A 576,716-nucleotide genomic window follows, 5' to 3' on the forward strand; every position below is an offset into this window, starting at 1 on the left:
TTGGCATTGTGCGCTGCAGAGAAGAATTTTAATTGGCGATTACGTCGTCATTTCAAATGCTAGCCCAAAAGGACTTCGCATACTTTACCTGCAAGTTTCACTCATTCAACCCTTTCAAGCTCATCAGTTTCTAAAACCTATGCAGTTGCCTTTTAAGGCCTCAAGTGCCTTAGGTTGTTGTTTAGGTACTTTTACGTTGTTTTTTTCACATGTTTGTGTGGCACCTATCAGCTTGCTATTCATGAACTGATTATGACTCTCTTCTGCATCTGTGACTGCCATGAATGCTAAGGTAATCCAACACAGGTTGTCGTTTTATAAATGTTCCACTAAGTTTTCTTTTCTAGGCAGTGCTTTTTGTGCACCGATTTGTTGCGAATTTTCCAAGTATTGTGGTTTTCCGATTGCTTTCTCAGGTTGAGACACAGTCACGGCAACTAACCATGCAGTAAAGCACATTCCCTTTTGGAATTGTCATAACCATAGTCATTCACTTGAGGGTGCTGACTTAAATGACATCTTTATTTTACATGTTTGTTTTAAATGACATAAATGGAATAAGCCGTGCCACAGACTAGTTGACAGTCTTTCTTCACTGGCCATGTTGGCGGTGAAAATTTGTGGCTGGTGAAGATATGTACACTAACTGATGGCTGTGATCACATGACTCCTCTGTCATGAAGACATCGGCTCAGCCATCAGCACCTGTAAAAGAAGACACTTTGTGTACATTTGAATTTATCATCAGATGCGGACTTTTTATATTCATATGACTGCATACCATTTCATCCCGCCGCTTAATAAAGTCTCTCAGAGGAGAAGAACTCAAGGTCTGAGCACTTGGCGCCTCCTATATATAAAAAAAAAAAAATGAGAATGGGTTCTTGGTACTTTGGAATGAATGTAGGAAAAACGTGCATGTCCACTTGCCTTTATCCAGCAATGTGCTAGAGCCTTGCTGGCAGACAAGCGCTTTTGCGTGTCTATGGCCAACAATTTTGATAAAAAATCAGAGGCTTCTTCAGAGATGGAAGCTGATGTAGGGATGGCGTACCTTGCAGCCTCAATATTGGCGCATGTTTCAAGCTCAGTGGCACCTAGGAAGGGTGAGAGGCCAACTAAAAACACGTACAGCAGGACACCTGTGCTCCTGCAAGAGAATTTAGAGTATTCATCTCATTAATATTCAGACCAAGCCCACCAAAAAAATTGTGTTGTACACTAAATGCTTTGCATGCTTCAGGCATGTGACTGTACTATTTGTTTCGGATGTCCCATAGTAAATTAGCCTAGGGACTCCAGCACTACTCATGGGCATTCAAAGTAGCCATTTAAAGTTTGGATTTCCAAGACAAATTTTAAATCGATGGAAAGGCATGAAAACAGTCACCCATGCCTTTATTCAGTGCTTTAGTCTAACAGAGAACAAAGTTGAATTTGTATGACATTATAAAATACTTTAGTGCCGAGACATACTACCCACAAAAAAAGAAGACAACACGGGCGCTTCTTTCTTGTATGCAGTACAGCTTGGCGCTAACATCCTGGCGCTAACATGTGTGACAACCACTGATCTCCACTAGGTGGCTGGATGCCGCATTCCCGCTTTCCGAGACGAGCGCGAGTGAAGCCACCGGAAGTTGGACTGCTTGTCCCGGAAGTCGGGTGTCTGCTGTGTATTTCAATGCAAAAAGTCACGTCTTTCGCCCTTTAGTTCTCAATTTTTTGCGTTGTTTTCGTGTGATGTCTGCTGTTATATGAAAGGAACAAGCAAGCTGAGCGCGAGAAATGTGAGCATTGCGTGCAGAACCCTGTAATTTCAGAGAAACCGAAGAAAACAGGCATGCAGGTCTCACCCTGCCTCGACAAAGGGGTACGTGCATTAAACACTATGTTCTTGCCTGGTTCTTCTCTTCAGATCGTGAAGGAAAGTAGTGGAATGACGATGAGGCTAGGCCATCTTAAAACCGAATTTTCGTGCAGCAAAGAAAAGGCACAGCGCGAGAGGAACGACTGACAAGAAAGACGAATGCTGCAGTTCGCGTGAGAAGCGCTGTTAGAAATCAACTGCATCAACAACCACGAATAAAAGCCCATTCAGGCTTAACTTGCTACAATATACGAAACAGTACATGACACGCTCGGTCGAAAAAGCAGTACCATACCTTTTGGAGGCGCTAATGCGAACCAACCGAACACCATCGACACCTCACCAGGTAGTAACCTGTAGCCCCCGCTCCGGTTCTATCTAAACACAATTCGGTGATATGGTCGCTGCAAGGTCAGCTGCCTGGTGAAGGTTTCCATCTATTCTTTCTTAAATGTATCCCCCACTGATGACATAACTTGGGCTTGAGCGCGGGAACGTGCATCACAGTAAAGAGCAGTGTTGGCGACGGGACGACACTGAGCCGAGTAGACGAGGCTCCATATTTGCTGCGTGTAGCGACGTCCTGTCGTCTGCTAGTGTCGTCCCATTGAGATGCAATGGGCCCTTATTTTTGAAACGCCATTCCAGAAGATTTCGCTGGCCTCCTCGCTCAGTTGACGGCGCAACAGGAAGGCATTGTCATGGAAAAAGACGAGAACGGCGAAAAGATGAAATGCTAAGTGGGAAAACAAAACTGGAACTGAAAAACCGTGCTGAGCTCCGATTTCATGCACTGCCAAAGGCTGACTTCCGGGACAAGGCCGCTTACTTCCGGTGGCTTCACTTTCGGGCGCCCGATGCGGCATCCAGCTCCCCTAGTGGAGATCAGTGGTGACAACCAACTAGCCAAGCAGATAACTCTTTTCATGAATTTGTATGAAATAAAAAGTTCATCATCTTTATTACTATTGAGTCATTAAGCATCTAGTAAATATATATTTTCTTGAGAGCATCATCAGTAAAAGGATTGGTGATAAGTTCCCATAGTAACTATTACTTCCATTGCGCTGTGTTTACTAAAAAACACAATCCACGGACACAGCAGATGGCAAGTACTGTCTGGCACAAAAGTGATGTATACGCAGCCGCCACGCCACGGCTGCACCATGTCGAAATAGCCGAAGTAGGAACTGTTCTTATTTGCATGCATGTCGATTTACTCGTTTTAACCCATCTCGTTCCTGCTTACAAAAAATGCTGTTCTCGACCGTACGCGTTTAAACTCATCACTCCATTATTCTTTCGAATCTTTGTAGCGTTCAACTGCTCCATTACCGCAGCACAACACCCTGAGCACTATACTGCCAGTCTCTCGCACTGGGTTTGGGTGTTGTAGGACAAGCAGTCGAAATTTAAATGTATGCTGCGTCGTATGCTGTGCATTTAAATTTCGACTGCTTCTCCTGTTAGCCTGATTGTGAACAAAGTACCCGTACGGGTTCCGAAACTTCAATTTTACTTTGACTTGGCCAGTCAAAGTACTTCTTATTTATACTTCTTGTCAAACGTTCTCTGTTGTTCTGTGTGGCTCGGAAACTGTCGCTTTTCCAGTTATCAAATAGCATGTCTCAAAGAAAAATGTAGCACTAAAAAATAAACTGAATTCGTTTTTTTAGCAGCCCGTGTAGCATTAAAAAGTCCATTTCTACTGAAATATCAGATGAGAGAATGATGCCCGCAGACTTAGGGAAAATACGTGACCCAATGTCGAATGGCAAAAGAGAGTGTAGCTGGCATTCTGGGTTCGCATAAAGGAGAAGCTCACCACAGGTCAGCGCGGGTGCTGAGAGGTCGACATCTGAGCACCTCTGGCGCCATGAACTCTGCTGTTCCAATCACGGACATCTTGCACTCAGCTCCAAGAACTCTACGGGCATCTCCGAAATCAATCAGCTTCAGTCTGTCACTGCATTCTTCCACAAGCAGATTCTCCGGCTATGGAAAGATTGACAAGAACAACAAGATTCGCGAGATGTAAAGACTTGTATTATTCTCTGGGGAAGCGACGGAAATTAGCCAAAAACGTTTTCTGGGGTGGGGTGCGAACCTTTATTATTTTTCTGAGTGGGAGTGGTTGTAGCGAGGGGGAATATGCTTCAAAGTTTAAAAATTACAAAAGTCTGGGTAGAGGCAGGCAGAAATTATGAGTGCTCAGCCATAAATTTGACCATAAATACTAATTATAAATTATTAGCACGCTGTTCTGTGCTCCTATGTTGACTTTTATCGGTGAATTCCTTCTATTCCACTTCCCGTGAACTGAAACGCCAGAAGAGATTCGCAAGGTCTTTTCCGTACCCGGCAAAATAAGTGGGCTGCAGGTGACATCTGGCGCGCTAACCCTCGTTCCTTCACGCCAAGTTCTAGGCTGCTAACACTTCCTCAGAACACATTTATTTTTTTCATTTGACTTTCAAAGCAGGCAGCGACTCGTCCAAGTACACAACCCGCGACTTAGCATTCTGCAGCATGTCATATACGCTGAGTCACGACGGCAAGTGCAGATATACAAACGGTTGCAACGCATATATTTAGGGACACATGAACGTAACTCGGGTCCATGCTGCTCATTTCATTGGCTCACCTTTATATCAAGGTGTGCGATACCGCAGAGGTGAAGGTAATCAAGAGCACCAAGCAGTTGGGCCAAGTAATGCGACGCTGTGTGTTCACTGTAGAAGCTCCACTGCACACAGATGTGATCGAAGAGCCGGAGTCCTTCGATGCTGCAAAAGCCAAAGAGACCATTTTCACTCCCCAGGCAAGAAAATTACGAACCAAGCAAAAGGCTGCCTGACGAACATATAACTGTGCTGCACTATAGCAGCAGTCTGCCACTAGAAGGGCGTCTAAAATTCTGTTAATGAATTCTGCTGGGTTGGTTAATTTCTCGATCCTGGACCTCCAGCGCAAGACATCGGTGCAAAAGATGGGCACGAATTCTCGGCGCTGACTTAGAGCTCCGCATATTCCGACATACTTCTCACATACGAATGGCCACTCGAAATTGTCAAGATAGATGAATATTTAAAATACCCACAATATAGGTGGCAATTAACAAGCCGTGAAGAACCTTTCTTTGTTTCAGCGAGAAGGTCTTCGAAATAGTGCTATGAGGGCTCATCCTTAAGTATAAGTCTAGTTTTGGCTTGTTGGTCACACATAGGGCCCTTCGTTTTCTGTTTCTTTTTTGTCCGAATTCGGAGTGGGGGGAGAGGGGGATAAAAATTTTGTTTACTTCAACTTCGAGTAGAAATCAGGCTACTCAACAAAAGAGTTTGCCAATTCTGGATTCTTTGGGCTATTTTTCCAGCAAAAACAATCTACTATTCGTGCCTGTTTTGGTACGGGACATCAAATGCTGTCCTTATTACCTATTATTTTTACGAACAACCTATAAATGGCAACCTGCACCAAGAAACTTCTTACAATGTCAGACATATTTCTTCATTTATTAAAATTATTTCAAGGCATACATTACCATCCCACGTGCAGCACTTCCGGACCTGCTCTAGACCTGTGTGCCTTGCTTGTATTCTGCTAAAACATTCAACATCACAGCTGTAATTTGGAATGTTTAACTGCCTTGAACCAAGAGATCATTAGAAAGGGGAGCGCCCGATATAATGATGCCAATGAAACGTACCGGCAGTATCTAGTTCTCTCCTCTCGCTTCCTAAATACACTTTTCGAGCTCACCCAAAGATTAAAGCAAACATTAAAAGATGTTCCCCAAATAAATCCTTCTTGCATCTGAAAGAAATCTGTTTGGGGGGACGAATCTCTCATTGATAACAGAGTGAGGCAGCGTGAATAGAAGAGGGCAAACTGGGAAAAGGCCCAGGATGGGTGCTGAACACCAGTTTAGCATCCGTCCTGTTGGCTTTTCTTTGTTGTCTCCTGTTCGCATTCTCTTATCCTCAAGGAACACATCCCGTTGTGGTCACTCCTATAAGTGCCAGATTGCTTCCCATGTTCATCTCGAATGGCTACCCTGCTGGGTGTTTCATTCATGACATCGGAAAGGCTTCAGACGCAGAAACTAAACTGTCAAACATGTTTAAATGTGCGCAAGAAATCCGTGATCAAACATTTCTTTTAATTAATAAAGTTTCACAGCCCACACGCCCAAAATAGTTACAGTTGAGGAAGGTAGGTGCAAAGTAAACACCTTGCAAGGCAGAAATGAAGCTCGCAATACATTGCGAATACAGAAGGCACGAAGCCTACTCACAACGGGAATACTAGGATGTGGCTGTTCGGCGTGCGGTAGCATTCCAGCAGTTCGACAATCGCTTCATAGCGGAGGCTAGCCAAGATCTGGCACTCATGTTCCACGGTGGCGCGCGACTGCTGCTGGAAGCCGATAACCTTGGCCGCCTCCTGCGAAGAAACAGGCATTACTGCCCCCCTCGTTCGAAAGGAGCGACGAGTCAACGCTATTGCTTTTTAAATGCAACGTCTTAGTCTTTTCTGACAGGCCATTTCAAACATGACCTGCCTGTGCTAAAGCGGTGGTGTACCCATTTACTCGGATATTATGATCTACTGTGGAGAAAGTGAAAGGGATTGTGGAATTTCAAACTATATGTTTCATCGGCTTCCACAGTTACTCAGAAAAAAAAGCTGGGGCAGTCTCTAGAGTAAGCTTTGTACAAAATTGTTGCCTGTTCCATCGTTAAGAGTAGGTGTAGGCATGCAGTGAACTCTAGGTAGCATTCTGGGTTTGCATAAAGGTGTAGCTCACCACACCTCTGTGTGGGGGGCTGCGGAGTCGACATCTGAGCACCATCAATGCTTGACAGCTCGAAGCCTCCCTTACAGAAGGTGGCCCCCCTGCTTGGACTCATCTGCCACTTCTGAATCAATTATACTTTGTTTATGTAACTAATGGGTACGTCATTCAAAAACATTGAGCGCAGCAGTCCATCGCTACAACCAGAACACAGGCTTCTTTAATGTGGCAGGCGCTTTTAGATGCATAGCAGCATGACAATTATGGTTTTGATTGCCGTGATTACCGTTATAAAGTTGTAGATTTTTTTTATAGCAGAGCACGATTAGTACAGTGTGATATCTGGGGTTTGAAGTGCCTAAATTTCACACGGGCTATGATGGACGCCCTAGTGGAGTGCTCCGGATTAATTTAGACCACCTGTGGTTCTCTAACGCACATTGACATCGTACAGCATGCAAGCATTTTCCATTTCGCCTCCATCGAAAATCGGTCGCCTTGGCAGGCATACACCCTGCATCCTTAATCTCAGCAGCTGGACGCCAATTAGCCACTAAGCCAACGGGCGGGCCCGATTTCAGGATATCACCACACATGTGCACAGTTGTCTACGCGCTCTGCTCCTGTGTGTGTATGGTTATATGTGTGTTTGCCTGCGTGCATGGGCATCTTCTTTTTGTTCATGAACCAAAAGAAGACGCCTTCATTTGCATCATTACTTATGGCCAATCGCCTTTCTAAGCCCCGGCAGTGGAGACAGCACAAGTGGACACGCACATGGCAGCATCCTGCAAAGACGTTTTAATATTCGCATTCCGCTGTGAACAAGCGTGACATGGCTAACATCACATTGATATCATTTTACGAAAGAAAACACTCACCCTTTCACCTGTTGCATTGTTGATGCATTTCTTTACAATGGAAAAGCGCCCCCTGGAAGAAGGTACATTTGTGATCATAATGAACAATCCGATAGAAAGGACGCAGTTTGTTACCTGTCAGCAAAATAACTCCCGAGACCCACAGTAAGTTTACTCTGTCTCAAGGCGTGGGGTGCCAAGGGCAATTAGACTTTATTTTTTGTGCTCCTCTTGAAGTTCATGGAGTCGCCAAGGTCATCAAACACTTTAACCACCTTACCCTCCGCCCACGCACAGCCTACACAGACTTACAGAGGCTTTTTTTTTTTGACGCCTACTTATTTTTAAGAGTTCACTTCCACATCCCAGTGGTCCAACTGCTCACACACAGCTTTCCAGTCCTCCGCCAATCCTTTCTTCCTATTCCCACCGTGGCCATCTTCCAACTGTTGAGTGAAAACACATGCTATATAAGCACAGAACCGAAGAGCGCAACCACCTTTGACAATTCGCACAGGTATTGATATAAGGCAGCCCATAGTAATAACATTTTTCTTTCTTTGGGCAAACAAAACACAAAAAGCAAAATCGCATCATTGCGGTGGTTTGCGCGCTTCAGTTCCATGCTTGTATAGAATGTGGTTTCACTCATCACTAAACTGTTGGAAGTCTGCGCCCATTGTGTTGTTTTTGTTTCAATGTCTCCTATCCAGTTTTGCTTCGCACATTGCTTGAACAAGATCCACCATATTTTTCTTTGACGACTGTTACAAAAACAAGCCCACACTGACGCCACATACCATCCATCTGTCATCAGTAGGCACGGCATGAAGGATTCAGCGCCACGGCGCGGTCTATTCGTGTGGTGGTGCTCATGATGGTCATACGTGGATCTCGGAGGCCATGACTCGTATATGTAGCTGTTGCCCGTCTTATGTCCTGATGGGTGGCTATAGATTATTCTCTTTCGTCATCAATAGAAAAAGGCAATTTTCCTATACGTATAACTTCATGGTCGTAGAGTTAATATTCACTTTTAGCATAGCGGAGACGTATTAGCATAGATGTATGCCGGTTTACCGGACACCTACTGCACATGTGTGGAGCCAGGTGAGGCCACTGCACGCTCCCAGCCGGCGTCTGGTAAACCTGTATACGTCTGTATGCTAGTACATCTCAGCTATACTAAAACCCTCTAACACAGTGACTTCCTGTTGTGTCCCCTTAGTGAAGGTTATTGTTGCGTCTTTTAACAGCTATAGCTTTAACTCCATAAATTATAGCACCGTACCGCAGAGCCGCTTGCTTTGTCTTCAAATATCAAGATCTAGGGAACTACGAGTATTAAGTGACAAGTAGGCTCGGCACTCAGATCTCTTTCGCAGCCACTGCAGAAGGGCTCGCCCAGCTACCGCCTCTCCAAGGTGGCCAAGTTGCATTAGTAACCTTTGTGAAGTGATAAGGCTAAGAGGTTTCGACAGTGGCTCGAACGGCATTGTTCGCTGCCGCCTGCGGAACTGCAAGGGCTCTTCGTAGGCCCTTTCAGTGCACAATTTCGAGATGGTCAAGCAGTGATACCGAGGAGGAAATTAAAGGCAGTTGGTACATTATGCGACTAATCACCAGGTCTTCATGAAGTCTGACCATTGAGGAAGGGTGGTTTCCCTATTGCTCACTTGCAATTCTACGGATCGCATTCAGACATGAAGATAGAGGCGAGACAATAAAGTACACAGCTCATCGCCACTGTAAACCACCCTGGTCATTTGCAAGCCTCGATTGTACGTTCTTTATTCCTGACATGCGCACTAATCGTAGTGCTCCTTTGGCGGCAATGCATTCGCTCATACTCGAACATTTAGAAACGGAGCTGCCGACCACCTTCAAATTTTCACTGATGGTTCTGTGGTTAAGGCCAGAGGAGCTAGCACAACATGCTTTTCCCATCCCTTCTTTGAATACTGCCTGGTCTGTACGCTTTACTGAAGTCGTGCCGTCCACAATGGACAAGAGCGTCACAATTGAGGTGGCTTTACGGAAGCTTAGGTCTTTTCTGGCTCAACCTGTTGTGATCCTGACGGATTCAAAATCTGCGCTTCAAAGGTTAGAGCGCGGGTTCTCTACTGATGCCTTGTCTTTTAGCTGTCTATGCATGGTGCATAACCTGGCCAGCAGAGGCTGCTCTATACGACTCCAGTGGACGCCCTTACATATAGGTGCCATAGGCAACGAAGTGGTGGACAGCCTCGCCCTTAAAGCACTGTCAGGTATACATCAAGAAAAGTCCCTCAAGGTGCCAAGAGACTCTTCAGAGAAACGGTGCTCAGCCATTTCAGTACCCTGCGGAGTTCACCTGATAAACCCTGTGTGTAGAAGAATCTAAAAAGAACCCAGGCCATATTACTACATCGCATTCGCATGGGCTCTGCTCGTACCCCTGGGTGGATGTATAAGACAGGTCTGGCACCGTCTCTGCTGTGTTCCACATGTGGTGTGTGCGGTGATAAAGAACATTATCTGATGTGCTGTCCAGTGTACAACGCGAAAAGGTGTGTGTGTTCGCACCTTAAGAAGGCAGGAACCCATCACAGTTACCTTCAGGATACTTTCCACCCACACGGAAAACAGTCATGTAGAAAAGAGGCTCACTCCTTCTTTTAAAGCCCCTCCAAGGCTTGGACTTGTACTCCAGATGGTGACAGCAGAAGTTTTCTATTGACAGTTATAGGTGATTATGTTTAGAGCTATGTAGATCAGTCGATCAGGAATCGTTGTAGGTGCCTGATTTGTGGACCTTATTTAGCATTTAAGTTTCGCTACGGTGGAGCAATTGCCGGCAGACTCCACAAGGCTAACCCCACCAGTAGCTTGCAACCTCAACTCAACAGCAGTTAATAAATACCATGAAAAAAAAAAAAAACAGCAGTGTTGCAATTGGCAGTTCAGTGTTTCGCACTATTGCTCGTTTTGTATGAATATTCGAAAGTAGCGAATATTGCACAAATATTCGATTTGTATTCGATTTGTTTTGGTATGAGCACTACTCGCACACCTCTGGAAAATACCAATGCGTAGTAAGATCACAAAAACACCCTTTTTAATAAAGTAACTTTTTTGCCGCATTCAAAGTTGATGTTTAATTCCTATATGCAGTTTCTTTCTTCCTTTGCTCAGAGTACACCCTAGATATCAGGAAAAAGAAGCATTCATCTTTCATTCTTTACAAGCATTAAATCTCACGAATGCAGAACAATTATTGCCAGCCATACACACAATAACAATGCCCACTTTTCAAGAGACGTATTCGTGGAAAAAATTCCAGTGCGCGTACGTGTTATCTGCAAACTCTGCGCAAGCGATTCTTCCCAGTACCTTACTACAGTGATGGCATCAGGTACTTCCGTGAGCAGTGCACTAAAACCTGCAAGCATTACTGCCAATATAACCAACCTGGTGATGTGCAGTTTTTATAAGAACTTTGCGTTGATGATACCTTGGAAAAAGAAACTAAGTTTTTAATGCTGTGAGCTTACCAACGCACAACAATATGCCTATTCAGTTTTGTGGAGCCAGACTCTGGTTATCAGAGACTGAAAATGTCGCTTTCGCGATGGTTCTGCAAAAAAATTTTTTAATTACATTTACATTTTCTTTCAGTAATTCAACATTTAAAAAAAAGTAATAACTTGCCTTCCGCACTCTGCCACCTCGACGAATCCGGAGAAATCTTTCTTCCACTCAACTACTCCCGACTGGGATTTTGCTGCGTCATCTGTGGACAAAAAAAAAAATCAAATTCCTGCAGCTTGTTGATTTCACCAATCCAATATGAGTGCAAGCCATACAGTGACCTAATCGTATTAGTTGCAGTCTGAAATACTAACCGCTTTCTGCTACATACGTTCACTTACAAATCAAGGCTGATAGGTAGTTACTTTCAGCTCCAAAGGAAATTGGCAACATTTAAATCAGAATCCTTTCCCGCAGTGTTCATGTTTCACCAGACCCCTGGTGCAGGCTTCATGGATTCACAATGGCCTGCATTCATCTTAGTTTGTTAAACAGTGTTCATATTCTCATGAGGTTTTCGTTCAAGGGCAGTTCTTTTTCTGGTCTCCTGCGTTCTCGACAGAAGCCTTGACGCGCCAGCAGCAGGCTTTCGTTGCCACAAAAAAAGCTAGCTGCACTTATGAGAGTACCCCATAAATTTTTTTTCACGTTTTTAAAGCGCGAACGAAGACATACGCACCTGCCACTGTAATTGTGTCTGAAGGCGGACCGGGATTGCTTGTTCCTACTTCCGAATGGCTGACAACGCGGAACGCGTAATTTCCAGGTTCACAGTGGATCACCTGAGTGCAGAAGGTGGTCGGAGGCCCAGCCGGCTCCCAGTAGTGTAGGCCTGAGTGTAAAGAATAGTGAGCTGCATTTCACAATAACCACCGCTTGTGTTTGAGCCCAAGGGAAAGCCCAATACCTTTGACACTTTTTTCAACCACATATCCAGTCATTGGGCAGTCATCTGTGCCTTGGGCTGGTTCCCATTTTAGTTGCAGCTTGGTCCCCTCCGCGTTCAGCAGCTGCGGTCGTCCAGGCTCGTTTGGATAACTCCCTAGATGAATAGCATAATTGGAATGAACAGCATAAACCTCACTGCAAAAGGAGTTGCTGCGGAAGACTGATAACAAGCAATTGGGCGGAATGCAGGGTGCGATAAAGCTTGCCCTGTAATATTTTTAATTCAATTATTAATGCGTTAGCAGTAGAGGGGTTTGTGCAAAGCGGAAATGGCAACCGCCGTCTGTCAGTAGCCAGTGGCAGGTGGCCCACCCGGTTATGAACAAACTTAGTATAACTACCTCGGATATAACGAACTTTCATGCATTATCTCGAATATAACGAACCATCTCAGATATGATGAACTTTCATGTTTGGGCCTTGGATGTAATGAACTTCAGTGTGTCATCTTTGGATATACAGGGTGTCCCAGCTAACTTGGACCAAGAATTAAAAAAAACCTAAGTGTTCTTCAGAACTGTAATTGCGTGGATGTTGTTACGGTTTATCTAAAGTTACAGTACCATTTTTTTGCTCGACCTACTTGAATAATTAGTCGAGATAAATTGATTAACTTTTTAAATATAGCTTGAAACTTTCAGGCGTCAATAGGAAAGTTGTGGAGCTCCACAAATATTGTCCAACCCAGGAACTTCCAACCAGACAGACTTAGCGTGGTCGTTTTTATTCGGGAAAAACGAAAGCCCGCGGAGTTTAAAAAATACCACGTGACAGCGCACTCCATGCGCCCGAATCACACCGTGGCCCGAATGCGCCGCAGTTACAGCGCCCCCATTCGTGTTTTGTGAAAAACATCGACAGAGCTTCGCGTTGCGCTTGGTTCCAAGATAAGCGCCAGTGGGTTCGGGCGGCAATTGAAAGAAAGCGCGGCTCCCGTTTCTGCGGTGATAATTGTGCTCTTCCGCGACATCGGCGAGCGGCTGGTGATGAAGCGTTTTTTCGGAGCGCCGTCGCCAGCCGCTGCCGGTAATGTCAGAGCCAAGCAAAAGTTGAAGACTATAGTTGAAGCCCTTTCTGGTAAGCGAAGAGAAGGAGCGGCGCGGGCGATATTTTTACAAAGCACGGATGAGGGCGCTGTAATTGCGGCGCATTCGGACGCACGAAGCGCGCTGTCACGTGGCATTTTTTAAACTCCGCGGGCTTTCGTTTTTCCTGAATAAAAATGACCACGATAAGTCTATCTGGTTGGAAGTGCCTGGGTTAGACAATATTTGTGGAGCTCCACAACTTTCCTATTGACGGTTGAACGTTTCAAGCTATACTTAAAAAGTTAATTTATCTCGACTAATTATTCAAGTAGGTCGAGCAAAAAATTGCTACTGTAATTTAGATAAACCCTAACAACATCCACGCAATTTAAGTTCTGAAGAGCGCTTAGGTTTGTTTTTTTTTTAAATCTTGGTCCAAGTTAGCTGGGACACCCTGTATATTGAACGTTTGGCTGCTAACGCATTCAAACGATCCACTGAGGGTCGCTTAAGAGTTTTTATTTGTGTCTGTTTGTTTATTTATTTATTTACAGATACTGCTGTCCCAGCTTTCAAGCATTCCAGGAGTGGTTACACAGAGCGAACAAAAGGAAATCATTCCACATAGCAAGGCACTTGCTTTACAAACTATGCCGGTGGTACCTGTTGCAAAGAACCATTAAGTTCATTCCACAACTCAACTGTGCGTAGGAAAAGAAAATTTATGAAAATCAAGAAATGCAAAGAATCAGTGCAGCGTGTCAAATGTGCAGGATGAACACATACCCAGAAATTCTAGTCGGGCTCATTTTTCAATGGGAAGTTGTTCCTGAATGCAAATTTTTTTAATATATCGTAAGATTCTATTATAACAATCAATACATTCACAGATCTCCTCTTGTCAGGCTTGTATTCTTCTGCTGTTAACGTTTTTGCTATTGTCAAAAACGTTCCACATTGGTTTTTTATGGCAGTCTTAACTACTTAATGCAAGTGATGGACAAATTTTAAAAGAAAGATTTTGCTACGCATCGGAAGTACGGACCATTGCCTTTACTATTTCCATAAGAATACCTTACATTCTAGTTGCCTCACAATTAAAACTGATGTCCAAGAATCCTGGACTTGAACGAATGAAATGGGTGCAGCTATTGAAATGTACTCAAGGAAAATTTTGTGTAATCATGGTTTTCACTTCACGACCGGCCTGAAGAAAAACTTGAAGCATTACTTAGGCTCTGCCTTAAAGGGAATGATGCGATAGAATTAATAGACATCTTTAACATACCGTATGCATGTATACCGTGTTACCGTTACTGGACCAGGATGCTGCCTACCGCGAGGGGCCTGTCGGAAATATGAGCTGGGCTGGGTTCCCCCGCTTGCCTGGCAAATACTGCAATATACCTGCCGATGCGAAGATTCAACTCCACGCAACCTGATTTGGGCCCCCGGTCACCAGGGGCTCCAGGGAAACGACAGGCCGATCAGGCCGCCCGCGTCTCTCCCCTCTGTCCTTGGAAGGTTACTCCCAAACAGACAATCTGGCCTTTACATTCAAAGACATCACCAATTACTACAAGGAGGAGCACCGGCGCTACCTGGCCCCTTGTAAGGGTCTGGATCACGCTGACGAGCGCCTCCTCATCAAAATTCTCACTAACAGTGTACTGTGCCCGGTGGTGCTTAAACATTTCAGTACATCCTTTGATGACGCGTGCCAGTTCTGTGGGGAGGTGGCTGACGCCTTCCACAGGGTTCGGGCGTGTCAATCAAACCCATCTATCCCCCCCCCCCCCCCAACCCCACCAGAGAGGACTGGGAGGCGGCCCTGATCCTTGGTTCAACGGGTGCAGGCAGCGTTGCTTGCCAATGGGGTTCCACCTAGTATTGTGAGGGGAAAGGGCCAATAGGGTCCTACCCCAATCACCTTTCTGTAAAAATTTAATAGACTATAAATGTTTTTCACACCACCCACCGCCGATGAGCACGCGCTGATTGATCCCGATGCTGCAGATGCGCGCACATGGATGAATGGATGGATGAAAGATGGGAGCGTCCTTTTTGAAATGGGGTGGTGGCAGTTGCCACCATGCTCGGCTTTTTTTAAATTTATTTTTGTTTAACTGTGTCGTAAATTGTTATAAAAATTCGCCATTTTCTTTAAATACGTTTTCCTACACTTCTAACCTTATGTGACCTCTGCTTTCGAGCCACCAATCTTCCAATCATTTTGCTAACTTCACCCGCAGATTTATTTACATGGCCATTGTTATCTATAAACTCTGGGCTTCTGGAAGAGCAACTGTGCGTGCATCAACATCCAGATGGATACCATCACATTTGAGTATGAGGTTTTCAATTGTTTCTACAGATTTACCACACAGCACATGTGCCATCTTTGTTAAATTTCTTTTTGTAGCTGCGCATTCTAAGGCGCTGCGGAAAGCGTTGTGCAGACGACGCGACGCCAAGGCTACGCCCAACCTCCTCCCGTCAGTCAGAACTATGCATCAGTGGAGTGCCTTTAGCGAAAGTAACCCCCATGACGTCAACGAGGTTCAGAGTAGTGGGGCGGGGACGTTTTTGTTGAAGGAAAGAACGAACGGGCTTTGATTTGAATTTTTGCAGCTTTTCGGGGCGCGCATGGCTCTAGTATTTTGCTGAGGTTATCTTCGATGCCTCATCTATGCAGTGGGCTTGTTTTTCAAAAATGCCCGGACCCTGGTCAGTGGCCCTTTAAGGGATGCGCCACTGCCCCAGCCATGGCTGTTTCAAACACAGACGCCGGTGGAGCTTGCTTGTGAGATCCAGGTTGCTCTTTCCGAGCTCCCGTAAGGCTCATGCGCAGTTCCATGGTAGGCACGAGGCAACTGCACTGAATTTATTTGCATTGATTTAATTTCCAAGTGACACAGGGTACAGGTAGTTCACAACCCGGTGGGCAGCTTGCCACCTATCACGGTGGTCAGGTTGTGATGTCGCAAGGTCACGTGACCCTCGCGACCAATCATTAATTTAACTGCCAGTTTCCGTAGTGGGCAGACTGCTCAGGATTCAACTGTAAAGACGCCACAGTGTCACGTGACCTAGGTGGCAGGTGGGCAACCTGCTTTTCTCGACACGACGATGCTGGGGTTGCCGCTGAATGGGACCCTTAAAGGGTTGCCCCGGCATTTTTTATGCCTCCACGGAGTTTACTGAAGATTACAGGGTAAGTGCCAAATTTCGCAGCCAGGTGACGTCACGTTCCATCTGCTTCAGGTTTCGGTGACAGATGCCACGGCTAGCAACATCTTTTTCTGCATTATTATTTATTAATATTTTGTTACTACTTATTTTATTAATAAACAGCCACTAACAACAACGTCTTGTTGCAGCACAAATGATATTTAAAACTTTCCATTTCATGCCTTCAGTCGGGGCACTTTCTCCGGGCACCCATGTGTGTGTGACGTCACAGATTGGCAAGCTCGTTAACATTCGCTCTGCGTTTGCTAAAGGACAAAATTTCGCACTTGTTTACTGCCACTTCCGGCAAATAATGACCCAAGCTGTCGCTTACCGTCGGCAGTTCAGCCACTCAAAGCGCATACAATAAGTTTTGGGACAGTATCATGATGCCACAGGTTTGTGTCGTGATGCCACAGTCTGGCCGAAATCCAGTTTCAGTTTTCTGGTTTCTGCTGTTTTAAAATACATCTACTCAGTATTTTGAAAAATGATATTTTGTCCCGGATACAGCGGACTCTAAAAGATTGCGATACGATTATCAACTCAAAATGCCCAAAAAACCCACAAGTCCGAAGCGTCCACGTCATGCACGCCAGATGGCTTCCACAACGTCGCTAGCGTTGCGCTATGGCGGTTATTGAGGTGACGATGCTCTGATCGCAGGTAGAGCTCACCAGAGTTGCTTCTGGGCCATGCAGGGCGGCTTGTTTTTGCATTGTCAGCATGCCAAATCTCTCATAGCTGACAGGGACTTTCGTGCTCACCATTTCCGGGCGTACGGCGTTCAGGTGTTGAGAGAGACCTTCACTGCTGAGAAGCAAACCCCTTCAGCTGAATATTTTTGAGAAAGACTGTAGTTCTGATGCATCAGAACTACAGTGGCAGTCAGAGACAACCTGTATCCTGCAACAGCGACAGTACTTGATGTTGGCCGCTATAAGTGCTTTCAGGAAGTTCATTTCTCCTCCTTCCCCTCTTCCTCTTATTTTCTTTGGGCACTCGGTTCGCATTCTATCATCGTGCCGCCATCTAGCCTGCTGCACATGCATCATAGAGGGTCCTTAGGCACTGAGGACCCCTTTCCAGACACACCGGGCGCGCGTCAGTTACGAGAGCGTTCCTCTCTCTGGAGTGCGCATTTCTCGTATTGGCTGCCCCAGCGGAGAGGTCCATACCTGTGACAAGCAGCCTCCTGGTGGCGGTCGCCTGAGTTGCGCCGTCTGCGACGTGACTGCAGACATAGAGCCCGGCGTCCTGGGGCCCGCAGTCGGCCACTTCCAGGCTGCTCGAACCGTCGGCGTGCAGCCGCGCCACGCAACGATCGGCCAGCGACCGCGGCTGCTCGTGACACGCGGGTGACTCGCCCTCCACAGAAGCCCCCATACGGAAGAGCACGGGCGCCGAGTGCACCGGCCCGGACGCCCGCACGCTGCCACCGTCCGGCAGCCGCCAAGAGACCGCTCCTTCCGCCGAGCCGGGAGGCGTCATGTGGCAGCGCAGCACGGCGCAGCTTCCTGGGGCTGCCGCTACCTCCGACGGCATCGGCTGCGGAGAGCATAGCGGCGAAAGCTCCGAGTGAAATTCAGCATATGATTCAGCATCGAACGCAATTCAGCCAATGGGCATGCGCAAATTGTCTTGACGGCGCCAGATGGCGCCATGTACCCGGCAGCTGCGCGCGCACGCCTGCAGCATCGGGACCAATCAGCGCGTGCTCACCGCCGGTGGGCGGGCCCCCGGTATACCGGTGACACGGTACACGGTATGCTAAAGGTGTCTATCTAGCGCCCACCGTACGGTAATCACGGTAACTATGGTAACTGTTACCGTACGGCAAAAGGGCAAGCCTGGCAACGGTAGCAATGTCGACGCGCGTTATCGTATTTGCTGTACGACCGTCCGGCTATGCTAAAACCACTGTCTTATTTCTACGCTCTACACTGGCCGCGCGAGTTCGGAAATTACTTCTGGCTATTCACACAGCCGCCGTCTTCGATGTGCTGTACACATGGAGGAAAAAAAAAAACTAAGGAGGGAGCGTGACGTCACGCGGCCAGCGTTCGCAAGCCGAGTGTTTATGAAACCGTTTTCTCCCTTAGTTTTTCGCTCTCCCAGTCAGTCCTTTATGTTTTGATTCTGGTATGTTTTAGTGCGCGGCGTGTGGCGCGAAGCGTCCACAGCAAGGAGGTTGATCTACAGTCAGTCTGCCGCGCTAATCCGCGCATGCGCGCGCGCAGCGGGGCTAGATTTTACCGCACGCTGTTACGTGCATGGCGTGATCACGGGGGGACAAACTTTTTTTTTACTATATCTTTACTTGTTAAGACTAGGCTTCAAAGTTGTCGCCGGACGCTCCCTCCTCAGTTTTTTTTCCTCCATGGCTGTACGAACGTAGCCCACTCGGAAACCCATGCTACATGTACAGACCCATTCCGCGGCAGGTGCCCGTGCTCACTTGATCGCACTGCCAAGTTCGGCGGGCGGAAGTGAAATCTCCGAAAGCGAGCTCTCAAGTAACTGCAGGTACAGGGGCAAGTGTGAATTAATTAATGCTCGCCTATTAATGCATTCGACGCCCTATTAAAATACTTCATAATCTTAGCCTAAATAAAGCTTTTCGTGAGATTTTTCCACTTCTGTGCATGCCACCCTCGGAAAAATTCACCTAGACCTTCACTGTACTTGCAACCGCAGTTATTCAATGAAACGACGATAATCTAAAAAAAATGTCTACGAAGTTGTCGCCTGCCTTACGCACAGTTGAACCCACAGAAGATAATTGTGCAGCGCAAGTGTGTGGTTCGGCACGTTGCACTTCCAGCGCACTGCAGTCAAGTTGTAGTACCATACTGCATATCTGTGAATGGTCAGTGAACTGATGTCAGCGTGTTCTGAAATTTCCTATTTGGCCTGTTATGCTTTCTGCTATGCCTTGAGCAGCAAACACTTCTTTTAAGAGCGAAAGCTCTACATCACGACCAAAGCCGCAATTGAAAGCCGGGCCATCACTGAAGCCTTGACCTTGAATAAATAAATACTGCCGCTACTGGGATTCGAACCCGCGGCGGCGCGAACAGATCAACTTTCGCTGGCCAGTGCACGAGAGTACTGCTATCGCCGCAGCCTACTCTCGCGCTGTGCATTGCACACCGTCGCCATCTGAGCCTGAATGAGGATAAATAAACATGACTATTTTTGGGCTCCATTTCTGTGGGTAGTAAAAATTTACTCTCGTACTCCTAAATACCTCCCTTGTATAAGAGAGTAAATAAAATACACCATTTATACGGAGTAAATAAAACCACCTTTTGGGTGTGTGTTAGAGGACAAGCCAATTACTCCCATTTGGGTGTTTTTTGTCAGCAGTGTAAGTGTAATATCTATATCACTTTTTTGGGATTTTGAAAATGTTATGCGCGACGCAAACAATCTGCTGCTTGCAAAGTGTTGATTAAAGCTATATGTGCTCACAACTGGCGGTTCAGGCGGCTCTGGCCGTGAATACATGGAGGAAGGAAAAACATGGGAGAGGCGGTTACGTCGCATTTTTTTAAGCCAGCCCCCCCCCCCCCCCCCCCCCCATTTGGCTGTCGTCTCAGCGCGCTTGCCCTTGCGCAGCAGGCATTGCAGCACACGACGCCATTGGGTCCAGCGCTACTATTGGCTGCGCCGTCGGCCAAAGACTCCCAGTAGTCCTTGGGAAAGCGCGTGACTACTGGCACACTTTTTGGCGTGCAGCTCGGATAGCGAGGGCCTCTCCTGAGTTTTCCTTCCTCCATGCTTGAATAGAATTACTTCACCATTTTAGCGAAAGTTGCATATATATCTTTTTTAAATACCAAAGTGGGACAGCAAAAGGATACTCCAATGTTTATTTGTAGCGTTTCGAAAACGCAAGAAAAAGGAGATTGAGAACAATGTAGTATTAACGTTTCACCAAAACAGAAATTAACATTGTCCTAACGTTTCGGTGCCCCCTGGGTCTGGGCAGCGCTAATTTTAAAGATGTGGACGAACATACGATAGAAGGCACCTGAAGCACCTACAACAATATATAACATCATAGACACAGTTGTGCGCGGCTATAAGGCGCCGGCAAAAAACAAAACATAACCCAAGAACAAAAAAAACCCGCTTTGTGGCAATATCGCTGTAGTATTAAGGTATTATTTACATGCGCATAACAGCATCACTTGCCTCGGTGAAGTTATTTCCTTCGACGGAGAGGGAACTGTCGTCCTGCGATTTGCGCTGCTTCTTGTCAGCCTTGTAGGTCTTCTTTAACCGCAGAGACCATGGCCTCCTGTTCAAAGTACATAGCGGCGATTTCATACTGACCAGGCAACAAAATTACCGCTCTGAAAACGTTTTCTGGCGCAGAAGCACTGATGTCCAGATTATTCTTGAAAAAAAAAATTAATCTGACCGCAGCTGACAACTTAACTTTACCTAGCATTTGGTTCATGATAGTCTCAACAGCTGCTGCACCATAAGACAACGAGATGCGACTACTACTCAATATAAGTGGTCATAAGAGGTCTTTAACTGCCGTGACCCAAGAAAACGAGCCCGAACAGAGCATGTGAACACTGATCCGCTGCTGCGACGCCAAGTAGTATTCCAGCTGAGTGCCGCAATAATAACTATATGACTACACCAAATGAGTGCCAAGAGAAAGCATCTTGCGCTTCAGACTACTCCCGGTGACGGTGTGGCAGAAATCAGGAGCAGATAGGGGTATGGAGATGAGGGCTTCGATCATAAGGATATCTATGCGAAAGAAGTCACTGAAACCTGGGAAATCATATGGAAGCGTAATTTTTTCGATACGAGAGCGTTCTTTAGCTACCTCACCAAGATTTCACGATGTATCCATCTGGCCTCGGAGCGCCGCGAGCATGCGCACATGTGGCTGGTTGGATCGCTGGCACGCCGGTGCTCGCTCGCCGAGCGGGCGGCCAGTTGGTGCGTACGACGAGATAGGGCCTCGGAGCAACCACAAAGGAACTTCTTGCAAAAAAACGTCAATCGACACAGCCGCCGATACGCAGTGAAGTAAAGCGATACGAAAGCTGCCAGACACAGTGTTTGTGCTTCGATACCATGATATGACAACTCAAACAGTCAATGATCATAACGGGGGACTTCAACATAAACATTTCAAACGCAGCAAGCCAGCCGTTTTCCACAGTACGTGAAGCAGGCCTTGAATGTAACACCAAACATGTTAACAGCCTCAGCGCCAACAACACGGCACGGCAGTGTCATCGACCAAGTCTTTACGAGGCGTTAGTCTCAGTTCCAGGAACCAACCATGAAGACAGCAACGTCGACAACACGGATTCAAAATAAACAAATTGCGAATTTGTAATCATAGTGAGTTGCGTCGTGTGTATCGTGACGAATGCTCTCGCATTTGATAGACAGCCAGAGTGGTGGTTTCTGCAACATTTTTAAAGTTGTTAATTAGGGTGGGGAATTGGGCAGATGTTTTGGCTTTTCCTCTTTTTTCTTTTTGCACGCTATCCTCCCTGCTGCAAAACGTTTCCGATTAAAATATTTACGCCATTTATCCCTATAATAAACCCCACCACTAAAAAAAAATCCCCTTTGCCTTCCTTGGTTTTAGTGACGATTGCCTTCTGCCTTATAATTAATAGGCGCTGAGTATTGTACACACCGTAAATTTCCGTCACACGGCATAGGAGCTAATCTTTTACCCACATTCTCGCACTCGCATGCATGCTGCATGCGTTGGGAGCATTGCACGGGGAACATTTCATTGAAACAAAAAAAAAATCGAAAGTTTTCATTGTACGTCTAATGCTATATGAATCTACGAAGCAGTCATGCTGAACTTGTAATCCTCATCCATTCCACTGAATTGACATTCGAACCGTCTCCTATATATTTACTCAGACAGCACCTACAAATCTTCAATCACTTAATTCTCACCCTCCCGCAACGTCACGAGCCATCGGTTCAACCAAGAACGGCGACAAGGGCGAGCTCAAGAGGGACACGCAGCCTACCAATGGCGACACACTCGTGGCTCCAGCTTTTGCTTGAGGTGTCGTTTAAGCTCTTCATTAACGTGTTGGCTCAACCCGCCGGCATTTTCGGTCCGGTTGGATGCGATGCAATTGTTTAAACGAAAGAGCTGAAACTGCCTCACGCGTTAACGCATGAGCAAGTCAGCTTCGGGCGTGACATGCATCGTTGTGCCAGCGAAAACCGCGGAGTACAGCTCACTGGACTCAGCCGAATGCCTGAAACGCGCCACATAGAGTGGTGCAGTGCCTCATATACGTATGTACAGTCTTTGTCAAAAGTAACCAGGCTGTACGGTTTGCTTCTCAGTCGTATAGTAAAGCTATTATGCCAGCCCTCAAGCATAAATCTCTGTATGGTAAGGCGAACCCCTGCCCTCACCTTCAAAGAAGTTTCTGATCTTTAGAGAAAACGTGAGGGGTCTAGCTACTAAACGAATGAGAAGCAAACCATGCAGCCTGGTTACTTTTGACAAAGACTGTACTTCCCAACCACAATTTGATGGGCGCTATATTGGACAAAAGATGCTGAGCAGGACAACGCGCGGCTGGCTTACCCGTTCCGCAGTGACGTCCCGTCCTCCGGCCGGTTGCCCGACGACGTGAAGCTGGCCACCCGCCGCCATGGGGACGGCCGCTCGTCGTGGGGGCTGTGTCCTCGCTGCTCCTGGCCAGGCGACGTCTCCTTGGCTTCCTTCACGTGCGCAAAGAGGCATCGCCGGCCGATGTGCTAACGTGCACCACTGGCTTTTGCAGTTGATTTTATTGCGAAAGCAATACTACTTGCACTTTCACGCCGTTGCGTGCCGCGGCCGGTGACCACCATCGTGCCGCGGCCGGTGGCCACCATTGACCTTCATTTGACCTTGATTGCATTACATTGGATTAGATTGGCTTAGATTGGATTATATTAGATTAGATTACATTGGATAGGAGTGGATTGGATTAGATTGGAGTGGATTGAATTGGAGATTAGATTACATTGGATTGGATATGAGTGGATTGGATTAGATTGGTGTGGATTGGAATGGATTGGATTGGAGATTAGATTACATTGGATTGGATTAGATTGGATTGCGTTGGAGTGGATTAGATTGGAGTGGATTGAATTGTATTAGATTGGATTGAATTGCATTGGAGATTACATTACATTGGATTGGATATGAGTGAATTGCATTGGAGTGGATTGGATTAGATTGGAGTGGATTGAATTGGATGAGATTGGATTGGCTTGGATTGCATTGGATTGTATAACCGATGCATCACCACAAGTCTAACCACAAGCACCACCACCAGCTACACTACCAGCTGTACTATGGCGTACGTACAGATATTGCTTTCGCAATTACCGGGCTTAACCAAGCTAAGCCACAGAATTTTTTTGTAGAAAATTAGCTGGTACGCATCCGTTATTTAGGTGACATCAGTGAAAGCACCTTTTCGAAATTCGTTGAAATACAGAACCTTGATTCACGTGAACAATATACAGGTTTTGGTTGCTGAGAATGGCTGCTGTTACGTGAACCAAATTGGAAACAACACCCGCCAATTTTCGGAGAGTAAAATGCTGGTGCTGCTTTCAATGGGGAGCTTGTGGGTCAAGACCTATGGTCCTCCGTATGACCACCTCAAGGAATTGTAAATTAAAATGTCGTTAAAGACTCACGGTTTCAAGGACTACTACCATCAAGCAACAGTTGCGCTGCGCAGCGTCGGGGTTGATTCAGCGACAGTAGTCTGCCATGCTGTCACACCGGCATTTCTGTAAACCATAGCCTTTAAAGTACCAGTAACTTTTGAGCGCGTCAATTTCCCGAGCTCGTGCCGGGTGCTTCCAGCTGCTGCAGGCGTCTCTTCTCACGGACAGTACTCATGTGTCTAACCAGTCCACCACTCTGTGTGTGTGTGTGTGAATGCTACATGCGTGCTAGATTGCGCTATATATTGGTGCATACTTACGCTGGTTTATGGTTTGGTTTATGGGGTTTAACGTCCCAAGGCGACTCAGGCTATGAGAGACGCCGTAGTGGAGGGCTCCGGAAATTTCGACCACCTGGGGTTCTTTAACGTGCACCGACATCGCACAGTACACGGGCCTCTAGAATTTCTCCTCCAAAGAAATTCAGCTGCCGCGGCCGGGATCGAACCCGCGTCTTTCGTGTCAGCAGCCGAGCACCATAACCACTGAGCCACCGCGGCGGCGCGTACTTATACATCATCAAAGAAGACACAGTCTTTGCTCCTCAACCTTGCTCCTCAAGGTGCAATGAAGAGGAATCTGAACTCGTCTTTCTGCCGCGGGAACTCAATCTACACGTTCCGAGCATTCTTAGAAACTTCGACTTTTTGCCCTGTGTGGCCGATTTCCCCAATTAAATCGGATTAACGTCCGGCTCCCGCCTTTTTTTTTAATTCTCCCCGTATGGTAGGCGCAGTTGACCAACGCGTGGAGTGCCTTTCAGTCAGCTCCTTGGAGGCTTGCCGCTCTGCCATCGCGGTGTAGTACGTAGTATGTGAAAGCAAATAGTCCGTGCGTATTTTTATTTCTACGGGCTTGTTTTGCGGCTATGTTATCTGCGAATAAAACTATTTATTCACGGAAACTTAAAAAACAAAATTAAGTGGAAGCAAAGCATCCACGGAGCTGGCTGAAAGGCACTCCACGCGTTGGTCGACTCCTCCCACCGTACGGGGAGAATTAAAAAAATAAAGGCGGGAACCGGACGTTAATCCGATTTAATTAGAGAAATCGGCCACACAGGGCAATAAGTCGAGGTTTTTAAGAATGCTCGGAACGTGCCGATTGAGTTCCCGCGGCAAAAAGACGAGTTCAGATTCCTCTTCACTGCACCTTTAACTTCTTTAGCATACCGGAGACGTATACCGGATGCCTCCTGCGCACGCGCAGTGGCGTGTGCCACCAGGCGGGACCACTGCGCGTGCGCAGGAGTCGTCCGGTAAATCGGTATATGCCTCCGCTAATACGTCTCCGGCATGCCAAAAATATCTATTAATAGACGTTAACATACCGGAAACGTATTAGCGGAGACGTATACCCGCTTGCCAAATGCCTTACTGCGCACGCGCAGTGGCCCCGCCTGGCCCCACCCATGTCAATGTGTGTGCGCAGGAGGCGTCCGCTAAACCAGTATACGTCTCCGCTAATACATCTCCGGTATGCTAAAACATGTAATGTATGCCTGCTGCGTACGCGCAGTGGCAGGTACGCGCCCCATGTTTCCACACACAGTGTAAATGCGCGTGCGCAGCAGTCATACGTTAATACAGTATACGCTATGCTAATACATCGGCACTATATGCTAAAACTTTCCAATGAGTCTGCATCCGCCACCGTCATTTTTGGAAGCACCAGGCTATCCCCTGGAAACAATGGCGGCGCATGTTCGAAAATCACTTCATGGCCTTCAGGTCTGACACCAGCTGCTCTCCTGTGCAATGCAAAGCGCTGTTCCTGCATTGTCTTGGAGTCGAATGACGTCTCTTTTTTTTGTTACGAAAGCAACACTACGCGAGTCGCCGAGCCATTTCACGGAGCTGAGGAAAGGCCATACTGCGCATGCGCGAGAAGCAGTCACGTCACACGGCGCACAGCTGGCGCGCCGCCGCTGCGGGGGCCCCGCCGCCCTCGCCAGTTGCGCATGCGCAGTAGCGGCGCACAGCTAGCGTGTGCCGGGGCCGCCGCCGCTGCCGCGCGCTCTCCATCGCCTCTCTCTCTCTCTCCTCGTTGTTTTCGCAATCCTTCAGGTTTAACCAGAGCCAAACCACTGCCAATTTTTGTATACGTTCCCAATGCAAGATTATTTGACCACCGCTTCTGGCAATTATGCTGTTCACAGAAATGAGTTCGACACGGCAATGGCGACGCTGACGCGTACTACACGACCTCTTTGAACGTCGTTATCGGAAGTCCTCGATTTGGACTAAGGAATCAATTCCCTAAGATTAAGTGGACAGCTTTGTTACGGAGCTTCTGGAATTATTAAAATTATTATTAGTGGTTTCATTAATCAAATCAAAACGGAAGGAAAAGTTGCTAGCCACGGCATCTGCCATAGAAACCTGAAGCACCTGAGCTGCGGCTAGCTGAAATAAAAGGACAGGAAGGGGGAAGAAAGAGAGCGATGAAAGGAAGGACTCAATTGTCCTCGAATTGCGTCTTCGGCACGAAGGTCGACGATTTCACCCGGGATAAGGTCGTTTCGAGAACATCCAATAGCGCCCTTCGAGAACGCCTTTTTATCGAGGGTTAGACCCTAACTCTGGAACGCGCCCTAACCATTGCCAGAAGACGAAGAGAGGCAGCCCGTCATGCTAAAGAATTACCTGCGCCTCACGTCTTGATGGCAGACGAAAGCGACTGTCCCATCGCGGCGACACGCATCTATCGGATATTCAGAACAAAACCTGCTTCTGCTGCGGCTCGGAAAAGCATATTGCCGCTTAGAACTGCGTGGCACGAAACAAGAAATGTAACTGCAACGTAGAACATTTTCAGAGCGTTTGCCGAAATGCCTCCGAACCGTCAGCCACGCGAGGGGTCCCTGCTGCCCAAGAGATCGACTGTTCCGGGGAAACAGCTGCCGGGTCAGCGCAATGCGTGTAGCCGGTCCCTAGACGACCGGTGTATGCTTTGTTAAGATTAGAGCTCAAGAGGTTTGCTTCCAAGTCGCATAGTATGACTAAGCTTCGGAGGAGCAAGGACAAGAGTTCTTTCGGAACGCTGGCGATGCGCAACGAGCCCCACAACATGACCAAATCCCCTGGGGCTTTTCACTTTTGACAAAGGGTGTGGTTGTACATATTCAAGGTGGAAGAACAGCGTCTTGGTTGATACGGGATAAGTGGTGTCCATTCTGTCAGCCGCAACTAACAGGACTTTCGACCTCACTGTACTGAGCCACTGCGGGACTTTTCTATTATTCATAGAAGATGCTCGTCTTGCAAGGATGCTTTGCGGCTCCCTTCACATTCAAGGATCACTCTGTTGAACTATTTTTCTATGTTGTCACGGAAGGCACAGACATGCTCAGATTTAAGGCTGTCATCCCAAAACGGGGATAGCCTGGAAACTGAGTTCCAATTTCAAGCAGTCAGCGCCAAACTGGAAGCCAAATTATGTCAAGCAGAGCCTGCTCACGAGCATTTCCATGCAGCTGCAAAAGATGCAGCATCTGCCCGAAATAGTCTCCCATCCAGTCTTGTGCGCGATACAATGCTCAAGCTATCGATGGACACAAGAATTCAAGCCCGGAAATGTACCATAGTGCAATGAAGAGAATACTGGAACTAAGCTCGAATTAATATCAATTAATCTGAATATCAATTTTTAGACCCACCATTCTCCTGTATGTTTAGTCACTGATAATGCTTTGCCATTCCTCTGAGTACTTAGCATCAGTGAATCGCAGATTACTAAGGTATTCTTAACTCTTATCCCCAAGATTCCACAGGGACTTCGGCACATTTTTTTGGAGTGTGTGTGTGTGAGCGGGGGGGGGGGGGGGACTTCAAGTTAGTTTGGTTGGTTTTCGTTTCATGGGGTTTAACGTCCCAAAGCGACTCAGCCTACGAGGGACGCCGCATAGTAAAGGGCTCCGGTAATTTTGACCACCTGGGACATCGCACAGCACACGAGCCTCTAGCATTTCGCCTCCATCGAAATGCAACCGCCACGGCCGGGATCGAACCTGCGTCATCCGGGCCCACAGCTGAGCGCCGCGTAACCACCGAATCACCGTGCCGGCGGTTACTTCCGAGTATTTTTTATTCAATGTATTAAATACTCATTAAATTTTGTTTGTTTATATTTTTCAGTTTGGATTGTTGAACGAAGTATTTGTTAATGCGTATAAAAGAAATTGGAAGCGTATGTACACGCGCGGGGAGTGATATCGACTCTACTACAAGTTTGCGCACACTGTTTCAGTTCAGCTAACCATGCTCATGAACGACTAGCTCAGCCCCACTGTGCTTTACATTAAAGATTGATAACTTCCTAGAACTGAAGCATTTGTCAGAAATCTGACCCGAGTGCAAGCAGTAAACGGGCAGTGAAGAGCACTGGCGAGATAATGCCTGCCTTCCCGACACCCTTCCTCATTGAAATTATTGCCGACTTTAGGACTATGGTGGCTGTGGAGCCGTTTAGATATATTCCAGTATTTTTAGATCAGGCTCATCTACACCTAGATTTCGCAATGCCTGAATGACTACTGATGTTTCGACTGAGTCAAATGCTTCCTCGTAATCTATGACGGCTATACAGGGTGTCCAGGCTAAATTTAGCCAAGGGTTAAAAAACAAGATATTTGAGGCAGGCCAGTGAAACCACTTACTTACACCTACCAAGCGGCTTTCGCACCTTAAGCAGTTTTTTGTTTTGCAATTAATTAGCAATTATGATAATTTTTCTAAATGCGCGAATATTGACTTTAGAAAGCAGATGTGAATAGCGAAGTTAGAGAGCACCTTCAGAAACCCCCATTCCATTTATTTGCGACAAAGAAAGCCTCACGTGTATCTTTTTTCCCGAGCTCCAAAGAAAGCCCGCGAAATACAAAAAAAAAATCACGTGACTAGTGCTTTTGCGCGCCACGATTGTGCTGCTTTCAACCGTGGCTGGAGTGAACGAAATCAGCTGCTGGCAAGGCGCGACGACTCCACTGCTCCGGCAGGCCGATATGTCGACAGTGGCTGAGACGCTCGAGCGAGGCAGTCTGGAAACGTGACTGATCAGTTATTTTTCAAGCTCTTGACGTCTCCATTTTTATGGGTCAAGATGATATAAGCGTTTTTCCAGGCTTCCGGTACGCTAGAGGTCATAAGGCATTGCGTATACAGAAAGGCAACATAAAGGTGCACGAAAGCGGATTCAGAGCTAGTATTTTTACCACGGGAACTCAATCTACACGCTCCGAGCATCCTTAGAAACTTCGAATTAAACGTCCCGGCTCCCGCCTTTTTTTAACTCACCTCCGAAAGTAGGAGGAGTCAACCAACGCGAGCAGTGCCTTTCACCCAGTGGCGTGGCGGCTTGCCGCTCTGCCTCGGCGAAGTGACACGTAAAGCAAAGAGTCCACGCGTATTTTTATTTCCGTGGCCCTAATTTGCGGCTATGTTGTCTGCAACTGAGACTATTTATTCACGGAAACCTAAACAAAATAAAAGCGAAAGCGAAGCCGCCACGCGACAAGCACTCCATGCATTAGTTAACAACCTACTTTCGGAGGCGAGTTCAAAATAAAGGCGGGAGCCGGGTCGTTTAATCCAATATAATAGGGAAATAGGCCGCACAGGACAATAATTCGAAGGTTCTAAGAATGCTCGGAAAGTGTAGATCGAGTTCCTGCGGTAAGAAGACGAGTTCAGATTCCTCTTCAGTGCACCTTTAATGACATTCCCCTCTTTGATTAATCTTTTTTGCCGATTTCCTTTACAGCGCTTTAAAAAAAAGGCACTGCCTCCGCACTTTAGGGCATGCTCGATTCCTTCTATCGTAAATTTCCTCATCACGATCGTTATTAAACGTCCTTATACGACCATAACCGGAGTAAAAACAAACAAACGAGGAGGAGGTAGGGATGTGCGATTAATGCGATTCGAAGCGATCGAATATTTGCAATACTTCTGGCACGCAAAAAAGGCTTAACGGCGCAATAAGAATATTCAGTCATGTATTTTTTTAAATACGCAAGGCCATTACCTCACACGCACGCACGCGCGCACAATGCATTGAAGCTGTCAACCTGGAACTGTGCCAACCTTCTGCAAAATGGCCATCGGAAATTGGGGCAGTCGACCATCATGCGGTGCGAGAGCAATTTGTGGGACTTGCTCTCAACTGCGACTGCGTAGTTGCGCAGCTGTTGCGTTTCACCGGAGACTTTATGGACGCCTGCTATAGTCGGATACAACGTAAGTCTGCAGTGAAGCTCCGCCCACATTCAGCCTCCGCGCACAGGATTCCTCCACGACGAAAAAGTAGTCCGCTGCTTAAACGTTTCTTATTAGCTAAACAAAAAGCTTATCACAAGAAAAAATTACGAGCTCTAGAATTTTGATACGCTGATTGTTTGATGTAGTCAAACATTAAAAAGCTGATTTCGTTTACTGTTCCGATTGGCCAGCGGAGTAATACAAAACGCCGCGGACCGCGGCCCAGTGTTAGCAACTGCTGTTTTTTAAAGTTGTATCCTACTATAGGCGCATGCACCCCGCACCATACTGCGCGAGGCGTTCTCCGAGCGTCTCGTGCTAGCTCCCCTTGGTGCCCGCGCTGGAGAACGGCTGCGGCAGTCAGCTCAGACTCGTCCCGTGGAAGTCAAGGGGCCGCGCGTCCTTCATTCGACATGCACGCCGCAGTGCTGGTACCGGCGCGTGCGCAGACACGTGCCTGGCAGGTGTACACGGAGGCGGGGCTCGGGCTGCACACTCGCCGCGATCCCAGCCGAGGCACGCTCAACCGAAACCACAGAGGAAGCGTTCTATAACCGTTATTCGCCGCTCGAGACGAATACTTTGGGGTGATTTCGAATACCAAACGATCGGTTTGAATCGAATACTTAACTCTTCTACTGAGCATTCGAAATCGAATATTCGCGCTATAATCGCTTGCCCTAGTTCCCACTACGAAGGTGTGGTCTAAAGCACACGATTCGAGGAAAATATGATATTCATATGAGTGCTTTCGAAAGCTAGCACCTGGCAACAAAGTTCTGCAGATACCTTGACATGCTTACTACACTATCCACTACAGCATGCTAAGCGCGGCAAGCACAGCAGCTTTGGTGATTAAGCCCCACCTCGATGGACACTTCCGAGGTGTACGGGCGGAGCGCCTACGCGCACGGGCGTACGCTGGAGCCTGTCTGCGCACGCGCGAGGCGCTACGCGCGAGCACATATCTGTGCATGTCAGATATCGGCGCCTGCGCACGGGCGCTAGCGCGCGCGTCGGAAGCGGGGTCCGGTTGACAACAATCGGAGGACCGCGGGGCTCTCGAGGACTCTTTTCTTCATAGCTTCGTGTTCCCCGAACTTTTCTTCGCGGTTTAATTCGTCCTTTCAGCGCCCTCCCAACCGTGTTTTGTTCACGGCTTGACATTCTTTCAGTCGGCTCGGGAGGGGGAGCAAGCCAGCATCAGGAGCATGGAGGTGAATGCCACTTTTCGACGCCCGTCGCGGCGCGTGTACGCCTGGGAAGTGTCCATCAAGGTGGGGTTTTACCCTTCTATGGATACAGTCACGAAAAAAAGTTTTTTGAGAAACGCCCAGCATCTATTTTGGGAGTCTTCCCTCTGGTTGCGATATCGGTCCGTCCAGGAATGAAACTCAATGGTAAGCAGGCGGCAAACTTTGTAGAGCCACATCCTGCTTGCAGACATGGTCATTATGTCAGGTGAAGGATTGTGCATGGAAGCATATCCTTCAAGTGAATAGCAAGCACTACCAGAAGCTGAATTCAAGTACGCACTTTTGATATCAACAATGGTGCATTTAGGGTATGTGAAACAATTTTCTGAATTACATGTAATGTGTGTTATGTTTCCATGAAATACTGCAGTCCTTTTTTTTTTTCATTTGTGGAATATGGAATTTTCCACCACAGAAAATTTGGATCTTAATAATGCACATGCATACTGCACAGATGAATTGTTTTTTTCTCATGTTTCTTATGTGTATAAAAATGTATATAAAACTATTGCTTTCAGTAGCAAGATTTATGCTGAAAGTTCTCTCATTAAATACCCTTTCGTCCAGTTTCTAAAATGGCAGATTTAACACAGCGCTTTTTGTACTTGTGAACAGTACATGCACTGTTAACAATAATGCCACAGCAACTTGGAAACTCTTCCATATAACTTGCCAATTCCAAGGGACACTAAATGAGCAGGGTGCCATAGCCACAGTAAAGCGTATGTTGCAGTTTTCAAATGGTACCAAGAGTACCGTCAAACACCACGTAATTTCCTTCACAATTCCAACTACACAGTCATTTCAGAGCTTGGGAGGCAATCCAAGAAGGCGTACAAACACTACGGAGCATGCATTCTACTTTTTCAGTTCAACGTAAGGTGAAAATGAAGCACCTGCAAAGTATTGGCCGTATTTCCTCAAGCCTATTTATTACCTCAACTTTTTGATCTTATGTGAGCACTTATGAAGTTGATACACTTGGCAGCAACTGTTCCAATGTGACAAAAAAAATTGTGTAATTAATGGTTACTATAAAAATTTGCTGTAATGTCCTGCTGAAATAGAATATTACCTACAAGCTGCCCCTAACAGCACTACAGTAGGAGGGAGGAAACAGAATTGCAACCAATTAGTACCAAAAACTAAGAAAAAAAAAAGCTTACATAATGTATGTAACGTTGCCAAGAGATACAGGCAAAAAGAAAAAATCTGTCGCTGTTGATATATACAGCTGCGAAGTGCATAACCATAACTAAAGAGCACAAGAAAAGCATCTATGAGAAGTGATTTCTGCTGCATAATAAAACAAACCTTGCAGAAACCATGATATAAGTGAAGTTAAATGCCAAAACAGTGACTCTTTTCATGCACAGCTAGTGCAATGGCAAACACTGCACTGCATGTGACGGTGCCAAGCCTTCTCACAGAAAGGGTTTGCACAAGGCAGTTACAATGCTGTGGACGTGAGCAAGCAGCAACACGAGGACTTGTTTTTAGGGGTCCCAGTTTCAGCATCAGTGACGTAAGGGCATGCAAGGTTTGTTCTTACCTGCTTGCACCACACACCCGTCCGCCAGACAGCATAGATGCATGGTTAGTACTGATGGGTCATCTGCTGCTCAGTGATTACAACACACAACAGACATGCAAGTGAACAAGTTTATTATAAAATCATTTAGCCATAAATACTGACTAGTACTTTATACATCCCTTGCTTCTTCCATCCTGCATGGGTCCATGAAGTAGACTCACATAATGTACAGCTCATATTTCACACTATACAAACAAACCATTCTCCTGCCGGTGTAAAATATTATGCATCTTCCTTGCTCTGCCCAGTCGCAGGAGTACTGCAGCCGAGCCACTTGCGCAAAACCACCTTCGAAAGACTGGAGAGGAAAGGATCACGGCTGGCCGGGAAACACTGGCCGCAGCGCTGCTTGTCAAGGTACTGTGTTTTCATGTAGTCTCATCTTCCACCATATCAGTTTGGCTGAATTGCTAGTTCATTCCAGCACAGGCTCTGGAGACTTGATCAGGAGAGCAAGAGAGGAAACAACTGGTGCGACAATGCAGAGCACAACAGCCAGAACGAACAAACTCCCAACTAGCATGGAGCATTTCAGGGAAGCTGAGCATTTTTCTTGTTCTTGGAGGGACCTGCAGTCGGCCAACCCAGGTGAGTGCGCCCCCATGGCAGGACACGTGGGCAGCGCTCACGTCGGACAACACCAATGTGAGTCAAACAACAGCTAGGCCTAGCTACAGCCTGCCGGACACTGACTGCCATTTACACCTATGTACAACATTCAGACTCGGGTTAGCAATGCTGTGAGTAGCCGCACACATGCAGCCGCCTGCATGGGTGCCCCTGCACAGAGCATTGGTGACACAGACAACCATGCATGGTAAGTTGGGCACACTTGGAACACAGTTATCACCTTGCCGCTCCTCTGTACATATCTACAGGCGTGGCACATCAGTCCTGAGCCGCACTAGTGGCCAGTGGGGCCTCGAGGGGAGCCCTTACCGTCTCGGACCAGCGACGGCCATCAGCCGCGGGCTCGAGCGTGGTAGCTGCCCGACTGGCCGAGTCCAAGCTGTGGCTGAAGCACAGGGCAGCCTCGGGCTTGGCAGCTGCCTTGGGCCGCAGGGTGTTGCGGAAGCCCTCGAGGAAAGTGCGCTTGCCTTTGCCCGGGCTGTGCTGCGGGGCTTTGCGGTCCTCTGCCTCGGCGGGCCGCACCAGCTTCTTGTCCCGCTGGCGCATGGATTTGGACGTGCCACTGTCTGCCACGGCCACACTGCCCCGCGCGCACTTGTGCGCTGCCGCTGGGTGCGAGAGGGTCTTGCGCAGTGACGGGTTCCACAAGGAGCTCAGCTCAGGCGCAGAGCTGCGAGAGGCACACCACAATCGCTTGCACCCTTCCAGCTGCCAGAATAGAGGAGCAATGAGACATGCCCTGTCTGACACCTGCACACATTATATTCTTCCAGAAAGAAGTCCAAAGTATGTGGCTTCGTGACCAGGCACAGCGCTACTTCAAAATAAAAACAGCAGAATCTTGATGATCTCATCAGAGTTTATCCAAACTTCTCAGCATCTTGGTCAGTCTGAGTTATTTACAGTGCACTATGTTTAACATGATGCAAACACTTTCCTGGGCACTGGATGATGCAAATGGTTGGCCATTAAGTGAACATCAGCAAGCAGTGCAGCCTGGCGGTAACTGGAATTAACTTTACTTGCTGTGCCAATGCCATGAGACTCCATAAGCCACAGAGTAATTGCACTGTTTTCAGAAGCACGAACTTTTAAGTGTTGAGTAGCAGCAATGCCACCAGTTTTCAGACCATGAGCACTGTGAACTAGGAAGCACTTGTAATTGAGGTAAACGCACATAACTTTGTCATAGGAAACAGTAAATGAGTAGTTATGACTATCACTGACTCCAGTGATAAAGTGAAAGGAACCTGAATGCACTGATCAAAACCCTAACAGTTGTGATGGCAAAATGCTGCATACTGGTTTAGGTAATCTTGCGTGCCCTCTTCATAAATTTATAAAGCTGGCCGAATGCACACGCTGTCTGAGTGTGACCGACAATCTGGTTTACTGCTTTTATATGCATTGCACTAGTTTTGGTAAAAATGATATCAATACAGACTTTTCGCAGACCTATGCTCTCCAAGACACTTAACAATCCAATATGTCAATATGTTCTTCATGAGACTACTACACTAGCACCAATTACAGAAAGACATGGGTCTCCATTAACAAAAGCCTGCAGCTACTTTAATTGCATGTTCTGAATATGCATTCAAAGTAGCCCAACCAAATGTGCACCAGTGAGTTACTTGAAAGGAATAATTTGGCCATGAAAATGATATGCAAAAAACACTGATGTGAAATTAAAAGAAAAGCTTTTGACATAAAACTTGGTTAATTTTATTTACGCACAGAAGAATGCACGGCTATGAAGAAGCAGCATAGGAAAAAAAAAAAAAAAACAACAGGCAGAACAAAATTAAATGCACAGTAGAATATAAATAGGGTAAAACTAAAGCGCCAATGCAAGGGAAAAGCATCTGGCACCAACAAGCAGGTTCAAAGCACGTGCCAAGAAAGAGCGAAGTCAAGCCTTGTTTATCAGACACACAATTAGCTGCTTATGCAGTTTCAACAGCATGCATGATCTGCACCTGAACACTTTTGTCAATTTATCTAAACCGCTAATGAATGCACTTTAGGCAATCCTGCACAGGTATAAGTCTGAACAACTGCACACTTTTCACTATGCACTCTTAAAGCTGAATATAAGAACTACATATAACAAAAATGTGAAACAAGCCACCATTCACAATAGGTGGTAGGGTGCATTTTGCTATGTAGGGAATGAGTGATCAACCACAGTTAAAGTTGGCTAATCATGACATATAGGGGTTTAACGTTCCAAAGCGACTCAGGCTATGAGGGATGCCGCAGTGAAGGGCTCCGGACATTTCAACCACCTGGGGTTCTTTAACGTGCACTGACATCGCACAGTACACGGGCCTCTAGAATTCCGCCACCATCGAAATTTGACCACAGCGGCCAGGATTTTCAAAAGGGTGAAGGCACTACACATACTATGAGCCAGTTCATGCAGGATTTAATGAAGTTCATTAACAGCCTCTTCATGTGTTCTATAAAGTGAGCAGTAATTACGGCACATAATGGGGTAAAAATGAACTACGTAGTGGACTTTTTGCAGATTATGCTTCCATACACACACCCCATGAAAAAAAGCACTGCAGCATTATTTCGATTACCTGAGGCTGTGTGCAGTAATCTAAAGAAAGCTTCGTATAATACACTATTACTTTACACAAAAGAGTTTACAAAGGATCAATGAAACGATGAACTTGGATGATCACCATGTTATTAGTTTTTTGAAGTGCTGTATGACAAAGACTCTAAAGGTGCCAGATGAACAAGGCTTTACTATGCAGCTCAGAGAAAGAATGTCGGGCAGAGACAACAACCTTACTTACAAAATAGAACCACGGGGTTGGCTATACAGGATTTTGGAAGGAGATCAAGTTTTGAATGTTTTGCTTGGGGAAAGTAGCCTGGGGGAGGGGTAAACAGAAGCCAGGGTTACTCAATACCCCAAGGAATGCCAGGGAAGCAGAGGAACCTTTAATGCAGCTGGCATGCAAGCTCCTCTCAGTACAAAGAATGCCTTATGCAAAAATCCCATGTGGGATGAAAGCCAGGCAAAATGAGGAAGGATTGCAAGGCCTTTCACTCTGAGCAACAGAATGTCAAACAAAATGCTTAAAGCAAAACTTAGGAACACTTCTCAGTTTCACAAAAATTATCAATCAGCAGATGCAAGGTGTAACTTTCCTGAGGTAAGCAGCACAATGCCCAAGCTCAAAACTGCACAAAATGTATTAAAATAAAAGCAAATCAAAGCATCAACGGAAGTATGCTAACTCAAGCTTGCACAGGCAACACCACAGCATGGCATACATCTGCAAGTGCAAGAGGGCAATACACTATACTGACTTTTACTTGTATGCTTTGTTACGCAAGAAATTTTATGTACAAAGACTTACAATTACCAGAGGAATCAAGTTCCATCAATTCAGAAGCTTGACTGGCATGGCTGTGCTATCAGTTGTACTATCAGGGACAAAAGTCTCCAGCACACGTGAGAAACAAGAGAAGTGCATAGCTTTGTTACTAGCTAGTGGTTCAAGGCCATAGATGTGGAGGTGAAAGTTGGTCTTGTCTCCTCCAATGTGTGCCAGTGAAATTAGGCGTCTGTATGCATACATAACACCTACAGGGAATATGCACTCAAACTACAGCGACCACCATTTTGGCACACATACAGCACAGCCAAAGGCAGCATGGCATATCTAAACTGGCTTACTGCCATACGCCTCAGTCTGCACAGATGAAGCTGCGCACTGTACATCGAATTGGAGGCCAGTCACGCAATTTGCATCGATTGCCAATCGTGGGTCCTAGGAACTTTTGTCTCTGGTAGTACACAGGTACTAGATGCAAAATTACTGAACGACAATTGCCAAACGGAACGGTTCAGATGTCTGATAAAAGAAACTTTACTGTAGTAAAAGGTGAAATGCTTCTCAGCAAATAATAAATTCTCCTATAACAGAAATAAAAACGGATGTAAAGTGAAAATTTACTCTTCACGAACTACAGTAAACGCTCGTTAATTCGAACTTCAAGGAAGCGGGAAAGAAAGTTCTAATTATCTGAAAGTTTAAATAATCGAACGACTTCGAAAAAACTCAAGAGCTGCTTGCATCATGGTAAATTTATCTGGTAAAAGACTGGGAAATGGGAGCCTGATATTGAGACGAGAACAGCACAGCAATGACTGTTTTTCACATTTCTATCAATGCTTTATTGCGTGCACACCATCGGGAGCTTTGAAGCAGCTTCGCAAGGCCTCCCGCATCCTTCACGGGACGACGCAGTGGAGCTCCACTACTTCACCGCACAAACAGGGAACGGTACATTACGAGTGCACAGGTTCGGCACTCTAGTGGAAGAATGGAACCATGTGGACGCAAGCAAAGGAAACGCTCAGCTGGTTTAGGTCGGCTGGCTGAAGCTGGCTGATCGAGCCATCGTTGCTGCAGGCAGGTGCAAAGTTCAGAAAAATGAAACCGAAACTAAACGGTCGGACTTTTCTCAGGGTACGGGGCTGCCAGCTCGTTGTCACGCCTGCCATCCTGTGCATATCAGAGGTGCGCGAGCAACTATGCAGCACATGAAATTCAGGTTTTGAGCAGGGCTATTTTGACGATCTCGACGTGCTAGCCATACCTGGACGCAGCCTCCCTTCGAGAGCCAGTTCAAATTGGCGGTGCGAGACCCTTAGCGTCTTGACGCCATAAAACTTACATGGGCAATGGCCGCGACAGAGCTGGCAGTTCAACTTATCCATATTTCGAAATTAACAAGGGTCAAATTAACGAGCTTTTACTGTATACGAATCAATATTTAAACTATGCCAGAGGGACTATGCCCTATACTAAACAGTACACAAGATTTTTAAAGACCCTTATGTGAATGAACAAGCACAAACTAGCCAACTCAAATGCTGAATCAAGGCGGAAAACAGCACCAAATGTCTCATCATGAAGGGACACAGCCACAAAATGCTTCTATAAGCAGAACTGTCGCTTTGTTCGCGCTCAGACTTTATATCAGAATAGCCTTGAATGGCTGTCTTGTTTAATACTATGCCTGCGAGTGACACTTTACTGCTTTCTATGAAATAAATCCAAGTACTACAGCATTCTCTACAGCAATGCTAGATCGAAAAAGCAGCAGTTCCAAGTCAATGAGTGGTGATACCACCTATTAATAAATATGCAGTACTAGTGCCAGGGAGGGTTCAGCAGTTCACTGTTCTGGTAAGAAATATGACCACTGTTTCGAACTGAAATTATCCTTATCTTCCCTGGCATCGCTCTTGATACTATACTTGGACTTATTTTCTGGAAAGAAAGCACATGGTGCTCCTAAGAATAAAAAAAATAAACAACACCAGTTTAGTGAAGTGAAACACTGATGCCCTTTGTTGTGCATGGGCGTGCAGCACGCACGCACATTAATAGTCGTCGAAACCAAGAAAACTGCACGGGGAATGTTTATTTTTTTTTTTTTAATTTTTGGTGTTGATCAATGGAAAATTAAGGGGGGATGAGGGGATTGAAGGCAACTTTTCTATTTTTCAACTTAGAGTGATGAAATTTGGCAGACTGGCTTAAAACAGCATCAAACAATCAGATATAAAGTTTCACAATGACAGCCTCAGTAGTTTCCCTTTTATCATTGTTTATATGTTGTCACCATGTTGCTTGCTTGTGGAAAGCCTAGCATGACAAAAAACAGCCTACAGGTCTGTAAATGCTTTTAATATTTACTAAGAAGTGTGGTGTAAATCAAGACTCTCTTAGTTTTCTTTTTAAGTTTCTCTGCTCTTTTTTTTAAAGGACACAATAGGCACCTTCTTTTGTGTTTAGAATGTATCATGCTCCAATTACCATGTAATAAAGACATGCGAGCCTAAATGGTAAATCTGAGACTGTCTTGACGCAGACGTCATTTCAGTGATCACAACAAAACAAACGGGGTAAAAATCCATGCACCCATTGCTGTGCTACGCTTTCCACGAACAAGGTATGAAGCTCAAAACAAACTTTCGAGAAAACAGGCCTGAAAGTTCTAAGCTAGCACACACTGTATATGTGTAGATGCCGACAAATATATTTATTTGGTGTGCTTAAAGTTTACTTTTGGGTGAAATATTTCGGTACAACATAGAAACAGTGTTGGAGATGCCAAAAAGTGTACTTTTCAAAAATCAACTTTTTTCGCGATTTTTGCGATCTGATCCCCACATCCCCCCTTAATAGTGCAATAATTTTATGGCTGAAAGGTAATTGATTAGAAAGTAGATATCGGGTGTTTCAGATAAGCCCAGCAATAATTTTCCAAAATAGGCTTTTTGACATAAAAAGATGACTTCATCTCGTCCAATCATGTATAAAATTGCCAAATTCTTCAAGTCACACAGTTAAGAAAAATGGAGCTTACGAATTTCTAGAAACTGATATAGCTATTGTACATGGCCACCTAGAAATCGCGAATTGCAACCAGGCACCTATCTGTAAGAGTTACATGTTAACTATTAGAACTTAATTAGCCAGATAACCAGATAATTCAATTTTTTTCCAATGTCTGCCAACATTGCTATTAGTACACCACAGAAGCAATTGTTTTCTTCAAAAAGTCAACTTTTAAAAATTAGTGGCGGGCTTCCATGGAACACCTGTATGTGTGTGCGTGCGTGTTCACATAACTTGAGTCAAGGATTAAAAAAGTGGGAAACCAGAACTCGAGGCAACCACAGTTGTATTGTTTACAATCATGTGGTGCTCCTGAGAACATTTTTTACATTCCACTTAATTGGTTAACTATATAGTTATGCACAATTTTTAATATTCATTTTAAGGTTAAGTTTGTTTCGTTAAATTTTAGAGGGGGTTAAAAAACGACCGATACGGCAACGTTCCTCATGTGTGGTCTTTTTATCCAGCATTTCAAGAAAGCCCATGACATATGAAAAAGAACTATGTGACTATGCTCATGCACCACCATACTGCAGCACTTCTAATCATGTTTTTAACAAACAAAACATGCGCGCTGACAGTGCCCAAGTGAGCGGCTGTCACTCAGTTCCTACAGGCTGCACAATGATACAAATAAAGAAAATGGAGGCTACGTTGAAATATCTGTGATGGCTCAATAAAAGCTCCGTCTGAGTTGGCTGTCTATGACTTCCTATCACTTATCGCAGACCACGGCATGCACTTTCCATGTTGCGGAACAATGCGCTGACGAAATTTCAAACCCATGATGACAGCTGCATCGGTCGCTCATTTAGAGAATGAGTGTGCATGCTTCTTTCATTGAAAACATGTTTGGCAACACTACAGCATAGTAGCGTAAGAGCACAATCACATGGTTTTTGCATATTTTGCAGGGTTACTTCAAATGTTAAAAAAACGACCATGTTTCTTAACCCCCTGCACAACTTAATAAAACGCACTTGACCCTAAAGCAAATATTAAAAAATGAGCCAACGATTGCGCTCCTCGGAAATGTGATTTTTGAGTGCAGCTGCTATGGTACTTGAACCGTAGGGGACCACATACGGAACACGCAGTGCCAAATGGAGGCGTCTCTGGGTTTCAACCTGGGCACTGCGCACAGCGTTCCGCCGCCGATGAGCCTTGTGTCGGGTGACGGGCCAGTGCATTTACAGCGCACTCTACTCTGGTGCCATCTCTAGTGAGAGATGCATACCTTACCAAAGACGACTTGTGTCCTTGGGTTGCAGCCGCACAACCTGCCTTCATGCTCGGCCAGTCTTGAGGGGAGCGCATGCTTGCCTCGAAACTAGCCATGCTTCACATTACCACTGTACCCATCTCCCACTTTCCTCCTCACAATCACAGTCTTCCACCCTCCGCTGCGCTTCATGCTCGGTTATGTCGACAGCGGGGCATTCCGCCGAATCCTCTAAAATTTTCCGTAACTTTTTGTAGGCAATTAAATATTTAAAAAAATACTCTCAGAAGTGCCACACGATGGGAAACAACAAGGCGATGGTTTCACCCAGCTACGGTGCACCCACTCTCCCTCTTTTTATCCTTTGCTCAAATTACTTGAAACACCTTGCATATATATATATCACATTGTTTCTGCCTTTTTTTTTTTGTCAAGCCAATAAAATGGCACCACTTCAACAGCAACACCAAGCAGTCTTGGTAATACACCCGCTCAGAAGGACACACACAAGCAACACATGCACAAGGTATTATACTCCCAAAGTTATCACTTTAAATCGTCTAAATACTCACATATCCTTTGTGAGCTCCTTTTGATACGCTATAGGAGACTGTATGGCTGGAAGAAAAAACAAAAAGGAGAAATGACAGTCAATACAGAAATCACATGGAAAGTTGAAAATTTATGTACCAGCATGGGGTATCATTCAGTGCAACCCAGCAGCAGCAGCGGCTTATAAAGCTTAGGTCACATGACTGCTACTAATAATTGTCTCAATTCTCACAGTATCTTAATGATGTAAAGCCCTCCTGAAAAACCTTGAACTGTTCCCAATATAAAATTAACACTTCTTTTTGGGCGAGTTGGTGCATACTTGATTTGAAGAAAATAGCCTTTTTCAGTGAAACTTTGCCATATAAAGGCGCTGCCTGGTTTCAATAAAATTAGTTGTGAGTTAGCGCTTTGTGTCTCGTCCTTGTCTTTTCGTGGTTTGCATGCTCTGGCGCTATTTTCTTCAAATCCCAATATAAAAGTTGGTTAAACTGGAAAGTACAACCTACTTACAGAAAACAGCACTCGAAAGCTAACCAAACCCCGAAGACAAAAACGACAGACCTAAATCCCAACTGAAAATTTCCAACTTGGAATCTGCTGGTTTCAATTGTCCCAACAGGAACCTTGCTGGTCTTTTACAGGGCAAACTTAATGGTTTTTACTTGGCCAATTGGTTCCAACAGGAACCTTACTGCACTAACTGGTTTTGTGTTTGGACCTCTTGGTTCTAACTGGCAGCTTATGGTTCTAAAATGGGATCTCTCAGTTCCAGCTGAAAACTTTTTCCTGTTTAGTTTGGGGAACATTTTCTGCCGCTTATGTGGTAATGATATTCAACTAACAGAAATTAAATCTCGTATTGTGCCTGCTTTAAATTGCATAGCGGCGAAATTTAATTACAAAGCTCAGCTTATACACCATTCCCCACAAATACCTGTGGGGCATCCTATACAAGCATGAGCCCATTGTATTAGTTTGAACGTGAGTGTATGAGTTCCACATACTATAAGTCGTGCGTGCTGTAGTGTTTTGTTGCTACTCTTGTTGCTGCTTGCAAACCGAGGTTTGAAGCTGGACATGTGCTCTTATTATATGCAGATCTGCATGGTCCTTGAGATTGACTAACTTTTTAGCATAGGTTGCCAGTGTTTTCATGCGTGCTAACCATTTATAACACTACTCACTTCAACATTTCAGAACGGCTAGAAAATGAGGGGACGTTGCACGAACAGCTTCTTCAAACAAACAAATGTTATAATGCTTCAGTGGTACCAGGGCAGCCACTGGGAAGGCTGGGACCAGCAGATTACCAGTTGAAAATTTTCCCTTGGACTCCCAATAACCAAGCCTGCATACACAGCATACAAATTTACTACATACACCGCACTGCTTCTGAGTGTGGCACTGTCACTTATGGGTGATGCTGCCACTTATGAGTGCTTTGAAATGCCTAAAACGTCTTGATTTGCTAACAGAATGACTTCACAAGACAGAAATCAGTCAAATGAAGTATAATTGACATATGAGGACCTGGCAGAACCTGCGTAATTAACGACTGAAGATTGCTAATTTTTGCTATGGACTCTTGGCATGCTCTCTAAAACAATCTGAAAATTTTGAAAATTCCTGAACAATGAATAATAACGAAAGGACTTGAAAGGAACAATATTGCTGTTTCTTATCGCATCATGACCTCAAGTCCACTTACACCTCAAATCCACCATTCGGCTGCTGAAACAAACCCAACCAACACAAGAAAAAAAAATTAAATTATTTACCTAGCACAGGCAAATTTCGTTAGCTTGCGAGCCAGAATGACAAAAAATGAACAAGCATCTATAACACTGCACTTTTTCTATGTCTCGTGTTACCCTGTAGATTTTGATGTCATAGCCACTGTTCGGCTGCTAAAACCAAAACGACATAAGAAACGAATTAGTAGCCCGCCACTAATTACAAAAAATAGGTTTTTTTCTCTAGGTGTGCGAATACTCGAATAAGGGATGTGAGAATAAAAGGGAGTAAAGGGGTGAGCAAATACTTCGACTACGAATTGGATAGCAAGCCCTCGAATTAATTGATTCACAAATTGAACACATAGTATTTGGGACTCACTAGGGACTGCGAAAATGTCCGAAAAATTGGGCGGTCTGGAAAATCAAATTTCAGCCAAAAAGATCCTCCAACATATTGGCAATAAGTTGGAGGAAGCGGTCAATAGTATCGTGCACATTCTTCAGCTCCTTGTGACTAAATCTCGCCGCGTGTCGTGTACACAGATGAGGGGCAGCGACTGCTTTCACGAGCTTGGTGCAAGATGGCTGTACCGCCGTTGGCATGTCACCGTTGAACGTATGGTTTAGGACGAAGTCTATAAATTAAAGCGAATGCACCACTGCAAGAGCTGTGTTGCACCCGCAGTACGAACAGCCCAGATCGAGAAGGTGAAAGGATAAAAGCCGGCAGACACACTTAAGACTGCTTAAGAGTGAGAAGGCATAATAAGCCTGCTCTCTCACTTTGTGAACACGGTCACAGCGCGCTGTGGCCTGATGTGACCCAATGCCACACAGCTGGCTAGAAAATACCATAAAACTAACTACAGGTGTCGGAATCACCGGCCAAATTAACAAGTAAATTGCGTGTGTCAACACTGAATTTTGTGTGTGGATCCCAGCGGCTAGGCCACATCACCATTCAATTCAAAACAATGGCAAACAGTCGTTTTCTGTAAGGACATCATGAGTTTTTATTGACTGACGGAGAGATTTTTAAACCCAATTTTCTCGGTGATAAATTCGTTTTTTGCTGCCGGATGAACGTTAACATAGCCAGAAGGAGCCAAAGAATCAATTTTTACTGAGAACAATGATCGGATGGAGTCTCCCTCAGTATCCCTTTTAATTAACAGTTGGCTTTCATGTGCCAAAGCTGCATTCAGAGCCATGATGTATGCTATAGCAAGAGCTTCAAAAAAAATTTCACCTGCCTCGGGGTTCTTTCACAGCCCCCAAAATCCGAGTACATTCTATAGAGTTTTTGCTTTCTGCCTCCATCCAAATTTCGGCCATGTTCGAAACTGCAACTTTGTGCTCAGTAGCGTACAGTAGGCACTGAGCCATTGTGGCAGGTAATGATAGAATAAGAACTGGAGGAAGCCTTACCTCGCAGAAAGTCCAACTGGGTTTCCAGTATGGCCCTAATATTTGAGACCCATTTGTTGCGAGCTTCCATGGAAGGCGTCTGAATGACGAAGGAGACGCCTTCCTGATGTGGGTCCTTGGAACACAGTGTGAACTTGAGTGGGTCACCATCTTCAGAATGCTCAATGAGTGACATCTTGTTTACCTGTGTGCCAAACAAGTTTGGTGTTTACTTTTAGAGTCTGTAGAAAGACCTGCACAACACAAGTTCCACGAAATAACCAGCAGTTCAGGTCAAACAACATATGCTGAATAAACAAGGGAAGGGAAAAGAGGGGCTCGTTATGACTAGAGGTTCGACGCTTCAGTTTTAACCGAAAAAGGTCAGTATTCTTGGCATGCATGGCATAGCTATATGGCTGTTTAATGCCAGTTACACCCAGTCAATTTGAAAATTAACCAAGTAGGAAAGCCAGAGGCATGATGCAATGGTGATATCGCTGCATAAGCAGAGCACTTATGCGATTTGAGGAACTGCTCCGCTACTTTACACGACTCTGCAGGCCAGGAAGCATCACCATCTCGCCGCCTTCTATTTAAGCACTGTTTGTTACCATCACCTGCTTAGCACAATTAGTCAGTTAAGAAGGTTAATTGACTGCAGGACATTGACACAAAACCGCGCATGGCTGTCATGAAAAAGTATGTTCTGGCTACTGCAACGATTGAGCGGCAGCTTCACTACCACCATCAACATGCAGTTCACGTGATGGCCCACACTCACGCTCAATCCCACGCGACAACCCAATGATCACACGCAACCTAGGTCTCAGAAATAAACTTCCACTTCGGTATTTGTCTACCGGTTTTAATTTGAGTTACTTTTAATGACAGTAGCAATTTCTTCTACAAGCACGGCTCCAAGTACTATAACAATTGCACGTTAATTACTGGTAAATAAATGGTGCAGGATGACAAAAACATCGACACAGACTTTAATTGACTTTTGTTCGCACAGAATTGCAGCATCAAATTACCGAAAAAAGTCAGCATTTCATTCAGGGAAAATAATATTTGCCGAAAGAAACCCTAGTTATGACACATGATCGAAGCCAACAGTCGCTGAAACCAAGGAACATAGGGAATGATTTTAAAATTTGCGGTGTTCATCAATGCGAGATTAATAGGTTAATTATTTTAAAGATAACTGATTAAAAAGCAGAAGAAAAAAACAACCACATGCTGCCGGTGGGATCCGAACCCATAACCTTAGAATTTTGCGTCCGGTATTCTACCAACTGAGCTATGGGTATTTATGTGTAGGGTTACACTACACAAATACGCCCGAAAGCAGAGATAGGACAGCTGTCACCGTAGCTCAGTTGTTTAGAACAGTTTAGGACCAACTTGCGGTACCCAACGACATTCAATGATTACAGAAGGCAAATTGCACATAACTGCTCATGGAATACATCAAACCAGTTTTCACAAAGTAGGCACTGTACTCATTGTGTTTGATAAGGTGTTATGACAATTCAAATGTTTATAGTAAATCAAAGCATGTTCGTGCTACCCTTATAACCAAACTAGCAAGCAAGTTTAACAAAACATGCGAATTCAAAAGAAACCGAGGCAGATCACTTGTGATGTTTTGAAGTCACTTCGCACATCACTAACTAATGATCCTTGACGACATTCTGGACAAGGCAATACTGACCTGCAAATGGTTCTTGTAGATGTATGCCTGATTTGAAAATGGTGTTTTTGCACCAACTGCTTCACTTAAAATGATGATCTGCTCGAAGAGGAACACCTGACGCTCCCGAAACTTGGCACCCGTCGACGGCTCACTCACTAAAAGAAGCCCCTGAAGGAGCAGCTTACCCTGGGCAGTGATCTTGCCCTGGAGGAAAAAAAAGGGTGACAATTTGAAGTAGCAACACAGCAACAGCGCCAAGCCATGACAAGGAAGACAAGGGGCACTTACGTCAAAACCTTGCAGCCTTCCCACATTCATCATGTCGTTGGCAGCCTTTGGAACCACATGCATAATATGCACAGCTTTTCGGAGATCTTCTGCCTCCTTATGTAACTGAGCCCTTTCAGTGTATTTCAGTATATCCTACAAGATTGAAACAAACAAGCAAAAAAAGAACAAGCCAAAAGTATAAGTACTTACTTCTACAATGAGATAGAATGACTTTGTTCATTCTGCAAACCTGTTGCCTTTCATATGGTTGTTTCCTTTTATGCCCCGAGGCAACACTCAGTGAAATATAAAAAAGGTTAGCAGACGGTTTAGCATGGCTAAGCATGGAATATCGTGCAGTAGCACTAGTTATGGTGGGCACTTAAGGTCCCTACATGCTAAAGGCATTTGAGCTAAAGGCCTTTACCATAAGGTTTTTGACCTAAAGACATTCACCACAAATGTCTTTATCCGAAAGGCCTTTACCCTGGAGGCCTTTACCTTCACGGCCCTCACCCAGGTGAAGGCCTGCCAGGTGTACATACCTGGCAGGTTGCCCACAGCCCGCCGGGAAGGTGGGCTGCTACATATGTACGTATGTATGTATGTATGCCCGAAATCAGAAAACGCGCCTAGCAATGCTACTGCACTAAAATTCAACCAAAAGTGGATTAGGTACAGCAGGTTCTACTTATGTACGCTTACCTTAAGCAGGAGTTGATACTTCATGATGCGCTGAACTGGCTTGATGAGCAAATCGGGCAGTTGCAACTTGTGCCCTAACTTTTGACGAATTTCCTGAAACCCAAACACAAGTAGTGAATTGTGTGAGGCTCAATTCATAAATGAGAACAATATGTGCAGCACGCATGTAGGATGTCACATGTGAGCTCATTTCCTAAACATGCCAATATGTCAGGGAGCCTAAAATTTCCACACTACTCTCCTACGTTCTGCAAATTTATCAAAGCAAATGGTCCTATCTTGGGATATTCAATCCATGACTAGAAGAGCAATCCACATTTGTGAGAAATAAAACTGTAATAGCCAGCTAAGGTTAGCCATCCAAACTTACTAATCCCTGTTCAACTACTATTTCACAGACTGAAGGCATTTAATTTGAAGGGACTGACAACTGACCAAGCATGTTACCAGATTACGGTTAAATGCACTACAGCTTTCCTTTCAAAAGAAGGTTGCTTTTATTATTTTATTAGAATTGACTCATGCAATTTGTCCTCGCACATAATTTGCACACCCCAAAACTTTTTACCTGGATTTAAAAAAAAAGAAAAAAATTTACTCGCACATTTTGCGCTCCCTACTGCGCAAGCACACCAGCATGCATGAGGCTGTGTGGAGGGCAGGCTTGGTAAGATCAGGGTGGTCGCGTAGATGCGTGTGGCTGCGAAAGGCGAGTGATTGGTGCCAAAAAAAAAAAATCTAACTCGTTTGTAAATACCCTCCTGTAAGAAAACCTCAATTGCACGCTGGTGGTTGCCTTCCTGTATGAACAGCTGCGACAGCAAACTTCCGGTAACCTCAGGAGCGTGTGTCGCGTCAGAATACGAAAACTACTGAACCATTGGCTATTCTGTTTGCTGCTACTCAGACGGGCTGCATGCAAAGGTGTTGTTTTATTGCCTTGTATCTCCATTTACCTCTATTTCCGGCTTTGCGTTTGTATTATTCTGCGTTTATTGCTTTGAGTTGTGCATGTGCCGTCATGCCATCACGCAGGGAACTACATAATGTACGTCTGGGGCGGGGGTATGTATCAACATAATTGGAGTCAACATTTCTTTTGGCCAGCTAGGGATGCAAGTTGCGGGGTCGACTCATACGCATCAATACCCCGTATACATTGTGTGTTATGACCTTCGTTGAATTTTTTAGGACGCGTTTGCAGAATATCCGTGTAATTTGCACACCCCCTTTTTTGAAACCTTTATTTAGGAAGAAAAAGGGCTCACATTATGCGAGTAAATGTGGTACATGCTAAAATGCGCTACTCCCCTTGCGCCAAGTGGCATGCTTGGTTGGTTGGTTTATGGGGTTTAACGTCCCAAAGCGACTCAGGCTATGAGAGACGCCGTAGTGGAGGGCTCCGGAAATTTCGACCAGCTGGGGTTCTTTAACGTGCACTGACATCGCACAGTACACGGGCCTCTAGAATTTCTCCTCCAAAGAAATTCAACCGCCGCGGCCGGGATCAAACCCGCGTCTTTCGGGCCAGCAGCCGAGCACCATAGCCACTGAGCCACCGCGGCGGCTGCAGTGCGGTTGTGTTTGAGTGCGGTTGAGTGCAGTGCGGTTGTGTGCATGCTTGAACAGCGGTGGCCCACATAATAGCATGGCGACATGCTCTGGTGCTTTTATGTGCATGCATCCATATATAAGTGCCCACAAGTAATCCAACAGTCCTGAAGGGATGTGCCAAGACTACAACTGCATTGCTCAATAAAAAATTCCATCAGAATATATAATGACATATGTCTCCACTCACTGAAAAATTTTTAAAAGGGCTAAACAGGTTTCCTAACGCAACCATGATAGGACCAGGTACTTTCATTACTTTCAAAACATTTCCACGAAAACATTCCCACCACAAGCATGAACAAAAAAAAAGGTACTTACTTCAAAATAAGTATCGATGTATTCAGAAACTATGTATTCAGACTTGGGTTTGTTCTGACAGTATACGACATACATGTTGAGCCTCCTTTCATAACGCCGAAACAGTAAACCGAGACGTTCTGGCTCTTCTAAGCATTTTTCTAACTCGGCTAAAAACAGGCTGCAAAGTTCAACAACAAAAAAAAGTTATGCAACAAACAGCACAATTTGGTCACAACACAATCGGCTGGCACTAGATGCTAGAAAAGATTGCTTACTCCCTGTGCCACTCGTAGATAGCTTCTATATTTCCAAATATAATTTTGTCCTTCCCATTTTTCAAGTCCTCAGGCATCGGCACTTCCCCTTTCTGCATCACAGCCATGTAACCCTGGAACATTGAACATGTGAAAGGGCGCTCTTGGTTACAGTTGCAGTTTTACTAAAGTCACAATGTAGAAAAAAGAATGGGACAAAAAAAAAATAAGTAGAAAAAAAAAAAGGAAACAGGCAGGGTGCTGTACCTCCACAATATAGCCAAGGTCTGTCACATACTGCTGCTCTGTATCAACAAGCTCCTTCAATACAAAGCTGCAATAAAACACACAACCAGTTATACCCAGTTAGCAGGCTTATTCTGACGCTAGTCATTGTGCAACAAAAACAAGAATAAACATATCAGATATCATAAGGGCCTATTGTTAGCAGCCATTTATGAGCATGCTTACTACCACCATATTTGCTTCTCGTGCACATGTAGCAAGGCAGCTAGATTTCAAGATAGTGTCCCAAGATTGCACATATGTCACTTTTACCAACAGGGCTTGGATAAGCTAGATAATTGTGTACTAAAAGCAAGAACTTGTAAAGCCATAAAGAATTCTGCTAAAAACAAGACACAAAGAAAGACACACAGATAGGATGGGTGCAAACTAACTGACTTATTCAGCGTCTGTCACCACCAAATACAGAAAAGTCCTGTTTTTGTGTCTTCCTTCGTGTCATGTCAATTTGCCTGCCATAATTTGTTGATCACTTCCACGAACAACGCAATTTTAAAGTGACGCACCGTAAAGATGGCAAAGCAGTGCAACTATGCTACTAGCTATTACTTACATGTGCTACCTAGACTCAAGAATAAAGAGTGCTGCTTGCTTCACATGCCACCCAGTCGGGTTGCATGAACCATGAACTTCAGAAGTGCCAGCCAAGCTCAAGTGCTCAGGGTTATCTACACTCTTTCCAAGGCTGCCATTAGCATGAAGGGAAATAAACTGGGCTTAATGGAGAACAGTATGGTGCCACCATCTTTTGATAAATATTGTAACAAAAGGCCATCCAACTAGTAGATGTAGTGCTTTTACTTTTGTTCATCTTAATCTCTCAAAGCGACAAGCTATGAGGGATGCCCTAGTGGAGGGCTCCGGTAATTTCGACCACTAGGGGTTCTTTAAAGTGCACCGAAATTGCACAGTACACAGGCCTCTAGCATTTCGCCTCCATAGATATGGGACTGCCGCGGCCGGGAACAAACCCACGTCTTTCAGGTCAGCAGATGAGCATCATAACCACTGAGCAGCTTGTTCGTTTTCTATGATTCAGTGATTTGCGGAGATGTAATTTGCAATTTTTCACAGCGCACACAGCACTCTGAAAACCTTAATTAAAGGGTTCTGTGGTATGTTCAATGTTGCTTCTTGTTTCAGCTGAGATATTTTTCTTTGCTACACTTTTAAAACGCAGGGACTCACACTGACACTGAAGTGAGTTATGCATGTAGCAGGAACTTACAATACACATATACTAGACGACCTTCCTTCACCACTTGTGCACATACTTTCAACACAGTGCTTAAGCATAATCCATATGCATGGTCAACTGGCATACAAAAATTGTTTCGCACACAAACTGCATCTTCAACAATGCACAAACCTGCGCTTTTGCAAGCACTTCTCCCTTTCTCTGCCATCAGGTACTGTTGTTTCAAGGCTTCCTTCATGTGGATCTTCTTGTGAAGTTGTGGTCTCAGAGTCATCATCCTGAGTGATCAGTGCCTGCAGCAAAAGTAATAGCCACTCAGTATCTGCAATACTAGGCGAGAAAGAAACAATATGAAGTTTCCTGCAGCACCTTACATCTGTTAAACTGGAGCATTCCACCAAGAATATTGTTGATTTGTCTACCGAGCAAGACTGTAGTACAGTGAATTATTGTGTGCAGCATAAAAGTAAAATTCATACCATTACTGTATTCTCACATGTGCTCAAACCCAGTGGTTGCACTTGGTTGCATTTCTGCTCCTTTGTTCTCAAATAACCACATGCTGGTTTGGTTTGGTTTAGGGGGATTTAACGTCTCAAACTGACTCAGGCTATGAATGACGCTGTAGTGAAGGGGTCCGAAAATTTCGACCACCTGGGGTTCTTTAACATGCACTGACATCGCACAGCACACGGGCCTCTAGAATTTCGCCTCCACTGAAATTCAACCGCGGCGGATAGGATCAAACCCGCGTCTTTTCGTTCAGCAGCCGAGCTCCGTGACCACTGAGCCATCGCAGTGTCTAAAACTCATGCACTAATTTAACGAATGGGGAATCACCTACTAAGCTAATAAAAGGTAACTATGTCAAGTAATGCAGGCATTCATGTTTACCCTTTAAAAACTTAACTAGAGGTTAAGCATATAGGCATCAGTAGCACCATGGGAACAATCTCCCATGTCCTTTATTCCTGAAACCTTCCCCCAAATTATGAAAAAAAAAAAAAAAACAATCACTGAATGTACACGGGCTATGATACACTCGCTGTTATAAAGCTGCGAAAATCCACCCTCCACAATGTGAGCCGCCAAGCTGGAACCACTGTGTACACTAGCTCCCCATAAAGAGCTGCTTTTCGCCAAACCTTTCTTGATCACAATGAAAACATTAATACTGCCCCAACTACATATTTCAGCAGGAAATCTAAAAGCTACTGCTTTATTCATGCTTAAAAGATTTGTAGTGGCCTTATGTCGCAGGCTAGGGTGGTATAATATAACCACTTCCAAAGCGACTCCCTACCATTTTTGAATTTCCCGCCGTTTCTCACTGGCTGAAGCGATGGCACGCCCCCCCCACGTTCGTCTTTGGTTAATGGCTGAAGCTTAGGGTGTGGTGCTGCTCCAGCCAATGGCAAAGGGTGGGAAATTCAAACATGGAATCTATTCAGGAAGGAATGGTTATATTATACTGAACCTGTTTTGCCATCAACATAGTGGCTGTGGAAAGAAAAAAAAAAAAAAGCTTACTTCAATGGATGTACTAGTTCCACAGTGAGCTGCCCAATAGTAAAACTCAACTCTATCACCCGAATTTATTGTGCAGTTAATACCTAGACACTATAAAGAGGCTACCAACGATCAGACTGCCAGCTTCTTAATGAACCTTTTCTTCAAGCCCTTTGAACCTTTTCTTCAAGCCCTCCACTCATGCAATCTCCACAAGACTAAAGTAGAAAGTGCATGCAAAGCAGTCTTGTACACATTACAGAGAATAAGTAAATGACTACAATTACAATTAGTACTTCGTCTGAACTGTACGTCTGAATGAATTCCGGGCGTCACTTACAGCTCATTAAACATAACTGAACAATTACACAGAAGAAATCGATTCCTATATCATTTTTCATCCATCTTTTATCAGCACAGCACAAATATAAACAGATGAGAGTGGGCTGGTGCAGCTTGCTTGACCTATTCTCTGCTGCAGTAGATACATTGATAATTTCACTTGCAGTTGTTTCTCTGTTTTCATCTGCATTTTTTCCTTGTTTCCTAGTGAACACTTCTGCAGCAACTCTAAACAGTACCTCTACGTATGTGCCGTCGAGAAGTGAAATGAGAAGTGAAATGTGAAATGTGAGAATGTGAAATGAGAAGTGTGGAAACATAGGGCTGGTCAAATTCAGGCTGCTTGGGCTTGCACGTGTGGACATTTTCGTGTGCGCAGCTTCTCCACAGCTTGACCATTGCTGCTCTAATGCTAGGGAATTCAGTGCTGCATCAGTGTTTGTTACAGAGTTGAGGTTCTCAAAGTTATACCACTGGTGGCAACTTGTGTTTGGAAAAAATGTAGCAGGCTAGTACTAATCAATTAAAGATTACTGAGACAGTTACACCCTACAAAAAGTAATCAATGACTTAGACAATTCAAAGAGAATTAATTTATTATAAGTAATCAACTACTTGCAATGCACTATGTACAAGTCTGATGCAAAGGAAGCAAACTGATTAGTTCTTGACTTGAAGCTTTTTGACAACCAAAAATTTCTGTGCAGAATCTATTACAGGTCTCGTGAGATTTTACTGAGGCATTGCTCGGCATAAGGAGGAGTAATCAACAGGTGCAAACAGCAGTGCCTGGTACAGACCAACTGTAAGTCATACCTGCTTTTCTTTTGACGTCTCCTCAAGTTCTCCGCCCAATGCCCTTTCTTCAGGTTCCTGAAAGCAGGTTTTGGGACAAAGTAAGGCAGTGCTCAGACACCGAGCTTAAGCTTTGTACACTTACCGCTGGGTCAATAGTGAAATCTGGAGTCTGCTGAGGCTTAAAAAGATGATCCTGAATTTCCATTGGAGGCGGTAGCTCACACACTTCTTCCTCCTCAGTTGTTCCACCAGGATCAGCATCCACAGATGAAGACTTGGTACTAACACAGCACTTCTGCTGTGCCGACTGCTGAAAAAAAAAAAGATTTCTGTGAGCATGCCACAGTTGTTTTGTCTGTCCTGCTTATTGGGCTCAACATCTATGCAAATGGATTTTGAAAGCAAAATGTATGAAAAAAATAGTCACAAATCTACGTTAAGAACTGCTAACTGGGGCCCACACAACTACTGAAACTGCATGCTGCGGCTTTTTGGTGAAGCTACCAATACTGTAATGCTGTAATTGAGACTCAGAACAACACAAGTGTTTTTTATCACTTCCTGCATTGGACAATCACTTATTGAGTGTGTCTAAGCTAAACTACAGGTATGCTCTAGCCAAGCGACACACTATTAAGCACACAGTAAACAATATTTCAAAAGCAATGAGAAGCCATCACTCAAGAAGAAAATGTTCAAAAGAGCAAACTATCATGACATTCTTGCAAAGGAATGTGTACACTATGTTAAACTGCCATAAGATGCTTGAACAACAGAATTCATAACTCACATTAGATTAATTACATCACAGCCCTTGCACACTTTCACGCTAAGTGTTGTCTCTTTGCCTTCAGTTAGTCTTTTCTCTAGTGTAGGTCACCATCTCAAAATTATTTCGAATATCTTGAGAATGAAAGCTACAATGGCCTTAATCATGTTGAACACTTAAATATCTGTCCAGCGTTCATTTTTTATGTGTGCATGTTGAAAAATGGCTTTTTTTTTTTAAAGTTCTCGCTTCACTCGGCTGCTCAATAATATATAGCAAGTTCAGTTTGTCGAGACTTGTCACCTCATCTACCTCACTATGCACTCTCAGAGCTAATGAAAACAGACACACATGGCTAAAAATAAAAAGCTTCAATGAGAATTTTTTTGAGTTTAGACCCTACAATTGCATGCAATTGAACCTTGTTACTGTATAGTTGACGACTGTACAAACTTTTTCGTTGAAACCACCTCAACCATCAAATCCTGACCTCAAATATAACATACCACAGCAACTGCAGTTAAGGGATAAACCATGGCTGACACAGTGCTGAATGCAATGCTGCAAAGCTGAATGGCTGTCATGTGGTTATATATTAATAGCCCAAGCATACATTACTTAGAAAACAAAAATGCAAGCACAGCATGAACAGGAATAAGGGAGTAATTACTCATTGCCATCCACCTGAGCGCAGCCATACGGCTACAAAAGAAAGCTATACAGCTTTCTCAGAAACTTCGTAGTTAAAGAAAAATTCGTCCTGGTCCGGGGTTCGAACCCGGCACCACCGCTTCACCGGAGCAGTCGCTCTACCAACTGAGCTAACCGGGACGGCAAGCTTATGGTAGGACGAGAGCGAATTGATCAATAACTCGAAGTGGGAACAGTGTTGGTCAAATGTTTAGGGGAATCCCCCACGGTGGAGTAGATTTGGAATAAGGGAGTAATTACTCATTACTCCCTTATTCCAAATCTACTCCACCTTGGGGGATTCCCCTAAACATTTGACCAACAGCATGAACAGATGCAAAAAATGCCAAACCAACAATGCTAACTGCATGAACACATGTATGGCCTGGCCATGCTTCGCTAGAGATGTGGGACTAGGAAGTTTGAACTCCTGCCCCAAGTAAGCCCCAAACAATAAACAATAAACAAAATGTTACTTTAACTTACTGAGAGAAAGATGTCTCACGAACTCCTTCAGTAGAGAAATTTTAATGTGTTAATAAGAGGAACTGAACATATGGTTACCTACAGGAGCTATCAAAAAGGAAGTAGAATCAATTTAAACCACCACATTTATTATTTTGCAATCTGCACAGTACAAAAGACACATAGAATATGTCAATAGGAAACAATACAAATAAATCTGCAAGTAGCAAAACCAGCTGCAAAAAACACACAAGATTGATACCACTGTGTAATATGAGTTTCAGTGACAGCTGTTCAGATATTTTTATTTCACGATAAATTGAGGTAAAGAATTTGAGAGTGATATGCATATGTCCATAGTTATACAGCGCTCTTTAGTTTTCCAGATACTTATTCTTCGATTAGCACTGCCCTCTAGTCCACTGTTCCAGGCGCACCACCTCTACTTGGGCAGTGCGCTTTTCCAGCAGCTGCCACAGACAGACCATGCTACATTTTTCCGCTTTGCCATACTCTCCCTCCTGCCGTGGCAACTGCCGTCAGCATGGTTCCCATGACAACCCACCTCCACATGTGCCTTCTTACACTCCTGACATACCTTTCTCCTTCCACGGTAACCGCCCTGCAGTTGCGTCCACTCACGCCATACTGTCAACCACCTTCCGGGCGGTTCCAGTGGTAATCCCTCCCCAGTTACACATTCCTCCGCTCTTGCCATACCCTCCTCCTCCCATGGTAACCACCCTCCCAGTGGTTTCCACACCCACCTGTTATGCATACTACTACTACTACTACTACGTCAATGTGAAACCCAGGAATGGGCGATTAACAGCTGTCGCTGTGAAATTCTAATTCTTTGTGCACAAAACTTCAATGGTTCGTGGCTTACATCTATTGAAGCACCTTTGCAACACTTCCTCAAAAGCCTTAGAGACTGTTCGGAAGTTTTGCAAGTGATGTTCCAAGAGGATTTTTCCTAAATGCATGACACGAGCGAAGAAATTAAATATGTAATGTGAGAACTTTAGCCTCTGCATTTCTTTCAATTTGATCTCTCTCCTTTACTTTCCCTCACTGTGCGCCTCAATGAGCAGCGCCGTATAACCAATGCCACATTCAGTCAGTGTTGCCTGTGGTGGCCTGGCTCTCAAGCGACACATTCTAGTGCAGGCACCGATCCCCCACCTCCTATATTTGGCTCCTCTATGATGCAATGATGGCAGCGATAGAGGAACCAGAAAGAAAGGAGGCCCCGCTTCAGTTCTCAGTTTGTGAAAACTGTGCAACTTAGGTGAGGTGTTCACACTCAATGTGTTTATCTGCCATGTTCTAAGGGGTGGTTCAGGGCAGCTTTAATGACTATAATGACTTCAAAATAAAGGCTTGAGCAGACTAAAATATTAATGCTGATGCCTTACAAAAGAAAGAAAATGAGCCCTTTAAACAGAACGCAAATGCTCACATTTAATACATTTAGTTCAAACATATGTATTGGAGTACACATCTACACATAAAATAAACATTTCTGTAATTTGAACCAAGAGCAAGAGGTAGAAACTTGTTACGTTCATGAGAAAGCAAATTAAAGATCTACTTTTGACTAATTCACAAAGATATATTCACAGGCGATCGATAAGCCAATCCGTCAGTAATGCGTAAGCATGCCTTGCTGCCGCTTCAAAGGACGAAACACATGCTTTCGGACACTGATTTCTTTACTCTTTGTTGCTACTTGCTTTTGTTAAAGTGCGTGGCCCCCGAATGACCAATAGCTGTGGCACTACTCCGCCCCCTCCACTGTTCTCCCCAGTGCCACGCGCACCCATTCCCATGGCAATAGGTGCCATCTCCACTTAAAGGCACTCCTTTCTTGAACCCAACACGTGCTATGATGGCTTCATGGGATGCATGCTCAGTTCCAAGCCCAAATGCCGCAAAGTCCCGAATTTCGTTGTCAGCATGTTTATTTCTGTCTCGCCCCTCTTTCTTTCATCGCCCCTTGGCAGCCTCATTCTAGACATGGACCCTTATTCTCGACATGGCTGCTCTAATGCTCATGCATTAAAAGCGGAAATGATGGGCAAATGAACATACACTACCTAGAGAGACCAAGAACATAGTAGGAAATAAAACGCACTGTATTCTAAGGGGGTATCCACATGCAGCACACTTGGCCCTTCAAACAGGACACCAATCACGCAATATGAAGGTGTGTGGTCAGACTGAACTTCCATTCCTGTTGAAGTGCCAAATATGCTTAGAACCTGTAAGGCAGAAACTGAAGAAAAACTACCAGTCAACTCAACTACCAGTCTGCTACACATGGTTCAATGTTATTGGGTTGAAATGCCTTTCGAGCCAATAAAGCACTACAATAAAGATGTTCAATAATTTCAGCTGCCTTTGTAACATGCATACATCTACCCTGGTGCCCAGTGTGTATTTACACCATTTGGAAAACATAGTAAACATGTGCTTTGCGTTAAATTTTAACGCATAGTACACAACTTTTTCTTTTTTTAATTACAAGGCTACACAACAAGGCAACGCCATATTCATGACATTAAATAAATACAGCTGCTCCAAATACAGCTAAATTTCGGGTGATCTATGCAGACATGTAGTGGTGAGGTTTGCTGATCACTGGGTTATATCAAAGCATATGCACTAAACGTGTCATGGCGATGGCGAATGACTGTTTGCCACTCATCATTTCGCCAAGTGTTGCTGGTACTTACACGGCATCACATAAGATCATAAACAAAAGGCAACGAAATGAAACTACATATACTTGCTTAGCGCTGACCCTTTCAACTCGCATTCGACACATATTGAAGCTCGTCCTACTTTTTATGCACTTTATCAGCTGCTGGTCGCTTCTATTCCATGAAGCCTTTTTCTTGCGCAAAAGAGTCTACCCGCTTCGGCACGGACAGCTGTGGTGCTCTCACTGGCCTTATGGCTCGTTCATACTTGGGCATTCGGTGACGACAGCGAGCGAAATCCACCGCCAAAATGCTGCCTCGTTCACATTTCCCAGCCACCGCGTCGCCGCTCGCAGTGTACACAGATATGATTAGAGGAGTAAAAATCGGCGCTGTCTGTTAAATGCAAGTAATTTGCGGAACGTTATGCAATTTCTCACATTCCCTCTTCTGGTTCAACTTGTGCAAACAAGATGCAACAATAAGCTCAGCCTTGTGGCGCCATCTGGTTGCTGGCACGGGAACTATTTTTGTCAACAAACAGATGCATCTCTTAAGCCTAGAAGCAGCTGAATCATCACTAAATAAAAATTAAAACAAATTTATCACTCATACATTTTGTTATAGGCGAAATGAGACGAAGCGAAAGACTGGTACCCCATTTATGGCCAATGAACCCACTGAAAAAGATAGTAACAACGACAAAGCCAGTCACAAGTGAGGGGTCCTGCTTAGAAGGGTGTCACCATGTTTGTTGCCGTGGGAATGCAACTGCTGCTATGCTTCAGTTCACCCCCCCATTAGTGTCTTTCTTAGTAGTTACTCCGTTGAGTTTGTGCACGGCATGCATATGTGGCAAGAGGAGTGCTGTGTGAAAACTTAGGAACTAACGGGGGACTTTGAAGAATAAAGTTGTCTTTGCTCACCCACCCTAGGCCAGTTTTCTTTTTTTTTTTGAAGAGTAGTTTATATCTAGGCCTGTCTTGTACTTATGAGTTCACAAGCTAGCTTGGAAAACTTACCTCTGCTTTATTAACCTCAGTAATTTCACTTGGTTTTGATGGAGGTCCTGGTGAAGATGACTTGTTGCCCATGTCTTCCTTGTAGCTTAACAACTGAAATTAAATTTTTATGTTTAAGTCGAGAAATGTGCAAAAATGTGCAGCTACACAAAGCTGCGAGTATAAAAAATGGTTGCAGATGAAACTTGGAACTGGCTTTCTACCAAACTGTTACTGAGTGCTGCAATGTTACGTAGATGTGCAGTGATAACTAGCCCTCAAATAGGCTCACCATGAAGAAAACTGCACAATAAAAAAGTGAAAGTGTTATTTACTTCAAAGTAGTTAGGACTAATGAAATGAACGGCGGCGCAACAAGGATGCTAACAAGAAAGGGGACACCACGTGCGTTCATTTCATCATGCACCAACTCGCCCCTCAGGCCATTCTGCTGTAGTTTGGACTAATTTTGCAGCCTTGCTGAAGTATGACAAGCATATCAAAACAAAATGCTTTACTAACCTACTTAACACTTTTGACATCTCATTATGCTCTGGAAGAACGAAGCTGAAGTTTAAGCTACAGTTATGCGAGTCAAGATGACATCAAATTGACCTTTAAACATAATGAGTTTTCGGCACCGCATGAGCTCAGACAAATGCTGCCCCAAATGCCACATGCACAAAAATGCAATTATACAGGAGCTGCATATGGACATAACAGATTTAGCTCTTGCCTTTGAAGATTGTGACACAGCAGAAGGAGGTGCCAGCTTCTTGGAAGGTGGTGTGGGATTGCCTTTTGCAGAAGCAGGATCCGCCTTATCCAGGCGCCCATGGCTCAGCTTCCGCACTGGATTGGTCAGCCACTTTCTGGCAGGGCCAAAACAAAGTGCAGAAAGCCAGTAAACAAACAGGACCAGAGGGCCAGCTGAATTGATATTAACACAACAGAGGCACAAGGCACACAGTATCTTTGCAGGAAAGCAAACCGTAACTTGCCAACTATGTTCTCAACCATTCAAGAGAATTCGTCTTTTTGTTGCTCAACAGAACAATGTCATCAACGAAATGGAGGTCACTGGAGTGTTTCCCCATTTATCGTTGCATGTAGTTCTTCCAATTGAATCTCCTAAATACTTCTTGTGCACATTCGAAGCACAAGTAAACTGGGAGCATATTCGGTGCACAAGTAAACTGGAAGCACAATGGAAAGTTTAATTTTATGATACATTTGAAGCACTGAATGACTAGCACCTGGTCTGCAGGGCTGGCATTTCAATGAGATGTCGCTACTGTTCTCAGAAGTTAAAGGGGTTTCCAGAATACGGGTACAGATTAAAAACATTGTGCAGGCATTTCTAACTGAGCATGAAACTGAACCCTGTAAACAGAAACCAGAAAAGTTCATGGGGTCCTTCTAACAAGGTCACAATCTTGCATCCACTCTGTTTGACCTTGTGCATCAAGCAACAAGTACCGATTACAGCTGCGGAACCAAGGCAGAAGAAAAATTTCTGCTACAGTGGTAACCAGGCAACGTAAGTTTTGCGCTACGAGTATATAGTACAGGGACACACTGGATGTGCTACTTTATGGAGACAGTTATAAACGCTTCTTCAGTTCACCCAAATATCACACAAAGGAGCCATTCAATGCCATGACTAGCGTCCTACAATATCTGCAGGCAATTTGCCTAGTTGACCCACAAAAAGCACGTCATCACCCACATCAAGGTCACCAAACCACATGCACAATACTGCGCCTTGCAGAATGCCGTGGAGCCAATCCTTCAGAGCATGAAATATTCATGATGTCTTGCTGCTCCTTATGAACAACTACTGTGTGTGCTACGATTATTCTGGTTTCTAACTAAGCATTCATACTGAAGCGTGGTACGATTTATGGCTGACAAATGCAAAATGTATTATCAGATACTGTATTAGAATTTCCCAGCAGTACTGCTTGAAAATGCGAAGCAAACTAGCCAGCAGAGAAGGCTACAAAGCATTTTCACCTCCACAGTGATGAAACATTCAGCACACTAAATGCAGATTACCTGAGTGGCTAACATAGCTAAATTATCCTGCACAGACGAGTCCTCCAATGCTGAGACGTTTCTTGACAACTATTACAATCTCACTATTGGTTACAGAGGTGAGATCACGTTGTACATTACAGAACAAAGTGCTTCATCTGATTCTCAGAATCTTACTTTAATGAACTACACACACAGAGGCAGATTTATGGCTCATTCTTGGAGAGGGTGGTTGGTTGGGGGGTCCCTAAGACTTTTGCACATAAAAAAAAAGGTTCAGCAAGGCTTTCCTAAGTAAAATTTCTCACTGAAAGGAGGGGAAGGAAGCCTCCCCCTAAATCTTCCCTTGTAAACAGACCCTGCTCAAAACTTCCTGCAGGAGTCAATGCTGAGGCCCGTTTTTGGAAGAATCCCTCAATAACCAGCGGCTTTAAACTTTTTTAGGCTGTTCACATACTAAAAATATGTACAGCTTGAAAAAGTTGCATTAGCACTAGGTTTATTACGAAGTCTACCTTCTAAGATAGACAACCACAGCCAGGCAAGCATGCTCACTCTGCACATTCACAGTGGCCCCATGGGCAACGCTACGTGAAAGGGCAGAACGAACAATGCACACATAACCTATGCTCCCATTTATCAACGTTTATTTTGCTTTGTGCCTGTGCTGTGGAAAGAACATGGTTTATAAAGAGCCATTTCAAAATCCTTTAAATAGGTCTTACTTGAGCCTACAGCAAGCCACAATTTCTTGGCGACTTTGTGGTATCATAGCAGTTAAAAATGCAACAGGCCTGATGGAAATTGCTGCTGAAGTTTTGTAGGCATTTTTATCACTTCAAAGAATTCCCAAGACAAGAATAATTATCGACATTGCAGCATTCGTCTAAAACTGTGAAGTTTTCATGCATCTAATACAAAGTTTCACAGTTGGAATGACCAAGCAAAGACACCTTACTTGCATCACACAGTCCCATATTCAAGGCAGAAAAGTGCAAGATTTTAACCAATATCCTATGACGTGATGTGGAGTGCCTTGGACATGAATGGCACATCACACAAACATTAATTAAACAACTGGTCCCTGCTGAGTGAATGAAAGCAGACATTTGTACAGCCTTTTCCTTGGCACAAATGGTTATGAAACATCAACATGGTGGTTTCCATTCTACCAGCAGTGGCCAGGAATCATTTTAATTTAATTTTAAGTTTCAGAGAATGAAGAAAAACAGGTGCAATTGCTGAAAGCTGTGTGGTTACAGACTGTAGCTGCTCATGCATACTGATGCCTTCTGCCTGAACGCCATTAGCAAAAAATGGCAACAGCTAATGAAGCATGTTCTAAACACACAATACTCAAATTATGTTCTCACACAGCGGGTGTACAGCTTTTGCATGTTTCGTTACCACCTGAAAGTAATTTCTACAAAATATCCTTTTTAACGAACCCACAATTCTCTAACTAAAAGGCTTCAACTCTCTCTGAAAGGTAAAAGTTCATACTTAGTTTCAGCAAGCAGAGTACTTAGGTTTTGCACGCAGATGCATTGGCTTCTGTTAACTCAAAATGAAGTTCTCTAACTTAGAGCTTGGGCTCACTTCCAAAGGGGAAAAAACTGCATACAAGCTGCACTTAAGCTTGAATAGAATTCTATAAATGCATACTTTATGCAAAATTTCAGTATGGTGCAAAACAGAAAAATTGACTCTGAAAAATATGCAGCTACAAAATGCAGCCTGCACAGAATCCAACATATGATATATTGTGCATATAGATCAATGGCATATAGAATATAGAACATCAATGGCATATAGAATGACAAGCAATGGGCTGCACTGTTTTACGATATATCAGGCTCATTCCAAATACGTCATAGGGAGCTTATCTATGCAAAATTCAAGCTGTTAAAAGAAGACAGAAACTAAAAAAAAAAACGCACGCAGAGCTCCTCCTTAACTGTTAGCGAAAGAATATTATAGCTGACAAGTCGAACGCACACACTATTAAAAAGGAAACAATAATATGCTGCGCCTTTACAATATAGACCGTCACTGCATAGACTTCAAACTGCATAAAAAAATAACATATTAAAAACATTACAAAGACTGAGAATTTGAAACTTTCATAGCCGCCAGCAACTCTGCAATCCTGAACTTGCATTCAGACCAACTGCTCATGCCGATTTATTGCATACATTCTAGAAGTAGTACAGATAGCAAATTTTGGTTGTGTGCTCTTTCTTTACAATGATGCACAACACATTAGTACATTAATACATATGAATCATTGCGTGGTATTTGGCCATTACCAGTAAATAATTTGTAACTGAATGTCTTCTCATGCCATTTCAAGGTTTCAACAGCAGAATTGTGCCTGTAATGTCAGAGTGCAGTACAGGTCAAGTGAGGCATAAAAAACAATGTCCTCTTCACTTGTCATTCCGGCTATTGAGACAGGCTGGCTGGCTTAAGTATTGTGTTGGATTAAAAGGTTATAGCAGCAGTTGTACCCCACCTTTTTATTCCTCACCTCCCTTTGTTGCCTCACAATGCCTCACAACCATCGTTTTGGTACTGAAACCAAAACAGCATGAGCAAACAAAAATAATCAATGATTATTGACTGGTTGCTAGCAGACACCACACGCTGATTGCTGCATACTAATCTCTTAAGCAACATTAAGAAGATAACCAAAAATTTAGTATCCTATACTCCTTTAGGAAGTATTTAAATAAAAGCTCTTGTTCAGGAATAGCAATCATCTCTAAAGACTCTCACAAGAGTTTCACTGCACAAACTCATTTTATCTCAAGGCTTTCGAAAGGGTACAGCAGCCCAAATCAGCATACAATAATGGCATAAACCTGACTTTTGAGGTTGACTAAAAAGGCATAACTAACAAACAATTTTTCTATGACTTAAATATAATATGGAAGAAAAAATGACATCTGTAAAGGCTAATGCTGTATGTATATTCAGAGATTTGGCTTCAAGAACCATCTGAGAGCTGATGCACACTGTGCTACATCATCTCCACATACTGTTCCATTTTTGTAAAAAAAAAAGAAGTTTTCAAGGTACCAAAAGATGAAAAAAAAAAAAGGCCCAAAGAATGCATTTTTTTCCCAGTTGCGTCACTGACTTAAGAAAGCAGCAGCTATGCCCATAGAAGATGCAATTTTTAAAAATGTAGCACTACCAGTGCCGCTGCAAGCAATGAAAAAAATGTTATGTCAAGCTAAATGTTACGCCAACAGCATCTGTTTTCAAAAAGGTAACGACGATGAGCTGGGGCTGAAGGACAGGGTTAAAAGAACCCTAGAGGAAGCTCACATAACCCCAGTAACAAAACATAGTGAAGCCAAAAATATCGCACATAGTGATTTATGCAATGCAATGTTGCATAATGCAATAGCCTAACACACGGACTGAATCCAGGTTAACATGAGGGTAAGAAATGAAATATTAAGAATACCTTGGTATCTACATGTATTTCTGTTTGGACAAATTCCTCATCCTATTTGAACACCATGAAAAGCATTCTTGTGCATGTATAAAGAGAGCTCTAGTAATATTTTAAATGTACACTGTTTTAGGTTCTAGCAGTCCATACCACTAGAATGCAATAAAATAAAGTGCACCTGATTGAGCCCAGATTTTACTGAAATACCATAGACTAATTTTATAAATACTGAAGGGACAAAGCAAAATTATACTGAGTGATTTAAAACAAACCAAAGTCAAACAACTTGATCCATCACAGCGTGCACAAACAAAAACAGGTGATGTAAGCATGTGCAACAATACAGAGCCAACTTCTTTGAAAGAGTATATGAATGTTTTGCTTAAACTTAACTCGTTTGATGACTATGCTTTAATTGCACCTACTTTCACAGGATTTGACTACCCTCAAACAGGTCACAAGTAGCCGCTAAAACAACACTGAAAGGCCGGCTATCCATTCTACCTACGTATAAGAGAACATAACTGGATTGCTATGGTTAACTGAACTAGGGGTAAAGTGTGATACTAGCAAACCAGTCCCTCTTTAACGCAAAGAGATAACAGGTGTCACCAAGCCCAAAGGCAGAATGAGTTTCGGCCTATTTTCTTTCACCAGAAAATTGCAAGGAAGCATACAACAACCACTAACGGGAAATGACGCACTCGCGCATACAGCCGAGACGCGGAATAGCAACGCTTGCCAGAAGTGACCGCACGCGAGCGAGTTCCGGCGCAAGCTCCTGGCATCTCTGTCATAACACACACAGGCACATGCACTCCTGAGAGCGAAATATGATCAATACCCGGCGCTTTCGAGGTGAGAGTTGGCTAGGCTAGGGACAATAACGGCTAGGACGGTGTCGTGCCAGCACTCTCAGAGAATCAACCTCGCGAGGCCCGGGCAGAATACACACGCCAGTTTCAGAAAGAAGCCGGTCCAGCCGACCCGCAACGGCGTGTGCTGCACACGATCGACCCGGCTAATGCCGAGCGGGCTCATCGAACGAGCGAGATTGTACCGATAATGCCGCAGCGCACACAAAGGCGTCGCGAAATGCCTGTCGAGAGCTGAGCGCACCAGACGCCCACTAGCGCGGCCCCAGGGAACGCTAGTGGACCGCAAACAACGGTCAGCGCTGAGAAAGCGGCTTGGTTGGGGCAGCCAGATCGGAGGGGGAAGCCCGTGTGGCCACTCAAACAAGCACGTGGTGGGTTGCGCCGCGGAAGAAACAAACCGCCGGCAGGCAGAGCGGCAAACAGACGCTACATACCCACTTGGGCGCACTTAAAGGCTAAAAATAGCGGGCACTCTAAAATAACCCCCGCCCCCTCTCTGCAGCGTCCAAAGGGAGAAAGCGAGGGGGTGGCGGCAAAGCAACAGGGCCCTCGGACGAAACGGGTCCGCACCGAGGAGGGACCGCTGACAAATTCAGAGAGGGGTGGCGAAGGGGGGAATCGAGCGCCAACGCCCAGCTCCGCACACGCAGCCCGGCCCCGCGCGGGCGCACGCCGGGGCCCGAGCGGCGGCGTCTCGGGGCTCGGCGGCGCCCGACAAGCGGGCTTTGCCCGCGAGCGCGGATGCACGGCCGAAAAGCCGCCGCCGCGTGCACGTGCGGATGAACAGGGGGGCACACACAGCACTCACCGGTGGGGCGGCGGCGGCGGCAGCGTCGCCGGCGAGCTTCGCTCAGCGCGAGCGTCGGCGGGCGTCTCCTGGCCGCTCGACCGCCATGACGCACCATGGGCGGCCGCGGGGCCGCGCGGGGGCTCTGGCGGCCGCGCATGCTCCGCGCGCCGCGCCGCAGTACTCCTACGCGCGCGCGCTCAATTATTTACAGCCGATGCCGCCTGCGCGGAACGCCAGTAGCCCCCCCGCAGCTATGGCCGGCTCTGCCAATCAATGCGAACACCGGTCCCACCTCTCGAAATAGCGCTTCCCACAGGGGGATCATTCCCCAGTCAGCGTGGACCCCACGAGTGCGCCTCCGCCCCACAGACCACGCACCGCAAAGGCACGCGCGCCCGCTATCTCAGAGGCCGGCTTTTGCGGCCAATACATCACGGCCGCTTGTTGTGACAAGCAGAGCAAAGGGCGCCTCTTCCGTTACCTGTTCCCTCGAGACGCGAAAGGAAGAGGTTTCCGAAAACGCCTTTTCCAGCACCTCCACACTGCGCCAAGTCGCAACAAGCAATCGAGAAAACGCGCGCTTTTGAACGCACCGCTGACATCATTAATCGCGCAGGAAGGCAAGGCCTTACAACCACGTGTCGCCGACGAAAGCAACGCACAATGCCGGACTTCCACTCACCGCGGATATTGTTACGAAAATATTCGGTGCCCCTCTACTCCTGACCACATCGTATCCGGCCGCAACCTCGCAGACCGTTTTCTCAGCCCAAAATGAGGCCCAGTCGATTAAGGACTGCACACTCATTCGGCAACAAGTGGCACTAGCAGATACCGCCAGCACGCGATCCGAACGCTTGCCTTGGAGAAGTGTGCGATAGTGCGGCTTCTGAGGAGAGAAAACGCCGGCCGGGTTGCGAGCCTCCCGGAGACCCGCGGGAATGCACTGCTTCGGGGGCAAGTGCGGCCCACTGTGCGCCTTCTTCTGCATCGAACAGCGCACAAAGGCCGACAGGCACGCGTTCTTTCCTCTCCGTTTTCCTACAGCCACTTACTACCAAAGCAATCGCATTGCCAAGTTTTTTTGCATCGGGCAAAATAGGGGCCCCGGAACGAGTATGTCGCGTAAAAGAATCAGCGAGCGACCAGTCAAGCCAAAAAGTACACCAACAAGATGCGCATAAAGCTCGTCAGAAGCAGGACGCTTTCGCACGACGCTCACGCGGGACTTCATCCAAAGCACGTTAGTGCACGGCCCGTCGGGGCGGCGTCGGAGGCTGTGTCGGATACGATTTGTGAGCGCACCCTCGAGCGCGCAAAACGTCAGCCACCAATACCGAGGCGTCAGAATGACAGCGATTTGTCCGCGCGCCAGGGAAAGGGATCAGAAGGCGACACATAGCGAATCGAGATGGGTTTCAAGGAGGTGTCACCCGCTCGCAATGGGTATCCCGAAACTAAAGACCGCGCGTTGAATAACGGGGCACCTTAGACTGACGGCTGGCACGAGCGTGGCACGAGTGCGCAGTTCCCGACGGTAGCGCACGGCGCCAACGATGCAGCGGGAATTTCGTTCAGCAATGACCAAAAACATGCTCGGACATTCACACCTGCGAGTAGCAGACGGCGTGCGACCGATTTCGGTCGATTAGTTACAGTTCCGTAACTAACCGGAACCGTAAACCAAAACCAGTCGCGCGACGTCCCCGACTCGCAGGCGTGAATGCGCCTGAGGAGCGACCCATCACACAGTTCACGCCCGCCAGATTACGGCCGCTGCAGGATGGAGGCCTCTCTGCAACTCACCTCCAATTAGCGACAGCATGCAAACACCCGCCATCTCCCCACCTGACTGTCTCCATTTTTTCCCCTCCTGACTGCGGCTCGCATAACTCTGACGAGAAAAGGTTCCTGAATTACGTCGTTTATGCCCAACTTGACACAGCGCACGGCTGAGACACTCGCGACACATACAGTTCGCGTACGCTTAAATCCACCGTACACTTTCTGGTACCGTTAGAAACCAAGGCAGTCTCGTGTCCGGGTCGGATTCACATTGAGGACCGTGAACAGGTCGTCTCGGCAGTTATGTATAGCTGATGCTCTACAATGTGCGCACAACAAATGGTTAAACTCAGCGGACAAGCCTGCACCACTAGAATCCCAGCTGGTAGCAAATAAACCACACCGTCACTTCCACGAAGATGTTCATTTAGGGCCTATCATACTACGTAAGTGATGTGACAACGGTTTATTTATTCAAAGTACCTCACAGGTTCCGAACTTGAAATATTGTGTGAGTGAGAGGGGTTACAGTAATGTGGAGACAAGAAATAGTGCAAAGTATTATACAGAGCGTTTCACCTAAGACTGCGCAATTTATAAAATTGGTTTTCTGAGTTAGATGAGCCCTTCTTTCGGCATAGCATTCTCAGCGGTGTAGTACATCAGAATACAGCTAAGACGTATTAGCTAGCAGGCTGTCTAACTAATACTGAATAGTTCACTTTTAAGTATTACAGTTAGGCTCCTTAATTATTAACAGGCGTTTTGACCGGCGTAAGTATTATCCATAACAGTTTTCAGAATTTCAAAAACGCAGTTAACCCAGGCGCCGTGCTCCAACAAATTTTGTCTATTTCGACGATTTAGCGCAGTGGAGAGGCTGTTGTGCCTGCAACCTTCTCGAAAGCGCATCTATTTTGGCGCAATGTAGCCAAAATTTGCTGGGCCACAGCGCCGAGGGTAACAGCGTTTTCGATATTCTAAAATTGACACGGATATTACTTACGGTGGGCTACACGCCTCATTAGGTTTTGTTTGGTTCATTGGGGGTTTAACGTCCAAAAGCAACTAAGGTTATGAGGGGCGCCGTAGTGAAGGCCTCCAGAAATTTCGACCACCTGTGGTTCCTTAACGCGCACTGACATCGCACAGTGCACGGGCCTCTAGAATTTCGCCTCCATCGAAATCCGACTACCGCGGCCGGGATCGAACCCGCGTCTTTCAGGTCAGCAGCCGAGCACCATAACCACTGAGCCACCGCGAGAGAAAATTTAATATTCGCAGTTTCGGAGATGGAAGATGTAGAGAAAGTGACCAGTGGCACAGAAGTTTCGATATTCGTTCACGACGAGGTGTCATCAGTAAAAACACAAGACCCGATGTTGAACACGCTGGCACCCAACGCGATAGAGCGTGTGTGGTACGATTATCACTTGCCAAATTCTCTTTACTTATTGACCAGAATCTAAACCAAATCAATACGAAGGAGGAGTGTTTAACAGTGCGCATAGTACCTCCTCCAGGAGCGCTGGCTGGGCTTCAGTTTAGCCCTTACCGGAACGAAAGCGTCATGGAACAGACCCATGCAGGACAGGACAGACAGCCCGGCGTTGATTGGCCACGTGTGTAACGTGAGACCATCAATACGCATGATTAATGAATCCCCGCTACCAACGACTAGTTTTTTAAAATGGCTACTCGCAGTAGTGAGCGTCACTCGCTGGAAATGACGCCCTCGGAGATATCGGTGGGCATCGGAGGCCACGGTTCAAAAGAGGGCGCAAAAAGCGACGACATTCTGTAAGTGCAGCACCTGTTCGTACGACACGTCGGGACGCGGAACACGGGTAGTGTTTCACATCAGTTCCTCCGTACGGACGCGGCGCGTCACAGACAAAAATACCACAACTGTGGCAACAGAACATGAACGAAAGGGAGATAATAGTTCGTGGCTTGTGAAGGTATACCACAAGCTAATAAAACATTTCGCCTTTCAGTCCTCGTAATGACTTGGTCAAATATTTTTTTTTTTTTCCCGCGTACTGTAAAACTGGAACTCCTTTCCTGGCCCCACTCGCGCTCTGAATTTGAAATAATTTTTAGATACTGCGATTCCTAGCCGATGTGCTTCAACTGCGCGTTTTCTTCAGCTTTCCTAGTGTCCGTATGCTGCTTGTTGCTACCATTTGTTTTTGCATTTTTTATCTCCTCATGCGAGGCTGCAGTATGCGAAATAAATAAAATAAAAATAAACCAACTCGACCGGGTCAAACGAGAGCAGCCGAGTGCTTCGTTCGTTGACGGTACAATTCCCCGGACATTCCAACTTCCCCTCCCTCCTCATCGCTGCTAGCGTGCTGCTGGAAGCCGCAGCGGCAGGCCCGAGGCACCACGGGCAACGCACGCAACCATCGGCCCACCACGCGTCGATGTGCCTTCGACATTTCCTGCTTGCTCGTTTTTACCTCTTCGCAGGTACGCTCACGAAGTGCCCCCCCCCCCCCCCCCCCCCCCACCTCGTCGAAGAAAACTGGCCAACGGCAGCATTTTGCCGAACGTAGGTCAGCCGACTATCATCATGAACCACGCAAAACAGAGCAACGGCTAAAGAAAAATTAAGCAGGAAGGAGCAAAAGAGACCGTTTCAAGGCCTCGTTTTGATGATGCCGCGCCTCACGCGACCCGTTGCACTGCGTGCGCTTCCACTTAGCCAGAGAAAAGCCAAATGAAAAGCAGAAAAGGCGCGACGAGACTATAAAACAAAAAATTTCAGCCTCCTCCCCTCCCCCCCCCTCCCCTCCCCACCACACACACATCATACTAGACGCACGAAAGGAGTGGCGCTTCTGACCGAACACAACACGCACCCGGCAGCGCAGAAACAAGTGAAAGGGGGAGCCGCGGAAGTTGCGCCCCGCCGCGTGCACATCTTGTCGCAGGATGAGGAAGCGCCATCCCCCTCCGCACCCGACGCCCATTCCCCGAAAAGCCGGTGCCCGAAACTCGAGAAACAAAAACAAAACGCGATAAAGTATAGCAGCTATGCACGCCCTCGGATGCGCTCGCGTTGCTTCGCCCGCAAGATGAGCACACGGCCAGAGGTACCCGCACTGCCTTCTTGCTTGACTGCCGCCTTTCGCGCAAAGATCGGGAGGGGAGACAGTTTTGCCATTGCAGCAGAGGCCGGCAGGAAAGGGAAGGAAACGGGCCTTTCTACCCCTGCCGCGGGGAGTGAGCTCCCCAGCCCTGGCGACCCCGCACCGTCTCCCAACTTCCTCCCTTTAACCCCTCCGCACCCCCAGCCCGAAACGCGAAAAACCCACTCCCCACGGCACGGGGACAAAGGCCCGTCTCTCTCCCTTTCCTCATATCCTCTGCTGCATTGCCAAAAAAAGTTGTCCTCGAGCACTGGTCACGGAGCAGATCACCGAGACGGAATTTATGAAATGCTTTCATAGGGAGGAGCGCCAACACTCCAGTCTGCAGGGCACAAAGGCGCAGCATATACGAAAACAACTGGTCCGCACGTGCACTCCTAAACGTTCAAATCAGCTGCTGTGTCAACGCCGTCACTCGCACCCGCATAAACAGCGAGCAAAGCACGGCCGATCCCGCGCACTCAACGGAGCAAGCGAAGCGCCGGGGCGAAAGTTTAAAACATCTTCCGCGCGCACACGAGTGCTCTCTTTTCCGTTGCCGCCTCCCCGGCAACGCTTGCCGAAGAATTTCCGCCGCACGCAAGGCAAAGAGCTTTGGGGAGCCGCAGAGATCAGGGTGGCTGGGTCGGTAGGAAAGGACAAAAAAAAGCCCCTGGATCGATTTTCTGCGCGCAGAGACTGCGAAACCGCGGCGGCTCCGTGACGCTGTGGTACGTGCCCGCTGCCTCCAACAGCCGCGCTCTCAAAACACGGGTGTTGGTGTTATTCTCTCCGGCCACCCGCTAAGCCCACACACGGGACACCTGCTCTTCTTGTCTTTCTGAGTGGAACGGGAAATAAATATTTCCAGTAGGAAACACACACGGGCGCGATTCTCAGATACGCCAGCGGTTATTGGGTCGTAACATTTCCCGAAGGGGGATCCAGAAGTGCAGATGGCCCACCGCTATAGGCCACCTCCAAACATAATGGGCGGGGCCATGCAAGTCCGAAAACAGCCAAATGTACGGCCCTGGACAACGGACGAATAACCGATTACATTCATTCACAGCGCGTAACACACAAGAAAAAAAAAAAACGACAAGAACCCGCTGGAAGTCCGAACCGCATCAGTAAAACTTGATGGGGCTAGCTGGTTCTTTACGATGCTTCGTCTCTGCTGAGCGAAAAGGGCGAGGATAAAATGAGGAAACACGCACGGCACGCACACGCAATGAGTATGTTCATGTCGTATGTGTTCCCCTACTTCGTCCTTTCCGCGCAGTAGGAACGAAGCATCCGCACGCACACCTCCTGCACAATGTTTGCATTCGTACACAGACCGGTCCTTCAGGCCACGGAGGTGGGTGTTCTTGCGGCGTGCGTGTTTACATTCAGGGTGTAACGTTTACTGAGGCATTGAGAATTCTTCACAACGCACCCTGGTAGGTACTGTCACCGAACGGCGTACGTCATCGGTGACGCACACGCATGCTTCTTGATGCGATTTGGCGACGCCAACTTCGCAGCGCTCACGCCCTCGTGACAAGGCTTCCGCGCCATGAAATTAAACACAAAGAACACAATGCAACGGCAGTTGATATTTCAGTGATCACCTCCTGGACACAGGGTAATTACGAAAACCACAGACGCGAAAAAATAAAAAGCTTTTCATGCTAATCACAACTGACATGCGATGCGAAGCAAAGTGAACTGTCGTGATAAATGAAATAACACACACACACACACACACACACACACACACACACACACACACACACACACACACACACACACACACACACACACACACACACACACACACACACACACTCTCTCTCTCTCTCTCTCTCTCCCATGGAGGCGAAATATCCGCACGGAGTGTTTCCAACTGGCTCCGGAATTTACCTGCGCGTTGCTGGACCTATAGCATGCATGCAGGACTCAAATCGCATGTTCGCGTTCAATAGGCCCAGCACAGCACACGACGAGGGCTGTAATGACACGCAGCTCGACACTGAAACTTGACAAGAGCCGACGCTAGCACGTGTACTCCGAGGTAGAGAGATGCCGTAGCAACACATGGTGCAACATGAGAGAAGGCACGCACTGGTGTAACTAAAGATAAAAAATGGCGTGCTTCGTTGTGCGCACAAGTTAAATACAAAGGTCGGATTTGGCCGGTTGGTCCGATCGTACGTTGGTCAGCGGTACTTCGTCCGCTCGTCCGGCGACACGTTGCCGGTTGGGGCAGCAATTCCAAACTTCTTGGGAAGCAAAAAGAACTGATTTATTGAAGATGGGACCGAATACAAGAACTTGAAAAAGGCGGGCTAAAGGAAGGCTGTCAAAAAAGGCTGTAAGGGCTGTAAAAAAGCGGCCAAGACTGGGACTCGGCGCGCTCGTCCCGCTCTTTGTTTCCAGCGGTTTTTATCCCCTCGATAATTGGGCGGAGCTTTAATAAACCGGCTCTCGCCCAGTTCCAACCAATACTGCTGCAGTGGCACTGTACATACAAGTAGGCGGAGCCCAGTGCTCGCCAGAGCCCGACTCTAGAGGCGCCAGTAACGTCCACTGCTTAGCTAGTCAGTCCGGGGTTTAAGAAGTCGCCGACCTTATTGTCCCCCACCCCCACCTAACAGCTCATCTCTCTTGAATGTTCGTCAAGGGATCCTTTCAAGGGTTCGTCGGCCCCTTGGTCCCCGTTTCCCGCAGCCTTGGACAGCGCCCGAAGCGCGCGACGCGCCGTCGCCATTCCTAACCCCTCCAGACGGACACGGTAGGGGGAAATTAGCTACTGGCGCCATAGGCGTCTAGCTTAACAGCACACGTCAAACGTTATTTTAGATTATTGCTGACAAAAATGGTTCCCGTTCTAAAATCCAGATGGTGCCACTAGGATCGCTGCGCCTCCATTAGCATATGCTCTGAAAGGCGGATGTGAAAAACGGCGTAACGCCCCGCAAAATGCTAGCGCTTAGCGTACGTAAGCTATTCTATAGAACTGCCTATTCACGCGCGAACGACGACAGGCGGCGAAACGTGCTCGCGTCCATCGCAGCGTGAAAGGGCCGCTGCCTCCTCGGAGTGGCGGCTCCCTTCTAAATGCGGCAACTCGAGCCGGACGCCGTTGGCTTCGCTTGCCGCAACGTTACGCGCACGCACGCACGCACAGCGCTCCTTCATCCCGAAGCCCAACAGGAGGGGGGGCGCGTGCGCTGCATGCACGCTCTGCTTACGCGCGCTGCTGCCCATTGTGCGGCCAACGAGAGACGATGGCCACGCCAAAATGGTACACTTTTTCCGGCCGCTTCATTCAAGATCGTGACGTCAATGCTGGAAAGGACTCCATAACGCCGGACCGGGTGGCGGCGCACACTCGGAGATCAGTGACTAGAATTGCCACGCCAGTTAGTTATCGATAACGGCATGCGGCAGCGTTACGTGTACTTCATTTCTATATCATTTGCCATTACAAATGGACAAAAACTGATACAGTCCACCTTCAATTAGTCCTAAGAGTGCCTTTAATATTGTCACCGAGAGCCGACACAACGTTGGAGGAAGGGCAGACTGTAGTCGGGTACAACTCAAGAACGAAGCGGCTTTTCCCCGTCAAAGGGGACCCCCCTCCAGCCAGTGGCGTCGGCCTCTGCTCCTTGAGCTGGCTAGCGTGGAATGGCAAGGTGTGGTAGGTGACCCACAGCGTCATCAAAATCGCCCCATGCTGAAGGGCCTCATTTCAGGGGCATCTACCGCTTCGATTATGGCTATGGCTATCCCAATTATTGTTATTCCGTGGTTTTACACTACATTTATTTAATGACGGAGGGACCCCAGAATTCAGCACAGGAGTTGTGTGAGGGGCCCTTAAATAAAACAAAGTTAGTACATCAGCGATGATCCATAAATATACAAAATTAGCGCAAAAAGAATACAAGAACAAAAAACAACAACAAAAGGAACAAAGATGGTTTGGTTTGGTTTAGTTTATTGGGGTTTAACGTCCCGAAGACACTCAGGCTATGAGGGACACCGTAGTGAAGGGCTCCGGAAATTTCGACCACCTGGGGTTCTTTAACGTGCACCGACATCGCACAGCACACGGGACTCTAGAATTCCGCCTACATCGAAATTCGACTGCAGCGGCGAGGATCAAACCCGCGTCTTTCGGGTCAGCAGCCGAGCGCCATAACCACTGAGCCACAGCGACGGCCGAAAAAGGACAAAGAATGCGTAAAATTTTGTATAGTTTTTTTTTTACCCGGTGTTGAAGTGTTCCGATTGCTTGTTCATATGAGCGAAACGACATATCTGACGCAACAATGTGTGGTAACTTATTCCACAGCTTAGTCTAAAAAAAACGAAAATGAATTTGTTCGAATGTCTGGTGAGGCCACAGTGGTGGATGAAACTGATCGAAGTACACGTGTTCCCAGGTGATATGTGAGTCACCGAGGGACTGCTTACAATGCAACGAATCAGTTTATAAGTTAAGACTAGCAGTGGATATGCAAGCGCGACCAAAGCATGTCCCCCCTCCCCCTGACAAGTTACTTACTTGACAAACTTGACAAGTTGGTTACCATCATGAATTAATTCGATAATTGAAATACAAAGAACGATCCCAGTTGCTTTACGATATCCTTTAAGTTGTGCCCTTCTGTAGTGCAGCGGTATAGGCTCATGCTATGTATACCCGCATAGGAAGCCGCGATGGAAACAGATTCAAGTTCTCTGTCCACTCATGCGTACCGAAACGATGCGACCACGCCAGTGAACTTGCTGGTGGCAAGTACGGGTACTGCGCAAGACCATGCGGATTAATGTGGAAGATAGATTTCCGACAAAACACCGACAAAGGCAGGAAGAGCTGCATTTGGCTGCATATGAAACGGCTGAAGGAGTTACAACAGAAAACCAGAGCCCAAATTCGGGGATACAGTGGAATGGGTTCCTGAAGGAAGGCCGATTTCTCCACGCAGCTGTTTTCACGCGACTTGTACACGGAAGGCCAGACAGCGGAGTATCCGAATCTTCTCAAGACAAAGCCGTTATTACAGAAGGTGCCGGAAGAGTGGCTTTAGCGCGTGTCTATAACTAATGCAGCAGGAAATACTGTCGAAATTTGTAATTATACGAATTTCGTCCAATACAGCCTAAGCACTAGAGGTCAATGAGAACTGTTCCCGTTCACACGGAATGTTCGCAGTCAATGCGAGCAAAGGTCTAAGAAATTCTGGTAGACAGCCTTCGGTGACCTCCACAAGAGGCAGCACGACAAGCGCTGAAGGGTTAAAAAAAAACAAAAAAAAACACTCCGGTCAATAGAATCATCCACGCGCTGCCCACAGGCATCATGGCGCCTTGCCGGCTTTGTCGGGAGGCGCGAAACAGGAGACCAATCGTAGCGGCAGAGTCCTTCAGAACAGTGGGCCCAAATTTTAGGGTCTCTATTCGCAGTAAGTACGCCGGCATGCACGAGTTAAGTTGGAACCGAGGTTTTCACATCTGGATCGCGTTCAAAGGAGGATTTACAGTGCGGGGGGTGGGGGGAGGTACACCAAGCATTTTCAAGCGTAAATTTTTGCGTGGGAAAACTGTATTCGCCCCAATTTCTTCGATGAAAAAAAGCTCTAGAAATGTACGACTCAACCGAGACCCCCACCCCCAAAGAATTGACGACAAAGTCCTGCCTGATTGCGTTAACCGCTCGCGGCACCACATCAACCGAAAAGTGAGAGCTTATTCACGTTTTTACACTTCATTTACAGCTGTAAAAAGAAAACAGCCCCCAAAAATAATAAAAGCGACGCAGTAGGTGAAATTCAACCGTGATTTGACTGGGCTAAAAACATTGACCTGTGCGAACATCGCGCATCCCAGACGTATCGCTACGGCGACCATACAGCGCGTACTCGTTCAGCCTACAGGCCCTACACGAACGGTAGAATCCGGACGCAACTGAAAAATACACGACGTCGGACTGCAACGCGAGACAAAGCGAAAGCCTCGTGAATCATTCATCAGTCGCGACCCTGAGAAACAAGTGCTGCGGCCGCCACTTCGACAGGCGCCGCTATTTCCCTCCCTTCACGCCACAGGCTTTGATCATAGGCGCACGCTATTTACCAAATTCAGCCTTACGGTGAAACGCTGGCTGAAAGTGGGGGCTCCGTCTTCGAGGCACGCGCACTGGCGAGCCGCTACTCCTTCGGATTCCTCGCGCGATGGGCGCCGCTCATTGTAAAACACTCCTTCCCTGTCGCCGGCCCTGGAAGTGACCTCGCATGCCTGATCAAAGGAAGCGCACAAGGCAAGCACTCCGGCACGCTGATGTCCGATGAAAAGCACTCTCGTGTCAGCGTGACGTCAGGGCGCGAAAAATCGATTCCCGCCCCCGAACTTGAGGTGCACGTTAGAAAGACGCGCCGGTCGACGGTGAGCACATTTTTTCCCGCTGGACTGCATTAAGTACAAAAAAAAAAAAAAAAGAGCGCTTTGTAGTACAGGGCTCACCTGTGCGCATTCACTCTGGCCAGAAGGCAGGCGAATTTCTTATATCTCGTTCTTCGCAGGATTCCTTTCTCTAAATACCGTCCACGAAGACGCACTCAATTAAGGGCGACAGCCGAGTCCTCCCAAACAGGCGCAAGGCGTCGAAGGGGGCATCGTATAACGAGTCTTCCCAGACTTCGGATCTCTGCTCGCGCAACTGGGAAGTCACTGCGCACGAGTCATCACCGCGAAGCATCGCAGGACATGTCGGGCTTTCTCGGCAAGAGTAGAGGCGTCACGGTGCGTCAATACTAAGAGAGAGGTCGTATATGTTGAGGCCGATACATGAGTGATCTCAACACTGACGCGTCGCGGGCGACACAAAGACACACCCAAAGGGCACCTGCGAGCGTGTGAAGAAGATATCGCGCGCTATCTAATCTATGTCCCCAAAGCAAACCAAAATGCCGCCTCGGAGAGCCGCACAAGCTTTGGATAAGGTTCTTTGCCGAACAGGGAAATCTTGGTGAAACGAGCCTTTCCCACTCGTTGCCAGCTTTGCGAGAGTTTAAAACCATTACCGAGCACATCATTGCATAATGAACAGATTCATTCGTACGCTCTGAATGTGCCTCTCTTACGCTTCAACACAAAAGCCCACACGCTTAATCATCGGCAAGGGGCAGCGATGCAAGCAATGATGAAACATGTGTACCCATCGGTTCATAGCGCACCCATCATACGCCACCCAGGTACAACAGCAAGTGCAACAAGTCGCACGCTCTTCAGCGAGTTTGTCACTCGGGAAAATGCACAGCACCGCGGTTCCCTACAAACCAGCAAGAAGAAAAAGAAAAAAATAAGGAGGAGGGGGAAGCCTAGAAAACTAATCTTCCTCCATCTCAGCGTTGACATTTTGGCTGTTCCTGGAACTTTCTAGGGGGCACAGCTGGATGATTGTCCCGCCTCCTTTTGTTGTGTCGCGTTGTGCCCTACTTGCGCTGTTGTTAAAATCATTCTGTGCGCGGGCCGTACCAGCAAAAAAAAAAAAAAAAAACGTTTTCGGAGTTAAAGTCACGCCCGCCTAGTCAGTCCCACGCAGCCTTTACCCCATTTCGATCACTCGCTCTTGCAGCTAATGCATGCTTCAAGAAAAGGGGCGCCCAGGCAGACGTCGCCTTCTACGCGTACACCCGACGTGCAGCGAGCAGCGCGCACCGACAAACAAGGGCCCAGTGGGTGACCGGGGGACCGCGGTGAGTCGGCCGCCCAGCTTCCCCGGCCGCGCTGTTTTCGAGACAGGGGCACGCGGCGCTGTTCTCGGACCATCCGTCGCCGTACCTGGGACAGGCGTCAGGGAGCTTTGCGACGCCTTCTGCTCCCGTCCTCCAGCCGTGATTAATGCGGCCTTCAATCTTGAATCCCCGGCGAAAACAGGGCCCCCGGAACGAGACACTGGCGCGCGGCGCGGCCCAACTGGGAGCAGATAATCTGTCCGCAATAACGGCGCGCTTAATGAAGTCCGCCCGTATTAATCCACGCACACGACCGGCACAGCAGTGCCGCTGCTGCTGCTTTCCACTTTCGGGGCCGGCGCTCCGATTGCCAGAGCGCAGCGCCGGAGCCAGGTGCGCGAGGGCGCCACCAATCACGGCCGGACACCGTCCTCGCGGGAAATCGCCACTGCGCGACAAACAGGGAAAGTCCCGGCGAACTGGCTCAGCGAGTGGCCGCCGCCGCCCTCGGCAGAAACCCGAGAGCACAATCTTCCTCGCGCGCGAGCCACCGCCGAAAGAAATAACGACACTCAAAACAAACGGGGGAGAAAAAAAAACTGCTCACTTCACTTCCCACCTCGGCAACAAGACGAGATATCTTAGCTCAATCATTATAAAAAAATAAAAATAAAAAAAAAAACCGGAGAACATTGCGAGCATCGCAACCCGTAACGACGCATGGCGTAAGCATAGAGGACAAGTGCGATGAGAAAGCGCGCGCATCCGTTACGCAAGTGCGGGCCCACGATGCCCCGTCTCGAAGAAAGGTCGCGCGCATGTATATACAAGGGCGTGCACACATAACACGCCGCTGCGGCTCTCTCTCGCTCTCTCGCTACACGGCGTCTCAACTGTCCGCGCACTAGGCAGCGCCCGCAGCCTTGCTTCAAACGCCGTCGGGTCGTAAACAGCGGGCGCAGATTTGATGACTCGCGCACAGGCCGACCGATGGTGATGCACGCGACTAGGCGACCGCACGGTTCAAGAGACAACGTGTACGGCGTAAAAACAAACAACGCGTGCGGCTTAATTCGTGAACGTTTACGCTGCTCCGCCTAGTGCACTAAACTTGGCGATGGCTGTTAGCCGTGTGTTGTGTATGTGCAGTGAAACGCCACATGCTAGACACACGGCTAACAGCTATTACGTTACGTGTCTAGCAAAGCATAAGCGCTATCAATTTTTCCATTCGGTCATCCGACACACACGAACACATACAGTACTGCATCACTAAGAATATGACAAAAAAAAAAAAGAACGATATGTTCTAAAGACGCACAGCTATGATCCACATAACACACGGCCACAGATATGCGCGAAAGAGAAATGCAGAGGACAGTGCGCTTCGCCCGTGTCCTGTGCTTTCTTAGCACCCCCAACGCGCAAGCGAAACAATGGCCAAGGGCAACGTAAACGCAGATGGAGTAAAATCTAACGCAGTGCCCTCGTTTTACACGCGGAGAAATTTGACTTCGCGAGTGACATCGCTCCAGAAAACAGGCCCAAGACAACGCTGTGTCCGGTTTAAAATATTCTCGCTATTTGATCTTATGTAACGGGCCTGCATTCCTTGACGACTTTATCAGCCGGTTTCCCTACCGGTTTCCGTTACAGCTTCCCTTCCGAGACCCTTCCGATGTCATTTTTCGCTGCCTGACTGATAATCCCTAGCATACAATTGATCAGACAGTACATATAGACTACCTAAGGACTGTATACGGAAATGCTTGCAAGATCCAACTTTTAACACTTCTCTCACTCACACACGCATCGCCAACGCAACCTGAAGCCTATAAGACGAATTTCCGCGGCTGGAATTTTTTCAGACGAGCAAATCTACGAGGACTACACGCTGCCTTAATGAACAGTCATCGGCGGACAATTTATTTCGTGTACTGGCGTGTAGACGAAGCAACCCGCTGGCGCAAAATGACGCTCAATGACTGCACGAGAGATGGTGCCACGTACCACCAACCTTCATCCCTGTGCTATTGCAGACTCCCGTCCAAAATGTCGCTGCTCGTCACTTCCGGCAAGGTCCTCGTACAACGGTTCGCAACATGTTCGTATACGCGCCACTTCAAGCAAACTGCGATTAGCGAACATAATAACCACATGAAAAAGACATGCACATCCATTCAGGACAGGACGAACTGAAACGGGGGAAAAAATAATTCATGGCATGCTTACCGTGAAAACGCAGCGCAAAGAATCTGCAAGCGGCTCTTCCAATAACAGAGCTGTGACCAGTTTCTTCCATGTCCCTGGAGATCATCGAATAGCACTCATTAAGTTAGGGCGCGCAGGCAAAGACACGGGGCGAGCAGGCTCGCTCGCCGGCGCGCTGCAGACGCGAACAGCCCTCGAGGCGCAGGAGGAGGCTGTCGTCGTCGAGCAGGTGAGCGCAGCACGACGGGCAGCGGACGTCACCGGCGCCGTCTTATCGAGGCTCAATTATTTTACGAGCCCGGCGGATGGCCCCCCGACCGCCATCGACGCCGATCGGCGATTAGTACAGGCGCGCCGCTCTGCCGGCCTGAGGGCGCAGAGCGGCTCGACGCCAAGACAGCCCACGCGTCCGCGCAGAGCAAGCGCGAAACACCGCTCGACGCGACGCGCGGACGCCTGGACACGCAGCGCGACTCAGTAGCGCGAAAACCTCTAGCACGCGGTGCATACCTTGTTATCAGACTGCCGGGAGCCCGACTGCGCATGAGCAGCCACGTACCGTAATGACACGCCTGAAAATACCCTAAAAATAAAGGGAGCCGTTTCCATGCAAGGTAGTGACTCTGACGCGCCATTATCCTAAGTCCCCTTTCCGCAGCCCTGTCTGAGGGGTAAACACAGGAGACCATAATTGCGGGCGAAATAAAGGAATAAATACATCAAATATATTCCGCCGAAATGAAGGCTTTGAACCCGACATTCCCGTAGGGAGCAGAACGCTCCGCCACTCGAGACTCGCGGAGACTGTTGATAGGACGGCAGGCTATATTCCATGCCATCGAGATTTCACTTCAATTCAGCCATGACGCCATTCGCAGGGAATTCCACGTAGGCTCTATACAGAACTTGATCGTATACGCATTGTTTAAAGCCCTTTCGTTCAATCACGGCTATTCGCGTTGCACAAGTCCTGTATATCGCGCTAACTCCGATTTACGGAGTGCATTTACTCGCTCCGGAATTCATACCACGAATGCCAGCGCATCGCGGCAACAAATGCAGAGGACATATACGCTACTCAGATTCCATCGAGCCAATGTGGGAATCTCCTTGGAAGTTGAAAGCTTCGAGTCAGCGTTTGATACATCGCCGTCGGCACAGGCACCTCATTCACACGACGTATATGGCATTACACGGACATGCAGCAGATTCGATCCGATGTTTGGTCACAGTTTATCGGAAACGCGAGCATTCGAAGCGCGTGACCGGGCAATAAGGGCGAATTTCCACTAGGAACGCGGCCGCCATTCCAAAGAGTATGTCGGGGTATCGTGGAAGTGCCCGGTCCGCGCATGCGCAGTCGGGTCTCTGGTGCTCCGGTAACGGTAACACGGTATATATACTAAATGTGTCGACTGAGAATGAAGAGCTAAAGCACGATGGAACGCAAGTGCGTTCCTAAACAAATGAAAGGCAAACCCCGGAGAGGAGGCGGTCATTCACTTTCGAGACAGAAATGAAATCGCGGAGATATCGCGACAAGAAGAAGGATGGATAGCTGGGCAAGCTGGTTACAGTAGTTCATTCTACTTTGTCTTTCGTCTGTTTCGCGCTGTACCACCCACAATACCGCGACAAGTCGGTCAATTAGCAGCCCGCGGCTGTCGTCGCGAGCACTGGCCGACTGCTTCTCCCTGACCAGCGATGTGGGCCAGCTCGCGGGCAGCGAATGCGCGCCAGCCACCGAGATGGACTATCGGGCAAGCCGCCGGCGCTGGCCAGTTCAACGCGCTCGCGAGACAAGGTGGCACGATTGCCAAGTCGCCGGCTTCTGCAGCAGGAAAGCAGCTCGCAGAAATGCATACAGCGAGGCAGGGACACTGTTTGCTCGCTCTCTGCGCCGCGGGACATCTATTCTGATTCTTTTGCCCCTTTAACTATGCCTCCGTAGAGCCGAGCAGCGCCCTGGAAGCCAGAAATGGCGCAAGCAAATAAGCGGTCGAATCTGGACTGCTGCACGCAAGCACTGTTCATGACCGCCTGGTGCCCTGGCCACCGCGCATTCAATTAGAACCGCTGGCCACTGCAATGGGGGGACCCGTCAATCACAAACCGTTATTACCCGCAAAAAGAGCTTGGCAAACTCGGCCCTGCCTGTCACCAGCCAGCGCTGCACGCGTATACAGAGAAGGGGCATGCCCAGACGAAACAGAACACCGGCGTGGTCGACCACAGCCGGCGACGGAAGTGACAACCGCCATGGCGGCGACGCCTTGCACCGCCGCCGAGGATCGGGGCGGAGTCCGGGGGACGCCCGTGGAGAGCCGCGTGCGCTCGTCACCCCGCGAGCGGATCCTGTTACAGCGCCCCGCCGCGCCGACGCCTGCCCCAGGAGCGCCTTACGTAAGCCGGGAACGCAACGCGGCGAAACCGGACCGAAAGCAGGAAGGCGCGCTAACAACAAGATGAGTCTTAAGCGGCGCCAAATGTTTACCAACACGTCATTAGGGACGTGCGAACAACGGTTCCCGGGTCAAACTGTTTGCAAAGGAAGACTTTACATGAACGCGAGTTTTTTTTGCCCTAAGTTTCACGAAAGAAAACACGGAGTGTTAACCTTTCTCCAGTCAATAATAATAATAATAAAAGATCACTTGCTTCAGCATCCACAATAATGCCCCTCTCTCTGTCGGTGGATGTGCAGCTCCGCAGAGCGCCTAGCCCAAACACGGCTGCCTTGTCGATCGGCAAAAGAATGCACCGTTAAACAGAGGTGCTTCACTCTGCGTTATGTTGGCAAGACCACCGAGATGGCTACCGTGGCTCAAGGTTATCATTCTCATTCAGCTCTGATAGCGTCTCCAGCATGCCCGATATAAAGTAAAGCTGGGCGCATGGACTCAGCTTCCCATGCCGGGCTTAAAGACGAATAAAATCAAAGAAATAATACACGACAGCTGCAAACGCACCTTCGCTTCAAAGGCATTCTACAACGTGACACACGTTTCAGCCGACACTGGTCGAACGAAACCGGTTCCCCGTGCGTACTATCAGCAACGAATGAAACGCGAACAAGAAAACGTAGGTAGCAACACAATAACACCAAAGTATTAGCTCCTGGATGAAAAATACTAGCGAGGTTGAATAACACTTCTAAAGGAGAGTCTTCGCGCCTTCGAAAATAAAACAGTAGAAACCAGTATTCAGCATCCCCTTGCTAAGAGCTGCGTATTTTGCTGTCCGTGGCTCAGTTGCCTTGTTCGCGTTTCATTTCTTGCTGATGGTACAAACACTGCTGTGCAACGCTTAAATTCAACCACCAGTGCATTACAACAGCGCTGGCTTGCACAATTGACATTATCTACGCCCTGCGCTACATGAATACTCTCCGTACTAATCTACGGCAGATATTTCTACATAAGCTATTTACACCAAAGACATCATGAAACTAACGGACAAATGAGACCGCAAGAACAGGCAAGTTATCGAAGAGCGGTTACCGCACGTCATAAGCGAGAACCAACCGCGCCATACCAGCACACTACCAGCGCATTAGCGACTGAGGTAAAATAAAAAGTTATGAAACGGCAATTCTGAAAGTATATAGCTAAGCAGTTGGACACAACTCTGCCTCCCTCTCTTTGCAACTCTAGATTGCAGTTATACCTTTCAATGGAGCAGTGGAGTGCATATGCCTATCTGCGAGCGCTCGTATAGAGAGAGGGAGATGCTTTCTCAGTTGAGGATGCGTGTGCAAGAAGTGCATGCAGTAAAATCCGAGACCTTTCCAAGATGACCAAGGCACACACGGGCTGAGTTGTGATGCGCTGGTTATTAAATATTCCGAATGGTTCTGACATTTTGGACGTCGCGGACCTGGCATTTGCGGGTCATCGTATTTAGCAGCAACGCGGTGGAGATGCACGTCGCTCGTTCAAAACACGGCCAGCAACAGATCGATAGGTGCTCTGCATACGACGGCGCTGTACGCTCGATAAACTTTGGGAAGCCGTGTATGGCCGACGGAAAACGCGCGGCCCGATGAATGGGCGCCTGCGGAGCTTAATACGGACTGCCGTACGCCACTGCACGGGACGGGCATTAAAAAAATACGAAACGATGCGTCACGCGAGGACTGAAATACCGCAGAGTTGTTGTGCGGTGCCGGGGCACTACTCCCGGATAATTACCTACAAGCTATTCACATCGCAGAGTACTCCATCAATTAGTAAAGACACGCATAGTAGGTTTGACCACGAAGACCTGTATGGCGCCGAATACTGCCAAGTGGTTACTGGCAACACCGTGGACAATGGACGAGCGGAGTATGGCGCAGAACTGAAACTACTGAGATCCGCCGCGGTGGCTCAGTGGTTACGGCGCTCGGCTGCTGACCCGAAAGACGCGGGTTCGATCCCGGCGGCGGCGGTTGAATTTCGATGGAGGCGAAATTCTAGAGGCCCGTGTACTGTGCGATGTCAGTGCGCGTTGAAGAATCCCAGGTGGTAGAAATTTCCGGAGCCCTTCACTACGGCGTCCCTCATAGCCCGAATCGCATTGAGACGTTAAGCCCCCATAAACCAAGTTTATTGGGCGGACTTGCGCCCACAGCATGGCGGCGGCGGTAGCAACAAGCGTGCTCGGCGGTCTTCAAACACAACGCGTGCTGCTCTCGGCCGCGATCGATTTAAAGTTGGAAAGGACATCGAGATAAGGCGCCAAAGCAACTACAACCACCTGCAACAGTGTGGAAGTAGTTGCGCGTGGCTGTGCTTATGGGTTTAGGAGGGGGAGGGGTAACGTTCCAAAGCGACTCAGGCTATGAGGGACGCCGTAGTGAATGAAGGGCTCGGATATTTCGACCATCCGGGGTTCTTTAACGTTCACTGACATCGCACAGTACACGGACCTCTAGCATTTCGCCTCCAAAGAAATTCAACCGCCGCGGCCGGGATCGAAACCGCGTCTTTCGGGTCAGTATAGTCGAGTGCCATAAGTGTCGTCGCATCTCGCATCACATGCAAAATGATAAGCCGAGTGCCAGCGGCTTTGAACGGCAACGAACAAACAGTACAACGATTCGGAGCAGACGGACAATAACTTAACACTGCAAGCCTCTTCGTACACAACTGTGGGCAGGGGCGTCCACTCTTAACGCGAACACGCCAACGCATGGCCGAGCTCTTAGGAGGGCCATTACATGCGACACGTCAGCTCATCGCAGCAAAGTGGCGCATGAGAAGAAGGACCTGGACGTGGTGATTCGCGTCATCTGCCACTTCTCTTCGATGCGCGGCCGTGTCGGACGCACTGGCCCTCCAAAGCGGCCATGCGCTGGCGTGTTCGCGTTAAGAGTGGACCACCCTGTACATAGCGAACTCGCAGCTTTTCTTCATTAAGCGCGTGCTACGACGAACACTGATTTCTTTGTTTTGGATCAAATTAACGAGCGGCGGCGCGCCTGAAGGGACTAAAGGACTGTAGACGCTAATTTTTTGCTCGCGTGTTTTCTTCTTTGTAAAGATGCGTTAGACATTATAGTACATGTGAAGCACTCCGCGGTGTTCCACTATGACCACTAAATAATTTATAATCGAATTTCCTCTCATGCTGTTTCGGTTTCAAGAACCGAGAGAAGCTGTGACTTGTAGTGTCTTTAGGTCATGTGATACACGAAAACAAAAAACTGCAATATAATCGCTGATATGCTGCTTATTTTCACTACAACTCCTGATGCAAGCTTATAGCGAATTAAAACTAGGTGCAAGCGATTATATCGCAGTTTTTTTCATGCCTTACGGGACCTAAACGAACCTTTAACGCCACAGCCATCGCTCGGCTGATGAAACCGAAACCGCCTGAGAGAGGATAATTGATTACGAATTATTTAGCTGCTGCAGGCGGATACCACATGGTGAACCATGTATTCTAATGTCTCATGCATCCTTACAAAGAAAAAGCATGCAACTATACACAGCGGCCTGACTGTACTCAAAGAAGAAGCGTTCTAAATGCTGTCAGTTAAGCACGAAAGGCTGGCTGCAAACTCGTGCAAGGCATGCGGCACCCTTGGCGACTGGTGAGAACGGTCGCCGAAACTTGGGTGCGGCCACGGCAGCGGCCCGAAACAAGCGGCCCAAAGCACGGCGACACACTGCCGAGAATTCATGCCGCAAAACGTCGGTTTTAAGAATCAATTCTGGGATGCCTCCATTCCCAACAAATCCAGGAACGTGCGCAGAGCTGTACGTACCACCCCTAGAACAATTACATGAAGCTTATCTAGCGGCTGCGACGCTCAGTGGCAATAGCAAACTGCCACAAGCAACAGGTGCTTACGCCATATATGCTCCCGCCGCTGTAGCAGAGTCGATAGCCGGGCGAGCTGGTGCTGTAATACCTTTACAAAAGAAGCACACACAGCAAGCAGGGCCAGGACAAGCACGGTCCTGCCCTTTCTTGCAATGTCTTTGTCCTTCACGCTGCCCTTTCAAGACGCTGCTTCCAAGAGCAAAGCCATCTTTACGCCGGTCACGAATAACGAGCGACTCTCACGCATCCACTCATTCGCACGACGAACGGCGATGCAAAACGTGTACGAAACGATTCTCGCTCGAATTTAGACCGCGTTGCATGAGCGATATAGCCGTCATAGTGACACCGCTTTCACCCCACTGTAACAGAAAGAATTGCGACAGCCTGGGATTGTCCATGCCCGAATATTTGTTGACTATGCTCTACCGGCCAGCGACCCCATAGTGAGGACACGACGCCGACGAACTATCTACACTCCGTTTCATACTCAGGTGCAACGCCACGGAACGTACGGACGTAGTCCGTACGAAAAAATAAAGGGGGACGCGTTACTCTGCGATTGCTTTGAGGCCGAGTGGTATAAGTCACGAGAATGCGCTAGCTCGTCGTCAGCAATAATAGGGTGTTTAATCAAGCTCATGACAAATGTATCATGTAATAAGCCTGCAGGCAAAGCATTTACTGTTCGTCGCTCACCACAAGGAACTCACTGCTATTTGTTCGCGGATGTATACGCCGCGCAAACAAGAGCGCTAGCTCTGACAGCGTCGCACCTGATGTACGGGTACGGCTGCAAGGCAGCTGCACGGTTAGGAGTGGGGGGTGGGGAGACCTTCGTGTCAAGCGATACTTGTGGCCGAAGATCGAAGGAACGATTTCTGCGCTAAACGACGGCTCAGGACGCTCAACGCCCGCGAATAGCGTTCTTTATGTTTCCTGCCGCGTTCATTGCAGTGCCACGCGCTCTTATAAGTAGGGGGTTGGACTTTTCCGGTTCTTGTTTTTCGAAAATTCGGCGCACTCTTTTCGGTTTCTATTTCCGAACGAGTTTCGTTTTTTTTTTTTTTTGCGTGAATATTATTTTAGACGAATTAAATACTAAATTGCTTCGGAGATCTAATGTTGCAATTCTGTGTGGTCAAAGTAACTTATAATCAATCCTGGTGCTTCTGTCATCCTGAACAATTTATTTACCCGTAATTAACGTGCAAATGTGTGGTTGTAAAAACGGAAGTGCGATGTCACTTTATGTTAAAGATTGCAAGGTGGTCGAAATTATTCCGGAGCCCTCCACTACGGCACCTCTTTCTCCCTTTCTTCTTTCACTCCCACCTTCCTCCTCCCATCCCTTACGGCGCGGTTCGGGCACCCACCGAGATATGTGAGACAGTTGCTGCTTCATTTCCTTTCCTCAAAACCAATTTTCAGTTTTCAAGATTACTTCTAAGAACTAGGCTGACATGCCACTGTTGGGTTGTCGCGCTGAACAGAGCGCAAGGGCGGGGCATCACGTGGTCTGCGTATTGATGACGGCAGCGATGGAACTGCCGCCCAGAACACACTTTTTCGTGACGCACATGCGCGGTTTCGTGTCAGTGTCCTAGCAGTTGATCAACCTACTTAACAGACTAATTGCCATAAGCACGTGTAAGCTGCCAGAGCAATACCTAAAATCCCACAAATGCGCCGTTAATCCAACAATACCATCGTCGCACCATGCCCCTGACATCCCTACTTAGTGTAGTGTGCCAACTGTGACAGGTTCCGCTACCGCCATGCGCCGACACTACGCTACACCTGACGACCGACGACGAAGTTATGCGCCGACACTACTGCGCCTGACGACGACGAAGTTGCCCCGCTCTCTTGGTGCTGGCTACGCCCGTTACGCTGCCAGATCCTGCACGGCGGTTCGGTCTCTTGTGGATGCCTAATAAACGCACCCCTACAATAGTTAATTTTCAACTGCGACACGGTGTAACTCGCATTCAACAGATAATTAGCTATACGCCTTGCATGCCAAGAATACCGACCTTTTTCGGTTCAAACAGAATTTTGAAAACTGAATTCTGCGTACTTTTATCGTTTTTTTCTCTGCTTAAACTGAAAAGATAAACCTTTAGTTATACGCAGCTGCTCTTTTTACCAGTTAAAAGATGATGCACGACAGAACACTCAAAGAAATCCCAAGCCCATCATTTGCTCTTAAATCCTTAGTCCATTAATGCTTGCGAAGGGATCGCAAGCCAGACATGCGCTATGCACAGGAAAGCGGAGAATTCTGCGTTTTGTCTTTCCTTCTGGAAGGAAGCCACGCATGGGCCGTCATACTGGCCTGCACCCAAGTCCAAGCTCGCTGCCGCGACTCGCTTAATAAACGACGCGGATCGTGAGGGAGGAGACGGACGACCAGAAACCGCCAACGGGAATGCCACTGCCGCGGAGAAACGAGCGAGTAGCCCGGACTGGACACGTAGCGGGCGATCATACCACGCACGAAAACGGCAGAATATACATCAGGCGCCGGAAGTTGGCTTACTGACGTGGAACGAGCTTTTCAAACAGGTAGAGCGCAGGCGGCGCTAATAGTAGTGCCTGCGTATAAAGTAATATACTAAACTCTCTCGGACGTCCCCGAGCGTGCATTATTTGCGCGCATCGCGGCCAGGAGCGAAACGCGGGGCGTGGACAGTGCCACACGGAACTTGCCTTGGTCGAGACGCGGCGCGTCGCCCGGGGCTCCATGCGGCCGCCGCGTGCCCCGCCAAAGGAGTGAGCGAGCGGGGGGACTACCTCAGCGCCCGGGGCCGCCGCTCGGCTCCCGCGAACAGGAAGGGGAGAAAAATACAAGAGAGCGGCGCAGTCATCGCGCGACGAACGCACAGCGGGAGGCCGCGAGCCCGGGAAAAAAAGGCGGCTCCGGCCGCCCGCTGCGGGCCAACCGCGCAGCTGCACGTCGGGTCGAGACACCCGGCTGCAACAGCGCCTGCACACCGCAGTGAACCGCCCACCGCGCAGCACGCCAAGGCGGCCGGCCGCAACACCGCGCAATTAGCGGCCCGCAAGAACGCGGATCGGCATCTCCCAACGACGCCTTCGCGCGGCGATGCACGCGGATGATCGCTCGCGGGGAGTAACAAGAGCGTGCACCTGCGTGCGCCTCGGCAGACGAATACGCGCGACCTTTACAAGCGACTCCGCCGCTGAGTGCATAACGGGAGGTCGCGCGCTCTTCTTAATGCCACGACGCGCAAATAGGATTTACTTTCTTTTCAACGCGGGCTGTCGAACGCCACTTGCCGCGCGGTCGGCGGCTTTATTGCTGCAGCGAGGCGGCCTTATTGCCTCAGATACGCGTTCCTTGGCTGCGCATTGCGCCAGGCAGCGCCTCGGAGATAGCAATGCGGCCGGGAAGGCGGACACAAACGAGAGCGCGCCGCACAGCGTGCCCTTAAGCGCGCTAATGCGACGTCCACGTGCTATAGCGCGACCTTCTGGCAAGCGCGACGAAATCGGAGTGAGCTGCGTTGCAGCACTTGAAATTTACAGACGCGCGGAATTGAGCACTTCGCCGAAGGACTGTGCGAGACACGAGAACAAACTATATGTCTGACGGGAACACACCAACGCGCCGTACGTCCCCTTTTCGTTTGCTTAGCCGACGTTCTTCGGGTTTCTCCTGCGAAAGTTGTTTTTGAACGACACTATCCCGGTTTGCTTTTTACAAGCTGTGAAGTGTTCGGCATAAGCGTGTGACAGCTGCATTCGATCATCTTCAACACTGAAGCGCGTCGGCACCTTCCTTCATATACTCGGTTTCTTTGCTCTCAACGACTAAAAAGCTTTCCGGATTTTTTTTCCCCTTCCGCCGACACATGACCTCGCGAATTACGGCGACAGCAACTTGCACGGAGCAGAGGTCGAGTGAGAGCCGGCGCAGGAAACAGGGCACGCAAAGACGACACCTCGGCCTTTCACCCGCAAAGAGTGAAGGAAGGAAGCCTTCGCAAAACTTTCCTTCGTCCATGCAGAACGAGCATGCGTCGCGAGTCGCGACAGCACGTCAACCACGCGGCGGGCGGCACCAATCTCCGACTGCGTACGGCGAAGAAATCTGTCCGCTTCATGAACATCCCGGCCGGCCCATTACACGAGGGGCGACCCGTTTTCGCGAGCCTCCCGCCCAGAGACGGCACCCCCGTCAGCTGCCGGCCCTTGACGTGCCCTGTCAACGGGTGAGGACGTTATCGGCGGCTCGGCGCCGGCAGCAAGCGCCGTCAAGGCAGTGAAGCGACAAGGATAAGGACTTGCCACAAAGGCGACACGGCAACGCCGCTCGCGAAGAGCAATACTCGGCGGCACACTTGACGGGAGCAAAGAACGCCAGAACATCGTTACCGTTCGCGTTCCTGCAGGACAGATGAATTGGACGTGGCAGTAGCAAAATGCCTACCCGACAACAGAGCAGAAAAAAAAAAAGGCGCCGGCTCCGCTCAACCGTGTTAACTGGCACGTACAGCCGCAAGTAAACTTGCTACATCTGCGCAGAACACTTTTTGCCCTGTCGTGCTTCGATCCCTCTTGATCCGCCGCCCACCACCGCCAACGTGGAGCGCTTGGCGTTGGTTGGATCGCCGCGAAGACCCCTGATCCACCAGGCCCTGGACATCCTCATCCGAAGAATTTACGCTGGAAATAAAGTGACCTCCACCTCTGATCTCAAAGAGTGCACGCGCCCAGAAGGTCTAAGCGACCATCCACGTTAATACTGAACGAACGCTCGAGAAAAGCAGCCCGCAACACGGATTCGGGTGTTGCTTCGTAGCCAGCGACGCACCTACCCTGTTGGTTCTGCGATGCAGGCGACAAACACGCGTACACGCGCGCTCCCTCGGTCGTCGCGAGCTAGCAGTGCCACTACTACATCGTTCGGACAACTACCGCTACCGGCCGACGAGAGCGGCGCGCTAACGAGCGAGTGCGAAATCGTTGGGCACGCTGTTAAGACAGCGGCACCGGGCCACGGGGTCGTATACAACCGCTGACCGAGGCCCTTACTGCGCGCCTGGCCCTTGTCCCGCATCAGGGAGCTGATCCCATCCGCGCAACACTCTGGCGCCCCTTTTCATTTAAGGCCCCAGCTCGGGCCTGACTTATGGGGCACGCGGGCGGCGAGGCGAAGGTGCGCTCGTCGAGAGGGAAGTCCAAAACAGGGACAGCGTTTCACCCCTGCAGACGCGGAACAGAAGCGCGCGCGCTCGTCGGCCGGGTGATTAACGAGCGGTCGCAGCCGGCCCGGCAGAAGGAGCCTCGGAAACTCGGCGCGCGCTCAGCACAACGCAAGCCGCGGGAAAGAAGCGAGAAGAGAAAGAAGCCCCCTTACCGGGAAGGCGGTGGACGGGAGCAACGTATGGCTCACTTCCGCCCAAGTGTGCCGCGCTTAACGTAACAACGCGAAACCACGCGCCAAGGCTAGCGCGAAATTCCGCATGCGCCGCGCACACCGGAGAGGATGGAAGCCACGGCTCGGGTCCCAACGTTCCGAAACAGCGGCGCTCACGACCAGCCGCACAAATGATGGTGCACAAGGGGCAGGGCAGCGCTTTTCGAGGCAGGGCCCTGAAATCGCGACATCTCCGCTGTTGTGGCTTTTTTTTTTTTTAAAGTTACTCACGCCACGCAAAAGTGGGCAAAAGGAGGATTTGGATATACGGTTACGCAACAATAGGTTCCCACGAGTCCAACGGCCGCCCATTAGAATTTCTTGCGCACCTGTATAACGGTGGTGCTGCGCTTTTGCTCGAGACGCAAAAAGAACCTCATTACTGCACTTCCTCTCACAATTTGCTGGCAAGGAAGTTGAAGCCATGACTGGCGCCAGCAAACCGCAAGGTCGACACAAGATAAAAAAAAAGGAAAAACACCAGATTTTCACGGAACCAACAACTTCTAAGGCACGGGCGAGCAGCGGTGTTTTTTTTATTAACAATATTTCCAAACGATTTTTTTTCTTTGTCCGATTCTATGCAGAAGAAAACATAAACCTGGCCAGTCGCGACCCACTCCTTGCAAGCAAGGTGCTTCGATGGCGCGGACCGCCCGCCAATTAATAACGTGACACATTTTGCATGCAGAATTTAAACGTTTCGTGGTGACACATAAGAAAGGCGACATCGCAAGTTCAGCGGTTATACACCCATTCGTACGATTTCTCTTCACTGACAATAGTTCAGTTTGGTTTGGGAAAAAAAAAAGGAAAGCCTCGTCTTGGATGACATATGAGACGAGGGCGCCTCAAGTTCGCCACTCCGAGCTAGAACATTACAAAAGATGACTCCCATCGTTGTCAACCCTCGCCCTGCACGCCCTGAAACGTCGAGACGATGCCGCACAGGCAGACGAAAAGACCCCCCCCCTTCGCTGCCAATTAAAGCAGAGAGCACACGGCAAACAAATGCGCAAAAAGAAAAAGAAAAATAGCGCACGGAAAAACCTGGTCGCGCATCTTAATATCAAAGAGCGTCGGAGCCAAAATCCAATTTGTGAAATTCGACAGATACGCGGCGTTGGCGCGCTCGAAGTCAATATTGCCGGGCGCCCCGGCAATATTGTTGCTTGCCGGGCGCCCCGGCGATTGTTGCTTCTTAATACCACCGCGAGAGAGGCCAAGGTCGGCTCACTGCAGAAACGGGGGCACAAATGCAAGGGGCACTCCGAGGGCAGGGAGGCCAATAGAGCCAGGGGACGACCCCATGCGATGTGGTGTATGCCGTTTCCAGACGGGGTCCTGCCACAGTGCACTTTGCGTTTGCGAAAGAGGTCCAAATGAGCAAGGGAGGAAAAAGAAACTCCACGCAAGAGGTGGAAACGTTGGCCACTACTGGCGTAGTTTCGCGCGGCTCCACAACTCCTTCCTAGCGGGCCGGCGCACACTCCTTTACAGTTAAGATGAGACGCGATCGCCGAGCGCCCGCTGACAACGGAGCACGCGACATTAGCCCATAGCCCCTTAGCACGTATGCATGTGCCTACCGCAGTGAACAATCTCATACTAGACACAGGGCACACAGCCAATGCGTACGTATACATAGCTCGTGCATATATTATTCGCTGCTCAAAGTGTAGCCCATACTTTCTTCCTTCTATTCTCTGTCACCACATCGTTCTCACACTCTCTACCACATCATTCCACCCATTTCCTTCCCTCCTTTTCCAACCACTACCACTGCTAAAAAAATACAGTTGACAGACCTCAGAGGAACGCAAGCACACATCCTCAGACACGGTTGGCAAGAAAAGCCAGTGGCAGCAGCTAGGTTGCGAGCCTTCTCGAGCAAACTAAAGTTTCACTTTGAGAAACTCAATAAACAGTTGGAGAAACAAGAAATATTCTAGCGGCAGTCTAGAGCAGACAGGTGCGTTTTTCACTCTAGACTAACGATGCGATTACTTACACTGTTTATACGATGCACGGAAATTGTCAATGCGAGAGATGCACGGCGTTTTTCTGTTTTTCTGACGGCAACCGGTTCACAATACTAGAACTAAAGAGTCTAGCTCCGAGCGCCATATTCCATATTCCTCCAAATTCCTGCCGCAAAGGTGCAGCTACTGCCGCGAAAGCCTTGCGCGCTCCGCACACGAACCTTTATTTGTCTGATGCGCTTCATAACAAGCAGCGAATATAAACGAACAGCGGCTGAACCTAATGAATAAATGAACGTACGGTGACGCCTCACATCTGGCACGTCTCTGGTAGCCACGCCAGAAGTGGTGGAGACAAAGAAAAAGAAACAAAATGGCTGACAATTTTGGAGTGACAACTAAATGCGCTTCACCTCATTCTCAATCTGAAGCCAATTTCTCTTACATGATTTTGACATCCCATGATAAATAGAGACAGAGAGATGCACTTCTTAGCTACTTCTCCTGCTTCATAAGTTCTTAAAAAAGGGCTATTGAGAAGAAAAGGAAAACTTTTCACAAGGAAAGTGTTAGTTACGGCGGGCGTCAGTAAGTGTGAAAGGCGTGCTAATTAGTTACCGGTTAATTAAAATTCACTAATTAATTTTTATTTAGCGCTGTTTGGCGGTTTTTGTCAATGACGAGTTTGTAGCCGCGGAGACGGCAGTGCCATTGCAGTTATTAAAGCAAAGAAAGAGTCATTCTCTAAAGCCAGGGAGCCCACAAAAGTGTGGTGTCCTTTTCCGCATGAAACCGAAACTGGGCGCAAAAGGTCCGCCGGAATCCTAGCGCAAGCGCAACGTCCGCTGATGACATGCTGCAATGACTGCGGCGCCCAATTCTAATTGCCTGTGGTGATTTCCCCCATTAGGGAGCCTCAACGCTCAGCTTAAAGCGCGGCCGGCGTTACCTTTTTCTTCATCACTGGGCGCAAGAAAGAGTCATCATCAAACAAGCGGCCGCCCATGCTGAGAGCCTTGATAGGCGCTGCCAGCCATTTTGCTTCTTTTTCGTTGTCTCCACCACTTCTGGCGTGGCTACCAGAGACGTGCCAGATGTGAGGCGTCACCGTAAGTTCATTTATTCATTAGGTTCAGCTGCTGTTCGTTTATAATCGCTGCGTGTTAGGAAGCGCATCAGACAAATAAAGGTTCGTGTGCGGAGCGTACAAGGCTTTCGCGGCAGTAGCTGCATTTTGTTAAGACGGCTGTTCCTGTGACTTCTATTGCCAATTTTACAAACGCGTTGACATTCGCCTTTGAGGTGCTTGTACGACATAGCCACTGCAACACCACAGGTGTCAGCTCGTTTATGTGCGAAGATTTCAACGTGGAAATCGCCGCGCCAGCGAAGCTCCAGTATACTCAGTTGCCGAGAAAGTGGACATTGGGCTCGCTTATGTCAGCGCGCAAATGGACGCGGAGCTGGCATCTAGACTGTATGCTGCCCAACATCCTGGTCGCCTTGTGCCAACTCGCCCCACCATTCATAAATTCAAATTCTTTATTTCTGCCTTGTAAAGATACAGACAGCGGAGGCGCAGAAAAAGCTGAGAGACAGCTTGACTAAGCCGCAGCCCCCTTTCGCTTGGCAGCAGCTTGACAGCAAGGCTTTTAATACAAAAGGCAGTTGCAAAGCGTGATAACAAGTATACAATAATGAGCAGGTACAAGAGAAAACGAAAGAACACGTTGGCCGGCCACCTTACTTGGTGCTTATGCTCACGAAGCCAGTGGGGGTTCTGGTCGCACCAATAATGTGCGTTGTGCAAATTGACGTTCGAATCTCTGCAAAATTGGGCCTCGTCCGTTAACGATATTTAATCGATTTAGGACCATAGGATCAGTTCATGCTCAGAAAAGGAAGCAATCAGCTAGTGCAACCGATGGTTTTGACATCGATGTGCTGGCATACGTCGCTGTCAAGCCGCGGACGCAAGCGCCAGGGAAACTGCAAGCGCATATGGAGCGAGCCCGGCATCAGTTTGGAGGCCACTTTCGAGACACAGCTACCACCCGTGTCATGTGTGCCCGCACCAAGAACCGAGACCACACGAATTTCAAAAACGGTTCGACTTTTGCAACTGGTGCCTCATTCAATGCGACGAAGACACTGAATTTGAAATTTCAACAAAGTGCTATGGACGGACGAGGCCCAATTTTGCAGAGATTCGAACGTCAATTTGCACAACGCACATTATTGGTGCGACCAGAACCCCTACTGGCTTCGTGAGCATAAGCACCAAGTAAGGTGGCCGGCCAACGTGTTTGGTGTGGCATTTATAACGGCCGCATTGTTGCGTCCTTCATCGATGGCAACCTCACTGGAAAGAAGTACACAGAGCGCGTTTTAAAGGGCGTCGTCTCAGAGTTTGCTTCAGAGTTGCCGCGGTCAGTGCTGAAAAAAAATGTGGTTCCAGCATGACGGAGCCCCGCCGCATTTTTCTTCACTGGTTCGGCAAATCATCGACCAGTTCTTTCCCAACCAATGATTTGGCATTGTGGAACCACAGCCTGGCCTCCTAGGTCGTTCAATTTGTCAGCCTTGAACTACTTCACTTTGGGGATATGTTAAAAATGGTGTTTTTACAAGGCGGAGCCAGCCAACCTCGAGGATATGAAGCAACGTGTAAAAATATCTCACGAAAACATTCCCAGACAGACGCTTTTATCTGCTATGAACGCCATGAAAGAGCGCCTTCGTATGTACAGTCTTTGTCAAAAGTAACCAGGCTGCACGTTTTTCTTCTAAGTCGTATATTAAAGCTATCATGACAGCCCTCAAGCTCTAAATCTCTGTATGGTAAGAAGAACCCCTGTTCTCACCTTCAAAGAACTTTTTGATCTTTAGGGAATCCGTGAGGGCTCTGTTATACGAATGAGAAGTAAACCATGGAGCCTGGTTACTTTTGACAAAGACTGTACATCGCTATATCATGTAGGCATTTTGTCTTGTCCGAAATGGTACTGCTTTCGTGGAGTGCCCGAAACGGGCTGCAACCAACTGAAACATTGAAATAAACCATTTTGTTCACTGATGTTTGTTTTGGTCAAATGTTTAGGGGAATCCCCCAAGGTGGAGTAGATTTGTAATAAGGGATAATTACTCATTGACATCCACCCGAGTGCAGCGAAACGGCTACACGTCACTACTTTAAATGCCAGCGCAAAAACACTTGGCATGCTTTACCTACAGCCTATATAGATTTGAATCCTTGAATATCGCGAAATTCTCAGAAAAGTGCTGCAGTTGCCCTTTAATCGAAGGCTACCACTTCTTACAACAAATTGGACGGCAGTTTGCACGAAGCAACGTCACGCCACAATGCCAAAAAGTTTTCAGTTACGCAGTCCTCGTTTATTTTAGCTGTCGCCAATGCCACGAAAAAAAAAAATCATGATACAGGCACCGTTACACGAAACTGTGCACTGTCACAAAGATAGAGAAAAACATCTATTTAGTCCTTTAAATTCATTCGGGTGGTTCGCCCAAATCCGAGAAATCAGCGTCGAAGACGGCTCTACAGGCTTGGCCTATCAGCTGTCGCTGACGACGAAGACCCGTGTGGGCCAATCTCTCCTCCCATTGCGCATGGCTGATTTCTACATTAGAATATTGTTCGAGGTGTTCGGCGCAGTTACAAAAGCGACAAATACACAGCGTGTGGAGAGAGGTCTTCCACCCGCTACACTGTCGGAGAAGCGAGGCTTTATTCCTTCAACGAAGCTAGCGTGATGAAAAAGGGAAAAAAATAATAAAAAGACTGCTCCTGGAGGTAACAGCGCCAGACGAAAGCCTATCAGCGTTTTTTAAAATCAACAGCCGAGTAGTTGGCGGTGGCTAGCCTCTTCCTTGCGACGAAGAAAAAGATAACGCCGGCCGCTGCCTAAGCTGAGCTTCGAAGCGTCCGAGCCAGGGAAAATAGCGCGTACATTGAGAACTGGCACCTGCCGTCACTGCAACACGTCACCAGCGGACGTTGCGTTTGCACTAGGCTTCCGGCGCTCCTCGTACAATGAGTTTCGGTTTGATGCAGGAAAAAAAGCCGTACTTTCTCCCGCTGCAAGTGTTTAAAAACTCATACGGCATCGTCGCCTCCGCGGCTACAACTTGCGATTGACAAAAACCACGAAACTTCGCGAAATAAAAAGTTAATTAGTAAATTTCGATTAACCAGTATAAAAACAAAGAAAAACTAAGTTTTTGAGGAAAGGAAATGGCACAGTAACTGTCTCACATATTTCGGTGGACACCTTAACCGCACCGTAAGGGAAGGGAGGAAGGTGGGAGTGAAAGAAGAAAGAAAGGGGTGCCATAGCGAAGGTCTCGGGAATAATTTCGACCAGGGACGGTATTACGAGTTTTTGTCTCAATTTTGAGACTCTGACGTCAAAATGACGACACCGCGAGATGCTGACCGCGGAATCAACCAATTAGCAGCGAGGTTGTGGTGGCTAATAGTAGGGTTCCACCCAGGAAGCATTTAGTTGCGCAATAAGGGACCGTATGCTAAAGTTTTGCTGTAAACACGCCGTTAATAATTTGATGAATGTTTTATTTTGCTAACAAACTATGTTTCAAACTCAACGACATGAAGCAAAAGAAGAAGCGTCCTCAAATTTGCAATTACGTTTGCTCTTCAGTCACTTCTGCTGCCGCGAGGGTGCGCTGACGCTGGAAAAGCGTCGGTAGCGTCGGCTAGGTGGCGTCAGCTGCCCCATGATTCAAAGGATTCAGCCTTATCCCTCCACTACAGTGCCTAGAATACTGGCAGTATATTCTAGGCACTATACCTCCACGCACATATTCAGCCATCGTAAACATGGCAGCAGAAAAAAAAATCAGCTGATTCGACGGCTGTCCTTTTTTTTACACACTACATAGAATCAAGGTACTGTGCGGACGTCTTAAGTGGCACTGAAGAGGAATCTGAACTTGTCTTTTTGCCGCGGGAACTCGATCTACACGTTCCTAGCGTTCTTAGAAACTGCGACTTATTTCCCTGTATGGCCGATTTCCCAAATTAAATCGAATTAACGGCCGGCTCCCGCCCTTTTTTTTTTTTTGAATTCTGCCTCGTACGGTGGGCGGTGTCGACCAACGCGTGGAGTGCCTCTCACCCAGTCCCGTGGCGGCTTGCAGCTCTGCCATCGGCGGAGTAATACGTAGTAGTCCGTAGTAGCAAATAGTCCGCGCGTATTATTATTTCTGCGGGCTTATTTTGCGGCTATATTATCTGTGAATGAAACTATTTATTCATGGAAACCTAAAAAACAAAATAAAGCGAAAGCAAAGCCTCCACGGAGCTGGCTGAAAGGAACTTCACGCGTTGGTCGACTCCGCCCATCGTACGAGGCAGAATTTAAAAAAAAAAGGGCGGGAGCCGGACGTTAATACGATTTAATTAGGGAAATCGGCCATACAGGGCAATAAGTTGCAGTTTCTAAGAATGCTAGGAACGTGTAGATCGATTTCCCGCGGCAAAAAGAAAAGTTCAGAATCCTCTTCAGTGCACCTTTAAGTGCGCGGAAAAAATCTATTTAAAGGCAGTGATTGCTACGGGTCTGCCGAGATCAATTAGCAAGGAGCGCTTGGCTAGAAAACCGGCGAAGGCAGCTTTAAGGCAAGTTCACACTGGCGAGTTGCAAACGTCGCGCTAGTATTGTAGGCGACCGATTTCGGTCAATTAGTTACGGTTTGCGAAGCACATGTAAAGCGGGGAGGGAGCGTAACAAATCGATTTAAGCCTGTCGCGCGACCTCCGCGACTCGCCAGTGTGAACTCACCTAGCCTGCTATAGATGGCAAATGTGCTCCAAGGGCGATGCGTGATTCCATTTATTTTTGTTCAGAAAATACCCGGCGACCACGAATAATCACACTGCACCAACTGCCGACATACGGAAGCAGACCGGTGCAGCTGCTGGGAGCTTGCAATCTCAATGCGGGAATTAAGAGCCGGCACGCCCGGTCACTGCGGCAACAATCACTCTTCCGCCTCGTAACCAACTCATGCAGCCCGCTTCGGGTTAAGCACTTGATATTCGTGTTGGTGCTGTTGCCGTTCCGTTCGGATGATGCTCGGATGACGCCGCCGGGGATACTGCGGTGGCGAAAGTTTATGCGAAGGAAGTCCTCCTTCGCTGCCGCCTTGTCTTGGGGGTCTCGCCGGAAAGCGCGCACCTTCTGCGACTTAACTTTGACAGTGGTCTCCGCAACTCACCGCAAACACTTGCTCACAGTCGGTTGGGCTACGCCGACGTTTACTTCATTTCCTACGGTGTCTTGAAACCCACCGGCGGCGAAGGCGCGCACAGCACTTGCCGCTCCACTGACCGCGCACTCACCCGCACACCTCCAAGTTCAACGGCGAGTTCGTCGCACAGCCATTATGCTCCTTCCTATGTCAAAACGTCGAAACAACTCGTCCGGCACGCCAAAACCGTCTTCGTGCACCCTCTTACACCGTTGCTCGCGCGGCCACCGGCGATGTAAACAACCGCCATTTTCTGTCTCAAGCGGTTTGAGACCACTCGTTCCAATCCTGAAAAATCGTCTCAATCGGCTCGCATAATTAGGTAAGTAACGTCAACACTTCTGCACGTTTATGACGTCGGCCGGTGACGCAAAAAACCAATATAGCCGCTGGTCACGGCCGACCAATAGGAACGGGGCAAATGAGACACTTTTTGAGACACTTTCCGATTGAGACGATTTTCAGCGACTCGTAATCGCACCCCAGCTGGGGATCTTTAACGTGCACTGACATCGTGCAGCACACGGGCGCCTTTTGAACCCGGGTACTCCGGCTCAGTAGCCGAGCGCCCTAAGCGCTGAGCCACCGCGGCAGGTTTAACCAGTAACTAGCAAGTACGTCTTTTACCCTTAATGACGTCCGCCACAACTGTTACCTTCTGAAGAGCTTTTCTTTTTTTCTCGAATAGCCTATTTTTAAGAATTTTTGCGAGTTTTCGCTGAAACACCCGGTATTGCAGCATTAAAAAATGGCTCTTAGAAGACTGATGGCCGCGATGGATAACACAGTAGGTTATATCTCATGAAATGCGCCTTATATTTTTGCTGATATCATTTGAAATACCTTGCACACCAAGTGTTCTCTTCGAAATACGCGCGTCTCTGGCGCGCGCAAAGTAACGTTCACCACTACACGTGACACGTACTTACACCACTGCGTGACATGTATACTGGTAAGCGTTCCTTTGCGAGCGCCAAAGACACGCGCGTTTCGAAAGGAGAGCCACATAAAAAGAAAAGTGGTAGAGCGTCAATTAAAAAAGAGACTCGAGAATATTTTTTTTTTCCTGGCACTGAATAAAACTCGCGAAAACCCAGCGGTGTCCGAGATATAGAGGACTCTGCGCACGTCCGGATGCGCCGCCTGCGGCAGCTCGATCACGGCAGTGGCTAAGGTATGCGCGACATTTTAAAAGCAGGGCGCTGGCGTCTTGATTCCTGCGCTCATTGTTGCGGGCCTCCAGTCGCGCTATACATAAATGATACCGCCGTTACAAAAATCGGGTTGCTCGGGGCATCAGGTGAAAGTGTGCATCAAATACAAACTTTTAACTGTTTGCAATGAATGGGGTTCAACTGCCTACAAGTACATATAAACAGCGCTAAACAACAGGACCTGAAAGAGGAGTAGACAAACACGGCGAGTAGACAAACAATCAGCGCCGTGTTTGTCTACTCCTCTTTCAGGTCATGTTGTTTAGCGCTGTTTATATGTACTTGTCACCATGGAGCACCAACTCGCCCAATCTGCCGTTCTGCTACAGTTCAACTGGCTACTCCCGCGTACTGTGGGATGCCAGTGCACGTTAAGAACCCCAGGTGGTCGAAATCTTTCCGGAGCCCTCCACTACGGCGTCCCTCATCGCCTGCGTCGCTTTGGGACGTTAAGCCCCCATAAACCAAACAAAACCAAATCAATTGGCTACTTCGTAGTAATTCAATATTTTAAACAACAGGGGAGCGCTAACGACACTCTCTGTCTTAATCGAGCGAAGTGCACCACTCCCTCTCAAAACTTTGGCCGAGCTACGGAAAAGACGGACATAAAATGGGGCCCTCGTCGCCCGCGAAGTCCGCTAAAGACACTCGCCCAGCCTCCACCAGCGCGTTCATCAAGAGCGGCGAAAATTAAACCCGCTCGGTTGGACACGTGCACACACACATCGGAGCCCCCGGTCCGGCAAAAAAACAGAGCCGGTTCAAGGTCACCGCGGCCCGCAGGAGCCGCTCCGATTTCCTATTACAGCGGGCAGAAAAAGAATGCCACTCAAACGCTCGGGGAAAATGAAGGTGCCCGGCAAACGCAAATGACGCATCCACTCGGCTGCGCGCGAAAGGAGCCAACGGGTGAGGGAGACAGAGAGGCACGCACACACAGAACTCCCCTTCTTCCCTCAACTGAGCGGGCAAAAAAGAAAAAAGAAAAAAGAAAAAAAGCAGCGCCGATGCACGGCAATCGGCCGACAGAAAGGCAGCGCGCTTAACCCAAGGACGGCGCGAAGAATGTGCGACACCGAAAATTAAAGGCCGCGCGCCACACAGCGCAAACTAATTACGCCCCAAAATTGGCGCTCCGCTTTCATCGTTCACGTCCTTCGAGATTTCTTTTTTTTTTTTGTCATTATCGCTTTCTCTCCAGCGGCTGACATGGTCCTCCTCGCAAGATTGGTTCGCGGGGCGGCCCGAGCGACACACGCTGTTTTACACTGTCGAAATCAATTCGTCCGCCGCTGGGATAACGACGACGAAGCTGCTGCTGCTGCTGCCGCATCGCGGGTTTTAAAGTGATACAAAATCGCTTCGCCGCGAAGGGCGGCCGTCGGGCGACGCCCACCGAGCGCGCTACTCGCCGAGTCGTCGACGAACTGCGAGCGCGCGCTGGGCTGACGGAGTCGAGAGCGATGGCGGTACGTGCTCGGGCTCCGATCGCCCGTAAAATTACTGCCGCCTTTGCTCCGAAATGACGCTCGAAAGACTCCACGTTGCTCGGCGCAGAGCAACAAAGCTCGCGCTAGAATTACGCTTCGCCCCTCTCCTCATTCTCGCAGTTTCGAAAGGCGGGGGCCAAAGTAAACAGCGAGCGGACACAGCTCTGACCTGGGGCGATTGACGGAAGTGAGAACTAGGCAGCGGTGCCGCACTTCCTGGCTTCGCGGCCGCCCCACTCAATGGGGCTGACGCGTGTACGGAGCGTCGCGAAGTGTACAAAGGATGCGGCGTAAGCTCGGTGCACGCCTTAATTACTGACGCGAAAACTTCCTCCGGGCGTTCTTTTAAAGGCGATAGTATTTCTTGCCGATGTACCGGCACTTCCGGCAATCTACTGAAGCATACTCCCGTTCAGCCAGAGTAACAGAAGCGACAATGGCTGAACAACCGGAACAACGTACGTAAGAGGCTCCGGAAGGGAGGGAGGGAGGGAGGGAGGGAGGGGGGGGGGGCATATGAAGGAGATCAATCAAAAGAGGCGGGCGTGATAGCAGTAGCGCTAGCAAAGTGACGTGATCGAAGGCTTGGTGCGCGCGTTCCATGCCCGCAGTCGAATTTAATGAAATGGGGATCCGTCGTTGAGAATCTATAAGAACCTGCAGCTGCGTTACAGTTATCACGAAACCAGCTCGCGGTCCCCCTCGATGCAGCCTCCCCCCAAAAAACCCTTTACACTTCTCTTGACGGTGCACCAGCTGTTTCAGAGAGCCCGCCACTAATTTTTAAAATATCGGATATTCCAAGATAAAAATATGGCTTTTGCGCCATAGGAATACAAGTGTTGGAGGACGACATAAAAAAGGTAAATCATGTTAACCACAAAGCGACGGAAAGACACCCGTGTGCTGTGCGATGTCAGTGCACGCTAAAGATCCCCAGGTGGTCGAAATTATTCCGGAGCCGTCCACTACGGCACCTCTTTCTCTCTTTTTTCTTTCACTCCCACCTTCCTCCCTTCCCATACGGCGCGGTTCGGGTGTCCACCGAGATACGCGAGACAGTTACTGCGCCATTTCCTTTCCTCAAAAACCAATTTTCAATTCTAACGGTTAATTTTTTTAACTATTACATAGAGACACCTGGTTGCAATTAGAGGTGTGTAGTTGACCATTAATAATAGCCATATCTGTTTTTAGAACTTCGAAAAGCCCACGACGCTGTGGCTCAACAAATTTTGGCCATATCTCGGCAATTCGACAGTTACGCGCAAAGTGACGCGCAGCAGGAAAAGTCGCTCTGAGGCTCACGTCCCGAGTGACCACCTCAACCAGCCTCGCCACGAGTAGTGAACAGTACTGGAGCTACAGTAGTGTTCCTGTAGCTCCAGTGCCATGTGCAACGCCTTTACTCTAGTGGGAGTTAGGGTGCCTCGATGCAACGGCAGGTTTTGCACATATACTCGCAATTCTGAGCACTTTTTGCTGACTGAAATAAGCGAGAAAATAACTAGCGTTTGCTTGCATGCATATCATTATGTAGCTAGGTCAGCATGTACTCTCCGGCCATCTGTATGCTCAGAGCGGTTATTTTGACTACAGGGACTGCTTTATTAAGCAATGCCTTTTGTACTGCCGGAACATGAAGTAGTTTATAAGGTGCATAACCTTATATATTTGGCTTAAAGGGGCCCAGAAACACAATCTTAGTTGACTGTTTTGCCTGTTGATCGCATACAGCGAGTTACAATGGTGCTATTAGCGTCGGTAATACCGCGTATATTCCGTTTTTTTTTTTTTAAATATTTTAACGTCCTCCCAAAAACAAATTAATGGCTCTGATGGTGTCCCCACACAGTGGCGGGTTTTAGCAGCGGATATGACATCACCTGGCGCGAGCTGATGATTGGACAAACAGTAAATATACTGCAAATTGTGTGAATAAATAGAGACACATTTTGTAACCTGTCGGTGTTTTATATTAAATCAACAAAACCAACTTGTTCGTCTTAGATAAAAGCCCTGCAAAGCAAGTGAAATAAAAATACACCACCAGGGGCTGGCATGGAAACGACGCTGCCAGTCTCAGCAAGAACGAGTTACAGACAGCAGGCAACCATGGAATGCAAACTTCCGCGACGTGCTTTGGCAGGCTGTTTTGATTAGTTGCGCCAGGTGCCGCCATAGGAAGAGCGAAATAGGAGTGGGAAGCCCCGCCAAAATCGAGTTCAGGGAAGCGTTTTGTTTGCTTGTATTTTGAACTTTCTTCATTGAATAACTCCCGTTCCTGTGCATCGATTCCTGTAATTCTTTTGAAGTCAGCATCTGTGTGACATAAAGAATCCACCTGAAGTATAGCCGGTATCCCGCCAAGCAGTGTTTCGCAGCCCATCAGACTCAGACGGGTACTTGCGCGCTTGACAGGGGTGCACTTCGCCTCGCGATGTGTTACCATACGGGGAAGAAAAAGCTGCATTCGGGATGAACTTTCGGGATGAAGCCTCGACGGTTCAGGTTCACGAATACAAATGCCAGGCTCGACTTGCTTCACGTGTTCGCACCGCGACTCAGAACACAAAAGGCGAGATCGCGAGTCGGTAAGACATCACGCGAATGATACTGAAGTCGAGTGTCACTCACCAAAAGTGAAACTTTCTCGCGTGACAGGATTACAGCAGACGCAGTGGTCCATATATTTAGCCCATAAGCCTTCATGCACCTGAGAATTCAAATGTTCCACCTCAAAAACACAGCGCGCTACTCCCGATACACACACACACGCTAAGAGACACGAACTACGAGAAAGATGACACACACACAAGCGTTTGTGTGTGTGTATCATCTTTCTCACAGTTTGTCTCCTAGCGCTAAAATTTTTTACATGATCGATATGCACCAACTCGCTCAAAAAGAAGTTTTAATGATTCATAAAAGCAGCACAGGCACTGTGGTCTTCTCATTCGCTTTCCGGTCTTCATGCTTTTACTTCCTCCTCCCATACTTTTCTCCGTCTCTCCTCTCGTGGAAGACGAAAACATCGGGCGCCTTTCTTTGCGGAGCCGGCAAGCAATGGAACACAACAGCCTGGTATGCTGATTTTCGCGACTGAACGCAGTTCGTTCGCCCAGCACCCGGCGCACAACACAGCTTCGAACATTCCACAGCGATGGCAAGAAATGACTTCCACTCAGGATGGCGCTGAAGCGCCCCGCTCTTAAAGACGAAGCTCATGCGTCCTTCAATTTTTTTTATTTCCCCTTAACTACTTAATTACCTGATATTTATTACACAACATTTTTTATTATTCATTTTACGGTCACATGCGTTTCGATAATTTGTATGGGTGGGTCACGAAACAACCGATACAGTTCTTTGCGGCAACGCAACGCAACGCAACCAACATGGTACTTTTTTCCAGCCTTTAAAGAAAGCCTGCGATATATGGAAAAAGAAAACACGTGATTGCGCTCTTGCGCTACACTATTGTATTGGCAGCGGAACCGGCATTCCCTCGAAACGAACTGAGCACAGTGTCTAGTGCCTGCTAGGCCTGTAGTCCGCGTTTGCCCCATCGCTTGAAGCAGTTTACGCAGCGAGCTGGATCTGCTCAGCGGGAACCTGTGTTACCACTGCATTGAAAGGTGAAAGAAGGGAATAAAGTTTTTTTTTGTTAATTTAAAACTGAACAGCATGCTACTGTGACCACTCTGCACATTTCTCGCAGGAGTCTCGGAGACACTTTTAAAAACGCGCTCTTGAGAAAGGCATTCCAGCGCAGCCACCGCGCTTTTGCCGACGTCGACACCAACGGGCCTATACATCTTCACTCGAATGCACCACTTTCTTACGGCGGCGCGCCTAACAGGGAAATAAGGTCGCACGCGTAGTGCGTTCCTAGGCCACACAGCCGCTGCCGCCGAACTGCACTCGCGTAAGATAAGGTAAGACACGTGGGCCTTGACGTCCCGAACGCCTGGACTGCGACAGACGCCGCGGAGGAGGACTCCATATTAAGCTCAGACCGACTGGGGCTCCTTAAAACGTGCCACGAGTTTACGGTGGAAATGAATAGAGCGTGCCTCATACTGTTTAATACCTCAGCACAACAATATCGGAGAAACGAGGACCTTTTCAAGTTGGCATAAAAAAAAAACTCATAAAACAAACTGAGGTGCCACCTTGCGGTGAAAGCATGCCATTATCGCTGTAGCACGCCACGTGACCACATCTCGGTAAAATATCACTGATTTGTTTTAAACGCCGTTTTTTCTTTTTTCCGGCAGGGCCCCTCATAACTTATTAAAGTACGCTATCTCAAGTACCCGCTTATATGAAAAGCAACGCCGATGATGAGCATTTTTCTTTTGACACAAAATAGGCCATCGTGTTTCGCATTTCTTAGATAAAGTGGCAACCACAGAGCACTAAAGCTTTCGTTGACGAGGCGTACGTCACTGTGCCTCAACCGCTTTTGGTGCAGAAAAAAAAAAAAAATGGATGGTACTCTATACTAAAAATGTCGAATTACTGTCCATAGGGGGTGCGATCTATATTAGTCTTCGGTACATCACTTCTGCCAACGTGCAATCGTCATCGCCTTCGCTGATCATGGTTTCCAGCATCGGCCTACATAAAAACGGGGGCACGCGGCGATCGAAAAACTGTAAATAGCGGACAGCGTTTCCAACAAAACCGCTGCGGCATCGAGCACCTTAGACAGCATGCTTTCCGCTGCTCCGAAAGAAACTGGGTTCCTAACATTCACTGTTCTGTCCCTTTCACGTGCACTGACATCATACAACACACGGGCGCCTCTTGCATTCCGCCTCCATAGAAATTAACGCAGCACGTTGACGCTTCCTAGCCACGTTATCGTCCAGAAGTAAAAGACGCATTTATCCCCGAGAAAATTGGATTTAAAATCTTCCCATCGGTGGATTCAAACTCGTTGACGTCCTAAACGAAAAGGACGGCTTGTCGCCGTTTTGAAGTGAATGGCGGTGTAGCGTGGCCTCTGGGACCCGTGGCTATATCGGTGTCGACGCACGCATTTTACTTGTGAAATAAATAGGCGGGTGATACGGCGGCACCTTATTTCGTTCCCTGGCCTTTTTTTTTTTTTCTAGCTCATAAAAGCTCCTTTATCGGCTAGAGTGGTCTCTTGGCGATTAGAGCGCGGTACCCTACCGATACAGACCAACTTCCTTTCTTCAGTTCCCATTTCAGGCGCCTTCACTATGAGTGGACGCGACGTCGACGATTGCAGGGCAGGTCGGCAGACCTCGCCGCTGACGCACCGGTCTGTTATACACAAGGCCGACGACAGTCCATATGTTCGCACTTCGACACTCCTAGCGGAAAACACTTGCCAGATTAAATTTTAGTCGACGCCGGCTGCTCTCCGCGGCAAGTAGCCCTTAGCGAATCCACAGAGTCTGCGCTGTCAACAAGAGCGAATTCACCAATCTGAAGCAACGGAAACAGTGAATGCAGTGCAGTTTCGGCAACACTGACCGAGCACGCACACGCTGTGAGCGGGAAGCACAGACGCAATATACATGCGGTGTCAACATGTCTCTGACGAGCGTCGCTGAAGGCGGCCGGCAGCACTCGCCACCACCGTCGCTTGTGGAGAACACAAATAAGGCCATTTTAATTAATTCAAAGTATCGCCTAACGGACGTATGGATAAAACGATATAAAACCAACTAATGACCGCTTCGGTGGGAGCAGATACTCTAGAGTCAGAAGCGCCGGTCCTACGCGGAGTCAACAACCCGCGGCTACGAAGCGTTTCCCAAGCTGATGATCGCCTGTGTGTTCTGTGTGCTTTGGTGCCTCGCGGCTATGCGCTTTGTGTGCCCGCGTGGTTTCGTTTTTGGCGCACCTCGATTTACATGGGCGGAGCAGCAGAGGAACACCAACTGCCCCGCTAAGTACTGCTCGAACGAAGTGCATGCCGCGGCACGCACCTGCGACAAGGAGAACACCTGTGGCTATAGCTAACGTTGCACGAGCCTCCACGTTAGTAAACGCACCGCTCGGCGCGTTCGCTTCATCACAGTACCAAGACGCTGGGCTGCACAACCAACGCTTCCAGGACTGTTATTACAGAATTTAAACATGTCCGTAGGTACTAGCCTCGACCCATCAGTCGTGACGACGGCTCAGCGGTTTACAGCTGCCGCATCAGTAGCTTGCCTTGCTGCCGACCTTCCCGACTCGTCGGCTATCCTGCCAGACCCTCCGCCACAGCCCTCAAAAGCATCGCACGCTGCGTGGGGTCGAAGTCTCTGAAGTGCAGGCCGTAGTTCTTCGCGGGAACTTCATTGCGGAGATCGGGAACGGATCCATCGTAACGCTGGTGCAAACGTAAACGAAGCGACGGACGACAGAAGCCTTCAATGTTCGACCGGCAGTAGTTTTCATTTCGGCGGATGGGCGGCCGCGCTGCACTCGCCGGCAGCAATCACGGAGTCCCCATTTCCGCCATCTTTACGTCACTTTTCGGCTATTTCATAATCGGAGAGTCGCGGGTTTTAATCACAGCGGTGGGAAAAATCTTTTCCAACTTGGAATCCATTTCTTTTAGCAATGAATGCATCTTGCTTTGTTGCAATGAATGCAACAAACCAACTAAAAAAAATTCAGGGGGGCGCTTTGCTGACCTAAGAGTAGAACGCGACAGCGTCTTGCAACGCTGCCAGGGAGTCCACAGAACGCCATCGCCCGTTCGGCTCTACGCCTTGCTCGTCCGTAAATTGGTTTTTGAAAAAAGGAAATGTATCTGTCTCGCATATCTCGGTGGACACCTGAACCTCGCCGTCAAGGAAGGGAGGAAGATGAGATAAGAACGAAGACACCGTATTTACTACACGCGCCTTTGTTCATTCCACACCATCCAGCTGGCATGGCGGAGTGGTAGCGTGCTCGTCTCGCACTCCGGAGGCCATGGTTCGATTCCCCAACTCGACCAATTTCCTACTCGGTTTTATTTATTTATCTGGTCTGACTAGAAAGGTTAATTAGGCTACTTGGTTAATTAAGCAATTAACTAACCTCAGTCCCACTTACTTGGAGCATCACTATACCATCCCTTTAATTGGTTGCATGGTTATTAGCCAAAGCGCAATTGGCCCCGCTTGAAATTCGCGCACTGTGACGTCACGACCATTTCGACCAATTGAAAAGCGTGACATTTCTGTCGACAACTCCTGCTTACAACGATGAGGCATTAAAGGCTTCCTCTTAAAAAATTTATAGAGTTGTCTTCAGTGTCCCTTTAACGCTGATAATTGGGCAAGTACGTGAAGGTTCATGATTAACAATTACATCAAGAAGGGCAGACTTGACACAAAAGAAAAGCAACAGGACAAACGCTGAACCTTCACCAACTTGCCCAATTATATCAGCGTTAATGCAAGTAATTTCAAGCGTATACCTATTCTACGGCGCTATGTCGCGCCTTCCCCTTGTGGGAATCTGGCTTTCCGCCGTCGCCTTTGCGCGGCTGTGCCGGCCTACCGCGTTGTTTCTCCTCTTTCCCTTGCTCCCGCCTCAGGCGGTGGAGAGGCGGCTAGGTGACTAATCACTGTCATTTGGCCACAGCTCCGCCCCGGCTCCCCAATGGCCTTTGCCATTGGCGCCTTTTGGCGGGAATTCCGGGACCCGCTTTGGTGGCCGCGCACTGCGCGACCGTCCGAGCGGGGCCCAGAGAGAGATCCCTCCGAGACAGCGTAAGGTGCGTACGTTACTGTTTGTCCGTGCCGGCCTTGCCGCTCGGACCAGTGCTTACTCGAGCTCGCCCGCACGTGTCCTCTGACCTGCAGCGGCTCGAGCCTGTCCAGCGGGGTCCAGCGACCTCTGACAGGCGTACCTTGTGTTGATTGCCCACTCTCTCTCGCAACCGGCCCAACGGTCGACACGAGAGAGAGATCACAGCACTGCCGCGGGGACATTCTCCTGCAGCGGCGTGCTAGCGGTGCGCATACTCGAGTCGCTTCGTGCGCGCAGCGGAGCCTTGCTCCTCGCGCGCCCCCGGGACGGGGTGACGTTTGAGTGTGTGTGTACTGCTGAAGGACGACGTGAATAAACGTCTCCTTTGTGAACTTGGAGGCCTATTTCTTTGCGGCGAATCACTCTCCTCCCAGCGGAGGTTGAGTGCGCCGCATCGGTGTCCCAGTGTGTGTGTGGTGACGGCTGATCGGGGCCCTTGGCTCGCGCGAAGCTCGAACCCGCGGTGGGTGGTGGCCTGTGTCCACTTAGAGACCCACAACTGGCGCCCAACGTGCTAAGTCATTGGCGCTTACGCCTTTGATGACATATTAGCCGAGCAGGTCGCCTTGCCGATCACGCTTGCGCACCATGTCTACCCCCAGCGGGGCACTCGGCAGCTACATGTCGGCTCCCTACGGAGTTGTAGCGTCGTTTGATGCGCTGGCTGCTGTTCCTTCGAATAGCTAGACACCGTGGTTGGCCGCGGCCCCCATTGGGGTTCACGGCGAGACAACCCAAAATGTCGACCACGCGGCTCCCATTGGAGCTGTATCGGAAGCACCCTGCGGTGCATCCGCTGGTCGCATGCCTCAGCTGTGCAAGCTTTCCGCCCAGTGCGAAAGCAGTTCGTGTCACGCTGCCGCAACCGGCAGTTTCGAACAGCAGCAGCCGTGCCCCGCGAGCAGTCAATTCTGCTCTGGGAACGGCGAGGCGCTGGCCCGGTTCCCTGTGGAAACCACGCCGCTCATCGAACTAGGAGCCTTGCCTCCCTCGTTCGTGTAGCCCGCCCAAGCCTCCACTGAGGCAGGGGTGCAGTGCGCTCAGTTGGCTGATGCGGTTCCGCGAGCCTGCGGGTCGGCTGGCGCGCTGGGCTCTCCTGATACAGCATTACGACTTTTCCGTGCAGTGTCGAAAGGGGAGCACAAACGTGGTAGCTGACGCGCTATCCCGTGCCCCACTCGCCAGCGGCGCCTTGACGCCTGTAGGCGGAGGGGGCGAAACACGGGACGAGCCGCCGGGCGGCAAGGAGGGGGAACCCGCAAACGGGTTTTATTTATTTTATTTATTTATTACAGTACCCACAGCGCCGTGAGGCATTACAGTGGGGGGGAAGACGACTCAAACACAGTCGAAAAAGCAGGCAATGCAGATAAAAAGAAGATAGGATAAAAGAAGATGGCGCCACACGTCCGCTCGGAACACGGCGCCATTACTGGCCTCGTAAGTCGCCGGCGTGTACGCCTCGACGCAGCAGTGGAAATTTCGCGGGTGGTTGCCGAATTTGTTCTTTCTACGATGTGAAAAGGCAGAGTAAACACATGCTCTGTTGTGGATTGCAAGAATTGCGACAGAGAGTTAAAGGTGCGGGATGCGGTCGTTTGCGAGCTTCACGAAACCGAACTGCACAAGGAGGTAATGCGAATGTTCGCGCCCGTTCGCCACGCACCCTTTTCGAACAGGCGAACGCAACAAACACGTTCGCCAGCGCTAGATAGCTAATAAAGAAAGGTTTCGATCTTGGAAAATCTGCGAGGGTAAGTGCACAACACAGCCGCATGAAGAAGCTGTTCCGCCACCGAAACTATGGCGGCGTGCTTTCAGTTGTGCATGTGCTGAGACCGCATTGATCGTAGGTTATGGTCTGTGGCCATTAGTAAAACGAGCGCCCGAGGCCGAATTAGGAACGAAAAAAAAAAGACCACTTACGCTCCTACATACTGCTGCTGCTGCTTATTATGCACTGAATAGCCGTGCGAGCCGACAACGCTTACTGTCAGTCCGTGTATTACACGCCGTCTTGGTGCTGCTGTTCAATTTCGCTCCAAGTAGCGCGGTTTTCGTGGACCGTATTCGGATTACAGCATTTGCTTTACGGCTCCTGTGCCGGGCGGTTGTCACTTGCTCGCGGTCCATGCGAAACAGTCACTTTTAGTGACTCCGCACGCTCAGAGTGAAGCTGATTAATTACAACCAACGAGACCACGAGCATTTCCATGTCCGCATATCGAGCGTCGAGCGTACCAAAATTTTTTATATGAGGCTGACGTTATTGTGAAATTCGTCTAGCATGAGCGCGTGGCCATGCGCGCGTTATAACAATTATATCGCGGAATCCTTCGAAACGATTGCACGCCAGCTTGTGAAGGCTGCTTGATGCATGGTACTGCTACCATGGTAGTCAACCTTTGTGTGTCTATTTATTTTGGTCCCTTTGATATGTTTAACCAACCAGTAGGAAATATTTCAGGTTTCCTAAGCACCGTTAACAGGTTGTAAACAAATGCATACGATGTGCATATGAGCATTTTTAGAGCAGTGTCTGCATGCAGGTACACAATAAGACAAAAACCTGTAAGGCCGCAGGAACATTAAACCTTGCCATTTTATATAATAACAATAAAAAAAACATTAAGCAGAGTCTTCAGCGCATGCAAAGACAAGCATTCAGGCGATCCGTCCGTTGGCTCGAAGAGGCGGAGAGCTCAGAGGCTCTCCGCAACATGAAGTCCGATCGCGTTTTCACGCCTGAAGTGATCAAATTAGGGTTCTCACATGTCCTTCAAAGCTTTCCCCCTCCTCTTCCCTCTTCCCCCTCCTTTACAACCGTATCAGCCGAAACACTGCCTGTCGGAACCGAACCGTCCGACGCAGCAGCCTTCGCGACGAGGCGCGTGCCGAGCGTTCAGGAGGCGAGTAATGGCGGCGTAATCACGTGATCAAAGATGGCAGCCCCCATGATACGGCCCTGTAAAGCGTCTATAGTGCAACCGCGCCCCTAGCAACTGATCCACGGTGGCGGGTCTTCGCACACGCAGCGCTGCGAACAAAAAGCGATATTAGGGGGTTTCAGAAAACGGTGATACCAACGGTTATGGGGACAGGGAAATAGCGGGGAGCCAGTGAGCATGCGCAGGGCGGTAACCAACGACCCTAAAGCCCCACGTCGATGGACACTTCCGAGGCGTACGGGCGGAGCGCCTGCGCGCCCAGCACGCGCCGCGACGGACGTCGGAAAGTGGCATGTCCCTCCATGTCCCTGGTGCTGGCTCGCTCCCCCTCGCGAGCCGACTGAAAAAATGTCAAGCCGTGAAGAAAAGGGGTTGGGGTGCGCTGAATGGAACGATTAAACCGCGAAGAAAAGTTCGGGGAACCCAAAAGAGGCTCAAGCCATGAATAAAAGAGTCACAGAGACTCCCGTGGTCCTCCCATTTTTGTAAACCGGACCCCGCTTCCGACGCGCGCGCGAGCGCCCGTGCGCAGGCGCCGATATCTGACATGCACAGATATCTGCGCGCCGCTCGCGCCTTGCGCATGCGCAGACAGGCTCCAGCGTACGCCCGTGCGCGTAGGCGCTTCGCGTGTACGCCTCGGAAATGTCCATCGAGGTGGGGCTTAAAGGGGTGGAGACACCAAATTTTGAAGCTATAAATAGCCTGCTATTGGATTCCTATGTATGCAAGGGCACTCACAGCCAGATGTTGGACGCAACAAACGTTTAAAAAATATTTTAATTCGCTTCCAAAGATTACCTAAATGCTCACTCTCACGATCTAGACCCATCGCTAGCGCCATCAACCATGACGTCACAAGGGGTAAAGAAAAATTAAAGTTTTAGTGACGTCATACCAAAATACAGTGACGTACGATGAGCGGGGCACAGCCGCGTGAGCGCAGTCGACGCACCAGCGAGCCGCGTTTGCTGCTAACCGCCACTCGCTCGGTTTGCGGCGCGCTGTTGCGAACAGCGTCGCAACGTCCGATCGCAGCTCGTCGCCTGCGTCCGGCCTGCTAGATGTCAACGGCGGGCCGCTCGCGGCGAACGCAATGACGGGAAGCGGCAGGCAATACGAGCGCGGAGAGCGGCAGCATCATGACGACATATAGGGCGCACTCCTTGGAGCCGGGCGGCCTGCGTCAGTCTTCGTGCCGACCGCCGGCATCTGAAGAACGCGATAGTATTGTTTGTTCACGTTCATAGCAAACCCTGGGATATATGAATATCAAAAATGCATCGTTTCTGACGATCTTTGGCAAATACCGTGTTCCTGGTAGAAGTGATGACTGCGATGCAAGCAAATTTCATCCCATAGCCGGTTCTGTGCTGCTGCTACCTGGTGCGGTTCGCCTGCCGTCTGCTAGCTCTGTTGCTGAAGACGTCGTGGAAATCGAGCATATATTTTATTATGGGACGAGTTCACAGTAAAGGGGTGCCGAGCGGAGCACGTTTCTGAGCGCTGGCCAGTCCCGAAGCGCCCTCAGCTGCGGAGTCAATGCGAAAGCAGCTAGGCCTAGCGACGACTAGGGCAGTCTGGGACCAGCGCGCAGGTCGTCGGCCGGCGTTGCCGCAGGCAGTGTCGCTGCCGAAAGGTCCACTTTTAGCACAGTCATGCTGTCGTATCTCGAACCTAGAAAGCATCCTTCCTAGTAGCATGGCTGTTTTGTATTTTCTTGTGCGGACGTGAAGTACGCCGAGTCTGCCGGCCGGTAGGTCAGCCTGGATACCGTCTGCCGACGTCATAAAAGCGAGCTAAAGAGTGTTCTTGACGTAAATAATAAACCATGGGACAAGAAATGTGAAAAAAGTGTCATTTTTGAGGATCGCTGACCAATACTGAGCTGCTAGTAGAGGTAACAACTGTGATATGAGCAAATTTCTCACAACCGCGCCTAGCAGCTGCCGCTGGCGCGACGTTGGGGTCCGGCTCGCCTGGCGCCCGCTCGCTCCGCTGCCGAAGGCGTAGAGGAGATTGACCATACTATTATTTTATTGTGAGATGATTCTGTTAACACTACAGCTATTTGTGAAAAGTAGGCGTTTTATTATAGCGCAGGCGACTTCCGAAGCGCCGGCCGCTTGCTAAACAGGCTATAGGCCTAGCGACGACCACGGCAGCCAGGCAGCAGCAGAGCTCGTCGCCCGGAGCGCCCGCGAGCGGTGCCGTTGCCGAAAGCTCCCAACATAAGCAGACATGCTTTTTTGTCGCTGCTCGATTATATATCTGGCAGTTCTGATAACAAGGCGATCTTGTCTTTTCTTGTGATATTTGTACACCATCCCAAGCAGCGCTCAGGTACTGCTGCACGGCAGCGAAGTGTGACACCGCGGTTGTGGGCGCAGCTTGGGTAGAGCGGCGCAGCGATGCTTACTGGCATTTTGCAAAGTGTTTCGCATCCTCACGCGAACCCGCGAAGGCGATATTAGCGCGCGAACAAAAAAAAGTCGACGTCCTCACTCATTGGAATGAGATCTGTCATAATCCGAGCTGCTGGGACTAGACATGCAGTTGTTTGCTTTCATGCGCTGGTCAGCACGTGTGTGAGAAAGCAGACGATGCAGCAGTAGGTGCCGCGTCACAACTTTTGTGGGCCCACGTGACCAAGCGAAGCAGTTGATCTTCCCCCTCTGTGACGTCACTGTACAACTCGGCGTTCCGAAACCGAAACCGAAAATCGTTCACCTAAAAATGCTATAATAAATTATTCACTGTGAATATATGAATCTGAGTGTGAATCATACTTCCTGGAGCCATAAGAAACGTTTGAAACTAAGAACGCGCGAACCACAAATTTGGTGTCTCCACCCCTTTAACGGACAGGCTCACCCTATTCTAAAACTTCCCATTTCCTCACCGTCAGCGAAACTCGTTTAGCAAGTGTCGATTGGCAATGTTTACGCTGGTTTTCAGCATGTCAGACTCTACAAGGCAATATATATAAACACTCCGTCACGGCGACGCTACTCAAGGATCCCTCCGCAACCACTGAGCCGTCAGGCAATGTACCATTTAAACCTCGGCAACTTCCGGATGCGGGGAGACTAACAGGAGCTTCAGTATGTCAGCATTAGAAAACGCGACCAGCACGCATTAGGGCAGCTTAGCATACCGCGTTCCGCTATGCGCTACCAGACACGCAAGCACCAGCGCCGCCGGCTGCGCCTGCGCCGCCGTCGCGGTGGCTGCGCAACTGGAGTCTCGCCGGGGCGGAAGCACATCGCGGAACGCTTTTACGCGAAGACGCCCGACTCGCACGCGGCGCGCCGCTAACTACGCGCGCCACTACCCGGGCCAGATTCTTTAGTGCAGGCAGCGTTACACGTTCCGAAAAGGAAAACTTCCAAAGACTTCCATTACATGCTCCCTGCGAGAACAATCAGGACGATAGAGCAAGGGGAGTCTCATGCAAACGCAGGCGGCGAGGAACCGGGCGCAGCAGTTCAACCTGTCGATGTGGCAAAGCGGCTGCTGATATAGTTTTATCACAGCCGAGACGCACTGGTGTTGCTTGCTGCGCAAGCGCAGCGGCACGTACACACACGTCTACGCTACTGCGTAAACGAAACGCGTGCTGCGACCGAACTGGACTTCCATTAGGTCAGGCGGAAGTATACAGCCACAACATCGCTCCACATTTCGCTTGCATAAGGTTTCCACTAGCGCATCTATGGTCAGGAACGATCTAACCGCAACTTCCGGTGATTACTTGAGCGCTATGGGGCGATCCAATCCAAATGCTCGCTATATTTTCGAGGGCCCGGCCTCCAACTCCGAGCGGCTTGAGGCAATTCCACTTCGGAGCAGGAGTAGCCAGAAGCGGGATCCCGAACTGCTCCGGTCACGGGGCTTGGCTAAGAGACAATAGGGACTTGGAATAGGGAGACCCTATCGATTAGGGGGATAGGGGAACAAATGGGCGCCAGTGCGCAGGCGCTGGACAATGAAGCCCCTCGGGTTATTGTTCTGCGCATGCGCACTATGGCACCCCGCTATTATCCTATCCCCTAACCGGCAGGGTCACCCTGAGTCTATGGAGGACAAAAAGCTGGGCGAGTCGGTTAGAATTCATACTGCAACAGCGAGAAGGACGGCGACAAAGACCGAGGCAAGACAAACATGGCGACGTGTTTGTCTTGCCCCGTTCTTTGTCTCCGTCCTTCGCGCTGTTGCCGTATATAAGTCTCTATTAGAGAGATTTAGAATAAGAGGACCCTATCCCCCTAACCTAACAGATCCCCCTATTCTAAATCTAGCCTTTGGCAGTAGCTTTGACAGCGGCGGTCGCACGGCTGAGACTTCTAGCATCGCGCGTACCGACGCGACAGGCATGCACACAGCTGACTACAGCTGGCCGACAACTGGAGCCATTTGGCACCCTCACGGCAATCTGGGCATGCGCAATGGCGGAACGCGGCAGTGGTACGCGCTATGCTAAAGAAACAACTGGAAGTGATCAGACCTGAAAGTTCCCGAAATTCTGACACTGCAGCAGCTAGTCGACATTCCACGGCAAAGTTAATCGGCGATGCGCAGCAGCGCTCCGAACCCGGAAGGAAGATATCAGTCATGGTCCAGTCAGAACTCTAGATCTGAAACCAATCGCTCATTCGAACACGATCTTCGGGTTTGCGGAACAAGAAAACTAGCTTGGGATCACGGACCGGATTACGCCGTAACGGACAACCTTGCGAGCACTTCGGAGCCACAGTTTTTCTTTTGGTGCGCTAGCACATAGAGCGGCAATTCCCAGCATTTAGCCGTTGTTTGTCCGTCTGTCTGTATGAAGTCTGTATTGTGGCAGGTAAGTAGCCTGCCCACCGTGTCAGGCGGTAGCTCAATTAATCGTGAGAGGCTGCCCGGGAAGAGCAACCCGGATCGCAACCCAACCCAGGCCAAGCAACCCAAGTCCCACCGAAGGCAGCACCTGCCACAGAAGGGCAGTGGTGCATCGCTTGACCGCTGCACCACAGCGCCCGGAGTGGTGGAAAGAGTCTTAAGGATCTATCAATGTGGAGAATGACCAATTCCGCATATATGGACATCATCTCATTATAGCTATCTGAACAATCGCCACCCGTGAACACTGGATCTGAACTCCGACACCGAAGCGTAAACCGAGCTGCTAGCGAACCTAATTCGCATTTGGCCTAACTACGCAAATCGATCATCATTATTTTTGTTTTGACGATCAATATTTTCAAAGCCACTTGCGCTCCCCGTAGCCGTCATTGAGATTGTTTTCGGTGCTTAAACAGCAGTACGACGATATAACTGCCCAATTTTCTGCCCCTTTTCCTGTTACTACCAAGTGCGGACAACGTAGAACGACATCTGCGCACGATGACGCGCTTACACACCATGCCAACACGAACTGCAGCCCAGCCGCAAGCAGAATCTACCGGGAAGAGGTAAACAGCGCACCGAACGCCACAGGCTACGCTGAATGCGAACAGTGTTGCTTAAACGGGACGCAGGAACACAAAGAAAACAGAGGCGCCGCACTGCCACTAAGATTGCACAGCGCATGTCGAGAAATACTGATGGACAACGCAAGAAGAAAAAGCGATAAACTCATACCGCTTGTTTTTTTTTCTCCTTTTTACAGACACAACAGCAATACCAGGTGCTCAAAGCACCGCCATTAAAAACCCTCTCACAAACGGAATATAAATAAAAAAAAATGTACTTTCTCTCTCGTGGTCGACAGCAGACGTAAGCGTGAAACTACTAGAGACTGAACCTCGTTGCAAAGTCTCGTCTCGTCCCGGCTAAACATAACCATCAGTCCGCACCGCCGCTCGTGCGGCAGAATGCAACGTCCAGGACTATACTGCCATCCACAGCAATCATTGTTTACAACGGGTTCCACGCCGCCCCGATGGGTGACGCCAAGGCTCCTGATTTAAAGGGTTCAGCCTTATCCACCTATCTACATATCCGTCCATCCATCCATCCCGACCAGTCGCCGCGCAGATTATACAACAGGCGCGGCGCTCCCGTTTCGTTCCGTTCACACGCCACGAGGAGCGCGCGTGCGGCGCTCGGACTAAAAGCTCGGGCTGCACAACAAAGCCTAGGCTTCTTCCCGCCCCACGCTGGCTTCGCCCACCACATGACTGGGAAGACGCAGTTGCTGACGCATGCGCTGTTCCGGCGGCATGCGCAGCACACAGGCACCGGGGGACCCACTCAAGGTTACGCTTAAGTTCGTTCAGGCTTGGCTCCGTATTCTTACCTTCGGGCCCCAAGGCCACCCGCGGCGGGCCGACAACAAGAGCTAAAAGCATTTCATGCTTAATACCCTAAATCGCCCTGGATAAAAGACGGCGCCGCTAACTGCGAGGCCACGCAGCCCGGCGTGGCAAAAGGTGCGCTCTCCGCGCCAATTGCCTGCCAGCTCTCTCTGGCGCGCGAAAAGAGGCGCCGAGCCCATAGCGGCCGGCTCCAAGTCTAACGGTACACACGAGGACACCTGCATCCGCGAGGACGGGCTAATCGATACAGTGCCGTGAAAACAGAAGGAAAGGGGGGGGGGGGGAGACCTCGTTCCCCGAACGCGTGCCGTCGCCTTGTCCGCACGACGACGTAAGAGCCACGCAGAGGGCCCCGGCGCACGCCCACGCGCGCGAAATGAGCCCGGGCACAACACCCGGCGGCAAACAAACCACGCCACAAGGTAGCGAAGCGGCCCCAAGGACGCCGCTCTTCCCTCTGCGGGTATCTGGGGGCGCGCGCGTCTTCCGCCGGCAGCGGGGGATAAACGGATTATCCCCGCGGAGAGGCGCGCGCCGCCGCGCATTAGGCGCCGCTCAAAAATCCCACCGCGGTGGGGCTTCTCCCACCACGCGCGCGCCACGCGGCCACTTCCCACGGTCGTCGTCTTGCATACGCCGCGGGCCGCTCTTCACCGCGACACCTGCGGCGAGCTATACTTAGCGGAGGCGCATTAAACTGCTGCACCAACTGCCCCCCCCCCCCCCCCCCCCCCCCCCCCGGCTAAGAAGAATCGATCGTAGTAGGCACGGTGGCAAACACACTGCCGTACCGCTGCGATTTTTCGACTCGCATCCGGACGAAACGTCTCACGGCGCAGTCAGCCACACACACCCTCGCCTTCGAGCTGCCTCAAAGTAACTATGCACGTCGTACCTGCTCCAATTACGTGCAACCGGAGCGCGAGTATAAATAAAACGAAATCCAATTTCTCTCTTCCACCGTCTCCCACTTCGACTTTCCCTCCGACTGTGCTTCGCTAAAGGTATTATCACGCTGCGCCGTACAGCGAATTCATTCTCGAGCCGCGTTACGTATCGCGCCGACAAGATCACCGCCTAAAAGTTCCAATAAAATATGCAAACGAAACATCCCCCCCCCCCCCCTTCCCACCCTCCTTGAGTACTTTTACCGCACAAGTTCAGTAAATGGAATTATCCTTTAAGCGAGGTTGAAACCATCACAGACGACCACGTTTTTTTTTTTTTTGAGATGAAATAAGTAACGACGCACATTTACAATTTGTGTTAGCCGTATTTGCATTCGGTTTGATCACTATTTTGTTTTATGCAACCCACTTTCTCCAATGCCGAGCGGATCAGCGAAAACAACAAAAATAAAATCGTGACTTATTGTACAAGTCCAGCATCCCATTAAAGGACAGCAAGGCAAAAAAAAAAAGTTGGTAGGGAAACGCGAGGCCACTCTCACTGAAAACGAAGGTTTTACAAGCCAGAAGAGATTAAAAAAACAACGAAATACAGAAATCACCGGCCGATTTCGGAAGTACAACGGTAAAATGCACGAGTCGACACCAATTTCTTTGATCGGATCCCAGAGGCTGCACCACACCGCCGTTCACTTCAAAGCGGTGGCAACCCGTACTTTTCAAAGCAAGGACGTGACGAGTTCGAACCGCCTGGCGGGAAGATTTTAAAATCCGATCTCTCGTCGATAAACGCGCTTTTTGCTGCCAGACAAACGTTAACATGGCCAGAAAAAGTCAGAGATTTGATTCTTACTGAGAACAATAACTGTATGGGCACATCTTGTGGGAATCCTGGCTTTCCGCCGTCGCCTTTGCGCGGCTGTGCCGGCCGCCCGCGTTGTTTCTCCTCTTTCCCTTGCTCCCGCCTCAGGCGGTGGAGAGGCGGCTGGGTGACTAATCACTGTCATTTAGCCACAGCTCCGCCCCGGCTCCCCAAGGGCCTTTGCCATTGGCGCCTTTTGGTGGGAATCCGGGACCCGTTTTGGCGGCCGCGCATCCCGCGACCGTCCGAGCGGGGCCCAGAGAGAGAGATCCCTCCGAGACAGCGTAAGGTGCGTACGTTACTGTTTGTCCGTGCCGGCCTTTGCCGTTCGGACCAGTGCTTACTCGAGCTCGCCCGCACGTGTCCTCTGACCTGCAGCGGCTCGAGCCTGTCCAGCGGGGTCCAGCGACCTCTGACAGGCGTACCTTGCGTTGATTGCCCACTCTCTCTCGCAACCGGCCCAACGGTCGACACGAGAGAGAGATCACAGCACTGCCGCGGGGACATTCTCCTGCAGCGGCGTGCTAGCGGCGCACATTGCTCGAGTCGCTTCGTGCGCGCAGCGGAGCCTTGCTCCTCGCGCGCCCCCCGGACGGGGTGACGATTGAGTGCGTGTGTACTGCTGAAGGACGACGTGAATAAACGTCTCCTTGGTGAACTTGGAGGCCTATTTCTTTGCGGCGAATCGCTCTCCTCCCAGCGGAGGTTGAGTGCACCGCATCGGTGTCCCAGTGTGTGTGTGGTGACGGCTGATCGGGGCCCTTGGCTCGCGCGAAGCTCGAACCCGCGGTGGGTGGTGGCCTGTGTCCACGTAGAAACCCACAATCTTTAGCGCCCAATTAAGAGTCAGAGATTTGATTCTTACTGAGAACAATAACTGTATGGGCACATCTTCAGCGCCCAATTAAGAGTGGCGTCCAGACAACGTATGCGGTACTTAACTGCGACTACACACCTTCTTCCAACTCGAAGCTTATAATTTCCCACAGTATATTATTTAATAAGCTATATTTTACTGTAAAGAAAAAAAAAGGTAGACAATTCCAAATAACATCATTAACATTATGGTAACCCATTTGCCATCACGAAATGGGCCTAAGCGTCCGCTTCATCCAAGCTGCGCGATTTGTGGCATCGTTCTAGTCAAAGACTGTTATAAAGATACAGTCCAACGATGCCACACTGCAGGTTGTGGTACCTGTGAGAACGGGATGTAGCAGTCACGTAAAATTAATGCGAAACAAGGCTAGCAGTACAAGCGTTCCGACGCCCAGAGCATGAGAAATCGGGAAGCACTCAAATCTGGCGCAGAAAAGTTCAGGCGCAGTACGCATCTGGAAAAAGATCGCGCGTCACTGCACTTTCCCGTCAGAACCGCGCTCCACTTACTTCAGGCGACACTTGCACTGGAAAGGTGAGCTATGATGTTGAGAATTCGCTGGCTGCCATTATTTTGTTGAGAGGCAGCAACTTGTTCCACAGGGGCTGACTTCAACGAAAGCGTCACTTCCACTGCCGCAACCTCGTTGAAAAAGGAGCAGCTTTTCGATTCACGGCCCTCTTTCCCCATACAAATGTCAAACCAGACAACAGTCGACGCCCGATGAGAGATTCAATAATACCACACCAATCACCCATGGCGCCACCATCGCCACCGACGGCTGTAGGTTCGAAAGCAATAGGATCATAAATTTAATGTTGGAAAGTATAAAATCAAAGTTTAAGAAAGCAATTTTAAAGACTTGCAAAACTGACACCGTTTATTTTCAGCAAGCTGCAAGTGCACTTCCTACACTGCTGCAAGGGGAGGTCTTGGGTTTTCCTTTCACAATGCGCTGTCCGATGTCACGACCGAGCAAAATTACCGTACACTGCCGATTATAAGTAGACCCCAAATTCGACCCCCCCCCCCCCCCCCCCCACACACACACTCCGAATATTGGTCGACACTGCCTCACTAGTTTACTCGCATATTTTGCGCTCCCTGCTGCGCCAGACCACCTGAATGCACGCGGGTGCGCGCAAGGTAGAACTGAGACTATTGGCGCAGCCGCGTAGCGGTGTACTTTCGGTAACCTCCGGCACCGGAATCCGAAACTACCGAACCATCGACTGTTTGCAGCCGTCAGCCGACCCGCACAAGACGGTGCCCCGCGCGAGGGCGAAGTTATATAGATCGTTATCTCCTTTGCCACCCACCGCAGGCTTCGCAATTTTATCGTTGCGCGTTAACTGCTCAGCTCGTAGGCATAGAGTAACATAAAAGTAAAGAGCGGACACTCGGGCCCTTTCGCGGCCGAGTTCGGCGCTTCCCCGTTTCCGCCAGATGGCACTGAACGTGCAAATATAAAAAGAAAAAGAGTATGGTCTTGGCATATCTTGGCTTGCAGTGACGTGCGCTGCGCGCCTACGGCCGCAGTTACGTCAGCAACAGCGGCGTCTTTTAAGTGCGTCAAGCCAACGGGCAAGCACGCCCAGGCGGCAGTGTGCGACGGACCGACGGTGTGAGCGGCTGTATTTTTTTGCGGCGTCTGCAAGCTTCGTGGGCACGTCCGTTTTGTGTACTGCTGTGGTGCTGCGACGGTTGTTTCTTCCACCCCGTGAACTGTCCATCAAGAAGCTGCAGCTGTCGGCCTTAAAGGCGGCGGCGGCGGCTCTTCCTAAGCACTTCCAAAGAGGCAACAAAGCTGCGTCAAGGGCAGATGCCCACCACCAGGTTTTGACAGTAGAGCCTCCAAGATTCCTGTTTATGCCTATCATCTCTGAGGCCAGTGCGTTTCCCCGGGTCCGCTAGGTGCGCTGTGCACAAAAGTCGGCCGCTGGGGCCTACGGGAGTGTCCGCTCTTTACTTCTATATTACTCTATGTCGTAGGCGCCGTCGTGCCACCTCGCGGGGAACTGCATAACGTGGGGCGCGGCGGGAGGGGGTGTGCGTCTTAAATTTGGTGTCAACATTTTTTTTTTTTGGCTAGCGAGGGATGCGAGATGGGGGGAGGTATACGTTTAGGCGGCGATATACAGCATATATTGAGCGTTATGACCTTTTTAGAGTATCTTTAGAACGTGTTCAGAAAACTTTCGCGTAATCTGCGGCCCCCTTTTTCGATGCCATAACTCAAGAAAAAGTGCGCAAACTATGCGAGTAACTACGGCATCACGTAATTAAGCGTGCACGGGGCGTGATATTATCCGCAGCTCAGTCAAAACTAATTTTCATCCCACACGTAGGTCGACTTCACCAGCCTACCCCCACCTACGGAAGGTCATTTTTCGAAAAAAAAAAAAAAAAGCGTCCGACTTATATTCGGCAATATACGGTAGGCGCCGGCGCGGCCGCGAGGCTTTTATAAACTGCGATTTTATGGTGCCTCCACCGGCAGGCAAACAAAACGGCGGAATCGAGCATGAGAATGAGGCAGCCAACACGACACTTCTAGTTGGCGCCACCTGACAGAAGTCCCTCCGCAACCTGCCACTCGTTCGTTTTTTGCTTTGGAATTAACGGGCGGCTCACTCGCGTACGTTGCTGGCCGAATGCTCACACTGGCCGAATAGCCAGTGTGAACATAACTATAGCAACGCCAAGATTCCGCATCGTGAAATGTTGTTTCGACCATGTTATCTTGTGTTTCCACAAAGCAGGCCTCCTTAACAGAACGAACAATCGGCGAGCGCACCACGTCCAAGCACATGCCAGCTCTGCTCAAAGGCCGAAATCTCGAGAGAGTTGCGCGTTGCACCGCGGACTCGGCACACATGACCCGATGGCCCTAAGAGCCCCCTGCTTATCAGCAGCACTCTGCTGACCGATGAGTCAATAGATTATCGCTTTAAAAACCTTTGATAAGGCCTGTGTTACAGGGGCATCAATATTGAAACAAGCTTGGACCGCCAGAAAGAAGAGGAACCACACTGTCGCTTATTCCAGAGAAAAATAACCTTGAAAGGACACCTTTGTGCTCTGTAAACAAATGCTGCGCCACCGTCGCATTGAGGTGAAGACAGAGCGCGAGCCCAAGCTTTAGTGCTCTGTATAGTAGTCGTTCCGTTAGATTTCATGAGGTCAGCAGTTCTCGGTGACATCATTAATTTGTGTGCAGGCATTTACGTTAACTTTGCAGCTCAGTCAGCAGTATGCAAGCAAGTTATACGAGTTTACGTCACGTTTAGGCCTACTTCCTCGCGAGTAAATACTACATGCGCCTGATTACTTCAGAATAGCGCTGCCTAAGATTTGTGCGGCCATCAAAGATACAGCTGCTCAAGGGACTAGTACGTGTGGTGTTTCCTTCCTGATGAGCGAATAATATGAAAGTACAATGAGCAGTGACCACAGGGAACGGAGCAAGCAAGAGTTATGCTCTGTTCCAAATTAATGGCCCATACGCTGTCAAAGCACAGTATATTTTTTTGTTTCTTTTATTGCTCACAGCCCCGGCAGCGCTTGATGATGGTTTCGGTTGTGCAGCGTCCGCACAATTTTGAAATACGTACTCAATTCTTAAGTGGGCGATGCTGGACAGTTGTGCTTCCTGTGCAAGTAGAAATGAAAACCAAAGTCACCAAAAGACTATAAATACCTAATTTTAGTTAAGTGTTTTCACCTTTCAAATGATGCATTAGACATTAGAATATGTGGCCCATCATGTGGTATTCGCCTACAACTGCTAAATAAATTATAACTGAATTTCTTCTCTCATGCTGTTTCGGTTTCATCAGCCGAACGATGGCTGTAATGCGTAGTTCCCACTCAGGACACATAAGGCAAGAAAAAAACCTGCAATATACCTGCTGATACGTAGTATTACGTAGTATACGTAAGATCCCTTACAAAAATGAACATTGAGATGCAATTAACTGTTTATAGAGTATTTATTGAGTCAATAAAAAGTCTATTAATACTCAAATCCTAATGACTTTGGTCTATAAAAAGTCAATATGTTCTTGACTGGTATGACCCAATATAAATTTAATTGACTACAAGTGAATTAAAACTCAAGCAACAAAAAATCAATTTACATCGATTTCTCACTATGTCATTAAAAAGTCAATAAGTTCTTGACTTATATGACCCAATATAAATTTAATTAACCACAAGTGAATTAAAACTCAAGCAACAAAAAATCAATTTACATCGATTTCTCACTATGTCATTAAAAAGTCAATAAGTTCTTGACTGATATGACCCAGTATAAATTTAATTGACTTCAAGTGAATTAAAACTCAAGCAACAAAAATTCCATTTACAGCCCATTTCTCACGACTCATTAAAAAGTCAATAAGTTCTTGACTGATATGACCCAATATAAATTTAATTGACTACAAGTGAATTAAAACTTTAGCAACAAAAATTCCATTTACAGCCCATTTCTCACGACTCATTAAAAAGTCAATATGTTATTGACTGATATGACCCAATATAAATTTAATTGACTACAAGTGAATTAAAACTTTAGCAACAAAAATTAAATTTACAACAGATTTCTCACAAATTTTAGAACCAACCGCAACAACAGCTCAAACGATTCCCATTTCAGCTGAACAGCCTTTATTCATATTATATCTGCTATGGGAGAGGTCATGATGTTGAAGTTGGTTGTAGGTTGTGACTCGGAAAAACACTGCTCATGAGGTCGCTTCGCAGTGTAAAATTTAACGTACAACTGAACACAGTATTCTTTTTTGGTACCAAGTGAGAAATGTGGTATGAAACTATCCTTAGGTTGGAATTAAATTGCACAATGTAAGGGAGAGCTCACTTGAGTTACTGATTCATAAATGTGACAGCATAATGGTGCGGAGGCAGCATTACCTGAATACCGGGCGTTTCAGCGATCACCTTCAAAAATTTTCAAAAATAGGCTTTTTGGGGTAAAAATATGGTTTGTGCTATCACCAGTGTTGGCGGACAACAGAAAGCCGGTAAATTGTCTTCAGTAAGCTGGTTTACTAATTTTTAATAAATAACTTTTTAATCAGTAGAGTTAGGCGCCTAGTTGCAATCAGAGATTTGTAGCTGGTCGTAATAGCCATATCAGATTTTAGAATTTGGAAAACGCGATTACCCTTGGGGCTGCGGCTCGACAAAATTTGGCTTTTTCGACTAGTTACATGCACTGGAGGGCTTGCTTTGCCTGCATGCTTTCGAAACCGAATGTATTTTCGCACGATGCAGCCAAATTTTGTCGAGCCACAGCAGCGAGTGTAATCGCGTTTTAGAAATTCTAAAAACTGATATGGCTACTACTAACGACCGGCTACAAATCTCTAATTGCAACGAATTGCCTATCTCTGATAGTTAAAAAGTTAGAAATTAGTTTACCAGCTTACTACCTAAGACAATTAACCGGCTTCCCGGTGTCCAGCGATACTGGTAATAATGTGCCGCAAAAGCCATATTTTTACCCCAAAAAGCCTATTTTTGAAAATTTTCGAGTCTTCCCTGAAAAACCTGATATTTATTACGATTGAAAATGTCAATCCAATCGGGGATTTTTACAGGTGTGGGTTATAAGGGCCCGTACACATTTGCTCACAAAGGGAGCATTCACACGTATGTACACGAGGGTAACTAAAGACTATTACAACAAAAAGGAGGCAAACGCATGAAATAAAATGGCATCATCTTGATTGGACCATAGAGTATAAGCATACAGGCTGTTGAAATGCCTCGTGAGACCAGTATTCAACACACCTATTGAGAAACCAATATACAGCATATGTACCTTGCGCCCGCGCCGCGCTGACTTGCTAACGCCGTTCAAATCGAGCGCGCAGGCTGGCAGGTCACGTGACAAGACGAACACATCCGGGCACCACGCGACCACGTGGGTCGTTCCGGCGTGCTGCCGTTTGTGCTCGCCGCTCGCTCGTTGGGGCATGTTTTGTGTTGTATTTATTTCAAAATCGCTGCTTCAAACTCGTGTTTGGTTTGACTTGTGATCGTAGCTTTTGGCACCGCTGGCAGTACAATTTCCAGCCCTTCGTGTGCTTCGTGAAAAAGCGACCGCGCCGGGAACCATGCTGGCTTTTCGTCATGACAGCACGTTGGACTTCACCGATGGAAGCTGCTGCGTCTTTTATCTACCGGAACCGCCTTACAAAAGAAGAAAGCGGTTACTGGAAGGCGTCGAGTCTTCGTTTTCAGGTAAGACCTGTAATAATGCGCAGGAATGCGCGCAATTTGCCACCACGCAAATTAACCACCTAGCACTAAGGCGAGAAGAAACGGAAGAGATGAGGCGCTGCCGCCATTGTGCACGGTTATTTCTGCGGTGGCAAAATGCACTCTACATTGAGTCACTATAACTAGCTGGCCTGTCTGTGTTCACAGTGTATCCGTTGCGACGCGAACGCCGTGAAAATAAGCTAAAATCATTGTTCGACGTGGTTGTGCACTGCTGCCTGCACGCATGTTTTTCGTCGCTATCCGCTCGCAGCGGTTTGACGATAGTGCACGCAACTTAACCTGTTTAGCGTTGCATTATGTGCTGCGCGTACACGCGTCGATACAATTTCTTGAAGTGGCTTCGTAAGCTTTGAACACACCTATGCGAGACGATTAAACCTGCTGTCGAGCTCTAGGGGTATGCTGTGTTCGCTCTGCATTCGACGCAGCTAACCCATAGCTGCCCGCCTCGGTGGCCCATAGTGCGCGTCATTCGGTCTCTGGCGCTGCATACTGCGCTACGCGAGTACGCGTCAGGGCTCGGCATTTGATATACTCTGCTCGATACGACATCGAGTCGTGTTCGCTGCAGCGGACTGTGCGGCACCAGACCCGCCGCGGTGGCTCAGTGGTTGCGGCGCTCGGCTGCCGGACCCGATAGACGCGGGTTCGATACCGGCCGCGGCGGCCGAATTTTGATGGAGGCGAATTCTAGAGGCCTGTGTACTGTGCGATGTCAGGGCACGTTAAAGACCCCAGGTCGTCGAAATTTCCGGAGCCCTTCACTACGGCGTCCCTTATAGACCGTTTACAGCGCGCAGTTCTTCCGTTTGAGACCAGATGGCGCCACGGGTGCGCTCGGAACACGGCGTCATTACTTGCCTCGTAAGTCGCCGGCGTGTATGCCTCGACGTAGCAGTGGAAATGCGGAAAGAGAAAATACATGCTCTGTTGTGGGTTGCTAGAAGTGCGACAAACATTTAAAGGATGCGGGATGCGATCGTTTGCGAGCTTCACACGGAACCGAACTGCACAAAGACGTACTGCCCCTGTTCGCGCCCGTTGGACATCCACCCTTTCCGAACGGGTGAACGCAACACACGCGTTCGCCAGCGCTAGACAGCGAATATAGAAGGAAAGGTCTCGATCTTGGAAAATCTGCGAGGGTAAGTGCGCAACATAGCCGCATGAACAAGCTGTCCCGCCACCGATGCGGCACAAAAAAAAAACGACTTACGCTCCATACCGCTAGTGCATATTGTGCAGTGCATAGCCGTGCGAGCGGACAACGCTTACCGTCAGTTCGCGTATTACACATCGCCTTGGTGCTACTGTTGAACTTCGCTCCAAGTAGCGCGGTTTTTGTGGACCACAATCGGAATAAAGCATTTGTGTTACGGCTTCTGTGCTCTGCGGTTGTCACTTCCTCGCGGTCCATGCGAGACGGTCACTAGAAGTGACTCCGGCTGATTACTTACAACCAACGAGACCTCGAGCATTTTCATGTCCGCATATCGAGCATGGAGCGTACCACAATTTTATACTATGTGAGGCTGACATAATTATGAACTTCGTGTAGTGAGCGCTCTGCCATGCGCGCGTTATAACAATTATATCGCGGAATTTTTTTAAACCATTGCATGCAAACTTGTGAAGGCTGCTTGATGCATGGTACTGCTTACATGATTGGGTAACATTTGTTTACTTATTTTTGTCGCCTTCCTTTGTTTAGCAAACCAACAGAAAATATTTTAGGCTTCCTAAGCACCTTTAACAGGTTATAAACAAATGCGTATACGATGCGCATGTGAGCGTTTTAGAGCAGTCTCCGCATGCATGTACACAATACGACAACGACCTGCGCAGCTGCAGGGTCATTAAACCTTGCTGTTTTAGATAATAACAATAAAAAATTATCAAGCAAAGCCTTCAGCGGCATTCAGGCGATCCACCCGTTGCCTCGAACAGGCGGAGAGCTCAGCGGCTCTTCGCGACATGAAGCCCGATCACGTTTTCACGCCTAAAATGAACAATTAGGGTTTTCACATGTCCTTCGAAGCTTCGGACCAACCACAGTGTCGTCTTGCCACTCCTTTACAACCGCATCAGCCGAAACACTGCCTGTCGGAACCGAAACATCAGACGCAGCAGCCGTCGCGACGAGGCGCGCGCCGAGCAGTCAGGAGGCGAGTAATGGCGGCGTGATCACGTGATCAAAGATGGCAGCCTCCATGATACGGCGCTGTAAAGCGTCAATAGTTCGGGACGTTAAACCCCAATAAACCAAACCAAACCAAGCGATACGCGCTACTGGCCACTGTGGCGGGCGGTTAATCGCGTTGGAGTCAAAGGCAGACTGAATACGTCGTCCTCCAAGGCTGAACTGTCGGTGCAATCGCCTTGCAGTGGTGTCTTACAAGCTCAAAAAGCCACATTCAGTAACAGGCTGTATGAACGCGTATTCGCGTAAATAGAGGAGTGATGCGGCTTCCCAAATGAGAAAACTGCCTGTTCGATCATTAGTGTAGCCGTAAAGTGCTTTTAGTGGCAGGCGACCGTGAAGAAAAATCATTGTTAGATGTTGAAGAATAACCAGTCCAAAAATAGGCTCGAGCACTTTGCAGCCTTTTCTAACAGCCCTTTCAGATTAATTATTTCTGAAGAACCCTAAACAGTGCAGAGCTTATTGTGGATTCAAGTGTGAGCAAGGTAACTTTTGTCTGTTTAAACTTTGCTTTGTGTTTGTGTGAAACTGGCAGTACGAATTCTTACCCATTAACACAGTCATTGTGGGTACGTCATCTTCCATAGATTGCACAGGTGAAATTCAAATTATGATGTTATGCAGGTGAAGTGCCTGCTGTCCAATGGTGAAGAGGTCTGAAAAGAGCTGTCACTGAAAAGGATGTCTCCGCTGTCCAACTGTGGGGCTGTCTTCCTTGTCTGTGCCCGTTCAACGTGTATTGCAGAACACATGTAAGTACTGAGTTTTCTAAAGTGCGTTTTTCTAGAACTCTGTGTTGAGATCAGTGCGTTGCACCAGTGTGCTTTGAACCAGTGTTGACGGCATATGTTGGCATTTGCCTTTGAAATAGTATATGTGTGTTTCTTCTCAATAAGGCGTCATCCAATACTGCAACTTTGATTCTGGATTTGAAGTGGCGGGCTACAGAGCAGCATTTTAAGGCGATATTACAGCAGGAGGACAGCCTTGTTATCCTTCTACTGTAATACCTGTGTCACATAGCACTCCTCCTAAACAGTTGTAGCCGTAGGATAACTTTCATTCTTCTACTGTAACGCCAATGTCACATGACACTCCTCAGAGACCCATTGTAAGAGGCTGCGCAAAAGAAACCAGGATGAAAGGGAAGACACGTATACCAAAGGACGAGCGCTGAAGTACCAACTGGTAGTTCAGCACTCGTCCAACTACCAGTTGGTAGTTCAGCGCTCGTCCTGTGGTATATGTGTCTTCCCTTTCATCCTGGTTTCTTTTGCGCTGCCTCTTACAACGATGCTTAACCGACTAGCCCACACAAAGTTATTGATCCTCAGAGACCTTTCCAGCGAAGGCATCTGATTTCACTTGAGGAGCAAAATATGAACGGCATTAATAGTAATTTAACTGTAAACCTTAAGATTTTTGCCATTTCGGTGAGTATACTTGCTCTAATTCACATATATTTGTCTAGGAGATTGTAGCGACCTGGTTGACTCAGATTTTTGGCTTGCTACCTGATGGCATGTCTAAACAACTCGAAAAGAATAAGATATAAGACATGAATGCATGCTGCACTAACAACTGTTTATATTATCAGTTTTCCACATTATATGGGTTGCACTGTATATACTCAGAAATAGAAAGGAGCCAAGTACAAAGAAAAGCAAACCAAACAACAAAGAGGTAAAATGCGAAATGTTACCCTCTTTTTCTCATGCACTTAGCAGCAATGGTCATAGTGAAAAATAGCATAGCAATAAAGAAGCACTTGGCTTGTAACATGCGCACCTTTTTGGAAATACTAGAGTGTAGTGGTGCTTTTGCCATTCTAAGAAACTGGCTTGTCTGGCATGGCTCTGCATCTTGATGTGACTAATTGCATCATGTTTTGTTATGAAGGCTAGTGCGTTTTAGTGCTGGTTATTGCATTACTATTTCTACTTCCTCTGTCTACTAGTGAGTCGTCAGTGTGTGTTACACTTCTTTCTTTATCACATTTAAATTTTTTAGGTATTGCACATTTCAGTGTTGTGTCAAGGGCATGTGGAAAAGCTGGAATTACAGAATTGCTCTTAGCAAGCCCAGCCTCTTGTGTGATATACAGGCAGTGCTCCTACTGTTGCATACTATTTTTATTTTTGAATATTTGCTATTACACACACTAATCTGTGATTTTCATCAGCATGAAATCATTTTCCTAAATGATTTGTGCAGTTAACGTTATAAAAAGACAAAGTACACAATTACCGTTTTCACTTCTTTCTTACATCGGAACCTACTACTATTGCATGACACCATCATTGTGAGGGTGTAAGTTTTGTGTTTATTTTAAACAACTACATGATTTCTGACTTGCATGCTTCAACAGGCATGAAAGCATATTACCATATGACACTATGCAATCAACAAATGCAATTCGATCTTGGCCGCGCCGGTGTAATGTCGATGGAGGCAAAATCTAGAGGCCCGTGTACTCTGCGATGTATGTGCACATTAAAGAACCCGAGGTGGCCAAAATTTCTGGAGCCCTTCACTGCGGTGTTCCTCAAAGCCTGAGTCGCTTTGATGTTAAACCCACAATTAACGCCTCATTCCTGGCTGTGACTATAGCATAGAAATTTTATTCCTGTGTTCTGTTTCCTGCAGGTGCATTCATTTATTGCTTCGAGATTGAAAAGGCTGTGTACAAACTCTGGACGGAATCCAGAAGGATGCAGTATTTCTGAAGCGGGCCACCACAACTGTGTGGTGAAGAGAAGCAGTGGTACAGCGCAGCTTCATTGGCAGCTGCTCAGGAGAAGGATATTGGAAGGCAAGGAAAAGGCTCTACAGAAGACACTCACGCAAGTGAAAATCGATGCACTCACAGGTGATTACTGGTTTTAGCTGGATTTAGCACAGAAGTATATATTCACTCCGTCAGTGTATTCGAGAATTGCAACTCAGGATTTGTTAGTGGTTTATTAGGAAGCACAAAACAAAGGGTAATAACAAATGTATGGGATGGAAGCTAGTGACCAATTCACTGTAGGTATGTCATCATGTGAAGGTTTGTGTAGAAGAGGTTAATTGATGGGCATAGTTTGTAGCTCATGTGAGGGACAGTATAAATAGCTTAAATGGGAAGGTTCTGAGACCAATGGGGCAGTGCATGAGCAGAAAAACTAGCCAGGAGTTAACAAATTTTCATGAATGCTCAGCTGTCATGCTTTAGAAATAAGGCTGTTGGTATTTGGCAGCCATGTGCTGTGAAGCTCGGTATTTTAAAAGTGTTGAGGCCTAAGAGATCTGATTCAGTGTTGGCATTCATGGGTGCTGTCACATTAGCCATCCTCCTTTAATGCAAAGAGCAGCATTTGCTAGTTGTCTTTGCAATGGGATCATTGTAGCAGTGTATATCATAATAAATATAATTTTTCTCCCTTAATCTTCAGGCACTGTCGCTACACACAAATGGATTCAAGCTGCCATCAAGGCAATGAAAGATATTCGACTTTCTCGGAAAAGATGCACGCTATGACGCGAGGGGCCTCCAGTGCGACTCATTCGCTGCTTTTGTCTACTAATAAAGCTAAGGTTGCTCTTAGGCAAATGTGAGCATTTTTTTTTTTCTTTCAATACATACTTGCTCTTCGTGCTTCTCAAGAACATGAATCATGTAATACTTATTTGCATGCTGCTACGTACATACTACCGTGCTCAAATTTGAGAGACCCCTGTGAGTTCTTGCCGAATTTTACCAAACTGCATGTGGGCGCCGCCTGACGAAGCAATCCTGTTGTCGAGACCGATGCCCATATGCAATATGGCACGTTTCAGCATGCACTTGCATTGGTTTCTTAATTTTGCTTACGATAGTATGTCCAAACATTCAGCATCACTATGAAGACATGTTAGGTAACAAATTTGTTTCTGGATGGTTCACCCTTCCTTTGACATCATCATCCCGGAATGCTACACCAACCGCACCAGGAAACAGTAAACCAAAGCACACCAGAGCTGGTATCAGCCGGCTGAGTCACACCAGATGAGAACACACTATGCCATGTCACAGAACTCATTTCTGAAAATCTGGTCTCGAAACACCAGGAAGGGTAATTCGCCAATTTTCTTTTGTGCGAGTGTATCGCAGTGTTGTGATTTTGAGATCACCACACGCACATAGCGGATGCACTATGTAGCTCGGAACACTGTGGCAAGGTAATAAACAACCAGTAAACTTTCGACTGGATGTATTTAGATCTTTTAATAAACAGTCAGTTAAATGTGAACTGCAGGTCAATTAAATAAAAATGCCAAGTAATAAACTGGCAATTAAATGTGAACTGCAGGTTTATAAACAGTCAGTTAAATATGTATTGCCAGTCAATAAAATCTCTATTTAGATCTATTGAGTTAAATTAATAAACTGCCAATTGGAATACGGTGGCCAATTTTAAATTGAAACTCAACACAAAAAAGTCTATAAACTGTCAATTAAACCACAAAAGAGTTCATAATAAACTGGCAATTAAATGTTAACTTAATATGAATTCAGTGTTAATTGACATGCAATTAAATGTGAACTGCAGGTATATAAACAGTCAGTTAAATATGTATTGCCAGTCAATAAAATCTCAATTTGGATATATCGAGTTAAGTTAATAAACAGTCAATTGGAATACGGTGGCCAATTTTAAATTGAAACTCGACAAAAAAAGTATATAAGCTCTCAATTAAACCACAATACAATTTATTGCCGAGAGTCAATAAGTATTTAATTAAAACTGGGTAGAAATTTTTGTAAGGGATCTGGAATCACAACAAACAATGTCACAGAAATTATAAATATATATATCTTTTTGCCTCACGTGACCCACAGTGTAGCACTTACAGCACAGGCACCTTCGGTTTATGAAACCGAAGTCGGAATAGCGGCACGAAAAAATTCAATCATAAATTATTCAGGTAGTCGTAGGTGAATACCACACGGTGGTCCATGTGTTTCAATGTCTAACGCATCATCTTAAAAGAGAAAACACGCAAGCAAAAATTTGGTGTCTATAATCCTATGAGGTCCTTCACTTCAACTTTGCGAACACACAGATATGAAAACTGGGCTCGCACCACGCATCCAAAAGATATCGGTACGCTTCAAGTAGTGCTAAGTTGCTAACAGTGCCCAAGACTATGACCACAGAGTCCAAGCCATCAGAGAGTTATGTAAACAAATACAGTGAGTCGACGAGAATATTTCTTCGGAATCTCACAATGTCGAAAAAAAAAAAAAACTAATCGCATCTTATGAAAACAAAAGGTTTAATGTTCCGCGGACAAATAAGAACGGCACTGCAGCGCCTGCACGCGTGCTCCCACGATATTGTCAGTGGCCAGCAGGCGGACGCCGTGGCTCGGTTATGACGTAACACGAGACCGTTCAACCGGCACAAACTTCGTCATACGGCTGTCGCTGTAAAAGAAATTTCAGCCGAAAAACGCTGGGAGGCCGCAATCAACCGAAGCTGATAAGCACAAAGGTGTGCAATAATAGTGCGGCAGCTGACGCACGCACGCGCGATAACGTCGGACGATACACCACCGCTGGCGCAAGGGTGTCACACAGGCTCACCGGAAGGTGCCGCGCCGCTTGTTGCCCGGCGAGGGTAGCGGCGGCACGGGCGGCCCGCCGCCGGGGCTCAGGTCGGCCGGCAGCAGCTCCTGGCGCCGGCCGCCGGGGCCGTCGCGGGACGCCAGAGGGACGTGCCACTCGGTGAACGCCGCCGGCTCGCCCTGGCTGCTGCTCGGGGTCTGGTCGTCCGGGTCCGTGCCGCCCTGCGCCCAGTGGGGAAGACAACGGGTCACGCTCACCGCCCAGGAACCCGCGTGTAATACCCAACCCGACACGATGAAGCCAGTTCGCCTCCCCGACAGTGTGAGCCGGCGAGAGATGCGAGACGGTGTAAACAAGCAGGCGCGGGCTCATGAAAAATGGGCAACCGGCGAACCTCCACAATGAAAAGCAAAGCCTCGAGACACCGCAACAGCGCTACGAAACGACACGCAATACAGTGTTTTTCTTCTCCTCCCGTAAAATCCGGCGATTTGGCTTCACTGTCACCGTTCGGTTCGAAAATATCAACAGCTGTCACAGTGCTTCGTAAGGGTTTCGCCACCCTTGGAGGCATTATGAGGCGATTGTCTGCGAAAAAAAACCACAGCATTACAGTGGTATCAGTGCATGCATCCCTCAAGCACACGGTGTACGCGAGGCGCCTTAGCGAATCTACGTTGTCTTCAACACTGATAGAGGATTAAATTAATTTCACAACACAACCCACTATGGACCGCAAACAACAACACAAATTAGGAGTGGTTCCCAAGGCTCGCATCACGCAGTTCCACGCTCGTTATACGACGCACCTCCACTGTGAGCCGCAAACTGCGTATGGTGAACTGCGACCACTTCTCCCGTTTCGTTCAAGCGTTTATTGTTTTTTTTCCTTCCTAAGTGGGAGCTTCACCTGTTTCAATCAAAATTCCAGCTCATGACAATCATTATAACAATGTTCCCTGATCCCATGTTTAAAGTGAACAAACGCAAGAACACAACGCGAAATGCAAAGCAAAAAAAAAAAAATACCAGGCAATATACAAGGTCAGAATTATCAGAAGCGAAGAACGCAAAAACCACGAAGCACACTATGAGTACGCTGTTAAGATCGTAGTACACGGGTCTGGGAGAAATTACTACCAGACGTGGGTCGTCGTTAAGCAAGGTACGGCGAAGGCTAAGCAGCGGTGGAAGCAGCCAGCACACATATGTCTCTCACTTCTGATCTCTTACGCTTGTAAATATGTAGAATAAACCTTCTGTACAGTTTCCTCCTTAATGGAGTTCGCCATCTTCCTTCGGAGCCTGGACCTGCGTACCTGAACTACCCTCCCAACTCCAAGGTCCCCTCAGTCCGCAACAACGCGCAACAAAAGAAGGCAGAACGCGACTAGAAAAAGAAAAAGAAAGAAAATAGCAGAATACAAAGCTAAATGGATCATGATGAAATAACAGCGCAAGGAACGGGACGAAAACACGAAGGAAGAAGACACAGACACGGGCGCTGACTAACAACTGAAATTTTATTTCGAAGCAGGACACATATATAAAGTACAAAGAGGGGGGTGTGTCCAAGGCGATCCTGCACAATCACCGAAACAGTGTAGTCACGTCCAAGGGTAAAAACGATAAAAAGGTGAAAAAGCCGAAAGAAAGACAAAAAGCGATAAAACCACGGTGTAAGAGGCCGGGACGGAAGTGGAAGCGATGAAAACGATGAAAACGGATATGCACATAGCCAAAAGGCAAAAAAAAAACAGCGTTAAACTAACGGTGAAAAACGGGACTAAAATCGCGGCACAAGGTGATTAACAAAAAAGACAGAGAGGGGCATTTAAGAACAGGATTAAACATTTACCCTGCCCCTAAGAAAGTCCAATTCTTTTTGCGACAGGCACAGGAAGGGTGCACTCACACATTGTTCTTTTGCGTTGTGGATTTCGAATGCTTCTACGATTTCCCTGGATATCCTATCCCGTCCTCTGGCAAGAATTGTGCAGCGATTGAAATCTGGGTAACAGGTTTCGTCCGGATCATTACGTTTGCACTGTTTGCAGTGCTTGGCAAGGTGCCCAGAAATTGCAATATTGTCTACATTATTCCTGTGCTCTTGAAGCCTAATGTTGAGGCACCTGCCTGTTTGGCCAATGTATCTCTTCCCACAGGATACGGGCAGAGAGTAGACGACGCCGGTTTTCCAGGGAAATCGTAGAAGCATTCGAAATCCACAACGCAAAAGAACAATGTGTGAGTGCACCCTTCCTGTGCCTGTCGCAAAAAGAATTGGACTTTCTTAGGGGCAGGGTAAATGTTTAATCCTGTTCTTAAATGCCCCTCTCTGTCTTTTTTGTTAATCACCTTGTGCCGCGATTTTAGTCCCGTTTTTCACCGTTAGTTTAACGCTGTTTTTTTTTGCCTTTTGGCTATGTGCATATCCGTTTTCATCGTTTTCATCGCTTCCACTTCCGTCCCGGCCTCTTACACCGTGGTTTTATCGCTTTTTGTCTTTCTTTCGGCTTTTTCACCTTTTTATCGTTTTTACCCTTGGACGTGACTACACTGTTTCGGTGATTGTGCAGGATCGCCTTGGACACACCCCCCTCTTTGTACTTTATATATGTGTCCTGCTTCGAAATAAAATTTCAGTTGTTAGTCAGCGCCCGTGTCTGTGTCTTCTTCCTTCGTGTTTTCGTCCCGTTCCTTGCGCTGTTATTTCATCATGGATTACCAACTAGCTCGGCATCTTGCACTTCTAAATGGATCACATATACCTGAAAACTAGAACACATACGATACAAAACGACAAAGAGAAAGGGAAGAGGGGGGGGGGGGATCGAGGTACGATGCTACTTCGAATAATGTTATGCAGCTCACCTCGGAGAGATTCGTGACCGCAAAAGGATGCGATAACGTCGGAAATACCATTCCAAAGTACGATGGTATGCGGAAATACAGCCTCAGTTCTGCCGTGGATGCGCTTGACGCTTATGTAATCGGCGTGAAAAACGTGAAGGGCCTTCGGCATGTAGCGGAGACAGACTGCGATCTTTATAAGACAGCCATAAAAGAGCGATGGAACGACGAGTTTCTAATGACTCGAGCAGCGGTATTCCGAACGGATTCGTGCACGCCGATCAACTGATACGTGGTCCATACTGATAATAAGCCAATTTCCGCGCGTTATTAGACGAGTTCTGCACGTACGGGAAAAGGCATAAACTCGAAACCTAGACGCTTCGACACACATGACGTTAATAAAATAAATAAAAAAGAGACGCCAGTGCGTTAATTAACGGGAACAAACTTATCTCGATGACACATGGGGCCTTTTGATCGAGTTCGAGACGATCGTAACTGACCTCAACACAGATCCGGCGCTGCAACACGGCCAATTCTAGGGTGCCTCACCCGATCCTGCTCGACCCCAATTCGGTTTTCAAAGGGCCATCGAAGGTTGCTACCCTCGTGCTCAGAAAACAATCAAATGCAATACAAAAATGAAATAAGCGAAAAGGTACGTTATAAAACCTGCAAAATTCTAAATTGGTTTTTAATTTATCCGGTGCGGCTTGATTTTCAGTTGTGTTCACCGCGTCAATGCTGCCTGTCTACCTGCGCGAAACAAGCATATCACCCTAGTGCATGGGCCAGTGATTTGGTGTTTGGCGCGCGTTTTTGATGGAACCTCCTGTAGCTGCGTCACAGCCACGGGATTTATGATCACAAGTGTTACTGTTAACTTGCACTTCTTACAACCGCGTTTGTTTGCAAACATTTATATAGCCATGTGGGCATGCAGCGCCACCTGTCGTTTAGCAGGCCAACTCTCCGAACGGGATCGAGAGGGGAGGGGGACCTGTAGCATGTGACGCACGCGCAGAATTTTAACCGGGATCGGGCTCGATCGGGATTGGAAATGTCCACGGTAACAGCAGTACCTGAGTTATAGGAGATCGTTACCATGTTTACGTTACCGTTCAGCGCGTTAACGCGCGCCGGACTTACCGGTTAGCGCTGTAAAACGCCAAAAACCGTTTTAGCATAGCGACTCGTTTCAATAAAGTTACCGTAAGGCGAAAATGAGTGATCGTGATGGCAGAAGCTCCAGCATTTATAACGCATTTCTGTGCAGCGAGAAGGTGACGTGTACTGTCGGGGACAAAAGTTACGTGGGAGCGGCCAGGCGGGGCCACTGCGCGTGCGCAGGATGCCTCCGTTAAACCGGTGTAAACCTTTTCACATTTGCCTTTTTGAGCGCAGCCATATTAACGATGGACTGTGACAGCAGCGTTCTGATCGGCGGATTTCAACGAGGCATCTACTACGAACCCGACCGCGGCGGCCGCGTTTCAATAAAGGCGAAACGCAAGAGGCGCCCGTGTGCTGTGCGATGTCATTGCACGTTAAAGAACCCCAGGTGGTCGAAATTATTCCGGAGACCTCCGCTACGGCACCTCTTCCTCTCTTTCTTCTTTCACTCCCACCTTCCTCCCTTTCCTTACGGCGCGGTTTGGGTGTCCGCCGATATATACGAGACAGATACTGCGCCATTTCCTTTCCTCAAAAACCAATTTACCAATTTATCTACTGTGCATGCGCAGCACAGTCCGCTAATACGTCTCCGGTATGCTAAAAACGTCCGATGTCTGCTGCGCAAGCGCAAGCGCGTTGACACGGCGGCCAACTAAGGGGGGGGGGGGGGGGGGGGGTTACTTCCGGTTCCAAGCAAAGCCTCTCCTTAATTCTTTCCTTCCTCCATGCTCGGCCGGCTAGGCAAACGCCATGTTTACGAATGGCGGCGCAACAGACAGCAGCAAGCCTCCGCAGTGCTGCATTCGTGCCGACTTAGCTCATTAGCTCTGATGTCTTTCTCTGCCCTTATTCCCTGATTGAAAGAGAGAGCTCTACCGTTCCCAGTGCTGCAAACAACTTGTGAGATGACGTATAGTTGAGCTTAAGAGCTCGAAAATCGGCAAATTATCTGAGAAATAGGGGAAAGTTAATTGCCATTTATAGCTGGACGTATGAGTGAGAATATGCGATTTTAAAGCAAATGGCGCCATTTCGAGCGAGATACCGCAGCAAAGAATGCGGCGGCGATGCTGTATTTGGTCCGAAGCGCCACCATGTCTGGCAGCTCGTCTCCCGCCAGTTTGCGACCTAACGCTGACTCTCCACAACGCTAAGAGAAATCCACTAACGTACTCGCATCCCTGTAATGACCGCGCATGCGCAGATGTTGTCAGCCTAGCACGGTAACGGTAACGTAAACACGGCAATACAGAGTATTCTAAGCGGACAAACATGGCATCCCATTTTGAGATATATATGCGCTAAAAGAGGAGTTAAGGCGTTTCTGGAAACATGCTCGTCATACACAAGCGCATCCATTATAAATGGTGGGTTTTCTTAAGTGCTTCAAATTTAAACAGCGCTAAATTTTCAGACGAATACACAGATAGACATGACAGGACGGACGCTGTCCTGTCATAATGAACTAATTAACGCACTGCAATTGGTACGGAAAACGGAAAATAGATGTTGAAATGTCGCTCATACCTAGATCCCTTAACCTCTTCTGCAACATGATAGTGACAACTTATCCAAAGCGACCCTTCTTATGCGGTGTTCGTTCAGCGAAAACCCTATTATAAAGTCGGCTTGAAAGAAAAGAAAAGTTTCGCACGGCACAAATATGCTTACCATTAAAATCCCGACTCCTTCACGTACCGAGCGGTGAACATTCAGCAGCTTGGCGAGCCAGCTTCGCCACCTGGCCACAAGCTATGGTAAACTAGCGCGCCTCTTCAAGTTAGCCAAGCGCGCGCACCCGTTTCGAAACAGGCCCATAAACGCCGACGCCGCATAGTATAAGTGATGCAGGCCCAGATAGGATCACATTCCTCTGAGATTATGCGAACCTCCCCCCTTGTCGGTCACGCAGCGCACGCTGTATGCTCTCATATCGCTCGTTGGTCCAGTATTATGTGCAGCTAAGCACAGTTTCATAAGCTGCTCTTGCAGCAAATCATACACCAGTCTCCCGTAACATATAGCGGCAGCTGCTCACATACGCATACGTGAGAAAATGCACTCATCAGGCGTTGTGCCAAAAGAACACTACTAATGCGGGAAGGGCGCACACGAAAAAAGCGGCACACCTATATCGAGGCTATACCGGACGCCGGACTTCATCCAAAAGAGCACTGAGGACTCGCCCTTTGAATACTACCTATTTAATTAACACTGTCGGATGACGAACGCTCACGCAGAACGGAATAGCAAAAGTGCGAGCAGGTTTATCGGTCAGTGAGAAACGTTATGCGTAAGCAAGACATTTCGATCGTCATTTGATAACAAACAGAGTTTGGTCTATGGGTTTATGGGGGTTTAACGTCCCAAAGCGACTCGGGCTATGAGGGACGCCGTAGTGAATGAAGGGCTCCGGGAATTTCGACCACTTGGGGTTCTTTAGCGAGCACTGACATTGCACAGTACACGGGCTTAGACAGCCTGCAAGGTGGCATGTTTCAGCTGTATTCCGATGTGCCACACCGCTGACAATGCTTTGTCGAAAAAAGCGCTCTTCTAACTCAAAAATCCTATTTTTAAAAATTGCATGCAGTCTCAGGTGAAACATCCTGTATATGTTCTGAGCGCTTTGATAGTGCAGATCACCTCGCATTGATTTAGACCTTTATGGAAACTCCAACCTGAACCGCGCGGCGACGGGGACTGTATACCTGGACAGAAGACGCACAGAGGACTCGTTCAGTCGTGGAGCTGACAAGAGTCTCACTAAATAAATGCAACGTTGACCGACTCTCCCGCACTTTCAGACAAACTCAAAAAGCTGGGCGGAAGCGATATAGTTCGCCCAAGTCAGGCAAGGCCATTGTTATTTTTTATACAGTCAACGAGCCACCGGAGGGCTATTCATGTACTTTTTTTTTTTCTTTTCGCGATGCTAAATTATGAAGGAAACCTTCGTAATTAACTTGCCTTTGCCGCTGGCCGGTAATGGAAACGGCGCTGCTAAACGCGACAAAATCGCCCACAGTGACCCAAGACCTTATTCTGGTCAGAAATTCCTGACCTCGAGCAACGTAAGCCGCGTAGACTATGACCTGGGGCAGGTCTCGCCTCGGAAAAGATGCCGCCAGCGCAACACCTTCTGTGGTACCTACAGAATCGTCCAAGGTGGGCGTCCATATTTTCTGCGCCTAAAGTCACTTTGTGCTACAAAAATGTAGGCTCTAACGCACGACAGGAGTATAGACACCTAATTTTGGTGGCATGAATTCTTCTGTATAATGATACAGAAGACATTACGATGCACGAATCACCATGTGGTATTCGTCTACAACCGCTAAACAATTTATAATCCAATTTTTCTGTCATGCTGTTTCGGTTGAAACCGAAACAGCATGACAGCGTCACAGCATCGGCTGTGACGTCAGAGAGAGGTTATAAGTCACATGAGGCATGGAAAAACTGCGTTATAATCGCTGCTCCATCGTTTTAATTCACTGCAGTGCTGAAGCCAGCCTTCCTCAAGAGCCGCAATGACAACGTACGTAGAAGCACCGAGTATGTTGCAGTTTTTCCATGCCTCACGTGACCATCACACACATCTCTTTGGCGTCACAACCATCGTTCGGCTGTTGAAACCGAAACCGAAAGAGCACGAGAAAGAAATCAGATTATAAATTATTTAGCCACCGTAGGACATTGCCACGTGGTAATCCGTGCATAATAATGCCTTACGCTTCATTACAAAGAGGAAAACACACACCTAAAAGTTGTCTATACTTGTTTAAAAGCGCTTCCCGTCTCGTCAACGCATAGATACAATCAGTAACGCTTCCGAAACCCATTACATGCGTGCGTGTTTGCGATCCCAACCCGCGTCCTTTCCCACGCAACGCAGGACACGGCGCGGTTCCGATCATACGGAGCCCCTCCTCAGTGGTTCGTGGCGCGCCTACAGGGTGGCGGCAGTGCGGCATCGGTTTCGTAAACACAGCTAATCAATGCAAGTGTTCCCTTGCACAAAACGTCCAACTTCAGCTAGACTTTCGACAGTATCCAATCGACTTTAAATTGTAAGTTGCAACGCTTCCCGCCAGAGGGAAGCCACGACGCAAAGAGATGATTTCTAAAACAAGAACCTTGTGTTGCCGCTTAAAGCGGCCGGTGAGACGTGAAAAACGTTCTCCCGAGAACCCCCTTTTACGCAGCGAACAAACTGACTACAAATGAAGGGGTGGGGGAGTAAATACAGAAGCGCATTGCACCACGACACAGAGCGATACGCGTTCTGCAATCCCTCAATATTGCGATTGCGCGCACAGGCCTCAGAAGGATTTTTATTTTTTTTTTTGCGAACAGACTAGCTGGATTCGAATTGCGCATACCGGAATGAGCAGAAATGAAAAATGAGGAGCAAACGTTTGCAATAGCTTTCATAAAATTTCTGCGTGAGACGTCACAACATTTATGTGAAATATTTCCAGGGAAACATGAAAGAAACGGTAATTCGGCAACAATAATGACGCGTTATGCAACAGCCCAGCTGCACTACGAAGAGGTGCTCTAGGAGAAGTAAGTCCTAATGCGTATTCGATGGGGGAATTCCTTTCCCTGCATCTCGCGATTTCGACCGTTATAATTTTAGACCCTAATACGTCACTGTTCCCTCTTTGTAGCACAGGCAAACGCCATATCTCCTAATACTAAACTTGCAGACGAAACAACGGTTGCGCTGTGACTGCTGAACCCACCTAGGTGTACAAACTAGTTAATTTTGCAAGTAAGTTCTTCGCTAGCGACAACGCTGATAAAATTATAGTGGCGACGTCGTCACTAGTATTTACTCAGTGAGAACTCATGGCAGTCATACGGGCTTAATAATTGTGGCGAAGAGGCCTGGTTAGGCGCTTCCGCCATAAATCAAATCGCTAACCATAGCACTGATCGATTAATGGATTTTTTTTTCGCACAGCACTGTGGGCTGCGAATCACGGCGTACACAGTCGACCCAATTCCCTTCGACCCCTTGGAGTCGAGCAAAATTTCAGCACCCGAGCGTTTTTGCAGAACTGCGGTCGTCGCAGTCAGGACAGAAACCGCCTAACTAGCGCTCAGCACTAACCGCACTCTGTCCAATCAATATCAGATTCACCTGAAAGCATGCAGTTCTCCCGCTCCCCTCTCTCCGCGCACTTCGTCTCTGACGCAGGCTGAAACTCGAACTGCAGAAGGCGCCTGAAAAGGATCGGCGGAGCACCTTCGCGCCTCGTTCGCCCGCCAGCTGCCGAGAGGTTACGATCGCGGAGATGCGCGGACCCCTCCAGCAGGGCGCGCGAGGACGCCCCAGCGAGGCTGAGGTGTCCACCGAGATAATTACTGCGCCTCATTAAAAACTTTTTTTTTCTTGTTGCGTTTGCGCAGATTGCGCTGTCGTCACAGCAAGCGTGAAACATTAACGCGTGGTTGGCCAAGTCTATAGTACGAGGACGAGGAAGGCGAACGCACTCAGCTGGGACGATGCATCGATCCCAGAGAGGCTTGATCCGCCCGAGAGCTCACGTCTGTGCACAGTCATAGCGCGACGCTAGTGCAATTTCTGCAGACCTTCTCGCGGCCTCTGAATCCATCATCTCAGGGGGGACATTGTCGGCATCCAGTGAAACGAGAACTGCTCTGGAGTTTTGTTTTTAGTCGCCATCTCTCCACCCCCTTCGTGCGTAACGCAACTCGCAGCTGCACGGTGCCTCAAGCGGCGTCAAGAATTCACAGCTGTGTGCACACAATGCCTTGCAACACGCCGCTGCTCGATCGGCCGTCAGGCAAGAAGAAAAAAAACGCAAAAACCTCTGCAAGGAAACCGAGGAACGCAGCGGGTCAAGTGAGCTATAAGCGTTTCCGGCATGGACAAAGTGAGCTAAAGGTTTAAAAAAAAAAAAAGAAACCTTCAATGAGCGGGAACACGGCGCCCCGTGTTTTCGCGCAGCGCATGCGCACAGCGCGATCGGCGAGAATACGTTCTCATTGCGGACGTACATGGCGCCCCCGACGCGCTCCCGTGTCGTATACTAAGCGTAAAATACAAGCCGTCGGTGGAAGCTGAGCGGGATGCACGAGGAACCACGCCAAAACATACGACTCGGTGAGACGCTTTGCTGCCCGCGTCCAGCCGATGTGAAGCAACTTATTTCACATATGTATACATGAATGGCGGCGAACGTTGGCCCACCCGTGTGCCCCTATGGTCAAGGACGTTTTAAACAGTTTCCATACGCCATGGCACAGGGCGCCGCCGAGAGCCGAATATTGCGCAGTTTATCTGAAGCTGGAATAAATAATACGCGCAAAAGGAGGAGTTCGTCGTTCCACCTGCGCAAGAAAGTCACCCTGCAGGCTTAGACAGCCACGCAAAACGAGAGCCGTGAACTAACAGTCGTGAAATAACAAGCCAAAAGAAGGCCACATCTATAGCGATTGCAGCAGGGATTGCCAGAAGCAAGTTGTTTTTCTTTTTTTGAGACAGATGGAACAGCGCACTCTACCGACTGTGCTTTGTTATTCCAGCTGCGAGCCGCACGCTATGTAGGCTGGTCCTCTAAAATCTAAAGTGGCACGCAAAAGAACTTTGCTCACGTCCCTGGCCTAAAAAGGGCACAGGTGTGGCGCAGAGTTGTTTTGTTCGTTGTAATGGTCACCCCCACTCAAGTATTATCTTAAAGGCAGTTATGTTTAATGCCCAGAAGCTCCACGCACGTGACGAGAGACGGCGTAGTGAAGGGATCCGGATTAATTTCGTCCGTCGCGGACGGAATTCCGACTCGCGACCTTGGGCACAATACTCACGCCGTAGCCACGGGGCGGCGCGTTCAACATTTCAATCAGTACGCAGCGACAGCACGCGAGCAGCAAATCCCTTTGCCGAATGTTTTGGGTCGCCCATCTGCTCCTATTCCGCGCACCTTCCATCGGCAGTGTTTTCACGACATCGACGACACGCTGCGGCGGCGCCGCGAACTTGACTAAGGAGGATCGGCGCGTGCGCAACGACGTCGTTTGTTGCGCTGCCTGAGTCGTTCGCTAGCACAATGCGATTTTGCACGATTTTGCCGTTAAAATATATCATATGAGCGTTGTTACAAGGACATTTGCACGCTAACGAGACAGAGCAGCCGCTAAGCGTCACTGCGTGTTTCCTGGTGCCAGCAATACAGAGATGGAATGGGAAGAAGTTTCCACGTTGTAGTGGAATGCTCGCAGGAGCGTGACAGCGCAGTTCTTATCAGGCGCACAAGCCTATAGATCAAAACCGTGTTTACGAACATAGGGGGCGTTCGCGGACGCCGGAGGCGGCCGTGGGTATATCGTATGCGCCGTCGTCCGCTACGGTGCGCGGTTCGCTTATCATGCCATTTGAGAACTGCTTTTTATGACAGAGCTGTCCGGCTGTCTAGTTTCAACGGCTGTATTATTGAGAAAATGTAGTGCACGCGAGAGCATGTCGGACTCCACGAGAAGCCCGCGGCTTCAGAGAAACACACAGCTGATACAGCGCTCGTTGGCGGTACGTCCGGCTTCACAGCAGAGATTTATAGTGGCGTTTTAAAAAGATAGCTTCGAAATGACGTGCATACTCTGTGAAACTCTTCTTCAAAGCGCTCTCCAACTACAAACGAGCGGCCGTCTCCATGACTACGCTGTGAAACGAGAAAGAATTTCGGCAAGGTCTGTTTACATGTGCTTCTATTGTTCATCTTCAAAAACTGCCCGAATAAACGACGAGGAAATGAAAGAGGACACACACACAGAGCGCATTATGTGTGTTTGTCCTCCTTGCGCGCAGTTTTTGAAGATGAATGACGCCAACTAGCCCGCCGGAAAACACTCATATTTCAACGGATAGCTCCCCCGCCCGGTACGCGCACGTATCGCGGGGTTTTAAAATACATGGCGTTTGAAATGACGTTTCGCACTTTAAAAATCTATTCTAGGACGCATTCGGCTTTTCTCCACGAAGGGACGACATCATACGTTGACTGTGAAGTCATAAAACTGCTTTTAATACTTTTGTTTACATGTATTCCTAAGGGGCGCAATCTCAGCTATTACCCTCAGCCGGCAACCGAAGCGCCACCGCATTTTGCTTACCTCACAGATCGGTGCTCGTCTACATTAAAAAAAAAAAATGATTTGCCTTTGCCTATACTCCTCCTTCGGGAACATCGCTGAGCACACGTGAATAAATTTCAAGCGCGAAGAGTTTTGTGCGTGACTATCTGTAAAGGCACGCCTCATTACGGAATGGTACTTTGGTATGCACGGAGTGGCGGGGGTGACAATAATTTCGTTCAAATTCCATTTCATTCTGATTCTTTTTGCACTTCGATTGCCCCATGCGCTCGCTGTCACTGAAATCAGAGATGGGCATGAAAAGAGCCGAATGAAATCGGAAGAACAACAACAAAAAAGAAGAAAAACAGGAAGAAGGTATGTTTAACCCTAGTCTGACATTGGTGAAAACAGCGCGAAAGAAGAAGCCCGAAGGCGAAACGAGGAAGTGACAGGAAAGAGCGCCTTCGGGCTTCTTCTTTCGCGCTGTTTTCACCAATGTCAGAATGGACCAACTAGCCCAGCAAAAAGTTCTGCTAGATTAACCCTAGTCCTTCAACGGATTAACCTACAGCGAAAGCACGGCCGGCGACATCGAACCGGAACCGGCCAGTTAGATCACATTTCGCTTGAACCGTTGGTGCAGCAGCAGGACACGTGTCTCAATTGCTTCAGGTGCCGCCAAACGGGAAACGACGCACCCACGTATCACATTTTTGCGTACGGAATACTACCCAACTATCGAACAAGCCATTCAGTGAATTTTTATACTGCGCTAATAGGCATTCATGGTGCTCTATTGTTCTACAAGCGCGGGTGTATACTGTCGAACGAGCCGCGCCTTGGCGAAGACGCGCCTTGTGCACACTCCACCCGCTGCGCACGACCAGAGACGCAAGCCTGACTCGTAGCACTGTTCTGCACCGATCATGGACTGCCCTTTTCAATCCTTCTTTCCCGGCACAGTCCATAGAAGTCGCCGTTCGTCCTTTTCCCTCACGGCGCGGTTGGGGTGTCCATGGGCAAAGTGAGCCTGCAGTTACGCGTCTTTCCTCAAATCTAGCCGAGGGCCTAGACTGCGAATAAGGCTAAACTGGGAACTAAACCGTCTAATCTTATTCGACATTTAAACAATCTCTTGGTCTGAAGGAAAGGAAAGGCGCATAAATGGCTTCTTCACTCCCAGCTCGTCGCCGCGCCAGGCTTTGCTCCTTTTCACAGTGCAACGCGAGATGCAGCAAAGAGAGCTCCACAACTTTCCTACTGACGCCTGAACGTTTCAAGCTATATTTAAAAAGTTTATTTATCTCGACTAATTATTGCAATAGGACGAGCAAAAAAATGGCACTGTAACTTTAGATAAACCCTACCAGCATCCACGCGATTTCAGCTCCGAAGAACGCTTAGGTAGAACGAGGAACGGACTTCATCCAAAAGAGCGCTGAGGACTCGCCCTCTGAATACTACCTATTTAATTAACACTGTCGGATGACGAACGCACCCGGAGAGCGGAATAGCAAAAGCGCGAGCAGGTTTATCGGTCGATGAGAAACGTTATGCGTAAGCAAGACATTTCGATCGTCATTTGATAACAAAGATAGTTTGGTTTGTGGCTTTATGGGGTTTTAACGTCTCAAAGCGACTCAGGCTATGAGGGACGCCGTAGTGGAGGGCTCCGGAAATTTCGACCACCTGCGGTGGTCGAAACGTGCACTGACATCGCACACTACGCAGGCCTCTAGAATTTCGGAGTTAAAACTCAAAAGACAGTGACTGGCAAGCTCTCCTGAATTATTTCCTACGAAGCAGCAAGCGGAATTAACAATCGCTGGGTCTTGCTTACCTGTAGTGCTAAAGCAAAAAATTTCGCCTCTAGTTCTGTCATACACCCGTGTGCACGCATGTTCCCCGTCACTGCCATTGACTTCAAACGCTCTCCAATGCCAGTCCCGACCGCCAACCGCTCCGCTTTCACGCTGGCCGTTTTCAAACGCCAGACAGCAATTCCTTCCTCATCTAACGTTTACTCCGTTCCACCCTCGATAAAACAACGACTGGCGGGCTCACAGGAGGTACCCACCATCGACACACAAGCTAGATTCTACACAGGGTGACCCCGGAAGCCATGGACAAAGGAGAGGCAGGGAGAAGCCCGCGCTGTCAGAGCTGCATGACAAAAAAAAAAAATGTGCAGGAAGTCGCGTGTTTTCGCAAGGACTACTGCAATTCTTTGGCTTATCGCGCAGCGGCGTCGTCTGCATCACCGGCACCTCTGCCAGCTGCTCGCGGCCAGGCGCCACGCGACGCGAGGTCGTCTGCTCACCCTGGTCTTCGCGGCACAAGCTGCGCATGATCAAGCCCACTGAGAAACAACCGGCAGTCAAATGGCATGGCGGAGCCCTCACTTTCGGCTTCAAAAATCTGACGTGACGGCCTCTCCCAATGGCACATTCCACTGGCCGATCTGGAGCGGGTTCGCGAGTGCCAGTGGTTGTTTCGGAGCAGCCCGCTCCGCTGCGGTGCGCTCTCTCTTGATTCGCCGAGCAGAGGCGGATTTAGCCGGAACTCCAATGGTGCGGTGCCGTCACTTCCGGAACGGCCAGACCGCGTTTGCCTATATTCAGCGCGGCTTGAGACATCGCCGGTTAACCCTTCGCATTGATTTACACAGATCGAGCAGTTGAGCTTCTCGCCACAATCATCCGGAAAGCGGCTGGCAGAGCACAGACCAGCCCCAGCAACGATGGCGATATGTATATACGTCCTTCAGAGGTGCTTACTAAAATAATGTTTCCTGATTCGCCTCGCAGAAAGTAGAAAATCATCGGCTACATAGAGGCGGCAGACCACCATTCAACAAAGCGGTATGCACACATACGCAGGGCATGCTCATTGTTTTAGCCCTGGTTGTCACTGATCATTAGGCATGGCAAAATGCGATGCACCTTACAAGCTAAGTGCAAAATACTGTGCCATCATTGCTGGTGATCGTCAAGCGAAGATGTATGGAAGGATGCCAGGCCCAACTTCCGGAACCGGTTGCAAACGAGAGCTTCCGAGAGAAATTGTACATATGAAGACTATGGTGAGCCCCCCCCCCCCCCCCCCCTTCTTTTTTTTGCGGCGAAAAATGTCCCAGAAGCATCCAGAAGCATATGGTTCAAATAGGACCCCTCCCCCAATCATTCTCTCCAGGAGAGGCTCATAAATCCGCCTCTGCCCCACGCTGCCAAGAAAAGCGCGGGAAACCCTGCGGGGACGGGGAGGAAGGAGGCCGTGACAAGTGCTGGTAGCGACTGCAGTGGCGCAAACTTGAGTGCCACATCGACGGTCAGCGCGGGAACCCCCGAAAGGTGCGGGGGTGCGTACAGCATGCCCTCCTTCTGCAGGTACTGTCAATTGAGCGCTGAAAACGTCTTCGCAACAAGAGCAATACCAATACGCGGTATATCCTGTTGATGACCCCTTTTTTCTTAGCGTAACATTCCCTGAACTCCAGTGACTGAAAAGTTCATTATTAATGCTCTTGCCGGCCATAGACCACATCTAACAATCAACACTACAGCTTAAATTTCACTCCCGCAACGTTTTTTCTTTTTTATCGTTTGGCTCGAGTAACTTGGGACCGCTTGCGTCTTTCTATGGCGAACGCGCCTCAGAGGATGCCCATGCGCTAGGCGCGTCTGCCACACAAGCGCACGCAGCGCCATGTTTCGGCAGTTGTCGCTGCAAGCTCCAGAACTCAATCCACCCCCCATTTTATCGCTCGAAGTTCGGTCAAGGTCAGCGTACTGTTCGAACTAGCGTGGCCATCTTCCCTCGCGGTAGAGTTTTATACCGCTCTAACATGGGCACTTTAGATCGGGATCGACATCAACGCGGATCCGGCCTTGCTACACGGCAAACTCTGCTCAATCTCAAGCCGGTCTCTCTTGAAGTTCGATCGACCTTTGCGATCCCTGCAGACAGCGGTGCTACCTCAGTGTTCACGCAGTAATCAAATGCAAACTAAAAGCGAAAAGTAGAGAAAGCTAATCCTTTTCCAAGGCTCTATAATTGTAAAATTTTAAACAAACTGTTTATCATAATTAGTGCGGCCTTAAATAGTGAACAAAAGCAACGCACACGGGCCAATATTATCGTGTTTCGCGTGCATTTGCGATGGAACTTACTGTGGCTGCAGGAAAGCTAAGGGGGTTTTTGATCACCACTGTTTTTGCTCACTTACACTTGACTGCAAACCTATCTGTTTGCCGTCATTTGTGCAACAATGTGCACGCAGCGCCATTTGGACCATGGCAGACCAATTCGTCGATCGGGATCGAGTAGGAACGCGTAGCAGCGTTGCTTATCCAGCGCGCTCTGCACTTCCCCCTGTGACAACAGTCGATAGATTTAGCATACCGGAGACGTACTAGCGGAGACGGTATACCTATTTTGAGTACGGGAGCTGAGCATGCTCAGTGGCAAGGGCGTGGCCGGGGAGGACCACGGCGCGTGCGCAACAGGCGTACGTAAAACCGGTATACATCTCCGCTATAGTACGTCCCCGTTACGCCAAATCTCTCTAGTATTAGCATGGCGGAGACCTACTGGCGTGGACGCATTGGCGATTTTCACGACCTAGAAGGGGCACGTCAACCGACCCAATGTGGCGGCGCCACGCAGGACTGCTCCCGTGGTCAGCCTATGAGGAATTACGCTCGCTTTAAAATTTAAAAATAAACTCGCGCTTCTTAGGAGGCGGAAATAAACTTGTGTGAGTGATGCAGTCTGTTCTCGATGGCTTAAAGGAATAAAGGCGAAACAACAAAGAAATCACGTTTTTTGTTTGTTTTTTTTTTCTGAAAAAGCCCGGTGTGAAGATGGGGCGGCAGACGATGGCGGAGCTTTTAGGAACGAATTTAAAATCAATAACAATGACGATGACGAATTTTGTGCAGCGGATTAATGACAAAACCAGAAGATCAGGTAAGCAGGACCCATCGAGTGTCAATTTGCTATGCTGCTCCCCACAAAACAAGCAGTAAAAAAATGTTTGGTAGACATTGTAGATGTGGTTTTGAGTGATAAAGTTCCACCCTTTCCCCTTTTTTCATGCTCATCAGTTTTATTAACCATGTGCTACAATAAATGAGTCTCGATTTCTAATGGTATATGCATGCAGGTGGAAAGCTAGACCAATGAGCTCGCCGGTTTCCGTGCACTGTCTTCTCGGAGAAATTAACCGCGCCTTATGCCCTCAGTATTGTTCGTATGCAGTCGACGGAAGGCATGTAATAAATGCATAGCGCCACTATGATTCAACTATTTTCGTTCAATTCTGTTCGATCTTGTCATCCGTTCGTCCATCTGATTCCAGCTATAGCGAGTGCATGGGCAACCGAAGTGCAAAACCAATCACAAAGAATGGAATATGAATGACGTCATTAAATAACCCCCACCCACCCTTAGTGGATTACAAAACACCGTGCCCCCATATACACAAGCCGTAATATCGCAGAAAACTATTCGCGCTTGAAATGTGTCCATTAGTCATCTGTGCTATACAGCGCCTCGTATTTACACAGGCCTCTCTAGTTCAGGCAAACAATATTAGGTGGGTGCCCGATAAGAACTCTGCTATCACGATCCTGCGCGCATTTCACTGCAGCGCGGAAACCTCCTGTTTGCATGCCTTCTCTGTATTGTTCGCACCAGAAAAATCACACAGTGGTACTTTGCCGTTTCTACCTTGTTCGCTTGCAGACATCCATGCAACAGCGCCCCCAATAAATATTTTTACAGCAAAACTCTGACAGCAACGTCTGAATGCGCCGGCGCACCATTCAAGGAACGGAGCGAACAATGCTATCCCGCGCCGATCCTTCTTAAACTAGTTCGCGGCGCCGCCGCAGCGTGGCGTCCATTTCGTGACAATCTAGGGTGCCTCGATGGCCAGCGGAGGCGAGCGGGCATCAAGGCACCCTACGATAATCACCGTTACTGGACTAGCCGTGCGCCGTACTAGCGGCGACGTACTAGCGGAGACGCATACCGGTTTACCGGACCCCTCTCGCGCATGCGCAGTAGCACTGCTGGGTCAGTCGGAGCCACTGCGCGTGCGCAGGAGGTGTCCGGTAAACCGGTATGAGTCTCCGCTAGTACGTCGCCGGTATGCTAAAAGCGTCTACTCTCGAGGGCGGCAAAACCTAACGCCTGCCGTATAGCACCAAGGCACTCAACGCCTGCAAACGTTGCAACGCCTGCAGCAGCGAAAGAAACCCAAAGCAAGCGCTTGTCGTGTAATGCGCGACATTTGAAGCGGCCATCAGAGGTAAGCGCCATCGCATGGGGAGGTAGGAACAGAAAAGGCACCAACGTACCAAACACACCGACCGGAACATCATTCTACAGTAGAGGGCATGCAAATACAAATCGCGAGCTCGCTCCAAACCTATCATTTTCTTGGTAGAATGCGTACGGTCCTTTCGGATAATTTAGGACAATTTACAACTCAGCTTTATTGAATTTCGGGAACGTACGGCGTACCTCAATGACCCTAGGAGAAGCAATAAACCGACACCATGCGACTGAAGCGGAGGACACTAAGGTGTACTGGAATGCGTCACTCAAGCTTCAATAAAAAAAAAAAGCAATAAGGACTCACAATTAAGGGCGCAGTGGTACTCAACATTCCAGAGAGCCCCTCGGGTAAATGACTTTGTCAGCAATAAACAACTAGCAAGGGCTAGCTGGTCGTACATTCTTGCTTACTGCGCATTCTTGCCTACACATGAAGCGCAATTTGTTTCTGTGTATTCTGAGTAGTGCGCAGTACGCAGGGAAATTAGGGGGACACTTAAGCTCCGCCTAGAAGGGTATGACGCGACAGCACTAATGGTTACTTGCTCCTTTCTCCCTTGATTAGAACCCCTTTTGATTGCATGCACTCATACACACATCAGTAGGCTTACTAGACCACGTGATACACCACAAGGCGCACAAGGTCTCTTTTTGACCACGTCGAACGAACGTGCCTCAGTGGCTTAGGGACAGCCGTAACCCACGAGTCATGAAGCTCGATTCCCAACTAATTACCCGAACTTTATTTTCAGCGTAATTAATTTGTTCGACATCCTTATATGTTCGACATCCTTATATGGTACGACCTCATAGTCACAGCTTAACTCAAGTCTAAGTCGTTCTCATTCCACAGCTGATTGTGTGACGTCACAACCACCTTGACTAATCCTGAATTAGTACGACAACGCGCGCGCAGCTTTTACCCCGAACGTCCGCTCTAACGCCGTCGCTTTAATAACAAAATAATAATAACAACAATAATAATAAAAAAACTGCACGACACGCTGTGAAAAATGCCGAGTCAGTCGCTAGGCGGCATCAGCGCCTTCGCACAGTTCTTCGTACAGAAATAGGTGTGTGCAACGCCGTCAAACCGAACAACAGTGTCAGCACAATGCGCCCTTGCCAAGCACGTTGCCCGCACCGAGGCAGCGGATCACGAAGAGCGTTATGATGTGCTCGCCCATTCAATCACTACGAATATAGGTGAAATTGTTACAGCAATTCCAACTGACGACGCTCGCGAGCCAGTTCTGCGACCATGCACACGCTTGCACACAACAGCGACACGGACGAATTCCGACCGGCAGAAATGCGCCGCCATTAAGCGAAAGCTCAGACCGACAAACGAGTTCTCATTCGCTTCCTTTACGCAGACATTAGTCCTCGAACAACTATTTCTGGATATGAAAACCCCAGCACTGCGGGAGATGATGAAAGAGTTTCCGCCCCGAGTTTTACGGGGAGAGACGGCGTGCTGTTGGGACAGAGCCAGGAGCACGCGTGCAAGTGAAATGTCGCAGGCGATGAGCCTTCGAGATTTCAAACGCACGCAAACTGCCCAGCGGGACAGACCGAAGGTACGCGTGTCACCACTGCGCCAACGGTCGGCTATCAAACACATCACGAACATGCATGCACGAGTAGGGCCAACAGTAAACGGAACATGCGGTTCTGTGACCAAAGAAACGCTCGTGTCCAACACTAGCAGACGCATCAGACCAGCGTTCGGAGCGCCGACTTGCGCGCCACCACACTACCACGGCCGTGGATTTCAAATGCGCGCCAGCGCAATTAGATTCCAGGACGGAATTAAAAGTTTACTGCAGGTATTTTGATGCGACTCGTGCGATGAAGTTCAGCCAATGTCCCCCCAAAAACACGGTCATCCAGAATTCTATGAGTAAGACGGGCACGCGATTGAGAAAGAGTCGCTCCAAGTGTCGACAACTCTCGAGAGACGTGCAGGTCGTGATCGCTCGTATCCGCAGCCGTAGGAGGAGAGGCCGGAACCCGGTGTCAAAATTAGACCCCCGTTGGCTGCGCTCGTCGCACAAGACGCGCCCTTGAAAGCCACACAAGCGGCGCACGACACGGCCGCACGCGATTCATCGCCGCGGTCGGACGGTGAAATCGACCTCGGCACCATGCGGCCGTGCCATGCGTGCTCTGCAGGGTCAGCAGCAGTAAGCAGCAGTGGTGCCACGGGAGACGTCGCACGCAGTCGGTGTCGTGACTCGGGGAAACCGGGGGGGGAAGCCGTAAGCGCGCAAAAATAGCCGCTGCCGTGCGGGGTGGTACCTTGGGGGGCGGCGCGGTGGCGGCCGGCACGACGCCGGGGCTGTACGAGAAGCTGCGGAACCAGCCGACCCTCTTCATGGCCCGCTCCCGACGGGAGGCGGCGCGACACTAGCGACATGTGTCGGTCCGAGCGTGGGACGGGGCGCTCCACCACCGCTACCTGGCGGGTCCCCGCGGGACACGTGCGAGCACGCGGCCGTCGTCCCACTTGCGCAACACGGCGCCCCGCTGGCCCCAAAGCACGGCCCGCACTGGGCAAAGGTCACGACTCGGCAATAACACCGAGGTGTGTGTGTATATATAAATGCGCGCACCGATTCAATGCCCGCGCGCGCACAAAGACTCCGGGGCACAGTGCCGCGACAGTTTCGTTTCCGACTGGAGAAATTTGCATCGAGATTGAGGCCGCACACTCGAGACGGAGGGAGCCGAAGCGGAGGACAAAGAAAGCCGAGAGCAAGAAAAAAATGTTACGCGCACCGGTTAGACTGGCGGCGGCCAATGGCGGCGCGAGAGGCAGCAGCAGCAGCCACGACGTTAGAGCAGCAGCAGCAGTCTGCCGAAGAGCGGCGCACCTGCCAGCAGACGTGGTGCCCGGCGGAGGAAGGCGTTCCGGATGAACGATCGCTGCTCCCAGCGGCAGCGAGGAAACAGCGAGCGGATATCAAGGCGGCACGAGAAAGCCCGGCAGCGCGGCCTTCCGAGAGCGCGGCCTTCAGGGACGAAACAAAAACAAGCAGTGCGGCTCCGGAAATTTGATACCATCTATAAAATGGGCCGAGCGAAAACAGAGACAAAACGAGCGCGAGAAAGGCTCGGCCGCGTTGATGCGCCCACGACGACATTCGATCGTGCGGCAGAAGGGTCGGCGGCAATATGAGCCGGCCGTCATCTTGGCCAACGAGCGGCGGGGCAACGCAATAACCCTTCTCTCCGCCGGTGCAGTCCGTCGCGGGGCCAATCGTTTACTCGAGTGCTCAACTGCGGATTAATGAGCCGGGGAACGCGGCCTGGCGTCAAATTGCATCTTCCCGCCGGACCCAAGGAAATCGACAGTGCTCGCCTCGGACGACGGGGCCCGGAAGAATGCCTGCCCTCTGCCGCGCAACTGGAAGGAACGCTGCTGCTATTCATCCTGGATGCATCACTCCGCTTGAACCGGTACTTTCCAAGGCTAACGAAGAGGGTGCTCAACGCATCGCGATGCCTTGCGCCGCCAGGCGCACGGCACTCAGTGGAACTAAGCTCCATATCATTTTCAAAACTGGCAGCTTCGACGTCTGTACCCGCACGAAAATCGACACCTTGTGACGCACCATCCGAGCTGAATGAAACAGCGCGATGTATCAGGACCGTCCGTCAGCCATCAGTGAGGCCGTATACCCTAAAGGCGGTTTGCCGACGCGTTGCGGAGGCGCGAGCAGAAAGAGCTCCTTGCGTCAGATATTTGCGAGCACACGTGATCGCCGCCTATGCAGCGGTTCGAATGTGACGTCATGCAGAAACCGCACACTGCCACTGACTGAACTAAACGTAAAAAACGGCTCGCAATTAATGAGTAACGGCGTGTTTTTGCTTTCTGAGTTAAGTGGTTATAACGCCTACAGGCATCTTTAAGGAAGAAAAAAAAAACGACACGGAAATAACGCTGAGTCTTCAACGCGCGTAAGCGCACACGCAAAACTTGCGCTAGTTAGCTCTATGTACACTCATGTAGCTCGACACATGCACAAAAATCAAGAGTGTGTCAAACATGCCGGCTACGCTCCGCATACGCATAGCAGCACAGTCAGTGAGGCCAAAGGAACCGTATGCTGGCCCAACGACAAACTATAGCAGCAAAAAATGATTGCTGAGTGCCGCTGTGAATTCCTTCCATGCGTTATGTGTTGCGGGAGATGAAAAAACTAACGTGAAAACACACTTTTTTTTTTAATGCTACTAAGGGAAATTATTAACGCATGTTTCCGGTTCAAACTCTATGAAAAATGTCTGCTTGCCGCATGCGGCATTCCACCAAACCAAGACCCTGCGGCCTCTTTTAAAAATAGAGCGCGGGTACAGAGCGCAATGTCACACAGAGCAATGTTTCCCGCCGAGGATGCCACAGTGGTGTTTCCGTTTAACGCCTATTTGCAAAAAAAGAAAAAGCATGGACTTAACAAGCAAATGAGCGTTTCCCGCGCCCCTTTAAGCTTCCCGCACCGTGGCTAATGACGCAGCAACAGCGAGCGAGAAAGACAGCTAAAGTTGGTAACAGCGATTGTAATGCAGAACACGTACTTTTCGGATGAAAGACACATTAACATTCGACACATCAGCGTGAATACGCACACTAAAATAAGCACAACAATAAGCAGAACGCACAAAATGCTGCCGCAGAAACATTACACTACACCCAACGGACTATAGCACGCGTACCATGTATAGTTTCGGTTTCGTTCGTCAATTAGGCTTTGCGCACACTCGCTCTAGTGTCATGCATCGAAACTCGAATGTGACCTCGGAAGTGGGAGTGAAAAGAATTTTCGCCACTGTTTCGAGCACCGGCACGCATCCATACACGGCAACAACAACGTCCTGCAGGCAGCGCGAGACGCACAACCGAGCGCTGTCCCAAATAAGGATACGTACATTTAAACAATCTGAGTGAGGAGTTACGAGTCTCCTTAGGCCCCGGCTATAGATGAGAGCGGGCATCGCGCAGTTTAAACTCCTACAGGAAACAGTCGCATCGAAGAGTAAAAATAAACAGTGGAACAACACACGCGCACGCATGGATCTGCGCTCAACAACCACGGCAAGCACAGAACCGCAGACCGACACGATATTCTACTATATTTTATTAATGCGTAAACACTGCCTGTTTCATGCGTGGCGTGTACAAAAGTGTCCACACTTTCCGTTCACAAAGTAACTCGGGTAAGCTCAGGTAAGTTTGGAGGAGCGCCGCGCAAGCTGCGCGAGAAGTTGCTCGGGAAGAACAACATCTGCGACAGGAACAGGTGGCTGTGACAGGAACAACCACCTGCCAGTGCAGTGGCGCATCGCTTAACCGCTGCGCCACAGCGCTGGTGGTGGTATATGAGGACTCGCCGCCATCTATGAATGTTAAGCAGAGAATGACCAATGCCGCATATATGGGCATCAACACATGGAGCTCCGAACGGTGTGCGGTTCGGTGGACAACACGAACGAAGTGACACAAACGCAGAAAATACCACAGACATAATCCACCACAAAAGCACCAACGGAAACAGCAGTAATGCACACTGCTTTCGCAGTCATAGCACGGAAGAAGAGAAGTGCACCCAGAGTTTCCTTTTTTTTTTTTTACCACAGGCTCTGGCACTGCTTGCAATGCTCGCTGTAAACGCAATATCTGCGGGCGGCGCCATTGATCTCAGATCCTGCAACGCAGAGAAGATGCCGAATTCGAATGAAGCCCACTTGTAGAACTTCCCCGCCAACGTCAGGATCGGAAATGTTGATCTCTGTCGCACCGACGTCAGTGGCACGTATGCGGTCAGCGGTAGCTGTACATCCGCACCGCGATGACCCCTTCCCTTCCACTCAAGGACAATGCTCAACGCCACGAACTCAGGCGAGTAAATGGCGAAGGGGAAACGCGACTCTAAACCGGAGGTGCTCTCAACTCTCAGCGAGACAAGGTCGCGGGAGCTCTTCGTTACGAACTGCATGCCCGGGCGCACTCAGCCTCATCAACGCGAATTCACGGCCGGTTCCACCCCAACGCGCTCCCCGAGAGAAGTTATGTCCGTCAGACATTTTAGTCTCGAGGAATTCGAATCGGCGTTGATGCAGAGATAAACATGCGTGTTTCTAACACGGAGGTAAACGAAAACCGAGGCAAGAGTTATCGCCAGGAAAGAACGCGGACGGCCCAGCGCTGCTTGCTCCGACCGCCGCTGGCCTTTCTCGCTCAACGCTTTGGTTCGCGGGGGATCTTCGCGAGCTCCCTCTATGTTCCATAAATTCGGGGCTTTAACGGCCTGAAGCAACACATCGGGCGATGAGCGGAGGGCTCTTTCAAACGATCCCCGCGTTTACCTCTCGCTCCCATTCTCGCCTTCCCGCCGCCAGCAGGGAGCCCGCGTAATCGCGCTCGGCCCGCGAATGCCTCGGCCATCTAAAGCTCTCCACTGAAAGGCCGGTCGTTGAGACCTAACGCCACTCGCCGCTCGCGCGAAGTTTCCGACGCCGTTAGTTACCCGCCATCAAAAATAAGGTTCCGATACCCGGCGGCTGCATGCAAGGCGACGAAGCGAATCCGCCCCGCTTTCGCGGGCCTGGCGACAGCAGCACGCGTCTTATGCGAACTCCGTGCGAACTACAGTGCGCTGTGTGACCACGGCAAAGTGGCTGCTTTCGAAAGCCGGTGCAGGCTGTACGCACTCGAGAAGACTGCACACGCGTAACGTGTGAAAGACGATGCCATCACCGGAATTCCTCACGCGGACATCGCGAACGTAAGCAGGCCGTTTAATAAGTCACGTGAACGTGCGAAGCGAGCAGCGCGACAAGGCGAAGTAACGAACGCACTGCCGGTAGTGAGTAGTGCGTAGATCGCTCCCGGAGACCCCCGCATACCAGCGAAATTTAATGTAACCGGTCTAATTCGATCACACCGTGCGTCAACGCATGGCGAATCGCTCGCAACGCGTGCTGGAGAAATGATAAAAAAAAAAAATCACGCGACGGTTCAGAATTTGCAACGCGCGAATGACCCAACGTTAGCTCGCCTGTGATCGCAAACAAATGGATGCTACATTAGAGCGGAGCATCCGCTTCGTATTGGGGAGGTGCTGGGCTCGCAGGAGGGAGGTGCAAAGCGACTCAGGCTACGAGGGACTCCGTAGTGAAGGGCTCCGGGAATTTCGACCACCAGAGGTTCTTCAACGTGCACTGACATCGCACAGTACACGGGCCTCGAGAATGCCGCCTCCATCGAAATTCGACCGCCGCGGCCGGGATCGAACCCGCGTCTTTCGGGTCAGCCGCCGAACGCCGTAACCACTGAGCCATCGCGGCGGCGCGCATTTTAACCGGTGCGTGCAGAACAGAGGAAAGGGCTAACGACAGTTAACGCTGTAACAAATATGAAAGCCGTCACGAGCTTTCGCCACATGGCGCGACTCATAGTGCCAGCCAGCCAGCTGCGCGCCCGGGCGTCGCACTGCCGCAGATTTCAACGTCGGTCGCAACGAGTGAAAATCTCGGAGCACAATATCAGCATGCGGCTCCCACTGTTACGTGCAACCGATTTATACACGAGGAATTTCCACTCTCGAGCACACGGCGGTCATTCGTCATGCTAAACAAAGCAATGTCACGCAAGGGTGGAATTCTCCAGGCGGTTGCATCCCATGCAGGGCGACAATAACCGAACAGCGCTCGGCTCAATGACACCTCGCGAGCACCGATTCCAGCCGCTCGAAAATATATCTTGCAGCGCGGACAGGACTCGAACGCCAAGAAGCGAAGGACACCACAATGCGCGCACTCTGGTGTCCTGTCCCGGGCCAAGGAGCAGTCCTGTGCCTACAACAGGCACCGGACAAAGGCCGCGCGGGATCCCCGTAGCGAACAAGCGCACATCGGTACTGTGCTTCTTTCCGAACAGGGCAGCCCTCGGACGCTTGTTTAGGCGAGTCTCTCGCTGCGGCAGCGTTTTAAAGAAGCGAGCGCTTCGCTCATTGAGCTGTCCACTACACTCCTCTCAGCCCCGAGCGCAAACAGTGAGCCGCGGGCGATTACCCTCTGCAGCTGTGACAGGTTGTGCGCAGCCATTAGTCAGTCAGACCGCTACCTCAGCGCATAAGAAAAAAAAAAAAAATGCGACCGCGCTCGGCCGATGAAGCCCGCGCGTGAGACTGGAAAAACAGGAGAGAGAGCGTCGAGGATGGCGGACGCTCGCAGAGCATGAGACGGGCTTATCGAAGAGACCGCCTCGCGATAAGGCCAAGAAAATAATAAACTCAGCAGACAAAGAGGAGGAAACGCCAACACACACCGGATAACGGAAGTTAATCCGGATCCGCCTTGAAGACTGCCTTTACTCAATACATGTGCTTCGCAGAAAAAAAAGACTGCCAAATGCCTGTGCTTTCGGAAGGCGTTGAGCGTGCCAATTCAATTCAGGAAAGCAGAAACCAAACAACACGCTTCCCAACAACTGCGCCGGGCACGAATAACGCCTTGGCAGCCCAAAGTGTTGCATGTATATTCTGGCCAACGCCGTACCGTCTTCACGCAGAGTATAGCTTAATCCGACCAGTTAAGAAAACCGCTACCGTAACTGCCAGCCCATTTTTGGAGGTCAGCAGATGGTGGCGCCGCCTACGAGTTGTTCAGCCAGCTGCTGCAGCCGCCCCTGCAGCATTTCTTTATTCACCACAGCCATGGAGTTTCTACATGGCTGTGGTACCCGGAGGGGAAAGATGCGCTGCGGTAGTTTATCCACAGCAGAGAGGCGCTGGAATACCGGAAAGCGGAGGTTTCGCATTTGGTTTGCCTATGGGCAGAAAACGCAAGATTCAATCGTAACAATATGACTCCTCTCGGGGCAAGCCTCCAAGAAATGCTTCGGTAGTTTCTATTCGAGACTAACACCGAGCATTCCTTAGCGTCAATCTTATTAAATAAGTGAAACTCGAACAGTTAAAAGAATTCAAACTGCGCACAGGGGTGAGCATCGCGGTGCGTTATGACGCGGCAGAATCAGTTTTTGGCTTCACACTAGCCGAGCCAAACGCGAAACCCCATTTTCCCGGCATTCCCGAGGTGGATGTCTTTGAAGGAGCACCGAGGATACCCTGTCCTAGCCACAAAGTGCCGCAAGTGGCGCGATCGACCATCCGCCACCTCCAAATTTTGGCCAGATCGGGGTGTCGGCTGATGCAATGGACGGGTACAATCGACCAGCTCTGACCTTCACGCACCGAAGCATCCCGTGGATACCGCAGGGTTCCCGGCAGCTCTCCTCGCCTTAACCGCCGCCCACCCGGGTCGCAGCCTGCAGCAAAAGAGGCGCGCCAAAGGCGCTTCGCGGCCTCTTTGTCCCGCTGCGCTGAAGGCTCGTTAGGCAGGGCGCAGACCCCAGAGGGCCCGAAACGGGCTCCTCCCCGATTAAACCCCGGCTCCCTTGCCAGCGCGTCTGTCAGCGCGTCTCAGCCGCCACTCCCCGCTTGTCACGCCTCTGGCAGCCGCAGCCGCCGACCCGCCGATGCGCGCGCAGCCTGCGGCAGCACTCTCGTTCGAGCCGATGCCGACGGTAACCAAAAAGCCGTTTTACTTCCTCTGCCGACGCGCGGCTGTGCCGAGGTAAAATGTTAACAGCAATTGCTGCTTTGCATGGAATCTACTTCACCTTGGGGGATTTCCCCCTACACACCGCCATTCAGAAACGGGAATTTTCAAACACGTCTCGACATCGGCACCAGCCCGAGCACGCCGTTCGCTTTGCTGCCGCCCGCGAGCGCTAGAGAACGAAGGGAAAAATGAGGAGGACGTTCAAGAGCTTTGCGCGGTAGCGCCTTCTCCTCCTTTTATTTTTCTCTTTCTACCCATTTCCTTTCTCATTTTCTTGAAATCACCCCATACGATGTTATACATGCACACAACATTCACACATACTGCGCCGCTACATACTCATGCACACGTTTCAAACACACGTCACCAAGTCATACACACCACAACGCGTTCTCTAGGTGCCCCTCGAACACGCTTGAACCAACGACGCTTCGTGGCCTACGCGTTGCGTGCCCGCCTAGCACGTTGGACCCCCAGTGCCGGCTAATTTCTTGGAATGAATTACTTTTATATTCTGAAATACCCCCCCCCTTCCCCCACCAGACGAACCTCCTCGCCAATTTTTGCTTCATTTGTAACTTCTGGGATTTTTTCCGACTGACGACGGATGACGCCGAGGGGATTTTTTTTTCAGCAGAACGAGCTTCTTACTGTACGCGTAAAATAAAAACACGGGGACAAAAGCTTCTCCACCGTGCGTGTGGTATAAAAACAAGCACAATAACTGAACTTCAGCGAAACAGGGAGCGCTGCGCTGTTCACATTTATTAGTTTTGGCTGTGTATATTGTCACGCAGTGGTGACTGCAGTCCGGCGAACAGGAAAAAAGCGAGAACGTCTTCGAAACGAAACTCTTTATTTGGGCTGACTTGCGCCCGCAAAGAACTGAATCACCCGGTGGCGGCGTAGCAACAAGCGTGCTCGGTGGCCGTCGAACAGAATGCCCGCCGCTCTCGGCCGTGCTCTTTTTAAAGCTGATAGCGAACTTTCGAGATAAAGCTTGGGAAGTTACTAGGACATTCTGGCCCCAGAACACTCTGGAACAACGTAGAATCGGCTCCACATGGATGCGATCAATCGAGATAAATCTAGGCGCGTCCTGCATCACAAACAAAGCGATAAAGCGAGGCGCCGGCAGCTTTGAAGAATGAACAAATAAACACTACAAACACTCGCGGCAATATTCACGCCAAGGGCTCGAAGATGACGCCCCCCGCCCCTTTTTTTTCTGCGCCATCTGTGGTTCGCGAACTTATGACCCCCGGATGAACACCGGCATCTAAGCCCGCCCACTCGCCCGTTTAGAGACACCGACGACGAAAGGCCTGGGGCGCGATTACGAGTTTTTGTCTCAATTTTGAGACTCTGACGTCAAAATGACGACACCGCAAGATGCGAACGCGGAGTCAACCAATCAGCGGTGGCCAGTGAAGTCCCTAGCTAGGGGCTTTAGCGGCTAGTAGCAGGGCTCCACCCAGGAAGCATTTAGTTGCGCAATAGGGGACCGTATGCAAACGTTTTGCTGTAAACAAGCCGTTAATAAAATGAACAATGCTTTATTTCCCCAACAAACTATGTTTCAAACCTAACAACATTAAGCAAAACAAGAAGCGTCCTCAGTTCTGCAATTAAGTTTGCTCTTCAGTCACTTTTGCTGCCGCGAGGGCGCACTGACGCTGGAAAAGCGTCGGCTAGGTGGCGTGAGCTGCCGCCTGATTCAAAGAATTCAGCTACATTCAGCCTTATCCCTCCACCCACATATTCACCCATCGTAAACATGGCAGCCACAAAAAAAAAAAAAAATCAGCTGATTCGACGGCTGTCCTCTTTTTTTACACATTACGCAGAATCAAAGTATTGCGCAGACGTCTTAAGTGCGCGGAAAAATCTGTTTAAAGGCAGTGATTGCTACGAGTCTGCCGAGATCAATTTGGAAGGAGCGCTTGGCTCGAAAACCGGCGAAGGCAGCGTCAAGGCAAGTTCACACTGGCGAGTTGCAAACGTCGCGCTAGTATTCTAGGCGACCGATTTCGGTCAATTAGTTACGGTTTGCGAAGCACATGTAAAGCGGGGAGGGAGCGAAACAAATCGATTTAAGCCTGTCGCGCGACCTCCGCGACTCGCCAGTGTGAACTCACCTAGCCTGCTATCGATGGAAAATGTGCTCCAAGGGCGATGCGTGATTCTATTTATTTTTGTTCCGAAAATACCCGGCGACCATGAATAATCACACTGCAGCAACTGCCGACACACGGGAGCAGACCGGTGCAGCTGCTGGGAGCTTGCAATCTCACTGCGGGAATTAAGGCCGGCACGCGCCCGGTCACTGCGCCAACAATCACTCACGACGCCTCGTAACCAACACATGCCGCCCGCTTCGGGTTAAGCACTTGACATTCGTGTTGGTGTTGTTGCCGTTCCGTTCGGATGATGCTCGGATGACGCCGCCGGGGATACTGCGGTGGCGAAAGTTTATGCGAAGGAAGTCCTCCTTCGCCGCCGCCTTGTCTTGGGGGTCTCGTCGGAAAGCGCGCACCTTCTGCGACTTAACTTTGACAGTGGTCTCCGCAACTCACCGCAAACACTTGCACAGTCGGTTGGGCTACGCCGACGTTTACTTCATTTCCTACGGTGTCTTGAAACCCACCGGCGGCGAAGGCGCGCACAGGCACTTGCCGCTCCACTGACCGCGCACTCACCCGCACACCTCCAAGTTCAACGGCGAGTTCGTCGCACAGCCATTATGCTTCTTCCTATGTCAAAACGTCGAAACAACTCGTCCGGCACGTCAAAACCGTCTTCATGCACCCTCTTACACCGCTGCTCGCGCGGCCACCGGCCATGTAAACAACCGCCATTTTCTGTCTCGAGCGGTTTGAGACCACTCGTTCCAGTCGCAAGAAATCGTCTCAATCGGCTCGCATAATTAGGCAAGCAACGTCAACACTTCTGGCGCACTTCTGACGTCGGCCGGTGACGCAAAAAACCAATATGGCCGCTTGTCACGACCGACCAATAGGAACGGGGCAAATGAGACACTTTTTGAGACACTTTCCGATTGAGACGATTTTGAGCAACTCGTAATCGCGCCCCTGTTTAATAAACCTAAGCGAAACTTGTACTCGTGGAAGACAATGACACTGCAGCCGCGTGAGACCCTCATGAGACCTTGGCCACGTCAAACAAAGATGTTGCACCGAGTGCTTCTGCGAACAAAATTAGACCATTGACTGACGTCTGCAAGTTGGCGCTTTCCATTTCCCCTAAGAAGTTTCCTTTCAAGTGAGGACCGATGGCGACTAAAAAAAAAAAGCAGCCAACCGCGACAGAGACAGGCCCCGGACTGCTATTATCGCTTCTCCCCCCTCCCGAAATCGCGCATGCACGTGCACACACACACAATCTTAAGTAATAACTTTTCCTAACTCAACGTGGCAACCTTTTAGTATAGATACTTTTTGCAAAGTCAGTACCGCGCCCCGCCACTGAGTACGCGCAGATATTATTGATGGCGCCACGTTCCCAACAACGCGCTCTTCTGCCGAGTTGCCCGATGCGCCCGCAGCCGGCCCGGCCGGCCCTCATCTAGCCTTTTCGATATTTCCTATCACCGCGCCGCGTACACTGTGAGATGAGAACTTGCCGTGACTGTCAGCGCCGCAAAACGCCATCTCTGCAAACTGAGCTGGTTTTTTTGAAGCCCACGCCGGTCTCATCCAAACCGTTCCAGCAGATAGGCATCGATCGATATGCTGGGGCCATTCTGTTTCAGTATCAGGTAGCAAGTGGTCTATTGTGCCCACTGATTACACCTCACCCGCTACTCCGAAACAGTCGCTCTCCCAAGTGGCACGGCCGTTGAGGTGGCACAATTTTTCATCCAACGAATCGTTCTTCGCCATGGCGCCCCTGAAGTGCATATCACAGATCGAGGGACTGCTTGTCATGCAGCAGATCTTGCATTATAGTCAAACCAATCATCGTCGCACAACAGCTCATCACCCACAGACTAGTTAGTGGGTTAACCGAGCACTTAAACAAAACGCTCGCACATATGGCATCAATGCATTCGGACGTGGAACCTAAACAGTAGGACGAAGTGCCGTTCAAGAAACAACCGGCACGACATCCTTCCGCCCTGTTTACGGCCGTGAGGCTACAACAATGCTTGATGCCACGGATGCTCCGTCACGTTGACCACGATATCTCCGACGCCACCCCGTTCCTGCAACGCGCGGAAGAGACCCGACAACTTGCTCGCGTACGCATCACTAGCAGGCAGCGTTCCAAACTTTGCCGCAGCCTGATTTCAGTTGCCGGCTTCGAGACCGGGGCCGACGTCCTCCATGGGCTTTCCCTTCAAGGTAGCCGAAGACAGCGGAGATCGCTGGATCGCTTCGCTGGTGGTGAGGAAGGCTGCGTGCGGTAACGGCGTTCAGGAGCACGTCGCCGTCCTCCAATCTCGCTCGACGGGGGTTCGACAGGCACCACGAGCGCGCGACAAGCGGTCGGTGTCCGATTGTTTGCGTCCGGACTTAGCGTCACTGAAATAACGAACTCTTGGAGTAGGAGGCTCCACCGTGCAAGGAGGGATGGACGGGTCCTTCAAGCTGGTTAACACCTTCGACGCACTGGATCAGCTGCCAGCGTTCTGCTCCTGAGAACAACATCACGGGTTCGATACCCAGCTTACGCGATTGCTTTTCGATGGGGGAAAAGTGCAGCTAGTCGAGCGAGATTTGAAAGTTGGCACGCTCGTTCCGGCTGAAAGGGACCAAAGCATTTTTTTTTCCTGGCGTGACAATCACTTGGCCCGCAACAAACATGACGGTGCAAGATAAACAAATCCTTCGGCTATCTAAGGTCATGTAGTCGTTGCCGTGTTAGAGCACATAATCCAAATAAGTTAAGCATGAAGTGATCACCTTCAAATCACGTTATACTGTACAAATGATTTTGCGCACCAAGATCAGTAGGGCGTGACGAAGATTTATGCTTATAGGGTTTAACGTCCCAGAGCAACTCAAGCTGTGAGGGACGCCGTTGTGGAGGGCTCCGGATAATTTTGACCACCTAGGCTTCTCTAACGTGCACTGCCATCGCACAGTACACGGGCCTCTAGCACTTTGCCTCCATCGAAATGCGACCGCCTCGGCCGGGATCAAACCCGCGTCTTTCGGGTCAGCAGCCGAGCACCATAACCACTGAGCCACCGCGGCGGCTCAAGATTTATGTGCACGATAAAGAACCCCAAATGGGAAATTCGCAGGTATCCGCTACGACGCCCCTCTCATACCCCCGCCGCCCTCTCAAACAGCTCCCCACAATGCAGCTTCCGGACTGTAGAGAGAGAGAGAAAAAAGAAAGGAACGGCTACACCAAGGACTCCAAGCCATCGCAAGCACCGCCCTTCGAAGGCGCCATTTTCACCGCGCCGCGAAGCTGCGCCAAAGACGTGGCAAGTCCAGATGGATTGCGGGGGGAATTAATACATAACCACTAGCGCGGATTCGACATCTCTCAGCACGGCGACCCAGCGAAAGCGCCACAACTTCTAGACCGAAATTTTCCCAAGTAACTCCAACCCGTCTCAACTACGTGAATCGCAAACGTGCAATTAGCCGCAAATAAAAGCATGAAAAAATGACGAGCGTCGCTGTCGCGAATAGGACCGCTACGTTTTTGGCCACTGGCTCATGTTAACCGAAAGGCCCTGCTTCAAACATTTTCCCTCGGAAACCCACATGGTTTCACAAAGTGCGCTTATTCGCTGCTACACTCAGCACCCGAAGACGGTGGCGGTGTAGTTCCTGCACGGGACGCCTCCTCGCTCGGTCCGAAGGCCGCCGCCGCAAGCCTGCAGCGTCAATCCGGGGCAACTCGGCTCCCGACCTCCGTCACGAATGAACACGCAAACAGCGATATGGTGGCAGCCAAACGCTCACACACGAGCGCCGGCGGCCAGCCACCACCGTCGCACGGCAGCGCCGGATGTGCTTCCGTCGACGTCGCCACGATGCGGTTCGACCGAACCTGTGGCCACGCCGGCCCTACAGAACCCTAGCCACGCGGAGAACCCCCTTTCCCAGACTTCCCCGGCACCGCAACTGGCGTCGGGAGCTCGCGCTTCCGTTGGGGTGTCTGCCGGCGAACGATGCCGGGCACTTTCGCTGGGTGAAAACCTCACACGCACAGTATCAGGGGAAGGACTATCGGTGCACCTTCGGCGTGCGTGCGCCAACTTCCGCGAAGAGCGCGCGCCAGCAGGCGGGTCAGACTGCCTGCCTTTTCGTCGACAGGACCGCCCCGCGGGCCCAACCTTTTGAGTTCTATATACATCGAGCTTTTATCCTTACTCTCTCCCCTTCTATTTCTCTTTTTTTTTAACAAGCCGCTACCATGCGTACAGGTCTGGAGGTACTCTCTGCACAGCTACCAGGAGGGCAAGATACAACGTCAAAGGGCTCCATGTACTTTCTTTCCAGGCGTCGTATGCTAGCGTAGCATTGTTCACAGCCATTACCATCCTAGGCCAGCTGCTTCATTAAGTAGGTTCCTCCACTGCACATGAGGACACTGACGTGAAGCCATGCATAAATGTCACGAAAAAGTGTCACGTTCTGGCTACCATGACTGTCAAGCAACAAGTCCATCGCTGCAATCAACATGCAGACCATGCCATGCCCCGTTGTCCGCTTGCTCAACCAATGTAACATTTCAATGCTAACATGACATTCTGTGTTTCGAAAGTCAAAATCCACTTAAAGTCTTGCCTGACCATTGACTAATTTCACTATTGTTCCTTTAGGCAATGGCGATAACCTATCCTTGAAGAAGCACAGCTTTAAACACGACCATTTAGGCATAAATTATTTCTGAATGAAATGCTCGAGCTGGTAAAAAGGCTGAGATAAGCAAGCAAAGTTTGACTGTACTGAGATACCGCATTATATCATACTTACTCGCATAATTTGCGTACTTTTTTTCTCTAAAATTATGGCTTCAAAAAGGGGATGCGCAAATTATGTGGAGATTTTGCGAACACATCCTATAAAACTCTACGCAGAATGCATGCCGCATATAAGTCGATGCATACCCCACCCCCCTCCATGCCCACACCCCAGACCCACGTTATGTGGTTCCCCGCGTGACGGCGCATGCACAGCTCGAAGCAATAAAAGTGGTACTATACAGTCGCAAAACCAGCAGTCAGATGCAAATGGAGATAAAAGGTGATGAAACGGAGCCCTCGCATTTGGCCTGGCTGAGCAAAGACAAATTGAACAGATAATGAATCGGCAGTTTAGGATTCTGGTGCGACGCAAGCTTCGGAGGTTACCGGAAGTTTGCATCTCACAGTCGTTCATACGGCAAAGCTAATGCCGACGCAAGCGAGCCGGCTAAATGGCACGCAATTGACTTTTCCTTACCGGAACAAATTTACAAACGAATTACCAACCTTTGACACCAACCACACAGCTTTCACAGCCGCACGCGGCGATATGGATGTGCCGATCTTTTAGAGCCTGCCCTATGTGTACCCAAGTACAAGTGGTGTGCTTACGTAGCAGGGGGTGTAAAATATGCGAGTAAATATGGTATCATCGAAAAAAGTCAGCAATTTACATGGAGGAAAAAACTGCCAAAAGAAAAAAAAAATGGATTACTGGGTTCTGAAATAAAAACAAAAAAAAGTCCAGTCTCTATTTATAGCGTTTTCTATTACTAGAAACGAGTTGCCGTTAAATACCAGTAGACTGTCATCTGCATACATCAAAACCTCAGAGCACTGCAATGCCTTTCGGAGATCATTGATAAAAAAAGGGAATGAAAGAGAGCCCGAAACAGAGCCTTGGGGCACACTACAAGTAATATTTGATATTTAGACTTGAGCTGCTGAGAGACCACTTGTTGTCGTGATGAAAAGTAACTTAGAAAAAATTTAAGAGCCGTGCTACGTATGCCATATCTCTAGAGTTTCATTAATGGAATAGTGCAAAACATTTGTCAAAAGCCTTTTTAATATCTCTAAATATGCCTACTGCAAAGATGTCTCCAGTTTCATTAACGGAATAGTGCAAAACACTTGTCAAAAGCCTTTTTAATATTTCTAAATATGCCTACTGCAAAGCTATGGTTATGAAGTGTGGATAAAATCAACTGCGAAAGAGCGACTACAGCTGTGGATGTGAATCTGTTCGAGATGAAGCCATGCTGCTGGAGGCATGCCATATTTACTTGGGTAATGTGCGCCCTTTTTTCCCCCCTAAACATAAGGCTTCAAAAAAAAAAAAAAAAGGCGTGCAAATTACACCGAGACCTCACGAACAAGTCCTAAAAAACCCTATAGAGATCATTACGCGCTATGTACATGGCGTATCACCGCATAAGTCGATCCCCCCAACTCACGGCCCTCCCTGGCCAAAAAAAATGTTGACTCCAAATATAAGCCGACGCATAACCTACCTGTGCACACCCCAGACCCATGTTACACAGTCCCTCGCGTAATGGAGTGACGGCGCGTGCGCAGATGAAAGCAATAAATGTGGAACGATACAATCGCCAAGCCAGAGAAAAATGCAGATACAAGGCGAAGAGCTGGTCCCTCGCATGTGGCCCGGCTGAGTAACAGCAAACAGAACAGCTAACGGTTCGGTAGTTTCAGACTCTGGCACAACGCACACTCCGGAGGTTGCTGAAAGGTTGCCGTTCGTACAGGAAAACGGCCGCCGGCATGAGCGAGCCGGGTAAACGTCGCGAAATTGATTTTTCTTTCCTGAAACCAATTTACAAATTAGCGACTTTTTTTGTAGACCACTCACTCACCTTGAACAGCCACAAGCAGTGACGCGGCCGCGCCATCTTCCCAAAGCTACCCTGCGGGCACCCACATGCATGCTGGTGTGTTTGCACAGCAGGGAGAGCAAAATATGGGAGTGAGTTTTTTTTTTATATATAAATCCAGGTAATAAAATAAGGGTGCGCAAATTACATGAGTAAATATGGTATATTATATTGTTAGCACAGAGATGTTTTTAATGGAGCAGCAATTAATTTTTCAAACAGCGTATTGAACACACACAATGGAGATGTTGGCCTGCAGCTAGCTATACTCAGTCTCACAAGCTGTTTGCAGCACTTTCAAAGGCAGAGCTCTCTCGTTCAATCAGGGCTGCAGGAGCACAGCCAGTAGTCCCTGAAATATATGAGCAGTCCAGGACTATTTTCTAACTATCAACACAGAAACTCAAAGCATAGTTTGGTCTGACATATACAGAGCGTTTCAATCAGTCGTGAAAATAATAGACAAAGCCCGCACGGACAAAGCTTTGTGGAGGCCTGTTGCGAGGTGGTGATGCGCAGTCTTTTGGTAGCATGGAGTTGCCCAAGTCGGTTGTGTTGCCTGCGTGCCGTCCATCAAATGTGCGCAGTTTCCTCAAGCTGGAGAAGCAGTTAGCTTTAAACGTTCTTGAAGCGCTTCGCGTCGAGTGTGGAGGCAGTTCAAGCTTGAACTTGCTCAATAAGAAGACTGCAAAACTCGCCCAGGTAAGTGAGAGAATACTCTGCCAGTGAACAACACAGATGGAGAAGGCGGGCACAGTGTTGCCACCGAAGAAGCATTCTTGTGGAAAAGACTGTGAGCGGACAAAGAAGCTGGACTATTTTGACCTGAGCATGTTGCGAAGGGTGGTGCACTATTTCTTGCAGAGAGGGGAAATACTGAATGCTACCGACCGTGTCCACAGCAACGATGCAAAGGATGCTTAAGAAGCTTGCCTTCCAGTACAAGGAACACTCCCAGAATGCACTGCTGATCGAAGCAACGCACACTGTGCAGTGTCGCCACTGGTACCTGCGCCAGATAGCAGAGCTGCGACGCAAGGGTAGGACCATTTTTTTCACCGATAAAACGTGAGTCAACGTGCCGGCCACGTGCATAGTCAGGTCGCTCGCTGATTGGTTCAGCGGTTTGCGACTCGCAGTCGCAATGCTGGAAAATCGAGCTGCGAGCGACTGGCCCGCGACTGTCGCGTTTCGACCAGTGTGACTGTTTGAGACTGTCACTTTTCAACCAAAACAGTAGCTCAACCTCTGCGACTCGCAAGTGTGAACGGGCCTTAACAATGGGCCCAGTCAGCATGTTAACTACCTGCATACTGATCGATCGAAGGACTCGCAGAAAAACTTTATGCTATGATGTTCCTATATTTCTGAGTTATTTCCTCATTTTTTTTACTCTGTCACTAATTTTACATGATAATAATGAGTGCATTATGCAAGCATGGATATAATGTAAAAAAAAATATCTGGACGCTAAAAATATCTGAAGAATGCCACTGCATAAGGCTTTCCTATAGGTAAAACTTGAAAAGAGTGATGGCAGGCTCCTACCACATTTTGTTCTCCCACCAGGCTTTCTGCAAGCTTGGAATAGCAATGAAGCATATAAAAATTTATATTGTAACTACATAAAGGGACCGAACACTGAATTTTAAGCACCAAATTTTTTCCGGCACAATGGAAAACTTGCTGCCTAAGCTGCTCGATTTCACAATGGTTTTGCTGGAAACGCTGAAAAAGATTTTTAGCAAGAATTTTTAAACCAGTGCATGCACCCACTTTTATGTATTCCAATGCTGGAAACATGATCGGCAAGTGTGGTGGTGATTGCAAGTCGGCCAAAGTGTTGCACCAAAACTAATATAAACCTCACTTGTCAGACAGTAATAAGACATTTTTAGTCTACAGTAGAGCCCATTTTAGTTTCCACATTCAAAGCTGTTACGGCACAAAGATGTACGCCTCATCGATGAAAGTTTCTAAGGACCGTGGTTGCCAAAAAGCTAAAAGCACATGGTCGACGATGCGAAGGAAGCTTTGCTTTTCATCGAAGCACACACTGGAGAGATTGTAAACTATAATAAAACATGAAGAATACTCCTGGAAGAAAAAAACGCTGTGCACTTAAAACAAATAAGCTATATATTTTATCGAGATATGGCCACGTGGTGGGCTACACTGATAATGACGGGTTTCAACAAAAGATGGCTTTTACGCAATTTTCAATGTCAAATTAAAATTATAAACCCTTGTTTTTTTGACATTGCAGTGCTTAGTTCTTACAATATGAGGCGCAATCATTTAATTTCTGTCGTAATCTCATGACAGGTTTCGGTCAGTGGTCTGTCCCTTTAAGATATTTCAGTAAAATTTTGTATTAGGCATTCAGTGGACTGCCCAATAAGCATGCCAAATGTCGTGGCTCAACACCAAAAAATAAGAGGATTCACCTCCGATCCCCGCGTTCCTCCTTAGGGAAACACCGACTTGTGGCGTAGGCTAGGCACAGATTACTCGCATTCTGTCATGATGCACCAGCATGCAGCAGGCTTTGCATTTTGGCGCAGTTTGGCACACCTGACGCAGCAATCACATAGCTGGTCACAGATTCAGGAAACCACACTTGCTGGGCAGTTGTCATTCAAACTTAGGCTTTCACTTCAGCCACACAAAGAGCCCTGGAAGAGCACTGACCTTTTCGCTGTCAGTAGTGTTGCTGGACCCAAAAGATGCCACTGACACACGCTCTTGCAAATCAGTCAGGCCTTCATCCTGGGAGGAGTCTTCAAAGTCCCTGCAAGTACAAGAGTGCAACTTCAGCCAAGCATAATGCACACTGTACGCCAGCAGCTTTTCAAAAATTGAAGCCATGAGAAGCACAAATTCAACTACATTTGTGTTATCTCAATACCAGTAGATGGCAGAGGTATGTGGGGTTTAGCATCCTGAAGCAACACATGGGCTATGAGGGACTCCAGATTAATTTAGAAAACCTGGGGTTCTTTAAGGAGGGTTCAGACGAGCGGACCGAATCGCGAATGGTCCGGGCGCGTCAGCACTGTCCGCATGCCACGTAACGTGAACGTCACTGCTCTGAGCGACTTTGAGCGGGCGGTGCGCACTTTTATGGGCACGGACTGCGGACCGAATGAAAAAGGCAAGCGCCTTTTTCAGTCCGAGGGCGTGGCTGTGGACCGGGATTGTTTTTGCTCTTTTTTGCTTCTAGGTGCGCTTGTCTGGCTAGCTGTCCTGAATGAAGTCGGCTTTGCTCCGTGCTGGCGCCTTTCGTTTTGGCGCGCTTTTCGCCGCATTTGCAGCTCGAGTGCGGCATTGTGTGTCCTGCTTTTAGTGTTTCGCTCACTGCATTGTTCACTCCGTGTATGCTGCACTGCGTCATACTGTGTATTTGAGTGTGTGCGTAAATGCCCGCTTTGCTTTGTTGTTTCTGCTAATTTGAGTGAATTTGGAAAGAAGGAGCTCTGTGAGCCAGTATCTGGTAAAACTGCCTTGGACTCAGCCGCAGCAAACGTTTGTACTCTCCAGGTCGCATTCAAGTAGGTCCTTGTACAGCAGATCCTGCATGCCCAAACACTTTTTTTCCAACCATGACTTTGTCCAACATAACCGTTTTTAGCCGCAAAAGCTTCCTCCTCGCCCTCAGACGCTTCAATGGCTACAGCCAGTGCGGCGAGACGACGTATTCGAAGCCACGTTAACAGCGCAAGCCCGCTGTGGGCGAGAGTATGCGCGAGTTGTCCGCACCGTTCGTGTGAATGCGCGACGTCCGGACCAACTCCCGGATGTTTGGTCACGTGGCCCGATAACCGGGCTGACGCGCGCGGACCATCTACGATCCAGTCCGCTCGTCTGAACCCACATTTACGGTACGCTGGCAATGCACAGCACATCAGTATTTTAGCCTTTCACCTCCATCAAAATGCGGCTGCCGTGGCTAGGTTCAATCCTGCGACCCTGGCACCAGCAACTTGACGCAAAAGCCACTGAGCCATTGCAGCAGGGTGTCAGTACATGAAAAAACGAAGTAAATAAACTACCGAACTTTGTCCAACTCCATTGTAAAACTCCATAAAACTGCGGCAGTAAAACGAAGGAGCTACAGTATCACTGCTTTGATGACTGATAATACTGCTTGTGGTAGCAGCTGGTGCTTCCCAAGGAGGCTTCTGAACTTGATTTCCTGCTGAGAACCAAGCAGCATTCACCCCTACATTGTTTAACACGTATCACTTTTCACGCCATCAGTGCTATCGTTATGCATGACTGGAAAGGAAATCATGTCATGAAAATGCATGCTGAGCTTTATTCCCTTCCTTCAATGCTGTTTTTGTCCAAATAGTCGAGGAAATAGTTTTTACTATAGAAATGCACCATTATGTTCGATACACAAAAACAACCTACTTTATAATGTGGTATACTCTGCATGAAACCAATAAAAAACTGACACTGGTGATAAAGCTTATTCTTATTATCAGCAGCATTACTTAAGCCAGACTTAGTTGCACTGGCGGTACTCAACAAGCAAAGGACGCCAGGAAGACAGCTGCTATTCCCCAATATTTATTTTTTTGCTCCTCATAAAAAAACAAAGCACAAATGTGGCATGCATATTAAGCATGCCATAATAATGGCGGCCTGAAATACCTTTTGTAAATACTGACATTTCTAGTTGTGGACACTCCTTTCCAGCTTGTTCCATTACGAGACATGATTTCAAAATGAAACAAGCTGCCCGAGAACGTAGTGTCCATATTATCAAAGGATTCATTTTCTTCCTCACTTTGACATTTTTTTATGTACTATAATGATTCCATGCTGTTTCTATCACAACGTTATTTCTTTTTTTCTCATCAACTGCACATGGTGATATTTGTATAACTTTTCTTTTTCAACCCCCTCACTGTAATGCCGGACAATGGCGCTGTGGGTATTAAGATAAATAAATAAATAAATAAATAAATCAATTCACATTCTTGCCGTCCTCACTACTGAGGCGAAGGGTTCAGGGATGCATGAATATTGCCTGTGCAATGCTCACAATGCTTAGCTTTTCGGTATATCATGGTGCGCCTTTTTATCTTCTTTTCTCAAGCACGTTAATGAAAGCGCTGTCACTTATGGCACAATGAAACTGGCCAAGGCAGCGACTAGACTCTCAGTGGCACTCCAAAAGCACCCCACATGAAACAGAAGCCACAAGCAACGCTAAGGATATGAAAGATACAGAAAAAAAAATGGCCGACAAAACTGTCTTTCAGTTGCTTTGAAAAATTAGGAGATGACAATGTCAAGAGCCTTCCGATTTGCTTAGGCCATACTATGTTAAAAATTTTCAACTGAAACCAGCAGAGTAAACTTATAAGTATTATAATTATGCATGCCATGCTACCAGCCGCACATTACCTGCTTGATCGGTTACTGAAGAGTTTGGAAGTCAGCTTGGTGCTCTTGTTCAGGTTCAGCGTGGACAATGTCGAGTTGAAGCATGTCTCCTGAATCACCTGCCGCAACTTCTTCACCCATGTCTGCTTTGTCTCAAGTGAAGACGCCTGGGGAGATGAAATATAGACATTGGGAGACCATGTAGCAGAGTAATAAAAAAAAAACGGAACACCATGAGTACACACTGCACAGAAACAAACATAATTAGCCAGTGACTGCCTCATGACACACAACAACAGGCATGAGGAAATAACATGATATGATAACAAGCCCAATTATGCCATGAAGTTGCACACAAAAATGAATTTGTTGTTGAACTAAATGTTTAGATGACCACTTATTTTTTCAGGAGACACAGGGTTAAGTGTTTTATTTTTTCTTTCTTCTGTTTCTTTTCTTCCAAATGAAACTGTCAGATACCGTTGCAATGAGAGAGCACTAATATGGCAGAGGCAGAAACGCACAATACTACTAACAAAGAGAACACTGGTGCCTTTAATGCCAACGAGATTCAAAGCCCCCAAGTTGCAAGTACAGTAAAGCCTCGTTGATATGTTCCCAGTGCACATGCTTAAATTCATGGACATTAAATATGTCCCACAGAGTTGCACTGACTTTCTCCCAGTTAATACGTTCACAGACAACACGAGTTCCTATCTACTACATCTAAAATTTCGCAAGGTCGCAAATGTACAGCCATAAAAGTGGCCGAAACATGATGGCACACAACATGAGGAGCTGAAATGCAGCAGCAGCCAGCTGTAACAGTGGCTTCTCTGCAGTGCCTAGGTGCAAAACGGCGACGCGCAAGAAAAAAAAAGCTGTGCATTAACCAGTATATGCCTCGCGTCCAACATGTAGGCTACCGCTTTTTTACACAGTAACTCTAAAGGATTATTGTGTAAAAGCTTGTGCCCACTAGCACAGATTCAAAAGGGTCTAAACTTTTCCTGTGCAAGGGTTGTGTTACATACGTTCAGTTTTATGCATTGTGTGCATACAGAAAGATGGGCCGGTCTTCTCTGGCCGCCATTTTTGAAATTCGACCGCCATTGACTACATTGTAATTTTAAAGACAACTGTTGTGCATTGTTATAAGGAAATCACTGCACGTGATGTGAATTGCGATTTTAAAGTCGATGCCAAATGTTTCAAGCTTTACGACCTGAAACAGGCAGCGAATTTGGCTAGTATCCTACACTGTAGGAAGGCTCAAAAGTCGGTGTTGAAAAAAATATTTCCCCCACTCTAAGGATTATTCTGATTTGTGAAGTGAAATAAGTATTTTATATAGAAAAATATCTAAAATTTTCAAATTTCTGAAGTTGCGGCATATATGGGTTAATATCTGCGGGGATGCGACGGGAATAAGAGAAACGCAACCACTTCTTCACAGTACCTAAGGGCAAGGGGGCGAGGCATCTGGGAACTACAATGAAGCGCTTACATACGAGTGGGCCGGGACTGGGGAATACAATATGAAAAGAAAGTATGCCGCGAAAGTCAGCTGCTGTGATGGCTTCCCCGCAGTGCACCAATGTAAGAGGGCGCAGCATCCAAATATGACCAGGAAGTTTGGTTACTTTTGCCATCGCCATCTACAGAACGAATGTGTTGCCAAGTTCCTTCCAGGCTTAAGACAATGCATATGCAGACTGAATTCTGGAGACACTAGAAAAGAAGCTGCTCAGACCTGGTGCTAACGAATATGCTAATTAACTTTTCCATAAAGTGAAATTGCCAAATGTCTTCGTACCTTTCAACAGTCACATTTTTCAAAATTACGCAGTTTGGATTATGTGTTTTTCCGGATAATGCGCTTCCTCCCATTTAAAAAAACACATCAGCAAGGTTTTACTGTACAGCACTACTAACACACAAACCAAAGAAATCTTGCCCACCTTCAATATTATCTTGTTCTCAGACGTAGGTCCATGCTCTGTCCAAACGGCTGTCCACACGGCAAACTTGCACTCGTCCCCCTCAATATGCTCAGTTATGCCAACTTCAGACGTCTGAAAAACGAGCAAGCGTATGCAACATTGAAGTGCTGAGAAATGCTCAGAAAGAATTTACTAAGCATGTCAGCACAGTGCTGAGAAACAAGGACTAATCACACTCACCATGAGTTTCTGTTTGTAGACATATTTTACTTTGCCATTAGAATCTTTCATTTCCTTGCTGAAGAGCAAATACAATTCAAAGAGGAAGATGTGGCGCTCCCGACCTTTACGAATCAGCGCTCTGGAGTCAAAAACTTGGAAAGAATCTTGCAACACAACTTCACCTAACTGGTCAAGAGAAACCTGTTAAAGGAAAAATGAAACCACATGAAACCACAGCACAGTATACCGTATTTACTCGCGTAATAGGCGCACTCGCATAATAGGCGCACCCCTAGTTAGGGCGCGAAAAATCAGATTTTTTTATTTCCGCGCATAATAGGCGCACCCCGAACTTGGCACTGTGATCAATACTGTATTTACACGATTGCAAGCCGACGCCTCGCCACCTCTCAAGCTTTATGCTTACCACAATTTATAATCGCATCTTCCTCACAACATGCCTATTTGCTAATCCACAACATATGAAAATAAATGTAACTTACATCACAGCCATCCAAAAGGCTCAAATGCATAGCATCATTTGCCTTCTTTGGTACATTAAGCATGACCTCGAGCCCATCCTGAAATGGTAACAAGAGGCATCAGATAAGAACTTAAACTGAACAAACAGCAAAACACAGCTGACCAATAACCACTAACCCGAATTTCACCCTGTACACCATCTTCACAGCATGCTAGCAGATCCTTTAGAAGCAGCTGATACTTTGTTATCCGTTGCACTGGTTTAATCAAATACGCCGGGATAGGGTGAGGAACACCATGCTTGTGTTGCACTTCCTGAAATTAGCATAGAAACACATTTAATATACGAATTAAAAAGTTTGCTACGAAGACATTTACTACCACAAAGGGCAGCCAACATGTCACCCTCAATCCAACACAATACTGTCAAGCTAGAACTTGCTGTCTTCACACAATAAATAAAAAAGTAACTTCTTCCATACCTGTTCCAACTGAAGTAATAGTACTTTTTGGTTACTATGCCATGTTATCAACTAATTTACACTAAAAAGTGATTTCCTTTTTTGATACCATTATTCACACCCATGTTCCATGTTGGTGCTACTGACATACTTGTTCTTCCAGTAGTCTAAGAATGCCAGTCCTACCTTGCTGGCAATCACAAAGTGAACAAGGGGGGGTAAAATCTTAGAGTGTTTGCCACCATTTCGACAAGAGGACTTGCCTTCGTCCCTCTACCATGGACTACCTTGCTGGTGTTATTTTACCAATATTGAATTATACGCTCTCGCTTATTTTCTGAAGTCACACTAGTGAAAATGCCAGGGATCTTACCTCAAAGAACGCTCCAGCATGCTGAATAAGCAAGGCATTTGACTCCGGTTTATTTTTACAATATTTCACATATATTTCGAACTTTTGTGCCTGTGAAAGAAGAAGTATGCAAGTTAAACTCAAACAGCATGCAAATACAGTAAGGCACTCAGCAGTAAAGCTTACCCATGTGACAAAGCAGTGACCAACATCTTCAGGCATTGTTTCATACTTTTCAAGTTCTTTCAAGAATATGCTGCAAAAATGAGATTAGTGACAGGTGTCAGTGGCGAGGCACACTGGCATATACTTGGCATACTATCAGCCCTGTAAACAAGCTAACGAACAAGACTGATATCAATGCAAAGAAATATCTGCGACAAAAGAAAGCCTCATCCCCTTAGGCAAGCATATTTGACATGGATGATTTAAAATGCAGCTATGGGTGACTAGTAAACAGACTGAGAACAGGGCACCAACACTGAAGAACTTGACATTTACCTGTTATGAAAGTCGTAGATTTCCTCCATGTTACCAAACAAAACATGCTCTTTGCCAACGATACCAGGAGGCCTGTTGACCTCTGGGTTCCGCAACTCCGCCATATAGGTATGAATGCAAGTCTCCAGGTCCTTCACATAGGTCCGCTCTGTTTGCAGAAGCTCGGCCATAATAAACCTATGCAGATAAAATAAACCAAATCAACCCTGAGCAAAACAAAAAAGAAAAACAGTGCAACATACTCTTTTCTTCGTGCACTCTTGCGCTTTTCTTCGTTGAGTTCTTTCACTGCTGACTCCTTGACCTTGCTCTCTAAATTTGGATCGCTGTTACGGTCCAGAGAGAGTTCCTTAGTTTCCTAAAAAAAAATAAAAATAAAGATTAAAAGTGACATCACGATAATTTCTAAGCTTTCAGCAAAAAACCAAAATCTATTCAAAGTCCTCTCGGCTACAGCAAAGACTACCGAAACGAGCATCACAAGCCCTGTTAAGAACGTAGAATGTGTTGTACAAAACGTCTTGCAAATCCTGAGACAGAAGTCCCAAAGTACACTACTGCACGAGCACTCCTTTCCTGCCAGAGTGTAGAAAGTGGACACGCACCTCCACCTGGATGCCCAACTTCTGCTCCAGCTGGCTGCGATACTGGTCCATGCGAAGGCTGAAATCCTTGTAGCCTTTGTCCACGGCAGCAACCCAGCATTTGATGGCACTGGCATGAGCATGGCCCCGTTCAACGAGGCTGTCTGCCAGCTGAAGCAGCAGGCGCACTTTCTCCCGCGTCTCCTGCATCCCAGACAGCACGTGAGCCACTACTCAAGGACTAAGCAACAATTAAAGTTTGACATTCCAGCACAGCCTAAATTTGATATCAAAATGCAGCAGCATTCTTTACATGCAGTTATAAAGAATTGCAGTAGACTACCGCTGAGACGAACTCAGTTAAGAAGAAATCTTGGATGAGACGAACAGCATGAAACCATTTGGTTGGTTTCCCATAGACTCCATGCAAAAAAAAAAAAAAAAAAAAATTGTTGATGAACTGTTTCGCATGTTCTTTGGTAAGCACAGTTTTGCAGCAACCATGACCCACGGCAACTTCGCAAAAAGGTACTGGCGGAGCATCTTCGAGGCATTCTCGAAGCAGCCTAGAGAACGTTTCCTTGCCAGAACAGCATACCCCGTAAGAGAGCTTCCCCGCATCTATCGCTCACCCTCTCAAGGTAGCTTCCCCGCGCCTTCGCGCTCAATTGTGGAGAAGCGTCCTTGCAGGTGCAGGTAAAGCCTTTGCACCAGCCCAAGCGCGGTGCAGCGACCTGGCATGGCCAGACCATGGCGTCGCGCGCCCATCACCTGCCGCACACTGCCTCCAATGAGTGAAAAGGCGAGTAAGCACAGAGTACACCTGCTAGTTGAGTTGGATGGAATGATGTGGATGGAAAGATGTGAGGTAAACCTGCTCGTATACTTGATAACAGCCGTGCTGAAGAAGGAGTGAGATATGAGAGGAAAAGGTGGTCTTATGCTTTCAGAGACTGCAATGCATGACTAGCCAGCTGAGTCACCTTCAGTGCGCTTAAAGCCGTTGGGAAAGAAAAAAAAAAAGTGGTCACTGCTAAACGGTGAGAAAAAGAGTGAAAAAATAGACCAGACCAATGCCATTTTCAAGGAGGATGACATAAGCTTTTTCACACCCTGACTCTTTGTCCCACTTCACATACAATGCTCTCTTTGCCATTACACAGATATTCTGATGCACCAAGCATGCTCATATGCCCTTTTTGGAGGCACTTCTGACAAGACCCACAAATCTCTTCAAGTTTGCCTTAAAGGGAGTCTACTGTATATGTGCTTGCTTTAATAGATATAAACAAAAACTAACAAATCTAAATGTTCTCTAAGTTACCTCTAAGAACACCATCACAGAAAAATAACCTGCATCTTTCTTTTTATGTACTAATAACAAACAGACAAACAGAAAAGCATACATGTGGCATGTTCATTGCGAATAGAAAAGGTAAGAATACTTGCCTTAGCATTTCCCTTGAATTCGTTGTGTTCCTTGAGTAACCTCTCCGTTTCTTCACGACTTTCACCAAGACTGTTGTGACTGGTAAGGTAGTGTTCTCCTGTCTCTTTTATCCATCCTAAAGCCTGACAAAAGAGACAATGCATTGATCAGGCTCAGTCCCGGCTTAATAAAATATGGCATTATTTTCTTCTGCCAAGATCCATCCTGCAGCACAACACCAACAAAGAACACTGACATTCCCGTACACAGAGATGTCAAGACAAACAAAAGCCTGCTACCTCCCATTCACACAGAATTCAAATATTAACGCACTTGAGACAAAAGCTCCTCTCCCAAAAAATGGCTGCGAACTCCCCCAACTTGGCTATAAGATGTGCCCTGGAGACTGCAGGGTACATTATAAATGATGCTGTCCCCAAAAATTTTTCCTTACCGCGCAACAAGATCAGACAAACTAAATGCACAATATTAAGCTTTTGTCACTTCTCTCTATTTTCTTCCACTTGCGCCTTCACAGCATTACACTGCTTACCAGGGCAGTGGCCACTGCGATCATTTACAGTAAGCCGGCTCCCCCCACTATCCTCAGTAGCAGCATAGGTAAGTGCGGATGTTCACCTCCGCCTAGCTTTAGCACCTTTAACACAGGGCACAAGACCAAGTTATCAATTCAGCACTAAAAAAAGGACAGGCAATTTTCAATCTGATCAACTTTTATGCATAATTTTCGAAAGCTTTACACTTTCAAAAAGTATGCTCAACGATATTATATCTCCATTCTTGTCTGTTTGGGACAACGTAAAGGTCAATGAAATGCTAACATTTCACACAAAAACAATTATGTTTTCAACATTTCGTGACTATGTGAAATGCATCACAAAACAAAAAAAGCTACGGTCACAAATCCATCCTAGTCCCAATAGTGATGGCCTATCATTTCCTATAGCAGATGGTAACGACAGCAAGTCACCATGGACAACACACCATCATAAGTTAAAAAGTCTGAGAAGCCTGAAACAGGCAGATATGAAATAATGCAAGTGAAAAGAAGAAAAAATTTAATGCTCTGGCAGAGAAGAGAATGTTCCATGAGCCTGGTTTGCATACTTATGAGCTCTGGCTGTGGTTTGACACCAGCTGCTCTCCTTGCCACAGAAATAAAAATTATTAAGGGCCCATGCCACTTGTGCTAACCCTCCAAAAAAAATCTTTTTTGAATGTAAAAGCATGCTGCTTCTAGTGGCTAATAAAACAGTGCCATCAAGGAACTGGTACCCAATTTGAAATGCCCTTGTAGAAAGTTGGCTTCACAACGCATAGACCTTAACTAAGGAGAAGCCTACAAGCTGCTCAAGGGGCAGGCACGACAACCGCAACAAATTTATTTTTCTTGTTTGCTTTGATGTTCTTTTCTGTAGTACTCCATATCTATAAAAAGAAACGTGAGAGCTCAAACTTGTGCCACGTGCTGTGGCACTAGCAAAAACTTTTTTCACAGAAAAAAGTAAAAACCACACCAATGCTCTCCCATAAGACCTTAAGTCTATTTCAGAAGCAATCTTTCACATAACACATGTAGCAGCTGCATTAGCCAGAATATTTCAGGAGAAGCTCTCAAAACAGTTCAGGAGAACCCCCCCCCCCCCCCATACTCTTCCCCCCAAGTAGTCATTTCAAAGGTGAATAGGCGGGCTTAAACAACTTATACGACAGGTATCTGCATATACAGAGTGTTTCAAGTAACTTGAACCAAGGATTAAAAAAAATTGGCGCATCGTACCTGGGTGAAACAAACAACATACTGGTTCCCGTCGTGTGGCACTCCGCAGACTATTTTTTAAATTTTGCTCAATTAATTAATTAGCAAAAATTAATTATGCTAAATTTTTATTATTCATTTTATGGCCACAAGCGTTTCATTAAGTTGTAAAGGGGGTTACAAAACAACCGGTCCAGTTCTTTGTAGCACCGTTATCTTCTATGTGGTCTTACGTGATTTTGCTTTTGCGCTACCGTACTGTAGTAACCCCCTCTACAGCTTAACGAAATGCATGTGCCCCTATAATAAATATTTGAAATTTTGCATAATTAATCTTACCTAACTAATTAATCAGAATTTAAAGAATACTAGTGCCACATGATGGGAGACAATATGTCGTTGGTTTGGTATGTCACTTTTTTTTAAATCCTTAGTTCAAGTTAGGCGATACACCCCGTATATGAGTACACAGATTGTTGATACAGCTGCTACGGACCAAACATCATGACCAAAAAAGAAATCATGCCTCATGTAAGCAGTGGGTCGCCAAGAGAGCACTCAACACCTGCTACAGCAAAGAAAATGAAAGAACTGAAACTAAGGGACGTTGAAATATCGATTTTCAACTTTTCAATGATGCCAGTTATTTTTGAAGCTGTGTACTATAAATATGACAACAACTAAAGGTGTTTCATCATTATTATCCAATGATTGTGGACGTGTAAAATTTCGCATGTTAGCTTGTTAGCACTGTTAATGTGGTGTCATCACCCAAACAAAGCAGCTGTTGTGCAAAATTTGGATTATCTGATTTGCTGACATGAATAGAATCATAATTTTTTTTAGCGTGACAGGCAATTTCAATATGGAATGCAAGGAAATTACATTTTACTGTTGCATGTTGTGTCATAAAAAATTTACACATTTAGTTTGCTTACAAAGCTCTTCCTGTGAAAAGGTGTTCCTTCTTACAACTTATGCAAAAATAGACCTCAAAGGCTGAAGCTCTGTCCAAACACATGAAAAAAAAAAATCTGCATTTACTCAGCATCGCTGCAAAATCCGCAAGCGGGCTTCTCCGCAAGGCACGACAGTCGCGTCGAGGCGTTCTGTGGGAAAGCTCGTTTTCCAATTTCGCATACACCTTATCCATGCGAAAAGATGACCCGAGCATACCGTGTACCGTGTTACCGTTACCGGAGTACCGGAAGCCCGCCCACCCCCGCTGAGCACGCGCGCACTGCCGGGTACGTGGCGCCATCTGGCGCCGTCAAGACGATTTGCGCATGCGCATTGGCTGCGCGCGGGGCTTCCGGAGGTACAGTCCTTTTCACTACTAAGGTACTACAGCGAATTTGGATCACTGTGCGCTGTTAGGGCCATGCGATCACCAACTAGCCCGCACCATCCCCCAGTGCTTTTCAGTAATGCCAATAAGGCGGATCGTATGCAACTGGAGCAGCTGCCGCGGCGCGCTGCGGAACCCCTCAGGCGCTCAAGATGCACCCTAAACGTTTCAACCCGTCTTTGTCTAAAGTCTCTAGCACGCACTCTGGGGATATCGCGATGCTCTGTATCAGTCAGGAGCCATGCGGGAACCGCGCAACTGCGGGAGTGCATGGATGTAAGACTAGGTTTCGATACAACTGATCGGAGGGGGTTGGGGAAGGAGTGCAGTGAAGCGTTTGGGGAGAAATAGGCATAGGCGGCTGCTGAACAGTTATAAAGGGAGAACATCGCGCGCGGCGCGCCAGCGAGACGCAGCCGCGGTTGGCAGCGCGCGACCATCGAAAACACGGACGGCGGCGGGCCTGGGAACCCTCGAGGAGTTTCAGGCGTAGAACCCTCGGCGCTGGCAAGAATTAAAGCGCAACAAGAAAGTAGGAGAAAAAACGACAGGACAGGCGCTAACTGAACCCTCAGCGCCGTTTCTTGGAGCGGGAAAAAGTGCCTTAACGCGGAGAAACGATGCGCCCCGCGTCCGACTTGAACGCTTGCGTACTGTTAAGCCGAATGACATCATTTTCCCGACTGCATCTAAGATGCTAACGAAAACCGCAAGGCCAGAAAACGCCTGCGCCGCACGACTTCGCTGCCGTTGAGACGCGGCTGCAGCGGGAGGGGGGAGGGGGGAGGTTGCCCTTGGCGTCGATTGAGTCCAGCCTGCGGTCGAGGACAGCCCGGAAGGCAAGGTTACACAACTGTTTGACCCAGACAAGAAACGAAACGTCAGTGCAGCAAGCCGAGGCCATCGAAGCAATATCGATGACGACGTCGTCAATTAGGACGCGACACACGCAGCATCCGACCGTAGCGACGCGGAGGAAGTGAACCGTACGAGCGCCGAGAGAGACTCTTCTTCAGCGAGTGCTCTTGGCACGCAAAACAAAGGAAGTCCGGCGATTTATATAAGGAGCCAATCGCTGGCGGCTAAGGGAGAACGGCCCTCGAACGCTTATGCGATTCCGACGGACGGCACGTCGATATCGTGCGGCTGCTGATGGCGGCACTCGTGCGCGGACCAGGCCGCTTCCGCTGCCGAGATCGAAACGCTCGGACGCAAGCAGTGAAAACAACGAGCCTACTCGGCACCACGCAAAACACCGGGACGGCTCACAATCTCGACAGATACGAACCGAATCAAATGTCATCAGCGGAAACTCCCAGCCATGAGGCTGCGCCAGAATTACCCACAAATGCGGCCACCAGCAGATCCCCCCTCCGAGTGCGCCCCATCCCCTGGAGAAGAAGCGGAGAGGCGAGATGAATTAGCGACGCACACTTTTCTCCGCTCCGAAAAACACCTTCGGCCGGCAAACGCGCGCGAAAGCCAGCTAACAGCGGCTGCCCGAAAGCGGTGGCTCAGAATATTGCGGCTGCTGAGCACGGAGACCAAGGATCAAAACTGCGGCGGCCGCGTCTCGATGTAGGCGAAATGCAAAAGACGCCGTGTGCCGCATAAGCGCTGTCTGTGCCCTCAACTACGGCGCCTCTTTTACTGCTCAAGTGTCCACAGAAAGTGAGACAGTTACCGTGCCTTTTCTTCCCTCAACACCGATTCTCTGCGTACGGCACGTGTAGTAAACATGCAAGCCCCTCAGTGCTACCGCAGAAGGTGCACACGGCGTGGTATTCGAGCGATTTCCACCAGCACAGCGTTTTCAAGAAGTGCCCAGCTAACTAAAGCGGAAATAAATGCCGCGAATGATGCGGATTACTACTGAGCCAAAGTTTAGGAGTACTGATTTGGTGCGGATTCTGATCGAAAACGAAATTTAAACCAATGAGACTAACAGAGGGAGAGAGGACGACAGTGAAGCAGCACATGGTTTAAAGGGACCTGGCATTCCATTCTTCTCCCACCAACTGTAGCCGTCGAAATTCTTTTTGCCTATGGGTATTCCGCATTTTCCCTACTGGCTACTTGTGAGACTGCTCTCTTTTGTATTTTACCCTTCATAAAATTTGCGTGTTTGGGGAAAGCTGACTGAAGGCATTCTATTCGCGTCAGGTCGCATGGCGCCAAGCGCTATCCGCCACAACGAAAGCTTTAGAGGATCGCTGCCTGGCTTCCCCCCACACTCCGTGGAGAGTAGCATCCCTCTCGTCGAACCCGCGCCTCCTAACTTTCCTCACCCTTCTGGTGCATACCTACAGTGGCCAATCTGGTGCCAGTTGACCGGCTCCTGCTCCTCCCACTTTTATTACCACATCAGGGAAGCAGCACCGACACGCAAGGCCGTGGGTCCCCTTGATGTCACCCGCGCTTGCACACACCAACTGCACCTCTCACCTCACGACGTCGCCTTCAAGTACTCGTTACCGCCCTGTAAAAATGCATGCATGCCATGCATGCCCAGACGAAGACAAGTCCTCTTGACGAAATGATGGCAAGCACGCTGAGGTTTTCCCTCCTTGTTCACTTTGTGACTATCAAGAACTGTCTGACCAACCTCTCTCTACCATGCATGCCATGCAGGCGATTAACTCTACATGCGCAAAATATTCCACTTGCTTCCCGGCGCATGTGTTTTTCTGCACGTTCCTTTTTTCTGGAACGCCCGGCAGCTGTCTTGACCTAGGAAATGAACTCCACGTCTTCACCGCGAATTCTTCCAAGCACAGCGTGCGTCATTGTCACCACCGCGAAATCGCGCGAATTACAGCCAGCGCTCGCGCCGCATTCGCGCAGGCTTGCACATTGGTTTGCGGCGACAACTGTGGGCCGCGTGAATAGCTCACTGGCTGATGCCTCCCCTTTGCTACATAAACAGACTCAACTGTGTACGGATTGTGCTTCTTGAGTGATCCAAGCAGACTCTGCAAGTGGAATGTGGGCAGCCACATTGCTTGTCTCCATTCGAAGAGGAGCTCTTCCAAAAATCACTGTCAATCGCCCTCTCTTCCATCCCCACTAGGTCACTCTGAGTGACATTTAGAGCGTTGTTTCGGCAAGAGGTCGCAAGCGGGAAATGAAAGGTGGGAACACCGCTGACCCGGTCAGCAGAAAGGTGCATAGAGTTTTCTTTCCAGTTCCCTGGCCTTTGCCAGGAGACCAAGAACCCTGTATGTTTGCTCGAGTCTAGGCCCAAACGGAGTCCTGCCGCCCGCCTGTGCAGCACTGAAGCTCCATAGTTGGGAGGGCCTGATTTGGCTGGTCTTCCACAACCGCCAGCCATTGCCAGAGGCGACGCATGATGAGCCATCTATGTGCAGTCTGTGTCGTCAAGACGTGCTCCACACATTCCCCATCCTCCTTCGCGGTGTTTTGTGCTATTTAAACTTTTGGTCGGACGTGTGCCCCACGAGCATCCTTCGCTTCACAGGACTGAATGCTCACAAGTGCCACAGCCCATCTCCACATTCTGCACAGCAGCTGTTCACCACCAAAGTCTGCAAGGGAAAATTTACATTCCAGCCACAAGTAGCCAGCCCACCTTGTGTGAAACTAATTGAGTTTTGAGATACGTGCAACATGCACAGTCACAGATGAGACAAATTTGCCTTCATGAAATCAGGTTCGGTCTCTGTAGGGCCAGTCTGGGAGAAAAGCAAATTCCGCTTTGTAAAAAATCACAGTTAATCTCTTAAGGAACCTGACAGCACACCCTTTAGCTTTCTCTTGTATTATTTTCCGACTTCACTTTTCACGCATGTATTTGTGCAATACAAATTGCGAGTTCTAACTTGCTTAAATTGCCCAGAGCACAGTAGGAACCAAGGCATCAAGGAGCACCCTCACAAACGCAGCTGGTGATTGCATGGGCTCACAAACCTCTACCACACTTGATACACACCGCCACCTTAGACAGGACAGTGCCAGCAGTTCAACGCCCAGCGTAAGTAGTTCTCATCGGAGAAGCTCACAGATAACACAATGTATTTCGAGTAAACCTTTTTTTGTCCCACTGATGTCCATTTCACAACAAGCTGCACTATTATGCAAGCTTTATGCAATGTCTTTCAAAATGACCACTATTGATACATTGTTCATGGTACTTAATGCACACAGAGAATGCAAACCACAGATATTATAAGTTTAAATATTGATATCAGTGCTGGCCAAATGTTTAGGGGAATCCCCCAAGGTGGAGTAGATTTGTAGAGCAGATATGCTAGCTGTCCCGGTTAGCTCGGTTGGTAGAGTGACTGCTCAAGTGAAGCGGTGGTCAAGTGAAGCGGTGGTCAAGTGAAGCGGTACTCCCTTACTGATATCAGTACCCACGCATGCTTTAATGGGTTTATAACATTAATGTGACATATTTTCTTATCTTTTCACAAGTCTGTAGTAGAAGTTAACCACCAAAATATAGGCAAATTTTGCAAATCACTTTATTTGGCTTTGCACTCCATAGCAGGCGACCAAAAGAGCATGCACTTCAAAAAAATAATGGCCAATCTAACATGGTTAGGCTACATGTGAATTAAGTTCATGAACCGTTCAATTTCCCCTTCAGTTTTGGTGCTCGGATCCGCTGCACATAGATGGAAGTTGATTAAGGCGACATCCAAAGCACAGCACGAGAGACTGGCAGTTAAGCACGCGGGTTGTTCGGCTCCAGCAATAGCATAGTGGTCTAATGCAGTGGCCAGCAAAGCTGATCTGTTCACGCTGCCATGGGTTCGAAACCCGCTCCCAGCCATAAACTTTAGTTAATTTTATTGCAGGTCAAATTTAGCCCGACAGACAACGGCGAAATTGGCAAGTAGGGGTCTTAGTGCCAACGCATTACAGAACTACCTATCTCTCTATCAGGTATAATACATTAGAAGTACACAAAGATTTCAGAAGCTTAGAATCAGAACATATGACAAAATTACCGTATATCAGTGGTGGGAATGCCACAAGTATTTTGATACAAGCTTTGCAGCAGGCAAAAGTTAAATTTGGAGCAGCTTCCTTGTGTTTTGTAGAAAGAGCCCGATGCTGAGAAAGGTAAAAACCGTAATGCAAAGGGTGTTTCAACTACCCTGTACCACGATTCTAAAAAATGGCAACCTGCTGCACAATGATTTGAATGGTGCAGGATTGTAGGCAGTTGCGTGTATTTATTTTTATATGTGCCCAAATTGACTTACTGTTTACCAAATAAAAATTAGCCAAATTTTGTACTTTTAAAATCATCGCAAACTTCACTCTGCAAAAGCAGCAGAGAAACACCGAGAACAAACCGAGAAACACTCAATTTAGTTGTTTTCGTCTACATCACTTTAGCCAGTTTTTTTATTTAAACTTTAAGCCTGCGAGATTAAAAAACTGGCAAGTGACTGTGCTCCTTTGTCGTAATGTTAGCACTCTCAAACACGCTCTGATTGAACGAACTAAGTTAGGGAAAGCCAGGATGATTAAAGAGACCACCAGTCATAGTGACTATTCCGAGATGAGCACAGTCCTTTGTTACATTAGAGTTACGATGCTGCAGCAGGAGCACGACCATGCCGTCGCCATTTCATGCCATAGCAGAGTTTTCTTGCAGTCTAGCATGGCTGAGCCTCTCACGATGAAGTGTTTTATTGCACATGCACAATCCTTGTCTCAAGGAGCATCGCTATTTTCCTCCCCTGATGGGTTCAGCATTGCCATGTGACTGCTACACACTTCGTAGCTTTAAGTGTTTGCGACGAAGAACCCCGTTTCAAGCTTCCTCGCATCGTAACTCGACTTCAAGCTTGTGCAGCAGGCAACGCCCAGCAATGACACAAGCTGAAGATCATGTGCGTACAATGTGGTAACTGTACGCCAACCCACGGAGAGTCACCCAAACATTGTAAGTGGCTCAATTTAGTTAGAAATCCTATTTGCAAGACCCAACTTTCGATGCTTAGAGTTCGAATTCATGTGGTTCTACTGTAGAAACAAACCAGAAGCTTGGACCTTTGCGCCACTGTTAGAGCGAGCACGAATGAGGTCCGCGGAACTGAGCTACTACCTGGAGCGAGTCCGAAACCGCAAGCTTTGTCGCTATCTTACATTAACCTTATGGGACAAGTGACGGTGCTGCACAAAAGCCCAATAAATTAGCAAGACCAAAATTTCGCACTACATAAGCCACCTAAAAACAATTTTTTTCTTTGCAAGTGCATTTGCCATGTTCAGACAGGCCAGTGGTAGCAACACCACTGAAAGAAGATGTGCAAAACACATGTGCATCATGTGCTAATACAGTCAACAACCGAAAATTCAGATGCCTGATTATTCGGACTTTTTCACGACACTGCGACATGGCCCATAGAGCCAATGTATAAGAGCTCCTGAAATTTCGGACGCACCGCAACTGACTGCTCGATTTTTTGGACCTCGTTCACACTCGCCGCCATATAATGTGTACAGTGGAACCTCGAACTGAGGAGAGATCAAAAACTTGATCAAATAAAATGAAATTCAAGATTAAAGGTAGCCTCGTAAATTGTGAGGCTGAAATTCTGCCCAAGCAGGCACACTGCACCCATGTGGTTTCGAATTTGTACTGTTCTTGAACGTCGTACGCCACACAAACTTTTAAACAATTGAGTTCACGGAACTCATCTGTGCCGAGTCTTTCGTCCCAAATACGGGAAGAGGTAGCAGCGAAGCGCGCGGGAGGCGTACGGCCTCATGGAGACTGCAAGTGCAGAATAAAATAATGGCACATTTCAAAGTGAGCTAACAGGGTACCCACGACAAAACGCACCGCAATCCTGCCTTTTCTATTGTAAAAGCCTAAACTGATCTTTCGATAACAGGTAAGATGCCCTCATTATACGCAAGCCACTACAGAGTGCATATCACCGGATATGATGCTGATCCGGTGATCAGCATCACCGGATCAGCATCCGGTGATGCTGATCCGGCTCTAGTCGCTGGGCCTAATTACGAAGACCAACGCCAATGGAGCGCTTTCTTCGGCCGTTTATCGGTTGTTATCATTTCGCCATCTTCACGTTCTCGTTCTGGGCCCTTCGTACTGCGGTAGCAGCGCAGTTCCTGTAGCGCAGTTCCCCAAGAGGCATGCTCGCTTTCACATCTGAACTTTGTCCCAACACGTGCGCTCATAGGCGACACGCCGAGGGCAGCACAGCAGGCCGAGCTCGTGAAAGCGATTGCTGCCCACCATCTGTGCACACGACGCACAGCAAAATTTAGTCATGAGAAGCTTCAGAATGTGCACAGAACTCCTTCCTCCCTTCCTCCGCAATAATGGCAATAAGTTCCAATTTTTATGAATAAATTTGATTTTCCGGTCGTTTTCACCGTCCCTAGAGAGTCCAAAAAATCCGTTGTCGACTGTAATAGGTAGAAATGGGCTAGAAGGCAAAACAGGATGGGGTTGGATTCCATCAGCCATCTTTCTAATCACTCAACTCAAGCCAGCTTCTTCAAGTCCTTGGGGCCATGAGGCAAAGCGTGCGGTGCTCACGAAAAAAAAGTGAAGCTGGCTATGAACGCAGACAGAGAGAAGTGCGCGTCGCTGAGAAAGGAAAAACAGTAAAAATGCAGTGAAGAGTAAGGAAGAGAAGAAAACGGTGAACATTCTTTGCATGGCAGCGCAAAGCACAGGGAAGCAGCGGCAAGAAATGGAGGCGAGACGGCACTGCAAGCACAGCACCACCTCTCCTCGACTGTGTCGCGCGCTTAATTATTGCCGCTTAACCGACGCTAAGGCTACAGAAAATTACGCCACGTTCACGCAAAACTTTGGCTTTCACAAGAAATCAAACTCGCATTACATTCATAGCCACACTGTATTTGTGAAAATGCAGTATTTCCTCAAGACGTAAACAAAATTGAAAAAGTGATAGGATGAAATGTGATAACTGAAAATAAATAATTATCACATAAAGGGACAATAAGAGCTGGATGGAAGGTATCTGTGAAAGTTTCTTTTATAAATCAACACTGAGTTTAGTAAGCAGCCAATTAATTACCAGAGAGCACCCTCAGAGCTATGTTATCATCACAAACTGATATGGTAAAGACTTTTGCTGGTCCGAATTACTTTACTATAGAGGGGTTCTACTGTAGAGCACAATTTTAATTTTCCCAGCGGACCCGATTAGCCCACGAATTAACGATATTTTTTGTTTTTTTTTGACACGCACAGCCCCTTGCATCCTGCCAGGAATGGGCATCAGCACGAGGCACACACTACCCGCAGCTCGGCCGGAACTACTGTAAAAGCCTATATAGGTTGGACCGGAATATGGGTCAACCCCCCAACTAAGCAAATCTAAAAATGAAAAAAATCTTTTTCAATGGCAAAAGTACCGAAAGACACCCTTACCTTGAAACCAATGCGACTCAACCGATTCCACAATGGTGACAGTAAATATTTTGATTTAGATGCTGCTCGTATGTACACCCGACCAATTCTTTAACAGTATCCCACGACCATCGACTCGCGTGCTTGTCAGAGCCTTATTAACGGCGCTGAGCGGGGATAGAAACAAGATACGCACGTGTACACATGCGCTTACTCTCGCTTCTTTCATCGCTCCGTGCCGTGATAAGGTGCTGACAAACTCGCGAGGCGATGGTCACGCGATACTGTTAAAGAATTGGCCAGTAAAGGGAAGGGCACGAAGTGTGCAAGCGTTACTTTGAGTCGTCCGAACTCGAGTCGGATGACGACTGCTTCTCGCTGCCCACGTCCCATAGAGCATCATCCTCTGTGCCGTCTAGCGCGTTGCTTATGCTGCACTTTCTAAAAGACTTGCGCACCATCTCTGCAAGGAGAGATTCCCACGCCTACAGCATCCAGCCACAAACAGTCGCAAGTGGTGGGCGTCGCAGGAGGCCGGTGGGAGTGGTCGGGTTGTCGCCCAGCATCCATTCATTATAGACCAGATTCTTTTACCCTCACACGCAGGCTGCTGGCGCGCCCCTACTCTCGACACCAGTCGCCATCTATCGGCGCGCGCGGACCGATGGACTGCGGGTCGCGCCGGCGCCGCGCGTAGAATGCATGTTTACGTGTTCGCTTCTGTCGTTGTAGTGCTTCATCATAACGTATGAGGGTGTGTGCTGTGCGTCACTACTCATATTTTCCCTCTACCAGACAGCACTGCGGTTATCTTGCGCGCAGTTAGTCGTTAACGTGACATCTCCGAGTTTTTTTCCGTTCATCTGGATGTGAGTAAGTGCGGCGAGGCAGTGCGCGTCTGTCTCGTTGTTTGTGCCCATCATGATGATATTGATGATTAGCGCTCGTGTCCTGTCTTCACCTTTTCTGTGTCTCGTTCTTCGCGCTACGTTTTGCAATGATGATATTCTGCTAGCTCAGGATTCTAAACGCTGGCACCGCAGCGGCGACGCTGCTCCACCGAGTCGCTGGTGCGGCGGCGCTGCTCAGGGAAATTCTGGAATAGTATTGCAAACAGCAAGGATTTTTCCCGCTAAGTAGTCGGCCAGGTAGCGTGCGGACTGGAAACCGGCACTTCTAAGCAGATTTCTGCGCTGGCGTGTCGTTTGTTGCCGTCTTTTACGTGCGCTATCATCTATGATAATTTTAGGCGCAGGAATGTGGATTTATTGATTTGAATCAGTGGTGTAGTAACTGGATAGACGAGCTGCAGACTGAAGGTTGTCCCGATGAAGCGCGTGTTTTCGTTCACCTCCTTGCGCTGAGCTTGCTCTAGTTCCCATTAAACACATTTCACGCACAGGATTGTAAGCACGACCGCTACCGATTTCAGTTCCTCTTTCCGCACGCATGTCATAGAAATCAAAGGGGGGGGGGGGGGGGGGGTAAAGGGTTTAAAGTAGTGTCTTTCTGCTTTTGGTATCTACCTTAATCATGGGAAAATGCGCGATTTTAATACATTCATTCACACTTAGCCAAACGCCTACGCAACGCTGTCACACGCGGCGAGAGCTACCGAATAAAATGAACGCGACTTCGGACCTCAGAATTCGTGAAAGCTGGATTCGCTGCTAATATCTATTCAAGCTTTTGATAATTTGAGCAAAAGTACGTTTTTATGCGCCAGGTTGCAGAAACCATGACAAATTTTGTTTTTTGTTGGCGCTGCGACTCAGTTAAGCTCACAGCGGTAATTAGTTTTGATAAACTGGCGCACCACGCATGCGACAAGAAAGCCCTGTTTATGGGTGGTACTTTATGGCCGAAGGATTAAGAGTGCATGGGAATTGGAACTGCAAGCTAGCCACACACCATATACTTGATATTGAACAAAAAGTTTTTTGTTTTTTTTTGCAGTGGAGCACCAAGACGGTAGCGATATAAGCAGGAGCGCGCGTTCTAAGCGTCAGCACAATTCACGTGAATGTCAAACTAAATGTCATTAAAACGCATCAATGTGCTCCCTTTGATAACGTGAAATACTTCCTGCCACACAGCCACGCTGCGGAAGTATGCTCGACAATGTATTTTTAGCGCCCGAAGCGCGGCTATATGCAGGCGCGGCCGCGGAGCTGCCGCAGCCCCGCAGTCCCCAAAGAAGCGCCCGCACCGCGGCGCACCAGTCGGCGGAAAATGGCCGCGCCCAGGAGCGGCTCTGGATTCTGGTCTATAGAGTTCGTGCACTCTGTCTTTAAATGGCTTATTTAGCCGTTTGTAACAAATAACTTTGTGACAACCGAAACGCGCAGTGCCACAACGCTGCCACACCGCGCTGCTGCTGATGGCGAAGGTGATGGAGGCTGTTGACTTCAGCCGCCCAGTGCTGCAAGACTTCCGTAGTTTTTCCGCCAATGACCAGTATATGACGGGGGTCGACTTTTCGCCACGGTTTTTTTTTTTAAAAGTTCGACCTATATTCCGGTTTTTACGGTACCTTAGACTCGGCAAATAGGTCAGCTCCACATATACGTAGACACACCCCTAATTTCAGATCAAAGCTCCTAGAAAAAAACGCTGCTCTATATGCAGCAATATACAAGATACAACAGAAAAGCGCAAATTTTACAGTAATAAAAAAAGAAAAGAAAGAAAGCTCAAATAATTGGTGTACCTTCTGCTTGGTGCTTCCACTCAACGTTATAAAGCTACAAACAGTCAGAAAAAAATGAAACCTCGAAGCGATACTGATAGCGCTTCAGTTTATTGAGCAACCATTAATGCAGAAAAAAAAAAGGAACCTTTTCGTTTACCCTCACTGAGAAAATTCATTCACCTATGAATAAAAATCAGACAAAAGCGTCATGTCTTTAGGGTGAGGGACACTTGTGCTCCCTCTGAGAAATGAGATATGAGCATGAGTTTCAGCGCAGCTGCTTATCACTGAAGCCTTGGTGCCCGCTCCTCAGGAACAACGAACAAGACAGTGGAGCAACACAAGTGCAAAAATCGTTTTAAATGGTAAGTAAGCTTAGGAAGAAGCACAAAAGTTAAACGGTGCAAAAATAAGCAGTAACTACAGCAGTTTCTGGTACAAAGAATGTGTATTACCAAATCTGTGATAGAGCAAAAAACAATCAAGCACATCAGCTTGATCTGCATATGAGTAGAAAGCAATAATTTTATACTGCAGGTCTGTCACACCATCAAATGAAACACAAAGTTCAGCCCATTTCGCAGCCCTGCCTTGAAAGAGAGCATAACGTCACCAGTGCCACAAATCAACTCCAAATAATTTTTTAACAATAAATCACTCAAAACATTATCTCCCTGTGAAGTAGCAGCTGTGTGTGAGCACACAAATGGATGTGAGCAGGGACACTCACCTGTTTCGCACTCCTTTCGAAGAGTACGTACTGCTGGCACTGGTCCAGCCGTTTCTTGCGCACGGTCCAGTACTCCAAGACCTTGTTCTCTTGCTTCAGCAGTTGCTCCATAAGAGCTGTGGAAGGGGTCAAAGAGAATAAGATGCTTACTGCATGGCTCACACAAGACAACACATACTTACGCACTCAGCTCAGACGTCAGCTGACAACACAGGAGCAAAGTACTGCTGCCTGCAAACTTGAAATGAATGATCAAGTACACAGCTCGGACTGACGTTAGCACCTCAGCGTGTTGGCTGCTTGGTATGAGACTGTCATAAGGAGGCTGCAGGACACCCACTATCGTGAGCCACCACAACCACATCGTGCAGCAAGGTCTTGGGCACCGTGGCCAATGCTCCAGGGTGCTAATGTCAGACCAAGCCATGCGCTACAGAATTCATGTTAAGTCTATGGAGGGCAGTGCATGACTCTTCTTTCTTCTCAGTGCAAAACGCTTTTTCTTGAGAGTCATGCGCTGTCGGGTGACAACAGAAAGAAAGAGCTCTAAGAAAGAGCTCTTCTCATCCTACTCCTCCTTTCTTGTCCATTTCATTTACTACTGACACATTGCTGGACCTGAACAGCGCACTGACAGGGTGCCCAAAAATCGTGACCCAGCCACGATGCAAGCGAGCACCTACCTTTGACCTTGGCTTCGGGGCCCCGGCAGCTCGCATCCCCGTGACCTGCACAGTGCTGGCTGCAGCGGGCCGTGTACTTGAGAAAGGTCTCGGCATTACGACGAGCCATAGTGCATGCTTTGAGAAAAGCCTCTTTCTTTTCCTGGTGCTTGGTGAGAAGCTGGGCCAACTGGGCACCCCGGTCGGTGCCTTCCAACTCCTCCCCAGCAGCACACCAGTCTTCATCGCGTCGGTACTCCCGCTCAAGGCTATCCAAGACAGAGTAGACCTGCCAACCACAGAGAGCCCATCACTGATGTTGCCATCATATATAAGCTGCATGCTGAGGTCCCAATTAAATGTGATTTTTGCAGTGCCCATGCACCATAAACTAAAATGCAGTGCCCATGCACCATAAACTAAAATGCAAGGTTTACTTCCTCCATTTCAGTGCCTGTCAGCCACCTGGCTCCTGTATCTAACCATAGAGCCAAAACAGTAAGCACATATTCACTGCCAGATAATGCTTTCCTCAGCTGGATTCCAAATGCCATCAATTCAAAAAGGAAAAAAAAAAAAAAAAAAAGCACAGGAGTTCCAGCGCATCACACGACACCAGTAGTAGAAGCACTTAAGAAACACTGCAATCACCTGCTCCGCTGTCTTGTAGAAGCGCAAAGCAGCCGTGACCATGCGATGTCGATCCTCAGCATGAGTCATCATACGATGCCACCACGTGTCAACAGCCTCCGCGACAGCCCGCACGGCTGCTGGATCATAATGGTTTGCTTGCACAAGAGACTCTGCCCTCTGCTGAATCTGAATGGCACTCGCATGCGTTTTCTGAGAAAGAGAAAAATGAGAACATACACAGTTACTTTTGCCTACTGCCAAGCTGCACATTTACTGTACACTTACCAAAAGGCCCTTAACATTTCTGAAAAACAAATAAATCTTGGCTCCCTTATAATTTACCATTATTGCCTACCCTCATTCCCCTGTGAGCTGTCTGCGTAGGCTATCTGAAGATGTGAACAAACATCAAGGCTTTACATTAAGGTAATGTGCCTCCAATGCTAGTGGTAGGACAGGACTGCAGCCCAGGCTTGTGACAACGAGTAAGAAGATGTGCAAGGACACCAAGCTGCACACATAATGCTCAGTCTGAATTAGCAGATCCCCTGCAACAGAGTGGATTCATCTGGTCACACTGATCATAAATGCATATTTTACGCATTGTACACATTTGTTTAAGACCTAACAATCAGTTTAGGAGGCTTTTTTAAAGGGACTACAGTATTAACTTGGATCCTGAACACTTTACTTTGTCAAAGCACTCAATTATTCAAGACCTAAACAATTATTTCATTTGTTCAGCATGAAAAACTGCTCTTTAGCCAAAAAACATACAACTAGCTTGCCTCCAGCGGGCGATGATCATCCGAGTGCGCGTCTCCTGCGTGTGGCCCGGGGAAAGACAGGTGAGCCATGAACTTTTGTCGAGCGACGCGTGCGCTCCGGACAGTCTCGAAGCGGTCCTGTGGCCACGCGGCAGTGCGTGCACCCGTGACAGAACAATGGTGAGCCTCTGTGCGTTCATCAAGCAGGCGGACTTGACTTCCCGCTCGCTCTACGCCAGGTAGTGCACGCGTGACACGAACGCTCCGTGGGTGCTACCTCGGACGGTATACGCGGCCGGGCGCCCCACCCCGGCCGCTAGTGCAGTGTGCCGCGCGCGCGATTAGTCCGAGACAGGACGCTACGTGCGCGTGGCTATGTACATAGAGTTTACTTCTTGTGTAAGTGATTGTGCGCAGTGGCCGCTCGCGCGCACTTATTTTCGGACAATGCTTGGACATTAGCGCGCGAGCGGCGCGAACTTGATTACTTTTCTATTTTGTAAATAGTGTACAAAGCTCTCCCCTGTCCTTTCTTGCTGTCGCTCCCCTCTATATTCTCCTCACTATCCTCTCCCTTTCCCTTTCACTTCCGCCGGCTGCAGCTCGGGTGCTTAAGATATTAGATAGCAATTGCCGCGGCCGGCAACACTCTTTTGCTTCACTTTTTTATTTTTAAATAAACCACTACCACCACCAGAGTCATCGAACTCATGACATAAAAATTGCATGCCATGACTAGGCTGGCCACATGCAAGATACTGCAATTTCTTTTTTTTTTTCTTGCTGTTTTGATGCTTTCTGTGCTTAGCAATTCGTTATTCATGCATAAATCAGAGCAATCACTCCCGGCCATGAAGCCCCCGTTTCATCGTGCTCTGAGTGCCATTCTGTTAAGAAAAAATTTATTCAGTGCAGCCAATAAACTTGCTGATCACTAAATCATGATTATAAGGCGAGGTACTTTGAATACTTGACGTTTACACTGCTTTCTCTCTTAACGAAGCCCTGTTTTCAAAGAAATCGGCATACTTGCCATCCTTGAGAAGCGCTCATCTATCTAGACTCACTTCATACCCTGACGTAAACTCTTCGGCTCTCATGAAAGCAATGTGTTGCTCACCTCTATTGCCAGCTGAAACTGTTCATGTTGGGAGCGTGACTGCTCAGCTTCAGGGAGGCAAGTTGGAATCGCAAACGTGGCAGAGAGCATCGCCTCTCCATTTCTGATCCATGTGTTCACCTGCAGAAAACAACAGGAACAAGGTATGCATGATGAAGAAAAACACTGAGCCAAAAACTGGAGGGGACACTTTAAGCTCAGCCTTAAGAATATGACGCGATAGCGTTGATGGGCCCCTGTGGCGGCCTAGAGTCCTCTTTGAGTATCACTTCACAAACGTGGATATTGTTCTTTCGTTCCCTATCACGTAACGCTTAACCCACCCTTAAGAGTACAGTGCACAAGCATCAGAGATCCCTCCCATGCAAATACTCCTGTCGTCTAGGTTCTGCCTACATGCCCTTTACAATCATACATTTTGGAGAGTCCTCATACCACCATGAAAACCTGCATATAATACGGACCCGCACATAATACAAGGTGTAATTTGCAGACAGCCAGAACAAAAAAAGGTTTAAGGCAGTCAGCTTGAAGACGTTAGGTCGAACGTCCTCGAAGTATTTCTCAACGGTATGCTGGATACGATGCGTGTAGCGCGAGTGCCAAATATCTGGCAGGTATAGTTGCGAGTAGAAAAGATTAGCACTATGATGTCACCAGAGCGGCGAAAATTGCACCATGTGGCTAACGCTGCGCCATACTTTGCGAACACATCTGGCACTTTTGTTACCGGTGTGATCGTAACCACAGTGCCGAGCGTTGCTATCTGCCACTCCGGTGGCATGTGACTAGAGCTAATCTTTTTTACTCGCGAATGTACAGATCCGGGCGCTGTGCTCGTGCCTACTTGCATCCTGCGCCGCGAGCATGCGCACACCTGTTCCGGCATACACATGGCCGCACAGGCACACACGCTACAGAAGTGTCTGTAGTTGGAGCTTTAGCGATTGTCATTGTTGGGTGTACTGTCTTCGAAGAGGCCCTTGTCAGAGATATCTTTCCATGGAAACACGTCTTTGGTGCCGTTGGGCTAATTCAATATCCCGCACTCCTTGAAATACCAACCGGTGAGCTCCTCAGGAATGCTGGCCCAAGTGTTCGCAATCCAACTGCACAGTGTGGTTGGGGAGGCCCGAGTCCAGAGGCAGTAAATGCAGCCTCTCCCTACCTCATCCAGACCGTGTAGCAGCGCTTGACAGGGTACCGATTCTTACGGCAGCTATGGTTACCTTCTTTTTAAAAGCAGCCGAGTACTGCTTTCGCAGTACCGATACAATGGGACCATCCTGGGCGTTGCAAGGTCAGGTCAGCGCGTAGTAAATTGTCTTCGAAATGAAACTACCAACCTGCGCCACTGCTAGACTGTGCCTCTGGTATGGGAATGCCCGAGTGAAGATACATGATGACCATGATCACGATCATGAGTCAGGAGGTGAAAGGCAATCTTGAAAGAGTGCCCAGAGCATTACATTTTGATGACAAAGAGTCATCATTTATATTTATGGTTCTTCGCTGGTTTTATATTTTTCAAATTGGGGGGCAAAAATCAGGCACTATTTTTCAACTTGGTAAATAAGGAATAAATGGGTTTTTCGTGGAAACATTCCGAAATTCGTGTTTTCTCAGGTTAAGTTTATAAACTGTAATAATTTATTCGATATTTTTTTTTAATCAGAGGGTAAAATTAGGGCTATGTTTCAGGCTGGCAAGCGGGGAAAAATCTCAGTTCTCAAGAAAAAATTCCAGAATTCAGCGTTTCTTTGCTAATTAATAATTACTAGCAGTAAAGAGCCTGGATCAGTTTTGGGACATCAAACATTTTATTCATACAAACTGGTCATCGACTTTTTACAAGTCGTTAACATATCTAATCATCTGCTTGCACAGTATTTCGGTTTCCATACGAGACCTGTCCAGTCTTCGGAGGCATCTCTGCTGAGAGAACGCTGTCTCAGCATCACAGTTTCCATTAACTATGCATGACATTGTCAAAGCGGCATTTGCTGGCCCGGCGCAGTGCACAGTTCTGTCGTGCGTGCCAATAGTCTGCAACTTCAGCACCTGTATTAGTATTACTGTATTATTGGTTAAACCCCTTGCGAAGTGTGTCTACATCGTCCGTCACGGAAATCAAGAGAGGTACTTAGTCATTAAACGACTGACTCAGCAGCCACTTCTGGAATGGATCCAGAATGGCTCCCAATTTCCATACCGTCAAATGGTTTTGTCTTTGTCATCGGCCGCCTCTCACAAGCGCTTCAACTGGGGGCAGAGTAGTTCTGCGGACACAATACTGGGAACATTTTTTTGTTATTATTGCAACAAACTTAATGTCAAACATTATAAGCAGATTGCTCTGGTTTTGTCTTATCTGACGGTCAATTTCATCAACACCATGTGCTCCAGTGTTTCGAAGTAAAGTGCCATCCACTTGGAAGTTTCAAACAAAAAGTGAATAAATATTAAAAAAGCAGCGATGGATGTGCCCCCTACCTGGCTGGCATCTTTATCCAACTGACACAGCTGAATGCACTGCTCCAAGCGAACTCGCTTCACCTCAGCCAAGTCTTCAATGTCCATCTCACGTTCATGCAGGAACTCCAGCAGGGTCTGGATCCTATTCTGGGCATCGTACTGGCTGTCTGCCATGAGCTGAACGCCTGACGACTCCAGCACCTGTTGTGAAGGTGCACAGTCATGTATTAACACTGATAGTTAGTCAAGCTGGTAAAGATTCATCATTACCAATAGCATCAGAAGGGCAGATGCGACACAAATGAAAAGAAACAGGACAAGCTCTTTGTCCTATCTATTTTCATTCACGTCGAGTCTGCCCTCCTTGCACTCTTCTTAATATTGTGCACAATCATGGTTGGCCAGAAAAGCAGCAATAAAGCGGTGACCCTACTGCCCCATTTTTCATATCTAGAAGAGGCAGCAAATAACCAGGAAGAATTTAGGACACTCCCCCCTTCCAAGCAAGAAATTTTCAAGCGGAAAACCGCATTAGCCCCAATTTTTTTTTGGACAACAAAAATTTAGAAATGCACTATGCAAGTAGTTCTTGCCACAAATGAGGGCTGACAATATTAATAAACAAGTAATAGTACAACGGAAATCAAAGTGCATGCATGTGCAATGTGCCCTGAAAATTTGCAAACACTAAGTAGAAGCTCATTCATTCGAACTTAAAATAATGTTTGAATTATCCGAAGGCTCAAATTACCAAATTACTCGAAAAAAAACTGTCAATAACTGCTTGCATCACGGTGAATTTATTTAAGCACAGGTATGCCATCAGTGGAAAGGTTGTTGCTGGACGGCGGCAGGCAGTTGACACGGACAATGCCAACAAAATCGAGGATGTGTGGCACAAAGTAACGCACAAGTACGAACCGTGCAACATATATTACACGGACGAGACCGCTCTGTTTTGGCAGATGCTGCCAAGCAAAACCTTGGCACTTAAAAATGAGAAGTGCTATGGCGGCAAACTCAACAAAGCATGTGTGACGGTCCTTCTTAGGGCGAATATGGACGGCTCGTCGAAGTTGCACCCACTTATGATCGGGAAGTTCAGGTTGCCGATGTGCCTTCGAGGGTGCTCTTTGCTCCCAGTCACGTACCAGTCAAACAGCAAAGCCTGGATGACCAGGGCACTGTTTTGAGACTTGGCTGCGTGACTGGGACGATGAGCTTCCGTTGAGCGGCAAAAGATTTGCTTGCTGCTTGACAACTGCTCTGCTCACCACTGTGGTATTTCGCTCAAAAACACCGAGCTTTGTTTTCTGCCGCCAAACGCGACGGCAGTGTTGCAGCAGGGATAATCCAGGCGTTCAAGCAGGGATACCGGAAACACGCTGTGGAGCAGCTCCTGGTGAAGTTGTGTATGGATGAAGAACTGAAGATCAATTTGTTAGGCGCGATCCAGATGATAAGCTGCGCCTGGCAAGACGTAACATGTGACACAATCGCTAACTGCTTTCGGCATGCTGGGCTGTGCCAGGTTGGTGCCAAAGACTCGAGTGCAGGTGAAGACGATGGCGAATGTGCGGTTTTATGGAAAGACCTTGCCCGTGTTCCTGACGCTGTGCCCCAGGAAGCCTGCTTCCACGATTTTGTGGTGGTAGATGACGAGGTTGCAGTGACAGCAAGCCCGCCGGATGCTGAAATCATCGCCGAGGTGCTGGTGTCCGGTGACATTGGAGGACGAGGAGCCGCCGCCGCTGGAAGACGATCGCCCTCGCCCTACGTTGGCTGAAGCACTTTCCGCAGCAGATGTGCTGCGCCGCTACTGTGCAGATATCCAGAGGAGCGGACTTGAAGTGCACAACATTATATCTCATGTTGAGAGTGTAATTCACAGTGATGTTGCTAGGCGCACTGTCCAAACGAAGATCACTGCCTACTGCAAGTAAGTGCAGACTGCTGTACAATAAATTGTTTTCAGGCCAAATTATTGTTATTACTTCCGTCTGCGCATTTTCAGCAGACCTAACATCTTGTATAATAAACTAAGTACTAAAATTCGTTAAAAGCGGGTTTGGCTATATCGAAATATTTGGTATATCAAACAAATTTTGGAAATTCACGCTGTTCGTTATAACTGAGTTTGACAATAATGTCAAGTGTGCATACCGCAAGTGAGTCATTGAAAGGCTGTACATTGATTGAGCTCCGTTGAGAGACAAAAGTCGACTTGTTCATGGCCTTGGAGATGCTTTCGCAGTTATGGGAGTCGACAAAGAGTGAGGTTGTGGCCAACTGCTTCAGGAAGGCAGGATTCAAGAAGGCCATTTATTTGAATGATGTGGAGTGTGAAGAAAATGACGGCGACAAATACGACATCCACCACAGATGTCACCGACTCTTGGCAGTTGCTCTGAGATCAGGGTGGTGCTCCCAGCGATGTCACGCTCGAGGAATTTGTCTTCAGTGATGCTTGCGCTGTGACAACTGAAGAGCTGGATGATGACGCTATAATCCAGAGTGTCACAGACACAGGAATGGAGGACGACCACTCGGACCAAGAACTACAGCCGTTTTTCAGTACTTATTTTTATCACCATCTTTGCTTTTCATTTCAGGCCCTCCATATGGTGGATGCAGTGCAGATCCCAAGCAGCAGCTTCGCTTTCATGTGTGGACTTTGTGCCAACCCGTGGGCTCAGCTGCAACGTGCCGATGGCAGTATAACTATCGAATGCTGAGCTCGTGAAAGCAGTGACCAGTCATCACCCCTGCACGCGGTGCACGGTGAGATTTTGAGTTATGCGAAGCGTTAGAATGTGTAAAAAACTACTGACCCCCTTCCTGCACCATACTGGCGATTAAAGTTGAAGTAAACTGTTTTTTTTAGGCGCAATTTGATTTTTCATCGCAGTCCCTTGAGAGCCCGAAAAATTGGCCAGTGACTGTGTTCATAGAAGCTCACATAAGCAACCGCCTCAAAAGTGTCAGAAACCTCCTCTTCCATTGTACTCGCCTCTCTTTCCCAATAAGTATGAGTTGTGATGTTCCTAGGCTGTCTCCTCTTAAGGACCACACAACTGTGCCAAGATATGACTGCTCTTGCCTTCAAGGTGCACTGAAGAGGAATCTGAACTTGTATTTTTACTGCGGGAACTCGATCTCCACGTTCCGAGCTTTCTTAGAAACTGCGATTTACTTCCCTGTGTGGCCGATTTCCCCAATTAAATCGAATTAACGTCCGGCTCCCGCCTTTTTTTTTTAATTCTGCCTCGTACGGTGGGCGGAGTCGACCAACGCGTGGAGCGCCTTTCACCCAGTCCCGTGGCGGCTTGCCGCTCTGCCATCGGCGGAGTAATAAGTAGTAGTCTGTAGTAGCAAATAGTCCGTGCGTATTTTCATTTCTTGGGGCTTTTTTTGCGGCTGTATTATCTGTGAATTAAACTATTTATTCATGGAAACCTAAAAAACAAATTAAAGCGAAAGCAAAGCCTCCACAGGACTGGGTGAAAGGTGCTCCACGCGTTGGTCGACTCCGCCCACCGTACGAGGCAGAATTCAAAAAGAAAGACGGGAGCCGGACATTAATTCGTTTTAATTGGGTAAATCGGCCACACAGGGCAATAAGTCACTGTTTTTAAGAATGCTAGGAACGTGTGGATCTAGTTCCCGCGGCAAAAAGACATGTTCAGAATCCTCTTCAGTGCACCTTTAACAGAAGACAAACCTCTTGTCAAAACTTTAGCACCAGATTGAGACTACCTTAAGCTCCTCTTGGTCCCCACCTTCCTGCCCCCTATTTTCGTGTACCACTGGAGACCTTGCAAGTCATTTTATTAGGTACACACTGACCATGTCCTTCTTAAAGGTCAGTCCTACAACACTAGGATGCAGGAAATGGAAGTGTGAACACTGTTGTGCTCCTTAACAGCACAGCCACAGCCATGCAGCACTGGGAAAAACAATGAAAGGCCTTGCCTGCGACAGCTCCTGGCCGCGCTGCAACAGCTGGAAAACCGCCTGCTGCATGTGGGCCACACTGTCTGTGTGCAGCTGCAGGTTCCGTTCCGCCTGACTCGGCTCTCGGCTCAGCTCCATCTGGTTCAGCTCCTTCATCCACAGCTCAAACTGAGAGCTCAGCTGCACACCCAACCGAGGGCAAGACAGCAGATGTCAGACCAGAGGGGAGTGAACGAAAAGCACTGCCACACTCATAAACAAGGCAAGCAAAGATCCAGAGAGATTTAAAATAAAGCCACTAGGACCGGTGCAGTGTTAACCCTTTGAGGGTCGAATTATTTTGAAGAAAACTTTCCCAGGTGGTCAAATTACTTTATTGCAGATCTTGAATCTACAAAATGTATATAATCGAGAATAAATAGTAAAAAAAAATTAGGAACAGTACTTTGGTGACAGCATCACTCACAACTGAAAAATGTTCAATAGAATGGAATAGCAACGGTGATAAGCAAGCTAAGAGCAGCACCAATAAAAATAGAAATCAACTTTCGCCGCCTCTGCAAAACAGTGCCCACAAAGAGAAAACACGTTTCGCGCGACTCCGTTGCGATCCCGCGGCGGAATCGAAACCGCGTAGGCGCGTTGCCACAGAGGGTGAGAATACCTCGCGAGCAACGGTGATAAGCAAGCTAAGAGCAGCGCCAATAAAGATAGAAATCAACTTCGGCAGCCCCTGCAAGATAGTGCTGACAAAAAGAAAACTCAAATTTCGCACGACTCCGTTGTGATCACGCGGCGAAACCAAAACTACAAAAGGGGTGTTGCCGCAGTCTGTGCCGCTGCGCTAAAGCTAGACATAAGTTCTGCTTATCTCCGTAAGAAGGCAGCACAAAATTCAAACACTTCTTGTAAGTCCTAAGAGGTGGCAGCACCCCCAGTGAGCACGCATTGTTCTTTTGGCACAAAATTTCAAACGGAAGATCGAAACCGCACCTGTACGGCAAAGACCTTGCGGGACAGAAAACCGCCGCCGTACATATACGGCAAAAACCTTCAAAGGGTTAAGAACGACGCTGATCAGTCAGGAGGCACTACTAAAAGGGTCCGATATGGCCTTGTTACCACACTGCAACAGAACGCGGTATTGCACTGTCGGGAGCAAAAGTGGTACTATATACCACTCAAGCTTCATTAAGAATTCACTGCAACGTCTTCCCCGACAGCATGTGCTGTGGAGACAGGTGAAGAGGTGACTGTTTTTATACAGAGCACTATTAGTTGCTTTGTTTTGATCCATGGCACTCTTGCTAGGCAAAAACACTAGAAGGCATTGCAAGAGCAGCGAGTGACGCAAAAGTGCATGGTACACACAAATCCTGCTCCCAACTGTACCTTAGTACATAGCATGCATGCAATATATTCTTCTAGAGGTACCTTACCACACAGCATACATGTAATAAATTCTTCTGGAGAATCAAAAGCTGAAGGTTAATCAATGCCTGTGCCGGTTTTTCTCCTTTATCCTTCTCTATAATTGCTGTCATACTTCTCAAATGAGCTGCCAAAAAAATCAGCACTATGCTACAGTAAAGACTGAGCTTTGTTTAGACAGTTACTGATCAATCTATGCACCAGCCAAAACCATGTCAAGGGTCATACCTCAATAGAATCTCGTTCGAAAAGGCGCAATTGTAGACAGAGGTCCAACTGAAGTTTCCGGTTGCTCCAAAGTGCCTCCAACTCGTGTCGAGTTCGTGTAAGAGCTTCCAGGGTCCCCTCAACTGCTACATACGACCCGGTGGCATCGGTCTCAGCATTCATTCCAAGACTCCTAAAAAATTAAAAAAAATGCGACACTGATGTCAAAGGGGGAGCCTGGTCTTGAAAAAAAAATTTCATTAATGAAGTCACAGTTAAAAATCTTCAGGGAATATGTATTTTTGTGTGCCGATTCTAAATATGCCATTTAATCTCATGTAAAACAATTTGTTAAACATTTATGTAATTTTTATGCATGTATTTTGTGAAGAGCTTGGAAAAAAATTTCTTGTGCGAAACTTGCTGAAATGTATGCCATTGGGTTCTCTTGACACCAAGGAATGCAACAAGGGTAAAATTGTCTTTCTCCCTATCATAGAACTTAAGTTATAAGGTTTTTGAAGTTGTCGCTTCAGAAATGAGAAGAAAAGTGTGTACTTCCTGTTTCTGAAATGGCAGCTTCAGTACCCTATAACTCAAGTTCTATGATAGCCAGAATGATAATTTTACCCTTATTGCATTCCTTGGTATCAAAAGAACCCAATGGCATACATTTCAGCATGTTTCCCATAGACAATTTTCTTCAAAACTCTTTGGAAAATACTGGCTCCATAAGCCTTATTACGCCGTAAGCTTTCAATAATGCAAGCAAGCTCGCCTTTATGCACTACTGCTTGAAAACTTGCCACTACAATTTTGTACCCAGCAAACTGGTCACTAATAGTTGAAATGTAGCTCGACTCTCTTGACAGCAAAATTAACCAAGATGCAAAAATTCTGGCTCCCAAGTAACATCAAATAAAAGAAGCGCCCGTAAATATAAGTACTAGGTACAAAGCTCAGACACTCGCGAATTTTTTCAAAATAGCCATCAGTGACACCAAGTGTTTATTTTTCTGCAAATAAAAACCATTTTTCAGTGACATTAAGTTTAGATTTATTTTACTGCCACAAGTTTTCCAATAGCTCGAATTTTTTTAATGAGAATAAAGAGTACTGGCAATGCATGCTTGACCCATTTTAAATGGCAACATTTGAGGTTATCCTGAAGCAATTTCCTCCTTATACAAGAGAACCTCATTGATGTTTCTTGACAAAATACAGAGAAGCGTATTATCAGGGAAAGTGTACGATTGAAAACACCAAGAGTTGAAAAAAAAAAAGCGATTTGAGGGGGGTGACACAGCAATAAAAACTATTTTCGTTGTTTTATGCAGATTTATTTTTTTTGTTAAGCTAGTTGGTAGAGTTGTTAAGTAATCATAATAAACAACCTCACAAAAGGCATCCCAAGGCCTTAAATAACTGAAGAGAAAATTCATAAGGTTTTTATGTCCACATGTTCACAAAACCCCAGTCTGCGCAATAAAGCTATTAGATCCTTTTTTATACGTCTACTGCTCATGGAAAAAAGTTAAACACCAGCATGCATATCTACGTGAAAACGTTTCTTACAAAACCACCTTTTAAAAACTATTGCACATGTCCACAGAAAAAACAAAAGCTTTATTGCACTCAGTGTCTCAGGATACATGCACAAAATACAGAATAACTCTACTGCCATTTGTTACGAAATGCTGAAGGGATGAGTGGTAGTAATCTCAGAAAAAGTGGAAGCTGAAAAAAATCAAACTTAAAGTTAACTCCCTCGTTTGCCTCGCATGCTTTTGCTTTTCGTTAGAGAAATGCAGCAATGCAAAACCAATGGAAGCCCCTATCTTCTGATCTTTCCTCTTCATGGCAATTCTAAGATGGTGGCGCTCTGCTGTCAAAACCCGCGAAATCAGCGATGTGCCATGACGATCATAAGAGCGATTGCTTAAAATTGTCAATGAAGACACATAAAATGTCATTTTCTAAACTTGTACCACAAATTTTGTAATAATTTTTCATCACAAGACTTATGAAGACCCAAGAGTTACACAAAAAATTTAATTGAAAAATACGAAGTTTTGCCCAATAGTATGCTGTTTTATTTGCATTTAGAATGAAGTACAAAGATGTTTATTAACAACATCACTTACTATAAAGGGGGGTTAGAACTTGTTAGCACAACACCTGAGGAGCTTTTGTGGTACTTACAGACCTCTACCATATTTACGCTGCCCTTAGCGCCGTAACCAGATTGGAGACGGCAAGCGCGAAAGTAGCTGGGACCTTCTAGTTCTCATCGTCGTCATTATCGCAAGTTTCGCCCTACTGCATGTACACGCTGCAGAGAACCCCACTCCGACAGCAAACTGCCACTGTATTTCTGCTCTTCCATGTTGCATGCTCTCCGGATCGGTCGGGTCTCGAGCATTGTTGTCGTTCTTAGATGCTTCGCCCCATTGCATGAAAGTATTGCAGAGAAGCCGCCAAAGCGGCTGACTGTCGCTGAGCTTTAGTTGATGTTGCATGTCCTTAAGCTAGGCCCGCTCGCATGCTAGTGCTTATTTGGGCTGTCACTAAGTATATCTTATGATCACAACTGGAAGAACTTTGAACATACTTACTGGAAAGTTGTATTGTCCTGGAATGTACTAACCCAAAAATAAACAGTGAAACTCTAGGGAACATTTTTAATGCTCGCGATTATAGGTGCTATTAGATCAGGAAATCGTATCAACTGGGAACTTATCAATGAAGTTATACTATATCTGTATTGCTTAGCCTTAAGGGGGGACACTGGTCTCTGGAATAAAAAAATGACCCAAAAATCAGTTTTATAAAAATGATATTTCTGGAGTCTATAGCTATTATTCTTCTACTTTAGCAGTTTCTTCCTCCAGGAAATCAGTACTCTGACCATAATATTAAATTCATATCATAGTGTGGGTTGAATTCTGTGCAGGAGGAGATTATTTAACAGCATGAAAATTTTGGACACCTGGCAGTCTTAATATGTCGATATCTCAACGTCTAGGAGAGACAGACATGTCATATTGTTTGCTAAGGGAAGCTGAAGGCACAATGTGTGCAATAATTAAAGCACAATTGTTCAATCACGCTTCAAAAATTTATTATTTGCAAAAGGAAATTTCGTCACCGACCAAGTCAAAAGATGAAAAATGACGTTTCGGGTCCCATACGGGGCCCTTGTTCACAATGAACAAGGGCCCTGTATGGGACCTGAAGCGTCATTTTTCATCTTTCGACTTGGTCGGTGACCTAATTTTCCTTTGTGAATAAATAATGCTTCACCCTGACCAGACGGTGTTCCGTCGAACCTTGGACTATTCAAAAATTCATAATTTAGCAAAGTGTATCGATGCATGATATTCACACCTTGAATGCTGCTATTCCAAGTGCTGTAAAATTACTAATAAAAAAAAAATGAAAAAAACTGCTTTGATTATTACACTCTTTACTTGCCATACTCTGCAGCCACGGGTCAAAAATTATTTTTTATTTAGCCTTTTTTTTTAACCGAGGTACTACTGAATGACAAATTAAAATGAATAATCTTAGGAACTATCCAATTTATGGAAAAAGTAATTTTAGATTTGAAATCAGTACAAAAACTGAGAAAGGTGATACAGATTCATTAGGATTGGAGTAAAAGTAAAGAAAATCCTTAATAGGATTTTAGAAATACGTGCAAACTAAAAATAGTGGTATAACAACAATAAAGCCTTCATAATTTGCCTCATTACTTAAACATGAACGACAAAGCACTTGTGAGTACCTGAACTTTGGCCTTCAGATCACACAAGTACTGACTGACCTCAGCTCTTCGAGGAGTGTCTCCCCTTCACTGATGGTGCTGACAGCAGCATCAATGGTGGAATCCCGCTGCTGAGTAAACTGTTCCAGCAGCTGCTCCGCGGCTTCCACGGAGTCAGCCACTTTGTTGCCGTGGAGCTCTGCCCGCAGCTCTTCAAACCAACTGCTTAGCTGCATTTTTGCAAACAAATGAGCACAGTCAGTGGAAAACAAAAATTAAGCATTAAAGAACATTCCACGGCAGAATGACAATTCAAACACTTTTGTGCTGATGAATTACTGTCAGTCGTGAAAGTCTAAAAACACAGGAGCCATACACACAAAAAAAATTTCCTTGCAGAATGAAATTTCCCGCCAGCTAACTCTTACGTTCAAGGACTCAAAAGTGCAGTCAACAATAAAAGCCTCTTGGTACTTCATATCCACAAAAGTTTAAATGCTTTACTTTATGAGTGCCTTCAGCTAAGCAATTAAATACTGGTTTGGTTTGGTTTATGGGGTTTAATGTCCCAAAGCGACTAAGGGTATGAGAGACGCCGTAGTGGAGGGCTCCATAAATTTCGACCACCTGGGGTTCTTTAACGTGCACTGACATCGCACAGTACATGGGCCTCTAGAATTTCTCCTCCAAAGAAATTCAACCGCCGCGGCCGGGATCGAACCCGCGTCTTTCGGGCCAGCAGCCGAGCACCATAACCACTGAGCCACCGCGTCGGCCAATTATAATTAAATACTGATGCGAGGATTCAGGTCCAGTTCTTATCTCCTACCCCCAATATACCATAACCAACACTGAGTGAATCAGGTTTTAGCTCAGCTGTCTGCATACTGAGAGGTCTCTTATGCCACCACTATTTCCCCACGCCTATTTCACACAAGCGGCCACTATTCACTGCATCAGCGTATGCAGCGCAAACCTGTGCTCAGTTGATGCTTCTTTTCTTCCCTCCACTCTGCACTCTCTTCGTGCTCTGATGCCAAGGTTGATGGCCCACAAATAACATCCCTGGATTCACTGAAAACTTGCAGCGAGAAAACTGCATTACTTTTCCTATTCGTACTCACGTTGCGTCTCCAACATATTTGGTGCAACTTGGCACCTTTGGTGTCACTTCAATCACAAATTACACCAATTCTGCTGCAATGAAGGTTAACACTTGCATCAACCTTGAAGCATACGCACATCGAGAGAATGTAAAAATGTCAACCAGCTTCTGGCACTTCATGGCGCAGACAAAGTGCCAATTTGCCGAGCAACAACCAAGACATACTAAAGTTGAACATAGACTCCCATACCAGCAAAAAGCTATGCGTTACACTGTGCAATTGCTAACGCACCGCGCCTCGCTCACACAGAACCACTTTTTACCAGACTTTCCATAGCCACCATGAATTCCATATACAATGACTTACTCCTTAGGCGATTTATAGGAAGCAAAAAACAGGGTAACAATTTATTTCAAGAGCTATCTAACCTCACAAGAAATACTAACGTTTACGATACCCGGCATAACGAAACATGGTACATCCCAAAAACATGAACTAACTACGGAACCCAGGCACTAAGTTACAGACTGCCATCATTACTCAACTCACTCGGCAATATTACATGATAATTTGTGTCCAGCGATAAATGCAAGTGTGGTAAACTTTTTTATACTGTTTGATTTGAACTATAATTTGTGATAGTTTTGTATTTTCCAAATTCTGTTATGCATTTTTGATTGCTACTTCATATTGCTATGTTGAATTGTATAGTAAACTATAAATAAGCATTATTATTGTAACATATCTTAATCACTTGTATTCCAAATTGACTTTCTTAATAACCCTCATTGCTACTTCATACTCCTATGTCGAATTGAATACTAAACTATGTCTTTTAAAGGTGATCTTTGTACCATTTCCTAATCGTTGCTGTTGTCAAATTGTGTTTGTTACCAGAATTCATAACATATGTAGCCTTTATTAATAGGGAACATGGGCCCTGTCAAGCCGCGCTTTTTCCGGCTTTTTGCCCATGTTCCCGACATTGTGTACACATGATGTCAAATAAATCTGTCTGTCTGTCTGTCTACATTAAATGTACACCCCGAATATACAGCTACAAAAATAGGCACCCATAACTTCGACCTCAAATTCATTCAAACCAAAATGGCCCATAAAAGAACAGAACTCTTCAAACAATCTCAAGTGCCTGCTTACCTCTTTGTCATGAGTGAAAAAGATAACGGCCAGTTGCAGAAGCTGCCGCCGCTGCTCAACACGGGTTGCAAAGCTGGTGATCTGGTCTTCCAGATCCTGGGCCACACCACATATTTCATCCGCATTGCATTCACCAGTTTGTGCCAGCTCCTCTGCAGCTGCCAGCAGCTTCTCCGCATTTGTGTAGGTGTTCTGTGCAGATGCAAATTAATCGTGTTTTCTACTGGACTGCCACACTTGGTTGCACTATCATACATTTCCTCACATCTCAGATGCAACAGTGAAAACTCAAAGCATGCAGTGCCTGGATACTCGGTCCTTGGTGCACGAGCAAACACTGCATATAAACCCTCTATAATGTGCCTTTGCTGCATATACGTCATCAGTCAGATCAGTTACTTAATTTTTTCACACCAACCACACAGAACTTAGTCTTTTGTAAAATTAAGGCATTATCTGACAACAGTTCTAAGTAGTCCCTTGCGAGTTACATTGCAACGCATCTCTTCAATGCACCTAGCAGAATGGCGTCATTTAAGTATAGGTTTAGGTCATGTGTTTGAATGAATGCAAAAAGGCACTGGTACTGTACTCATGCACCAAACACGAGTAGTACTGGAATGCACCAGCATTTTCATTCGTCAAAATTCAAGCCCCTCCTTTGTGTAGAATAGCAAAAACAAAATATTTGCATTATACACAGCTTTAATATTCAAGCTCTCAGAAAGTTAATTTGAAAACACCACAGCATGCAATTTGTAGTGTAAAGGAAGGCAAAAAAAACCAGTATCCTTCAGACAAAGAAAATGCGACCATTCCCATTCTGCCACCAGAACCACCACCACCACCTCGCTGCAAACACCGTGGTTGTTTCCAGCCATCAAGCAGTAAAATGTTAACCAATACATACATTAGCCTGTTAATGGAAAGAACAGGAGCAGATATAGCACCACAGTAAGTTTTAAACTCCTGCGAAATTTCCAGGGAGGCAAAGTTATTGACCAGCCTACCTGGGCAACATTCTCGAAGTGCTCGTGACTCTTCTGCAGAACCCTGGCACGAACCAGATTCCGTCCTATTCCTGGATTTTTCCGCAGAAAGACCTCTCCGTGCTTTTCCAACCAATCCAAAACCTGTGACCGAACAGCATTTTTTTTTTTTTAGAGCATGCTTACTCTGAAATACTGTCACTTACATGCCATAAAGGAAAACAAGGGAGACCATGCAAACAGGACTTCCACCTTCACTTCTGCACGCAACTATTTCATCATGTCACAAAGAGAAGACTGTGCAGAATAAAACAGCGCTCTAAAGTAGGGGAGTGCGAATGTAAAATTTTTCATTGCAAAAGAATATGAATAACAGAAATAGGTTCCAAATCGAGTCACATATTTTCAAATAGTTTCGAATATCAATAGTGGTAGTTTGAAAAGTAACAATGAATGCTTTTTCACACACGTTCACGGAGAGAAATCATGCACTGCGCACAAATTCTACTGTAAAAGCTCGTTAATTTGAACTTCAAAGGACTGAAAAAATTTTGACTTATCGAATGACCCCGAAGAAACTAAAAACAACAGCTTGCATCACGGCAAACTTACTTGGCGAAAGACTGGGCAACAGTTCCTGAGAAAGATGTGACAGTAACTATTTTTAGCAATGCAGCTCTATCGCCACTGCGTCACACACCTCACAAGTGGCAGCCTCCCGTGTAAGAAGGGTTCACCACACAAACTGAGAATGGCATGTGACAAGCGTGCAGTTCCAGCACACTGGAAGAATGGAAGGACCACACAGACAGAAATGCTCAACGGCGCTGAAGCGGTGAGAACAAAAAAATGGATAAAAAAAGACTAGTGAGACATGACAATCAGCGCCCAAATGGCGCACAGCTAGGCTCGGTTGGTTGGCTGATGTCGGGTGGCGTAAGTTTAAAAAACGAAACCGAAATTATGCCGTGTGACAGTTCTTAAAGACGGGGCCATCCATGTGTCATCACGCCTGCTGTTGTGTGCACGTCAGAGATGTGCGAGCGACTCTGCAGCATGACATTTGGGTTTGAGTAAGCCTATTTGGACGATCGCTTGATGTTCTGGTCACACCTGGATACAGCCTACCACTGGGAGCCTGCTGGAATTAACTGGCACAAGATCTGTACCGCCCAAATTAGCTAGAGCATGCAATGCAATACTTACATGGGGGTTGGCCGAGGCTGCGGGGTCAGTTGCAACTATCTGGATTTTCAAATTAATGGGGTTCATATAAATAGTGGAGGGGAAATCATGTAGCAGTAAAAGTAGTAAACTTTTTTTGATAGACTAATAACTTGAGCAAAATTCTGTAAATAGCACAACAGTATTCAGCAAAAAAAAAAAAAAAGTAACAAGACAGTTTGACTTAGTTTACATGACAAAGCAGCTTCTTGAATGCTGTCATGAACCATTCTAAGCTGCTGTTGTCGCGTTGTCATGGTGCATTTAAGGTAGCTAGATATCTCCATGCTAGTGAAATGATGTCACAGGTTGCGATTGGAGGGACAGGGCGTGGTGCACTGCCAGCAAAACACCATCAGCCGGTTCCCAAAATTCTAAATGGATAAAGAGGGGCAGCTTGGGCTGTAATACAAGCGGGCAACACTGTGAACGCAGCCACACTGCATTCACAGTACTTTTTCGTTTGGAAAATCTTTCTTCAACAACGCACATAACAATACCTACGAAAACACAATATCAAAATATCATTACTTACAACCACAGGATTAAATGCTTCATGAGCCCCCCCCCTTTTTTTTTTCAGACGCAACAATTTGCCACTCTGTGTGATAGGTACTCAAATGCATTACAGAAGGAAAACAGCCAGAAAGAAGACCAAACCTGACGGACATCCTCCTGGAAGAGGCGCAGGGCCAGCCGCTGGTGCAGCTTGAGCTTCTTGGTGTGCCACTTGGACTCAAGCGCCCGGTGCTGGCCCAGAATTTCATGGATCACTGACAGGACATGCTTGGCTCCCTCGGAGTAGTCACCAGCCTGGCAGCCCAACAGCAAGTTCTTGCCTTCAGCTGCTCCCTGACAAGTCCACGGAGCATGCTGCTTGTATGCCTTTAGCTTACATGCAGCAACACATCCCTTGGCTTCAAAATGTACTGCCTGCCCTGCTCAACGACAGCCCCCCTTTTTTTTATGTGTTTATGCAAGCAGGCATACGCACAAGAGGACTGTCTAGGATCCCACTGGTGGCTCATTTTGTATGGCTGTCTAGCAGATATCAAGCACTTTTTACGCCCCAATGCCCAGCTTGCAAGGGCACAACATTTCCCGACTTTTGTTCATCAAATTCTTTACCTTTTCTTTAAACACATTTCGGCAGTTCAGCAAAGTGGAGGTGAGGAAAGGCACATACGACGCTTATGACGGAGCCATTCAAGCAGCATGTGCAGTAAGGCTGGACATGCCCTTCATTTTGTTCGCATTATCGTCATGAACCTTTGATATAAAGTGAGAGGACAAGACACACTAGAAGCAATTAAATATGTGGACAGGGCTACAACATTCCTTAACTTTTCCACACAAAAGCCTTTCCATGCTGTTCCAACCACTGTAACACCTGTGACCAAACAGCACATTTTTACACTATGCTAGCTTGCAGTAACACTGAAGTATGATCACCTACAAGACATAAAGGAAAAGAAAAAATGGATGCAAAAAGGGCTGCCACCGCCCCTTTTAAAAGCAGGTGCCATGTGCAAATCAAATAAATACAGCACGTATCTGACGTCTCCTTTGCTCAATACAGCAAAACCTCATTACAGTCGATCCCGGATATATCGAACTCAAAGGGGATCGCGAAAAAGTTCGATATATCAATAATTCGAAATATAAAATATGCCTATTAGACGCTTATTTTAAAATTGCGCAAATCTCAGACAATTTCCAATCAGCAATCAGAACCACACCAGTCACGTGCGAATCAACACCAACAGAAGTAGCAGCCAAAATGGCTTAAACGTTGGCGCCGGCTAGCTGACATCGCTTACTTCGGCGACGCCAGCGGAATCAGCCAACCAGCATGCAGAAATTAGACGTCTGCGGGCCTGCGGCCGGCATGGTTTCCCTCTTCCCAGCTCCTTAACATGGCCCTCTGGCCATTCCCATTTCCTTTCACACCCCCCCACAAAGTTCCCATCACGTGACTCAGAGCGCAGCTGTCTAAGGCCAGCACCGCGTGAACTCTTATTAGGAGATGCCAATTTGCAGGAGCGCGCGCTAGTGGGAGAAGCCCACTTCCAGGGGGTGCGTACTGGGAGAAGCGCACTTGCGGGGGCGCGGTGTGGCATGGAGTTCGATATATCAAATATAGGGTGCACGGGAGTTCGATAAACGTAAACAAATTTCCTATACTTTTGCATGAGATTCCCAAGGGGATTCTACATCTGTTCGATATAGGCAATAATTCGATATATCCGGGTTCTATATATACGGGATCGACTGTAATAGGTTAGGTTAGGTTAGGTTAGGTAAGCTCCTAGTCCAAAGTCAGTGGGAATTGACATTCGAATTGACCGGATTTTCGAATTAACAGAGCACAGCAGAGAAATGGGAGCCATCAAAAAAATTTGTTGCGGGAATGCGCTACCTTCACTGGACGGACTTCGCAATTACTGTATATTCTTGCATAAGAGTCGATCCCGAAACTTTTAGCCCTTGCTGGCCAAAAAAATGTTCACTCCAAATGCTGTAGACGCATACTCCCTCTCCCTCCTCCTCCCTGCTGCACTTTGTTTTGTAGTTTCTCGCAGGATGTCATCGCAGCACGCACGCAACTGAAGCGACAAAAGCATAATGGCGCAATCACAAGGCCAGCATTCTGAAGCCAATAATCATCAAAAGTGAAATGGAGCTTCATGCTGCTTTCCGCACTCGCAGGTGGCCCGGCTGACTTGCAGCAAACCGAACTGCAAACAATCCTGTAGTTTCGGATTCCAGCGCGATGCACATGCCGGAGATAATCAGAAGTTGCCATCAAGTTACCTAGTGCTTGTCCAAGGAAGCGACTTCCAGTGCGAACGAGCCGGGTAAATGGTGTGAAATTTGAATTTTCTTTGGCGGGACCAATCAAGCATCAGCAATGCTCTGCAGCGCCACCTCAAAGCTCCAAGGGGCCATCGCTTCACCAGTTTGCGGCGAAATCAGGAATCCGCACATAGCACCCCAGACCTTCAAATTAACCAGGCCAATGCAGGCCACCGCTTCGAATTACCTGGTCAAATTTACATTACAAATTAAGGGACCACAGAAATTTTTTCAAATTATCCGGGATTTCGTATTGACCAAGTTTGAATTATCAAGGTTTTACTGTAACTGACTAACAACATCGCTGGAAGCCATTCTATTCCATCAGAATAGTTAGCCATAGCCCAGCACCGACAACGCAAGGACACAAACTGTAACTGCATGTATAGTGCTCATGCATCTGAACTTCAAGCTTCCAAATTCATTATTAAACCTGAGCAGTAATGGCCACGTTTCACCAAGTTCACTCCTATATCCCCGTACAGAAGAAAAAGGTAAAAAGAACAAAAACAATAACAGCACAACAAAAAGAATAAAGAAAAGCTGAAAACACCCTGAATAATACAAACCTTTAATGAAAACAAAGGAGTGGGCATAGAAGAAAAGAAACTTGCCCACAGCCTTTGACGTAAAGCACGCAAAAAGACAGCAACAGATGAAGGCAACAAAGTGCACTTTAAAAACGACAACATCAATAAAATGTGCTTTGTCTGTTGTCACCTATGCCTGTCTTTTTGCACTTTACATCCAAGATGAATTACCATCTAATCAAGAGTCCATGATAGAGAGACGTTGGGCAGGGTGCTTGGCAACGTTCCGACAAGAGGGCTTGTCTTTGTCTGGGCAAAGCATTCATTATTGGCGGAGTTCAAATAGGGTCTTTACTCCGAGGAGGAAGGCCTGGTGATGGGGAGGAGGGTGTGAGGTGGGAAGGGTGAATCTTGCCCAGGTGTGATGGCTGCTAAAGGTGACAAACCGGTTTACCTGCAAAACTGTGAAAAGAAAAAGGCCAGCCTGAATTCCTTTCTGCTGAGCTGGCCTTTTTCTTTTCACAGTTTTGCATGTCAACCAGTTAATCAACGTTAGAAGCCATCATGCCAGGACAAGATTCACTCTTCCCACTTCACACCCTCCTCCCCATCACCAGGCCTTCCTCCTCTGAGTGAAGACCCTATTTAAAGGGATACTGAGGCGGTTTTCGAATCAGCCAATTTCTTAGGGTTTTGAAGAAATGTCATTGCTGATCAAGCCTGTGAAATTATTTTTTAGATTTTGGATAAAACAGTGCCGCAATCACCAATTGAAAGCGCGATGTTTAAATCTCCCGCGCCCCGCGTGACCGCAGGAGAGGAGAACAGCGGAGAGGGAAACCTCGTCCATGTCGGCCAACGTGACGTCACGTTGAGGAGCCGCTTCTTCAGCGCACCCGAGCGAGCTTTCAGCGCGCGTTGTTTCTCGTGCCGCATGCGTTGTTCCTCGTACTGCGTGCGTTGTGACGTACACAGCGTGTCAGCTGACCTTGAGAATCGGGTTCAACACGAGGTACTACTCTGCGTTCGTGTCCACAAACAACCACGGCCGCGACTGTGTAGTCTTCCACTGTTTTCCGCCATAAGCTCGCAGCGCAAGCACTCACTGCTGTGACAAAGAATTCAAGCCGACCAAAGCAAGCGTACTCTGCTCGAAGCACTTTCGTAAGTGCGGCTACATGCAGGGCTTGTCCCTAATATGACCTCTGGAGATTTCTGTCGATAAGGCGCAGCTGAACCATGACACAGTTCCTTCGATTTTCTCGCGCATGAGAGGCGTGTCACCATTCCGAAGAAGCGCCTGTTCTATAAGTAGAAACATGCTCACTTAGCCCCTGCAGAAACCTTATAGAGGCTCAAGCATATGTCGCTCTCCTCAGCTTAGGTGACGGCCAAACCACCTGAGGCGTGCTCAGCAAGGCTCGGTTAGCGATTTTATACTAGGTTCGACGTGTCCAAGCAAGCAAGCAAAGCACAATAAAGCAAAGCAAACAAGCATCGAAGCTCTTCATATGCGGCATCTCGTTTAATCGTAGCTAAGCGATTAAAATGAAAGCGTTCGACGTTCTGATTTCGGATGCAAATTTAAGAGAGAAATGAATGCCAACAAGTTTTTGCAAAAAACGCCATGATTCGCAACCTTATTCGGTATCTTCATCAAGTTGTGGCAGCGGGCGAGTTGCAGCTAGCTTGGCTTTTAAACACTTATATGGATGGCCACCACTTCACTGAACCTAAACTGCAAATCTAGGAAGAGCGAACGTTTCCGAGGGAGCGATTAATATTTTCTGGCATCTGCTGAACGCGCCACGAGTGAAGCAGCAGCCTTGTGCGCGTATTTGGCTTGGTTTCGAGCGCACAATGATTGCGTCACTATCCTGTGATTGCCTCGCAGTGCTCGGCCACTGCGCTTCGCTCATTTTGACATCAATTTTGTGCTGCTTCATCGTTTCCTTGAAATACTTTCTCGCCCTAACCTACAGCGCCGGGTACAGAGAACAGGATTTTTTCTATGCAGCGCTTTGGGCCTTTTCTTTAGGATGACGCTCTTTCGGGCGAGCCAGGAGGTGTCCGGTGGTGGTAATTGACTTGAGTATTGTTCGCCCCCCTTCCTTTCCGAGAATACGAGCCGAGGTTGTACTGGCACCTTTTACGCATGGTCTGCATACGCGTCTTCCACGCTGGCGTATGCTTGTGCTAGGTGTAGAATTTTTTGCTTGCGCCTTGGTTTAAGGTGATACGTGGAATGAACAAACTGTAGTATACTTTTCTTTGGAGGTCAGTAAAAAAACAGTCGCCATATTCGCTTTTACAACGACACGGAAAGCTGCGATCTGCCCTCAACGCAGCGCCGGATCCGCAACGGCAGCTTCTCCAGTCCTCAAAGTGACGTCACGACCTCTCTTGACAATCACGGGCGGCGGCGCGCCGCACGGCGTGCCCCGCGGCATAGGCCACATGTTTCTGCTAAAAAAAGCAATTCACGCTTGTTTTTGCCTTACTTGGATGTGATATTCCAGTATACACCATGAAATACAATAGGACGCCGCTGCCAGCCTGATTTTAAAAAAAAAAGTGCTTCAGTCTCCCTTTAAACTCTGCCAATGATGAATGCCTTGCCCAGACAAAGACAAGCCCTCTTGTCGAAATGTTGGCAACCTCCCTGAGGCTTCCCCCTCCCTTGTTCACTTTGTGATGAACTAGTCAATAGCCATATCTGATGCAGAGCATCCATTTAGGACTGGACATGCTATGCAATGAGCATAGTGAGCCAAACAGTTCAGCTTATGCAGTTTTTGCCAGATATAGAGCAGTGCTGTTTTTTATATTTAGGGATGACGGCTTATGAAAACTGCAGCAACAATGCACTTCCCACCTCGCTCAATACCACTTTTCCAAAAGAGAACCACCTCATCAACTGTACTGATCAAGTAGTAATGTTTTTTTAATCGTGCTTCTGCATGCAGATACCTCTTAGATGAAGAAGCTCAAAAGGACGGTAGCAACCCCAACATCAAACCTGGCAATTCAAACTTCGAAGAACAAGGCAGTGTAAACAAAACAAATGCAAGAAAAACAGGGCATGTGCTAGTGCTTGTCCCCATAATTAGCCTAAGAACAAGTTTTGCCGAAACCCAGCAACAAAATCACAGTAAACCAAATTCCAAAACTATAACAGAACTTATTGTTAGTGGCATTTTATCAAGTTATGCTGAGAAACTAAGCACTGATTAAACAAGCAGGTTCTTAGGATTGGCTTTAAACGTACAGTTATAACAGTCAAGTACAATTCAACAAGTGCAATGATCATTAATGAGGCAAAACAGTGGTAAAGCGAGCTACTGCTTTTAACCTTGTCCCCTTCCTCAAGACTCACACACATCACTCTACTCAAATGAAAAAATAAATAAATTTCTGGGATAACTTACGTGCTTGTGAGCCTCTGACTTGGATGGGTGACAAACTTGAACTAAATGGTCAAGCTGATAGAGCAGCTTTTTGCTGGCACTATGAACCTGCAAAGATTGGCATCCACGCAGAATTAATGCAGTCATTAACCAGCCCAGTAATCCTAAATGAGACATACTATTCATGTCAAATTCAGAAAACAAGCAACTTACTTCTGTATACGCTTGGCACATAGCTTCGTAAAGAGCCTGGTGTTTGTGAATCAGCTCTTCCAAGTCAGCAACTTCACGTGGAATACTGGAGATTTCACTAGACTTGCTCCAAGATGGCACATTAGCCAAATACTAAAAGAAAGAATTACAATGCAAGATTTACAGCAGTAGATTACAACAGTCTTTAGCAGAAACAGCCCTCACTGCCGTCACAGGAGTTACACACATTAAACAAGGAGCAGAAAATAACAAGAGCATGACACAGAGCACATGGCAACATGGATCTATAGGATAAGCCATGCATTTTCTCTGAAATTATGCGATGCTAAATAGAATAATTTTATTAATGCAACAAACCCGGTGGAACTTTAGGAAATGCTCACTGAAACCTATCATAATGAAACAATCGAACATGGCTCTTTTCCTCTCCACATACGTCACAAAGGAGACATTAGCCTACAGGAAACACAAGTTCCTCTTGGCCCTGGCAAAGAGCAAGCCCACTATAGAATGTGAACAGGCTGATCACATTGCGACTGAGAACCCATTTTACAGCTATGGGCAGAAAACAGTTTTACTGGCCTCTTACACTCATTTTTTTTCTGAAACAGAATGTGCCGAAGTGACTCCAGGAAACAAACAAATAAATAAATAAAAGAACACTAAGTAAGCATAGCGGTTTTAGCGTACAGATCAAAGCACTGCCAAGAAAACTTCACAAAAATGATTGATTGGGCAAGTTTGTGCTGAGCTTTCATTATGGGAGCGCTAAAATTCGGACGCTGAAAAAGGAATGACAGACACAAACAAATTTTAGCGCTCCCATAATGACCACCAAGAACTTCAGAAACTACTGTAGGTACATATACTGAAAGCAGCCCAATTTGGGTAGACTATACAGACAGCAACTGAACATTATGAGCCAGTGGAGTCAACGCTTGGCACCAACCTAATTGAAAACCAGCTTTCGCTTTGAACGGCGCCTATCATAACACAGTACACACAGTGCTCAACATTCTGGCTGCAAGCGCTGAAGAAATACAAAGTACAGTGTAACATCCCAAGCTAAAGCTGGTAATCACAGTACTTCAAGACCAATGACGTTACATTGTTTTCACATGGCCAACGCACATGTTTCTACTCTTTACTGGTTATATTTCAGCTCGTACCTGTACATCACCTACATCAAGCAATCTCATAGTTTTGCAGGCTTCTTTGATAGTAATGACACAGTGTATCTTAAAGATGGCAAGCCCCAGTTCCTCACGTCAAATTAAAAAGAAGTTTTGGGCAAAACGCAATATATCACTAGGTGGCACAAAGCATCAAAATATAAATGACAGTTAAATCACAAGGCTGTTTTAGTCCTAATATTTCATATCCCCATTTCTTTATTGTGTTCAGTCATACTACAGGAACCATTTCTGTTATCCCAAACAAAAAGAGTGAAGAGACTATTCACTACTTCTCACTTACCTGCTGTGCTTTCTGATGGAAAAGTACAGAGAGGGACAATACTGTGGTTCTCTCATCAAGACCTGCCGCAAACTCTTTCCATGCATGGTCAAGTGCAGCTACAATTTGTTGCACCGTCCCAGCAGCGTAGTGACCGCCCTCGATCAACCGTGTTCCCGTCACCAAAATTCGATTTATGTTTACATAGACATTCTGCAAAATAAACAGCATTCTGCAATAAATAGCAATACTACAAAAAAAGAGCCCTTCGAACACATAGCAAACTCACAGATAGATCTGCTCCGCTCTTTCGTGATCTAGATATTACACCTTCCTACGCGGGATTTCAAACTAGCTTGTCTGGTTATAAACATATTAAACTACAGCATCCCATTACCATCATCTATTTTCGTTTATCCATCTCATCCAACTAGAAATTTTTTCAACTGTCATTTTAGCCATCCAGTTGTTAACAATGTGTACAGTAAAAGAACTATTGCCCTTGCCACTGCCATAATTTGGAACAAACTAGCTGCAAACTTAAAAATATAGGTCGTCTTCCAATCACTGCAATACAAAAATTTTTCCAAAGCAACCAGTATTAGACTCCATTATAAAGCAGTGTTTTTCTTGCTCATCACTTTGGTGTTTTTTTCTCATCACATCACTTTTTGTTTTCGTAACTATTGTATAATTTCTTGAGAATTCCGCTTTTCTTTGTATATAACTACTGCATAACTTTTGCACATGAATTTGACATGAAGCACTGAGCTGTCTTGCTATAATTATTTTCGCAAATCTTGTATGTGCCTAAATCTAGCCACGGAGGCTAAGGGCCCAAATGATTTGCATGTATCTTTTTACTAGCCATGTGAATAAAACCGATTTGATTTGATTTCATTTGAAACATTATGCTCACATCAAAATTCAGCGTCTAGAAAAAGCTAATGCCAAATATAACATCTATGGCAATTTTTATTTTCAGGCAATAACGTCATTAAAGCATGTCACTTAAATTAACCCATTACATTCCTAGTGATACACGCTCTCCTAGCAACTGCTGAAGGTGGATTCACACAACAGATCGGTAATGAGATAAACATTAACAAAAAGTGGTAATCCACAATACACTTTTTCTACACCGCAGGTGATGAGACAGCAGCCCAGAGCAAGCACAGTGGCTTGTAAACTATATACAAAGAAAAACTTTGTGCATTAGAAATTAATATAACTTGCAATTGAGCACTCTTTAAGGGAGGACACAGCTTTCAGCAAAAATCTTTATTTCTTAGTGGATTTGCCTGAAATTTTTTGAGCATACAATAAATAAAGTTACAACTACTCTCATTAAAATTTCCGTGCTATATCTGGAGAAAATAGTTTTGTACTATTTCTTATTTCCCTGAATCATGTGAGAAGGCTGCAGAACATAATGTGGCAGAAGGCTGGTTCTACATTCACTGTGTTCCTCCACGCATGCTACAGGTCAAGACATGTTTCGAATTTTTTTCAGCAAAATGAAAATTTTCATTTTGAATTTTTACGATGCAGTGTCCATTGACATGTCTAGACTGAGGAGAAAAATTCATACAAGAAATTCAAACTTACAAAAATTTGAAAAACAAAGAGTGTCTTGACCTGCAGAGTGGTCATAGAGAGTGCAACAAAACAAACACGATCTCAAAATAGATAAAACAGTCATGAAAAACTCTTGTCCACAAGACCATCTAGCCAAAAAACCAAAATTAAGAAAAACAGCGATTGTTCACGCATTTCCGCTATATGCAGTGCCACCACAGTTCACAAAACACTTTTTTTTAGAGTGCTTCCCAGTGATGAAACTTTGGGACAGAGCAGAAAACAAGACATATGAGTGGATGCAATTATTTTAAAGAAATCTATTTTTCGGCCATTTTTCGTGACCTGAAAGCCACATCCCCCCTTAAGTGAGCAATCTTCTAGCAATAGACTTGAACAATTATACGTAAAGCACTAAAGAACTACCATATAGGCCTGCATTGTGCAGATAAAAGGTGCAGTTTTGGTACCGTTCATTGTCATGCAATGCACGAAGCAGTCGCATGTTGGTGTTCCAAGCAGGCATTTATGAATGAAAACATTGTTACACTAACCAAGACACTTGAAACTCTACGATGTTACCAACTGCATGGACAACCTCAACTGAAACCAGAATCAGCTCACCAAATGAGCGCCTAACATCACTGATGAGCAGCTTGTCTCCAACTGCACCCTTTTTCCATGGCGCACTGCGGCAATTTTCTACTCCTATGGTGCTCCAGAACATGGTACTCCTATGGTATTCGGTTTGGTTTGGATTATGGGGGTTTAATGTACTCAGGCTATGAGGGACGCCAGCAGTGAAGGGCTTCGGAAATTTCGACTACTCAGGGTTCTTTAACGCGCACTGGCACAGCACAGTACACGGGCCTTTAGCACTTCGCCTCCATCAAAAATGCGACCGCCGCAGCTGGGATCAAACCTGCGCCTTTCGGGTCAGCAGCCGAGCGCCATAACCACCGAGCCACCGCAGTGGACCCCTATGCTATTCAGCTCGCATAAACCTGCCCCATTTCACACTGACACGCTTCAAAGCCTTTCAGCAAGCTCAAAATAAATGCACCCACCATGGACATCAGCAAGACACTGAACCACTAGAGACAACATAAATGTATATTGTCTGCTGCTTCTGTATACGGCTGACTCTAATCTATGAATGAGACTATCTATATTACGGCCTGCCCTCTTGCAAATACCATCAATGCATGTAATGTGATGCACAAAGGCTCTGCTAAATGGCAACTGCAGGGTAAAATCACGAAGCTTATTAACTCTTTCCTTACCACGGGGAAATGGGCTGTTTTTTGTATGGTTTAGTTACGAATTCTTTGTGCAACAGCTACTAAATGTACAGTGCCATGCGGTACATAAAAGTTAGGTAAATGAACGTGCTTTCAAGCAGTATTTATTTTTAAGAAATACAAAAAAATTGATTTACATAAAAAATATTCACGAACAAAAAAAAACAAAAAAATGCAAAAAGTTTTTGAGTAAGGAGTAATATCTCTTTCAAAAAATTTTTTACCGAAATTCCAAAATATACAAATTGTGGGTATATCAATAGGCAACATTTCTTTATTCAAGTTCTTGATTGGTCCTACTTAAATTTTTTTTTTTTCAAGGAAAAGATTAACTTATAGCACAATACTATATACCAAAACGCGCGTGTTAAATGCACAGTACAAAAGCACATTACGAAAGAAATACAGTAATAACAAAATGGGTAATAAAAATTAGCAATCACAAATAATTAATGAAATTAGAGCTCCCGGCTGATCGGCTGCGTCTTCCTCATCTGAGCTGAACTCCGACGACGCGACATCGATGTCCGAGTCATCTGTGCTCGATGAGTCTAAAAAATCACTTGCCGGGTCGTCGGGATCGAGCAAAACTGCGATCTTTCGAGCGCGCGCGGTTTTGGATGTCGACGCCATCACTACGCTCAAGTGCGCGTCAACCTTCGCACCTGCGCGCCCTTTAAAAATCGCCGCCACGCGGTAAAAATATGAACCGTGCAGAAACGGAAACTCCACTTTGTATACAATCACCGAGATGGCGCCACAAGTCCAGGGCGCAGTGGTATTTTTAAAATTCGCGCTCAATAACTTCGCTCCCAGGCAATCGACGCCTAGTGCCGCGGTAAGGAAAGAGAAGTTATTACTAGGGGTGTGCGAATATCAAATTTTTCGAATACGAATCGAATACGAATACTTAGCTCCGAATATCGAATCGAATATCGAATAATGAAGGACAGACGCATTTGACCACTACAAAACATTTATTTGAGCACCCAAGAACATCACAGTTCAACTATCAATGAGTAAAAGTACACAAAAGGTGTGTGTAGCTGGACAAAAAGTATCGAAGTCTAGAACATTATTCTTAGAGGAGTGGAAATATCACAGAAAATGACTAGTACACAGCATTGATTGAGGCTAGCATATGCCACAAGCACAAAAGCGCGTTGCTGGGATGCAGCAGCGCCGCGGATGGCTTTCCACAGCCTTGGTTTGCCATGGCACGAATCAGAGTCGGACGCGCATTGGCAGGTATAGTCACAAAGGAGCTCACCAGCACAGTCAGCTACGGCATGCACTGTAGGAATGGCCTAACGTTACGCAAGGCTCTGGGCATCGCCATGTTGCTATGTCTATGTCGATAGGACTTGCGGACTGAAATGAACGCCTGTGCTCACAATCGAATATTCGGCCAAATAGGAGTATTCGCGTCGGATCGAATATTCGACACAACACGAATACTTGGTTTTCGAATCGAATACGAATACTAAAAATATGTTATTCGAATTATATTCGAAAATTTCGAATACTCGCACACCCCTAGTTATTACAGAAAAATAAAAGCATCTGTTCTGCAACTGTGGCTGGACACAGCTTTCAAATTACCAAAATCCCGAGAAAAAAAAAATCAAATTTTACAAAACAGCGGATTTCGTATCTATATAAGGTTTTTCTAAATATATCCCGAAAGATTTTCCCTGAAAACAGCCCAGCCCAGAAGTGACTGTGGGTAGCAAAAAACTGGCTGAGAACTCCACGAAAATGCCAGTTTTCTCAAATGTCCTTTTTGACCTGACTGCCCTGCTAGCAGAAAGTGCGGCCCGACAATGGCTTCATGGATTTTGATGCAGTTTGTTGCATAGTGCTCCTTGACAAATTCTTTATGCAGTGACATTAATATATTTCTGCATTACTTTCTCACTTTATCACATATTTCACATGACGATAATGAGTGCATTATGCAAGCATGAATATAATGTTTTGTGTGGAAAAAAAAGTCGGGTTGATAAAAATATTTGAAGAATGTCACAGCACGAACCATTCCTTTGGCTAAAGTTTAAGAGCGACTCTAGGCTCCTCCTACCATGTTTTGCTGTCACGCCAGGCTTTCTGCAAGTTTGGTATTGGAATGAAGCAGATCAAAAATTTATGACGTCAAAACTACTGAAGACATACGATTGAGAATTTGTATTTATTCCTTCAGCGCATTTCCTAATAAGCTTGCCAAATTTCACTGCCGTGCGCAAAGTAAAGAATTTCAACTCCGAATCCCGTATCCCCCATTAAAGTAAAAAAAAAAGACAGCCAATTATCAAATGATAAATATCTTAAAATGCAAGTTTTTTATTTCAAAACTCCACTGCACACAGAAGCACATGCAATATTCTCACCATTGAGGCCATGGTGAAATGATCGTGTTCCTCTTGCAGAACTTTTGCCTCTTGAATGGAACGTCCAATTTCAACATAATTAATCAAGAAGCGCTCCTTATTGTGATATATCCATTCCAGCATCTGCAAAAATACAGAATTTGCATTTTCACACTTCCCCAATGAAAAGACAGCAAAAAGCACTAATGTGGAGAGTGTGACCGCAAAGCCTGCTTGTCCCAAAAACAATCAGTAGATTTTCCCCAGCATTATGCAGGACCTGGACCAGACCCCTGTCAGCCATAAGAGATGGTCAGAAAATTGTAAGATACCTTAACAGCAATGCCATCCTGAGAGATTAAAATATCTTTCTGCTTCACAACCTTTGAACAGCATGTGACAAGCACATAAGTTTAAAGGTGCACTGAAGAGGATTCTGAACTTCGTCTTTTTGCCGCGGGAACTCGATCTACACATTCCTAGCATTCTTAGAAACTGCAACTTATTGCCCTGTATGGCCGATTTCCCTAATTAAATCGAATTAACGTCCGGCTCCCGCCCTTTTTTTTTAATTCTGCCTCGTACGATGGGCGGAGTCGACCAACGCGTGAAGTTCCTTTCAGCCAGCTCCGTGGAGGCTTTCCTTTCGCTTTATTTTGTTTTTTAGGTTTCCATGAATAAATAGTTTCATTCGCAGATAATATAGCCGCAAAATAAGCCCGCAGAAACAAAAATACGCGCGGACTATTTGCTACTACGGACTACTACGTATTACTCCGCCGATGGCAGAGCGGCAAGCCGCCATGGGACTGGGTGAAAGGCACTCCACGCGTTGGTCGACTCCGCCCACCGTACGAGGCAGAATTAAAAAAAAAAGGGCGGGAGCCGGCCATTAATTCGATTTAATTTGAGAAATCGGCCATACAGGGCAATAAGTTGCAGTTTCTAAGAATGCTAGGAACGTGTAGATCGAGTTCCCGCGGCAAAAAGACAAGTTCAGATTCCTCTTCAGTGCACCTTTAATCACAGCAGCACAGTTTATATAAGACGTGGGTTCGATCCCGGCCGCGGTGGTCAAATTTCGACGGAGGCGATATTCTAGAGGCCCGTGTACTGTGCGATGTCAGTGCACATAAAAAAAACCCCAGGTGGTTGAAATTTCCGGAGCCCTTCACTACGGCCTCCCTCATAGCCTGAGTCACTTTGGGACGTTAAACCCCAATAAACCAACCAACCTATTTACTTCGATAAGCTGCATGGTCAAACTTAAAGCAGAGCAGAATAGAATAAACAAGCTGCCTTACACAAAAGCATACCACATAGTCCAGAGAGCAAGCAGAACATTTTTTTCAGAAACATTTTTATCACACTATGCTATCACACTATTTTTATCACACCCATGCTAATACATTCAACTTCCAACTAACCTGATCTAGTCAGGAATACATACTGTTCAATAAATCAAACTACGTGCCATGCCTCTGCAACTGGCACATCTTCTAATGGCACTGTTCGATAACTTTGTGCATGCGGAGACTGGTCGGCTGCACGGCCTTGGGCAGCTTACTGGGAGCGCTAGCGCTGTGAAACCGCATGACTAGGTGAAAGTGAGGTGTGTCTGCAGGGTGGCCTTCGATCTCTTGTACTCATTTTCCAAGCCACACTGCTGTCATGCGGTGAAGCCAACCTAACTAAAGCCTAGCAGCGGCCCTCACGTGCCGCGTTTCGCTGCCAAAGGTGCTGCAGAAACCAGTTGTATCTTAAATTTAATAAGCGATTATTTCATTTATAGGGTACTGGCAGCAGGATTAGACATCTTATGATAGGCAGTGGCTAGTCCCAAAGCACTGTCCACAACAGCTTCGATGTGAAGGAGGTAAGACCGAGCTATGCTTGGCGAGCGGTGTGCTGCCAGCACACCGCTACAAGAAGTGCATCACTAGCATAGGTGCAATGTATTCTCATTTCTAAGTTACAGATAAGCTTATCCGCTGCCATTATTTTATATATCGAATTGTCCACATATCGAACTATTTCACGATCCTTTTTGAGTTCAATATATCCCAGTCTGACCATTGGTCAATGATGAGGCTAGGCAGCAGTGTGACCTAGCCGCAAATGTACAACCGCACAAAGTTTAAGGAACACAGGAGCTATGCATTGTCGCGAGCTACGGGGCAACAAAATCGCTGAGAAGCAATGGGAGTATCCCATGGGTGTAGAGAATGAGTGAGTGGGGGAGCATCGTCATGTCGCTGGAAGGCACCAGCCTTGCACGGTATTTTCCAAGCGAATGTGATGTTGGATGTTGGCATGGTGGATGATGTCCTGCACTGGTGGCAAGGCAGTAGCGTGTCCGAGTGCAGGTACCTTGGTGTGCTTAGGGAGACTAGTGATAGTTCGTTGTGTAGACCTATGAAGGCATTCGAGATTCTTGATGTCGGTTAGAGAGAATGTATATAACGATATAACAAACCACCATATAAGATCTTTCCCACGGCAACAGCCATAGCTAGGGTGCGACAAGCATATTGACGTGCTCCTCCGAACTTGTTAGACAGGCGAAGTATAGTGGATGCACATTCAGATACCCTCAACACCTACACTGATGCCGCTCTCTCTGGCGACCAAACTCGAATGGTGTGGATTTGTCAGAGTCTTCACTGATTAACACGTGGCTTACTCAAACTCTTCGCCCTGCCTCAAACGACGCTAGTGCTGTGAAACCGGTTGACGAGGTTAACCTGGGTAGTGCTTGAGGGCAGCCATGTGGTGAAGCAAACCTAACTACTTAAAGCCTAGTGACAGCCCTCGCCTAGGTTGCTTTGCTGCCCTAATTGTTGCGGAACCCAACAGTACCTGAATTTTATAATGAGCGATTATTCCTTTCATAGTGTACTGGTAACAGGATTACACATCTTTTGATAGCCAGTGGCTAGTTCCAAACAAGTGTCCGCTGCGGCTTTGATGCTAAGCAGGTTAGCTATAGCAATGTGTAGCGAGTGGTGCACTGCCAGCACGGTGGCAGGCAGCACGTCACTGAGGGTGCGTCAGTAGAGGGTGCAGTGCATTTTTGCTTTCATGTTACAGATAAGCTTCTTTACTGCGATTTTCTATATTTCGAATTATGGATATATTGAACTATTTCATGAGCCCCTTCAAGTTCGATACGTCGGTGTTCTACTGTATGCCCATCTGTACTTCAAGGCGTTCCCGCATCAAAGAACTTACTCCGTCGGTCCTCTTTTTCCTGCAAGGCCCACCTTACACATTCCCAAAAGGTCTTCATCATAAGGTTTTTCTCTGACTCGGCATACACCCCATACACTCTGGCAAAATGGCGACAGCCCAACATCACCATGGTAAACATGCTCACACTGTGGGCTCAACTGCCGTGCGGACCTTACCCATTTACTCTGGCAATGTACTGCATTTGAAACTGGTTAACGGCCATACAGTACCTCCAACATATTGATTACCGTACCGCACTGCTCATGGATACTGACACACAGCTCCTATTTGCAGTGTATGGGAGCTAAAGCAGCTTCGTCAAGGCAGTGCAGGGGTGTTGATTGAAGTCCATTTGATCAGGTCCAGCCATAGCAAAATGGACAGTACACAGACTCGGACCTCGAGCTTGACTAACGTTCTTTCCCCATTTCTCCCCACAGTGGCCTTGTGCCCTTCTCTCAAAGAACTTTCAGTCAATCAGAAGCTGTGAACAACCTTTTTTCCCCCATGTTGTGGAAGAACATACTACAATGTGCACACAAGTGCAGGGTTCCATAATGCATATACAAACTGCAAGCACCTACCCCTCCATTTGTAAACTTTTGTGGTCAACAATATGCGCAAAGCAGATAGTGCTTTTCTGCGTCAATCCCGAGAGGACCACTCACCTTGTGGGCATCCTGCTGGTAGAGGCTTAGCTGCAGGGCTTGGTCCAGCTGCACTTTGCGCACATGCCACAGCTGCAGTACATGCTGCCGGGCCAACCGTAGGCTCTCCAGCAGCCGACCCACCTGGGGCCCGGCTGGGTCACCCCCGCCCGAGTAGCCCGAGTCACTACTTCCACTGCCCCCACTGCTCACACCCAACCTGTCAAAACACAGGATAAGCGTCACTCTGTCACACTCTGTGAGAACGGACCTTGTTTTGCCGACTGAGACTTAAACCCAAAGCATATCATGCACTGGCAGTACATCCCTTGGCTTGCCAGTAGAGAAGTGACTCTTCACCTACCCAGCACAATGCGACAGCATTAGAGATCCCTCCAGCGCAAGTACGCCTTCTCTTACATAGATTCACAGATCACAGGGAAGCCTCATACAACTACTGGCACAGTGGTGCAGAGGTCAGTGATGCACCACTGCTATGGTCAAGTGACTGTTCCAAACACAGCCACCAGTGTTCCAAGCTCCTGCAAGGCTTATGTTTGAACAGAGTCCTTCAGAAGGCTGTGTATCTCTCGACCAATGGGCTGATGCGCAGTGCCACTGTGGGGAGGTGGCAGCTGCACTGAATTTATTTGAATCAATTTCACTGCCACTGGCTTTTTCGTGACACAGATGGACGGACACCAGCATTTCTCAGGAACGGGACCTCTAATGCAATTGAAAAGACTGGCAAAACAAGGCCTTTTTTTGTTATGCCAAACTTCCGTGCAGTACTCACATGACATCGTGTGACTCCTTGTTCTAACAAGCATGTGACTTGAAGCATAATAGCAGACACATTCATAGAGTTCGAAAGGGTGAAACTGACTCAGCATGGAGACACATGGAGAGGCTAGTGCCTCTTCATGTGATGAGGCATGAGGAGCTTGACTAAGCTACCTGGTTTCAGTATGCCTTCACTACCACAACTCATCCACTCCTTGGTGATGCAAACAATTTAGAAGTATCTGAACAGACCTACGTACTAACACACATAACAGACACTACATTTTCATAACCACAAGACATTAGCTAAAGGCCCACAACAGCTCTCTGGGATTGCTGTCACTGAAACAAATCGAGCAGCAGCAATCTAACACCCATGCACATTGCATATGCACACTGAATACAAAGGCTACAATTCCCAAAACAAATCTCCTCTGTACACTCAAGAGCACCTTTAGGGCACAAAACCCATGTAACGCAATTTCCACAGCCCAGCAAACGCACACCGGGCAGTCACAGAAAAAAACTAGGCATAACATGGGCACACCTGTGCAATACTTGTTGGCCTTCCAAATCAACCTCATCCACCGGGATCTGTAGCACACGCTTTTTGGCATTGAGGTGGTCCTCAATCATACGCTTGGCCCCCGTCACATCTTCAGCGAACTTTGTGCTCACAAGGTCCTCCTTCATCATCTCCAGCCGCTCCAGCATCTCACTTGTTTTCCACAGGAATTTTTCCAGAGCCTGTAAGAAAAAGATTTCATTCAGACACACCACAGACGGTCACAAGGCACTCAACAAAACAGCATTGCTTTAAAAAGTGTGACAAATGACACAGGCGCAAGAGAGTACCGCATTTACTCGCATAATTTGCACACTTCTTTTTTTTTCAATTAAGGCTTCAAAAAGGGGGTGTGCAAATTACGCGAAAATTTTGTGAACACGTCCTAAAAAGCTGTACAAAGGTCACATCACGCAATACATACTGTATATTGCAGCCTATACGTCAACCCCCCCCGCCCCCAACTCGCACCCCTCGCTGGCAAAGAAAAAAAAAGTTGACTCCAAATATAAGACTCATACCCCCTCCCGCGGCGCAGCGCTATGCAGTTCCCCATGGGATGGCATGACAGCACGTGAGCAGCTCAAAGCAATAAATGCATCACGATACGATAGCGAACCCAGCAGTCGGAGGCAAATGGAGATAACAGGCAATCAAACAATTGCGCCCTCGCATGCGGCACAGCTGACTAGCAGCAAACCAAACAGCAAATGGTTCGGTAGTTTCGTATTCTGGCGTGTGCGCAACTGTTTGTACGGGAAAGCGCCCGCCAGCACAAGTGAGCCAGGTCAACAGCAAGCAGTTCATTCCCTTGCCACTCGCACCTATCGCAGCCACACACGGCAATGCGGCCGCGCCGATCTTTGCCAAACTACCTTGCGCTTCCGCGTGCAGGATAGTGGTCTGGCGCAGCAGGAAGCGTAAAATATGTAAGTAAATGTCTTTTTCTATAAAAACGGGTAACAAATTACGTGTGCGCAAATTACGCAAAGGAGAAAATTATGCGAGTAAGTACAGTATATGCATCACATCAAAATAAAATCCTCAAAATTCATCGACAGAAAATTCCTCATTACACAAAATTGCTACATCCTACCAAGAGTACAAAGAAACTGAACGGTACTGCGTGCTTCCTGTCATAAAAACAAATTTTATCGCTATTTTTTGTCTCCCATTACTTTCTCCAGTCCGTCACTCTTCTGAACGAGGACGGCACCTAGGCCCACGCTGCTTGCGTCAGCATAGATTTCAATCATAGCATTTTCATCAAAGTGCCCGAGGACTGGAGGAGACTGTAAACAACATTGAAGTTCCTTGAAGGCTTCCATTTGCGGCGCTTCCCACTTAAACGGCATGTCTGCTTTAGCCAGACAGGTCAGAGGTTAGGCGATGCGTCAAAAATTGTTTAATCGTCGGCAAGCAACCTCACCCCCATAGGTTGCCTTTTTGAGTCTACCCTACGGGGGCTTGAGACCTTCTGCAGGAGTTTGCCGCGTAGCTGCGGAGTGGCGACACAAATCAGGTGGCTCACGGCGATGGGGATCCAGATCAACTGGATACATACTCTTCTTGACGCACGTAGTTGTCAAATCTCACGGTCATTGGCCTGGGCGAGGTCGCAGTGCGTCAAATAGAAAGCCTCGGAGATCCATTCGTCGATATAGGCATTTGTAGGATGTGCCCTGGTTCGCCACAGGGGAAGTGGAAGAGGGTGGTGCTGGTCATGGGTTCTCCAAAAGTCAGCCTTGCTTAAAGTGGTCGATGGAACCATGGCTGGACGGGTTACTGGCCATGGGCGTGAAGATGGTTCATATGGCACAGGGCTGGGACTAAAGGGGCGCCTTTGGGTGGGCAGCGTAGGTCATGGCCTGAGGGTCTTCATTTTGACTCATCATTTGAGGGACGTGTAAAGCCTGGCAAACTTTTTCATGAACTAAGCAACACAACCTGAGATGACGAAGATGATGGCAGGAGTCAGTGAAGCTCCTCCCGGATGATCTCACGGATGATGTCCCGTAAGTTGTCATTGTAAGACGTCCCGCATCAAGAAGTGCACCTTCTCCTCAAGCATGTTAGTGCCTGCGAATCGGAATAGATGGCACATATTTGACGTAAGCAACGACAGTCTCATTTGGCTGTTGGATGTGCGTCTCGAGCAGCTATTTGGGTTTTTTTTGCAGACGATGTTTGTGAATGTTTTCACAAGTTCTTTCTTAAATTCCTCCCACGTTCGCAATGAAGCCTCGTGATTCTTGTACCAGGTTTTAGCTGGGTCAATCAGAACGAAAAGACGTACCGTAGTTTTGCTTGGTTATCCCATTAGCTGAATGTCGCCACACGCTCAAACTGGTCCAACCATTCCTTGGCGTCTTCTTGAGGCAGACCACTAAACACAGGAGGATCACGTGGCTGTTGAAGAACAAGCAGTGATGTCCCAGCATTGCCCTCCATCTTCGGGAGCATTGCAGGTGCATAGTGTAGCACTTCCACCAGATGTTACATTGTGGTGACGGCGTCCGACGGTCAGAAAGACAGTGAAAAGGGCTTCCAAAGGAAACTCTTTATTGGGCTCACTCATCCCCACAAAGAAATTAATGATTCGGCGGTGACAATAGTAACAAGCATACTCCTGGTCGTTGAACAGAAACCCTACCACTCTTGGCCATGCTAAATTTAAAGCTAGCAAGGAACCATCGAGACAAGGTGCCAAAGCAACTACAGCAGCCTGGAACAATGTGGAAGCAGTCACACCTGGCTGGGATGATTTGAGATTAGTCTGGTCGCATCTCGCATAACAAGCAAAACAAAAAAGCAGAGTGCTGGCGGCTTTAGGGATGAACAAACAAACAGTACAAAGATCCATGGCTATAGATCAGTAAGAACATAAACAAAAAGCTGTTATAACGCAAGTACAAACAACTCACACAAATAACCCTACAAGCAAAGCTCACAAACAATAAATCTTTGCTGACAGGCTACACTTTCATCACCTTCGAAGTGATACTGCGGTGGAACATGCTTCAAAGGTTCAGGGCCAACACAAAAGAAGCAAGCAAGCAAATCATCTTAAACCGTAAAACGGATGTCCCTCACTAAGCTTGTACATTAGGCACGCTACAGTGGAAATTACACCCAAATAAACACAAGACAGTAATGAAATGCCACTGTCGCTATCGAACACTACTTGAATCCAGACAAATTCTGCATCTAGTTTTTGTTTTCAGATAAGCGCTAAGGACCAAAGCTAATTAATTATCAGAGCAAAATTTCTGATCTTGTGGTGCCTTGTGCCATTTTAAGGTCCAGTATGCTCTTATAACATGAAGAGAACAGGCAAATACAGTGAAATGTTACACTTACGAAAGCGCAGGTTTATAAATTTGTCCCTTATCCTACCCATCCAAAACCTAAGAAAGCTGCACAACTCTGAACAATGAAAACACAGACATAAGCGAACCTCCAGCTTCTGAAATGCTGCATTTCATGCCCACCGCCAAAAAAAAGACAACAACTTATATTCGTGCAAAAACACTACACAAAGCAAAGAAAACTCAACAGTACAGCTAACAAGAGTGCAGGACTCATTCGACTGTTAATTCCGCTCTATTCCTAGCCAATTCTGATACAGAGCCCAGATGTCACTAATGATTGCCCTGATGGCAGTCATCACAAATCACAGAATTCTGATAGCACAGAGACAAGTGGTCTAAACAGTCTTCCTAGATTCCCCAGTGAGCCATTCCTGTTTTTGCAAAATGGTTGCAGATTATTCAAAATACTGTTACATTTCACAGTAAAAGGTGCATATTTTCTGCGATATTCAGCATTCCTTAACACGGGGTACTCAAACTGGGTTCCATGAAACACAGGGGTTCCGCGGGCTGCTTTGTTGTGGGTTCAGCGAACACCCACAATGGCCTGTCCCCCCTTTACAGTACACATCTGGTGGGCACGCACAAAGAAGACATAGTACCTGGTTTGTTAAAACTCATTATCGAGCGTTAGCTCTTAGATCGTTCCCAAGTTTCAAGACATCAGCGTGGGTGCCGTCCCGCAGCACAGACTTTGGTAGCACGGAAAGTTTGCCTTGTCACTGTAGTTTCCCGCATTTCTGTCTTGGGTTTAGAGGTCTCAGCATGAGTGAGATAGACATTGAATAAAAAACTGATTACAGAAAGCAAGAAAACAAATGTGTACAAAAGTGAACCAAACAGCAAAAAGCCCACAGGGTCCATTCACAAGCAACACCAAACAATCTGCCTTTTTTCACAAGGCCGCTCTGCATATGCACACCTCTCCTCCTCCACCTCCACTGGTTGAAAATCGGCAGCGCCTACTGCACATGCGATGGGAAAAGCTATCTACGTCTGCTTCTGAACCAGTTTTGCTTCAGACAAGCGGTTCCCTGCTGCCTTCCTTTTTCCGATTACAGACGCTTCACTAGGAGCGGCAGCTTTCGTGCTCCCGATTGTAGCCCTCTCGGTACATGGCGTGTGCATGGTTTTCAACCAGTTTTTGCCCACTCCCCAGAGGGCGCCACATCTTGTGAAAAAGGCGGATTGTTATGCTTGTAATGACAGACTGTGACAAGGAGGGGGGAGTTCCTTGGCATATGTTGAAATGTTGAAGAATGCAATGAATGAACCTTGCCAGTAAGCACAACTAGATTTCTTGTCAGGCATGATAACAGACAAAAACCAGAATTTCTTGCAGCAAGAAAATGTTTCAAGGCACTACACACCCATGTGAAATGCGTACTAAAAGAATCAGAAGTCACCAGAAGACAACCCTGAAGGTAAAGTCCAAGCAAAGCTAGACAGCACAAAGCATACCTGGACAAACACAAAGATAAGGTACAAAGATAACGCCGCCGTTCTTTTTTGATGCGCTCATCCAAGTTTACAGTACATGCACCACAGCAAATGCCAATTCAACCAGTGGCGGGTTTTGGTGTGAAGTGATTAAGAAAGCCCTCTCACCATTCTAAGTTCCAGCCACTGGCCATGGTCATAGGGTAACGTCCCATCCAGATCTGCTGTTAGTTGTGATGGATCAATGTATCTTGAGAGTGCTTCTGGGGAGATCAAATTAGTCTGCAAGAAATTATACACGTTTTACAAAAAATCTTTAGAGCCTAACATGTATATTTGAATTAAAAAGCAGCAAACAGGAACTTTCACTCACAATACAAAATATAACATATGTGCAGTACATTACTTGTACTATCTACAGCATCAAGCATCAAACACCAATCAACCAGAACAGATGCAGCTCTGAATGTCTAGTGTTTCATAAACTACATTAGCTAGCATTTTAAAAGCTATTACAAGATGCTTTGCCAAACATTTTTCTTAGATTCAAAGCAAAATAACCTTCGCAGTCTTCACGTCACATCTCTTGAGAAAAAACATGCTTGTTGTGATGACCTCGAGAAAATAGAGTAAACAACAAGCTGTCTCTTTATAGAGACACCAGTTATATATTCAACACTGTATTCAAGAGAGTACCAAGTACACTGAACAAGACTAAAAACATAACCGAAACAGTCCAAAATTCATAACTGAGGCAAAAGATTACAAACCTCAAATTTGTATTTTGAACTGCCCATGCTTGTTCTCTGCTTCTGCCAGAAGTTTTCTGGCTTTATTATGTACGCCGCATGAATCTTTGCAGGAAAGTACTCCTGAAAACAGGAAGAGAGAAACATGCCAATGTACTGTCGGGGACCAAAGTCTCCAGGACGCGCCATCAGGAACGGAAGCTAATAGCTTTGTAATTGGCCGCGGGCTGGAGACCATACCTGTCGAGGTGAAAGTCGGACTCGCGTGCTATGTTCTCAGCTAGTGACAGCAGGTGATCGCTAACAAACATGGCACCTATTATCCAAAATCGCTTGTCGCACATGCTGGAGAATTCTGTCCCCTATAGTACATTACAATAAGCAAATGCATAAAAGCACGAAAGGCCATTTCAATGATCTAACATATATTGTGCAGCTGGGATATTCAAACAACTCTGTTCAGTAGTAACAGAAGTAGTAAACACTGACAAGGCAAACCATGCACTGTATTTTTACAACTACAGGTTATGATGGATCACACATGCCTGAAGGACTTTTAGAATGGGTTTCACTGTAGACCAAGTAGCTCCTCGCATGTCAATCACTACTGAGAAGCCGAGTTCTCTAGCTTCCTCACTGAAAGAAAGCATGCCATACAGTGTTAGGATACAGACAGAGCACTTTTCAAACAAGTACGAACTGTGGATGGACACTATGTTGCATCGAGCTTACCAAGGAATGCTAGACAGGTAGGTTAAAACCTTGCGCATTTCTTCCGGTTTTAGCCGATCCGGTCTAGACCCAGCTGGGAAGGTAAGGACTGGACCTCCTCGAAGGTCTCGGCCACCTGGAAACAAGCAGGAAAGGGATGACCAACACACTGGGGGTATTGAAGTTGCTCACAGCTAGGCACCACAAAGACACTCTTACCAATCCTATCAGCAGAAAGTAACAAGCCACAAAAACCTTCAACCTCAATTTACAAACAATACTAAAATTAGAACCACTCCAATACACCTCCTTAATCCATCCCCCCCCCCCGCAACCCTAAAAAAAAAAGACAACCCAAACAAAACACAAGCCATTTGAAGTCCTTTGGAGTTAAAGTAGCCTCGACACCAAATTTAGGTTGCATGTTTTCTTCTTACTGAATTTCTCCTCTCACCTGTTTCGGTTTCAGTTTCAATATCAAACCGATGACGTCAAAGGTCAATATACCATATTTTCCTGTGTATAACAATCGGCTTTTTTTTTTTTAAATTTTGCTAGTGCGTCCTATACAACGGTGCATCTGATATGTATTTTTTTCTTCGTTTTTTTGCGAGTGGGGAAATAATGCGGGTTGATGTTCAATCACCGTTTAAAATGGGCGGCCGTAAGTGCTGCACTTTAGCTATGATGAAATGAGCCATACAAAAAGAGAAAAAAAAATGATCACGCGGTTTTAACACAGCTTTACTTCAATACGGGGACCTCCGCATGCAACATTCACAGGTGAACTTCATCGTGAAACGGCAGCAACGACTTCCGCGATTAAGAAACCCTTGGCTGTCTCAGAGGTCCCAAGCATTAGTAATATGAAATGCCAAAAGATGGCGACATCTGCACTTCTTGCCCGCCCACACTTCCAAGACAAGCCAGCATAAACCTACTCACTTTTCATGCTGCATAAGGAGTCTTCTCACAGGTATGGAGCATTTCGAGATGGTCGTGCAAGCATGTATAGTCAAGTCTCACTGCCCTAACTAGGTAAACTGAGGTGCCCTTACACAAGGATGCATCTTTACTAGCAACTTTTTCGCTGAAAGCCTGCATTTTTTGGGGGTGCGTCTTATACACCAGAAAATATGGTAGGTCACACAAGGCATAACAAATACAGTGCACACAAAAAACTGCAATATAATCGCTGCTTCTTCACTCATGATTCCAGCTCTTGAGGTAGGTTGGCTTTAATTAAACATTGCAGAGAATGAAAACAAAACAGGTAAGAGAAGAAATTAGATCTTACATTATTAAGCAGTCATAGGCAACTACCATGTGGTGATCCAGATATACTATCGTCTTACAAATTATTACAGAAAAGAAAACAGCCGCCACGGTGGCTCAGTGGTTATGGTGCTCGGCTGCTGACCCAAAAGACGCGGGTTCGATCCCGGCCGCGGCGGTTGAATTTCTTTGGAGGAGAAATTCGAGGCCCGTGTACTGTGCGATGTCAGTGCACGTTAAAGAACCCCAGGTGGTCGAAATTTTCGGAGCCCTCCACTACGGCGTCTCTCATAGCCTCAGTCGCTTTGGGACATTAAACCCCATAAACCAAACCAGAAAAGAAAACACATAATCAAAAACTAGGTGTTTATACTCCTTTAAAATAAAGCAGTTGTGCTTCGGTGGTGAAATTATTCCTAAAATGTAAATATTCTATCCAACCGACACAATAAAAGTAGGCCCAAGAACTAAAGCACACAAATCGACAACCAGATTGTTTGAATATGTTAATGCAGGAAGATGGACTAGAGTATAGACCTTTCCACTGTTTCAGCTTGACTGATAGCATGTGTGTGTTGGACTGCACTGCGCATGCGCAGTAGATACCTGTATAAAATCCACCAGTCAGAAAGCTGCTGGCACAGCCCCGTTGAAATATGGCTGCGCTCAAAAAGGCAAATGTGAAAAGGTCTATGTACCCTTCACCTCGGGATAAATAAGTATCTGGGCAGTCGTAGTCTTTTTAGTTGCAGTGGCTGTTAACAAATGATAGCAATAGTGTGCCCATTTATTTCTTTAAAAATACAAATGTTCAAAAGACTGCATTATAGCTCCAGAGAACCAATTAAAACAAAGCACCACTAATAAAACTTCACATTGCAATGTGACACAAATATTCTGCGGAGAAAGCCTGCAACCTCCAAATATAGTGCCTGAACACCTCAAGTACATTACGAGAGATGGAGGAATGCCAACACTTTAATCCACTTTAAGGGTAGTGTGAACAACATCAAAAGTTACCAGGAAAGCATGAAATGAAATTAGAACAGCACAGTGAGTGATCAGAAGGTAAACGATCCGATGTCAAATTAAGAGACAGAGGAGACTAGCATGGATTAGATAACTGACGTGAGTGGATGACATCCGGATTAAAGTTATGAAAAGGAATGGACATGAGTGTCACATCTGAGTGCTCAGAACAGATGACTCGTGCCCTACCAGAGCCATAATAGTTGTAACAGCATAGCTGGAACAAGATGACATGCATGATACAGAGGACACACACAAGCACTACCCTATCGATTTTATTGAAACAAAAGCGCATATATTTATAGACATGTCTAAATCCTCATGCACAAAATCCAAAGGAACATTACGTAAGACAGGACAGGAACCACGCTAAATATTTACGATGACCTTGCACTTTTAGTCTATTTGTAATCTGTGGGGTTTGCAAGGCCATCAGCTGAATCAGGAAAAAAGGCAGAGGAAATGCTACAACACAATCAAAAGCACAGGAAAACGTCTGGTTTATTTTGTTTTATGGGGTTTAACGTCTGAAAGCGACTCAGGCTATGGAGGGGCGCTGTAGTGGAGGTGGAAAAAAAGTGCCCGTCCTGTCTGGTGTATTCCTTCCTGTCTTCATTCTTTTCGCGCGGTGGTTTCCGTCACTTAAGATATGCACCAAATAGCCCCGACAAAAGTCCTTATTCAATGTAGTGAAGGGCTCCAGAGAATTTCGACCACCTGGGGTTCTTTAGTGTGCACTGACATCGCACAGCACACGGGCCTCTAGGATTTCTCCTCCACTGAAATTTGACCCCCACAGCTGGGATCAAACCCGCGTCTGTCAGGATAGCAGCCGAGCACCATAACCACTGGGCCATTCCGGTGCCCGAGAAAACAGGAATAATGACTTAAAACATAAAAACTGCATAGGAGGTGAGAAACAGATAAGAGATGTTTTAAATCATGCTGTACCAACCAGCCTTCACCACACACTCCTTGCGAACAAAACCAGCAAGGTTTGCAATCAGTTACAGTGTGCCACAAAGGAACTGCAGAAAGAGAAACAAATTTGCAAAATTGCAAGGCAGGGCTGATACTGAAAAGCAAAGAAAGAACCAGCGTATACATAGGCACCAAGCAAAGCTAAGCAGAATCAGCATTGGAAGAAAAAGCTTGTTCATAGTGAAGAGAGAGAGTACAGGTACAAAGGGAGTGGAACTATAATCAAGCATGGCAGAAACTAAGACAAAGTGATGAGCTTGAGAAAAATAACTGGGATAGGGTGGCCATGGCTGGCATAGGATAGGGCTAACTGGATATCACTGGGAGAGGTCTCTGTCGTGCAGTGGACTTAACTCGGCCGATGACAACACTAAAACAGTTTGCTACATCAGTGCTAGCTACAAGAAGGTTCAGCTAAGTATGGAAACCAAGAAGACAACGTACTATTGGTGGGTAAAGTGACATGCAGATTTGTCGCATATGTTGCTCACCTGCTGCTACCATGTGCCTGATTACGCAAGTCATGCTGCAGTATGACTCTACATAAAGGTTGGGCACAGTGGTAAGTTTACAAGAAGCATAGCTGAATGTAAGCACCTGGAGCGTCTGCCCTGTCCCAACCCTCAAGGAAATGCAATGGACACTGTACGCATCAGCGTAATTCATTAACTTCATTATGACACTACAAAATTCAGATTTGGAAACCAACAGGGCATTTACGACCGAAAATTTTCCTGCTTTTAACATGACCACAATACAGTCATTCCTGTGGCACTGAGTGAGCTATATAATCAGTAAAGTCAATACCAAAGTTAATAAAAAGCACAGGATCTGTGAAAAAAATTTTCCACTGCCTAGTTGTAAATTATAAAACAGATTAGTGCAGCGCATATCTGCATGAGTCAACCAAGTGCACCTTTCAAATATAGGCTACATACCAAGGCCGTGAAAAAAAATGTACTCTTTTTGTAGCACCCTATTCCACAAACAGTAGTACTTGCCATGCGCTCTGAAGCTCAATCCCCCCCCCCCAAAAAAAAAAAACTGCCTACATGCTTTGCACCACTGTAAAGCACGTAGGCAATTTTAAAAAAAAAAAAACTCTTGGCATGTGTAAAACAACATGAAAGGCATGCACAGTACAAGAGAATCACAAATCTTAAGTCCAGGCATCTGTTGAGCTACACTTTCACAGACCAATTTGCAATTTTTTTCAACACATATAAATGAGCAAAGTAAGCAGCAAATAAAACCACTATGATTTTTTTTTCTCAAGTAATGGGCAACATGCAAGCCAACAATGAATGCGTACGAGAGGCAAGTGAACCAAAGTATTCATGGTGGACAACAGCACAGTGAAACACAGATATAAAGGAACAAAGGGAAACAAACAACGCTTATTCGGTATCATTTATTCCCTTTTCTCTGTGTTCCACCAAACTGTTGTCCACGATGAATCTATACCAACTTGTCCAATTTTCTTCACCAATGAATCTAAACTACAAGACAATGCCACCGAACATAGCACGCAACAAACAACAGCTTCCAGAAGCCCCCCCATAAGCAATAATCTGAGATATTTGCAAATGTTACTCATAGTGCTACAAACATTTTACTTCACAAAGCTAGCAGCCATGGATGTTAGCATTTTCTTTTTCTTGCTTTACCATATCACAAAAAAATGCATTTACTTCTTTTGCAAAAAGTCCCAAAAAATGAGACTTTTTACATAGCTCAAATGTTCCAGGAAAATGAAAACACTACTTTCAACAGAACCCTTCTGAGCCAAAAAGGAAGTTTTGCTAACATTCAATACAACAGGCTGCATGCACATTGCAGTGTAGACTCTTGATAAGTCATTGCAAAGTCTTACAACGATTGTTTACAAAAAAGAAGCTAACGAAAAGCACTAACCAGGTAATATGATGAGCCTCTCCTGCAAAAGGGGTAGTAATTCATGTGCTCCCTCCATCATCCTTGAGGGCCCTAAAAAGAAGCCAAAATCGGCGGCATTGCTTTAATGTTGGACAAGGCAGATTAAACACTTAAGGAATAAAACGTTACCCAGTGTTAGCACAAACATTATTTGCAACATAAAAATGCTGTGTGCCATCGCAAGAGATTTTCCTTCTACAAGAACAGTAAAAAATGTCAAGCTCTGAGTGAAAAGTTAAAGAACTACACTGCATTAGGTTGCTTGGTTGGTTTATGGGGTTTAACGTCCCAAAGCGACTAAGTTTATACCAAATATTTTAAAGTACTGCAAGACTGACATACCTTTGAAGCATTTTCTACCTTAAATGTGCTCGCATAGTTTGCACAGATGACGACGCATATATAAACAGACTACGGCACCCAGTTGATTTCGCTGCGAGCTTCAATATGCGGCACAACACAGACTTTGAGCTTAAAATAATAAATACGCTTCAATATCCTCGCTTCGCAAGCGTAAAAACCCACAGCGTGTTGACTTCATTTCTGATCACGCTTTCCGTTCATTTTCTTTGCGACAGCTGAATCTGGTGGCTAAGTTTACCACACCAGCGCTAACTGTAAACTCTCAAACTACAGTGCTGAAGAACAAAACAACATAATACGAAACGTGTGTCAAGGACAGGTGCAACACATAGAAGCAATGTAGCGACAGATGCTACCCTCAAAACAGCTGAAGAGAACGGGATGCGGTAGCAGTGTGTAACGGTACAGTAATGCGGCCCCACAACCTCTGAACTCGGAGGTATCACAGCTTACAATGGCTTCATTCTGTAACAGTTTCTTCGTTGTTGATTATTCTAGGCGGTTTCAAACCTGTGAAGTGGCGAGTCGCTTCTGCATACTTTTTTTTTTTCTCAATGTGCAAGTTGTAGTGAGCGCACACCGCTGTCAACTCAAAATATAAGCACGATATGCTTAAAACCACGACAACTGCACAGAGCGAAAAAAGCAGACAGACACTTCGGGTACTACTCGTTCCACACAGCCTGTTAAATGGGCAGTGCACCTTTCAGCACAGGAAGGCAAATCAGAGCCCGAAAGATCGATCTGACATGTAGTACCGTTAGGCTAGAGCAGAACTCTACGCTTGCTCCTCATCATACAAAAGATCTTTACCAGACTTGTAGCGAAAAGCTCCGTCGCTGTCGGCTGGACCATCAGTAGATGACTTGGTCGCACACATCACCTGCCTATGTTAACCAAAACATCATGATGACGCGAGAAAATAGAGGCAGCTCCAATATTGCACTTCAAAAAACAGCATTACTAATCGGCCATGTTTACATCCATCGCCGCTCCTGTCACCATTGGTCGATAAATCAAAGGTTGATTTTATATAAAAAGAAATAACAAGAAATTTATTTTTCTTTTAATATTTTAAAAGTAAGTACATACAGAGCAAAAACTCATATTTTACATTTTGGTACCTTATTTCGTCTCATACCCGCTGTCCCTTAACTGCGGGCCTATTGCTGCATCAGAAGAATCGGAAGTGTAGGAAGTCGTGGTTGCGGCAAGGTTCGTTGCGGCTGTGGCGAAGAGGCAAGGTTATGCGATCGAGGGGTGACTGACTTGCTTAGAGCATTTTCATGACGATCATAGTGTGTTAGTAGCAAGGTAAATGCAGCGGTAGTAACTTGCGGACTGGTGACTAGGTCTGGTTAGGTCTTGCCTTCGGTGTCATTGCGAAGGGCGTGGGTATGTAAAGCTGTGTGTGCGCTAACTGGCCGAGTCGTTCGTATGAACACCGTCTGGTCTGGATGATGCACGCTAAGAACTTTGTTGCTGTGACCTAAGTGGAAGGCAGTTGTCATAGTTAACAGGGTAACGGATGGGGCTACTTGGTGCTTCTTGCGCCGCCGCGTTCGCTCCGAGGTTAGGTTCTTGGCTACTGACCCGAAAGACGCGGGTTCGATCCCGTCCGCGCCGGTCGAATGGGTGAGGTGCGTTTCCAGATTCAGCGCGGAGGCTCATGGGGAAGTCGTCTGCTACCGCTACTTCCGGTTCCTAATTTCTCCCCCTGCTCGTTTGCTTCACGGCAGTCGCTGTGTAAATTCGCTTCTTACACTATTTCACAGCAACACCGCTGATTGTATTGCATCATCGCAAGACCAACTCGGCTGTTCTGCTTCGTAGCGTGTTTTCGCATGAAGTACAACGAAAATAATGTAAACAGTAGGCTCTCTACGCGTATGCTGTACGCACGATTGCATGTATGGACAGTCTGCTATAAAATACATCCATCATTCTGTTCAAGCTCAGGCCTTCGTTGCTTTCGTAGTGCAGCGAAAAAAACAACTAATATATAATGACCACCGCGTTAAACCAGTTTAACTGCGCACACAACCGACTGCCATGCGTACGCAGAACAGCCAGCCCACGCTGGCATACTGAAACTACCAAAAAAACACTCGTACCTTTCGTTATTGTCAATTCCTGCGCTCAGGACGCGTTCATACGCGGTACGCGCTGATCTTACGGTGATACTGTGCAATAGTCAATGTCACAGTGCAAATAGATTAGCGAATAAATGATGCATGGCAATTGCTGTGCAGAAGGCAGTGCGTGGGAGAAATTTGGAACCGGAAGTAGCTGGCAGACTATTTTCCCATGGTTCTTTGCGTTCACTTCGGAAACGCACCTCACCTATTTCGATGGAGGTGAAATTCTAGAGGCCCATGCACTGTGCGATGTCAGTGCACGTTAAAGAACCCCAGGTGGTCGAAATTTCCGAGACCTTCACTACGGTGTCCCTCATAGCCTGAGTCACTTTGGGAAGTTAGACCCCCATAAACCACTGGGTGCTTCATGACATTATCGACAATAAAAGGCGTGTTAAGACGCCTGAGGCGCCCCTCCCCAAAATGGATTCAGCACTTTTTAGTTAGACCTTAACGCGCGTGCGACCTGTATATATTTATCATGTATATATGTAAATAGATTTATTGTCATTGTACTCCTCCCCCTACTATCCCCTCCCCTCTTTCTTTTCACTTCTACACTCTGCCTGCTATCCTTTTTCCGCTGCCCCAGCTCAGGTGCTTCCAGCAGCGATAGCAGATGACAGGGTAGCAAAAATTCTTTTACCTTCCATTTTCAATGCAAAATAAAAACCACTACACATTTTAGTTACAACGAATACGAAAAGACCACACGTTAGGCGTCGGTTGTCATCTTTTCGTAATCTCTAACAACGACGCACCGAATCCATTGAAGTCCGTAAATGGGGAACGTATGACTGTGGTCCGTTTAAAATTAGTCGCGTTCCTTTGTTTATCTCTTTGTGTGTCAGTTATTGTTGCATCCATTGGTTTTGATTTAGAATTGATGCATTGGCTGTTTGTGTCACGTATTTGTTGTCTATAGATACTTGTACGCGTCCAATAAATTGTGTCATTGGTCCCAGTTTACGTTGAGTTTTGTCTCTTCGAACGGCCGCCTCGGCCGATACTACAGAGTTCCGTTTTTATCTGGAGTATTTTAAAAAAATTCCGGTGAGCAAACTACTGGCCTAATCGAGAGCAAACTTCGCTCACGGGGTAGCATATTATGGTCTATGTTATTTGAGATGTAATTAAACATTGGTACTTGCCTCCATTTCCTGAAATTAAGAAAAAAACTGCTGTCAACTGCGAGTAAAGCTGTAGCAGACGCGAGCCAAGCAGACCATAACATATGCTACCCCGTGAGCGAAGTTTGCTCTCGATTAGGTCAGCAGTTTGCTCACAGGAGTTTTTTTTTTTTTTTTAATCCTCCAGATAAAAATGGAATTCTCTGTACATTGGCAACGTGAGGATGGAATAGATGAAATGCAATTTGAGTCCAGAACGTGATGTAATCGAGCAAAATCAATTGCCCAAAGTGAAATCGGCTGTTGCCACAGTTTGAAACAAGCGTTTCGCATGTTTTGCTATTAGTATTTAGTGAAAATTTTCTTGCAGTGCCAATTTTAGCTTTTCTACGTCAGTTCATAGTGGCCCAGGCCGCTCCCGAGGAAGTCGCTGGTCCTGGAGTGTCCGGCGGATGCTGAGTTTAATCTCCACTTTAATGTCATCACATTTTGGTGGTGACATTACAGACAAGTGACACGAGCTGTTTCGACGAAATTTTCGTGTATGACGTTGAAGAAGATTGACGTCTGCCATATATGCGTCGTGTATGATAGCAACAGAAGCAGACAGCAAATAGGATGGTGTGATCAAGCTTTTCTCAAAGCGACGACGAAAAATATTTTGACTCCGTTGAAAAAGCAAACTAGCGTGTGACGCTATCCCAGTGAACCACAACGTACCGGAAAGATCCAAACGTCATGTAATAAAAGGGGCGGCCATTAGATGTGCATCATAAGGATCACCGGCACGTTTGGACGCGCTAGACGTCTATAGAACGTCAATAATATGATTGTTTTTTTAAATCTAGAGCACGTCCACGCAGCATGGACACTAGATGCCTAATATATGATCTCGTGCATGTCCACCAAGCGTAAACGATAGACGTGCAAAGTATGTTAATGTCCACCAAACGCGGACATTGGACGCGTCATATATCTTCGGCGGCTTTAGTGCCACATTTGAACATATAAGAAAAGCCCTAATCCTAAGATGTGCGCCATGGAATGAATTAAAGTTTTCTTCTATCGGCAATTGCTCAGAGCTTTTTTGCGGTAATGCAAAACATTGATAATGTGAAACATTGCCATCGTTTGTGATATAACCAAGACGTAGTGGCGGTTTTGTGACCTGTTGACCTTGAGCTACTTGAGCACAGCGCGAGATGCATGCAGATTACACTCATGTACGTGCTACGCCTTCGATCTCAGCGCTCGCGCACACTTTTCGTTTCCTAAACTTAATTACTCCTTAATTATTGGCTTCGGCAAAACATGCACATATATTCATGTGGCTGGATATGCAGGAATGTGGCTTGTAGTGCTACTGTGCTATAAAAGGGTCATCTGCCACTTCGTTATTGAGTTGTAACGCATACTCTTGTACTGGGTATTTTCTGCAAATCGGAAACTTAATTCTTGCGTATAGCCCAAAATGCTAGCGCATACGTCGGTGCATTTGCTTGCAAACTGAGTCGTTTGAACTAGGAAGACTAGGCAGACAGTTTTACAGTGAAGGCAATGGAGGCGAAACGCAAAAGGCGCCCATGGGCTGTGCGGTGTCAGTGCGTGTTAAAGATCCCCGTGGTCGAAATTATTCTGGAGACCTCCACTGCGGCACCTATTTCTCTCTTCTTTCACTCCCACCTTTCTTGTTTTTCTTACGGTGTGGTTCAGTGTCCACTGAGATATGTGAGACAGATACTGCGCCATTTCCTTTCCTCAAAAACCAATTTAGTTATCCAAGATAGCAGACGACGGCGCAGGCCGCGACACGCGACATTGCTGCTCTGCAACGCTGGCTATGTAGCTTTTGTGGCCGTCCAGTGGATGCGACAAATATCCAACTGCGAGTTCTAGTGCACATCCATTACTAGGGGTAAAGAAGCACTTTTGGTAATCTATAGAATATCTTCAGTGTGTTCCATGGACAAATTAGGATATCCATTAGAAGAACATTATATGATCATGGATATCCCCTGGATGCAACAAATATCCAACCATTTGATCTAATGCACATCCTATGCTAGAGGTACCGACGCATTTCTGATGATCTATGGAACATCTCCGGTGCATTCCGTGCACTAATTGGGATGTCTATAAGAAGTACATATGTCCAGCACTAGGCATTTGTGAGGGGAAAAGGCCCCAGCAGGTTCGAGCGTCCTCCGAGGTGGGGCCCCGGAGGATCCAGAAAATCGTCCCAGACCGAGCCCGTCTGTAGATGTAACAAAAATGGCTTTACTTAAAACGGGACAGCAGTCACTGATTGGTAGGGAGCTGTGCGGCCGAGGGTCGAGGAGTGGCTCCGGTGTGAGATCCCGCTGCCCGTCGCCAGAAAGGCGCCGGGACCAAGTACAGTCTTTGTCAAAAGTAACCAGGCTGCATAGTTTGCTTCTAGCTCGTACAGTGGAGCCCTTACAGCTTCCCTGAAGTTGAAATGGTCGTTAACGGTAAATACTGGGGGTCTTCTTACCTTCCAACAACTTTTGATCTTTAGGAAAGCCACAAGGGCTCCACTATACAAGCTAGAAGCAAACCATGCAGCCTGGTTACTTTTGACAAAGACTGTACCTCCGCAGGGCTGTTCTCCCTGCGGTCGGAAGTCGGGCGCGGAGCACCAGCACCAGTGGCCCTGACGACGCACCAGAGAGGAGACGGCCGCCCAGGTCTGCACACCCGGGCACGGCCAGGAAGGCACCCATTCACGGCAGGGGGTCCCAGCCACGGGACGGCAGGATCTATGGGCAGGCAGCCCCTGCCTGTGCCCGGCACGGCGCCCGCTCTCCGAGGCAGCGAGAGGCAGGCAGCAGACAGCAGGCTCCTCGTTGCGCGTAACTGGACGAGGATGGCTTCCTCAGGCCTGGTCACTCGGGTTCAGGAAGCCGTTCAGCCGTGACCTTGCCTGCTCAGTTGCCCGAGCTCGTCTCCTCGCGCCGCTTGCGCCACGCCCCGCGTCTCTCTTCTTCTTCTCCTTCCTTCTCTCGCCTGAGCGAGCGTCAGGCCGCCGCTAGTGCTGAAGGGCGCTGGTGGCGCATCACAGCATTCTTAAGATGTTCAAAGGACATAAGTGGTTATCTGGGATTTGCTTGTTTGAGCAGTTGTGCCCTACTGCGTCATAGAGCCCTCCCAACAAACACAAAACCTCCTCAAAATCTCACAAAAATAACCCATCGGGACATTTGGAATCTCTCCAGGAGGTGTTCATTTTTCCCGAACACATCCAAAAAACGTCCCCACAACTAGCGATGTCCAAAAAGTTGTGCGTCCCATGGAAAGTCCCAAAAGAATAATGATGCTAGATTTCTCGGCTCTGGTTGATACGCCGGTGTATCAACGCACCCAAAGATTGTACCCGCAGAAATGTACCGTGAGTCCGTCACCGTTTTGATTTGTTCTCTTGATTTGTTGTTTGGTTCTGTTGCACTGTTTTGCTCTTTAGTTTCATGATGGATGAGTTTCGCTTCGCTTCTTTTAACGTGCAGGTTTCTCGCTCTCTCTATAAGCAACGGGAGAGCATGCGCGTTCGTATCATATCGACGTTTTGTTTTTGCAGGAGTGGGATCTCTGCTCCACTGCAGATATTATTGCTTTTCGTTATTGTTTTCATGTCGATGCTTTCTTTTCCTTGACAGACTCACGGTGTTGCGCGTTGTGGGAGTTGTTTTTCTCACGCCGGCGTGCAGGTGCACATTGCACGTTTGTCTTCGATGGTCGCGTGCTTGTGGCGGATATTTTTCTAGACAGGCGGAGGACTCGTTTTGTCAAAGTGTACGCGCCAGTCACGCGTGCTTTGACAAACGAGTTCTTCCGCTCGCTCACATCCCACCTCCTTGAATCCGCGCCATATGGCCTGCTGGGGGATTTCAATTGCAGTTTGGATACGTTGCGCGACATTCAGGGCCCCGGTCAAGGCGCGTCCAGTTACCATGCGAAAGAGCTAGGCAAACTGGCTCGCCGGCTACGCCGTACGAACGTGTGGGCTGCGCTACACGAGAACCTTTTTGTGGCCACATGCGCTGGGGCCGTAGCGCCAGCCGACTCGACCGGGTGTATCGACCGCCCGGTGGCGGAGCACTCAGCGACCGCCTACCTGTCGCGGTGTCTCTAAGGTGCGCTTTGGGCCGTGCTGCAAGCTCCTTTACTTGGAGGATGGACGTCTCTCTTCGGAGGATGACCTGAATATTCGAGACGTCCGCGCAGACTTGGCGGACTCCATATTGCTCGGGTCGACGAGTTGAGTCCGTCGACTTGCGATGCGCTCAGAAAAGATGGCGTGACGTTCTTATTCGCGCCGGTATAGCAAAACGCGCACGGAGGATTGCGGAACACAACAACGTGCTGCGCCGCATGCACATAGTGAAGCAGGGGGGAGAAGTAACTTTTGCGATGCGCGAGTACCTGGACACGTTTCGCGGCCGGTACCACCGCATCCTGGCGGAAGGGTTTTAGGCCTCCTGCACCGCAGTGAACCTCCGCATGCCGTCGCAGGGACCCGCTGACCTCATGCACGCGAACAACCTTCACCACAAGAGAGATCGACCGGCCCGTGTCGAACGTGTCACTGTGCCAGACGGTGCGGTCTCAGAACAGGCCGAAGACATGGAGTGCGTCTTCCGCGGTCATTTCGCGGAGCTTTTTGCGTCGCAAGGTCTGTGCAAGTGGGAGGAATTTGTCACTACGGCAGGCGCCTTTTGCGCCGCCCTTCCCCGCCCTCCCGACGACGTGCAGCCGGCGTTAGCCCTTGCGCAACAAGGAAAGAAGCGCCATGAATCGTTCGTCCGCGCCGGGACCAGATGATCTAGTCGCCGGGTTTTACATCTTTTTTGACGTGCTCGCTGATTTTCTCACGCGTTTAGCGAACGCCTTTCTTGAGGAAGGAACTATGCCACCGTATTTTAGTGCAGGCCGAATCGTGCTTGCACCAAAGCAAGGAATTACGTCTTCATGTCCCGCGGCGTGGCGGTCGATAACCCTGCTTAATACTGATTACAAACTCGTAGCCTCGCTCCTGGTTGCTCGCTTACGTCCCTTGTTACCAAGCCTAGCCCTTTCCAGCCCTGCGCTGTGCCAGGCCGCTCGGTCATTGCGTCGCTCACGCGCGATGTGTTCGCGTACGCACACGCGAAGGGGCCTAGCGTGATTTTCGTTTCATTAGATCAAGCCAAGGCCTTTGACCGAGTAGAGCACCTTTACTTGTTCTGTTTTGCGGTACTTTGGACTGCCTAGCAGTTTCATTGACCGCATTGCATTGCTGTGCTCCGGCCTCACTGCCGAACTCGTGCTGAACGGCTCTGTCACCGCTCCGTTTCCGGTGACGCGGGGCATACGCCAGGGATGCCCTCTTTCTCCGGCGTTGTTTGTTCTGTCTTTGGATCATCTGCTGCGAAGCGTCGCCGCCAGCGAACGAATTTGCAGCTTTCCACTGACAGGACAGCAAACGATCGTCGTATCGGCCTATGGTGACGAAATTTGCGACTTCTTCCTGGACACCCGGAGTCTTGAGGGTTTCCTGGCCCCGTTCGGGACTTACGCGGCGCTGTCTGGCGCCGAGCTCAACGCCAGCAAGAGCCATGCCCTTCGTTTCGGGAACTTCTGCGATCTCCTCCCGGTACCCATTCCTTTCATGGACGGGGTCCGTGTTCTGGGGGTCCTATTCGAACGGAGTGTCGCCCCGGACGTGGGATGAAGTTGTCGCGCGCACGACGAGCGCGCTATGTAGCGTGCGTGGCAGTCATCCCGTGCCGTACGGCGGGTCGGCTCGCGTCCCTCGTGGGCGCTTTTGTCTCCGACGGTGGCACGATACAGGTTGCTCGCCGCATTTGAAAACTGCCGCCTTCAGGAGGACGACACGGACTGCCCAGTGTAGCCCCACGTTGGTGGGGCGCGCACTCGGCGCTAAACTCGTGACCACGTTGGTGGAGAATGACTTGTGTCTGGAGCTCTCGCTCATGTTTAATTAGATGAGCAAAGCGAAGTCGTGCTTTCACCCCTGACCGCCATATAGGTCCACAAGCGGTAGCGGGTTTCAAACAGTCGATAAACACGGACCTGCCGGATGTAAACTTGAGCGATACGCCCGCATCTCAGCTCAGCTAGTTGGCCGCGTGCGCGCGCCTTGGCCCCGATGACCAACGGCGAACCGCGGCGCGCAGGTCCGCGGTTCGCCGTTCCTTCGCAGGTCCGCGACTTTGACTGCCAGAGAAGATGGGGTGTTCTGCCCTCGCGAGAACTCCTCACATCGTGGTGGTCACGTACACAATGCCCAGTGCGCACAATGCGGAGCGCAAGAGAGCGCGCCACACTTTCGTTGATGTCCCACTGCTCAGCTAATGTGGCGACTGGCGAGGGCAATGTATTTAAAAGGAAGAAACAGCGTGAAAAACACGGACGCACGAAGAAACGACACACACACGAGCGCTCGTGTGTATATCGTTTCTTCGTGTGTCCGTGTGTCCGTGTTTCTTCGCGCTGACCAACTAGCCCGGAACCTTGCTCTACTGCGGACAATGTACCCAGCATTGCACAGCCTGCGCTTCCTCATCTGGCAATACCTGTCTGACCGGCTTGCAGCGGTTGGGGAGGCGCGGTTTCTGTGACGCTGGCACACACGTTTCATGGCTGTGCGGGAGAGGGGGCTGGCTATGCCGATGCTACGGTATTAGCTAGGCCGACCCTTCGTCCCCACGACTTTTGCGAATTGAGATATATTGGTTTCATTCTAGGGTAGAATCTCAGCCCCCCCCCCCCCCTTTTTTTTTTAAAAAGGCAAGGCTGATGCCTTCTCTTTGAAGCGTGATGTTTTGTTTCAGCATGAATTCTTTGTGCGGTGCACTTTGTGCCAGAATGGAATGATCTGTTTGGATGACCACACGTTTTGTTTATTATTGGCCTGTGCCACCAGTCACTAGTATGTATGGACTGTATTGGTGGTTTGTCGTTTTAATAAACTTCCCTTTGTGCATCCTATAGGACGCAAGCTTTGTAATGGTTAACGCGGAATACACGTCGCCGTCAATCATTAATAAAAAGAACAGAAAGCCTCTTACGAGCTCGGTCTGTACATGGCTGGGTCGGAAGAGACAGCTGCAGTGGTGAAGTGGTCTATGGGCAGTGTTTCCAACAGTGGTGTCCGCAGGCAACGCTGCTGGACTTGGCCATAGCCACGCAGACTCAGCCTACACCATGGTGAACAGAAGCGGATTTCGTTGTGACAGACCTTCCTGGACTTCGTTTTACCTCTTGCCACATTTTTATGCCTTCCTTTACGGTGCGGTTCACGTGTCCACCAAGATGTGGACAATGTATATACTGTTGAAGAGCAATTTATTGTGCCTTATACAGCAATTTATTGTGCTTATACACTTAATTCAAATAAATTGTACAGTTGAGCTGTGGGTATACGCTCAAACTGGACCTACCCTGCTTGCTCAATAGCTCGGGATGGAGGAACGGTGTCCGCAGTAACGTGCATTTCGATACCGATGCAGATCGCGTCAGTTTCGTTGCATCCTACGACTCCAAGACTGTGTGTGAGAACTTTTGCAGGCTTCCCGCAGGAGCGTTTTTTGTGGTGTCTTTGGCGACTGCGGTCGCTTTTTGATTGTAGTGTTTTTTCGAGCGATAGCAGTCCCTTAGACCACATTATCCAATAAACTTCTCTCAAGTGCATCCTGCAACGAACGAGTTTCAAGTTTCGTTGCATCAGTTTTATCCTGGCGCGATCGTTTGGCGCATGTTTTCTGTTCGCCCTGCCCCTAGGGTTCGGCGTCAGCGTGGCTTGTTTTCGCGCCTAGTTGTTGCGTGAGCGTATTTTAAGGCGAAAGCCTTTAATGCTTCATCGTTATCGACAGAAGGTTGTCAGCAGAAGTTTGTCAAAAAAGGTGTCACGCTTTTGACGGGTGTCCACCGAGATATGCGGGACAGTTACTCCGTAATTTCTTTTCCTCAAATACAATTTTCATTTTTTTCATTACGGCCCCTCTTTCTTCTTTCGCTCCCACTTGCTCCCTTCCTGTACGGTGCGGTTCAGGTGTCCACCGAGATGGCGGAGAATTACTGCGTCATTTCCTTTCCTCAAAAAGCGTTGCGTTCAAAGGGCAAGGCATCGCGCCGAACTGGTGGTGGCGTTCCATGGACTCCCGGCAGCGCTACGACTCGCTGTCGCGTTCCACTCCTAAAGGCGAAATCTTAAGCATTATTAATTAGCAGTTAATTAGTATAAGCCATCAATCAGTAATTAGCCATTGATTATTAATTTATCATTAGTTTAGTAATTAGTTATTAATTACATGTGACGACATCCAGTGGTGACGTCACCAGTGCCCCAGAGGCAGCCAAAGTGGTGCGGAAAACGCTTTCGCCTCTACGCACCGTAGACAGTCAAAGTGCCCCTTAAATTGTTTGTTTTGTTGCGCCGCCGCTGCCTCGCTGAAGCCCGCAGGCAGACGGCGCACGCAATGTATCCAGCAGAATCTCCTCCTCCTGTTGTGGACTTATCTGTCAACACGTCTGGAAACCGATGGGGATGCGCGGTTCCTGCGGCGCTCGCATATCAGGTCCTTTGTCGTGAGTGAGGGCAGGCTGGCGATGCCAGCTCTGTTGCATTAGCTAGTGTCCTTGTGTCTGTAATTAGTGTGGTGTTTCTGCCGAGGGTCTGCTGGTCTACCGAGGGTCTGAGGGTCTGCTCCCTTTCTTACCGATTAAGGTTTAAGTTACCTTGTGGAATGCTTTTACGGTATTCTTACCTATTGGACGGTCGGGCTGCCCGCGTTATAGGCTAGATTAGCCGTTTCTGTCTATGCTAAAAATATTTATTCCCCAAGGGGACGTCATGTATGAACAGTGTTGTGTATATATCTGTCTGTTTGTTCAAATAAACTTCTCTTTTTGTGCATCCTTTAGGATGCAATTAAGCTTCGCACCTTTTAACGCCGAATACATGTTGTCGGCGTTACTATACTCCGCCGTTTCATGCAAAGCAAGCAACGTTTCCAAGGCTAGCGCCCCTCTTCGCGAAGGCCAAGTCAGCGTCCACGCGCACGTTAGAGCCTAGGTCGTGGCAGGAATTCGAACCGGTGACCGATAATCGGACGCTGCGTAAAAAAAAAATCGCACCATGCCACCCGTTTGTCGTGTAATGTTCTGAATAGTGTCACAAGATTCAGCGTTTCGTGCAGCATGAACCTATTAGTTAAGTTGTAGCCTAGCTAGCTCGTGGCAGGGATTTGAACAGGCGACCTATAATCGGGGGCTGCGTAAAAAAACCGTATCATGGCAATTTGTGCTTCTAGACATTGATGATTGATTGGTGTGTGATAGGCGATCGATGGCGAGTTCGTGAAATCGTTGTAATGATCGATAATTGATTAATTCAAAAATAAAAACTGCAAAAATTGGAAAAAGGGGGTTCAAACGTGTCACAATGCTCGAAATGAAAAGCCAATGCTGGATTATGCTAATTAAGAAATTTTATAATGTGTAATTGATCAATGAATTATTTTAAACAATTCAGGAAAGTGAAAAATGCGTTGAAAGGTGTCAAGCTTGTCCGAATAGAAAGCCTAACACTCTACGCTATTGCGTCATGCTCTTACGGGCGAGCTTATAAGTGTCCTCTCTAATCCTTTTTGTTACGACAAACAAGTCGCGTCACGGGGAACTCATGGACTTTTTTTCACCTCTTGCCACATTTTCGTCCCGAAACTCATCGAGACTTGCAAATGTTTGAACTACATGTGGCACAATGATACACGGTTGGTAGGGCGAATCGCTCCAACTCAATCCGTACCCAAAAAGTAGTTCCCATAGGGTGAAACTTACAGCCGGAGAACCCTCAGATTAAACGCCTCACAGCTTCGAACGTCATTTTCAATGATACTACATCGTTTAATACCACCCTTTGTGTTCGTCCAAACACTCGCCGCAGTTTTAAAAAGAAAGAATGATACGTAGCGACCTAGTCTGGTTTCGTGGCCACGCTATTTCCGCAGCCTCCGCATCGTTGCCTGTGATGCGTCGTTCCCTTCTCCAAAATCAATTTTTGATTTAATTTTTTTCACGGTTCGGTTCTGGTGTCGGCAGAGAAGCGTGACATTTCTTTTGCCTTTCCTTCACGCAAAAACATTTTTGTGTTACAAAGTGAGGCGCCGCGGTGGCTTAGGGGTTAATGCGCTCGGCTACTGAACCGGAGTACCCTGTTTCGAGCCCGACCGCGGCGGCCACGTTTCGGTGGAGGCGTAACGCAAAAGGCGTCCATGTGCTGGGCAAGTTAAAGATCTCCACGTGGTCGAAATTATACCGGAGAATCCACCCTCCTCACACCACCTCTCCAACCAGACCCCTCCCCAGACGCTGCAGAGAAAGCCGCCATTGCCCTTGCTGTCACCCGCACTGAAGCCCGGTACATTATAACTCACTCAAAACCTGCGATTCTAAATTCTGCTCGAGGCGAGTCCATGTCCCTGCTTTTGACATTCTGGACTCGCCGGATGCACCCCCACCCCGCCAAGTGGACCTGATATGGGTGGGTGCGCATTCCGGGAATCCCGCAAACGAGGCCGCCAACCTTTTAGCCCGAGGTTCTTTAAACCGGGCTGAGGTGGCCTCGGATCAGGGAATCACGAAGGAGCGCATGCACACATTCAGCGAGCCGACGCAGGGGTATAGAGCCTGCGTCACGCCAGCTGGCATGAAGGGCGGGGGGTATACCCCCCGCCCAACCCCACCTTAGATAACAAACACGCAACACTCTGGCGCAGACGACACACACTCTCCCCTCACCCCTTACCCTAGCAAACTATCATCCCTCCTTTCCCACTCGTGCTTGCGCCCTGTGCCCAGAACCCTTCACCTCTTCCCTCCACATCATTTCCCTCTGCCCGGCGGACCCTCACCCGCGGGACCTAGAGAACCTCAAGACCTGGGAGGACTGGGAGACCCTGCTGCACTCGGAGGACCCAGCCGTGCAGACCATCGCCATCAGCCAGGCTGCCAGTGTTATGGACCTTCGGAACATAAACACGTGAGTGCAGTGGGGTCGTGCGGGGACCCTGGGGCGTGCCCCGAATTCCTCTTATAATAAAGTTTTTTTCTCTCTCTCTCTTTCTCACTCCCTCCTTTGTCATTTCCCTTGTGACATTCCCGCCTGTCGGGGGTCAGTCACAATGCAACACAATATTTGTTGCTATCTACGGATTCTACTGAAGCGAGGAGAATTGAGCCAACACACAACGCCTCCGAGTCAACCTTATTTATTCACTCTCTGCCTGAAGGTGAAACTGGGGTTTCCGCTCACCGCTGTCTTGTATTAGGCGTCGGTGCAGTCCGGCCAACAGGTGCCTCGCTCTCGGCTGCTCTGGCGGGGTGGCGCTCAGCCTGGTGACGGTCCCACGTTTCGGCGAACTGGCCCGGCGACCGCTAACGGGGGCTTCCATCTTGATACTATCGTATCTTCTCAGGCGTCTCGGCTAGCGGCACTATGACGGGTTGAGGTGTCAGGCTTCTTGGGCGTCTCGGCTGGTGGTCGGTTTGCTGCGCACCCCGTGAGGTCCGGCTTCGCCGACTACAGACCAGCGCGATCTGCTTCCGTTCACCTCGCCCGTCTCTGCTCGTTCTCGTCTTTGTCTCCTCTGTCTCCAACGCGTCTCTCTGAGGATTCTCTTTCTTTCCCTCGGTGTCCTCCTCGTCCAACGGTTTATTGCCATCGCTGCTCATGCAGCCAACCAAGGGCGCCCGACGATTTTTCCACGAAGCCGCGGCCGCTACGAAGCGAAGGCCGGCGCCGCCCCGTTGGGAATGTGTCGAAGGGGCTCAGGTGTCCCTCGGAGGGCAACGGTTCCCCTAAACCAGCGTCTCGCCTCCTCCGCTGGGAGCCCCCCTGGTGCTAGCCGCCGGCCTCCCCCGCCACCTCAAGCCGTTAGTAAGGCCGTCTGCAGGCGCGCATGCGCGCACACACAAACGCACAAACGTGCCTGTCTCTGCGCCAAAAGAGGGGGGGGGGGGGCACCGCAAAACGGGACGCAGGGATGTGTGTGGTTGCGCTGGGCTCCCCGCACGACCTCTCCTCTTTAGCCCTCTGGCTACTTTGCACGTTGCGCCCGCCGCATTCCACATAACCGCCTTCGCTGACGGGGCAGGGCGATAATTTTGAAGCCAGACACAGTGGCTCTGGTGCTAGTCGGTGGAGTGAATTCTTTTGGGCCATGCCTACGCCTCCTGTACTCAGTCCTTCCCACCCTTACGGTGCGGTTCAGGTGTTCACCAAGATATGCGAGACAGTTACTGCGTCCTTTCCTTACCTCATATAAAAAAATCAAACTCCGCAGTTGTAACAAACCTCGAAAGCGATAGCACATCTTTCTTTTGTTTGCTTTTCAGCTCGCCTACATGACAGCTAAATTTAGAAAGTAAGATATGCTGTTGAACAGCAATTCATTGTGCCTAAGGGCTCGCGTACTTAATTCAAATAAATTGTACAGCTGAGCAGTTTTCGCGCTCAGACTGGAGCTACTCTGCTTGTTCAGTACCACGGGATGGAGAAAAGGTTTCTGCAGTAAGGCGCATTTCAATAGCGGTGTTAGTCGTCTCAGTTCGTTGCATCCTTTAGGACGCAAGTTTTTTACCTGTTAACGCCGAATACATGTTGTCGGCGTCTATCATTATTAAAAACAAAAGAAAGCCTCTTACAAGCTCAGTCTGTGCATGGATCGTTGGAGGAGACAGGTGCAGTGGTGAAGTGGTCTGCGGGCAGTGTTTCCAACAGTGATCGAATTAATAGAAGCTCAATGCACCAACCAATTAGTCCGCCTGAGTCGCACGGAAAAAGGACATGTCTAATGCGACAGCTGCGGTATCAGTCCACATATATCAGTCCGCAAGCTGATGCTTCGTCACAGGCTTCCTGTTTTACTCAATCAGCACTCACGCAATAGTCGGAAAGATTTTACTGTTGTTTCCGTACAACAATTCTGACAAATGTTTTTATGAACAGTTTGTCTATGTCCTCATCTAGTGCTTCTGTACATGATGTACTTGATTTCTTTTTCTTTTGTGCTTTAACTCAAATTGCATTCAATTTTGATTTATTGATGAAAAATTCAGTCAGTTGATTTATCCTGCGCTGCCAAATGCCATTAGTAAGGGGGCAGTCGCCCCGTCAAGCTGCTCTCCGAAGCAGCTTTTTCGCGGCTGCTCCTTTCCTCGTAAAAGAGGAAAAATAAACTATTATTATTATTATTATTATTATTATTACTATTATTATTATATTCACACCCCAACACGTCCTACACCTTTCATAATTTCTCTGCTCACGCAGGATCACATATACCAGAAGCCCATATCTCGCAATATGACTGCTAGCCACCATCAGGATAGGCCGCAGGCTCGAACGAGCTACACCGAAACCTTCAACAACCGCTCCGATATCATTTATGTCGACGCGACAGAAAATTGTAAACCAGGATTTTTCACGGCAATCGCAGCTTATGAAGACGGCAGTGTGGGGCCGCCGCCACTATCCGAACTCCAAACTCCCACTTGCACTGGCCGAATCCACCATTGACAAAAACATAACCGAAGTTTACACAGATTACTAGGCCGCATACCGCCTCTACCTAAAGGGCGACGCGACGTCGGCCACACATAATATTCTTGCCACAACCACCTCTCTCGACCTAACGGTTACTCTGGCGTGGATCCCTGTGCATGCCTCTCTCCCCTGTAATGAGCGCGTTGATGCGCTGGCCCGAGAAATCTCCCGGACTCCGGACGATCAGGCACCCAAACCTGCGCAAAAGGCCACAACTCCTTTCTACCCAAGCAACCACAGATATCCGTCGGACGTACGAGCTAGATCCGAACGTCCTTTGCCGAGATTGGACGTCCATCGGACGTACGAACACAATCCGATTTCGGATATCCGTATTCGTGCATCCGCTGGACGTACGGACAGTGTCCACTTTTCTATATCCGCATGAGAGACGAGGTGGACGTCCGAAGGATGTAAGGTCGAGTATTTTCCCAGGCTATGAGTATGGACGTTTTTTATTTCACAGAAAATTCGAGTCTTTCGTGTATGTATACTGTTTTATTTGCATCAGTTGGAGGGTTTGACGCGAAGACGTTTGTAAGTTGGTACGATTCCACTCCTACCTGAAGTGCAAGAGCCGCCAACGAGCTAAATTTATCTAAGAGGAGAAGCAGGTGTTGCAGAATTTTGCAAGAACTCAATGACTAGTTTTATATTTATAAAACTTCTCCAAATTAGAGGAGTTGCGCGACATGTCCACTGTTTTGCTAGCTAAACTTGCCATTGAAACCATTCGTAAGCATCAAAACCAATGATCAAAACTCCCGTGCATTCTGCTATCACCATCATCATAGATGTCAGTTCGCGGTCAGACTCTATGGGTCATACCAATCCAATCCATCAGTACGGCTCCGTAGCGCTGTTGTTGATATGTCGCGTGGTGTTGTCGCGTAGATCTTTATAGCTCTGTTATTATAAAATGTGGCTTTGTTCGGTCTGTGGACGAAAGTTGTATGTAACTTAAGCAATTCGAAAGATACGGGAAGCGCCTGAAGCTCTTCTGGAACACCGGAATCCCGTACTGCGTCGACCTTGGTGTAAAGAAGGCTTAGTGCACATGTGATTGCCTACGAAGGTATGTATCAGTACACTTCTTGGAACTTTGCTTCTAGGACAATGCAGCATGCTCATATAACATTCGTTCACAGGACAGTGGGAGCAGTAAGCGCGAGGAGATGGCTTCCCCAAGTGTGTGCTGTTCTCACACTTTCGGGAGCCTACATCACACAGCTGCGGCAGCCCTCAACTCGCGCGACTAATTCCCACTCCTCTTCAAAGTTGCGGGACGGAGTGTTTTCGCATCTTGTTAATTTTTAAGGCATCGCTATGTTCACTGTGCCTATGTAAAGAGTGACAACGCGCGAAAGGCAGACCATAGGAAGCACGTGAGGTCGCAGTGGTTCGCAATTCGGAAGCTTTGCGGCTTTCTGTGCACAGTCGCGTACAGTGCTGCGCAGGTTAGTGCCCTAAGCCCATGAAAATAAATAAAGAACAGATACGTTGTCAAATATGGTGTGGAAAAGTGAGAGCTGTTATTGCCTTATACTTATTGAGGTGTTTGTTAAAGTGCATTGTCTGTTATACTTGCAGCATTAAACACTTCTATTAATTGGTTCCAATGTTTTTACTTTGGCTGCTGCATTGTGCCATTTGTTTCACATGACTGATGTTTGCCGCGTTCTTTTTTATTTCAGAAATCCTGTGGGTGGGAAGATTACGGATGTGTCCCAAGCTTGCCACATTTGAAGAGTCACATTTAAGAAATTTTCCGAATGTAACCCATTGCTCTGCTGATGTATCATCAACCACAATAAAATATGCGTGCTATGCATCAAATTGTTTTTGGTTTTATTGCATTGCGCGGAGTGAAAAAAGCACGCATGCACCATATATGCGAATATTCGAGAAAGATCCGCCAATGGACGTACTCAACTGGACGTCCGTCGGCGGGCGAACCGTATACCTTTGGCCACCTTTCGGACGGCCTACGGACGTCTACCGGCTCTTTGCGGATGTTCAGCGGACGTACAGAACATCCGAAATAGACCTCTGTCGGCCGTCCGAAGGATATCGGTGGTTGCTTGGGTACATATCATCAAATCACCACATTCTACACAGTCGTTTGACATTTCCGCCACCCCACAGTGCTTTGTCACCCTTATCCAGCGCCACATGGCGACGGTTACAGACCGGCGGCTTCATCTCAACCTACCGTCTGTCATGCTTTAACCCCAGCTTTTCCCATCACCTGTGGGGCGCCCAAATCCACACATTTCCACTACCTGTGGGAATGTCCTTCCGCACAGGCATTACCCCGATTCTCAATTCCACTCATTCTAACAGGGTGGCTGCGGTACGGACCGCTCAGCCCGCCGGCCAGAAATGGCTGGTGGATCGGGCTTCGTGCGAAGCTCAAGCCCGGGGACTCCTGGACCAGTAGGGGTCCACCCTGGTGGTGGTGAAAAACATTTGTCCTGCAATAAATTTTTACACAGAGGTGATTGGGGTAGGCCTTATTGGCCCTTTCCCCTAACAATACTAGGTGGAGCCCCTATTCCGGGGCCCCATTGGCAAGCAACGCTGCCCGCGTCCGGTGAACCAAGGCCTTTTGGGTCTTTAGGTCCTGACAGCCGAGCAGGGCCGACTCCCAGTCCTCTCTGGTGGAGTTGGGGGGGGGGGGGGATAGATGGGTTTGATTGACACGCCCAAACCACGTGGAAGGTGTCAGCCACCTCCCCACAGAACTGTCACGTGCCATCAGAGGATGTGTTGAAATGTTTAAGTACCGCCGGGCACAGTACAGTGTTAGTAAGAATTTTGATGAGGCGCTCGTCAGCGCGATCCAGTCCCTTACAAGCGGCCGGGTAGCGCCGGTGCTCCTCCTTGTAGTAATCGGTGGTGTGTTTGAATGTAAGGGCCAGATTGTCTGATTGGGAGTAGGCTTCCAAGGACAGGGAGATAGCCCGGGGAGAGAGTGCGCGGGCCGCCTGATCGTTTCCTTGGAGTCCCTGGTGGCCGGGGGCCCAAATCAGGTTACGTGGAGTTGGATCTTTGCATCGGCAGCTATATTCTATGCGCCAGGCAAGCGGGGAGCCCAGCCCGACTCATAGTTCCGACAGGCCCCTCGCGAGTCGGTGATGATGTGTTTCGACTTGGGAGTAGTGAGAGCCAGAGCAATGGCAATCTCCTCCGCGTGTGTTGCGCTGTAGGCTTTGAAAGTGAGTTCGTTAACTGTATTTGTGTTGTGTACGACTGCGGCCGTGTACCACCCGCCGTGGTGTGGGCCGGAAACGTCCACGTAATACACATGTTGTTGGTTACCATAGCGTCGCGCCAACGCTTCCGCGCGCGCCTGCAAGCAGCGGCGATCCTAGTCGACGACTACGCGGCCTACTGCGGACTCCAGTGCGCCCCATCTAAATCAGAATTTGTGCACATACGTCCCTCCCCTCGGGACACAACTCCGCTTTGCATCAGTCTCCCCTCGGGACCGATCCTGGAGTCCAAGGAGATCCGCGTCCTTGGTCTCTTCATACACCATCAACGCAGGGTCGACACTACCCTAGCCAAACGTCGCACGGTGGGAGACCAGGTGGGCCGCATGGTCCGCCGGGTCTCCAACAAGAGGGGCGGATTACGAAACAAGGATGCGCTGCGGATTGCCCATGCTTTCGTAACGAGTAGAATCCTCTACTCAACCCCCTACTTGCACCTGCGCAACCATGATGATGACCAACTGGAAGTCGCCCACCGGAAAGTCATCAAGCGGGCTCTCGACCTCCAGGTCACCACGACCACCCTGGAAGAATTATCTCTTGCTGATATTCGCGTTGAGGTGCCCACCGAGAAGTGAGACATTTAGTGAGCCTTTCCTTTCCTCAAAAGCAATTATCTTTTCTTTCTCTGATCCGTCACTGTGGCTCAGAAGTTAACTGTTCGGCTGCCGAGGAAAAGCGCGCCGGATCGAGTCAGGGCAGCGGCGGCCGCGTTTCGATGGAGAAAAATTGGTTTTTGAGGAAATGAAACGGCGCAGTACTTATATCACATCTCGGTGGACACCCGAACAGCGCCGAAAAGAAGAGAAGAAGGTTGGATTGAAAGCAGAAAGAGGTGCCGTAGTGGAGGAAAATACTAAATCGGTTTTTCAGGTGGACAACTGAACCAAGAGTAAGGGAAAGGAGGAAGTGGGGAATGAAATAAGAAAGAGAGAAGGAGGAGCGGTAATGGAGGTCCTCGGAATAATTTCGACTCCCTGGGGATGTTTAACGTGCGCTGACATCGCACGTCACGCGGGCACTTTTTGCGTTTTAACTCCATACAACGCAGCAGCTGCAGTCGGGTTTGAGCCCGGGTACTCCGCCTCGGTAGACGAGGGCCTTAAACACTGAGCCACCGCGGCGGGTTCGTAGTGGAGGGCTTAGTAATAATTTCGACGAACTAGTAAATTATAGGCTTCCTTTCTACCGAGCCGGAGTTCCCGGGTTCGAATCCGGCCTCGGCGGCCACGTTTCGGTGGAGGAGAAACGCAAAAGGCGGCCGTGTGCTAAGCGATGTCAGTGCCCGTTAACGATTCCCAGGCGGTCGAAATTATGCCGGAAACCACCACTACAGCTCGTATTTCTTCCTTTCTTCTTTCACTCCATGCTTTGTCCTTTCCCTTACGGCGTTGTTCGGTTGTTCACCAAGAGATACGAGACAGTTACTGCGTCCATTCCTTACCCCAGAAAAAAAAATCAAACGCAGCAGTTGCAACAAACCCGGAAAGCAATAGCACATCTTTATTTTATTTGCATTTCAGCTCGTCTACATGACAGCTACATTTAGAAAGTAAGGTATGCTGTTGAACAGCAATTCATTGGGCCTAAGCCCTCGCGTACTTAATTCAAATAAATTGTGCAGCTGAGCAGTTTATGTGCTCAGACTGGAGATACTCTGCTTAAGGTGCATTTTAATAGCGGTGTTAGTGCCCTCAGTTCGTTGCATCCTTTAGGACGCAAGTTTTGTACCTGTTTTCGCCCAATACATGTCAGAGTCAATCATTATTAAAAAGAAAAGAAAGCCTCTTACAAGCACAGTCTGTGTGCCTAGGCTGGAAGACACTCCTACAGTGCTGAAGTAGTATTCGGACAGTGCTGGCAACAGCGCTTAATTGGAATCCCCTTTTACCACACACACAAATAAAGACACCCCTCAGGGCGCGGATCAGGTGTCGCCCTAAAAGTGTGAATTACTATATTCCACCGTTTCATGCATAGCAAGCAACGTTGCAAGGCTAGCACGCCTCGAACTGACGGCCTATAATCGGGGGCTGCGTAAAAAAATCGTATCATGGTGTCTGATAGGCGATGACAAGTTCATGAAATCATTGTAATGATTGACAATTGATTAATTAAAAATTAAAATGAGAAAATTGAAAAAGGGGGTTCGAAAGTATTGAAATGATCAGAATTAACAGCCAAGGCCAGATTATGCTAATTAAGGAACTTTAGAGTGCAATTGATCAATTATTTTAAACAATCGAAAAAAGTGAAAAATGCGTTCAAAGTTGTCAGACTGGTCAGAATAGAATGCCTAACACTCTACGCTATCGCATCATGCTCTTAAGGGTGCGCTTATAAGTATCCTCTCCAATTCTTTCTGTTATGATAAACCTTAGGTCGCATGACTGGGAACTCGTGGACTTCGTTTCACGTCTTGCCACATTTTCGTCCTGCAACTCATCGAGAATTTGTGAGGTTAGAACTACATTTCAAACAATGATGCGTGGTTATTAGGGCGACTTGCTCCAACTCAATCCGTACCCAAAAAGTAGTTCACACGGGGTTAAATTACAGCCGGAGAGCCCTCAGACGTGAGTTTGAATGCTACTACATCATTTTATACCGCTCTTTACTTTCGTTTAAACACTCACTGGTGTTTAAGAACGGATGCCACGTAGTGGACTAGTATGGTTTCTCAGACGCACTATTTCCGCAGCCTCCGCATCGCTGCCTCTTATACGTTGTTCCCTTCTCTAAAATCAATTTTTGATTTAATTTTTCTATCAGGGCACGGTTCAGGTGTCGACAGAGAAGTGCGACAGTTATTTTGCCTTTCCTTCCTGCAAAAGCATAGTTGTGTCACCGAGCGAGGTGCTGCCGCGGTGCACGTGCACTGTAAAAAAAAACGTCAAAATAATGGGAAATACCATGGCAGCTCTATTTCCAAAGCACATAACTATCAAACTGACAGCCGGCCGTCAATTTCAAACGACGGTCTTTTTGATCATTTCGATGCCTCGCTTGTGAACTAGGAACACAACTGAGCCGTCAATTTGACGGCCTCATGTCTTTTCATATTGCAGTATGACGTCAAGTCGCTGTCAATATGACGGCATATGGCGTCTTTTCATTGTACAGTGTGGCATCATTTAAACGTCTCTTTGTCGATCTGAAATATATTTAGGTCGCCAATACGACGGCCTGAGGTATTTTCGTGTACAGTGTGGCACACTCGGGACAACAGCACCGGATTTAAGTTGTGCTTCTTGCAAACGATGTGTTACACATTAGAATAAATAGATCAACACATGACGATCCATGTATACATATAACCGCAATTTACAAGTTAATTTCTCGATGTCTTCCGGTTTCATCACCAAGTGATTTCTGGTATTTGGTTTTAACGCCATGTAAGGCATGAATCAAACTACACTATAATGGCTTACACATAGTTTTCATTTGCAAAGGCGTGATAACAAATGATGTTTCAGCAGTTATATTATTTTTTCATGCCTCACGTGACCTAAACACTTTCTACACATCATAGCAATCAATTGGCTGATGAAACCAAGAGTAACCATTGAATTATCAACGATTTAGCTGTCATAGCTGAATATCATGTAGTGATCCACTTACTGTAATGTGTTACACATTATTATAAAGGTGAAAATACGCAAGCAAAAATTTGACTACCCTTCAAGTTTTCATTATCAGTCTAAAACATATTTAGGTTAATAAGACAGCCTGGTGTCTTTTCTGCACAGTCCATCTACAATTCAGTATAGTTACGGTCCATATTTGTGTGTGTTACTAAAGGCCCTAAGCAAGGTCAAGCTGGCATTCATCGTTCTTGAAATGACCTCAGCTGTTGTTTCTGCCGGTCGTTTAGATTTTCTCATGCTCCTTCATCAAGTGTTTCCAGAATACTGGAAGTCTACAAGCTCACTTGTATCTTTTTTTTATAATTCTGAAGCTAAAGTTGTTTGGATTATGCAATATATTATGAAAGATACTAGAAAAATTGATATCTTTTTAAGGCATTTATTGCTCATAAGTGCTTTTTTTGTTGCCAAAATACAAAAAGAAGTGTTACACTTGCAGCTCCCTGCGTTGCCTTAGGTGCTTACTCCCAAGGACATCCATGGACCCTGGCATCTGAAAAACAGAACACAATATAGAGCCACATTAGATACAAGGATGATAGATGAAGAATATGTACAAAATTGCAGAATATGAAGGCATGAGAAAAGGGCCGCACCAAGACAAAAAATGACAAGGAACAATTTCGTTGCCATAATTATATATACTGGTAAATGAAAATCAAAATATATTTCTCTTTTCTATAAAAGGAAGATAACATATCTGTCCAACTTCCATATATGAACTGTGCTGCATTTTAACTGTCATGCACGACATAATGAATTTTAACCTGCCTCTTGCTATGTGGTGCGCAAGGAGTGGGCTTTGTCAAACTGCGACGACAGCCGACCGCTGAACTATACCACAACTCGCAGAAAAATTTTACACTCTCAGTTCGAAAGGTGCACTGTCTTGTTCCCTTATTCCATCATTCTTTTGTCGATATAGCCATTCAGGCTACATCCATGAGGTTACCTCTACATTTACCACTTGAAAGCAACATAGCCACTGTACTTTAATTTGTCAATTGAATTATCTTGCACGAACCTGAGGGAAAAAGACAAAAAGTGCTTAAACTTGTCCTTATGTTCTAAAACTTCAGATATGATATGGCTGCTTCGAGGAAGGTACACACCAGATTTCCTTAAGGCAAAACTTTGGTCAGCAAGCAACGGCATATAAAACAATTTAGGCAGTCTTAAGAAGGCAGGGGTGAAAACTGAAGGCATTAGAAGCACGTCATTCAACTGGACAACTCTTGCAGATCATTGCATCATTCTGGAGGAAAGCAATTATCACCATCACAAGGTGTACAACATATGTACTGATGAGTTACACATTACTTTCTTTATTACATTACATTACATCGCATTACATTTTTATCATCTATGCAAAATGACAAAATTATTTTCAAGTTAAATAAATAATTATAACAGGAGTTTTCTGCAGTATACAGTTACTACCACAGCTTTGCAGATTTTTTGCAGTGCTTCAGAGCACTGCGAAATATCTAATCCTAGCACGGCTTGAAAGTCTTTTCAATTAATACCATATCTCACATTCCCTAGAGTTCAGTAAACGAGAGTATTAGATCGCACATTGTCAAATTTGGTACCTTTGGTTCTGCAAAAAGAATAAAAAGCACTGGGTTCGATAATAGCATTATAGTCGGATACAACTTAAGTCTTCAGTGAAGCTCCGCCCACATTCAGCCTCCGCGCACAGAATTCCTGCACGACAAAAAAGTAGTCCGCTGCTTAAACAAGAAGCTTATCACAAGAAAAAAATTATAAGCTTGAGGATTTTGACACGTGGATTGTTTGATATAGTCAAGCATTAAAAAGCTGATTTTTTTTTACAGTTGCGGTTGGCCAGCGGAGTAATACAAGACGCCGCAGACCACAGCCCAGTGTTAGCAACTGCTGTTTTTTTTTAAGTTGTATCCTACTATAGCATGAATAATAAATGTTCAAAAATCCATTTAGCATACGATCTAAAATGTGAATAGCTGGGCGAGTTGGTTATTCACGTTCCAGCAAAAAACCAGTGAATACTGAGACACAAGACCAGAAGAAGCCACACAGACTTTTGCTGGACTTACAAATGATTTATTTCTGGCCCATTCAAGTACCTGAAGACATTTTCTCACCCAAGCGCACATGCAAATAAAAAAACCAAGTCCAGTCATATTTCCCTGTGCTAAGGAAAGACGGAATGGAGGACCACTCATTCTTTCTGATTAAAAATGCTGCAAGCAGTTCTCACTCATGCTTGCACTTCCCCCCGCTAGTAATTCTCATGTGGTGAAACAGACGCAAACGTTTGCTACAGTCCTTCAAATGCAACGCAAGGTCGCTCCCTGTGCCCACACGCAATGTGTTTCCTGAGGCATGCATTCAAGCATTGCCCAGTCTCATAGCACATGAGGATTTAATACACAACTCCCACCAAACACTTTGTGAACTTCGTTTGGTGGTTGGTCTTCCAGCCTTGTTCTCCTTCACAGCTAGAGATGCAGACATAAAGACCAGACAGCTCAAGAGGGGCTGAAAACACCTAGTTGACACCAAATTTTTCTGACACTCTCTTTAGCCCATGGAAAATTTTATGGAAGCACGTGATCATCTCAACGTTTCTTGTCCCATACTTCCATAAAATTTCCCAGGGGTTGAAAACAGCGTCAGAAAATTTTGGTATCAACTTGGTGTTTTCAGCCACGTATAAGCTATCTGGTCTTTGAACGCGCATCTCCGACTGCTTGCAAGACCAACCACCAAATGAAGTTCACAACGTGTGCAATGCAAGTTGTGTATTCGATTCCCATGTCCAGTGGGAAAGTATACATCAGGCAGGCTGGACAATGCCTGAGTGAAAGCCTCAGAGAACACAGCAACAAGTTGCAAGCAGGCGCAGGTATCAACCTTGCTTTGCATGTGAAGGACTGTAGCAAATGGCCGCGTCTGTTTCACTGCATGATCATTACTAGTAGGGGGAAGTCCAGGCATGAGCAAGAACTGCTTGAAGCATTTTTAATAAATTATAAAAAAATATGAGTGGTCTTGCATAAGCAACCTGTCTGTCCTTGTCACAAAGACTGAGTGGCGCTTTTTATCGGCAAGTCTGGTAATAGTTTGTCTGTTCTGCCTCATCGACTTGTGTGTCAGTATTCGCTGGTCTTTTGCTGGAACACAAACTAAAATGTAACAAATTTGGTATGCATCGTAAGCGATGATGCATGATATAAATAGCGCCATCTTGCTGTGCTATGAGCTGCCAAGTTATCACACTACTCACTAGTGTATCAGCCGGAAATCACTGAAAGAAGAGGTTTCAGTCTCGCACCTTGTATTGAGGAACCCTATACAAACCCACATAAGCAAGGAAGCTGACCAGAGGTCAGGTTACCTTTTTCGTTCGCAAAAAAAGTACTCGATTTTGAGTAACGCATATTATTTGAATAAATTGTTAACTGGTCCTGAAATTCCGACCTTTACCGAAAGGATTTTTCCCATTATTTCATACTCATTTACCTCTGCAAACACTCCGCAGTGAGAGGACAGCCAGGTGGATAACAGGTCTTGAAAACAAGAAAGGCTCCAAGAAGGACTCCCACTGCCTTGTCCAGACTAGTTGTGCAGATGCACTCCTCTCTATCGACTGCGACGGCGACGAGGTGGATGTCGCCCACGCCTGAGCCTGCATGGGAACCAAATTACAAGCCCGTAATACTACTGAGCAGGTGCGTAGCCAGGGAAGGGGGGGGCTATAGGGTTTCAGCCCCCTCCCACCCCCCCCCCCCCCCCTGAAATTTTTTTGAACTGTCACCGACTGCAGCATGGCCCAAGTATATATCGCGACTTCTGCTTTCATAGCTTTATTCTTGCCTGGATCATATGTCTTTCCGTTTGTAAAGTTTACTATCTGTGATTGTGCAAGATGTTTATTTACCTTGTTTGATGCATTATATGGAGTTACTTTTGCTTAGACACGTAGATGTAATGGACACATACGGGTATTTAAATATGTTGTTGCAAGGTTTTGTGTATACATACAGTGACTTTGTTTCCAGCGACGCTTTTTTGTCATTTGTCAAGTTGTTCAGTAAGGAATGTGGGGGGCTAATTGGTTTAGCATCTTGAAATTTGGAATAAAACCACCTTGGCGCAAATAACTTCACAATTTCCTTGTCTTTTTTGACCTTGTGAAATTATTTGCGCAGAGGAGGTTTTATTCAAAATTTCAAGTTGTCAGGTTGTATCTTCGCATTTCTTATACTCCATTTTATCTTCGCACTTCTAATGCATATTTTGCAGAACTCCTCGTTTGTTCATGTGCTCACTGTTGCGACTAAAATTTCGGTGCTGCGATGTGTCGCCGCCGGCCGCCATGATTGAGGTGCACGTAGCAGACGAACTCCTGCTCTGCAAGCATGTTTCCTTCGGGTGTCGCATTCAGAACACCGTTTGGAATCCGCGTGCATCGTAAATTCGGCCGGTAAGTCGCCGACCGCTAGATCCGCACGAAACTACGTCGTAAATGATTGGGAAGCGCGCTTGTTAGCGCTGCTCGAGCCGGCCGAGAAAACAGGCGCAGCGACGAAAGTTGGTCGCGTGTTTAGTTCCCCTCGATTCCGGGATATAAGCTTGGATAGCAGTCAATGACAGCAGCGCTTCCGTGAAACCGGAGAGCCGCATGTAGCACACTCGCAGGGAAGTGATCGGCGACTCGGCGCCACTCGACAGCTGCGGCGCGTCTGCGGTGCTCCTTGCATAACTGTGGACTGTGCATCTGCGCAGCGTCGTTGATTTCCGAGCCGCACTACATATCTCACCGTGATATAAAGTTTCATACTTAAATCTTAGGTTGACCAGCAAAATGTTTGGACGAAGTGCATCCTAAAAAAACGCAGGACGGCCACCAAAGTTTGCTTAGATATGTTGAATGAAAGGATGTGACCTCGTGCTTTTGTTGGTCTTGAATTCCTTGGATATGCTCTTCGTTTTTCGATGGAGTCGTGGCCACCCAGGCGGGCGGCGTCCTATCGCGGACGATGTGAAATTTGCGCTTGCGTCTGGGTGATACTGCATGGCTTGCGAGCTGCACGGCAAACCGGATCCTTACCAAAACAGCTCACAAATTTTTGCACCGTGCGCTGTGTTGTCAGATGCTGACACGAAAAAGAGACACGATACGAACAAAGCGCGGGCTATCAAGTGTAAGCTAGCAGGTATGTACTCTCGTGCCGAATTTTGTCAACACGGCGTGCACAATGCAAAAGTGAACAACTGCAGCCTGCTGCCTTATAAGCGGCCGGTGTGACAATCTATATACGACCACCTTTGTGCAGAAGAACGCGACTGCTTCAGATTGGTAAGAAGGCTTCCGATGTCCGGTTATGTGCGTGTGCGTTGTGTGTAGAGGACTCCTACACAAGACAATACCGGCCCCTTTTGTAAGACATTTACTCGGTGTGCTCATGCCCCGCGGACGCCGCAGCTGTCGAGTGGCCGATATCACTTCCCCGCGAATGTGCCTGAACTACACGCGGCTCTCAGGTTCCACGGAAGCGCTGCTGTCATTTACTGCTATCCAAGCTTATATCCTGGAATCGAGGGGAACTAAACACGCGACCAACTCAATCATGGCGGCCGGCGGCGGCGGCGCACCGCAGCGCGCGCGCGTCGAGACCGGCCGTGCCTATACATGACCAGTGACAGCTGCTGCTACGCAGTAAACTGGAACGAAGGAAAGCGTCATTGAGATTTTTCCCTGGCCGCCGCGGTGTGCACCCCACGGCGGCTCGAACGAGGCTCTCCGCGCTTGTGTCATAAACCACGTACCGAAAGGAAAATGTAAGCAAACATAGTAAACATGCAGTACACCTACCGTAATCAGGCCCTGTTGGTTTGTGACTGCAACCGCTTCCATGAATCGAAGCCTCGCCGTCTTCACACTTGCAACGCTAAAAAAAAAAATATGGCGCGAAGATACGAAAAAAACAACACCCACACATACGAACACGCCAAGACCACAGGAGGAGGCCAAGAAACTCTTCGCACTGCACGTTCGTGCGCCGCCAAAAGCGACCGCTTCGCGATAGGTCAACGGTCGTATGACGTTGGCAAACGGCAGCTAATCAGAGGGCCGAGCATTTTGTTTATTTTTTTTTTCACTCGACTTTGCTCTACCCTCTTCGACTTTGCTCTACCCTCTCCCGCCGATACGCGCAGAAAGCAGCGTCTTCTCGGAATGACGCTGAGACCGTGTCAAAATTGACAAAAGGAGGACCGTACCCGCCGCGGTGGCTCAGTGGTAAGGCGCTCGTCTACCGAGCCGGAGTACCCGGGTTCGAACCCGACCACGGCGGCTGCGTTTCGATGGAGGTGAAACGCAAGAGGCGCCCGTGTGCTGTGCAATGTCAGTGCACGTAAAAGATTCCCAGGTGGTCGAAATTATTTCGGAGACCTCCAGCATGGAACTTCTTTCTCTCTGTCTTCTTTCACTCCCACTTTCCTCTCTTCCCTTACGGCGCGGTTCAGGTGTCCGCCGAGATATGTGAGACAGATACAGCGCCATGTCCATTCCTCAAAAACCAAAATTTACCAATTTAGGACCGTCAAACCGGGTCTCGAACCCGTCCTCGGCGGCGGCGTTTAGATGGAGGTGAAACGCAAGAGGCGCCCGTGTGCTGTGCAATGTCAGTGCACGTAAAATATTCCCAGGTGGTCGAAATTATTTCGGAGGCCTCCGGCATGGAACTTCTTTCTCTCTGTCTTCTTTCACTCCCACTTTCCTCCCTTCCCTTACGGCGCGGTTCAGGTGTCCGCCGAGATATGTGAGACAGATACTGCGCCATGTCCTTTCCTCAAAAACCAAAATTTACTAATTAAGGACCGTCAAACCGGGTCTCGAACCCGTCCTCGGCGGCAGCGTTTCAGTGGAGGCGGAACGCAGACGGCACCCGTGTGCTGTGCGATGTCAGTGCACGTTAAACATCTTCAGGTGGTCGAAATTATTCCGTGGCCTCCTAAGGCACCTCTTCCTTCTTTCACTCCCTCCTCTGTTTTCCCCTTACGGCGTGCTCCGGGTGTTCACCAATTGCGAGAGAGTTAATGCGCCTTTTCTTTACCTCAGAAAAGAAAAACTGAAACGCCGCAGTTCTAAGAAACCTGGAAACCGATAGCACATTTTAATTTTTTTGTCTTTTCAGCGGTTCTACATGACAGCTAAATTTAAAAACTAAGGTAAAATGTTGAACAGCAACTTACTGTGCCTCTGCGCTCGTATGCTTTATTCAAATAAATTGCACAGTTGAGCAGTTTTTACGCTCAGAGTGGGGCTACTCTGCTTGTTCAATACTACGGGATGGAGGAAAGGTTTCCGCTGTCAGGTGCATTTCAATAGCGGTCTTCAGCTCTGTGTGTGGTTTTGTACCTGTAAGCGCCGAATACATGTTATCGGCGTCAATAATTATTAAAAAGAAGAGAGAGAGATAGAGAAAACTTTATTTACAGAGGAATTCGGGGCACGCCCCAGGGTCCCCGCACGACCCCACTGCACTCAAGTGTTTATGTTCCGAAGGTCCATAACACTGGCAGCACGGCCGGTGGCGATGGTCTGCACGGCCGGGTCCTCCGAGCGCAGCAGGGTCTCCCAGTCCTCCCAGGTCTTGAGGTTCTCTAGGTCCCGCGGGGGAGGGTCCGCCAGGCATAGGGAAAGGATGTGGAGGGAAGAAGCGAAGGGTTCTGGGCATAGGGCGCATGCCGGAGTAGGAAAGGAGGGATGATAGTGGGCTAGGGTAAGGGGCGAGGGGAGAGTGTGTGTCTGTGCTCTGCATGCGTTGGAATTGACAACGTCTTGCCACTTTAAGGAAAAGAAGTGCGCATAACTGGCTCCCAGGGTCAGTGGACGCCGGAATCGCGCTTATGTACGTGGGGTGATCAGAGGTGACTGCAGGCATTGACAACGTATGTATGTATGTATGTATGTATGTATGTATGTATGTATGTATGTATGTATGTATGTATGTATGTATGTATGTATGTATGTGAGACAGATACTGCGCCATGTCCTTTCCTCAAAAATCAAAATTTACCAATTTAGGACCGTCAAACCGGGTCTCGAACCCGTCCTCGGCGGCAGCGTTTCGATGGAGGCGGAACGCAGACGGCACCCGTGTGCTGTGCGATGTCAGTGCACGTTAAACATCTTCAGGTGGTCGAAATTATTCCGTGGCCTCCTAAGGCACCTCTTCCTTCTTTCACTCCCTCCTCTGTTTTCCCCTTACGGCGTGCTCCGGGTGTTCACCAATTGCGAGAGAGTTACTGCGCCTTTTCTTTACCTCAGAAAAGAAAAACTGAAACGCCGCAGTTCTAAGAAACCTGGAAACCGATAGCACATTTTAATTTTTTTGTCTTTTCAGCGGTTCTACATGACAGCTAAATTTAAAAACTAAGGTAAAATGTTGAACAGCAACTTACTGTGCCTCTGCGCTCGTATGCTTTATTCAAATAAATTGCACAGTTGAGCAGTTTTTACACTCAGAGTGGGGCTACTCTGCTTGTTCAATACTACGGGATGGAGGAAAGGTTTCCGCTGTCAGGTGCATTTCAATAGCGGTCTTCAGCTCTGTGTGTGGTTTTGTACCTGTAAGCGCCGAATACATGTTATCGGCGTCAATAATTATTAAAAAGAAGAGAGAGAGAGAGAGAGAAAACTTTATTTACAGAGGAATTCGGGGCACGCCCCAGGGTCCCCGCACGACCCCACTGCACTCAAGTGTTTATGTTCCGAAGGTCCATAACACTGGCAGCACGGCCGGTGGCGATGGTCTGCACGGCCGGGTCCTCCGAGCGCAGCAGGGTCTCCCAGTCCTCCCAGGTCTTGAGGTTCTCTAGGTCCCGCGGGGGAGGGTCCGCCGGGCAGAGGGAAAGGATGTGGAGGGAAGAAGCGAAGGGTTCTGGGCATAGGGCGCAAGCAGGAGTGGGGAAGGAGGGATGATAGTGGGTTAGGGTAAGGGGCGAGGGGAGAGTATGTGTTTGTAATCTGCGCCAGAGTGTTGCGTGTCTGTTATCTAGGGAGGGGTGGGGCGGGGGGTAGAGCTGGCGAGAGGCTCTGTATGCCTGGGTTAGCTCACTGAATGAGTGCATGCCATCCTTCGTGAATCCCCGATCCGAGGCCACCTGAGCCCGGTTTAAAGAACCTCGGGCTAAAAGGTTGGCGGCCTCGTTTCCGGGATTCCCGGAGTGCGCGGGCACCCATATCAGCTCCACTTGGCGGGGCGGGGGGGCATCGGGCGAGTCCAGTATGCGAAAAGCAGGGACATGGACTCGGCCTCGAGCAAAATTTAGAATCGCAGTTTTAGAATCGGATAAAATGTACCGGGCTTCCGTGCGGGTTATAGCAAGGGCAATGGCGGCTTCCTCTGCAGCCTCTGGGGACGTGTCTGGAGGGAGAGGTAGTGTGAGGAGGGCGGATAAAGAGGAGTCCACCACAGCTGCTGTCGCTTCATCACCCGTGCAGGCAGCGTCCACCCACACGGCGTCCGGCTGGGGGCCGTACGCTCGATGGAGTGCCTTCGCACGGGCTCTGCGGCGCTGCTCATTGTGGGACGGGTGCATATTCCTCGGGAGCGGCCTGATGAGGAGCTCTCGGTGAAGGGATCGTGGGATGGCGAGGAGGGTTGGGTCGTTGGCCGGTATTTTGATTCCTAGGGTGTCCAGGATATACCGACCTGTGGAGGTTTGTGTGAGCCTGATGTATTGGGCCTGTCGGTGGGCCTCCACCAGTTCCCCGATCGTATTGTGGAGGCCCAGGCCTAGTAATCTGTCTGTGGGTGTGTTGAGGGGAAGGTGAAGTGCTACCTTGATTGCCTTGCGAATCAAAGCATCCAAAGCGTTTATGTCATGTTTGGATAGGTGTAAGTATGGGGTAGTGTACAGCACACGGCTGAGGACAAAGGCATGAATGAGGCGACATAGGTCGTGCTCCTTCATGCCTCTATGACGTCCAGAAACCCTGCGGATGAGGTGCGATATCGCGCCTACAACCTGCTTGAGTTTCTTGAGGGTGGTGGTGTTTTTGCCATCGTTCTGGATGTGCAGGCCCAATACACTAAGGGTTCCAACCTCAGGTACCGGGTCACCATTCAGTTCAATGGCAATGGGGGAGCGGGGGCAGCGGTGGTTCTTAGGCCGGATGAGGAAGAGTTCGGACTTCTCTGGGGAGCAAGACAGTCCGATGGTCCGTGCGTAATTTTGGGTGAGGGTGGCTGCTTCCTGTAAGGTGTTCTCTATGTCTCCGTCACTGCCGTGAGTGGTCCACAGGGTGATATCGTCGGCATAAAGAGTGTGCTTCAGGTGGGGAATAGTGGCCAATTTTCGGGCGAGGGGGATGAGGGTAATGTTAAAGAGAAAGGGGGAAAGGACGGACCCTTGAGGGGTGCCGATACTCTTATGAGTGTAGGAGGGGGAAGACAGAGGGCCGAAGTGTATCTCAGCTGTGCGGTCAGTGAGGAATGCTTGAATGTAGGCATACGTGCGCACACCCACATTCAAGGGGGATAGAGCAGTCATGATCGCCTGATGTTCAATGCGATCAAAAGCTTTGGAGAGATCCAAAGCTAAGACTGCCTTGGTGTGACCCGGAAGAAGCGGGTCGAAAATGTCGTGTGAGAGTTGCAGCATAGCGTCCTGTGCGGATAGATGGGGGCGAAATCCTACCATGCTATGCGGGTAGATTGTTGTCCGCCTTGTGACTTGTGAGTCTCGCTAACACAACATGCTCTAGGAGCTTCCCAAGGCATGAGGTTAGCGAAATAGGGCGAAGGTTTTGAAGTGTAAGTGGTTTGTTGGGTTTAGGTATGAATATTACCTTCGCGTGGCGCCAGGACTGCGGGAGGTTACCCTCCCTCAAGCACTGGTTAAAGTATTTCGTCATGTGGGTGATCGATTGGTCATCCAGATTACGGAGCATGGAGTTTGTGATTTGGTCTGCACCAGGTGCGGAGTTGGCGCGGAGAGTCAGGAGGGCCGCTCTGACTTCCGTCTCCGTGATGTCGGTGTCGAGTGTTGGATTTGCTTGTCCTGTGTAGTGCGGTAGAGGTATGGGGCCGCCTGGAGATGTGTACATGGTTTGAAGTGTGTCTAGAAGGGTGTCGGGATCGTCAATGTGTTCATGTGTGAGGCGTGTCACGTGGTGCTGTGTTGCTGATTTTGTGCGCGTGGGGTCAATGAGGTGTCGGAGGAGTTGCCATGCGCGTTTGCTGGACAGGTTTCTGGCGATGCCGTCACATATCTCTCCCCAGTTGGATCGGCAGAGCTCCTCAGAGTGCTGTTGGATTTGTGTCTGCAGCGCGGCCAGCCGCTTCTTAAGCGTTCTGTTGTGTTTGTTGCCTTTCCAGCGTTCTAGGATGCTGTGATAAGCCTCCCAGAGGTGGGCTAGGCGTGTGTCAAGGGTAGGTGTTTCGGTTGTAGTTTCAATGTCTCGCGTGTTGTGGTGAACGTCATGCTTGAGTGACTGCACCCATTCGTCGATGTCTGCGATGGGAGTGTCTGGGAGGGCGGTGCGTACAGCGCGAAAGGCATCCCAGTTAATGAGTTTGTGTGTTGTATTTGCGTGACGGGATGCTTTGTACGGGACAGTGATTTGTATAATGTAATGATCACTGCCCAGTGTATGTTGTGTTCTGTTCCAGGTAACGCCGCGGATACAGCGGCTCAGCGTCAGGTCCGGACTGGTGTCCATGCTGACACTGTTGCCGATCCTCGTAGGCGTCTGAAACGTGTTGTGCACAGTGAGTTGGAGGTTCTGCAAGAGCAGCCAGAGCCTGCGACCTCGATGTGTCGTGGTTGTGTATCCCGAGGCAGTATGCTGACTGTTGAAGTCCCCACCGATGAGTAGGGGATGTTTCCCTGCTAGATGGTGTAGCTTTCGCAGAAGTGATTCTAGCGGGGCCATCGGCAGGGACGGGGGGTGGTATATGTTTGCTATAAATATAGAAGGAAGTGAATGTGTGTGATGTATAAGTTCTGTGATCACGCAGGGCGTCTCAGACGTGATGTGATGAGTTTTGTAGGTCAGGCTGCGGTGGATGAGTGTGGAGGCCCTGGGTGTGTTGGTGGTATCCGAGTGTGTAGATGTGTAGATGTGTAGATGTGTAGACCACCCCAGTCCTCCCAGGCAGATCCGAGAGACCAGGAGCTCAAGGCCTTGCGTGAAGAGGTAAGCCGCCTTTCCGCCCTCCTAAGCACCCCTGCCCCCTCCATGCCCCCTAAGCCCGCACCCGCTGTCATTAGCTCGACCCCATCATCCACAGACACATCGAGCACCCCTCCCGCAAAGAAACAACGCACCACAGACGCCACACCCCCTCGCGTACCCTCAGAAATAGACGCTAAATTAGCAGCACTCGAAGCCAAATTTGACCACAAACTAAAAGAGCTAGACGCACGCCTCGAGGCCAGATTCAATCACCTTGACGCCACCCTCACCGAAAAACTTGAGCAGCGCATGGACGCTATGCTTACCAAGATGATGGAGCTCTTGGAACATAATCTTAACCATCGCTTCACCCAACTTCAAACCACCTCCACTCCCCCCATCCTTCCTTCGAAAGCACAAACCACCTATCCTGAGCCACACATACCAATTGACACCCGTCTTACTTCCATCCTCAATCCCCCTACCATCCAATATGGCGGGGGGGGGGGAACACTAATTATCTACACATTTTAACTTAGAACTGCCGCGGCTTCCGGGCAAAGCGCGCGCCTCTGCAACTTCTCCTTCCCACCATCACACCCACGCCCCACATACTACTTCTACAGGAGACAGCACACGGGAACGACCCAACCCTCCTCGCCATCCCACGACCCCTTCACCGGGAGCTTCTCATTAGGCCGCTCCCGAGGAATATGCACCCGTCCCACCATGAGCAGCGCCGCAGAGCCCGTGCGAAGGCACTCCATCGAGCGTACGTCCCCGTGCCGGACGCTGTATGGGTGGACGCTGCCTGCACGGGTGATGAAGTGATAGCAGCTGTGGTGGACTCTTCATCCACCCACCTCACACTACCTCTCCCTCCAGACACGTCCCCAGAGGCTGCAGAGGAAGCCGCCATTGCAATTGCTATCACTCGCACGGAAATTTTAAATTTTGCTCGAGGCCGAGTTCATGTCCCTGCTTTTGGTATACTGGACTCGCCCGATGCACCCCCGCCCCGCCATGTGGAGCTGATATGGGTGCCTGCGCACTCCGGGAATCCCGGAAACGAGGCTGCCAACCTTTTAGCCCGAGGTTCTTTAAGTCGGGCTCAGGTGGCCTCGGATCGGGGATTCACGAAGGAGCGCATGCACACATTCAGTGAGCTGACCCAATCATGGAGAGCCCCATGCCAGCTCTACCCCCCTCCCCACCCCTCCCTAGATAACAAACACGCAACACTCTGGCGCAGACTACAGACACACACTCTCCCCTCACCCCTTGACCTAGCACACTATCATCCATCCTTTCCCACTCCCGCATGTGCCCTATGCCCAGAACACTTCGCCTCTTCCCTCCACATCCTTTCCCTCTGCCCGGCGGACCCTCCCTCGCGGGACCTAGAGAACCTCAAGACCTGGGAGGACTGGGAGACCCTGAGGCGCTCGTAGGACCCGGCCGTGCAGACCATCGCCACCGGCCGTGCTGAAAGTGTTATGGACCTCAGGAACATATACACTTGAGTGCAGTGGGGTCGTGTGAGGGCCCTGGGGCGTGCCACGAATTCCTGTTTAAATAAAGTTTTCTCTCTCTCTCTGCGTTCCGCCTCCATCGAAACGCGGCCGCCGCGGACGGGTTCGAACCCCGGTTTGACGGTCCTAAATTGGAAAATTTTGGTTTTTGAGGAAAGGGCATGACATATATCGGCGGACACCCGAACAGCGCCATAAGGGAAGGGAGAAATGTGGGAATGAAAGAAGAAAGAGAGAAAGAGGTGCCGTAGTGGAGGTCTCCGGAATAATTTCGACCACGTGGGGATCTTTAACGTGCACTGACATCGCACAGCACACGGGCGCCTCTTGCGTTTCCCCTCCATCGAAACGCGGCCACCGCTGTCGGGTTCGAACCCAGGTACTCCGTCTCGGTAGACGAGCGCCTTACCGTTGAGCCACCGCGGCGGGTACGGTCCTCCTGTTGTCAATACTGACACGGTCTCAGCGTCATTCCGAGAAGACGCTGCTTTGTACGCGAATCGGCAAGAGGGTAGAGCAAGGTCGAGTGAAAAAAATAAACAAAATGCTCGGCCCTCTGATTAGCTGCCGTTTCCCAACGTCATACAACCGTTGACCAATCGCGATGAGGTCGCTTTTGGCAGCGCACGGATGTGCAATGCGAAGAGTTTCTTGGCCTCCTCCTGTGGTCTTGGCGTGGTCGTTTGTGTGGGTGTTGGTTTTTTTTTCGTGTTCACCGTAATTTTTTTTTAGCGTTGGTGTCAAGACGGCGAGGCTTCGATTCATGGAAGTGGTTGATGTCACAAAGCAACTGCGCGTGATTACGGCAGGTGTACTGCATGCTTACTATATGTTTGCTTACATTTTCCTTTCGATACGTGGTGTATGACACAAGCGCGGAGAGCCTCGTTCGAGCCGCCGTGGGGTGCACATCGCGGCAACCAGGGAAAAATCTCAATGACGCTTTCCTTCGTTCCAGTGTACTGCGCAGAAGCAGCTGTCACTGGTCATGTATTGCGAGTAACTGCACCGAAATCCTTTCGGTAAAAAAAGATCCTTTCGGTAAAGGTCGGAATTTCAGGACCAGTTAAAAATTTATTCAAATAATATGCGTTACTCAAAATCGAGTACTTTTTCTGCGAACGAAAAAGGTAACCTGACCTCTGGTCAGCTTCCATGCTTATGCGGGTTCATATAGGGTTCCTCAATACAAGGCGCGGCGCTGAACTCTCTTCTTTCAGTGATTTTCGGTTTATGCACTAGTGGGTAGTTTGATGACTTGCCTGCTCTTAGCACAGCAAGATGGCGTTATTCATATCATGCATCATCTCTTACGATGCATCCAAATTTGTTACATTTTGGTTTGTGTTCCAGCAGAAAACCAGTGAATACTGATACACAAGTCGATGAGAAGGTGCACACACACTGCTGCCAGACTTCCGGATAAAAAGTGCTATTCTTTCTCTATGACAAGGACAGACAGGTTGCTTATGCAAGACCACTCATTTTTGTTATAATTTATTATAAGTGCTTCAAGCAGTTCTTGCTCATTCCAAGACTTCCCCCTACTAGTAATGATCATGCAGTGAAACAGGCTGCCATTTGCTACAGTCCTTCCCATGCAAAGCAAGGTTGGTACCTGCGCCTGCTCGCAACTTGTTGCTGTGTTATCTGAGGCTTTCACTCAGCCATTGTCCAGCCTGCCTGATGTATACTTTCCCACTAGACATGGAGATCGAATACACAACTTGCATTGCACACGTTGTGAACTTCATTTGGTGGTTGGTCTCGCAAGCAGTCGGAGATGCGCGTTCAAAGACAAGATAGCTTATAGGTGGCTGAAAACACCAAAATAACTGCCACGCTTCTCTGCTGACACCTGAACCGTGCCCTGATAGAAAAATTAAAGGAAAAACTGATTTCAGAGAAGGGAACGACGTATAACAGGCAACGATGCGGAGGCTGCGGAAGTAGTGCCTCTGAGAAACCATACTAGTCCAATACGTATCATCCGTTCTTTCTTAAACACCAGTGAGTGTTTAAAAGAAAGTAAAGAGCGGCATAAAATGATGTAGTAGCATTGAAGCTAACGGTCGAAACGGTGAGGTGCTTAGTCTGAGGGCTCTCCGGCTGTAATTTTAAGCCCGTGTGAACTACTTTTTGGGTACAGATTGAGTTGGAGTGAGTCGCCGTAGTAACCGCGTATCATTCTTCCACATGTAGTTCTAACTTCACTAATTCTCGATGAGTTGCAGGATGAAAATGTGGCAAGACTGTGGCAAGACGTGAAATGAAGTCCACGAGTTCCCAGTAACGCTACTTAAGGTTTATCATAACAAATGATTTTAGAGGATACTTATAAGCGCACCCTTAAGAGCATGATGCGATAGCGTAGAGTGTTAGGCTTTCCATTCTGACCAGTCTGACAACTTTGAACACATTTTTCACTTTTTTTGGTTGTTTAAAATAATTAGTATATCAATTGCCCTCTAAAGTTTCTTAATTAGCATAATCCGGCCTTGGCTGCTAACTCTGAGCATTTCAACACTTTCGAACCCCCGTTTTCAATTTTCTCATTTTAATTTTTAATTAATCAATTGTCGATCATTACAATGATTTCATGAACTTGTCATCGCCTATCAGACACCATGATACGATTTTTTTACGCAGCCCCCGATTATAGGCCGTCGGTTCGAGGCGTGCTAGCCTTGCAACGTTGCCTGCTATGCATGAAACGGTGGAATATAATAATTCACACTTCGACACCTGATCCGCACCCTGAGGGGTGTCTTTATTTGTTTGTGTGGTAAAAGAAGATTCCAATTAAGCGCTGTTGGCGACACTGCCCGAAGACTACTTCAGCACTCTAGGAGTGTCTTCCAGCCTGAGCATACACAGACTGTGCTTGTAAGAGGCTGTCTTTTCTTTTTAATAATGTTTGACTGTGACATGTATTGGGCGTAAACAGGTACGAAATTTGCGTCCTAAAGGATAAAACAAACTGAGACGACTAACACCGCTACTGAAATGCACCTCTAAATGCACCTTAAGCAGAGTAGCTCCAACTGAGCGCATAAACTGCTCAGCTGCACAATTTTTTTGAATTAAGTACGCGAGCGCTTAGGCGCAATGAATTGCTGTTCAACAGCATACCTTACTTTCTAAATTTAGCTGTCATGTAGACGAGCTGAAAAGCAAACAAAATAAAGATGTGCTATTTCTTTCCAGGTTTGTTACAACTGCGGCGTTTGATTTTTTTTTCTGAGGTAAGGAATGGACGCAGTAACTGTCTCCTATATCTTGGTGAACAACCGAACAACGCCGTAAGGGAAAGGACAAAGCATGGAGTGAAAGAAGAATGGAAGAAAGACGTGCCGTAGTGGAGGTTTCCGGACATTATGACTGCCTGGGGATCTTTAACGGGCACTGACATCGCTTAGCACACGGCCGCCTATTGCGTTTGTCCTCCACCGAAACGTGGCCGCCGCGGCCGGATTCGAACCCGGGAACTCCGGTTCGGTCGAAATGTTCGGAAAGGAAGCCTATAATTTACCAGTTGGTCGAAATTATTACAAAGCCCTCCACTACGGACCCGCCTCGGTGGCTCAGTGTATAAGGCGCTTGTCTACCAAGGCGGAGTACCCGGGCTCAAACCCGACTGCGGCGGCCGCGTTTCGACAGAGTTGAAACGCAAAAGGTGCTCGCGTGATGTGCGATGTCAGTGCACGTTAAACAACCCCAGGGAGTCGAAATTATTCCGAGGACCTCCATTACCGCTCCTCCTTCTCTCTTTCTTCTTTCACTCCCAACTTCGTTATTTCCCTTACTCGTGGTTCAGCTGTCCACCGAAATGTGTGAGACAGATACTGTGCTATTTCCTTTTAGTATTTTCCCCCAATTTAGTATTTTCCTCCACTACGGCACCTCTTTCTGCTTTCAATCCAACCTTCCTCTCTTCTTTTCGGCGCTGTTTGGGTGTCCACCGAGATGTGAGATAATTACTGCGCCGTTTCCTTTCCTCAAAAACCAATTTTTCTCCATCGAAACGCGGCCGCCGCTGCCCAGACTAGATCCGGCGCGCTTTTCCTCGGCAGCCGAACAGTTAACCTCTGAGCCACAGTGACGGATCAGAGAAAGAAAAGATAATTGCTTTTGAGGAAAGGAATGGCTCACTAAATGTCTCACTTCTCGGTGGACAGCCCAACCGCGCCGTGAGGGAAGGGATGGAGGAGGGCGGAAGTGAAAGCCTGCTGAATTTGCATGATAGATCCGGCCGCTTGTTCCCAACAATGCTCCCCCCCCCCTCCCCATTGGACGTAGAAGCATACAACCGGCAGTCACGCGTCAGGTGTTCTCATAACTGATACAGCAATATTTTCTTCCATTTTCGCAGAACGTTCACTCCATTCACCCTTCGAAACGTCACCTCAGCTTTGATGAATTTTTGAACGGAACACTCGAAAAAAAAATCCATATGAATGCATTTCAAATCAAATATCCGAAAATTTTGTTCATGTTTTATGTATGTGTATTCTTTGATGCACTATTGGAATGGATTATTTTCTGCGAGAAAAGGACAGGTCAGGTTCAGTATTTGTCCCACTTCTCAGGAGACCTCAACCGACGCACGGCATGAGGGAAGCCAGGAAGGATGGATGCATAGAAACAACTTTATTAGACAAAAAAAAGAGAGAATTCTTCGAGGGTGGCCCCCTACTGGTCCAGGAGTCCACGGGCTTGAGCTTCACATGGAGCCCGATCCACCAGCCATTTCTGGCCGGCGAGCTGAGCGGTCCGTAACGCAGCCACCCTGTTAGAATGAGTGGAATTGAGGATGGGTGTAATGCCTGTGCGGAAGGACATTCCCACAGGTAGTGGAAATATGTGGATTTGGGCACCCCAGAGGTGTTACAATGATGGGAGAAGCTGGGGTGAAAGCATGACAGACGGTAGGTTGAGATGAAGCAGTCGGTCGGTAATTGTCGCCATGTGGCGCTGGATAAGGGCGACAAGGCACTGTGGGGTGGTGGAAATGTCATGCGACTGTGTTTGTCGAATGTGGTGATTTGATGATATGTAGAAAGGAGTTGTGGCCTTTTGCGCAGGTTTGGGTGCCTGATCGTCCGGGGTCCGGGAGATTTCTCGGGACAGCGCATCAACGCGCTCATTACTGGGGAGCGAGGCATGTCCAGGGATCTCAATCAATCAATCAATCAATCAATCATTTTTTTTTATTCAAGACAATAATACAAAACTATTGTCTTGGGGGACGTGACAAAAGGCGGAAAAGTGCCTGACGAGGTCACGCCACCCTGTGGCAAGCAGCGGTTTGACACTCATGCAGAGTTTCAACAGAGTTTACATGCAGAGAAATGTCTTAGATGAAACTGTATCCCCCAACCCCCTTATTATATTTTTTTTACAGTGCAAGAATATGTACAGGAACGGAGTACAAGAATAAGTGCAGCAACTTCTACTAGCAATGCATGTTAACAAAACACTTCCAAACATAAAATACATGTAAACTATCGAACTTGAAGCACATGGAACATAAAATTGAAAACAAGAAGAAAAACATGAACATAACACACTAGTCTTCCTTTAAGAATAATCCCTTCAGTGTTTTCTTAAACCTGCTTAATGAAAGATTTTCGGTTAATAGGGCATGAATGACGGGATAGCTGTTTAATAAATCTGCTATCTGACAGCTTAATCTTTGATGTCCATAGTTTGTTCGAGCTCGGGGCTTGACTATGATGCTCTTTCTTAAATCGTACACACTTCTTTTCTCCTGGTATCTTGTTTCAAAGGTAGATTTATCCAACCGGTATTGGCGGTAAACTTCCAGGCTTAGTCTGTATTTGTAGAACTGAGGCATTTGGAGTATTCCATGCGATCTATAGTAGGGCGCACAACTAGAGGACAGCTCTAAGTTACTGATAGCGCGTATTGCTCTTTTTTGTATTGATAGTAGGGAATCTAAATTTGTTTTCGTCGTGGTTTGCCACACAAGAGAGCAATAGCTAAAACGTGAATGTATAAGGGAATAGTACACCAGTCGTTTGATAGAAGCTGGGAGGTAACACCTCAGTCTGTTTAAGATGCCTAAGGCACGAGAGAGATCAGTTCTAAGTGTGTGGATGTGAGCATTCCATAAGAGATTTTCGTGGAATGTCACACCTAGAAATCTGGTAGTAGAAGACTGTTGTATGTCCAGGCCATTAAATTTTAAACATGGAATTGAATACATTTCAGTACCTTTGGAGCGAAAGAGTACATACTTTGTTTTGTTTATGTTTAATGCGAGCCGGTTACTTCCCAGCCATGAGGTTAAGCCCAACATCCAATTGTTTGCCTCCCTGAACAGCACATCTAAGTCCCTACCCGAAAAGAACACATTGGTGTCGTCCGCATATAAAACCAAATTCGAGGCACCCGGTATATTTACAATATCATTGATATAGATGAGAAATAAGACTGGCCCTAGGATGGACCCTTGTGGTACACCATACAACAGAGTGTTTGTCTCTGAGCATACACCATTGATGACAGTATACTGCTCACGTGAAGTTAAATAACTCATGAGGAGAGTACCAGCTATACCCCTGACACCGTAATGCTGAAGCTTTTTTATTAGTATATCATGTTGTACACTGTCGAACGCTTTTCTAAAATCGAGGAATATACCCAGAGTTAGTGCCTTGTTTTCGATATTGTGCAGAATTTCATCTTTTATTCCAAGTAGTGCTGTTTCTGGCGATTTGTTTTTCTGGAAGCCGAACTGTTGCCTTACGATAATATTTTCCGAGGTTAGAAATCCAACAAGCCTTTTGTTTATGATATGTTCAGCTATTTTCGAAAATACAGAAAGCACAGAGATCGGCCTGTAATTGTTCACGTCATCGAAAGAGCCTCCCTTATGTATAGCCGTCACACGAGCAAGTTTCATTTTGGCTGGGAAAACTCCCTTTTCCATTATAAGATTGCAGATGTGTGCAATAGGAGTACTACCTATTTGACTCACAGCCTTCAGTGGTTTTGGTCTGATCTCATCAGTGCCAGATGCACAACCGTCTTTTAGAGACATAATTATATCTTGCACCTCGCTGAAATCAGTGGGGGACAAAAATATTGTATTCGGATTGCTTGCAGTGACATAATTTTCCCAAGGTGTAGAAGAAGGTGCATTTGTTGCGTCGGCTAAAGGAGCACCAGCAGCAAGAAAATGCTCATTAAACAGGTTTGCAACCTCTGCTTCAGACAGATCGGCATTCCGAAAGTTCACTTTTTTTGTTTCTGCATTCTTATAGATTAACTCTCTCATGGTTTGCCATACCAGTCGTGTATTACCGTTCACCTGTGTAAATTTATTTGTTAGAGAAACCGTTAGGTCGAGAGAGGTGGTTGTGGCAAGAATATTATGTGTGGCCGAAGTCGCGTCGCCCTTTAGGTGGTGGCGGTATGCGGCCTGGGAATCTGTGCAAGCTTCTGTTATGTTTTTGTCAATGGTGGATTCGACCAGCGCAAGCGCGAGGGCGGCTCCTTCCACCTCTGCAGGCGAATTAGTTCGGATAGTGGCGGCGACCCCAAAGCGCCGTCTTCATAAGCTGCGACTGTCGTAACAAATCCTGCTTTACAATTTTCTGTCGCGTCGACATAAATGATATCGGAGCGGTTGCTGAAGGCTCCGGTGTAGCTCGTTCGAGCCTGCCGCCTATCCTGATGGAGGCTAGGACTCATATTGCGAGATATGGCCTTCTGGTATATGTGATCTTGCGTGCGCAGGGAAATTATGAGAGGTGTAGGACTTGTTGGGGTGGGAATATATGTGGACTGAGACCGCAGCTGTCGCATTAGACATGTCCTTTTTCTGTGCGACTAAGGCTGATTAATTGGATGGTGCATTGAGCTTCTGTTAATTCGTTCACTGTTGGAAACACTGCGTTAAAAGGTTAACAGGTTAACAGGTACAAAACTTGCGTCCTAAAGGATTCAACGAACTGAGACGACTAACACCGCTATTGAAATGCGCCTTACTGCAGAAACCGTTTCTCCATACCTTGGTATTGAACAAGCAGAGCAGCTCCAGTCTGAGCGCAAAAACTGCTCAGCTGTGCAATTTATTTGAATTAAGTAAGCGAGCGCTTAGGCACAATGAATTGCTGTACAACAGCATACTTTACTTTCTGAATTTAGCTGTCCTATAGACGATCTGAAAAGCAAACAAAATAAAGATGTGCTATCGCTTTCCAGGTTTGTTACAACTGCAGCGTTTGATTTTTTTTATGATGTAAGGAAAGGACGCAGTAACTGTCTCGCAAATCTTGGTGAACACCTGAACCGCACCGTAAGGGAAATGAAAAAGGAGGGAGTGAGAAAGAGAGAGAGAAAAGAAAACTTTATTATAAGAGGAATTCGGGGCACCTCCCAGGGTCCCCGCACGACCCCACTGCACCCACGAGTTTATGTTCCGAAGGTCCATAACACTCGCAGCCCTGCTGGTGGCGATGGTCTGCACGGCCGGGTCCTCCGAGCGCAGCAGGGTCTCCCAGTCCTTCCAGGTCTTGAGGTTCTCTTGGCCTCGCGGGGGAGGGTCCGCCGGGCAGACGGAAAGGATGTGGAGGGAAGAGGCGAAGGGTTCTGGGCACAGGGCGCAAGCACGAGTGGGAAAAGAGGGATGATAGTTTTCTAGGGTACGGGGTAAGGGGAGAGTGTGTGTCGTCTGCGCCAGAGTGTTTCGTGTTTGTTATTTAAGGCGGGGTGGGGCGGGGGTATACCCCCTGCCTTTCACGCCAGCTGGCGTGACGCAGGCTCTATACCCTCCGTCAGCTCGCTGAATGCGTGCATGCGCTGCTTCGTGGTTCCCTGATCCGAGGCCACCTGAGCCCGGTTTAAAGAACCTCGGGCTAAAGGGTTGGCGGCCTCGTTTGCGGGATTCCCGGAATGCGCACCCACCCATATCAGGTCCACTTGGCGGGGTTGGGGTGCATCGGGCGAGTCCAGAATGCCAAAACCAGGGACATGGGCTCGCCTCGAGCAGAATTTAGAATAGCAGTTTTTGAGTCAGTTAAAATGTACCGGGCTTCAGTTCGGGTGATAGAAAGTGCAATGGCGGCTTCCTCTGCAGCCTCTGGGGAGGGGTCTGGGGGGAGAGGTGGTGTGAGGAGGGTGGATTATCCGGTATAATTTCGACCACCTGGAGATCTTTAACTTGCACAGCACATGGGCGCCTTTTGCGTCACGCCTCCATCGAAACGTTGCCGCCGCGGTCGGGCTCGAAACTGGGTACTCCGTATCAATAGCGGAGGGCATTAACCCCTAACCCACCGCGGCGCCTCACTTAGTAACGCAAAAATGTTTTTGCGTGAAGGAAAGGCAAAAGAACTGTCACGATTCTCTGTCGACACTAGAACCGAACCATGAAAAAAATTAAATCAAAAATTGATTTTGGAGAAGGGAACGACGCATCACAGGCAACGATGCAGAGGCTGCGGAAATAGCGTGGCCGCGAAACCAGACTAGGTCGCTACGTATCATTCTTTCTTTTTAAAACTCCGGCGAGCGTTTGGACGAAAACAGAGCGGTATTAAACGATGAGTAGCATTGAAAATCACGGTCGAAGCTGTGAGGCGTTTAGTCCGAGGGCGCTCCGGCTGTAGTTTTCACCCTGTGGGAACTACTTTTTGGGTACGGATTGAGTTGGAGCGATTCGCCCTATCAACTGCGCATCATTGAGCCACATGTAGTTCTAACATTTCCAAGTCTCGATGAGTTGCGGGACGAAAATGTGGCAAGAGGTGAAAAGAAGTCCACGAGTTCCCCGTGACGCGACTTAAGGTTTGTCGTAACAAAAAGGATTAGAGAGGACACTTATGAGCTCGCCCGTAAGAGGATGACGCGATAGCGTAGAGTGTTAGGCTTTCTATTCTGACCAGCTTGACACCTTTCAACGCATTTTTCTCTTTCCTGAATTGTTTAAAATTATTCAGTGATCAATTGCGTATTCTAAAACTTGTTAATTAACATCTTCCAGCATAGGCTTTTAATTTCGAGCATTGTGACACGTTTGAACCCCCCCTTTCCAATTTTTGCAGTTTTTATTTTTCAATTAATCAATCACCGATCATTACAAGGATTTCATGAACTCGTCATCAACTATCACACGTAAATCAATCATCAGTAGCGTGGCTTTTTGGGCTTGTTGGTACATACTTCAAAGACACTGTAGCGCAGCAAAAGACGAGGACACAAGAAACGAGAGACGAACACCACGAGCGCTCGAGGTGTTCGTCTCTCGTTTCTTGTGTCCTCGTCTTTTGCTGCGCTACAGTGTCTTTGATCAATCATCAATCAATAGAAGCACAAATTGCCATGATACGGTTTTTTTACGCAGCCCCGGATTACAAGTCGCCGGTTCAAAGCCCTGCCGCGAGCTAGGCTTCAACTTAACTACTAGGTTCATGCTGCATGAAACGCTGAATCTTATGACACTATCCAGAACATTATACTACAAACGGGTGGCATGGTGCGATTTTTTTTACGCAGCGTTCGATTATAGGTCGCCGGTTCGAATCCCTGCCACGACCTAGGCTCTAACGCGCGCGTGGACGTTGACTTGGACTTTGCGCAGAGGGTCGCTATCCTTGGCAACGTTGCTTGCTTTGCGTCAAACGGGGGAGTATAGTAACGCCGACAACATGTATTCGGCGTTAACAGGTGCGAAGCTTCCATCCTAAAGGATGCACAAAAAGTGAAGTTTATTTGAACAAACAGACAGATATATATACAACACTGTTCATACATGACGTTCCCTTGGGGAATGAACATTTTTAGCACAGACAGAAACGGCTAATCTAGCCTAACGCGGGTAGCCCGACCGTCCAATAGGTAAGGATACCGTAAAAACATTCCACAAGGTAACTTAAACATTAATCGGTAAGAAAGAGGGGGGAGGGGACCTACTGACAGAGCATACCCCCTCCCTACAACATACCCTAGGCAGAAACACCACACTCATTACAGACAAAAGGACACCATAGCTAATACAACAGAGCTGGCATGGCCAGCCTGCCCTCACTCACGACAAAGGACCTGTTATGCCAGCGCTGCTGGAACCGCACCTCCCCATCGGTTTCCAGACGGTTGGACAGATAAGTCACAGGAGGAGACGGAGACTCTGCAGCGCTGGACACATTGCGTGCGCGGTCTGCTCGCGGGCTTCAGCGAGGCAGCGGCGGCGCAACAAAACAAAAAATTCAGGGGGCACTTTGACTGTCTAAAGTGCGTAGAGGCGGAAGCGTTTTCCGCACCATTTTGACTGCCTCTGTGGCATTGGTGACGTCAGCACTGGATGACGTCACACATAATTAATGATTAATTACTAAAGTAATGATACATTCAAAATTAATGGTCAATTACTGACTAATGATTCATAGTAATTAACTGCTAATTAATCACGCTTAAGCTTCGCCTTCAGGAGTGGAACGCGACAGCGTGTCGTAGCGCTGCCGGGAGTCCATGGAACGCCACCACCAGTTCGGCGCGATGCCTTGCCCTTTGAACGCAACGCTTTTTGAGGAAAGGAAATGACGCAGTAATTCTCCGCCATCTCGGTGGACACCTGAACCGCACCGTACAGGAATGGAGGAAGTGGGAGCGAAAGAAGAAAGAGGGGCCGTAATGAAAAAAAATGAAAATTATATATGAGGAAAAGAAATTACGGAGTAACTATCTCGCATATCTCGGTGGACACCCGTCAAAAGCGTGACACCTTTGCTGACAAACCTCTGCTGACAGCCTTCTGTCGACAACGATGAAAAAGGCTTTCGCCTTAAAATACGCACACGCAACAACTAGGCGCGAAAACAAGCCACGCTGACGCCGAACACTAGGGGCAGGGCGAACAGGAAACATGCATGCGCCAGACGATCGCGCCAGGATAAAACTGATGCAACGAAACTTGAAACTCGTTTGTTGCAGGATGCACTTGAGAGAAGTTTATTGGATAATGTGGTCTAAGGGATTGCTATCGCTCTAAAAAACACTACAATCAAAAAACGACCGCAATCGTCAAAAAGACACAACAAAAAACACTCATGCGGGAAGCCTGCCAAAGTTCTCACACACAGTCTTAGAGGCGTAGGATGCAACGAAACTGACGCGATCTGCATCGGTATCGAAATGCACGTTACTGCGGACACCGTTCCACCATCCCGGGCTATGGTAGGTTCAGTTTGAGCGTATAGAACTCCTCCATGTTTGCAAACAAGCGAGGTGGCGCTGCAGTCGCTAGCGGGCTCGCGGTAGGCAAGAGGCCAGGGAGTGGCGTCGAGTTGAGGTGGTGCACAGCCGGTTTTCTAGGCTTGTAGGCGTGTTTTGATTTTCCGAGAATCATAGCAGTGGCTGATGCTTTCAACTTAGCATTCCTCGAAGTACACAGGCTATGGCTAGAAAGCGTTTCTGCCGTTGGTTTGTACCTAGGCATTGAATAAAATGATAAGTTTCTGACACTCTGCACTAGCCAGAATGGCGGGTCTAGCTCAGTTGTAAGACTTGTAATGACATGAAAGGTTATTCGCAAAAAAAGACGGGACGATTACTAGGCATACTATGGGTGCATCCGCCGCGCGTGCAACTGCTTTTATTATATTTACAGGCGTCACCTTGTGAATAAACTAGTTGTTAGTTTGCGCACGTCCTGTCGTGTATTCTATCTTTGTGTCGTCTTTTTTTTGCGCATAACCTTTTGTGGCATTTCAAGTATCAAGCCAACTATCGCGACAACATCTCTTGCTCAGTTCTATGAGCTAGTCTCCTTTCGTCTGTAATTAGTGCGGTGTCTATGCAGAGGGTCTGTTGTAGGGAGGGGGAATGCAGTGTAAATAGGTGCCCCCCCCCCCCTATTTCTTACAGATTCAGGTTTAAGTTACCTTGTGGAATTTTTTTTACGGTATTGTTACCTGTTGTTGTATAATGGTGGACGCGGTCGGGCTCCCCGCGTTAGACTGGAATAGCCGTTTCTCTCTATGTTGAATATGTTGATTCCCCAAGGGTATATCATGTGTGAACGGTGTTTTATATCTGTGTGTCTGTTCAAAGCTGCGGTGTATCGGGAGACTAGACGCTGCATAGCGTATGTGATGTTGACTGCATACCAGTCGAGAGAGGATCCAGTGAATATTGCGGCCTATTGCTGCAGTGCCGCGTGTCTGCCACAACGTTCTCAGCGCTAACGAATGCTACCCAAATCTCTCTCACCACCGCCGAGAACCTCAAAGCGCTATTGAGGCGTCCACTGACGAAGGGAGCCAGCTATGCGCCCTTCCTATCCTGAAAATCATCGGTGTCTAGAACGTTTTCAAAGTGGAATAAATCAAAGAACGCCGACGGTCTATACCTCTCCAGAACATTATTACGCAAAAGGGTGGCATGATACGATTTTTTTACGCAGCGTCCGATTATAGGTCGCCGGTTCAAATTCCTACCGCAAGCTAGGCTCTAACATGCGAGTGGACGCCCACTTATCCTGAGCGAACAGGCGCGCCAGCCTTGGCAACGATGCCTGCTATGCATGAAACGGCTGAGTATAACTGTGACACTTCTATAGGCCCACATCTGAACCGCATCCTCGTGCGGGGACCCTGGGGCGCGACCCAGCCATGTACTGACTGAACTCGCAAGAGGCTTTCTTTTCTTTTTAATAATGATTGACGCCGACAACATGTATTCGGCGTTAACAGGTACAAAACTTGCGTAATTAAGGCAGAACGGCTGAACAACACCGCTGTGGATATGCACCTTACTGCGGAAACCGTTCCTCGATCCCGTGGTATCGAACCAGCGGAGTAGCCCCAACGTGAGCGCAAAAACTGCTCAACTGTGCAGTTTATTTGATTAAAGTATACGAGCGCTTAGGCACAGTACATTGGTGCTCAGCATTATACATTAGTTTTTAAATTTAGCTGCCATGTAGACAAGCTTAATAGCAAACAAAACGAAAATGTGCTATCGCTTTCCAGGTTTCTTATCACTGTGGCGTTATAATTTATTTCTTTTTCTAGAGGCAAGGAAAGGACGCAGGAACTGACTCGCACATTTCGGTGAACACCCGAACCGGGCCTTAAGGGAAAGGACAAAGGAGGTAGTGAAAGAAGAAAGGGGTGCCGTAGTGGAGGTCTCCGGTGTAATTTCGACCACCTGGGGATCTTTAACATGCACTGACATCACACAGCACACGGGCACCTCTTGCGTTTTGCCTCCATCGAAACGCGGCCGCCGCGGTCGGGTTCGAACCCGGGTACTCCGGCTCGGTAGACGAGCACCCTACTACTGAGCCACCGCGGCGGGTCCATCTCAGTTGTATGACTTGTAATGCCATGAAAGGAAAAAAAAGACGGCACGATTACCAGGCATACTGTGGGTGCATCCGCCGCGCGTCCACCTGCTTGTGTTATATTTAGAGGTGTCAACTTCTCAATAAACTAGTTGTTAGTTTGCGCTCGTCCTGTCATGTCGCCTATCTTAGTGTCGTCTTTTTTGCGGATAAACTTTCGCGTCATTACAAGTATCAAGCCAACTAGCCCGACTACATCTCTTGCTCAGTTGTATGAGTGTCCTTTCGCCTCTAATTAGTGTGGTGTTTCTGCAGAGGGTCTGCTGTAGGAAGGGGGGAATGCAGTCTAAATAGCTCCCCCCCCCCCTCCCTATTTCTTAAACATTCAGGTTTAAGTTACCTTGTGGAATTTTGAAGCGAAAAGCTTCACTAGGCTAGAACACCGAGGCTAGCGTGGGCCCTGTCGTCAGAAAAAGCCACAGGTGCGCATGCGCCAACTGCGTGACGCCACGGTGGACACCCGAACCGCGCCGTAAGGGAGGGAAAATAAGAAGAAAATTGGTTTTAAGGAAAGGAAACGATGCCTGTCTCTCTCAAGAGAGACAGAGACACAGAACCTCAAGACCTGGGAGGACTGGGAGACCCTGCTGCGCTCGGAGGACCCGGCCGTGCAGACCATCGCCACCGGCCGGGCTGCCAGTGTTATGGACCTTAGGAAAATAAACACTTGAGTGCAGGGGGGCCCTGCGGGGACCCTGGGGCCTGCCCCGATTTCCTGTGTAAATAAAGTTTTTTTTCTCTCTGTCTCTCTCTTGCGTTTATGCAGCAACGTTGCGGGCGGCCTTCAGGCTGCCGTTGTGGCGTCCAGGGCGTGCCTAGTCGCGACGTTTTCTTTTAGGCCTTCAAATAAGCAAAAATTCAGGGTGAACTTTGATTGTCTAAAGTGCGTAGCGGCGAAAGCGTTTCACGCACCATTTTGCCTATGTGACACTGGGGACGTCACCACTGGATGACGTCACACATAATTAATCACTAATTAATGGCTAATTGCTGATTAGTGACTAAGTAATCATTAACTGCTAATTAATTACGCTTAAGCTTCGCATTTAGAAGTGGAACGCGACAGCGTGTTGTAGCGCTGCCGGGAGTCCATGGAACGCCACCACACGTTCGGCGCGATGCCTTGCCCTTTGAACGCAACGCTTTTTGAGGAAGGGAAATGATGCGGTAATTCTCTGTCATCTCGGTGGACACCTGAACCGCACCGTAAATTAAGGGAGGAAGTGGTAGTGAAAGAAGAAAGAGGTGCCGTAATGAAGCAAATGAAAATTGTATTTGAGGAAAGGAAATGACGCCGTAACTCTCACATATCCCGGTGGACACCCGTCCTCCGTGTGAGGAAGGGAGGAAGTTGGAGTGAAAGAACAGAGAGAAAGAGGGCCGTAATGAAGAAAATGAAAATTGTATTTGAGGAAAGGAAACTGCGCAGTAACAGTCTCGCATATCTCGGTGGACACCCGTCAAAAGCGTGACACCTCTGCTGACAAGCCTATATCGCCTATATCGAAAAGCGGCCGATTCCATCGGGTTCGAAACCGGGCACACTGGTTAAGTGGCGGGGTCCGAGCCCGACCGCGGTGGCCGCGTTTCGATTCAACGCTATATATACGAACGCGAGGCAAATGTTGCCTGCAGTCTATGTTCTGCTTGCGCGTGAGAATTGATGCAGAGAGAGAGAGAGAAAACTTTATTTACAAATGAATTCGGGGCACTCGCCAGGGTCCCCGCACGACCCCACTGCACTCAAGTGTTTATGTTCCTGAGGTCCATAACACTGGCAGCACGGCCTGTGGCGATGGTCTGCACGGCCGGGTCCTCCGAGCGCAGCAGGGTCTCCCAGTAATCCCAGGTCTTGAGGTTCTCTAGGTCCCGCGGGGGAGGGACCGCCGGCCGGGCAGAGGGAAAGGATGTGGTCGGAAGAAGCGAAGGGTTCTGGGCATAGGGCACATGCAGGAGTGGGAAAGGATGGATGATAGTGGGCTAGGGTAAGGGGTGAGGGGAGAGAGTGTGTCTGTCGTCTGCGCCAGAGTGTTGCGTGTTTGTTATCTAGAGAGGGGTGGGGCGGGGGGTAGAGCTGGCGTGAGGCGTGATGCAACACCTGCCGTGATCTCACGTAATGAATCGATATGGGGTGAAGGGAACCAAGCAAACGCCGCAGTTATAAGACACTTCAGAAGCCAGAGCACATTTTTAAAGCGACAGCTTTACTGGCCTAGTCAAGCCACGGTCATCGGCGCCGCAATTTCACCTTCCAGTGGAGGAGCGGTCAAGTTGTCAGCCAAGTGACACATGTTCTCTAATTCTCTTCCTTCCCTTACGGCGCGGTTCAAGTGTTTACGTTCCTTTATTTCCTTACGGCGCGGTTCCGGCGGCCGCGTTTCGATGGAGAAAAATTAATTTTCGAGGAAAGGAAACGGCGCAGTAATTGTCTCTCATCTCGGCGGGCACCCGAAACGCGCCGAAGGGAAGGGAGGAATGTTGGACTGAAAGATGAAAGTGAAAGAGGTGCCGTAGTGGAGGTAAATAGTAAATTGTTTTTTGAGGTAAGGAAATAGCGCAGTATAGATCTGTCTCACATATTTAGGTGCACAGCTGAACCACGACGTAAGGGAAAGGAAGAAAGAGGGAATGAAGGAAGAAAGTGAGAAAGAGTTGCCGTAATGGAGGTCCTCCGAATAATTTCGACCACCTGGGGATATTTAACGTGCACTGACATCGCACAGCAGACGGGCACCTTTTGCGTTCCATCTCTATCGAAACGCGGCCGCCACTATCGGGTTCGAGCCCGGGTACTCCGGCTCGGTAGACGAGCGCCTTAAACACTGAGCCACTACGGCGGGTCCGTAGTGGAGGGCTTTGTATTAATTTCGACCAACTGGTAAATTATAGGCTTCGTTTCCGAGCATTTCTACCGAGCCGGAGTTCCCGGGTTCGAATCCGGCCGCGGCGGCTGCGTTTCCGCGGAGGAGAAACGCAAAAGGCACCCATGTGCTGTGCGATGTGCACTTAAATATGGCCAGGTGGTCGAAATTATAGCGGGGACTTCCACTACGGCACCTCTTTCTTCTTTCACTCCTGCCTCTGTCCTTTCCCTTACGGCGCAGTTCGTGAGTTCAGCAAGATATGTGTGACAGTAACAGCGTCACTTCCTTACGACGGAAGAAAAAAATTCAAACTTGTCAGTAATAAATAACCTGGAAATGGATAGCACATTTTTATATTTTTTGCTTTTCAGCTCGTATACATGACAGGTAAATTTAAAAACTAAGGTGCACTGTTGAACAACAATGTAATGTGCCCAAACGCTCGTATACTTAATTTAAGTAAACCGTACAGTTGAGCAGTTACATTCAGACGGGAGCTACTCTGCTTGTTCAATACCACGGCATGGAGGAACGGTTTCCGCAGTCAGGTGCATTTCAATAGCGGTATAGATTATGCCACTTCGTTGCATACTTTACGATGCAATTTTTATACCTGCTAACGCCGAATACATACCGGCGTCAGTAATTATTACAAAGACAAGAAAGCCTCTTACGAGCTCAATCTGCATATGGCTGGGTCGGAAGCTGCAGTGGTTGTCAGTGGGCAGCGTTTCCAACTGTGGCGTCCGCAGGCAATGCTGCTAAATTTAAGCTTGCACTAAGTGCGGGCACGCGAACTTACCCATACAACGAAGGTTGAACAGAAGCGTATTGCGTTGTGACAGACCTTCCTGGACTTCAATTCACCTCTTGCCAAATTTTAGAGTGCAGCTCTTTGGCGCCCGTTTCTGCGTTCCATGGCGTCGTCGTCGCCGATATAACCGGCAGTGGACACCTTAGTCGCGCTTTAAAGGTGCACTGAAGAGGATTCTGAACTTGTCTTTTTGCCGCGGGAACTCGATCTACACGTTCCTAGCATTCTTAGAAACTGCAACTTATTGCCCTGTATGGCCGATTTCCCTAATTAAATCGAATTAACGTCCGGCTCCCGCCCTTTTTTTTTTAATTCTGCCTCGTACGATGGGCGGAGTCGACCAACCCGTGAAGTTCCTTTCAGCCAGCTCCGTGGAGCCTTTACTTTCGCTTTATTTTGTTTTTTTAGGTTTCCATGAATAAATAGTTTCATTCGCAGATAATATAGCCGCAAAATAAGCCCGCAGAAATAAAAATACGCGCGGACTATTTGCTACTACGGACTACTACGTATTACTCCGCCGATGGCAGAGCGGCAAGCCGCCACGGGACTGGGTGAAAGGCACTCTACGCGTTGGTCGACTCCGCCCACCGTAGGAGGCAGAATTCAAAAAAAAAAAAAGGCGGGAGCCGGCCGTTAATTCGATTTAATTTGGGAAATCGGCCATACAGGGCAATAAGTCGCAGTTTCTAAGAATGCTAGGAACGTGTAGATCGAGTTCCCGCGGCAAAAAGAAGTTCAGATTCCTCTTCAGTGCACCTTTAAGGTCCGAAAACAATTTAGCGGGAGCTTGAAAAGCAAAGGAAAGGCGCATAACTGCCCTCTTGGAACAGCGGGCACCTCAATCGTGCTTTAAGCTACGTGATGGTAGTGATAGATGTGCGCTGCATGCGTCGGAATTGACAAAGTTGTGCCATTTTACGGCAAGGAAGTGCGCATAACTGGCTCCCTGGGTCAGCGGACGCCTGACTCGCGCTTATAGGTACGTCGGGTGATGAGAGAGAGAGAGAGAAAACTTTATTGTACAAGGAATTCGGGGCACGCCCCAGGCTCCCCGCACGACCCCACTGCACTCAAGTGTTTATGTTCCTAAGGTCCATAACACTGGCAGCCCGGCCGGTGGGGACTGCACGGCCGGGTCCTCCGAGCGCTGCAGGGTCTCCCAGTCCTCCCAGGTCTTGAGGTTCTCTAGGTCCCGCGGGGAGGGTCCTCCGGGCAAAGGCAAAGGATGTGGAGGGAAGAGCGGAAGGGTTCTGGGCATAGGGCGCATGCCGGAGTTGGGAAGGAGGGATGATAGTGGGGGAAGAGAGTGTGTCTGTAGTCTGCGCCCGAGCGTTGCTTGTTTGTTATCTATAGGCATGCGTTAGCGCTGTCAACGGTGAGCGAACTCTCGCGATCAACCGTTAACTGCCCCCTGCCAGGGTGGCATGCAGGGTGGCGGGGGGACTTCATTCTACATATAAAGACAAACAGGCATTTCTTACCACTTATTCGGGAGAACACCCCGTTTCGCTCGCTCGTAACGCCTCGCACGGCTGTGACATCCTCGCGAAATACTTGCTTAGACCTCGTCTTTGACAACCAGGAATTGGCGCAGCAAGGGAAAGGAAGAAAGAGGGAATGAAGGAAGAAAGTGAGAAAGAGTAGCCGTAATGGAGGTCCTCCGAATAATTTCGACCACCTGGGGATATTTCATTGATAACGCTGCAACCGATAACGCTGCGACCGGGCGCCTTTGCGTTTTGCCTGCATCCAAACGCGGCCGCCGCGACCGGTGTACGAACCCGAAAACTCCGACTCAGTAGCTTAGCGCCCTCACCACTGAGCAACCATAGCGGGTCCCAGCCAGAACACCTACGCCGCTTTGTGACAAAAAAAAAACATTTTCAGTGAAATGAAGGCACAGTAAGCCTTACGGTTCTCTGTGGACATCTGAACCACGTCGTCCAAGGTGGGCAAAACCATGCCTCAAAACGTCTAGAAGGCAGAGCATGCGCCCATAATCTAACAAGAGCCTGCCTCAACGCGTGAAATTTCGTTCATTGCGAGACGGACAATCACTGTCGCACTTATGCTGCAAACGCCAACGACGCAATGCCCGTGAACGATTTCATTACAGAAACATTGCATCAGTGGCAGGGCTGCATGCGTGTTTCTAGCTGGGACAGGCCTACACGGTTGCAGGGTTATGAATGAAATCATGTGCGTGTTTAGAAAGAATTTATCCTTTCACAAAACGGGAAGTTTATTTGAACAGACAAATGTACGCAACACTCTTCATACATCACGTCGCCTTGGGGAATGAACATATTTAACATAGAGAGAAACAACCATTACCTAACCCGGGCAGCCCGCCGCGCGCACCCTTACGCAACAAGTAACAATACCGTAAAAACATGCTACAAGGTAACTTAAACCATAATCTGCAAGAAAGAGGGGGGGGGGGGGGCGTATTTACAGTGCATTCCCCCTCCATATAACAGACCCTCGACAGAAACACCACACTGATTGCAGAAGAAAGGACACTAGCTAACACAACAGAGCTGGCATTGCCAGCTGGCCCTCACTCACGAAGAAGAACCTGACAGGAGAGCGCCGCAGGAACCGCGGCTCCTAATCGGTTTCCAGACGCCTGGACAGATAAGTCCTAGGGAGGAGGCGGAGATTCTGCAGCGCTGGATACATTGCGCGCGCCGGCTGCCTGCGGGCTTCAGCGAAGCAGCGGCGGCGCCACAGCACTAAGTTCACAGACGCAACAACTAGGCGCGCTGACGCCGAATCCCGGGAGCAGCGCGGATAGAAAACATGCGCCAAACGGGGCGCCACATGACCCGGGCGACCAGGCAGCCAAAGAAAACGTGGTGCGCCGTCTTGGTCACACAGCAATTGGGGCACCCTTCGATGGGCACAATGCCCCATGCTGCTATGGGCTCCCGCGTCGGAAGGACGGCCCGGCGTCGCTTCCACTCCAAGTCGCGGACTTCGGAGGGGAGCGAGCTCGTGGCCGACGCTCTCCAATTTCGCACCGCGGTGCGCCTGTGGTCGTCGGGGCTAAGCTGCGCGCACGCGATCAACTGGTCTACGTGCAAGCCTGACGTTAAGAAAACTGACGCGATCTCTATCGCTATTGAAATGCACGTTACTGCTGACACCGTTGCGCCATCGCGGGCTATTGAACAAGCTGAGTAGCTCCATTCTGCCGGCCCAATTGTTTTGTTTGGTTTGGATTCTGAGGAAAGGAAATGGCGCAGTAACTGTCACATCTTGCCGGACACCTGAATCGCATCGTAAAGGAAGGCATAAAAATGTGGCAAGAGGTTAAAACAAGTCCCGGGAAGTCTGTCACAACGAAATAGGCTTCTGTTTACCATGGTTGTATGCATGAGCGCGCGTGCGCGCACTTAGCGCTAGCTTTGACAGCGTTGCCTGCAGACACCGCTGTTGTAAACACTGCCCACACACCACTTAGCCATTGCAGCCGTCTCTTCCGACCCAGCCATGTACAGACTGAGCTCGTAAGAGGCTTCCTTTTCTTTTTATTAACTATTGACGCCGATAACATGTATACGGCGTTTACCGCTACAAAACCACACGACTTGGGCTGGACAGCACCGCTATTGAAATGCACCTTACTGCGGAAACCTTTCCTCCATCCCGTGGTATTGGACAAGCAGAGTAGCCCCCCTCTGAGCGCAAAAACTGCTCAACTGTGCAATTTATTTGAATAAAGTATACGAGCGCAGAGACACAATAAATTGCTGTTCAACATTTTACCTTAGTTTTTAAATTCAGCTGTCATGTAGACGAGCTGAAAGACAAAAAAAATTAAAATGTGCTATCGGTTTCCAGGTTTCTTAGTACTGCGGCGTTTCAATTTTTCTTTTCTGAGATAAAGAAAAGGCGCAGTAACTCTCTCGCCTAACTTGGTGAACACCCGGAGCACGCCGTAAGGGAAAGGACAGAGGAGGGAGTGAAAGAAGGAAGAGGCGCCTTAGGAGGCCACCGGAAAATTCAGAGGGCACTTTGACTGTCTAAAGTGCGTAGAGGCGAAAGCGTTTTCCGCACCACTTTCGCTGCTTCTGTGGCACTGGTGGCGTCACATATAATTGAGTACTAATTACTAAGTGATGACAAATCACTAATTAAAGATTGATTACTGATTAATGCCTGAATACTAATTAACTGCTAATTAATGACGCTTAAGCTTCGCCTTTAGGAGTGGAACGCGACAGCGTGTTGTAGCGCTGCCAGGGAGTCAACGGAACGCCACCACTCGTTCGGCGCGATGCCTTGCCGTGCAACGCTTTTTGAGGAAAGGAAATGGCGCAGTAATTCTCTGTCATCTCGGTGGACACCTGAACCGCATCGTAGAGGAAGGGAGGAAGTGTGAGTGAAAGAAGACTAAGAGGGCCCGTAATGAAGGAAATGAAAATTGTATTTGAGGAAAGGAAATTGCGCAGTAACTGTCTCACATATCTCGGTGAACACCCGTCAAAATTCAGGGGGCACTTTTTTTACCTAAAGTGTGGTCATTGATGTGTGGTTAAGACGTTCAGCTTCGCGTCCAAGAGTCTAACGCGATAGCATCTTGCAACGCTGCCAGGGAGTCCATAGAACGCCATTGCCCATTCGGTTCTACGCCTCGCTCGTCGGTAAATTGGTTTTTGAGGCAATGAAATGTATCTGTCTCTCATATCTCGGTGGACACCTAAACCTCTCCGGAAGGGAAGGGAGGAGGATGGGAGTGAGCGAAGACACCGTATTCACTAGACGCGCCTTTGTTCATTCCAGACCATCGAGCTGGCATGGTGGAGTGGATAGCATGCTCGTCTCGCACGCCGAGGACCGGGGTTCGATTCCCGACCTCGACCAATTTCCTGCTCCATTTTATTTATTTATATGGCCTGACTAGAAAAGTTAATTAGGCTAATTGGGCAATTAAGCAATTAACTAAGCTCAGTCCCACTTACTTGGAGCATCACTATACGATCCCTTCAATTGGCTGCATGGTTGGTAGCCAAAGTACAATTGGCCCGGTTTGAAATTCGCGCACTGTGACGTCACGGCCGTTTCGACCAATTGAAAATCGTGACATTTTCTGTCGACAACTGCTGCTTACAACGATGAGGCATTAAAGGCTTTCGCCTTAATAATTTCGACCACCTGGAAATGTTTAACGTGCACTGACATCGTACAGCACACGGGTGCCGTCTGCGTTCCGACTACCTCGAAACGCGGCCACCGCCGACGGGTTCGGACCCCGGTTTGACGGTCCTAAATTGGTAAATTTTTGTTTTTGAGGAAAGGACATGGCGCAGTATCTGTCACATATCTCGGCGGACACCCGAACAGCGCCGTAAGGGAAGGCAGAAATGTGGGAATGAAAGAAGAAAGAGAGAAATAGGTGCCGTAGTGGAGGTCTCCGGAATAATTTCTACCACCTGGGGATCTTTAACGTGCACTGACATGGCACAGCACACGGGCGCCTTTTGTGTTCTGCCTCCACCGTCCTAACCGTCCGTGGAAGGCGTAGGGCGGAGGCGACAGCCGTGCGTATTAGGATGTCTGCCTGTCGTTTTTTCCGCTGAGTGAGGATTGGGTATGGGAGGTGGTATATAATGCGGCTAGTGGTTAGTGCATTTGTCATATTGAGGGTCTCGCGTTCAAACAGCCCATGATTGCGTGCTGCCACCCGCCTGATAAGTGCAGCGACCTGTTTGGTCTGTATTTGCAAGAGCTGCCGTTTGCAAACGGCAGCTAATCAGGGGGGGGGGGGGGGGGAGAAACGCAAAATCAGGGAGGAGAAACGCAAAAGGCGACCTTGTCACTTGCGATGTCAGTGCACTTAAAGAACCCCAGGTGGTCGAAATTATACCCGGGACCTCCATTACGGCACCTCTTTGTGTCTTTATTTCACTCCCACCTTTGCCCTTTCCCTTGTGGCGCGGTTTCGGTGTTCACTAAGATATGCGAGACAGTTACTCCGTCCTTTCTTTACCACAGATAAATTGGCGGGGGCTTAGGTTTGGTTAAGCCTGGTAGGTTGCGAAAGCAAAAGCGCAGCGCCTCCAACTGAAGGAACGCAGTGCGCCGTGTATGCAGGTCACGCGTGGCTACCGGCCGCAGCTGCGCGGCGACTCAAAGCGTCTTCTGTAATTTTTTTTTATATTTTGTTTTTGATGTGGTTGCGACTGAGAAAAGAAAACAATCTACAGCTGATATGACGTCACAGCGGCAGTAGCACCATAGGTGCGCAGCGCGGCAAACACACACCGTAATTGCAGCCGGGCTCTCTGAAGGAGCGAGTTGGTCGCCCATAATCTACAGCTGGTATGACGTCACAGCGGCAGCAGCGCCACAGGTGCGCGGCGCGGCGTAACTGCAGCCGAGCTATCTGAAGGAGCGAGTTGGTCGCCCATATTGACTCCGCTAAAGGACAAACCAAACTGCGGCCAGGTCACGCGAAGGCCTGAAAGTGCGAGTAGTATTGCTTTCGCAATAAAAAAATTCAAACGCCGCAGTTATAAGAAACCTGGAAAGCGAAAGCACAGTTTTATTTTGTTTGCTTTCCAGCTCGTCTACATGACAGATAAATTTAAAAACTGAGGTGTAATGTTGATCAGTAGTTTATTGTGCCTAAGCGCTCGTATAAATATTTCAAATAAACTATACAGTTCAGCAGTTTTTACGCTCAGACTGGAGCTACTCTGCTTGTTCAATACCACGGGATGGAGGAACAGTTTCCTCAGCCAGCTGCATTTCAATAGCCGTATATACTTGGCAGCAGTGCAAGTTTTGTACCTGTTAACACCGAATGCATGTTGTCGGCGTCAATCACTACTAATAAGAAAAGAAAGCCTCTTACGACCCACCGCGGTGGCTCGGTGGTTAGGCGCTCGCCTACTGAGCCGGAGTACCTGGGTTCGAACCCGACCGCGGCGGCAGTGTTTCGGTGGAGGCAGAACACAAAAGGCGCCCGTGTGCTGTGCCATGTCTGTGCACGTTAAAGATCCCCAGGTGGTAGAAATTATTCGGGAGACCTCCACTACGGCACCTATTTCTCTCTTTCTTCTTTCATTCCCACATTTCTCCCTTCCCTTACGGCGCTGTTCGGGTGTCCGCCGAGATATGTGACAGATACTGCGCCATGTCCTTTCCTCAAAAACCAAAATTTACCAATTTAGGACCGTCAAACCGGGGTCCGAACCCGTCGGCGGCGGCCGCGTTTCGATGGATGCGAAACGCAGACGGCACCCGTGTGCTGTGCGATCTCAGTGCACGTTAAACATCTCCAGGTGGTCGAAATTATTCCGGTGGCCTCCTAAGGCACCTCTTCCTTCTTTCACTCCCTCCTCTGTCCTTTCCCTTACGGCGTGCTCCGGGTGTTCACCAAGTTATGCGAGAGAGTTACTGCGCCTTTTCTTTACCTCAGAAAAGAAAAATTGAAACGCCGCAGTTCTAAGAAACCTGGAAACCGATAGCACATTTTAATTTTTTTGTCTTTCAGCTCGTCTACATGACAGCTGAATTTAAAAACTAAGGTAAAATGTTGAACAGCAATTTATTGTGTCTCTGCGCTCGTATACTTTATTCAAATAAATTGCACAGTTGAGCAGTTTTTGCGCTCAGAGTGGGGCTACTCTGCTTGTCCAATACCACGGGATGGAGGAAAGGTTTCCGCAGTCAGGTGCATTTCAATAGCGGTGCTGTCCAGCCCAAGTCGTGTGGTGTGTTTCCAATGCTTTGTTTGTTTGCACTGTTGAATAAACTTCCCTTTTATTCGTGTGGTTTTGTACCGGTAAACGCCGTATACACGTTATCGGCGTCAATAGTTAATAAAAAGAAAAGGAAGCCTCTTACGAGCTCAGTCTGTACATGGCTTGGTCGGAAGAGACGGCTGCAATGGCTAAGTGGTGTGTGGGCAGTGTTTACAACAGTGGTGTCTGCAGGCAACGCTGTCAAAGCTAGCGCTAAGTGCGTGCACGCGCGCTCTTGCATACAACCATGGTAAACACAAGCCTATTTCGTTATGACAGACTGAGATGTGACAGTTACTGCGCCATTTCCTTTCCTCAGAAACCAAACCTAACAAAACAATTGGGCCGGCAGAACGGAGCTACTCAGCTTGTTCAATAGCCCGCGATGGCGCAACGGTGTCAGCAGTAACGTGCATTTCAATAGCGATAGAGATCGCGTCAGTTTTCTTAACGTCAGGTTTGCACGTAGACCAGTTGATCGCGTGCGCGTAGCTTAGCCCCGACGACCACAGCCGCACCGCGGTGCGAAATTGGAGGGCGTCGGCCACGAGCTCGCTCCCCTCCGAAGTCCGCGACTTGGAGTGGAAGCGACGCCGGGTCGTCCTTCCGACGCAGGAGCGCCCAGCAGCATGGGGCATTGTGCCCATCGAAGGGTGCCCCAATTGCTGTGCGACCAAGACGGCGCACCACGTTTTCTTTGGCTGCCCGGTCGCCCGGGTCATGCGGCGCCCCGTTTGGCGCATGTTTTCTGTCCGCGCTGCTCCCGGGATTCGGCGTCAGCGCGCCTAGTTGTTGCGTCTGTGAACTTAGTGCTGTGGCGCCGCCGCTGCTTCGCTGAAGCCCGCAGGCAGCCGGCGCGCGCAATGTATTGTTGGGTTTGGGATGCCCCCCCCCCCCCCCCCCCTCTGCCTGTGTGGATTAAGGCAGCTCGCGCTCCCCTCCTGCCTAAGTGGATTAAGGCAGCGACCTTCCAGGACCGTGGGACCACGGTGGCAGCGGCGAAAGTCAAAGACCGCCGAAGGCCGAAGATGCGGCGACGATGGCGGCGTTCCGTGGCCGAGTCGACCCTCGGGTCAACGAACAGAGTGGTGGTGTGCTGAGTGAAAGACAGCAGTGTTTAATTACGGAGCCTCTACCCTCTCCCATCAACCGAGCTGCGAAGGAGCGGGACAGCCAGCACCGCCCAGCCGTGGGTGGTACCTCCGGAGTCCACGTCTGCTCATGCTATTGGACGTCATCCTTCGAACTATATTCCCCAGACAGGGATCTGGGGAATCCGTGTGTTATTTAACGAGGTGTTGTTTTGGGGACAGCAGAGCACTCCTGTTGACTCCTGAAGACGTTCTCTTTTACTGAGAGTCCCTCTCAGTTACCCTTTGTTGTAAATAATGTGAATATTCGTGCATAAACTTCTTCCTCTTCCTTGTTTTCTCTTCGTAACCCCGTCTCCCGCCTTCCTCGTCCCTTCTCCGGCCTGACCACGCTCACCCGTTCCTAATAGTATCCAGCGCTGCAGAATCTCCGCCTCCTCCCTTGGACTTATCTGTCCAGGCGTCTGGAAACAGATTAGGAGCCGCGGTTCCTGCGGCGCTCTCCTGTCAGGTTCTTCTTCCTGAGTGAGGGCCAGCTGGCGATGCCAGCTCTGTTGTGTTAGCTCGTGTCCTTTGTTCTGCAATCAGTGTGGTGTTTCTGTCGAGGGTCTGTTGTATGGTGAGGGAATGCACTGTAAATACGCCCCCCCCCCCCCCTCTTTCTTGCAGATTATGGTTTAAGTTACCTTGTAGCATGTTTTTACGGTATTGTTACTTGTTGCATAAGGGTGGGCGCGGTCGGGCTGCCCGGGTTAGGTAATGGTTGTTTCTCTCTATGTTAAATATGTTCATTCCCCAAGGCGACGTGATGTATGAAGAGTGTTGCGTACATTTGTCTGTTTGTTCAAATAAACTTCCCGTTTTGTGAAAGGATAAATTCTTTCTAAACACGCACATGATTTCATTGATAACGCTGCAACCGTGTAGCCCTGTCCCAGCTAGAAACATGCACGCAGCCCTGCCACTGATGCAATGCTTCTGTAATGAAATCGTTCACGGGCATTGCGTCGTTGGCGTTTGCAGCATAAGTGCGAAAGCGATTGTCCGTCTCGCAATGAACGAAATTTCACGCGTTGAGGCAGGCTCTTGTTAGATTATGGGCGCATGCTCTGCCTTCTAGACGTTTTGAGGCATGGTTTTGCCCACCATGGACGACGCGGTTCAGATGTCCACAGAGAACCGTAAGGCTTACTGTGCCTTCATTTCACTGAAAATGTTTTTTTTGTCACACAGCGGCGTAGGTGTTCTGGCTGGGACCCGCTATGTTTGCTCAGTGGTGAGGGCGGTAAGCTACTGAGCCGGAGTTTTCGGGTTCGTACACCGGTCGCGGCGGTCGCGTTTGGATGCAGGCAAAACGCAAAGGCGCCCGGTTGCAGCGTTATCAATGAAATATCCCCAGGTGGTCGAAATTATTCGGAGGACCTCCATTACGGCAACTCTTTCTCACTTTCTTCCTTCATTCCCTCTTTCTTCCTTTCCCTTGCTGCACCAATTCCTGGTTGTCAAAGACGAGGTCTAAGCAAGTATTTCGCGAGGATGTCAGAGCCGTGCGAGGCGTTACGAGCGAGCGAAACGTGGTGTTCTCCCGTATAAGTGGCAAGAAATGCCTGTTTGTCTTTATATGTAGAATGAAGTCCCCCCCGCCACCCTGCATGCCACATTGGCAGGGGGCAGTTAACGTTTGATCGCGAGAGTTCGTTCACCGTTGACAGCGCTAACGCATGCGTATAGATAACAAACAAGCAACGCTCTGGCGCAGACTACAGACAAACCCCTATTGAAAAATCCGGTATCGCGGCAAACCGGATTTTACCGGAACATATCGGTTTCATACCGGTCCGGTATCACTCTCATACCGGCGAGACCCTTCCGGTTTGATGGCTATACCGGTTCATACCGGTCCGGTATCGATCCCAAACCGGACAGACCGCCCCGGTACGGAACTCATACCGGACAGTCCATTCCCGGTTCGAAGCTCAAACCGGACAGACCAGTCCGGTACGGAGATCAAACCGGACAGACTAGTCCGGTACGGAGCTCAAACCGGACATACCAGCCTGTATTCAGAGCGATATGTGCTGCGGTTTTGGTGCTTGTTCTACAGATTGACTGTTGTACGCCAGCAGATATTTTTTAGGGGAAAGGTGGGGGCAGCGCGCGCATAAGTGCGATAATCAACACATACGCGGTTTTGTTGAAAGGGCTAGGAAAAGAAAAGGGCTAAGCGTGAGCTTCGCAGTGGCAAAACATGCAGTTTGTGCATGATTTGGTGATTTGAGGGAAACCGCCATAAGGTGACTGCGCCAGAGACTGCGCCAGACTGCGCCGGTGACTGCGCCAGAGGCCCCAAAAGGTTTGTTACTGTCGCGTTCATTGCAGCAGCTGGTCGCTAGCGGCAGTCTGTAGCGACGCATCGATGAAGAAAGAAAATTCTTGGTTTTCGTGCAGGAATTCTTTGCACTTCTTCTTCGTCAAGTGATTGCCCATTGATAACGCAACTTGTCCAAGTGCCATCCCGAGCGGCCCCACCCTTCACTTTATCAGGAAGGCATACTAATCACAAATCGCCCAGAACATTTCTATCGACGAACAAGATATCAACGGAGCCGGCAGCTTGCGGTGTTCCCTTAAGGGCACAGGGTAAGGTAAAATTAGAAAAAAAAAGTTTTTTTTTTCTTTTGCTATTTGAGAAGTTCAATTCTTTCTACACATGTTCCATGATCGCACTTTCCTCAAAAAGCCATATTTCGGGCTGAAAACCGGTTTTTCCGAAACCAAGTAGTCAGCGGCCACGCCCCCTTTCCGGATACCCTCCGCATTTGTCGCCAATTTTTTCAACCAAAAAGTCCACCACCTGATTTGAAAGCTTGTCTGAAATCAGCTACATATAAAAAATTGTTTGCCAACTATTATTCAGGTGTCTTCATTAGCCAAGATAATCCTGAGACGCTGCGCACGTTTTTTCCACGTTTCTGCAACTTTCATGCAGCTGCGTACGAGTGCTTTCCCTTCCGATGAGTATTGTACTTTGTGCCGGCGTTGGTTGTTGTTGATAAGATGATATGCCTTGAGCAAAGAAGGCCTTCGGCAGGCCTGAATTTCACGGCAACCGTTACACTCACCGTGAAAAATCAAAGGATGTCCACGACCTAATGAGACGCCGAACGCCAAACGCGCCAGCTCCTCGATATCGAAGCTTTCAAGATTTTCTGTGTGCTTCCAGGAAGAGGATCTGCTGCACAGCAGCAGCCAATATACCTTAATGGACATGGACGGCATTTGTGCTGCAATTACACAGAGTTGTGTGTAGACAGTGCGGTGAAACGGTTGAGTTCACCGAAATTCTGACAAAGCGCGCGTTTGTTAGGATTCAGACGCTAAGGATGGCAGCACTGGACAGTGTTCTTTTATTTAATGATGGTAGCATCGCACGGGCCAACGCTTTGAAGGCGTGTGGATTTAACCCAGGGTGCAACACCATCAAGTGGCTGAGGGAAGCCGACCACAAACGTATGTACTTTGCGGACCGAGCAACACGACAGCTGACAAAAAAGGCCCGGCAAGCAAAATGACCAGCCCAAACGCAAAAAATTGACTGCGACAGTGACTACGAAGTAGGGGGCTATTAAAACAATGGCTATGAATGTGTTTGTGCGATTAAAAAATTGTTTTTCACATCTTTTTTCACTTTAGGCTCAATTATCTCAAAACAGTGTTTTTGCTTACAAAGGTACCATTATTTCCGACGTCTTTCAAGACAGACAGCTGATTTCCTTTCTAAACCATCTACATAAGTGTTGGCAACTACTGAACTAGAATTAAGCAATTTCACTCAGTAGTTTTTTCGTTATGAATTTTCAAATGTGAAAAGAAAGCCGAAATTTATGTACTACAGGTAGAAATTTGATTAAAAATTAAATTTTCAACATATTTAAATTATTCTAGTTCAGTAAAAAGAGCGAAAAATTTGGAACAAAATGATATATATATTACCAGGGTACACCTATTAGTTGGCGAGAAACATGTACCTCAACATGGCCTAAAATGCATGGGAAGTATAGGGCTTACCCTGTGCCCTTAAGGGCGACGCTTCGTGCTAGCTAGAAGATACAGCGCTCGAGAGAACAAAATAAAAACAAAAACCACCTGTAGAAACCTTACGCGAGTAACCCGTCTTTACGAAAATTTTTTAAAGCTTTTTTTTTCTCTCATCACCGCCTTCCCTGCTTTTCCTGGGTCCGTCACAACAAAAAAAACCTGCGCATTCCTGGTCTTTCTATCGGGCTTTGTTCCTTCCCCTTGGGCTCCTCTGTGTCTGTCAACCCACGACCGAACATTTTAAGCCGCCCTCCCGACCACGCTTCCCGCGACTTCCATGAAGTGGCGAGGAGGTTCCGATTCTACTTGTTCACTGGCCCCGGCCGCTTCGCGGTGACTTTTTGCAAAAGTGCCCCCCCCCCCCCCCCCCCCCCCCCCCGCCTTTCCTGCGTTTGTTTGGAACAGGTTTTTACTTCTCTCCTGCGGCTGGGTTGAGCGTCAAGCGATGAAGGTAGCTGGGAAAACACGCTGGCACTCGCTCGTTGGCGTTGAATTTGTGTTATACAATTTTTTGCGACTTTCTTCGTGTTGCCTTGATCAATCCATGATCAAAGATGACATCGCTTTTCATGCGTACGTCCAGTGCAAATATGGTGGAACCCTATCATCCTTGTCTCAGTGATGAATGACTTCGCTCCGAAAGACGTGAGTGGTGAACATTTGACCGGTGGAGGCCGGTGGTGAACATTTGACCGGTGGAAGGCGGATTTTATGACGGCGACGTCGTGCTGCTAGGACGTAAGTACGCATTTTAAATCACTCTGTTCTTTAAGTACTGCCTCCGTCTCGGTTATATGCTCGGCGTCAACAGAAACGTTCTAACTGTTCAGTGTCTTTTTAACTAAAACTTTGTAGACTGCACAGCGTAGAGGGACGAAATAGCGCAAAATTTTCTTTCAGTTACATACCGAAATTGCTTGTCCTTCATGATAACACGGCTAAAATTAGTTTTATAGTTTGTATTATTTCTTTACAGAGGCACATGGTGTATACGTGCGAGAGCAATCATTGATAAGCGTCCTGAGGGGGAACGGCTCAAGACCTTGAACAAACATCACGCATCGCATCAATGCTGCGGTATGTGCCGTAAATAATGGAGGATGACCACGCAAGCATCGCAATCGTCTGAGCAACCTGTTTACACACCAACAATGTTACGACGCAGATTTCCAATACATTATTGATTCAAATATGGAAGGCGGTAGGTGCATTCACGATACTGAGCATTGCCATGCTCAGGGCCTGGCGTCTTGAGACGCCTGGCTTGTCTGTGGCTTGTCTGGGCCCACGGGGGCCCGCAATTCAGAGCCCCGTTTGTGCTACTGGGGTATGCATTTGTTATTGCATACAGGTCCACCTCGGGAATGGAATTTTTATTCCTTCGGCAACGTGGGCAGCAGTTATGGTGGCACCCAAAGATTCGCGTTTCTGTAAAGACGCAGCCTTTGGACGACTCCACAACTCCTGGAAAGGGGCGTTACAGGGCAAGCTTGCCATCGGAACCTGAAGTCAGAAGCCTCCACAGTGGGCAGAAAGCCAATGACCCCTGAAAAGCTACAAGCCATTGGCCGTAAGTTGCATGTCACAGTGTTCAATGCATTATGTTGTGTGTCAGTGCGCAATTAAATGATAAGCTGGGGGCATTATGTACTACCAATCATATTTTCTTTTCTGCAGGTGCTTTTGACTACTTCATTGGCCAGCACCCTGTAGAGACCCCAGCGCCGGTAGATCATGGCAAAGAGTTAAATTATTACCTTAGTGAGCTGGTTCAAGACATGCGGAAAAAATAAACATCTTTTGGAGTTTTTGATGCATTATAATATTCACCAAGCTACCAATACTTTGGTAAAAGGTGGGAGCAAATAACACAATGGCACATCGAGTGCAATGCGAGTTGCTGATAATCGCAGATTACCAGTTTCTGAGGCTCTGTATATTTGAGCATTTGGCATGTACACTTATGGCCCCAGTTTTTGGGCAGATTTAGTCCAAGTGGGATATACTTGAAGCATTTTATTCTGCCTTTGTCCTGTGATACAGGGCCCTCCTGTATAATACGGGCCTAGCCTGTTTAATACAGGACTGTCCTGTATTCCAGTATGAATTTTAAACCGGAACCGCATACCGGGTTATTGTACAGGATTTGCGATACTGGAGTATCCTGTACAAAACAGGAGAGTCCTGTATTATACAGGACTGTCCTGTTTTATACAGGATATTCCAGTAATCCGGTATCGCAAATCCTGTACAATAACCCGGTATGCGGTTCCGGTTTAAAATTCATACCGGATTTTTCAGTAGGGACTCTCTTCCCTCACCCCTTACCCTAGCCCACTATCATCCCTCCTTCTCCACTCCGGCATGCGCCCTATGCCCAGAACCCTTGTCTCTTCCCTCCACATCCTTTCCCTCTGCCCGGAGGACCCTCCGCAGCGGGACCTAGAGAACCTCAAGACCTGGGAGGACTGGGAGACCCTGCAGCGCTCGCAGGACCCGGCCGTGCAGACCCCACCGGCCGGGCTGCCAGTGTTATGGACCTTAGGAACATAAACACTTGAGTGCAGTGGGGTCGTGCGGGGACACCCTGGGGCATGCCCCGAATTCCTTGTACAATAAAGTTTTCTCTCTCTCTCTCTCCCTCATGCAGCCCACGTCTCTCTCTCGTCACCCGACGTACCTATAAGCGCGATTCAGGCGTCCGCTGACCCAGGGAGCCAGTTATGCGCACTTCCTTGCCGTAAAATGGCAGAACTATGTCAATTCCGACGCATGCAGCGTACATCTATCACTACCATCACGTAGCTTAAAGCACGATTGAGGTGCCCGCTGTTCCAAGAGGGCAGTTATGCGCCTTTCCTTTGCTTTTCAAGCTCCCGCTCCATTGTTTTCGGACCTTAAAGTGCGACTAAGGTGTCCACTGCAGGTTATATCGGCGACGACGACGCCATGGAACGCAGAAACGGGCGCAAAAGAGCTGCTGATCTCTAAAATGTGGCAAGAGGTGAAATGAAGTCCAGGAAGGTCTGTCACAACGCAATACGCTTCTGTTCAACCTTGGTTGTATGGGTAAGTTCGCGTGCCCGCACTTAGCGCAAGCTTAAATTTAGCAGCATTGCCTGCGGACGCCACTGTTGGAAACGCTGCCCACTGACAACCACTGCAGCTTCCGACCCAGCCACATGCAGATTGAGCTCGTAAGAGGCTTTCTTGTCTTTGTAATAATTATTGACGCCGGCATGTATTCGGCGTTAGCAGGTATAAAACTTGCATCGTAAAGGATGCAACGAAGTGGCATAATCTATACCGCTATTGAAATGCACCTGACTGCGGAAACCGTTCCTCCATCCCGTGGTATTGAACAAGCAGAGTAGCTCCCGTCTGAATGTAACTGCTCAACTGTACGGTTTACTTAAATTAAGTATACGAGCGTTTGGGCACATTACATTGTTGTTCAACAGTGCACCTTAGTTTTTAAATTTACCTGTCATGTATACGAGCTGAAAAGCAAAAAATATAAAAATGTGCTATCCATTTCCAGGTTACGCGTTTGAATTTTTTTTTTTCCGTCGTAAGGAAGTGACGCTGTTACTGTCACACATATCTTGGTGAACTCACGAACTGCGCCGTAAGGGAAAGGACAGAGGCAGGAGGGAAAGAAGAAAGGTGCCGTAGTGGAAGTCCCCGCTATAATTTCGACCACCTGGCCATATTTAAGTGCACATCGCACAGCACATGGGTGCCTTTTTGCGTTTCTCCTCCGCGGAAACGCAGCCGCCGCGGCCGGATTCGAACCCGGGAACTCCGGCTCGGTAGAAATGCTCGGAAACGAAGCCTATAATTTACCAGTTGGTCGAAATTATTACAAAGCCCTCCACTACGGACCCGCCGTAGTGGCTCAGGCGCTCGTCTACCGAGCCGGAGTACCCGGGATCGAACCCGATAGTGGCGGCCGCGTTTCGATGGAGATGGAACGCAAAAGGTGCCCGTCTGCTGTGCGATGTCAGTGCACGTTAAATATCCCCAGGTGGTCGAAATTATTCGGAGGACCTCCATTACGGCAACTCTTTCTCACTTTCTTCCTTCATTCCCTCTTTCTTCCTTTCCCTTACCTCGTGGTTCAGCTGTGCACCTAAATATGTGAGACAGATCTATACTGCGCTATTTCCTTACCTCAAAAAACAATTTACTATTTACCTCCACTACGGAACCTCTTTCACTTTCATCTTTCAGTCCAACATTCCTCCCTTCCCTTCGGCGCGTTTCGGGTGCCCGCCGAGATGAGAGACAATTACTGCGCCGTTTCCTTTCCTCGAAAATTAATTTTTCTCCATCGAAACGCGGCCGCCGGAACCGCGCCGTAAGGAAATAAAGGAACGTGAACACTTGAACCGCGCCGTAAGGGAAGGAAGAGAATTAGAGAACATGTGTCACTTGGCTGACAACTTGACCGTTCCTCCACTGGAAGGTGAAATTGCGGCGCCGATGACCGTGGCTTGAATAGGCCAGTAAAGCTGTCGCTTTAAAAATGTGCTCTGGCTACTGAAGTGTCTTATAACTGCGGCGTTTGCTTGGTTCCCTTCACCCCATATCGATTCATTACGTGAGATCACGGCAGGTGTTGCATCACGCCTCACGCCAGCTCTACACCCCCGCCCCACCCCTCCCTAGATAACAAACACGCAACACTCTGGCGCAGACGACAGACACACTCTCTCCCCTCACCCCTTACCCTAGCCCACTATCATCCATCCTTTCCCACTCCCGCATGTGCGCTATGCCCAGAACCCTTCGCTTCTTCCCTCCACATCCTTTCCCTCTGGCCGGCGGACCCTCCCCCGCGAGACCTAGAGAACCTCAAGACCTGGGAGGACTGGGAGACCCTGCTGCGCTCGGAGGACCCGGCCGTGCAGACCATCGCCACCAGCCGTGCTGCCAGTGTTATGGACCTCAGGAACATAAACACTTGAGTGCAGTGGGGTCGTGCGGGGACCCTGGGGAGTGCCCCGAATTCATTTGTAAATAAAGTTTTCTCTCTCTGCATCAATTCTCACGCGCAAGCAGAACATAGACTGCAGGCAACATTTGCCTCGCGTTAGTATATATAGCGTTGAACCGAAACGCGGCCACCGCGGTCGGGCTCGGACCCCGCCACTTAACCAGTGTGCCCGGTTTCGAACCCGATGGAATCAGCCGCTTTTCGATATAGGCGATATAGGCTTGTCAGCAGAGGTGTCACGCTTTTGACGGGTGTCCACCGAGATATGTGAGACTGTTACTGCGCAGTTTCCTTTCCTCAAATACAATTTTCATTTTCTTCATTACGGCCCTCTTTCTCTCTGTTCTTTCACTCCAACTTCCTCCCTTCCTCACACGGAGGACGGGTGTCCACCGGGATATGTGAGAGTTAAGGCGTCATTTCCTTTCCTCAAATACAATTTTCATTTTCTTCATTACGGCACCTCTTTCTTCTTTCACTACCACTTCCTCCCTTCCTTTACGGTGCGGTTCAGGTGTCCACCGAGATGACAGAGAATTACCGCATCATTTCCCTTCCTCAAAAAGCGTTGCGTTCAAAGGGCAAGGCATCGCGCCGAACGTGTGGTGGCGTTCCATGGACTCCCGGCAGAGCTATAACACGCTGTCGCGTTCCACTTCTAAATGCGAAGCTTAAGCGTAATTAATTAGCAGTTAATGATTACTTAGTCACTAATCAGCAATTAGCCATTAATTAGTAATTAATTATGTGTGACGTCATCCAGTGGTGACGTCCCCAGTGTCACATAGGCAAAATGGTGCGTGAAACGCTTTCGCCGCTACGCACTTTAGACAAAGTTCCCACTGAATTTTTGCTTCTTTGAAGGCCTAAAAGAAAACGTCGCGACTAGGCACGCCCTGGACGCCACAACGGCAGCCTGAAGGCCGCCCGCAACGTTGCTGCATAAACGCAAGAGAGAGAGAGAGCGAGAAAAAAAACTTTATTTACACAGGAATTCGGGGCAGGCCCCAGGGTCCCCGCACGACCCCCCTGCACTCAAGTGTTTATTTTCCCAAGGTCCATAACACTGGCAGCACGGCCGGTGGCGATGGTCTGCACGGCCGGGTCCTCCGAGCGCAGCAGGGTCTCCCAGTCCTCCCAGGTCTTGAGGTTCTCTGTCTCTGTCTCTCTTGAGAGAGAGAGGCATCGTTTCCTTTCCTTAAAACCAATTTTCTTCTTATTTTCCCTCCCTTACGGCGCGGTTCGGGTGTCCACCGTGGCGTCACGCAGTTGGCGCATGCGCACCTGTGGCTTTTTCTGACGACAGGGCCCACGCTAGCCTCGGTGTTCTAGCCTAGTGAAGCTTTTCGCTTCAAAATTCCACAAGGTAACTTAAACCTGAATGTTTAAGAAATAGGGAGGGGGGGGGGGGGGGACCTATTTAGACTGCATTCCCCCCTTCCTACAGCAGACCCTCTGCAGAAACACCACACTAATTAGAGGCGAAAGGACACTCATACAACTGAGCAAGAGATGTAGTCGGGCTAGTTGGCTTGATACTTGTAATGACGCGAAAGTTTATGCGCAAAAAAGACGACACTAAGATAGGCGACATGACAGGACGAGCGCAAACTAACAACTAGTTTATTGAGAAGTTGACACCTCTAAATATAACACAAGCAGGTGCACGCGCGGCGGATGCACCCACAGTATGCCTGGTAATCGTGCCGTCTTTTCTTTCCTTTCATGGCATTACAAGTCATACAACTGAGATGGACCCGCCGCGGTGGCTCAGTGGTAAGGTGCTCGTCTACCGAGCCGGAGTACCCGGGTTCGAACCCGACCGCGGCGGCCGCGTTTCGATGGAGGCAAAACGCAGGAGGTGCCCGAGTGCTCTGTGATGTCAGTGCATGTTAAAGATCCCCAGGTGGTCGAAATTACACCGGAGACCTCCACTACGGCACCCCTTTCTTCTTTCACTACCTCCTTTGTCCTTTCCCTTAAGGCCCGGTTCGGGTGTTCACCGAAATGTGCGAGTCAGTTCCTGCGTCCTTTCCTTGCCTCTGGAAAAAGAAATAAATTATAACGCCACAGTAATAAGAAACCTGGAAAGCGATAGCACATTTTCGTTTTGTTTGCTATTAAGCTTGTCTACATGGCAGCTAAATTTAAAAACTAATGTGTAATGCTGAGCACCAATGTACTGTGCCTAAACGCTCGTATACTTTAATCAAATAAACTGCACAGTTGAGCAGTTTTTGCGCTCACGTTGGGGCTACTCCGCTGGTTCGATACCACGGGATCGAGGAACGGTTTCCGCAGTAAGGTGCATATCCACAGCGGTGTTGTTCAGCCGTTCTGCCTTAATTACGCAAGTTTTGTACCTGTTAACGCCGAATACATGTTGTCGGCGTCAATCATTATTAAAAAGAAAAGAAAGCCTCTTGCGAGTTCAGTCAGTACATGGCTGGGTCGCGCCCCAGGGTCCCCGCACGAGGATGCGGTTCAGATGTGGGCCTATAGAAGTGTCACAGTTATACTCAGCCGTTTCATGCATAGCAGGCATCGTTGCCAAGGCTGGCGCGCCTGTTCGCTCAGGCTAAGTCGGCATCCACTCGCATGTTAGAGCCTATAGCTTGCGGTAGGGATTTGAACCGGCGACCTATAATCGGCCGCTGCGTAAGAAAATCGTATCATGCCACCCTTTTGCGTAATAATGTTCAGGAGAGGTATAGACCGTCGGCGTTCTTTGATTTATTCCACGTTGAAAACGTTCTAGACACCGATGATTTTCAGGATAGGAAGGGCGCATAGCTGGCTCCCTTCGTCAGTGGACGCCTCAATAGCGCTTTGAGGTTCTCGGCGGTGGTGAGAGAGATTTGGGTAGCATTCGTTAGCGCTGAGAACGTTGTGGCAGACACGCGGCACTGCAGCAATAGGCCGCAATATTCACTGGATCCTCTCTCGACTGGTATGCAGTCAACATCACATACGCTATGCAGCGTCTAGTCTCCCGATACACCGCAGCTTTGAACAGACAGACAGATATAAAACACCGTTCACACATGATATACCCTTGGGGAATCAACATATTCAACATAGAGAGAAACGGCTATTCCAGTCTAACGCGGGGAGCCCGACCGCGTCCACCATTATACAACAACAGGTAACAATACCGTAAAAAAATTCCACAAGGTAACTTAAACCTGAATCTGTAAGAAATAGGGGGGGGGGGGGGGCACCTATTTACACTGCATTCCCCCTCCCTACAACAGACCCTCTGCATAGACACCGCACTAATTACAGACGAAAGGAGACTAGCTCATAGAACTGAGCAAGAGATGTTGTCGCGATAGTTGGCTTGATACTTGAAATGCCACAAAAGGTTATGCGCAAAAAAAAGACGACACAAAGATAGAATACACGACAGGACGTGCGCAAAATAACAACTAGTTTATTCACAAGTTGACGCCTGTAAATATAATAAAAGCAGTTGCACGCGGGGCGGATGCACCCATAGTATGCCTAGTAATCGTGTCGTCTTTTTTTGCGAATAACCTTTCATGTCATTAAAAGTCTTACAACTGAGCTAGACCCGCCATTCTGGCTAGTGCAGAGTGTCAGAAACTTATCATTTTATTCAATGCCTAGGTAGAAACCAGCGACAGAAACGCTTTCTAGCCATAGCCTGTGTACTTCGAGGAATGCTAAGTTGAAAGCATCAGCCACTGCTATTCTCAGAAAATCAAAACACGCCTACAAGCCTAGAAAACCGGCTGTGCACCACCTCAACTCGACGCCACTCCCTGGCCTCTTGCCTACCGCGAGCCCGCTAGCGACTGCAGCGCCACCTCGCTTGTTTGCAAACATGGAGGAGTTCTATACGCTCAAACTGGACCTACCATAGCCCGGGATGGAGGAACGGTGTCCGCAGTAACATGCATTTCGATACCGATGCAGATCGCGTCAGTTTCGTTGCATCCTACGCCTCTAAGACTGTGTGTGAGAACTTTGGCAGGCTTCCCGCATGAGTGTTTTTTGTTGTGTCTTTTTGACGATTGCGGTCGTTTTTTGATTGTAGTGTTTTTTAGAGCGATAGCAATCCCTTAGACCACATTATCCAATAAACTTCTCTCAAGTGCATCCTGCAACGAACGAGTTTCAAGTTTCGTTGCATCAGTTTTATCCTGGCGCGATCGTCTGCCGCATGCATGTTTCCTGTTCGCCCTGCCCCTAGGGTTCGGCGTCAGCGTGGCTTGTTTTCGCGGCTAGTAGTTGCGTGTGCGTATTTTAAGGCGAAAGCCTTTAATGCTTCATCTTTGTCGACAGAAGGCTGTCAGCAGAGGTTTGTCAGCAAAGGTTTCACGCTTTTGACGGGTGTCCACCGAGATATGCGAGACAGTTACTCCGTAATTTCTTTTCCTCAAATACAATTTTCATTTTTTTTTTCATTACGGCCCCTCTTTCTTCTTTCGCTCCCACTACCTCCATTCCTGTACGGTGCGGTTCAGGTGTCCACCGAGATGGCGGAGAATTACTGCGTCATTTCCTTTCCTCAAAAAGCGTTGCGTTCAAAGGGCAAGGCATCGGGCCGAACTGGTGGTGGCGTTCCATGGACTCCCGGCAGCGCTACGACACGCTGTCGCGTTCCACTCCTAAAGGCGAAGCTTAAGCGTTATTAATTAGCAGTTAATCACTATAAGTCATTAATCAGTAATTGGCCATTAATTTTGAATGTATCATTACTTTGGTAATTAATCATTAATTATGTGTGACGTCATCCAGTGCTGACGTCACCAATGCCACAGAGGCAGTCAAAATGGTGCGGAAAACGCTTCCGGCTCTACGCACTTTAGACAGTCAAAGTGCCCCCTGAATTTTTTGTTTTGTTGCGCCGCCGCTGCCTCGCTGAAGCCCGCGAGCAGACCGCGCACGCAATGTGTCCAGCGCTGCAGAGTCTCCGTCTCCTCCTGTGACTTATCTGTCCAACCGTCTGGAAACCGATGGGGAGGTGCGGTTCCAGCAGCGCTGGCATAACAGGTCCTTTGTCGTGAGTGAGGGCAGGCTGGCCATGCCAGCTCTGTTGTATTAGCTATGGTGTCCTTTTGTCTGTAATGAGTGTGGTGTTTCTGCCTAGGGTATGTTGTAGGGAGGGGGTATGCACTGTAGTAGGTCCCCTCCCCCCTCTTTCTTACCGATTAATGTTTAAGTTACCTTGTGGAATGTTTTTACGGTATCCTTACCTACTGGACGGTCTGGCTACCCGAGTTAGGCTAGATTAGCCGTTTCTGTCTGTGCTAAAAATGTTCATTCCCCAAGGGAACGTCATGTATGAACAGTGTTGTATATATATCTCTCTGTTTGTTCAAATAAACTTCACTTTTTGTGCATCCTTTAGGATACAAGCTTCGCACCTGTTAACGCCGAATACATGTTATCGGCGTTACTATACTCCCCCGTTTCACGCAAAGCAAGCAACGTTGCCAAGGATAGCGACCCTCTGCGCAAAGTCCAAGTCAACGTCCACGCGCGCGTTAGAGCCTAGGTCGTGGCAGGGATTCGAACCGGCGACCTATAATCGAACGCTGCGTAAAAAAAATCGCACCATGCCACCTGTTTGTCGTATAATGTTCTGGATAGTGTCATAAGATTCAGCGTTTCATGCAGCATGAACCTAGTAGTTAAGTTGAAGCCTAGCTCGCGGCAGGGCTTTGAACCGGCGACTTGTAATCCGGGGCTGCGTAAAAAAACCGTATCATGGCAATTTGTGCTTCTATTGATTGATGATTGATTTACGTGTGATAGTCGATGACGAGTTCATGAAATCCTTGTAATGATCGGTGATTGATTAATTGAAAAATAAAAACTGCAAAAATTGGAAAAGGGGGGTTCAAACGTGTCACAAGCTCGAAATTAAAAGCCTCTGCTGGAAGATGTTAATTAAGAAATTTTAGAATATGTAATTGATCACTGAATAATTTTAAACAATTCAGGAAAGTGAAAAATGCGTTGAAAGGTGTCAAGCTGGTCAGAATAGAAAGCCTAACACTCTACGCTATCGCGTCATCCTCTTACGGGCGAGCTCATAAGTGTCCTCTCTAATCCTTTTTGTTACGACAAACCTTAAGTCGCGTCACGGGGAACTCGTGGACTTCTTTTCACCTCTTGCCACATTTTCGTCCCGCAACTCATCGAGACTTGGAAATGTTAGAACTACATGTGGCTCAATGATGCGCAGTTGATAGGGCGAATCGCTCCAACTCAATCCGTACCCAAAAAGTAGTTCCCACAGGGTGAAAACTACAGCCGGAGCGCCCTCGGACTAAACGCCTCACAGCTTCGACCGTGATTTTCAATGCTACTCATCGTTTAATACCGCTCTGTTTTCGTCCAAACGCTCGCCGGAGTTTTAAAAAGAAAGAATGATACGTAGCGACCTAGTCTGGTTTCGCGGCCACGCTATTTCCGCAGCCTCTGCATCGTTGCCTGTGATGCGTCGTTCCCTTCTCCAAAATCAATTTTTGATTTAATTTTTTTCATGGTTCGGTTCTGGTGTCGACAGAGAATCGTGACAGTTCTTTTGCCTTTCCTTCACGCAAAAACATTTTTGTGTTACAAAGTGAGGCGCCGCGGTGGGTTAGGGGTTAATGCCCTCCGCTATTGATACGGAGTACCCAGTTTCGAGCCCGACCGCGGCGGCAACGTTTCGATGGAGGCGTGACGCAAAAGGCGCCCATGTGCTGTGCAAGTTAAAGATCTCCAGGTGGTGCCGCATGTGCCCTATGCCCAGAACCCTTCCGCTCTTCCCTCCACATCCTTTCCCTCTGCCCGGCGGACCCTCCCCCGCGGGACCTAGAGAACCTCAAGACCTGGCAGGACTGGGAGACCCTGATGCGCTCGGAGGACCCGGCCGTGCAGACCATCGCCACCGGCCGTGCTGCCAGTATTATGGACTTCAGGAACATATACACTTGAGTGCAGTGGGGTCGTGTGAGGACCCTGGGGCGTGCCACGAATTACTGTTTAAATAAAGTTTTCTCTCTCTCTCTGCGTTCCGCCTCCATCGAAACGCGGCCGCCGCGGACGGGTTCGAACCCCGGTTTGACGGTCCTAAATTGGAAAATTTTGGTTTTTGAGGAAAGGGCATGACGCAGTATCTGTCACATATCTCGGCGGACACCTGAACAGCGCCATAAGGGAAGGGAGAAATGTTGGAATGAAAGAAGAAAGAGAGAAAGAGGCGCCGTAGTGGAGGTCTCCGGAATAATTTCGACCACGTGGGGATCTTTAACGTGCACTGACATCGCACAGCACACGGGCGCCTCTTGCGTTTCGCCTCCATCGAATCGCGGCCACCGCGGTCGGGTTCGAACCCGGGTACTCCGGCTCGGTAGACGAGCACCTTACCGTTGAGCCACCGCGGCGGGTACGGTCCTCCTGTTGTCAATATTGACACGGTCTCAGCGTCATTCCGAGAAGACGCTGCTCTGTACGCGAATCGGCGAGAGGGTAGAGCAAGGTCGAGTGAAAAAAAATAAACAAAATGCTCGGCCTTCTGATTAGCTGCCGTTTGCCAACGTCATACAACCGTTGACCAATCGCGATGAGGTCGCTTTTGGCAGCGCACGGACGTGCAATGCGAAGAGTTTCTTGGCCTCCTCCTGTGGTCTTGGCGTGGTCGTTTGTGTGGGTGTTGATTTTTTTTTCGTGTTCACCGCCATTTTTTTTTCGCGTTGGTGTCAAGACGGCGAGGCTTCGATTCATGGAAGTGGTTGATGTCACAAAGCAACTGCGCGTGATTACGGCAGGTGTACTGCATGTTTACTATATGTCTGCTTACATTTTCCTTTCGATACGTGGTGTATGACACAAGCGCGGAGAGCCTCGTTCGAGCCGCCGTGGGGTGCACATCGCGGCAACCAGGGAAAAATCTCAATGACGCTGTCCTTCGTTCCAGTGTACTGCGCAGCAGCAGCTGTCACTTTTCATGTATTGCGAGTAACTGCACCGAAATCATTTCGGTAAAAAAAAAAGATCCTTTCGGTAAAGGTCGGAATTTCAGGACCAGTTAAAAATTTATTCAAATAATATGCGTTACTCAAAATCGAGTACTTTTTCTGCGAACGAAAAAGGTAACCTGACCTCTGGTCAGCTTCCATGCTTATGCGGGTTCATATAGGGTTCCTCAATACAAGGCGCGGCGCTGAACTCTCTTCTTTCAGTGATTTTCGGTTTATGCACTAGTGAGTAGTTTGATGACTTGGCTGCTCTTAGCACAGCAAGATGGCGTTATTCATATCATGCATCATCTCTTACGATGCATCCAAATTTGTTACATTTTGGTTTGTGTTCCAGCAGAAAACCAGTGAATACTGATACACAAGTCGATGAGAAGGTGCCCACACTGCTGCCAGACTTCCGGATAAAAAGTGCTACTCTTTCTCTATGACAAGGACAGACAGGTTGCTTATGCAAGACCACTCATTTTTGTTATAATTTATTATAAGTGCTTCAAGCAGTTCTTGCTCATTCCAGGACTTCCCCCTACTAGTAATGATCGTGCAGTGAAACAGGCTTCCATTTGCTACAGTCCTTCCCATGCAAAGCAAGGTTGCTACTGGTGCCTGCTTGAAACTTGTTGCTGTGTTCTCTGAGGCTTTCACTCAGCCATTGTCCAGCCTGCCTGATGTATACTTTCCCACTGGACATGGGGATCGAATACACACTTGCATTGCACACGTTGTGAACTTCATTTGGTGGTTGGTCTTGCAAGCAGTCGGAGATGCGCGTTCAAAGACCAGATAGCTTAGGTGGCTGAAAACACCAAAATAACTGCCACGCTTCTCTGCCGCTTCTCTGAAGTGGGACAAATACTGAACCTGTCCTTTTCTCGCAGAAAATAATCCATTGCAATAGTGCATCAAAGAATACACATATATAAAACATGAACAAAATTTTCGGATATTTGATTTGAAATGCATTCATATGGATTTTTTTTCGAGTATTCCGTTCATAAATTCATCAAATCTGAGGTGACGTTTCGAAGGGTGAATGGAGTGAACGTTCTGCGAAAATGGAAGAAAATATTGCTGTATCAGTTATGAGAACACCTGGCGCGTGACTGCCGGTTGTATGCTTCTACGTCCAATGGGGAGGGGGGGGGGAGCATTCTTGGGAACAAGCGGCCGGAGCTATCATGCAAATTGAGCAGGCTTTCACTTCGCGCCCTCCTACATCCCTTCCCTCACGGCGCTGTTGAGCTGTCCACCGAGAAGTGAGACATTTAGTGAGCCATTCCTTTCCTCAAAAGCAATTATCTTTTCTTTCTCTGATCCGTCACTGTGGCTCAGAGGTTAACTGTTCGGCTGCCGAGGAAAAGCGCGCCGGATCTAGTCTGGGCAGCGGCGGCCGCGTTTCGATGGAGAAAAATTGGTTTTTGAGGAAAGGAAACGGCGCAGTAATTATATCACATCTCGGTGGACACCCAAACAGCGCCGAAAAGAAGAGGGGAAGGTTGGATTGAAAGCAGAAAGAGGTGCCGTAGTGGAGGAAAATACTAAGCTGGGGGAAAATACTAAAAGGAAATAGCACAGTATCTGTCTCACACATTTCGGTGGACAGCTGAACCACGAGTAAGGGAAAGGAGGAAGTTGGGAGTGAAAGAAGAAAGAGAGAAGGAGGAGCGGTAATGGAGGTCCTCGGAATGATTTCGACTCCCTGGGGTTGTTTAACGTGCGCTGACATCGCACATCACGCGGGCACCTTTTGCGTTTCAACTCTGTCGAAACGCGGCCGCCGCAGCCGGGTTTGAGCCCGGGTACTCCGCCGTGGTAGACAAGCGCCTTATACACTGAGCCACCGAGGCGGGTCCGTAGTGGAGGGCTTTGTAATAATTTCGACCAACTGGTAAATTTTAGGCTTCCTTTCCGAACATTTCGACCGAACCGGAGTTCCCGGGTTCGAATCCGGCCGCGGCGGCCACGTTTCGGTGGAGGACAAACGCAATAGGCGGCCGTGTGCTAAGCGATGTCAGTGCCCGTTAAAGATCCCCAGGCAGTCATAATGTCCGGAAACCTCCACTACGGCACGTCTTTCTTCCATTCTTCTTTCACTCCGTGCTTTGTCCTTTCCCTTACGGCGTTGTTCGGTTGTTCACCAAGATATACGAGACAGTTACTGCGTCCATTCCTTACCTCAGAAAAAAAAAAAAAAAATGAAACGCCGCAGTTGTAACAAACCTGGAAAGAAATAGCACATCTTTATTTTGTTTGCTTTTCAGCTCGTCTACATGACAGCTAAATTTAGAAAGTAAGGTATGCTGTTGAACAGCAATTCATTGCGCCTAAGCGCTCGCGTACTTAATTCAAATAAATTGCGCAGCTGAGCAGTTTATGCGCTCAGACTGGAGCTACTCTGCTTAATGTGCATTTCAAGGTGCATTTCAGTAGCGGTGTTAGTCGTCTCAGTTCGTTTTATCCTTTAGGACGCAAATTTTGTACCTGTTTACGCCCAATACATGTCACAGTCAAACATTATTAAAAAGAAAAGACAGCCTCTTACAAGCACAGTCTGTGTATGCCTAGGCTGGAAGACACTCCTACAGTGCTGCAGTAGTCTTCGGGCAGTGTCGCCAACAGCGCTTAATTGGAATCTACTTTTACCACACAAACAAATAAAGACACCCCTCAGGGTGCGGATCAGGTGTCGAAGTGTGAATTATTATATTCCACCGTTTCATGCATAGCATGCAACGTAGCAAGGCTAGCACGCCTCGAACCGACGGCCTATAATCGGGGGCTGCGTAAAAATATCGTATCATGGTGTCTGATAGGCGATGACAAGTTCATGAAATCATTGTAATGATCGACAATTGATTAATTAAAAATTAAAATGAGAAAATTGAAAAAGGGGGTTCGAAAGTGTTGAAATGCTCAGAGTTAGCAGCCAAGGCCGGATTATGCTAATTAAGAAACTTTAGAGTGCAATTGATATATTAATTATTTTAAACAATAAAAAAAAGTGAAAAATGTGTTCAAAGTTGTCAGACTGGTCAGAATGGAAAGCCTAACACTCTACGCTATCGCATCATGCTCTTAAGGGTGTGCTTATAAGTATCCTCTAAAATCATTTGTTATGATAAACCTTAAGTAGCGTTACTGGAAACTCGTGGACTTCATTTCGTGTCTTGCCACATTTTCATCCTGCAACTCATCGAGAATTAGTGAAGTTAGAAATACATGTGGAACAATGATAGGCGGTTACTACGGCGACTCACTCCAACTCAATCTGTACCCAAAAAGTAGTTCACACGGGCTTAAAATGACAGCCGGAGAGCCCTCAGACTAAGCACCTCACAGTTTCGACCGTGAGTTTATATGCTACTACATCATTTTATACCGCTCTTTACTTTCTTTTAAACACTCACTGGTGTTCAAGAAAGAACGGATGATACGTATTGGACTAGTATGGTTTCTCAGAGGCACTACTTCCGCAGCCTCCGCATCGTTGCCTGTTATACGTCGTTCCCTTCTCTGAAATCAGTTTTTGATTTAATTTTTCTATCAGGGCACGGTTCAGGTGTCGGCAGAGAAGCGTGGCAGTTATTTTGGTGTTTTCAGCCACCTATAAGCTATCTGGTCTTTGAACGCGCATCTCCGACTGCTTGCAAGACCAACCACCAAATGAAGTTCACAACGTGTGCAATGCAAGTGTGTATTCGATCCCCATGTCCAGTGGGAAAGTATACATCAGGCAGGCTGGACAATGGCTGAGTGAGAGCCTTAGAGAACACAGCAACAAGTTTCAAGCAGGCACCAGTAGCAACCTTGCTTTGCATGGGAAGGACTGTAGCAAATGGAAGCCTGTTTCACTGCACGATCATTACTAGTAGGGGGAAGTCCTGGAATGAGCAAGAACTGCTTGAAGCACTTATAATAAATTATAACAAAAATGAGTGGTCTTGCATAAGCAACCTGTCTGTCCTTGTCATAGAGAAAGAGTAGCACTTTTTATCGGGAAGTCTGGCAGCAGTGTGTGTGCACCTTCTCATCGACTTGTGTATCAGTATTCACTGGTTTTCTGCTGGAACACAAACCAAAATGTAACAAATTTGGATGCATCGTAAGAGATGATGCATGATATGAATAACGCCATCTTGCTGTGCTAAGAGCAGCCAAGTCATCAAACTACTCACTAGTGCATAAACCGAAAATCACTGAAAGAAGAGAGTTCAGCGCCGCGCCTTCTATTGAGGAACCCTATATGAACCCGCATAAGCATGGAAGCTGACCAGAGGTCAGGTTACCTTTTTCGTTCGCAGAAAAAGTACTCGATTTTGAGTAACGCATATTATTTGAATAAATTTTTAACTGGTCCTGAAATTCCGACCTTTACCGAAAGGATCTTTTTTTTTTACCGAAATGATTTCGGTGCAGTTACTCGCAATACATGACCAGTGACAGCTGCTGCTGCGCAGTACACTGGAACGAAGGACAGCGTCATTGAGATTTTTCCCTGGTTGCCGCGATGTGCACCCCACGGCGGCTCGAACGAGGCTCTCCGCGCTTGTGTCATACACCACGTATCGAAAGGAAAATGTAAGCAGACATATAGTAAACATGCAGTACACCTGCCGTAATCACGCGCAGTTGCTTTGTGACATCAACCACTTCCATGAATCGAAGCCTCGCCGTCTTGACACCAACGCGAAAAAAAAATGGCGGTGAACACGAAAAAAAAATCAACACCCACACAAACGACCACGCCAAGACCACAGGAGGAGGCCAAGAAACTCTTCGCATTGCACGTCCGTGCGCTGCCAAAAGCGACCTCATCGCGATTGGTCAACGGTTGTATGACGTTGGCAAACGGCAGCTATTCAGAAGGCCGAGCATTTTGTTTATTTTTTTTCACTCGACCTTGCTCTACCCTGTCGCCGATTCGCGTACAGAGCAGCGTCTTCTCGGAATGACGCTGAGACCGTGTCAATATTGACAACAGGAGGACCGTACCCGCCGCGGTGGCTCAACGGTAAGGTGCTCGTCTACCGAGCCGGAGTACCCGGGTTCGAATCCGACCGCGGTGGCCGCGTTTCGATGGAGGCGAAACGCAAGAGGCGCCCGTGTGCTGTGCGATGTCAGTGCACGTTAAAGATCCCCACGTGGTCGAAATTATTCCGGAGACCTCCACTACGGCGCCTCTTTCTCTCTTTCTTCTTTCATTCCAACATTTCTCCCTTCCCTTATGGCGCTGTTCGGGTGTCCGCCGAGATATGTGACAGATACTGCGTCATGCCCTTTCCTCAAAAACCAAAATTTTCCAATTTAGGACCGTCAAACCGGGGTTCGAACCCGTCCGCGGCGGCCGCGTTTCGATGGAGGCGGAACGCAGAGAGAGAGAGAAAACTTTATTTAAGCAGTAATTCGTGGCACGCCCCAGGGTCCTCACACGACCCCACTGCACTCAAGTGTATATGTTCCTGAAGTCCATAATACTGGCAGCACGGCCGGTGGCGATGGTCTGCACGGCCGGGTCCTCCGAGCGCATCAGCGTCTCCCAGTCCTGCCAGGTCTTGAGGTTCTCTAGGTCCCGCGGGGGAGGGTCCGCCGGGCAGAGGGAAAGGATGTGGAGGGAAGAGCGGGAGGGTTCTGGGCATAGGGCACATTCGGCACCACCTGGAGATCTTTAACTTGCACAGCACATGGGCGCCTTTTGCGTCACGCCTCCATCGAAACGTTGCCGCCGCGGTCGGGCTCGAAACTGGGTACTCCGTATCAATAGCGGAGGGCATTAACCCCTAACCCACCGCGGCGCCTCACTTTGTAACACAAAAATGTTTTTGCGTGAAGGAAAGGCAAAAGAACTGTCACGATTCTCTGTCGACACCAGAACCGAACCATGAAAAAAATTAAATCAAAAATTGATTTTGGAGAAGGGAACGACGCATCACAGGCAACGATGCAGAGGCTGCGGAAATAGCGTGGCCGCGAAACCAGACTAGGTCGCTACGTATCATTCTTTCTTTTTAAAACTCCGGCGAGCGTTTGGACGAAAACAGAGCGGTATTAAACGATGAGTAGCATTGAAAATCACGGTCGAAGCTGTGAGGCGTTTAGTCCGAGGGCGCTCCGGCTGTAGTTTTCACCCTGTGGGAACTACTTTTTGGGTACGGATTGAGTTGGAGCGATTCGCCCTATCAACTGCGCATCATTGAGCCACATGTAGTTCTAACATTTCCAAGTCTCGATGAGTTGCGGGACGAAAATGTGGCAAGAGGTGAAAAGAAGTCCACGAGTTCCCCGTGACGCGACTTAAGGTTTGTCGTAACAAAAAGGATTAGAGAGGACACTTATGAGCTCGCCCGTAAGAGGATGACGCGATAGCGTAGAGTGTTAGGCTTTCTATTCTGACCAGCTTGACACCTTTCAACGCATTTTTCACTTTCCTGAATTGTTTAAAATTATTCAGTGATCAATTACATATTCTAAAATTTCTTAATTAACATCTTCCAGCATAGGCTTTTAATTTCGCGCATTGTGATACGTTTGAACCCCCCTTTTCCAATGTTTGCAGTTTTTATTTTTCAATTAATCAATCACCGATCATTACAAGGATTTCATGAACTCGTCATCGACTATCACACGTAAATCAATCATCAATCAATAGAAGCACAAATTGCCATGATACGGTTTTTTTACGCAGCCCCGGATTACAAGTCGCCGGTTCAAAGCCCTGCCGCGAGCTAGGCTTCAACTTAACTACTAGGTTCATGCTGCATGAAACGCTGAATCTTATGACACTATCCAGAACATTATACGACAAACGGGTGGCATGGTGCGATTTTTTTTACGCAGCGTTCGATTATAGGTCGCCGGTTCGAATCCCTGCCACGACCTAGGCTCTAACGCGCGCGTGGACGTTGACTTGGACTTTGCGCAGAGGGTCGCTATCCTTGGCAACGTTGCTTGCTTTGCGTGAAACGGGGGAGTATAGTAACGCCGACAACATGTATTCGGCGTTAACAGGTGCGAAGCTTCCATCCTAAAGGATGCACAAAAAGTGAAGTTTATTTGAACAAACAGACAGATATATATACAACACTGTTCATACATGACGTTCCCTTGGGGAATGAACATTTTTAGCACAGACAGAAACGGCTAATCTAGCCTAACTCGGGTAGCCAGACCGTCCAGTAGGTAAGGATACCGTAAAAACATTCCACAAGGTAACTTAAACATTAATCGGTAAGAAAGAGGGGGGAGGGGACCTACTGACAGTGCATACCCCCTCCCTACAACATACCCTAGGCAGAAACACCACACTCATTACAGACAAAAGGACACCATAGCTAATACAACAGAGCTGGCATGGCCAGCCTGCCCTCACTCACGACAAAGGACCTGTTATGCCAGCGCTGCTGGAACCGCACCTCCCCATCGGTTTCCAGACGGTTGGACAGATAAGTCACAGGAGGAGACGGAGACTCTGCAGCGCTGGACACATTGCGTGCGCGGTCTGCTCGCGGGCTTCAGCGAGGCAGCGGCGGCGCAACAAAACAAAAAATTCAGGGGGCACTTTGACTGTCTAAAGTGCGTAGAGCCGGAAGCGTTTTCCGCACCATTTTGACTGCCTCTGTGGCATTGGTGACGTCGGCACTGGATGACGTCACACATAATTAATGATTAATTACCAAAGTAATGATACATTCAAAATTAATGGCCAATTACTGATTAATCACTTATAGTGATTAACTGCTAATTAATAACGCTTAAGCTTCGCCTTTAGGAGTGGAACGCGACAGCGTGTCGTAGCGCTGCCGGGAGTCCATGGAACGCCACCACCAGTTCGGCCCGATGCCTTGCCCTTTGAACGCAACGCTTTTTGAGGAAAGGAAATGACGCAGTAATTCTCCGCCACCTCGGTGGACACCTGAACCGCACCGTACAGGAATGGAGGTAGTGGGAGTGAAAGAAGAAAGAGGGGCCGTAATGAAAAAAAATGAAAATTGTATTTGAGGAAAAGAAATTACGGAGTAACTGTCTCGCATATCTCGGTGGACACCCGTCAAAAGCGTGACACCTTTGCTGACAAACCTCTGCTGACAGCCTTCTGTCGACAACGATGAAGCATTAAAGGCTTTTACCTTAAAATACGCACACGCAACAACTAGCCGCGAAAACAAGCCACGCTGACGCCGAACCCTAGGGGCAGGGCGAACAGGAAACATGCATGCGCCAGACGATCGCGCCAGGATAAAACTGATGCAACGAAACTTGAAACTCGTTCGTTGCAGGATCCACTTGAGAGAAGTTTATTGGATAATGTGGTCTAAGGGACTGCTATCGCTCTAAAAAACACTACAATCAAAAAACGACCGCAATCGTCAAAAAGACACAACAAAAAACACTCATGCGGGAAGCCTGCCAAAGTTCTCACACACAGTCTTAGAGGCGTAGGATGCAACGAAACTGACGCGATCTGCATCGGTATCGAAATGCACGTTACTGCGGACACCGTTCCTCCATCCCGGGCTATGGTAGGTCCAGTTTGAGCGTATAGAACTCCTCCATGTTTGCAAACAAGCGAGGTGGCGCTGCAGTCGCTAGCGGGCTCGCGGTAGGCAAGAGGCCAGGGAGTGGCGTCGAGTTGAGGTGGTGCACAGCCGGTTTTCTAGGCTTGTAGGCGTGTTTTGATTTTCTGAGAATCATAGCAGTGGCTGATGCTTTCAACTTAGCATTCCTCGAAGTACACAGGCTATGGCTAGAAAGCGTTTCTGCCGTTGGTTTCTACCTAGGCATTGAATAAAATGATAAGTTTCTGACACTCTGCACTAGCCAGAATGGCGGGTCTAGCTTAGTTGTAAGACTTGTAATGACATGAAAGGTTATTCGCAAAAAAAGACGACACGATTACTAGGCATACTATGGGTGCATCCGCCGCGCGTGCAACTGCTTTTATTATATTTACAGGCGTTAACTTGTGAATAAAGTAGTTGTTATTTTGCGCACGTCCTGTCGTGTATTCTATCTTTGTGTCGTCTTTTTTTGCGCATAACCTTTTGTGGCATTTCAAGTATCAAGCCAACTATCGCGACAACATCTCTTGCTCAGTTCTATGAGCTAGTCTCCTTTCGTCTGTAATTAGTGCGGTGTTTCTGCAGAGGGTCTGTTGTAGGGAGGGGGAATGCAGTGTAAATAGGTGCCCCCCCCCCTATTTCTTACAGATTCAGGTTTAAGTTACCTTGTGGAATTTTTTTTACGGTATTGTTACCTGTTGTTGTATAATGGTGGACGCGGTCGGGCTCCCCGCGTTAGACTGGAATAGCCGTTTCTCTCTATGTTGAATATGTTGATTCCCCAAGGGTATATCATGTGTGAACGGTGTTTTATATCTGTCTGTCTGTTCAAAGCTGCGGTGTATCGGGAGACTCCAGAATATTCCAGTGAATATTGCGGCCTATTGCTGCAGTGCCGCGTGTCTGCCACAACGTTCTCAGCGCTAACGCATGCTACCCAAATCTCTCTCACCACCGCCGAGAACCTCAAAGCGCTATTGAGGCGTCCACTGACGAAGGGAGCCAGCTATGCGCCCTTCCTATCCTGAAAATCATCGGTGTCTAGAACGTTTTCAACGTGGAATAAATCAAAGAACGCCGACGGTCTATACCTCTCCAGAACATTATTGCGCAAAAGGGTGGCATGATACGATTTTTTTACGCAGCGGCCGATTATAGGTCGCCGGTTCAAATCCCTACCGCAAGCTAGGCTCTAACATGCGAGTGGACGCCGACTTAGCATGAGCGAACAGGCGCGCCAGCCTTGGCAACGATGCCTGCTATGCATGAAATGGCTGAGTATAACTGTGACACTTCTATAGGCCCACATCTGAACCGCATCCTCGTGCGGGGACCCTGGGGCGCGACCCAGCCATGTACTGACTGAACTCGCAAGAGGCTTTCTTTTCTTTTTAATAATGATTGACGCCGACAACATGTATTCGGCGTTAACAGGTACAAAACTTGCGTAATTAAGGCAGAACGGCTGAACAACACCGCTGTGGATATGCACCTTACTGCGGAAACCGTTCCTCGATCCCGTGGTATCGAACCAGCGGAGTAGCCCCAACGTGAGCGCAAAAACTGCTCAACTGTGCAGTTTATTTGATTAAAGTATACGAGCGCTTAGGCAAAGTACATTGGTGCTCAGCATTATACATTAGTTTTTAAATTTAGCTGCCATGTAGACAAGCTTAATAGCAAACAAAACGAAAATGTGCTATCGCTTTCCAGGTTTCTTATTACTGTGGCGTTATAATTTATTTCTTTTTCCAGAGGCAATGAAAGGACGCAGGAACTGACTCGCACATTTCGGTGAACACCCGAACCGGGCCTTAAGGGAAAGGACAAAGGAGGTAGTGAAAGAAGAAAGGGGTGCCGTAGTGGAGGTCTCCGGTGTAATTTCGACCACCTGGGGATCTTTAACATGCACTGAAATCACAGAGCACACGGGCACCTCTTGCGTTTTGCCTCCATCGAAACGCGGCCGCCGCGGTCGGGTTCGAACCCGGGTACTCCGGCTCGGTAGACGAGCACCTTACCACTGAGCCACCGCGGCGGGTCCATCTCAGTTGTATGACTTGTAATGCCATGAAAGGAAAAAAAAGACGGCACGATGCATACTGTGGGTGCATCCGCCGCGCGTGCACCTGCTTGTGTTTTATTTAGAGGTGTCAACTTCTCAATAAACTAGTTGTTAGTTTGCGCTCGTCCTGTCATGTCGCCTATCTTAGTGTCGTCTTTTTTGAGCATAAACTTTCGCGTCATTACAAGTATCAAGCCAACTAGCCCGACTACATCTCTTGCTCAGTTGTATGAGTGTCCTTTCGCCTCTAATTAGTGTGGTGTTTCTGCAGAGGGTCTGCTGTAGGAAGGGGGGAATGCAGTCTAAATAGGTCCCCCCCCCTCCCTATTTCTTAAACATTCAGGTTTAAGTTACCTTGTGGAATTTTGAAGCGAAAAGCTTCACTAGGCTAGAACACCGAGGCTAGCGTGGGCCCTGTCGTCAGAAAAAGCCACAGGTGCGCATGCGCCAACTGCGTGACGAAACGGTGGACACCCGAACCGCGCCGTAAGGGAGGTAAAATAAGAAGAAAATTGGTTTTAAGGAAAGGAAACGATGCCTCTCTCTCTCAAGACAGACAGAGACAGAGAACCTCAAGACCTGGGAGGACTGGGAGACCCTGCTGCGCTCGGAGGACCCGGCCGTGCAGACCATCGCCACCGGCCGGGCTGCCAGTGTTATGGACCTTAGGAAAATAAACACTTGAGTGCAGGGGGGTCGTGCGGGGACCCTGGGGCCTGCCCCGAATTCCTGTGTAAATAAAGTTTTTTCTCTCTCTCTCTCTCTTGCGTTTATGCAGCAACGTTGCGGGCGGCCTTCAGGCTGCGGTTGTGGCGTCCAGGGCGTGCCTAGTCGCGACGTTTTCTTTTAGGCCTTCAAAGAAGCAAAAATTCAGTGGGAACCTTGATTGTCTAAAGTGCGTAGAGGCGAAAGCGTTTCACGCACCATTTTGCCTATGTGACACTGGGGACGTCACCACTGGATGACGTCACACATAATTAATTACTAATTAATGGCTAATTGCTGATTAGTGACTAAGTAATCATTAACTGCTAATTAATTACGCTTAAGCTTCGCATTTAGAAGTGGAACGCGACAGCGTGTTATAGCGCTGCCGGGAGTCCATGGAACGCCACCACACGTTCGGCGCGATGCCTTGCCCTTTGAACGCAACGCTTTTTGAGGAAGGGAAATGATGCGGTAATTCTCTGTCATCTCGGTGGACACCTGAACCCCACCGTAAAGGAAGGGAGGAAGTGGTAGTGAAAGAAGAAAGAGGTGCCGTAATGAAGAAAATGAAAATTGTATTTGAGGAAAGGAAATGACGCCGTAACTCTCACATATCCCGGTGGACACCCGTCCTCCGTGTGAGGAAGGGAGGAAGTTGGAGTGAAAGAACAGAGAGAAAGAGGGCCGTAATGAAGAAAATGAAAATTGTATTTGAGGAAAGGAAACTGCGCAGTAACAGTCTCACATATCTCGGTGGACACCCGTCAAAAGCGTGACACCTCTGCTGACAAGCCTATATCGCCTATATCGAAAAGCGGCCGATTCCATCGGGTTCGAAACCGGGCACACTGGTTAAGTGGCGGGGTCCGAGCCCGACCGCGGTGGCCTCGTTTCGATTCAACGCTATATATACTAACGCGAGGCAAATGTTGCCTGCAGTCTATGTTCTGCTTGCGCGTGAGAATTGATGCAGAGAGAGAGAGAGAAAACTTTATTTACAAATGAATTCGGGGCACTCCCCAGGGTCCCCGCACGACCCCACTGCACTCAAGTGTTTATGTTCTGAGGTCCATAACACTGGCAGCACGGCCGGTGGCGATGGTCTGCACGGCCGGGTCCTCCGAGCGCAGCAGGCTCTCCCAGTCCTCCCAGGTCTTGAGGTTCTCTAGGTCTCGCGGGGGAGGGTCCGCCGGCCAGAGGGAAAGGATGTGGAGGGAAGAAGCGAAGGGTTCTGGGCATAGGGCACATGCGGGAGTGGGAAAGGATGGATGATAGTGGGCTAGGGTAAGGGGTGAGGGGAGAGAGTGTGTCTGTCGTCTGCGCCAGAGTGTTGCGTGTTTGTTATCTAGGGAGGGGTGGGGCGGGGGGTAGAGCTGGCGTGAGGCGTGATGCAACACCTGCCGTGATCTCACGTAATGAATCGATATGGGGTGAAGGGAACCAAGCAAACGCCGCAGTTATAAGACACTTCAGTAGCCAGAGCACATTTTTAAAGCGGCAGCTTTACTGGCCTAGTCAAGCCACGGTCATCGGCGCCGCAATTTCAACTTCCAGTGGAGGAACGGTCAAGTTGTCAGCCAAGTGACACATGTTCTCTAATTCTCTTCCTTCCCTTACGGAGCGGTTCAAGTGTTCACGTTCCTTTATTTCCTTACGGCGCGGTTCCGGCGGCCGCGTTTCGATGGAGAAAAATTAATTTTCGAGGAAAGGAAACGGCGCAGTAATTGTCTCTCATCTCGGCGGGCACCCGAAACGCGCCGAAGGGAAGGGAGGAATGTTGGACTGAAAGATGAAAGAGAAAGAGGTTCCGTAGTGGAGGTAAATAGTAAATTGTTTTTTGAGGTAAGGAAATAGCGCAGTATAGATCTGTCTCACATATTTAGGTGCACAGCTGAACCACGAGGTAAGGGAAAGGAAGAAAGAGGGAATGAAGGAAGAAAGTGAGAAAGAGTTGCCGTAATGGAGGTCCTCCGAATAATTTCGACCACCTGGGGATATTTAACGTGCACTGACATCGCACAGCAGACGGGCACCTTTTGCGTTCCATCTCTATCGAAACGCGGCCGCCACTATCGGGTTCGAGCCCGGGTACTCCGGCTCGGTAGACGAGCGCCTTAAACACTGAGCCACTACGGCGGGTCCGTAGTGGAGGGCTTTGTAATAATTTCGACCAACTGGTAAATTATAGGCTTCGTTTCCGAGCATTTCTACCGAGCCGGAGTTCCCGGGTTCGAATCCGGCCGCGGCGGCTGCGTTTCCGCGGAGGAGAAACGCAAAAGGCACCCATGTGCTGTGCGATGTGCACTTAAATATGGGCAGGTGGTCGAAATTATAGCGGGGACTTCCACTACGGCACCTCTTTCTTCTTTCACTCCTGCCTCTGTCCTTTCCCTTACGGCGCAGTTCGTGAGTTCACCAAGATATGTGTGACAGTAACAGCGTCACTTCCTTACGACGGAAAAAAAAAAAAATCAAACGCGTAACCTGGAAATGGATAGCACATTTTTATATTTTTTGCTTTTCAGCTCGTATACATGACAGGTAAATTTAAAAACTAAGGTGCACTGTTGAACAACTATGTAACGTGCCCAAGCGCTCGTATACTTAATTTAAGTAAACCGTACAGTTGAGCAGTTACATTCAGACGGGAGCTACTCTGCTTGTTCAATACCACGGGATGGAGGAACGGTTTCCGCAGTCAGGTGCATTTCAATAGCGGTATAGATTATGCCACTTCGTTGCATCCTTTACGATGCAAGTTTTATACCTGCTAACGCCGAATACATACCGGCGTCAATAATTATTACAAAGACAAGAAAGCCTCTTACGAGCTCAATCTGCATATGGCTGGGTCGGAAGCTGCAGTGGTTGTCAGTGGGCAGCGTTTCCAACAGTGGCGTCCGCAGGCAATGCTGCTAAATTTAAGCTTGCGCTAAGTGCGGGCACGCGAACTTACCCATACAACCAAGGTTGAACAGAAGCGTATTGCGTTGTGACAGACCTTCCTGGACTTCATTTCACCTCTTGCCACATTTTAGAGTGCAGCTCTTTGGCGCCCGTTTCTGCGTTCCACGGCGTCGTCGTCGCCGATATAACCGGCAGTGGACACCTTAGTCGCGCTTTAAGGTCCGAAAACAATGGAGCGGGAGCTTGAACAGCAAAGGAAAGGCGCATAACTGCCCTCTTGGAACAGCGGGCACCTCAATCGTGCTTTAAGCTACGTGATGGTAGTGATAGATGTACGCTGCATGCGTCGGAATTGACATAGTTCTGCCATTTTACGGCAAGGAAGTGCGCATAACTGGCTCCCTGGGTCAGCGGACGCCTGAATCGCGCTTATAGGTACGTCGGGTGACGAGAGAGAGACGTGGGCTGCATGAGAGAGAGAGAGAGAGAAAACTTTATTGTACAAGGAATTCGGGGCATGCCCCAGGGTGTCCCCGCACGACCCCACTGCACTCAAGTGTTTATGTTCCTAAGGTCCATAACACTGGCAGCCCGGCCGGTGGGGTCTGCACGGCCGGGTCCTCCGAGCGCTGCAGGGTCTCCCAGTCCTGCCAGGTCTTGAGGTTCTCTAGGTCCCGCGGGGGAGGGTCCGCCGGGCAGAGGGAAAGGATGTGGAGGGAAGAGCGGAAGGGTTCCGGAGTGGGGAAGGAGGGATGATAGTGGGCTAGGGTAAGGGGTGAGGGAAGAGAGTGTGTCTGTAGTCAGCGCCAGAGCGTTGCTTGTTTGTTATCTATACACATGCGTTAGAGCTGTCAACGGTGAGCGAACTCTCGCGATCAACCGTTAACTGCCCCCTGCCAGGGTGGCATGCAGGGTGGCGGGGGTGGGGGACTTCATTCTTCATATAAAGACAAACAGGCATTTCTTGCCACTTATACGGGAGAACACCACGTTTCGCTCGCTCGTAACGCCTCGCACGGCTGTGACATCCTCGCGAAATACTTGCTTAGACCTCGTCTTTGACAACCAGGAATTGGTGCAGCAAGGGAAAGGAAGAAAGAGGGAATGAAGGAAGAAAGTGAGAAAGAGTTGCCGTAATGGAGGTCCTCCGAATAATTTCGACCACCTGGGGATATTTCATTGATAACGCTGCAACCGATAACGCTGCAACCGGGCGCCTTTGCGTTTTGCCTGCATCCAAACGCGACCGCCGCGACCGGTGTACGAACCCGAAAACTCCGGCTCAGTAGCTTAGCGCCCTCACCACTGAGCAAACATAGCGGGTCCCAGCCAGAACACCTACGCCGCTGTGTGACAAAAAAAAACATTTTCAGTGAAATGAAGGCACAGTAAGCCTTACGGTTCTCTGTGGACATCTGAACCGCGTCGTCCATGGTGGGCAAAACCATGCCTCAAAACGTCTAGAAGGCAGAGCATGCGCCCATAATTTAACAAGAGCCTGCCTCAACGCGTGAAATTTCGTTCATTGCGAGACGAACAATCGCTTTCGCACTTATGCTGCAAACGCCAACGACGCAATGCCCGTGAACGATTTCATTACAGAAGCATTGCATCAGTGGCAGGGCTGCGTGCATGTTTCTAGCTGGGACAAGGCTACACGGTTGCAGCGTTATCAATGAAATCATGTGCGTGTTTAGAAAGAATTTATCCTTTCACAAAACGGGAAGTTTATTTGAACAAACAGACAAATGTACGCAACACTCTTCATACATCACGTCGCCTTGGGGAATGAACATATTTAACATAGAGAGAAACAACCATTACCTAACCCGGGCAGCCCGACCGCGCCCACCCTTATGCAACAAGTAACAATACCGTAAAAACATGCTACAAGGTAACTTAAACCATAATCTGCAAGAAAGAGGGGGGGGGGGGCGTATTTACAGTGCATTCCCTCTCCATACAACAGACCCTCGACAGAAACACCACACTGATTGTAGAACAAAGGACACTAGCTAACACAACAGAGCTGGCATCGCCAGCTGGCCCTCACTCACGAACAAGAACCTGACAGGAGAGCGCCGCAGGAACCGCGGCTCCTAATCGGTTTCCAGACGCCTGGACAGATAAGTCCAAGGGAGGAGGCGGAGATTCTGCAGCGCTGGATACTATTAGGATCGGGTGAGCGTGGTCAGGCCGGAGAAGGGACGAGGAAGGCGGGAGACGGGGTTACGAAGAGAAAACAAGGAAGAGGAAGAAGTTTATGCACGAATATTCACATTATTTACAACCAAGGGTAACTGAGAGGGACTCTCAGTAAAAGAGAACGTCTTCAGGAGTCAACAGGAGTGCTCTGCTGTCCCCAAAACAACACCTCGTTAAATAACACACGGATTCCCCAGATCCCTGTCTGGGGAATATAGTTCGAAGGATGACGTCCAATAGCATGAGCAGACGTGGACTCCGGAGGTACCACCCACGGATGGGCGGTGCTGGCTGTCCCGCTCCTTCGCAGCTCGGTTGATGGGAGAGGGTAGAGGCTCCGTAATTAAACACTGCTGTCTTTCACTCAGCACACCACCACTCTGTTCGTTGACCCGAGGGTCGACTCGGCCACGAACGCCGCCATCGTCGCCGCATCTTCGGCCTTCGGCGGTCTTTGACTTTCGCCGCTGCCACCGTGGTCCCACGGTCCTGGAAGGTCGCTGCCTTAATCCACTTAGGCAGGAGGGGAGCGCGAGCTGCCTTAATCCACACAGGCAGAGGGGGGGGGGGGGGGGGGGGCATCCCAAACCCAACAATACATTGCGCGCGCCGGCTGCCTGCGGGCTTCAGCGAAGCAGCGGCGGCACCACAGCACTAAGTTCACAGACGCAACAACTAGGCGCGCTGACGCCGAATCCCGGGAGCAGCGCGGACAGAAAACATGCGCCAAACGGGGCGCCACATGACCCGGGCGACCGGGCAGCCAAAGAAAACGTGGTGCGCCGTCTTGGTCGCACAGCAATTGGGGCACCCTTCGATGGGCACAATGCCCCATGCTGCTAGGCGCTCCTGCGTCGGAAGGACGACCCGGCGTCGCTTCCACTCCAAGTCGCGGACTTCGGAGGGGAGCGAGCTCGTGGCCGACGCTCTCCAATTTCGCACCGCGGTGCGCCTGTGGTCGTCGGGGCTAAGCTACGCGCACGCGATCAACTGGTCTACGTGCAAACCTGACGTTAAGAAAACTGACGCGATCTCTATCGCTATTGAAATGCACGTTACTGCTGACACCGTTGCGCCATCGCGGGCTATTGAACAAGCTGAGTAGCTCCGTTCTGCCGGCCCAATTGTTTTGTTAGGTTTGGTTTCTGAGGAAAGGAAATGGCGCAGTAACTGTCACATCTTGCTGGACACCTGAATCGCATCGTAAAGGAAGGCATAAAAATGTGGCAAGAGGTAAAACCAAGTCCCGAGAAGTCTGTCATAACGAAATAGGCTTGTGTTTACCATGGTTGTATGCAAGAGCGCGCGTGCACGGACTTAGCGCTAGCTTTGACAGCGTTGCCTGCAGACACCACTGTTGTAAACACTGCCCACACACCACTTAGCCATTGCAGCCGTCTCTTCCGACCCAGCCATGTACAGACTGAGCTTGTAAGAGGCTTCCTTTTCTTTTTATTAACTATTGACGCCGATAACATGTATACGGCGTTTACCGGTACAAAACCACACGACTTGGGCTGGACAGCACCGCTATTGAAATGCACCTGACTGCGGAAACATTTCCTCCATCCCGTGGTATTGGACAAGCAGAGTAGCCCCACTCTGAGCGCAAAAACTGCTCAACTGTGCAATTTATTTGAATAAAGTATACGAGCGCAGAGACACAATAAATTGCTGTCCAACATTTTACCTTAGTTTTTAAATTCAGCTGTCATGTAGACGAGCTGAAAGACAAAAAAATTAAAATGTGCTATCGGTTTCCAGGTTTCTTAGAACTGCGGCGTTTCAATTTTTCTTTTCTGGGGTAAAGAAAAGGCGCAGTAACTCTCTCGCATATCTTGGTGAATACCCGGAGCACGCCGTAAGGGAAAGGACAGAGGAAGGAGTGAAAGAAGGAAGAGGTGCCTTAGGAGGCCACCGGAATAATTTCGACCACCTGGAGATGTTTAACGTGCACTGAGATCGCACAGCACACGGGTGCCGTCTGCGTTCCGCATCCATCGAAACGCGGCCGCCGCCGACGGGTTCGGACCCCGGTTTGACGGTCCTAAATTGGTAAATTTTGGTTTTTGAGGAAAGGACATGGCGCAGTATCTGTCACATATCTCGGCGGACACCCGAACAGCGCCGTAAGGGAAGGGAGAAATGTGGGAATGAAAGAAGAAAGAGAGAAATAGGTGCCGTAGTGGAGGTCTCCGGAATAATTTCTACCACCTGGGGATCTTTAACGTGCACAGACATGGCACAGCACACGGGCGCCTTTTGTGTTCTGCCTCCACCGAAACACTGCCGCCGCGGTCGGGTTCGAACCCAGGTACTCCGGCTCAGTAGGCGAGCGCCTAACCACCGAGCCACCGCGGTGGGTCGTAAGAGGCTTTCTTTTCTTATTAGTAGTGATTGACGCCGACAACATGCATTCGGTGTTAACAGGTACAAAACTTGCACTGCTGCCTAGTATATACGGCTATTGAAATGCAGCTGGCTGAGGAAACGGTTCCTCCATCCCTTGGTATTGAACAAGCAGAGTAGCTCCAGTCTGAGCGCAAAAACTGCTGAACTGTATAATTTATTTCAAATATTTATACGAGCGCTTAGGCACAATAAATTACTGTTCAACATTACACCTCAGTTTTTAAATTTATCTGTCATGTAGACGAGCTGGAAAGCAAACAAAATAAAACTGTTCTTTGGGTTTCCAGGTTTCCTATAACTGCGGCGTTTGAATTTTTTATTGCCAAAGCGATACTACTCGCACTTTCAAGCCTTCGAGTGACCCGGCCGCAGTTACATTTGAACTTTAGCGGAGTTAATATGGGTGACCAACTGCAGCCCGGCTGCAGTTACGCCGCGCCGCGACCTGCGGCGCTACTGCCGCTGTGACGTCATATCAGCTGTAGATAATGGGCGACCAACTCGCTCCTTCAGAGAGCCCGGCTGCAGTTACGGTGTGTGTTTGCCGCGCTGCGCACCTGTGGCGCTACTGCCACTGTGTCGTCATATCAGCTGTAGATTATGTTTTCTTTCTCTCAGTCACAACAACATCAAAAGCAAAATGTAAAAAAAATTACTGAAGACGCTTTGAGTCGCTGCGCAGCGGCGGCCGGTAGCCACGCGTGACCTGTAGACACGGCGCACTGCGTTCCTTCAGTTGGAGGCGCTGCGCTTTTGCTTTCGCAGCTAGCCAGGCTTAACGAAAGCTAAGCCCCCGTCAAATTTTCTGTGGCAAAGAAAGGACGGAGTAACATTCTCGCATATCTTAGTGAACCCCCGAACCGCGCCACAAGGGAAACAAAGGTGGGAGTGAAATAAAGAGACAAAGAGGTGCCGTAATGGAGGTCTCGGGTATAATTTCGACCACCCGGGGTTCTTTAAGTGCATTGACATCGCAAATGAGAAGGTCGCCTTTTGCGTTTAGGCTCCATCGAAACGTGGCCGCCGCATTGGGTTCGAACTTATAGGTACTCCGGTTCAGTAGTCGAGCGCATTAACCACTGATCCACTCTGAAAAAAACTAGCCCTCACTTTGAGGGTAAAATTGCTAAACTGGTTTTGAGGAAAGGAAATGGCGCAGTATCTGTCTACGTATCTCGGTGCACACCTCAACCACGCCGTAAGGGAAGGTAGGAAGGTGGAAGCGATAGAACACAGAGAGAAAGAGGTGCCTTATGAGGTCACCGGAATAATTTCGTCCACAGTGGGAGCACTTGCTGGCCGGCGAGGACGAGGAAGCGCAACGATTTCTTGTGCGCCGAGCCACGATGGCAGGAGTCAAGTGCGGCATCCTGGACCAAGGATCGACCACGGCGCCCAGTGACCCGTAAAGGTCAAGAATACTTGAAATTTATTAAGAATAAAGTTTTTTCCATCCATCCATCGTCCACCTGGGTACGTTTAACGTGCACTGACATCGCACAGCACACGGGTGCCTTCTGCATTGCAGTGTCATTCGGAGAAGACGCAGTTTTCAGCGCGAATCAGTGGGAGAGGGTACAGCACAGTCGTGGGACAAAAAAATAAACAAAATGCTCAGCCCTCTGATTAGCTGCCGTTTGGAAACGGCAGCTCTTGCAAATACAGACCAAACATGTCGCTGCACTTATCAGGCGGGTGGCAGCACGCAATCATGGGCTGTCTGAACGCGACACCCTCAATATGACAAACTCACTGATCATTAGCCGCATTACATACCACCTCCCATACCCGATCCTCACTCAGCGGCAAACACAACAGGCAGACATCCTAATACGCACGGCTGTCACCTCCGCCCTACGTCTTCCACGGACGGTTAGCACGAAACGTCTCCTGGCCACTGGTACCCACAATACAGTGATCGAATTAATAGAGGCTCAACGCATGCACCAATCAATTAGTGCACCTAGTCGCACGGAAACAGGACAACGCCTACTGCGACAGCTACGTCTCAATCCCCCCATTCACACTCCAACAAGTCGTACACCTTACATGATTTCTCTGCGCTCGCAGGATCACATATATAAGAAACCTCTGCCGCGCAATATGAGCACTAGTCTCCATCAGGGTAGGCGGCAGGTACGGGCGAGCTGTTTCACCAAAACATACAGCAACCGCTCCGATATCCTTTATGGTGACGCGGCAGAAACTTCTAAAGTAGGATATGTCACGGCATTCGCAGCCTATGAAGACGGCACAGTGGGGGCCGCCGCCACTATCCGAACTAATTCCCCTGCAGAGGTGGAAGGAGCCGTCATCGCACTTGCTCTGGCCTACTCCACCATTGACAAAAACGTAACCGAAATTTGCACAGATTCCCAGGTCGCGTACCGCCACTACCTAAAGGGCGTGGCGACGCTGGCAACATACCGCATTCATGCCACGGCCACCTTTCACGACCGAACGGTTATTCCGTCGTGGGTCCCTGGGCACCCCTCGATTCCGGTAAGGAGCGCATTCATCTGCTTGCCCGAGAACTCTCCTCCCGGACACCGGATGATCAGGCACCCAACCCTGTGCAAGAGTCCCCATCGGTCCCTTGCACATATCATCAAATCGCCACATTCTACAAACTCAGCCGCATGACAATGCCACCACCCCACAGTACCTTGTCGCCCTTGTCCAGCGCAACATGGCTACAATTACAGACAGGCTGCTTTATTTCACCCTACCGTCTCTCATGCTTTCACCCCACCTTTCCTCCTGATTTTAACGCCTGTGCCGTGCCAATATCTGCACTTTTTCACTATACCTTTGGGAATGTCCTTCCCTGAAGGCAGTACTCCCTAATCGCACTCATTCTTCCTGGGAGGTTGCTTTACGGACCACTCAGCCCGCCGGCCAAAAATGGCTGGTGGATCGGGCTTTACGTGAAGCACAAGCCCGTGGACTCCTGGACAAGTAGGGGACCACCTTGGAAGATATTTTTTTGTGTGTAATAAAATTGTTTCCATCCATCCATCCATCCTATGCGCACTTCCTATCCTTAAAACGATCGGAGTGAAAAACGTTGTCAACGCCAACGCCAACACAACGAGCGCCGACGGCCTCGGCTTCAGCGCCGCGTTTCTGGCAACGTTGTCAGTGCCTGCAGCCCACATCTCTCTCTCATCACTCCACGTACCTATATTTTAAGCGCGATTCAGGCGTCCACTGACCCAGGGAGCCAGTTATGCAACTTCCTTTCCTTAAAATTATCGGAGTGTAAAACGTTGTCAACGCCAACGCCATTGGACACAATGAAAGCCGACGGCCTATGGCTTCTGCGCCGCGTTCCTGCCACAACGTTGTCAATGCCTGCAGACCACACCTCTCTCTCTCTCTCTCTCTATCTCATCACCCCACGTACCTATAAGGGCGATTCAGGCATCCGGTGACCCAGGGAGCCAGTTATGCGACTTCATTAATCAAAGTGTAAAACGTTGTCAACGCCAACGCCAATGAACAACATGAACGCCGACGGCCTATGGCTTCTGACCAGCGTTTCCGGCACAACGTTTTCAAAGCCTGTAGTCCACATCTATCATCACCCCACTTACATAAGCGCGATTCCGGCGTCCACTTACCCTGGGAGGCAGTTATGCGCACTTCATTTCCTTAAAGTGGCACGACGTTGTCAATTCCAACGCATGCAGCGCACATCTATCTCCACCATCATGTAGATTAAAGCGCGATTGAGGTGCCCACTGTTCCAAGAGGGCAGTTATGCACCTTTCCTTTGCTTTCCAAGCTCCCGCTCCATTGGTTTCGCAGCTTAAAGCGCGACTAAGGTGTCCAGACGCAGAAACGGGCGCCAAGTAGCTGATCTCCAAAATGTGGCAAGAGGTAGAACGAAGTCCAGGAAGGTCTCTCACAACGAAATACATACGCGTCTGTCCACTATGATTTTATGCTAAGTCTGCTTGCGTGCACTTAGCACTAGGTTTGGCAGCGTTGTCTGCCGGCGAAACTATTGGAAACACTGCCCACACACCACTTCGCCATTGCAGCTGTCTCTTCCGACCCAGCCATGTACAGACTGAGCTCGTAAGAGGCTCTCTTTTCTTTTTAATAATTATTGACGCCGATAACATGTATTCGGCGATTACAGGTACAAAACCACACACAGGGCCGAGGACCGCTATTGAAATGCACCTGACAGCGGAAACCTTTCCTCCATCCCGTGGTATTGAACAAGCAGAGTAGCCCCACTCTGAGCGTAAAAACGGCTCAACTGTGCAATTTATTTGAATAAAGCATACGAGCGCAGAGGCACAGTAAGTTGCTGTTCAACATTTTACCTTAGTTTTTAAATTTAGCTGTCATGTAGACGAGCTGAAAAGACAAAAAAAAAATAAAATGTGCTATCGGTTTCCAGGTTTCTTTGAACTGCGGCGTTTCAATTTTCTTTTTCTTAGGTAAAGAAAAGGCGCAGTAACTCTCTCGCATAACTTGGTGAACACCCGGAGCACGCCGTAAGGGAAAAGACAGAGGAGGGAGTGAAAGAAGAAAGAGGTGCCTTAGGAGGCCACCGGAATAATTTCGACCACGTGGGGATCTTTAACGTGCACTGACATCGCACAGCACACGGGTGCCGTCTGCGTTCCGCCTCCATCGAAACGCGGCCGCCGCGGAGGGGTTCGAACCCCGGTTTGACGGTCCTAAATTGGCAAATTGGTTTTTGAGGAAAGGACATGGTGCAGTATCTGCCACATATCTCGGCGGACACCCGAACAGCGCCGTAAGGGAAGAGAGAAATGTGGGAATGAAAGAAGAAATAGAGAAAGAGGTGCCGTAGTGGGGGTCTCCGGAATAATTTCGACCACGTGGGGATCTTTAACGTGCCCTGACATCGCACAGCACACGGGCGCCTCTTTCGTTTCGCCTCCATCGAAACGCGGCCGCCGCGGACGGGTTCTAACCCCGGTTTGACGGTCCTAAATTGGTAAATTTTGGTTTTTGAGGGAAGGACATGGCGCAGTATCTGTCACATATCTCGGCGGACACCTGAACAGCGCCGTAAGGGAAGGGAGAAATGTGGGAATGAAAGAAGAAATAGAGGAAGAGGTGCCGTAGTGGAGGTCTCCGGAATAATTTCGACCACGTGGGGATCTTTAACGTGCACTGACATGGCACAGCACACGGGCACCTTTTGTGTTCTGCCTCCGCCGAATCGCTGCCGCCGCGGTCGGGTTCGAACCCAGGTACTCCAGCTCAGTAGGCGAGCACCATAACCACCCAGCCACCGCGGTGGGTCGTAAGAGGCTTTCTTTTCTTATTAGTAGTGATTGACGCCGACATCATGCATTCGGTGTTAACAGGCACAAAACTTGTTTAGAAAAAATTTTATTTACATACGTACAGCCGGCCAAATCCTTAGCTGGAGTGCGTGGTGGCCGCTTTTTCTGTCCTCCTGTGGTTAACGACGAAGCAAACTTGCGGAAAGTTCAATATTAAGCACGGGCTTAGTGAGCCTGCGCTTAAATTTGATATTTTCGCAAGTTTGCTCCGTCATAAGCTCCACGAACACGGAAAACGCGGCCGTCACGCACGCCAGCTAAAGATTTGGCCGACTGTACACATTACAAGGTTACGAGATACAGTGACATTTACAAGAACACATGACAATAAGCATGTAAGGCGAGCCAATTAAACAGGTACCATAAACATATCTAAGTAACTAAGAGGAATTGCTCGTGCGCGATGTAAAACAGGATAGAATACCTATTGACAGAAGGGTGACAAGGCAATAATTTGAGATTGAAACATTTAAACGGAGGCCTTAGCGCCAGTTTGGCCTAAAAACCAGGAAAAGACGACTGTTATTTACAGAAATGAATGGGCATGACCATTGCCGGAGAAACTCTTCCTCACCCAAGAAAAAGAGTTCCTCGGACAAAAAACTGATGAGCTCCCGTCGGAGACGGCCGAGAATCGGCCACACAGCGCGGCGTCGAAAGCCACCAGCGACCGCGGCGCATCGACTGCGCCATAATCTAAAAAGACCCGCAACAATTAAGAGACGAGCAAAACGGCCGCTGGGGAAGCGGCCGCGGGAGACGAAGCACGAAATGCCCTGCCCACGGAATCCCGCATGAACAGCGCGCCAAAAGACTCGCGCTACCACGCAGGTGACTGTAGCGTGGCGATTAGATTCCGGGAGCGGGCAATTCGGACAGGTTCTGGAGCGTAACACACCCCATCGCTCTAACCGATCACAAGTAGGGAGCACTGCCTAGCCAAGTTTCCAGGCAAAGTCGCGTAGATGGTCTGGGAGAGGTGTCGACGCTAAGCCAGCCCACTGAACGTGACGCATAAGTGAGCGGCGAGCCGCCGGCACAACAGGCAACAGTAGCGAGCCCATAATGTCCACCACACGGTCTGCGACGATGTTGACATCAGGTGCTACTGCTGTTACATGTCAGTAAAAGGCCACTGACGAGGCATAGAAAGCGGTAGGTTGCTCTGACTGAGGTCCATGATTGACAGGGGCTGCGAGATCCAAAAAGCGTAAAGAAGGGCCCAAAAAGTACCGAGTCAGGGTTCGCGCCGGAGACGCGGTTCCTAGCAGGATACACAAAATACCCTTTAAAGCTAACAGCGAGGACGTAACAGACAAATTTGGAAAGGCAAAACCTCCTCTCTCCCGTGGTTGTCCAAGAACAGCACGAGCCACAAGCTCGGTACCACCTGACCAAAAAAAAGAAAAAACTGTAGCCTGCACCCGCCTTAAGACACGGAGGGGTGGTTTAACAGTATAGCAAAGGTACCAGAAGGCACCGAGAATGACTGACTGAACCAGGTAGCGCCTCTCAAGCAGAGGCAGGTCGAATGTCTGCGCCCTTCGCACACGAGCTGTAATGTCGTTGACGACCGAAGACCACACACAATCAACACCAAACTTGCACTGCTGCCAAGTATATGCGGCTATTGAAATGCAGCTGGCTTCGGAAACTGTTCCTCCATCCCGTGGTATTGAACAAGCAGAGTAGCTCCAGTCTGAGCGTAAAAACTGCTGAACTGTATAGTTTATTTGAAATATTTATACGAGCGCTTAGGCACAATAAATTACTGTTCAACATTATACCTCAGTTTTTAAATTTATCTCTCATATAGACGAGCTGGAAAGCGAACAAAAAAAAACTGTGCTTTCGCTTTCCAGGTTTCCTATAACTGCGGCGTTTGAATTTTTTATTGCAAAAGCAATACTACTCGCACTTTCAAGCCTTCGCGTGACCCGACCGCAGTTACGTTTGACCTTTAGCGGAGTGAATATGGGCGACCAACTCGCTCCTTCAGATAGCCCGGCTGCAGTTACGCCGCGCCGCGCACCTGTGGCGCTACTTCCACTGTGACGTCATACCAGCTGTAGATTATGTTTTCTTTTTCTCAGTCGCAACCACATCAAAAACAAAATATAAAAAACTTACTGAAGACGCTTTGAGTCGCCGCGCACCGGCGGCCGGTAGCCACACGTGACCTGTAGACGCGGCGCACTGCGTTCCTTCAGTTGGAGGCGCTGCGCTTTTGCTTTCGCAACCTACCAGGCTTAATCTGAACGAACAAACGTAGCGTTTAATCGTTTTAAAAATTTATTGTGCCTGTTTAAACGCTACGTTTGTTCGTTCAGATTATGTATCACCAACTGGCCCCACAGTGTACTCTGTTAAACTACCAGGCTTAACCAAAACTAAGCCCCCGCCAAATTTTCTGTGGCAAAGAAAGGACGGAGTAATATTCTCGCATATCTTAGTGAACACCCGAACCGCGCCACAAGGGAAAAGACAAAGGTGGGAGTGAAATAAAGAGACAAAGAGGGGCCGTAATGGAGGTCCCGGGTATAATTTCGACCACCTGGGGTTCTTTAAGTGCACTGACATCGCAAGTGACAAGGTCGACTTTTGCGTTTCGCCTCCACCGAAACGTGGCCGCCGCATTGGGTTCGAACTTATAGGTACTCCGGTTCAGTAGTCGAGCGCATTAACCACTGATCCACTCTGAAAAAAACTAGCCCTCACTTTGAGGGTAAAATTGCTAAACTGGTTTTGAGGAAAGGAAATGGCGCAGTATCTTTCTACGTATCTCGGTGCACACCTCAACCACGCCGTAAGGGAAAGGACGAAGGTGGAAGCGATAGAACACAGAGAGAAAGAGGTGCCTTATGAGGTCATCGGAATATTTTCGTGCACAGTGGGAGCACTTGCTGGCCGGCGAGGACGAGGAAGCGCAACGATTTCTTGTGCGCCGAGCCACGATGGCAGGAGTCAAGTGCGGCATCCTGGACCAAGGATCGACCACGGCGCCCAGTGACCCGTAAAGGTCAAGAATACTTGAAATTTATTAAGAATAAAGTTTTTTCCATCCATCCATCGACCACCTGGGTACGTTTAACGTGCACTGACATCGCACAGCACGCGGGTGCCTTCTGCGTTCCGCCTCCATCGAAACGCGGCCGCCGCGGACGGGTTCAAACCATGGTTTGACGGTCCCGCTTTTGTAAAATTTGACAGGGTTTCAGTGTCATTCGGAGAAGGCGCTGTTTTCAGCGCGAATCAGCGGGAGAGGGTAGAGCACAGTCGTGTGACAAAAAAATAAACAAAATGCTCGGCCCTCTGATTAGCTGCCGTTTGCAAACGGCAGCTCTTGCAAATACAGACCAAACATGTCGCTGCACTTATCAGCCGGGTGGCAGCACGCAATCATGGGCTGTCTGAACGCGAGACCCTCAATATGAGAAACGCACTGATCATTAGCCGCATTACATACCATCTCCCATACCCGATCCTCACTCAGCGGCAAACACAACAGGCAGACATCCTAATACGCACGGCTGTCACCTCCGCCCTACGTCTTCCACGGACGGTTAGCACGAAACGTCTCCTGGCCACTGGTACCCACAATACAGTGATCGAATTAATAGAGGCTCAACGCATGCACCAATCAATTAGTGCGCCTAGTCGCACGGAAAGAGGACAACGCCTACTGCGACAGCTACGTCTCAATCCACCCATTCACACTCCAACAAGTCCTACACCTTACATGATTTCTCTGCGCTCGCAGGATCACATATATAAGAAACCTCTGCCGCGCAATATGAGCACTAGTCTCCATCAGGGTAGGCGGCAGGTACGGGCGAGCTGTTTCACCAAAACATACAGCAACCGCTCCGATATCCTTTATGGCGACGCGGAAGAAAATTCTAAACCAGGATATGTCACGGCATTCGCAGCCTATGAAGACGGCACAGTGGGGGCCGCCGCCACTATCCGAACTAATTCCCCCGCAGAGGTGGAAGGAGCCGCCATCGCACTTGCTCTGGCCTACTCCACCATTGACAAAAACTTAACCGAAATTTGCACAGATTCCCAGGCCGCGTACTGCCACTACCTAAAGGGCGTGGCGACGCCGGCAACATACCGCATTCATGCCACGACCACCTTTCACGACCGAACGGTTATTCCGCCGTGGGTCCCTGGGCACGCCTCGATCCCGGTAATGAGCGCGTTCATCTGCTAGCCCGAGAACTCTCCTCTCGGACCCCGAATGATCAGGCACCCAACCCTGTGCAGGCGTCCCTATCGGTCCCTTGTACACATCAGCAAATCACCACATTGTACAAACTCAGCCGCACGGCAATGCCACCACCCCACAGTACCTTGTCGCCCTTGTCCAGCGCAACATGGCTACAATTACAGACAGGCTGCTTTATTTCACCCTACCGTCTCTCATGCTTTCACCCCACCTTTCCTCCTGATGTTAACACCTGTGCCGTGCAAAAATCTATACTTTTTCCCTATACCTTTTGGAATGTCCTTCCCTGAAGGCAGTACTCCCTAATCGCACTCATTCTTCCTGGGAGGTTGCTATACGGACCACTCAGCCCGCCGGCCAAAAATGGCTGGTGGATCGGGCTTTATGTGAAGCACAAGCCTGTGGACTCCTGGACAAGTAGGGGACCACCCTGGAAGATATTTTTTTTGTGTGTAATAATTTTTTAAATTTTGCCCAAATCTCCCCATTGCCAATGCCGCAAGCCCTGGCCCCAAATCGGATTTGGAACTCGGTCACTTGAAATCAGAGCTGGCCGCTCTCCTTAGAGTGGCAGGGAAGGAAGGATCTCCCGACAATGATCCAAGGACCTAATCCCGAGCTTCCACGGCGCATGAGTCCAGTTGGGATTGCTTCGCAACCTCCAAAGTTGTTTCCATCCATCCATCTCATGCGCACTTCCTTTCCTTAAAACGATCGGAGTCAAAAACGTTGTCAACGCCCACGCCAACACAACGAGCGCCGACGGCTTCGGCTTCAGCGCCGCGTTTCTGGCAACGTTTTCAATGCCTGCAGCCCACATATCTCTCTCATCACTCCACGTACCTATATTTTAAGCGCGATTCAGGCGTCCACTGTCCCAGGGAGCCAGTTATGCAACTTCCTTTCCTTAAAATTATCGGAGTGTAAAACGTTGTAAACGCCAACGCCATTGGACACAATGAAAGCCGACGGCCTATGGCTTCTGCGCTACGTTTCTGCCACAACTTTTTGAGTGCCTGCAGCCCACACCTCTCTCTCTCTCTCTCTCATAAGCGCGGTTCAGGCGTCCACTGACCCAGGGAGCCAGTTATGCGCACTTCCTTTCCTTAAAATGGCACGTTTTCAATTCTTACGCATGCAGCCCTCATCTCTTTCTCATCACCCCACGTACCTATAAGCGCGATTCAGGCATCCGGTGACCCAGGGAGCCAGTTATGCGATTTCATTGATCAAAGTGTGTGGGGATTGAGCTTCTTGGGCTACCCGAGTGTGCGCCCGCTTCCGCCGTTTCGTTCGTTAGCGGGACCCCCCGTGGGGTGTCCGCGAGCGGAATGGGGACAGCCGCGCTGCTTGCCCTCCCTTGCAAGGGAAGCTCTTCCGAGAACCGCAGTAAATCACCCTCCCTTCCGTTCTTCCCGCTTCCACCTCGCGTCCCCATTGGGTCACCCCGAGTGACAGTTGGGGGCGTTGTTTCGGCGAGAGGTCCCGAGCGGGAAATGAGCGGCGAGATCGCCACCGACTCGGGCAGCAGAAAGGTGCGTAGAGTTTGGCTCCCGGGTGCCCCGGCCTTTGCCGGGGGCCCAAGAACGCGGGTGCTTTAACGTGCGCATCTAGTATGTATGCTTGAGTCCAGGCCCGAACCTCCGGAGTCGTGTAGCCCGCCTGTGCGGCGCCGACGCACTCCGGATTCGGGAGGGCCTGATTTGGCTGGTTCTCCGTCATCGCCGGCCATTGCCGGTGACGACGCGCGATGAGCCATCGATGTGCGACCTGCGCCGTCAAGATGTGCTCCGCGTATACCCCATATCTTCCTCGTGTTGCGCTGCGTGCGATTTAATCTTTTGGTTGGCCGCGCGCCATGCGATCGCCCTTAGCTGTGCTGTCCCGCGCGTATGTAGTCTTTGCTTTGCGCGCGCGGCTCCGCGGGCCCGCTTTCGGATGCTGCGGCGGGGCTATGGGTTGCACCGAGGTCTGGGGATTAGTGCAGTGTTATGTAATGCAGCTTTCTGTGTAATAAACACTTGTGCTCTCAAATAACTGCGCCTTCCTTCCTTCGGAGCGAGAGCGCAGGCGCGCACCAAACGCTGGCAGTGCCCTCAGCTTGCTCTGGCCCGAACCCGCGATATGTGGGCGAAGTGCCACCTAATTAGCACACCGTCACTTGGATGATGACGATCCCACATAATTGGCGCCCAACGTGGGGCAGTTCCTACCTTTGTAGTTACTGCAGTCTGTTGCAAGCTTCAGGGCTAGTTAAGCCGGCTGGTAACGCGCATGAGACGCCTTTCTATCCTCCGTTGCGGGTAGTTAGGATCTGTTAGGAAACTTGCAAATTCGTAACATCGGGTCGAAGGGAACCTTTATTCGGAAGTGAAGCAAGATGCATGCAGCCAGCCGCCTTTTGCGTGGTTGCTATCGCGCTGGCGCCGAAGGGGACTACGCGTACGAGCATCCCCGCGCCGCGCCGAGGAGTGGCACAGCAGAGGCCTGGCTTCGTAGGACGGTGTGTAAGGGCGGCAAAACTAGCCGGACTCCTCGGGAGTAGCTAGGATTATCTCCAGCCCAAAGAGCTTTTCAGGGCCCAGCGTGGTGACCCCTTTCGCGTTTAGAATTCACGGTAGTCTCAGGGAGACAATGCGTCGGAAAGTCGCTGGTATTGCGTCGCGCATGAGGCCGTGGAATTCTGTCTCTTGAGAGAGACCTGGCGCCGGAACTCTAGCTTGTACTGCAGCGTGCGCCGAGGGGCCGAAGCCAGACGGAACTGGCGTCCCCGGGGCTTGCCCTGATGGGTCATGACGGCTCGTGCTGGAATATCGAGTCCACCCAACAGCGTCGTAGCATCTTTTTCTAAATTAACCAAGTTCTTTCACGACCCACAGCTGTTGATGGTCAGTAACGCAGATTTACTGCGGGAAGGCACTCGTTCTCGCTTTCGAGGTGTTGAGAGCCGATCCGCCGAGTCCAGGCCTAGCGATACCCGCGAACCTTTGTTCCGCGGCGAGAAACAGGGCCAAGATGGCGCGAAAGGATTTTTCCTTTCTGCGCGCAGTTTTTCCCTCGTCTTGTTCGTGCCCTCTGTAGCGCGCGGAGAAGTCGAATTACGCTGCCGACTTGATCGCTTACTTTTGTGAGCGAGATAGGTGATGCTGAGGTCCATTGATTTCACGTTTTGGCAAGCGGGCACGACCGAAGCATACGATCGCTTTCGGTTGTCTCTTCGGTGCCTCCCCAGACGACATTCACTTTTGTGTTTTGTTCCGTGCTTGATATCGGACATCTTCCGTTGAGAGCTGAGCTCGGACTTTACCAGCCTTCGCCGTGGCGAGGCCGTTCCGCGGCGTTCCCGGAGCGAGCTACTTCGCTGAGCCTTCAGCCCGATATGTGAGTGGAAGAATGCATGTTTCGTTTCTGTACAGTGCCGTGAATGTTTCAAAGTGTATTTTCGTGCTAAATATTTCCTGTCTGTATAATATGTGTTTTGAAGTGCTTTGTTTTCTCGCATATGTACAGTGTAGATAAGCAACCGCGTTTCCGGTCACTTCGGAAAGGGGCCTTCTTTGTCTCATTGTGGCGCGAAGGGTCGTGTGCGGGGTTCCTTTTTTCCCGGAAGAGCCGGGAGGGCCTGTTGCTGTGGGGGTGAAAAGCTTTCTTTTCCTCCATGCGTGGGCCGGCGCCCTCCTCCTTTCCACTGTGCCTGGTGGCTGCATAGCTGCTGCCGTTTGCGCCTCTCGTTCGCCAAGTGTTTCTAGAGATGTCGGAGAGGATGTGTGCGCGGGCATGAATCCGTCGAACAGGGCCCAGATGTGGAAGAGAAAGTAAAAAAAAAAAAAAGAGTATGCCGAGAAGCCGCTGAGGGGTATGCTTGTTAGCGACGTTTCGGAATGTGTGTGTGTTCCGAGTGTTTAAGTTGCTCGCATTCCTCCTTACCCTGGACCATTGTAGCGTCGTCGGGCGCTCGCCCGCTGGGGCGGTGGAAATTGTGTTTGTTTGTGAATACTTTTTCGTGTTCAGTGGCATTATTGCCCGTCAGGAGTCTTGCAGTGGACAAGGGCCATGGACCTGGCATGTTTATGTTTCCGTTTTGGGACGCCTGTCGCCGCTTTCTGGTTCCTTGAGTGCGTGTGCGCGAGCCCCAGGCTCGGCGGTATGTGCCAAAGCCGAATCAGCGGAGCTTCAGAGGCAACCTGCGCGGAGATGTCCGCATCGTAGCACTGCTGAGACATCGTCTTCAGAGCATCGTGTGCCTGGAGAGGACCGCCATCGCGGCGCGACGACGCCGGGGTGAGCTGCTTCCGGCGCATATCGGTTGCCGTTCGTCAGGACCGACCGATTCCGTCGGAGATATCGGCTCCGGCGGCTAATTGTGTCGAACGTTTTCCGGCGCCCCGTTGTGCGCGTTCTGATTCATTGTGACAGCATGGACGCACGTATATATATGCCAGATTTTAACTTATGTAAAGATGTATAGCTATGATTGATATATGCAGAGTGCATTGATTATGTGATGTTCGAGTGACCGCATTTGTAATTTTCTACGGCGCGAATACTTGTGTGCACTTATTGCGTAGTGTCGCATGTGTGATGTTTTGTATTTAGAATTCTCAGTAATCTTGTTGTGTGGGTGTGTTTAAGGGCTGGAGGTATGGCGAAAGGCTGGTAGCTCATTGATGCTAGCGCAGGCAGTTCTGCGCTTTGTGTAATGACCGTCGCTCTGCTTTCAGAGGGACGGGGGCATTTAAGAAGAGGGGGATGTGGGGATTGAGCTTCTTGGGCTACCCGAGTGTGCGCCCGCTTCCGCCGTTTCGTTCGTTAGAGAGACCCCCCGTGGGGTGTCCGCGAGCGGAATGCGGCAGCCGCGCTGCTTGTCCTCCCTTGCAAGGGAAGCTCTTCCGAGAACCGCAGTAAATCACCCTCCCTTCCGTTCTTCCCGCTTCGACCTCGCTTCCCCATTGGGTCACACCGAGTGACAGTTGGGCGGCGTTGTTTCGGCGAGAGGTCTCGAGCGGGAAATGAACGGGGAGATCGCCACCGACTCGGGCAGCAGAAAGGTGCGTAGAGTTTGGCTCCCGGGCGCCCCGGCCTTTGCCGGGGGCCCAAGAACGCGGGTGCTTTAACGTGCGCGCCTAGTATGTATGCTTGAGTCCAGGCCCGAACCTCCGGAGTCGTGTAGCCCGCCTGTGCGGCGCCGACGCGCTCCGGATTCGGGAGGGCCTGATCTGGCTGGTTCTCCGTCATCGCCGGCCATTGCCGGTGACGACGCGCGATGAGCCATCGATGTGCGACCTGCGTCGTCAAGATGTGCTCCGCGTATACCCCATCCTTCCTAGTGTTGCGCTGCGCGGGACTTAACCCTTTGGTTGGCCGCGTGGCATGCGATCCCCTTAGCTGTGCCGTCACGCGCGTATGTATTCTTTGCTTTGCGCGCGCGGCTTCGCGAGCCCGCTTTCGGAACCTGCGGCGGGGCTATGGGTTTCACCGAGGTCTGGGGATTAGTGCAGTGTTATGTAATGCAGCTTTCTGTGTAATAAACACTTGTGCTCTCAAATAACTGCGCCTTCCTTCCTTCGGAGAGAGAGCGCAGGCGCGCACCAAACACTGGCAGTGCCCTGAGCTTGCTCCGGCCCGAACCCGCGATATGTGGGCGAAGTGCTTCTTAATTAGCACACTGTCACTCGGATGATGACGATCCCACAAGTGTAAAACGTTGTCAAAGCCAGCGCCAATAAACAACATGAACGCCGACGGCCTATGGCTTCTGACCAGCGTTTCCGGCACAACGTTTTCAAAGCCTGCAGTCCACATCTCTCATCACCCCACTTACATAAGCGCGATTCCGGCGTCCACTGACCCTGGGAGGCAGTTCTGCGCACTTCGTTTCCTTAAAGTGGCACGACGTTGTCAATTCCAACGCATGCAGCGCACATCTATCTCCACCATCATGTAGATTAAAGCGCGATTGAGGTGCCCACCGTTCCAAGAGGGCAGTTATGCACCTTTCCTTTGCTTTCCAAGCTCCCGCTCCATTGGTTTCAAAGCTTAAAGCGCGACTAAGGTGTCCACACGCAGAAACAGGCGCCAAGTAGCTGATCTCCAAAATGTGGCAAGAGGTAGAACGAAGTCCAGGAAGGTCTGTCCACTATGGTTTTATGCTAAGTCTGCTTGCGTGCACTTAGCACTAGGTTTGGCAGCGATGCCTGGCGCCGAAACTGTTGGAAACACTGCCCACACACCACTTCGATATTGCAGCTGTTTCTTCCGACCCAGCCATGTACAGACTGAGCTCGTAAGAGGCTCTCTTTTCTTTTTAATAATTATTGACGCCGATATCATGTATACGGCGTTTACAGGTACACAACTACACAAAGAGAAATTTATTGTGTACAAACGGAACGTAAGAACACATATTGAACACATATATAGCGCACGACTTGGTCTCCACAACCGCTATTGAAATGCACCGGACTGCGGACCGTTCCTCCATCCCGTAGAACTGAACACGCAGAGTAGCCCCACTCTGAGCGTAAAAACTGCTCAACTGTGCAATTTATTCGAATAAAGCTTACGAGCGCAGAGGCACAGTAAGTTGCTGTTCAACATTTTACCTTAGTTTTTAAATTTAGCTGCCATGTAGACGAGCTGAAAAGACAAAAAAAAATAAAATGTCCTATCGGTTTCCAGGTTTCTTAGAACTGCGGCGTGTCAATTTTCCTTTTCTTAGGTAAAGAAAAGGCGCAGTAACTCTCTCGCATAACTTGTGAACACCCGGAGCACGCCGTAAGAGAAAACACAGAGGGGGGGAGTGAAAGAAGAAAGACGTGCCTTAGGAGGCCACCGGAATAATTTCGACCACCTGGAGATGTTTAACGTGCACTGACATCGCACAGCACACGGGAACGACCCAACCCTCCTCGCCATCCCACGACCCCTTCACCGGGAGCTTCTCATTAGGCCGCTCCCGAGGAATATGCACCCGTCCCACCATGAGCAGCGCCGCAGAGCCCGTGCGAAGGCACTCCATCGAGCGTACGTCCCCGAGCCGGACGCTGTATGGGTGGACGCTGCCTGCACGGGTGATGAAGTGATAGCAGTTGTGGTGGACTCTTCATCCACCCACCTCACACTACTCTCCCTCCAGATACGTCCCCAGAGGCTGCAGAGGAAGCCGCCATTGACTCTGCTATCACTCGCACGGAAATTTTAAATTTTGCTCGAGGCCGAGTTCATGTCCCTGCTTTTGGTATACTGGACTCGCCCGATGCACCCCCGATCCGCCATGTGGAGCTGATATGGGTGCCTGCGCACTCCGGGAATCCCGGAAACGAGGCTGCCAACCTTTTAGCCCGAGGTTCTTTAAGCCGGGCACAGGTGGCCTCGGATCGGGGATTCACGAAGGAGCTCATGCACACATTCAGTGAGCTGACCCAGGCATAGAGAGCCCCACGCCAGCTCTACCCCCCTCCCCACCCCTCCCTAGATAACAAACACGCAACACTCTGGCGCAGACTACAGACACACACTCTCCCCTCACCCCTTGACCTAGCACACTATCATCCATCCTTTCCCACTCCCGCATGTGCCCTATGCCCAGAACACTTCGCCTCTTCCCTCCACATCCTTTCTCTCTGCCCGGCGGACCCTCCCTCGCGGGACCTAGAGAACCTCAAGACCTGGGAGGACTGGGAGACCCTGAGGCGCTCGGAGGACCCGGCCGTGCAGACCATCGCCACCGGCCGTGCTGCCAGTGTTAGGGACCTCAGGAACATATACACTTGAGTGCAGTGGGGTCGTGTGAGGACCCTGGGGCGTGCCACGAATTCCTGTTTAAATAAAGTTTTCTCTCTCTCTCTGCGTTCCGCCTCCATCGAAACGCGGCCGCCGCGGACGGGTTCGAACCCCGGTTTGACCCTCCTAAATTGAAAAATTTTGGTTTTTGAGGAAAGGGCATGACATATCTCGGCGGACACCCGAACAGCGCCATAAGGGAAGGGAGAAATGTGGGAATGAAAGAAGAAAGAGAGAAAGAGGTGCCGTAGTGGAGGTCTCCGGAATAATTTCGACCACGTGGGGATCTTTAACGTGCACTGAGATCGCACAGCACACGGGCGCCTTTTGCGTTTCGCCTCCATCGAAACGCGGCCACCGCTGCCGGGTTCGAACCCGGGTACTCAGGCTCGGTAGACGAGCGCCTTACCGTTGAGCCACCGCGGCGGGTACGGTCCTCCGTCAATATTGACACGGTCTCAGCGTCATTCCGAGAAGACGCTGCTTTGTACGCGAATCGGCGAGAGGGTAGAGCAAGGTCGAGTGAAAAAAATAAACAAAATGCTCGGCCCTCTGATTAGCTGCCGTTTGCCAACGTCATACAACCGTTGACCAATCGCGATGAGGTCGCTTTTGGCAGCGCACGGACGTGCAATGCGAAGAGTTTCTTGACCTCCTCCTGTGGTCTTGGCGTGGTCGTTTGTGTGGGTGTTGATTTTTTTTCTTCAGAGTATCGGCACCCCTCAAGGGTCCGTCCTTTCCCCCTTTCTTTTTAACATTACCCTCATCCCCCTCGTCCGAAAATTGGCCACTATTCCCCACCTGAAGCACACTCTTTATGCCGACGATATCACCCTGTGGACCACTCACGGCAGTGACGGAGACATAGAGAACACCTTACAGGAAGCAGCCACCCTCACCCAAAATTACGCACAGACCATCGGACTGTCTTGCTCCCCAGAGAAGTCCGAACTCTTCCTCATCCGGCCTAAGAACCACCGCTGCCCCCGCTCCCCCATTGCCATTGAACTGAATGGTGACCCGGTACCTGAGGTTGGAACCCTTCGTGTATTGGGCCTGCACATCCAGGACGATGTCAAAAACACCACCACCCTCAAAAAACTCAAGCAGGTTGTAGGCGCGATATCGCACCTCATCCGCAGGGTTTCTGGACGTCATAGAGGCATGAAGGAGCGCGACCTATGTCGCCTCATTCATGCCTTTATCCTCAGCCGTGTGCTGTACACTACCCCATACTTACACCTATCCAAACATGACATAAACGCTTTGGATACTTTGATTCGCAAGGCATTCAAGGTAGCACTTCACCTTCCCCTCAACACACCCACAGACAGATTACTAGGCCTGGGCCTCCACAATACGATCGGGGAACTGGTGGAGGCCCACCGACAGGCCCAATACATCAGGCTCACACAAACCTCCACAGGTCGGTATATCCTGGACACCCTAGGAATCAAAATACCGGCCAACGACCCAACCCTCCTCGCCATCCCACGATCCCTTCACCGAGAGCTCCTCATCAGGCCGCTCCCGAGGAATATGCACCCGTCCCACAATGAGCAGCGCCGCAGAGCCCGTGCGAAGGCACTCCATCGAGCGTACGGCCCCCAGCCGGACGCCGTGTGGGTGGACGCTGCCTGCACGGGTGATGAAGCGACAGCAGCTGTGGTGGACTCCTCTTTATCCGCCCTCCTCACACTACCTCTCCCTCCAGACACGTCCCCAGAGGCTGCAGAGGAAGCCGCCATTGCCCTTGCTTTAACCCGCACGGAAGCCCGGTACATTTTTTCCGATTCAAAAACTGCGATTCTAAATTTTGCTCGAGGCCGAGTCCATGTCCCTGCTTTTCGCATACTGGACTCGCCCGATGCCCCCCGTCCCGCCAAGTGGAGCTGATATGGGTGCCTGCGCACTCCGGGAATCCCGGAAACGAGGCCGCCAACCTTTTAGCCCGAGGTTCTTTAAACCGGGCTCAGGTGGCCTCGGATCGGGGATTCACGAAGGATCGCATGCACTCATTCAGTGAGCTGACCCAGGCATACAGAGCCTCTCGCCAGCTCTACCCCCGCCCCACCCCTCCCTAGATAACAGACACGCAACACTCTGGCGCAGATTACAAACACATACTCTCCCCTCGCCCCTTACCCTAACCCACTATCATCCCTCCTTCCCCACTCCTGCTTGCGCCCTATGCCCAGAACCCTTCGCTTCTTCCCTCCACATCCTTTCCCTCTGCCCGGCGGACCCTCCCCCGCGGGACCTAGAGAACCTCAAGACCTGGGAGCACTGGGAGACCCTGCTGCGCTCGGAGGACCCGGCCGTGCAGACCATCGCCACCGGCCGTGCTGCCAGTGTTATGGACCTTCGGAACATAAACACTTGAGTGCAGTGGGGTCGTGCGGGGACCCCGGGGCGTGCCCCGAATTCCTCTGTAAATAAAGTTTTCTCTCTCTCTCACCTCAGCTTTGATGAATTTTTGAACGGAATACTCGAAAAAAAATCCATATGAATGCATTCAAATCAAATATCCGAAAATTTTGTTCATGTTTTATGTATGTGTATTCCTTGATGCACTATTGCAATGGATTAATTTCTGCGAAAAAAGGACAGGACAGGTTCAGTATTTGTCCCACTTCTCAGGAGACCTCAACCGACGCACGGCATGAGGGAAGCCAGGAAGGATGGATGCATAGAAACAACTTTATTAGACAAAAAAAGAGAGAATTCTTCCAGGGTGGTCCCCTACTGGTCCAGGAGTCCACGGGCTTGAGCTTCACATGCAGGCCGATCCACCAGCCATTTCTGGCCGGCGAGCTGAGCGGTCCTTAACGCAGCCACCCTATTAGAATGAGTGGAATTGAGATGGGTGTAATGCCTGTGAGGAAGGACATTCCCACAGGTAGTGGAAATATGTGGATTTGGGCACCCCAGAGGTGTTACAATGATGGGAGAAGCTGGGGTGAAATCATGAAAGACGGTAGGTTGAGATGAAGCAGCCGGTCTGTAATTGTCGCCATGTGGCGCTGGATAAGGGCGACAAGGCACTGTGGGGTGGCGGAAATGTTATGCGACTGAGTTTGTCGAATGTGGTGATTTGATTATATGTAGAAAGGAGCTGTGCCCTCTTGCGCGGGGTTGGGTGCCTGATCGTCCGGTGTCCGGGAGGAGATTTCTCGGGATAGAGCATCAACGCGCTCATTACTTGCGAGCGAGGCATGCCCAGGGATCCACGCCAGAGTAACCATTAGGTCGAGAGAGTTGGTTGTGGCAAGAATATTATGTGTGGCCGACGTCGCGTCGCCCTTTAGGTAGTGGCGGTATGCGGCCAGGTAATCTGTACAAGCATCTTTTATGTTTTTGTCAATGGTGGATTCGGCCAGCGCAAGCGCGAGGGCGGCTCCTTCCGCCTCTGCAGGCGAATTAGTTCGGATAGTGGCGGCGGCCCCCACAGCGCCGTGTTCATAAGCTGCGACTGCCGTAACAAATCCTGCTTTACAATTTTCTGTCGCTTCGACATAAATGATATCGGAGCGGTTGCTGAAGGTTCCGGAGTAGCTCGTTCGAGCCTGCCGCCTATCCTGATGGAGGCTAGCACTCATATTGCGAGATATGGGCTTCTGGTATATGTGATCCTGCGTGCGCAGGGAAATTATGAGAGGTGTAGGACTTGTTGGGGTGGGAATATATGTGGACTGAGACCGCAGCTGTCGCATTAGACATGTCCTTTTTCTGTGCGACTCAGGCGGATTAATTGGTTGTTGCATTGAGCTTCTGTTAATTCGATCACTGGTGGAAACTCTGGCCACAGACCACTTCACTACTGCAGCGCTCTCCTCCAACCGATCCATACACAGACTGAGCTTGTAAGAGGCTTTCTTCTGTTTTTAATAATGATTGACGCCGACAACATGTATTCGGCATTAACGGGTACAAAACTTGCGTCCTAAAGGATTCAACGAACTCAGACAACTAACACCGCTATTGAAATGCGCCTTACTGCAGAAACCGTTTCTCCATCCCGTGGTATTGAACAAGCAGTGTAGCTCCAGTCTGAGCGCAAAAACTGCTCAGCTGTACAATTTATTTGAATTAAGTACGCGAGCGCTTAGGCACAATGAATTGCTGTTCAACAGCATACTTTACTTTCTAAATTTAGCTGTCATGTAGACGCGCTGAAAAGCAAACAAAATAAAGATGTGCTATCGCTTGCTTTCTAGGTTTGTTACAACTGCGGCGTTTGATTTTTTTTATGACGTAAGGAAAGGACGCAGTAACTGTCTCGCATATCTTGGTGAACACCTGAACCGCACCGTAAGGGAAATGAAAAAGGAGGGAGTGAGAAAGAGAGAGAGAAAAGAAAACTTTATAATACGAGGAATTCGGGGCACCTCAAAGGGTCCCCGCACGACCCCACTACACCCAAGTGTTTATGTTCCGAAGGTCCATAACACTCGCAGCCCGGCTGGTGGCGATGGCCTGCACGGCCGGGTCCTCCGAGCGCAGCAGGGTCTCTCAGTCCTCCCAGGTCTTGAGGTTCTCTAGGTCCCGCGGGGAAGGGTCCGCAGGGCAGAGGGAAATGATGTGGAGGGAAGAGGCGAAGGGTTCTGGGCACAGGGCGCAAGCACGAGTGGGAAAGGAGGGATGATAGTTTTCTAGGGTACGGGGTTAGGGGAGAGTGTGTGTCGTCTGCGCCAGAGTGTTTCGTGTTTGTTATCTAAGGCGGGGTGGGGCGGGGCTATACCCCCTGCCTTTCACGCCAGCTGGCGTGACGCAGGCTCTATACCCCTGCGTCAGCTCGCTGAATGAGTGCATGCGCTTCTTCGTGATTCCCTGATCCGAGGCCACCTGAGCCCGGTTTACAGAACCTCGGGCTAAAAGGTTGGCGGCCTCGTTTGCGGGATTCCCGGAATGCGCACCCACCCATATCAGGTCCACCTGGCGGGGTTGGGGTGCATCGGGCGAGTCCAGAATGCCAAAAGCAGGGACATGGACTAGCCTTGAGCAGAATTTAGAATAGCAGTTCTTGAGTCCGTTAAAATGTACCGGGCTTCGGTGCGGGTGATAGCAAGTGCAATGGCGGCTTTCTCTGCAGCCTCTGGGGAGAGGTCGTGTGAGGAGGGTGGATTCTCCGGTATAATTTCGACCACCTGGAGATCTTTAACTTGCACAGCACATGGGCGCCTTTTGCGTCACGCGTCCATCGAAACGTTGCCGCCGCGGTCGGGCTCGAAACTGGGTACTCCGTATCAATAGCCGAGTGCATTAACCCCTAACCCACTGCGGCGCCCCACTTTCTAACACAAAAATGTTTTTGCGTGAAGGAAAGGAAAAAGAACTGTCACGATTCTCTGCCGACACCAGAACCGAACCGTGAAAAAAATTAAATCAAAAATTGATTTTGGAGAAGGGAACGACGCATCACAGGCAACGATGCGGAGGCTGCGGAAATAGCGTGGCCACGAAACCAGACTAGGTCGCTACGTATCATTCTTTCTTTTTAAAACTGCGGCGAGTGTTTGGACGAAAACAAAGGGTGGTATTAAACGATGTAGTATCATTGAAAATGACGGTCGAAGCTGTGAGGCGTTTAGTCCGAGGGCGCTCCGGCTGTAATTTTCACCCTGTGGGAACTACTTTTTGGGTACGGATTGAATTGAGTTGGAGCGATTCGCCCTACCAACCGTGTATCATTGTGCCACATGTAGTTCTAACATTTCCAAGTCTCGATGAGTTGCGGGACGAAAATGTGGCAAAAGGTGGAAAGAAGTCCACGAGTTCCCCGAGACGCGACTTAAGGTTTGTCGTAACAAAAAGGATTAGAGAGGACACTTATGAGCTCGCCCGTAAGAGGATGACGCGATAGCGTAGAGTGTTAGGCTTTCTATTCTGACCAGCTTGACACCTTTCAACGCATTTTTCACTTTCCTCAATTGTTTAAAATAATTCAGTGATCAATTACGCATTCTAAAATTTCTTAATTAAAATCTTCATAGGCCTTTCATTTCGAGCATTGTTACACGTTTGAACCCCCCTTTTCCAATTTTTGCAGTTTTTATTTTTGAATTAATTAATCACCGATCATTGCAAGGATTTCATGAACTCGGCATCGACTATCACACTCCAATAAATCAACAATCACTAGAAGCACAAATTGCCATGATACGGTTTTTTTACCCAGCCCCGGATTACAAGTCGCCGGTTCAAAGCCCTGCCGCGAGCTAGGCTTCAACTTAACTACTAGGTTCATGCTGCATGAAACGCTGAATCTTATGACACTATCCAGAACATTATACGACAAACGGGTGGCATGGTGCGATTTTTTTTACGCAGCGTCCGATTATAGGTCGCCGGTTCGAATCCCTGCCACGACCTAGGCTCTAACGCGCGCGTGGACGTTGACTTGGCCTTCGCGCAGAGGGTCGCTATCCTTGGCAACGTTGCTTGCTTTGCATGAAACGGGGGAGTATAGTAACGCCGACAAAATGTATTCGGCGTTAACAGGTGCGAAGCTTGCATCCTAAAGGATGCACAAAAAGAGAAGTTTATTTGAACAAACGGACAGATATATATACAACACTGTTCATACATGACGTCCCCCTGGGGAATGAACATTTTTAGCACAGACAGAAACGGCTAATCTAGCCTAACGCGGGCAGCCCGACCGTCCAATAGGTAAGAATACCGTAAAAACATCCCACAAGGGAACTTAAACCATAATCGGTAAGAAAGAGGGGGGAGGGGACCTACTGACAGTGCATACCCCCTCCCTACAACATACCCTAGGCAGAAACACCACACTCATTACAGACAAAAGGACACTATAGCTAATACAGCAGAGCTGGCATCGCCAGCCTGCCCTCACTCACGACAAAGGACCTGTTATGCCAGCGCTGCTGGAACCGCACCTCCCCATCGGTTTCCAGACGGTTGGACAGATAAGTCACAGGAGGAGGCGGAGACTCTGCAGCGCTGGACACATTGCGTGCGCGGTCTGCTCGCGGGCTTCAGCGAGGCAGCGGCGGCGCAACAAAACAAAAAATTCAGGAGGCACTTTGACTGTCTAAAGTGCGTAGAGCCGAAAGCGTTTTCCGCACCATTTTGACTGCCTCTGTTGCATTGGTGACGTCGGCACTGGATGACGTCACAAATAATTAATCATTAATTACTAATGTAATGATAAATTAATAATTAAGATCCAATTACTGATTAATGACTTATATTAATTAACTGCTAATTAATAACGCTTAAGCTTCGCCTTTAGGAGTGGAACGCGAAAGCGTGTCGTAGCGCTGCCGGGAGTCCATGGAACGCCACCACCAGTTCGGCGCGATGCCTTGCCCTTTGAACGCAACGCTTTTTGAGCAAAGGAAATGACGCAGTGATTCTCCGCCATCTCAGTGGACACCTGAACCGCACACCGTACAGGAAGGGAGGAAGTGGAAGCGAAAGAAGAAAGAGGGGCCGTAATGAAAAAAAATGAAAATTGTATTTGAGGAAAAGAAATTACGGTGTAACTGTCTCGCATATCTCGGGGGACACCCGTCAAAAGCGTGACACCTTTGCTGACAAACCTCTGCTGACAGCCTTCTGTCGACAACGATGAAGCATTAAAGGCTTTCGCCTTAAAATACGCACACGCAACAACTAGGCGCGAAAACAAGCCACGCTGACGCCGAACCCTAGGGGCAGGGCGAACAGGAAACATGCATGCGCCAGACGATCGCGCCAGGATAAAACTGATGCAACGAAACTTGAAACTCGTTCGTTGCAGGATGCACTTGAGAGAAGTTTATTGGATAATGTGGTCTAAGGGACTGCTATCCCTCTAAAAAACACTACAATCAAAAAACGACCGCAATCGTCAAAAAGACACAACAAAAAACACTCATGCGGGAAGCCTGCCAAAGATCTCACACACAGTCTTAGAGGCGTAGGATGCAACGAAACTGACGCGATCTGCATCGGTATCGAAATGCACGTTACTGCGGACACCGTTCCTCCATCCCGGGCTATGGTAGGTCCAGTTTGAGCGTATAGAACTCCTCCATGTTTGCAAACAAGCGAGGTGGCGCTGCAGTTGCTAGCGGGCTCGCGGTAGGCAAGAGGCCAGGGGCAGGGTTGCCAGATGGCTCCGACCTCAGGTAGCCAAATTGGCCTCTGTAGTAGCCCAAACGTAGCCAAAAGCGAAATTTTTGCGTAGCCCAAAAGTAGCCAAAAATATTTGTTTTTTGACGACATTTCTTAAGCATATTGAATTAATTTTCGGCAAGAATATTTACATATTAGATTTATTTCACGCAGATGATGTCTGAGGGGGTGCGCACGGCGTGTTCTTTCCGTTGTTACGTTTCCCATCCGTAATGCGCGCTAACCAGTGCGGCTAACAGGTGCGGCTAACCAGGTCCTAAAGACGGAGCCACAGTTCCACTTTGCAGGCGCGGCAGTAGGCCATATCAACTGAGGCGGGTGACGCCCGCCAGTCTGCATGCGGAAAAGAAAGGCGGCGCTAAAAAACGCAATTGCAGCTCTAGTTTAGGGGAATTTCACCTTTTAAATGTTCGCGCGCAGATTAGACACATCGACAGTGGAAATACCTTACTGTATACTTACGCAGCCTCACATTTCAATCTTATGCTTTAAGAGAAAGGTTCTCACTGAGAGCGTCGCCTCAAAGCATCGAGCATGCGCCTTCTTGAAGCTACATTCTACGATATGCATGAGCTCAGAATAAATCAAGGATATATGCCATTAGATGGTAATCTATGCCGATTTTACCTTCAGTCTAACAGCATGTTCACAATAATGAGAAAAACAATTACCCTTGAATTCCGGCTCCTTTTTCCATTTCTTTTTGTAGTTCCGGATGTACCTACATCGCCCAGTTGCCCATTCTGAAAGTTCTCGTAGCGACGGATCTAATGCCATGTCATGCAACTAACTTCCGCCGCCTTCGATAGTTACAGTGGGATCCGCGCAGCGCCGAAGGATGGCTCCGCATGAGTGCACGCAGATTACGCAACGGACACGGCGCTCTCGCGTAGCCCTCAATGAATCTCGAGGGCTGCACGTGTGCCTCTTGAGGCTGCAGAAAAAGCGTAGGCTCTTGCGAGTGGCACGCTTGCTGTGTCCACCACGAGAATAGGAAGAAACAGAAAAAGACCTTATTAATGCGCGTAAGCATTACTTGCCTCATGCGTGTCTTGAACAGAATGTGTCCACAGAACCAGAATAAACAATACAAGAAAAGAACATGCCTGCCGGTGGGTTTCCAACCAGCCACCTACCGCAGCCGAAGCGGACGTCCAAACCACTTGGCCACGTCTATGGTTAACGGTAACACGTGAGGATCACGAAACCAGGCAACAGAAGCGAAATAGTAGCATTTAATGCTTACGCATTCGCACCACGTAGGGAGACTTAAGTTCTCTTAATGTTTTCTCTCTATTCTGGTACCATGGTTGTCATGGTCACCCGAGGTGCACCGTCAATGGGAGAACGCTCACATGTGCAGACGGCAACAGTCTATATTCGGTGGCGCGCGCGCGCGGGGGGGGGTGGCGTTAGTTCGCGGATTAAATGGAATCCATAGGCCGTGAAGTGTTTCCGGGGGGCAACTTTCACGTAGTGTCCACTCTTTAGAAATCGAAAGGCCATGATACTTGACCGCCTGAAGTACAAGTTTTCTCGAACACAGCGTTTACAAATTGTCATTTTGTAGCAGACGCGCTCAATTTCTTTAACCTTCTATAGCCTGCATTTTGATTCCAGCATGCCTTTTATTTCTGTCACTGTATAATTGTAACAGAGCACATTATAACTATTTTAACTTTTTTTTCACGCACGAAAAAGATGTAGCCCAAAAGTAGCCACATAGCCAAAACGAAATTTCTGACGCCAACTCGCACAACAAGTAGCCCAATTTGGCTATTAATAATAGCCCAATCTGGCAACCCTGCCAGGGAGTGGCGTCGAGTTGAGGTGGTGCACAGCCGGTTTTCTAGGCTTGTAGGCGTGTTTTGATTTTCTGAGAATCATAGCAGTGGCTGATGCTTTCAACTTAGCATTCCTCGAAGTACACAGGCTATGGCTAGAAAGCGTTTCTGCCGTTGGTTTCTACCTAGGCATTGAATAAAATGATAAGTTTCTGACACTCTGCACTAGCCAGAATGGCGGGTCTAGCTCAGTTGTAAGACTTGTAATGACATGAAAGGTTATGCGGAAAAAAAGACCACACGATTACTAGGCATACTATGGGTGCATCCGCCGCGCGTGCAACTGCTTTTATTATATTTACAGGCGTCAACTTGCGAATAAACTAGTTGTTATTTTGCGCGCGTCCTGTCGTGTCGCCTATCTTAGTGTCGTCTTTTTTTTGCGCATAACCTTTCGTGTCATTACAAGTATCAAGCCAACTAGCCCGACAACATCTCTTGCTCAGTTCTATGAGCTAGTCTCCTTTCGTCTGTAATTAGTGCGGTGTTTCTGCAGAGGGTCTGTTGTAGGGAGGGGGAATGCAGTGTATATAGGTGCCCCCCCCCCCCCCCCTATTTCTTACAGATTCAGGTTTAAGTTACCTTGTGGAATTTTTTTTTGCGGTATTGTTACCTGTTGTTGTATAATGGTGGACGCGGTCGGGCTCCCCGCGTTAGACTGGAATAGCCGTTTCTCTCTATGTTGAATATGCTGATTCCCCAAGGGTATATCATGTGTGAACGGTGTTTTATATCTGTCTGACTGTTCAAAGCTGCGGTGTATCGGGAGACTAGACGCTGCATAGCGTATGTGATGTTGACTGCATACCAGTCGAGAGAGGATCCAGTGAATATTGCGGCCTATTGCTGCAGTGCCGCGTGTCTGCCACAACGTTCTCAGCGCTAACGCATGCTACCCAAATCTCTCTCACCACCGCCGAGAACCTCAAAGCGCTATTGAGGCGTCCACTGACGAACGGAGCCAGCTATGCGCCCTTCCTATCCTGAAAATCATCGGTGTCTAGAACGTTTTCAACGTGGAATAAATCAAAGAACGCCGACGGTCTATACCTCTCCAGAACATTATTACGCAAAAGGGTGGCATGATACGATTTTTTTACGCAGCGGCCGATTATAGGTCGCCGGTTCAAATCCCTACCGCAAGCTAGGCTCTAACATGCGAGTGGACAGCCGACTTAGCCTGAGCGAACAGGCGCGCCAGCCTTGGCAACGATGCCTGCTATGCATGAAACGGCTGAGTATAACTGTGACACTTCTATAGGCCCACATCTGAACCGCATCCTCGTGCGGGGACCCTGGGGCGCGACCCAGCCATGTACTGACTGAACTCGCAAGAGGCTTTCTTTTCTTTTTAATAATGATTGACGCCGACAACATGTATTCGGCGTTAACAGGTGCAAAACTTGCGTAATTAAGGCAGAACGGCTGAACAACACCGCTGTGGATGTGCACCTTACTGCGGAAACCGTTCCTCGATCCCGTGGTATTGAACCAGCGGAGTAGCCCCAACGTGAGCGCGAAAACTGCTCAACTGTGCAGTTTATTTGATTAAAGTATACGAGCGCTTAGGCACAGCACATTGTGTTCAGCAGTATACATTAGTTTTTAAATTTAGCTGCCATGTAGACAAGCTTAATAGCAAACAAAACGAAAATGTGCTATCGCTTTCCAGGTTTCTTATTACTGTGGCGTTATAATTTATTTCTTTTTCCAGAGGCAAGGAAAGGACGCAGGAACTGACTCGCACATTTCGGTGAACACCCGAACCGGGCCTTAAAAGGAGGTAGTGAAAGAAGAAAGGGGTGCCGTAGTGGAGGTCTCCGGTGTAATTTCGACCACCTGGGGATCTTTAACATGCACTGACATCACACAGCACACGGGCACCTCTTGCGTTTTGCCTCCATCGATACGCGGCCGCCGCGGTCGGGTTCGAACCCGGGTACTCCGGCTCGGTAGACGAGCACCTTACCACTGAGCCACCGCGGCGGGTCCATCTCAGTTGTATGACTTGTAATGCCATGAAAGGTTATGCGCAAAAAAAGACGGCACGATTACCAGGCATACTGTGGGTGCATCCGCCGCACGTGCACCTGCTTGTGTTATATTTAGAGGTGTCAACTTCTCAATAAACTAGTTGTTAGTTTGCGCTCGTCCTGTCATGTCGCCTATCTTAGTCTCGTCTTTTTTGCGCATAAACTTTCGCGTCATTACAAGTATCAAGTCAACTAGCCCGACTACATCTCTTGCTCAGTTGTATGAGTGTCCTTTCGCCTCTAATTAGTGTCGTGTTTCTGCAGAGGGTCTGCTGTAGGAAGGGGGGAATGCAGTCTAAATAGGTCCCCCCCCCCTCCCTATTTCTTAAACATTCAGGTTTAAGTTACCTTGTGGAATTTTGAAGCGAAAAGCTTCACTAGGCTAGAACACCGAGGCTAGCGTGGGCCCTGTCGTCAGAAAAAGCCACAGGTGCGCATGCGCCAACTGCGTGACGCCACGGTGGACACCCGAACCGCGCCGTAAGGGAGGGAAATAAGAAGAAAATTGGTTTTAAGGAAAGGAAACGATGCCTGTCTCTCAAGAGAGACAGAGACAGAGAACCTCAAGACCTGGGAGGACTGGGAGACCCTGCTGCGCTCGGAGGACCCGGCCGTGCAGACCATCGCCACCGGCCGGGCTGCCAGTGTTATGGACCTTAGGAAAATAAACACTTGAGTGCAGGGGGGTCGTGCGGGGACCCTGGGGCCTGCCCCGAATTCCTGTGTAAATAAAGTTTTTTTCTCTCTCTCTCTCTCTCTCTCTTGCGTTTATGCAGCAACGTTGCGGGCGGCCTTCAGGCTGCCGTTGTGGCGTCCAGGGCGTGCCTAGTCGCGACGTTTTCTTTTAGGCCTTCAAATAAGCAAAAATTCAGTGGGAACTTTGATTGTCTAAAGTGCGTAGCGGCGAAAGCGTTTCACGCACCATTTTGCCTATGTGACACTGGGGACGTCACCACTGGATGACGTCACACATAATTAATTACTAATTAATGGCTAATTGCTGATTAGTGACTATGTAATCATTAACTGCTAATTAATGACGCTTAAGCTTCGCATTTAGAAGTGGAACGCGACAGCGTGTTATAGCGCTGCCGGGAGTCCATGGAACGCCACCACACGTTAGGCGCGATGCCTTGCCCTTTGAACGCAACGCTTTTTGAGGAAGGGAAATGATGCGGTAATTCTCTGTCATCTCGGTGGACACCTGAACCGCACCGTAAAGGAAAGGAGGAAGTGGTAGTGAAAGAAGAAAGAGGTGCCGTAATGAAGAAAATGAAAATTGTATTTGAGGAAAGGAAATGACGCCGTAACTCTCACATATCCCGGTGGGCACCCGTCCTCCGTGTGAGGAAGGGAGGAAGTTGGAGTGAAAGAACAGAGAGAAAGAGGTCCGTAATGAAGAAAATGAAAATTGTATTTGAGGAAAGGAAATGACGCCGTAACTCTCACATATCCCGGTGGGCACCCGTCCTCCGTGTGAGGAAGGGAGGAAGTTGGAGTGAAAGAACAGAGAGAAAGAGGTCCGTAATGAAGAAAATGAAAATTGTATTTGAGGAAAGGAAACTGCGCAGTAACAGTCTCACATATCTCGGTGGACACCCGTCAAAAGCGTGACACCTATGCTGACAAGCCTATATCGCCTATATCGAAAAGCGGCCGATTCCATCGGGTTCGAAACCGGGCACACTGGTTAAGTGGCGGGGTCCGAGCCCGACCGCGGTGGCCGCGTTTCGATTCAACGCTATATATACTAACGCGAGGCAAATGTTGCCTGCAGTCTATGTTCTGCTTGCGCGTGAGAATTGATGCAGAGAGAGAAAACTTTATTTACAAATGAATTCGGGGCACTCCCCAGGGTCCCCGCACGACCCCACTGCACTCAAGTGTTTATGTTCCTGAGGTCCATAACACTGGCAGCACGGCCGGTGGTGATGGTCTGCACGGCCAGGTCCTCCGAGCGCAGCAGGGTCTCCCAGTCCTCCCAGCTCTTGAGGTTCTCTAGGTCCCGCGGGGGAGGGTCCGCCGGCTAGAGGGAAAGGATGTGGAGGGAAGAAGCGAAGGGTTCTGGGCATAGGGCACATGCGGGAGTGGGAAAGGATGGATGATAGTGGGCTAGGGTAAGGGGTGAGGGGAGAGAATGTGTCTGTAGTCTGCGCCAGAGTGTTGCGTGTTTGTTATCTAGGGAGGGGTGGGGCGGGGGGCAGAGCTGGCGTGAGGCGTGATGCAACACCTGCCGTGATCTCACGTAATGAATCGATATGGGGTGAAGGGAACCAAGCAAACGCCGCAGTTATAAGACACTTCAGAAGCCAGAGCACATTTTTAAAGCGACAGCTTTACTGGCCTAGTCAAGCCACGGTCATCGGCGCCGCAATTTCACCTTCCAGTGGAGGAGCGGTCAAGTTGTCAGCCAAGTGACACATGTTCTCTAATTCTCTTCCTTCCCTTACGGAGCGGTTCAAGTGTTCACGTTCCTTTATTTCCTTACGGCGCGGTTCCGGCGGCCGCGTTTCGATGGAGAAAAATTAATTTTCGAGGAAAGGAAACGGCGCAGTAATTGTCTCTCATCTCGGCGGGCACCCGAAACGCGCCGAAGGGAAGGGAGGAATGTTGGACTGAAAGATGAAAGTGAAAGAGGTTCCGTAGTGGAGGTAAATAGTAAATTGTTTTTTGAGGTAAGGAAATAGCGCAGTATAGATCTGTCTCACATTTTTAGGTGCACAGCTGAACCACGACGTAAGGGAAAGGAAGAAAGAGGGAATGAAGGAAGAAAGTGAGAAAGAGTTGCCGTAATGGAGGTCCTCCGAATAATTTCGACCACCTGGGGATATTTAACGTGCACTGACATCGCACAGCAGACGGGCACCTTTTGCGTTCCATCTCCATCGAAACGCGGGCGCCACTATCGGGTTCGATCCCGGGTACTCCGGCTCGGTAGACGAGCGCCTTAAACACTGAGCCACTACGGCGGGTCCGTAGTGGAGGGCTTTGTAATAATTTCGACCAACTGGTAAATTATAGGCTTCGTTTCCGAGCATTTCCACCGAGCCGGAGTTCCCGGGTTCGAATCCGGCCGCGGCGGCTGCGTTTCCGCGGAGGAGAAACGCAAAAAGGCACCCATGTGCTGTGCGATGTGCACTTAAATATGGCCAGGTGGTCGAAATTATAGCGGGGACTTCCACTACGGCACCTCTTTCTTCTTTCACTCCTGCCTCTGTCCTTTCCCTTACGGCGCAGTTCGTGAGTTCACCAAGATATGTGTGACAGTAACAGCGTCACTTCCTTACGACGGAAAAAAAAAAAAATTCAAACGCGTCAGTTATAAAAAACCTGGAAATGGATAGCACATTTTTATATTTTTTGCTTTTCAGCTCGTATACATGACAGGTAAATTTAAAAACTAAGGTGCACTGTTGAACAACAATGTAATGTGCCCAAGCGCTCGTATACTTAATTTAAGTAAACCGTACAGTTGAGCAGTTACATTCAGACGGGAGCTACTCTGCTTGTTCAATACCACGGGATGGAGGAACGGTTTCCGCAGTCAGGTGCATTTCAATAGCGGTATAGATTATGCCACTTCGTTGCATCCTTTACGATGCAAGTTTTATACCTGCTAACGCCGAATACATACCGGCGTCAATAATTATTACAAAGACAAGAAAGCCTCTTACGAGCTCAATCTGCATATGGCTGGGTCGGAAGCTGCAGTGGTTGTCAGTGGGCAGCGTTTCCAACAGTGGCGTCCGCAGGCAATGCTGCTAAATTTAAGCTTGCGCTAAGTGCGGGCACGCGAACTTACCCATACAACCAAGGTTGAACAGAAGCGTATTGCGTTGTGACAGACCTTCCTGGACTTCATTTCACCTCTTGCCACATTTTAGAGTGCAGCTCTTTGGCGCCCGTTTCTGCGTTCCATGGCGTCGTCGTCGCCGATATAACCGGCAGTGGACACCTTAGTCGCGCTTTAAGGTCCGAAAACAATGGAGCGGGAGCTTGAAAAGCAAAGGAAAGGCGCATAACTGCCCTCTTGGAACAGCGGGCACCTCAATCGTGCTTTAAGCTACGTGATGGTAGTGATAGATGTGCGCTGCATGCGTCGGAATTGACATAGTTCTGCCATTTTACGGCAAGGAAGTGCGCATAACTGGCTCCCTGGGTCAGCGGACGCCTGAATCGCGCTTATAGGTACGTCGGGTGACGAGAGAGAGACGTGGGCTTCATGAGAGAGAGAGAGAGAGAGAGAGAGAGAAAACTTTATTGTACAAGGAATTCGGGGCACGCCCCAGGGTCCCCGCACGACCCCACTGCACTCAAGTGTTTGTGTTCCTAAGGTCCATAACACTGGCAGCCCGGCCGGTGGGGTCTGCACGGCCGGGTCCTCCGAGCGCTGCAGGGTCTCCCAGTCCTGCCAGGTCTTGAGGTTCTCTAGGTCCCGCGGGGGAGGGTCCGCCGGGCAGAGGGAAAGGATGTGGAGGGAAGAGCGGAAGGGTTCTGGGCATAGGGCGCATGCCGGAGTGGGGAAGGAGGGATGATAGCGGGCTAGGGTAAGGGGTGAGGGAAGAGAGTGTGTCTGTAGTCTGCGCCAGAGCGTTGCTTGTTTGTTATCTATACGCATGCGTTAGCGCTGTCAACGGTGAGCGAACTCTCGCGATCAACCGTTAACTGCCCCCTGCCAGGGTGGCATGCAGGGTGGCGGGGGGGGGGGGGGGGGGACTTCATTCTACATATAAAGACAAACAGGCATTTCTTGCTACTTATACGGGAGAACACCACGTTTCGCTCGCTCGTAACGCCTCGCACGGCTGTGACATCCTCGCGAAATACTTGCTTAGACCTCGTCTTTGACAACCAGGAATTGGTGCAGCAAGGGAAAGGAAGAAAGAGGGAATGAAGGGAGAAAGTGAGAAAGAGTTGCCGTAATGGAGGTCCTCCGAATAATTTCGACCACCTGGGGATATTTCATTGATAACGCTGCAACCGATAACGCTGCAACCGGGCGCCTTTGCGTTTTGCCTGCATCCAAACGCGACCGCCGCGACCGGTGTACGAACCCGAAAACTCCGGCTCAGTAGCTTAGCGCCCTCACCACTGAGCAACCATAGCGGGTCCCAGCCAGAACACCTACGCCGTTGTGTGAAAAAAAAAAAAAACATTTTCAGTGAAATGAAGGCACAGTAAGCCTTACGGTTCTCTGTGGACATCTGAACCGCGTCGTCCATGGTGGGCAAAACCATGCCTCAAAACGTCTAGAAGGCAGAGCATGCGCCCATAATCTAACAAGAGCCTGCCTCAACGCGTGAAATTTCGTTCATTGCGAGACGGACAATCGCTTTCGCACTTATGCTGCAAACGCCAACGACGCAATGCCCGTGAACGATTTCATTACAGAAGCATTGCATCTGTGGCAGGGCTGCATGCATGTTTCTAGCTGGGACAGGCCTACACGGTTGCAGCGTTATCAATGAAATCATGTGCGTGTTTAGAAAGAATTTATCCTTTCACAAAACGGGAAGTTTATTTGAACAAACAGACAAATGTACGCAACACTCTTCATACATCACGTCGCCTTGGGGAATGAACATATTTAACATAGAGAGAAACAACCATTATGCAACAAGTAACAATACCGTAAAAACATGCTACAAGGTAACTTAAACCATAATCTGCAAGAAAGAGGGGGGGGGGGGGCGTATTTACAGTGCATTCCCTCTCCATACAACAGACCCTCGACAGAAACACCACACTGATTGCAGAACAAAGGACACTAGCTAACACAACAGAGCTGGCATCGCCAGCTGGCCCTCACTCACGAAGAAGGACCTGACAGGAGAGCGCCGCAGGAACCGCGGCTCCTAATCGGTTTCCAGACGCCTGGACAGATAAGTCCAAGGGAGGAGGCGGAGATTCTGCAGCGCTGGATACTATTAGGATCGGGTGAGCGTGGTCAGGCCGGAGAAGGGACGAGGAAGGCGGGAGACTGGGTTACGAAGAGAAGACAAGGAAGAGGAAGAAGTTTATGCACGAATATTTACATTATTTACAACAAAGGGTAACTGAGAGGGACTCTCAGTGAAAGAGAACGTCTTCAGGAGTCAACAGGAGTGCTCTGCTGTCCCCAAAACAACACCTCGTTAAATAACACACGGATTCCCCAGATCCCTGTCTGGGGAATATAGTTCGAAGGATGACGTCCAATAGCATGAGCAGACGTGGACTCCGGAGGTACCACCCACGGCTGGGCGGTGCTGGCTGTCCCACTCCTTCGCAGCTCGGTTGATGGGAGAGGGTAGAGGCTCCGTAATTAAACACTGCTGTCTTTCACTCAGCACACCACCACTCTGTTCGTTGACCCGAGGGTCGACTCGGCCATGGAATGCCGCCATCGTCGCCGCATCTTCGGCCTTCGGCGGTCTTTGACTTTCGCCGCTGCCACCGTGGTCCCACGGTCCTGGAAGGTCGCTGCCTTAATCCACTTAGGCAGGAGGGGAGCGCGAGCTGCCTTAATCCACACAGGCAGAGGGGGGGGGGGGGGGGGGGGGCATCCCAAACCCAACAATACATTGCGCGCGCCGGCTGCCTGCGGGCTTCAGCGAAGCAGCGGCGGCACCACAGCACTAAGTTCACAGACGCAACAACTAGGCGCGCTGACGCCGAATCCCGGGAGCAGCGCGGACAGAAAACATGCGCCAAACGGGGCGCCACATGACACGGGCGACCGGGCAGCCAAAGAAAACGTGGTGCGCCGTCTTGGTCGCACAGCAATTGGGGCACCCTTCGATGGGCACAATGCCCCATGCCGCTAGGCGCTCCCGCGTCGGAAGGACGGCCCGGCGTCGCTTCCACTCCAAGTCGCGGACTTCGGAGGGGAGCGAGCTCGTGGCCGACGCTCTCCAATTTCGCACCGCGGTGCGCCTGTGGTCGTCGGGGCTAAGCTACGCGCACGCGATCAACTGGTCTACGTGCAAGCCTGACGTTAAGAAAACTGACGCGATTTCTATCGCTATTGAAATGCACGTTACTGCTGACACCGTTGCGTCATCGCGGGCTATTGAACAAGCTGAGTAGCTCCGTTCTGCCGGCCCAATTGTTTTGTTAGGTTTGGTTTCTGAGGAAAGGAAATGGCGCAGTAACTGTCACATCTTGCTGGACACCTGAATCGCATCGTAAAGGAAGGCATAAAAATGTGGCAAGAGGTAAAACCAAGTCCCGAGAAGTCTCTCACAACGAAATAGGCTTGTGTTTACCATGGTTGTATGCAAGAGCGCGCGTGTACGCACTTAGCGCTAGCTTTTACAGCGTTGCCTGCAGACACCACTGTTGTAAACACTGCCCACACACCACTTAGCCATTGCAGCCGTCTCTTCCGACCCAGCCATGTACAGACTGAGCTCGTAAGAGGCTTCCATTTCTTTTTATTAACTATTGACGCCGATAACATGTATACGGCGTTTACCGGTACAAAACCACACGACTTGGGCTGGACAGCACCGCTATTGAAATGCACCTGACTGCGGAAACCTTTCCTCCATCCCGTGGTATTGGACAAGCAGAGTAGCCCCACTCTGAGTGCAAAAACTGCTCAACTGTGCAATTTATTTGAATAAAGTATACGAGCGCAGAGACACAATAAATTGCTGTTCAACATTTTACCTTAGTTTTTAAATTCAGCTGTCATGTAGACGAGCTGAAAGACAAAAAAATTAAAATGTGCTATCGGTTTCCAGGTTTCTTAGAACTGCGGCGTTTCAATTTTTCTTTTCTGAGGTAAAGAAAAGGCGCAGTAACTCTCTCGCATAACTTGGTGAACACCCGGAGCACGCCGTAAGGGAAAGGACAGAGGAAGGAGTGAAAGAAGGAAGAGGTGCCTTAGGAGGCCACCGGAATAATTTCGACCACCTGGAGATGTTTAACGTGCACTGACATCGCACAGCACACGGGTGCCGTCTGCGTTCCGCATCCATCGAAACGCGGCCGCCGCCGACGGGTTCGGACCCCGGTTTGACGGTCCTAAATTGGTAAATTTTGGTTTTTGAGGAAAGGACATGGCGCAGTATCTGTCACATATCTCGGCGGACACCCGAACAGCGCCGTAAGGGAAAGGACAGAGGAAGGAGTGAAAGAAGGAAGAGGTGCCTTAGGAGGCCACCGGAATAATTTCGACCACCTGGAGATGTTTAACGTGCACTGACATCGCACAGCACACGGGTGCCGTCTGCGTTCCGCATCCATCGAAACGCGGCCGCCGCCGACGGGTTCGGACCCCGGTTTGACGGTCCTAAATTGGTAAATTTTGGTTTTTGAGGAAAGGACATGGCGCAGTATCTGTCACATATCTCGGCGGACACCCGAACAGCGCCGTAAGGGAAAGGACAGAGGAAGGAGTGAAAGAAGGAAGAGGTGCCTTAGGAGGCCACCGGAATAATTTCGACCACCTGGAGATGTTTAACGTGCACTGACATCGCACAGCACACGGGTGCCGTCTGCGTTCCGCATCCATCGAAACGCGGCCGCCGCCGACGGGTTCGGACCCCGGTTTGACGGTCCTAAATTGGTAAATTTTGGTTTTTGAGGAAAGGACATGGCGCAGTATCTGTCACATATCTCGGCGGACACCCGAACAGCGCCGTAAGGGAAAGGACAGAGGAAGGAGTGAAAGAAGGAAGAGGTGCCTTAGGAGGCCACCGGAATAATTTCGACCACCTGGAGATGTTTAACGTGCACTGACATCGCACAGCACACGGGTGCCGTCTGCGTTCCGCATCCATCGAAACGCGGCCGCCGCCGACGGGTTCGGACCCCGGTTTGACGGTCCTAAATTGGTAAATTTTGGTTTTTGAGGAAAGGACATGGCGCAGTATCTGTAACATATCTCGGCGGACACCCGAACAGAGCCGTAAGGGAAAGGACAGAGGAAGGAGTGAAAGAAGGAAGAGGTGCCTTAGGAGGCCACCGGAATAATTTCGACCACCTGGAGATGTTTAACGTGCACTGACATCGCACAGCACACGGGTGCCGTCTGCGTTCCGCATCCATCGAAACGCGGCCGCCGCCGACGGGTTCGGACCCCGGTTTGACGGTCCTAAATTGGTAAATTTTGGTTTTTGAGGAAAGGACATGGCGCAGTATCTGTCACATATCTCGGCGGACACCCGAACAGAGCCGTAAGGGAAAGGACAGAGGAAGGAGTGAAAGAAGGAAGAGGTGCCTTAGGAGGCCACCGGAATAATTTCGACCACCTGGAGATGTTTAACGTGCACTGACATCGCACAGCACACGGGTGCCGTCTGCGTTCCGCATCCATCGAAACGCGGCCGCCGCCGACGGGTTCGGACCCCGGTTTGACGGTCCTAAATTGGTAAATTTTGGTTTTTGAGGAAAGGACATGGCGCAGTATCTGTCACATATCTCGGCGGACACCCGAACAGAGCCGTAAGGGAAAGGACAGAGGAAGGAGTGAAAGAAGGAAGAGGTGCCTTAGGAGGCCACCGGAATAATTTCGACCACCTGGAGATGTTTAACGTGCACTGACATCGCACAGCACACGGGTGCCGTCTGCGTTCCGCATCCATCGAAACGCGGCCGCCGCCGACGGGTTCGGACCCCGGTTTGACGGTCCTAAATTGGTAAATTTTGGTTTTTGAGGAAAGGACATGGCGCAGTATCTGTCACATATCTCGGCGGACACCCGAACAGAGCCGTAAGGGAAAGGACAGAGGAAGGAGTGAAAGAAGGAAGAGGTGCCTTAGGAGGCCACCGGAATAATTTCGACCACCTGGAGATGTTTAACGTGCACTGACATCGCACAGCACACGGGTGCCGTCTGCGTTCCGCATCCATCGAAACGCGGCCGCCGCCGACGGGTTCGGACCCCGGTTTGACGGTCCTAAATTGGTAAATTTTGGTTTTTGAGGAAAGGACATGGCGCAGTATCTGTCACATATCTCGGCGGACACCCGAACAGCGCCGTAAGGGAAAGGACAGAGGAAGGAGTGAAAGAAGGAAGAGGTGCCTTAGGAGGCCACCGGAATAATTTCGACCACCTGGAGATGTTTAACGTGCACTGACATCGCACAGCACACGGGTGCCGTCTGCGTTCCGCATCCATCGAAACGCGGCCGCCGCCGACGGGTTCGGACCCCGGTTTGACGGTCCTAAATTGGTAAATTTTGGTTTTTGAGGAAAGGACATGGCGCAGTATCTGTCACATATCTCGGCGGACACCCGAACAGCGCCGTAAGGGAAAGGACAGAGGAAGGAGTGAAAGAAGGAAGAGGTGCCTTAGGAGGCCACCGGAATAATTTCGACCACCTGGAGATGTTTAACGTGCACTGACATCGCACAGCACACGGGTGCCGTCTGCGTTCCGCATCCATCGAAACGCGGCCGCCGCCGACGGGTTCGGACCCCGGTTTGACGGTCCTAAATTGGTAAATTTTGGTTTTTGAGGAAAGGACATGGCGCAGTATCTGTAACATATCTCGGCGGACACCCGAACAGAGCCGTAAGGGAAAGGACAGAGGAAGGAGTGAAAGAAGGAAGAGGTGCCTTAGGAGGCCACCGGAATAATTTCGACCACCTGGAGATGTTTAACGTGCACTGACATCGCACAGCACACGGGTGCCGTCTGCGTTCCGCATCCATCGAAACGCGGCCGCCGCCGACGGGTTCGGACCCCGGTTTGACGGTCCTAAATTGGTAAATTTTGGTTTTTGAGGAAAGGACATGGCGCAGTATCTGTCACATATCTCGGCGGACACCCGAACAGAGCCGTAAGGGAAAGGACAGAGGAAGGAGTGAAAGAAGGAAGAGGTGCCTTAGGAGGCCACCGGAATAATTTCGACCACCTGGAGATGTTTAACGTGCACTGACATCGCACAGCACACGGGTGCCGTCTGCGTTCCGCATCCATCGAAACGCGGCCGCCGCCGACGGGTTCGGACCCCGGTTTGACGGTCCTAAATTGGTAAATTTTGGTTTTTGAGGAAAGGACATGGCGCAGTATCTGTAACATATCTCGGCGGACACCCGAACAGAGCCGTAAGGGAAAGGACAGAGGAAGGAGTGAAAGAAGGAAGAGGTGCCTTAGGAGGCCACCGGAATAATTTCGACCACCTGGAGATGTTTAACGTGCACTGACATCGCACAGCACACGGGTGCCGTCTGCGTTCCGCATCCATCGAAACGCGGCCGCCGCCGACGGGTTCGGACCCCGGTTTGACGGTCCTAAATTGGTAAATTTTGGTTTTTGAGGAAAGGACATGGCGCAGTATCTGTCACATATCTCGGCGGACACCCGAACAGCGCCGTAAGGGAAAGGACAGAGGAAGGAGTGAAAGAAGGAAGAGGTGCCTTAGGAGGCCACCGGAATAATTTCGACCACCTGGAGATGTTTAACGTGCACTGACATCGCACAGCACACGGGTGCCGTCTGCGTTCCGCATCCATCGAAACGCGGCCGCCGCCGACGGGTTCGGACCCCGGTTTGACGGTCCTAAATTGGTAAATTTTGGTTTTTGAGGAAAGGACATGGCGCAGTATCTGTCACATATCTCGGCGGACACCCGAACAGCGCCGTAAGGGAAGGGAGAAATGTGGGGACGAAAGAAGAAAGAGAGAAATAGGTGCCGTAGTGGAGGTCTCCGGAATAATTTCTACCACCGTGCACTTTAACGTGCACTGACATGGCACAGCACATGGGCGCCTTTTGTGTTCTGCCTCCACCGAAACACTGCCGCCGCGGTAGGGTTCGAACCCAGGTACTCCGGCTCAGTAGGCGAGCGCCTAACCACCGAGCCACCGCGGTGGGTCGTAAGAGACTTTCTTTTCTTATTAGTAGTGATTGACGCCGACAGGTACAAAACTTGCACTGCTGCCAAGTATATACGGCTATTGAAATGCAGCTGGCTGAGGAAACTGTTCCTCCATCCCGTGGTATTGAACAAGCAGAGTAGCTCCAGTCTGAGCGCAAAAACTGCTGAACTGTATAATTTATTTCAAATATTTATACGAGCGCTTAGGCACAATAAATTACTGTTCAACATTATACCTCAGTTTTTAAATTTAGCTGTCATGTAGACGAGCTGGAAAGCAAACAAAATAAAACTGTTCTTTGGGTTTCCAGGTTTCCTATAACTGCGGCGTTTGAATTTTTTACTGCCAAAGCGATACTACTCGCACTTTCAAGCCTTCGAGTGACCCGGCCGCAGTTAGGTTTGTCCTTTAGCGGAGTTAATATGGATGACCAACTCGCTCCTTCAGATAGCCCGGCTGCAGTTACGCCGCGCCGCGACCTGCGGCGCTACTGCCGCTGTGACGTCATACCAGCTGTAGATAATGGGCGACCAACTCGCTCCTTCAGAGAGCCCGGCTGCAGTTACGGTGTGTGTTTGCCGCGCTGCGCACCTGTGGCGCTACTGCCACTGTGTCGTCATATCAGCTGTAGATTATGTTTTCTTTCTCTCAGTCACAACAGCATCAAAAGCAAAACGTAAAAAAAATTACTGAAGACGCTTTGAGTCGCTGCGCCGCGGCGGCCGGTAGCCACGCGTGACCTGTAGACACGGCGCACTGCGTTCCTTCAGTTGGAGGCGCTGCGCTTTTGCTTTCGCAGCTAACCAGGCTTAACGAAAGCTAAGCCCCCGCCAAATTTTCTGTGGCAAAGAAAGGACGGAGTAACATTCTCGCATATCTTAGTGAACCCCCGAACCGCGCCACAAGGGAAAAGACAAAGGTGGGAGTGAAAGAAAGAGACAAAGAGGTGCCGTAATGGAGGTCCCGGGTATAATTTCGACCACCTGGGGTTCTTTAAGTGCACTGACATCGCAAGTGAGAAGGTCGCCTTTTGCGTTTCGGCTCCATCGAAACGTGGCCGCCGCATTGGGTTCGAACTTATAGGTACTCCGGTTCAGTAGTCGAGCGCATTAACCACTGATCCACTCTGAAAAAAAACTAGCCCTCACTTTGAGGGTAAAATTGCTAAACTGGTTTTGAGGAAAGGAAATGGCGCAGTATCTGTCTACGTATCTCGGTGCACACCTCAACCACGCCGTAAGGGAAGGGAGGAAGGTGGAAGCGATAGAACACAGAGAGAAAGAGGTGCCTTATGAGGTCACCGGAATAATTTCGTCCACAGTGGGAGCACTTGCTGGCCGGCGAGGACGAGGAAGCGCAACGATTTCTTGTGCGCCGAGGCACGATGGCAGGAGTCAAGTTCGGCATCCTGGACCAAGGATCGACCACGGCGCCCAGTTACCCATAAAGGTCAAGAATACTTGAAATTTATTAAGAATAAAGTTTTTTCCATCCATCCATCGTCCACCTGGGTACGTTTAACGTGCACTGACATCGCACAGCACACGGGTGCCTTCTGCATTGCAGTGTCATTCGGAGAAGACGCAGTTTTCAGCGCGAATCAGTGGGAGTGGGTAGAGCACAGTCGTGGGACAAACAAATAAACAAAGTGCTCAGCCCTCTGATTAGCTGCCGTTTGGAAACGGCAGCTCTTGCAAATACAGACCAAACATGTCGCTGCACTTATCAGGCGGGTGGCAGCACGCAATCATGGGCTGTCTGAACGCGACACCCTCAATATGACAAACTCACTGATCATTAGCCGCATTACATACCACCTCCCATACCCGACCCTCCCTCAGCGGTAAACACAACAGGCAGACATCCTAATACGCACGGCTGTCAGCTCCGCCCTACGTCTTCCACGGACGGTTAGCACGAAACGTCTCCTGGCCACTGGTACCCACAATACAGTGATCGAATTAATAGAGGCTCAACGCATGCACCAATCAATTAGTGCGCCTAGTCGCACGGAAACAGGACAACGCCTACTGCGACAGCTACGTCTCAATCCACCCATTCACACTCCAACAAGTCGTACACCTTACATGATTTCTCTGCGCTCGCAGGATCACATATATAAGAAACCTCTGCCGCGCAATATGAGCACTAGTCTCCATCAGGGTAGGCGGCAGGTACGGGCGAGCTGTTTCACCAAAACATACAACAACCGCTCCGATATCCTTTATGGTGACGCGGCAGAAACTTCTAAAGTAGGATATGTCACGGCATTCGAAGCCTATGAAGACGGCACAGTGGGGGCCGCCGCCACTATCCGAACTTATTCCCCTGCAGAGGTGGAAGGAGCCGCCATCGCACTTGCTCTGGCCTACTCCACCATTCACAAAAACGTAACCGAAATTTGCACAGATTCCCAGGCCGCGTACCGCCACTACCTAAAGGGCGTGGCGACGCCGGCAACATACCACATTCATGCCACGGCCACCTTTCACGACCGAACGGTTATTCCGTCGTGGGTCCCTGAGCACCCCTCGATTCCGGTAAGGAGCGCATTCATCTGCTTGCCCGAGAACTCTCCTCCCGGACACCGGATGATCAGGCACCCAACCCTGTGCAAGAGTCCCCATCGGTCCCTTGCACATATCATAAAATCACCACATTCTACAAACTCAGCCGCATGACAATGCCACCACCCCACAGTACCTTGTCGCCCTTGTCCAGCGCAACATGGCTACAATTACAGACAGGCTGCTTTATTTCACCCTACCGTCTCTCATGCTTTCACCCCACCTTTCCTCCTGATTTTAACGCCTGTGCCGTGCCAAAATCTGCACTTTTTCACTATACCTTTGGGAATGTCCTTCCCTGAAGGCAGTACTCCCTAATCGCACTCATTCTTCCTGGGAGGTTGCTTTACGGACCACTCAGCCCGCCGGCCAAAAATGGCTGATGGATCGGGCTTTACGTGAAGCACAAGCCCGTGGACTCCTGGACAAGAAGGAGACCACCCTGGAAGATATTTTTTTTGTGTGTAATAAAGTTGTTTCCATCCATCCATCCTATGCGCACTTCCTTTCCTTAAAACAATCGGCGTGAAAAACGTTGTCAACGCTGTTGAGGACGAGGTTCGGGGTCGCGGCTCGACGGATCCACGGTCAGCACGACGCCCGTTTCCACCTCCAGGCCAAGGACAGGAATGCCGCTGAGCGACGGAGTTACAAGGTGGCGGAAGAAGACTTGAATTTATTTACATATTTACAACAGAAAATGCGACTGTGACTACATATTGACAAGAGTCCGGAACAGGAAGAAGTGTGTCAGCGACTGCTTTCGTCGCCGCGTTTTATGCGATCCGTCTTCCCTAGCTTCCCCAGGATGATGACGTCAACTCCAGGCTAGGAGAGGCCAGAAACTCACTCGCGCGCACACACTTCCACTCCCGCACCTGTGGACACGTCACGCGTTGAGCCGGGGAGAAAAGGAGGCCCTCGAGGTAAAGTTGAGGTGAAGTTCTCGGACGCGACGAATGTTCCCCCGGGCTGTTGACACCTGTCCGTCAGAAGACATCCGTCACGAAGGATCGGAATGCGAGACCGTCAAAAGGGCGGAAGTGGGCCTTTGTCCTTTGGGGACGTTCTTGAAGATTGCGGAAGTCCCCCGCCAGCCCGCCGCGGTGCTCGGTACGCAGAACAATCATCGAGACGACGGCCCTTGACATTCGCAACGGTTACTGCGAAAAGGGAGAGGTAACGTCCACGTGCTGATGTCCCCACGCACGTGGGCCGACTCCGGAGAATTGGGCGCTTTTGTGTCCATTGGGCCTGCACGGAGACGTAGCAAAGGAGGCTGCCCTAGCCTCGTGCCGAATCCGGAACGACTTGAGGCAAGCGTCGTTGAGTGACAGGGGTTTCTCGAAACCATCCAGGCGACACGTGCGTGTTGGTTGCTTCCTGCTGATGCCATCCTTAACAGCTCCTCCGCGGCCAGGAGAATCTCGACCGGCTAGTGGTCACAATCACTTGCCGAGGAGAGATGGGCTTGGTTTGTAGTGCGGGATGCCTTTACGCCTTTCAAGAATCTGCGAACCCACAGCAAAGTCCTACGCCTCGCACAATGGAGGCATTAGTCAAACCACCCACACAACATAGCGCCACTCCCCAGGCAGTACAAGAAATTCGCCCGAGAGCCGCCAGGCTGCTATGCAATACAATTCGTTGTCGGCATAAAATTGAACTGAAAATTTTGCAGTTGACAGCAATAGTCGTGGTCATAAAGCGAGACTACATGCAACCTCATGACCGCCAAAGTCAGACTGCCACGTAGCACGAATTAGACGTGGTCTCTCAGAGGATTATCTCACAGCTAAAACTTCGATGAAAACCGTGAAGCTGAGATCACCCAATACCCTCTGTCAACGAAAAGGCTTCGTCTTAGTTCAAAATTTTGCCCTCCTTATCCTTACACGATCTTTGCGAGGAAACACTATTGCAAGGCCTGCCATCTCGAAGCCGAGACAATACCTTTAATCAAGCAGATATAATTCTGCATCTTGTTATTCAAGCCACGTGCCCGTACACTATGCTCCGCCGGAGTCTTTCTGTTAGACTGTAAGAACACTATCGGCTAACTAAACAAAACAAACACTGTGCAAAATCACACCTTAAATGCCCTCAACCGACACATTTTATTGTCAATTACCATTAATTGCCAAAATATCACAGTCTGTCCTAACGTGATATTTCCCTGCTCTTTTGGCAAACTGAACCTTAATTTTCCCTGTTTGCCTTTCTTCCTAAAGGAAAACCATAAACAGGACAACTAAAAAGAAAGCTCCTGGTCCTAACAATTTACTCTCTAGGACCTTGCAGAAACTTTTGCTGAGCTGTAGCTTGTCATCGCGTATTCAAACCCTACAACCAACTTTCTCAAAATGCTAACAAAAAATAAAACGATAAGCACATGTTCCCTCTCTCTTTTGTTCAGGGATTCATTTCAGCCGCGCCCTTCGGGGTCGCGTCTGTCTGGCCTTTCTTCCAGCTGCGGCAGCGTGATGAATGACGTCACCCTTGGCCTTAGTCATTCCCTGAACCCTGTCTCGGTCTTTGTGCCTCGTCCAGACGCTGGGGAAACCTCGGTAGCGCGTGTAGTGCCGAACTCTACTGCACAACAATGTACTTCCAGTAAGGAGATTGCATGTCCCCCTTTCACACTTCGAGCCAGCTGCACTGTCACCCTTCTGACTCGTCTGCCGACACGGCAGACACAAACGAGTTCCTCGCACCTTTCTCTGTAGCCTGGCTCTACAAACCTGCCGTGCTGGCTTACGACGCCGTCTTTTTCTTCTGGCGATCATTCCCTGCACTTTCAAGGAATCGCGTGGTCGGATGTTTCTGCAGTCTGAGCGGGTTACTTTTATTCTCCTTTTTCGAGAAACTGGTGCTCTGTTGCCAGCAGGACGACTCACTATCATGCTGACTGCCCTTGTCATTGGACAACACGACTCTGCTGTTTTTGCACGTCGCGGCTCTTTCGTTGGCTTACCGCCACTTTCGCTCATGCAAGAAAACTTCCTGGCATTTTTGGGGAGTTTGCTCTCTGGCCTATCCGCATGCGTCGCACGATCAGAATACGTTTCCTGACACGCCATGCGGTTCTTTCCTTTAGGCTTCGGAACCACCCCATCTTTCTTTACCTCAGTGACCCTGCGCACTGGACAAGAGCCTTTCACCTCTTTTTGTTCTGGCAGTGGTGCGCTCTTTTCTCCTTGCTGCGAGCCTCCCACGTGCACCTCGGGATCAACCACCCACTCTTTAGGCTGCCCATACACACTGAGGACTCCGGGTTGACGAGCAACTATCTCGCTGGCGTCGCAGCTACGCACTACCTCTACGCAATCGACCGGCGGACAATTCACTGCCTCTGGGCTAGGCGAATCACTCCCCTGAGTATTGTCCTCTCTCGTTTGCGCGTCTTCTTCACTGCCTTCGAGCTCGCCTGGCTCATCCCTGTCACACACCTTGCGGTGACACCGCTCTACACTGTTTTGTGCACACTTTTCAAGGCTAGCCTCAATTTTACATTTAGAACCTGTAAATTCGGGCACCTCTACCTTTTTCTTCTCACGCTCGTGCCGCTTCTCCAACTCGGCCACGGTCTGGCGTGCCTTTCCCTTAAGCTGTCGGGTCGGGTGTTCCCCTTTTTCAGCTTTACCTCTTTGCCGGTCACATGCTTGCACTGACCTCCGTTTCATGTCAACGCGGTGACCCGGCTCGGCAACGGTTTCACGTGCCTTTTTCTTACAATCTAGTGTCAGGTTCTCCCCTTTTCCTGCACCTTCTCCCTCTATCCGAGCGTCGCGTCGATCCAGCTCGCCAATGGTCTCTCTGGCCTCTTTGAAACGTTTCTCTGGAGTTGTCGCGTTTGGTTCCCACTCGGGCCGATCACGCGTCTGTTTCGTTTTCGCAGCGTTGAGATATTTACATTCCGCGACAGTCTGATGCTTTACGGGTTTTCTCTGGACAGAAGCAGCCTCGGAACTAAATGGCTCCCTCACTCTACCGTTCAAGTTCATCCTGCTGCTTAAGCACTCTGTCCTAACTCCAAAATGGCGGAATAGAGCGGTCTTTACTGTTCTGTAATTATCCATATCCTCATCTGACATGCTCCATACAACATAAGCAGGCTGAGTTGGCAAAAGGGACACTAGCATGTAGGTCCAAATGTCTTTGTCTAATTTAGACTTCTCACAGATGCTTTCAAATTTGTCAAGAAATTTTGAAATGCTTTCGCCTCTCTTGAAAGCTCGCAGCTGAGACTGCGTCACATCCCAGTTTCCCCTGACAATGCTTTGGTCGACTTTTGCTATTATGCGCTTGTGCTCTGCCTGTTGCGCCTTTTTTCGCAGTTTATGACAACCTTCTTGTGTATGTTCTTGGCACTCTGATTCCTCACTCTCCGCTTTTGTCGGAGTTCTGCATCCTTCATTCTTGACTGCGCCTCGTAGCATCTCAACTTTAAGCTGCAACCTTTTCAACTCTCGTTCATGTTCCTCTATTTCCCGTTTCTCTTGCTCTACCGCTACCCGTTGCTCTTCTATTCTTTTTAGCTCGGGTTTGAGGAGTTCCCACGTAAACCTGATTGTTTCCTCATCGGCAGTTTCTAAAAGCGATTTACAAATATCGGCTTTCTTCATCCCCTCCTGTACTACTGCACCCAACTCCTCGCACAGCGCTAGCAAATCTGCCTCCGGCCATGTCATGAGATCCATGCTTGCTGCTCCTAACCCCGGCTTTGCTGTTCAAACTGTTGTCGTGAGGTTAACACACACACGCCTCATCTAACAACTTCCCTAGATTCCCAGCAGTTCAAAAGTATTAACCCAAACATTTGAAGCCTGGCAAATCTCAAGCAAAGTCCGAGCACTCACCCAAAGAAGCAGCACCACGAAGCATGGTCGATCCAACCGCTGCCAACCAGTTGTTGAGGACGAGGTTCGGGGTCGCGGCTCGACGGATCCACGGTCAGCACGACGCCCGTTTCCACCTCCAGGCCAAGGACAGGAATGCCGCTGAGCGACGGAGTTACAAGGTGGCGGAAGAAGACTTGAATTTATTTACATATTTACAACAGAAAATGCGACTGTGACTACATATTGACAAGAGTCCGGAACAGGAAGAAGTGTGTCAGCGACTGCTTTCGTCGCCGCGTTTTATGCGATCCGTCTTCCCTAGCTTCCCCAGGATGATGACGTCAACTCCAGGCTAGGAGAGGCCAGAAACTCACTCGCGCGCACACACTTCCACTCCCGCACCTGTGGACACGTCACGCGTTGAGCCGGGGAGAAAAGGAGGCCCTCGAGGTAAAGTTGAGGTGAAGTTCTCGGACGCGACGAATGTTCCCCCGGGCTGTTGACACCTGTCCGTCAGAAGACATCCGTCACGAAGGATCGGAATGCGAGACCGTCAAAAGGGCGGAAGTGGGCCTTTGTCCTTTGGGGACGTTCTTGAAGATTGCGGAAGTCCCCCGCCAGCCCGCCGCGGTGCTCGGTACGCAGAACAATCATCGAGACGACGGCCCTTGACATTCGCAACGGTTACTGCGAAAAGGGAGAGGTAACGTCCACGTGCTGATGTCCCCACGCACGTGGGCCGACTCCGGAGAATTGGGCGCTTTTGTGTCCATTGGGCCTGCACGGAGACGTAGCAAAGGAGGCTGCCCTAGCCTCGTGCCGAATCCGGAACGACTTGAGGCAAGCGTCGTTGAGTGACAGGGGTTTCTCGAAACCATCCAGGCGCCACGTGCGTGTTGGTTGCTTCCTGCTGATGCCATCCTTAACAACGCCCACGCCAACACAACGAGCGCCGACGGCCTCGGCTTCAGCGCCGCGTTTCTGGCAACGTTGTCAATGCCTGCAGCCCACATCTCTCTCGTATCACTCCACATACCTATATTTTAAGCGCGATTCAGGCGTCCACTGACCCAGGGAGCCAGTTATGCAACTTTCTTTCCTTAAAATTATCGGAGTGTAAAACGTTGTCAACGCCAACGCCATTGGACACAATGAAAGCCGACGGCCTATGGCTTCTGCGCCGCGTTTCTGCCACAACGTTGTCAATGCCTGCAGACCACACCTATCTCTCTCTCTCTCTCTCTATCTCATCACCCAACGTATCTATAAGCGCGATTCAGGCATGCGGTGACCCAGGGAGCCAGTTATGCGACTTCATTAATCAAAGTGTAAAACGTTGTCAACGCCAACGCTAATGAACAACATGAACGCCGACGGCCTATGGCTTCTGACCAGCGTTTCCGGCACAACGTTTTCAAAGCCTGCAGTCCACATCTCTCATCACCCCACTTACATAAGCGCGATTCCGGCGTCCACTTACCCTGGGAGGCAGTTCTGCGCACTTCGTTTCCTTAAAGTGGCACGACGTTGTCAATTCCAACGCATGCAGCGCACATCTATCTTCACCATCATGTAGCTTGTTCCAAGAGGGCAGTTATGCACCTTTCCTTTGCTTTCCAAGCTCCCGCTCCATTGGTTTCGCAGCTTAAAGCGCGACTAAGGTGTCCAGACGCAGAAACGGGTGCCCAGTAGCTGATCTCCAAAATGTGGCAAGAGGTAGAACGAAGTCCAGGAAGGTCTGTCACAACAAAATACATACGCGTCTGTCCACTATGGTTTTATGCTAAGTCTGCTTGCGTGCACTTAGCACTAGGTTTGGCAGCGTTGCCTGCCGGCGAAACTGTTGGAAACACTGCCCACACACCACTTCGCCATTGCAGCTGTCTCTTCCGACCCAGCCATGTACAGGCTGAGCTCGTAAGAGGCTCTCTTTTCTTTTTAATAATTATTGACGCCGATAACATGTATTCGGCGTTTACAGGTACAAAACCACACGACTAGGGCTGAGCACCGCTATTGAAATGCAGCTGACAGCGGAAACCTTTCCTCCATCCCGTAGTATTGAACAAGCAGAGTAGCCCCACTCTGAGCGTAAAAACTGCTCAACTGTGCAATTTATTTGAATAAATCATACAAGCGCAGAGGCACAGTAAGTTGCTGTTCAACATTTTACCTTAGTTTTTAAATTTAGCTGTCATGTAGACGAGCTGAAAATACAAAAAAAAAATAAAATGTGCTATCGGTTTCCAGGTTTCTTTGAACTGCGGCGTTTCAATTTTCTTTTTCTTAGGTAAAGAAAAGGCGCAGTAACTCTCTCGCATAACTTGGTGAACACCCGGAGCACGCCGTAAGGGAAAAGACAGAGGAGGGAGTGAAAGAAGAAAGAGGTGCCTTATGAGGCCACCGGAATAATTTCGACCACCTGGAGATGTTTAACGTGCACTGACATCGCACAGCACACGGGAACGACCCAACCCTCCTCGCCATCCCACGACCCCTTCACCGAGAGCTTCTCATTAGGCCGCTCCCGAGGAATATGCACCCGTCCCACCATGAGCAGCGCCGCAGAGCCCGTGCGAAGGCACTCCATCGAGCGTACGGCCCCGAGCCGGACGCCGTATGGGTGGACGCTGCCCGCACGGGTGATGAAGCGATAGCAGCTGTGGTGGACTCTTCATCCACCCACCTCACACTACCTCTCCCTCCAGACACGTCCCCAGAGGAAGCCGCCATTGCACTTGCTATCACTCGCACGGAAGCCCGGTATATGTTAAGTGACTCTAAAAGTGCGATTTTAAATTTTGCTAGACGCCGAGTTCATGTCCCTGCTTTTGGTATACATAGGTTGCACGTGTCGTCACTTCCGACCCCATCAAGCGCTTGCGGCCATGCTGCCGAACCATTCGGCCGTCCCCGCCCGTCCGCCCTGCGATGCCTGGCCACTCCTCGAACACTTTGGATTATTTTCTTACTTTCCGAGCGCGATGCCTACACCACAGACGAATGAACCGTTCAGTGCTGGCTACTGGTCTGAATTTATTTGATCGGCGCGCGTACGATACGCAAAGTGAAAATTTGCGACGATACAGATCCATACACGCTGCGACCGGGAGTGGACGCGACGATGGGCGTTGATGTGTTCCTTGAAGTGTCCCACGGGGGATATCGTGTACTCTTTCCAGCTTTGTGAAGTTGGAAGAAATGAAAGCCTTCGAATCAATGGAGGCACACAATGATTTCTACAGCAAGTGGGTGAGAAGTCTGTCTGCGATGCGCAAGCAATGAGACGAAAAGGTCGGCCTCGGCACGCCGCTTTCTCTGCCGTGTTTGCTCGCTGCGGTCGTGGCGATCCGAACCGGCTTGCCTAGTGCTGTAGCTAGGATGCAGCGACACGGGACCCAGTCTAGGTTTGTGTTGTCAGACAAATTGGATGGCGTCAATCAAATCACAAACATTCATTAGTGTATCCATTGCTTCCCACGTTTTCGTAAACATTCAGTTGACGACACAAGCCTCTTACCTGTCACAAAGTGCACTCCGCACACAAGTAAATTTGGGTTGACGGGTTCCAAATCGTCGCGCTTAATGCGAGCCAGCGCTCGCGCAGATTAGTACTGAGTCATGGAGCGCTCGCGCTTGCACGCCTACGATTATCTTACGAATGCAGATGAAATTCGTGTTAAACGGCTTCTTCTTTCGCCCGGAGCTGTCGCTACGGTCGTAGCAGCCAAGAGTGCCACACAAAACCATACCGAATCTACGGATGGACGAGAACCGACACGTTGCAAGCTAACATAGGCAGCGGAAAGCTAGAGGCGGTCTGGCGGTGGTTCGGCAGCATGGCCGACTCGCAACCGACGGCCACCGTATGTGACGTCGGTGCAAGCTATGTATACTGGACTCGCCCGATGCACCCCCGCCCCGCCATGTGGAGCTGATATGGGTGCCTGCGCACTCCGGGAATCCCGGAAACGAGGCTGCCAACCTTTTATCCCGAGGTTCTTTAAACCGGTCTCAGGTGGCCTCGGATCGGGAATTCACGAAGGAGCGCATGCACAAATTCAGTGAGCTGATCCAGGCATACAGAGCCCCACGCCAGCTCTATACCCCCCGCCCCACCCCTCCCTAGATAACAAACACGCAACACTCTGGCGCAGACTACAGACACACACTCTCCCTCACCCCTTGACCTAGCACACTATCATCCATCCTTTCCCACTCCCGCATGTGCCCTATGCCCAGAACCCTTCGCCTCTTCCCTCCACATCCTTTCCCTCTGCCCGGCGGACTCTCCCCCGCGGGACCTAGAGAACCTCAAGACCTGGGAGGACTGGGAGACCCTGCTGCGCTCGGAGGACCCGGCCGTGCAGACCATCGCCACCGGCCGTGCTGCCAGTGTTATGGACCTCAGGAACATAAACACTTGAGTGCAGTGGGGTCGTGTGGGGACCCTGGGGCGTGCCACGAATTCCTGTTTAAATAAAGTTTTCTCTCTCTCTCTCTCTTTGTACTTCAGCTCCACCGAAACGCAGCCTCCTGAGCCGGGATTTGATAGTGCGTTGTAGTCATCAGCGGCCAAACGCCGTACTTTGTGGTTTTTAAGGACAGCAAATGGCGTGTTAACTGTTTAACTTCTCGGTGGACACCTTAAATGCGCTGTGAGGGAAGGGAGGTAGGTGGGAGTGGAATAAGAAGCAAGGAGGAAGAAGTGTCGTAGTGGAAGGCTCCAGAATGTCCCAAAATTGTCAAAATACTCCCTTGCCTGTACATGAGTGCGTTTGTATCCGCTATGCACCCTGGCCAATCCCCCGCCGTGGCTATGTGCCATTAAGCCTGAGGACATCATCATCATCATCATCATTCGACCACCTGGACGCCTGTTCCGTTCCGCCTCCAACAAAACGCGGCCGCCGCGGCCGGGACTGAACGGCGTTCTGAGGTTCGATAGCCGAGCGCCTTAACCACAGAGCCACTGCGGCGAGTGTAACACTTTAGTAAAAAAAAACATACAGGCAAGCAATCGAAGCAACTCAAAAAAGGCAAGAAGAAATAAAAGAAATAAGAAATGTCACGTACCTCAAAGCGAGATTGAGGTGTTCACTGACCCAGGGAGAGTTATGCACCTCTCCTTTCCTCAAAATCAACGGAGCCTACAACGTTGTCGACACCAACGCCAATGAACGGCGGCTGCAGCCTATTGCTCAAATGAAATAAAAAGTCGTTTTTGAGGAAAGGAAGTAACGCAGTAACTGTCCCACATATCTCCGTGGACACCCGGGCCGCGCCGTACGGGAAAGGTCCCCCGACAGTCTCCTATCCTTCTAATCAATTTCTGTGCCGACGCGCGGATTCCTCTGCCTTCGTTCGCCAGCTTGCGCGATCCATGCGTATTTGTGTGCCCTCTACTTCGCCAGATTAAAGGATTGGCGCAACGGTTCCTTGGGATCAGTGCCGCCACGGGGTATCTTTGCGCGAGCCGCGAGAAACGAAAAGGTGAGGCTCGAAGTGCAACGAGGGCGGTGCAGCTGCACGTGTCCTCTTTAAGAAAGGGCTGGCAACGCACAGGGGTTATTTGATGCACTATCTTCGGGTATCTGTTATTTCAGCCAGCGTCTTCGCTTCGGCGGACGCGGTTGTTGTGACGCGCGTCTCTTCTTTCCTCTTAACTTTTACCTGTCCTCTATCTGCACGTGGCAGGGGTGGTGGCTCGGCTCGGCTCGAGCCAGTCGACAGGCCCGTGCACTTTCCTTTTCATTCTTCTCTCAGTCACAACAACAACAACAACAGGGCAGCGCACAGGGGTGATTTGAGGGTTTGGCGGGGGTATCTGTTGCAGCGACGCGCGTCTATTCTTTCACTCTTTCCTCTCATATCTTTTCAACTCTCCTCTATCTGCACGTGGCAGTGGTTGTGGCTCAGCTCGAGCCAGTCGGCAGGCCCGTGCAATTTCCTTTTCACCCTTCTCTCAGTCGCAACAACTGGGGTGATTTGGTTCTGCTGCAGCGCTTTGGGTGTCATATAAAACCTCTGCGTGTGAGTCTGTTATTCGATCTGCTCCAGCAAAAAGTGTCCACGTTACTCAGCGATCAGATCACAGCCAGACTCTAGGACATGCAGGTCATTTCTTTACCTCAAAAGAGATGAGGGAAACAGCTGCAGTTGCCAAGAGCGCCTCTCATTCCGCACCTTTTGTCGAAGTATAGTGAGTCAGTGCGTCGCGCAAAATAAGGAGCAAAATAAGGGATCTGGCCGACCTTCTGCGCGCTTTGTTTTAAGCCCTGAAGTCACATGTTCGAGCGATGCAGCCTGGCACCCTGAAGAACTTTCTCCAGCTGGCCCTTTCTTTTTTGCTCATATTTATCGCCTTCACAGCGAACTTTACCCACTAATATGGCTGTCTTCATCCTCGTGCTACTAAAAAACCACCAAAAAGTGCCGCTTACTATGCAGCGGAACCGCGCTGGGATTATAGGTCGTTTCGCAGAGCTTATATTATTAATGCGAAAGCATTACTGGGATATATGTCGGCGGCTTTCTGTCATTAAAACCGTGTCCGCAGTGATTGTGGGAAACTATAAAGAGATATCGTTTAGTGGTTACAATCTAAGGCGGAGGATGTGAATATGCAGCGAAAAAATTTTGAGCCGATCGGATCATTAGCTATTTAATTACAGCAAAAAAAGTGACCGAAAGTGGGCGTGGCAGGGCCGGGAGTGCGCGAAATTTGAATCGCCGGAAGTGCGATACCACGTGACACATGTCATGTACCGTGTGAATGGCCCGCGTGACCGTAAATCGGGCTGAGAAGTCTGAGTGAGCTGCATGGATGACGAAAATATTTTCAAGTTACATAAATAATTATACCAGGTGTTTTCTGCACTATATTGTTACTACCCCACCTTTGCAGATATTTTGCATTCTTTAGAGCGCTGCAATCTAATGCTAGCATGGCTTGAAAGCCTTTTCAATTAACACCATATCTCACACATTCACTGCAGTTCAATAAACGAGAGTATTAGATCTGACATGCCGAAATTTGGTGCCTTTGGTTCTGCAAAAAGAATAAAAAGCACCGGGTTCGATAATAGCATTAGCATGAATAATAAATGTTCAAAAATGTTCAGGCATCGGAATATCCACGAAGCATATGAACTAACATGTGAATTGCTGGGCGAGTTGGTTATTCATGTTCTAGCAAAAAACCAGAAAATACCAAAACACAGGACCAGAAGAAGCCGAACACACTTTTGCTGGAATTGCAAATGATTTATTTTTGGCTCATCTATGTACTTGAAGCCATTTTCTCGCACAAGCACACATACAAATAAAAAAATCAAATCCGTTCATGTTTCCATCCCCGGTAAAAAGCGCCAATATACTCTCTGTCGACTGCAACGGCGACAAGGTAGATGCCAACCACACCTGAGCCTGCATGGGAACAAAACTACTAGCACGTGAGTTAAAAGTTTTTTGCGTAATTTCAAGATTATCTAAGACTACGCATACTGCAAGTTTGGTGCCATAGGCATAGCATGAGAGTACTCGGCTCACACTTAGGGCGACAGCGCAGCGAAGGCTGTCGGCGTGGTCTAGCCTGATCTTCTTGCTTTCGAACATATCCTTCTAGCAAGATGCTGGTTCAAGAAAATGGGGGCCCGCGCGAGGCTCATTCAGCTCGCTGCAGGCGTACTGGACCTCGGAGTTATCACGCCAAACTACGGCCACTGCAGCAGGAACATACAACAACCAGCGGGCCGAGCGCCGCCGCCTCGTACGGCTGCAGCGTGAGGAGCCGAGGCGAGTACAGCCGACCGAAGAGCTGCAGGACAGTTCCGGACAGATGAAATATAGGCGCGGCAGAGAGCGCGCGTAAATGGCGAAGGCGTGCTCGAGACGTCCCCGCAAAGACGGAGGCAGAGGCGAACGCCCCTACTGCAGGTAGAAGCAATACGGCAGTGAACACGCGAGCTCATCGCGATGCGGGCCGATCGACCCCCTGCGGCTGTTCTAAAAACTGGAGGCAGGCCAAGTCTTGAGCAAGACGATGCGTGCGTGCTATTTTCGGAACAGTAATAATTATAAGAGCAATGAGGCCGATTTAATTCAAAAGCGGAATAGGAACCGAAGGAGCACTTCGGGGTGCATAGCTGTCAAACCGCGTGTTAACGCAGACCGCACGAAAGCACGACAACAAGTTGTTTCAACAGCCACAAGCGCGCGATCGGCTCGCATCGCAACGGGCTGGCGTGTTCCCTTCACCTGTGTGTACAAGCCTGTAAGGTCACCTCTCACGTTAGGAAGGAGCGGGCTCACATGAACACACAGAAGAAAGTTTGCAGCGATCGCAACCAGGAAAGCGGGCGAGCACATCGCGAAACAAATCCACGACGGGCCCAAGGCACGTACGCCCGCCGCCGCGGTGTGCAACCCACGACGGCTCAAACGAGACTCGCCGCGCTTGTGTGATACACCACGCACCGAAAGGAAAATGTAAGCAAATACAGTAAACATGCATTACGCCTACCGTAATAAGTCGCACTTCGTTTGAGACTGCAGCCGCTTCCATGAATCCAAGCCACGCCGTCTTCCCACCAACGCGAAAAACAAAAACAAAACAGCGCGAGAACATGGAAAAATTGGCAGTGGCTTAGCTGTGGTTAAGCCTGGATATACAAGCGAAAAGGTTCAGTTACGCTTGGTGTGACGTCATGGCTGTCGCAGTTCGCGCACAATGCACTGGGAGCACCACGATAACGGTGGAGGCGTTCGGCCGTCCACACACTGCCTGTACGGAGGCGGAGGAGGAGACGCGCGTGTAGTGAATACGGTGCTGTCTTAGAAGGTTGCTTTAGAGACATGTACTGTTGCGTCCATTCCTTTCGGGTGTACAGCAAGATATGAGAGACAGGTATTTCCTTTCCTTAAAACCAGTTTTCATTTAATTTCATTTTCCTTAAGGCCCTTACGGCGCGGTTCGGGTATCCACCGAGACATGAGAGAGACAGGCGTCCTTTCCTTAAAACCAATTTTCTTTTTATTTTCCTTCCCTTACGGCGCGGTTCGGGTGTCCACCGAGATATGAGTTTCCTGGCGCACTGTTTGTCTGTTTATTTTTTATTTGTGATATTTTATTTCTTTCATTTCTTTTTATTCTCGTTTGTGTGCATATTTTTATTCTTTTTTTATAACGGAGTCGGCGGCCACCTGCGCTGCGCATGACGTCGCTCGGTTTCGCGCATGCGCAGAAGTGGCAAATCTGGCCTCCGGCTCACGCGAAGCGCGGTGCTGACGAGCCTGGTGAAACTTTTCGCTTCAAAAAAAAAATGTCGACGATTACGTTACTTCGTAACGCGAAATTTGAGCGCAGCTCATCAGCTGTTTCAGCTTTTCGATAGATTGAGGCAAAGAATTCGAGCAAGACAAGTATGTGCAATTACAGACAACTTGTTATTTTTCACACATACTCCTTCTTCAAGAAACACTCCACTAACAGTTCTTGATTGTAATGAAGGAAGCTTTGCCGTGGGAGAAATAGATCGATATATGCTCGACTTGCTGCAATAAATTCCTGGTTCTCAAAGAAGAGGTCTGCGCAAGTATTTCGCGAGGTTATCACAGCTGTGGGAGCCGTTACGAGCGAGAGGAGCGGGATGTTCTCCCGCATAAGTGGGAAATTCCCGTTTGTCTTTATATCTGCATTAAAGTACCCACCCACCCTGTCACCCTGGCAGGTGGCAGCGTTTCTAGCACAACGTTGTCAATGCCAAAGCATGCAGCGCACATCTGTCACTGCTGTCAATAGCTTAAAACACGATTGAGGTGTCCACTGTTCCAAGAGGGCAGCTATGCGCCTTCCCTCTGGTTCAGGTGTCCACCGAGATGTGAGAGACAGATACTGCGCATTTCCTTTCCTCAAAAAAAAATACCGAAGACACTATGGAAATTCTGAAGTGTGCTTGGCGAAAAGCCTTGTGGTCAACCCACTGTCGCTTCCCCGAACCGCTTGGCGCGGAATCACTGGGCCGCTTCGGAGCCATGCGTCTCACTCGCTCGACTATAACGAGAAGTCTGGCGAAGGAGCGGTGGTGCAGCCTAGGTTTGGTCCACCTTCCTCCCTTCCCTTTTGGCGCGGTTCACGTGTACGTCGAGATATGTGAGGCAGATACTGCGCCATTTCCTTTCCTCAAAACCAATTTACCAATTTTACCGTCAAAGTGACGGCTAGTTTTTTCAGTGCAGCTCAGTGTTAATGCGCTCGACTACTGAACAGGAGTACCCAGGTTCGAACCCAACCGCGGCGGCCACATTTCGATGGAAGAGAAACGCAAAATGCGCCCTTGTCCTGTGCGATGTCAGTGCAATTAAAGATCCCCAGGTGGTCGAAATTATATGCGGGACCTCCAATACGGCACCTCTTTCTTCCTTTCTTCTTGCACTCCCTTCTTAGTCGTTTCCCTTACGGCGCGGTTCGGGTGTACACCGAGATATGCGAGACAGTTAGGCCACATTCTCACAGCCGGTTTTTGGCTTGCTCCGTCGCCTCCGTCACGCCGGTAGCCGACGGAGGGGGCTGCATTTGGACCGTTTTCCCCCCCAAATCGGGTGGCCGGTGCCGCCGGGTCCTGCTCTACGTTGCCGTCGAGCGGCGGCGACGGAGCCCGCCCCCCTCTACACCAACACGGTACTGTGCCCGGCAGTGCTCAAACATTTCAATTCGGCCTTTTCGGGCGAGTGTCCACACTGTGGGGAAGTGTTTGCGGACACGTATCACATGGTGTGGGCATGCCCGGCGAATCCTGCTTTCCCACCCCACCCCCACCCCACCCGAGAGGACTGGGAGGCTGCCCTGCTCGGCTGCTCAACTCTCCAGGACCAACGAGCCCTGGTGACAAGAGCCCGGGCCGCCGCGGAGGCCACAGGGGTCCCGGACTAGGGATCCCTCCTAGTGATTGTGAGGGCCGGGCCCTTCAGGCACGGTCCAAGCAATACCTCTGTATATAGTACAAATAAATGTTTTACACCACCACCACCACCCCACGGAGAGCGAGCCAGTCAAAGCGCGAGCTCGCTTCACGTCACCCGCGGCTTGCTCGCTGCGACCAAGAGATGGCGCTGGCGAGAGCCGGCGGCTAGAGTTACTGTATATGCTACCAAATACAGTAACTCTACCGGCGGCGGCAGCGATGCGCGGGTGCGCGGGCACGGCGAACAAACAAAAAGCCTGCTCACTTTTTTACTCTCCGTCGGGAGATGCACGCGCCTTGCGCCCCGAAAAGCGCCCGCTGTCGAGGAGCAGACAGCGTATGACAGTTTTATTTCATATGGCAATATACGAGGTGTTCGAGCCAAAACGGGTCTCCGAATGAGCATTGTGTTTGCACTAGGCGTGGGATATACGATAAATGATTTTTTTTTTTCTGGGACGCTCAAGTAGCACCACTGTTATGTATTTGAATTTCATGCGATATCTTTTAGAGCTTTAAGAAAAAACTACTCGGACGATACCTTGTTGCGAACACTCTAGCCGGCCGTTTGTCAAAGTGACCTACAACTTTTAAATTGACACTTTTCTCAAGAAATCAGTCAGAAGAATGAAAAGACAGCACCAAAACCTTTTCCAAGAGAACTTCCTGACGTCCATGTTTTTTGTTTTTTTTTTTTTAGAGCAATCATTTTTTTTTTTTTGACGCGAAATAGCCTTGCCGTGTTTGTTGCCTGAATACCGCTAGCGGTATTCGTTCTGTCCGGTGGCGTTTCTGCGCACGCCCGTTTTTTTTTTTTTTTTGAACCGCTGTTGTTCCGACTTTAGAGCTTTGGCGCTATCACCGAACACCAGCCAGCCGCACAGTGGCTAACAACTGAGGTTCACTCCACGCACAGAGAAATACAGAAAACGGCACGCCGGGTCACCACACTCGTTCACATTTAGCCCCGAAGGAAAAGCCTGTTCACAAACAGCGCCGACTGCAGCACTCCGCTTGCATGCTACAAGAAGCTCGCAAACCTAAGACACCCCAAATCAGGAAAAGCCTGGGAGGTTGAAACGATGGCTCAACATGTGGCTCCACAGTTCAGAGGCGAGCCATAAGGTAGAAAAAACCTTAAAAAAAAAAAACACGGCCCGTGGGCCATGACGAACAGAGGGAGTTCGGGAGGGTAACGAAGTGGGGGACGAAAGACTGTTGCCAGGTTTAAAGCAAAGTGAAGAGGATGGCTGATGCAAAGGGGAACCATCCAGGTGAAGAAAGGAGAAAGGGGCGAGAGGGGTAACTGCGGAGAAAACGAAAAGAGCAGAAAAAACAAAATTCTGTTCACCCGTTGCTAGCTTTTGAGGCCTCATTGTTTTTATTAGCCGTTTTAATTCTTTTGCTAGCTTAATTCTTGAATGGTTGTATAAAGACCAATCTCCTAAGCTATTGATAACAGAGTTCATTTCCACCCTACATATGTTCAATTTCGTGCATATCGGCCTGAATACTGTGACTCCAGCACTCATTTCTGCAGCGGCTTTAAAAGTAGTTGCTATACTCATATATATTTGTTTTGGTGCTGTAAGCGTGGTGTTTCGTTGCAAAAACAGGGGAGTTGCGTAGAGTTAATAAACTAACTTCAAACTTTGTCCACCGCTTGCGAGATCACATCGGTTTTTTTTCTGCGATAAGAGCCAAGCGAACCAAAGCGCAAGCAGACGGCAGACGACTTTCATCGCTACTTGGGCATGTCCTTCGGACACCGCCGAGCAGCGTTTTTTTTTGTTTTTTTTCGCGCGGAAGAAAAAGGCACTGACGTAGAGTCACGTGGGAGCAGCGAGCGCCCGCCCAAACTGGTTTGCCGGTGTCCGGCGCCTGTTTCCATTTAGAACACAAATCCGTTCCGTTGCGGCCGCGGTTTTCGGCTCCGTCGCCGCCGCGCCGGAGGGGAGACCGGCTCTCAGCCCCTTGGCAGGTACTGGGTAGAGACGGTGGCTGTCGCAATAATGAATTAGGATTTCGCGGAACCGCAGAAGCGGTTTAGGAGCTTCTGAGCCAGGAGAGCTAGGATGAGGAGCCCGGTGTGTGAGCGCTCGGGCGGCCGCATCAGCGGCCTCATTGCCTCGTAGACCCTGGTGGCCAGGAGCCCAGATCACTTATGTGCGAGTTGGATCGGCCGGAGCGCGTCTTAGAATTTGGGAGGCAAGAGGGGATATTTCGCCTGCAAGATAATGTTCACAAGCCCGGCGAGAGTCTGTGATAACTGTTCTCGATTTTGGATCGGCGGCAGCGAGAGTTATTGCAACTTCCTCCGCTCGTGTTGAATTTGGGGCCCGAAAAGATAGCTCATCGACATTCATTCCCCGGTGGACTACGGCAGCCGTGAAGAATCCCGTGGGCGACGGCCCTGTGATGTCCACGTAGTAGACGCCCTCTTTATATCCATACTGTCTCTCAAGCGTGCGAACCCGCGCTTGTCGTCTGCCTTCATGTGAAGCGGCCGCTCCGGCGGCGTACGAGCGGGGCTGCACACATTTGTTAGGTTGGGGCAACCAAAAAGGAAATAAAAATAATATGCCCCTGCCTGCACCGCGTACGCACAACAGGCTTAACCCAATTGGAAAATAAAAGAATAGGCCCGTAGGCAAAATATATTTTCGCCACCCATGGGTGGAAAAATAAAATAAAAGGGAAAATGCTACTGTAGCGACCCACAACCGGGGGAGCGGGCACGGGGAGACTCCCCTGATCTCCCCTGGGAAGTAGCGGAAGGGATGGGCAAATGGATGGGAAATTGGAAGTTGGATTGGGTTATGGGATTTAGGTGGGATTGAGGACAGCAGGGACTTTGACCAGATGTGGTTTGATTTGATCCTGAGTTCTTTTTCAGGCCTCCTTGAAGGGCGAGCACTCCGTCTACCAATAGTGGGCCCTCGGCGTCGAGCGTACTCCCACACCACAGAGAACGTTTTGTGGGCAATCTCCGACCGTCTGAGACAGGGAAAACCTACAGGGGCTCGACTAGGATCCCCTCCCCCAAGCCAGGTTCCGCCATCCCGACCGTCCCACAGTACTAAGATGACGGATTTTTCACACCACTAGTTCGGTACTTCGGCTCTTACTCCACTGGTACTCGCACACGCAGCAGTGATCCTTTCACGTTTTCGCGGCGTTCGTGCCCACCGACGATCGCCCCTGGCTTAGTATGTGAAACTCCAATCCATTCTCCCACACTTTCATGGTTGAAGTCTCAATTGATGTCCGCAGTTATCATCACATGCTACCACAAGGTAGCATGTTGTCTCTCTGCGATTTCGCCAGGTCTACTAACGTTACTCAGACAACCGCCGGGCTTTCCCGCGTTTCGGAGCTTATTGGCCTCCCGAGCGTGCTACTTACTCCATCACTTTTCGTGCTTTCGGGCCAAAGGCGGCTTCCCCAAAACCAAAGCTTGGTTCGTCCAGCCGCATGCCCACGCGAGGCACCGAGCTCTTCGTGATCGGAAACCAACGCGTCCGCGGCTGGATGGTACGCCCTCGTACCGAGAGGGAACCGTATGACTCAATTTTGCGAATTTTGGAACGACCGCGTCTGCCTGGGCGATCTCGTCACTCGGCAAAACAGCTAAGTCGGAACCGCGTCTACCGAGGCGCGAACACCAACGGCAAAACGACAAAGTCCCGACCGCGTCTACCGGGGCAACCACGCCAAAAGCAAACAAATCGTTCTAGTGACCAGTTCTGCTTTTGAGCCGGATTCCACGTGCCCAGTCCGTCTCCCTTCTCGGACCTGCCCTCCCACATAGGCAACGGGCATCGTGGGCGCGACACGCTCACAATGTCGCGGAAAGTGTGCTGAACCTTTCCTGGGGATTCGCAACCCCAAGAGTGGGTTCCGGCGGCTCCACTCACCGCTGTGCGTTGCACTAAAACAAAACCTAGCAGCCGAAACCGCACCGGTCCGTATTTGGTGGCGGGGGGGGGGCACGGGCAGGCCGCACAGTCGGATTCCCCCCCCCCCCCCCCGGGGATGCACACAGGCCGAAAGCGCGTGCTGCAACCCGCAGTGCTTGCACGCCGCCTGGCAGGTCTCCGTCTCGCGGCCGTACGCGCCACAACGACCGCACCACGTGGCAGTGCAGGCGGCACCCAGGTGGCCTTCTCCTCCGCACCTCGAGCACACCCGCTTCATACCCCGCGGTATTCGAGCATGGCGCGGTGGCCCGCGACGGTGATGAAGTTCGGCGGCGCCCGCTGCATCTCCAACTTCACGGTGCGGCAGCCGTTCCAGATGTCGCCCCGGCTCTTGAAGACGGGCTCCATAGCGCGCACATTCCCGTAGGCGCCCAGGGCGTCATCTGAGACTGTAGGCGGTAAACGGAACACCGTTACGTACACCACTGGCGCGGCCATCTGCGTCAGTGGTACTGGTTTTCCAGCGACGAAGAAGCTCCCCGCCGCTACCATTTTGGTCGCCTGAGCCATAGAGCTCATGGCACACAGGAACTTGGTTCCGCCGAGGTGCTGCAGGTACTGCAGCACCCCGACACTGAAGACCGCCTCGATAGCGTCGATGAGGTCGTCCGCCGGAACCGGTTCCGGCACGGTAAAGTACAAGCATTGCGCCTTCGTGGGGCGCGTCGCAGGAGGGCCATGGTTACTAGGCCCTGGACACTACGGCAGCAGGCCTAGCGCCGGGGATGGATGGATGGATAGGAGCGCCCCCTTTGAAACGGGGTGGTGGCAATTGCCACCATGCTCAGCTTTTCTTTCTTTATTATTTTTTTCTTTACTGTGTTGCCAATTCTTATTAAGATTCGCCACCATCTTTGCCACATCTCTGCTTTCACGCCACCTGCCGTGCTACAGCTGCGCTACGCGAACGGGAAAATGTTGGCGAAATACGGCGGGAACGTTTGAATGCATTTCTGAAGGTTTATTGCGGAAGCCAGCGCTGCTTTTTCAGTTGAAATTTTGTGTATCATATATGATACACTGGGCATCAGAAGCGAACACAAAAAGAAGACCGGATACATTCGTCCGCAGTGCATGTTGCTGTTCCACCGCTCAAAGAAACCGCTTACAAGGTTGTTGTGACTGAAAGAAGGATGAAAAGGAAATAGCACGGGCCTGCCTACTGGCTCGAGCCAAGCCACCACCGCTGCCACGTGCAGATAGAGGAGAGTTAAACGATCAGAGGAAAGAGAAAAAGGAAACAAAAGACGCGCGTCGCAGCAACAACTGCGTCCGCCGGAGCGGGCGCTGCTCAAAAAACAAATAAGCGGCCGAAGCCTCGCTCGCCGAAGCGAGAACAGTTGTTGTTGTTGTTGTGACTGAGAGAAGGATGAAGAGGATATTGCACGGGCCTGCTACTGGCTCGAGCCGAGCCACCACCGCTGCCACGTGCAGATAGAGGAGAGTTAAAAGAAGCGAGAACAGTCAGCTTCGCCTGCCAAGCATAGCGGGAAAGTCGCACAATGTGCGCAAGCCATTCAGAGCCATTACTGAAAGTTTTCCAAACTGTTTCGTAAGAACACGGTCCTAAAATGGAAATCTTGACTGATACTCTGACAAGTCACGTTTCCTTAATACAAGAGCCCGCAAGCATGGCAAAGCTCTCAAGGGGTTATTGGTAAAGTGCCCAGAAAATGTGTGTTCTCTACCGAATGGCCACACACTCTACCAAGGTAGCCAGGACGGTGTCTTGAGCCCTAGACGGTCAGACCTAACGGGCAAGCGTTCGTGCATCGCTCGTTGCCAAGCAACCGTGACTCCAAGCGGCAAAAATCTGACCCGGGCAACACGTAAAATTTGACCTCGGCCGATATGGACCAAAATCGATGTCCAGCCATAATTGAGCGTGCCCGACGGGATGATGACCTCCAAATTAGGCCCGGGCGAGCCCCGAAATTTGACCTCGGCCGATTTGGACGAAAATCGATGTCCAGTCATAATTGAGCCTGTCCGACAAGACGGTGACCGCCAAGTTTGGCCCGGGTCTTTTCCAAAAATTTGGCCCGGGTGACCCCCGAAATTTGACCTTGAACAATTTTGACCAAAATCGATGTCTAACCATAATTAATCGTGCGCAGCATGATGGCGAGCTCCAAATTTGGCCCGAGTAATTTCCGAAAATTGGCCCGGGGGACCCCCTAAATTTCACCTTGGATGATTTTGAACAAAAAGCGATGCCCTACCATAAACGTCACTGTAAATTATTAAAACGAGGTATTTACAGCAAATTAACGGTCATGACATGTCTCTAATGATTGAGCTTTGTAAAGTAATTCATTTCGCATAATCATCATTTTAAAAATTTTAGGCGAGGCACGAACACGCGATCCTTCGGTTGAGAGCCAGACAGTACCGACTAGGACACACAAGGCTCGCTTGAACGGCAAGGGAACAAGCGGGAGTTCATATGCAAGTCGTACAGTCTTTCACGTAAAGTGGCATGACTGTATGCTAAGCATGTTTTAGACAGAACCACAGCCGCTTTCGCGTAATATCTTTCAAGGAGGAGCTAATATGTCTCCCCTTAATTTTTTTCTTCCTTCTTTCGCACCCTCCCCCATCCCTTCCCTCAGCTGCGCGGTTGAGGTGTCCACCGAGACGCGAGACAATTACTGAACCTTTCCTTTCCTCAAAAGGAATTTTCTTTCTCTCACCCGCCGCGGTCTCGGATTTTCGCTGTCCGGCTGCCGAGGAAAAGCGCGCCGGGTCGAGTCTGGGCAGCGTTGGCAGGGTTTCGACGGAGAAAAACTGGTTTTTGAGGAAAGGAAATGGCGCAGTAATTGTCTCGCATCTCGGTGGACGCCCCAACAGCACCGTAAGGGAAGGGAGGAAGGTGGGATTGAAAGAGGAAAGAAAAAAAAGTGGCGCAGTGAAGGGCTCCCGAATAATTTCGACCAACTGGGGATCTTTAACCTGCACTGACATCGCACAGCACACGAGCGCCTTTGCGTTTCGCCCCCATCGACACGCAGCCGCCGCGGCCGGGTTCGAACCCGGGGACTCCGGCTCAGTAGCCGAGCGCCCTAACTACTAAGCCACCGCTGCGGGTTATAAAGAAAAGGCGGGCGTGAGCTGTCACCGCACACTGAGGATCCCCAGGTGGTCGAATTAATCTGGAGTCTTTCAACACAGCGGTTCTTTCTCACTTTGATCTTTTGATCCCTTCTTCATCCCTTCCCTGTCTGCGCGGTTGAGGTGTACACTAAATGTACAATTACTGCGCCTTTGATTTCCTCAAAAACATTTTTCATTTTCATTCCCTCGCCCGTTAAGCGGCTGAGTGGTTAGGCGCACGACTTTCGAGTAAAAGCACGCCGGATTAAATATCTCCCGCGGCGGCCCCGTTTATATGGAGGCAGAATGAAAAAATACGCCCGCGTACTGTGCTCAATAAAGATCCCGAAACTACTCTGGTAGAAATTAATCCGTAGAGCTCCTCTACGTCGGTCCATTCTTTGCTTCTTTCGTTCTTTCTTCCTTCCTTTCTTTCCCGCTGCTCTGCGGGAAGTGTGGTGTTCAGGATGCATATTCTGAGTGAGGGGATGAACGGTTAGGAGGGAGGAGACTTGGGGAAGGATGGGCAGTGAGGTGCGTGTGGGCAGTGTTGCAGTGTTTGTGAGTTGAGTGATGAGGGTGGTGTGTTTGCCACTAGACTGAAGAAACAATCAAGGTTGCAGAGGGTAGAGACAAGTGGAATGGGTGTGCCGTCCAGGTAGACGGTGAGAGGAGAAGGCGACATGGGGTCCACCCCCCGAAGCAGAAGGAGCAAAAGCTCCGATTTGGACGGGGAGCAGCTCAACCTGATAGCCCGGGCGTGAGTCTCCACCGCGTCCACGTCCGCCTGGAGGGTGGTCTCCATATCGCCAAGATTGCCAGTGGTCACCCAGAGGGTGATGTCATCGGTGTAGAAAGCATGACATAGAGATGGAATAGTGCGCAGAGCACGCGCCAGCGCGAAGAGGATTATGTTGAAAAGAAGCGGGGGCAAGACAGAACCTTGGGTGCACCCTTGTTGCCAAGGGAGAAAGAATGAGAAGTGGGCCGTATGAGATTTCGGCTGTGCGGTGGGCGAGGAAATCGGTGATGTAAGCATGGACACGGGGTCCGACATGGGAGGAGAGAGCGTCCAGAATGGCAGTGTGATGTACATTGTCGATTGCTTTGGTAAGGTCCAGCGCCAGGATAGCTCAAGTGCGTTTGTGGTGGGAGGGGTGTAGGACATCCTCGGAAAGTTGGAGGATGACATCCTGGGTGGACAACTGGGGACGAAAGCCGAACATTGAGTCCGGAAACATGTCGTGGTCATGCAGATAAGTCTGCAGGAGGGCCAGGATGACGTGCTCGAACAGCTTGCCGAAACAGGATGTGAGAGAGATGGGGCGGAGGTGTTCTAGTGTGATAGGTTTGCCGGGTTTGGGGATAAAAGAGACACGTGCATGGGTCCAGAGCAGGGAAGAGTGCCAGCTTGCCAATGTGTATTGATAGGGTTAGTAAGGGCTTCGAGGGAGGGGGTATCTAGGTTTCGGAGTGCTTTATTAGTGATGAGGTCAGCCCCCGGTGCCGAGGTGGTGCTGAGCTTGAGTAGCGCCGCACGAACCTCGCCCAGGGGGATGTCTGCATCAAGATCGGGGTTAGGGGAGCCGGAGTAGGTGGGAAGAGGGGTAAGGGGCTCGGTGCAGAGGTAGCGCTTTTTGAGGGCTGTCAGGAAGTCAGAATCGGAGAGTCAGGAGGTGGGAGATATCCTTGCGCTGGGAGGCTTTGGTGTGCGTAGGGTCTAGCAGCACCCTGACTAGCGACCACGTGTCGCGGAGGCCCAGGTTGCTAGTGCGATCGCATGTCTGGCCCGACTGTTGCCGGAGAAGAGAGGAGCAGTGCTCCTCCATATCCGACGCGAGCTGGGCCAAATGGAGGCGCAGGCGGCGATTGTGTTTCTGGGCCTGCCAGCGGTGGTGGACAGCGTGATAAGCTTCCCAAAGGTGCAGCAGACGGCTGTCAGCCGTGGTGGAGTGTGGTGCTGCAGGGAGTATGGATGTGGCAGTGCGGACGTCGCCAATAGGGTCCAAGTCCAGGCCGAGAGATCGGTTATAGGAACAGAAGAGGAAGTAGAGAGACGAGTGGAGCGACTGCGGTCCCAGTCAACAATCTGGGTCAGACGAGTAGAGGAAAGAGAAAGAGACGGGTGAGGGAAAGTGGTGCAGAGGACGTAGTGATCGCTACCGAGGGAGGCCCCTGTATTAATCCATGTGGGATCGGTAACATTTTTGGTGAGGGTAAGGCCTGGACTGGTGTCTCGTTGGACGCGCTATCCGATCCTGGTGGCGCAAGCGAAGTCATTAAGGACAGAAAGGCATTCGTTTTGGATGAAAGTCAACCATGAGTGGCCCTTGCGGGTGTTATGGAAGTAGCCCCAGCTGGTATGGGGGGCATTGAAGTCTCCCAGAAAGAGCAGGGCGTTGCGGCCAGCGCAGGCGAGCGCTCTGCGGAGTACGAAGAGGAGAGGGGTTGAAGAGACTTGGGGGGGGGGGGGGGGGGGCTGTACACATTGAGAACGAAGAGGCTTGCCTCAGTGCGACGGCTGGTAAGGATTTCAAGGAGGAGATGGGAACAATTCGAAACGTCTAGCTGGTGCAGCACGGCAGTAAGGTTGTGGTGCACCAGCGTTGTAACGCTTAGTTGGGAATCCAAAGGAGGATTAATGAGGCGTAGTCGCGCAGCTTCATGGGAGCTAGTGGTTCCTGGAGAGCAAGGACGCAAGGTAGAGTGTCAGGAGGGATGTTCTGGAGTTGGAGCTGCAGGGTACTCCGCTTGCCGCGGAACCCCCGAAAGTCTGCATAGCGCACGGTACAGTCGCGGGTAAAAAAGATAAGCACACATGACGGAACGTTCACCAGAGCGCCGGAATGACAACGCGTGGCGCTGCGGGTGGCGAAGAGGCTGATAACGAGAGTGCCGGGCCGTTCCCATTCTACAGTATTAAAGGGGTTCAGCGGACTGCCACGGACCAGCAAAATTATTGGCTAAAAGCAGCGCTATCATCTATTGCTCCCGCGGGTTCCCTTTGACAAACCATCGCGGACATAAAAAAAACAGTAATAAAAAGAAGCCACCTTTGCTCATGATAACCGAGCCAAAAAAAAATGCCGCATGCACAGTCAAGTAGGGTCGGCACTTCAACGCTCGGGCGGTGCACTTGATAAAGCTTACTTCCTGCTGTCCCCAACTAGGCTGCAAACATGGAAACGGCCGCAGGTCTGCGTACCGCAGCGCCGCGTGGTGAGATATCCGAATTCTGATCGCCAGTGATCTGTACTAATATTTTTTGCTCGCGACTGTATGCCGCGTTACTTTCGATAGGCCCAATCCAGGCTGCAAACTCGAAATGTTTCTTATTCGTCCAGTCATGGATGAAAGTGCACTTGAAGGCCGCCATGCTTCACACGTCGCGCAAAGCTTGCCTGCGGCAATACAGCAGTCATTAAAACGAAGTCGGTTCAAAACGGCGCAGCTAAGTACCGACAGAATTCGTTGGTTTGCCAAAGCTGCGCCACGTGCAACGCGTGCGTGCGCCCCCAGCGGCAGAAATCGACGCTTCCATCCAGGCGGTGCGAAGGGAACAGCTCATTTTGGGCTTTGCATTGCTCTCATTGCACATCGAAAGCGTCGCAAGTTCTCGCAACGTTTTCTGCCGCCTGGTTGGAGCTGTCTACTGGAAAGCACAAGAAAACAAGGGGAGACCGGTGGTCGTAGGAAGCGCGTGCTCTGCCGTCGGCCGCAGCGCCGGGGATGTGTCCGCTTTCGACACGCTCCGAAACTCGAAGTGCCGCTGGCGCCGCAACGCTTTTTGCTGCATTGTTGGGATGGTCCACTTGAAAGCTCAGCGCTGGAGGCACGCATCGAGGACAGTCCGCTTGCTTGAGATAATTTTCCCTGATACAAGCACAAATTTCCCAAGTTTTTCCATATTTCCCGAATTCAATAAGAATTCTTGGTTGGTACACTCTCTGCAATAGAGCGAAAAAGAAAAAAAGCACGAACTCAGGCGCGCTCACGGGTGCCAGCGACAACATCCGGCCAACGAGCGCACGATGGCCTTCAAACGAAGCGGGCCTGCTGCACTCAAAGCCCGCAGGCGAGAAGAATGAAGGAGTAAAATGCAGGATTGGAGTGCGTCGCTCCTTTGCACCGCTCGCCCTTAAAGGGATACTGAGGCGGTTTTCGAATCAGCTAATTTTTTAGTATTTTGAAGCAGTGTCATTGCTGATCACGTCTGTGAAATTATTTTTTCGATTTTGGCTAAAAATATGGCGCAATCACCAATTGAAAGCGCGATGTTTAAATTAAGAACAGCGGAGAGGGATGTCGGCCAACGTGACGTCATGTTGAGGAGCCGGGGATACTTCGGCGCACTCGAGCGAGCTTTCAGCGCGCGTTGTTTCTCGTGCTGAATGCGTTGTTCCTCGTACTGCGTGTGTTGTGACGTACAAAGCGTGTCAGCCGATCTTGAGAATCAGATTCAACACGAGGTACTACTCTGCGTTCGTGTCCACGAACTACGGCCGCGACTGTGTCGTCTTCCACTGTTTTCCGCCATAAGCTCGCAGCGCAAGCGCTCGCTGCTGTGACAAAGAATTCAAGCCGACCAAAGCAAGCGTACTCTGCTCGAAGCACTTTCGTAAGAGCGGCTACATGCAGAGCTTGTCCCTAATGTGCTCTCTGGAGATTTCTGTCGAAAAGGCGCGGCTGAACCATGACACAGTTCCTTCGATTTTTTTGCGCGTGAGAGGCGTGTCACCATGCCGAAGAAGCGCCTCTTCTATAAGTAGAAACATGCTCACTTAGCCCCTGCAGAAACCTTATAGAGGCTCAAGCATGTGTCGCTCTCCTCAGCTTAGGTGCGGCCAGGCCACCTGAGGCGTGCTCAGCAACGCTCAGTTAGTGATTTTATACTCGGTTCGACGTGTCCAAGCAAGCAAGGAAACAAGCAAAACACAATAAAGCAAAGCAAGCAAGCATCGAAGCTCTTCATATGCGGCACCTCGTTTAATCGGAGCTAAGCGGTTAAAATGAAAGCATTCGACAGCGTTCGACGTTCTGATTTCGGATGCAAATTTAATAAAGAAATGAATGCCAACCAAGTTTTTGCAAAAAAAAAAAAAAAAAAACACCGTGTTTCGCAACCTATTCGGTATCTTCTTCAAGTTGTGGCAGCGGGCGAGTTGCAGCTAGCTTCGCTTTTAAACGCACATATAGTTGGCCACCACCTCACTGAACCTAAACTGCAATTCTAGGAAGGGCGAACGAACGTTTCCGAGGGAGCGATTAATATTTTCTGGCATCTGCTAAACGCGCCGCGAGTGAAGCAGCAGCCTTGTGCGCGTATTTGGCTTGGTTTCCAGCGCACAATGATTGCGTCACTATCCTGTGATTGCCTCGCAGTGCTCGGCCACTGCGCTTCGCTCATTTTGACCATCAATTTTGTGCTGCTTCATCGTTTCCTTGAAATACCTTCTTGCCCCAACCTACAACGCCGGGTACTGAGAACAGGATTTTTGCTACACAGCGCTTTGGGCCTTTTCTTTAGGATGAAGCTATTTCGGGCGAGCCAGGAGGCGTCCGGTGGTGGTATAGACTTGAGTATTGTTCGCACCCCCTCCTTTCCGAGTATACGAGCTGAGGTTGTACTGGCACCTTTTACGCATGGTCTGCATACGCGTCTTTACACCTAGCTTGTGCTAGGTGTAAATTTTTGCTTGCGCCTTGGTTTAAGGTGATACGTGGAATGAACAAACTGTAGTATACTTTTCTTTGGAGGTCAGTAAAAAAATAGTCGCCATATTCGCTTTTACAACCCCAGGGAAAGCTGCGATCTGCCCTCAACGCAGCGCCGGATCCGCTACGGCAGCTTCTCCAGTCCTCAAAGTGACGTCACGACCTCTCGACAATCACTGGCGGCGGCACGCCCCGCGGCACAGGCCGCATATTTGTGCTAAAAAAGACAATTCGCGCTTGTTTTTGCCTTATTTAGATGCGATATTCCAGTATACAGCACGGAAAACTATAGCACGCCGCTGCCAGCCTGATTTTCAAAAAAAAGTGCTTCAGTCTCCCTTAAGAGGCCCGTGTACTGCCTATGTCAGTGCACGTTAAAAAACCCCAGGCGGTCTAAATTTCCGCAGCCCTACACTACGGCATCCCTTCCTCTAGCCTCAGTCGCTTTGAGACATTAAACCACAATTAACCAACCAACCTCTAGGAACCCACTCGGTTACCCTAAGGGAGCATCAGCTACACTCTGGACATTACATGCCCTGCCCACGCTTATTCTTTTCGGCTAGGGCATCGGTAGTTCGTGTTTGTTCCCCGATCCACTCCGCTTTCTACACATTACACCCATCATTTTCCTTTCCAAAGCACGCTGCGCTATCAATTTCAAGCCTTTTCGCCTGCCTCCAAGTATCTGCCCCATTCGAGAGTAGTGGCAAGATACAACTAAAAGCCCTCCATAGCATTTCTGTCACCCAGGTTAAGTACCACAAACCTCTCCTCCGCACCGCACTTCCTTCTCTCCAAAGCCTCTCACAGTATCCACCTTCCGGTCTATAACGGAAGAGCTATCCCATAAAAATGCAGCTTTTCAATCACATGCGTGTCACCAAAATCTAGGTGCACGACAGTACTGGCAGTGCACATCCTAGATGGTCGCTCAGATTTGTGCACATATAGTCACGATGTTTCCACAAACCCCTGTTCAGCCATCTGCCTATATGCCCATTTCTTTCCACTTGATAACTGTAAGCTGTACACCACACCTTGCATGCATGGTAGAAAGGGATCATGGTGCTTTTTAGAACTTTCACACTCAAGCTATACAGTTTCACTGGTGGGTAGAGAACACCCACATCAATTCTATTGGCAATCTAAAGTTGTGGCTCATTCAAAGCAAGTACTGAAGGATTTAACTTTTTTATTCCCCTGCACTGCTAGCCACAGTTGACAAGTGGAGCTGGTAACCAGCCCCCAAAAAGCCCGACATCTGGTTGTCCACAGAGCAGTTAAAAAGAGGCATTCTTCTTTAATGCAGTCAATACACAGTAACCTTGACAACAACACAACAATATCACACCTCAGCACTCTCCTTCACTGATGAACAAAGATTTTATGAAACATTCTCACAGAATTCAAAGAACCCTCTTCATCAAGGAGCACAGATGTGTACAATATGAAATGTAGTAACAAAACTGACTAGAAGCACTGCTGCTTGCAGTTCACTTTTCACGATAGAACCTTGTACATGTAGAACCCTGCATAGTCAGTGTCAAATGAAACGCAAACAAAAAAAATTAAAACAGGAAAACAAGAACACTTTAGCTGAAGGAAAATGAATACTTCTGATCATTTTTAATTTCATGTTGATGGTACCTTCTGGTTTACAAGAGCTAAAATTTTACACCAGATTTCAGGGCAAATGTAACTCCTCTCGTTACTCTTTCTTCATGGCACTTTTGTTGTGCCAGCTTTTTAGTTAGGCTTCCCCTGCTTTGTTACAGGTGGTGCAGAGGCTTCCGCAGAATCTGACGTGCCTGGTTCTTCCAACAGTTGTTGAAATCGCTTTCCCTTGCGCGTTGTGGGTGTTGAACTAAATTGCTGCTGGCGCAGTGCCCTCCGCCTCGCGGCTATGTCCATTTCCTCTTCTGAGCTGGAACTCTCCTCCTCTCTGCAGAGGCCACTCCCGCCTGCAGCCTCCGAACTCTCCTCTCTGCAGAGGCCACTCCCGCTTGCAGCCTTCGGAAAGAATACATGTGCAAAGCAGAATGCATCAGTTGCATGTACCTGAAATATCTCGCTGAAAAAGAACACATGAGCGCTAACAGTAAACTGTGGCTCAGTGGTTATTGTGCTCAGCTGCTAACCCGAAGTATACGGGTTAGATCGAGAACCCTAGGTGGTCGAAATTATACGGAGCCCTCCACTACGGCGTCCCTCATAGCCCATGTTGCCTTGGGCGATAAACCCCATAAACAAAGTTATAGTGAACTGGTAGTAAGTAAAAATTAAAACAAAAAAGCTGTGAAAGAGTTAAGAGCACTAACAGCAAACTGGCAATAAGTATAAATTTTAAGAATTTTACAAATTCCTTAGGCCACCCAAAAATATATCTAGAAATTTCACAAAGCACCTGCAGTCAACTGCTGTGGGTTTTCAACTTTTCTGCAGCACCTCTCCCTTTGTCAAGAAGGATGTGAACCCAAAGCTGTTAAAGGGACACTGAGGAGAGCACTATTAATATTTTTTTTATAGTAAAATCCGATAGTTCGGCATGTCATGGCTTTGTTGCCACTTGGCCGGCAGCGAAAGATGCATTTATTTCTAAGAAATTTGGATTCGAAGTTGAAAAAGTTTTTCCCGCCGCTCTGATTCAAACTTGGGATTCGTCTATGACGACAGAGGACTAAGAGACGTGAAACATGACGTGCACATGACGTAACGCAGACTCCGTGATTTCTGACTGCCAGCAGTGCGGCCTAGCAGCAGCCGAAAAGAAAGCTACCGCCGGCCGCACGTTGAAGGCATCTATCGGCTATTGCGGCCGTCGCTACAGTCGCTTCGATTACGTTTGCACTGGCGTTTTGCCAGCGTTACGATGGATCTCGTTCTCGAAGTCGTCAACGAAGTCCTCGCAAATAGACACCTTTAGCATACCGTGTACCTTGTTACCGCTAGCGGAATACCGGGAGCCCGCCTATCGCCGGAAAACAGGCGCTGATTTGTCCCGATGCTTCAGGAGCGCGCGTAGCAGCCGGGCACGTGGCGCCATCTGGCAACGTCAAGGAGATTTGCGCATGCATTGGCTGCGCCTCAGTGATGCATGGTTTCTCGGTTCCTGGTGTTGCTAGAACCATTCGTTCTAGCAACACTGTTTTGTTCTATGATCTCATCACGCTTGTACTTGCGAGTTTGGCCTGTGGCGGCGATACCTGTATTTTGGTTCTTGCTCTTTTCTACGTTACAAGAGCTTTGTTGTCAGTATGAGTGGCATTTTTGTAATCAGGAGCTGGTATTCTGTCGATACAAGCCAACTTCAATTTCTCCTCAGTGTCCCTTTAAGGCCCATATACAAATTTTGTGACCTACAAAAAACTGCTGCTGTGTTCAAAATGCAAAATGAGCCTAATCACTTGTTACGTACCATGATATCCCCCTTACAATTCACAACTGACGAAAGGCTGGGAAAATCCTTGCATGACATGGTCCTGGCTATCTTTACGTCGCCGTTTTAGCATCCTCTTTCCTTATACAATGTAACAGGGTGAGAAAAATCAATGCCACTCAGAGTTATGGAATGCTTGGTCAGTGTGATAGTGCAACGGTCACTTAAAGGGGCTGTTAAAGGTGCACTGAAGAGGAATCTGAACTCGTCTTTTTACCGCGGGAACTCGATCTACCCGTTGCGAGCATTCTTAGAAACTTCCGACTTATTGCCCTGTGTGGCCGATTTCCCTAAATAAATCGAATTAACGCCCGGCTCCCGCCTTTATTTTTTGAATTCTGCCCGTACGGTGGGCAGAGTCGACCAATGCGTGGAGTGCCTTTAAGCCAGCTCCGTGGAGGCTTTGCTTTCGCTTTATTTTGTTTCTTTAGGTTACCGTGAATAAATAGTTTCATTTGCAGATAATATAGCTGCAGAATAAGCCCGCAGAAATAAAAATACGCGCGGACTATTTGCTTCTAAGGGTTACTACGTATTACTCCGCGGATGGCATAGCGGCAAGCTGCCACGGGACTGGGTGAAAGGCACTCCACGCGTTGGTCGACTGCGCCCATCATACGGGGAGAATTAAAAAAAAAAAGGCGGCAGCCGGACGTTTAATTCGATTTAATTCGGAAAATCGGCCCCAGACGGCAATAAATCGAAATTTCTAAGAATGCCCGGAACATGTGGATCAAGTTACCGCGGCAAAAAGACAAGTTCAGATTCCTCTTCACTGCACCTTTAAACACTGCTTGAATGGAATGGATGCCAGCTATACTTCAGGCGAATTCTTTGTCACACAGATGCTGACTGAAAAGAAAAAATTACAGCACAGAGGAATGGGAGTTACTAAATGAACAAATTTTACAATACAAGCAAACAAAATGCTGCCGTCAAATCAATTTTTGCGGTGCTTCCCAATCCCAGTTCACTTTCCCAATGATGCCACTGAGTGGGACCAATCAAAACAGCCTATCTGAGCATGTTGCAGGAGTTTTCACACCATGGTTGCGTGTTCACTGTAACTCGTGCTCGCGAAGGCTGGCAGCGTCCTTTCCACGGTTACAACCACCTCGTGAGTGCCCAGCTGGCCCAGCAATGCTTCATTGTCACATTGAGGGCACAGATAGGAACATTGATCAATGGCCTTCCCTAACTAATCTGAAGTCAAGCGCAAGATGCTGAGGAGGGACGACTTGCGTAAGATACTTTTAGCATAGCGTGTAGCGCTTCCGCAACCGCTTATGCGCACTGTGCCCTGCCATCGCGCACAAAGTCACTGGTCCCAAAGCGGCAGGCGGATGCACAGTTGACGGGAACGTAGAGCTACCTGGTGCCACCGCCCGGTGATCCTCTGCGAGTAAGCGCTTGTGTTGTTTGAAATATAGCGCATTGGGAATGAATGCCCAGTTGCGAGTAAGCACTTGTGTTGTTTGGTTGTCCTTGTCCGTTATCCTGAGTGCGCTATATTTTTACCACGATCCAATGATAGTGGTGCCATACGTTTTCCATAAAGTGCTCCATTTTTGCAACAAAGCAGTGTTTCTCGTAAGGCCTAGGAATGGGCAAACAAACCAGAAAAAAAGCCTAAATTTATCACCCATCAATTTGCATAGGCAAGATAAGACGAAGCGAAAGCTCTGTGCTTAAATTATAGCCAGCTGACGTACCGAAAAACATAGTGCCACTGACAAGTTCATTCCAAAGCGAGATGTTCAGCCTCAGAGAGCAGCCATGTTGGCTGTTTATCCCACTCAGGTCCTTGTACGCTATCTGAGCGACACCACCACCCGGCTTCTTTGGCACTTTTCAATGCATCCGAACCGTCGCATCTGCCTGCGACGTTTTGGCCAAGTCGTGTAATACCGAATATGACCAAACTCGAAATATGGGCCCAGGGGTAAATTATCGCATGTATCAAGGTCGCCAAATGTTCGCATCCATGAAATCTGAGGCAAATAGTATACATGCTTTGCCAATGTCCCTCACCTGCTAACTCTAAAGCATTAGAATACTTCATGCTCAATTTTAGCTTGCTGCACTGGTAAGTTAGTTCAATTCCTTTATCAAAATGCATAGAGCAGTAAATGTATGGTGGTGCCACCGAGGACGCCCCAGCTTCTGGTGCATCCACACGCAGCTGTTCCCAAAAAGCTCACCTTACCATGGCACAAATGCCTATAGGAAAAGAACAATCAAATTGGTAGCAGGCAGCCTGAGCCTCGTAAATCAAGAGGCCCGCTAAGTAGGGGCACACTACTCCCAAAACCCACCTCTCCGTTACAAGGATGCAAGCACACCACCACCTGCACTGTCACAATGGCTCTACTCTCTGATCAATATCACCATTTCTAACAGCAATGCAGCTGTATATGCACATGCTATGCAGGATCCTTACTACTACGCATGCATTAAGATCACAAACACAACCAATTATGCACTCTTCCTGCTGGTTTTCTCAAGCTACCTGCTTCATGGCAAAGAGATTTCGAAAGGAAGAAAATAAGGAATGTGAGCTCATTACCGATTCTTCTGGCGTGAACTTGAACTTGGCTTGTAGCTTGTTAAAATCCCTGCACAAGAAAATTTTCCTTATTGCATACACTCACTGAGGTGTCACACAAGCAGCAAAAAATCCCAAAGCGCCCACAGATAACCTGCATGCACCAATAATGCACATTTTGCAATACAGTGCACATGTGCAACAGAATACACACATTCAGAACTCACCAGGACTGTCACATTTGCAAATGCAGCCTGTGAATTAGCTGCTTAGTGCACCTTTAAATCCTTAGGCAATCACCTAGCAAGCCATGGTTCCAAATGTATTTGAACTTTTTAGATTGAAAGAACATGCCATCCTAAAGAGATCACAATCGGGGGCGATGTGAAACCTTTGAGGTGTTCACTCTCTACTAAAATACCAGCACATTTATGCATTTCCAATCATTCCACGCCTTACCTGCTTCAACCCTAAAACCACAGAAGAGGCATGCAAGTCCTCACTGTGAAAGTGAGCAGAGAAAATGCAGAGGAACAATGCATTTTCAAAATTTTAGAAGCAGCAAAAAATGAACCCGACATGGTGGTGCAGTGGTTAAGGCGCTCGCCTTAGGGGTGTGCGAATATTCGATAATTTGGAATATTCGATCGAATAGCACAGTATTCGAAATTTCGAAGTATTCGTCTTGCGCGAATAGTGTTACTGGAACGCTTGCTCGCTTGCGTTATGTGGTTTCGGTTCCGAGTATTGCCGCATAGATGGCTTTTTTTATCGCGCTTTCAACGCTCAGGGGTCAGTCAGTACGCAAATCACGATCAGGTCGGGATGCGAACCCAGCGACAAACGAAAGAAAGGTAAGGGCGACGCGCTCTTGCGGAAGATCCTGCGTTCTGGCCGTCTTCGAACCTCCGCACTAATTAAGGCTGCCATAAGCCGTGTCGCTGTCACTGTGTCGAGGCAGACGCAATGAAGGAAGAACACAGCCGACAGTCATCTAAGCTTCAAAACAAGAAACCTCAGTTTATTGTCAGCGAACCCTTTATATACTCTGGCTGGCGGTGACGTTATCGATGAGCTCGGGCGCCGCAAGTATTCGAACGCAGGCATCGCTTGGCCGCGTTCATCGGATCGCTCCCCCCCCCCCCCCCCCCCCCCTTTTCCAATAGAGCTGCGGAAAAGATTATCTGATAGGACAGATGCGAAGATAAAAACGCAGCCCCACCGCGCTATCGCTTCACCCAATGAGGTCACAAATCATGCGTACCTAACATGGGCGACCGTTCTCGGCTGCACTGAAGCAAGCCATCATATTACCAGCGGAGGCGAGAAAAATTCAGCGGCAGCGCAGGGACTCGATGTCGCTGAAGTGTATACTTACTTCAATGGGAAGGGCGCAGTTAGCGTGTGATAACGCCAAGCTTATTGTGCACCCGTGCAGGATTACTGCAGTTAACGCTCGGCGTCGGGGAGGCTGCGGACATATATATACGTGACTGCCGAAAGAAATGATTGCATCCATCTATGACTGGCGTCTTTTCTTGCTATTCTGACTGCTTGCGCATTGGTGGGAACGGAAAGCCGTCGTAATCAGGGCATTGAGCCGTCTTTGGTGATGTGCTGCACTCCGTCGCCGCAACTCGAGCACTCCGGTACGTTAGAGGCTCAGAGCATTCTTGGAAGCGCAATGCTAAGTGCTGCTCGGAGGTACTACCGGGGACAATTTTGCCAGAAGGCACGAGCGGTGCGAATGATGTTTCACTTGCGGCGCTAGAGTTTTGTACAGCCGCTTCCATTCTTGCAAGTCTCGAACCGGAACGATGTTCCGATCCTTGAGCTTGATAAGCGAAGCAACGTTCCGGCAAACAGCAGCCGCGAGCTGCTAGTGAAATGCAAAAAAAAAAAACAAAAAAAATGCATCGTGCAACACGCCTTGTCAGAGTGACGGCATGGGCCGGGAAGAGTGCCAGTTTGCCCCACTAAACCCAAGAGATACAGAGCAGAGCCGATGTTTCCATACAAGCACTCCTCGGATAGCGAAATAGGCGAGCCAATCTTCGGCCGCAAGGTGATGGCGATGCATTTGAGCCATGGCCGGCGCGTCCTGAACGCTCTGTCCCCGAGAGTACGTCCAACCTATCGGTGCTGTGGGAGCTTTGGATACGCGATGGTGCAATGCTGCCAGTGCTGCTAGGAGGTCCGGTCAGCCTATATTCCATTTTAACATCTTTGGACGCAGCAGTCCCATCGGCGTAACCGAAAAGAAGACGCAATCCAAGCCAAGAAGTGAGGATCCTAAACTATAGAAACGCAGGCAACGCAAGTGGCAAGTCGGTGCACCGAACGGGATTGCCTAGCTCAGTGTTGGACATTCGACCCGTTCGTCCACTGGTCACTGGTAGTGCAGAATGTCCTTTCTTTTATTGCGAAAGCAATACTGCTTGCACTTTTCTGCCATCGTTGGTCGTGGTGCCTCCTTACAGAGCGGCGCGTCACGTGACCGTGTGACGTCACGACAGACCAAGAGCCGGGGCCCCAGCTAGCGCCATCGATGGTGGAGGTACAGCATTACACGCCGGCTGTTCTGCTGCCGAGAGAGGGCGCTCGCTAGAGCGGGATGAAATGGGGGGGGGGGGCTGCAGCTGCGCTCCTCTCAGTGCGCTATGTCGGATGATGTGTACCAGGCGAGGCTGGAACGATCTGCTGCGGCCAAGCGACGGCGCCGCGCCGAAGAAACAGACGAAGAACGGCTAGCTAAACAACGTGCGTATGCAGCAGCCTGGCGAGCACGCCGGTCAACATCGCTTGATGCGGGTGCATCTACAAGTGCAGGGCCAAGTTTAACGAGTGGTGTTAACGGTAGCGAAACTATGGAGATAGCCAGTTTGGAGACAAGTTTCATGGACACTCTTAATGCCGAAGATACTTCAATGGGTGAAGAATCTATGAATAGTATGGAACGACACAATTTCAACATACCAGTTGTATAAACAGAGCTCCAGCTCGTGCCGTCGGCGCAGAGCGGCGGCAGACACGGCGGATGCGGGCTGAAGAAACGGATGAAGTTGCTTTCGCAATTTCCAGGCTTAACCAAGCTGAGCCTATTTTTTCATTACTGTTCTTAGTGCTCTTGCTGCAGTGTAGTGCAGTTACTCCTATGGTTTCAGTTATTGGTTGTACTACTGGCACCGTTCTGTTATACTGTCATTTTCTTTATTTTATCTCTAATTTCTTATTAGAAAGCAGGGGGTATATTTATGTGTTCTAACTTTCTATTACCAAACCGGTAAAAATTGTTCTTCACACACTTTAGGTGCTCTCTTAAAATCTTGAAGCATGTTTTAAATAAAGCCTCAGTGCAGTATGTAATGGCATCGTGTGTTGGGAAAATAAATGGTTTTGGAAATGCCTACTGTCATTTAGCCGCTTTTTAGTGCCAGAAGTACTATTCGAACTATTCGCTTCGAAATTATTCGAAGAAAATTGCAATTCACTTCGAATCAAAAAACCACTATTCGCACACCCCTAGCTCGCCTACCGAGCTGGAGTACCCGGGTTCGGTTTGGTTTGGTTTATTGGGGTTTAACGTCCCGAAGCAACTCAGGCTATGAGAGACGCCATAGTCAAGGGCTCCGGAAATTTCCACCACCCAGGGTTCTTTAACGTGCACTGACATCACACAGTACACTGGCGTCTAGAATTTTGCCTCAATCGAAATTTGACCACCATGGCTGGGATCGAAACCGCATCTTTCGGGTCAGCAGCCAAGCGCCATAACCACTGAGACACCGTGGCGGCCTGCAAGCAACAGATGCCCAATGCTGGCATATTACGACTGCTTTGGATGAACGGCAAAACAATGGGAAGCTTCTGTGGAACAGTAATGCTCATGAGATTGAAGCTCACACTTTTTACTACAACTGTTGCACCGAAAACAACATATTGGTCACCTTCAATACTGCCCACGCAAGGTCAGTGTCATGCACACAGCATCCAGTCTTGCACAAATATTGCCAATTCAATTTCCTTGCTGACACGACGACAAAGCACTCGCTGGCTAGCCTTCGGGGTGTGTACCAAGGTGGCATTTTCAAATTCCCCTGAGTTTCTAGATTTTCCTCCCCGAGTGTTTTCGTGAAATTCCCCAAGTGACACAGACGTGTTTTACGTCAAGATGGGTCGATACAATGCCTTCTTATGTTGTCACTCTCAGGGAAGGATGTTAAAAATAAGAATTACTTAAAGGGCCACTGCCCAGGGTCCGGACATTTTTGAAAAACAAGCCCACTGCATAGATGAGGCATCGAAGATAACCTCTGCAAAATTCTGCAAAATACTAGAGCCATGCGCGCCCCGAAAAGCTGCGAAAATTCAAATCAAAGCCCGTTCGTTCTTTCCTTCCTTCAAAAACGGGCCCGGCCCACTACTCTGCACCCCGCTGACGTCAAGGGGGGCTACTTTCGCTAAAGGCACTCCATTGGTGCATCGTTCTGACTGACGGGAGAAGGTTGGGCGTAGCCTTGGCGTCGCGTCGTCTGCACAAGGCTTTCCGCAGCGCCTTCTGTTCTGGCTCATGCCTACAAACCCGCATGAAGGAACAAAAAAAAAAAAAAAAAAACTGCGGAGGGAGCGTGCGGCGACAGCCTTGAACCCTAGCCATAAAAAGTAAAAAAATAGTAAAACTGAGGGAGTTGGTTCGCCCCCCCCCCTCCCCCCCAGCCGTGATCACGTCACGAGACGCTCTGCGTGCGCGCTCCCTTCTCAGTTTCTTTTCTTCTATGCGAGCCCCCCAAAACAAGGTTTTAATTAGTAGTGCAACAGAGCCTTTCCCTCGCTCGCCCACTTGACCGCTCCGCACACACACCCCTTATCTTTCGTGCATCTTGCGTACGCCTTGACTCCAATGAATGACATATGCTTTGGAGCGGAGAAAAGACTAGGGGTGTGCGAATAGTGGTTTTTTGATTCGAAGCGAATTCGAAGCGAATAGCAATTTTCTTCGAATAATTTCGAAGCGAATAGTTCGAATAGTACTTCTGGCACTAAAAAGAGGCTGAGTGACAGTAGGCATTTCCAAAGCCATTTATTTTCCCAACACACGATGCCATTACACACTGCACTGAGGCTTTATTTAAAACCACACTTCAAAATTTTAACACCTAGAGTGAAGAACAATTTTTACTGGCAATTTATACTGGAAGAACAACTTTTACATTCCCAGACTAGCATTCCCTCGAGCAAGAATGGAAACGGCTGTACAAAACTCGCGCCGCAAGCAAAACGTCATTCGCACCGCTCGCGCGTCCTGGCAAAATTGTCCCCGGTAGTACCTCCGAGCAGCACTCAGCATCGCGCTTCCATCAAGAATGCTCTCAGCCTCCAACGTATCGGAGTGCCGGAGTTGCGGCGACGGAGTTCGGCACACCACCGAAGATGGCTCAATGCCCTGATTACGCGGCGTTCCGTTCCCATCAACGCGCAAGCAGTCAGAATAGCAAGAAAAGACGCCAGTCGTAGATGCCGAGCGTTAACGGCAGTAATCCTCCACGGGTGCACAATAAGCATAGCGTTATCACACGCTAAAGGCGCCCTTCCCACTGACCTAAGTATACACTTCGGCGACATCGAGTCCCCGCGCTGCCGCTGAATTTTTCGCGCCTCCGCCGGTAATATGATGGCTTGCTTGAAAGCTGCCGAGAACTGTCGCTCATGTTCTGTTCGCATGATTCGTCACCTGGGTGAAGCGATAGCGCGGTAGGGCTGCGTGTTTATCTTCGCATCTGTCCTATCTGGTAATCTTTTCCGCAACTCTAACGGGAAAAAAAATCGAGAGGCGGTGGAGCGGGCGCGGCTTCGGTGCTTATCTGATCTTCCAGCCAGCGGCGGACGCGGTTGTTGCGCGGCGGACGCGGTTGTTGCGTTGTGTTACGCGCGTCTTTTTTCGTTTTTCTTTCTTTCCTCTTATCTTTGAACTCTCCTCTATCTGCACGTGGCAGCGGTGGTGGCTCGGCTAGAGCCAGTCGGCAGGCCCGTACACTTTCCTTTTCATCCTTCGCTCAGTCGCAACAACAACAACAACAGTAAACTGAGGTTTCTTGTTTGAAGCTTAGACGACTGATGGCTGTGCTCTTCCTTCTTTGCGTCTGCCTGGACACAACACGGTGGCAGCGACGCGGCTTATGGCAGCCTTAGTGCGGAGGCTCGGAGACGGCCAGAACGCAGGATCTTCCGCAAGAGCGCGTCGCCCTCACCTTTATTTCGTTTGTAGCTAAGTTCGCACCCCGACCTGGTTGTGATTCGTGTATTTACTGACCCCCGAGCGTTGAAAGCACGATAAAAAAAGCCATCTATGCGGCAATACTCGGAACTGAAACCACATAAAGCAAGCGGGCAAGCGCCCCAGAAACACTATTCGCGCGAGGCGAATACTTCGAAATTTCGAATACCGAGAATTCGGTTCGAAGCGAATATCGAATACCGTGCTATTCGATCGAATATTCGAAATTATCGAATATTCGCACACCCCTAGAAAAGACAAACACAGAACACAAACACGCATGGAGAAAAGCAAACGGGCGGTTGCCGGGTCTGCGCTTCGCCGTGTGTTTCGAACACAACCGACTTCCGCCCCTCCGCTCGTGAAACGGTGGGGAGGCCTAAAAGAAAATGAAAAGGTGGCTCGTTAACTGGGAATGACAAACAGATGTATGAAAGGATGCGCTCGCTAACAAGTCTAGGTGGTCGAGCCGATCGCGCCTCTCGATCGTTCAGTGTGCGGAGAAAATGCAAAAACCAAGAAAAGAATTCTATTGAAGGCGGGGCCATGACGTCGCCCTGTGACGCACTCCACAGACACCACGCCTCCGGCTTACACCGGAGAAGGAAGGGGTGATTTTGCCTTGCCGAGCCTACTCGACGAGGAGCGGGAGAGAAGAATTTCGAGGAGGGAATGGAAGGAGAGGAGGCTCGCTCAAAGAGAGGTAGAGAGTGTCTGCTGCGCTGGGGTGGGCACGGGCCCTTTAATAGTAGAGGTGCAAGTATCAATAATTTGTCTGCAAATCCAATTCAGATAGCAAGTAGTAGCGTTTATTTCATTCAACCACAAAACAGAAGGGAGAGAGTTTACAGCAATGAAATATCTAAAAAAAAATGATAGAACAAACTAGAAATCAAACCAAACATTTTCAAATATGAATAATAAAAAGGAGCTGCGTACCGAACCAAACTTCCACGAATGAAAATAATTTGCAACCGTTTTTATATTTTAAGGAGAGATGCGGGTGAAAAAAACGGGATTTTTTTTCGATAAAGTCGATTTTGTATTTACTTGCGTTTTGTATTTCCCCAAGCCTCTTTTATGTGTAAAAAAATCAAAGCCAATAATCAATGGGAAGTTAGTAAAAAATTCAATTAAAGCACTGGCGGTGGCTTGCGAAAGTGCGAATTTGACCGAATTTCGGGAACGCTGCATTTCGCTCCACGGGGTCGCCCGCTCTTGAATTTTCGCGGGGAAGTAGGACTACCCATCTTCTACCAGAAGCCACTTCGGTAGCGGCGCATTCTTGATAAAAATACGGAAAAAAAAGATCGTTTCCCGCCCGAGTCGAGCGTCGCGACTGGCCCTTCAAATCACGTGGTACGATCGGAGCCCTTCCATTGGCTACGAGCATTCCACCGCACGGTCGGACGCAGACGCTCTTTCTTCATTCTGCCGCCACCGAGACGTGAACGCTTCTGCCCGGGTTTTTCTCCTTTGTCCGCTATGGATGTGACTGAGAAACGAGATTTTTGTTCACACAAGTTCCTGACAAAGCATCAATATAGAGGAAGACACCCCAAGCGCAAGCGGAGAGCTCCGGTGACGGGAGGTTCGTATGCTGCTAGGCGTAACTGCGGCAATGGCGATGCACCATTTGGATCCTTCAAGCTTTTTGCGGAGCATCCATGACGTCGTCAGTGCATCTGAGCGAAAGATAAAGATGTTCGACTGCCAAAACAAGCGTAAAAACGAGCGCGGAAGCGCTGCTATCTGTGAGATCGGCATGATGCACGACCTCGTCAGTGGCGGGGCGTGCCCCGCCTGCGGACGATGTAATCTCTGTCAGAGAATCTGCCGCCAAACAGAAAGGACTCTCATCGTTTTTGGAACTTTACCGCCGAAATGACGCGTTTCCGACAACCGTAGTTTCATCAACATATTCTTCGAGCCGCGTATCTCGATCGTGCAAAGGCAGGGATGAGGCGTTCGCCCGCGGCAGTGCACGGGATACCGTCGCCGTGAACGTGGTCCATGGTCGCTGAGCACGCTACCAATGACAAGCGCCACACCGGTTGAAAACGGCTCCTGTGACGCAGAAAACGACGAGCAAACGTGCTCCCATGTTTGCAGGCAGTTAGTGAGCTCCCACATCGTAGAATGGCGATGACGATGGGCAGCTATGGGGCAGTTTCGGTTTGCACTTGAATCCAACGCGCATGCGATTTTGAGACGTATTTTCCCCCAAAAAAAGTGCATGTTGGAATTGGGTAAATACTAGGGGTGTGCGAATATGAAATTTTTCGAATACGAATTGAATACGAATACTTGGTTACGAATATCGAATCGAATATCGAATAATCAAGGACAGACGCATTTAACCGCTACAAAACATTATTTGAGCACCCTAGAACATCACAGTTCAACTATCAGTGATGAAATGAACACAAAAGATATGTGTGGCTGCACAAAAAGTATGAAAGTCTCGAACATTAATCTTAGAAGAGTAGAAATATCAGAGAAGATGGCTAGTACTACAAAGCATTGATTAAGGCTAGCCTGCCATAAGCACAAAAGCGCGTTGCTCGGATGAACATAAAAGGTTGTCGTGAAGGGAAACCGGCTGCTCCACATGGTCAGGCAGAAGTAGTTTGTTCCCTTCTAGATGAAGCGACTTCTCCAGCCCCAAAAATGCCTTCTCACTTGGCACTGAACTGGCACGTATTGCGAGGTATTTCGTGCACAGCTCTGACTATACCAGCTTCGCAGGTATAGCCACAAAGCTGACCAGCGTAGTCAGCTACTGCATGGCCCAACGTTACGCATTGCTCTGGGCGCCGCCATATTGTTATGTCTCTGTCGATAGGACTTGCGGACCGAAATGAACGCCGGTACTCGCATAGAATATTCGGCTAGATACGAATATTCGCGTCGTGTCGAATATTCGAAGCAACACGAATACTTGGATTTCGAATCGAATACGAATACTAAAAATATAATATTTGAATTATATTCGAAAATTTCGAATATTCGCACACCCCTAGTAAATACAGCTGGGCGCCAAGATTGTTCCCTCTGATTTCTGACAAGACATTCCTTGTTGAGAGAAAATCTCCACTCAACAGCTGCGATTCAGAGCGAGAAAGAGAGAATCATCTTGGCAAAAGTGTGCAGTTCCTTGCTTGCTCCACAGACGCCTGCCCAAAGGGCATTCAGCCAATGCGTGCTGCTCCTGACAAAATTTCAAAAACTGAACACCTGACTGCTTCGCCCTTGTCCTCCCTGACGAACAAGATGCAGTAGCAGTGCACAGACTGCCTGCTGAGAAGGGCAGAATTCCAGGCATTGTAGTTCCCTATGCCCGCCAAGAAGAAATTTGCAAACAGAAGGCTTGCAAACAGTGATCAGTCCATTTCAGAAAACATGACGAAGTATTGCCTACAGTAACCTTCTGGTGAGGTGTAAAGATTGGGCTCAGCAATCTGGGTATGCACTTGCCTATCTGATAAGCCTAAAGGTGCTTATCAGGAGGAAGCAGGATGACACCGCTATCGTTGCTGAGCTGCCTGTGCAGGAATGCTACTGATAATGAAGTACTTCAGCCTTCTCCTGCCTCATCAAATCAGTTACCACACTGAAACCACAAATGGTTTCTCTGCTTTCCATTCGAACATTCGTTCACTGTGTAATAAGTTTGATGATGTTTTTTATTTCTTTCAAAACATTAAGCATAGCTTTGATGTTATCCTATTGACAGAAACTTGGGCTGTGTATGCAACGGACTTAATGAAGCTTCCTGGCTATGAATGCTTCTACCTAAATCAACCGTTGCGAGGAAGGGGCATGGCGCTCTACGCAAAACGTAGTCTTAAGACAAATTTGCAGCAAGCTATTTCTGTCATTTCTGCTAATTACAAAATTCTTACAGCTAAAATTAATGACAGATTGGTCTCAGTTGTTTACAGACCACCCTCGAGAAATTGAAACAAACTTTTGCAATTTTTTTTAATGTCTCTTGGATTCTTTTTGCTTGGAAAAATGTTGCACTCTTGTAGGAGATTTCAATATTAAGATGTCTGATGAGTCAAGTTTGAGTTCTCACTTTGAAACTATTTTTGCATCTAACAGCTTTAGGAATTTTATTACTACACCAACAAGTTTCTTCCTCATGTAGTAGTATTATTGATTATTTTATTGTTGATGTTGCCTCTTCAGTGAACTCTGCTGAAACCATTGTGTGCGATCTGAGTGATCATTTTGCAATATTTGTATCCTTGTCATGTGGAACTTTAAACAGTTGAACATTCCAGGTTCTCCTACCAGAGTGTTAATGACGAATCACTTATACCCGTGCCACACGGACAGATTTAATGCCATTAAGTGCTTACTGCCTTAAGTTTTAATGGCATTCGTGCGGTGCCACACACATAAATTTAATGGCATTAGCCTTACTGCCATTCGCGACCTACTGAGTTCGCCACAACTCATACGCCCGTGCAATGCGTACTCTCGTTCCCATTCCACACGCAGAAAAGCATGCAGCTTTGTGAGTAACAACTTCCTAACCAGTAGGAAATGGTTAATTCTTAACTTTCAGTTAGATGAGGCATCTATACCACATTTTCGATGTGAAGAGCACCATTTTAACCAGCCTTATTGACAGGTACTCTCGACTTATGTGCTGACGTGCGAGTTTATGGCTACTTTTTCGACTTGTAAAGCGAGAACAGCCTTATTTTCTGGAAAATCGTTTTTACATTACATTTGAACAACATTCCCGATATATTGTGCTCATTAGGAATGTTTATATTCAGATGAAACTTTTGACTACCTTTTCGATAATGGCATTAAATGTGGACGTGTAGCACCAAACTCCGAAAATAATGGCATTAACAATCTTAAGGCCTTAAGCATTTACTGCCATTTCCTGTGCGCGTGTGGCACGGGTATAAGTCTCCTTCGTGAATGTGTGCGTGCCACTGATTCGTCACCCATTCTTTCAGCTTCGTGCCCTGACACTGCGTATGACTTATTTACAAATATATTTAAGGACATCTACACGAAAAGTTTCCTGTGGAAAACGAACGTGTCCAAAGCTGAACTTCGGAAACCTTGGGTTACACCTAAACATTCAAAAATGATAAAGCTTAAAAGCAAACTTTTCAAGCGCTCTACTCATGATCCTGAAGATTTAAAAGATTTTAAATAGTAACGCAACAAGCAAAACAAAGAACTTAAAAGGCCAAAGCTAAAGTTCCAGGATCGCCTATTTAACAACAGCAGCAATAATCTGAAAACATTTTGGAAAGCTCTAAACAATACGTTTGTTTCTCAATAAGAGTCGAGACATCAACTTAGGAGAACTGACGATTTATGGTAACACTGCCTCGGGCAGCGGTCTTGCTGCGAAGTTTAATGTCTTTTTTACGAGGCTTGTCCCGTCAGGATGCCCCACGGAAACTCTCAGCTATGCCTCTAACACAGTGGGTCAGTCAATAGCCTTTGAATTAACAGATGCTAATGAAGTGTTTATTATTATAATGAATCTCAAATCAACTTCCAGCACTAATTATGATGGTTTCTAAATAAGACCTATCAAATCTGCAGCAGACATAATAGCCCCTTGTCTAGCTCATATTTTTAATCTATTGATTTCATGCACAATATTCCCCAAAGAATGAAAATGGCTAAAGTATCTCATTTTAAAGGGCGGAGAACATAATGACCTAGCCAATTATTGCGAAATTTCTATCTTCCCTGTGTTCTGAAAGTCATATAAAAAAATATTATTGAGAAGAGAAAAACTTTTTTGCTAAACATCCCTTGCTATCTGTGTCCCAGCTCGGTTTTCGAAAGGGGAAATCAACTGAGTCCGCCTTACTTTTGCAAAAAAATTTTTTTACACAACATCGAAAGGAAAAACCTTACACTAGGAATTTTCATACATTTCACTAAGGCATTCGATCTATTATATAATCATAATATTCTATTATGCAAATTGCAAGCATATGGTGTTCGAGCATCAAGCCTCCAGCTCTTTTCTTCTTATTTAAGCCTGAGGAAAGCAAGTTGTTTTTGTTGATGACACTAACTCTGCTGAAGAGATTCTTCATTACTGCATTCCTCAGAAAGTCTTCTAGGGCCTTTCTGTTTAATGTTTATATTAATGACTTAATTAAAATAAATGATGAACCCGATTACATTTTGTACACTGATGACACTAGCATATTTATAAACAGCTGCTTGACTGACAAACTCATAAGCAAGGGTCCTATCCTTATCCTTAGAGAATTGCATAAACGGTCCAACGCGAATGGGCTCACGATAAATACTAAGAAAAAATCTGTACTGTTTTGAACTGTGAACTGTAATACTATACTGACCAACCACCTTATGCTTGGAAATAATTGCATACAGATTCAGGTCACTTGGCGTTGTCTTCGATTCCACCATGAGATAGAACGGGCATGTAAATTACGTTATTAAAAAACTATCACAGTCAGTTGCCTTCCTCTCAAAATGTCGATCAGTTTCCCAAGCGCTTAAAACTGACCATTTATCATGCGTTATTTCACTCTCTCGAAAATTACTGCAATCTGGTCTGGGGAGCAACCTCAAAAACGAACCTCAATAAATTATTTGTGTTACAAAAAAAGGCAGTAAGGCATATTGCTGGAATTAATTTCACAGCTCACACCCGTCCTTTCTTCCTTGAATATAGGAATATATCAGTCAATATTACATACGAATACAGACTACTGTACCATCTTAGGTTTTCACCCCCTGTCATGACTTCGTTTCTGAAATCCCTTGCCGAACTTAGATTGAAGGAAAAAGTTGTTGCCACAAGATCTAGGGAACAATGGGCTGTCACCCGTAATAGAACAAACTATGGAAATCAGACACTAAACTTTCTCATGCCAACCATTTTAAACAAACATAGCCTATGCAATACACACATTCACACTTTGCGACCTAAAGAGTAGAAGCTTAGATATGCTAATTGCAAATTGCACAGTGCACGTGCCACAATAATTTTTTGCCATTTTGTTGAATTGCCAGTAGCGTGTGCGTTGTTTCAGTCTCAACCCGTGGTTGTACTTATGGCCCATACCTGACCACATGCTGTACGCCATGTCTATGTGTGGGGCCTCGGACACTCTCAAGCTGCTGCTTTGCAGCTTTTCGTCTGCGGTCCCTTTCCCATGTATTAGAACGAGAATAAAGGCTTTCTTATTATTATTATATTATAATTTGTAATGCCGAGCATGCTGTTTATACCACTCAAGTGTTTTTGAGAAAACATTCATCACGGCTTCGAGAAGTACGAGTCATGGTTTTGCCAATGGCTCGGACTCCGAGCTCGCAAACCGCATTCGTTGGTGCAAGGTGGCTTTCAGCTTTTTCGCTCGCTTCGCTGACGAAGGCATAACAGAAGCGTTCATAGCAGTGTGAGGCTATCGTGCAAAGAGAAACCGTGAGGACGTTAAACATTTTATGAAAAGCGGTGGCTAGTTCCTTAGTGCTTTTTCCGAAACTTCACTGCGGAGTGCGTTAGGCCTAGCTACACTGAGCAAGCAGCCCGCAGCAATCCGCTGTCACCCAGCGTGTCGATGGGCGGCACGTCGTTGCAAGAAGCCTGCCATTGGTTAGGGTGCAGTCTAGTCTCGCTTTAGCACCACATGAAAGCATCCTCATAGCATATCATTACATTCTTTCCTGTATGGTGCATCCGGGCACCGACGTTATACAGGCACTGCATGCAACTGGTTCTAGGCAGAGACTCAACAGAATGCCACTCCGCCAGTTTGTCTGTACCGCGTGTCACAAGAAGTCTTTGAAGAAACGGGAGAAACCGCATTTCTGGCACGTTGTCTAAAGCACACATTTCGAGGTGTGTATGTGACCGCTACTCAATGAGTAGTGATGTGGGCACACGTGCACCCAGTCTTCGCCGAAATGCCTCCAGGCAGCGCGGTCTCAGGACGGGTTCCCGTGAAACGAAAGCAGGGACGCTTTTAAAATGCATGCGGGAAAAAAAAAATATTAGTTTTAACAGCAAATGTAGCAGGTGCGTTTATTACGTGAACACACATATTGTCAAAGATTTCCGGAGTACCAAGAAAACCGCCCCACAGCGGCGATTCCGAAGTGGCGAAAGACCGAAGCTGGCAGATTTTTAGAAACTGAACATTGGTCATGAATTTTTCGGTCCAATCTATCAATGTTCTGGCCTGATTTCATGACAATGAAGTTTCCGCTTCAATGAAATTTTTCACAGATCCCATGAATTTGGCTGAAACAGGATTAGACTGTATTTCTGATGGGGTAGCCATAGGCGGCTTTGTCGCCACGAATGATAACACTGAGACCATAGGGGAGCTTTCAGAGAAAGACATCAGTGCGGACAAAACAGATTAAAGGACGCCATTAATGCAAATTGTGATGAAGACTTCAGAGAACTTGTGCCCACATACTTCTACGTGCTCCCTGCACTCAGCATGGTTCGTCACCATGCACGTCAACAAAAGGTTGCTTGAAGTCCATCGATAACAGTGAAGAATGTGTTCTCTCCAAGGCAATAAACATGAATACACAAAAATTTTCCGACTGCTTTGCTCAGTAATCCGAGCAAAGTGAGTGGCCAACATATAAATATATTTTTCTCCATCTCAATGTGTTTGTGTGTCGTTAAAGGGACCACACTGAATTTGAACGCTATCAATTTTTTTTTTTTTGTCAGTGGAATCGATAGTTTGGCATTTTGTGGATTTGTTGCCTCTTGTACGGCAGCAAAACTTGCATTTATTGCTAACAGATTTGGATTCGAAGCTGAAAAACTTTTTCTTGCCGCTAAGATTCGAACTCTGAACTCTCTGATGACGGAATAGGAGAAGAGCAACGGAAACAGAAACGAGGACTCCATGAATGCTGGCGCCAGCCGAAAAGAAAACTACTGCCGGCCGGATGTTGAAGGCCTCTGACAACCGTCGTCGCTTCGTTTACGTTTGCACCAATGTTAAGATGGATCCTGTTCCCTATTCTGACAACAAAGTTCTCGCAAAAGACTGAGGCCTGCCTTTCATCAACTTCAACTCCACACAGCAGGCATGCCTTTAAAGGCTGAGGCGGCGGGTCTGGCAAGAAAGTCCTAGCACTGAGCAGTCGGCAGTGTCGCTGTCATCACCGAGCCACCGTCACGACTAATGTGTAGAGACTGGTACATGTGCACATATTTCAATTCTGTAATAATAATAAGGGAGTAATTATTCATTGACATCCACCCAAGCACAGCTGTACGGCTACAAAGGAAAGCTGTACAGCTTTCCTTAGAAGCCTTAGGGATGCACTTGAGTGGATGTCAATGAGCAATTATTCCCTTATTACAAATCTACTCCACCTTAGGGGTTCCCCTAAACATTTGACCAACTCCACAATAACAGTCCTCGTATGGCTGGTTATGCAGCCCAGCGTCTTGGTACGCTGACGAAGCGAACACGCTCAACGGTGCATGGAACATTAACTATACACAGCTCTTTTTTCCTTGTCGCAGTTGCGTGCCGTTGCACAAACTCCGTCCGAGAAGCACTTGGGTGTCTAACTTCATCAGTGTGCTACTCATTTTTGCGTCCAGTATAGTTAGTTCCCATGAGTAGTGTACTATTGAAGTTAAATATGAATCAACTAGGCCCATTTGCAGCTTTCCTCACTTGGAGGTCCCATGCTGCTCTGCCCTTGTGAATCGAGGCGCGTAACAAAACCATACGGTCATGCAGAGCGCATAGCCGTGAAGCCCCCAAAACGTACCGAAATTTAGCTGGACGCCTGTTGTGCCACCAATTACCGTATTTCCTCGTGTAATAGGCGCACTCGCATAATAGGCGCACCCCAAGTTAGGGCGCGAAAATTCAAATTTTTTTATTTCCGCGCATAATAGGCGCATCCCGAACTTGGCACTGTGATCAATACTTATTTACACGATTTAAAGCTGACGCCTCGCCACCCCCCGCTTCCCAATCTTTATTTTAACAAAGTTTTTGCTGAACTGACTACTAGTCCTCACTAGTGCTGCTGCCGTCGCAGCTGCTGCGGACCCACAGCACGTACAACGACATCGCGTAGAACAGCCGCACACAGTTTTCAGGGATGCTCACTTTAATCGTCAGATTGGAAAGCTTCATCTCCAGCCGGAAACGTTCCCGACTTAGGCCCACGAAAACCTCGGCGCTTGGAGTCGCGTACAAAAATTTAGGGACGCCGCAGTCTCAACTGCCGCACTTCTCGGCCATGTCGTATTTTCCGACCTGCCGTACACTTGCCGTGTTCCACTTGCCGTGTTCGAGAGCAAACTCCCAGCCGTGTAGCTGGGAGCCCTTCGAGCTAAAACAGCAATGCTCCACGGCAAAGCCATAAACTATCGCGCTACCGCAAATCCCGGCATTCAGCAACAACAACAACAAAAAAAAAACGAGCTGGTGATGCTGATGGCGATATACTAGATAGCGAAAGCTCCCGGTGGAGGAAAACGATGATGATGAGGAGCTTGGCCTTGGGCGCCCTCCGTGGGCGGCGTCTGGAAGCTCCTATGCGCGTGTGTGGCCTCCGCGATCAAGCGGCCGTTGCGCGCAGCCGGAGCCGATCGCGGAGGCCTCGACGCGTGCATTCCGAAGGCTATTCCCGCGTGTGTCTGGAAAGTTTCGGTGCGGCCCTACATGGATCTTTTTTTTTTTTTTTTTCAATATTTTCTTCGCGAAAACGGGGTGCGGCCCGTACACGAGTGCGTTTACACGGTGTGTTCAATTTTACGAGTCAAAAAGTTTCCGGAAATTTTACCCCGCGTAATAGGCGCACACCGAACTTTGAGCCGGATTTTCTGGGAAAAAAAAGCGCCTATTATGCGAGTAAATACGGTACAGGTTTTCTTTTACTTCCAACATTACGGTTGTCTTTTTCCTGCCTTTCTCGTGTGTTCTGTAGTATTACCCCAAGCCAGCACACAGTAACACATAAAGGAACCGAAAGGGGTATCATAAAGCAATCTCCTAATCATCGCCAGCAGAGTCTTTTGGTGCCAGTTCATTATGACCACTGCTTTGCTTAGCTTAACCAATAATGATTGAATGTGCTGGTTCCAGGACATGTTCGCCAAGCATAATGTGAGGTGTTTTAGCAAAATTTTTAATAAAAACATTGTATGGGCCAAGCGTAATGGATTCATGCACCTTGGCCAACGTTGCAAACTCATGAAACAACACAAAATGCATCTGCCTCGACAGCAACCGGAGCAGATCTTTTTGGCAAAAAACGCAGAGCAATCATCTTCGTAGCTAACAATATGCACCCTGCGCCTCTTCCTTCAGCATGCAGCGTATTCCGTGCCAATCTGGCGCCCAATTTGCAAACTGTATTTATTTGTACTATGTCGCTGATGCAAAAGAAAAAAAAGAACAGGCTCCAAAATACTTCCCCGTGACACCCCTGATATTAAGTATATATTGCATTTGACCCATAAGGTACCAATGAATACGCAGGTTCATTCATAAGAGGCGACACAAAATACAGTAATACGGTGCAATCTGCATCACATGCAGCAGCACATACGTCATAATTCCCGTCTCCAAACTCACAAAATGGAGTAGAAGATCAGATGGACATCATAATTTGACAAAATCAATTGTACAAACAGACAAGGCCGCTGCTGAGAAGTGCCAGAGACCACTGGAAACTGAGCTTAGACACTATCCATTTGTACTCTGCCCCACTCCCCCAAATAATGTTTGAAATGTATGACTGCTCATAGAGAACTAAATTGATAAACCTTTAACTTGTAAAAGATGGCTTCGAGTGATCACACAGACTAATCACTCTCACAGAATAAATGCAAATCCATCTATGAACTTCCTGACATGAACAAATGATGAACTCACCTGATCAGTCCTTCAGCTGCGTTCTCATCGACCAAGGTGAGGCCTCCAACAGCAGGAGATGGCAGTTTAGCCTTCTGCGCCATATATTCTTTATGCATCTCTTCCACGCACTGTAAAGAAAATAGTAGCAAAATGCAGTTAACAAAACTATATGAAGAGCCAAGTACAGTGGAACCTCGATTATACGTCCCCCGGTCATGCGACGACCCGCATTTTACGACGAATTTGTGCGGTCCCGGCAAAACCCTCATAGAGACAATGCATTAAAAACCTCGGTTATACGACGCAAATTTTAGAAGGACCCCGCTTCGTACGACGGCTAACTCGTACCGTCCGTCAAAAAAGGTCGTCAGCAAACGCAGGCCGGGATGTACCGTATTTTCGCGATTCTAAGCACCCCCCCCCTATTTTCGGAAAAAAATTTCTTGAAAAGAAAACTTTGCATGCGAATCTAAGCACCCCGTTTTGTGCAGTCGGAGTCCCAAGGAGGCCTGCCTGTTGTTGTTGCGACTGAGAGAAGGATGAAAAGGAAAGCGCACGAGCCCGCCAGTAGACGAGCCCGCCTACTGGCGTGAGCCAAGCCACCACCGCTGCCCAGGAGAGTTAAAAGATCAGAGGAAAGATAAAGAGAAAAGATAAGACGCCATCGCAGCATGCAGCAACAGATGCTCCGCAGGAGCCGACGCTGATGAAAAAACAGATAAGCGGGCGAGGCCGCGCTCGCCCAAGCGAGGACAGAGGCGTCCACGACGCTTTTTGTTTGCGCTCCCATTCCTAGTTAAGGGGATGTGTTGCAGAGCATCGACAACATCCGGCGCTTTGCTTGCGCGCGCGACGATGTTGGCGACCTACTGCCGGACGTGGCAGCCCTTGAAAGAAAGTTGATGCGCCGAGGTTGGGCAAAGGTGCAAAAAAAAAAAATTACCGATTTTTTTTTAACGGTAATAAAGATTTTTTTGCAAATCTGTTTCAAACAAATGCTGGGTTTTGTCTTTTTTAATCTGATTGGCGTATTTGCCGCGGGCTTGAAGCCGGTCAACAGTTTTCGGCGCAAGGCCGAGCGCCACTGGCCGCATTCTTTGATTTTCGATTATACGACGGTTTCGCGCGGTCCCCTGAACGTCGTACAATCGAGGTTCCACTGTACAGAAATATGCATATTTCACTGGTTTCACACTTTTGTTTTGTTTTTTGCACCTTACAAGCGATAGTTAAAAAATTATAGCACTGTCACATTGTTCAATTTAATGACATTCAGATCGCATGGCATTAGCATGCAGTGCCATTAATCGGCTGTTACACAGGAACATTTAATATCATTATATTCCAATGATGTTTACAATCGAATGAGTTTGGGGAACTCATTCATACAGTAGCCGATCAATTTTTCGGACTCTAACATTTCGGACTTGTGTGATATTTCGGACCTCGCTGAGGAACCATCGCGCACCTCATAGGAACGTGTACATTTTCACGACAGATATTTAGGACTTTGTGGCGTCTAAAAGTTCGAATTTTCGGACTCAAATAGACGCCAACAATATTGTGGAGGTCGTTTTTCAACCGAAAGTATGTTATTTCGGCCTAATATAGACATGAGCGGGCATTGCTGTCGCAACCAACCCATTCGTCCCCACCGTGAAAGGCGCTATAAGAATGATGCGCGACAGTAATGTTTGTGACAAGTAGTCTTCAACGGACCTTAACCTTGTGAAATGGCGGCCATATCTGAGGTTACGTCTGCCTGAACTGTCAATGCAAGGTGTCGTCCAATTCTGAAGCAGAGAGTTTGGAACAGTTTGGCGCAATTTTTGCATTTTTATCAGGATGGCGCAGCTTTTCCGGTTTGGCACATTTGGTGCAATGGCGGGGTCACTGCATGGTGCAAGAGGTTCCTGTTTTTTCAGTGTCATTCAATTATAGCCTAGAGTAGCATGCTAGGCTCAAAACCAGGCAGCCTATCCTTTATTATTTAAAGTGTCTCTTTCTCTCTCTCTCCCTCAATAATTTAAACACTTTTTTCCGGTCCCTTGAAATCCAAATTAACGAGCTTTACAGGCAGAACAATCGAGCCCCTCCAGGATTTTCATGTCATTAAATGCTCTAAAGTTAGCCATGTTTTCTTTTTTCAGTATAACCCAGTAATAACAATTAACGCTGATATTTCCATGGCACTTCAATATTCCTATAAAAGAATTTGACAGCAGATTCCAAGATCTTGGTATGCTTCAAATAGAGCTCCACCCCTCTTGTGGAGAGAGCCATATCGCCAGGAATAATTGCAGCTCTAGCGAAAGGGCTGTGTCAGAAGAAAAAATCCCACTGAATTATGCACATAACAAAGTCCAATGTTGTCCAATGTTTGGCCTTTTCTCAAATTTGGTGCCAGTCACTTTGAGGTGTCTCCATAGCCTAGGTATTTAGAAAGAGTGTGCACACTCAGAAAAATAGTCATAAAGGCTGTGAGTTTCAGAATTGAAACTGTGAGCTCATTCCGGGTTGTTCTCTAAGAGGCACGCCACCACCAAAGTCAGTGCTCACCCACCCCTTCACTTGTGTGCATCCCGCGCTGTCCTTAACCCCCTAGCAATGCCACTGACACGCGCACACACTGCTCACAAGTTTCTGCTTTCAGACTTGGCACTCTAGTAGAGCACTCAGCTATTAGTCACATATTGTGAAAAAGCTTTTATCACACACTGTTGCATACCTGGAGCGAACCACCTTTACAAATCTTGCCCATGTTTGAAAGCAACTCAGCTTGCAGTGTGGCAGTGTGTTCGTCATCCTCCTCCTCTTGATCGAAGAAATGGTAGGGACTCTTCTGCAATAACCATAAATGTCAGTTATGAACATTGTAACAGAACAGCAAAAACATAGCAAACAAGCTCTTGAGCAGTAATTGATACACCAGTTTTTGTTTAAATACTTCAAAGGCATGCTCATCCATTCACATTGGATGAAGTATGGTTGGTGTGCAAGGTTTAGGTAATGAGGTGGTTGGTGTGCAAGGTTTAGGTAATGAGGATGGTTTGGTTTTGCGGGGTTTAACGTCCCAAAGCGACTAAGGCTATGAGAGACGCCATAGTGGAGGGCTCCGGAAATTTCGACCACCTGGGGTTCTTTAACGTGCTCTGACATCGCACAGTACACGGGTCTCTAGAATTTCTCCTCCAAAGAAATTCTAGCCGCCGCGGCCGGGATCGAACCCGCGTCTTTTGGGTCAGCAGCCGAGCACCATAGCAACTGAGCCACCGCGGCGGCCCTTAGGTAATGAGGAATGCCACGACAAGCCTGGATAAATTTTGACCACCTGACGTACTTCAGCGTGCATAGACAGTGCACCGCACACAGACATTTTGCCATAATGCCAGAATTGGGTATTGCAACCTGACATTCAGTAGCAGAACTATTCACACTGGGATGTGAAGGCACGTGTGTGTGTCTATTTATGCCACTGACACATAGCTCTGACCTCACTCAGCTTTTAACCAGGCAAATCAATCTAGCATGCACTCTTCTACCTTGTTTGCATTGCGCAATTGTATCAATGATAAACAGACAAGTGAAAGCCACTTAAGGGAGGAGCCTGGTCTTGAAAGAAAGTTTTTACTGAAGTAGTCACAATTATGAAATGTTCACGAAACATGTATTTTTGCATGCCGCTTATTGTCATTGAATTTCATGTTGAGCACTCATGTTGTTGTAATGCAAGTTTCTAGTGATGAGCTTTCTAGAAACTTTGCCACAGAGAACTTGCCAAAATGCATGCCATTGGGTTCTCTTGATAGCAAGGAATGCAATAAGGGTAAAATTGCCATCCTGCTCATCATAGAACTTGAGTTATAGGCAGGGAATGGACTTTTCGGTTTTTATTTTTCGAAAATTTGGCGGCCTTTTTTCGGTTTTCATTTGAGGAGACTACTCTTAGTTTTTTTCAACAAATGAAATACTGACTTTTTTCGGTGACAAAGTAGCAATTCTGTGTGGTCAAAAGTCTCTTAAAGTCTATCTCTCTATTTTTGTCATCCTCAGGGGTGGAAGCAGGCTCCAGATTTTTGGAGCAGGCACGGGAGCAGCAAAAGTCTTATTTTGGAGCAGCTTTGGAGCAGCTTTGTAGGCTATTTCGGAGCACTTTTGGAGCAGACAGGCGACATTTAAATGCGACCGAGAGAAATTTTGTTAGCAGCTCGTCCAAAAACTGCATAAATATTGACCATCAATCCTACAGGCCAGAATTCTTTAAAAGGACTACAATTGTTCTAAAGATATATGCTAGAGTTCATAAAAAAATAGACAAGTGGCAGCTGCTCCAAACAGTAGTTGCAGTAAATTAGCTGTTATCAATTTCAATTCAGAAAAAAAAATAAAACAACATAATGGACACAGTTCGTCAAAACCGTCAAAAGAGTGCAGCAGAATCTCAAATATACTATGTCAGGACCGAAAAAAAAAAAATCAATACCCGCCAACCGGTGGATTTTAAAATTCGGAAAATTGCCACAGCCAAACCAACAAGAAGGTGTTCACATAATTTGCACCCTCCCGTAAATGCGCACCAAGAATTTATTACCCAAGCGTATATGAAAAAAAAAATGCACCAGCGTGCACGCGAGTACAGGCAAGGCAGGCTGTGGAAAATCTGCGTGAACGCGTTGCTGTGTACGGCTGTGAAAGGTGCGAGTAGCGAGGAGACACCGGCCGCGCCGCTGTGAAGATGTAACCCCGCAACTGGCCAGGCCAAGTGAAAGCAACATCAACTGCGTGCGAGGTACGAGCACGACGGTACCTTGCACGACGGGTAGTAAGCCCGGTGTCCATTCCCTGGAAGCTCCACGTGTAAGAAGTTCGTAATTCGTTTGTTAAATTAGCTCCGGTAAATAAAATTCTTTTCGCGTGCCATTTACCCATCCCACTCGCGCTGGCAGTCGCTTCCAGGACAAGGTGTCCGGAATCCTAAACAACGAACCATTGTCGGTTCGGTCTGCCATTAGCCGGGCCTACCGCGAGGCCGCTGTTTTAGCCAGTTTTAGCGCCGTTTATCTCCAGTTTTTTCCTTCCTCCAAGAGCGAACCCAACTGTCGATGCCAATGCGGTTACGTCCGTTTAGTAGCGAGTGCTCAGTGTTGCCCATCCGACAATAACACTCGGCTAAATTTGGCTCTGTATACTTGCAATGGGCGTAAATTGCCGTTTAGGCGCAGGAGATCAAATTGGCACAGCATGGCGCAATTGGCGCAGCCCACCCCTGCATCCTGAACAATCCATTTAGCAGTAATTAAGGTGAAAATGGCAATATACCTGGAGCTGTGCTTGTGGAAAAAATTTCTACCATCAATAAAAGAGTAACTCAAGTTAAATGAAGACAAAACGGAAGTGGAGGTTTACTTCATAGAACTACAGTCGCCGACTGATTTTTCGGACTCCAAAAATTCGGACATGCTCGATTATTCAGACTGCTTCGTGGCACCGCCACTCTCCCCATAGACCGTAATGTATAACAACTGCCGAAAGTTCGGACATCTTGCAGCCTCTCGTTTGATTTTTCGGACACTCCTTGAGCCAACTCGACCGGCAGCACTTGCCGCACCGACGCTCACCGACGCGCGGTTCACTTCGCTCAACGCCATTTTTGTTTTGAACTGAGCCTCCTTGCTTCCCCGCGAGGTGGCGCTACTGCAAATTCCCGCTCATCATCGTTTCCGCGTGGTTCGGTAGCGCGCCACACCAGTTCCGGCCGCAGCTTAGTAAGCCATCTCAAGGCAATCCAGGAGCCGCTTTGTTTGTTTATCCGCGTGCGACGCTGGTGTTAGGCCACGTTTTTAGTTTGTGCCGTTTATGCCTGCGTGACTGTGCGGTGGTGTGAGTCGAGTTTGCGTTGGTTCAACGTGGCATAAGTGTCTAATGGCGCCGACAGTGCCCGCGGAGTCTGCGCCGGGGAAAGCCGGCAAGCGTGGTAAATATACCACAATGTCAATGGCGAAAAAGATCGCCATTGTGCAACAGGTCCAGAGCGGTCGGTCTCAAAGTGAAGTTGCCCGAGAATTCAGTGTTTCGAAGCAGACGGTCTCGGATTACATCCGCAACAAGGTAAAGATTCTCGGCGAAGCGACGAAGTCTTCCTCCAGCCTGGAAAGGAAAAATTTTAGAGACGGCAGCCACCCGAAGCTCGAAGAAGCTCTCCACATGTGGTTGTGTGCCACGGTCGCCAAGCGGATTCCTGCCTCGGGAGACCTCCTGAAGCAGAAGGCAGAAACGCTCGCTCTCCGGATGAACATCGAGGGCTTCATGTTCAGCGACGGGTGGCTCCGAAATTTCAAAAAACGGTACGACCTCGCTTTCAAGAGGATGTGTGGCGAGAGTGGTGCCGTCGACCGGACCCTTGTTGCAAATTATCGCTCGGACACTCTGGAGTCGCTGTTGCGCCAGTTTTCGCCGGACGATGTTTTTAACTGCGACGAGACAGCTCTATTCTATAAAATGCTGCCCGAAAAGACCCTTTCTGTGTCGGGCGATCCTCGTCACGGCGGGAAGCATAGCAAAGAGCGCGTCACCGTAATGATAGGCAGCAACATGTCGGGGACGGAGAAGCTTCCGCTTCTGGTGATAGGAAAGTCGAGAAACCCGAGGTGTTTCAAGGGCGTGAAGTCGCTGCCCGTGTGGTATGAAGCCAACGCAAAAGCATGGATAACGCAGCAGCTTTTCAGTGAGTACATCTGCAAACTCGACCGGAAGTTTAAGTCTCAAAACCGGAAGGTGTCTTTGTAGACAATTGCGGTGCACATGGGCATATCCACGGTCTCGAGTCTATCAGCTTGGAATTCCTGCCGCCCAACACCACGAGTATAATCCAGCCCACGGACCAGGGTGTCATAAAAAATTTGAAGGTCCTGTACAGGACACGCCTCTTGAGCCGCATGATCCTCTGCGTCGACGCCGGCAAGCAGTACGCCGTTAGCCTTCTGTCGGCAATAAACATGCTTGCAGATGCCTGGAAAGCGGTGACCCCTGTCACTATGCATAACTGCTTTCGGCACGCTGGATTTGTCAGACCTGATGAAGCGGATGCCGTGGCGCCCCAGGATCTGTCGCCGTCCGATGTGCTCCCTACTGACGCCGAAGATGTTCTTCGGGACCTGCGCAGTGGTGGCATTGCGATTCCGGACACTGTTTCATTTGACACCTTTTCAGATGCTGACAGTGCTGTGCTGACTTGCGCAGAACTCGACGACGACGAGATCATTCGTCAGGTTTCTGCTGCCCCGCCGAACGATGATGACTCGGAGTCTGAAGATGACGCACCAAGTGCGCCACTGCCGTCGCACGCGGAGCTTGTACAAGCGGTGACTGTGCTTTCAGCCGCCTATAGTGACCGCACGACCCTCTCCGAGATTCAGGCTGATCTCATCGCACGCAAACAGAACAGGGTACAACGGCGCATTCACGATTTCTTCAAGCCTACTGCCGAGACCGGATAAGTGCTCCTCGCCCAACGCCGCCTCTCCTCCTCCTCTTCTCTCAAAGCTCCTTTGGAAGCTTTTTTTTTCAACGGTCCCTCTCGGGGCCACCAATCGCGCTTCGGCAGAGCATGCAGGCACGAGGCTTCCCGCTGTGTCTCACTCGAGTTCCTCTCTCTACACCAAGTCGCCTATGCGCAGACACATGGTGCAGTCGTTTCGCGCCACGCACTTTCACGTGCGCGGCGACGTAAGAACAGTCGTGTCACGTCATAAAAACAATTGTGATAATGAGGTATAAACAGTGTTGTAGGCGTTGGTGAAAAAAAGGAACAAAATACTTTGCTCGTTAGGGTAAATTACTGCTTATTCGTCTTAAGAACTAACAACAACAATATTGCAAAGCTCATATTTAACTTAAAACGCCTAGCTCCACCAACTACTTTACGAGAAATCCTTATTTAACGGGAATAACTTAGCAATTTTATAGTGGCCTTCAGTTGACTAAGAACACGAAATGGCACTTTATCATCAATTATAACTTCACAAAGAGACAATCGGTGAACAAATTTACAGTAATTCTGAAAACTATGATGTACCTAAATGCTCGGCATGCTTGCACTATAGAGAGAGTTGTGTAACAACGCCAGCAAGGCAGTATCACACGGTTCGTCACATGAGCATTTAATTATCCAACGGCAGGCCGGCGGCAGCAAGCCCGCGAGAACGCCGTGGTAGCACGCAGCGCTGGAGATGCGATATTAGCCTAGGGCGGCTTACAGCCGGCGTTTTGTCATCGCAGGGGTCTGTTGAACCCCGAGTAGCAGTATCAAGACGTTTCGTTGAAGCGCGCGTGAGCATTGACTTATGCAACGCCAGGCCGGCGGCAGCAAGCCCGCGAGAGCGCTGTGGTAGCACGCAGCACTGGAGATGCGATATTAGCCTAGGGCGGCTTACAGCCGGCGTTTTGTCATCGCAGGGGTCTGTTGAACCCCGAGTAGCAGTATCAAGACGTTTCGTTGAAGCGCGCGTGAGCATTGACTTATGCAACGCCAGGCCGGCGGCAGCAAGCCCGCGAGAGCGCCGTGGTAGCACGCAGCGGTGCAGACGCGATGAGGCCCGACGGCTCTCGAAACGATGTGGGGGAGGAGGCAAGTAGAGGAGGTGGTGAAAGAAGGAACGGAGAAGAGGAGGAGGAGAGGCGGCGTTGGGCGAGGCATGGAGGAAAAAAAACTGAGGAGGGAGCGTCCGGCGACAACCTTGAAGCCTGGTCTTAACAAGTAAAGATATAGCAAAAAAAAAGTGTCCCCCCCCCCCCCCTCCCGTGATCGCACCACGTGATAGCGTGTGGTAAAGTCTAGCCCCGCTGCGCGCGCGCGTGCGCCATTTAGCGCGGCAGACTAACTGTAGATCAACTTCCTTGCTGTAGACGCCCGCGCCGCGGGTCGCGCATACGCGCGCACTAAAACATACCGGAATCAAAACATAAAGGACCGGCTCGAAGAGCGAAAAACTGAGGGAGAAAACGACTTCAAAACAATCGCCTTGCGAATGCTGGCCGCGTGACGTCATGCTCCCTCCTTAGTTTTTTTTCCTCCATGGGGCGAGGAGACATATGCAACGCCAGCCCGGGATCAGCCAGTGCAGGCAAATAAACGATTTCTTTCTCTTTTTTTTTTTCTTAATTTGTTTTTTCGGACACCTGTTTATTCGGACATTTCCGCGGTCCCCGTGAGGTCCGAATAAACGGTCGGCGACTGTAGTTTATCGTTGCGTTGTCGCGCTGTGTTGAGCGCTAGGACGGGGCATCACATGGTCTGCGTGTTGATGACAGCGACAGAACTGCCGCTCAATCGTCATGGTAGTGAAAACATGCTTTTTCCTATTTGCGGTTACGTTTCAATGTCCTACATGCATTTCATTAAACTAATTAACCGACTAACCGCCCTAAGCAGGTGCCGATGGCGAAGAAACAGTGCTTAGCTAAAGAGAGTGAGGAGATGGTGCTTCCTGGTCTGCAAAAGCCTGTAAGCTAGCAGAGCAATACCTTAAATAGTACAACTGCACTGCTTATGCTACAATACCATCGTTGCACCATGGCCCTGGCTTCCTTACTTAGTTCATTCTCTACTTTAAGTGAGTGTAACTCACATTCAGCAACCAGCTAGCTGTGCCCTGCAAGCCGAAAATACTAACAGTTTTCGGTTAAAACTGAATTTTGAAAAGTGAATTCGGCGTACTTTTATCAGGTATTTCTGGTTTAAAACCGAAAAGCCCAACCTCTAGTTATAGGGTATTGAAGCTACTACTTCAGATACAGGAATACAAACTTTTTGCATTTTTGAAGTGGCAACTTCAAAACCCTATAACTAAACATTTATGATGGGCAGGAAGACAATTTCACTCTTGTTGCATTCCATTACGTCACGAGAACCCGTAACACACATTTCAGCATATTCCCTGCAAAGGTACACTAAAGAGGAATTTAAACTCGCCTTTTTGCAGCGGGAACTCGATCTACACGTTCCAAGCATTCTTAGAAACTTCGACTTATTGACCTGTGCGGCTGAGTTCCCTAATTTAAATCAGATCAACGTCCGGATCCCGCCTTTTTTTTTTTAATTCCCCGCAGACGGCGGGAGGAGTCGACAAACGCATGGAGTGCCTTTCAGCCAGTCGCGTGGCGGCTTTGCTTTCGGTTTTACTTTGTTTTTAGCTTTCCGTGAATAAATAGATCTAGTCAGAGACTACACAGCTGCAAATTAGGCCCACGGAAATAAAAATACGCATGGACTCTTTGCTTTTCCCGATCACTACGTATCACTCCACCGATGGCAGAGTCGCAAACCGCCACTGGACTGGTTGGAAGGTTGTTCGACTCCTCCCACCGTCTACGGGGAGTAAAAAAAAAAAAATTCCACGAGCCAGGACGTTTAATCGGACTTAAATTAGGGAAATAGGCCGCACACGGCAATAATTCGAAGTTTCCAAGAACGCTCGGAACGTGTAGATTGAATTCCAGCAGTAAAGATACAAGTTAAGATTCCTCTTCAGTGCACCTTTAAAAGGTCCTAAAAAAAAAACAAAAAAAAAACAAGGAAAGTGCTCAACGAATTGTTGTACATGAAATTAAATCACATATTTAGAATCGGCACACAAAAATACATGGTCCCTGAAGATTTCACAACTGTGACTACATTAATATTTTTTTAAAATTAAAAGCGAAGCTACACTGCACATGGTCGGGGATGAATCAATGGGAGCAATTTGAAAAGTTGGAATGCCTTGCTGGAACAGCTGGTCCCGTGGTATGAGACTCCTATCCAGTCGGCTGTCAACCTTTTCTGCTGTGTGCGGACAGTGCACAGACAACAAAGAGTGTAGCTGCTGATGCAGTCTGTGCAAACGTGCACTACGCTACCTTCGTAGCTTCATGAGGCCAGGAACGACAGATGACGGCGTCGAAAGCCCAGGGGATCAGACGCACATGAATTTCAACGCGACTTTTATGCACAACCAGTCGGATGTCTCATAGGATGGCTTCATTGATACGGACACCAAAATCACAGAGATGAGCTCTAAGGAAGCTATCCTATGCAAAGTATGAGCATTCCCCGACCGCCAGTAAAGAGGTGGCTGAAATGCCACCAGCTACCGTGAACGCTTCATACACAATTAGTTATTCATTATAATGAGTTCCTAAAGCAGACTGCTAGCAGCAAAGGCCTTGGCGAGGAGAACATGACCACTCTGTAGAGCTTGGAAAGCACCGAGGTAGGGTCAGATTTCAAGAAGCAGGTGCACAAAACTCTCTTTTTCACGAAATAAATGTCACTTTTGTCAGACTAAGTTTTCTGGGCTGTAAGATGGGAAGTCCATAAACTAGGAACTTTCGATACAATGTAAGCCGCGCGAATGACCGTCAGGTTTGTTATAAGTCGGCTCAACCATACTGTCATAGGACAATATGCAGCAGCTCACAGTACCACTGTCTCACAGCGCCAAAATGAGTAGCTAGTGAATTCAGTCCTTCAGATTTTGCCTCAAATACTCCGGTGTCAAGAGCGAAAGCCACCAAAAGTAATCAGAAAAATTTACCAAGAATTCCATCTGCTACATTTCATATCACAGAAGTCTTTTTATTACTATCGTCACTTTTCTCCTAACAGATACGATGGACCCGATATCAGGCCAGTGTTTTAAAAATGTAGGCAAATTTATCATTAAAAGATGGTACAAAAAGGCAGTTACAACATGTTCATTGTCACATCCACATGGAAACCAAAAAATCCACTCTGAGTGCTTGTGTTGTACAGGTCGCTCCAACTGAATATGGACATTCAATGATTACGGCAAAATTTTGTGTGACAAGACCCTTTTCCCTCTTTACAAACTTCCTCCAGGCGTATAATATCCAAAAGCTATTTTCCACTTCAGTAGGGAAATAACCAAAAATATTTCTATTTTTGTGCGACTGGTTGTTCCCTTTGCCAATGGGGGGACTAGCGCTTACCATGAAAGCTGCAACAACAAATTCCACAAACCTTTTTCAAGAGGCCAACAAAATGAAAGCAGTGCTCTCGGCGCATTCTTTGGATGGCATAGCACACATCCAAGTGCTGGTCTTTGTAGGCAAGCTGCAGAACCTCCTCGGACCGCTGGAAGTCTGACAGTCGCAGTCTGATCTAGAAGAGCATTTTGTACCTAACCGTTACTCTCGCATACACACTTACTTTGCTTGTTTGCAAACCAGAGCACAGGCTTAAGCCACATACTCAACACCTGCCAAGGATCTACCCTCTGCGCAAAAAAAAATTGAAAAATCCATTGCCACTTTGTGACCTCAGAAACCTACGCAACCACCACAAAACATTCATGTGCACAAACAGGAACAGCAACTACAGAAATAAAGTGGTCACGCAAACACCACAGAAAAAAAAGCAAAAATAAGCAAAACAATGCAAGCAAACAATGCAATGTCGATTGTAAAAAAAAAATTTTTTTTTTTAGTTTTACTAGTGTCAGTGAGCTCATTCCAAGATACCTGACTTTTCCACGCTTTTCCCAACCATTTCAGGCACAATTCATTGATCACAAAAGAGGGAGAAAAACTTGCCGACTGATGATAACAGACTGGATGAACCTGTAAATGCTGCACTGAAAAAAGATTTATTGTTTCACAGAGCTTACTTTTTCCTGAAAGATCAGCTTCAAGCTGTGACTTATGAAGCAACTACTGCTTCTTATCTTCCAGATCGGTAAAGGGACACTGAGGACTACTACCGTGTTTGTTGGTTTGTAAGTCACACCTCCCTGTAAATGGCAGTAAGTCCGATCGGTATACAAGACAACTGTCCATTCGCCGAGTGCTATAAAAACGCGCTGAGGACCCCTATGCTAAACAAAGCAACGACAAACAGCGCTGTGTTTCGTTCCCTTTTCTGTCCGTCCTCGTTTCATGTGCGCTGCCAAGAAAAGACGACAATGCACGCTAGTGGCAGCTGCCATGTGCACATAATTCTCGAACTCTGGCCAACATGCCTTTTTCACGTGGTCTGCCTTTTCTTTTTTTTTTTGCTTGACTGACCACAGCGCTACTGCGGCTTTGCATCAGTCCCAGATAATTTTTTCGTTCACGTCGAACTAACATCCATGCTGCCTCATTCCCATGCTCAAGTGAATATTCAATGGCACGCTACCTGAATTTAGAATATTGCTTCTTCGCCTCACTGGCAGCATTACATTAAGCAAGAACAATACACGACACATGAGAAGCCAAGCCGATGTCATGCCGAAATATAAAATTTTGACAATATGTCTGGGCTGTATACTGTGCTGTCACCACAATGTCCTGTTACAGCAAGACTAATTCTACCAATAAGACAACAATGTAAAAATAGCTTCATCTGTGCTTCTTGCACCCATCCATTTACTTTTCAAACACAGCAGGCGCAGCACAAGATGGCATGCAGTGGCAATAGCCACTTCTGTACATAAGTAGCACCACTCTATAAGACGTGCCAACAAAAAAATCAGAAAAAAAAATGCAACTTTTACACAGGAAAATATGTTAACTGAAGTTGGCCTGTACTGACAGGTTACCGTGTACGATTACAAAGGCGAGGCAAATGCACATTGTGCGTAGGCATGTTCGATAATTTTGAATATTCAGTCAAATAGTCCAATATTCAATATCTGATTCCCTCCAATTGTTTGGTGCTTGAAATTTTGAATACCAAACTCTTGTTGCTCATGGTTTTGGCTCAGTGTACCTCCTCCAGGATGGCATCGCGGCGCAAGCGCTACCAAAGCCTCGACTCCGCGTTGCGTGCTGCACCCCTGTGTGTATGCCGGAGCCAATCTGCGCATGCGCGCAACAGACGTGAGCAGGCGCATGAGTACCTGCCAGGTGTATGCAGCCACACTACCCGCGGTGTGCAAGTGCTGTAACCGGCATGCATCAATAAAGATATGGCATAGCGCGATCCACTTCCACGCACTGCCAGTGTGCACGTGCTGATTAGTCCCGATGAGGCACGCACAGAAACAGCTGCCCGGAACCTGGCGCCTTGTGGCATCGTCGCGCGACCTACGCACGCCCAGTGGCTCCCCGCAAAAACGGATTGCGTTATGCTACATCTCTCTAATCAGAGGGCATACGGCTCCCTTGACTTTCTCAGAAAAAAGCCTGGGCTGACTGCAGCTGCCACAGCCACCCTTCGCCACGTGAAATTCGCTAAACATGCCCGACAGCATGAGCACAAAGGGGAGATAGCATAGCACACGACACATGGAGATGGGTGCCCCTTTCCGACCGCTGATGCATAAAATCGTTCAGACCTATTACGATAACATCTGTTATATACAGGCTGGCAGTGCAAGCAATGAAATTAAAAATGCAGTCATGGGTAGAAAGTAATATGATACTCGGAGAGCTTCAGAATGGTCTCCGAAGGGGTAGGCGTTTAGATGATAGCCTGTTCATGCTAACCAGAAGCCCACAACCCTGCACCATCATATCTGCCCGACACTCTCGCTTGGCTCAGGGTCCCTCCACCACACCCAGTATATCCAAGCTACTGTCCCGCTACAATGGCCCCTACCATGTTGATCAACAAACCTCCCCAGTGAACTATATTGTCGAGCCCGTCGCGTCCTCTTTGGACCATCGTCGCCACGGCCGCGAAACTGTCCACATTGAGTGCCTAAAACTATGGTATGACCCGCTCATTCTTTCCGCCCTGTAAGTCTACAAGATGGCTCATTTTTCCGGCGGGGAGCTATTGTAATGGACTAGACCGATGTCAGAGAAAGCGGCGCGAGACAGAAGACGACAAAGACAAATAGAGCTGGAGAAACGCCTCACAGCAACACAGCTTATGACTCAGCGTTTCAGCAAACAAGCCCTGGGACTGAACCCTGCATCATAGCCAATACAAACTGGCTGGAGGGCATTCTTTGAGTGGTACGTGCCACTTGACTCTTGCGTTCTATCGGACTACAGCATCGGGTATGTTCTGCAATCGTTATTCAAGTTATACAGTATGTGTACGACATATTTCTGGGTTCATTTTATGGAAGTCAGGGAAGCCATTTACAGAACATTCTCACTGATACTATACATGACAATGACTGAATATCCAAACATATACAAACGGCGGCATTGGTCTATTTATACATGATGTTCTTTGTATGCCGAAGAGAATGTTGTCCTCGATACAGATATGTTTTTGGTGTGAAATTCATAACACAAACAAAGGGTAAGCGCAACAATGAGCCAGTGTAGCAACCAACCTTGATTTTGGGGGTACACGGTTGCATGACGTACATTGCATACAGCAGGTAAGTAGCAAAAATCTTTTCTTGCAAACTGCAGGAAGGATGCCACAGCTTCAAAATGATCCTGGTTATCTCGTCAAAAAACTGCATAAGAAGGACAGAAACAGTTAGGCACAGCAACACAATTAAAAAAGTGGGATGCATCAAGCCTAGCGACAAGACAATGAGAAATCAGCACCTGTGAGACAATGTTAGAAGCAATCATGTTAGCCCCCATCACATCCACACTGCAAATCTGAGGCAATTACGTACGGGTTGACAAAAGTAAACGGAGAACACTAATGCCTTCTAACAATTTTCAAGTGCAGCCTAATTGAAATTGCCAGTTATCGTATATGCACGATGCTAGTAGAAGTTCGTGCCCTTTCTCATGGACAAACAATATTTCTTCATTTCTGGTAGGAAAGGCGTAACTGCACTTCGAACGGAATAGCGTGCTTCATTTATTTACGCCTGCACCTGTACCACATACATCATGAACTGATCCTCAGCAAGTCTTGGTCTGCTGTCATGCTGCGGACTCATGTAGCCTTTTGAGCATACTAAGGTGCACACCAGATGACCTTTGCAGTGCTTTTACGGGATGTTAGAATTTCCATTCCAAATACAAAGCTTCAGTATGTGCTCACTGTGAGCGGCTTATTCTCTGCTACATTTTTTGTTGCCTTCTAGTCTTTATGGAGCTTCTAAATGTATGAATGTATACTGCACCCTCGCATTGTGCAAACACCTTTTTTTTTTTTTTTGTCGCTAATGCTGACCTGTGCAGTATGCCAGCCATATTCTAAAAGGGACTTATTTCATTAGTGTCGTACACTTACAAGGCAAGGTGAGAAACTGCTCTTTAGACTCCGGCTTACAAGCACTGAGGCAGCCAAGTATACTGCTGTGCATGGCAGGACTTGCAATGCTCGAGCAATGGCAGTGTGGCATGTTGGTGATGCCAGAAAACAATAAGGTGAGCGTTTCAGAATTTCAATCATGCGTGTTGATCTGTTTCTCCAATTTTTTTTTCATTTCATTTGTTTCATTTTCAGAAAATGCAGTGCTGTTGCCCAATAGGAATAGATGAAACACAGTGAATGTAGTAAAACCAGATACACTTTGCATCGCTGTGGTCAGGGGATGTTGTGTGCCTTCTGGAATGAAAAAGCCATTCACTCTGTTTTAGGGCATGTTGTATGATGGCACAACCAATTTGCCCAGACACACGCTTCAGTCACTCCTGTGTTGCAATTCACATTGAGCTCCACAGGGCAATTACTGTAAGCAAAAACTTACACTTCTGCAAACCCAAAGGGCAACATGTAGCCCACAGATGATGGTTCGACATCTAATATACTGCTTGCTTTCCAATCCAAAGGTATGTTAACCCAAATTCTCCATTGTCATGGCACAATACACAAATTCCTTTTATTTAAACCATCAACGCTACTGCATAATTCCCTTAAAGGGGTTGCGAAAAGAAAATGAAGGTGCCGGGTTGTCATTTTTAATGCTTCCGTAAACATTAGACACACCTGTTCCAAAATATTTAGGCGCAATATGAGTCTGCATTTAATAAAACCCATTTGAAATCGTTGCTGTTTTGCGCTCATAAAACAACCAAGCAACGCCGTCGGCCGGCATAGGCACTACTTGACTACGTTATCTTTAAGACTAAGAAATGTAGACATATCTTTTAACTTTAGTCTTCCCTTTAACTAAAGTCAGAAAGAAAAAAAAAGTGTCAATTATTTAACACACAACTCTACTCCATTAAGGTATAGCACCTGGTCATAGATCGGTCACTGATGCGTGATCGATTTCGGTTCTGCTTCTTCATCCTACATTGCTCCAGTAACCACAGTTCCAGCCTCTTTCGCATCAACCCCACAGAGCCGGTCTGGTTCAGGTGATCGAGCGGGGCAAGGTCAACCCAACTCGACGACTGCGTGTTTACATGAACTCGATTTTAATGAGTCGAGACCAGTTGGAACAGCTGCAGTGACACCAAGCATCAAGCAGCGCAATGCGAGCGAGCAGTGGCAGCCTCGAAGATTGCGGCACGCAAGCACTTTCTAGGAGGCGCAACGGCGGAAGCGAAAAACAGGTTAGCATTTTTCCTCCCATTTTGCCAATCCAGCTCCTTAACGCGACGGCGTTTACAAGCACACAGGAGCAGGAGTCAACCTTCCCCTTGCAGCGGAGTTTACTGAACCCAACCCGTCGACTCCTGACCCGAATCGGCGCACAATTGCATGAACCCAGTAACCGGTTTTTGACCCCACAACTCGAGTCAACTCTGCCCTGTCAGGTTGACCTGCATTGGCTTTATGATGGCTTGTGTGGGTGACATAATTTTGACACCCCATTTGAGTACATATGATGCTATGACCTCGGTCAACTATGACTCAACAGGCCTCGCTAAGCTGCCATGTTGTGTTGACGACAGAAGCCTCTGAGTGGCTGCTTAAGATGACATCTGCTGTAGAGTTGTAGGGAACGCATGCTGGGAAACCAAAATTAAATTTTTTTCGCTACTTAATCAACTAGGACGATGATGAAATGAACCAAAGTATACAATGAAGACTCAGAATTCTAAATATACGAGGCACTAAAAATGTTCGGAAAACATGTCACAACCCCTTTAAGATGGAGCTTAAGCCTGCCATCAATTTTTATGCACTCATTTCTCACGTACCTATGCATCCAATAAACTAAGGTAAATAAAATTGCTATAAAATTCTTGACATCACAGTACATTATTGGAAAAGGTGCACTTAAGTAACACACATCATTTTTTTTTTTTTTTTTCAGTTCACTTAGTTTTCCAAAGGCTACATCCTCACTGTTCATAACATCAGGTTATGCCTCATACAGACACCGGCATAAATGCCAGAACTTTATTTCTGCATTTCAATGGTTCCTAACCACTGTCAATATTACTAGCAATTTTCACGCAGTTTTTGGCAAGAAACAATTGAAAACTAAATTTCGGTTCGCCTGTACTCCACACAGGGAGGAAACGTGGTGATAGCGGTGGTGTCTATGTGCACATGGGCAATCACTCCACCTGAGTAGGTAGAGAGAATGCACCTCTAAAACCGTCCCATAAGGCCAGTAGCCTCTAGAAATCACCGTTTGCTACTCAGTTCGTGGGCCTTCAGGGTATATGATTCAAGAAACTTTATCCAATGAACGTTTAGTCATCTCAGGTGTGCACAGGAGTCTCTCAAGCTAACCACGAATATTTGGACACACATATGTGAGGTGGTACGGTGAATCTTGCGCAGCCATACCAGTGCACAGGTGGAGTTTGTACACATACAATACAAGGGAGTACCTCTCTCGCACAACACTCCTCGTGTAATGCAAGGGAGGTGCAGAGGTGGCCGAAGTGAAGAAAATTAGTGCACCACTAGCTGTTCTGCGAAGCTCTCGTCCTTCGAAGTTTGATATGAGTTTCTGGGGCAAGATCTGCTGCCAGTGGAAACAAACTAAATACTTTTGGGCTGTAGCTTCATGCGCCAGACCAGAGACCAAAGTTAAAATTTAGGCAGCATCTATTCTACCGGCAGCCAAGAGAATTTACTCCTCCAATCCTCCCAACACTTGCCTCTGATCAGCTACTTAGATCTTCGTGAGAACAATTTTCCTGTTCTTTTCACAGCCCCGATTCTCCAAGCAGCACAGATCAATTTCACCACTGCTGGGATAAGTACCGGACAGACCCAACTCTTGCCAGCGACCGACAATAGCTTGAGAGTAGTCCTGCTGTTATTTCTTGCGGGCATTCTTGGCTACTAAAAACTTCCCGAGCGCTAAGCTTAAAATTTTAGATCCCTGCCCCTCAACATAGCCGAAAACGGACACAATGAACGACACTTCACACCATGCAACATAAAGTTCAGCTAAACTATGTAGTAGTCGCTCATGTCGAGCATGCCTACACGTCTTGAGCTCGCAAACTGAACCCTCTAAAGATTCATATTGTTACCTTTCTCGTTTAGTACTTTTGCTCTTAATTATTTTCTCCATAACTGTGCTCCCGATTAAACTGAACTTGTTTCGATGTTCAATGCGCTGAAATTCCACGCCGCGACTCCTGGACATTATTTGGTTTCTGGTGCTGCTTGCAGGGGCTCGCGGCACAAGCAATAAAGTTTATATCGAAAAAAATTTACAACTGCAATGCAGGACGGAATGTCAGGTGCTCCTTCTTCCCTGAAAGGCGACCGTGAAAGCACCAAAAATTAGTATTCATGGCAAAGTTTCACTTCATTTCCTGTAGTTAATCAGGGCACAGAAATTTTACCCTGGCTGCCGGCAGAACAGAGGCTATCCAATATTTATACATGGGACCCTTGCACTGCCTGGCGCTCTGGTGTAGACGGCAGTCGGGACAGAATCCCGACACTCTGTGGTGTCATGCTCTATCAGATAACATCAGTAAAACCTTAATTGTTGATTTGATAACTTTTCCTTTAGTTGTAGCCTCATACCTTAAAAGTGCCTGTACTGCCGTTCACTAGCTCGTGTGTAGACATTCGGTAGTTGTAAGTGCTCGGATCATCCAGCCTGATACAAGAACTACAGATCAAGGAAACCCAAGTTCGGTTAAGGAAGGCTTCGGGTCATCGCCCGAGCGACGTCTGAAACTGAAAAGGGATTGCAGGAGTACGCTACGACAGGAGCGAACAAAGCACGCGCACAGTGCACGAGCGCATGCATGTCGAGTACTCACCACTCGAGTTTCTCTTTCTTTCTTTCCGCTGAAACAATAAAAGAAAACGTTAAAACAAACTGCCTTCTCTAGGAAACTTTTCCGTCGCCTAAAATGCAAACTTACCAGAAAACCAGTGCGAACTTCATCTCTCTGAAAAGTTTCGAGAATTCCGTGAAACGAGCAGTTTCTGCTGCCACGAATTTTTCCAACAGAGTGTTCATGTCAGTGCGAAAACCAGCGGAGATTCTCTGTACAGACGTCATTTCTGCAGTATCCGTGGAACCTCAGGACCACCAAGTAACCCTAGAACCGCCTGCGTTCCGCTGCCGCCTTTGTTCCAAGTAACCCTACAACCGCCTGCGTCCCTCTGCCGCCTTTGTTTCAAAACTGAGGAAGATGCATGCAGAGCTGCATAGCAGAGCCGCGCAAGCACCGTCAGGCATCGCTTCGCGAGTCGAGTTGGGAAACTCCGAGTCAAATGGAGTGATGGCGCTGCTTTCGAGACAAATTTAGGGTGCCTAGACAAAAGACAGGGGTAAGTAAGTTTTGCGTCCGAAAAAATGATCTGCGACGCAGAGAGCCAAATACATGAGTAGCAGCCGGTCGTTGTGCAGAGAATGCCTTATTACAAGAAAAAAATTTAAAATTGGTTTTTGAGGAAAGGAAATGGCGCAGTAATTGTCTCATCTCGGCAGACACCCGAACTACAGTGAACTAGTTCACTATACCCGAACCGGGCCCTAAAGGGAGAGGCCCTTCGTATTCCCAATGCATTTTTTTTTTCTGAAAGTGTGGCGAAAGTGACGTCAAAATTTAGTCTTGAAAAGTCGAGCCACTTGCAACGTTAATGTTGTTGTTGGGACCTCTTCCTCCATGTTGGGACCCTTGGGACCCATGATGGGACCCTAGTAAGTTGTTGCTATGAGAACTCTGGCCACTAGCAACGGTGTACGGCGTCGTTGTTGCTCTCGGCATGTTGTGATCGGCCTTACGAGTTGAAAATCTACATGCCTCGCGTCGTGACGTTGCGCACACATCATGGACTACTTTTAAATGCGGCGAATAACCTCTGTATTGATATTTTGTTCGTCAAACTTGGTGTCGTGACGCGGAGCGATCGAAGAATTGAAATGAATCTCGCGAAAAGGTGGCACTTTGGAACGCGCTTCTACACGCGAAGAAGCGTTGATTATCCGATCAGGCGCATTTCGTCCTAGTTGATCTTTCGCGGCCGATTTTTGCATTGATATGTTACACTAATGCATGGCCTGTGTCACATCTCATTAAGTAAAAAGTAACATATATTGCGTCTTTTGCAATGCCGGTATGCTACGCGGAATTTTTGGTTGCTAAGGGTAGATTTGCTCCCAAGTGCAGGTATGAAAACAATCAGTAAGCAACTTATGCCCGTGCTAAACATATACACCTTTACAATGTGCGCTTAGTAGTACAGCTACACTGAAACAGATTTTTTTTTTAATATGTGGGTCTTCTGCTGCACATTTAAAACAAGACCATCATAAATATCGGACTTGAGGACCTTCCAGCTCATCAAGTGCATTTGTTTGCATAAAACCTCTGAGCACGATGTGCACGTGCAACCTTTGCAGAACACAGCCTTACTCGAAGCCTTGTGAAACAAGTGACGTCTTGGGATAGCGCTCCTGAGCTCATGTGGGCTATTTGATTCATGTGTCTTCATTACATGCAGTGCACATCCAACGTAGATTATTTTTCCCTGCACATCTAATCTAACTGGATGGATGGATGGATGGATGGATGGATGGATGGATGGATGGATGGATGGATGGATGGATGGATGGATGGATGGATGGATGGATGGATGGATGGATGGATGGATGGATGGATGGATGGATGGATGGATGGATGGATGGATGGATGGATGGATGGATGGATCCCTGATCTCCACTAGGGGAGCTGGATGCCGCATGAAGTAAGTGGAGCCACCAGAAGTAAGTGGCCCTGTCCCGGAAGTCAGCTTTTGGCAGTGCATGAAATCGGACCTCAACACGGTTTTTCAGTTCCAGTTTTGTTTTCCCACTCAGCATTTCATTCTTTCGTCGTTCTCGTCTTTTTACATGACAATGCCTGCCTGTTGCGCCGTCAACTGAGCGAGGAGACCAGCGAAGTCTTCGGGAAAGACGTTTCAAAAATAAGGGTCCATTGCATCGCAATGGGACGACACTAGCAGACGACAGGACGTCGCTACACGCAGCAAGTATGGAGCCTCGTCTACTCGGCTCGGTGTCGTCTCGTTTGCCTAGCTTCGCCAACTCTGCTCTTTATTGTGATGCTTGTTCCCACGCACACATTCTTAGTGTGCCTGCCCGCTCCAAGGACGTCCTTTCAACAACCCGACGCCAGGAGGCCGCAGCCTCTGCTACCGGTGCCCCCAAGTAACGCGCACAGCTGCGCATCGTTCGCGGCAGCAGCCGCCGCTTCCTGCTGCAAACTACAAGATCGTTTTTAGATCACGAGGCGGGCTGCAGCTGGACCTGCTTCCACCCCGACAACTACGGGAGGCCATCCTCCAAGCGGCAGCGGCGTCTCAGCTTCAGGAGCCAACGCGGGCACAAATCAGGGTACACACAGTAAACAATACGTGCACCTTAAGCACGCCCCTAAAAGCTGACTCGCTTGCCTTGGTTCGCGTAACAAACATCAGAAACCAAGGCAAGGACTTCGCCGTCGCAGCTTACATAGCCCCGCCGGATGGAGCGGTACGCGGAGTCATCTCCAATGCGTATTGGAACGAGACCCCGACAGCGCTCCTGCAAGACCTCATCACCGGCAACCCAGACGCCCTCATCGTGGACACCCGCCGAATGGGCACCACGCGTTCTATTTTAATTACATTCCGCACTGGACCTGTCCCTCGCGCCGTTCTTTATGGAGGAGCCCTCCACAGATGCACACCGTACCGAGGGCATATAGACGCTGCACGAACTGCCGCGTCCCAGGTCACCGGGCGGATGTGTGCGTCCAACCAAGGTCACATAAGTGCCCCCGCTGCGGGCAGTCCCGTCCCAAAGAAGATGTGCCCTCATGCACCCCCAGCTGAATTCTCTGCGGAGGCCCTCATTTGACTAGAACTTGGAACTGCAAGGCACAGGGCTGTAAACTATAGCGTCTCCCCCGTCTACATCACGGCGTTCCCGCTGCGATCAACCGAGCACAGGCAACGGACGCAGCTCGACGGCTTCCCGGTCATCGTCTAGAACCAGACAGAATGGCAGCAACAACTCCTCGCGTCTCACTTGGACAGACCGCGTTTCTGGCAACGCCACCCGTCATCCCCCACCACCTCAGTCTTCCCAGGAAGATCCGAGAGACCAGGACCTCATCATCCACAGACACTTCGAGCACCCCTCCTACAAAGAATCAGCGCACCTCCGACGCCATACCCCCTCCCGTGTCCCCAGAAATAGACGCTAAATTAGCAGCACTCCTGCCGGCGACAAACAAATTAGCAGCACACTGTCGGCGACAAACAGCCAACCCAAGGATAGCCTAAGATACATGGCCAGGATTCTGGTTCATGCGCCCCTAGTTCATAAATCCGCCACCACGCGCCGCATGAAGTTGAGCTCCTCCTTCTCTTCTTACATTCCTCCTTCCTGGTTTGGGAGAGAGATGCCTTCACCTTCCCTCATTGTCCACTTAGTGGTACTCCCCTCGCGTGAACCCAGCTTTTCGGGGCCCCCGCTGAGATTCTCTTTATTCTTTTGTCACCCAGCGTGTTCAAGGCGCGCTGATTGTGTGGCTCCCCTACTCGCTCCCTTCTTTGGTGGGGTGAAAGAAAAGAAGCCGGACGGTGGCTAGTGCGGTGTACGCACGCCGTCTTCGTCGAAAAATTGGTCGCGGTTTAGCACTGCTAACTACGACATATTTTGCGAAAGCAGGTTATTGCATGTGGACACCAACGCCGCGTAGCTGTTTCCTTTCCTTTGTTGACTTGGGCACAGATGAAAGTCGTTGAAGACGACGAGACGCAAAGTACAGCGTGAGAGTGTGTTACAGTTTAGCACGAGGCGTGATCGGCTGCCGCGAGAGCATAGTGCTCTTGTGTACAGGCCAGCGAGACTGATCTGTTTGCACCGCCGCGGGTTGCAAACTCAGTCGCGGCAATATTTCTTTTGTTTGTTTGTTCATTTGTTTACATAACTACGTTACAGCGCTGCTAGGTCGCTGCGGATGCTATGTTGCAGTTGCTATGTCCTTGGCACAAACTTACATTTATAGCAAGATCTTGCTCGGGATTTACACACCGGAACAGTGCTTTCGTACTAATAATGCAAGTCTGCATACGAGACAAGAAATATCCAAAAGTTCCAAAAGCCGTTCAGAACTTCGAGACAAGGAGAATGCCAAAGCGGCTGATAAAGACAAGCTTGTTGCTGCGATAACCAGACAGTGGCGCCTTAAAAGCCCGGCAGTTGCTCTCATTAACACCATCGACAACTTCTCTAAAGTATGAAGAACAAGGTAAATGCGCACACGCATTCTGAGAGAAAGTGTATCACTAAAAATTAAGAGCCTGGACAGCCGTGAGGTGACCAGTGCATCAAACGAAAAATGGAACCTAAGAAACTTAAAGGGCCACTGACCAGGGCCCGGACATTTTTGAAAAAACAAGCCCACTGCATAGATGAGGCATCGAAGATAACCACTGCAAAATACTAGAGCCATGCGCGCCCCGAAAAGCTGCAAAAATTCAAATCGAAGCCCGTTGGTTCTTTCCTTCAACAAAACGTCCCCGCCCCACTACTCTGAACCCCGTTGGACGTCATGGGGGTTACTTTCGCTAAAGGCACTCCATTAGTGCATCGTTCTGAATGAGGCAGTTGGTTCGCCCCCCCCCCCCCCCCCCTCGCCGTGATCACGTCACGAGAAGCTTTGCGTGCGCGCTCCCTTGTCACTTTTTTTTCTTCTATGCAAGCCCCCCAAAACAATGTTTTAATTACTAGTGCAGCAGAGCCTTTCCCTCGCTCGCCCACTTGACCGCTCCGCACACACACCGCTTATCCTTCGTGCATCTTGCGTACGCCTCGACTCCAATGAATGATATGGGCTTTGGAGCGGAGAAAAGACACAAACACACAGAACACAAACACACATGGAGAAAAGCAAACGGGCGGCTGCCGGGTCCGCGCTTCGCCGTGCGTTTCGAACACAACCGACTTCCGCCCCTCCGCTCGTGAAACGGTGGGGAGGCCTAAAAAAAATGAAAAGGTGGCTCGCTAACTGGGAATGACAAACAGATGTATGAAAGGATGCGCTCGCTAACGAGTCTAGCGGCGAAACACCGCGAGGAGATCGCGCCCGTTTCCTGCATCCGTGCAGTATTATGGAGATAGCTCTACTGAAACCTATATCCATTTTCATGAGATTTGCCGTCGCATATATGATATAGTTTGATGCGCTTACATAGGAATAGCGTTTGCATTCACGCAACTTTTTGTTGACACTCTTCGCTTCCTTTTGTGTGTGGGAGCACACACACACACACACACACACACACACACACACACACACACACACACACACACACACACACACACACACACACACACACACACACACACACACACACTCTCTCTCTCTCTCTCTCTCTCTCACTCTCTCTCTCTCACACACACACGCGCGCGCGCGCACCTAACATCTGATGCTAGACCACCGATAGGCCTCCACCAGCGCTGGTGGAGCCTTACCAGCGGTTAGAAGGTGTTGGATCGGCACAGGACGTGATGCTTTGCCAGTGCAGGCGTCTGTCTTGTGATAGTGTAAACAAGATATTCGAGAACGCAACACGCAACCAGATCCTCCGGCTGTGTCGCTTTCGTCACCTACAAATGATCTGTAGAGAAATGGATACCTTGCTCCATACGACTGGTTTCTTGACACACAGGCTGAGGACACGTGGTTTCCGAAGCTTTCACCAATTACGTGGCCGCGCAAAGGTCTCGCCTGTTCATAATGGTTGTGTAATGAATTGTTTACGAAGTAAAGGCTCTAAGGTAGAGCCTTTTCTTGTACCGTCTTCTTCATTAAGTCAACATCGGGCGGCCGCGGAGAACACTTCGCCGTTGCCTCCGCATGGCGGTGGAACAACAGCGACCTGATGCGATCGAATTTTTTTTTTATCCGGCGGTGAGGCTTTCAATCTTAGTGTTCGCCGAGGTCCGTCTGTATGTCTGGAGTTTTCTTGACCTTGAATAAAATTAACTAAAAGAAAATACCTTACGGCCGCGAGTGGGTTTCCAATCCGGACGGCACGATTAGATTAGTTTTGCTGGCCACTGCATCAGACCACTACATCATCGCCTTTTGTTCTATGTACATGAACCATGTACAAACCATGAGGAAAACAGTGGCAGATCGACATGACACGTAATACGACACACCTCAGCAGCACAGCACTCGCTATTACATCGCCGCAGCCGAACATCCCGTGTCCTAAACTACCAGTCTCTCGCACTGTGCTTTGGGTATCTTCTGCATCAACTTCCAGCCGTGCGCAGTAGATCCGAACATCGAAACCGCAGTGCTAACACTCGGGTTTGAGGAGTTCCCACGTAAAATTGATTGTTTCCTCATAGGTAGTTTATAAAAGCGATCTACAAATATCAGCTTTCTCCATCTCCTCCTGTACTACTTCACCCAACTCCGCGCACAGCGCTAGCAAATCTGCCTCCGGCCATGTCATGAGATCCATGCTTGTTGCTCCTAGCCCCAGCTTTGCTATTCAACTGTTGTGAGGTTAACACACACACGCCTCATCGAACAACTTCCCTCGATTCCCAACAGCTCAAAGTTATAACCCAAACATTTGAAGCCTGGAAATTCTCAAGCAAAGTCCTAGCACTCACCCAAAGAAGCAGCACCCTGAAATCCAACCGTTGCCAACCAGTTGTTAAGGACGACGTTCGGGGTCGCGCTCGACGGTTCCACGGTCAGCACGACGCCCGTTCCCACCTCCAGGCCAGGGACAGGAGTGCCGCTGAGCGACGGAGTTAGAAGGTGGAGAAAGAAGGCTGAATTTATTTACATATTTACAAGAGTCAGACACAGGAAGTGTGACTACTCCGACCCCATTCGTCGTCAAGTCTTATAGCGTCCGTCTTCCCCAGTTCCCCTAACTTGATGACGCCGTCGCCAAGGTGGGAGTGGCCTAAAACTTTCACACGTGCGCACAAACTTGCACCCCCACACTTGTGGACACGCCTCCGTAACGTGTTGAGCCTGGGAGAGGAGGATGCCTTCTAGGTAAAGTTGAATGCGGAATGTGATGTTCCTGGACCCGCCGAAGGTTCCCCCGGGCTGCCGACACCTGTCCGTCAGAAGACATTAGTCACGAAGGGTCGGAACGCCAGACCGGGTCAAAAGGGCGGAAGTGGTCCTTTGTTCTTGGGGACATCCGCGAAGGTTGTGGAAGTCCCCCGCCAGCCCGCCGCGATGCTTGATACGCAGAGAAGCCACCAAAACGACGGCCCTTGACATCCGCCATGGTCGCTTGTATCCTCTTGTTCCTGTGGGTTCCCGCACTGAGACGCAGCAAAGTACATTGCCCTTGCCTCTAAGGCAATTCGGCACGCCTTGAGGCAAACGTCGTCAAGTGGACAGCGATTTCTCGAATCATCCTGGAGAAACGTGGCTGCTGACTGCTTCCTGTTGACGCCGATCTTAACACGCGCGCGCGAAGCTCGAAGACAGCGCGCAGTGATCTTCCATTCGAGGGATTTTCCAAGTTTTCAAGAAGCCTGAGGGGTAAATTTTGGTAAAAAGGACTTTTTTACGGAGTTTCAAGGAATTTTCAGAACTGAAGGTGTCTCACTTCTTCCAAATGACGGGGTTTTCAAGCTGCTGCAGGGAAGAAGGATCTGAAAGAACGAATTATGAGTCTAATAGACGATATGCAAAATTGCTTGGTGGTCTGGCAACACGGCGCCCACAACTTCCGGTTTCCATCTTGGTTCGGGCGAGCTCATGGAGGAAGGAAGGCGAGCTCGTCGAGCTGGTGCATCGTTTGCTATGCGTACATTCTTGATATCGGTATAGGTGTCATGAATCTTGCGTGTGCAATTTCAACAGGCAAGCTTCAGCTGCTGCGTTGTTTTCACTGCTGATCTTTTACCAAATGTAGGTGCTTTCAGTAAGCTCCAACTTCCTCCTACCGCGTCCTGAGCTTCGCTTGAAGTCTGGCGCTGATGATAGCCGGAATCGGCACTGGGAAGTGTGTTGGCAAGTCGAACTCTGCGCCCCTGTCATTTTAATTCGCGCATTAAAGCACCGGTTCAAGCATCACGCATTATCATGGCTATTTTATTCCCAGGTGGACGCGATTTCATCTGGTGGGGTAGCGAGCGGTTATTTTGCGCTGAGTGCACAGATGGCTTGACAAACTTCTGTGACAGTGTGAACTTTCGTTCGCGCCGACGCCAGGAGCTTCGTGCATTGCAGTATATTCACAGAGGATCCTCGACCAGCTGCGTAATGTGATTCCTTTAGTACAATGTACAATGCAAGTCCGCGGTTTTCAACGTCACCGTTTCAGAGCCCGGCGCCGGCTGGTTTTCGCCGCAATTCGTTGAAACCGCGTCTTGCTTAAGACGCAGTGGAAGCGAGTATTGCGATGTTGTCAGTCGATATTAACAAGAGGAAAGTGGGCACATATAATTCAGAATATTGTAAGCAAAGATGCAGTTTTTTTTTTCAGATAAGCACTGAGCTACCGCGGCGGCTTGATTAGAGAAAGAGCTTACAGCTGTAGGTGCCTGCACGGACTAGATACGCTGGTCAAGCTGTGTATGCGGGGGTGAAATTCGCATGTTCGGTTGCCTTCGACACTTAATTCGCTTCCTCCCAAACGTACACAAATTTCTTTGTTGCGAAGCAAGCTGTTGCAGCTTGCCACAACGATAATAAAATCTGATGGCCTGAAGCGTTTTCAAAACAATGTTGCACGTACTTTCTAGCTTGGAAATGCGTCCCGCCTTCACAATAAAGTAGCTATATTTTTTTTTTCAGACTTTCGCCACCGGAGATATCGAATGTATAGGAATCCTCAAAAAATAAAGCATTCGCACCTCAGTTTTTATACGTAGGATGTATTGCTTCACAAATACACCTTAACGCGCATAACATATGCGGGCGGGATCACGTACCACATTATAAGAAAACATTGTGTGGGATCTTGCAACAACCCCATGGTCCAGAGAGATTGCTAGCCCTTCCAAAACTAATCGAACACGGGAAAAACTTAACTGTACACGTAACAAACTAAGCAGTAATGTGCGTGTGGTTCTTCGAGTGCGCTTAGTACGCCACGGCATGAGCAATCGAGGTTTTTAGATGGAGCGCATTGAGTGTCCATGGCCGCAATTTACCTGCACATTAATGAACGTACTGCTTCGCGACTGGAATACACGCTTGAGGAACACAGGAGCAGGCTCGCTCAAAACAAATTACCTTCTCTATTACGTTGCTCAAGTATGCGTCTACATATATTCACGCCCGACCGGAGAGTTAATAAATGCACTAAATCGTCTTCTAATTTTCATCAGAGGCAACAAAGGATGGGGTCCGTATCTTAATGCAAACGCAAATCACCTTGAAAGCTTTGTGAAAAATCAGCGCAGAAAGCGCAAGCTGTGCACTGAATGCCGTGCTGACACAGGATAATTAAGTCACATGGCATTTGCTGTTACTAAAACGTTGGCAAAGAGTAAAGAAAAAATAGAAAAGTGAAAAGCTGGAACGAACATAGTTCTGGCACGCATCGTAGTTTCTTTGCATGGTGGACAGCACAGCGTAAGAGCGCATCGTCATTCCACTTTTCAAACGAAGCGCAGCCGTTTTAACCCAACGCAGGGCCGCGGTTTCGTTTTCTGTACCGAACCAACATGGAGGACTTGGTTCTCGGAGCGCCGAGAGATGGTGCTGCGCATTGCATGGCGCTGCAAAAGGGAGTGCTATCTTAGCAATGCCAGTGCCAACAAACAAGACTGAACTCCTCCGATTTTTGGGTATGGTGACTTACCTTACCAAGTTTTTGCCAAATGCATCAAAGGAAACTACATGTCTCAGGCAGCTGTTAAAGAATGACGTTCCTTGGCACTGGGATGACAACCTGACTCGAGAGTTCAGCAGAATCAAGCACCTCATCTCTAAGACCCCTGTTCTTCACTTCTTTGACAAATCAAAGGAGGTTGTGGTCTCAGCGGATGCAAGCTCATACGGAGTTGGTGCGGTACTCCTACAGGAAAATCATCCAGTAGCCTATGCCTCAGCTGCACTCACGTTGGCAGAGCAAAAATATGCCCAGATCGAAAAAGAGCTGCTCGCTATAGTCTTTGCCTGTGAACGTTTCCATTTTTACACATATGGACGGAGTGTTGTGGTACAAACTGACCACAAGCCTCTGATTGGTCTGCAACAAAAGGACTTTGACAAGATAACCCCAAGGCTTCAGCGTCTTCTACTCAGACTCCAGCGGTATGATGTTCAGCTAACATATGTTCCAGGGAAAGAACTCATAGTAGCTGATGCACTCTCACGAGCGCTTGACAGTGCAAGTTCTTTGCAGGAGTATGAACCTGCTGAGTGCCTGGCTAGTTGTGCAGTAGTCAACGCTTCAACGTCAAAGCTGGAACATATCCGAAAAGCAACTGTTGAGGACAGCACTTTGCAACAGGTGTTGAAACACATCAAAGAAGGTTGGCCTACACGTGACACATTGCTCCCAACAGCAGTGAAACCTTTTGCTCATTGCAAAGATGAACTACACGTATGTGATGGCCTTATATTGAGAGGGCAGCGACTTGTCTTGCCTACCTCGTGTCAGCAAGATGCCTTACTGAGACTTCACGAAGCACACCGTGGCATAGTTTCATGCAAGAATAAGGCTCGAGAAAGCCTATATTGGCCGTCCATGAACGCAGACATTGAGGAGATGATCAAACGTTGTCATCACTGCCAGCGACACCAGCAACAAAACCAGTATGAACCCCTGGCTGAGCGTGTTTTGCCCGATCGTCCGTGGCAGAAGGTTGCAATGGACCTCTTTCATTTCAACAGATCTACCAACCTGTTAATTGTCGACTACTTCAGCAAGTATGTGGAGGTGCAACAAATGGCATCAACAAGCACTGAAGCCATTATCACTGCTCTCAAAGCAGTATTTGCCCGTTTCGGCATCCCGGAAGAACTCATATGTGACAATGGACCTCCATTCAATGCGACCCAGTTCCAGGAGTTCCTCGCTTCTTGGGACATCACATACAACCCTAGTTCTCCCTATTACCCAAGGTCTAATGGACTGGCAGAAAGGTCCATACAAACAATAAAGCACTCCCTTCTAAAGACATTGCAAGATGGAAAGGATCTTTTTGTAGTCCTGATGGATGCTCGAAGTACACCAATGGATGGGCTTAAGTCACCAGCCGAACTCCTAATGGGCAGGAAAATGCGTACAAGAACCTATACATCCTGTCCAGTTCCAACCGCAGTACAACTGTGCCGACGCAAGAAGCCGCCTTCGTGTTCACCAAAAACGACAGCATCGCCACGGTGACAGAAGAACAAAGCCGTTGTCTGTGTTGAAGGAAAAACAGAAGGTGTGGTTCAGACGCCAAGGTCAGTGGATGCGTGGAAGTATACACAGAGTTGGCCCACAGCACCGATCATATCTGGTCGTCACACCAGAAGGTGCCATGTATCGTCGGAACCGTTACCACATTAGACCTTTATTTGGCATTGCTCCAGTGCCACTGGCTTCTCCAGAGAACTATGACATAACTACATCCTCTGACCATCCATGGCCTCAGCCTGCATCACCTCAGCCTCCACCTGCTCAGCTGGCTTCACCAACATCCCCCACACCAGCAGCATCATCACCTTCACGAGCAGTTTCTTCTAGCGTGTACCATACTCGCACAGGTCGGCGGGTAGTTAAGACAGCAAGATTTCGTGAATGACAAAACCCAGAAAGCCTGAACACCGCCTTGTGTTGTGAACTTTTTGTTTTTTTTAAAAAAGGGCGTGTTATGTATGACATTTTTTAAACCAGTAGCTAGCGCCCCCTATGTGTGCTGTGCAGTATCTGTGTGGGTGTCCAGGGCTTGGACACTGGGGGAACCGGGCAGAGACAAAGAGCGCGGGAACTCGCCATGGCCGCTCTGGCTTGTAGTATGTAACGTCAATAAACTTTGCCTAAAACATAACACTTCCTGTAAGCTGTAAGCAGAAAAGAATCGGGATACGTTCGTTCAACTGTAGTCTGTCGGCCGCCGGCTTTTGCTGCGGGCAAGGAACGCATAATCTCGGCAAAATTTGCGCATATCAGCTTGTTGAACGTCCACCTAGAACAAGCGGGTGCACTGTATAAATTTAGCTGCATATCGTTTCTGTAATAATACAGCTTTATAGCAGAGAACTGGCAATGAAATGAAAGGCGCTACAATAAAGCCCTGCGTGTCGGCGCCTCACGTTCCGCGTGTGTTTGCATGACGATCAGCGCTAGAGCTCATTTTTATCGATTTTTTTTTAAATAAGCCAAACGCGACGAGGTGCATGCCTGCGGTACTTCTCAGATATTTTGAGCATATGTGGCAGAAGGCCCGAGCATGAAGCTGTACAACAGTTGGTGACGACAGAATCAGCACTTGGTCGGCGCGACAATTCTGTGTGGCCATATGCCCGCAGAGATGTCTCGAGCAATCTGCTCGTGAGGGCTTTTAATAAAGGACATGTTTCAGTCGAGCGTTTTTCAAAGCATATCCACTTTTGCACTGCGCCAAACGCAATGAAGACCATACGCTCCCGTATCGCGCTCAACCAACACTTCGTAAAACACGGTCAGCACATGCATATATGCGCGTGTCTGAACGCGTACTCGGAACTGAAATCCGGCTGCTCTCGTGAAAGGCCTCGAACACCATCGCAATATCCGCCGGGCGCACGAAATTAGCAGCCGAAATATTTTGTGAATCAGAAGTATGCGATCGTAATATGAAGCGAGCAATTGTGCTTTCGAGGTGGTGAGACGATCGAAATATGATCGCGCATACGCACGCAAAACATATCAATAAACAGCGAGAACTACCACAAAATGTGTCATTGCAGACCACACAGTCGATATGCACCGTGGCCTAGTCGAAACAAGCGCCTGCATCGCGCAAAACATCGCATGAAGAACCGCGGTCCTTCTAGTCCTTATAAAAATGGCCGCGCGAGCTTCCCGCTACCAAACACCTCTCTGTCGTCTGCTAGCTGCCCGAGCGCTGCCAGCACAAAATCGTCCTGGCGAGTCTGGCCGCCGGCTGGCAGCCCGAAACCGCCCAGCCAAAGAAAAACGAACGCGTTCCGGGCAGCCACCGGAAGTGGGCGGAGCAACCCGAGAAAATCGAGCGCGCGCGGGCAGCCCGCAAGCAACCCGCGGGCTGCCAGAGGCGGATAATCGAAGAAGCCCCTTGTCTCAGTGATGAATGACTTCGCTCCGAAAGACGTGAGTAGTGAACATTTGACCGGTGGAGGTCACGGCGGTGAAGGTGGATTTTATGACGGCGACGTCGTGCTGCTAGGACGTATGTACGCATTTTAAATCACTCTGTTCTTTTAAGTACTGCCTCCGTCTCGGTTATATGCTCGGCGTCAACAGAAACGTTCTAATTGTCCAGTGTCTTTTTAACTAAAACTTTGTAGATTGCACAGCTTAGAGGGACGAAATAGCGCAAAATTTTCTTCCAGTTACATACTGAAATTGCTTGTCCTTCATGATAAAACGACTAAAATTAGTTTTATAGTTTGTATTCTTTCTTTACAGAGCCTATGGTGTATACGTGCGAGAGCAATCATCGATAAGCGTCCTGAGGGGGAGCGGCTCAAGACCTTGAACAAACATTACGCATCGCATCGATGCTGCGGTATGTGCCGTAAATAATGGAGGATGAGCACGCAAGCATCGGAATCGTCCGAGCAACCTGTTTACACACCAACAATGTTACGACGCAGATTTGCAATACATTATTGATTCAAATATGGAAGGTGTGAGGTGCATTCACGATACTGAGCATTGCCAATGCTCAGGGCCAGGCGTCATGAGACGCCTGGCTTGTCTGTGGCTTGTCTGGGCCCACGAGGGCCCGCAATTAAGAGCCCCGTTTGTGCTACTGGGGTATGCATTTGTAATTATTGCATACAGGTCCACCTCGGGAATGGAATTTTTATTCCTTCGGCAAAGTGGGCAGCAGTTACGGTGGCACCCAAAGATTCGCGTTTCTGCAAGGACGCAGCCCGAAGCCGTTGGACGATTCCACATCTCCTGGAAAGGAGCGTGACAGGGCAAGCTTGCCATCGGTACCTGAAGTCAGAAGCCTCCACAGTGGGCAGAAAGCCAATGACCCCTGAAAAGCTACAAGCCATTGGCCGTAAGTTGCATGTCACAGTGCTCAATGCATTATGTTGTGTGTCAGTGCCCAATTAAATGATAAGCTGGGGCATTATGTACTACCAATCAAATTTTCTTTTCTGCAGGTGCTTTTGACTACTTCATTGGCCAGCACCCTGTAGAGGCGCCGGTAGATCGTCGCTAAGAGTTAAATTATTACCTCAGTGAGCTGGTTCAAGACATCCATCCGAAAAAAAGTAAACATCTTTTGGAGTTTTTGATGCATTATAATACTCACCAAGCTACCAATACTTGGTAAAAGTTGGGAGCAAATAACACAATTGCACATCGACTGTAATACGAGCCGCTGATAATCGCAGATTACCAGTTTCTGAGGCTCTGTATATTGCAGCATTTGGCATGTACACTTATTGCCCCAGTTTTTGGGCAGATTTAGTCCAAGTGGGATATATTTGAAGCATTTTATTCCTGACTTTGTCCTGTGATACAGGGCCCTCCAGTATAATACGGGCCTAGCCTGTAGAATACAGGACTGTCCTGTATGCCGGTATGAATTTTAAACCGGAACCGCATACCGGGTTATTGTAAAGGATTTGCGATACCGGATTACCAGAGTATCCTGTACAAAACAGGAGAGTCCTGTATTATACAGGACTGTCCTGTTTTATACAGGATATTCCGGTAATCCTGTATCGCAAATCCTGTACATAACCCGGCCGGTATGCAGTTCCGGTTTAAAATTCATACCGGATTTTTCAGTAGGGCCAGGCTGGTCGGGACTTTAGCGATGTCGCACAGCCGCCGAATCTTGGTCTTGCAGAGTAGTGAATAAGTATTGTCAGAGTTCGGGTCGACGATAAGGATCTTGACAGCGAATTACAGGTGCCCTGTGCTGGAAGGAATTGTTTGCCGGGCATTGACACCTTCTTTGCTTGGCACGAATTGATGGCCTCAGTCGATGGCACCACGAATATACGGCTCACTTCAACTGAGTGCGTGAACTTGAGTCCATGAGCGTGTGGATCTGAGAAGACATGCTGCTCTTCTCTGAGTGTGTCTTCAGTTTGGACGGCGTCTCCCTGAGCGCCCCGTTTCCAAACCAAGGACCTTTGTTCTTAGCCTCTTAGTCAACCATTCCGACGCTCTCTAGAACGTTGTCGACGTTGTGGACACACCGCCTCACTATGCCCAAATGTCTGGGTAACTTTGCCAAGTGAAGACTATATACTGTGTCATCCGAAGGCACTGGGTACTCTCAGTAAAGTTTCAGAAACACCTGACAGAGCAAACAAAGCGGTTTGTTTTTCTGGTTGGCTGGCTGTCTGGTGGTTTCCTGGTGGTTTACCTCGGGTTAAACCTAGTCAGACGCGATAGCTTCGCATGTTATGCTTGGTAAATTGCTTTGTTCTGCGAAGCTTGAGACTTAAACTGAAAGCACGGCGACCTTCACGTTGCATGGTCTAGTGAAGCTATCGCTCCAAAATACGTAAAAACGATCTAGAAACTCGGCGCGAAATATGCCGTCATGTATGTTTTGTTTTAGAAATGAGGATGACACCGTTCTAATCGTTAGTGTAATGGTCAGTATCCACGCCTGTCACGCGGGAGGCCGGGGTTCGATTTCCCTACGGGGGGCATTTTTTTCTTTCACCTCAAGGTCAAACTGAAATCACGGCGACTTTTTCTTTGCATTGCCTAAGCTATGGCTTCAGAAGTCACTCTTTGCGAACTTTGGAAGAATTTTTTTAAACAAGTACTCGTTTTATCAATTTGAAATTATTTCTGCACAAGTTCCTGCAAAGGGTGAAAGCAGGAAAATATTGCTATGGCTGATATGTTAAGGACGTTTACGCAAAAAACTTCTTAAAACACAGCGTTTCTTGCATGTGCGAACAGAGCAAGCTAAATATTCTATTTTTATTTAAAACCTTTGAACTTCAACCCACTTTTGCTTCTTCGCGGAAACTTCGAAGACCGCTCATGTGAGCAAAAAAAAAAGTTTTTCGACAAAAATATTCGGTTGAAACTCTATTTGCACAATCGCCAACTAGCCCCCCCCCCCCCCCTTTTTTCTTTTACAGAATCGATGGTGGTAGCTTTTGCGCTGGTAAATTAAAAAGAAATGTGGAAGTAATCTACGTTGCCGAAGTACTACCTGGTACTGAAAAATGGCAGTCACCAGAGCAGGTTTTTTTCCCAATTTGTGGTAATCAAAACGATAAGAGTGCGAAGAAATATGGCCTATTGCTTTCAATGCGTAAGCATTACTTGCTCCCATGCGTGACGCGGACACTTACCCTAGCTTATCCGGGTTACTACAGAGTAACAACAGACCGCCGCGAAAACTGCAGCCAACAGGAGGAAGCTCGGGTAGTAACTAGGGTAAGTTTTGAGGAGCGCAGCGCAAACTGAACGAGAAGTTGCTCGGGAAGAGCAACATGGGTAGCACAATTAAAGGACTAAAATATTTATTCCTTTAATTGCTGTTCTGAACCAACTCGCCCAGACGAAAGTGCTTATGGTAGCACAATGCTGTGACAGGAACAGCCACCGGCCACTGCGGTGGTGCATCGCTTAACAGCGGCGCCACTGCGCTGGTAGTGGCATGAGGACTCGCTGCCATCTGTTAATGTTAAGCGGTGAATGATTACTTCTGCATTCATGGCCATTAAGCCACGGAGCTCCGAATGGTGTGCGGTTTGTTGGCCAACGCGAACGAAGTGACACAGACGCACAGAATACCGCAGACATAATCCACCACAAACGCATCAACGCAAACAGCTGTAGTGCACAATGTTTTCGCATTCATAGCACGTAAGCAGACTTAAGTGCCCCTGGTAGTTGTGGGATGAGCCAGGTGAAAAAATGGCTGAGGCTTAGCTAAGTTTAAGCCTAGTCAGATGCGAAGCATATTGATGGCTAGGCTTGGTAATACATGGCTTTCCTTGGTTGACGTTCATCCCGCTCTTCATCGGTCTCTGTGGCACGCTGAAGCTTTCGCTTCTCGTTCAAATCAGTCCTGCTTCTAGGCGGCATCCCAACACCTGGCCGCCTCGTAAGTGCCCGGAGAGCGAGGCAAGCTCAGCTTTATATCGCTGCTGTAGCGTCACGTGGTCAGCTGCAGCGCCTCTGATGTGGAGCCTCCACCGCCGCGGCCGACCGCGCGAGCCGGCAGCCCATCTCTCCTCTGCTGTGACGTCATGTTGTCACGTGGTCAGCCGCCGCGCCCGTGATGTGGAGCCTCCACCGCCGCGGCCGACCGCGCGAGCCGGCAGCCCATCTCTCCTCTGCTGTGCCGTCATGTTGTCACGTGGTGTCACGTGGTCACGCTAAAGGTCAATGGTAGCTCCACCGCCGCGCTCGACGGGTTGTAGTATAACTCTAGTAATATGCTTCGCATAAAAGCAACTTTAGCGCCAATCGACTGCTGGGTTAAAGGCTCCTGTTAATTCATAGTGACGCGGCGAATTCAAAGTTCACGGAAGCTAAGAAACTTAAACGGTAAGAGGGCGGTGGCATATATGCCTACCCGAACGCTGGAAGAACGTGCTGATAAGTAGCGCATCACCCAGCCAGTTTGTGGAAGATGACAGCTTAAGCTAACTGTCAGGATGGTGGGTACAGCAGCGCAATCAAAAAGAAGATACACGTAAGGAGGGCCCACAAGACAGGCGTTTTTTTTTTTAGCAAACAGTGCCGTGATCCATTGACGCCAGTAGTATTCACTATCACGCACTTACACTGCAATTATTTTCCCAGTCTTTTTTATTTGAAATCTTCTCAAACACTCTAGCACCAAGCGCTGTTGGGCACCGTCTACTTCCGATGCAAACTCCGTTGTTCTGGGAATCTTCCTTAGCCAATACATTCTATGCATGTCTACTTGCTGTCAGTGTCTTAGCATCAATTAAACTGCCGCTATCTTTTCGACCATACATCACAAAGGTACAAGCAACCTTAGGCAAAAGCGCCGTGTGATAGCAAAAGGGCAATATTTCTGACGAGATATCCAAACTTGATGCTTATAGCTGTTTGTCATGCAAGTCTTTTACTGCACTTTGTAGAACTTACACCCTGGACTGTCTTATTTTTCACTTTCTAGAGTTCGTGCGAGCATGCTTTTGTCTTTTCGTCAGTGTGAGCTTCTGCGTAGCTTTGGACAACTTCTCCTTGGCCGTTGGCGCCAGCGTCGTTGCACCAGTTTAGTAAGGCCTCGTACCCGTGGGCAGTGTAGTGGTCGGCACCGCAGTCTGATCGTAGGCTGCCATTGAACATGGAAGCGCCCAGCACCCCACACTAAAGGGTTACCATGCAAGTGGACGGCAAGTCGGCTTATTACAATGTCACCGGCGTCACCTTGACTCCCACGGTAGACCTTAAGGTTGTAGACACGCTCCTTCCCCACACCCAAATGTCTGGCTGCTTCTTCAAGTGAGATTGCTCTGCGATTGGAAGATCTGGGTATTCTGGTAAAACTTGAGGAATGTTTGGGAGAGCAAACCGAGCGATTTGCCCGTCCGGATGACTGGCTTCTGATTCTCAGAGCTACTGTTGAAGGCATAAAGCACATCCAGGTTGCTTTCCCGACGTGCATAAAATTGCCATTCAGCCAGGCAGGACAGGATCTTAATTAAGTCTTGCTGTAAAAGTCGCTGTGTCCAGGGGGCTTTCGACGAGGACAGCGACGATGTCGCTTGGACTTCCAGTAGAAGGGGGGAACGCGGATGCCGAAGGCCAGCCACTGTTGCAACGGCATGGTTGCGGCGAGAAGTGACATCCTGCAGCGGCCGCTTTGCAGGAGACAGAGATGGTGACGTTGGTGCCATGCCTACAGTGCCTGCGCGGCGCTCGCGGCTCTCGTTGAGGTCGCATGTCGGTGGCGACCGCGTACCCTCCACATGCTCCCCCAAAGAAGAGGCCACCGGCACCCTGAGTCCAGAAACTTGGTGACACGAGAGTCGGTGAGGCACTGTCGTAGGTGACCCTGAGGGTTACGGTTGCGAGAGGCGCCATGGCGGTGGCAGTGGCCCGGAACCAGGTGTAGTACGACGTCACCGGTGTCACCGTGCCGGCCACAGTAGGCGTCGAGGCAGCGGACGACAGCACGGCGGTGGCGACCGCGTCTTCCTTGTGTCTTCCCTCCAGGACACGGCAGCCGGCGTCCTTTTCCGGGGACGGCGAAGTCCCTCGAGTAGGCGGAGCTCCTCCGTAGGTCAGTCGTCGTGCCCCAGCTGCAAAAGGCGTGAAGGGGCCCGCAGTGGCCCTGAAGCCAGCACAGGGCGACGTCACCAGTATCACCTTGCCGGCCGCGGTGGGCGTCGAGGCCGTGGACGTCAGCACGGCGGTGACGACCCTGTCTCCCCCGCGTCCTCTCTCCAGGACAGGGCAGCCGGCGTCCTTGTCCGGCGACGGCGAAGTCCCTCGAGTAGGCGGAGCGCCTCCGTAGGTCAATCGTCGTGCCGCGACTGGAAAAGCCGTAAAGGGGACGGCAGTGGCCCCGAAGCCAGCATAGGGCGAAGTCACCACTATCATCGTCCCGGCTGTGGTGGGCGTCGAGGCCGTCGACGTCAGCACGGCGGTGGCGACCGTGTCTCCCCCTCGTCCTCCCTCCAGGACAGGGCAGCCGGCGTCTTTACCCGGCGATGGCGAAGTCCCTCTAGTAGGCGGGGCGCCTCCGTAGGTCAGTCGTCGTGCCGCCGCTGGAATAGGCGAGAACGTCGCGGCAGTGGCCCGGAAGTCAGCATAGGGCGACATCACCAGTGACACCGTGCCGACCGTGGTGGGCGTCGAGGCCAGGTACGTCAGCGCGGTGGTGGCGACTGCGTCTCCTCCGCTTTCTCCACAAGGAACCAGGACGCCAGCGTCCCCACCTGGGGATGGCGGAGGCATGGGAGACGGCAGGACGCAGACGTAGGTTCGCATGCGAGATGAGGCCGGAAGGGGAAGAATGGCGGCGACAGCGGCCATGGTTGCTTGGCAGCTATGAACGTCCTGAGTTACCGCAGGTGTGACGTAGAACGTCATCGAACGGAGAGGGTGGAAGCTGCGTGGGAACCCTCTTATGCTTCCTATTGCGTCAAGGCTGCCAGAACCCCCCTTCCCTTCCCTTGTTTGCTTAATTGCTTAGCGAGGGCCTCGGTTCTGGCAGCCTTGACGCCATAGGAAGCATAAGAGGGTTCCCACGCAGCTTCCACCCTCTCCGTTCGATGACGTTCTACGTCACACCTGCGGTAACTCAGGACGTTCTACGTCCGCCGCTTATGAACGTGGGTGGCGCTGATGAACACTCTCAAGGTTAGGTTACTTGTAAACATAAATACCCTCGAAAGCAGAAGATTTGACAGCCGTCGCCGTAGCTCAGAGGTAGAGCACCGGACGCGTAATTCGGAGGTCGTGGGTTCGGATCCCACCGGCGGCAGTGGTTGTTTTTTCTTCTGCTTTTCTAATCAATTAGCTTTAAGCGATAACATGTTCAGTAATATTCTAAATTGATCAACACCACAAAATAAATAAATTAATTAAAAATCCCCTGTGCCCCTTGGTTTCTGTGGCTGTTGGCTTCTTTCATATTTATAACGAGCCCCTCATTCCCCTTCCCAATTGTTTGCTTAATGGCCTAATAGTGTCAGTCATTTCAGAGAATGGGTTGTTGAACCCTTGCCAAATAGGTTTCAGGCCAGGATGCACTATATGAGGTGCCCATACCGACCTGGTGAGCCGCATACATTAGCTCGTCGCCGAAAGCAATATGCAAAACTTTTTACTCTAGATGTGTCTAAGGCTTATGATAGCGTTGAGCACTGGACGCTCTTGCAAAGATTACAGGTAGTAGGACTTCCGAGATACTTAGTGGCATGGATTTCTGAATTTTTGGCTGGCACACAATTTTACTGCTTCCAGAACGATGTTTTTTCGGGCAGATTTTGACAAGTTAGATGAGCAGCCCAACGTTCGGTCCTCTCCCCTGTACGTTTCAACATCTTAGCAGCATTCCCTGCAGTCATAAGGTGTCAACCTATGTGTATAAGAAAGAAAGAAAAGGTCAGTGTTGGTATCCTCTCTCTCTCTCTCGACTGGTCAATCTTACCCGGCCTTCCCGATTACATTTCCATTTATTTGGCCGAATTTTTAGCAGCAGTCCTGGCCTTGCGCAAGTTAAACAGCTCTTTGTCTTCTGTCATAATTGCAACGGATTCATGATCCCTGTGTTCCACTCTCACCTTGTCTACGGGATCTCAGGCACTCCGCTGACTCAAATGGTTCATATCACCTCACGTGTGTTCATTCCGATTCGTTTTGTGGCTGGGCACAAAGTAATTAATTTAAATCAGGTTGCCGATACCCTGGCAGAGGTATGTGCCTTCGAGGGCCAGTCGTATCTCTACTTCCGCCCTAAGCATATATTCCTGAGGCCAGGTTTCGCAGGTATTTCCTCTTGAAAGAATTTGCAGCACCGGCACTGACCTCCTCTCCCGACTCCCTGTTCCCTCTTTCAGTCACGCATCTCAAAGCTTGTTTTGCTTACTTAAATATTAAATATGAATTCCTTTTTATATATTTACTTTTAGTTATTATTATTCTTGTTTTTATTATTACCTTTATAACTCTTTCTTTAATTTTTTTTTCATGTTTTAACGTTTTGAGCACCTCCCAGGCGCCGCCTCTGTCTTGGCCAAACCCCCGAAGTGGGTACGCGCCGTCATCTTCTCGAGGACAGCAACAACAATTTGCTAATAAAAAGGCAGGCTCAGTTACTGCATCAAACTTGTGCACTGTGGTCTACCGTGGTCGAGTAAAGGATGCCGATCGCGCAAACGAGATTTCTTTCACTCTTCTACGTTGTCGTATGCCTCAATTAAACTTCTACCTACATAGACCTGGTCTGGCGGTCTCCCCTTTGTGCCCGCTCTTCACTGAACCCGAAAACGATAGATCACGTCTTGTTGACCTGCTGCCGCTTCTTTTCATTACGGAGGTGCCTGCTAGAACACCCGTTAAGACAGCTCGGTCTGAGTCTGTCTGCTGGTGTTGTTCTGTTTCTCGGTGCTTCTTCCCTCTGGCACAATAACCTCTTATGTGATACCCCCTAAACTGGGGTTTTTAAGGTCAGTTCACTCTTCTCATCTTCAGCCTCCTTGATGCTGGATGGCGGCACTGTAGCTGCCGAAACATAATCAGCTTATGGCTGAGTTGCACTACTGCCGTTGACGATAGCATTGCGGGCAGCAGGATCATGCTGGAGCTCTTCTTCCGGAGAGCGGGGGCTCCGCCGCTCCATCTCCGCTACCTCGCAGGTGTCATGAAAGCCGGTGCGGCGCGCAAAGCTCGAAGACGGCGCGCAGTGATGTTCCATTCGAGGGGATTTTCCAAGTTTGCAAGGAGGCTGAGGGGTAAATTTGGGTAAAAAGGACATTTTTGCGGAGTTTCAAGGAATATTAAGAACTGAAGGTGTCTCACTTTTTCCAAATGACGGGGTTTTCAAGCTGCTGCAGGGAAGAAGGACCTGAAAGAACGAATTATGGGTCTAATTGAGATAAGTTTTGGTGAAGGCGTGGAACGCTTGTACCAGTATAGCTTCAGGACTTGAGCAGCGCACTCGATTTGGGCTGGTAGGGAACCATGCAGGTGGCTGGCTGTCCAATTTCTCCTTCACACACTTCAATGATAAAGGGCCAGTGTGAACAAGCGGGTGTTTCCACTGAGTCTACATGGATTTTGATGTCTGCTGCGGAACTGGAAAATCCAAGGTCTGGGCCAACGCATTTAAATGCACTCTAACGTTTCCGAGTCTCCGTCACGGTCACCTTTCTAATGAGCCCCAGGCTGGTCGGGACTTTAGCGATGTCGCACAGCCGCCGAATCTTGGTCTTGCAGAGTAGTGAATAAGTATTGTCAGAGTTCGGGTCGACGATAAGGACCTTGACACCGAACTACAGGTGCCCTGTGCTGGAAGGAAATGTTTGCCGGGCATTGACACCTTCTTTGCTTGGCCCGAATTGATGGCCTCAGTCGATGGCACCACGAATATACGGCTCACTTCAACTGAGTGCGTGAACTTGGAGTCCATGAGCGTGTGGATCTGAGAAGACATGCTGCTCTTCTCTGAGTGTGTCTTCAGTTTGGACGGCGTCTCCCTGAGCGCCCCGTTTCCAAACCAAGGACCTTTGTTCTTAGCCTCTTCGTAAACCATTCTGTCGCTCTCTGGAACATTGGCGAAGTTGTGGACACACCGCCTCACTATGCCCAAATGCCTGGGTAACGTTGCCAAGTGAAGACTATATACTGCGTCATCCGAGGGCACTGGGTACTCTGAGTAAAGTTTCAGAAACCCCTGACAGAGCAAACAAAGCGATTTGTTTTTCTGGTTGGCTGGCTGTCTGGCTGGAGTAGTCACTTAAAGGGAAATGCGGGCGGCGGCGTTGATGTCGTGGTGTAGACTAAATAGTGACTGCACTGCGCTCGGTTCTTGACTTTGCGTCGAGACACAGTCGCTTGGGCGACGGGTGATGTTGCAGATGTCGTTCATATAGAGCACAATAGTACATGTTCTGCAGTGAAGACATATTTCAGCAGTATCTACCCCTTTAAGCTCCCTGCGGGCTTAAAGTTTTTTTCTCTTGACAAACTTCAGTCACTCGATATAGAATTTTCACATTCCATGCATTGAATCTGGTGTGTATATGAGCCATCTCGCGTATTTTTATCGGGTGGGCCTAGGTCTTTAATTTAGGTCTGAATCTGAGGAAAAAGATTCCTGGTGGTTTACCTCCGGTTAAACCTAGTCAGACGCTATAGCTTCGCGTCTTATGCTTGGTAAATTGCTTTGTTCTGCGAAGCTTGAGACTTAAACTGAAAGCACGGCGACCTTCACGTTGCATGGTCTAGTGAAGCTATCGCTCCAACATACGTAAAAACGACCTAGAAACTCAGCGCGCATTATGCCGTCATGTATGTTTTGTTTTCTAAAGGAGAATGATACCGTTCTCCTCGTTAGTGTAATGGTCAGTATCCACGCCCCTCACGCGGGAGACCGGGGTTCGATTCCCCAACGGGCAGCATTTCTTTTCTTTCGCTTGAAGGTCTAAACTGAAATCACGGCGTCTTTTTCTTTACATGGCCTAGTGAAGCTATCGCTTCAGAAGTCACTCTTTGCGAACTTTGGAAGCATTTTTCTTAACAAGTACTCGTTTTATCAATTTGAAATTATTTTTGCACAAGCTACTGCGAAGGGTGAAAGCAGGAAAATATTGCTATGGCTGAAATGTTAACGACGTTTAAGGAAAAAATTTCTTAAACCAAAGCGTTTCTTGCATGTGCGAACAGAGCAAGCTAAATATTCTATCTGTATTTAAAACCTTTGAACTTCAACCCACTTCTGCTTCTTCGCGGAAACTTCGAAGACCGCTCATAGGAGCAAAACAAAAATTTTTTTCGAGAAAAATATACGGTTGAAACTTTATTCGCATAATCGACATCTTGCTCCCCCCCCCCCCCCCCCTTTTTTTTTAAGGAATCGATGGTGGTAGCTTTTGCGGTGGTAAATTCAAAAGAAATATGGAAGCAATCTACGTCGCTGAAGTACTACCTGGTACTGAAAAATGGCAGTCACCAGTGCAGGTTTTTTCCCAATTTGTGGTAATCAAAACGATAAGAGTGCGAAGAAATATGGCCTATTGCTTTCAATGCGTAAGCATTACTTGCTCCCATGCGTGACGCGGACACTTACCCTAGCTTATCCGGGTTACTACCGAGTAACAACAGACCGCCGCGAAAACTGCAGCCGACAGGAGGAAGCTCGGGTAGTAACTAGGGTAAGTTTTGAGGAGCGCAGCGCAAACTGAACGAGAAGTTGCTCGGGAAGAGCAACATGGGTAGCACAATTAAAGGACTAAAATATTTATTCCTTTAATTGCTGTTCTGAACCAACTCGCCCAGACGAAAGTGCTTATGGTAGCACAATGCTGTGACAGGAACAGCCACCGGCCACTGCGGTGGTGCATCGCTTAACAGCTGCGCCACTGCGTTGGTAGTGGTATGAGGACTCGCTGCCATCTGTTAATGTTAAGCGGTGAATGATCACTTCTGCATTCATGGCCATTAAGCCACGGAGCTCCGAATGGGGTGCGGTTTGTTGGCCAACGCGAACGAAGTGACACAGACGCACAGAATACCACAGACATAATCCACCACAAACGCACCAACGCAAACAGCTGTAGTGCACAATGTTTTCGCATTCATAGCACGTAAGCAGACTTAAGTGCCCCTGGTAGTTGTGGGATGAGCCAGGTGAAAAATCAACTTTAGCGCCAATCGACTGCTGGGTTGAAGGCTCCTGTTAAATCAGTGACGCGGCGAATTCAAAGTTCACGGAAGCTAAGAAACTGAAACGTTAAGAGGGTGGTGGCATATATGCCTACCTGAAAGCTGGAAGAACGTGCAGGTATGTAGCGCATGACCCAGCCAGTTTGTGGAAGATGACAGCTTAAGCTAACTGTCAGGATGGTGGGTACAGCAGCGCAATCAAAAAGAAGATACACGTAAAGAGGGCCCACAAGACAGGCGTTTTTTTTTCAGCAAACAGTGCGGTGATACACTGATGCCAGTAGTATTCACTATGACGCACTCAAACCGCAATTATTTCCCAGTCTTTTATTTGAAATCTTCTCAAACACTCCAGCACCAAGCGCTGTTGGGCACCGTCTACTTCCGATGCAAACTCCGTTATTTCTGGGAATCTTCCTTAGCCAATACATTCTATGCATGTCTACTTGCTGTCAGTGTCTTAGCATCAATTAAACTGCCGCAATCTTTCCGACCATACATCACAAAGGAATAAGCAGCCTGAGGCAAAAGCGCCGTTTGATAGCAAAAGGGCAATTTCTGACGAGATATCCAAACTTGATGCTTCTAGCTGTTTGTCAAGCAAGTCTTTTAGTGCACTTTGCAGAACTTTTTTTTTTCACCTTAGTATGCTTCGCCCACGCTGCACGCTGTCAGCTCGAAGAAAAAAAGAGGAATTCTCCCATGGTTGATAAAGATTGGAAGACACCATAGATCCTGGACTGTCTTATTTTTCACTTTCTAGAGTTACTGGGAGCATGCCTTTTGTCTTTTCGTCAGCGTGAGCTTCTGCGCAGCTTTGGACAACTTCTCCTTGGCCGTTGGCGCCAGCGTCGTTGCGCCAGTTGTAGTCAGGCCTCGTGCCCGTGGGCAGTGTAGTGGTCGGCACCGCAGTCTTATCGTGGGCTGCCATTGAACATGGAAGCGCCCAGCACCCAACACGAAAGGGTGACCATGCAAGTGGACGGCAAGTAGGCTTTGTACAATGTCACCGGCGTCACCTTGACTCCCACGGTAGACCTTAAGGTTGTAGGCTCGCTACTTCCCCACACCGAAATGTCTGGCTGCTTCTTCAAGTGAGATTACTATGTGATTGGAAGAACTGGGTATTCTAGATAAAACTTGAGGAATGTTTGGCAGAGAAAACCGAGCGACTTGCCTGTCCGGCTGACTGGCTTCTGATTCTCAGAGCTGCTGTTAAGGGCATACAACTCAAAATCCAGGTTACTTTCTCGACTTGCATAAAATTTCCCTTCAGCCAGGCAGGACAGCATCTTAAGCCTTGTTGTAGAAGTCGCTGTGTCCAGGGGGCTTTCAACGAGGACAGCGAAGATGTCGGTTGGACTTCCAGTAGAAGGGGGAAACGCGGATGCCGTAGGCTCGCCACTGTTGCAACGGTGTGGTTGCGGCGAGAAGTGACATCCTGCAGCGGCCGCTTTGCAGGAGACATGGACGGTGGCGTCGGTTTCATGCTTACAGTGCCTGCCTGTAGGGGCCGCTTTGCACGAGACAGAGATGGTGACGTTGATGTCATGCCTATAGTGCCTGCGCTGCGCTCGTGGCTCTCGGTGAGGTCGCATGTCGGTGGAGACCGCGCACCCTAAACAACCTCCCCCCAAGAAGAGGCCAGCGGCGCCCTGAGCCCGGAACAATGGTAACACCAGAGTCGGTGGGGCACTGTCGTAGGTGAGCGTCTGGAGAGGCGCCATGGCGGTGGCAGTGGACCGGAACAAGGCGTAGTACGACGTCACCGGTGTCACCGTGCCGGCCACAGTAGGCGTCGAGGCAGCGGACGACAGCATGGCGGTGGTGACCGCGTCTTCCTTGTGTTTTTCCTCCAGGACACGACAGCCGGCGTCCTTATCTGGGGACGGCGAAGTCCCTCGAGTAGGCGGAGCGCCTCTGTAGGTCAGTCGTCGTGCCCCAGCTGCAACAGCCGAGAACGTCGCGGCAGTGGCCCGGAAGCCAGCATAGGGCAACGTCACCAGTGTCCCCATGCCAGCCGCGGTGTCCGTCGAGGACGAGGATGTCAGCACGGCTGTGGCGACCGTGTCCCCACCGCGTCCTCCCTCCAGGACAGGACAGCCGGCGTCCTGACCCCATAACGGCGAAGTCCCTTGAGCAGGCTGGGCGCCTTCGTAGGTCAGTCGTCGTGCCGCGGCTGGAAGAGGCGAGAAGGTGGGGGCAGTGCCCCGGAAGCCAGCATAGGGCGACGTCATCAGTGTCCCCATGCCGGCCGCGGTGTCCGTCGAGGACGAGGACGTCAGCACGGTGGTGGCGACCGTGTCCCCACCGCGTCCTCCCTCCAGGACAGGACAGCCGACGTCCTGATCCCACGACGGCGAAGTCCCTCTGGTAGACGGAGCGCCTTCGTAGGTCAGTCGTCTTGCCGCGGCTGGAAGAGGCGAGAAGGTGGCGGCAGTGGCCCCGAAGCCAGCATAGGGCGACGTCTCCAGTATCAGCGTGCCGGCCGCGGTGGGCGTCGAGGCCGTGGACGTCAGCACGGCGGTGGCGACCGTGTCTCCTCCGCGTCCTCCCTCCAGGACAGGGCAGCCGGCGTCCTGACGCCACGACGCCAAAGTACCTCGGGTAGGCGGAGCTCCTCCGTAGCTCAATCGTCCTGACGCAGCTGGTAGAGGCGTGAAGTTGACGGCAGTGGCCCTGAAGCCAGCATAGGGCGACGTCACCAGTATCAGGGTGCCGGCCGCGGTGGGCGTCGAGGCCGTGGACGTCTGCACGGCGGTGGCGACTGTGTATCCCCCGCGTCCTCCCTTCAGGACAGGGCAGCCGGCGTCCTGACGCCACGACGGCGAAGTCCCTCGAGTAGGCGGAGAGCCTTCGTAGGTCAGTCGTCGTCCCGCGGCTGGCAGATGCGAAAAGGTGGCGGCAGTGGCCCGGAAGCCAGCATAGAGCGACGTCACCAGTGTCACCGTGCCGGCCGCGGTGTGCGTCGAGGCCGTGGACGTCAGCACGGCTGTGTCGAGCATGTCTCTCACGCGTGGAACCTCCAGGACAGGGCAGCCGAAATCCTCATCCGGCGACGGCGAAGTCCCGCGAGTAGGCGGGACGCCTCCGTAGGTCAATCGTCGTGCCGCGGCTGGAAGATGCGAGAAGGTGGCGGGCGTAGCCCGGAAGCCAGCATAGGAAGACATCACCAGTGACACCGTGCCGACCGTGGTGGGCGTCGAGGCCAGGTACGTCAGCGCGGTGGTGGCGACCGCGTCTCCTCCGCTTCCTGCACATGGAACCAGGACGCCAACGTCCCCACCTGGGGATGGGGATGGTGGAGGCACGGGAGACGGCAGGACGCCGAAGTAGGTTCGCATGCGAGATGAGGCCGGAAGGGGAAAAATGGCGGCGACAGCGGCCATGGTTGCTTGGCAGCTATGAGCAGGCGTTGTCTCGTCCACTCCGCGCTGCTCCTCGGCAACCAGGTAGACAGGTGGGAGGTGGGCGTCTAGGTGGCGGCTGGCATTGCTGCCACCGCCAGCACCGTAGCCGCCGAGGTCCGCTGCGGAGCCGTCATCTGGTCTGGCTGGGTCGGCTTCGTGTGCTGCGTGCCTCGTGCCTCGTGCTGCAAGGTAGATCGACGTTCGTCATCTTTTCCGGCTGAATGCTGATGATTTCCTATGAGCGGACCGCATCTCGTGCAAAACAGTGTTACTATAGTCAACACTATGAATTCCTTTCTAAACATGGCAATAGCCGTGCTTTATATAATTACCGAAAGTCCACTAATCTAATCCCGACCGCCATGAACGCAGTTTCCCCAATTCAGACGCCGGCTGAACTTGCTAAGTCTTTATAATAGATAGGCAAGGGCAGCGTCGCTTTACGGATCTTCTTCCTTCTCCTCCGCGATTTCTTAACCCATTGGACGATTTCGAGGAGGTCACCATCACAGAGCTCTCGAAAACTTTGTCCCGCATTCCACCTGCAGCCCCTGGCCCTGATGGTGTCACTTCTTCTATGATTAAAATGTTGTTCCAGGAATCTCGCGCCGACTTGCTGACACTTATAAATTACTCTCATAAGGGGACATGGGTTCAAAATAAGTGGTGTCTAGCGAAAGTTATCACTTTGCTTAAAAAGCAGGGATACAGTCATGTGTTACACAACGTAAGGCCAATTTATTAAACTTTGAATATCCTAAAGTTAATTGAAAGGGTGTTGCATGGTCTAATAGTGTCAGTCGTTTCAGAGAATGGGTTGTTGAACCCTTGCCAAATAGGTTTCAGGCCAGGATGCACTATATGAGGTGCGCATACCGACCTGGTGAGCCGCATACATTATCTCGTCGCCGAAAGCAATATGCAAAACGTTTTACTCTAGATGTGTCTAAGGCTTATGATAGCGTTGAGCACTGGACGCTCTTGCAAAGATTACAGGTAGCAGGACTTCCGAGATACTTAGTGGCATGGATTTCTGAATTTTTGGCTGGCACAAAATTTTACTGCTTCCAGAACGATGTTTTTTCGGGCAGATTTTGACAAGTTAGATGAGCACCCCAAAGTGCGGTCCTCTCCCCTGTACGTTCCAACATCTTAGCAGTATTGCCTGCAGTCATAAAGTGTCAACCTATGTGTATAAGAAAATAAGAAAAAGTCAGTGTTGGTATTCTCTCTCTCTCTCTCGACTGGTCAATCTTACCCGGCCTTCCCGATTACATTTCCATTTATTTGGCCGAATTTTTAGCAGCAGTCCTGGCCTTGCGCAAGTTAAACAGCTCTTTGTCTTCTGTCATAATTGCAACGGATTCATGATCCCTGTGTTCCACTCTCACCTCGTCTACGGGATCTCAGGCACTCCGCTGACTCAAATGGTTCATATCACCTCACGTGTGTTCATTCCGATTCGTTTTGTGGCTGGGCACAAAGCAATTAATTTAAATCAGGTTGCCGATACCCTGGCAGAGATATGTCTCTTCAAGGCCCAGTCGTATCTCTCCTTCCGCCCTACGCATATATTACTGAAGCCAGGTTTCGCAGGTATTTCCTCTTGAAAGAATTTGCAGCACCGGCACTGACCTCCTCTCCCGACTCCCTGTTCCCTCTTTCAGTCACGCATCTCAAAGCTTGTTTTGCTTACTTAAATATTAAATCTGTATTCCTTTTTATATATTTACTCATAGTTATTATTATTATTCCTGTTTGTATTATTACCTTTATAATTTTTATTTATGTTTATTTCACGTTTTAACGTTTTGAGCACCTCCCAGGCGCCGCCTCTGTCTTGGTCAAACCCCCGAAGTGGGTACGCGCCGTCATCTTCTCGAGGACAGCAACAACAATTTGCTAATAAAAAGACAGGCTCAGTTACTGCACCAAACTTGTGCACTGTGGTCTACCGTGGTCGAGTAAAGGATGGCGATCGCGCAAACTTGAGATTTCTTTCACGCTTCTACGTTGTCGCATGCCTCAATTAAACTTCTACCGACATAGACCTGGTCTGGCGGTCTCCCCTTTGTGCCCGCTCTTCACTGAACCCGAAAACGATAGATCACGTCTTGTAGACCTGCTGCCGCTTCTTTTCATTACGGAGGTGCCTGCTAGAACACCCGTTAAGACAGCTCGGTCTGAGTCTGTCTGCTGGGGTTGTTCTGTCTCTTGGTGCTTCTTCCCTCTGGCACAATAACCTCTTATGTGATACCCCCTAAACTGGGGTTTTTAAGGTAATAAAATGAAGTGAAGTGAGGGAATGTGCCGTCCGCTATTGAAACTTTTCTTTCAGACACGAAGCGGCTGCCATTCTAAACTGTTTCTTTAAAAACTCTTTCTTTAAAAGTTAAAAATTCTTCCGGGACCAAAGCTTCCTAAGCACACGTTTAACCCCGTTCCCTCTTTCAGTCACCCATCTCACAGTTTGTTTTGTTTACTTATATAAAAAACCTGGATTCCTTTTTATATATTTACTCATAGTTATTATTATTATTCCTGTTTGTATTGTTACCTTTATAATTTTTATTTAATTTCATTTCATTTTTTAACGTTTTGAGCGCCTGCCAGGTGCCGCCTGTTTCTTGGCCAATCCCCCGCAGTGGGTACGCGCTATTATCTTCTCGAGGACAGCAACAACAATTTGCTAAGGATATAAAGACAGGCTGAGTTAATGCACCAAACTTGTGCGATGTGGTCACCTCAGACTCGCGCAGCTCAGTTCACTCTTTTTATTAAAGTTTACCACCACCACGATCGGATCAAGTCTGGGCAGCGGCGGCCGCGTTTCGATGGAGAAAATTTGGTCTTCGAGGAAAGGAAATGGTGCAGTGATTGCCTTACATCTGGGTGGACACCCGAAACGCACCGAAGGGAAGGGAGGAAGGTTGGACTGAAAGAAGAAAGAGAAAGGGGTGCCGTAGTGGAGTTAAATAGTAAACTGGTTTTTGAGGAAAGGAAATAGCGCAGCATATGTCTCACATATTTAGGTGGACAGCAGAACCACGCCGTAAGGAAAAGGAGGAAAGTGGGAGTGAAAAAGAAAAAAGAAAGAGTTGCGGTAATGGAGGTCCTCGGGATAATTTCGACCACCTGGGGATGTTTAACGTGCACTGACATCGCACAGCACACGGGCACCTTTTGCGTTTCAACTCCATCGAAACGCGCGGCCGCCGCGGTCGGGTTCGAGCCCAAGTACTCGAGCTCGGTAGACGAGCGCCTTAAACACGGAGCCACCGTGGCGGGTCCGTAGTGGAAGGCTTTGTAATAATTTCGACCAACTGGTAAATTATAGGCTTTATTTCCGAACATTGCTACCGAGCCGGAGTTCTCGGGTTCGAATCCGGCCGCGGCGGCCACGTTTCGATGCAGGAGAAACGCAAAAGGCGTCCGTGTGCTGAGAGAGAGAGAAAAAAACTTTATTTACACAGGAATTCGGGGCACGGCCCAGGGTCCGCGCACGACCCCACTGCACTCAAGTGTTTATGTTCCGAAGGTCCATAACACTGGCAGCACGGCCGGTGGCGGTGGTCTGCACGGTCGGGTCCTCCGAGCGCAGCGGGGTCTCCCAGTCCTCCCAGGTCTTGAGGTTCTCTAGGTGTGTTGCTGAACGATGTCGAAATTATACCGGAAACCTCCATTACGGCAACTCTTTCTTTTTTTTTTGCTCCTACTTTCCGCCTTTCCCTTACGGCGTGGTTCGGTTGATCACCAAGATATACGAGACAGTTACTGCGTCCATTCCTTACCTGAAAAAAAAAAAAAAAATTAAAACGCCGCTGTTCTAAGAAACCTGGAAAGCGATAGTACATTTTTATTTTGCTTGCTTTTCAGCTCTTCTACATGGCAGCTGAATTTAAAAACTCAGGTATACTGTTGAACAGCAATTTATTGTGTCTAAGCGCTCGTATAGTTAAATGATGTAAATCGTACAGTTGAGCAGTTTTTACGCTCAGACTGGAACTACTCTGCTTGTTCAATACCAAGGGATGGAGGAGCGGTTTCCGCAGTCAGGTGCATTTCAATAGCGGTATAGGTTGGGTCACTTCGGCATCCTTCGGCATCCTGCTGGCGTTCGACTGCACGTTTAACGCACTACAGCTGAGAATTCTTTGCATTTATGCGCCTGCTCATTCTAATTTGGTAAACGCATTCTTTAAAGATTTAGATGTGTATTTTCTTGGAGGGCGTAATGTTGTGATGTTGGGCGATTTCAACTGCGTGCTCGATACGGTCGCCGATGTGCAAGGCCCTGGTAGGGGTAGGCCAGGCTGGAATGCGCGCGAGTTGCGCCGCCTAGTCAGCCATTTTATGCTCACGGACGCTTATGAGCTCCTCTATGGCAACGTCTTTGTGTGGACTTGGCGTCGCGGGTTATCGGCGAGTCGGTTAGACAGGGCGTATGTTCGGACGAGCCTTTCGCGGACAGTGTGTGCAGCCAATGTAATGATGCTACCATCCTCGCCGGTGCACATATCAGACCACCGCCCTTTTCTTCTATCGCTCGCGGTTCCGGCGGCTGCAGGATCTCCTCAGAGACCATGGCGGTTGGATGCACGCATCCTTCACGACGCCAGCACTAAAGAGGGGCTCACGCGCGTCTTGCGTTTTTCGGTTGTTGGGGCCGTGCATGGTGACTGGGACCGTCTGAAGGAGCAGTGGCGTCACCATTGCGCCGCATCTGGTCGAGCCCTTAGGGCTCGCGTGTCAGATGAGGTGCGCGTGGTGACGGCGAAGTTGCGTATTGCTCAACGCACCCCGTCGCCTTCGTTGCTTATGTGCGCATGGAAAGAGGGGCTTTCGGAGCACCTACAGCGCCTTTTACGTGCCTCCTCTTTGACAGCTTCTGCATGGCGTTGTCGACGCAGTCCAACTGCTCATCCCGAGGTACTTCGCTTTGCGCGTCAAGAGCTGTTGACCCCTCAAGGTGCCCCTGCCTTTACACCTACCGCAGGGGCTATGTCCCAACCCAGTGGCAGGAATTTCAGTGCGTTTTATAACCATTTCAGGAGTATTGCTCAGTCGCTCCTTCTACTTGATCGCAATGTAGTTTCCGCAAACCCAGTTTTAGCAGGCTTGCCTCAGGTTTCCACTGAACTCCATGACGGCCTTATGGCTCTGCCAACAACAAGGGAAATCAAGGAGGCGTTGGACTCCATGAAACGAGGCTCAGCACCTGGACCAGACGGCCTTCCTGTGGAGTTCTATTTACAATTCTGGGATATTGTAGGCCCCATTTTCTCGGAAGTGCTAAAATTATGCTTCACTCAGCAAGTTTTCCCTGAATCATTCAAAAGAGGCCGCATTGTCCTAATTCCTAAAAAGTCTCCTTTCTCGACATGTCCGGCAGATTGGCGCCCTATCACCCTACTAAATTCAGATTACAAAGTACTAGCAAAATTACTCGTTCGTCGTCTGCGGTCTCTCCTCCCGTTGCTTATTTCCTGCCACCAGGTTTGCTCCATCCCAGGCCGTGAAATACATAGTTTATCTTCTGTAACGCGAGACATCCTAACGTATACTTTACGGCGGCGCGCACAGGGTCTTCTTGTTTCCCTTGATCAAGAGAAGGCGTTCGACTTTTTAGAGCACGAGTATATTTACGGGACGCTGGATGCTTTCGGTTTCCCAGCTTCTTTCGTGCTTCTCATTAAAGAGATGTACAGAGATATTTCAAGCACTATGTTCCTCGATGGCCGGGAAAGTACCGCGTTTGATGTTCGCCGTGGCGTCCGTCAAGGTTGTCCGCTCTCCCCCATTTTGTTTGTCTTAGCATTAGAGCCTTTCCTCTTGGCAGTGAATCGCCACTCCCTTATTAGAGGTCTGGCTTTGCCAGGGAGCGAAGCGGTACGCGTCACTGCTTATGCAGATGACATCACTCTGTACTTAGCTGATGAACGCAGCTTGCTTGAAACTCTAAATGTTTTTCGTGAGTACGCCTCCTTGTCTGGAGCTGCTCTTAATTACTCGAAGAGTTGTTACTTTTTTGTGGGGTCTACCCAGACTCGTATTTCATCTGCAATACCTTTGCAGTGGTGCGCGCAGATGCGCATTTTAGGTGTGACCTACGACTGTGCTGGAATATGGGATGGTGTGTGGTCTTCGGTCGTCAACGACATTACAGCTCGTGTGCGAAGGGCGCAGACATTCGACCTGCCTCTGCTTGAGAGGCGCTACCTGGTTCAGTCAGTCATTCTCGGTGCCTTCTGGTACCTTTGCTATACTGTTAAACCACCCCTCCGTGTCATAAGGCGGGTGCAGACTACAGTTTTTTCTTTTTTTTGGTCAGGCGGTACCGAGCTTGTGGCTCGTGCTGTTCTTGGACAACCACGGGAGAGAGGAGGTTTTGCCTCTCCAAATTTGTCTGTTACGTCCTCGCTGTTAGCTTTAAAGTGTATTTTGCGTATCCTGCTAGGAAACGCGTCTCCGGCGCGAACCCTGACTCGGTACTTTTTGGGCCCTTCTTTGCGCTTTTTGGATCCCGCGGCCCCTGTTAATCATGGACCTCAGTCAGAGCAACCTTCCGCTTTCTATGCCTCGTCAGTGGCCTTTTACAGGCATGTAACAGCAGTAGCACCTGATGTCAACATCGTCGCAGACCGTGTGGTGGACATTATGGGCTCGCTATTGTTGCCTGTTGTGCCGGCGGCTCGGCGCTCACTTATGCGCCGCGTTCAGTGGGCGCGCTTAGCGTCGACACCTCTCCCAGACCATCTACGCGACTTTGTCTGGAAACTTGGCTGGGCAGTGCTCCCTACCTGTGATCGGTTAGAGCGAGGGGGTGTTTTACGCTCCAGTATCTGTCCGAATTGCCCACTCCCGGAATCTAATCGCCACGCTACAGTCACCTGCGTGGTAGCGCGTGTCTTTTGGCGCGCGGTTCATGCGGGATTCCGTGGGCAGGGCATTTCGTACTTCGTCTCCCGCGGCCGATTCCCCAGCGGCCGTTTTGCTCGCCTTTTTATTGTTGCGGGTCTTTTTAGTTTATGGCGCAGTCGATGCGCCGCGGTCGCTGGTGGCTTTCGACGCCGCGCTGTGTGGCCGATTCTCGGCCGTCTCCGACGGGAGCTCATCAGTTTTTTGTCCGAGGAACTCTTTTTCTTGGGCGAGGAAGAGTTCCTCCGGCAATGGTCATGCCCATTCATTTCTGTGAATAATAGTCGTCTTGTCCTGGTTTTTAGGCCAAACTGGCGCTAAGGTGTCTTTTTAAATATTTCAATGTCAAATTATTGCCTTTTCACCCTTGTGTCAATAGGTATTCTATTCTGTTTTACATCGCCCACGAGCAATTCATATTAGTTAGAGATGTTTATGGTAGCTGTTTAATTGGCTCGCCTTACATGCTTATTGTCATGTGTTCTTGAAAATGTCACTGTACCTGGTAACCTTGGCATGTGTACATATGTAAATAAAATTTTTTCTAAAGAGTTTTGTACGTTAACGCCGAATACATGTTGTCGGCGTCAATAATTATTAAAAAGAAAAGAAAGCCTCTTACGAGCGAGCCGGTGGGGGGGGGGGGGGGGGGGGGGCTCTTTCACCAGACGTCTCCTTGCGGCTCAGTGATCCCGCGCCAAGTGATTCGGGCAAGCTGCAGTGGGTTGGCCACAAGGCTTTTGCCAAACACACTTTAGAATTTCCAAAGTGTCTTCGGTATTTTTTTGAGGAAAGGAAATGCGCAGTATCTGTCTCCCACAGCTGCGAAACCAATAGAGCGGGGCTTGGAAAGCAGAGGCTACAATTTGTAAATTGGTTTTTAAGGAAAGGAAATGCGCAGTATCTGTCTCACACATCTCAGTGGGCACCTGAACCAGAGGGAAGGTGTATAATTGCCCTCTTGGAACAGTTGGCATTGACAACTTGTGCCAGAAATGCTCTGCAGGGTGGGTGAGGGCTTTAATGTAGATATAAAGACGAGCGGGAATTTCTTACCGCTTATGGGGGAGAACATCCCATTGCTCTCGTAACGGTTCCCACAGCTGTGACAACCTCTCGAAACACTTGCACAGACCTCGTCTTTCAGAAGCAGGCATTGATGCAGCAAGTTGAGCATATATCCATCTATTTCTCCGTCCACAAAGCTTCTTTCATGACAATCAAGAAGTCTTAGTGGAGTGTTTCTTCAAGAAGGAATATTTGTGAAAATTAACAAGTTGTCTGTAATTGTACATACATGTTCTTGTCGAATTCTTTGATCTATCGAAAAGCTGAAGCAGCTGATGAGCTGTGCTGATATTTCGCATTAGGAAGTAACATAATCGCCGGCAATTTTTTAAATTTCTCTATCAAGGGTCGGTTCAGGTGTCGACTGAGAAGCATGACAGTTATTTTGCCTTTCCTTCACGCAAAAGCATTTTAGTGTCACAGAGCGAGGCGCCACGGTCACTGAAAATTCGGCAAAATGACGGGAAATATCTTGGCAGCTCTATTTCCAAGCATCTAACCATCAAACTGACAGCCGGCAGCCATTTTCAAATGAAGGTGTTTTTGACGATTTTGACGTCTCGCTTGCGAACCACGAACACAACTGACCCGTCAGTATGACGACCTCATGTGTTCTGATATTACAGTATGACGTCTTTTCATCATAGAGTGTGGCGTCTTTTAAACATCTTTTTGTCAATCTGAAATACATTTAGGTCGTCGATATGACGGCCTGAGGTCTTTTCATGCACAGTGTGGCATCAACTCGGGACAACAGACACCGGAGTAAAGTTTTGCTTCATCTTGCAAACGATTTTTTACACATTAGAATAAATAGAACAACGCATGGCGATCCATATGTATACATATAACTGCAATTTAAAAGTTCATTTCTTGATGTAATTCAGTTTCATCAGCCAAATTATTTCTGTGGCATGTATTTGGTTTTAACGCCACATGAGGCATGAATCACACTACACTATAAAGGCAGACGAATAGTTTTCATTCCCAAAGGTATGACAACAAATGATGTTTTAGTAGCTACATTATTTTTTCATGCCTCACGTGACCTAAACACCTTCTACATATCATAGCAATCAATTGCCTGATGAAATCAAAACAGTAACATTTGAATTATAAACGATTTAGCTGTCGTAGCTGAATATCATGTGGTGGTCAACTTATTGTAATGTTTTACACATTATAAAGATGAAAACACGCAAGAAAAATTTGACTATCCTTCAAGTTTTCATTATCAATCTCAAACACATTTGGGTTAATACGACAGCCTGATATCTTTTCTGTGCGGTCCATCTATAATTTTGTACAGTTACGGTCCATATTTGTGTGTTACTAAGGGCCTAAGCAAGGTCAAGCTGGTATTCATCGTTCATGAAATGATTTCAGCTGTTGTTTCTGTCGGTTATTTTGATTTTATCTTGCTCCTTGATCAATGGTTACTCATAAGTGCTTTGTAAGTTGCCGAAATACAAAAAGAAGCGTGAAACTTGCAGCTCCCTGCGTTGCCTTAGGTGCTTCCTCCCAAGAACATCCATAGACCCTGGCATCTGAAAAACAGAACATAATATAGACATATTATAGAGCCAGATTAGATACAAGGATGATACATGAAGAATATAAACAAAATTGCAACATATGAAGGCACGAGATAAGGGCCACACCAAAACAAAAAAATGAGAAGGATCAATTTTGTTGCCATAATTATATACTTGTAAATGAAAATCAAAATATATTTCTCTTCTCTATAAAAGGGAGATAACACATCTGTCAAACTTCCATTTATGAACTGTGCAGCATTTTAACTGTCATGCACGACATAATGAATTTTAGCCCGTCTCTCGCTACGTGGCGTGCAAAGAGTGGGCTTTGTCAAGCTGCAACGACAGCCCACTGCTGAACTCTATCGCACCTCGCGGAAAATTTTACACTCTCAGTTCGAAAGGTGCACTGTCCTGTTCCCTTATTCCATCATTCTTTTGTCGATGTAGCCATTCAGGCTGCATCCACGGGGTTACTTCTACATTTATCACCTGAAAGCAACATAGTCACTGTTCTTTAATTTGTCAATTGAATTATCATGCACTATCCTGAGGGAAAAAGAAAAAAAATGCTTAAACTTGTCCTTATTTTCGGAAACTTCAGATATGATATGGTTGCTTCGAAGAAGGTACACACCAGATTTCCTTAAGGCAAAGCTTTGGTCAGCAAGAATGACATATAAACCAATTTAGGCAGTCTTAAGAAGGCAGGTGTGGAAGTGGAAGGCATTAGAACCACCTCATACAACTACACAACTCTTGCAGATCACTGCATCACTCTCGAGGAAAGCAATTATGACCATCACAAGGTGTAGAACATATGTACTGATGAGTTATACTTTACTTTCTTTATTACATTGCATTACATCCCATTACATTTTTGTCATCTACGCAAGATGACAAATATATATTCAAGTTAAATAATAATAACAGGTATTTTCTGCAGTATGCAGTTACTACACAGCTTTGCAGATTTTTTCCAGTGCTTCAGACCACTGCGAAATATCTAATCCTAGCATGGCTTGACTTTCCTTTCAATTAATACCATATCTCATACATTCCCTAGAGTTCAGTAAACGAGAGTATTAGATCTCACATTATGAAATTTGGTGTCTTAGGTTCTGCAAAATGAATAAAAAGGAAAGACAGCTGCCTTATGCTGGACCGCTCATTCTTTCTGATTAAAAATGCTGCAAGCAGTTCTCGCTCATGCCTGGACTTCCCCTAGCTAGTGATGCTCGTGCGGTGAAACAGACGCAAACATTTGCTGCAGTCCTTCAACTGCAACGCAAGGTTGCTCCCTGTGCCCGCACGCAATGTGTTTCCTGAGGCGTGCATTCAAGCATTGCCCAGTCTGCTCGATGTCTACTTCCCACAGCACATGAGGATGGAATACACAGCTCCCACTCAACATTTTGTGAACTTCGTTTGGTGGTTGGTCTTGCAGCCTTGTTATCTTTCGCAGCCAAAGATGCGGCCGCAAAGACCAGACAGCTCATGAATGGCTGAAAACACCAAGCTGACACCAAATTTTTCTAACACTCTTTTTCAGCCCATGGAAAATGTTATGGAAGTACGTGGTCACCTCAATATTTCTTGTCCCATACTTCCATAAAATTTCCCAGGGGTTGAAAACAGTGTCAGAAAATTTTGCTATCAACTTGGTGTTTTCAGCCACCTATAAGCTATCTGGTCTTTGCACGCGCATCTCCGACTGTGAAAGACAACAAGCTTGCAAGACCAACCACCAAATCAAGTTCGCAATGTGTGCAATGCAAGTTGTGTATTCGATCTCCACGTCCAGTGGGAAAGTATACATCAGGCAGCTGGACAATGCCTGAGTGAATGTTTCAGAGAACACGGCAACAAGTTGCAAGCAGGCGCAGGTACCAACCTTGCTTTGTACGTGAAGGACTGTAGCAAATGGCCGCCTCTCTTTCACTGCATGATCATTACTAGTAGGGGGAAGTCCAGGCATGAGTAAGAACTGCTTTAAGCACTTTTAATAAATTATAAAAAAATATGAGTGGTCCTGCACAAGCAACCTGTCTGTCCTTATCACAAAGACTTAGTGGTGCTTTTTATCGGCAAATCTGGCAATAGTGTGTGTGTTCTGTCTCATCGACTTGTGTGTCAGTATTCGCTGGTTTCTTGCTGGAACACAAACTAAAATGTAACGAATTTGGTATGCACCGTAAGCGATGGTGCATCATATGATTACCCCATCTTGCTGTGCTAAGAGCTGCCAAGTTATCAGATTACTGACTAGTGCATAAACCAGAAATACTGAAGGAAAACATTTCAGTCCCGCATCTTGTATTGAGGAACTCTATATGAACCCACATAAGCAAGAAAGCTGACCAGAGGTCAGGTTACCTTTATTGTTCCCGGAAACAGTACTCGATTTTGAGTAACGCATATTATTTGAATGAATTTTTAACTGGTCCTGAACTTCCAACCTTTATCGAAAGGATCTTTCCTATTATTTAATACTCATTTACCTCTGCAAACGTGCTGCAGTGAGAAGACAGCCAGGTGGATAACAGGTCTTGAAAACAAGAAAGGCTCCATGAAGGGTTCCCACTGCCTTGCCCAGACTGGTTGTGCAGATGCTCTCTCCTCTCTGTCGACTGCAACGGTGACTAGGTGGATGTCGCCCAAGCTTGAGCCTGCATGGGAACCAAATTACAAGCCCGTAATACTACTGAGTGAAAAGATTTTATTTATTTTTATTTATTTATTGAACCTCACAGGCCCGAACGGGCATTGTGTGAGGGGGGTTACAGTATCAAAAAGGATTTCAGCAACAAGAGGCAAACACTGGGTATATAAGTATCAAAACAGAACATAATTCACAAGAACTAACATAAAACTAAATCGTACCTACACAGCGCAATACTTGCAGGTGCATACATGCATATACACAGAAAAATAAGGCTAACATGGTAACACATGTACGTTGTACAAAATAACACATGTACTTAGCGCTAGCAGTATAAGTTTAACACATGTTCACGGAATGACACAGGGTTAGGTAACGATGCAATTGCATCAGGAAGATCATTCCAGAGTGAAATGGCACGAGGAAGTGCAGATGAATTGAACGCTTTTGTACGGCCGAAAATGCGAGAAAAACTAAGATGATTATGCAAGCGTCGAGACGTGCGCAGTGGATTGCTGAGTGGCAGAGGTGATGGTCTATCTGTGTACACGTACTTGTGTATCAAACATAGAAGCGCGACTTGGCGGCGTTTTTCTAAGGGCGGGAGATCATGTTCTTTTTTCATTTCAGACACACTTGATTGGCGGGCATAATTGTTAGAAATAAATATGGCAGATCTGTTTTGTATCAATTCTAATTTTAAGTTCAGATAGTTTTGATGTGGTGACCATAACGGAGATGCATATTCAAGCTGGGGGCGAACGTAAGTCACGTAAGCTAACTTGCGAACATGCGCAGGCGCATTTTTTAGGTTGCGGCGGAGATAACCAAGGGAGCGAGATGCTTTAGCCCAGATGGAAGTGATATGCTCGGTCCATGAGAGGTGCGGTGATAAAAGAATGCCTAGGTATTTATACGAGGTAGTCTGAGCCACAGGCACGTTGCTCAGGAAGTAGCAGAACTCGGAATTGGAACGTTTACGGCTGAAAGTCATTGTTTTACATTTGGAGGAATTGAGCGACATGAGCCACTTTTCACACCACTTAGAAATAATATTAAGGTCCTGCTGAAGAAGGTGATGGTCATTAGTCGATTTTATCTCACGGTAAATTATACAATCATCAGCAAACAAGCGCACAACAGATGATATGTTAGTTGGTAGATCATTAATATAGATAAGGAACAACAAAGGACCAAGAACACTGCCCTGAGGAACACCAGAAGTAACGGAAGAAGACGGCAAAGAATAGCTATTAACAAAGGTAAACTGTTCGCGAAAAGAAAGGAAGTTACGGAGCCATGATAAAGTTAGGGAATCAAGACGAAGTCCTGACAACTTGGAGATTAGACGGCAGTGGGCTACACGGTCAAACGCCTTCGAAAAATCAAGAAAGATGCAGTCTGTTTGTTCATTTTTATCCATATTAAAATTTAGATCAGTTGTTAGCTCGAGCAGTTGAGTGTCACACGAATAACCTTTTCTGAAGCCGTGCTGGTTGTGAAAGAAAAAGTTATTGGACTCAAGGTGGCGACGAACATTAGAAGAAACAACATGCTCAAGTAGTTTACAACATATACATGTGAGCGATATTGGTCTGTAACTGTCAGGAGAATTTCTATTACCGTTTTTAAAAACTGGAATGACTTTTGCCATTTTCCACTCTGCAGGGAGTTGACCTGTCTCTAGTGATTGCTGGAATATACGACATAATAGTTCGCTAGAAATCGGCTTAGTATTTTTGAGTACCTTGGAATTAATATTATGTAGTGTAATTTCAAGAGTCTCTCAGACTACGCATACGGAGAGCTTGGCACCGTAGGCATAGCATAACAAATTATACTCGGTTCAGATGGTATAAATGGCAAAAGCGTGCTCGAGATGTCCTCGCGAAGACGGAGGGAGAGGCGAACGCCCCTACTGCAGGTAGAAGCAGTACGGCAGTGAACACGCGAGCTCATCGCGATGCAGGCCAATCGACCCCCTGCGGCTGTTCTAAAAACTAGGCAGGCCACGTCTTGAGCAAGACGATGCGTACGTGCTGCTTTTGGAACAGCGATAATTTTTTTAGAACGATGAGGTCGATTTAATTCAAAAGCGGAATACGAACCGATTAAGGAGCATTTTGGGGGGCATAGCTGTAAAACCGCGTCTTAATGCAGACCAAACGAAAGCACGACAGTGCGCGATTGCCTTGCATTCCAACGTGCTCGCGTGTTCCCTTCACATGTGTGTACAAGCATACAAGGCCACCTCTCTCGTTAGGAAGGAGCAGGCTCATAAGGAACACACAGAAGAAAGTTTGCAGTGATGGCAACCAGGAAAGCGGGCGAGCACATTGCGAAACGAATCTACGACGGGCCCAAGGCCGCCGCCGCTGCGGTGTGCACCCCACGGCGGCTCGAACGAGACACTCCGCGCTTGAGTCATACACCACGTACCGAAAGGAAAATGTAAGCAAACATATAGTAAACATGCAGTACACCTACCGTAATCAGGCGCTGTTGGTTTGTGACTGCAACCGCTTCCATGAATCCGACGAAAATAGCGCGCAGCGCCCCTGTTTAGAGGAGCGGGAGTCAGGCCACGGCCGTGGCTATGCGCCGCGCAAGGCAACGGCGTGAGATGGGGCCCCGTTTTTACACAGATGGTATGACGTCACGCAGCGAGGTCACGCGAAAGGTCAAGCGCGGCTATGCGGCCGCGGCACGGCACGGGCTGAGGTGGTAGCGAAAGTAGTGTTGCTTCGCAATAAAAAAATATGACGCGAGAACGCGAAAAAAACACCCACAAAAAGACCACGCCAAGACCACAGGAGAGGCCAAGAAACACTTCGCACTACACGTTCGTGCGGCGCCAAAAGCTACTGCATCGCGATAGGTCAACGGTCGTATGACGTTCGCAAACAGCAGCTAATCAGAGGGCCGAGCATTTTGTTTATTTTTTTTTTCACTCGACTTTGCTCTACCCTCTCCCGCTGATTCGCGCTGAAAACAGCGTCTTCTCCGAATGGCGCTGGTGGCTCAGTGGTAAGGTGCCCGTCTACCGAGCCGGAGTTCCCGGGTTCGAATCCAACCGCGGCGGCAGAGTTTCGGTGGAGGCGAAACGCAAGAGGCGCCCGTGTGCTGTGCGATGTCAGTGGACGTTAAACATCGCCAGGTGGTCGAAATTCTTCTTTTGACCTCCTAGGCACCTCTTTCTTTCACCCCCACCTTCCTCCCTTCCCTTACGGCGCGGTTCGGGTGTTCACCAAGTTATGCGAGAGAGTTACTACGCCATTTCCTTTCCTCAAAAACCAATTCAGCAATTTTGCCGTCAAAGTGACGGCTAGTTTTTACGGTGTGGCTCAAGGGTTAATGCGCTCGACTACAGAACCGGAGTACACAGGTTCGAAACCAACCGCGCCGGCCACGTTTCGATGGAGGCGAAACGCAAAAGGCGCCCGTGCGCCGTGCAACGTCAGTGCACGTTAAAGATCCCCAGGTGGTCGAAATTATACCGGGAACCTTCACTACGGCACCTCTTTCTTCCTTTCTTCTTTCACTCCCTCCTCTCTCCTTTCCCTTACGGCGTGGTTCGGGTGTTCACCAAGTTATGGGAGAGAGTTACTGCGCCTTTTCCTTACCTCAGAAAAGAAAAATTGAAACGCCGCTGTTCTAGGGAACCTGGAAAGCGATAGCACATTTTTATTTTTTTGTCTTTTCAGCTCGTCTACAAGACAGCTAAATTTAAAAACTAAGGTACAATGTTGAACACAATTTATAGTGCCTCTGCGCTCGTATACTTTATTCAAATAAATTGCACAGTTGAGCAGTTTTTACCCTCACACTGGGGCTACTCTGCTTGTTCAATACCAAGGGATGGAGGGACGGTTTCCGCACTCAGGTGCAGTTCAACAGCGGTCAATAGAATCACCACCTTCTTTTCTTGTTTGTAAACCCCTTACTCTTGCGAGATCATCATATTATCTACGATGCACTTGAACGCGTGCTGGCGTTGGACTGCACGTTTAATGCACTCCACCTGAGCATTCTTTTGCGTTTTTGCGCCAGCGCATTGTAATTTGGTAAACTCATTCTTTAAAGGTGTATTTTCTTGGAGGGCGTAATGTTGTGATGTTGGTCGATTTCAATTGCGTGCTCGATACAGTCGCTGATCCAGGGCCCTGGCAGGGGTACATAGGCCAGGCTGGAATGCGCGCGAGTTGCGCCGCCTAGTCAACCAGTTCATGCTCACGGACTCTTATGAGCTCCTCTATGGCAACGTCTTCGTGTGGACTTGGCGTCGCGGGTTATCGGCGAGTCGGTTAGACAGGGCGTATGTTCCGACGAGCCTTTCGCGGACAGTGTGTGCAGCTAATGTAATGACGCTACCATCTTCGCCGGTGCACATATCAGACCACCGCCCTTTTCTTCTATCACTCGCGGTTCCGGCGACTGCACTCCTCAGAGACCATGGCGGTTGGATGTACGCATCCTTCACGACGCCAGCACTAAAGAAGGGCTCACGCGGGTCTTGCGTTTTTCGGTTGTTGGGGCCGTGCCTGGCGACTGGGACCGTCTGAAGGAGCAGTGGCGTCACCATTGCGCCGCATCTGGTCGAGCCCTTGGGCTCGCGTGTCAGATGAGGTGGGCGTAGTGACGGCGAAGCTGCGTATTGCTCAACGCACCCCGTCGCCTTCATCGCTTATGTGCGCATGCATGGAGAGAGGAGCTTTCGGAGCGCCTACAGCGCCTTTTACTTGCCTCCTCTTTGACAGCGGCTGCACAGCGTTGTCTACGCAGTCCAACTGCTCATCCCGAGGTTCTTCGGTTTGCGCGTCAAGAGCTGTTGAGCCCTCAAGGAGCCCCTGTCTTTACATCTCCCAACCAGGTGGCAGGAATTTCGGTGTGTTTTTTAGCCATTTCAGGGGTATTGCTCAGTCGCTCCTTCTAGTTGATCGCAATGTCCTTTCCGCACACCCATTTTTAGCAGGCTTGCCGCAGGTTTCCACTGCAGTAAAAAAATTTGCACCTTTAAAGGTGTAGCGCTCATGGCTGCACCCTTTCCACACCATCATTTTTTCCTATTTTTTTTTTTAGAATAGGGTGCCCTGAGAACGTTAGCACTTTTAATGCACCCATGGACCCTTCAAAGCTGCACGGGTGCAAGGGTGTTGTAGCCCCTTCGGGTGCAAGAGTGCGTAAGGGTGTACGGTATTCTTTGACTTGTCGAACAACATTCCAGTACTTCAATCAAGCGTGCTTTTAAAATGATGCGAGCTATTCGAGTTTTCCTTTAAAAGACAGCTGCAACCTTGATGCGAGCAGCTATGACTGGAGTCTGTGTCCCGAGAATGTAATAATTGACTGAATTATTTTAGCCGAAGTGCTAAGCGTCGCTGACTCCAAATAGGGGTCGCTGAAATGGCACTTATAAACTTAGAGAAACTTTGAGCGGAAGGGTAAAAAGAGGATATCTGTGGCAAACAGATACACGGCCGCAGCCCGAAGGCTGCGGCCGTGTATCTGTTTTTTCAGCCAGCGTCCGTCCCGGCGGACGCGGTTGTTGCGACGCGCGTCGTTACTCTCTCTTTTACCGTCCTCTTATCTTTCAACTCTCTTCTATCTGCACGTGGCAGCGGTGGTTGTTGTTGTTGTTGTTGTTGTTGTTGTCCTCTAGAAAATGGCGCATACCCACTGCGGGGGATTGGCCAAGACACAGGCGGCAACTGATAGGTGTACAAAATGTTAAACAAGAAAATAATGGTGGGGAAAAATAAAATAATCATGATAATAATAGCAATTAGGAAATAAATGAAAGGATCTCAAATGTGTAATTGAAATAGGTTAAACAAATGCTGTGAGATCGGTGACTGAAATAGAGAACGGGGCTAAATATTCCACGTTTCAGAAAGCTTTCATTCCAGAGAAATAGGCTCGGCTTGAGCCAGTTGGCAGGCTCGTGCACTTTCCTTTTCATCCTTCTCTCAGTCGCAACCAGCGCAAGGGTATCTGTTGTTTCAACCGGCGTCTTCGCTTCGGCGGACGCGGTTGCCACGCGCGTCATTGCGCAGCAAGGAGGTTCAGAAACACCCTGAGACACACATCTGGGTATTATAATTATAGTTGGAGATGCCGGAACGTTAGTGCGAAGTTAGACAGGTCGTCGGCAGCTTTTCGTACGAAATGTTTAGCTTCTATTCAAAAGTGCACCCCAAAAAAGAAATTGATCAGCGCCTTTTAAAGCAATAAAAACCTATGAAACTTTAAAGCAGTCGGAAAAAGGGTGCGACAAGCATGCTTTGGACCCTTTTACGTAGCCAAAAAAAAAAATAAGGGTGCAACTGTAACGTTCCCACCCTTAATTGCTATGGGTGCGACGAGCATACTTTGCACCCTTTTGGGAGGGTGCAAGGGTGTGAGTTATCGACACGGAAATGCACCCTTAAGGGTGCAAATTTTTTTTACAGTGTAGGTACATAGTTTGGGTGGCTTTAAAAAATTGCGCTTTTTCGCCATTCACAAAATCCTTGGAGCACACCCTCGAATCCCTATTCGGCTGCCAGCTTGAGGATTCCCCAAAACGAGTAATTACCATCAATCTGCTGCAACATGTGTAGCTTAGTCAACCAACGAAAGGGTCATTATTGAAACAAGAAAATGCGCTACGCATACTAATTATTTATGTAGGTATTATTGACTTCATACACTACACAGACACTTTTCTCCCCTGCTTGAGTGCGGGAACAATATTTCAGTTTTAAGAATGGACGGCATATTACGCACTAATACAATAAATAGTTCGGGATAATTCGCATGAGTGAACAGCGACAGCGGACATTAAAGGCGCCTGACACTGCCGACAATGAGCGTTTTTAACTTCGTAAGCACCAATTCGATGGGTACCGACCCCGAGCAAAATCGACCCTTGTCGTGTTCTCTGTTCGCAGCTGGCCTTGCGCGAGCGTTCCGTCCCGCGACACTGCCCGCTCATCGCCTTCTACTTGGCACTAATCCGGTGGTTCTGACCCGAGAAAAATCGTCTCTTGCTTGTCCGCAGCTGACCTAGCGCAAGCACTCCGTCTAGCGGCACTGCCCGCTCATCGCCGCCTTCTACGTAGCACAAATCCGAGCTTTCGCTCCGATGCGAATGTAGTAAACATTCTCTGCAGTTTTTGTCCGCCGGCATGAACCACGCACCACCGCGAAGAGCATGTTCTGTCGAGACAAAATAAATGCCGACCAAAACGGAGGACGGCTTCTTTCGTAGTAGTTGCGGTGAACATGTCTACGAGTAGTTCGGTCGTCATCCTCAGAAAACAATTAAGCGCCACAAAAGACGAAGAACAGTGCGTCGCGAGCTCGTGCCAAAGGTCATGATGGACTTTCTTTATTATAACAGGACGATATGCCGCCTCGTGCAAACTATCCGTACCCTGACAAAACTGTTACCCGATTAAGCCAACTGAAAAATGAACAACGTCTTTGGCGTGCAGAAATTACCGTTTACAAATAGGAATTCACTTCCGTGACTCGTCGCACGGCGGTAATTCATTTCTGCCTTCTTGCTTTCTCCCAAGGCTTCGACGGAAAGCAATACCTGCGCCACTTCTCATCTTTGGCAGGGGTGTGGTTGCACGGTTCCGATGATGCCGTCGAGTCCTCAACTGCAGAAGTAGGCGCACCTACTTCGGACGTGAAAGAAAAAACCCAGAAAACCCACGTTAAGCAACTTCAGCAATGCAAAGCCCGAGCGTGCGAACGCCTTCGAGCTTCTTGCGTGGCCCGCCAGAGGGCGCGACCTGTTCGGTCAAACTAAACCCGTCAAACTGCGTTGCAGGGTGGTGGTTTACTTTTTAAAATAAAATAAAAAAAAAAGGTGAAGGAAAAGAGTGTTGCCGGCCGCGGCAATTGCTATCTAATATCTTAAGCACCCGAGCTGCAGCCGGCGGAAACGAAAGGGAAAGGCAGAGGATAGTGAGGAGAAGTATCGACGGGAGCGACAGCAAGAAAGCTCAGGGGAGCGCTTTGTACACTAATTACAAAATGCAAAAGTAATCAAGATCGCGCCTCTCGCGCGCTAATCTCCAAGCATTGCCCGAAAATAAGTGCGCGCGAGCGGCCACTGCGCAAAATCACTTACAAAAGAAGTAAACTGTATGTACCTATCCTGTTCCTATCCTGAAAATCATCGGTGTCTAGAACGTTGTCAACATCAATGCGGATTAAGTCAAAGAACGCCGATGGTCCATACCTATGAAGAACATTATTACGCAGAAGGGTGGCATGATGCGATTTTTTTACGCAGCGGCCGATTATAGGTCGCCGGTTCAAATCCCTACCGTAAGCTGGGCTCTAACGTGCGCGTGGACGCTGACTTAGCCTGTGCGAACAGGCGCGCTAGCCTTGGCAACGTTGCCTGCTATGCATGAAACGGCGGAGTATAGTAACTGTGACACTTCTATACGCCGACATCTGAAGCGCATCATGAGGGGTGTCTTTTTTTTGTGTGTGGTAAAAGAGGATTCTAATTAAGCACTGTTGCCAACACTACCCAAAGACCACTTCAGCAAGTGCGTGGAGTCGTGCGGGGACCCTGGGGCGTGCCCCGAATTCCTCTTCAAAGAAAGTTTCTCTCTTTCTCTCTCTCTACATCTGCCTCTTCCGACCCAGCCATGTACTGACTGAACTCGCAAGAGGCTTTCTTTTCTTTTTAATAACGAGTGACGCCGACAACATGTATTCGGCCTTAACTGGTACAAAACTTGCGTAATTAAGAAGCATGGATCAACAGTACCGCTGTGGATGTGCACCTTACTACGGAAACCGTTCCTCGATCCCGTAGTATTGAACCAGCGGAGTAGCCCCAACGTGAGCGCAAAAACTGCTCAACTGTGCAGTTTATTTGATTAAAGTATACGAGCGCTTAGGCACAGTACATTGGTGTTCAGCAGCATACATTAGTTTTTAAATGTAGCTGTCATGTAGACAAGCTTAATAGCAAACAAAATGAAAATGTGCTATCGCTTTCCAGGCTTGTTATTACGGTGGCGTTATAATTTATTTCTTTTTCCAGAGGTAAGGAAAGGACGCAGGAACTGTCTCGCATATCTCGGTGAACACCCGAACCGCGCCGTAAGGGAAAGCAGAAATGAGGGAGTGAAAGAAGAAAAAGGTGACGTAGTGGAAATCTCCGGTGTAATTTCGACCACCTGGAGACCTTTAGTGTGCACTGACATCACACAGCACACGGGCGCCTCTTGCGTTTCGCCTCCATCGAAACACGGCCGCCGCGGTCGGGTTCGAACCCGGGTACTTCGGCTCGGTAGACGAGCGCCTTACCACTGAGCCACAGCGGCGGGTCTAGCTCAGTTGTATGACTTGTAATGCCATGAAAGGTTATGCGTAAAAAAATGCGGCACGATTACCAGGCATACTGTGGGTGCATCCGCCGCGCGTGCACCTACTTGTGTTATATTTAAGGCCCTTACGGCGTGGTTCAAGGTATCCACCGAGATATGAGAGAGACAGGCATCGTTTCCTTTCCTTAAAACCAATTTTCTTTTCATTTTCCTTCCCTTACGGCGCTGTTCGGGTGTCCACCGTGACGTCACGCAGTTCGCGCATGCGCACCTGTGGCTTTTTCTGACGACGGGGCCCACGCTAGCCTCGGTGTTCTAGCCTAGTGAAGCTTTTCGCTTCAAAATTCCACAAGCTAACTTAAACCAGAATCTTTCAGAAATAGAGGGGGAGGGGGGGCACCTATTTACACTGCATTCCCCCCTCCCTACAACAGACCCTCTGCAGAAACACCACACTAATTAGAGACAAAAGGACACTAGCTCATACAACTGAGCAAGAGATGTTGTTGGGATAGTTGGCTTGATACTTGTAATGCCACAAAAGGTTATGCGCAAAAAAAAAGACACAAAGATAGAAGACACGACAGGATGAGCGCAAACTAAATCCTAGTTTATTCAGAAGTTGACGTCTCTAAATATAACACATGCAGGTGCACGCGCGGCGGATGCACCCACAGTATGCCTGGTAATCGTGCAGTCTTTTTTTGCCCATAACCTTTCATGGCATTACAAGTCATACAGCTGAGCTAGACCCGCCGCGGTGGCTTAGTGGTAAGGCGCTCGTCTACCGAGCCGGAGTACCCGGGTTCGAACCCGACCGCGGCGGCCGCGTTTCGATGGTGGCGAAACGCAAGAGGCGCCCGTGTACTGTGTGATGCCAGTGCACGCTAAAGATCCCCAGGTGGTCGAAATTACACCGGAGACCTCCACTACGGCACCTCTGTCTTCCTTCCTTCTTTCACTTCCTCATTTGTCCTTTCCCTTACGGCGCTGTTCGGGTGTTCACCGAGGTATGCTAGACAGTGTGAGGTCGTGCGGGGACCCTGGGGCGTGCCCCGAACTCCTCTTCAAACAAAGTTTTCCTCTCTCTCTCTCTCTCCTGCGTCCTTTCCTTACCTCTGGAAAAAGAAATAAATTATAACGCCACCGTAATAACAAACCTGGAAAGCGATAGCACATTTTCATTTTGTTTGCTATTAAGCTTGTCTACATGACAGCTACATTTAAAAACTAATGTATACTGCTGAACACTGATGTACTTTGCCTAAGCGCTCGTATACTTTAATCAAATAAACTGCACAGTTGAGCAGTTTTTGCGCTCACGTTGGGGCTACTCCGCTGGTTCAATACCACGGTATGGAGGAACGGTTTCCGCAATAAGGCGCACATCCACAGCGGTGTTGTTCAGCCGTTCTGCCGTTCTGCGGGAGAGAGGAGGTTTTGCCTTTCCAAATTTGTCTGTTACGTCCTCGCTGTTAGCTTTAAAGGGTATTTTGCGTATCCTGCTAGGAAACGCGTCTCCGGCGCGAACCCTGACTCGGTACTTTTTGGGCCCTTCTTTGCGCTTTTTGGATCCCGCGGCCCCTGTTAATCATGGACCTCAGTCAGAGCAACCTTCCGCTTTCTATGCCTCGTCAGTGGCCTTTTACAGGCATGTAACAGCAGTAGCACCTGATGTCAACATCGTCGCAGACCGTGTGGTGGACATTATGGGCTCGCTATTGTTGCCTGTTGTGCCGGCGGCTCGCCGCTCACTTATGCGCCGCGTTCAGTGGGCGCGCTTAGCGTCGACACCTCTCCCAGACCATCTACGCGACTTTGTCTGGAAACTTGGCTGGGCAGTGCTCCCTACTTGTGATCGGTTAGAGCGATGGGGTGTTTTACGCTCTAGTACCTGTCCGAATTGCCCACTCCCGGAATCTAATCGCCACGCTACAGTCACCTGCGTGGTAGCGCGTGTCTTTTGGCGCGCGGTTCATGCGGGATTCCGTGGGCAGGGCATTTCGTACTTCGTCTCCCGCGGCCGATTCCCCAGCGGCCGTTTTGCTCGCCTGTTAATTGTTGCGGGTCTTTTTAGTTTATGGCGCAGTCGATGCGCCGCGGTCGCTGGTGGCTTTCGACGCCGCGCTGTGTGGCCGATTCTCGGCCGTCTCCGACGGGAGCTCATCAGTTTTTTGTCCGAGGAACTCTTTTTCTTGGGTGAGGAAGAGTTCCTCCGGCAATGGTCGTGCCCATTCATTTCTGTGAATAATAGTCGTCTTGTCCTGGTTTTTAGGCCAAACTGGCGCTAAGGTGTCTTTTTAAATATTTCAATGTCAAATTATTGCCTTTTCACCCTTGTGTCAATAGGTATTCTATTCTGTTTTACATCGCCCACGAGCAATTCATATTAGTTAGAGATGTTTATGGTAGCTGTTTAATTGGCTCGCCTTACATGCTTATTGTCATGTGTTCTTGGAAATGTCACTGTACCTGGTAACCTTGGCATGTGTACATATGTAAATAAAATTTTTCTAAACGCCTTAATTACGCAAGTTTTGTACCAGTTAACGCCGAATACATGTTGTCGGCGTCAATCATTATTAAAAAGAAAAGAAAGCCTCTTACGAGTTCAGACTGTACATGGCTGGGTCGGATTGGATTGGAGTAAACTTTATTTGTGCCTGCAGTTGGGCGCTCGCGCGCCCCGACGAGGGCGTATACGTCGTCTACGAGGCTGCCGTTACTCGGCGCGGGTCTGCGCTCGCCGTTGCCTGATCGCTGGGTCCCTGCCTTTCGAGCGCCCCGAGGACCTGCTGGACGGCCCATAGCTGTTGGTCATGGTCGTTGCTCTTCGCTGCTGCCTCCAGCCGCGGCGGGATTGTTCCTGATCTTGCTTCCTTTGGATTTCTGATGCAGTCCCACAAGATGTGCGTGTGATCTGTGTCCCGGGACACCACTCCGGACCTCACGTTCGTCAAGAACGACGTCCGGGGCGCGATCACCTGGCTGAGTCGGAAGAGGCAGATGGAGAGAGATAGAAAGAGAGAAACTTTCTTTGAAGAGGAATAGACGATATGCGAAATTGCTTGGCGGCCTGGCAACACCGCGCCCACAACTTCCGGTTTCCATCTTGGCGCGGTCGAGCTCGTCGAGCTGGTGCATCGTTTGCTATGCGTACTTTCTTCTTGCGAGTGGAATTTCAACAGGCAAGCTTCAGCTGCTGCGTTGTTTTCACAGCTGATCTTTGACCAAATGTAGGTGCTTTCAATAAGCGCCAGCTTACTCCTACTGCGTCCTCAGCTTCGCTTGAAGTCTGGCGCTGCAGGATGATCGCAATAATCGGCACTCGAAAGTGGGTTGGAAAGTCGAACCGTGACCGTGTGCTGTTGTCGTTTTAATGCTCGCATTAAAGCACCAGTTCAAGCATCACGCATTATCATGGCTATTTTATTCCCAGGTGGACACGAATTCATCTGGTAGGGTAGCGAGCGGTTATTTTGCGGTGAGTGCGCACGTGTGTTGACAAACATCTGTGGCAGTGCGAACTTTCGTTCGCGCCGACGCCAGGAGCTTCGTGCATTGCAGTATAATCACACAAGACCCTCGACCAGCTGCGGAATTTTATTCCTTTACTGTAATGTGCAATGCGCATCCGCGGTTTTCAACGTCACCGTTTCAGAGCCCGGCGTCGGTTGATTTTCGCCGCAATTCGTTGAAACCGCGTCCTGCTTAAGACGCAGTCAGTCGACATTAACAAGTGGAAAGTAGGCATGCACATATAATTCAAAATATTGTAAGCAAAGACGCAGCTTTTTTTTTTCTTCTTCAGATAAGCACTGAGCCACCGCGGCGGCTTGGTTAGAGAAAGATGCTACAGCTGTAGGTTGTGGGTTCCTAAGTGGACACAGGCCACCACCCACCGCGGGTTCGAGCTTCGCGCGAGCCAAGGGCCCCGATCAGCCGTCACCACACACACACTGGGACACCGTTGCAGCGCACTCAACCTCCGCTGGGAGGAGAGCGATTCGCCGCAAAGAAATAGGCCTCCAAGTTCACAAAGGAGACGTTTATTCACATCGTCCTCCAGCTGATACACACACACTCAATAGTCACCCCGTCCCGGGGGCGCGCGAGGAGCAAGGCTCCGCTGCGCGCACGAAGCGACTCGAGTAATGCGCACCGCTAGCACGCCGCTGCAGGAGAATGTCCCCGCGGCAGTGCTGTGATCTCTCTCTCGTGTCGACCGTTGGGCCGGTTGCGAGAGAGAGTGGGCATTCAACGCAAGGTACGCCTGTCTGAGGTCGCTGGACCCCGCTGGACAGGCTCGAGCCGCTGCAGGTCAGAGGACACGTGCGGGCGAGCTCGAGTATATGCACTGGTCCGAACGGCAAAGGCCGGCACGGACAAACAGTAACGTACGCACCTTACGCTGTCTCGGAGGGATCTCTCTCTCTCGGGGCCCCGCTCGGACGGTCGCGCGGCGCGCGGCCGCCCAAAGCGGGGTCCCGAATTCCCGCCAAAAGGCGCCAATGGCAAAGGCCCTTGGGGAGCCGGGGCGGAGCTGTGGCTAAATGACAGTGATTAGTCACCCAGCCGCCTCTCCACCGCCTGAGGCGGGAGCAAGGGAAAGAGGAGAAACAACGCGGGAGGCCGGCTAGCCGCGCAAAGGCGACGGCGGAAAGCCAGATTCCCACATCCCCCTCTCCTTAAATGCCCTCCTACCCATCGGCAAAGCACGCGGCCAAAATAAAGAAATCAATACACAAAAAAAATAAGCTACACTTCAGTTCCAAAATAAAGAAATGAATACACAAAAAAAACTATATACACTTCAGTTCCAGCCACAACAACGTAAGAAAAAAAAGGAAAACAAGGCAAACAACACTTGCATACGCTTCAGTAAATCAAAACAGCTTGCAGATTATATACACGGTACACAAGAAGATGTGAATACAACTGTACAGCTATGTTACAGGTGGATGCCAGCCTCAAAGTTCGATGGCGCGGCCCTGTGGGCCGGTCGGCGACTCACCGCTCGCAGACTTCAAGTTGAACGGGTTGGGAGGGCCGACGACTGATGCGGTCTTCTTTCCGTTGATGTAGGGTGCGTTGATGACGACGGGGCCGCGGCAGGGCACTGACCTCGCGCCCTTGGACACGACATCACGTTCGGGCACAAGACAGTTAGTGCCCCCCCTTCACGCCGGCTGAAATGGGCGAGGACGTTCGGCGGCGTCCAGATGTGTAACCTTGTCCACAGCGAGGGGTCCTTCTCATCCTCGCGCTCACGCAGAAGGACACAACGGCACAACTCACAGGCGTCGCCTTGGCTCATGGTTACGCGCGCACACAGTCACAGCCGCAACCACGCATACACCGGCAAGTGCGCGGACGCTGGTCGGCGACAACGATCCCCTCATCAGAAGCGTCCAGAGGCGCCGCGGCGAGGGTCAAAGGGTGCACTTTCCGCCCCCCATCGTCCCAAACGCCCCGCCAACTTCCCGTCCATACGGGCCGCACAAAACTCGCACCGCGACACACGGCTCCTTAACGAGCCAACCACCCACAGTCGGGCCGGAAATGAGAAAAGGCGCGCTGTACAAACGACACCCATCGTTTTCTTCTTGAAGATAAGAGCAAGCACGAGCTGGCTGAAGTTTGCCTATGTACAAGTCTGGTACGTTAGAACGAAAACAGACGAACAAGCGGGGAAACGAAAGTGGCTAGAAACTGACTAAAACAAAACAAATAAATAAATAGATAAACACACAAGGCTGGAACTGAGCATGCTGCCAAAACAAAAAAAAAAATAACACACCGTGCTTCGCCTAGGTTAGGGCCCGACGGGAAAGCTCGCCAGCTAGCTGAGGCTGCCTGCCTTCGGTTGCGGAAAAGTCCGCCGTCCGGCATCAATCACACAGGTGACCGTCGCCTCAGATTGTACCGGTGCTCCGTACGCTTGCGTTCCGCAGCACCAGTTGTGCCTTTTCGCTTGCATTTGATACCAATGGGTACCGGCGCAAGCTCATCAGACCGTGACGCGTAGGCCTTCAGGTCAATGAACCCCTGCTTGCTCCTGGGGAAAGGCCCCATCAAATCGCAGGTGGCCATCTGCCACGGACGCACACTGTAAATCGGTTTCATCATTCCAGGCGGCTTGCCGCCCCGTGACTTCACCGCTTGACAGACATGGCAGGAACGGCAATAGCGGAAAATGTCACGCTTCATGCCGGGCCACGTCACCGAATGACTCAGTTTCGCGAAAACTTTGGAGCCACTCATATGACCGGCCAGTGGTTCGTCATGAGAGAATCGCAAAAGTGCGCCTCTCAGACTTTTGGGGATAACCACCTAGAACGGGTCGATGGACTCGTCATCGGTGGCTATGTACTTCAGCACGAGCCCGTCATGGTCCAGCAAATATGACTCCCCGGGGTTCGCCGCGACACACGCTGGCTTCTGCCCCCCTGCGCCCGCTACAATACAAGTAGCGTCACGGCGCTCCGTCTCCCTGAGACCGTCGCTCACCTCGCGACAAAAGGGGTCATTTTGCTGGGCTTTCAGTAGCTCTTGCGGCTGAAAACGATTCCAGTCATCCCAGAGGGGAGCATGGTCTCGTCCCCACTCAGGTTTGCAGCCAAAATTTCCGTTCGCGTCGGCACCTCCGAGGCGCTCACGCAGAGCTTTGCCTCTCGTCCGCTTTGCGAAGCGCTGCTCGCCTGGTTAGCGGAATGGGTTAACCCGTTTGCGGGTTCCCCCTCCTTGCCGCCCGGCGGCTCGTCCGCTGTTTCGCCCCCTCCGCCTACAGGCGTCAAGGCGCCGCTGGCGAGTGGGGCACGGGATAGCGCGTCAGCTACCACGTTTGTGCTCCCCTTTCGACACTGCACGGAAAAGTCGTAATGCTGTATCAGGAGAGCCCAGCGCGCCAGCCGACCCGCAGGCTCGCGGAGCCGCATCAGCCAACTAAGCGCACTGCACCCCTGCCTCAGTGGAGGCTTGGGTGGGCTGCACGAACGAGGGAGGCAAGGCTCCTAGTTCGATGAGCGGCGTGGTTTCCACAGGGAACCGGGCCAGCGCCTCGCCGTTCCCAGAGCAGAATTGACTGCTCGCAGTGCACGGCTGCTGCTGTTCGAAACTGCCGGTTGCGGCAGCGTGACACGAACTGCTTTCGCACTGGGCGGAAAGCGTGCACAGCTGAGGCATGTGACCAGCGGATGCACCGCAGGGTGCTTCCGATACAGCTCCAATGGGAGCCGCGTGGTCGACATTTTGGGTTGTGTCGCCGTAAACCCCAATGGGGGCCGTGGCCAACCACGGTGTCTAGCTATTCGAAGGAACAGCAGCCAGCGGATCAAACGACGCTACAACTCCGTAGGGAGCCGACATGTAGCTGCCGAGTGCCCCGCTGGGGGTGTTAGACACGGTGCGCAAGCGTGATCGTCAAGGCGACCTGCTCGGCTAATGTGCCGTCAAAGGCGTAAGCGCCAGTGACTTAGCACGTTGGGCGCCAGTTGTGGGTTTCTAAGTGGACACAGGCCACCACCCACCGCGGGTTCGAGCTTCGCGCGAGCCAAGGGCCCCGATCAGCCGTCACCACACACACACTGGGACACCGATGCGGTGCACTCAACCTCCGCAGGGAGGAGAGCGATTCGCCGCAAAGAAATAGGCCTCCAAGTTCACAAAGGAGACGTTTATTCACATCGTCCTCCAGCTGATACACACACACTCAATAGTCACCCCGTCCCGGGGGCGCGCGAGGAGCAAGGCTCCGCTGCGCGCACGAAGCGACTCGAGTAATGCGCACCGCTAGCACGCCGCTGCAGGAGAATGTCCCCGCGGCAGTGCTGTGATCTCTCTCTCGTGTCGACCGTTGGGCCGGTTGCGAGAGAGAGTGGGCATTCAACGCAAGGTACGCCTGTCTGAGGTCGCTGGACCCCGCTGGACAGGCTCGAGCCGCTGCAGGTCAGAGGACACGTGCGGGCGAGCTCGAGTATATGCACTGGTCCGAACGGCAAAGGCCGGCACGGACAAACAGTAACGTACGCACCTTACGCTGTCTCGGAGGGATCTCTCTCTCTCGGGGCCCCGCTCGGACGGTCGCGCGGCGCGCGGCCGCCCAAAGCGGGGTCCCGAATTCCCGCCAAAAGGCGCCAATGGCAAAGGCCCTTGGGGAGCCGGGGCGGAGCTGTGGCTAAATGACAGTGATTAGTCACCCAGCCGCCTCTCCACCGCCTGAGGCGGGAGCAAGGGAAAGAGGAGAAACAACGCGGGAGGCCGGCTAGCCGCGCAAAGGCGACGGCGGAAAGCCAGATTCCCACAAGGTGCATGCACGGACTCGATACGCTGGTCAATCTGTGTGTGCAGGGGCGAAATTAGCATGTTCGGTTGCTTCCGAAACTTAATTAGCTTACTCCCAAACTTGGACAAATGGCTTTGTTGCGAAAACACGTTTTGGCGGGCTAGTTGGTTAAGCATCTTGAATAAACAGCGCGAACGAAGACGAGCACAAAAGACAAGCGCTGTGTCGTCCATTTTCTTGTCTTTTGTGCTCGTCTTCGTTCGCGCTGTTTATTCAAGATTTGTTGCGAAGCAAGCTGTTGGAGCGTGCCACAACGATAATAAAATCTGATGGCCTGAAGCGTTTTCAGAACACAGTTGCACGTCCTTTCTAGCTTAGAAATGCGTCCCTCCTTCATAATAAAGTAGGTATATTATTCGCTTCTTTTTTTTTAGATTTTCGTCGCCGCAGATATCGAAGGTATAGGAATCCTCAAGAAATAAAGCATTCGCACCTCAGTTTTTATACGTAGGTTGTATTGCTTCACAAAGACTCCTTAACGCGCATAACATATACGTATGGTCCAGAGAGTTTGCTCGCCCTTCTAAAACTAATTGAACATGGGAAAACTTAACTGAATACGTAGAAAACTAAGCAGTAATCGGCATATGGTTCTTCGAGTGAACTTATTTCGCCACGGCACGAGCGATTGGCCCGCTCAAAAAAATTACCTTCTCTATTACGTTGTTCAAGTATGCGTCTATATATATTCACGCCCGACCGGAGAGTTGATAAATGCACGAAATCGGCTTCTAATTTTGATCAGAGACAACAAAGGCTGTGGTCCTTATCTTAATTTAAACGCAAATCACCTCGAGAGATTTGTCAAAAATCAGCGCAGAAAGCGAAAACTGCGCACTGATCCGCGTGCTGACACGTGATACATCGCATGGCGTTTTGTGTTACTAAGACGTTGGGACTGAGTAAAAAAATAGAAAAGCGAAAAGCTGGAGCGCACCTAGTTCTGGCACGCATCGCAGTGTCTTTTCACAGTGGAGAGGGTAGCGCAACACTGCATCGGCATTTTACTTTTCAAACGAAGCGCTGCCGTTTTAACCCAACGCTGGGAACGGTTTCGTTTTATGTACCGTACCAACATGGAGGACTTAGTTCTCGGAGCGCCGAGAGATGGCGCTGCGCATTTCGCATATCGTCTATTCGGGGCACGCCCCAGGGTCCCCGCACGACCCCACTGCACTTGCTGAAGTGGTCTTTGGGTAGTGTTGGCAACAGTGCTTAACTGGAATCCTCTTTTACCACAGACACAAAAAAGACACCCCTCAGGATGCGGTTCAGATGTCGGCCTATGGAAGTGTCACAGTTACTATACTCCGCCGTTTCATGCATAACAGTCAAATTTGCCAAGGCTGGCGCGCCTGTTCGCACAGGCAAAGTCAGCGTCCACGCGCACGTGAGAGCTTAGCTTGCGGTAGGGATTTGAAGCGGTGACCTATAATAGGCCACTGCGTAAAAAAATCGTATCATGCCACCCTTCTGCGTAATAATGTTCTGGATAGGTATAGACCGTCGGCGTTCTTTGTCTTAATCCACGTTGACAACGTTCTAGACACCGATGATTTTCAGGATAGGAAGGGCGCATAGCTGGCGCCATTCGTCAGTGGACGCCTCAATAGCGCTTTGAGGTTCTCGGCGGTGGTGAGAGAGATTTGGGTAGCATGCGTTAGCGCTGAGAACGTTGTGGCATACGCGGCACTGCAGCAATAGGCCGCAACATTCACTGGATCCTCTCTCGACGGGTATGCAGTCAACATCACGTATACGCTATGCAGCGTCTAGTGTCCCGATGCACCGCAGCTTTGAACAGACAGACAGATATAAAACACCGGTCACACATGATTTACCCTTGGGGAATGAACACATTCAACATAGAGAGAAACGGCTATTCCAGTCTAACGAGGGCAGCCCGACCGCGTCCACCCTTATACAACAACAGATACCGTAAAAAAAATGGCTGTGGCTTAGCTAAGGTTAAGCCTGGATATCTCGAAGGGATAAGCTGCGGCAAGGCGGAGGAGGAGCCGCGCGTGTAGTGAATACGGTGCTGTCTTAGAAGGTTGCTTTAGAGACATGTACTGTGGCGTGCGTTCCTCTCGGGTGTACACCAGGATATGAGAGACAAGCATTTGCTTTCCTTAAAAGCAATTTTAATTTCATTTGATTTTCCTTATGGCCCTTGGCGCTGTTCGGGTATCCACCGAGGTATGAAAGAGGCAGAAGTGGTTTCCTTTCCTTAAAATCAATTTTCTTTTCATTTTCTTTTCCTTACGGCGCGGTTCGGGTGTGCACCGAGATATGAGAGGTTCGTCACGCGCTGCTTGTCTTTTCTTTATTTTTTGTTCGTTCCGCGTGTGAGATCACTCTTTTCGGGTGTGCACCAAGATATGAGAGACAGGCATTTCCTTTCCTTAAAACCAATTTTCATTTCATTTCAGTTTCCTTAAGGCCCTTACGGCGTGGTTCAAGGTATCCACCGAGATATGAGGGAGACAGGCATCGTTTCCTTTCCTTAAAACCAATTCTTTTCATTTTCCTTTCCTTACGGCGCGGTTCCGGTGTGCACCGTGACGTCACGCAGTTCGCGCATGCGCACCTGTGGATTTTTCTGACGACGGGGCACACGCTAGCCTGGGTGTTCTAGCCTAGTGAAGCTTTTCGCTTCATAATTCCACAAGGCAACTTATACCTGAATTTTAAGAAATAGGGGAGGGGGCACCTATTTACACAGCATTCCTCCCTCCCTACAACAGACCCTCTGGAGAAACACCACACTAATTAGAGACGAAAGGACACTAGCTCATACAACTGAGCAAGAGATGTTGTCGGGATAGTTATCTTGATACTTGTAATGCCACAAAATGTTATGCACAAGAAAAGACGACATAGATAGAAGACACGACAGGACGAGCGCAACCTAACAACTAGTTTATTCAGAAGTTGACGTCTCTAACCCTTTCGGCCCTGGCGGTGTCAATTGACACCACAACACAAATATTACGCGGAAAATGAAATGAAATGAAAATTGGTTTAAAGGAAAGGAAATGCCTGTCTCTCATATCTTGGTGTGCACCCAAAAGGAGTGATGTCACACGCGGAACGAACAAAAAAATAAAGAAAAGACAAGCAGTGCGTGAGGAACCTCTCATATCTCGGTGCACACCCGAACCGCGCCGTAAGGAAAGGAGAATTAAAAGAATTGGTTTTGACGAAAGGAAACGACTCCTGCCTCTCTGATATCTCGGTGGATACCCGAACCGCGCCAAGGCCCATAAGGAAAATCAAATGAAATTAAAATTGCGTTTAAGGAAAGCAAATGTCTGTCTCTCATATCTTGGTGTACACCCAAAAGGAGTGATGTCACACGCGGAACGAACAAAAAAATAAAGAAAAGACAAGCAGTGCGTGAGGAACCTCTCATATCTCGGTGCAAACCCGAACCGCGCCCTAAGGAAAGGAGAATGAAAAGAATTGGTTTTGACGAAAGGAAACGACTCCTGCCTCTCTGATATCTCGGTGGATACCCGAACCGCGCCAAGGGCCATAAGGAACATCAAATGAAATTAAAATTGCGTTTAAGGAAAGCAAATGTCTGTATCTCATATCTTGGTGTACGCCCGAGAGGAATGCACGCCACAGTACATGTCTCTAAAGCAACCTTCTGAGACAGCACCGTATTCACTACACGCGCGGCTCCTCCTCCGCCTTACCGGAGATTTTCGTTTCGAGATATCCAGGCTTAACCTTGGCTAAGCCACAGCCATTTTTTGTTTACGGTATTGTTAGCTGTTGTTGTATAAGGGTGGACGCGGTCGGTGGTGGTGGTGGTGAAAACATTTATTAAGAATGAACAGGAGGTATGCTTGGATCAGCCCGTAAGGGACCGATCCTTACAAACAATAGGTGGAGGTCCCTAGTATGGGACCCCAGTGGCGGTGGCCGCCGTCCGGGCGCGCCCGACTAAGGCTTGTTGGGCCTGTGGCAGCCGAGCAGCGTCGCCTCCCAGTCCTCCCGGGTTTAATTGGGGATGGGGGGAATAGCGGGGTTGGATCGGCAGGCCCACACCATGTGATAGGTGTCAGAAGACACTGCACTACAGTGTGGGCAGCTGCCGCTAAAGGAGGGGTCCAAATGTTTCAGCGCTGCTGGGCACAGCAATGTTTTGGTGAGAAGGCGGAGAAGGAGCCGCTCATCCGCCTTCTTCAGGCCTTTACATCGACTAGGGTAAAGGCGATGAATATTTTGATAATATGTTGTAATATCTTCGAATGTATAGACCGGATTCAAATCGGGTTCCTGATCGGATGGGGAGGAGAAAACAGCCCGATGAGAGAGCGCGCGGGCGGCTGCGTCTGCTGCCTCGTTTCCTGCGAACCCCCATAAGGTAACGGTGTGCGAGGTCCCTATCCCGTATGCAATTTTGGTAGATTCGATAGGCTAGGAAGGAAGTGCAGCCTTGTTCGACGTTCCGACAGGCCCCTCGCGAGTCGGTGATTATGTATTTTGAATCGGAATGTGAGGCCGCGAGAGCAATCGCGACCTCTTATGCTTTTGTTACACTGCTAGCTCGGAAGGTGAGGCCGTTAACTGTGTTGCTGTTGCGAACCACCGCGACCGTGTACCATCCCCCGTGGTGAGGATCAGAGGCGTCCACGTAGAATACACCTGTTTTGTTGTCATAAAGTCGGGCTAGCGCTTCCGCTCGTGCCAGGCGCCGACCATTATGGTCTTCGTGTGACATGTTTGCAGGAACAGGCCGCACGTGGAGGGCACCACACCACAGTTCTGGGATGCGAAACCTGTCTTCCATTGGAGGGGTGTTGGATATGGAGTCGAGAAAGAAGGCGGCGACCCGACTCCGTTAGTGACAAGCGCGTGTACTGGTTTGTAAGGTGCGCCTCCCGGAGCTCCCGGAAAATATTCACCATCCTAGAGCCATAAGCCGGCTGTTTGAAGTAGGCTGCCCGCGTTAGACTGGAATAGCCGTTTCTCTCTATGTTGAATGTGTTCATTCCCCAAGGGTAAATCATGTGTGACCGGTGTTTTATATCTGTCTGTCTGTTCAAAGCTGCGGTGCATCGGGACACTAGACGCTGCATAGCGTACGTGATGTTGACTGCATACCCGTCGAGAGAGGATCCAGTGAATGTTGCGGACTATTGCTGCAGTGCCGCGTATGCCACAACGTTCTCAGCGCTAACGCATGCAGCCCAAATCTCTCTCACCACCGCCGAGAACCTCAAAGCGCTATTGAGGCGTCCACTGACGAATGGCGCCAGCTATGCGCCCTTCCTATCCTGAAAATCATCGGTGTCTAGAACGTTGTCAACGTGGATTAAGTCAAAGAACGCCGACGGTCTATACCTATCCAGAACATTATTACGCAAAAGGGTGGCATGATACGATTTTTTTACGCAGTGGCCTATTATAGGTCACCGCTTCAAATTCCTCCCGCAAGTTAAGCTCTCACGTGCGCGTGGACGCTGACTTTGCCTGTGCGAACAGGCGCGACAGCCTTGGCAACGTTCCCTGCTATGCATGGAACCATGAAACGGCGGAGTATAGTAACTGTGACACTTCTATAGGCCGACATCTGAGCCGCATCCTGAGGGGTGTCTTTTTTGTGTCTGTGGTAAAAGAGGATTCCAGTTAAGCACTGTTGCCAACACTACCCAAAGACCACTTCAGCAAGTGCAGTGGGGTCGTGCGGGGACCCTGGGGCGTGCCCCGAATTCCTCTTCAAAGAAAGTTTCTCTCTTTCTCTCTCTCTCCATCTGCCTCTTCCGACCCAGCCATGTACAGTCTGAACTCGTAAGAGGCTTTCTTTTTTTTTTAATAATGATTGACGCCGACAACATGTATTCGGCGTTAACAGGTACAAACCTTGCGTAATTAAGGCAGAACGGCTAAACAGCACCGCTGTGGATGTGCACCTTACTGCGGAAACCGTTCCTCGATCCCGTGGTATTGAACCAGCGCAGTAGCCCCAACGTGAGCGCAAAAACTGCTCAACTGTGCAGTTTATTTGATTAAAGTATACGAGCGCTTAGGCACAGTACATTGGTGTTCAGCACTATACATTAGTTTTTAAATTTAGCTGCCATGTAGACAAGCTTAATACCAAACAAAATGAAAATGTGCTATCGCTTTCCAGGTTTGTTATTACGGTGGCGTTATAATTTATTTCTTTTTCCAGAGGTAAGGACAGGACGCAGGAGAGAGAGAGAGGGAGGAAAACTTTGAGGAGGAGTTCGGGGCACGCCCCAGGGTCCCCGCACGACCTCACACTGTCTCGCATATCTCGGTGAACACCCGAACCGCGCCGTAAGGGAAAGGACAAAGGAGGGAGTGAAAGAAGGAAGGAAGAAAGAGGTGCCGTAGTGGAGGTCTCCGGTGTAATTTCGACCACCTGGGGATCTTAAGCGTGCACTGACATCACACAGCACACGGGCGCCTCTTGCGTTTCGCCTCCATCGAAACGCGGCCGCCGCGGTCGTGTTCGAACCCGGGTACCCCGGCTCGGTAGACGAGCGCCTTACCACTGAGCCACCGCGGCGGGTCCAGCTCAGTTCTATGACTTGTAATGCCATGAAAGGTTATGGGTAAAAAAAGACGGCACGATTACCAGGCATACTGTGGGTGCATCCGTCGCGCGTGCACCGGCTTGTGTTATAGTTAGAGACGTCAACTTCTGAATAAACTAGGATTTAGTTCATACTGGTGAACAGCGCAAAAAAGGCGGGACAACAACAAGACAAGCGCAAGACAGCGCTTGTCTTGTTGTTGTCCCGCCTTTTTTGCGCTGTTCACCAGTATGAATGCATACCAACTCGCCCAGATCTCAGCCTTACTAAATAGGATTTAGTTTGCGCTCATCCTGTCGTGTCTTCTATCTTTGTGTCGACTTTTTTATGCGAAGCATACTAAAATAGCCCAACCCAGCTCCTCGAGCGCGGCGGTGTCGTTACCACTGACCTTTCGTGACCTCCATGTCATACCACGTGATGCATGACGTCACAGCAGATGAAAAGCGGGGGCCCAACTCGCGCCGTCACGCGAGGCGTCGTGACCAAGGATGACCACGTGGTGCGTGACGTCACAGCAGATGAGAAACGGGGGCCCAGCTCGCGCCGTCGCGCGAGGCGTCGCGGCCAAGGAGGACCACGTGATGCGTGACGTAACGACATAGGAGAAACGGGGCCCCAACTCGCGCCGTCGCGCGAGGCGTCGCGACCAATGTGTTTCCTGCTTCTGCCGCTAGGTGCGCTGTAGTGAACACGTGATGCTGGAGCGGCGGTATACAAGGGGGTGCGCCTGCCTCTGCTAGGCGTGCACGGGATAGAGATGCCTCCTGGAGACAGGGCTGCTCGTTGGAATGAGAAGCAAAAGTTGCGGCGTGCTACAGAGACTGGTGAAGAGCGTGAAGAACGTCTAGCCAAGCGGCGTGCTCGATATGCAACTCGGCGACAATATGCTTCGCATCTGACTAGGCTTAACCTAAGCTAAGCCTCAGCCATTTTTTGCGCATGACCTTTTGTGGCATTACAAGTATCAAGCAAACTATCCCAACAACACCTCTTGCTCAGTTGTATGAGCTAGTGTCCTTTCGTCTCTAATTAGTGTGGTGTTTCTGCAGAGGGTCTGCTGTAGGGAGAGGGGAATGCAGTGTAAATAAGTACCCTCCCCCCCCCCTCTATTTATTAAAGATTCTGGTTTTAGTTACCTTGTGGAATTTTGAAGCGAAAAGCTTCACTAGGCTAGAACACCGAGGTTAGCGTGGGCCCCGTCGTCAGAAAAAGCCACAGGTGCGCATGCGCGAACTGCGTGACGTCACGGTGGACACCCGAACCGTGCCGTAAGGGAGGGAAAATGAAAATAAAATTGGTTTTAAGGAAAGAATACGATCCCTGTCTCTCTCATATATCGGTGGATACCTTGAACCGCGCCGTAAGGGCCTTAAGGAAAATGAAATGAAATGCAAATTGGTTTTAAGGAAAGGAAATGCCTGTCTCTCATATCTTGGTGTACACCCGAAAGCAGTGATGTCACACGCGGAACGAAAAAATAAAATAAAGAAAAGACAAGCAGTGCGTGAGGAACCTCTCATATCTCGGTGCACACCCGAACCGCGCCGTGAGGAAAGGAAAATGAAAAGAATTGGTTTTAAGGAAAGGAAACGACTCCTGCCTCTCTCATATCTCGGTGGATACCCGAACCGCGCAAAGGGCCATAAGGAAAATCAAATGAAATTAAAATTGCTTTTAAGGAAAGCAAATTCTTGTGTCTCATATCTTGGTGTACACCCGAGGGGAATGCACGCCACAGTACATGTCTCTAATGCAACCTTCTGAGACAGCACCGTATTCTCTACACGCGCCGCTCCTGCTCCGCCTTCCCGCAGCTTTTCGCTTCGAGATATCCAGGCTTAAGCTTAGCTAAGTCACAGCCATTTTTTTTTACGGTATTGTTCTTTCGCCTGTACTGGTTTGTAAGTTGCGCCTCCCGGAGCTCCCGGAAAGTATTCACCACCCCTAGAGCCATAAGCCGGCAGTTTGAAGTAGGCTGCCCGCGTTAGACTTGAATAGCCGTTTCACTCTATGTTGAATGTGTTCATTCCCCAAGGGTATATCATGTGTGAACGGTGTTTTATATCTGTCTGTCTGTTCAAAGCTGCGGTGTATCGGGACACTAGACGCTGCATAGCGTACGTGATGTTGACTGCATACCCGTCGAGAGAGGATCCAGTGAATGTTGCGGAATATTGCTGCAGTGCCGCGTATGCCACAACGTTCTCAGCGCTAACGCATGCAGCCCAAATCTCTCTCACCACCCCCGAGAACCTCAAAGCGCTATTGAGGCGTCCACTGACGAATGGCGCCAGCTATGCGCCCTTCCTATCCTGAAAATCATCGGTGTCTAGAACGTTGTCAACGTGGATTAAGTCAAAGAACGCCGACTGTCTATACCCATCCAGAACATTATTACGCAGAAGGGTGGCATGATAAGATTTTTTTACGCAGTGGCCAATTATAGGTCGCCGCTTCAAATCCCTACCGCAAGCTAAGCTCTCACGTGCGCGTGGACGCTGACTTAGCCTGTGCGAACAGGCGCGCCAGCCTTGGCAAATTTGACTGCTATGCATGAAAGGCGGAGTATAGTAACTGTGACACTTCCATAGGCCGACATCTGAACCGCATCCTGAGGGGTGTCTTTTTTGTGTCTGTGGTAAAAAAGGACTCCAGTTAAGCACTGTTGCCAACACTACCCAAAGACCACTTCAGCAAGTGCAGTGGGGTCGTGCGGGGACCCTGGGGCGTGCCCCGAATTCCTCTTCAAATAAAGTTTCTCTCTTTCTCTCTCTCTACATCTGCCTCTTCCGACCCAGCCATGTACAGTCGGAACTCGTAAGAGGCTTTCTTTTTTTTTAAATAATGATTGACGCCGACATCTTGTATTCGGCGTTAACAGGTACAAAACTTGCGTAATTAAGGCAGAACGGCTGAACAACACCGCTGTGGATATGCACCTTACTGCGGAAACCGTTCCTCGATCCCGTGGTATTGAACCAGCGGAGTAGCGCCAACGTGAGCGCAAAAACTGCTCAAATGTGCAGTTTATTTCATTAAAGTATACGAGCGCTTAGGCACAGTACATTGGTGCTCAGCAGTATACATTAGTTTTTAAATGTAGCTGCCATGTAGACAAGCTTAATAGCAAACAAAATGAAAATGTGCTATCGCTTTCCAGGTTTGTTATTACGGTGGCGTTATAATTTATTTCTTTTTCCAGAGGTAAGGAAAGGACGCAGGAGAGAGAGAGAGAGAGAGAGGGAGGAAAACTTTGAGGAGGAGTTCGGGGCACGCCCCAGGGTCCCCGCACGACCTCACACTGTCTCGCATATCTCGGTGAACACCCGAACCGCGCCGTAAGGGAAAGGACAAAGGAGGGAGTGAAAGAAGGAAGGAAGAAAGAGGTGCCGTAGTGGAGGTCTCCGGTGTAATTTCGACCACCTGGGGATCTTAAGCGTGCACTGACATCACACAGCACACGGGCGCCTCTTGCGTTTCACCTCCATCGAAACGCGGCCGCCGCGGTCGTGTTCGAACCCGGGTACCCCGGCTCGGTAGACGAGCGCCTTACCACTGAGCCACCGCGGCGGGTCCAGCTCAGTTCTATGACTTGTAATGCCATGAAAGGTTATGGGTAAAAAAAGACGGCACGATTACCAGGCATACTGTGGGTGCATCCGTCGCGCGTGCACCGGCTTGTGTTATAGTTAGAGACGTCAACTTCTGAATAAACTAGGATTTAGTTTGCGCTCATCCTGTCGTGTCTTCTATCTTTGTGTCGTCTTTTTTATGCGAAGCATACTAAAATAGCCCAACCCAGCTCCTCGAGCGCGGCGGTGTCGTTACCACTGACCTTTCGTGACCTCCATGTCATACCACGTGATGCGTGACGTCACAGCAGATGAAAAGCGGGGGCCCAACTCGCGCCGTCGCGCGAGGCGTCGTGACCAAGGATGACCACGTGGTGCGTGACGTCACAGCAGATGAGAAACGGGGGCCCAGCTCGCGCCGTCGCGCGAGGCGTCGCGGCCAAGGAGGACCACGTGATGCGTGACGTAACGACATAGGAGAAACGGGGCCCCAACTCGCGCCGTCGCGCGAGGCGTCGCGACCAATGTGTTTCCTGCTTCTGCCGCTAGGTGCGCTGTAGTGAACACGTGATGCTGGAGCGGCGGTATACAAGGGGGTGCGCCTGCCTCTGCTAGGCGTACACGGGATAGAGATGCCTCCTGGAGACAGGGCTGCTCGTTGGAATAAGAAGCAAAAGTTGCGGCGTGCTACAGAGACTGGTGAAGAGCGTGAAGAACGTCTAGCCAAGCGGCGTGCTCGATATGCAACTCGGCGACAATATGCTTCGCATCTGACTAGGCTTAACCTAAGTTAAGCCTCAGCCATTTTTTGCGCATGACCTTTTGTGGCATTACAAGTATCAAGCCAACTATCCCAACAACACCTCTTGCTCAGTTGTATGAGCTAGTGTCCTTTCGTCTCTAATTAGTGTGGTGTTTCTGCAGAGGGTCTGCTGTAGGGAGGGGGGAATGCAGTGTAAATAAGTGCCCTCCCCCCCCCCTCTATTTATTAAAGATTCTGGTTTTAGTTACCTTGTGGAATTTTGAAGCGAAAAGCTTCACTATAGGCTAGAACACCGAGGTTAGCGTGGGCCCCGTCGTCAGAAAAAGCCACAGGTGCGCATGCGCGAACTGCGTGACGTCACGGTGGACACCCGAACCGTGCCGTAAGGGAGGGAAAATGAAAATAAAATTGGTTTTAAGGAAAGAATACGATCCCTGTCTCTCTCATATCTCGGTGGATACCTTGAACCGCGCCGTAAGGGCCTTAAGGAAAATGAAATGAAATGCAAATTGGTTTTAAGGAAAGGAAATGCCTGTCTCTCATATCTTGGTGTACACCCGAAAGCAGTGATGTCACACGCGGAACGAAAAAAAAAATAAAGAAAAGACAAGCAGTGCGTGAGGAACCTCTCATATCTCGGTGCTCACCCGAACCGCGCCGTGAGGAAAGGAAAATGAAAAGAATTGGTTTTAAGGAAAGGAAACGACTCCTGCCTCTCTCATATCTCGGTGGATACCCGAACCGCGCAAAGGGCCATAAGGAAAATCAAATGAAATTAAAATTGCTTTTAAGGAAAGCAAATTCTTGTGTCTCATATCTTGGTGTACACCCGAGGGGAATGCACGCCACAGTACATGTCTCTAATGCAACCTTCTGAGACAGCACCGTATTCACTACACGCGCCGCTCCTCCTCCGCCTTCCCGCAGCTTTTCGCTTCGAGATATCCAGGCTTAAGCTTAGCTAAGTCACAGCCATTTTTTTTTACGGTATTGTTCTTTCGCCTGTACTGGTTTGTAAGTTGCGCCTCCCGGAGCTCCCGGAAAGTATTCACCACCCCTAGAGCCATAAGCCGGCAGTTTGAAGTAGGCTGCCCGCGTTAGACTGGAATAGCCGTTTCTCTCTATGTTGAATGTGTTCATTCCCCAAGGGTATATCATGTGTGAACGGTGTTTTATATCTGTCTGTCTGTTCAAAGCTGCGGTGTATCGGGACACTAGACGCTGCATAGCGTACGTGATGTTGACTGCATTCCCGTCGAGAGAGGATCCAGTGAATGTTGCGGAATATTGCTGCAGTGCCGCGTATGCCACAACGTTCTCAGCGCTAACGCATGCAGCCCAAATCTCTCTCACCACCCCCGAGAACCTCAAAGCGCTATTGAGGCGTCCACTGACGAATGGCGCCAGCTATGCGCCCTTCCTATCCTGAAGATCATCGGTGTCTAGAACGTTGTCAACGTGGAGAGAGAGAGAGAGAGAGAGAAAAAACTTTATTTACAAAGGAATTCGGGGCACGCCCCAGGGTCCCCGCACGACCCCACTGCACTCAAGTGTTTATGTTCCTGAGGTCCATAACACTGGCAGCACGGCCGGTGGCGATGGTCTGCACGGCCGGGTCCTCCGAGCGCAGCAGGGTCTCCCAGTCCTCCCAGGTCTTGAGGTTCTCTAGGTCCCGCGGGGGAGGGTCCGCCGGGCAGAGGGAAAGGATGTGGAGGGAAGAAGCGAAGGGTTCTGGGCATAGGGCGCAAGCAGGAGTGGGGAAGGAGGGATGATAGTGGGTTAGGGTAAGGGGCGAGGGGAGAGTATGTGTTTGTAATCTGCGCCAGAGTGTTGCGTGTCTGTTATCTAGGGAGGGGTGGGGCGGGGGGTGGAGCTGGCGAGAGGGTCTGTATGCCTGGGTCAGCTCACTGAATGAGTGCATGCGATCCTTCGTGAATCCCCGATCCGAGGCCACCTGAGCCCGGTTTAAAGAACCTCGGGCTAAAAGGTTGGCGGCCTCGTTTCCGGGATTCCCGGAGTGCGCAGGCACCCATATCAGCTCCACTTGGCGGGGCGGGGGTGCATCGGGCGAGTCCAGTATGCCAAAAGCAGGGACATGAACTCGGCCTCGAGCAAAATTTAGAATCGCAGTTTTAGAGTCAGTTAAAATATACCGGGCTTCCGTGCGGGTTATAGCAAGTGCAATGGCGGCTTCCTCTGCAGCCTCTGGGGACGTATCTGGAGGGAGAGGTAGTGTGAGGAGGGTGGATGAAGAGGAGTCCACCGCAGCTGCTGTCGCTTCATCACCCGAGCAGGCAGCGTCCACCCATACGGCGTCCGGCTGGGGGCCGTACGCTCGATGGAGTGCCTTCGCACGGGCTCTGAGGCGCTGCTCATGGTGGGACGGGTGCATATTCCTCGGGAGCGGCCTGATGAGAAGCTCTCGGTGAATGGATCTTGGGATGGCGAGAAGCGTTGGGTCGTTGGCCGGTATTTTGATTCCCAGGGAGTCCAGGATATACCGACCTGTGGAAGTTTTTGTGAGCCTGATGTATTGGACCTGTCGGTGGGCCTCCACCAGTTCCCCGATCGTGTTGTGGAGGCCCAGGCCTAGTAATCTGTCTGTGGGTGGGCGCAGGTTGCAGGTTGCAGGTAAGGAAAGGACTCAGGAGTTACCCGGTACCTGAGGTTGGCACCCTCCGTGTATTGGGCTTGCACATCCAGAACGATGGCAAAAACACCACTACCCTCAAGAAACTCAAGCAGGTTGCAGGCGCGATATCGCACCTCATCCGCAGGGTTTCGGGACATCATAGAGGCATGAAGGAGCGCGACCTATGTCGCCTCATTCATGCCTTTCTCCTCAACGTGGATTAAGTCAAAGAACGCCGACTGTCTATACCCATCCAGAACATTATTACGCAGAAGGGTGGCATGATAAGATTTTTTTACGCAGTGGCCGATTATAGGTCGCCGCTTCAAATCCCTACCGCAAGCTAAGCTCTCACGTGCGCGTGGACGCTGACTTAGCCTGTGCGAACAGGCGCGCCAGCCTTGGCAAATTTGACTGCTATGCATGAAAGGCGGAGTATAGTAACTGTGACACTTCCATAGGCCGACATCTGAACCGCATCCTGAGGGGTGTCTTTTTTGTGTCTGTGGTAAAAAAGGACTCCAGTTAAGTACTGTTGCCAACACTACCTAAAGACCACTTCAGCAAGTGCAGTGGGGTCGTGCGGGGACCCTGGGGCGTGCCCCGAATTCCTCTTCAAATAAAGTTTCTCTCTTTCTCTCTCTCTACATCTGCCTCTTCCGACCCAGCCATGTACAGTCGGAACTCGTAAGAGGCTTTCTTTTTTTTTAAATAATGATTGACGCCGACATCTTGTATTCGGCGTTAACAGGTACAAAACTTGCGTAATTAAGGCAGAACGGCTGAACAACACCGCTGTGGATATGCACCTTACTGCGGAAACCGTTCCTCGATCCCGTGGTATTGAACCAGCGGAGTAGCGCCAACGTGACCGCAAAAACTGCTCAAATGTGCAGTTTATTTGATTAAAGTATACGAGCGCTTAGGCACAGTACATTGGTGCTCAGCAGTATACATTAGTTTTTAAATGTAGCTGCCATGTAGACAAGCTTAATAGCAAACAAAATGAAAATGAGCTATCGCTTTCCAGGATTGTTATTACGGTGGCGTTATAATTTATTTCTTTTTCCAGAGGTAAGGAAAGGACGCAGGAGAGAGAGAGAGAGAGAGAGAGAGAGGAAAACTTTGAGGAGGAGTTCGGGGCACGCCCCAGGGTCCCCGCACGACCTCACACTGTCTCGCATATCTCGGTGAACACCCGAACCGCGCCGTAAGGGAAAGGACAAAGGAGGGAGTGAAAGAAGGAAGGAAGAAAGAGGTGCCGTAGTGGAGGTCTCCAGTGTAATTTCGACCACCTGGGGATCTTTAGCGTGCACTGACATCACACAGTACTCGGGCGCCTCTTGCGTTTCGCCACCATCGAAACTCGGCCGCCGCGGTCGGGTTCGAATCCGGGTACCCCGGCTCGGTAGACGAGCGCCTTACCACTGAGCCACCGCGGCGGGTCTAGCTCATTTGTATGACTTGTAATGCCATGAAAGGTTATGGGTAAAAAAAGACGGCACGATTACCAGGCATACTGTGGGTGCATCCGTCGCGCGTGCAGCGGCTTGTGTTATAGTTAGAGACGTCAACTTCTGAATAAACTAGGATTTAGTTTGCGCTCATCCTGTCGTGTCTTCTATCTTTGTGTCGTCTTTTTTATGCGAAGCATACTAAAATAGCCCAACCCAGCTCCTCGAGCGCGGCGGTGTCGTTACCACTGACCTTTCGTGACCTCCATGTCATACCACGTGATGCGTGACGTCACAGCAGATGAAAAGCGGGGGCCCAACTCGCGCCGTCGCGCGAGGCGTCGTGACCAAGGATGACCACGTGGTGCGTGACGTCACAGCAGATGAGAAACGGGGGCCCAGCTCGCGCCGTCGCGCGAGGCGTCGCGGCCAAGGAGGACCACGTGATGCGTGACGTAACGACATAGGAGAAACGGGGCCCCAACTCGCGCCGTCGCGCGAGGCGTCGCGACCAATGTGTTTCCTGCTTCTGCCGCTAGGTGCGCTGTAGTGAACACGTGATGCTGGAGCGGCGGTATACAAGGGGGTGCGCCTGCCTCTGCTAGGCGTACACGGGATAGAGATGCCTCCTGGAGACAGGGCTGCTCGTTGGAATAAGAAGCAAAAGTTGCGGCGTGCTACAGAGACTGGTGAAGAGCGTGAAGAACGTCTAGCCAAGCGGCGTGCTCGATATGCAACTCGGCGACAATATGCTTCGCATCTGACTAGGCTTAACCTAAGTTAAGCCTCAGCCATTTTTTGCGCATGACCTTTTGTGGCATTACAAGTATCAAGCCAACTATCCCAACAACACCTCTTGCTCAGTTGTATGAGCTAGTGTCCTTTCGTCTCTAATTAGTGTGGTGTTTCTGCAGAGGGTCTGCTGTAGGGAGGGGGGAATGCAGTGTAAATAAGTGCCCTCCCCCCCCCCCTCTATTTATTAAAGATTCTGGTTTTAGTTACCTTGTGGAATTTTGAAGCGAAAAGCTTCACTATAGGCTAGAACACCGAGGTTAGCGTGGGCCCCGTCGTCAGAAAAAGCCACAGGTGCGCATGCGCGAACTGCGTGACGTCACGGTGGACACCCGAACCGTGCCGTAAGGGAGGGAAAATGAAAATAAAATTGGTTTTAAGGAAAGAATACGATCCCTGTCTCTCTCATATCTCGGTGGATACCTTGAACCGCGCCGTAAGGGCCTTAAGGAAAATGAAATGAAATGCAAATTGGTTTTAAGGAAAGGAAATGCCTGTCTCTCATATCTTGGTGTACACCCGAAAGCAGTGATGTCACACGCGGAACGAAAAAAAAAATAAAGAAAAGACAAGCAGTGCGTGAGGAACCTCTCATATCTCGGTGCACACCCGAACCGCGCCGTGAGGAAAGGAAAATGAAAAGAATTGGTTTTAAGGAAAGGAAACGACTCCTGCCTCTCTCATATCTCGGTGGATACCCGAACCGCGCTAAGGGCCATAAGGAAAATCAAATGAAATTAAAATTGCTTTTAAGGAAAGCAAATTCTTGTGTCTCATATCTTGGTGTACACCCGAGGGGAATGCACGCCACAGTACATGTCTCTAATGCAATATTCTGAGACAGCACCGTATTCACTACACGCGCCGCTCCTCCTCCGCCTTCCCGCAGCTTTTCGCTTCGAGATATCCAGGCTTAAGCTTAGCTAAGTCACAGCCATTTTTTTTTACGGTATTGTTCTTTCGCCTGTACTGGTTTGTAAGTTGCGCCTCCCGGAGCTCCCGGAAAGTATTCACCACCCCTAGAGCCATAAGCCGGCAGTTTGAAGTAGGCTGCCCGCGTTAGACTGGAATAGCCGCTTCTCTCTATGTTGAATGTGTTCATTCCCAAAGGGTATATCATGTGTGAACGGTGTTTTATATCTGTCTGTCTGTTCAAAGCTGCGGTGTATCGGGACACTAGACGCTGCATAGCGTACGTGATGTTGACTGCATACCCGTCGAGAGAGGATCCAGTGAATGTTGCGGAATATTGCTGCAGTGCCGCGTATGCCACAACGTTCTCAGCGCTAACGCATGCAGCCCAAATCTCTCTCACCACCCCCGAGAACCTCAAAGCGCTATTGAGGCGTCCACTGACAAATGGCGCCAGCTATGCGCCCTTCCTATCCTGAAAATCATCGGTGTCTAGAACGTTGTCAACGTGGATTAAGTCAAAGAACGCCGACTGTCTATACCCATCCAGAACATTATTACGCAGAAGGGTGGCATGATAAGATTTTTTTACGCAGTGGCCGATTATAGGTCGCCGCTTCAAATCCCTACCGCAAGCTAAGCTCTCACGTGCGCGTGGACGCTGACTTAGCCTGTGCGAACAGGCGCGCCAGCCTTGGCAAATTTGACTGCTATGCATGAAAGGCGGAGTATAGTAACTGTGACACTTCCATAGGCCGACATCTGAACCGCATCCTGAGGGGTGTCTTTTTTGTGTCTGTGGTAAAAGAGGACTCCAGTTAAGCACTGTTGCCAACACTACCCAAAGACCACTTCAGCAAGTGCAGTGGGGTCGTGCGGGGACCCTGGGGCGTGCCCCGAATTCCTCTTCAAATAAAGTTTCTCTCTTTCTCTCTCTCTACATCTGCCTCTTCCGACCCAGCCATGTACAGTCGGAACTCGTAAGAGGCTTTCTTTTTTTTTAAATAATGATTGACGCCGACATCTTGTATTCGGCGTTAACAGGTACAAAACTTGCGTAATTAAGGCACAACGGCTGAACAACACCGCTGTGGATATGCACCTTACTGCGGAAACCGTTCCTCGATCCCGTGGTATTGAACCAGCGGAGTAGCGCCAACGTGAGCGCAAAAACTGCTCAAATGTGCAGTTTATTTGATTAAAGTAAACGAGCGCTTAGGCACAGTACATTGGTGCTCAGCAGTATACGTTAGTTTTTAAATGTAGCTGCCATGTAGACAAGCTTAATAGCAAACAAAATGAAAATGTGCTATCGCTTTCCAGGTTTGTTATTACGGTGGCGTTATAATTTATTTCTTTTTCCAGAGGTAAGGAAAGGACGCAGGAGAGAGAGAGAGAGAGGGAGGAAAACTTTGAGGAGGAGTTCGGGGCACGCCCCAGGGTCCCCGCACGACCTCACACTGTCTCGCATATCTCGATGAACAACCGAACCGCGCCGTAAGGGAAAGGACAAAGGAGGGAGTGAAAGAAGGAAGGAAGAAAGAGGTGCCGTAGTGGAGGTCTCCAGTGTAATTTCGACCACCTGGGGATCTTTAGCGTGCACTGACATCACACAGTACTCGGGCGCCTCTTGCGTTTCGCCACCATCGAAACTCGGCCGCCGCGGTCGGTTCGAATCCGGGTACCCCGGCTCGGTAGACGAGCGCCTTACCACTGAGCCACCGCGGCGGGTCTAGCACATTTGTATGACTTGTAATGCCATGAAAGGTTATGGGTAAAAAAAGACGGCACGATTACCAGGCATACTGTGGGTGCATCCGCCGCGCGTGCACCTGCTTGTGTTATATTTAGAGACGTCAGCTTCTGAATAAACTAGGATTTAGTTTGCGCTCCTCCTGTCGTGTCTTCTATCTTTGTGTCTTCTTTTTTTTGCGCATAACCTTTTGTGGCATTACAAGTATCAAGCCAACTATCCCAACAACATCTCTTGCTCAGTTGTATGAGCTAGTGTCCTTTTGTCTCTAATTAGTGTGGTGTTTCTGCAGAGGGTCTGTTGTAGGGAGGGGGGAATGCAGTGTAAATAGGTGCCCCCCTCCCCCACTATTTCTTAAAGATTCCGGTTTAAGTTACCTTGTGGAATTTTGAAGCGAAAAGCTTCACTAGGCTAGAACACCCAGGCTAGCGTGTGCCCCTTCGTCAGAAAAATCCACAGGTGCGCATGCGCGAACTGCGTGACGTCACGGTGCACACCGGAACCGCGCCGTAAGGAAAGGAAAATGAAAAGAATTGGTTTTAAGGAAAGGAAACGATGCCTGTCTCTCTCATATCTAGGTGGATACCTTGATCCACGCCGTAAGGGCCTTAAGGAAAATGAAATGAAATGAAAATTGGTTTAAAGGAAAGGAAATACCTGTCTCTCATATCTTGGTGTACACCCGAAAAGATTGATGTCACACGCGGAACGAACAAAAAATAAAGAAAAGACAAGCAGTGCGTGAGGAACCTCTCATATCTCGGTGCACACCCGAACCGCGCCGTAAGGAAAAGAAAAAGAAAAGAATTGGTTTTAAGGAAAGGAAACGACTTCTGCCTCTCTCATATCTCGGTGGATACCCGAACCGCGCCAAGGGCCATAAGGAAAATCAAATGAAAGTAAAATTGCTTTTAAGGAAAGCAAATGCCTGTCTCTCATATCTTGGTGTACACCCGAGAGGAATGCACGCCACAGTACATGTCTCTAAAGCAACCTTCTAAGACTGCAACGTATTCACTACACGCGCGGCTCCTCCTCCGCCTTCCCGCAGCTTTTCTCTTCGAGATATCCGGGCTTAACCTTAGCTAAGCCACAGCCAATTTTTTTCTTTTTACGGTATCTGTTGTTGTATAAGGGTGGAGCGGTCGGGCTGCCCTCGTTAGACTGGTATAGCTGTTTCTCTCTTTGTGTAACATGTTCATTCTACAAGGGTATATCATGTGTGAACGGTGTTTTATATCTGTCTGTCTGTTCAAAGCTGCGGTGTATCGGGACACTAGACGCTGCATAGCGTGCGTGATGTTGACTGCATACCCGTCGAGAGAGGATCCAGTGAATGTTGCGGCCTATTGCTGCAGTGCCGCGTCTGCCACAACGTTCTCAGCGCTAACGCATGCAGCCCAAATCTCTCTCACCACCGCCGAGAACCTCAAAGCGCTATTGAGGCGTCCACTGACGAATGTCGCCAGCTATGCGCCCTTCCTATCCTGAAAATCATCGGTGTCTAGAACGTTGTCAACGTGGATTAAGTCAAAGAACGCCGACGGTCTATACCTATCCAGAACATTATTAAGGCGGAAGCCTTTAATGCCTCATCGTTGTAAGCAGGAGTTGTCGACAGAAATGTCACGCTTTTCAATTGGTCGGAATGGTCGTGACGTCACAGTGCGCGAATTTCAAACGGGGCCAATTGTACTTTGGCTACTAACCATGCAACCAATTAAATTGATCGTATAGTGATGCTTTAAGTTAGTGGGACTTACTTAACCAATTAGCCTAATTAACCTTTCTAGTCAGACCAGATAAATAAACAAAACCGAGTAGGAAATTGGCCGAGCTCGGGAATCGATCCCCGGTCTCCGGAGTGCGAGACGAGCACGCTACCACTCCGCCATGCCAGCTCGATGATTTAGAATGAACAAAAGCGCGTCTAGTGAATACGGTGTCTTCGTTCACTCCCATCTTCCTCCCTTCCCGTTACGGTGAGGTTTAGGTGTCCACCGAGATATGAGAGACAGAGAAATTCCTTTCCTCAAAAGCCAATTTACCGACGAGCAAGGCGTAGAACCTTTCCTCAAAAAGCGTTGCATTCAAGAGAGAGAGAGAGAAAATTTTATTTACAGAGGAATTCAGGGCACGCCCCAGGGTCCCCGCACGACCCCACTGCAATCAAGTGTTTATGTTCCGAAGGTCCATAACACTGGCAGCACGGCCGGTGGCGATGGTCTGCATGGCCGGGTCCTCCGAGCGCAGCAGGGTCTCCCAGTCCTCCCAGGTCTTGAGGATCTCTAGGTCCCGCGGGGAAGGGTCCGCCGGGCAGAGGGAAATGATGTGGAGGGAAGAGGCGAAGGGTTCTGGGCATAGAGTGCATGCCGCAGTGGGGAAGGAGGGATGATAATGGGCTAGGGTAAGGGGTGAAGGGAGTGTGTGTGTCTGTAGTCTGCGCCAGAGTGTTGCGTGTTTGTTATCTAGGGAGGGGTGGGGCGGGGGGTAGAGCTGGCGTAAGGCTCTGTGCGCCTGGGTCAGCTCACTGAATGAGTGCGTGCGCTCCTTCGTGAATCCCCGATCCGAGGCCACCTGAGCCCGGTTTAAAGAACCTCGGGCTAAAAGGTTGGCGGCCTCGTTTCCGGGATTCCCGGAGTGCGCGGGCACCCATATCAGCTCCACTTGGCGGGGCGGGGGGGCATCGGGCGAGTCCAGTATGCCAAAAGCAGGGACATGGATTCGGCCTCGAGCAAAATTTAGAATCGCAGTTTTAGAATCGCTTAAAATGTACCGGGCTTCCGTGCGGGTTATAGCAATGGCAATGGCGGCTTCCTCTGCAGCCTCTGGGGACGTGTCTGGAGGGAGAGGTAGTGTGAGGAGGGCGGATAAAGAGGAGTCCACCACAGCTGCTGTCGCTTCATCCCCCGTGCAGGCAGCGTCCACCCACACGGCGTCCGGCTGGGGGCCGTACGCTCGATGGAGTGCCTTCGCACGGGCTCTGCAGCGCTGCTCACTGTGGGACGGGTGCATATTCCTAGGGAGCGGCCTGATGAGGAGCTCTCGGTGAAGGGATCGTGGGATGGCAAGGAGGGTTGTGTCGTTGGCCGGTATTTTGATTCCGAGGGTGTCCAGGATATACCGACCTGTGGAGGTTTGTGTGAGCCTGATGTATTGGGCCTGTCGGTGGGCCTCCACCAGTTCCCCGATCGTATTGTGGAGGCCCAGGCCTAGTAATCTGTCTGTGGGTGTGTTGAGGGGACGGTGAAGTGCATTCAAAGGGCAACGCATCGCGCCGAAAGGGTGGTGGCGTTCCGTCGACTGCCTGGCAGCGCTACAACACGCTGTCGCGTTCCACTCCTAAATGCAAAGATTAAGCGTCATTAATTGGCGTGCCCCAAATTCCTCTTCAAAGAAAGTTTCTCTCTTTCTATCTCTCTCCATCTGCCTCTTCCGACCCAGCCATGTACAGCCTGATCTCGTAAGAGGCTTTCTTTTCTTTACGCAAAAGGGTGGCATGATAAGATTTTTTACGCAGTGGCCGATTATAGGTCGCCGCTTCAAATCCCTACCGCAAGCTAAGCTCTCACGTGCGCGTGGACGCTGACTTAGCCTGTGCGAACAGGCGTGCCAGCCTTGGCAACGTTGACTGTTATGCATGAAACGGCGGAGTATAGTAACTGTGACACTTCTATAGGCCGACATAATGAACCGCATTCTGAGGGGTGTCTTTTTTGTGTCTGTGGTAAAAGAGGATTCCAGTTAAGCCCTGTTGCCAACACTACCTAAAGACCACTTCAGCAAGTGCAGTGGGGTCGTGCGGGGACCCCGAGGCGTGCCCCGAATTCAACTTCAAAGAAAGTTTCTCTCTTTCTATCTCTCTCCATCTGCCTCTTCCGACCCAGCCATGTACAGACTGAACTCGTAAGAGGCTTTCTTTTCTTTTTAATAATGATTGACGCCGACAACACGTATTCGGCGTTAACAGGTACAAAACTTGCGTAATTAAGGCAGAACGGCTAAACAGCACCGCTGTGGATGTGCACCTTACTGCGGTTGTTGTTGTTGTTGTGACTGAGAGAAGGATGAAAAGGAAATTGCACGGGCCTGCTACTGGCTCTAGCCAAGCCACCACCGCTGCCAACGTGCAGATAGAGGAGAGGTAAGACATCAGAGAAAAGAGAAAAAGGCAAGAAAAGACGCGCGTCGCAGCAACAACTGCGTCCGCCGGAGCGGACGCTACTGAAAAAATAAGATAAGCGGTCGAAGCCGCGCTCGCCGAAGCGAGATCAGATACTCATCAGCACAGGCAAACGCCCGCTCCACAGCCTCACCTTACTGCGGAAACCGTTCCTCGATCCCGTGGTATTGAACCAGCGCGGAAACCGTTCCTCGATCCCGTGGTATTGAACCAGCGGAGTAGCCCCAACGTGAGCGCAAAAACTGGTCAACTGTGCAGTTTATTTGATTAAAGTATACGAGCGCTTAGGCACAGTACATTGGTGCTCAGCAGTATACATTAGTTTATAAATGTAGCTGTCATGTAGACAAGCTTAATAGCAAACAAAATGAAAATGTGCTATCGCTTTCCAGGTTTGTTATTACTGTGGCGTTATAATTTATTTCTTTTTCCAGAGGTAAGGAAAGGACGCAGGAGAGAGAGAGAGAGAGAGGGAGAGAGAGGAAAACTTTGTTTGAGGAGGAGTTCGGGGCACGCCCCAGGGTCCCCGCACGACCTCACACTGTCTCGCATACCTCGGTGCACACCCGAACCGCGCCGTAAGGGAAAGGACAAAGGAGGGAGTGAAAGAAGGAAGAAAGGAAGGAAGGAAGAAAGAGGTGCCGTAGTGGAGGTCTCCGGTGTAATTTCGACCACCTGGGGATCTTTAGCGTGCACTGACATCACACATTACACGCGCGCCTCTTGCGTTTCGCCACCATCGAAACGCGGCTGCCGCTGTCGGGTTCTCACCCGGGTACCCCGGCTCGGTAGACGAGCGCCTTACCACTGAGCCACCGCGGCCGGTCCAGCTCAGTTGTATGACTTGTAATGCCATGAAAGGTTATCGGTAAAAAAAGACGGCACGATTACCAGGCATACTGTGGGTGCATCCGCCCCGCGTGCACCTGCTTGTGTTATATTTAGAGGTGTCAACTTCTGAATAAACAAGTTGTTAGTTTGCGCTCACCCTGTCGCGTATTCTATCTTTGTGTCGTCTTTTTTTGCGCATAACATTTCGTGGCATTACTAATATCAAGCTAACTATCCCGACAACATCCCTTGATCAGTTGTATGAGCCAGTGTCCTTTCGTCTCTAATTAGTGTGGTGTTTCTGCAGAGGGTCTGTTGTAGGGAGGGGGGAATGCAGTGTAAATAGGTGCCCCCTCCCTATTTCTTAAAGATTCAGGTTTAAGTTACCTTGTGGAATTTTGAAGGGAACAGCTTCACTAGGCTAGAACACCGAGGCTATAGCGTCGGCCCGTCGTCAGAAAAAGCCACAGGTGCGCATGCGCAAACTGCGTGACGTCACGGTGGACACCCGAACCGCGCCGTAAGGGAAGGAAAATGAAAAGAGAATTGGTTTTAAGGAAAGAAAACGACTCCGGCCTCTCTCATATCTCGGTTGATACCCGAACCGCGCTAAGGGCCTTAAGGAAAATCAAATTAAATTAAAATTGCTTTTAAGGAAAGCAAATGCCTGTCTCTCATATCTTGGTGTACACCCGAGAGGAATGCACACCACAGTGCATGTCTCTAAAGCAACCTTCTAAGACAGCACCGTATTCACTACACGCGCGGCTCCTCCTCCGCTCTGCCGCAGCTTTTCGCTTCGAGATATCCAGGCTTAACCTTAGCTAAGCCACAGCCAATTTTTTTTTTTTTTTACGGTATTGTTACCTGTTGTTGTATAAGGGTGGACGCGGTCGGGCTGCCCGCGTTAGACTGGAATAGCCGTTTCTCTGTTGACTATGTTGCCAGCAATGGAGCCAGCAATGCGCCCTTCCTATCCTGAAAATCATCGGTGTCTGGAACGTTGTCAACGTGGATTAAGTCAAAGAACGCCGACGGTCTATACCTATCCAGGACATTATTACGCAAAAGGGTGGCATGATAAGATTTTTTTACGCAGTGGCCGATTATAGGTCGCCGCTTCAAATCCCTACCGCAAGCTAAGCTCTCACGTGCGCGTGGACGCTCACTTTGCCTGTGCGAACAGGCGCGCCAGCCATGGCAACTTTGACTGATATGCACGAAACGGCGGAGTATAGTAACTGTGACACTTCCATAGGCCGACATCTGAACCGCATCCTGAGGGGTGTCTTTTTTGTGTCTGTGGTAAAAGAGGATTCCAGTTAAGCACTGTTGCCAACACTACCCAAAGACCACTTCAGCAAGTGCAGTGGGGTCGTGCGGGGACCCTGGGGCGTGCCCCGAATTCCTCTTCAAAGAAATTTTCTCTCTTTAGAAATCCATCTGCCTCTTCGGACCCAACCATGTACAGTCTGAACTCGTAAGAGGCTTTCTTTTTTTTTTAATAATGATTGACGCCGACAACATGTATTCGGCGTTAACAGGTACAAAACTTGCGTAATTAAGGCAGAACGGCTAAACAGCGCCGCTGTGGATGTGCACCTTACTGCGGAAACCGTTCCTCGATCCCGTGGTATTGAACCAGCGGAGTAGCCCCAACGTGAGCGCAAAAACTGCTCAACTGTGCAGTTTATTTGATTAAAGTATACGAGCGCTTAGGCACAGTACATTGGTGTTCAGCAGTATACATTAGTTTTTAAATTTAGCTGCCATGTAGACAAGCTTAATAGCAAACAAAATGAAAATATGCTATCGCTTTCCAGGTTTGTTATTACGGTGGCGTTATAATTTATTTCTTTTTCCAGAGGTAAGGAAAGGACGCAGGAGAGAGAGAGAGAGAGAGAGAAAGAGGAAAACTTTGAGGAGGAGTTCGGGGCACGCCCCAGGGTCCCCGCACGACCTCACACTGTCTCGCATATCTCGGTGAACACCCGAACCGCGCCGTAAGGGAAAGGACAAAGGAGGGAGTGAAAGAAGGAAGGAAGAAAGAGGTGCCGTAGTGGAGGTCTCCGGTGTAATTTCGACCACCTGGGGATCTTAAGCGTGCACTGACATCACACAGCACACGGGCGCCTCTTGCGTTTCGCCTCCATCGAAACGCGGCCGCCGCGGTCGTGTTCGAACCCGGGTACCCCGGCTCGGTAGACGAGCGCCTTACCACTGAGCCACCGCGGCGGGTCCAGCTCAGTTCTATGACTTGTAATGCCATGAAAGGTTATGGGTAAAAAAAGACGGCACGATTACCAGGCATACTGTGGGTGCATCCGTCACGCGTGCACCGGCTTGTGTTATAGTTAGAGACGTCAACTTCTGAATAAACTAGGATTTAGTTTGCGCTCATCCTGTCGTGTCTTCTATCTTTGTGTCGTCTTTTTTATGCGAAGCATACTAAAATAGCCCAACCCAGCTCCTCGAGCGCGGCGGTGCCGTTACCACTGACCTTTCGTGACCTCCATGTCATACCACGTTATGCATGACGTCACAGCAGATGAAAAGCGGGGGCCCAGCTCGCGCCGTCGCGCGAGGCGTCGCGGCCAAGGAGGACCACGTGATGCGTGACGTAACGACATACGAGAAACGGGGCCCCAACTCGCGCCGTCGCGCGAGGCGTCGCGACCAATGTGTTTCCTGCTTCTGCCGCTAGGTGCGCTGTAGTGAACACGTGATGCTGGAGCGGCGGTATACAAGGGGGTGCGCCTGCCTCTGCTAGGCGTGCACGGGATAGAGATGCCTCCCGGAGACAGGGCTGCTCGTTGTAATGAGAAGCAAAAGTTGCGGCGTGCTACAGAGACTGGTGAAGAGCGTGAAGAACGTCTAGCCAAGCGGCGTGCTCGATATGCAACTCGGCGACAATATGCTTCGCATCTGACTAGGCTTAACCTCAGCTAAGCCTCAGCCATTTTTTGCGCATGACCTTTTGTGGCATTACAAGTATCAAGCAAACTATCCCAACAACACCTCTTGCTCAGTTGTATGAGCTAGTGTCCTTTCGTCTCTAATTAGTGTGGTGTTTCTGCAGAGGGTCTGCTGTAGGGAGGGGGGAATGCAGTGTAAATAAGTGCCCTCCCTCCCCCTCTATTTATTAAAGATTCTGGTTTTAGTTACCTTGTGGAATTTTGAAGCGAAAAGCTTCACTAGGCTAGAACACCGACGTTAGCGTGGGCCCCGTCGTCAGAAAAAGCCACAGGTGCGCATGCGCGAACTGCGTGACGTCACGGTGGACACCCGAACCGTGCCGTAAGGGAGGGAAAATGAAAATAAAATTGGTTTTAAGGAAAGAATACGATCCCTGTCTCTCTCATATATCGGTGGATACCTTGAACCGCGCCGTAAGGGCCTTAAGGAAAATGAAATGAAATGCAAATTGGTTTTAAGGAAAGGAAATGCCTGTCTCTCATATCTTGGTGTACACCCGAAAGCAGTGATGTCACACGCGGAACGAAAAAAAAAATAAAGAAAAGACAAGCAGTGCGTGAGGAACCTCTCATATCTCGGTGCACACCCGAACCGCGCCGTGAGGAAAGGAAAATGAAAAGAATTGGATTTAAGGAAAGGAAACGACTCCTGCCTCTCTCATATCTCGGTGGATACCCGAACCGCGCAAAGGGCCATAAGGAAAATCAAATGAAATTAAAATTGCTTTTAAGGAAAGCAAATTCTTGTGTCTCATATCTTGGTGTACACCCGAGGGGAATGCACGCCACAGTACATGTCTCTAATGCAACCTTCTGAGACAGCACCGTATTCACTACACGCGCCGCTCCTCCTCCGCCTTCCCGCAGCTTTTCGCTTCGAGATATCCAGGCTTAAGCTTAGCTAAGTCACAGCCATTTTTTTTTACGGTATTGTTCTTTCGCCTGTACTGGTTTTTAAGTTGCGCCTCCCGGAGCTCCCGGAAAGTATTCACCACCCCTAGAGCCATAAGCCGGCAGTTTGAAGTAGGCTGCCCGCGTTAGACTGGAATAGCCGTTTCTCTCTATGTTGAATGTGTTCATTCCCCAAGGGTATATCATGTGTGAACGGTGTTTTATATCTGTCTGTCTGTTCAAAGCTGCGGTGTATCGGGACACTAGACGCTGCATAGCGTACGTGATGTTGACTGCATACCCGTCGAGAGAGGATCCAGTGAATGTTGCGGAATATTGCTGCAGTGCCGCGTATGCCACAACGTTCTCAGCGCTAACGCATGCAGCCCAAATCTCTCTCACCACCCCCGAGAACCTCAAAGCGCTATTGAGGCGTCCACTGACGAATGGCGCCAGCTATGCGCCCTTCCTATCCTGAAAATCATCGGTGTCTAGAACGTTGTCAACGTGGATTAAGTCAAAGAACGCCGACTGTATATACCCATCCAGAACATTATTACGCAGAAGGGTGGCATGATAAGATTTTTTTACGCAGTGGCCGATTATAGGTCGCCGCTTCAAAACCCTACCGCAAGCTAAGCTCTCACGTGCGCGTGGACGCTGACTTAGCCTGTGCGAACAGGCGCGCCAGCCTTGGCAAATTTGACTGCTATGCATGAAAGGCGGAGTATAGTAACTGTGACACTTCCATAGGCCGACATCTGAACCGCATCCTGAGGGGTGTCTTTTTTGTGTCTGTGGTAAAAGAGGACTCCAGTTAAGCACTGTTGCCAACACTACCCAAAGACCACTTCAGCAAGTGCAGTGGGGTCGTGCGGGGACCCTGGGGCGTGCCCCGAATTCCTCTTCAAATAAAGTTTCTCTCTTTCTCTCTCTCTACATCTGCCTCTTCCGACCCAGCCATGTACAGTCGGAACTCGTAAGAGGCTTTCTTTTTTTTTAAATAATGATTGACGCCGACATCTTGTATTCGGCGTTAACAGGTACAAAACTTGCGTAATTAAGGCACAACGGCTGAACAACACCGCTGTGGATATGCACCTTACTGCGGAAACCGTTCCTCGATCCCGTGGTATTGAACCAGCGGAGTAGCGCCAACGTGAGCGCAAAAACTGCTCAAATGTGCAGTTTATTTGATTAAAGTATACGAGCGCTTAGGCACAGTACATTGGTGCTCAGCAGTATACGTTAGTTTTTAAATGTAGCTGCCATGTAGACAAGCTTAATAGCAAACAAAATGAAAATGTGCTATCGCTTTCCAGGTTTGTTATTACGGTGGCGTTATAATTTATTTCTTTTTCCAGAGGTAAGGAAAGGACGCAGGAGAGAGAGAGAGAGAGGGAGGAAAACTTTGAGGAGGAGTTCGGGGCACGCCCCAGGGTCCCCGCACGACCTCACACTGTCTCGCATATCTCGATGAACAACCGAACCGCGCCGTAAGGGAAAGGACAAAGGAGGGAGTGAAAGAAGGAAGGAAGAAAGAGGTGCCGTAGTGGAGGTCTCCAGTGTAATTTCGACCACCTGGGGATCTTTAGCGTGCACTGACATCACACAGTACTCGGGCGCCTCTTGCGTTTCGCCACCATCGAAACTCGGCCGCCGCGGTCGGGTTCGAATCCGGGTACCCCGGCTCGGTAGACGAGCGCCTTACCACTGAGCCACCGCGGCGGGTCTAGCTCATTTGTATGACTTGTAATGCCATGAAAGGTTATGGGTAAAAAAAGACGGCACGATTACCAGGCATACTGTGGGTGCATCCGCCGCGCGTGCACCTGCTTGTGTTATATTTAGAGACGTCAACTTCTGAATAAACTAGGATTTAGTTTGCGCTCATCCTGTCGTGTCTTCTATCTTTGTGTCTTCTTTTTTTTTGCGCATAACCTTTTGTGGCATTACAAGTATCAAGCCAACTATCCCAACAACATCTCTTGCTCAGTTGTATGAGCTAGTGTCCTTTTGTCTCTAATTAGTGTGGTGTTTCTGCAGAGGGTCTGTTGTAGGGAGGGGGGAATGCAGTGTAAATAGGTGCCCCCCTCCCCCACTATTTCTTAAAGGGTCCCTGAAACGGTGTCCATGTAGGCAAAGAGAAGTCGAAGTATTGATAGACACTGAACGATCCATCATCCTACCGCAAAAATTTTTGATCTACCTTGTGCGGAACCAGAGATAATGGCTATTAAAAATGACCACCAGCCTTTTCCCTCTCAACTCGTACACCGGAGCGAACCATAAAAAAATAAAGATTACAGGCCGGGACCATGCTCCGCCCACAAATACGTCATCGACGAGATCGGTTTGTTTACTTCCGGTTGACGCGCTCGATCGCTCGCTCGCTCGCTCGCTTTCCCGCTGTCTGCTATGTTCACCTGTGTCTCGCAACCGTCGCTGCGGCTTCTCTCGTACTATAGACCCCGAGCTGAAGGAACGACTTTTGCGGATGAGTGCCGAAATGGGATTTCAGCCTTAAGGCGGGGACACATGTGCGAAAAGTGTGTGCGATTCGCTGCGGCGCGCCGTTGTGAACGACGTCGTAACAACCGATCGCAGCTCGTCGCCTGCGTCCAACCTGCTGGATGTCTACGACAAGCCGCGTGCAGAAAACGCAACGACGGGAAGCGGGAGCCAATACGAGTGCGGAGAGCGGCAGCGTCATGATGCCGTACAGCGCGCTGCTCAGGGCGCTCGGGGCCGAGCCACGCCGGACCGGCCTGCCAGCCTTGATGCCGGCCACCGGCGACTGAAAAACGCGCTAGTATTGTTTGTTCTCGTCCATAGCAAGCCCTTGGATAGATGCATGTCAAAAATGCATAATTTCTGACGATCGTTGGCCAATACCGAGTTGCTGGTAAAAGTGATGACTGCGATACAAGCAAATTTCATCCAACAGCCGATTTGGTGCTGCTGCTACTTGGTGCGGTTCGCCTACCGTCTGCTAGCTCCGTTGCTGAAGGCATCGTGGAAATCGAACATATCTTTTATTATGGGACGAGTTCGCAGTAAAGCGATGTGAATAGTAGGCCTTTTATTATAGCGCAGGCAACTTCCGAAGCGCCGTCAGCTGCGGTTTCAATGCGAAACCAGATAGGCCTAGCGACGACTAGGGCAGCCTGGGACCAGCGCGCAGTTCGTCGCGCGGCGTTGCCGCAGGCGGTGTCGTTGCCGAAAGATCCACTTTTGCACAGACATATTTTCGTTGCTCGAATCTAGGAAGCATCCTCGCTGGTATCATGGCTGTTTTGCATTTTCTTGTGCGAACGTGATGTACGCCGAGCATGCCGGCCGGCCGGCCAGCCTGGATCCCGTCTGCCGGCGACATAAAAACGAGCTAAAGTGTGTTCTTGACGTAAATAATAAACCCTGGGATAAGAAATGTGAAAAATGTGTCATTTTTGAGGATCGCTGACCAATACTGAGCTGCTGGTAAAGGTAACGACTGTGATACGAGCAAATTTCTTGCCACAACCGTCTCGCAGCTGCCGCTGACCCGACGTGGGGTCCGGCTCGCCTGGCGCCCGCTCGCTTCGCTGCAGAAGGAGTCGCGGAAAGTGACCATACTATTATTTTATTGTGAGATGATGCTGTTGACTGCAAAGCGATGTGTAGAGTAAGCCTTGTATTATAGCTCAGGCGACTTCCGAAGCGCCGGCCGCTGCAGCTTCGATGCCAAAGAGGCAATAGGCCTAGCGACGACCACGGCAGCCAGGCAGCAGCAGAGCTCGTCGCCCTGAGCGCCCGCGAGCGGTGCCGTTGCCGAAAGCTCGCAACATAAGCAGGCGTGCTTTGTGGCTGCTCGAGAAGTATTTCTGATAACAAGGCGATCTTGCCTTGTGATATTTGTACACCATCCCAAGCAGCGCTCAGGCATTGCTGCACGGCGGCGAAGTGCGACACCGGTTGTGAGCGGAGCTTGGGTAGGCCGGCGCAGCGATGCTCACCGCTCCGTGTCTCCCTGCTTGTAGTGGGGCGGCAGTTCGCAAGCGACGATCGGTGCAGCGCGTCGGCCAAGCTTTTAAGGACACGCCGTTCAGAAATCGAGCGCTGAATCCTGACGACGACGACGGCTCGCTCACTTCCATCTTTCGGCAGACAGTGCCGAAGGGCAACATCTTGCCGAACCCTGGCTTTGCAACCAACGACACAGCACGGCCGATCCAATTTGATTGCGCATGCGACGGAGGTCGCGACAGAAATCAGTAGTGCGGTGACTCCAAATCGCACCTCGATTCTCGATTCGGTTCGACGGCGGCGCCGGCGGAGTGACACAAGCGGCACGAGCAGACGAAAACATTGTAAACCGGAAGTGCAGTACTAATTTCTGACACCGAACACACAATAACTGCGTAAACATGCATATAAACGACAACTCTGCTTGCTGAAATGCGAAATGTTTCCGAAAAGAGTAAGAGTGTGAAGTATCTAGAGCTTCTAGTTTGTTAAATGCGTGATTTCACGTTGGCACCGCGAACCAATCATAGCCCAGCACTTGTGACGTAAAGAGTACAAACTGACGTAATGAGTACGGATTCGGGCGGAAGTTCACCGCCGCTGGTCGCCGCGAGGCTCGGGAGAGGTAGTTTTTGAAAATGTATTGTAAATTATCTACTCGCCTTTGATGTATTGTACGCGGCATGAACGTTCAGTGGCCTACGCTCTACATAATGCAAGTATTTGTTTGCCAACCTCAGACACCCCTTTCAGGGACCCTTTAAAGATTCCGGTTTAAGTTACCTTGTGGAATTTTGAAGCGAAAAGCTTCACTAGGCTAGAACACCCAGGCTAGCGTGTGCCCCGTCGTCAGAAAAATCCACAGGTGCGCATGCGCGAACTGCGTGACGTCACGGTGCACACCGGAACCGCGCCGTAAGGAAAGGAAAATGAAAAGAATTGGTTTTAAGGAAAGGAAACGATGCCTGTCTCTCTCATATCTAGGTGGATACCTTGATCCACGCCGTAAGGGCCTTAAGGAAAATGAAATGAAATGAAAATTGGTTTAAAGGAAAGGAAATACCTGTCTCTCATATCTTGGTGTACACCCGAAAAGAGTGATGTCACGCGCGGAACGAACAAAAAATAAAGAAAAGACAAGCAGTGCGTGAGGAACCTCTCATATCTCGGTGCACACCCGAACCGCGCCGTAAGGAAAAGAAAATGAAAAGAATTGGTTTTAAGGAAAGGAAACGACTTCTGCCTCTCTCATATCTCGGTGGATACCCGAACCGCGCCAAGGGCCATAAGGAAAATCAAATGAAAGTAAAATTGCTTTTAAGGAAAGCAAATGCCTGTCTCTCATATCTTGGTGTACACCCGAGAGGAATGCACGCCACAGTACATGTCTCTAAAGCAACCTTCTAAGACTGCAACGTATTCACTACACGCGCGGCTCCTCCTCCGCCTTCCCGCAGCTTTTCTCTTCGAGATATCCGGGCTTAACCTTAGCTAAGCCACAGCCAATTTTTTCTTTTTACGGTATCTGTTGTTGTATAAGGGTGGAGCGGTCGGGCTGCCCTCGTTAGACTGGAATAGCTGTTTCTCTCTATGTGTAACATGTTCATTCTACAAGGGTATATCATGTGTGAACGGTGTTTTATATCTGTCTGTCTGTTCAAAGCTGCGGTGTATCGGGACACTAGACGCTGCATAGCGTGCGTGATGTTGACTGCATACCCGTCGAGAGAGGATCCAGTGAATGTTGCGGCCTATTGCTGCAGTGCCGCGTCTGCCACAACGTTCTCAGCGCTAACGCATGCAGCCCAAATCTCTCTCACCACCGCCGAGAACCTCAAAGCGCTATTGAGGCGTCCACTGACGAATGTCGCCAGCTATGCGCCCTTCCTATCCTGAAAATCATCGGTGTCTAGAAAGTTGTCAACGTGGATTAAGTCAAAGAACGCCGACGGTCTATACCTATCCAGAACATTATTAAGGCGGAAGCCTTTAATGCCTCATCGTTGTAAGCTGGAGTTGTCGACAGAAATGTCACACTTTTCAATTGGTCGGAATGGTCGTGACGTCACAGTGCGCGAATTTCAAACGGGGCCAATTGTACTTTGGCTACTAACCATGCAACCAATTAAATTGATCGTATAGTGATGCTTTAAGTTAGTGGGACTTACTTAACCAATTAGCCTAATTAACCTTTCTAGTCAGACCAGATAAATAAACAAAACCGAGTAGGAAATTGGCCGAGCTCGGGAATCGATCCCCGGTCTCCGGAGTGCGAGACGAGCACGCTACCACTCCGCCATGCCAGCTCGATGATTTAGAATGAACAAAAGCGCGTCTAGTGAATACGGTGTCTTCGTTCACTCCCATCTTCCTCCCTTCCCGTTACGGTGAGGTTTAGGTGTCCACCGAGATATGAGAGACAGATAAATTCCTTTCCTCAAAAGCCAATTTACCGACGAGCAAGGCGTAGAACCTTTCCTCAAAAAGCGTTGCATTCAAGAGAGAGAGAGAGAAAACTTTATTTACAGAGGAATTCAGGGCACGCCCCAGGGTCCCCGCACGACCCCACTGCAATCAAGTGTTTATGTTCCGAAGGTCCATAACACTGGCAGCACGGCCGGTGGCGATGGTCTGCATGGCCGGGTCCTCCGAGCGCAGCAGGGTCTCCCAGTCCTCCCAGGTCTTGAGGATCTCTAGGTCCCGCGGGGGAGGGTCCGCCGGGCAGAGGGAAATGATGTGGAGGGAAGAGGCGAAGGGTTCTGGGCATAGAGTGCATGCCGCAGTGGGGAAGGAGGGATGATAATGGGCTAGGGTAAGGGGTGAAGGGAGTGTTTGTGTGTCTGTAGTCTGCGCCAGAGTGTTGCGTGTTTGTTATCTAGGGAGGGGTGGGGCGGGGGGTAGAGCTGGCGTAAGGCTCTGTGCGCCTGGGTCAGCTCACTGAATGAGTGCGTGCGCTCCTTCGTGAATCCCCGATCCGAGGCCACCTGAGCCCGGTTTAAAGAACCTCGGGCTAAAAGGTTGGCGGCCTCGTTTCCGGGATTCCCGGAGTGCGCGGGCACCCATATCAGCTCCACTTGGCGGGGCGAGGGGGCATCGGGCGAGTCCAGTATGCCAAAAGCAGGGACATGGACTCGGCCTCGAGCAAAATTTAGAATCGCAGTTTTAGAATCGCTTAAAATGTACCGGGCTTCCGTGCGGGTTATAGCAATGGCAATGGCGGCTTCCTCTGCAGCCTCTGGGGACGTGTCTGGAGGGAGAGGTAGTGTGAGGAGGGCGGATAAAGAGGAGTCCACCACAGCTGCTGTCGCTTCATCACCCGTGCAGGCAGCGTCCACCCACACGGCGTCCGGCTGGGGGCCGTACGCTCGATGGAGTGCCTTCGCACGGGCTCTGCGGCGCTGCTCACTGTGGGACGGGTGCATATTCCTCGGGAGCGGCCTGATGAGGAGCTCTCGGTGAAGGGATCGTGGGATGGCAAGGAGGGTTGTGTCGTTGGCCGGTATTTTGATTCCGAGGGTGTCCAGGATATACCGACCTGTGGAGGTTTGTGTGAGCCTGATGTATTGGGCCTGTCGGTGGGCCTCCACCAGTTCCCCGATCGTATTGTGGAGGCCCAGGCCTAGTAATCTGTCTGTGGGTGTGTTGAGGGGAAGGTGAAGTGCATTCAAAGGGCAACGCATCGCGCCGAACGGGTGGTGGCGTTCCGTCGACTGCCTGGCAGCGCTACAACACGCTGTCGCGTTCCACTCCTAAATGCAAAGATTAAGCGTCATTAATTGGCGTGCCCCAAATTCCTCTTCAAAGAAAGTTTCTCTCTTTCTATCTCTCTCCATCTGCCTCTTCCGACCCAGCCATGTACAGCCTGATCTCGTAAGAGGCTTTCTTTTCTTTACGCAAAAGGGTGGCATGATAAGATTTTTTTACGCAGTGGCCGATTATAGGTCGCCGCTTCAAATCCCTACCGCAAGCTAAGCTCTCACGTGCGCGTGGACGCTGACTTAGCCTGTGCGAACAGGCGCGCCAGCCTTGGCAAATTTGACTGCTATGCATGAAAGGCGGAGTATAGTAACTGTGACACTTCCATAGGCCGACATCTGAACCGCATCCTGAGGGGTGTCTTTTTTGTGTCTGTGGTAAAAAAGGACTCCAGTTAAGCACTGTTGCCAACACTACCCAAAGACCACTTCAGCAAGTGCAGTGGGGTCGTGCGGGGACCCTGGGGCGTGCCCCGAATTCCTCTTCAAATAAAGTTTCTCTCTTTCTCTCTCTCTACATCTGCCTCTTCCGACCCAGCCATGTACAGTCGGAACTCGTAAGAGGCTTTCTTTTTTTTAAATAATGATTGACGCCGACATCTTGTATTCGGCGTTAACAGGTACAAAACTTGCGTAATTAAGGCAGAACGGCTGAACAACACCGCTGTGGATATGCACCTTACTGCGGAAACCGTTCCTCGATCCCGTGGTATTGAACCAGCGGAGTAGCGCCAACGTGAGCGCAAAAACTGCTCAAATGTGCAGTTTATTTGATTAAAGTATACGAGCGCTTAGGCACAGTACATTGGTGCTCAGCAGTATACATTAGTTTTTAAATGTAGCTGCCATGTAGACAAGCTTAATAGCAAACAAAATGAAAATGTGCTATCGCTTTCCAGGTTTGTTATTACGGTGGCGTTATAATTTATTTCTTTTTCCAGAGGTAAGGAAAGGACGCAGGAGAGAGAGAGAGAGAGAGAGGGGGGGGGGAGGAAAACTTTGAGGAGGAGTTCGGGGCACGCCCCAGGGTCCCCGCACGACCTCACACTGTCTCGCATATCTCGGTGAACACCCGAACCGCGCCGTAAGGGAAAGGACAAAGGAGGGAGTGAAAGAAGGAAGGAAGAAAGAGGTGCCGTAGTGGAGGTCTCCAGTGTAATTTCGACCACCTGGGGATCTTTAGCGTGCACTGACATCACACAGTACTCGGGCGCCTCTTGCGTTTCGCCACCATCGAAACTCGGCCACCGCGGTCGGGTTCGAATCCGGGTACCCCGGCTCGGTAGACGAGCGCCTTACCACTGAGCCACCGCGGCGGGTCTAGCTCATTTGTATGACTTGTAATGCCATGAAAGGTTATGGGTAAAAAAAGACGGCACGATTACCAGGCATACTGTGGGTGCATCCGCCGCGCGTGCACCTGCTTGTGTTATATTTAGAGACGTCAGCTTCTGAATAAACTAGGATTTAGTTTGCGCTCATCCTGTCGTGTCTTCTATCTTTGTGTCTTCTTTTTTTTGCGCATAACCTTTTGTGGCATTACAAGTATCAAGCCAACTATCCCAACAACATCTCTTGCTCAGTTGTATGAGCTAGTGTCCTTTTGTCTCTAATTAGTGTGGTGTTTCTGCAGAGGGTCTGTTGTAGGGAGGGGGGAATGCAGCGTAAATAGGTGCCCCCCTCCCCCACTATTTCTTAAAGATTCCGGTTTAAGTTACCTTGTGGAATTTTGAAGCGAAAAGCTTCACTAGGCTAGAACACCCAGGCTAGCGTGTGCCCCGTCGTCTGAAAAATCCACAGGTGCGCATGCGCGAACTGCGTGACGTCACGGTGCACACCGGAACCGCGCCGTAAGGAAAGGAAAATGAAAAGAATTGGTTTTAAGGAAAGGAAACGATGCCTGTCTCTCTCATATCTAGGTGGATACCTTGATCCACGCCGTAAGGGCCTTAAGGAAAATGAAATGAAATGAAAATTGGTTTAAAGGAAAGGAAATACCTGTCTCTCATATCTTGGTGTACACCCGAAAAGAGTGATGTCACGCGCGGAACGAACAAAAAATAAAGAAAAGACAAGCAGTGCGTGAGGAACCTCTCATATCTCGGTGCACACCCGAACCGCGCCGTAAGGAAAAGAAAATGAAAAGAATTGGTTTTAAGGAAAGGAAACGACTTCTGCCTCTCTCATATCTCGGTGGATACCCGAACCGCGCCAAGGGCCATAAGGAAAATCAAATGAAAGTAAAATTGCTTTTAAGGAAAGCAAATGCCTGTCTCTCATATCTTGGTGTACACCCGAGAGGAATGCACGCCACAGTACATGTCTCTAAAGCAACCTTCTAAGACTGCAACGTATTCACTACACGCGCGGCTCCTCCTCCGCCTTCCCGCAGCTTTTCTCTTCGAGATATCCGGGCTTAACCTTAGCTAAGCCACAGCCAATTTTTTCTTTTTACGGTATCTGTTGTTGTATAAGGGTGGAGCGGTCGGGCTGCCCTCGTTAGACTGGAATAGCTGTTTCTCTCTATGTGTAACATGTTCATTCTACAAGGGTATATCATGTGTGAACGGTGTTTTATATCTGTCTGTCTGTTCAAAGCTGCGGTGTATCGGGACACTAGACGCTGCATAGCGTGCGTGATGTTGACTGCATACCCGTCGAGAGAGGATCCAGTGAATGTTGCGGCCTATTGCTGCAGTGCCGCGTCTGCCACAACGTTCTCAGCGCTAACGCATGCAGCCCAAATCTCTCTCACCACCGCCGAGAACCTCAAAGCGCTATTGAGGCGTCCACTGACGAATGTCGCCAGCTATGCGCCCTTCCTATCCTGAAAATCATCGGTGTCTAGAAAGTTGTCAACGTGGATTAAGTCAAAGAACGCCGACGGTCTATACCTATCCAGAACATTATTAAGGCGGAAGCCTTTAATGCCTCATCGTTGTAAGGTGGAGTTGTCGACAGAAATGTCACGCTTTTCAATTGGTCGGAATGGTCGTGACGTCACAGTGCGCGAATTTCAAACGGGGCCAATTGTACTTTGGCTACTAACCATGCAACCAATTAAATTGATCGTATAGTGATGCTTTAAGTTAGTGGGACTTACTTAACCAATTAGCCTAATTAACCTTTCTAGTCAGACCAGATAAATAAACAAAACCGAGTAGGAAATTGGCCGAGCTCGGGAATCGATCCCCGGTCTCCGGAGTGCGAGACGAGCACGCTACCACTCCGCCATGCCAGCTCGATGATTTAGAATGAACAAAAGCGCGTCTAGTGAATACGGTGTCTTCGTTCACTCCCATCTTCCTCCCTTCCCGTTACGGTGAGGTTTAGGTGTCCACCGAGATATGAGAGACAGATAAATTCCTTTCCTCAAAAGCCAATTTACCGACGAGCAAGGCGTAGAACCTTTCCTCAAAAAGCGTTGCATTCAAGAGAGAGAGAGAGAAAACTTTATTTACAGAGGAATTCAGGGCACGCCCCAGGGTCCCCGCACGACCCCACTGCAATCAAGTGTTTATGTTCCGAAGGTCCATAACACTGGCAGCACGGCCGGTGGCGATGGTCTGCATGGCCGGGTCCTCCGAGCGCAGCAGGGTCTCCCAGTCCTCCCAGGTCTTGAGGATCTCTAGGTCCCGCGGGGGAGGGTCCGCCGGGCAGAGGGAAATGATGTGGAGGGAAGAGGCGAAGGGTTCTGGGCATAGAGTGCATGCCGCAGTGGGGAAGGAGGGATGATAATGGGCTAGGGTAAGGGGTGAAGGGAGTGTTTGTGTGTCTGTAGTCTGCGCCAGAGTGTTGCGTGTTTGTTATCTAGGGAGGGGTGGGGCGGGGGGTAGAGCTGGCGTAAGGCTCTGTGCGCCTGGGTCAGCTCACTGAATGAGTGCGTGCGCTCCTTCGTGAATCCCCGATCCGAGGCCACCTGAGCCCGGTTTAAAGAACCTCGGGCTAAAAGGTTGGCGGCCTCGTTTCCGGGATTCCCGGAGTGCGCGGGCACCCATATCAGCTCCACTTGGCGGGGCGAGGGGGCATCGGGCGAGTCCAGTATGCCAAAAGCAGGGACATGGACTCGGCCTCGAGCAAAATTTAGAATCGCAGTTTTAGAATCGCTTAAAATGTACCGGGCTTCCGTGCGGGTTATAGCAATGGCAATGGCGGCTTCCTCTGCAGCCTCTGGGGACGTGTCTGGAGGGAGAGGTAGTGTGAGGAGGGCGGATAAAGAGGAGTCCACCACAGCTGCTGTCGCTTCATCACCCGTGCAGGCAGCGTCCACCCACACGGCGTCCGGCTGGGGGCCGTACGCTCGATGGAGTGCCTTCGCACGGGCTCTGCGGCGCTGCTCACTGTGGGACGGGTGCATATTCCTCGGGAGCGGCCTGATGAGGAGCTCTCGGTGAAGGGATCGTGGGATGGCAAGGAGGGTTGTGTCGTTGGCCGGTATTTTGATTCCGAGGGTGTCCAGGATATACCGACCTGTGGAGGTTTGTGTGAGCCTGATGTATTGGGCCTGTCGGTGGGCCTCCACCAGTTCCCCGATCGTATTGTGGAGGCCCAGGCCTAGTAATCTGTCTGTGGGTGTGTTGAGGGGAAGGTGAAGTGCATTCAAAGGGCAACGCATCGCGCCGAACGGGTGGTGGCGTTCCGTCGACTGCCTGGCAGCGCTACAACACGCTGTCGCGTTCCACTCCTAAATGCAAAGATTAAGCGTCATTAATTGGCGTGCCCCAAATTCCTCTTCAAAGAAAGTTTCTCTCTTTCTATCTCTCTCCATCTGCCTCTTCCGACCCAGCCATGTACAGCCTGATCTCGTAAGAGGCTTTCTTTTCTTTACGCAAAAGGGTGGCATGATAAGATTTTTTTACGCAGTGGCCGATTATAGGTCGCCGCTTCAAATCCCTACCGCAAGCTAAGCTCTCACGTGCGCGTGGACGCTGACTTAGCCTGTGCGAACAGGCGCGCCAGCCTTGGCAAATTTGACTGCTATGCATGAAAGGCGGAGTATAGTAACTGTGACACTTCCATAGGCCGACATCTGAACCGCATCCTGAGGGGTGTCTTTTTTGTGTCTGTGGTAAAAAAGGACTCCAGTTAAGCACTGTTGCCAACACTACCCAAAGACCACTTCAGCAAGTGCAGTGGGGTCGTGCGGGGACCCTGGGGCGTGCCCCGAATTCCTCTTCAAATAAAGTTTCTCTCTTTCTCTCTCTCTACATCTGCCTCTTCCGACCCAGCCATGTACAGTCGGAACTCGTAAGAGGCTTTCTTTTTTTTAAATAATGATTGACGCCGACATCTTGTATTCGGCGTTAACAGGTACAAAACTTGCGTAATTAAGGCAGAACGGCTGAACAACACCGCTGTGGATATGCACCTTACTGCGGAAACCGTTCCTCGATCCCGTGGTATTGAACCAGCGGAGTAGCGCCAACGTGAGCGCAAAAACTGCTCAAATGTGCAGTTTATTTGATTAAAGTATACGAGCGCTTAGGCACAGTACATTGGTGCTCAGCAGTATACATTAGTTTTTAAATGTAGCTGCCATGTAGACAAGCTTAATAGGAAACAAAATGAAAATGTGCTATCGCTTTCCAGGTTTGTTATTACGGTGGCGTTATAATTTATTTCTTTTTCCAGAGGTAAGGAAAGGACGCAGGAGAGAGAGAGAGAGAGAGGGGGGGGGAGGAAAACTTTGAGGAGGAGTTCGGGGCACGCCCCAGGGTCCCCGCACGACCTCACACTGTCTCGCATATCTCGGTGAACACCCGAACCGCGCCGTAAGGGAAAGGACAAAGGAGGGAGTGAAAGAAGGAAGGAAGAAAGAGGTGCCGTAGTGGAGGTCTCCAGTGTAATTTCGACCACCTGGGGATCTTTAGCGTGCACTGACATCACACAGTACTCGGGCGCCTCTTGCGTTTCGCCACCATCGAAACTCGGCCGCCGCGGTCGGGTTCGAATCCGGGTACCCCGGCTCGGTAGACGAGCGCCTTACCACTGAGCCACCGCGGCGGGTCTAGCTCATTTGTATGACTTGTAATGCCATGAAAGGTTATGGGTAAAAAAAGACGGCACGATTACCAGGCATACTGTGGGTGCATCCGCCGCGCGTGCACCTGCTTGTGTTATATTTAGAGACGTCAGCTTCTGAATAAACTAGGATTTAGTTTGCGCTCATCCTGTCGTGTCTTCTATCTTTGTGTCTTCTTTTTTTTGCGCATAACCTTTTGTGGCATTACAAGTATCAAGCCAACTATCCCAACAACATCTCTTGCTCAGTTGTATGAGCTAGTGTCCTTTTGTCTCTAATTAGTGTGGTGTTTCTGCAGAGGGTCTGTTGTAGGGAGGGGGGAATGCAGTGTAAATAGGTGCCCCCCTCCCCCACTATTTCTTAAAGATTCCGGTTTAAGTTACCTTGTGGAATTTTGAAGCGAAAAGCTTCACTAGGCTAGAACACCCAGGCTAGCGTGTGCCCCGTCGTCTGAAAAATCCACAGATGCGCATGCGCGAACTGCGTGACGTCACGGTGCACACCGGAACCGCGCCGTAAGGAAAGGAAAATGAAAAGAATTGGTTTTAAGGAAAGGAAACGATGCCTGTCTCTCTCATATCTAGGTGGATACCTTGATCCACGCCGTAAGGGCCTTAAGGAAAATGAAATGAAATGAAAATTGGTTTAAAGGAAAGGAAATACCTGTCTCTCATATCTTGGTGTACACCCGAAAAGATTGATGTCACACGCGGAACGAACAAAAAATAAAGAAAAGACAAGCAGTGCGTGAGGAACCTCTCATATCTCGGTGCACACCCGAACCGCGCCGTAAGGAAAAGAAAATGAAAAGAATTGGTTTTAAGGAAAGGAAACGACTTCTGCCTCTCTCATATCTGGGTGGATACCCGAACCGCGCCAAGGGCCATAAGGAAAATCAAATGAAAGTAAAATTGCTTTTAAGGAAAGCAAATGCCTGTCTCTCATATCTTGGTGTACACCCGAGAGGAATGCACGCCACAGTACATGTCTCTAAAGCAACCTTCTAAGACTGCAACGTATTCACTACACCCGCGGCTCCTCCTCCGCCTTCCCGCAGCTTTTCTCTTCGAGATATCCGGGCTTAACCTTAGCTAAGCCACAGCCAATTTTTTTCTTTTTACGGTATCTGTTGTTGTATAAGGGTGGAGCGGTCGGGCTGCCCTCGTTAGACTGGAATAGCTGTTTCTCTCTTTGTGTAACATGTTCATTCTACAAGGGTATATCATGTGTGAACGGTGTTTTATATCTGTCTGTCTGTTCAAAGCTGCGGTGTATCGGGACACTAGACGCTGCATAGCGTGCGTGATGTTGACTGCATACCCGTCGAGAGAGGATCCAGTGAATGTTGCGGCCTATTGCTGCAGTGCCGCGTCTGCCACAACGTTCTCAGCGCTAACGCATGCAGCCCAAATCTCTCTCACCACCGCCGAGAACCTCAAAGCGCTATTGAGGCGTCCACTGACGAATGTCGCCAGCTATGCGCCCTTCCTATCCTGAAAATCATCGGTGTCTAGAACGTTGTCAACGTGGATTAAGTCAAAGAACGCCGACGGTCTATACCTATCCAGAACATTATTAAGGCGGAAGCCTTTAATGCCTCATCGTTGTAAGCAGGAGTTGTCGACAGAAATGTCACGCTTTTCAATTGGTCGGAATGGTCGTGACGTCACAGTGCGCGAATTTCAAACGGGGCCAATTGTACTTTGGCTACTAACCATGCAACCAATTAAATTGATCGTATAGTGATGCTTTAAGTTAGTGGGACTTACTTAACCAATTAGCCTAATTAACCTTTCTAGTCAGACCAGATAAATAAACAAAACCGAGTAGGAAATTGGCCGAGCTCGGGAATCGATCCCCGGTCTCCGGAGTGCGAGACGAGCACGCTACCACTCCGCCATGCCAGCTCGATGATTTAGAATGAACAAAAGCGCGTCTAGTGAATACGGTGTCTTCGTTCACTCCCATCTTCCTCCCTTCCCGTTACGGTGAGGTTTAGGTGTCCACCGAGATATGAGAGACAGATAAATTCCTTTCCTCAAAAGCCAATTTACCGACGAGCAAGGCGTAGAACCTTTCCTCAAAAAGCGTTGCATTCAAGAGAGAGAGAGAGAAAATTTTATTTACAGAGGAATTCAGGGCACGCCCCAGGGTCCCCGCACGACCCCACTGCAATCAAGTGTTTATGTTCCGAAGGTCCATAACACTGGCAGCACGGCCGGTGGCGATGGTCTGCATGGCCGGGTCCTCCGAGCGCAGCAGGGTCTCCCAGTCCTCCCAGGTCTTGAGGATCTCTAGGTCCCGCGGGGGAGGGTCCGCCGGGCAGAGGGAAATGATGTGGAGGGAAGAGGCGAAGGGTTCTGGGCATAGAGTGCATGCCGCAGTGGGGAAGGAGGGATGATAATGGGCTAGGGTAAGGGGTGAAGGGAGTGTGTGTGTGTCTGTAGTCTGCGCCAGAGTGTTGCGTGTTTGTTATCTAGGGAGGGGTGGGGCGGGGGGTAGAGCTGGCGTAAGGCTCTGTGCGCCTGGGTCAGCTCACTGAATGAGTGCGTGCGCTCCTTCGTGAATCCCCGATCCGAGGCCACCTGAGCCCGGTTTAAAGAACCTCGGGCTAAAAGGTTGGCGGCCTCGTTTCCGGGATTCCCGGAGTGCGCGGGCACCCATATCAGCTCCACTTGGCGGGGCGGGGGGGCATCGGGCGAGTCCAGTATGCCAAAAGCAGGGACATGGACTCGGCCTCGAGCAAAATTTAGAATCGCAGTTTTAGAATCGCTTAAAATGTACCGGGCTTCCGTGCGGGTTATAGCAATGGCAATGGCGGCTTCCTCTGCAGCCTCTGGGGACGTGTCTGGAGGGAGAGGTAGTGTGAGGAGGGCGGATAAAGAGGAGTCCACCACAGCTGCTGTCGCTTCATCACCCGTGCAGGCAGCGTCCACCCACACGGCGTCCGGCTGGGGGCCGTACGCTCGATGGAGTGCCTTCGCACGGGCTCTGCGGCGCTGCTCACTGTGGGACGGGTGCATATTCCTCGGGAGCGGCCTGATGAGGAGCTCTCGGTGAAGGGATCGTGGGATGGCAAGGAGGGTTGTGTCGTTGGCCGGTATTTTGATTCCGAGGGTGTCCAGGATATACCGACCTGTGGAGGTTTGTGTGAGCCTGATGTATTGGGCTTGTCGGTGGGCCTCCCCCAGTTCCCCGATCGTATTGTGGAGGCCCAGGCCTAGTAATCTGTCTGTGGGTGTGTTGAGGGGAAGGTGAAGTGCATTCAAAGGGCAACGCATCGCGCCGAACGGGTGGTGGCGTTCCGTCGACTGCCTGGCAGCGCTACAACACGCTGTCGCGTTCCACTCCTAAATGCAAAGATTAAGCGTCATTAATTGGCGTGCCCCAAATTCCTCTTCAAAGAAAGTTTCTCTCTTTCTATCTCTCTCCATCTGCCTCTTCCGACCCAGCCATGTACAGCCTGATCTCGTAAGAGGCTTTCTTTTCTTTACGCAAAAGGGTGGCATGATAAGATTTTTTTACGCAGTGGCCGATTATAGGTCGCCGCTTCAAATCCCTACCGCAAGCTAAGCTCTCACGTGCGCGTGGACGCTGACTTAGCCTGTGCGAACAGGCGCGCCAGCCTTGGCAAATTTGACTGCTATGCATGAAAGGCGGAGTATAGTAACTGTGACACTTCCATAGGCCGACATCTGAACCGCATCCTGAGGGGTGTCTTTTTTGTGTCTGTGGTAAAAGAGGACTCCAGTTAAGCACTGTTGCCAACACTACCCAAAGACCACTTCAGCAAGTGCAGTGGGGTCGTGCGGGGACCCTGGGGCGTGCCCCGAATTCCTCTTCAAATAAAGTTTCTCTCTTTCTCTCTCTCTACATCTGCCTCTTCCGACCCAGCCATGTACAGTCGGAACTCGTAAGAGGCTTTCTTTTTTTTTAAATAATGATTGACGCCGACATCTTGTATTCGGCGTTAACAGGTACAAAACTTGCGTAATTAAGGCAGAACGGCTGAACAACACCGCTGTGGATATGCACCTTACTGCGGAAACCGTTCCTCGATCCCGTGGTATTGAACCAGCGGAGTAGCGCCAACGTGAGCGCAAAAACTGCTCAAATGTGCAGTTTATTTGATTAAAGTATACGAGCGCTTAGGCACAGTACATTGGTGCTCAGCAGTATACATTAGTTTATAAATGTAGCTGTCATGTAGACAAGCTTAATAGCAAACAAAATGAAAATGTGCTATCGCTTTCCAGGTTTGTTATTACTGTGGCGTTATAATTTATTTCTTTTTCCAGAGGTAAGGAAAGGACGCAGGAGAGAGAGAGAGAGAGAGAGGAAAACTTTGTTTGAGGAGGAGTTCGGGGCACGCCCCAGGGTCCCCGCACGACCTCACACTGTCTCGCATATCTCGGTGAACACCCGAACCGCGCCGTAAGGGAAAGGACAAAGGAGGGAGTGAAAGAAGGAAGAAAGGAAGGAAGGAAGAAAGAGGTGCCGTAGTGGAGGTCTCCGGTGTAATTTCGACCACTTGGGGATCTTTAGCGTGCACTGACATCACACATTACACGCGCGCCTCTTGCGTTTCGCCACCATCGAAACGCGGCTGCCGCGGTCGTGTTCGAACCCGGGTACCCCGGCTCGGTAGACGAGCGCCTTACCACTGAGCCACCGCGGCGGGTCCAGCTCAGTTCTCTGACTTGTAATGCCATGAAAGGTTATGGGTAAAAAAAGACGGCACGATTACCAGGCATACTGTGGGTGCATCCGTCACGCGTGCACCGGCTTGTGTTATAGTTAGAGACGTCAACTTCTGAATAAACTAGGATTTAGTTTGCGCTCATCCTGTCGTGTCTTCTATCTTTGTGTCGTCTTTTTTATGCGAAGCATACTAAAATAGCCCAACCCAGCTCCTCGAGCGCGGCGGTGCCGTTACCACTGACCTTTCGTGACCTCCATGTCATACCACGTGATGCATGACGTCACAGCAGATGAAAAGCGGGGGCCCAGCTCGCGCCGTCGCGCGAGGCGTCGCGGCCAAGGAGGACCACGTGATGCGTGACGTAACGACATAGGAGAAACGGGGCCCCAACTCGCGCCGTCGCGCGAGGCGTCGCGACCAATGTGTTTCCTGCTTCTGCCGCTAGGTGCGCTGTAGTGAACACGTGATGCTGGAGCGGCGGTATACAAGGGGGTGCGCCTGCCTCTGCTAGGCGTGCACGGGATAGAGATGCCTCCTGGAGACAGGGCTGCTCGTTGGAATGAGAAGCAAAAGTTGCGGCGTGCTACAGAGACTGGTGAAGAGCGTGAAGAACGTCTAGCCAAGCGGCGTGCTCGATATGCAACTCGGCGACAATATGCTTCGCATCTGACTAGGCTTAACCTCAGCTAAGCCTCAGCCATTTTTTGCGCATGACCTTTTGTGGCATTACAAGTATCAAGCAAACTATCCCAACAACACCTCTTGCTCAGTTGTATGAGCTAGTGTCCTTTCGTCTCTAATTAGTGTGGTGTTTCTGCAGAGGGTCTGCTGTAGGGAGGGGGGAATGCAGTGTAAATAAGTGCCCTCCCCCCCCCCCCCTCTATTTATTAAAGATTCTGGTTTTAGTTACCTTATGGAATTTTGAAGCGAAAAGCTTCACTAGGCTAGAACACCGAGGTTAGCGTGGGCCCCGTCGTCAGAAAAAGCCACAGGTGCGCATGCGCGAACTGCGTGACGTCACGGTGGACACCCGAACCGTGCCGTAAGGGAGGGAAAATGAAAATAAAATTGGTTTTAAGGAAAGAATACGATCCCTGTCTCTCTCATATATCGGTGGATACATTGAACCGCGCCGTAAGGGCCTTAAGGAAAATGAAATGAAATGAAAATTGGTTTTAAGGAAAGGAAATGCCTGTCTCTCATATCTTGGTGTACACCCGAAAGCAGTGATGTCACACGCGGAACGAAAAAAAAAAATAAAGAAAAGACAAGCAGTGCGTGAGGAACCTCTCATATCTCGGTGCACACCCGAACCGCGCCGTGAGGAAAGGAAAATGAAAAGAATTGGTTTTAAGGAAAGGAAACGACTCCTGCCTCTCTCATATCTCGGTGGATACCCGAACCGCGCAAAGGGCCATAAGGAAAATCAAATGAAATTAAAATTGCTTTTAAGGAAAGCAAATTCTTGTGTCTCATATCTTGGTGTACACCCGAGGGGAATGCACGCCACAGTACATGTCTCTAATGCAACCTTCTGAGACAGCACCGTATTCACTACACGCGCCGCTCCTCCTCCGCCTTCCCGCAGCTTTTCGCTTCGAGATATCCAGGCTTAAGCTTAGCTAAGTCACAGCCATTTTTTTTACGGTATTGTTCTTTCGCCTGTACTGGTTTGTAAGTTGCGCCTCCCGGAGCTCCCGGAAAGTATTCACCACCCCTAGAGCCATAAGCCGGCAGTTTGAAGTAGGCTGCCCGCGTTAGACTGGAATAGCCGCTTCTCTCTATGTTGAATGTGTTCATTCCCCAAGGGTATATCATGTGTGAACGGTGTTTTATATCTGTCTGTCTGTTCAAAGCTGCGGTGTATCGGGACACTAGACGCTGCATAGCGTACGTGATGTTGACTGCATACCCGTCGAGAGAGGATCCAGTGAATGTTGCGGAATATTGCTGCAGTGCCGCGTATGCCACAACGTTCTCAGCGCTAACGCATGCAGCCCAAATCTATCTCACCACCCCCGAGAACCTCAAAGCGCTATTGAGGCGTCCACTGACGAATGGCGCCAGCTATGCGCCCTTCCTATCCTGAAAATCATCGGTGTCTAGAACGTTGTCAACGTGGATTAAGTCAAAGAACGCCGACTGTATATACCCATCCAGAACATTATTACGCAGAAGGGTGGCATGATAAGATTTTTTTACGCAGTGGCCGATTATAGGTCGCCGCTTCAAATCCCTACCGCAAGCTAAGCTCTCACGTGCGCGTGGACGCTGACTTAGCCTGTGCGAACAGGCGCGCCAGCCTTGGCAAATTTGACTGCTATGCATGAAAGGCGGAGTATAGTAACTGTGACACTTCCATAGGCCGACATCTGAACCGCATCCTGAGGGGTGTCTTTTTTGTGTCTGTGGTAAAAGAGGACTCCAGTTAAGCACTGTTGCCAACACTACCCAAAGACCACTTCAGCAAGTGCAGTGGGGTCGTGCGGGGACCCTGGGGCGTGCCCCGAATTCCTCTTCAAATAAAGTTTCTCTCTTTCTCTCTCTCTACATCTGCCTCTTCCGACCCAGCCATGTACAGTCGGAACTCGTAAGAGGCTTTCTTTTTTTTTAAATAATGATTGACGCCGACATCTTGTATTCGGCGTTAACAGGTACAAAACTTGCGTAATTAAGGCAGAACGGCTGAACAACACCGCTGTGGATATGCACCTTACTGCGGAAACCGTTCCTCGATCCCGTGGTATTGAACCAGCGGAGTAGCGCCAACGTGAGCGCAAAAACTGCTCAAATGTGCAGTTTATTTGATTAAAGTATACGAGCGCTTAGGCACAGTACATTGGTGCTCAGCAGTATACATTAGTTTTTAAATGTAGCTGCCATGTAGACAAGCTTAATAGCAAACAAAATGAAAATGTGCTATCGCTTTCCAGGTTTGTTATTACGGTGGCGTTATAATTTATTTCTTTTTCCAGAGGTAAGGAAAGGACGTAGGAGAGAGAGAGAGAGAGAGAGAGGAAAACTTTGAGGAGGAGTTCGGGGCACGCCCCAGGGTCCCCGCACGACCTCACACTGTCTCGCATATCTCGGTGAACACCCGAACC

The 576,716-nt window shown here is 48.8% G+C and overlaps 2 protein-coding genes, 5 long non-coding RNA genes and 1 pseudogene across 20 annotated transcripts; 3 read left to right on the top strand and 5 right to left on the bottom strand.

Moving 5' to 3' along the window:
• Window positions 1-501: 501 nt before the first annotated feature.
• Window positions 502-252,879, bottom strand: trio (trio Rho guanine nucleotide exchange factor). 14 transcript variants are annotated; one of them, XM_089579062.1, is made up of 65 exons: window positions 252,689-252,879; window positions 251,492-251,563; window positions 246,314-246,428; window positions 246,127-246,217; window positions 245,603-245,704; window positions 245,001-245,114; window positions 240,004-240,203; window positions 238,695-238,893; window positions 234,817-234,939; window positions 229,572-229,763; window positions 228,096-228,227; window positions 227,904-227,990; window positions 221,750-221,941; window positions 221,072-221,110; window positions 219,887-220,009; window positions 218,877-219,068; window positions 216,673-216,842; window positions 212,868-213,039; window positions 211,227-211,388; window positions 207,273-207,455; window positions 204,780-204,899; window positions 203,681-203,797; window positions 202,911-203,102; window positions 202,281-202,548; window positions 201,598-201,713; window positions 186,676-186,798; window positions 185,248-185,430; window positions 184,885-185,000; window positions 184,643-184,819; window positions 184,328-184,397; window positions 184,163-184,252; window positions 183,506-183,643; window positions 183,349-183,426; window positions 182,864-183,046; window positions 182,642-182,755; window positions 180,702-180,847; window positions 177,975-178,074; window positions 138,345-138,547; window positions 60,513-60,648; window positions 59,798-59,890; window positions 54,289-54,453; window positions 54,165-54,221; window positions 51,669-51,790; window positions 50,261-50,327; window positions 50,015-50,127; window positions 49,758-49,917; window positions 47,826-47,918; window positions 47,139-47,273; window positions 46,869-47,054; window positions 45,173-45,356; window positions 42,026-42,071; window positions 34,101-34,461; window positions 22,913-23,049; window positions 20,503-20,608; window positions 17,481-17,850; window positions 12,003-12,137; window positions 11,775-11,927; window positions 11,216-11,297; window positions 7,547-7,598; window positions 6,165-6,313; window positions 4,515-4,656; window positions 3,696-3,865; window positions 931-1,150; window positions 782-850; window positions 502-705 (listed from the first exon to the last, which is right to left on the bottom strand). In XM_089579062.1, the coding sequence occupies exons 1-65, from the start codon at window positions 252,753-252,755 to the stop codon at window positions 676-678; spliced, it is 8,994 nt and encodes a 2,997-aa protein (XP_089435188.1). In that variant the 5' UTR covers window positions 252,756-252,879; the 3' UTR covers window positions 502-675. The 14 variants fall into 14 exon arrangements, 12 of the variants coding, with proteins under 12 accessions (XP_089435188.1, XP_089435190.1, XP_089435187.1 ...); XM_089579064.1 differs by having other exon boundaries at window positions 54,289-54,456; window positions 221,750-221,902; window positions 252,689-252,878; XM_089579061.1 differs by having other exon boundaries at window positions 54,289-54,456; window positions 252,689-252,878.
• On the top strand, window positions 130,118-136,328 carry LOC149350042 (uncharacterized). Its single transcript, XR_016290207.1, has 4 exons — window positions 130,118-130,491; window positions 133,361-133,488; window positions 135,383-135,605; window positions 136,171-136,328. It is a non-coding gene; the product is annotated as an uncharacterized LOC149350042 (long non-coding RNA).
• A 16,771-nt stretch (window positions 252,880-269,650) lies between the features above and the next one.
• LOC149350043 (uncharacterized) lies at window positions 269,651-270,598 on the top strand. The gene is made up of 2 exons (XR_016289431.1): window positions 269,651-269,842; window positions 270,462-270,598. It is a non-coding gene; the product is annotated as an uncharacterized LOC149350043 (long non-coding RNA).
• A 5,458-nt stretch (window positions 270,599-276,056) lies between these two features.
• Window positions 276,057-281,676, bottom strand: LOC149350044 (uncharacterized). Its single transcript, XR_016289432.1, has 3 exons — window positions 281,553-281,676; window positions 279,197-279,362; window positions 276,057-276,182 (listed from the first exon to the last, which is right to left on the bottom strand). It is a non-coding gene; the product is annotated as an uncharacterized LOC149350044 (long non-coding RNA).
• Window positions 281,677-372,364: 90,688 nt separating this feature from the next.
• LOC149350045 (uncharacterized) lies at window positions 372,365-419,680 on the bottom strand (annotated as a pseudogene).
• A 6,178-nt stretch (window positions 419,681-425,858) lies between these two features.
• LOC149350046 (snRNA-activating protein complex subunit 1-like) lies at window positions 425,859-469,209 on the bottom strand. The gene is made up of 8 exons (XM_089579077.1): window positions 468,882-469,209; window positions 468,777-468,804; window positions 464,006-464,134; window positions 460,756-460,896; window positions 451,465-451,578; window positions 448,755-448,864; window positions 430,596-430,644; window positions 425,859-426,603 (listed from the first exon to the last, which is right to left on the bottom strand). The coding sequence occupies exons 1-8, from the start codon at window positions 469,019-469,021 to the stop codon at window positions 426,340-426,342; spliced, it is 975 nt and encodes a 324-aa protein (XP_089435203.1). The 5' UTR covers window positions 469,022-469,209; the 3' UTR covers window positions 425,859-426,339.
• Window positions 469,210-482,272: 13,063 nt separating this feature from the next.
• Window positions 482,273-483,378, top strand: LOC149350047 (uncharacterized). The gene is made up of 4 exons (XR_016289433.1): window positions 482,273-482,366; window positions 482,602-482,701; window positions 482,980-483,205; window positions 483,312-483,378. It is a non-coding gene; the product is annotated as an uncharacterized LOC149350047 (long non-coding RNA).
• Window positions 483,379-507,327: 23,949 nt separating this feature from the next.
• Window positions 507,328-512,719, bottom strand: LOC149350048 (uncharacterized). The gene is made up of 3 exons (XR_016289434.1): window positions 512,592-512,719; window positions 509,944-510,111; window positions 507,328-507,451 (listed from the first exon to the last, which is right to left on the bottom strand). It is a non-coding gene; the product is annotated as an uncharacterized LOC149350048 (long non-coding RNA).
• Between the last annotated feature and the right edge of the window lie 63,997 nt (window positions 512,720-576,716).

The sequence above is a fragment of the Amblyomma mixtum genome, chromosome 3 (genome assembly GCF_055824585.1).
Source record: "Amblyomma mixtum isolate Tamu chromosome 3, ASM5582458v1, whole genome shotgun sequence".
Classification (NCBI taxonomy): Eukaryota; Metazoa; Arthropoda; class Arachnida; order Ixodida; family Ixodidae; genus Amblyomma; species Amblyomma mixtum.

What these genes read in the sequence shown, in the direction of transcription:
- trio (XM_089579061.1), bottom strand. Translation starts at nt 252,755, where the DNA reads ATGTGTGCGACCAAGTCATCTACTGATGGTCCAGCCGACAGCGACGGA. An exon ending in AGTGGCTGGAACTTAGAATG is followed by an intron (nt 240,204 to 245,000) that starts GTGAGAGGGCTT and finishes TTTTTCTTACAG; the next exon opens with GCTCTGGAAAAATTCCTGTG. An exon ending in ACAATGCAACAGGTGAAAGG is followed by an intron (nt 6,314 to 7,546) that starts GTGAGTGTTTTC and finishes GTTTCTTCGCAG; the next exon opens with GAGGCGGCCAAGGTTATCGG.
- LOC149350046 (XM_089579077.1), bottom strand. Translation starts at nt 469,021, where the DNA reads ATGACGTCTGTACAGAGAATCTCCGCTGGTTTTCGCACTGACATGAAC. An exon ending in AAGTTCGCACTGGTTTTCTG is followed by an intron (nt 468,805 to 468,881) that starts GTAAGTTTGCAT and finishes TTATTGTTTCAG; the next exon opens with CGGAAAGAAAGAAAGAGAAA. An exon ending in CGTGTACCCCCAAAATCAAG is followed by an intron (nt 460,897 to 464,005) that starts GTTGGTTGCTAC and finishes ATGCTCTTCTAG; the next exon opens with ATCAGACTGCGACTGTCAGA.